General features: G+C 35.0%; 1 long non-coding RNA gene across 2 annotated transcripts; it reads left to right on the top strand.

The window, feature by feature from the left end:
• The first annotated feature begins 154,837 nt into the window (after positions 1-154,837).
• On the top strand, positions 154,838-461,473 carry LOC104001286 (uncharacterized). Of its 2 annotated transcripts, none has more exons than XR_010147627.1 (4): positions 154,838-154,927; positions 440,894-440,963; positions 448,675-448,766; positions 461,239-461,366. It is a non-coding gene; the product is annotated as an uncharacterized LOC104001286 (long non-coding RNA). The 2 variants fall into 2 exon arrangements; XR_010147628.1 differs by lacking the exon at positions 154,838-154,927 and adding an exon at positions 387,324-387,384 and having other exon boundaries at positions 440,894-440,971; positions 461,239-461,473.
• Positions 461,474-576,716: the final 115,243 nt, after the last annotated feature.

A 576,716-nucleotide genomic window follows, 5' to 3' on the forward strand; every position in this document is an offset into this window, starting at 1 on the left:
AAATAGAAAAATAATACTCTTCCAATGGGGAAGCTTGGCAGATACCACCAGGACAAAGTGATCAAAGTTAGCACTACCAGCCATGAGACGAATAGATACCGTGTGCCTCATGATATGTTGCAGTGAGGATCCAGCATCACTTCTATGGTTGACATTCCTGCTGAAACTGCATTAGGTAAATCTGATCATGTGAAACAACAGACACACCAAAATTGGGTGTCATTATATGAATTAAGTGTATATACGCTTCAAAAATATCATGTTCATGAAAGACAAAGACCAAAGGACATTTTCAGTTTAAAGGAGCTATAATAAATAAAGCTATTTTAATTGGATTTTTACTTTTGCTATAAAGAAAATGAGAGTGATAATTGCCAAAATTTGAATATGATCTATAGACTATATAATTGTTTTGTATCAATAATACTGTATTGACTTAATAATTTTTCATTGGTTATATAAGAGAATGCCCTTCCTCCAAAGCAAATGTAATAGAATGTTTAACATTGTCACTACATGTGGAGAAAGTGAGTGAAGTATATATAAAACTTATTATTTTTAAAAAATCTTTAGATACAAGGTTGTTTCAAAATAAAAAGTAAAAAAAAAATTTTTACCTAATATATCACACTCTGTTAGCATTCCAGCCTAAACCAGGGCACACCCTTCTATGCTCTGATGGCTACTTACTGGGAACACCTGTAGTTCCTTCACTGAGGACCTCTGTCTGACTTCAGTGGCACTATGGGCCATCTGGAAGGAAAGTCAAAAGTGCCTGCAAGGTAATAGTTCTGGAAAATGCCCTCATTCATGACGGATTTGTATATGTGATAGACAAATACTCTAGATTGTTTGACCCTTGGTTAAGATAAGTGTGAGGTATCTTTTTCCATTGCCTTCCATAGTTCACTAGTGGAATTAAGTCCTAGTTGCCCATAGTGGTAACTTGCTTGATAATGTATCCTTTATTTGCTTCCTTCCTTGTCTTAATTCCCTAGACTCTTGGCAGATTTCTGGGATATCTTCCCAAAATAAATTCTTGCACTTGATTCTTTGCTCTGGGGTCTTCTGAGGGAACCAAAGTAAGACAATTAGTAACAACGGTAGCATATGCAGATCATCTATATAGATTATAGAATTTTGGTAATGTGTTAGTGTGGTAAGTACAAGTACTCGTTGTTGATGGTGAATGGGGTAAAAAATAATTTTTGGCATACTATAGGATCAAATTGGGATGGCATATAGGTGAGAGAGAATATACTGGTTTATGCGCTATTACTAGCATTTGACAGATATGGAATACTAATAGTTATTATTATTATTATTTTCAGGCACAGTCTCACTCTGTTGCCCAGGCTGGAGTGCAGTGGCACGTTATCAGCTCACTGCAACCTCCGTCTTCTGGGTTCAAGTAATTCTCATGCCTCAGCCTCCCAAGTAGCTGGGATTACAGCCACCACGCCCAGCTAACTTTTGTATTTTTAGTAGCGACGGGGTCTTCCCATATTGACCAGGATGGTCTTGAATTCCTGACCTCGAGTGATCCACCTTACTCGGCCTCCCAAAGTGCTGGGATTACAGGCGTGAGCCACTGCACCTGGCCAGAACAATAATAATTATAAAGATTGTGGAGTTGATTGGTTGTTGTTAACTGACATTGAACACTGAGGAAATAAAATTATGAAATTAGGACAATGAATTTATTAATTTAGGATACATTCTTGAGGCCTTTAGGGCATCATTTAGAAGAGCCTTGTGTCCTGCAAGTGGAGGGCAGACTATAGTGAATGCTCAAAATCTGATTTTGAGAGTAATGAAGATACATACAAGTTTAAATTAACTCTTAGCAAGACTGTTGTGCTAATTAGGAAAGAAGACACACTCTGAGATAGACTGGGAATATTTCTGTGGGTATTCTTGATAACTTTGAATCCCTACATTCCATTGAATGATCTGGGATTATACATTACCTGCTTCCCTTTATGACAGGATAGCAGCCCATTGCTAAAGAAAAGCAGATGTTTCTTGATTAGAGAATATACAAAGTCCTTACCTGATTTATTATGTATGGCCAGAGAACTCACCAGGTGACTATATTCTCATAAGATATTCTTTCACTACGGCGATAAGAAATCCCCTAGTGTGGTAGTAGAGGTATCGTTGGGAAGCTTTATGGTAGCTATACCCTGTAGACCAGTATTATCAGTAGGCTTGCTGCTATGCAGTTGTCTTAGTCCATTTAAGTTGCTATAACAAAAAATACCTTAGACTGGGTAATTTATAAACAACATAAATTTATTTCTCTCAGTTCTGGAGGCTGGGAAGTCCCAGATCAAGGTACCAGCAGATTCAGTGTCTGATGAGAGCCTGTTCTTTATAGATGGAAACTTGTCTGTGTTTTCACATGGTGGAAGGAGAAAATGTGTCCTCATATAGGGGAAAAGGAGTAAGAGGCTGGGATACTTCAATCAACCTCTTTTATATGGCAATTAATTCAATTCATGAGACTGAAGCTCTCATAAAACAATCACTTCCCAAAGGCCCCACCTTTTAATCATATTGCATTGGGGATCAAGTTTTAACACATGAATACTGGGGAGACACCAACATTCAGACCATAGCAAAAGTCAACAGTGAAAAGATCTTAGAATTGTGGCACTAAATTGTGAGAAGCAAGGTAAACATTTGCAGCAAAGCCAGAATGGCATGCATGGGGTCTTGACTCACAGGGTTCTGTGCTAATGGTTAGAAGATGACGGTATTTCCAAGGGTGAGATAAATAGGAGTTCAATAAGGGTATTAGTTGGAGTATACATCCAAAAATAATTAGAGATGAGTAGAAGAATGATGCCAGCCACTACAATAAAAAATTATGATCCTTTGCCTTGTTTCCAAATTTAAGCTATTTCTAAGATGCAGGATGCATGAGTTGAAAGGGAAGGCGGACACCCTTGAAAAAAGCAGTTCCTCTAATTATTCCCTGAAGTGACTATAACTATTTACCAGAGTGTCTCTATCCTGAGGAAAAGAGAATATTCAGATCCTTAGAAAGCTATTGGATACAAAGGCTAAGGTGACATGGGTAACTGAAATTCCAACACAACATCATGGTCATCCAGTTTGAGTAGGGTTAATGGTTCTGCATCTCTACCCCTATGATCATTTTCTTGGTCCCCCATTGCAAATTTGCGATTGTAGTTATTTGTCACTTGATGGAGCACTCATATGGACTCCTTGAACTGTGTAGAAAGGATCATAGTGGTAGGAAAACAAGTAGGAGCTCTGAAACTGCACCCTCCCTCACTCCCAAGTCAAGGCTGTAAATCAGAAGACACATAGCAACTTTGGTAAAATGTCAGATGTCACTTCCATCCTCAAAAACAAAAAAGATTCAGTTGTGGTCTACATCATACTTTTGCTTAATTCACCAGGCTAGGTCTTGCAAAAATAAGACAGATGATGGTGAATAGTAATGTGTTGCTGTAAACTTAACCAAGTGATGGCTTTAATCACAGGGCTGAATATGGTATCTCATCAAGAATAGATTGGAATAGACTGTAGCATTTGGTATGTGGGTATTTATCTGCCAAATGCTCTATTTACAATTTCTATCAAGAAAGAGGGTCAAATGCAAAGAGAATAGATGTTAAGTCTTCTCACCACAAAAATGTGAGGTAATGGATTTGTTAATCAGACTTAACCATTTTACGATGTAAATATACTTCAAAACATCATGTTGTACATGATAAATACATATGATTTTATCTTTCAATTAAAAAGGAAAAAGAAAGAGGATTGGAAACAGCTCATATTCAACTGGCAAGAATTGTATGACACTAGTCATCATCTTGCTCCAGGGCTATGTTAACTCTCCACCTCTGCGTGGCAACATGCTCTGTAGGACTTGACCATCTGGCCCACTATATACTATGGTGATAACATCAAGTTAAAAGGATTTAGTGGGCAGGAAATTGCAACTATTCTAGATTCTCTGGTAAACACCTGTGTGCCAGAGTGGGAAATAAACCCTATAGAAACTCAGAGGGCTTGCTCATTGCTAAAGCTGTTAGGTGTCTGTTAGTCAAGGGCATGCCAAGACATCTCCTTCAAGGTAAATGACACATATTGAACACTGAACCTCCCACCAAAGAGTCTTGATCTCTTTGGATTTTGGAGACAGCATGTAATATCTCTGTATCGCACGTATCAGGTTACCCAGAAAGATGCCAATTTTGAGTGTGGCTTAGTGAGCTTTACAATTGGTGTGAATTATAATACAAGTGGCCTTAACACTTGTGTCATTTGACTTGACCAATCACATGATGCTAGGGGTCATCAAGCCCTAATAGGAGGAATGAGACTGTGAGGAGTGAGAGTTTGATTTTTGCAATGTCTGTGGCCTTTCCATATTTTCTGAGTACTCACTTCCACACTCTGATGGTGTTATACTATGATCACCTGAAACTCTTTCCTGAAGGATTTTTTTTGGCGGGGAGGGGATGGTTTTCAAGAGCAAGATTGACTGATGTACAAGGAAAGCAATAACTTAAAGAGAATATATAATCTGGGAAAGGGCCCTCCATCAGTGACACAAGCAGATAACTGGAGGACAAACACTGTAGCTTTCTGTCTCATCAAGTGGGATAACTGAGAAATATTTCATATTGTGTTTCAGAAAGATTAAGCCCCAGTTTTCCACAATTGTAACCTACTTGATTATACCTTTTATTGACTTCTTTTTTTTTTTTTAACCCATCTCACTTTTAGTTCCCTACTAATGTTTCTAGAGATCTCCTCCCAAATAAATTTCTTAGACTTAAAATCTTTGTCTCAAGTTCTGCTTCTGTAGGAACTCAAGCGAAGAGTTACTGGAAAAATCAATCAAAAATGGAAAAGATCTCTAGGCAGAAAACTATACAATGTTCCTAAAAATATAAAAGGAAAACGTATATAAGTGGATGAGAATATTAATTAATCAACTAGAAGACTCAATATTGTAAAGATGTCTATTTTATTAAAACTATTCGTAAATTACATGCTATCTTAATTAAAATACAACAAGATACTATCAAAATTTGAAGTAGTTAAACTCATTGTACTACATATCAAGACATATGAGAGTGTGGTATTGGCAAAAGAGACAAACTGGTAGAATTAAAGAGACCAAGAACAGGCACATTCATGTAATTTATGACACAGGTGGCACTGCAAAACAGTAAGAAAAGAATATTGTTTGCCAATTGACTCCCGCCTCATAGCATATATTAAAAATCATATGTATAAATGAACTAATTTTAGGGAAATGTTATATATAAATGCGAAAGACAAAACTCCTGTGATTATATGGGGAAAAAATCTTTACATCAATGTACTGCTATCAGAACAATCAAGAGAATGATTTACCATAAAAGATGGGACAGTCATAACCTCGGGGGGATACAACAAGTAGTGATTGGGATGGAAGATGAGGGAGTTATCTGGAGTGATGGTAAATCTCCATTTCTTGTCCAAGATTGGTAGGTATGTGGACATTCAATTTGTGACAATTACATGTTCTATATATTTTTGCTTGGTAAAATATTTTGTATGTGTTTTATAATCCATACTTTTTAAAATTATACTTTAAGTTTTAGGGTACATGTGCACAACGTGCAGGTTTGTTACATATGTATACATGTGCCATGTTGGTGTGCTGCACCCATTAACTCCTCATTTACATTAGGTATATCTCCTAATGCTATCCCTCCCCCCTCCCCTCACCCTGTACTTTTCAAAAAAGAAACAAGACCTTAAAAGAAGGCCATTTTAAGTGTGGCCCCAGCAGCACTCAAACTACAGATTGTTCAGAAGCAGTCACTAATACTGCATTCTTACCATCTACATTTATTCTGAAGAATGCCCACTTCTGGAAGCAACATGTGCTAAGCCCAAGGGCATATTCTAAGTAAGAGTACAATAAGGCTATGCTTTATTTGTTTTGTCCACAATACACAAATGAACTATTATTTTTTTCATCTTTGGAGAGCCCAGTATTGAGTGATCAATTTAGCAGGTCTCTTGTGAATGGACTGGGGGGACTTTGAACAAACGGTTCCTCATGACATATATTCTTTTAGCCAACACAGAAATAAGTGGAACAAGAGCTCTGTGAACTTTTTTTTAGGTAGTCTAAAAGCTGTAAATGAAATCCCTGGAGCCAAGGTACATTTAGTTCTGCTGCCTGGCAGTAGAGCTATGTCAGCTGACCTCATAGCTACCATTGTGCAAATTTTAATGACAAATTAAGGAAATTAATTACTTGTGTTGACTAAGTCTACACTACTGACATCATTTCATTGTACTTACATTCCAATCTTGAACTTCTTTATTATACTATAAATGCAAATTAATAATGTAGGCTCTGTTCTTTTAAAATGTGTCATTTTTGCCTGAAGTGTAGATATAAGCATTTGAAATCCATCAACACTACTTTTAATTAGCCCATTTATTAGAACAGGATTCTGCAAAACAAGGTTTCTTTCTCTGGAGTATACAGGACAGCCTCAGAGCACAATTTATATTTCTGCATTCCCAAGTATATGAATTTACTTTAGCAGTTTTGTAATACAAACCAAGTCTGTTAGTTAATTTGCTATGGCAACTGATATTCTGTAGGTCACTAATCTCTTCTAATAAATCCATAATTTCTGTTTTACTTTAAATAGTCAATAAAAGTGCATAGTGTTTTTGTTCTCTTGATTCATGCATCACACTAATTATTGCATTTCTAAAAATCCCAAACAATACATCATAGTGATACTCAAAGAATAAGAGAAAAGGGTTAGTATTATCTATGATACTTTCTTATCACAAATTTATATTCATTTATTTTTAGATCCTACCATTTTTGAGTATTTTTATGAAAAGTTAATTGCTTTTCACTTTGTATAGCTTCAATATGTTTCATTGTGGCAACAAGAAATATTTAAAATTAAGATGACCCCTTTCTCTCAAAACGCATTTTTCCAAATGTGTGTAAGTAAATTAACTGTATCTTTATAAGGCACAGATACTCTGTTCATTCATTGGTTCAAAATACTTAAGCTTGTTTAATTTTCTATTAAATATACAAATTTTTTCACATCTATTTTGAATATGGCTATGAGAATTACAATGAAAATGTCGTTACTTTAGGAAGTGATTATATAATGAATTTATCATATTTCTTTAACAAAATATAAAATAATTTGTATCAGAAGTAACACTTTAGTCAGTGAATCAAAGTTTAAGTATCTCATATACTGAACACAGAGTGCTGTTTACTGGGGACACAAAGTCAGGTAAGCCATGTTCCTTGCCCTTAACTTTCTCACAGCCTAATTGAGAAAACAGGGTTATAAATCAGTGATGACAACTGTTTTGAACAAACTTTAAGGTGGCCCTTGTGATATTCACATTTTGATGTTCATACCTTTGTATAATCCTCTCTGCTTAAGTGTGGGCAGAATCTGTGGCTTGTTTTTAACCAATAAAATATGGCAAAGATGACAGGTTATGAATCCTTCATGTTATATAAGAATTCTTCTTGCTCCAAGATGTGTTCTTGTTACTGTCATTAAAGGAGGAAACAGCCATGAGTTGTACAGGTACAATAAAAAGAATTATGCCAACCCAATTAAGTGAGCTTGAAGCAGATCCTTTCCCATTCAGCCTGCAGATGAGAACCTAGCCTTTTTAGACACCTTGATTATATTCTTGAGTAAGCACCCAGCTTATCTGTTCCCAGAATTATGATCCACAGGAAATGTTAGGTAAATGTTTGTGGTTTGAAGCTGCTAAGTTGTTGCCAATTTGCTATGTAGCATAAAAAATTTAACAGTTCAGCATTAGCCTCATAAACATACTGTTGTGGGAGTCAGGGTATGTGCACTGAAATTAAAATCTAGGGTTGGAAGGATTTCTGGAGAATGTGACTCTTGAGCTGAAATTAGATGGATATTAGGTAGAAGAAACAGCTACAAGAAAATTTAGTTTGGAGCTGGCTAGAAGAAAGAGAGTTTATAATATTTCTCTTCAATATTTTGGATAGAAGGAATGTTCTTTGTGAAATCACAGAGGCAGGAAGTGTGGCATTACTTGTTGAACTGCATATTTTTGTAATATGGCTAAGGTGATGGTATATATTTTAGTGTAATAAGAAATGAGAGGTATTCAGGGGCCAGAATTTTTAAAGGACTTTTTGTCCTGATAAGATTTTCAAGTTTATATGGTGGGAAACCATTAATATAATTTAAACTGGAGAAGATATGATGAGATTTATGTGGAAAATTGATGTAGCTTAGAACATGTAATATACAATGAGTCAAAAGCCAATTCTAGCTTTAAGAACAAAGATTGCAAGAATAAGAAATAACTGGCCCTTCCTCCTTTTCTCCCTTATTGTGTCCTCTAAGTACTATACTTCTGCAAGGACCTCACATGCTTGTATTGAATCTATTTGTTTACCTAGGACTCCAAGAGACTGTGAGTTTCCTTTGGGCATTGACCATGTCTTACTCATTTTGTTTCTCCAGAGGCTAACAGTACCTGGTACATGATTTTTATTACTACAAGATAAATTGTTATTGACCGAATAGACTATTCAGGTATGATTCTGGTGAAGTTGAGAATAAGTTCAGAATAAGAGACAGAAATACAGGGCAAGAATTTCTACTTCAGAAAATATGCCTGAAGCAACCCTGAAATAAATTGTAAAACAGTTGATTTTTTTTCTTTTTATATGACTGTAATAGAATCTGTATGCTATTTTTATAGGCTTTTTAAAAACATTGTACCTGAAAAGTGAAAAAGGCAGTAATATCCATTTGGGAATTTATAATCAAATACATTGTATCCAACAAATTTTGGAGTTTATGTTGAGCTATAATTAGAATAGGAAACCAGCATTAGAACAATAATTAGCAATTAGATTTTTTAAATAAAATTTTATTATAGACTTCTGAGAGGTCATTGTAGTGTATTGAGCTTTACCCTACTTTAAGTCACATTAAAACATTCTTAGAAAATCCACACAATAAACCATCATTCTTCCCTTATTCTCTTTCTTTCCAACTCCATGGCTATAGTCCAGGCACTTTTCCTTTCATATCTATAGTATTGCACTAGCATCCTGTTTAACCTCCTGTTGTCAAAACTAGAATAATATTGTGTAAAGGGAATGGATTTTAAGTCAGACAGAACATTGAAGCCTGGCCCTCTACCTGTTTGTCAAATAGCCCAATTTCTTTAAAAGTCTTTTCTTTATGTAAAACAAAAACAAAAACAAACACAAACAAACAACAACAACAAAACCTCCTAATTGTAAGGATTATTGGAAGAATTAAGTAAGATATACTTTAAATATCTTTAATCACAATAAATCTAATCTCCATATATTATTAATTACTTCTGGTTTCTTACCAATTGAATCAACACAAATAATTTAGGTACATAGAGGTGCCATGGGACAGAGGAACAAATATGACGTATTGAATCTCATTTAAAATATTGTCTTTATTTCCTAATTGTTGTGTGATTTGAGACCAGTTACTTATTTTTTGACATTAAATTTATTCATCTGTAAAATGCAACTATTCTAGAATTTAAAGAGTTGGAAAATGTGCAAGAAAGGTTCTAATGGTATGCCTGGCACATAGCATCCACTAAATAAATGCTTTGTACACATCTGTGCCAGAGATTATTCTAAATTTTAGTAAAGATTTAGACATTAAAAACTAGTACATGACTTTAAGGATTTTAAAAACTAAATGAAGAAGCAAGCAGACTATCAGATAGAACTTCCCTATGTTCTTCATTTTGTTGTACCTTTCCTTAAAAATCATCTAACTCTGATTTAGAAAATTTCATGTAGAAGTGGGAACAGCTTTAACAAAAATGACTGGAGAGTAAGCATACTAAAGTGGGCCTCAAACATTGTTTAGGAATAAAGTTGCTTCAATGAACCAACATAAGTAGTCCAGTTAACTATAGCATAGGAGCAGTAAAGCATCATGGGAAAAGCATGATCTTTGGAGACAAGTAGCTTTGGTATAAGATCCAAATCTCAATATCCTGATTATAAAATTATGGACAGTGCTTCTCATTTTGGAGGGTTGTTATAAGAATTAAAAAAATAAGAGGAATCATACCTAACACTACTTAAGTTCTAACTCACTTCTTTCATTCCTTTTCCTCTAAAGAGGAGATGGGTACATCAGTCTATCATAGTTTGATAACAGCTAATAAGATTATTCTAACCCCACTGACTTGAAAATTATTTTGTTACGGTAATGAGAGTTCAAGTTGGAGACTTCCTGAAAGAGAATATCTGCTGGGAAGTTGTTATGAGTGCTTCATTCTTCTTAATATTTATAACCTATTTTTTAAATTTTACTTTTATTTTATATTTTTTCTCTCCTGCTCCTTCTGTATATATCCTTACTGTAATTTAAGATTGACACTCTGTTTTACCAATCTCTTCTTTTGGGTTATGACATTCTACAGCTGATTTTGATGGACTCCGATAATACAACTGAGTTTCTTGATCTTTAAATATCTGAATACAATTTTGGATGGAAACAAATGTATAACCAACATTTAGTGAAGTGTCTAGCATGTACTTAATAACTATTGAACTAATGAATGTTTAAGGTAATACCTGCTTATGACGCCATGCCTAAGAAAGCCAGATAATGATCCTCTTGATATTCATCCATTAATATATTTTGAAAATATTTATTAAGCCTCTATGATAAACACTCCTATGTACTGAGGAAAGAGGAATAAAACAGACAATAATTCACGCCCTCATGTGTCTAATCTCTGTTATGGAGGAACAGATACTTTAACTGCAGTTAAACCACATAATAGGAACTTTCTTAAAAATAACATTTTCTTGATGTAAAGTTATTATTATATAGACACATCTGCCATTTCCTAGAGATTTAAAAGACGTATTTAATCATGGATGTTTATAGAACAAAAATACAGGAGCATAAGCATTCACTCACTCAACAGATGATTTTTGAGTGCCTAGTATATGATGGACACTGAGCTGAGGTACTGAGGAGGCAAGACTTAATAACACATGTATTAATTACTCTCTTGTAGCATGTAGCCTCATGGGCAAAACTGACAAATATTTACAAAGTTGAGGAAACTAGCACTACTGTCTGCTAAGCTCTCCACATGGAACATGATAAGATGAGAAATTTGAGTCTTTTAGGTTACTATTCTGTTATATTAATTAAAACAGTGTTAAATTATAATAAAAGAATTGTAACATTCATAATATACGGCAATATCTAATTTATTTACAGCTTATTAAGGTCATTTTGAAATGTGATAATTACTTCCTTAATATTTGAAAAATAGTTGCATTATGTACTCTGAAACCCCCCTTTTTTTTTTTTTTGGCTGTGGTCCAATCTAAACTCATCAAGAGTCACAAGAAAGCTTTCTTTCATCACCATCATCAGTTTTCAAAAGTTCTAGAAACAAAATTATACACAAGTGTAATTTTAAACTTTTTGACTATAGTAAATTTTAGAACAATTTAACTGTCATGGCAGGAATCATGGATAATATAGAATAAAAAAATGAGAACAATGAGATACCATCATTACTGAGTAGAGTCTAAAATTAGCTGATGTACTGAATAAGACATGAATGCACAGTTGCACCTTCCATCTCTCAGGATTGTTTACCAGAATCCAGTTTCAGGTCAGAAATGTTGTTTCATGATAAGTATATCACACTAACATTTTACAATAACTTTTCAATGTTCTTAAATTGTATTTATTTAGAGACAGAGTCTCACTCTGTTGCTCAGTCTGGAGTGCAGTGGCACAGTCTTGGCTCACTGCAACCTCCACTTCTCGGGTTCAAATGATTTTCCTGCCTCAGCCTCCCAAGTAGCTGGGACTACAGTGCATGCCACCATGCCTGGCTAATTTTTGTATTTTTAGTAGAGATGGGGTTTCACCACAGTGGCTAGGCTGGTCTCAAAATCCTGACTTCAGGTGATCTACCTGCCTCAACCTCCCAAAGTGCTGGGATTCCAGGTGTGAGCCACTGCAGCTGACCTTACAATAACTATTTTTGAAAAAAAAGTTTTTATTTTTAATTTTTGTGGGTACATAATAGTCGTATATATTTGTGGAATATATGAGATACTTTGATACAGGCAGGTAAAGTCAAATAAGCACATGGAGAATGGGATATTCATACCCTCAAGAATTTACCCTTGGAGTTACAAAAAATTTACAATTAAGTTATTATTGACAAGAAAGAATGTATAAGACCTACTATTTGATAAGACAACAGGTGACTACAAAAACTTTTTAAGATTTCTTTTTGGCCTATCCCCTTTGAGCCAAAAACAAAGACTGATTCTGAGATTGGATGATATGTGATATATAGGAAATAGGCCACTTTTAATCAAGTTCCCTCGATGGTTTTTTCTTCAGAGACTAGGACGAGATTTTAAATTCATTTTGAGGAAAGGCTGTTTAATTATTAAAACATAAAATACTTTGAATCAATTTGTATCCTCTTACAAATAAAGTTTTTGTGGGGATTAAATATCAGTTGAACTATATAAAATCTCACCCAAAAATAGGCGAGGATGTAAACTAACTCATTACATTTTAAATCAATATACAATCTCAGAGTTGAAATGAGTAATACCCCAACAGGTTTAAAATATAGGTAAGATATGAAGGAAAAATGGAGGTACTCTACATGTTAGACAAGTAATATATTCTCCCATGTTCTGACATTCTGCTCACTCTCTATAGATCTATATTATGAAATTGATCTATATTTCAAATTGTGCTTATCAAGTTGTAGCAATATTTAAACTCCTTATGGATATTGAGAATATAACTAAATATTTTGTCCCTAAACATTTTCAAATCTCTCAAGGTTCATTTCATTAAAAATTTATAGCAACATTTTTCATATTTCCTAATATTTCAAAACTGAAACATTTTTCCTAATTCAAAATAACCTTATTTTTTCCAATAATAAGGTGACATCTCTTAATAATAAGATTAAAATAACACATAAAGTACAAATAAAGATTACTTAGTGTTTTGGTGATTATAGACAAATCCAAATGAATAATTACATAGAAAGTGTTATTTATATAAAATTTATACTCATGCTATATTTATTCTGTAACCAGTATTTTCACTCAATAATATGTCAAGGACATCTGTCAATTAATACAGATCTAGATTATAGATATCTGGTTTATAGGTTGGTTGCAATAATTTACATATGCATTCACCTGTAGATGGACATTTAGATTCCCCACCCCCCCGACCACTTATTTTATTACTATTATGTGTTTCTTTAACAAACATCTAAACACATTTTTTATACATGTGTCTTATTATTGCCTTAGGATATATTTTAAAAAAGAAATAGTGCTAGGTCGAAAGATATGCAAGTTTAAGTAAATTTTGACATAGGAAGAGTGTTTCCAACATGGCAACCAACAGTGTCTGAAGAATCTTCCTCATACCCATCTTCACTAGGTTTTTAAATAGACTTTGGTGCCCTTTTAGATATCTAAAATCCCATTGGCATTGATGGGGTTCAGAGTATGGCATCTCAAAATATGTCATTTTCGAACAGGGTTATTTTGAGCTGAAGGCAATTGAAAAACAACAGACAGAGGAAAATCTCTCTGTCCTCTCCCTCTCTACATAAATGAAGGGCACAGATTTCCTTTGTAAAGATGATATACATTTTCTTTTGTAAAGGTGTCGCCTTCCCATATTAGAAAGACTATAGACAGCACTTGAATTGAGTCTCCATAACAAACCTTACTAAACAAGCCTATCATCCACATGTTTTTCTACTCACCTTCTCTCAATTTATTGCCCTTTGTTAAAATGGCATATATGCCCCAAGTGGGCTTCTTTAGATTTTCACTTTTCTGTGGATGCCCCATGTACATAAAATTAAAAATAAAAGTTGAATTTCTTTCCCTCTGATAATCAATCTTTTGCCAGTATAGTCTGCAGGCTTCAGGAACATAACTTAGGAGGGTAGAAAAAAATTTTCATCCCCTTCAATGTCAAATCAATTCTTGTTTGTGATGCCACAGAATTGAATGAAGAATGACATTAAAGTTTAAAAAATTTAAAGGACTTTTGAAATAAAGTTTAATTTTATAGTACCCTATTTATGGTGAAGAATGGCTATCCATAAAGATGTGCTTAGATAGCTATTACTTAGTGTAAGATCTAAAATTACACTATTGTAGCAGGACAAGCCGCAGGCCAAACCTCTCAGACACCAACTTGTAGAAGGAAGGGCTTTATTTAGCTCGGAGCATCAGCAAGCTACTGCCTTAAAATCCGAGCTCCCCGAGTGCACAATTTCTGTCCCTTTTAAGGGCTCACAACACTAAAGATTTCACATGAAAGGGTCGTGATTGATTTGAGCAAGCAGAGGGGGTATGTGACAGGGGCTGCATGCACTGGTGGTCAGAATGAAACAGAACAGGGTAGGGAGTTTCACAATGTTCTTCTATACAATGTCTGGAATCTATGAATAACATTGGTTTCTAAGTTATGAGTTGATTTTTAACTACTGGGTTTAGGCCAGGCAGGCCCAGGCCTGGTTTCGGGCCTGGTGCCGGGCTGCCTGTCTTTGGTTTTATTTCCTTGTTGTTTTCTTAAAACAGGTATTGAGTATAAAACAATATAAAACAATATGAGAGGGTCTCTCTCTTCTCTCACTAGTACTTAGTGTAAATCTAAAGTTAATCATGACTAAGAAATAAAATACTGGCTTTCTTCTTCATTTCCTCACTTCTTTCTTCCTCTCTCTTCCTCCTCTTTTCCACATCTTTTGTTTTATTGCAAACCATATTTAAAAGAAAATACTTGATCCTTGAGTTTTTTAAGGTGCTGGAACTTCAGCAAATTATGCATGTTTCTCTTTTCTAGGAGCTTACAAGTGGTACTGTAAAAACAAGTGCAGCAAAACAGCCTTAAAAATATGGACTTTTTAATGGTCTAATTTTGCGGGTGGCAAAAAAAGGCCTTCCTGTTGCAGTGCTGTTCCCTGGTGAAAATAACAAAGGCTTTTAAGTCAGTTCATCTGGCTCATTTTCTTGTCAGCCATCCAATCTGAAGCAAGCCTCTTAACTGTTACTAAGACTAAAAGTCCTTATTTGTAAAAAAAAGAAAAAGAGGGAATAATAACAACCTTTAGAAATTCTTTGAGAATTAAAGGTGCTTAGAGTAGCTCCACACATTGCTCAGTATTTTTGCATTCAGTAAATATTATTTTCATTCTTTAGTTAATTTGTACTTGCAATTCCACAACAAAAACTGTAGAATGTTAGGGCTAGTAGGGACTTATTTATTAAAATAAAACATGGTTCCTTGGGTTAAAGCTAAAAACAATGTAACACACAAAAAGACAAAACTTAGGGCTTAGAATCAGAAGTAACTTCTTCAAGCATAAATAATGATTAGTTTACAGTTACACAAGTTGAAAGTACAAAAATCCAGAGTGTAGTACTTATATACAATTGATTGATTTTCTAAGACTTTATCTCATTTCAAAATTCAAGTTACCTTAAAGAGAGATAACATCTTAAGTCTAGTTATCACTTACAGTATTACTGATTATAGACTTACTAAAATATTCCCAGAAGTAGATAGTCATAACTTATATTTCATATAAAATTAGAAACTGTAAAGATGGAACATACCACATGCTTTAAGGGGAACACCCAGCAGAAATAAATATATATATATGGATTACCAAAGGACTGAGGGAGAACCTCTGTGCTGGGCATTTATCCTCTGGTATTGCATTACTTTAAAAAATAACCTATATTAAGATTATGTCATGGATGGCATTATCATCATTTTGAAGAAAAATTATGAGGTTCAGAGAGAAATTTAGTAATGAGCAATAGAGCCTGTATTCAAAATGAGTTCAGTTTGTCTTCAAAATTCATGGTATTCCCGTTATATCATAATGCCTTCAGCCAAGATTGACAACCTAATGGACAAAAAGTCCAACTTTTCTGTTCCATCCAGGTTATGGTCCCCAGCATAAACTTACAGACACTTTTGGTGATCCAGAAGAAATCAACAACTCTTATTTAAAGGCCACAAGTAAAAGAAAATAGGACCTTAAGCTTAAAAAAAAAAAAAAGAGTAGAAAACAATAATTAAACCTGGCTGGGCGCGGTGGCTCATGCCTGTAATCCCACATTTTGGGAGGCAGAGGCAGGTGGATCACAAGGTCAGGAGATCGAGACCAGCCTGACCAACATGGTGAAACCCTGTCTCTACTAAAAATACAAAAATTAGCTGGGTGTGGTGGCACATGCCTGTAATCCCAGCTACTCGGGAGGCTGAGGCAGGAGAATCGCTTGAACCCAGGAGGCAGAGGTTGCAGTGAGCAGAGGCCACACCAGTGCACTCCAGCCTGGCAACAGAACAAGACTCCATTTCAAAAAAAAAAAAAAAAAAAGAAAAGAAAAGAAAAAAAAACCTAATAATTAAGAAGCAGACTAGTTATTTATCTCTGCAACTGTCATACCAGACCTTCCCTGGTTTTTCTCTCCTTGACCTCCTCCTCCATTCCCACAGTCCTCGCTAGAGGCTTATTATTTTGGGTTTATAAAAATAGTCTTCCTAAATTTATGTAGCACTTTGTACTTTATGAGACATATTCACATTTATTTTTTAGTTCCTCTCGTTCTAATGGGAGTCCCCAGAGGCAAGATGGGCAGGTAGTTGAGGATTTTTGTCTTTTAGGTCTGTAGAAATGATAAGAGTTCGAGGAAATTAGTAGAATTTCCTAGATGAAGACAGACAGAGGCACTTAGAATCATGGCATGTACATTAAGAGGGCAGCTTGTCTCTTACAGATACTGCTTGTAGTGGTTCTCGATGAGATAAACTGAGCAGGAAAAAAATCTGCATTCTGCATTTACGCCTCCGCAGCTAAAAGTATTTATTCAACTTCATTGTAAATGTTATTGATTATTTTCTAATTACTTCTGTAGAGAAACTTAGTCACCATCATCATCCACAATTGCAGATTTGGGCATGTGTTTTTTTTAATATAAGGAGGACACAGAGAGAAATAAATAGTCCTCAACCAACGGGGTGATAATAGTCAACCAGAGCTATGCCTATTTTGTTCACATTGTGTCTTAGTGCCTTACACCTGCTAATTAGTAGGTGTTTGTGGAATATTGTGTTACTATTCACCATTTATCTGATTTACCTTCTGTGACGCCACAAAATATGGGGGGATTATATATCTTTTCCTATTTAACCCAGGTGTAGCTATGTGACTTTCTTCAGTCAGTGAAATTTTGGCAGATGTGATGTCATTTCATGAAATAGCTTTAAGAACTAGTGTTTAGTTCAATATTGTCTCTTTTTTCCCTGCATCTGTGATCAAGGAAAAATAGAGATGAAATCTCTGTCAAACTGAATCAGTGGATAACCAAAGTGAGCAGAACCTTCTTATGAACTTGCAATGAACACACAGTGTGAGTAAAATGTGTATTTTATAAGAATAAAATTGGCCGGTCGCGGTGGCTCACGCCTGTAATCCCAGCACTTTGGAATGCCGAGGCGGGCGGATCACGAGGTCAAGAGATGAGACCATGCTGGCTAACATGGTGAAACCCCATCTCTACTTAAAATACAAAAAATTAGCCGGGCCTGGTGGCGGGTACCTGTAGTCCCAGATACTCCGGAGGCTGAGGCAGGAGAATGGCGTGAGCCCGGGAGGCGGAGCTTGCAGTGAGCTGAGATCGCGCCACTGTACTCCAGCCTGGGCCACAGAGCGAGACTCCGTATAAAAGAAAAAATAATAGTAATAGTAATAAAATTAACTCAATTAAGCCATTGAGTTTTCAGCCTGTTTATTATTGAAGCATAAGCTCACCAACCTCGATGGATAGAGTGTCTAATATTAATTGAATACATTAATAAAGAATGGACTTGTTTTTAGTTTCTGATATTGACCATTGATATGGTTTGGCTGTGTCCACACCCAAATCTCACGTCGAATTGTAATTCCCAATGTTGGAGGAGGGACATGGTGGGAAGGCAGATTTCCCCCTTGCTGTTCTCGTGATAGGAGTTCTCATAAGATCTTGTTGTTTAAAAGTGGGTAGCACTTCCCCTTTGCTCTCTCTCTCTTGCTCTGCCATGGTAAAACCTGCTTGCTTCCCCTTCGCGTTCTTCCACGCTTGTAAGTCTCCTGAGGTCTCCCAGCCATGCTTCCTGTACAGCCTGTGTAACTGTGATTCAATTGAAACTCTTTTCTTCATAAATTACCCAGTCTTAGGTAGTTCTTTATAGCAATATGAGAATAGACTAATATAACTATGTTATTTGCAAATGACTTATTTGCTATAGGAAATTCAAAATTGCATACTGAAATTTTGCAAAAAAATTTTTACTCATAAAACTTAATTTATAAATTATGCATATAATTATAAAAATAATTCTGCCTTTGGATGAAGGGCAGTTTCATCAAGCAGCTTCTAGATAACAGGGTTTATATAGGTCCACAGTAAGAATATGAAAAGAGAGATATTTATTTGCTAATTCTTTAAATATTTATTGAGTGCCTACCATAAGCCAGGTATTTTGTTTAATATTTGATATTATTAAAACAAATAACATGTGAATCTCTGCTGAGTAGTTATTTTCTTTAAATTTTCACCAGGGCCTAGTAGCTTAATAACACCCTGGCAGCCAGGGAAGAGATTACATTTTATTCCATGCCATTGTTTCCCTCCTACACAGAGGACGGATGCCTCCTGGGAGACATTCACACTTGAAGACACTGATTATTAAAGCAAATTTGATAGTTTTACTGTTAGTTGAGAGGGTCATTAAAGTTTATATGCCCACTGATAAGGGCCAGCCAGTTTCTTCTCTAGAGCAGAAGTTTATTAAATCAAAGAGTCAAGAAAAGTCAAGGCTGAAAACAAGTAGAGGACAGATTGTTGGTTATGGGGCCTGTGGGAAAGAAAAGCTCCTGTCCTGAATGGAACCAAAGTAGTGAAAGAACCAGAAGGAGGAAAATAGGTAATTTGGAGCAATTCATACTTTAAAAAAATTTAACTTCCTAGACTGGATTCTGTTGAGTTGAGCAGGAAAACAGAAGTCAGTTTTCCATAGGAATGAAAGATGTTAAAAATTCTGGAAAAGTCGGAGGGCAAGATGAACAAGGCGGTTCTGTTGGAAGTGTCCCTGGAAATCTCTCAGCTATCTCACATCCAGAAGCTGGCACAGTGGGCTTTCATGGGTTGGCCTTCTCTTTGGCTAGGTCCCCATGAGCAGACAGGTTGTCATGATTATCCCTACAGCTAGAAGCAGCACTTGCCTCGCTAGGGATGCCCAATGGTATCTATGTCAGGGAAGCCACCAGGGAAGATTATGAATTACTTAGGTAATAATTGAAGTATTATTTTAAAATGATAAAATATGGAAAGCAGTGGAGAAATCATTTAAATTACGTGTTGATTATTAGAGCCATTGACTTGCTTGTTTCATTGAGCCTATATTAGGGTTTAATGCCAATGTAACACCATAGTCAACTTACTGCAAATTCTACCCATTCGCTTTAGCCTATTTTAGACTTTACCTTTTCCAGGGGTCTTTTATGATGCCTTGAACTGGATATAACTTCTTTCAGTAAGCAGTGTTTACGTTTCAAACATGACTCTTATTACATAGGCCCTTCACAGTTGCATGGAAAGTCCAAAGAGAGTAGGCCTGTGCCTTATTTGTTTCTGTATCCCCCTCACAGCTCAGCATAGTTCTGTGAATGTAATGGGTGCTTCATTATTATTAATTGACTTTAATATTTTGTTTGATATATATATATATATTTAATGCTATGAGAAACATAGTTGGCTATCTGGCTAACATAATGCTTTTTCTTTGAAAAATTGAAATGTATTCTGATAGTCAAAATTTAAACTTCTAAGTGTCACTAGAAATCAACCTTTTCAAATTCTGGTAATATATACTGCTAATAAAGGTATATTTTGATATAGATATGATTTTAATGGAAACTATTTTTGGCAACAAAATTCTCGTCAGCCTCTGGAAAACTGTAATCAGTTTTTGGAATGATGACATTAGGCCATTTTCTAATGATATAGATACATATATAACTTCTTTCAGTAAACAGTATTTACGTTTCAAACATGACTCATATTACATATATATGTATCTATATAAAAATATATAGATCTATGAATATGTGTGTGTGTGTGTTTTCTGGAGTCTCTGTACTATCAGAACATCAAAACTTTAGGTCTTTCCAGTGACTAAAATTCAGTGTAACACTTAAAAAAAAAAAAACACACATTGAAATGGGAACCCCTCTTGTTTGGTCCCTAACAGTTGCTGTGATTGGAATTGATGTATTTGTTCTTCTCTATAACTGCAGCCATGGCATTGCAGGACAACAGTCATTTAAATACTATAAGCTGAAAATAACATGGATAAGAGCCATGTTTGATGTTCATATGAGGTTTCTTGGCATCTTGTGTGCAGATCCATCTGTTAGATGGCAGAGTGCCTGCACACAAGGTATTAAGCCAGTTTCATTGGGGGTAATAATGCTAATTAAGAGTGGTACTCCATGGGCAAGCTGCCTAATGTTACAACTACCATCTCCTTGTTGAATCTTCTCTTTTGTTCTGGATTCTCCATTGTGTATATAAGCCTCTTTAAATCAATCTATTTTGTGTTTTTTTTTTTTTTACTTTTTATATTTTATTGTTTTTGGCAGTGACTGACTACTTGGGCGTTGGCTATAAATACAAAATTGGGGGGTGCATATTGAGTGGCCAAGTTTAAAGGATACTAAGGGCTATACACATTGATCACTCATTCTGAAAGAAAATTACCAGTGAATTTAAATACATGTCAGAAAGACAAAAAGTCTTTCTGCTTTAGATTGCATCTTTTCTTCTTTCTCAATTATCTTAGAATGCTCACTGCAGAAGTAGTACTCCAGCACATATAAATAGAACAAGCTATTGAATGAATGAAGAGACCACTGAATAATCAATAATTTAATTAAATCATTATAGGCCTAAAATTGATCAGGTGAAAATGTAACACACAAGAGACTACATTCCTGGACCATAGGTCAAATGTTTAGGGAGAAATTGCAGGAGGTGTCACGGACCTGGGGAAAGATAATCATAAAAGCTGCTTCAGATAGTGAAGGCTGAATGGTACTGAAATTGCCTGTTTATGTTAATGAGTTTTAGACATTTAATTTAAATTGATGTTAATTTATAAATCATTTATTTCTGCTGGATGTCAGTCATGGCTATTTTGGGGAGGAGATTACAATAAGTCCTAATGCAGGTCCTTAAGGAACATACAGATTAATGAGGTAAGTTAAAAACAAGAAGCAATTACCTTTAATGTAAGGCAGAATAATATATATGCTAGGTAAATTTTTAAAACCATGCTCTGGAAACATAAAGAATGAAATTTTGATGATTGTTTCACTGTGGAAGCCTTTCAAAGAAGAAGTTATGGATGAGTTGAGAATTTAAGGAAACAATATATTCCGGTAAGGCAACAATAAATGGTGGCCTGGAGGTATTCCTTTCAATGACCATGAGTAAAGGAATGAAGGTTAAGTTTTGGTTTGTGATATAGGTCTAAATGAGTTCATCTTGAAGAACTCATTTATATTAAACCTTATATTAAATATCAATAATAATGATATAAAAATCAATATATGCAGGTACATTTCTTGATATAACAGCCACTGTATGCAGTTGTATTTCTTAAACTTTTTTTTCTGTAATGAATGGAAATAAACACATTTAAGGATGTTAGAATTTCTTCTGCCTTACTCTCAGAATAATTTCCAAAAAGGGCTTATGGAAAAGGAGAGAGAAAAAATAGCCAAAACAATTTATGAAAAAAATCCAACCGGATATCTAACAAATGCAAATGAGGAATAGAAGCAGACAAGAGCAGGTAGCAGTAATTATTGCCATCTGATAGTCAAGGATAGAGAAAAGGCCCTTTTAAATTCCGTTTACTTTTCACCAAATTTCAGGATGAAAATTACCCATGATATCACCCTTTCGAATGTGAATATATTGCCTGAGGGAGCTTGTCTGAGCCTGAAGTTGCCCAGTAGAGATTAGAATGGAAGGATTAGATAACAGGTGTGCTTGTTTTAACAATGTGTAATTCTGTGAAAATTCAAGGTCCTTCTAGTATTGTTAATTAATAGCTTTATGAAATCCCACCTCAGTCCTCTTCCCATAGGCTTTGCTTCTTTTTGCTTCCCTACTCTCATTACAGGTAAGCCAAATGTATTAGAACTTGGTGCGTGGCTGAGGGGTGTCCATGGAGAAACCTATTTGGAGTAAGCAGATTTGAATTACAAGAAGCAAGAACTGTATTATGCAAATGTTCTATTAAAATTACTCTAAAATTGAATTTAAATTACACCGCTCCACACAGAATTAGGCATTGAAAATGACAATAGATCTGAAATGTAGTGGGCTCTGAAAGTTCGTTGTGACTAGGCCTTTTCAGCCAGAAAAAAAGGTAATGGGCAGCAAGACCATTCAGAGAAAGGGACAGAAACACATGAAAAAGACTCTAGTATGAATGAATGTCCAAGAGATTGTTAATAGCCAATAAAACATTTTAAAGCATGTTTTTTTCTCTACATATTTAGATAAGAATGATCATATTACATATTTAGATAACAATTACCTTATTGCGCTGCTACAATGCTTTTTTTACTTTCTTAGAAGAATATGCCAAAAAGTACTTTAAGTATAGCAATGTATAAATTATAGTCTTTGTGCTGTGTTGAGCAAGTCCATGGAATTGGCCACCTGAAAGAGAGAATTCTTAATTGCCTGAAAATGATTACTTGTCTTATGTTTGTGAAGAACTTCCATCATTCAAAAGGCAAGCCTCTTCATTGTTAAGATTCAAAAATAAAGATACTTTAGTTAGGTGGAAAGGGTTGGTATGAAAAGCTGCAACACTTTAATTTTTGCTATTAAAATCACAGAAATTATGCAAATATTTTAAATTCTATAAATTGTATGAAAAATTCCTTCTCTTATTTTTTTTCTTCAGCAGCAGAGAATTCCAGGGCATAACCCACTTTCTGAACATATCCTCTTTTCCTTCTCTTTCTCTGATTATCTCTGAATCTGCCTTTGAGTATAAGCCAGTCAATGAAGTTCTATCTAGTATGCTGGTATAAGAGGGGGCACCTACCATCACCGCTAATTCTCTGTAGCTGGAAGCGATTCTTTCCATTTTTTAGCGATCTTATAATCAGTCAAATCAGTGTTACTATCGGGGTAGACATACATATCTGGAGACCTCAACAGTGGAAAGTAGTATAGGAAGAGCTGATAATTGGCCACTCTTTTTTTCAAAAAAAAAAATTATATTTGGGGTACATGTGAAGGTTTGTTACGTAGGTAAACTCGTGTCTTGGGGGTTTGTTGTACAGATTATTTCATCACCCAGGTATTAAGCTCAGTACCCAATAGTTATCTTTTCTGCCCTTCTCTCTCCTCCTACCCTCCACCCTCCAATAGGCCCCACTGCCTGTTGTTTTCTTCTTTGTGTTCATGAGCTTTCATCATTTACCTCCCACTTATAAGTAAGAAGATGTGGTATTTGGTTTCTGATCCTGCATTAGTTTTCTAAGGATAAAGCCTCCAGCTCCACCCATATTCCCACAAAAGACATGATTTCATTCTTTTTTATGGGTGCCTATTATTCCATGGTATATATGTGTCACGTTATCTTTATCCAGTCTGTCATTGATGGGCATTTAGGTTGATGCCATGTCTTTGCTATTGTGAATACTGCTGCAGTGTACATTTGTGTGCATGTGTCTTTATGGTAGAATGATTTATATTTGTCTAGGTATATATACTCTAATGGGTTTGCTAGGTCAAATGGTAGTTGGGCTTTTATTTCTTCGAGGAATCATCATACTGCTTTCCACAATGGTTGAAATAATTTACATGCCCACCAACAGTGTATAAGTGTTTCATTTTCTCTGCAACCTTGCCAGCATCTGTTACTTTTCGACTTTTTAATAATATCCATTCTGACTGGTGTGAGATGGTATCTCATTGTGGTTTTGATCATATATAATCAACCACAGCAATCTTTTCCAATGAGTTAGAACTTGGCTTCAGATCCTTGTTAACACAGAACTCTAATTAGCCTCTATTGCTTCATAAAATTTTCCATAAGGACAAAGCCCATTTTGTAATAGATGCATAGACCCAAGAGTCTAAAAAACTGTTTTCTGGTCCTGGTTCTACCACTTGAGCAACTCACCGAGCTTCATTTAGCTTCCTTAAGCCTTAGTTTGACTAAGACATGTCTGGGAGCTTAACTGCTAACTTGGAGTTCCTTTCTTCCCTCATACAGAGAGTTTTAGAAGTTTTCACAAAGATTTTATGAGTTATAAAATTTATTAACTTTCCAAGTTTCTTCTCAGTTTTTCTGTCTGCCAGTAATACTACGCAGCTGTCTATATGACAGGACTGAGAATTCCAGCATCTTTGGTCATGTTTGCATTTCTATAGATAAGATCTGTATCTTGTTTTTGAAGATGGTTGGTGTTTGGGGGTGGTGGCCAGGGGTGTATATGGTTCTAAAGGGGTTCATAACAGTTATAGGCAGACATATATTGGCATGGAGGAATATTTTTCGGTTCTATATAAGATACTAAACTATCCAAGTTCTTCTAACTTTAGGAAGTTTTGTCAAACAGGGAAGTTCTTAGTTCATTTTGTTTACAGTATCAGATCTATGTATACTTATTAATCTTATACCTCAATAACATTTATTTTCTACGTCAATACAATGGCAATTATGAAAATAACCACTAGTTTGCAAATATGCCATCTCATCCCTAAATAGAGATGAAGTTGCTTTAGTTTTCAGATGCTATTTATTCCTTCGTTAACATTATTCATTGTCTAGAGTCTTCCAAGTGCCTGGCCCAGGGTCAGAAACTATGCATATAAAGATGAGAAATCTGCTCTCAAGAAGCTCAAGTTCTGATGAGGAAAGCAGACATGTACATGAATTATTATGCTGTGTGAAACACTAGAATAGAGATAAGTTGAAAATACTTTAGATAATAGAAGAAAAGTGCAACTAGCTTTTGTCTTTACCCCTTCCACATCTGTACTTTTTCATCATCCATGTTCTCAAGTGGTTTCATCACTGATAGCTATGCTAATTCTCTTGGTACCTGCTTAAGAATATTGCTGAGTTTCTGTTGGAAAAGAATGTCTTTAGTCATGACTAGGAAACTATTTTGATCGAAGAGATTGAATTTACTAATTCCAATATTTGAAGGGCAACATCATATTTAGTTCCCGGGAACTCCTTTCACAATATCTTGGCCACTTTACCATCAAAGCTAAGAGAAAATAAATGGCTATTCTCTGTTACCTCATTGAGACTTCCCGTCCAGTTCTGGGTTCCTTCCTGAGATAGTTGCTACATTTTCAGGATGCTAATACAGGATATGATCTCACTATTCAGGTGTGATCCTCCTCTCTCTCACAGTGTACAGAATTTGTTCTAAAATTCCCATGAGTATATTGCAATATAATAACACAATCACAACACTCACATAACTCCACAGTCCAACATTAGTATTTCCTCTCTCCCTCCATTTACAAACAGGCAATAATTTCTTGATCGCTTGTGTTTCCTGGCAAATTTCCTTTAATTAGTATGCCTGGTTTCCTGACACTAGCTGGAGTAACCTGGTGGGAAACTTATTTTCTAGGCTGGAAGTAAAGCTTCAAAAAGTTTTCACCACACAAATATATCTTTACACAAAGACACAGATTCACACAGTAGACATAAAGCAAACATGCCTTATTTACTCCTTGGGTCAGTAGAGAGAAAACAGGAGGAATCTTAACTGAAAGAATAATTAAGAGTTGAAATGTCTTATACAAGTTGAGATTTGACATATGTTAATGTTAAAGAAGAGCAGGTATAGTTGTTCAAAATCCCTACTGGTCCTCAAGGAGGATTCTCACTTCTGTCATCTGCTCTCAGAGTTTCCAATAGTAGTGGCACTGACTGATTAGAGTCCTGTTGCCTTAGGCTGCCTTTTCCAACAGTTATCAAATCCTCTTATGCCCCCTGCTGGTTGCAGGGCTGACCATTTTTCATATTAGCCAAGCATTTAAGGCTCTGAGTTACTCAAGAATCCCAAGAATTAACTATTTAGGGGCTAAATTGCAAAAGCAAGAGTAATCAACTAGCCCTTTAAAAAATTATAAGTAAAATCTACTCAACACAGAACATTGATTTCCAAACAAAATATTATTTTCAAGTTTCATTAGCCAAATGTCGATACATAGCCTGTAATCATCTTGAGACCAAAAAAATAATAGCTCAGTATATCACAAAGTAATGTTTTTCTGAGAGATCCACAGGAGGGGGATTGACCTGAGCACCTTGCAAGACATGAATTCACATGCATTTTCAGCATGTCTTCTCCAACTTGATGAAAAAAATTCCAATCATAATACCTAGGATAACCCAACCTCCTTAGTCTTTTCAGTATTTAATATGGAATCACTATTTTGTAGAACTTACTTTAGTGATTCACTCATAGAATGTCATGTTATATTATTTATGTATGCGGCAGCCCACTAAACTGTGAAGAGATTTAAACTGTGTCTCACTTACTTATTCCCTGACAGTTTGCACATAACAAAGTATATACTCTTACTATTACTTGTGGGGTCTGCCGACTATTATGGTCTACTGAATAAATGTAAATAGTTACTTTCTACCCAGAACCTACATAGTGCCTGCACTGAATCTCAACATTTTCCCCTCCATATTTTCATCTGCTTAGTCACTCTGTTCATTCAGTGACTGTTTTTCTTCAGTCTCTTCTCATCATCTTGTCAAAGTCATAAATTGCTAAACATACCTGCATGACTATCTATATTACACTAAAATTATATTTATTCACTGCATATAAAAATAAAACAAAATGAAATTTTTTTTAAGCTCGAGTGCGTATTATTTTCCCACAGAATTGTCAAACCACTACAATGTTTCTTTTCTTCTCTTCTACCAACCCCATCCTCACTATAAAGAATAGTTCTAATCATAAAATTAGAATTGGTAGTAGGAGTAGTACAATGAACAGCATAAAATTAATGGCCTGGGCACATAGTTGAGCCTATTATTACACATTTATAAACTAAATTTATATTTATATTTTTGAAAGCTATGCCTAGAATATCATAGTATAGCCAAAGGAGAATAAAAAATGTTATTGGTATTCTCTTCACATTATCATTTTCTAAAACATAGCTTTAAATTAACTTTACCTGAGTCCATTTTCTTCTCTTTCTCCAGCTCAACTCTTCATATTTAAATTCCATTAGTTGGTTTCCTCATCTCCAAAGCAGGGACATAAATAATAATACCTATATTTCAAAGACAATATGAAGATTAAATTGAGCAAAGCAAATGAAAAATATTCTTTGAACTGTACATTGATATACAAATAGATTTCTATTATTTCCATTGGAGGAGTATTTAGATATTATAAGGCACACTAGGGATAAGGTTTATTTGGCAGCTGCCTTGTCACTCCAAATAAATTTATTTATCATGTATTTATTGAGGAATTTATAGCCTCTAGAGAATTTTCTCTGTGAGAGCACTGCTTTTGAATTTTTTTTTCTTCTCCCACTCCACCCCTTTGGCTAGTTGAATTCTAGACAAATAATGTATTAGCTGGGTAGCTAAGCTGCAACTAAATTCTCCAGGGATTTTCTATAATATGGATTCAACGCTTAGGAAAATTCAACTTAAAAGTGGAAAACATCTCTTAATTAGAGAATTATCTCCTTCAAGTTCTGTCTTCAGAAGTGATTTCTGTCTTAAAGTCTATCAAATATTCTTGGCTTTTGTTCCTGTATATTTTTCCATGTTTAAAGTGTATTGTTCCACTTAATTAGACTGTAAGCAATTCTAATGTCATTTTTGTTTCTGATATATTGGTTTCTACAATATTTTGATTTTGATTGGTGATAACAAAATGGTAGTAATAATTATAAGGGTCTTAGTTTAAATATTTTCAAGTGGTATAGTTGAGAGCGCCATTGATACAAGTTATATGTGTTTCATTGTGAAATAAATTATATACAGTAAGACCTATTTTAAAAATAACCATTTATTATAGAAAGGTGGTTTTGGCCAGTACTTTTCAAAAATTAAAAAAAAAGACTAAAATATATACTTTTTTTAGAATAAGATTTTCCTTTTTTGTTGTTGTTTCATATCATATGGTCTCTTAAATAGCCCTTACGGCATTTAAATGATGTGATTTCCCTAAAATTATTAGCAATGTATGTAAGGATTTATGGCATGAAGTATACGTGGATATTTAAAATGGGGAAATGTTGTGATTAACAAGTTTAAACAAATAGCAGATAAATTTGTAAAATTTATAGTTGTGAATAAACAGTGTCCAAACATATTCAGTGACTATTACTAAAACATTATTATCATGCTATGATCTTTTCTGCTTGTGCATTGTTTTGCCACAAAACCATGACAAAAGCTTTCTAAGTTTCATGGCAGATAGTAGATGGTGATTATATTCAAGAGCAAGAAGTCTTTGAAAGTGATATTAACACAGATACAGATTTGTCTGTAATAAGTAAAAACACATCAGTGTAAGATATCCAATTTTACCTTGTTACATTGGAGGTTTTCAGAATAGCTACTATCAGAATTTTACATTTAAACTCAAAAGCAACAAGGATTGATTAGTCATTGAGCTGGTAATGCTGGACTAGTGAATTTATTGTAGACAATAAATGAAATAAAGTTTGGCAACTAGTGCCTTTGAGAAAGTTGTAAGAATATATCTCAATAGCTTTTTTTGAAAATGAGAATATTATCAAACAGTGCACTTGCTAATGACAGAAGTGAAATACTGTGTTTAACTACATCATTACTGATAATTGCTTCTACATTTTTACTTTGCAAATACTCACACATAAAGTGGTCTTTCCCCTTTATAAAGTTTTGATTTAAAAGGAAATTTGCATCATAAAATAAAAAAAAATGCTTTTGGGTTCCATAGATCAAAACTCAACACATATATTATTACATTTTTGTGATAATAATGATGTTAAGCTGCAATTCTCCATTTATTCTTTCTCCATTATTTATTCACCAACATTTTTCTGAATTTTATATAAAATATTATATGGAGTTATACAAATATGAAATATATACTATATATAATATGGCTTTAAGGAACTCAGCACCATTGGAAAGCCAGCAGTTTTCAATAACGATTTATATTAGCTAACTATTGCTGTGGGAAATGGCAAAAGGGGGAATGGAGACAAGGAATATAGATAACTCTTTCAAGGAATTTTGTTATAATGATCATAAGCCATTGAGTAATAATAATAAAGTATTCAATGTAAAAAATTTAAGTTAATTTATTAAATAAGATTACAATGGAGATGGAAGATAATAAAATCCAATATAAGGTTAGACTTTCTACAAATTATGCTGGAAAAATTGAACATCCATATACAGAAAAAGAACCTTGACCCATACAACTTATCACATTTAAAAAATTAACACAAAATAGACCATAGTCTTACATGTAATACTTTAAAATTGTAAGCATTATAGAAAACAATATTTTATTATAGACAATGATTTATTAGATGCTACACCAAAAGCATCATTTATAAAAGAAAAAAGTAATTAGACTTTATCAAAATTTAAAAAATCTACTCATCAAAAGATACTGTTAAGAAATGGAAAGTATAAGTCCCAGATCAGGAGATAATATTTGCATGACTTCAATCTAATAATGGGTTTCTATGCAGAATATATACATAATTCTCCAACTGTCTAACAAGAAAACAAAACAAAAATAATAAAAAATGGGCAAATGCTTTGAACAGACATTTCACCAAAAAAGATACACAATAGCAAACGAAAAGATGTTCAACACCATTAGTCATTAAGAAAAGCAAATTAAAAACGCAATGGGATATCACTACATACGAATTAGAAAGAATAAACGTATCTGAGACTACAAGGTGCTCAGGAAGGTGCAAAGCAGGTGGAGCTCTCATACACTCTTGGTGTGAATGTAAAATTGCACAGCCACTTTAGAAAACAGTTTGTCAGTTTCTTATAAAGTGAAGCATAAACCCCAGACACCCCTCTTTTAAGTATTTATACAAGAGAAATTAGCAATTATGATCATCCAAAAATCTGCACAATAATATTTATGACAGTCTTATTTATAATAAACAAATTAGAAACAACCCAAATTCCTTCCACTGGTGAATGGATATACTGATATATCCAAACAATGGAATACTACTCAGTAATTAATGTGAATAAATTAGTGATACTTAATAACATGGATGAATCTCAAATAAATTATGGTAAGTGAAAGAAGCCAGACTCATAAAACTACATAGTATGTGATTCCATTTTAATGACATTCTGGAAAAGGCAAGAACAATTTTTTGGATGATATACTGTTCTATATCTTCATTGTAGAGGTGTTTGTATAACTGCAGTTGACCTTTGAACAATGCTGGGGTAAGGGGTGTTGACCCCGCACAGTTGAAAATCCACATATAATTTTTGACTCCCCCAAATCTTAACTACTAATAGCCTTCTGTTAACAAGAAATCTTACCAATAGTATAACAGTAGATTAACACATATTTTGCATGTGTATGATATACTTTATTCTTATTATAAAGTAAGCTAGAGAAAATAAAATGTTCTTAAAAAATAAGAGAAAATACATTTACAGTACTGCACTGTATTTATTGATTCTGTAAGTTTACCTCTGTTTATAAGATGAATCCTCTGTCTGTAATGGACATAAATCACAGCTGCAGATCTCAGTCTATGGTATATATCAAGCAGTTCAATTTTTTTTGTTAATGTCGTAGCTTTTCACTGACTCTTGGGATCACTTCCTGCATCACCAGTGGTACTTCATATGGGTCTTCAAGGCTATGGAATTGCATTAAACATGATGAAAAATACTCAAGAACTGCAAAAGAACACTTTTTATTGTAATATGCAATTCACTAGAGAGGAACTCCTCATGCCACAAGCATTTTAAGTGGACACTCGCAATACTTCAGCTCACTATAATAGCAACAGAAGATGATACAAAACTATTACAGTAGTATAGTATGTAGAAAAGTTAATTTTATACAGTTATGATTTAATACGACATCTTTAAATTTTTCTTGACTTTAAAGAGCACAGTGTATGGTTTCTAAGAGTTGTATTTGTAGGTTTTGATAAATTTTAACTTTTTATAACAGATTTGTGTATGTTTTATGGTAGTAAATGATAAATTAAAATAAACTTACTATTTTGACAATTGGTGAACTATCACTTGGGATTCGAACAATTGTTCATAGGAAAGTTCCACTTTATAATTTTATTCCAGTGTATAAGTAAAAAAAAGTTAGAATAATACTATTTTGAAGCTTTATTAGATCTAGTCATTGGTCATCAATGGTTTGTAACATCACAGAAGGAGTTGTCTTTCTCTCTGTGATGTTAGAAACCATGTTAGACAAATATAATTGCCTCCCGAGGGAGGAATGCACATTCCTGATGAAATTATCTTGCCAAAAAAATGTACTAAAATGTAATCAAATCTGGTTTTTCAGCAAAATTAATCTATTAGGTGTTTAAGAATTGTTTTTTTTTAATACCTTAAGTTCTAGGGTACATGTGCACAACGTGCAGGTTTGTTGCATATGTATACATGCGCCGTGTTGCACCCATTAATGGGTGTGCTGCACCCATTAACTCGTCATTTACATTAGGTACACCTCAAGTCTTTATATCCCAATACCAGTTAATGAAAAATACAGAGAAGAGCAGAACAGGTTAAACGATGCCTTGTATACACAGTCACAAAAAACCAGACTGTGGGAAACTTTATATTTCTTTAAAAATAAATAGTAAGAAAAGAAAAAAGAGTATGGATTAAAAGAGACTTAAAAGACACATTAACTAATTTTGTTGTCTGAACTTTATTGAATCCTAATTCAGACAAATTGTTATGACATTTAAAGGATAAGGTGAAATTTGGTCATTGACTAAATATTTGATGACAACAATTCATTATGGTTATTTTTTAAAAGTTGATAATGTCATAATTTTTAAAACGTTTTAATCATTTAGAAATACATGTGGGATTACTTGCAAAAAATCCTACAATATTCTGAATTTGCTTCAAAACAATTTGGAGATAGGGGTAATGGGTCTGAGATGAGCTGATGTGTTGAAGCTGAGTAGTGCTGGTTGTAAGGGTTTCTTTTTTTTCTTTTTTTTTTTTTTTTTTTGAGACGGAGTTTCGCTCTTTTGCCCAAGCTGGAGTGCAGTGCCGTGATCTCAGCTCACTGCCACCTCTGTATTCCGGTTTCAAACGATTCTCCTGCCTCAGCCTCCCGAGTAGCTGGGATTACAGGCACATGCCACCATGCCTGGCTAATTTTTGTGTTTTTAGTAGAGACAGGGTTTTACCATGTTGGCAAGGATGGTCTTGAAGTCCTGACCTCGTGATCCACCTGCCTCGGCCTCCCAAAGTGCTGGGATTACAGGCGTGAGCACCCCCCACACCTCGGCCTGCTGGTCATAAGGGCTTCTTTATGTTGTCTTGTCTCCTTTTGTATATGTTTAAAATTTTTCATAATAAAACTAAATGTCAGGCCTCTTCAAAGTCATTAGGTTTATCTTATTCATAAAGGGACCTAACTTGGTTGAACAGGTATTATCAACCTACACTTTGTCACATCTTATTGTATTTCGTATCACTACTAGGAGCATGCTTTATTTTCACCCATCTTGCTTTCAGATGTCAACAAACATTCAATTTCAACTTTTTTTTAAATAAAACTTTGGGTGGATCTCTTGCTATGGATATAGTTGTTAAATCTCTATCAGGTATTGTTAAAAGCTGTCAAAAGAACAGCAATGTACTCTACAGATGGCAAGAGGCAGATACATGAACAATTGTGCAGATTTCATCATTGGAGTTTAGGTTTGTTTTATAAGTAACTGTCCAGATTTTTAAAAGTCAGATTAATTGATTTGTGAGACAACAAATAAAACATTAAGAAGCTAGTAGAGTCAGGCAATTTCAATATTTCAACCTGGGAAGATATGTAGGCTTTCCTAAAGGTACACAAGTCTACTTGGTGGTAGAAATTAGAGCACAGCCTTTGAAGTTGGTCAGGCATCTCTACTGCTACATTTATCAGCTGTATGACTTTGGGAAAGCCATTTAAATTTTTTGAGTTCTGTTTTCCTCATCCAAACCTGAAAGCTATGGCAGGATAGTAGGGAAATATAAAAGATTTTAGAGCTAGGTAATAACCCGATTTACTCAATACACAAGGGCAAAACTGGCCTCTGAAATCCATGAAATTTATGTAGTGGCTATTTGCGGTTTTATACTTTCCTCTGCCTTGAAAGGGAAATGGGACTATTTCACAACTGCAAAGGCAGTGGCAAAATGATATATGACTGAGATTTGAGTGTTGTTCAGACATGTATGTCTAATGGACTGGAATTAATTTAGCTGCTGTTTCAGCAAACCAAACCAATAACTACCTAGGTGTGCCCTGTCTAGCTTTGCTGAGAGAACAAAAAGGCATCAAACAAAAATATTGACAACTAGGCCTGGCGTGGTGGCTCACGCCTGTAATCCCAGCACTTTGGGAGGCTGAGGTGGGCGGAGCACGAGGTCAAGAGATCGAGACCATCCTGGCTAACACGGTGAAACCCCGTCTCTACTAAAAATACAAAAAGTAGTCGGGCACCGTGGCGGGCGCCTATAGTCCCAGCTACTCGGGAGGCTGAGGCAGGAGAATGGCGTGAACCCGGGAGGCGGAGCTTGCAGTGAGCCGAGACAGCGCCACTGCACTCCGGCCTGGGCGAAAGAGCAAGGCTCTGTCTCAAAAAAAAAAAAAATATTGACAAAAAATTTTCAAAAGATATCTTTTTTAAAAATTATATTTTAACTTCTGAGATACATGTCAAGGAGTTGCAGGTTTTTTACATAGCTATAACACATGCCATGGTGGTTTGCTGCACCCATCAACCCATCACCTACATTAGGTATTTCTTCTAATGCTATCCTTCCCCAAGCCCCCCACCCCCTGACAGGCCCCAGCATTCCCCTCCCTGTGTCCATGTGTTCTCGTTGTTCAACTCCCGCTTATGAGTGAGAACATGCAGTGTTTGGTTTTCTGTTGTTGTGTTAGTTTGCTGAGAATGATGGTTTTCAGCTTCATCCATGTCCCTGTAAAGGACATGAACTCATCCTTTTTTTATGGCTGCATATTATTCCATTGTGAATAAGTGCCACATTTTCTTTATCCAGTCTATCATCAATGGGCATTTGGGTTAGTTCCAAGTCTTTGCTATTGTGAATATTGCTGCAATAAATACACGTGTGCATGTATCTTTATAGTAGAATGACTCATGATCCTTTTGGTGTATACCTAGTAATGGGATTACCGGATCCAATGGTATTTCTGGTTCTAGATCCCTGAGGAATCACCGCACTGTCTTCCACAATGGTTGAACTAATTTACACTCCCACCAACAGTGTAAAAGTGTTCCTATTTCTCCACATCCTCTCCAGCATGTTGTTTCCTGAATTTTTAATTATTACCATTCTAACTGGCATGAGATGGTATCTCATTGTGGTTTTGATTTGCATTTCTCTAATGTCCAGTGATGATGAGGTTTTCTTCGTATGTTTGTTGGCCGCATGAATGTCTTCTTTTGAGAAGTGTCTGTTCATTTCCTTCACCCACTTTTTGATGGGTTTGTTTGTTTTTTTCTTGTAAATTTTTTTAAGTTCTTTGTAGATTCTAGATATTAGCCATATGTCAGACAGATATATTGCAAACATTTTCTCCCATTCTGTAGGTTGCCTATTCACTCTGATGATAGTTTCTTTTGCTGTGCAGAAGCTCTTTACTTTAATTAGATCCCATTTGTCAATTTGGCTTTTGTTGTCATTACTTTTTGGTGTTTTAGTCATGAAGTCTTTGCCCATGCCTATGTCCTGAATGATATTGCCTCGGTTTTCTTGCAGGGTTTTTATGGTTTTGGGTTTTATGTTTAAGTCTTTCATCTGTCTTGAGTTAATTTTTGTATAAGGAAGGGGTTTAGTCTCAGTTTTCTGCATATGGCTAGCCGGTTTTTCAACACCATTTATTAAATAGGAAATCCTTTCCCCATTGCTTGTTTTTGTCAGGTTTGTCAAATATCAGATGGTTGTAGATGTGTGGTGTTATTACTGAGGCCTCTGTTCTGTTCCATTGATCTATATATCTGTTTTGGTACCAGTACCATGCTGTTTTTTTTTTTTTTTTTTTTTTTTTTTTTAACTGTAACCTTGTAGTATGGTTTGAAGTCAGGTAGCATAATGCCTCCAGCTTTGTTCTTTTTGCTACGGATTGTCTTGGCTATATGGGCTCTTTTTGGGCTCCATATGAAATTTAAAGTAGTTTTTTTCTAATTCTGTGAAGAAAGTCGATGGTAGCTTGATGGGGATAGCATTGAATCTATAAATTACTTTGGGCAGTATGGCCATTTTCACGATATTGATTCTTCCTATCTATGAGCATGGAATGTTTTTCCATTTGTTTGTGTCCTCTCTTATTTCCTTGAGCAGTGGTTTGTAGTTCTCTTTGAAGAGGTCCTTCACATCCCTTGTAAGCTGGATTCCTAGGTACATATTTCTCTTAGTAGCAATTGTGAATGGGAGTTCACTCATGATTTCGCTCACTGTTTGTCTATTACTGGTATATAGGAATGCTTTTGATTTTTGCACATTGATTTTCTATCATGAGACTTTGCTGAAGTTGCTTATCAGCTTAAAGATATTTTGGGCTGAGATGATGGGGCTTTCTCAATATACAATCGTGTCATATGCAAACAGAGGCAATTAGACTTCCTTTCTTCCTAGTTTAATACCTTTTATTTCTTTCTCTTGCCTGATTGCCCTGGCCACAACTTCCAACACTATGTTGAATAGGAGTTGTGAGAGAGGGCATCCTTGTCTTGTGCCGGTTTTCAAAGGGAATGCTTCCAGGTTTTGACCATTCAGTATGATATTGGCTGTGGGTTTGTCATAAATAGCTCTTATTATTTTGAGATGGATTCCATCAATACCTAGTTTATTGAGAATTTTTAGCATGAAGTGGTGTTGAATTTTATCAAAGGCCTTTTCTGCATCTACTGAGATAATCATGTGTTTTTGTCATTGGTTCTGTTTATGTGATGGATTATGTTTATTGATTTGTGTATGTTGAATCACCCTTGCATCCCAGGGATGAAGCCAACTGGATTGCGGTGGATAAGCTTTTTGATGTGCTGCTGGATTCAGTTTCAAGTATTTTGTGAAGGATTTTTGCATTGATGTTCATCATGGATATTGGCCTGAAATTTTCTTTTTTTGTTGTATCTCTGCCAGGTTTTGGTATCAGGATGATATGGGCCTCATAAAATGAGTTAGGGAGGAGTCCCTCTTTTTCTATTGTTTGGAATAGTTTCAGAAGGAATGGTATCAGCTCCTCTTTGTACCTCTCATAGAATTTGGCTGTGAATCCATCTGGTCCTAGGCTTTTTTTGGTTGGTAGGCTATTGATTACTACCTCAATTTCAGACCTTGTTATTAGTCTATTCAGGGATTTATCTACCTTTGGTCTTTGGTGTTGACCTTTGGATGGGGTTTTTGAGTGGACATCTTTTTTGTTGATATTGATGTTATTCCTTTCTGTTTGTTAGTTTTCCTTCTAACAGGCCCCTCTGATGCACATCTGCTGGAGTTTGTTGGAGGTCTACTCCAGACCCTTTTTGCCTGGGTATCACCAGCAGAGTCTGCAGAACAGCAAGGATTGCTGCCTGTTCCTTCCTTTGAAGCTTTGTTCCAGAGGGGCACCCACCAGATGCCAGATGGAGCTCTCCTGTATGAGGTGTCTGTCGACCCCTGCTGGGAGGTGTCCACCCAGTCAGGAGGCATGGGGGTCAGGGACCCACTTGAGGAGGCAGTCTGTTCCTTGGCAGAGCTCAAGTGCTGTGCCGGGAGATTCACTGCTCTCTTCAGAGCCAGCAGGCAGAAACATTTAAGTCTCCTGAAGCAGTGCCCACAGTAGCCCCTTTCCCCAGGTGCTCTGTCCTAGGGAGATGGAAGTTTTATCTATAAGTCCCTTACTGGGGCTGCTGCCTTTTTTACAGAGATGCCCTGCCCAGAGAGGAGGAATCTAGAGAGGTAGTCTGACTATAGCGGCTTTGCCGAGCTGCAGTGGGCTCAGCCCAGTTGGAAATTCCGGGTGGCTTTGTTTACACTGTGAGGGGAAAACTGCCTACTCAAGCCTCAGTAAAGGCGGATGCCCCTTCCCCCACCAAGCTCCAGCATCCCAGGTCGACTTCAGACTGCTGTGCTTGGTAGTGAGAATTTCAAGCCAGTGGATCTTAGCTTGCTGGGCCCCGTGTGGGTGGGATCCACTGAGCTAGACCACTTGGCTCCCTGGCTTTAGCCCCCTTTACAGGGGAGTGAATGCTTCTGTGTCCCTTGTGTTCCAGGAGCCACTAGGATATATACACACACACACACACACACACGCCTGCAACACACACACACACACACACACACACACGCCTGCAGCTAGCTTGTTGTCTGCCCAAATGTCCACCCAGTTTTGTGCTTAAAACCCAGGGTCTGGTGGTGTAGGCACCTGAGAAAATCTCCTGGTCTGTGGGTTGTGAAGACTGTGGGAAAAGCATAGTATCTGGGCCGGTGTGCACTGTTCCTCATGGCACAGTCCCTCATGACTTTCCCTGGCTAGGGGAGGGAGTTCCCTGACCCCTTGCACTTCCTGGGTGAGGTGACACCCCAACCTGCTTCGGCTTGCTCTCCATGGGCTGCACCCACTGTCTAACCAGTCCCAGTGAGATAAGCTGGGTACCTCAGTTGGAAATGCAGAAATCTCCTGCCTTCTACATTGATCTCACTGGGAGCTGCAGATGGGAGCTGTTCCTATTCCACCATCTTGCCACCTACCTCAAAGGGTATCTTAAAACTTGTAGCCTGATTTATAGACTAGAGCAGAAATAAAAGGAAAAAGCGTCTTATCCAGATTTGTCCACACATTTCACCTGTCAGAGTTGGATATACTTTGAAGCAGTCCACACATGACCAAAGTGTCAATCAGAAAATATTTTGCCAGTTTGTGAATTCTAAGACATGCTAAAGCAGATTTGGCACCTCCCTTTTTGATTCCTATTTCATGAATATTGATTAAGCATCTGCTTACATTTCTCTGTCTCTAAAACAATTACACATAATGTAAAAGTAATAATCACTACTTTGTGAGAAGACATGTAATTTTTTCCTCTCTTAAAAGAAAGAACAACATTGTAAAAAATGATGCTAAATAGTTGGGTATAATTGCAGGTTTATTAGAATTATCTCTATCAACAGAAAATGCAATTTAACATATAATATTGGAAATATGCAAGAAAGGATTTTCCTGTGTGATTTTCTACAGTTGGAGTTTGAACTAAGATCTTTTACAGGTTTCCAAGTATTTAAATTATGCAAGTGGTTGACTGAGTGGCCTGAAGCATTTGGAAGACAAGCTTTTTCAGTTCATAATTTAAAAAAATGATATCTTTGCAAATGTATATCAAAATCTGCAGTTTCAATATTCAGCAATTTTGGGGAATGTAAGAAACTTTTCTCTGTTAAATTTAGAGCTGCTTAACATGGAGATTACCTGCCCCCCCCCAAAAAAAAGAAAAAGAAAAAGAAAAACATGAAGATTGAAATTGTGAAATGGTCTTCAAATTTAAAAATTAAGAATAATTATGGATTGGAACATAGCTTTGAATATTCATCCATCTTATCATTTTAAGCATGCGTCTTTAACCCTCCAGTTAGCAAATGACTAATGTAGGAAATAATTGATAAACAGAGCAATCGCCATTAAAAATACTCCAAGAAATCTTAACAACTCTAAATGAAGGCCTGTTCTGTAGGTAGCCTATCAAAAGATAGAAGAGGAAATGAGGAGTGGAAATGTGTTTCCTCATTCCCTATTGTTATTTCTACAAAGTCTATATTTAAAACATTCACTCAAAATCTTGCTCTAAAATAGTGTTTCGTACCTCTGAGCTTTATATTTCTCATTAATATTCTTAAAGCTCTTAAAATATCTTGCTATGAAACATTTCCTTATATAATCAAACTAAGGCTTTTGGGATCTCATTCAGGTTTAAAAAAATTTTCCCCTAAATCAGAGACCATTTATTTGACTTTGGGTTACATATTTGATCCCATTATAGTGACTGCTTTGAGGTCTCCTTTATCTCTTATCTGTGGGTTAAGAACTACATAAAGGATACTCAGTTGTGCCCTTACGAACATATTTTGGCCATGATTGCTCAGCAGTAATAATTAGCATAATGTTTAGACTTCTGAATAAAAATACACATTTTCCAAGACCAAATAGACTTTCAACATCAATCAGGTTTTTACCCATTTTATCAAAGAGTATTATTTGTTCTGAGAATTGCATTCTCCACTACACTTTAGAGAGCTTCTCCTACTCTCAGTTAAAGAAAAACAAAAACAAAACAAAAACCCATCCTCTGCTTTTTATTTTACTTTAAATCAAGCCTGAACCAAAGATTTGGTGACATAATATTTTATCAAAAAATAATAGAATTTTCCTTGAGCATAACTTCAGTTTTATGTTATTTGGGACTTTTTAGTTTGAATGTGACAGAAAATCCAACTCAAAATGCTTTAAAGCAAAATGTCAGATTTTTCACTTATGTGTTAAGTCTCAAGGGTGGTGTTGCACTCAAGGGAGCCTAGTTTTTGTTTGTCACTTCTCCACTCACCTCTATGTGTGTACTTTTTTTTTAACCACTGGTGACAGATGGTCACACCAACTTTAGCCCATGACTACTTGATTGAAGTCCTATAGAAAGATTGTCTCCTTTTATTTCACAAGTTTCATCAAAAGTCTACTTAGTCATAGGGCTTTTGATTGAGTCGTATGTACATCCTTGAAACAACTGCTGTGGCTAGAAGAACATGAAACATGGATGGGTTTACGTCAACAAAAACAGAATTCTGGAGTTATGGTTGAGGTCAATTTATTTGAAAGTACATAGAGTGAAAATACGGGAGAATTGTTAATCATCATCAGAAGTATGAATGCATGCTTGGTTGAAAAAAGTAAATATATTCTTGAAAGCTGTATCTTATACATTTTTATAAGCTATATTTTAACTATATTACTATCAACATGTTCCACATTTTTAGTTTTGGTTTCTCTATAACACAAAGGCTACGTACAAAGAATTTTAAAATATCCAAATGGTGGGTTATATTTGTCTGCTGAGGCTGATATAATAAAAATACCATAGATAGAGCATTTTAAACACCAAAAATTAATTTTCTCACAGTTCTGGAGACTGTAAGTCAAAGATCCAGGTACCAGCAAGGTTGGTGATTGGTTAAGTTTCTCTCCTTTGTTTGTAGATGGCCACCTTCTCTCTATGTGCTCACATGGCCTTTATTCAGTGTGTGTGTGGTGGGGGGGCGGTGGGGGGTGCAGGGGAACTGAGTACTCTCTGGCATCTCTTCTTATGAGGACACTAATCCTAACAGATCAGGGTTCTACACTTATGACCTTATTTAACCTTAATTACTTATTTAGAGGCCCATCTCCAAATGTAATCACATTTAGGGATAGAGCTTCAACATGTAAAATTTAGCAGGATACAAGATTCAGTCCATAATGTGAGATTTTTATTTCTGTGATTTTATAGATTTACTATTTTTTATAGATTAAATATAGCATAGTGGTTAAGCAGACACCACTAACTAGTTGAATGTTCTTGAGCATTTCACTTAATATCTCTGTGCTCTAGTTTTCTTATCTATAAAATGTTGATATTAACCATACCTACCTAATTGGGTTCTAGAGGATTAAAAGGAAGTGGATGAGTTTAGAGACTATTATTCTAAGTGAAGTAACTCAGGAATGGAAAAACCAACATTATATGTTCCCACTGATAAATGGGAGCTAAACTATGAGGACACAAAAGCATAAGAATGATACAATGGACTTTGGGGACTTGGGGGGAAGAGTGGGAGCGGGGTGAGGGATAAAAGAAAACAAATATGGTGTAGTGCATACTGCTTGGGTGATGGGGCACCAGGTTCTCACAAATCTCCACAAAGGTACTTACTCATGTAACCAAATACCACCTGTACCCCAATAACTCATAGAAAAATAAAATTGAAAGAGAAAGAGTTATTCCTTGCACATAAAAAATTCTTAATAAATATTACTTTTCTGTATTTGTTTTCCTTCTCCTTTTTTAAAATTTTTTATTTCAATAGGATTTTAGGAGACAGGTGGTGTTTGGTTACATGAATACATTCTTTAGTGGTGATTTCTGAGATTTTGGTGCACCCATCACCTGAGCAGTGTATACTGTACGCAATGTGTAGTCTTTTGTCCCCTACCACCTGCCACATTTTTCCCCAAGTCCCTGAAGTCTAGTGTATAATTCTTAGGCTTTTGCATTCCCACAGCTTAGCTCCCACATATGAGTGAGAACATACGGTATTTGGTTTTCCATTCCTGAGTTACTTCACTTAGAATAATAATCTCCAATTCCATCGAGGTTGCTGTGAATGCCATTATTTTTTTCCTGTTTACGGCTGAGTAGCATTCCATGGTCTAGGTACTAACCACATTTTCTTTATCCACTCACTAATTGATGGGCATTTGGACTGGTTTCATATTTTTGTGATTGCAAATTGTGCTGCTGTAAACATGCATGTGCAAGCATCTTTTTCATATAATGACTTCTTTTTCTCTAAGTAGATACTTAGCAGTGAGACTGCTGGATCAAATGGTAGATCCAATCTACTTTTGGTTCTTTAAGGAATCTCCACACTGTTTTTCATACTGTTATGCTAGTTTACATTCCCATCAGCTATGTAAAAGTGTGCCCTTTTTACCACATCCACACCAACATAGATTATTTTTTGATTATGGCCATTTTTGCAGGAGTGAGGTGGTATCGTATTGTGGTTTTTATTTTTATTTCCCTGATAATTAGTGATGTTGAACATTTTTCCATATGTTTCTTGGCCATTTGTATATCTTCCTTTTAAGAATTGTCTATTCATGTCATTAGCCCACTTTTTGATGGGATTGTTTTTTTTTCTTGCTGATTTGTTTATTTGTAGATTCTGGATATTAGTCCTTTGTCAGATGTATAGATTGTGAAGATTTTCTCCCACTCTATGGGTTGTATGTTACTCTGGTGATTGTTCTTTTTGCTCTGCAGAAGCTTTTTAGTTTAGTTAGGTCCCATGTATCTTTGTTTTTGTTGCATTTGCTTTGGGGTTCTTGGTCATGAAGTCTTTGCCTAAGCCAATTTCTGGATGGGTTTTTCCAATGTTATCTTCTAGAATCTTTATGGTTTCAGGACTTAGATTTAAGTTCTTTGTCCATCTTGCATTGATTTTTGCATAAGGTGAGAGATGAGGATCTAGTTTCATTCTTCTCTATGTGACTTGCCAATTATTCCAGCACCATTTGTTGAATAGGGTGTCCTTTCCCCACTTGATGTTTTCATCTGCTTTGTTAAAGATCAGTTGGCTGTAAGAATTTAGTTTTATTTCCGGGTTCTCTATTCTCTTCCATTGGTCTATGTGCCTATTTTGATACCAGTACCATGCTGTTTTGGTGATTATGGCCTTACAGTATAATTTGAAGACTTCTTGAGTTTTTTCTTTACAGTGTAACATTTGATATTGTTGGTAAATGTTTGGTGGACTATTCAAGGAAAAGTGTATTTTTAATTAATGATTATGTTAGAAAAGTATTAATTAGCTAAGTTTTATTAATTATATTTTTAGATATGATATACCTTTACTTGATTTTTCTTACCTGAGCTCTCCCAGGCCGAGATAATCCTTTTATTTTGAATCAAATTACTTAAGATAGCTCTATGAATTTCTGGTAGATTTTGCTTTATATATTTTGAATTTATGTTGTTTGGTGCCTTTAGGAATATGTTCATTTCAGAAGGAGAAAACAGCAGACCAATAACCCATTCCCCCTTCTTCCAGGATGCTGTAAGCATGTGGATAAACAGATCTGACACACAAAACAATGCTTTTTTTAGTAAAAAGATTTTAACAGGATGTATACCTCTTAAGGTAAGCCAAATAATGAGTCTCCAAAGATGTCCATGTTTTGCTATGTGGAATCTGTGAATAAATTATACTATGTGACAAAAGGGACTTTGGATATGAAAATAAGGTTACAGACCTTAAGATAGGGTGATTATTCTGGACCGTCTGTGTGGATCCAATCTAATTAGTCACAGAAGGCTTTAACGCAGAGAACTTTCTCTAGATGGAGTTAAGGAGATGGGGCATAAGGAGACATAAATGATGCAACAGAAGGGAAAGTCAGAGAGATTCCAGGGTGAGAAGGATTTGATGCATCAATACTAGGTTTGAAATATAGAGGTTGCATGTGAGGTCTAGAAAGTGGCCTCTAGGTGCTAAGGGATACCTCTGGCTAACAGTCAGCAAATAGAGAACTTGGTTCTACAACCGCAAGGATTTCAACTTGATCAACAACCTGAATGTACTTGGAAGGAATTATTTCCCAAAACATCTAGTAAGGAATGTATCCATGCCTACAACTTTGATTTTAGCCTTCTAAGACTTTTTTTCTTTCCCTTCAATTTTTAATTTCCAGTGTACATGTGCCGCATGTGCAAGTTTGTTACACAGGTAAATATGTACCATTGTGGTTTCCTGCACAGATCAACCTATCATCTAGGTATTAAGGTTGGCATCCATTAGCTATTCTTCCTGGTGCTCTTCCCCCGACTAACCACTCCTCAACCTGACAGGCCCCAGTGTGTGTTATTCCCCAAGTGTATCCCATGTGTTCTCATTGTTCAGCTCAAGGACTTATAAGTGAGAACATGCAGTGTTTGGTTTTCTTTTTCTGCATTAGTTTGCTTTTAGCTCCATCCATGTTCCTGCAAAGGACATGATCTCGTTCCTTTTTATGGCTGCAGAGTATTCCATCATGTATATGTACAACGTATTCTTTATCCAGTCTATCATGAATGGGCATTTGGGCAGATTCCATGTCTTTGCTATTGTGAATAGTGCTGCAATGAACATGCACATGCATGTATCTTTATAATAGAATGATTTATATTTGTGGAATATATCCAGTGATGGGATTGCTGGGTTAAATGGTATTTCTGGTTCTAGATCTTTGAGGAATCTCCACACTGTCTTCCACAATGGTTGAACTAATTTGCATTCCCACCAACAGTGTAAAAATATTCCTTTTTCTCTGAAACCTCACCAGCATGTTATTTCTTGACTTTTTAATAATTGCCACTCTGACTGGAATGAGATGGTATCTCATTGTGGTTTTGATTTGTATTTCCCTAATGATCCATGATGTTGAGCTTTTTTTCATATGATTATTGGCCACATGAATGTATTCTTTTGAGAAGTGCCTGTTCATGTCCTTTGCCCACTTTTTAATGGGGTGGTGTTTTCTTGTAAATTTGTTTAAGTTCCTTGTAGACTCTGAGTATTAGACCTTTGTCAGATAGACAGATTGCAAAAATTTTCTCTAATTCTGTAGGTTGTCTGTTCACTTTCATGATAGTTTCTTTTGCTGTCCAGAAGCTCTTTTGTTAAATTATAACCCATTTATCAACTTTTGCTTTGTTGCAATTGCTTCTTGCATTTTTGTCATGAAATATTTGCCCATGCCTATGTCCTGAATGGTACTGGCTAGGTTTTCTTCTAGAGTTTTTATAGTTTTGGGTTTGATAGTTAAGCCTTTGATCTATCTTGAGTTAATCTTTGTATATAAGGTGTAAGAAAGGTGTCCAGCTTCAATTTTCTGCATATTGTTAGCCAGTTCTCCTAGCACCACTTATTAAACAGGGAGTCCTCTCCCCATTGCTTGTTTTTGTCAAGTTTGTTGAAGATCAGATGGTTATAGGTGTGTGGTCTGCCTTTTAAGAACTTTGCTTCTGACCTATATAAATTGTGAGATAATAAATTTGTGTTGTTTGAAATTCTAAGTTTGTGGTAATTTGTTACGGTAGGGATAAAAAATTAACATACCTGGCTTGTATAAGTTGCTTAAATTTTAAATGGATACTAAATTATAGAATTATGGGGGCAGGGATGGCATGGAATGTAATATGAAGTGAAGAAGTTCCGTAAGCACAATTTTTTCCACAATGTTATGTAACTATGTCTCCTGATAAAATTATCATGAAAACCACACATGTTAACTCTGAAATCAGAACATATCATAATAGGGATAAGAAGGACTTCAACTGGGTACTGCACTTGACAGAATCAGACTTCTCCAAAAGAATGTTTCACAGTAGCTCTTTTTATTATAAATTATCTCCATTTGTGTCATAAGTCTGTTCCATAAATTCATATTATTTTTTATTAGTATTAAAATCTTAGTTTTTATTACTGTTGTTTATTTTATTGTAATATTTTCTTTGTATGTCTTTATTCCTCCTTTTGTATTTAGTATTTCTAAGTCACTGTTTTTCCGATGCCTCACATATAACATGTAGTTGCTTTATTTTTCAATGTGAAATATAATGTTTTCCTATTATGTGAATTTTTATAATTTACACTTATCTGAATAATAAACATGCTTTGCTTAATTTCTATCATTTCAATTTGTTTTCTGTTTTTTTGTTTGTTTTTGTTTTTTGAGACTGAGTCTCACTCTGTTACCCAGGCTGGAGTGCAGTGGCATGATCTTGGCTCATTGCAACCTCTGTCTCCTGGGTTCAAGCAATTCTGTGCCTTAGCCTACTGAGTAGCTGGGATTACAGGCACCTGCCACCATGCCTGGCTAATTCTTGTATTTTTAGTAGAGATGGGTTTTCACCATGTTGATCAGGCTGGTCTCAAACTCCTGACCTCAAGTGATCCGCCCGCCTCGGCCTCCCAAAGTGCTGGGATTACAGGTGTGAGCCACGGTGCCTGGCCTTGTTTTCTGTTTTAAAAGTTTCTTTCTCTGTTTTGAACCTGTAGCTACTGCCATTTTTTATTTTTTATACACCTCTCTTTAGGGAATTTTGAGGTTTATGGTTTTTACATATTGTTTTTAGAATTTTATGTAAAATGTCAAAGCCATTATGTAATTTCTAAATTGTAAAACTGAAACAGTGACTATTGATTCCTGCAAAGAAAAGAAATTTTCTCATAAAATAATGTTATGAGGTATATTTGGCATCAAATTATTAGAGAGATAATCTGTATACAGTCTCTTGATTTTCATATTTTTCATTCATGTCTGCCTACTTCACATTCTTTTTATAAAAGAAATAAAAGCATGTGAGTTCAGTTTGCAGGCACTTATATAGCATGGAGATTTACATTGCCAATATATTGACATAATACCTCTGTTATTACTCAGGGAGCAATAACAGTGTGGTAGTATGTAAGTTGGCTCTCTTTCAATGCATCAAAATGAGAGACAGATTGGGAATTTACTCTGGCATTAATAAAATGTTTTCATACTGTATTTACATACAGATTGACTTTTCTAATTCTTGATTTCTCTAGGATCAATCTCTCAGGTGGTAAGTTATCAGAAAACATGAAAAACGGCTAAATTATTATCTACAAATTCAGTGCCAAAAAGTTATTTTTCTGGGTGTAACTCACATAATTTTTATTGTAGCTCCTACTTGTTTAGCTTAGAAATTTCAACGGAAGGCACTATAATAAAAACAACAGTTCAGAGAAAATCAATAAAGTTCTTTAACATAGATTAGAGACCTTCATTGTTCTTTCATTGCCTATAAATCAATTTTAAACTTCTTAATATATTTTACAAGATCCTTCTCAAGAAGATATTGACCTGTTTCCTTCACATCCCCACTTTTGTATTTTAAAATTCTGCTTTTATCCATGTTATTTCCTCTGTGTAGAATGCCTTTTTTTTCTCCTCCATGTGGTGAAGTGTCACTTTTCTACCAAAATGAATTCATGTTTTCTTTTATGCATTCATAGCACCTTTTATATGTTCCTCTTTTATCCACATATTTATTCTGGGTTTCTCTCATTGTAGTATAGGGCAAGAGCCATATGCCATTTATTTTGGTCTCCATGATAACACAAAGTATGTTCTGGATATTAACCCCCCCAACCCCCCCCCCACCCGACACACACACACACTTAGTTATTCAGTTAAAGTTGTGTACATGAACGTTTTTATGTTAGCACTTTTCACTCTTTTCTGTGTCCCAGGAGTCTGGAATCTTTTGACTGCATCAATAGGCTCTGTGGCTTTCTAAGGTCTACCTTGCTTGTTAACTAATGAATAAACAGTGAAGGGAGATTTAAGAATGGGTTTTCCTTCCCTGCTTGTGTCACTGTAGATTAGCTGCATACTGCTACTGAAGGCGATGGCTTATGTTGTATATCCTGCTGCCACAGGCGCTTTTTTTGGTCTCTCCTACCTACTCACTCTGCTTGCTTCATCAAGCTTAGTGGAGATAAATCCACCCTGCTGTTATTAGCCCAGGACACTGCACCTTCCCCTACAGCTCACACATTTGTAACTAGTTTCTTTATCATACTTCCCGAAATTACCCAATTTTCCCCTAATTACCCAATTTTTCCAAATTGTCCTCACTTTCTTCTTCAGGCTTTGACTGAGACAGTCATTGGTACAGCCATGCCTCTCATGTTAAGGTTAAAGGGCTGATATGAAAGCAATGAGACCCTGAGATATTGTAAATACATATTTTGGCAGCCACAGATGAAACTGATGTATTTTAAGTCACAAATGTGTTTAAACTTCTGAGGGAAGCAACTCTTCTCTCTCTCTGCATTTGAGTGAACCAGCTTTTCCAATTGCATATTAGCCTTTCAGTAATTGCCTCTGGGAGAGTTCATTCACAATGGCACACTCACACTCCTCAGGATATTTCCCAGCACCCCACATTGCTTCTCCAGGCATAAAAAGAGTTAGAACTAACATAGTACAGATAATGACACACAAGGTCTGATCTGTAAGGAGTTAACACTATACATTGAAAGACTTGCAGCACCTTAACAACTTACATCATCAGGAGTCTAGTGAGCATATATGCAAATAGATTTTGAGGGTATTAAACCAAGGAAAATAAAATATAAGGCTTGATCAGGTGGAATTAATTAATACTGGGGGACTCATTCAGAAATTGGAATATAATCTGTTGATTCAAGGACCTGGAGGAGGCATTAGCATTTACTATGTTGTTCCTCAAAATTTCAGCCTCAACAGTGATCTATAATCAATGGGATTGAAATGATGAAAATTTCATTTCATATGATAGAGTTTCATATGGAACTCAATATGTTTAAGTGGACCTATTATGTGTAACATGTGCTTCCTACGTAGCCAAAGCATCTAGTAGGGCTCAGGTGACACACCCTTCACCAAGGTATTTAAAAAATACACTAATGAAGGGACACTAGCCTTCCTAAAAGCTCATGGAGATTGCCCTTTGTAGTTCAAAGGTGTTGATAAGGGTTGATGCAGTGGAATTGGGCTTTCTAGCTTCAGTGGGAACAGCAAGATTACAGAATGGAGAGGCCAGATATACAGCTTAACTCTAAGGGATAAGGTGGGCAGAGTTATTACAATAATCTACAATGGGATGGAAAGATAATTAGAATATCTCATTCAAAGAGATCTACCAAATAGCTAATTGATCAAAGTGTCTTAGGAATGAAAACAATAAGCAGACTACCAATGTGCTTATTGATTTATATATGATATGTATAACATATATCAAGATTTATATTGATTCTATATGCTATTACATAAATAAAACTACATATGAGATAACACTACACTCACACAGTAAATTCTCATTATACTCACTATTTGCAGTAGTTATATTCTATAAAGTTGCCATGAACACTTAATTAAGTGAATATTGTACTATTGCTCCAAAGGTACATACAGGGATATGTTCTTGTGAGCTTCTGTTCACAATATTTCATCAACTAATTATCAGACAACCCTATTTAATGTGTTTTTGTTTAAAGGCACTTTATTTACTATGTATAGTTGATTCATGAACATTGAACTCATGGCCAACAACACTATAATTTACATATGTATGAAGTTTATCTAACACACTATTTTCTTCGTAAAGCGTATCATAGCCTTATTGAACTTAGGAGCACTATACAGGACTTCAGCTCTGTGCTCAGGGATCATTGTAAGCAGCAAAATCATCAACAAGAAGCACAAAAATGTGAAAAATGTGACACAAATATACTGAGAAAAGAGCACTGGTTTACATATCAAAGGTGACACAAGAAGGCAGAAAATCAGCTAGTTTAAACTGAGCTGGGTATGTGGGCTTCAGGTGACCCAATTTTTTTTACACTTTGCACATGTTAGCAACTGACTGCAAAAGCCCCATGACTAGTGATTTGGGAGTTTTAAATAAATTTTAGAGAGGAAGATGGATTCACGAATATGAACTCTGTAGATAATACTGATTGACTACACACACACACAACACACAGAGACACATACACACATTATTTTAGGTTTGATGGGAAGAATTCTAACATGCATTGCCACAGTTGGGATCCACAACCTTTTGCCTATGTCTTTGAATTAAGGCAGTTTACATATCAAGTTCCATTTTTGAGGGAGAGGATAGGCCCATTTGAAGAAAATCACTATAGACCATACATCTTCATCCAACGTTTCCCCAGAAGAATCTGTAGCCATTTACCAGAGTGACTATGCATTTGTGAAAGTGAAACATCTAGAATTTTCAGAGCTTAATAGATACTAGTTTTGAATTGATGCTAATCCTCAATGCCATTATGATCATCCAGTCATAATAAAGTCTTATGAAGGTGATGAAATGAGTTGACCAGTTCTAACAGTTGGTCCAGTGGCACTGTGAATGCATTCTGTGGTTGTTTTCCCATTCCTAGAATGCATAGAGGGAATAGATAGACATATAGGATAACTGGCAGAACCCCCATATTGGTTTCCTGGCCCATGTAGTGTTAGCTGAAAGGAAAGGCCAACTGGAAGCACCTGGAATTGTTCACTTCTTTGCAAGGAAGTTAAGCACAATCCTGGGAGGTTGTTTTATTTTATGTCATCTTAAAAGATTTGAAAGAAGCATGGTTAAAGAATTACCCAACATTCATATTCAGCTCACCTAAAGAATGACCAGATTTCACAAAATTCATCAGGTAGTGATGCTAATTGTAACTGTGGTCTTAGATGAGCTTTTCTTATTGAAATTAACAGTAACAACAAACAGCAAAAAACAAAAAACAAAAAGCACATCTAGCACCTGGAATACAGTTATTTACCTAGAAAATGCTTTCTCTTCCCAAACCTAACAACAAAGATAACCAGAATCAGTTTCACTTTACGGAACAAAACAATATTTCACATTACCTCAAGACTATGTCAATTCTCATTTTCTGTATCACAGCAAATTTTAGAGTTATCTTAATCATCTTGATATTCCATGGGACATCATGCAAATCTATTATATTGAAGATGTAGTAATTCAACCTGATGAGCAGGAAGCAGTAACCACTGAGTTGCATTAGTAAGATACAGGTATGATTGAGGATATAAGATGAAATCTATAAAAATTCAGGCACCTGTCACATTGGGATAACTTGTAATGGTTTGACAGCCTGGTATACATTTGCATATCCATCCTAAAGTGAACCTGCTATCTGCTATCTCAAAACATTACAACTGAGAGACTTTTTTGGGTTTTGGAAGCAAGATGCATCATATTGTATTTTTTTTTCTTTTTTTCTGTGTTCCATTTTCTTGGTAACCAGTAATTTGCCAATTTTGAGTGGGGTAGAGTAAAAAGAGGCTTAAATCAGGCCACACTGTGGTACAAGCTGCATAGTACTTGGGCCTTACAAGTTGGCTAAATTAAGGAAACAATGAGTGCCTGTGGCAGAGAGAAATGCTGCTATATGGAACATTAAGCAAGCCAGAATAGGAATATCAGAATGCATATCCCAAGGATTTTCATCTGAGGTTATCCCTTCTTTTGCCAATAATTTTATTTCATTTGAAAATCAATTTGTGGCATGATACTAAACCCTCATGGATACTGAATGCCTGATCAAAAGTCCCAATAGACTATGTGATCTGAACCATCCATCATATACTGGGCATTATCTGATCTACTGCGTTATAAAATTGGATGTGTGCAGCAACATTCTGCTGTAAGTTAGAAAATGGCATATATAAATTCGGGTCTTAGAAAACCCGAGTCTAGAAAACACAGGTCTAGAAAACACAAGTAAACTGCCTGAGCACGTGGCTTAGATTCTTAGGCTATATGTAGGTTTATAGCTTCTATCTCAATTGATACCTACTGCCTCATGAATATTTCCCTGCAACTTCTGGTATGCCAGCACCAACTGAATGTGAATGGCCACTATGTGTACTACCTACTCAGGGGTAGCCCTGAAAGTAATGGTGAAAGGCAAGTCCTTAAGTCTTATGTCTGTATCTACTTTGTGAGAACAAGACTGACACAAAGTACTGATCTATACTAATTCATCCAAAGTTTATGATATATTGTCCAGGGATAGTAAGAATAGAATAGAAATATTGATGACAAATATTTTATATTGATGACAAAGATTTCAGAATTGGAATATTGATGGGAGAAATGTTGGTGAACATCTTGGAATTGGAACAGAATGTCAAGATATTCCTAGCCAATGTAAATGTCCATCTAAAGCAGAGATGAATCTCAGTAATCATATGGACACGATAGGCTGTCTTGTGTATGTCAAACAGCCTCTTTTTCTAGCCACTCCAGTGTTTAGTCAATAAATTAAAGTACAAAATACTATGACAAGTATAGAGGGTATGCATGGGTTTAACAACATGGATTTCTTTTTATTAAGACTGATCTGATTTCTAACATTGCTGAGTATCCAACCTGCCAAAAGCAGAGGCTTATGCTGAAGCCCTCAATAAGCTCATTTCTGGAGGAAATAGGGGTCAATAGAGAAGACTGTTTATGTTTGATCCCACTTTTACAGATGGACTATGGGGGGAGAAACAGAAATTAATCTTTATAGGAACAGATATGTATTTTCTATTCAGAATTTCCTTTCTATCCATTGAAGCTCTGCCAGCATGACCATTTGTGGACTTACAAAATGGATACGTTGTAATCATATCCCACACAGCATTCTCTTTTACCAAGGGACTTATGGAAAGATGAGCAAGGAATTCACAACTACAAAAGTCACCATTTTTACAGTTGACACAGAAGCAGTTGGATTAAATAGAACAGCATTCAGGCTCGGTCCTGGGTTCCTGTTTGTCCCCAGCTGCCACCGGCTCAATGGAGCATGCAGTTCTGGCTATGCCTCTCTGCTGTAGCTGGCGTGATAGCAGCAGCCACTCCAGAGGGCCTGCCACTGCCATCAGTGGGACAATTAGAACCATGCCTAGGATCTATAGGATTCATTGAGGCGCTTCCTAGTACTTTCTTGCCCAACCATCCTGATCAATAGAAAATTTAAGCAGGCCAATAAAGACAGGATCACCAAGGACTCAGGCATTACAAGAATGAAGTTTTGGTTTAACCCAGTAGGTGCATAAACACTTCCTGCAGAGGTGATGCCAGAAATAACAGAAAGCATGTACTTTGCAGTAGAGGGAAATTCTGATTACCAAATTAGACCTTATGATGCAGGGATTGCAGCAGTACTGCTTTGTTACTTAATATTTTCCTTTCCCCATTTTATTCTCTGCTACCATATTCAATGGCCATTTGTCATGGCTAAAATTTTAGGTTTTAGGTAGGAGTGTGTTCAGATTGACATAAACCCACACTATTATAGTAGCACCTTTTTGGATATAATGTGTGCCCATGTGGATCCACTCTCCAGTCTTCTTTCTGCTTTCTGCTCCAGAAGCCTGGCCTATATGGACTGCCTTAACGAGTTCTCTACTCCTGTAGCTTCCAGCTGGGTTTGGCTTTTGGGAGCTACCAGCCAAATAATTAGGTTGTAAAAGACCTCGAGGTCATGGTACCCTTGGTGTTCTTTGCAGGGTAACTAGAAATTGACTACATACCTTTTAAAAATCCATAGCTCCTCTCAGCTCTTGCCTGCAGCTTCTAGTACTTCTTGGGTAACAACAATTAATTAAGGCATGCTAAGGACTATGGGTAATAGTGTATCCCTGCTGTTGCCATTTCCATGGTACTTCACACACTCTGTTGAGTTTCTATGCCTACCTACACATGTATCAATAGTTTCCGTATTGCAAGCCTCAATTATTCTGTTTGAGCATGCCAGATCCTTCCTGCCAGGTCCCTAACTGTTTCATTGATCAATATTTATAAAATAAAGTGAGCAAGCAATTAAGGAAGGCTGTAAGTTCTTTTAAATGATTTTGTTTATATAAATAGAATACCTTTACAAATATTTTAGCTAAAATTAAATTTTGACAGTAAAATGGCCATAAATTAAATATCAAGTAATAAGACTTTAGTTATGGTATTTTTTTATAGAGAGACTTGTATTCACATGAGTTTTTTCATGGATTTGGAAGAAGGGATTGCATCACTCATAAGAGGCAAAGGAAAGAGAACTTCTGGGTATAACTGAGTTCATTCTCAATGTGCTTGGTTGTTCATCTTCACCTCTCCTTTTTCTCTATCCCAGTTCTTCTGCTTCTTATTATTTTCTAATCCTTTTATTGTTGCTATCCATCTCCATTAATCCTGCCTAGATCTGCTCGTAACACCTACTTAGACCCAGTTATTTTTTGGTCCTGTTTTAGCATTTTGAACTTCTTTGGGACCTAATCCCTGGTTTGGGACAAGAAGATCGTTTGTCAGTCTTACCCAAAAGGAGAAACAGAAGTTAATTGGTATTTCACTTAAATAATGTTCTTCACCCAAGATTAAGGCTATTGAATTTTATAATATACTATTGAATTTTATAATTTTCATATGATAGAGAGAAAATGACTAACTTAAATGTTGGGTACAGGATTGACTGAATGAAATGATTGTTTTCAGCAATGATTCTCATTCTTTGTGGAATTTTTAGAGTTTTAAAGTTTTAATCAATTATTATGGCCTAATATATTTGATTTTGTTTTCTCCTTGTTTCCTTATTTCCTGTAAAGTATTATTTATTATATAAATAAATCAATATAACAAAAGGAAATTTTATTTTAATACTAAACTGAATATGTTATTTTAAGATTTTTCACCTACTCCTAATCTTGAGATAAATAGAACTATCTTGATGTTTTGGAAAGTCAGAAAATCAGGTATGAAGTTTTTGTTTATCTTGCATGCCAGTTTGCTTTATAGATAAGGAAATGCAAACCGTCTATCAAATTTATCATATTTCAAAAGGTGATTATACTAATGATTTCTGCTTTTGGAGAAAATAAATTTATGAGCAATGCTTTGATTTCATTGAATAAATTAACCACAGATATTTAGAAAATAGATTGCTCCTGAATTCAGATTATTGTTTTCTCTTATTGTTAATATTCCTCATTTGAGGCTGGGAAACAATGATGTTAATTTGGGGCAGGTGGCATAATAAGACCAGCAACAGTCATTTATTATGGACTTATGAAATCTCATTTCTTCCTTTAAAATAAGATCTTTAGGTATTTTTACCCTATTTTTACAGCTGAGAAAAACTGGGACTGAGTGAGAGTAAGAAACTGGATTGACAGTGTAGTATCCTGGGGTATAGGTTGGCTGTGTCGTTAACTTGCTTTGAAAACTTGCACATAAAACCTAATATCTGAAGGATGCAGTGCACTCATCTGTGACAAGAAGAATTTAATTGGGTGACTTTCAGATGTCATTTTAACTTTAACATTTTCATATACTGAGATATTCCTCTCTGCCATGGTTGAACTTATAATGATGGGCATGTTTATCATAAGTACAATATCATTAAATATGCCATTAATCTTCATTATCTATTATACTACACCTATTAGATAACAATAACATTTTTGTTTTATAGTATCTTTCTTAGCTAAGCTATTTGTAGGATGTCAATTTTATACCATGACTTTTTTTTTAAGTGGAGTCAAACAGGCAACCTTAAATGTCTTAACATAGCCTTAAATGGCTTAAGATAACCTTAAATGGCTTAACAAATTTAATAAAATTATTTTTACTTAAGCAAACTCACCAAAGCAATAAAGACATGATTAAAATTTAATAAAGACAAAATATTTTATGTTTCACAAGAGCGAAAACTCACTGAAAGGTAGGTATAGATTCTTCAGATGGGTCAGTTATGATGCCAGCTACCCAGAATTCATAATTTTTAATTTTAAAGATAGAAAATGTTGCAACACTATATTCTTTAACAATATATTTACCAACTTTTATTAAACATATTGCTTTGGGATCATTCAATTTTTTATACCATATATATGGTGCAATGATATATATTATGTATATAGTTATATATAATTAAGTTTAGAAAACTTCAAATTTCTTAAAGAATATTTGTGTTTGAATTAGGTTTTATTTATAATTGACATAGTTTAAATATTAGCAAATATTCTATATTTCATTCCAATATTTATTGAAGTATAATAACATGTTGGTTATTTCCTTAGGTGCTTTTGTTACGGGGAAGAAAAGACAAGGAGAGGCAACTAGTTTTTTCTTTGAATAGCTATTATATGCTAGATATTGGCCTAATTTATCCCTTATGTATGTAGACAGTCAGATCATTAAATTGTTTAATTAGTATTTTCTATAGGAAACATTTTACTTAGATATCTGATTAAATTAAATAAGGGAATATTACCAAGATTGAAGTTATGTATCTAAAATAAATCACTAGACTATAGATTATGTGGCAATTCAATTCAAATTAACAAACACTTATTGAGTACTTTCTAATATGTTGAGTCCCATATAGCAATAATTTGAGATTCCAAATTATTATAAGGAACGTTCTTTCACACAAAACTTTATGCAAGAACCTTACATTCCCAGCATGTGTCAATTATCTTCCTCTATTAAGGCAGCTGAAATAACCTCCTTAGCAAAGCTCAGCAATGATCTCAACTTCATCTTTGGCCTCTCCAATGATGTGGCCCTTCTTCTTGCCTTCAGTGGTTAATTCTTTCCTCGCTCTAAAACGTAAAGGTAGATGTCTCTATCGTAAGACAAACCTCTCTTAAATATATTTGCATCTTAATGCTTCTCCATGCAACTCTGCTTCTTAATGAAATGTAATATTTGCTTCTTAATGCAACTCTGCAGTCACACCATAACATCACATCTCTAAGGGCTGGGTTGTTTCCATGTACTTCTAGAGATCTGTGCATTCACTCATCTTCCAAGTCTTCTGGAGGTATTCCCTGTGACTGTATTTATTAATAGTTACAGTTCAACTTTCAGTCAGTTTTGTTAAAAATGTCTTTCACTGCTTCTGTTTTATTTTGCTCAAATCCTACAGCTTTGGTAGCTTCAAATATTACATTACTTGGTACATTAAAACAAAAACCACATGTCTTTCTTCCATGATCATCCATGTTCCTTCTCTTGCAACATACCATGGCAACTGGCCTCCTTTTACTTTCACTTATAGACTTGTGACTTTATCATTAGTCTTACTTGCCTATTCCTGTGACTTTAACTTTTATATAATAGGTACAATGCTAGACATTGAAAGGTCAAATATGAATAAGACACAGTCATATCCTTCTACATAAAAAACGGCACACTAGCAAGTGAACAAATAGATAATCAGGGTGATAGACATCACTGTGTGCAAGTATGTCTAATGCACTCTGGAATCCATAGGAAGGAACAACTAATTACACTTGGAAGCATTAGGGAAACCCATAAGATGAAATAACATATAAGGAAAATCTTGAAGAAATTTGCCATATGGAGAAGTTTGGGAATAGAGCATTTCAGGCAAGGAAAACATGTACAAAGAAAAATAACTTATGGCATCAGTATCCATCCATTCAGTTAAGTTATAAACCTTATATTTTCAGATTTGAATTTTTTTCTAACTTGTCTTTCAAATGCAGGCAATTTCAGATCCTTTTGTGCTCTCAATATATCCTTTACCCACTTTTCTTTCTTCTACATTGTCCCAAAAAGTATCTTTCTAAATTATATGGTCCTTATTTTTGCTTAAAACTATTGGCTGCTTTCACATTGCATAATAATAGAATCAAGCTCTTTAATTTGTTGTGTGATGTTTTCTGGTCTCATTTCTGTCAAAGCAAAACCCATATGAGACAAAATCAAAGGCAGGAAACACTAAGACAATCACAATAGTGGAGAAAGGCCTGAACTCACTTCAAGCTCAACTCTACTAAAACACGGGCCTGGAGAGCTTTTAAGAGCTGGGCTGGGGATGAGGGGTCATAGGCCATCTATATTTACTAATGGCTTTACCCAAAGTTAAATTTAACTTTCTCATAGCTTCATGACAGGAATAGTTTTACAACTTGGAGCAAGGAACCTGCTAAATTTAGGCTCCTACCCTCCCACAGAAACTGAGATAGGGGTGTTTTCTTCCTTGACAATCACATATCAAGGAATGACATTGCTGCATTGAAAAAAAATGACAAGGAGCTTTTAAAAATATTCACATGTCCAAGGGGCAGAGAAAGAACTTACAATGACAGGTTTTTTAAATAAGTGCTCTAAAAAAATTGGCCAGGGGACTAAAATCAGTAAGAAGCTTGTCTAAAAGTTTTCTCAACTTGCTGGGAGAGGAATGTCAAGGATGTCTTGGTCATCTCCAAATCTCCAACTTCCTCTAGTTATATTCACCTAGTTCCCCTTCTCTGAATATGCCACTTGCATTCTTACTTTCATGTCAGGATTGTGCCAAATTATTTTCTTAGAGCAGTAGAATTCCATTTAAAACCTCTCAATGGTGTTCACTGTTGTTATTATACAGTTTTTAACATGGCCTACAAGTCTTGTCTAACTGGTCTTGACTAGGGTTTCAGCCCACCTTGTGTTATCCTCCTTCAGTACTCCGCTCCACTATAAGGCTTTTTGTTGTGGTTTTGGTGGTTTTTAAAAATCAGTTTTTGAGTGTGTCCTACTTCCTTATATCAAACAGTCTTTGTATATAAAATTTTCTTTTTAAAATTTCATCCTTCCCTCTGCCTAATTAACTCTAGCATGCTTAAGCAACAGTTTCTTGGGGTACTTTTGTGTATCATTTTACATGTTTTTATGGATGCACATTCTTTGTCTTCATAGAATATGCTTTACACTGTAATTATATATTCATTAAGAAGATTACTTAAGTCATTTCTGTCTCCTATATTAGATTGTAATAGATCAGGGAAATTATATCTTTATTACTTATCCCAATGCCTGGAACATAGGGGTTCTCAAAAAAGAGAACATAGGAGTTCTTATAAAAAGAGTGCATAAACAAATAAATGGGTCCATGAATCCTTCAAGAGTTAATTCTAATATTATTTCTTTGGTTAAATCTTTTCTCCTCCTTTAGAGGCAGGGTTAAACACTCCCTCACCTGTGTATGTACATCTGGTCATTGCACATAAATTCAAAATAGTATTAATTACAGGCCAGGCGCGGTGGCTCACGCCTGTAATCCCAGCACTTTGGGAGGCCGAGGTCTCAAACTCCTGACCTCAAGTGATCCACCCACCTCGGCCTCCCAAAGTGTTGGGATTACAGGCTTGAGCTACCGCGCCGGTTGAACTAAGTCTTAAAGCATTAGAGAAACATCTGGTTTTCAAATAAGTAAGGTTCAAATATGTTAGCTTGGCTGAAAAAACAAAACAAAACAAAAATAGCATCACACTTGAAGCTAAAATACATTGTAGTGTAGTGCTGGGAAACTACAGTCTGTGTAGCAGAAGGCATGCAGTTACTAGGTTGTGAGCAAAATATCAGAGAATTAAGATATAAACACTGGCACAACTTTCTTGTTTTAAGGTACCAGTTCAAAAATTATGTTCTATGTTATGAGGGTTATTATGAATTCACTGGTCTGTTCAACCACTGCTACAAAAATTCAGTAATATATTTAGACAGCAGTTTTTAAATCTTTTATTTTTGCTTTCTTCTTTTCTGCGTTTCTTTTTTTCCATTTCTTTCATTTCAAATGTGTTTTCTTTTTCTTAACAAAAGATATATAGAAATAGTGTAAAATGACTTGAAAATACAAACATTTGTGATAAAAATTTAAAACTAAACTATATACTTTTCAGTGACCTTTGTAGTTGTTTTGGTGTATGACATTATAAACTTTTATGCTTAAATTAAGGCTATTTACATAATTTCTGACAATAAGGAGGATAATTTATGTCCCTGATAACATAGCTTCCCTTTGATCTTTGCAGAGCAGGAAAGTGTGCACACAGACATCACACACATTATAAATGACTTTTATTCCTCTCTGTCAGCTACAGTGCTTTAGATGAAAGCGTTCTGACTTGAGAATGCCAAATGTCAATATCTGTTCTCTTTTATCCCAGTCATGAGATGTGTAGTGTCTAAATGTATGTAGAGAGGGAGGGAGTCCTGGCAGGGCAATGCGGTGGGGCAATGGATACTTAGGAAAGCAGTATTCCTTTACCGGGTTTCTGATTGAAACACAGCCTTGACTTTCAGTTAAGGTAAGAAATGGGGATAAGCAGAGCCTAAGGCTAGTTTTGTTAATTGGTGTTTTAATTCACAGGCTGAAGTATACAAAGAGAGGCCACTAAATCTTGCTCCTAGTAGACATTCTTCCTTGACACTGATGAATGTAAGACTGCTAGTCTAAATTTTCAGTGCTGATATGAGTACTTCATTGTTGAGTAGTTTTCTAATAATATTTTCATGTATAGAGAGATGATACAATAGAGATTCCTGCATTGACATCATCTTAACTTAAATGTTATTGTTTTCCTTTTAATGAATAAATAGTTTAATGATTTTTTTTTCTGTTGAAAATGCTTATTCACTTTGGATAATAGGAGCTTTGTTTGTTCTAAGCCATATCAGTCATCATTTTGAAAAGGCTCCCCAAAATATAGTTATATTTGACTGGAAGATAAGAACTCATGAAGATGTTTTCATAATCAGTTTTCAAATGTCTTGTCTCTGTCATTCCCAAAGAGGGATGATAGTCACTTTATTACTCCTAAGCATCCCCAGAAAAGTAATTGTGTTTTTCAGTTAGCCTATAACATTAGTGGCCTTCCATATGAATAGACTTTCAAAATATGTTAATTTAATAGTCTTTTCTTAAACATCTTTTCTCTCTAGTATCTATCACTTTCTACTTCTTGAGACTATAAAGAGCAAATAAAATTTTAGAGTAAAGATGGACAAATTCTATCAACAGCAATTTTAAAATTCTGTGCTTTTGAAGTTTAGACAATATCCTCCTACTTTTATCATTCTATTACAATGGGTACTTAATTTTTGTACACTTTTCATAATGTTTAGAAACCTAGTAAGTTTATTTAGACTTCTGTGGGTGCCTTTAGGCATGTGATGAATATTTTTTGCTCTTTAAGATTCACTTAATACCTTCCTCCACCTGGCTTTCTGCCCAAGTGTCTGACAAATGGGCTCTATGTCTTCTAGATTCTAGTCAATGTGAAGTCTGGCAAGAGATCTAGATGGAGTGAAAGAGTAGAATCAGCATATTTATTTTCCAAGCTTCATCATTCCTAGGTCAATTCAAGTTAGTTGTATCACTTGTATGAAGGATAAAGCTCCTTTCAAGCACATACTCTATATAATTGTATTGGGTTGCGTAGTAGTCACTCCCCTTTCCACCCAAACAAAATTTATGTGCTTCTCAGAGTTCCAGATGTGACCTAATTTGGAAGTAGCATCTCTGTAAATGTAATTAGTTAAAATGAGGTCATACTGGCATATGGCGGGCCCTAAATTCAATATGACTTGTCTTTATAAGAAGAGAAAAAAACAAACACAGAGACATAAATAAATACAGGGAAGATAGCCATGTGAAGATGGAGGTAGATATTGTACTTATGCAGCTATAAGCCAAAGAACATCAAACATGTTCCTGTACAACCTCATGAAGCCAGGAAGAGAGGCAAGGGTAGATTCTCCTCTAGAATCTCCAGAGAGAGCTCGGCTCTGCTGACTCTTTGATTTTGGACTTCTAGCCTCCAGAATGGTTACAGTATATTTTGGTTTTTTTAAGCCACCCAGTGTGTGTGTGTGTGACCTAAAACCTTAACACAACTACTTTCTCCATCAGAATTCAGGCAATTTATTACTTCTATTGTGTCTTTGGGTCCAGGAGTGGTAACAGTTACATCTCTCATTAATGTATATCCCTTGTAGCTTCTTTCCATTGCTACAGTTGTGAATTACCTCTTTATAAGGAAGCACTCCTCAAATTATCTTGTTTCAAGTATGCTATCTGTTTCTTAATGAAAAAACTAATTGTTGGCTAATTGGTCCTGCAAGTGATCAGAAAAGTAGCAATCGAATACATTTCTGAGATTAGGCTGGTCCATACTTTGAAGGAACAGAGGAATAATTTTCTTGTCTAGAGAAAATGAGACATGTCTAATCCTTACCTCAACTGACAGCATGACATGAAATGCAGGTAGAAGGCCAGGCTTTGGAAAATCACATAGCTGTAGCAACAAATCATTAGGGCAATATAGGTGACTATAAAAATTGTGGAATCACATATCTTCTTAGGCTAGCTCTAGGAATCACATAGACAGAAAAAAGTCAAAACTATTATCATGTAATTAAAGTTATCTGATTAAAATTGGAAGTCCTCCATAGCAGCTTTAAAGGAAGATGTTATCTGTCCTATGAGGACCAAATGTGGCTACTGATTGGAATGATTAAAGACCTTGAAGTACCAAATAAATGCTCAGTTTCACCAGCTCTCTTACACTAATGTGAACACTGTTGAAGAAGCAGCAGGAACTTGAGACATAGGATTGTTACATATGTACACTCATGGATGAAGCTAAGAACTTTGAACCTCATGTTTCCCTAAATACCTTTTACTCTTTCAGGTAACATGCTTCTCTTGTAAAGAAATGGTCTTATACATTTAGAAGCATTTTGACGGGTGCACTACTGATAGAAGCAAGCATTTTTCCTTGGTATCCAATCCAGTCCCTCACATTACCTGAAGGCCTGTCCTTGACAGGGGTGCACTTACCAGGGATTTTGTTTTTAATTAGTGGCCTCAACACTTGAGACTAGATTTAATAGTTGATTTGATTGGGTAGTTGAAGCCTGGATGCAATGTGGCCTTTACTTAATGAGACTTTATGCCAGAAGTTCCTTGTCACACTGCAGAGAAAGGAATCTGAAAGGTCCCAGAAATTAGTATCTTGGAATGAATTTATTATAAGAAATATTCTCAGCTACCTGTAAGCCACACCCCCGGTCAGTAAGAGAGGTCATGCCCTTCATTAAAGAATTAAGAAATATATTGGTTACAGCATACCAGTATCTCTAGAGAAACCACTGATTTTCCTCTGTACATGAGAAATTAAGTGAGAAAGAAGGTGAAAATGGTGCTGTAATAGGGCTAAATTCCATGATTTCAGTGCAAAACAAATGGGATCCCAGTGTGACAGAGCTTGGTGCTATTGCTTAAATATCATAGGCAAGGTAGAAGCAATTAATAAACTACAAAGATTATATAGAAACCAGACTGTTTGAACATACAAGTATTTATGACAGTTCTAACTAATCACGGGATCCTTAAGTGAAATTTGCAGCTGGATGTGGTTCTGCTTGACATTTATAGGTGGAAATTTCAAATATTTTGGTCAGAAATCTGAATCTAGCTTATATTGTAGAGATTTATGTACTCTTACTTTATGTAGGGGCTTAAGCCCACTAACAAACTGAGTGCTACATAAAGAAAGGCTGAGATCCTAGGTCAAAGATCCTACCATCTAGCCATGGGTTTAGCCACTAAAGTTACTCGAGTTACTTGAGCCACTAAAATTACCATCTAGCGATTAAAGTTCACTCGAGACTTTCTCAAAGGAACGTGAAGAATCACCAAGTTGATTATACACTGAGAAAATACCCCCTTTCCCCTGCAGATATTCCTAGAGTTAATTGATATAGACTTTTTGTGCTTATCCCAAAAGACCCTAAATGTTACAAGACATGAATTAATGTAGTTGAGTGACAATTGAAGAGTTGACTTAAGTCAGTCTCACAGGGATCCAATGGAACCATGGAGGCTTACTGGGGTTATTTACTCAGCCCTAGAAAATATATTGGGAAATAAATATACTTAGTTTCTGTCAGAATCTTTGCACTTCTCACAAAAACTTACAGAGGTGGGAAGGGTGTTAAAGTATTATTTTGGTGAGAAGAATACAAAATTGTTCTATATAAATGCCCTCACAAGATGGCAAACTAAAAATGATACTACCTACCTTGGAAAAATTGCCAAGATAATAGGCAGTAAATTGAGAAATATGGTGATTCTTACCACATCCACACTTAACTTATCTGTTTGGCCAATGCAAAAACAAAAAGAGTTATAAAAATTAACTAATTGTTCGGACGTTGATATAAATTATTGCTTTGGTTCTGGATGTGGTAACTTTATTGGAGAAACCTAATACAGCCTTTCACACATAGTATGTAGATATTGACTTAGAATATACCTCTATTATTGTTTTTGTATTTCCATTATAAAGAGAAATCATAGATAAGTTGAATTCATATAGAAAAGACAAAAATATAACTTTAGTCTCTTAAACTGTGGCCTTTATCCTGATTTCCATTCTTCTCCATCCTGTCATTATTTCATAGAATATCATAAAGGAGTGAAAACCAATGAAATACATGGGGATCTACATAATTTTTTTTTTTTGTTTTTTGAGATGGAGTCTTGCTCTGTCGCCCAGGCTGGAGAGCGGTGGCGCGATCTCTGCTCACTGCACATGCACATAAGTTGGGAACAATGGGCACTGCAGACAGACTGGGGGGAGAGGGAAGTGGGCAAGGTCTGAAAAAATCCCCATTAGGTACTATGCTCACTACTTTAGTGATGGGATCATTTGTACCCCAAACTTCAGTGTCACTCAATATATCTGTATTATGAACCTACACATATACCCCCTGAATCTAAAATAAAATTGAAATTATAAAAGAAAAACAAATGAAACAAAAAGCAAAAATATAATGTATGTGTAAATATCACATTAATAACTTTTTGAAATATATTAATAGGCGAAATCTATCAGTATTTCAGATTATTTTTCTGGTCATTTTAGAACTTTTTATGTATTTTCAAGTTCTACAAAATGGATAATTATTGATTTTATGATCAGAAGCAAAGTTTTAAAATTTCTCCTGCCCATATTGAGCAAAGCCACCCTTTTAAATGAGATAACACTACTTATTTCTGTGTATGAATGTGCTAGAAATTTCATGTACATATTATTTTGATATCTTTCTGTCTATAGACTATCTAATAATATTATCCAGTACCCAACACATGTAGCATGGTAAGTTCTCAATAAATATTCATTGAATATTTATAAACATCATTATTATTTGAAGCACTCTCATACACAACTGAAAGTTGTACTGAATTGTATTTATTTAAAGTATGTCTTTAAGGTACTTCAGTATTTGCTTACTAATCTTTTACTATGGGAATGTTTAATTTGTTAGTATGAGCATCTCACATTATATGAGGAAAAATAGAGCTAGATGGGTGAAGCAACTTTACTGAGAGCACATCAATCAGCTGAAAAGATGAGATATGAATGCAAATTATCTGTCATGTTAGAAGTCTTTCTGGTATATGCTGCACTTTAATTTTAGTAATAATATTATAAAAAATAATTGAAAATCCGGTCTATCCTTACATTATGGTGTTGGTGTTGCCACATACTGTCGTAAATTTTATAATCAATCCAACAAAAATACTAACCCTGGCCATCTCTCCTTCCATTCTCCAAATATTTCAATTTTGCATCCATTAATAGAAGTTTTTTTATAGCAGTCTGTGACCTGGCAAACAATCAAAAATGCTAAAGTCAGATTTTTTTTTTCCTGGCTGCTTTTTATTTCATTTCCTCATTTCTTTTTATGAGATTGGTTTATGTTATTTGATTTCTCATTAAATTTTATATTAGTGAGTTTATGATTTCTCAGATGTGCCAAGACTCCCTTGCTGCAAGTGATAGTAACAAGATAGATAACTTTGAGGAGACAGTTTATTTGATTAAAAAATTTGTGTCTATATGCTTTTCTCCCAAGAGCATTCTATTTATTGTTTTAAAGAAAACCTACAGGTCTCTATGTTCTAAATTCTGTTTGAGTTCTTTAAAAACCATTATTTATGTCATCAATGCAGCAGCAAATAAAAATCAGATTTATAAATGCTTTTTGTTTCATATTTTACCATTTATGACTAGGGCTTATAAAAGTAAAACCATAGAACTAGGGTGGAAATTGACTGAATCTCCTGGAACATTGTTACTTTTTAAAAAAATGAGAATAATAATAACTCTCTTTTCTTCCTAGGACTGTTGTAAAGTCAAATGAGCAAATATTAATAAAAATGTGCAGAAATGGGAAATACTGCTATTGTAATTGTTTTCCTTTGTATTGAAACACGATTTACATAGTGGTGGACATTATTTGCATATCTAATTTTTCTACAATGTTCAGATGACTCTCTCTGGCTTACCTTTCACATAATCCCCAAGGGAGGTGTTTGGTTTCATCTTATATCAGTAAGTGTGATAGTTCTCAGGGCTCTTGTAGTTTGTGTCTCAATATTTTAGAAATTCAAGGGGAATTTAAAAGATATTTACCAGCGATTTCATGGTTCCATTTATAGTACTATGACCTCTGGTGGAGTCATTGAGTTATAGCAGGGTTTATTTATGTAGGATCCAGAGGTTAATTAGTAAAATATTTTAGACTTGCATTTTTAATATTTAAAAAAATTATGTAGTTGCTGTATGAGTAATAAAATTAATGTAACATTATTCCATAATAGTACAATTATATTAAAAGCTTCTAATAAGTATTTGCATATTTTCTTAAAATAACTAAAAATTTTTAAATATAGGCCAAGTGCAGTGGCTCACGCCTGTAATCCCAGCACTTTGGGAGGCTGAGGCGGGCAGATCACGAGGTCAGGAGATTGAGACCATCCTGGCTAACACAGTGAAACCCCATCTCTACTAAAAATACAAAAAATTAGCCAGGCATGGTGCTAAGCACCTGCAGTCCCAGCTACTCAGGAGGCTGAGGCAGGAGAATCGCTTGAACCCGGGAGGCAGAGGTTTCAGTGAGCCGAGATCGCACCACTGCACTCCAGCCTGGGCGACAGAGTGAGACTCTGTCTCATATTAATAATAATAACAATAACAATAATAATAATCGATTTTAAAATCATTTTGAATTAAAATGTTATATTTCTGTTTATAGAAAAATTTTTTACTTAGGAGCCATGAAATTCTTCCAAATGGGGTATGTGTATGTGTGTGTTTGTGTGTGTGTATTTAACCATTGTTCGTGGAGAATCCATATAGCTTTAAACTGAATATTTGAAACATCATGATCTAATAAAGAATGAAGTCCGCTGTCCTACAAATTTGGAACAGCTAAGCTGCACAATATGTGCTTTCTTTCTTCAGAATGTGGATTCGAGGGGAAACCCGTAAGATTAGCCAAAAATGACTAAATAATGTTTGCTGGCAGCACAACATTGTGAAGGTCATTCTCCCAATTCTCTTCATATTGAACTTTGGAGAGACCATGGTAAAGGTGAAAAAATATTCAGTGAAATGGCTGGAAGAGAAAGTCAGATTTAGATGAAAAGAAGAAGAAAGCTAAATTAATGCTATGAAAAAATTTTAATCACAGTGAGGTGAAAGTTGCTGGTAAATGAGAAGCCTATTTTCTAACCTCAGCTCTAATGAAGAAATTTTTCATGCAACTGTACTATCATAAAATCTTTTGGTTGCAAGTGACAGAAATTCTGTTTTCTCTAGCTTAGGCCAAAGAGAAAATTGCCTTTTTGATGAGAGAACAAATTTTGTATGATTCTAATTCTTTAAAGTTTATTGACATTTATTTATGTCTCAGAATACAATTTATATTGGTAAATGTTCCAAAGGTACCTGAATTAAAAAAATAAAGAGTCCTTCTGCATGTGTTGAGGCAAGAATTCTGAAAATATTAAATAGGTCAATTTGTTTGATATTGTTGCTCAAGTATTCTATGTCCTTGGTGATTTTCTGCTTGTTCTATCAATTACTGTATTGGGGAGTTGCAATTTCCAAATGGACTTGTGGATATTTCTATTCATCTTTTCATTTTTGTTATTATTTACTTCATGTGTTTTGAACTTCTGTTATATATTTTAGAATTGTCTGTTTCTTCTGGCAGTCCTATCCTTTTTTGATTCATGTGTTTTAAAGTTTTCTGATTTGGTGCATAAATGTTTACGGTTGGTATGTCCTCTTAATGAATCATTGTGAACTGATCCTCTTTAACCTTAGTAATAGTCTTTGGTCTCAAATCCAGCTTTATTTTGTTTAGTGTTTGCATGGTGTATCTTTTATCTATTCTTTTAATTTTGACATAGTTCTTTATCTTTCAAGTGGATTTCTTGAAGGAAATATGTACAATGGTACTATTTTCAAAACACCCAACCTGACACTCTGCTTCTTAGTTGAGTACTCAGCCTATTTTAAAGTTATTGTGGATATCATTGGGTATAAGCTACCATTTTCTTTCTATTATTTGTGTTTTTTATTTGATCATTCTTTTTTCTCCCTTTTTGAGGGTTTTACTGGCTTATTAGGTATATACCTTTAAAAACTGATTTACTTATGATTCATATTTTAAATTATTCACTTCAGTTTAACACAGTGTGCCTTTAAGTGTTATTAAATTTTACGTATTATGTAAGGACCTTAAAAAAGCACACTTCCAATTTCTCCTCTTTCTACATTTGTGCTATCATCATACATTCTACTTTACATTTATCATGACCTAACAATACATTGTTTTTATTTTTCCTTTAAAATTTGTTATAGTCAGCTCTGCTGGTGGTTAAGTTTTGCAGCTTCTCTATACCTCTTTTTTTTTTTTTTTTTTTTGAGATGGAGTCTGGCTCTGTGGCCCAGGCTGGAATGCAGTGGCATGATCTCGGCTCACTGCAAGCTCCGCCTCCCGGGTTCATGCCATTCTCCTGCCTCAGCCTCCCAAGTAGCTGGGACTACAGGCCCCCGCCACCATGCCCGGCTAATTTTTTGTATTTTTAATAGAGACGGAGTTTCACCGTGTTAGCCAGTATGGTCTCAATCTCCTGACTTCGGGATCTGCCCTCCTCGGCTTCCCAAAGTGCTGGGATTACTGGCGTGAGCCACCGTGCCCGGCCTATACCTCTTTTTTTATTTTTTATTTTTTTAAAATAAAGCTTGTGGGATACAGATAAAGCAATGCCCAGAGAAAAAATTGTAGTTGTAAATACCCATGATAAAAATGAAGAGATTCTAATAATAGCCTAATATTTCACCATAAGAACCTAGAGAAAGAATAGCAACCTAAATCTAAAATAAGTAGTAGAATTTTTGAAAAGTAGATTAGAGAGAATATTAATAAAATATAAGAGAAAAATCAATGAAACTACAAGTTTTTTTCTTTGAAAATATCAATACAATTGACAAAATTTTAGCCAGCCTAGCCAAGAAAAAAAGAAAGAAGACTCACTTTACCAAAATCAGAAGTGAAATATGGAACATCACTATTGAGTTTACCTCTGCCTCCACAAAAAAGAGAGCCAATAAGGAAATATTGTGAACCAATATATGCCACTAATTAGATAACTAAGATTAAATGGACAAATTCCTAAAAAACACAAAGTATCAAAACTGAATTAAAAATAATAGAAAGAGTAGAACTATAACAAAGAGAATAAATCAGTAATTTAAATCTACTTACATAAGAAAAAGCTCAGGCTCAAATGGTTTTACTGGTGAATTTTACCAAATATTTAAAGATAATTAATGCCAATTTTTTTTTTTTTTTTTTTTTTTGAGACTGAGTCTCGCTCTGTCTCCCAGGCTGGAGTGCAGTGGCGCCATCTCGGCTCACTACAAGCTCCGCCTCCTGGGTTCACGCCATTCTCCTGCCTCAGCCTCCCAAGTAGCTGGTACTACAGCTGCCCGCCACCACGCCCGGCTAATTTTTTGTATTTTTAGTAGAGACGGGGTTTCACCGTGTTAGCCAGGATGGTCTCAATCTCCTGACCTCATGATCTGCCCGCCTTGGCCTCTGAAAGTGCTGGGATTACAGGCGTGAGCCACCGAGCCAGGCCAATTAATGCCAATTATTTACAAAATCGTGTACAAAACAAATAAGAAGACAACACTTCTCATCTTGTTACCATTGTAATCATGATTCCAAAAGCAGACAATGACATCTCAAGGAAAGTAAATGACAGACTAATACATGTGAAAATAAAGGCACAATTGAGATAGGAATAGCACTGGGTAGTCGTAGGAGGATGGAAAAAAAACAAACAATAGCTAAAACAGGAATTAGGCAAAAAAAAAAAAAAAAAAAAAAAAAGAAACCAGAAAACCCAAAATAAGGGAGAACAAAGAGAAAATGACCAATACTCTTGTCACGGAGACATGTCCATAACTCTTCCAGGCAAACCCAAATAAGGGTGAAAGGGGCAGTAACCAGGAGACCTGAAATCCACTGTTTTCCAGAATACTTAATGATTATTCCAACCCCCTAATTAAAGACACACCCATCAAATTAGAAACCCAAACTCCGCTGTGCGTAACTCATTCTCATGAGGATGCCCACACTTCTCTAGGTGGCTACTTTTGCTTTACAGTAAAAGCTTCTGGGCTTTTACTTTATTGTGATCTATCCTCGAATTCTTTCTCATGCTGATGACAAGAACAGCTAGACTGGTTGGGGCTGGGATCTCACATCATCTGGAGACCAACCTTAGCCCTCCGGCAACACAGTGATGCACAGCAAATCTCTAGAGCTTATATATTTTTCTTTACTGAAACTTTTCGCCCACTGCTTAGTAGTAACTCCCATTTGCCTCTTCCCCCAGCTCCTAGCAACCACCATTCCACTCTTTTTTTTATTTTTGACAAATAAAACTATATGTATGTACTATGTACAACACACTATTTTAAAGGGTATATACATTGTGAAATGACTGGCTTTAGCTAATTAACATATTCATTAGCTCGCATTATTATTTTTATGGTGAGAACACTTTGCATCCAGTCTCTTACCATTATTCATGGTTGCAAAAAAGTAGATCTCAAGAAAGTAGAGGGTAGAATGGTGGATATCAGAGGCTGGAGTGGGTGGGAGGTGTGGCATTGGGGAGATGTTGGTCAAACGATACCAAATTTCAGTTAGAAGGAAAAAGTTCAAGAGGATCTATTCCACAATATGGTTACTGTAGTTAACCACATATTGTGTTCTATTCTATTCTGTGATTCCATAAATTTGAATATTTTTGATATCTCATATGTCTTGGTGCTGTTATAACAAAATAGCATAGACTATGTAATTTATAAACAACATAAACTTATTTCTCACATTTCTGGAGGCCTAGAAGTCCAAGATCAAGGTGCTGGCAGGTTCAGTGTCAGGTGAGGGCTGCTTGCAAGATGACACCTTTTTGTTATATCTTCTAGAGGGGGGAACCTGTGTCTTCACAGACAAAAGGGGTTGAAGAACAGAAGGGCACCTACGTGGTTATCTCTGCCCCTTCTGTAAGGAATTCATCCTATTTATGAGGGCAGAGCATTCATAGCCTCATCAATGGCCTAAAGATGCATCTCTTAATGCTGTTACAGCGGAGATGAATTTAACATAAATTTTGCCTTTAAATACTAGACGTAAGATGCTAACTTAGATCTTCTGATACCAAATGGGTTGTTGTATTTCATACCACAGATGCCTCTATAACATGTTAACATTTAAATAACTTCACATAATGGTAACACTTAGCAACATTATTGCCCAGTCACTGAAGTCTTAAAGTTCATGTTATTCATCCGAAAAGACCTGGATGAAATTCAAAATAGGACAGGCATGTGTTGAATTAAACACAAAGGAACTGGATTTTAGTTTTACATCAGATATACAAAGAGCTTGGAAGGGACAAGGGATTCATCACCAGAATATGTAAGAAGCTCTAACAAGTCAATAGGAAAAAAATCTAATAATCCAATCCAAAGATGGGCAAAAGATTTGAATAGATATTTCTCAAAAATAAATCATACAAATGGCAAACAGGCATATGAAAACGTGCTCAACATCATTGATCATCAGATAAATGGAAATCAAAACTACAATGCATTATCATCTCAACCCAGTTAAAATGGCTTTTATTCAAAAGACAGGCAATAGCAAATGCTGACAAGGATGTGGAGAAAAGGCAACCCTCCTTCACTGTTGGTGGGAATGTAAATTAGTACAACCACTATGGAGAACAGTGTGGAGGTTCCTCACACAAGTGAAAATAGCGTTACCGTACAATGTAGCCATCCCCACTGCTGGGTATATGCCCAAAAGAAAGGAAATCATTATATCGAAGAGATATCTGCACTCCCATGTTTGTTGTAGCTGTGTTCACAATAGCCAAGATTTGGAAGCAACCTAAGTGTCCATCAACAGACGAATAAAGAAAAGGTGTTACTTATACATAATGGCATACCATTTAGCCATAAAAATGAACTAGACTCATTTATTTGCAACAACATAGATGGAACTGGAAGTTATGTTAAGTGAAATAATCCAAACATCACATGTTCTCACTTATTTGTAGCATCTAAACTCAAAACAACTGATCTCATGGATATAGAGATAGGATAGTCACGATAGGCTGAGAAGGATAGTGGTGGTGAGATGGGGAGGTGGGGATGGTTAATGAATATAAAAAAAAAATAGAATACATGAGTAAGGCCTAGATTTTGATAGCAGAACAGGGTGACTGTAGTCTATAATAATTAAATTGTACATTTTAAACTAAAATAGTATGATTGAGTTGTTTATAACACAAAGGATAAATGCTCGAGGGGATGGATGCCCCATCTTCCATGTTATGATTATTATATATTACATGCCTGTGTCAAAACATCTCATGTACCTCATATATATATATATATATATATATATATATATATATATATATATACACACACACACACACACACACACACCTACTAAGGGCACACAAAATTAACAATTTAAATAAATAACTAGGAATAGATAAATAGATAAATAAATAAATTGGAATATATCCTATTACTAAATAAATAGGAATAGAAGGAACTATCTTTACTTGAATAATATCTGCCAAACAACATGATAACATCATACTTAATGGTGAGAAATGAGATGCTTTTCTTCTAAGATCTAAGGTACCTCGTTACTTCTATTCAACATTATACTAGAACTTTTAGCTAGTGCAGCAAGATCAGAGAAAAATAAAAAGTAAACACATTGGAAATAATAAATGAATAAAAACTCAATTCACAGATAACATTATTGTCTAGGTAAAAAAACTCAAAGAATCTACAAGAAAACTAGAACTAATATGTGTATAAAAAACACAAGAAACAAGTTTAATATACAGGAGTCAAGAGGTTTACTACATATGTAAAATGCACAACTGATATATAAAATAAGCAATATCATTTATAATAGCACACCCAAAAATACTAAAATATAAATTTTAAAAAAGCAGCTGGACACAGTGGCTTACGCCTGTAATCCCAGCATTTTTGGAGTCTGAGGCGGGTGGATCAATTGAAGTCAGGAATCAAGACCAGCCTGGCCAACATGGTGAAACCGCATCTCTACTAAAATACAAAAATTTTCTGGGAGTGGTGGCACATGCCTCTAATTCCAGCTACTCGGGAGGCTGAGGCAGGAGAATTGCTGGAACCTGGGAGGTGGAGGTTGCTGCGAGCCAAGATTGCACCACTGCATTCCAGCCTGGGTGATGAAGCAAGACCCCCTCTCAAAAAAAAAAAAAAAATTCTAAAAAAAGTATGACACCTATATGTAGGAAACTTCAAAACACTGATGAAAACATTTTTTCAAAAGTATAATCAGTAGATATCCTTCACTCATGTAATCACAATATCCTGTCAAGTTATATTTTAAATATTGAACAACTGCTTCTAAAGTTTTTTATGGAAAGCCATAGACCTAGAATAGTTAAATAAATACTGAAGAACAAAGTTGGAAGTTTTACAATACCACCCAACCTCAAGATTAGCTATAATTTTACAGTGATGAAGACAGCATGATATTGGTGAAAATATAGACACATACATTAACGGAAAGGAACAAGGAACCCAGAAATAGCTCCACGCAAATATAACTAACTGATCTTTCATATAGAAGCATGGTTAACTCAAGAACAGTGCTCTCAACAAATGATGTTGAAACGACTGAATGTCCATATGCAAAAAAAAAAAGAACCTAGACACAGGCTTTACGTGGGAATAACTCAAAATCGTCATCAAGCTAACTCTAAAACGTCAAACTGGCTGGGTGCAGTGGCTCACGCCTGTAATCCCAGCACTTGGGGACGCTGAGGTGGGTGGATCACAAGGTCTGGAGTTCAAGACCAACCTGGTCAAGATAGTGAAACCCTGTCTTTGCTGAAAAAAAAAAAAAATTAGCTGGGCATGGTACTGTGCACCTGTAATCCCAGCTACTCGGGAGGCTGAAGCAGAGAATTGCTTGAACCCAGGAAACCGAGGTTGCAGTGAGCCAAGATTGTCTTACTGCACTCCAGCCTGGGTGACAGAGCTAGACTCCATCTCAAAAAAAAAAAAAAAGTCAAACTGTAAAACTTCTTGAAGAAAACATAAGAGAAAATGTACATGTTCTTGGATTAGTGATGAGTTTTAAAATTAAGTGTAACATGCCAATAACATGGTAGTTAATAGAAAATTGATAACTTGGAATTATTAACATTTAAAACTTCTCTGCAAAAGACAATGGTAACAGAATGAAGAGTTCAGCCACAAGGCTGGGAGAAAATATTTGCAAAACATATACCTGATAAAGTATTTGATTTTTTATTTATTTCTTTTGAGACAGGGTCCCACTTTGATGCCCAGGCTGGAGTGCAGTGGAGCAATCACAGCTCACTGCAACCTCGACCTCCTAGGCTCAAGTGATCCTCCCGCCTTAGCCTCCTGAGTAGCTAGGACTACAGGTGTGCGTCACGTGGGGTTGTTTTGAAATTTTTTGTAGAGATTGGGGTTTCACCATACCGCACAGGCTGGTCTTGAACTTCTGGGCTCAAGTGATCCACCCACTTTGGCCTCCTAGAGTGCTGGGATTACCAGGCGTGAGCCACTATGCCTGACCTTGAATTTAAAATATATTTTAAAATGCTTAAAACAACCATAAGAAAATAACCAATTAAAAATAGGCAAAAGATCTGATCAGGTAGCTCACAAAATAAGATATACAGATGGCAAGTAAACGTGTGAAAAGATGCTTAACATCAGTTGTCATTAGGAAATTAAACAACAACAATAACAAGATACTATATTTCCATTAGAATGCCTAAAATCCCAAACCTGACAACACTATTAATAATTGCTGTACAGGATGCAAAGCAACAAGAACTCTCTTGGGAGTTACCAAATTGTACAGCCAGTTTGGAAGATAGGCAGTTCCCATAGAAAACTAAACATTGTCTCACTGTAGGATCCAACAATTATGGTATGATCCAACAATTATGGTATGATCCAACAATTATGGTACTACTATTTACCCAATTGATATGAAAAATATGTCCACAAAAAATCTGTATGCAAATGTTTATAGTATTTGACTCATAATAAAACTACAAGCAACCAAAATATCCTTCTATTGGATAAATAATTTATGATACTATTGTGCAATGGAATATTATTCAGTGATAAAAGAAAATAAACTTCAAGCCACAGAAAGGTATGAATGAATCTTAAATGCACATTGTTAAATGAAAGAAGCCAAGTCTGAAGTTCCGCATACTGTATGATTTTAGTTATATGACTTTCTGGAAAGGCTAACAGATCAGTGTTTGACAGGATCTTGACAATAGGTAAGGTTGAGGGTTGAGTAGGTGAAGCACAGAGGATTTTTTTAGGGTTTGAAAGTATTCTGTATAATACAGTAATGGTGAGTATAAGACATCAAACTTTTGTCAAAACCCACAGAAAAAGAATAAACTCTATATGTATGCAAATAAAAAATCATTAAGGATGTCAGAGTGTTCCAGGATGAAAATCAGAATGTAACAAAAGGATCTAAATGCTTTACAAAGATGTGACAACCTCATTGAATGGGTTGGAGGGAGAAGTTGTCAGCCTAGGTAACTTTGGAAATGAGTGGAGTCTGCAAGACTAAAGAAAAAGGAGCTGCCACGAAACTTTGCTCAAGTTGATAAAGTATTTTTCCCGCAGGAATTCATGTTAAAAATTCTGAAACCTTTAAACATGTATTCTGGAATTGAGCAATTAAATAAATGGATGGCCAGCGATTGAAGTCAGGTTTCTCACTGGTGGAATGAAAGGTTAGAGAGAGACTAGAAAAGGATGCTTGAGTGATCCATATATTAATGTATGAGCATTGGAGACTTCAACTGGTGCTTATATTTAGCCTGATAAAGATAAAAATATACATATAAATATGTATGTATATATACATGTATTAGTATAGACACATTCATTTTCTTGTTCCATCATCTGGAAGGTTCTCAGAAGGTAGCAATGAGGATACCACCAGATCTTGGTTTCTTATACTATTGTCCAATAAAAGGAACCAGGGCTTTTGGTAGAAATGGTTGATTATAGATTAGCGAGGAAATTTACAATATTATCCTAGGTCATTTTGCAGTGACAGAAAGTAAATGCTTAAATAAACACCACATGATAGGTATGTCAAAGAGACACTAGAGCCTACTGAAAGAATTTCCAATTACTGAACAACATGGAACAACATGAGTGGAAAAAGAAAAGATTTTGTAATGAATTATAACTCAAAGTATAAAGTAAATACTCATAAATCTATATTGATAGAAATAAGTGATTGGATAAATAAGTGAACAGAGGGGGCCCCTTTTTCTCGCAAAGAATCCTCTTTCACTTTAAGGAAGTGAGGTTGTAATCCCCACTCCTCAAGTGCGGGCTGTGTGTAATGATTTCATTCCAAAGAGTACAGTGTGCAAAGGGATAAAAAGAGTAACATTACTGTGGAGATTCTTGGCAAACACTATCTCAGCCATGCGATCAAGCTTAATATCACCAGTAGTGAATCACACTGATAGAATGTTCTCTTGATGTGATGTAATGAAACTAGCACTCTTTACCTTTGTGGTCATCCCCAAAATGCATACCTCCAGTCTAATCATGAGGAAAGCATCAGAAAAATCTCAATTGAGGGAGGGGCCACCAAATACCTGACCAGTGCTCCTCAAACTATCAAGGATATAAAAAACAACAAAAAAATTAAAATATTGTAAAATTCAAGAGGAGACTAAAGAGACATGACAATAAAAATGTGGTATCATAGGTGTTCCTGGGACAGAAAAATGATATTGGGTAAAAAAAGAAGGCATATAAATACAGCCTAGATAGTTAATAATGTATCAATATTTGTTAATTAACAAATGTATCATACTAACATTAATTAAGATATTAATAAAAGAGAAAATATATGCTAGTTATGAGAAAATTCTGTACTATCTTTGCAAGTTTTCTGGAAATTTAAAACTCTTCTAATATAAAAATTGTATTTAAAAAAGAAACAAAACTCAAATCAAGGAGCTTGTTTTCCAGGTAATATCAACCGAAGTATTATTGAGCCAACTGCTAAGCCTTAGGGGCTGGGAACTGCAGTGTCTGGGGAAGAGTAGATATTACTATTGTAAGTGAGCTGTTCTCAATCTTGTCTTTTCAATTCCCTCGTATACTACATGCTATAGTCAAAGCAGTAAACTTTTCTTTCCTTAAGCAGACCACACTCTTTCATGCCTGGGTGTCTTTCTTCATACTGGCCAATTTTGCTTCAAATATCCTTCTATAGCTCGCCTCTCTAAAGAATTCATGTGTTAAGACATAACATTCATATTATCCTCTTTAGCCCCCGAGTAGAAAGAAGTGTTCAGTGTTCCAGAAATCATTGTTTACACCACCAAAGTGGATTGTAATCACTGATTTAAGAATCTTTCTTCCACACTAGAGTGTGTATCCCTTAAGGATATTTCTTATCAGTACCCCAGTATCAAGGAGTTCTAAATGCTTGATAAGCTTTTTTGGCTCAATAATTGTTTATTAACCCACAATTATTTTAACTGTTTATCCCCTGGACTAATAGATGACCTTTGCTCATGGCTTTTGGGTCTCTATTCTTGACAGAAACATGTTCACAATTTTAAGTTGTATTCTGGGATGGATCTAGGTTCAGGTTTCATCTATGCTTCCTACTAAGCCTATGTCTTTGAACAAGTTGCCAAGCCTTTCTAATCATAATTATTTTCTCTGTAAAATAGGTATCATAATAGTACAAGCATTATAGTTTTTTTAAAAGAAGATGCTAATATATACATATTTAGCATTCTATAACATGTAGTAAATACTAAATTATTATTGCTAATAGAAAATTAATCCTTCTTTTATCTAGTTATAAGCCTGATCAAAGACAGTCCTTATAAATAAAGAGGAAGTTGCATTAATGAAAGACTCTTAAAAAATGCACAGTTCCAGGTATCATACCAAACACCCCAAAACCAATTCCTGTCCTCCAACTCTTTCCTTTCCCCAAATTAACAGATAGATACAAAAATAATAATAAACTGGTATTTCCCCCTTGAACACCATAATGTTTTAAAGTAATCAGAATTTTTACACCTTCATGTTTTGAGTTGTGAGCGTGTGCTTCTAATCAAAGCTTAATGTGGGTGTTGTATTTTAGGGCTAGAATGGCACACATGTGAATTATGGAGTCACCACATTTTGTTTCTTGGTTATTGACAAAAGTAATGTAAATCTAAAAACTTCAGAATGTTAATAGGAGAATATATGTGGGTTGCTATTGTTTCGTATTTTTAGGAGTTATTAAAACATTGTGACAATAGTTATAGATTCAATTTTACAGGTTGTTTGTATTGTACATTTTTGTCATTCCCTTTTGGGCCATAAGTAAATGCTTATTTTTTAAACCTTTTGATTTTATAACTTGAAATAATTGTTTCTATGATGAAAAACGATGAATTTGAAATTCAATATTTCTATGTCTGTTAAAGATTATTTTTGTTCTCAGATTTTCTGATATGAGACAAGCTTTCAGCTGTTACAAAATGTATTCCATCTTTTTCATCTTCTGAATGAAAATTGCTAAATTCTTTCAAGCTGCTCAGTAATTAAAAATAATTTGTTTACTAATTTGGACACAGTTGATTCAGCCCAGAGCCTCCTTGAAATCAAATAATGTAAACCACCAAACAGGTTTTTAGCTAAAGGAATAGAAAGGAAAATCTGATTAAACTGCTAAAATATTCAGAAATTCTATTTGAGTTTCTGGACGCTAAAAGAGTTGCTTAATAAGCCTTTGCCAAATTATTTTAAAGATTAAAATAGGTATTTTAAGTATGAATATTTGTATGAAAATATTAAAATTCTACATTACAATATGAGAGAACATCTTCCAAATATTTGTCTCTTGACCTACTCCTGGGAGGTTGTCTCTAAGACGTTAGAATATTCTGCCTGATAAGAGGGTCACTGGGGACGTGGCCATACTGGTTGGCTTATTTTATCAATACGAATTATCATGAGGTCCTTGGGCCAGGTGGTGTAAGTTTGGCTTCTAGAGCAGACTAGTAACTAAGGTCAACCACATATGCAGTCAGCCGTGCTTACATGACCAGCCTCAACTAAAACTCTGGCAATGCTTCATGCATATTGCCACACATTGTTGCTGGTAGAATAAAATGTCTGCTTGACGCCACTGAGAGAGGATCACTGGAAACTTGCACCTAGTATCTCCTAGACTTTGCCCTATGCAAATCTTCCCTTTGGTGATTCTAGTCTGTATCCTTTTGCTGTAATAAACTGTAACTATGAGTATAGCGACTTTTCTGAATTCTGTGAATCCTTCTAGAGAATTATTGAAATTTAAGGTGCTCTGGGGGCTCTCCCTAACTAAGTTTTGAACACGTAACCTTCAAGAGTCAACAGTAACTATTCCTCATGCACAAACTCTGCATTAATTATCTGCATGAAACTTTTTACTGTTTCTAAACAAAAACATTCTATGAAGGTTTATTGCTATTTCCCCAGCACGTTAAAACATTTCCTGACACAAAGCAGGCATTCAGCAACTATTTATTAATTGAGTGAATTGATGACAAGCCTATTTTTATCCTACTGTTTCCTTTCTGTATTAAGAAAGTAAAGACTCTTTAGTCTGTTACCGTCTATTACTATCAGTCTTATAATATCCATGTCAGCTACCACTCTATTTTTTTCCTTCCTTTTAGAGCAAAATTCTTTGCATTGTCTGTGCTTACAGTCTCAAAAATGTCTCCATGCATGTTCTGATCTTCTTTTTATTTATTGTTTTCATTTTTGTTCTCTACAAATATCCTGGTTACCAATGATCTTCACATTGCTAAATTGAACAGGAAATTTCCAGGTGACATAATACTTATCAGTGGTGTTTGACAGAGTTAATTATTTCTTCATTCTTGCAAGATTTCCTTCCTACTTGGCTTATAGGAAACAGCAGATTCTAGTTTTCCATCTACGTTTTAATTGATACTCCACATTATCTCTTGCTAGTTCTCTCCCTATCCTCTATTTCCAGGATATTCAAAAGCTTCAGAGTTACTTCTTGGAACATATATTTTTTGAAATAAATTTTCACTTATATCCGTAGTAATCTCATACATTTTCAAAAACCTAAAGTACCATATTTATGCTGATTAATTAAAATTCTATATCTCAATCTCAGACCTCTACCCTATATTCTGGACTCATATATCTAATCACTTACTTAATGATATGGTTTGGCTGTGTCCCCACCCAAAATCTCATCTTGAATTGTAATCCCCATAATCCCAATAATCTCCATGTGTGAAGCGAGAGACCAGGTGGAGGAAACTGAATCATGGTGGCAGTTTCCCCCATGCTATTCTCCTGATAGTGAGTGAGTTCTCAGGAGATCTGATGATTTTATAAGTCTTTGGTAGTTCCTCCTGCCTTCACTTCTCCACCCTGCCGCCTTGTGAAGGAGATGCCTTGCTTCCACTTTGCCTTCCACCATGATTGTAAGTTTCCTGAGGCCTCCCCACCCATGTTGAACTGTGAGTCGATTAAACCTCTTTCTCTTATAAATTTCCCAGTCTTGGGCAGTTCTTTATAGCAGTATGAAAATGAACTAATACAATTAACATTTCCATTTGGATATCTACTATGCAAACCAAATTTAGCATCTAATTTTAAACATCCAAATATTCAATGTCTAAAGCTGAGCTCCTGATATTTTTTTGCCACATTTGCTTCTCCAAAAGTCTTTTCTATCTCAATAAATGGTAACTACAGACTTGCATTTTCTCAGATAGGCAACCATAGAGCTGCTCTTCATTCTTCTCTTTATTCATACCCTCATCCAATCCATTAAGACATCCTGTGGCCTCCAGCTTCAAATACCTGGAATGTTGTCACTTCTCATCATCCCTAGTGCCACTTTGGAGACCTAGTCTAAACAAATATAAGCTCTTACCTTGGTCATTATCACTATTAGCCCTCTAATTGTTCTCCCAGCTTCATCCATCACCCTTTTACATTCTATCAACACAGTCACCAGAATAATATTGTTACTATATAAGTTAAATAGGTGAATCCTCTGCTCAGAACCCTCTAATGACTTCATGCCTAACTTGGAATTAAAAATAATTTATTAATTTTTAATAATTCCTAACTTGGAATTAAAAATAAAAATATATCTGTCTCCTGTAATCACCATTACCTCTTTGATGTTATCTTCTATATTTTCTCTTTGTTTTCCACATTCAACTCACACAGTCCTCACTGGGTTTTTCTTAAAACACTGTAGGAGCACTTCTTCCTTAGGATCTTTGCATTTACCATTTCTTCCAGATGTAATGCTGCTCCTGAAGTTATCTGCGTGGCTAATGTGTTCACCTCCATTAGGCTTTAGGGAGATAACACCTTCTCAATGAAGATTTTTCTTGCTACTCTAACCAAACAAGCAACCCCCACAATCCCCTTCATTAATACTTCAATACTCTTAATGTCTCTACTGTGACTTATTCTGTACCTTGACATTTATCACCATCTGAAATGTAATGGATAGATATTTACTTATGATTTCTATTCTATAGTTCTTCCCACTACACTAGAATATAAGCTTCATAATAGCAGGATCTACACCTTTAGTACCTAGAACAAAACCTAGCAGACAGAAGTCATTCAATGAATTATTATTGAGTAACTGTTAAGTAATTTATTTTTAAAAATAAGTTTTTTGTTTTTTTTCCAGTGGGTAAGCTGTATAGGGATACAGTAGAAGCCACCACAAAAATTGCAGAATAAACATGGCAGTTGACAGTTCCCAAGTTATGCCATTTGCTAGCAGAGTGAATTACTCAAGTTTTAAAACAGGTCAAATTAGCAATTTCTATACTTGAAAGATTGATATAATACAATTTCTAAAATTTACATGATAATTAAATGAGATAACATATAAGAGTGCTTGACATTGTAGTAGATGTTCAATAGTGCCAGTTCTTATTGTTCTTGAATTAAATACCTGTGTGTATGTGTGTGAATAGCTTACAAATAATGTCAATTAATGTAATGACTGTATGCACCTCAAGAAGTCATCAGCTTAAAGGGAATTAACAAGTCTATACAAATAATAGAAACTTGAAGCTAACCTTAGAGGCCATATATCCTAAACACTTCATTGTAAACATAAAGAAAAATCTGGATATGTTAAGTGATTTTTGATGAAGGTGGATACACAATCCAAGTCTCCTGAGCCCTAGAGTAGTGTTCTTTGGAATCAAAACAAAAATGAGAGGATAGAAACCCTGATTTTATCACAAATGTCCACATGAAAGGCTGAACTCTGTCCCAAAATTCTTTTAGGTGTGATAACAAGGCTACTGAGTGGCTAGAAAGAGTCTTTCAAAAACCTGAGAGTAAAGAATAGTCTAGGACAGAGGTACTTTCATTTTTCCCCTTTATTCATTTAGACAGACTGATGTGACAGTAAAGGAGAAGCTCACCTAGCATCCAGTCATTGGTACCCAAGAGAAGACACTAGCTGAGAATTAACTGAAGTGCAGCATGCTCCAAGGTTTGCAGCTGCGAGATTATCATAAGTCTGGGAACATAATGAGCCAGGAAGCTGAGAGCAAACTGTTTCCAATTCATGGGAAGTACATTTGTCTTATAATGGCCACAGTTGTCTTAGTGTCATTTTACTTAAAAGATGGTACCTTTATTGAATGAAGCTGGGGAAGGAAGAGCCAGCTCCAAAGACATGCAATCATCATTGACCTGTAATTGAGCAGGCATGTTAACTGGTCAGACTGTTCCTTTGGATCTGGCTATTTAAAAATGGAAAGAAATAAAAGGTAGCTACAGCCCTATTGCCAACTGTTTTGCAAAAGATTCAGTCAGTCTTATCTTTTGCACTTAGCAGAAACACTAGTGGTGTCACCTGAGATGTGGAGAAATTTTATTGTCTAGGTGTAATCAGAATGGCCTGAGGCCTTTGTGAAATGCATTCTTTGTTGTTATTGTTAAGAAAATGAAAGTATTTCAAAAAGCTCAATTGTCTCTTTTCAAAGAAAAACTCTTTCCTTTGCCAGTAATATCTACTGAATAAGCATAACTAGACTAACTTTTTAAACTCTTCCTTCACCTAAAATGCAACTTAGAAAGATGAAAAATATCCCCACCAAACTGTATATTCTGTATCCTCTCCAATCCTATCCCTCATTGTCAAACCCAAAACAATACTATGACAGAAAAACTATGTAACAATTATAAAAAGCTAGAATAAATTATTAATTTCTAATATAGATTCTTAGAAATTGCTGCCAATAACTGTTATGCAAAGAGGATTATACTACTCTCCAGTTTGGCACCAAGTGGGCTTGCTATGTGTTTTCAATTAACTATGAGAAACCACAAATATCTATATAGAGAAACTGAAGGTGAAAGAATATCTACAGTTTTGCTCATTGCCTGCTTAGCTGCAATTTGATTCTCTGTTTTATTCCACAAGATAATTTTGTTAATCCATCTGATAACAAGAGGAAAAGAAAGGAAAAGATACTATGTAGCAATGTCACCTTACCTCAGTTATAGGAATGCATTTTTCAAGTATTTGATACAATGTCCTTGGTTTTGGTAGTACTGAGTCCTAATAAGAGCTATATCCAGATATTTAGCTACACTGGTATTTGTCAGAAATTTATAAGTAGCCAATGTAAATGAGGACAGTAGGTAAAAATCACACCAGGCTGGACAATTGTTATGAAAAAAATATATTACCACTGTATCTGCCCCATTTCTGTTTTGCTTTCTATTGTCATTTGCTAATTCCCATGATTTTATGAGATGCATTAAGTACTCAGGGATTTCACTGGCCCAAGTTTAAATTAGCATTTTCTGAAGTATGTAAGTTAGTACTTTGCCAAGACTTCATGCTGAATGGTAAATCGACCTGTGCAAAATTGCCACCAGGTGGCAGAAGTCAAATTAGGAACAAGAGGAAGTGACTAATTTGACTAAAATAAGTAATGACTTGGGATTTATTGCACAACCATTTACTGATTGCTTTCTATATACTTCTTTGTTGAAAAACAATATGTCCTTTCTCTCCTCAAGAAAATTTCAATCCAATAACTTGTCAAGCTATCCAAGGAAAGATCAGGCTCTAAATCCTAATTCTGATCCATATTAACCATATGTGGTAGAGAAGAGAATTTGAGAAATCTTTCTCTCTCTGGCACTTAAAAGGACCCAACAGTAATGATAAATAATAAAGATAACATTCACAAGTGTTTTAATTATATAACTGTGAGGCTTGGCTATAGGAATTCACTTTGATTTGAGTCAATAATTGAGGGAGAAATGTATTTCCATTCTTTAGACTCCTTTTGCGTGGCAAGATTTTTCATGTGGCTGATGTTACCTCATTCTTCAGAAAAATATACCCTTTTAAACTGATTTGAACCAGCAAATGATTTGTTAAATTATTTGAAATAGTCCAAGCAAGTGCTTCCATAAAGGGGAGTAGAGTTTATAGTTGTAAGAGGGCTGTTACTCTAATTAAATAAGAAGATTCATTCCACCAAACAAACACTGATGGTTTTTTTCTTTTCTTTTCTTTTCTTTTTTTGTTCAGTGAGAATGAAGGAAGTATGGGGAGGGGCTCTCTCTCCATCCATGATCACTTCTCAATAATAACTCAACCTACAAGGTCATCTCCTCCTCTTTCTACTGTTAGTGAAACTCCTTATGCATTTAAGGGGCAATGATACCAACTAACGATTACTGTCTTTCATGCTCAATTTTTTTTAAATTAAAGCATTAGTTGGTAGCCCATGCAATTCTGTAGGAGTTGTCATTTAATGGCATTTTCTATTTCTGGTTTATCTTTTAATAAGAAACCCTGCTGATCTGCCTCTCATTTTTCTTCAGAGTAACTCAGCTAGAAGATGAATACCAATTACAGTTTTCTGGGGTGAGCTAGAAGGAAACTGGTAAGGTTGGAAAGCTTGTCTATGGCCTAAGACTGACTCCTTCAACTTGCTATTTTCTAGTTAGAAACCTTTGACCGGAAGGCCTTTTAAGATGCTTTTTATAAACCTTTATGATTCATGACAAGTACTTTTTTTCTTTTTTTTTTTTTTTGAGACGGAGTCTCACTCTGTCTCCCAGGCTGGAGTGCAGTGGCGCGATCTCGGCTCACTGCAAGCTCTGCCTCCTGGGTTCACGCCATTCTCCTGCCTCAACCTCCCAAGTAGCTGGGACTACAGGCGCCCGCCACCACGCCTGGCTAATTTTTTTTTAAATTTTGTATTTTTAATAGAGACGGGGTTTCACTGTATTAGCCAGGATGGTCTCGATCTCCTGACCTCGTGATCCGCCCGCCTCGGCCTCCCAAAGTGCTGAGATTACAGGCGTGAGCCACTGCACCCGGCCGATTCAGACAAATACTTTTATGTATTTTTCAAGACTCGATCTCTAGGTTTGACTATGTTTGTACTAAGTTTCAGATTATTGTTATAAATATGTTGTAAGCAAAAAATTTATAGAGCATGATTACACATTTTAGTGGGCAGACATCTGAATAGAAGATAAAAGAGTCATAGTAACAAAAAGAAAATATGCTTTTGAACTAATAAAATGAAGACTTTATTCCTATCCGTCAGTGGGGAGAAAGAAGGAAAGGAGAAGGACTTAGAAGAAGGTTTTACTGTTAGAGGAGTATTTGTATCTAAAGTCACAGATAACATGGAACTTAAGGAAACAGGCCAAGCTAACAGTTACCTAGAGAACAGCATACAAGCAATAGTCAAACCAAGGAAAGAGCCATGGGTATAAACACAGGCAACGTAGCTTGTGAAAGTGAGCAGAAATGTTTCCCAGGTATTCATTCAAATCAACTATCAATAGAAAGTTTATAAAGGGCCCAGACTAGATTAAGAGAAAAATTATAGTGTGAGTCAGCCCAGGTTATTCTGTCTGATGCACTAGGTAAGTGTTCTCATCAGTTTCTAGGCTAGAAAGAAATATCCACTGTATACCTTGTGCATTTCATTACATATAAAAGTAAGAAAAACTTGATTTTATAGAAGTTGAAAGAATAGTGGTTACCAAAGACAGGAAAATAGAGGAGAGAAGGAGATGAGGAGAAGTTCATCAATGGGTGCAAAGTTACAGTTAGATAGGAAGAGGAAGTTCTGGTATTCTGTTGCCCAGTAGGTTGATTATCGCTAACAATAATGCATTGTACTTATCAAATAGCTAGCAGAGAAGATGGAATGTTCCCACAACAAAGAAATGATGCACGTTTAAGGTGGTGGATATGTTAATTCTTGGGATTAGATCATTACACAAGGTATGCATGTATAGAAACATCACATTTCACCCATAAATATGTATAATTATTACATGTCAATTTATAAAAACAGAGTCAACTGATGACAGAACATGTAAGGACTATTTTTTTTCAAAAATAAATAATAAATGACTTATGAAATTTACCAGAACTAGCACATGACAAGAGAGTATCATGCCAGAAACACACATTTTACTTTTGACAGGCATGAAAATCAAACTCCTAGGATAGGAACTTTCATTCATTACTGTTGGGAATGAAAAATGAGACAGCCACTTTGGAAAAGAGTTGGACATTTTCCCATGATGTTACACTTACCACACTATCTAATAATCCCAATTTTGAGTAGTTGCCCAAGATAAATGAAAATATGTTCACCCAAAAACCTGAATATAAAAATTTATAGCAGCTCTATTCATAATTACTAGAAATAGAAAACATTCAAATCTCCTACAAGTGAGTGAATAAACAAAGTGTGGTCATCGTTATGCAGCAATAAATGGAATGACTAGAATTAATAACAATGTGTTGCATACCTGAAAATTGCTAAGATGGGAGATTTTAAATATACTCTTCATAAGAAATACTAAATATGTGAGGTAATGAAAATGTTAATTAGCTTGATTTAGCCATTTTGCAATATACATATTATCAAACATCAGTGTACACTATAATATATATGATTTTTATTTGTCAATTAAAAACATGAATTAATTTTTAAAAAGGAATGAACTGTTAATACAGGCAACCACTGGATAATCTCAAAGGCAACATGCTGAATGAAAGAAATCAGTTTCAAAATGTTAAACACTGTACAATTCCGTTTATATGACATTTTCAAAAAAACAAAATTATTGTGACTGAGAGCAGACAGTGACTCTGAGTGGCTGAGACTGGGGAGTGTGTGACTCTAAAAGGATGATACTGGGGAGGCTTTTGAAGTGATAGAGCTGTTCTGTTTCTACAGTCCTGATGGTTACAGAAATCTATACCTGTGCTAAAATTAAAAGAATTGTACACAGTAAAGCCAATTGACTGTATGTTAATTTTAAAAATATAATAAAGCAAAAAAGTAAACACACACAAAAAAGAATCCATTTGTTTGCCACCTGAATGTCAGTAAGTCTTCCAATTATTTGGTGTCTGTCTGGACTTTCATAGAAGCAAATTATCTTCAGCTCCCATGCCACCTCTTCTGGAAAGTTCAACCGTTTTCCTAAAATCTTCCATGGATCTAGAAAAACATATCTCAATTAAGTCTTTTGCTTCTGCTGAATTCCAAACTTTACATTCTGTGATTATTCTCTTCGCTCTGCTCTTTATATGATAAACATGGAAAATTTCCCCTTTCCTTCAGACCCCAGAGTCACTGATTAGATACTAAGACAAAATGGTTTTACTAAATAATAAATAATACTAGATGATCTCATTTATATATTGAATCTACATAATCAAACTCATAGGAGCAGAGAGTAAATGCTGGCTGCCAGGGACTAGGGGGAGGGAGAGATGGGGAGATGTGGTCAACAGATGCAAAGTTTTAGTTATGTTAAGATGAAGAAGTTCTGGAGATATAATATATAGAATGGTGACCATAGTTAACAATACTGTTTTTTGTACTTAAAATTTGCTAAGGGGGATAGATCTTAAATGTTCTTACTGAGCACACATAAAAGGTAATTACGCGAGGTGCTGGAATATGTTAATTAGCATAATTGTGCTATTATTATACAAAGAACATGTACATCAAAGCAACAAGTTTTATACCTTAAATACACCGAATTGTTTTCAGTTATACCTCAATAAAGCTGAAAAAAAAAGAATCAAAATAATAAAATGGACTTTAGCACAGCATAGAGCAAGTCGTAACTTAAAATTGAATTATCAAGCAACTGAGTTCTTCAGCCCCTTGGCCATACCTGCTACAGACCCTTGGCAATACCGGCAACAGACCCTTGGTCATCACTGTCACAAGTAACTTTTCTCACAGCTTTCTTTCTTGTGGACCTGCCTGATGCCATGTTTGTTCGATCCTCTCTCTCTTTCTGTATCCTTAACTTCCTAATCCTCCGAATATCTGATATTCGTCATTCTCAGCAGTTTATTTGTTTGTCATGTGGTTACCCTCCTCCATACCTGGCAGGAATTGGGACAAGATCATTATAATCACCTTTCACAAGTATGTGGCAATCTATTTAGGTGCTTTCTCTATTTAATCTTGGTAATATCGCTCCTCCCCTAGAATGCACCTCAGTAAAAATTATATTTTTAATAGTTTTTTTTAACTTTTGTATATTAAAATTATCTATAGGAAAGTATATGTAGTTCTCATTACACATTATGGATTATAGATTCAACTTTTCTTATTCAAGTAAAAAGTTGTAAGATAGTTGGACTGGGTGGAGATTCTGGTAATCAGAATGAAAAAAAATTATAAGCACCTTAGGACTATAAGTAGAAAATATAACAAGGTTTACAAAATCTCACATTTATTATTGTTATTGAGAGTTTTTTCGGTGTTCTTGATAGTTGTTTTTGTGCACAGAAAATATTATGGTTGGTTCAAAAATAATTGTGGTTTTTGCCATTGTGCAAAAATAATTGCTTTCAGTGGTTTTCGAAAACACAATTATTTTTGCACTGACCTGATAAAATTTGTAACAACTTTCACATTTGAAACTAACCTTTGCTTTATATTCCAAATCAAAAAATCTATCAATCCATAAACTTTTACTTTAATTTATAAATGTTATCATTCTTTTAATAAATCTATCAAGTTTTTACAATAACTTTAAAGTCAGCCTTTATAACAATTAAATTTTCTTAAAATTTTAAACTACCTTTATAAATTCAACATAATCAATTTTTTTCTGAAGTATTTCAACTGCCTAACAAAACTATTTGAAGTATCTAGATGAGCTTTCTAAATATAATAAATAGATTAAATGTAAAAAATGTGATAATTCATATATTCCAAAATTGTAATCACATTTATTTTGCTTCTCACATGTAAACTGACCCAGTAGTTCCACAGACTGTTTTTTTGGATAAACATCAAAATTGACCTTTCTCATTTTAAAGCTTGAAACTTACATTTGTTTTATCTGAGTTCCTTTCTCAGGAAATGACCTTCAAGCTTCTCAAAAAAACTATCAAAAAACTGAAACTTACCAGATCACCATACCAGATGCCAGATCCCTCATTCATCATGATTGCTTCCTTGCCCCTCCTAGTTCCTGTTTTCTTACACATTGTTACATTACTTCCCTGCTATATAAACCCCTGCTTTTAGTCAGTCAGGAAGATGGATTTGAGACTGAGCTCCCATCTCCTCAGCTGCAGCACCCAATTAAAGCCTTCTTCCTTGGCAATACTTGTTGTCTTATTGATTGGCTTTCTGTGTGCCAAGCAGCAAAACCTAGACCAAACCCCAGGTGTTTTGGTAACAACATTAAAATCAAATGTGTAATTTACTTAAATACTTCACTTAAATATTTTAATTATACTTAAATACTTTAATTATAATCATGAAATTAACTTATTACATACTCTAGCACATACCTTTCCATTAAACAATAATTACAATTATGTATATTTATTGCATATATTCAATATATATGTATATATATGTACACATACATTGTTCTTAAGCTTGACACTAAAGCATTAAAGCTATAGGCTCCATTACTTCTAACTTTTAATGATCTATTAGAAATTTTTAAAATTTAAAATATGTTTGCCCAACAAAGAAACATTAATATTATTTCAAGCAATTTAGGGTATTTCCCAAAGGAATTTGAGATTACATGCACAATCACAGAAACTGCTTATCAGTCAGGAAGAAACCTGGAGTCCACATGGCTTTTCTCAGAATGATAAGATATATACAGAGACCTCACTTATAAATGCTGTGTATCAACTCCAAGTTTATACTTTCCAAATAATATGGCCTTTTAGCCTAGATCACCTGGATTGCATGCTAGCTAATAGATACTTCACAAGTAAAACTGGAGTCTCAAACCATCGTAGCTTTCATTATGAATTATTCCCATAAAATTCTCATATGGCAAGGCAGTAAATCTTAGGGCTATCTTAATATTACTTCTGACTGGATACTGTGTCTTATGGGTTAGTCTTGCATTTTGGTCAGGGCAACAAACCAGGACAATGATAACAAGCCTGAAATGTGGATTATGCATACTTTCCCAAGTGAGTTATATATTGAACCACAGATATATGCTTACTTAATAAAATAATTCCTTTATCATATATACTTACATGTATGTCCAGTTTGGAACAATACTGTCTATAGTATACTGCAAATTAATATTTTTCACAAACTCTAATTTCCTTCTACAAAGTGTACTTGATTTATATTGAACACCTAAATTTAAATTATTCATTCATTAAGTGTAAATATTATCACAGTGTAAATTATATTTGTTAAACTTAATGTATAATTTTCCAAGAAAAAAATTTCTCAAGAAATACATCCTTAAAATTATTTTGCAAATCATCTTGTTCTTGTTTGTGCATATTAATTTTATATATTCATACTAATATTGTTGTATACATCCTACATCATACTTTATTGTATTTTGTTTTAAATATATTAATTTATCAGGTGTAAATATCTAAGTCTTTTCTGGCATATTTTCTTTTTCTAAAAAAAATACTAAGAATCCCAAAAAGTAAAAGTAGCCTAGGCCTTTTTGGATATTTGAGAATACATGGTTTTAATGAAGATTTGGGAAAATTGGAAAATATTGGGGGATTCAAAGATATCAGATTACTGATGAGTCAACTGAACTTTTATCCCCCAGATGATTGTATTTTATATTTATCAGGTCATTGTGTTTTATATTGTATATTACTTTATATTACTATTAAAAATTGAAGGAAAGTATGTTTTCTATTAACTCAGACATAATTCTCATCATATATTTATGACTTTAAGGAATATATAGCAGACTGCTCTGTAGATGATGAAAATATAGAGATACAACATTCTAAAGAAATACAGCTTCTTTGAAAAGAGATTATTTGTAAACAATAAGATTAGGGCACAATATAAGTTTGATACTTTATTCTTAGAATGCAGAGTAAAGATAGAAGAATACGTATAGAATCAGTGAGTTCTCCTTATTCGTTCATCATGTTTGTTGATAATATGAGAGGTAGTGATGAATTCATTCATTTATTCATTAAATAAAATTTATAAAATGGGTAGAATTCCTATATGTCAGAAATTGTTTAGATAAAAGGATAGAGGACAAATTTAAAAAAATCCTTGCCTTTAAGCTCTTATTTTAGAGGATCAACAAATCACTAAATAAGTAAAATATAAAGTATATCAGATAAGGTTAAGTGCTGAAAAGAAACATAAATCAGAGAAGGATGAAAGGGAGTGCTCACCCTAAGGTGAGCTGCTTCACTGTCCACGACACTTTATGATTATATTCTGGGGAAGAGGAATGCTCTAGGTTTCTTTTGGTTACCACTGTTAACAGGGATTGACATTGTAATGAGATTTTCTCAAGCTAAATTAATGGTGTTGAGGCAGTAAATGTTGTGAAAGTGGGAATGGTAGAAGTCTTGATAGAAGAACACAAAGTTCTGGGGCCACCTCTTCATTGCTGCCGATGATAGTGTGAAAGCCAGGAAAGGAGAGATCTTTATTTGGAACATGTTGGGAACACTGCATTTCCTCTTGACCACTGTCAGTGGAAGTAAAAATAAGGGAAGAGGTAAACCTATCTATGTGCTTCAAATTCTACTCAGTGTATACTTGGGTTTTTATTGACATTCCAGTGATAAAGGTTAACTCTGATGGACTCCTCAATTCAGACTGTTAAAATAATAGATTAGTCAATAATTTATTCTTACTCTTGCACTTAAAGTAGAATAATGCCTCTAGTAAATAAATTTTTAATTTTAATCCTGTGGATTGCACTTTTTCTATGCTTACTTCCTACTTCAGCCACTTGACCAATTTGTAATTACATGACAAAGCCATCTTTTCTTCCCTTGTGTTGATCCTGCCATTTCTTCTTCCTTCCTAAACCTTATAGGAAATTTTTTGCTATCTCAGAAAGTAATTCTAACAGTCCATTCTGAGAATCAGAGCCCCTCACCAGCATGGCGCTTATAACTTTAATTCTTTCATTTTTGTTCAGAGGTGCCTCTGATTTTCTGGTGTATAGCCCTGTTTTACTACTCATGTCATTCACTGGCCTGAGTTTTCTCCATGTATTTTATATCTATAATACTCTGGAAGACACAACATGCTTTATGCCTTTTAGAGATTTTTTTAATGCACGATCGCATATTAACCCAGGATAATTTTATGTAAATGCAGTAAGTAATCCTGTTCAATAACACTTTTCCTAAATTATTTGATCTAGGGTCCATAACAACCAATTCTCAATACTTTTTATTAATAGCTCATGGCAGTATCATTCTGCAGAAGACATTTAGAAAACCCTGAACTATAAGCAATTATATTTGTTCCCTAGACACATCTTTTTGGCTTATATTGTTTCTAGAACTGAAAATTACGATAAACTTGGCACAGGAGAGCTAAACATTCTATGAACTTTCAAATTAAAAAACTGCTGGAGTTTGGCAATGGATACAATCATTTAAATATTTCATTTTCTATTTGTGTCTTGATTCAGAGTATTTGGGTTTACCTAATAAGATTCTCCAATTTGATTATAACAAAATTGGTGTTCATTTCTGTAGTATATTAGGAAAACAGGGTCATGTTATGCCTTAATGTAGTGATTCTTAAACCAGAGCATGCATCAGAATCACCTGAAGGATTTGGTAAAATACAGAATGCTGAGCCCCACTACTGGAGTCTCTCATTTAGCAGGTCTGGAATGAAGCCCCCAAATTTACATCTCTGACAAGTTTCCAAGTATTGCTGATGCTACTGGTGCAAAGCCCACACATTAAGAACCAGTATCGTAGTGCACAACATGCAAAATCACTTAAGTGTTGGTGAAACTCTTTGTCCAGGAATCAATGAGATGAAACTTAAGTCAACAGCCATTTACTATGATTTTTACATTCCTGATTCTCAATTTTTCTGTCTCTTTCCTCTCAATATCTCAGGCAGATTTGATGACTTCTTGTAACAAGGAGTCAAAGTCCCAAAGAAATAGAGAGCACATGCAGTATTAGATAATTCCAACAGGTTTATTTATTAAGGAACTATTTACAAAAGTGTAGATTTAGTACCATAACCTGAAACTTTGTGGTAACCAAGTTATTAACATCCTTAGGCTCAAAGCAATAAAGTGAGGGAGAGGATACTGGAAACTGGAGACATACAGTTGATTAGAAGATCAGTAACTTTGAATCAAGCCAGCTCAAGATGGCTTTATAGGTAGGCAGCCAATCCTTCCTTCTGATTCTCAATGGCCAAACCTCAAAAGAAATCATTGGTTACCAGAACCTGTGGACATAGTTTATATGCTTTACCTCCAAGAGCCCAGCTTGATAGAAAAGATTGCATTCAACAGATCAGTTGCTTTGTACCATTTACTGGGGACTGTGTTAATTTTTTTGTAACAAATACACCACATCTAGCATAGCAACTTCAATGGGACTACTACTTGGAAAAGTTTGCAGCAATCCACTGTCATCTACCATGATTCATTCAGTTTTGGTAGGGGCCAGACTGGTGAAAAAAATTGTAATATGATGGGGACCCCCCTTCCTCATTTTTAAATTATTTTAGAGTGAGAGCAGTCATGGTTATTCCCATAAGGATTCAGTATTGTTGGTGATTTATTACCTTGGGGAGAAGGGACATTTTCAGAGCTTCTCCTTAGTCTTAATCACTGTGATAGCTCTTATGCTATAGGTAAAGGAATCAACATGAGGATTTAGCCAACTACAAGGTTATCCATTCAAATTACTTATTCAGTGGCTAGAAAAATGACTAGTAGGTGAATTTGTGAACCCTGTAGATACACTGTGAATTGGATCTGAGCCAGGACCCTATTTATTACCTACACTGCATATGTTCTTACTCCAACATAGGTTTTGATGGTGCTTTTTGTTCCTGGTTCCCTGTGTCTAACAGTTCTGGAACTGTTTGGGTATTCATCTTTCCCACATTATCATTATCTGATTAAATGGCCATATACTTCTTTTGGGAAGGCTCGGAGGAATTATTACTGGATATAATTTCTAGGTGCTTCCTCCAGGATACTCTCCTTTTCAGCCAGTGGATTTCAAGTCTAGGAAGCTGGACAAAATATCATTATTGGAATGGTTGTCCCCAGCTTTTATATACATAGCTTCTTACACATCCCCAATTTCTTTTTATTGTATAAAATAACCATAAATGATCATAAGTACAAATATGAATATTGCTTTTATAAATATAAAAGCAATATATTTTTTGGCTACCCGTCTATATCAATCTAAGAACAAAGTTCTTTTAATCATCTCCACAGCTGTCTTTGAATCACAGACTCCTGACTGCCATACAATCTCACGGAGGTTTAATTTTATGTTAGTTAAAGGGAAAAAAAATTAAAACATACATAATTTGACTTTGTCAAATACCTATCCTGTGTCTTTGCAAGCTAAACTATGCTAGGAAAGTAAGAGTGTATTTGACGGATATATTTTTACATACTAGAGCTTTCAGTCAAAGATGCTCACAAATGCGCCTAGTAAAAGTTCCCATTAGTAATTCTCATATGGAACAAACTTTGATGTGGCATTAAATCTTTGGCATAAATTTAAGTGTTCATAAATCTTCCAAACATTTTCTGGGAATCTGTTGGCTCGGTTAGATGATGAATTAAGTAAATTGACAAAGTCCATTCTTTGCAATTAGTTGTAGAAGTTGAACCCAGATATAAAAGGAAAATCAACTGTGTACCTTCTCTATCATGTGTTTTTATTTTAATTGGAAACCATCATTCTCAGTAAACTCTCGCAAGAACAAAAAACCAAACACCGCATATTCTCACTCATAGGTGGGAATTGAACAATGAGATCACACGGACACAGGAAGGGGAATATCACACTCCGGGGACTGTGGTGGGGAGGGGGGAGGGGGGAGGGATAGCATTGGGAGATATACCTAATGCTAGATGACGAGTTAGTGGGTGCAGCGCACCAGCATGGCACATGTATACATATGTAACTAACCTGCGCAATGTGCACATGTACCCTAAAACTTAAAGTATAATTAAGAAAAAAAAAGAAAGAAATTATACAGGTAAAAACTGTTTTTTAGAGAGACATTTTCTCTTTAAACACAAAATGATAACAATAACTGTAAATTATATCATACAATTTTAATTTGAATATCCTTCACTGTAGTCATAACTTAATGAGAAAAAGACCAGAAAGCATACTTTAAATAGGAAAGATAGCCTACTTGAATGATCTCTGGATAGACTGCTTAAAAGATTTTGTCACAGCTTTTCAGTAAATAGATTGGTGATCTTGAGTACGTTTCTACTTATTCTGTGTTTCAGTTTTCTCATTTGAAAACAAGGGTCAATATTAAGTGTTTCGTTTTTATTGTTTTACGGTCCTACTCTCTAACTACAGGTTATGGCAGAGTGCACACTATCTTGGATGCTAGAATCAACAGACAAACAGAAGCAAAACAAAAATAGGTTTGATCTGGGCCTCACCACTAACCAGCTATGTTAACTTATTTTATTTCACTAATCCTTGGCTTCCTCATCTGGAAAATGGGAATAATAATATAAGAATAAAATTCAATAATGTGCTTACCATAGTTTTTGACACACAGAAAATGCTAACGAAACAATGCTATTTTGTGCAGCAGTTAAGAGTGGAGACTCTAGAGAGCCCAACTGCCAGGTTCATATCCTGGCTCTTTCTAATTACCGTCTGTATGACTTTAAGCAAATAATAATAATAATAATGTCTACGAAACTCACTTTTTTTCTATAAAATATTAGACTAGACCGTTCTCATGGGGTAGTTACAAAATACGTTAAGCATTGTCCCTGGCAAATAGTTGCTCTTATTAGATGTTATTCACCATTATTATTAACTTAGATTCTTACAGTGATCAGAATTTATTAGACTCTATGAAAGCTTAGTGTTCATATACATGAAAGTCAGTGATCCTTTTGGACATCTGCCATGTTTTCACCCATCCTAGGAATCTAAAAGTAACTGACAAATCATTGAAAGCAAGGGGCTGGAAGAAGAGTGAGTGAGTGCAATGGATTTCCTCTCTGAAAGCTTTGCTCCCAAATGCGCAGTTAGCATAATGAAGCACGTGTGTTACCTGTTCTCTCAGCACCCATAATCTTCAAGGAAACCAAATTTCATTCTGACCAAAACATCTCTATAGATAGTGATATGGTTTTGCTGTGTCCCCACCAAAATCTCATCTTAAATTCCCAAGTATAATGGGAGGGACCCGGTAGGAGGTAATTGAATCATGGAGGCAGGTCTTTCCCATGCTATTCTGGTGATAGTGAATAATTCTCACGAGATCTGATGGTCATTGTAAGGAGGAGTTTTCCTGCACAAACCCTCTTTGTCTGCTGTTATCCATGTAAGACTTCACTTGCTTCTCCTTGCCTTCCACCATTATTGTGAGACTTTCCCAGCCACGTGGAACTGTAAGTCCAATTAAATCTCTTTTTTTGGTAAATTGCCTAGTCTCAGGTATGTCTTTATCAGCAGCGTGAAAATGGACGAATACAGTAAATTGGTAACAGTAGAGTGGGGTGCTGCCGAAAAGTTACCTGAAAATGTGGAAGCAACTTTGGAACTGGGTAACAGGCAGAGATTGAAAGAGTTTGGAGGGTGTAGAAGACAGGAAATGTGGGAAAGTTTGAAACTTCCTAGAGACTTGCTGAATGGCTTTGACCAAAAGCCTGATAATGATGTGGACAATAAAATCCAGGCTGAAATGGTCTCAGATGGAGATGAACTTTTTGGGAGCTGAAGCAAAGGTGACTCTTGTTATGTTTTAGCAAAGAGATGGTGGCATTTTGCCCCTGCCCTAGAGATTTGTGGAATTCTGGTGGGAGGAATTTCTAAGCAGCAAAGCATTCAAGAGGTGACTTGGGTGCTGTCAAAGGCATTCCATTTTATAAGGGAAGCAGAGCATAAATGTTCAGAAAATTTGCAGCATGACAATGTGATAGAAAAGAAAAATATGTTTTCTGAGGAGAAATTGAAGCCAGCTGCAAAAATTTGCCTAAGTAACGAGGAGCAAAATGTTAATCCCTAAGACAATGGGAAAAATGGGTCTGGGGCATGTCAGAGGTCTTCATGGAAGCCCCTCCCATCACAGGCCTGGAGGCTTAGGAGAAAATGTTTTCATGTTTCTGGCCCAGAATCCCTGTGCTGTATGCACTCTAGGGACTTGGTACCCTGTGTCCCAGCCACTCCAGCTGTGATTAAAAGGAGCCAAGGTACAGCTTGGGCTGTTGCTTCAGAGGGTGGAAGCCCCCAAGCCTTGGCAGCTTCCATGTGGTGTTGACCGTGCAGGTGCACAGAAGTCAAGAATTGAGGTTTGGGCACCTCTGCCTAGTCTTCAGAAGATGTATGGTAACCCCTGGATGCCCAGGCAGAAGTTTGCTGCAGGAGTGAGGCCCTCATGGAGACCCTCTGCTAGGGCAGTGCAGAAGGAAAATGTGGGGACAGAGCCCCCACACAGAGTCCCTTCTGGAGTACCGCCTAGTGGAGCTATGAGAAGAGGACTACTGTCCTCCAGACCCCAGAAAGGTAGATCCACAGACAGCTTGCCCTTGCACCTGGAAAAGCCACCGGCACTCAATGCCAACCCATGAAAGCAGCCAGGAGGGAGGCTGTACCCTGCAAAGCCACAGTGGTAGAGCTGCCCAAGACCATGATACTTTGACATTTCTAGCTTCTTCTATTTGATATTCAACTCCACTTACTTTTCTTTAAGATGTTTATCATGTGTTTGATTTAATATTTCCTGGTTATTTTGTCTCTCTGTAAATTTATTTTTGTGAGTCAATGTGTTATGTACTACAACTTCAAGGGCTGCTGCTGCCATTATTGCTCAAGCAATACTGAGTACTGGGGCAGTAGTCAGCAAGGGGCGTGGCCTCCAGGAAACCATAAGCAAAAAATGTATGAAGTGGTAGGAAAAGATTGAGAGGAGGAACTGGGAACACACAGGCTAAAGATTCAGCTCTTATTAACTTTTTTTGCAGTTCTCTTTCTACCATATTATAATCATTCCCTGGCTCTAAAACAAGCCCCACTGCACTTGTTTTTGTATGCCAAATGGGAACAGATAGACATAGTTATTATATTTGGTAATAAAATTTTGGGGATAAATAAGATATATGGCATTGTTTTAGAAAAGTTAAAAATGTAATATAACTGTTATGATTGTTCTAAACAGCATTTTTGTTATAGAATAATGGTTGAAATTGGAATCCTTGTAATCAGTTGATGCAAATTTGGGTATTATCTTGTTGCAGTGATACAACTACTTATGTTATGTAATAAACATAAGCATAAGAAACTATTACAAAGAGGAAGGGTCATTCGTTCCACACCTAAGAGACCTGGGTTTAAATTAGTTTGTTTCTCAGAACATATATAACCTTCAACAAATTTTTAAGTCTCTTTAATATTCAGTTCCTCATTTAGTAAAAGGGGACATTAATAGATATCTCTTAGCATTATATTTAAGATTAAATTAATTGATGCTTAATCCAATGCTTAGCATATTGTGAATGCTCAAAATGGTAGTGGCATTAGAATTCAAATGATGGGATTTTATTCATTGGTGTTTCAGGTAAGGGGAATGAAAAATAATGTAGTTGATATGATTTGGCTGTGTTCCCACCAAAATCTTATCTTGAATTCCTATGGGAAGGACACGATGGGAAGTAATTGAGTCATGGGGGCAGGTCTTTCCCGTGCTATTCTCATGATAGTGAATAAGTCTCAGGAGATCTGATGGTTTCATAAGGGGAATTTTTCTTGCACAAGCTCTTCTCTTGTCTGTCACCACCTGAGATGTGCTTTTCACCTTCCACCATGATTGTGGGGCCTCCCCAGTCACATTGAAATGTAAGTCCATTAAACCTCTTTCTTTTGTAAATTGTCCAGTCTTGGGTATGTCTTTATGAGCAGGTTGAAAATGGTCTAATATATTAGTTTTCTTTTATTTCTATGGGTGCATGAGTATATTGAATCTCAGAGTCATGAATTCTATCAGTGAAAGAACCCCAAGAGATCACCTAGCCCAATCTACATTTAGGAACAGAAGGTATTATTATTTCCGGTTCCTATATAAAGCAACTGAAGCCTGAAAGACAGTGAAACTTGGTCACATAATTGTAGATACAAAGAAGAAGACTTAATCCCAAGTCACCTGTTTTTTACCATAATTTTTTCTACTTCTTGATGTCATTTTTATTAGATAATGAAGTGTTACTTTGGTGATGAGAAATATTGGATTAAAAGTTGCAAGGCTACTGAAATGGGTTGTAAAATAGATGCAAGCTTTCTAATGCAGCAGTCAAATATACTTCTTCCTGTAAGTTTTGTTCTTCAAATAGAGTCAGAGAGGTGCCATTTGGTGATGCTGTTCTAGCCTTTTTAATTGTTGTAGATTTCAGCTAATGACTCTTTGATTACTTAATAAGAACCCTCTAAGTAGTTTCAAATATGATTGTACCAATTCCTCTCCCCTCACTAAGGAAACTTAAAGAACTGTCAACATAGTATCAAAGATCATGACTTTTATTCATTTTACATTAAAACCAAGTTTTTAACTATTAATTGGTTTTAAACATTGGCAATTTTATGTGTAGTAGGATTACTAATTATTTTCCAGCTTAAATTCTAGTTTGGACAACACCCTCTATCTCACTTACCTGAACTTCCATGATGACTTGAGGAAAATAACTTTATGCTGTTGCAATGAACTGTTAAAATAGCCCCCATCATTTGACTTCAGTGAAAGAATAAGTGGATGAATTACTATATTTACTTTGAGATTTGTAAAGTTGACTAGGATTGTTTCCTGAAAGTTTTCTTCCACAAGATGATAATATTAACTGTAATTGTGTACTATTTCACTAACTTGCAAGGGCCTTTACATGTTGTTAGTAGACTGCATATTGATACTAAACTTAGACAATAATAGAGCCACTGGACTGGTTCAGTGAATAAGAATGTTTTGAATATTATTAAGATTTTATTATTTAGGATTGCCTTTGTGTGGCAAGCCAATAGCACAAAATGTTAAGGAACATTTTCTTGGCATGAAATCATGTTTAAAAATATTTCTTAATTTCTTAGTGGTCATTAAAATCCTTTCCTTCTACTTGATGCAGAATGAATAAATTTAGTTACTTTCTTTGTTTTTTGTATTTGAAGTATCTCCTTTTCAACTATATAACCATCTTACCACTTTCACTTTCTTGGAAAGGTTTCAGCATAATAAAACATTTTGTGATTATTATTACTTACTGCTGACTTACCTTTGGACTCTCTGATATAATTACTCTACACATATGCTTGGTTTATGATCTAAGTTATGTCTGGGAGGCTATGGCATTCAAAAGTGACATCTGCCCCATTGCCATGCCTTTTATCAATAAGTCACTAAAATTACCCTCAAATATTTCTACAATACACTTCAGATTCAGTTTTGCTCAGGGAATTTGCCTTTCCATGACAGAAAAAAATGAGTGCAAGTGGGGTAGGGAGGGTGGCATCCCTGGTACTAGGACTGTAAAACAGTGGCCATTCTTGTGAATTAGGTGCAATAACATCTTTCTCCCTGGAGAGTTTGTGGTGGCAATGGCTGTGGGTTACTTTGGGGTCACAAGCTGCTCCTGTCCTATGTGGAGTAGGCCACTAGGGACTGCAGTGGCACTCATGTCATGGCTGATAATGATAGCCCCCACTCTTCTTCTTTGGTCCTAGCTGTCTCTGGATATCTCAGATATGCTGATCTCTCTAGTGATCCTTTCTGTGTAGTTATTCATTTTTCCTCCACTCTGTTGCTGCAGGTTTTTAATTGAAATCTTTGAGCTCCTTCTCCCCAAGGCTATTATTGCGAATGGACAGCTGTCTCATTGTTGATCAAGGGGGATGAAGGCTGATATCTCCTAATCCATCATCTTGCTGACCTCCATATCAGCTTTGGAAGATAGGAGTCGTGTCAGTTATTTTTCTGCTAACAACATCAATTAGAGTGCCTAATCTATAGGCCATCAGTTTTGTGGGAGAATGAGCTGTGATATAAGAGAACATGACTTCTGTTCAGCAGAGTTTTTTAAAAGCCAACAGTCTTAAATTGATTTATTCAATTACTTACATTCTTAAGCATTTTTCACGATGCTGATTCTGACTATAAACTTGTCAGTTCCTTCACATACGTTTACTTTACTGTCATGATTTTCTATTCTCCCCCAACTGGTATTAACAATGAGCATTTTAGAAATGGGGAGGTAGTAAGTTCATAAATATTATTGCCTTTAAAAATTAAAACGTCTGAAGATAATGCTCCCTTTGTTAGTTTTGGGGGTAAAAGGAGATCTCCTGAAAATGGTGTCAGGTAGAAGTTTTCATTTAACGTTACTTGGCAAACTGGAGTAGACATTTGGAAGTGTTCTTATTAAATGTATTCAGTTATGCCAGAGTGGTAGTGGCAGCCTCATTATCCCAAGCTGATCCTTGTATATAGCGATGATCTCAAGCCAACTTTTACCATTTCATGAGCCAACTCTTAAGTTTTTAAGAATTTTTCAAACCGATTTTTTAAACTTCTAGTTTAGATTTGAGGGTGCATTTGAAGGTTTGTTATGTAGGTAAACTCAAGACACAAGGATTCATTGTACAGATTATTTTATCACCCAAGTATTAAGTCCAGTATCCAACAGTCATCTCTTCTGCTCCTCTCCCTCCTCGCATCCTCCATTCTCAAATAGACCCCAGTATCTGTTGTTTCCTTCTCTGTGTTCATAAGTTCTTATAATTTAACTCCCACTTATAAGTGAGAACATGGGGTATTTGATTTTCTGTTGCTGCATTAGTTTGCAGGAGCAGATAATAGCCTTCAGCTGCATCTGTGTTTCCGCAGAATACATGATCTCATTCTTTTTTAATGGCTGCATAGTATTCCATGGTGTATATGTAGCACATTTTATTCATCCAATCTGTCATTGATGGGCATTTAGTTTGATTCCATGTCTTTGCTATTGTGGATAGTGCTGCAGTGAATATTCACATGCATTTGTATTCATGGCAGAATGATTTATATTCTTCTGTGTATATCCCAGTAATGGGATTGCTGGGTCGAATGATAGTTCTGCTGTTAGCTCTTTGAGGAATCGCCATACTGCTTTCCACACTGGTTGAACTAATTTACACTTCTACCCACAGTGTGTAAGTGTTCCATTTTTCTCTGTAATCTTACCAGCATCTGTTATTTTTTTACTTTTTTTTTTTTTTTTTTTTTTTTTTTTTTTGAGATGGAGTCTCGCTCTGTCTCCCAGGCTGGAGTGCAGTGGTGAGACCTTGGCTCACTGCAACCTCTGCCTCCCCGGTTCAAGTGATTCTCCTGCCTCAGCCTCCTGTGTAACTGGGAATACAGATGCATGTGACCACGCCTGGCTAATTTTTGTATTTTTAGTACAGACAGGGTTTCACCATGTTGGTCAGGCTGGTCTGGAACTCTTGAACTTATGATCCACCTGCCCTGGCCTCCCAAAGTGCTGGGATTGCAGGCATGAGCCACCACGCCTAGTCATTTTTTTTTTTTGCTTTTTAACAATAGTCATTCTGCCTGATACGAAATGATATCTCACTGTGGTTTTGATTGCATTTCTCTAATGGTCAGTTTTATTGAACTTTTTTACATTTGTTGGCTGCATGTATGTCTTCTTTTGAAAAGTGCCTCTTCTTGTCCTTTGCCACTTTTTTAATCAAGTTATTTGCTTCTCTCTTTTAAATATGTCTAAGTTCCTTATAGATGCTGAATATTAGACCTTTGTCAGATGCATAGTTTGCAAATATTTTATCCACTCTGTAAGCTGTCTGTTGACTATGTTGATAGTTTCTTTTGCTGTGCAGAATGTTCTTAAGTGTAATTGGATCCTACTTGTCAATTTTTGCTTTTTGCTTTTGGTGTCTTTGTCATGAAATCTTTGTCTATTACTATGTTTGATATGGTATTGCATAGGTTGTCTTTTAGGGTTTTTATAGTTTTGGGTTTCATACTTAATTATTTAATCCATCTTGAGTTGATCTTTGTATATGGTGTAATGCAAAGGTCCAGCTTGAATCTTCTGCATATGGCTAGACAATTATCCCAGCACCATTTATTGAATAGGAAATCTTATTTCCACTGCTGGTTTTTGTCATTTTTTTTTTGAAGATCAGATGGTTGTAAGTGGGCAGCCTTATTTCTTGGCTGTCTATTCTTTTCATTGGTTTATGTGCCTGTTTTTGTACCAGTACTATGCTGTTCTGGTTACGGTAGCCCTGTAGTATAGTTTGAAGCTGGATGACATGATACCTTCAGCTTTGTTCGGTTAGCTTTAAGATTGCCTTGGCTATTAGGGACCTTTTTTGGTTCCACGTGAATTTTAAAATAATTTTTCTCATTCTGGGCAGAATGTTATTGGTAGTTTGATAGGAATATCATTGAATCTGTAAATTGCTTTGGAACTATAGCCATTTTAATGATATTGGTTATTTCTATCCATGAACATGAGATGTTTTAACATTTGTTTTTGTCTTTTCTCATTACGCTGAGCAGTGTTTTGTAATTCTCACTGTAGAGATCTTTAACCTCCCTTGTTAGCTGTATTCCTAGGTATTTTGTTCATTTTGTGGCAATTGTGAATGGAATTACCTATCTGGTTTGGCTCTCAATTTGGTTGTTGTTGGTGTATAGGAATGCTAGTGATATTTGTAAATTGATTTTGTATCCTGAAAGTTTGCTAAAGTTGTTTACCAGCTGAAGGAGCTTTTGGGCTGAGACCGTGGAGTTTTCTAGATATAGAATTGGGTTGCCTGCAGACAGGGATAGTTTCACTTCCTCTCTTCTTATTTGAATTCCCTTTATTTCTTTCTCTTGCCTGATTGCTCTGGCTAGGGCTTCCAATACTATGTTGAATAGAAGTGGTGAGAGACGGCATCTTTGTCTTGTGCCAGTTCTCAAGGGGAATGCTTCAGTATCTGCCCACTCAGCATAATGTGGGCTGTGGGTTTGTCAGAGATGGCTCTTGTTATTTTGAGGTATGTTCTTTCAATACCTAGTTTATTGAGTTTTTAACATGAAGTAAGGGTGTTGAATTGCATTGAAAGCCTTTTCTGTGTCTATGAGATAATCATGTGGTTTTTGCTTTAGTTCTGTTTATGTGATAAATCACATTTATTGATTTGTGCATGTTGAACCAACCTTGTATCCCAGAGATGAAGCCTAATTGACCATGGTGGATTAGCTTTTTGGTGTGATACTGGATTCAGTTTTTCAGTATTTTTTTGAGGATTTTTGTATTGATGTTCATCAAGGATGACCTGAAGTTTTTTTTGTTGTTGTGTTTCTGCAAGGTTTTGGCATCAAGATGATGCTGGCCTCACAGAATGAGTTGGGGAGGAGTCCCTTCTCCTCAATTTTTTTTTTTTTTTTTTTGTAATGGTTTCTGTAGGAATGGTACTAGTTCCTCTTTGCACATCTGGTAGAATTTGGCTGTGAATCTATCAAGTCCTCAGTTTTTGGATGGGTGGAGTTGTAGGCTGTTTCCTGACTGATTAAATTTTAGAGCTCATTATTGGTTTGTTCAGGGAATCAATTTCTTACTGACTCAGTAAGAAGACAATCATGTGGTTTTTGCTTTAGTTCTGTTTATGTGATAAATCATATTTGTTGATTGGGAGTATGTATGTATTCAGGAATTTGTCCATCTCTTCTAGATTTTCTAGTTCTTGTCCAAAGAGGTATTCAGAGTAGTTTTTGATGTTTGTTTTTATTTTGGTGGGGTCAATAGCAACATTCCTTTCATCATATCTAATTGTGTTTATTGGGATCTTCTCTCTTTTCTTCTTTATTAGTCTAGCTAGTGGCGTAGCTATCTTACTAATGCTTTCAAAAAACCAACTCCTGGAATTGTTGATCTTTTGAATTTTTTTTCATGTCCCAATTTCCTTCAGTTCAGCTCTGATTCTGGTTATTTCTTTTCTTCTGCTAGCCCTGGGGTTGATTTGTTCTTGCTTCTCTAATTCTTCTTCTTTTTTTTTTTTTTAAGAACACCAGGTTCTATTTAGTATAAGGCATCTGTTTTTCTTTGCTATACCTGCTAATAAAACATTTTCGTTGTCTGACTTAATAATCTGTGTTTATGAAAATAGATTTGCTTCTCTAATTCTTTTAGTTGTGATGTTAGATTGTTAATTTGAGATTGTTATAACTTTTTGAAGTGGGCAATTAGTGCTATGAATTTACCTCTTAACACTGCCTTGACTGTGTCCCATGGATTCTGGTATGGTGTATCTTTTTTCTCATTATTTTCAAAGAATTTTTTTATTTCTGCCTTAACTTCATTATTTAACCAAAAGTCATTCAGGAGCATGTTGTTTAATTTCCATGCAATTGCGTTATTTTGAGTGATGATCATAGTCTTGGCTTCTATTTTTATTGACCTGTGGTCTGAGAATGTATTTGGTATGATTTTTATTCTTTTGCATTTATTGAGAATAGTTTTATGTCCAGTTATGTGGTTGATTTTAGAGTATGTGCCACGTGGCCATGAGAAGAATGTATACTCTATTGTTTTAGGGTGGAGAGTTTTGTAAAGGTCTGTCAGATCCATTTGGTTCAATGTTGAGTTTAGGTCCTGAATATCTCTGTTAGAAGTACAATCATCAATTATGCTAGAGAATAAACTTCATGGTGTTCTTGGTGTACTTCTAGGATTCCTTAGCTTTGAGATTACACTGCTTGCTGTTTCAAACATTTTGTAAACACTTTTTTTGTATTAAAACTCATGCTGCTTAAAATGTTGCCTACTTCTGGCACTAAGCCTATACTAATACTGCTTCCTTAATTTTCACTTTGTTCTTCTTGTTTCTTTATTTGCTTTAGGGTCCTCTTGTTGTCTTCTCATATCTGCTCTGATAGGAATGAAGTATGCTGAAAGGTAAAATGTATGCAACTTGGGATCTTCAAAGAACAATGTCAGTCTTACTGGTTGTGCCATGTATCCTGAGATATAAAATTTCTAGACAAGATGGCCTCAGAATTTTGTCCAGTTCTTCCTCCACTAATGGTGTAAGGGCATGGTGCTATAAAGTGTAGAATTGCAAGGCAACTGTGGAGGTGATCCTGTATTATTTTTAAATTAGATTTCTTTGGTGAAAATTTCTCCCTTATTTTTTGTTTTGTATGAGGCTTAGATTGAGACACTGCTTGAATCCAGTGAGGTGGTAGAAGTGTTTGTGATTTTAAAAAATCTCCTAACATTCTTAGTGTCAAATGTTCTTTGTTCTTTTTTAAAAGAGATACAATCTAAACCTATACTATGTCCTCTCTACAAAGAGCTACAAGCTAAAAATTAGAAGGATGAGCTCTGATAATAGTTATATTCTGGTTACTGACTATTTCTATTTGACAGAAAAGAAATGCTTTAGAAATAGCATTTTATCTTAATGAGAAGCTTTAAAATATGGACTGCCTATATCTCTCACTTTTTAAGTGGAGTTGACTAAACATAATTTACATTTTTAGAACAACTTATTTATGAACAGATGGCCATTAGAATTGTGATGTGCTTAATTATTGTAATCATAGTTATTATGAGACTTGGACCTGATTAAATATTAATTGCAACAAGAAACCTGGAAATTGAATTCTTGAAAAAAGTGCCTATTTTATTATTTTGTGGAAAATTAGTTATTTGATAAAATCTAAAAATTTAATAAATGTTAATCAAGTTCAAGCTTTGTTAATATATCCTACTAATAATATTCATGTTATTTTTAAATGTTAATTGTACCTAGTAGAGAAATCACTTCCTTGTGATGTATTATAAATGCTTATGATTACTAAGGGACAAGTTAGACAAATATTTATCAAGCCCTTATGATGTGCCAGACATTATTTTAGTCTCTTGCTGTCCAAAGGTGAGGGAATAGACTCAGTTTTTGTTCTTATGGAAGTTAACTCTAACACAGAAGACAGATAATATCCAAATAAATGGAGAGACATATGCTGTCTCAAGATGTGCAATATAAAAATAGTTAAGTATATGAAGATGGAATGTGACAAGATATACTCTTTATATGAAGGGATTAACAAATATTTCCTTACAAAATATTATTTGAGGTTATTTGCTATGCAGATATGTAAGTCAAAACTTTTCCAGGTAGACAGCTTTGGAAATGGAGTTTGCTGGTATGCATGAGAAACAGCAAAAGACCATTGAGGGTAGAGCAAATGAACAAGGAAGACAGAAGTTAAGATCAGATGGTGGCTGGGGGACTAGATCATGGTAGCACCTATAGCACAAGAAAACAATAACTATGACAGACAAAGCACCTAAGGATTTCATGTATTTTGACCCAATTAATCCTCACAATAGCATTATGAATTTGGTGCTTTAATTACTTTCATTTTACACATGTGAAAATTGAGATGTAGAAGACTTAAGTAACTTAGCCAAGGTCATAGGGTCAAGAAAGGGTACAACCAGGATGTAGACTCTTAAGTTAACTCCAGTAACTATTCTTTTAAGCATTGAATTTGCCATGAGTAATATCAAATGTGTCACAGTCTTTTGATCTGAAAAGTAATGGATCTGACTTCTTTTTATGGGGATCATTTCATTATGGTTTCTGGGTGGAGAATAGACTCCAAAGAGGCAAAGAAGCTAACAGTGTAATTTAGGAGGTTATTACAATACAATTCTCCAGGATACAGATGAAAGGGCCTTGTCTAGGACAGCACTGATGAAGGTGGGCAGCAGTAGCATGAGTATGGATATAGTCTACAGGCAGTCATCAATTGTGAGAGACAAGTAAGAACTAATCAGGTGGCTGGGCGCGGTGGCTCACGCCTGTAATCCCAGCACTTTGGGAGGCCGAGGCGGGCGGATCACAAGGTCAGGAGATCGAGACCATCTTGGCTAACACGGTGAAACCCCGCCTCTACTAAAAATACAAAAAATTAGCCGGGCGCGGTGGCGGGCGCCTGTAGTCCCAGCTACTCGGGAGGCTGAGGCAGGAGAATGGCGTGAACCTGGGAGGCGGAGCTTGCAGTGAGCCGAGATTGTGCCACTGCAATCCCGCCTGGGCTAAAGAGCGGGACTCCGTCTCAAAAAAACAAACAAACAAACAAACAAAAAAACTAATCAGGCAAAGAAGCGTACAAAGAATCGTCTAAGTAGAAGATACTATTAAAGCATATATTAACTGTAATCCGTATTTGCTTTGTAATAATTAATCTTGATGTTTTAATCAAATAGCAAATGCTTATTTACCACCTTTTATGTCTGGCCTCGAACTGTAGTGAAGGAGAAAACCAAAGTTTGCCTTCATGGAGATTGCATTCCAGGGGACAATAAAAATAAACACTCACACTACAATAGTGCTATTCTATGCGGGAAATGAAGTAGAAAAAACAGGCCAAGGTCGTTTTTTGCTAGGATGATAAATAAAGGAAACATGCTCTGAGGAGTGGATGTTTGAGGTAAGACCTGAAAAATGAAACTAAGCCAAACCATCATAGAACTGAATGAGGAACACTCAGGCAGAGAACATAGTGATTGCAAAGATGCCAACAGGTATGTGTTCAGGGAATATAGCTGGAGTGCAGTGTAAGGTTTGTGAGTAGTTATGGTTTCTTCTAAGTGCAAATAAAAGCCAGTCAATATTTTTAATCAGGTTTGTGGTACTTTTTGAAAGCAAAAGCATGGCTAGCTTCTTTCCTTTTCTCAACCTGTGCCTACACCCATTGTGATAAAGGCTATGATTCAGAAAGCAACTTGTAGTAGTGGGTTGAGGTTCTCCGGGCTCCACTCACCTCATTCTCGTTGGACTTCTGAATTATGTATGGCCACGGATTTCCTCTATATTGAACTATATAACTTACATTAAAATCACTTTATATAACTTAAATAAAATTAATTGTCTTAGTCCTATATCCTGATTCTTAAATGAATTATTCTTTTAGCCACATGTCACACATAGGATTCTTAAGACATTTTATTTTATTAGGGATATGATATATGTAAATATAAAGTTATTAATTTCCTCTCTGACTCCAAACATGTTGTTACTCCAGACCTCCCTATCTCAGTAAAACTACCATTATCCATCTGGATGCTGGTTAATGATTTTTCAGGTCTACTTTTGTTTCACTTGCCAACCTACTACCCATCATCTAGGTGTGTGAATTTTTCTTCCAGAATATATCACATGTTCCTCATATTTTTTCATCTTTTCTACTACTATAGTCTAAACCACAACTATTGTTTACACAAATCAGTGTACCAGTCTGCTTGTGGTTCTCTCTGCTTCCACCCGTGATCATCCCAATTTAGTTTCCACAAGCAGACAAGGAGATTCCTTAGGAACCCAAATCAGAAAACTATGCAAATCAGGAATACGTACATTAATGTTGTCCTGTATCTAGAAGACCCTTTGTATTCTTATTTGCCTGATTAACTCTTACTTGCCTCTCACAATTGAATTCAGACATTCCTTCTAGAGTTTCATGAACACTGACATTTTCTTCCTTCTCCTCAGACTGGACTGAGTGTCCCTCTCTGTTTCTAAAGTGTTCTATGCTTTCCTCTATCAAAAGCACTTTATTTTCTTTGTTGTATTGTGTGTTGACTTGCCTACGTATATTTTTTTTCAATAGAATGTGGGTTGCTTGAGGACAAGGTCTATAATTTTTATTTATATATGTATTTTACTACCTGATATGTAATTAGTGCTCAGTAAATGGTGCAAATGAATGAGTAAATAAATGTAGATTGTGATAATTAGGGAAGGTTTTATTAAAAAAATGTGATACGAGACTTGGAATGTGAAATATTGTCAATGTGAAATATTTACAGGAATACTTATTAGGGAAAATAGGGCAATGATTATTAATTTATAGTAAAACCTTTATCTAAGTTTCCTCCTGGAATACTTTGCATGAGACAATGAAATACACTAATCAGATAGTTTTGACCCCCAACACCACAGTTTTTCTGGATTATGTTTGGATCATAATCTGGCCAAATTTCTGTGCTGTGGGATTTTAGCATGTTAGAATTATTACTCTCAATATGTGTTCTACTGAGGGAATAAAATACTATTTAGAACAGCAACCAGTGCTCAAGAAAGCCTATGGAAGGGTAGTTTAGCTTTTTTCATGAGTAACTCTTCATTTTAAGCCTTAATGATCTAAGAGAAATTAATGAAGCTATATGAAGTTGAACATACCATCCCATCCTTAGAGTCAAGAGATTAATTTTGTATGCAATATAGATTACAATTTTTTGAACCGTAAGTGTGTATAATCCTTAAAAATCTGTTTCACCTTTCGGAAACATACTGGCAGTGATAACACAGGATTGGACACCTAGAAGGTTTATAGATCTGGATTAAAAGATAGCATTAGCTGTCTGAAAGTAGGTTTGAGTTCTACAGACTCAGAAAATGTATATCTAAATGTGTATGCATGATATTCATGTATATGCATGTTTCCATAAACACATATGTATGTACATGCATATGTATGTACATGCATATGTATATACATAGATTGACAAAAAGCCAGACACACATAAATGTGTATGTGTATGTATATATACAATTTATATAATTTTTGATACTCTTATGATTTTATAGTAATAATACATGTTCCTGGTTTAAATTATTCACAGTATAGAAGGGTATATGTAAAATTAAAAGCTTTCTGCTCCTCCGCCTCTGTGATACCCCATATCTTACAGAGGCTTACTACCCTACCCTCTGTTATTCACATTTTCATTAAACCTACATGCTTTCACATCTTTATTTATTTATTTATTAATATCATTTTATCAGTTGGAAAACATGTCCTGGCATCTTGTCACCACAGCTGGAATTTAGGACAGGTACACTGCCCACCACCTCTATTTTTCTGTCTTTTCCCTGCTTCATTTTTGTTTTCATCTACTTTTTTGTCTTTCTAGTAGTTATATTTGTTAACAATAAAATCATACATGTCTGTACTTTTAGTCCATAATTGTTAAACAGTATATACTAATTCCTTCCTACATAATAAGAGAAAATTAAGACTCATCCACAGCTTCTTTCTGCCTCCTACTAACTTTTGTCAGTTACAACGTAAGGTAGACATTTTTGAAGTTCCATGATTTCTGACATGGATGTTCCATAACTAAAATAAACTTCCTTGAATGTTTATCTTACTATTCATTCTATTAGAAAATTAATAACCACAGCATGATTAAATAAGAATATTTTAAAATAAATAATACTATAATTTGATCAAAGAAAACAAATTCTTTTTTTATCAAATCTGTATCACTCAAATAAGAATTTTCTATATGCCTAGGTCAAATAAAATATCTGCTCCTATATTCAAGTATTTGCTCAAAATTATGTCTCCTTTAAGTTTATTTTATATTAAAAATATGATTTTCTTGCACTTTTAAAGTTTAAATTATTTTAAAGTTTTCCAGAGATTTTTGTAGTTGTTGTTTATAAAGGAGACAAGTGAAGGCCTTCACTTTCATAATCACAAAATTTATGGATAAAAATCACCTTCTTTATCACAAACTTTATGAATTAGCTTTTCTTCTAGCTTTGATCTATTGTTTTCTAGACAGGCTGCAGAGCGTCATCTTTGATTGACACCATTTCTTCTCCTAGCTTAGTTCCACCAGTCTTGGATTCCATATAATGTTATATCCTAAATGTACTTATTCTTTTGCTTGAGTTTATCCTCAGGAAATCTTTCTGAAGGAAGCATGTATAAGAAATAAAATATCTCAATCTGTCTAAAATTGTCTTTTAAAAAATTGATAGTTGAATTGAGTTTGGAATTCAAGCTTAAGATCATTTTCCTCAGAACCTTGTTTCATTTTCATCAGGCATTTGGTGCTGGTGGTGGGCAATGTGATGCCAGTCTCTGAGTTCTCATTTATTTGGAAGCAATCTGTTTATATTTTCCTTTCTGAAATCGTATATAATTTCCCTTCAAATTCAGAAATTTTACCAAGGCATTTATAGGCTTGAAGCTTCTATTCTACCCAATTTGATGCTCAGTGAATTATTTAAATATAAGAAAAGATTACTTAAAATCGTTGAAATTATATTCTACTATATTTTTTCATTTTGTTTTCAAATTTTTATGTATTCTCTCATTTTGGAACTTCTATTAGATGGGTGCTACAATGCCTGTCCCATTCCATTGTGTTCCTTAATTTCTCTCATTTTCTATCTTTTCTTCATATTCTGAGAAAGTTCATAATTATTCCATCCACAATGAATAATTTGATTTAAACCATATCCATTCAATTACTTAGTCATTTCATGTATTTTTTAAAAAAGTTAAAAAGCTATTTGAAATTTCTGAGAAACTTTCTTTTGTATGATTGCTTTTATTTCTCATTGTAGTGTTTTTTTAATGAAGAAATATTCTGTGTTATCTTTCTAATGGTAATAATTATACATTATAAAGTTCTCTTTTATTCTTTAAATTCTCTCTGGCTTTTTTAGCATCAGCTGTTTCATTTGTTCATTTTATTTTTTCTCTTTCAGCCTGTGGGTTTCCTCAAATGTCTGATGAATCTTGCTTGTATGTTTGTATTTATGGACGAAGGACCCTGATAAACATAAGAGAGCTTAAAGGAGTTTCCTTTGTAGGTTTATAGGTCTATTTCACTGAAGTCCTTTCCTCTATATTGGGAAGCTGACTACAGGTTTGTGGCATATCAGATTGTATGCATTGCTTTATGGTGACCTGGAGTAGTGGCTAAGAGCACGAGGCTCTTGAACTAGACTGTATACAAGATCCAACAATAGTACTTAGCAGTTGTATAAACTTAAGCAGATTACTTAATATTTATGTGCCCCAGTTTCCGTCTCTCTTAAATGGTGGTAATAATGGTATTTATCACATAGGGGCTTTGTAAGACCAAAATGAATTGATTTATGCAAATAATTCAGAATAGTGCTGACATATAATTATGAGGCATAGAATATCAAGAGTAGTCAGATAAGCTGAGGTACTTTCTCAAATGTAAAAGTTGTTCAACATATGTTTATCTTAGGCAGAACTGCCTTCCCTTTTATCTCCTGTTGCCACCACCATATATTTTTAAAGGAAGTTTGAAGTTACTTTGATCTCTCTTGCTTCTCTCTTAGACATAAAGACTCATAGCAGCTTTTTCCCGGGGGGTGCGGTGGGAAATGAACTTTCTATAAAAAGCAGTTTTATAGATTTATTCTGGGGAAAAACACCATATACTTTTCCTCTGTTTGGGAATGCCTGTAGAGGAGAAGTGCCACCTGATCAAGTTATTGTATAGATAGTCACTAATTACTCTGTTTATTGCCAATGTTTGAGCATGAGCCTCTTTCAAGTCCACTAGGGAGAAGAGCTCTTATGTTTTGCTGGTTAAATTCTAGGCTTTAACCTCTATTTTTAGGTTTCTAAGTCAATATAATCCTACGAGATCATGGGTTTCTCTAGAGAACTTCTTTGATATGCATATAAGAGCAATTTTCATTTTCAGGGTGTTTATGATTATTCATATTTATACATCCTTACTATCATTTCATAGTTGAGAAGAGGAAGGGAAAATAAAAACATACACTTGATGTGCCATCTTTCACCAGAACTCCTGCAAAGATGTAACATGAGACAAAACAAATTGCTTCCCAAGAAGAAAAATAACAATTTTATTTTATTAGATTTTTTTGGCAGTTTATATTATTATGTCCCTACAACAAAATGTATTTATTTACTCCTTGTGATTTTTTTTTATCATAAAAGTACTTAATTTTAAGACTTCTTTCTGCAGTCTTTGGGAAAAGGTGTGAGAAATTATGATGCCATGATACAATTTATAATAATGAAAATAATATCTAACTTAATAAAAATGCCTTTGAATATAATGAGAAATATGTGTAAATGATAAAGTTGTTATTTGTAATCCATCTCATCTTCTAGAAAAAGTACCTTTACTGTGAAAAGTTTATAAAGAATGATACTAGAAAAAAGATTTATAAAATCCTAGATTTCAACCCCACGGGAGACAAGCCATGATTTCTATGTAAGATAAAGTTAATGTTTGGCACCAATATAAATACATAATTGAGCTAACAATTGATGATCATGAAAATACAGAGGGTAGAGAGAGAGCCTAGTGTTAGCAAAGTAAATCTTGCATTTCTGTTTTACCTACATGGTTAGCAAATATAAATTATAATAGTTGAACCTGTTGATGAAAAAAAGCCAAACTCTGTAAAATATTTGAGGAGTTTTATTCTGAGCCAAACATGAGTGATCATGGCCCAGGATACAGTCTCAAGAACACATGCCCAAAGTGTCTGGGTTACGGCTTGTTTTTATACACTTTAGGGGGACAGAAGTTACGGGCAGATACTTAAACCAATACATGTGAGGAATACATTGGTTTGGCATGGAAAGGCAGGACTTCTTGAAGTAGGATGATGGGTCTCACAGGTCATAGGTGGACTCAGAGGTTTCCTGATTGGCCATTGGCTGAAAAAGTAAAGCCTTGCCTAAAAAGTAAAAGTCAGTAGAAAGAAATGCTTGAGTTAATATAAGGAGAGTGGGGAGGGTTGTGGAACCCAAGGTTCTTGTGATGTAAATGAAGCCTCCAGTAGTAGGCTTCAGAGGGAATACACAGTAAATTTCTCTTATTAGATCTTAAAAGATATCAGATTCTTAGGTAAATCTCTCCTGGATCAAGAAAAGACCTGGAAAGGGAAGGAGATTCTCTGGATAATGCAAATTCATCCACAAGAGATGACCCTTTCAAGATATGCCAAATAAATATATTTTGGGGTAAAACACTGATATTTTTCAGGGCCTGTTATCTGTCATGTGGTACAATACTGGAGTCAGATTAGAGTTGGATATCTTATTGCTACAAAAAGTCTGCTTTGTCAGTCTTATGATTTCTAGTTTAATGTTAGTGGTGGTCAGTTGTGCCTAAACTCCAAAGGGAGGAGTTGTAATGAGGTATGCCTGACCTCCCTTCGCATCATGAACTGAACTCATTTCAGGCTTTCTTTGGGATCCTCTTGGCCAAGAGGTGGAGGGTACATTCTTAGCTGGGGAGCTCATGATTTCATTGTTGATTTACAAATCTTAATAGTGAGGCAATAGTATCGTGGTTCTATTCTCCTTGCTATACTGAATCATTGTAAAAATGTGTTCAAATGATTCTATTTCTCCTGAGGTTTGTTCTCACCTTAATAATCAAATACAAAGATGGCATGCATTACAGAATCAAATACAAAGATCTTAAGAATCAAAGACAAAGATGGCATGCATATATATATATATATATATATATCTTATCACATTAATTTTGCCGTAGTGAATAATTCTATAGAAGGTAGCTTGACATATTACAAAGAAAAAGCTATGAAATATCCAGGACATATGTTCTTTCAAGCACCCTTCTTCCTAGCACGTACATATTGCCACTTAAAAACAAAAACGTTGTTCCTCTGAAAAATTCAAATGAGATTAATTAATACTTTTTTGAAGACAATTTAATTGGCTATTCCTTGATGCAAAGGATTACTGGTGCTGGCCAAGCATAATATAGACTCAGTCAGCTGTGAAAGCTTTTTCAAACAGCCTTGCCAACATAGAGACTCAGTCACTGGAGCTTCTCCCTTCCCCCAGCCCTACCACAAGCATTGACCTTCAGAAACGAAGACTAAATAGAAGTTTGGTGCATAAGAGTGCTCAGGATGATGTCAACAAAAACATATCCAATTGTGCCAGATAGTCGAATTTTCTTGTATTCTATTCCATGGTTATGGCCAAGTAGTTTAAGTGAGATTTATGAAGATAATTAAACAAAACACAAATATTCGTACATCATCCAAATGGGGGAAGAACTCCAGATGCTTCTAGTTATAGGAGATATTTCAAGGTATTAAGGCAAGAGTTTAGGAACCAAAATTATCAAGTGAGTAAACACATTAATTGGACAAAGATTTTCATATGGTCTGTTCACAAAATTGGGTTTTAAAAACACTATAACCTGTATGTGTAGAATCCAAAATAAAACGGTGCTGTTTATGAGACTGTTTGTTCACTACTCAAGGCAAATTAGGTGCCTTCAAATTATAGTGGTGTTTGTTCTGTTCAAAGAAGTTAAAGTTCTCATACACTGGTTCATTTGAAAGAAACAAACTTCAATGAGCAGTGTGAAGTAAAGAAGAGAATAAGATGAGGGAACAGAGGAGAGTTCAAAGAGGCATTTGACAGTTTATCAAGGTATAGTTGAAGGTACCTCACTTTACAGACACACACACATGCAGACACACACATGCAGACACACACACACACACACATCCTACCAAACGATAGTGAAGAATGTATGATCCTTTCTTACCCTTTTGCCCCTTTCTCTCTGCCCTCCCACAAAAATAAGATTATTATCTCTGACAGAGAAATCTTTGTTCAAGTCAACTAGGTCCATTGTATACCATACTCAAGGAACCCCACAAGGAAGCCAGGAAAAATAATTTCTAAATGAATAACTCTATAAGGAATGTTACTTTGTGTGCACATGTATTTTCAAATCACCCTTTTCATGCATACTTAAGGACTATATAAAAAGCAAAGCAAGCACTATATCTTTCTGCTTCCACTGACAAGCAGTGGTAACTAACTCTTAAATCAAGTGTTCTACTGATGTCTAAGAAATCTAAAAGAAATTGACATTTTGCTCTGGACAAAAAGGGGATATGTATTATTTTTCTTATTTTGTGTCAGCATGTCTTGGAGCGATCCACTTAGTATGAGATTCAGGCCTTTAATTGCTTGAAATAGAACATCTGTGATTGTCTATCATATTTGATCATACATACCACTATCAATCACTCAGGAGAATAACACCTAGTAAAGTTTTATCTGTGGATAGACTATGATAAAATCAGCACCCCACATTTTGACATATGTTTTCTCAGAAGTCACTAAATCTGCATATGCATGAGGTACTTTCTTAGACAGAATTCCTCTAGAGTTATCTAGTTTTGCAGATAACTTTTAAAAACAACAATAATACTAGCTGATGTTTTCTGACAGCTTACTTTATGTAAATCATTGTTTAAAGTATTTTAAATGCATCCTTTCATTTAGTCCTCAAATCCACCCTTTGGGGCAGGAATTACATTTCCCTTTCCTGATGAAGGAACAGATGTCAACTAGTCAGTAATTTGTCAGTAATTTTTTAGTAAGCTTAGGCAGCTAATAACTGGCAGAGCCAGGGTTTGAACTTGTGACCTTTTCCTTCTAGTTCCTGTAGTCTGAATCATTGCATAATATAATTCCTAGTACATTTTGGATAGGTTATTTTACATGTCTCTCTAAAAGATGTCGTATTTTTATAGTTTGTTATAGGTGAGTTCTCTGCTCTGGGGATTTTGCTATCTCAGTAAAACCCAAAGCCATATTGAGTCACCACTATAGAAGGAAGACCTAAGATGTTCCAAGAAAGTGATGGATTTTGAAGAGCAATCTGAGAACAGGCAGAGTGGCTATGCATCAAAAACAGGAGGCAAACCTGTTCTCTTTGAGTGAGGATTATAGAGAGTAAAATCAGAAATCTCATATGGAGAGAATAAGAAATATGTGAAGAGAAATATCAGACAACTCTTTGACAAAGTACAGGCTTTCAAAATGGTAACAAAAACAATATTTATTCTATGAAAATATATTGACCTATCTTCTTTTATGAAATAACAGATATATATATATATATATATATATATATATATATATGAGAGAATCAACACATATATTCTGGTATGGGTTTTTTGTAGGGTTGTATAAAAAGTCTATATGTTTATATATTTAATATGTTTTTGTATATTATGCCTGCAAATGGTACAGTTTGTGTTGCTGTATAGGGTTAATATTGGTGTATCTAGAGTTAGTAGGTACAATTCTCTTTTTAGTTATACATAGTGTATATATATATATGTATATATATGTGTGTGTGTATGTATGTGTGTGTATATATATATATATATATATATTCCCTAAGAATGCTCTTTTTATAAATGGAATCAATGAATGTGTTTGTTACATCTTTGCTTGTAGATATATAGCACTAATATATTTATGAAATGACTATCTGTTGCTCCAGCACTGTTAACAATTTAATCTTTTCTTTTGGCCCTGGTCCTTTCACACTGCATGTGTTTGCATGCAGAATCTTTCGACCTCCAACAAAGCTACTAAATTATAATGCTAACCAGATCTTAGCATCTCTGACAGTGTCTGTCTTTGCAGACAAATAGCTCAACTCAGAATAGCAGTGATTTGCTATCTCCCTGTGACTAGTTCACAAATAGAATATTTGGCAGGGTTGAGGAGAAGTGAGCGGGAGTAAGTATTGTTGTGGAGAAAGCCCAGAGGGAAGAGCCCTTCTTCTATTATGGAATTCATGATGTGAGAAACGGGACATCAAACTGTGTGCACACTGTGTATTTAGGCAGCACCATCCTTTTTTGAAAAAGAATCCCCTTTTCTGCGTTATTTAAGAGCGAGAGTTCGCAGCTACTCTGTATGTATTCCTATTGCAGGGAATGCTGGGCGTATGGCTCGATTCTATCATGTAGGCAAAAGAGGCACCAACAGAATCTCAGATATTGCCTGTGTTAGCTGAGGAACCTGTGGTACAAGGGGAATAACTTGAAACAGGAAAGCCTAACATTCTGGATTGTGAATCAGAAGAAAAACTGAACTCTCTCAAGTGACAGAATTACTCTTTGGATATTTGTCACTAGAAAGGGTAAAGTAATAGAAGTTTGTGTTCCTTTTACTGTTAATTCTAAAAACGTAAATGCCTAGCCTACTTTGTTATTTCTGTAAGTTATTTAATATTATTGTGATTCTTTAGAATAATCCTGAGGTTTATATATATTTTCTCCATTTTATAGATAAGTTAATTGGGACTCAGAGTGATTAAACAATTTGTCCAAGGTCATAGAGTTATTAAAGTAGTACAGGTGGGATCCTAACTCAAATGCGTCAGATGCTAAAACCCGCCTTCCTTTTATTATGCCATATTATTTCATGGCAAGAAAGTGAAGGAGGCTCTTTATTAACTGGGCTTGTTGCTTGATTTTCTATTAAGATTTCCCTTGTGCATTTCTATCACCGGGTATTCTGCCTGAGTACGCTTTCCAAAAATGCTTTGCATTTCTGAGTAAACAGTTGCCATACTTTATAATTAAATAATTTGTTCTTATTTAAACAATACATTTCTGAGCAAACAGTTGCCATACTTTATACTTAAATTATCTGTTCTTATTTAAACAATACATATAATGAACGCTAGGAAGTCCAATTCTCCTAGTTTGAGACTTATAGGGCTCAAACTTAGAGCTAACTTTGTTTCTAATGTTTAAGAAAGTAAAACTTTAGGGGAAAATTAGTGAGTTTTATATGTTAACTCACAATTTTGAACTAATTAGTATTACATAGGTACAATTTATGTTCTATAATATGGACCTTGGTATATTCTAACATACTCGGTCGAGGAAACCCTAACTCAGCGGCACTAGAGGAATTAAAGACACACACACACAGAAATGTAGAGGTGTGGAGTGGGAAATCAGGGGTCTCACAGCCTTCAGAGCTGAGAGCCTCAAATGGAGATTTACCCACGTGTTTATTGACAGCAAGCCAGTGGTATGCATTGTTTCTATAGATTATAGATTAGAAGTATTCCTTATGGGAAATAAAGGGATGGGCCAAGTAAAGGGATGGATCTGGCTAGTTATCTGCAGCAGGAGCATGTCCTTAAGGCACAGATCGCTCATGCTATTTATTGTTTGTGGTTTAAGAATGCCTTTAAGCTGTTTTCTGCCCTGGGTGGGCCAGGTGTTCCTTGCCCTCATTCCTGTAAACCCACAACCTTCCAGTGTGGGCGTCATGGCCATCATGAACATGTCACAGTGCTGCAGAGATTTTGTTTATGGCCAGTTTTCGGGCCAGTTTATGGCCAGATTTTGGGGGCCTATTCCCAACACCTTGTATTATGTACTAGTCTTGTCCGTAACACTAAGAGAGAAGGGACGTACAGAAAGAACAAAAGAAGAGAAAAAATTCAACCCTGGGACTATGTAATCAAAAGGGACATTGAGCTTGAATTCACACATAAAAACATTCAAATGTTATCCTGGTAGTGAAATTTGCCTCAAGTGAGATTTATCTGATAGTGTTCTCTGCTCCTCAGCCTTGATTTTTTTATTTTTCATTTCTCATTTATTAAGACTCTTAGTTTCAGTGGGAGTTGAGACAGTCTGCTTTGTTATCGCTCTCTCTTAAGACAGGTAACCTATTATGCAGATCTCTATGAGCTTCAGAAGGAGAAAATGAAAACCAAAAGTGAGAATGTAGAGGAGGCATTAAGAAACTGTGAGAATTTCATGAACTAGGCAAATTATGACTGAAAAATAATCACAGGCAAAAGCACAGGGTTATTCTTGTTAGATTGGTTCTTTGATTTTTGAGATGTTCATTTCTAATTTTGCAAACTGCATCATTACAAAAGAATTAGACGCTTGTCTTTCAATGTGACAAGAATTTAGGAAAACGTTACACCTTGAGAGCTCTAAGTGAAATTATTAATAGTAAAACAAAACATTTTCTGAATCTAAGTCTATGATATTTTTTAATACTGAAATGCCATTCCTAACCTCCCTTCTAAATCTATATTGCAAGACCCAGCTATGCTACAACCGCCAGTGTGAAGCTTCTCCAATTTCCATGCCACCCCCACCTCCTGTCTGCTTACAGCAGACAGAATTAATTACAACTTCTTTTTCCTTCTCACAATATGTAACTAGCCCTTCCACTTAGTTCTATGTAACTGGGACTTGTATTATAGACAGTTGTGAGTCTGCTTTCTGTGCTAAAGTGTAGCTTCCTTGAAAGCATCTTTTTATCCGACTCCACCTATTTGACTGCAAGCACTGAGTGTCTGACATACAGTGGATGCACAATCTTGGCTAACTTTAAGCTGAATTGAAAGTTAATTTCTAGCTAATTCTCAGGTCTAAGCAGAATGTGAAGTATAGGACTGAGATTATTTAGCAAATCTGGTTGTTAAAGTTCTATATTCTTATATACCCAAAGCTACTCTACAAATTAGTGCTCAGACCACTTCAAAAGCTGCTGGAGAAGCTTTTCAGCAATACCTCAAATTCCAAAGCAGCTTCTGATGCCTGTATTTTCGATAACATACCCTGGTGCTAATGATAAACTGTCAAGTTTGGCAACCACTAGTTACAAATTACTTTGTATTTTGCAGGGCTATTAATAAAGTAATAAAGGTATACAAAGTAAATTTATTTATTCAAATAATATACATTAATCTCCATTTTCACATAGTGCATAAAATAGTGTTGATTGTTGGCCTCTTCCATTAGAATGTAAGCTGTAGGACAGCAGGAAACTTCTTTGTCTTATTTGCCTCTAAAATTCAATGCCAAGTGCATGCATAATACAATCACCCCATAATTTGTGTCTCCTGATTCCAATTAGCAGCAAGAATTATTTTTCCAAATCAAGAGCTAAACGTGGAATTTCCTGCTTGTAAACCTTACTCTTACAGAGTGGTTTTCAAACATTAATATATATCAAAACAAGTTATGGGATTTTAAATATATATTATTTTCTGGGTTTTCCCACAGAGATTCCTTCTCACTTGATCCTTTTTGGGGACAGGCAGCTCTGCAAATAATTCTTAATCACAACCAGTATCAAAAACATCTACTTTGATTATAAAAAACCAAACACTTTGATAGCACTCAGGATACTTCAAAATTGGACCACAGTTATTGCCCCAGGTTCTTTTTCATAAGACATTATACTCTAGCCATGAGTTGGTTTTGACTACTTGCAATCCCCTAAACAATTTTCATTCTTCTCAGGAATTATACATACTTTCCCATTACCAGAATACTTTTCTCTCTCATTTGTATTCAGTGAAATTGTCATTGTGGTTCAAAATCTAGTACTAAAGTTACTTAGGCCATGAAGAAGCTGGTTTGGCCTAGAACTTATTTTCTTCACTATGCTTCCATAAGAGAGTTTATACGTCTTATAATACCCATTTCATGAAATCATATTTTTTCTTGGCCTCTTTCATTTAAAGATTGTGAAGCACATATACGCACATATGTACACACACATATGTTTAATTTTTATAATGTCATCTTGAATACAAGTGGGCATATAATAATGCTTAATACATATTTGTTGAATTTCATTAAAGATGTTTTGTCATCTTGAATACAAGTGGGCTTCATCCCTGGGATGCAAGGCTGGTTCAACATACACAAATCAATAAACGTAATCCAGCATATAACAGAACCAAAGACAAAAACCGCATGATTATCTCAAGAGAACCCTCATATACTGTTGGTTGGAATGTAAATTTGTACAACCACTATGGAGAACAGTTTGGAGGCTCCTCAAAAAACTTAAAGATACCATATGATCCAGCAATCTCACTGCTGGGTATATACCCCAAAAAGCAATCAGCATGTTGAAGAGATATCTGCCCTCCTATGTTTGTTGCAGCACTGTTTACAATAGCTAAGATTTGGAAACAATCTAAGTGTCCATCAACAGATAAATGGATAAAGAAAATGTGATATGTATACACAATGGAGTACTATACAGCCATAAAAAGAATGAGATCCTGTAATTTGCAATAACATGGATGGAACTGGAGATCATTATGTTAAGTGAAATAAGCCAGGCAGAGAAAGATAAACATCGGATATCCTCACTTATTTATGGGATCTAATAGTCAAAACAATGGAGCTCATGGACATACAGAGTAGAAGTATTGTTACCAGAAGTGGGTAAGTGTAGTGGGGGGCTGGCTGGCAGGTGGAGATGGTTATAGAAAGAAGGAGTAAGACCTACTATTTGATAGCAGAACAGAGTGACTATAGTCAATAATAACTGTACATTTTAAAATAACTCAGAGTATAATTGGATTGTTTGCAACTCAATGGATAAATTCTTGAGGGAATGGATACTGATTTTTTATGATGTGCTTATTTTACATTGCATGCCTGTATCAAAACATCTCATGTACCCCATAGTAGGTGGGTATACCTACTATGTACCCACATAAATTAAAAATAAAAATAAGTAAAAACAGTTTTTTGATTAGTACCCCTATAATTCCTGGTGGTTCTGTAGGCTGGTTTTTATAGTATATTAGGAGGCTTGCTTCTCATAGGAATACACAGAGGAAAAAAATTAGGAAGAATTCTGCTTTTAGACTGCGTTTTGTTACACAAAAATCACAAATACTCTATTAACTATATAGCCTTTCTCATACATTTTCAACATTTTCCCCTTTATTGTCTCTTTTCACTTAACCTGTAAATGTGATCAAGATTTTCTTGTTCTAGAACAGTTAAAACAAAATCAAGCACCAATTCCATCTCATTTCTACCCCCTACCCCCTTTCCCATTTGATCCTGCATCATTCTTGCTATCACTCATTCTGTTACTATCTTATATATTTTTGCATCCTTACGGTATACAATAATGCCTGGAGCACAATGGGCAGACAGAAAAAAGTTAGTAAGTACTCTTACTGAACTTTAGATTGGTCTATCTATGCTGTCCATTTCTGCTATTTAACATGAACTTACAAATAAATAAAGGCAGCGATGCGATTAACCAAAGTTTCCCATAAAGTAAACAAAGATATCAAATGAGTTCTCTGAATTTGAAATAACTTTATATTTATTGAAACGGAAGGGAGCAATTTCAGGCATTCGGCTAGGCACCGTCATAGAACCGTGTACTTTTCCTAATCAGAAATTATCAAACTGAAATTTAATATGTTTTACAAAATTGTTTGTGTCATATCAATCTCTCCAGGCAGAGCAACAGCTTTATGAGAGCAAGAAAACTGTCCGTGTTGTTTACTGCTCTTTCCAGAATCTAACAGTGTCCCTGGCTTGACCGAAAACTCCCTGAGGACAAGGTCTTTGCTTGGCACACAGCAAGAGTTCTGCAGTCACTTGGTGAATGAATTAAAAAATGAATGAATGGGCATACTGAACAGTTTTCAGTAGCTTATGAAAATGAAATTACTAATTGAACTTAAGAAGGGTAGTCAATATGTTTAGCAATTAGCAGATTAAATGTTGCACAAAAAATTGAGAAAACTTTCTAAAGTTTTCTAATAACTACTGTGAGGTGACCAGTATTATATTTTATCCTTGAAATTGATTTATTTATAAATATATTAATATATCCTAATAAGATTTGATGATTCATTAGCAGATGATTTCAAATATCCAATAGCTTTCATGTAGATGGCTTTTTAAGAGAATTGGGTAAGCTTTTATTTTTGCTTCATTCTTTAACGCTAAAAGCCGAATAGTGCTTTAAAGCTAAAAGCTGGAGTGGCAGAGCCATTATTTTCTTATGCTTCAGAAAAAAAAAAAAAAACCCATAAGTAATATCAGATGACATAGCATACTCCTTTCAGGGTGGTAAATAAATACTTTTGTTCTTTGTCTTGGAGATACATCAAACCAGGTAAGAAAATGGCAAGATTTATTCTGAATCTATAAATTAGACCAGCAGATTTGCCATATTTTTGGCTATTTCATCACTTGGGGATCTGTGAGCTTTTATCAGTGAAAGTACAAGAACATTCTTCTTGCTATAAGATACTATTATTTTACTGCAATTCTCTTAGGATTTCTGTGAGGTTCCCTTATATAGAAAAATGCACAGAGCTCTGATTTCATGTCTTTCAAGGGCTGTATCTTAGTGCATTAAATTGTCTTAATATCTTTAGCTCTGGAATTTTACTTCCTTGTTTCTACATTTTAAAATCTTCTTTTTTCTTTTTAGTATCTCATTTTAAAGAGCATATACATGTATGTGAGTGTGGCTGGGCAATTTTCTTAATGTCCAAATATAATTATCTTTAGGTGATACTTAACGCTTTCTTACAATTTGACTAAGAAAATTTGGTACACAAATTACAATGATTTCCATTATGTTCAACTGAGAACGTTCTTTGGCATTTGTAGCTATGATTTTCTGAGCCTTGCAATGTTTGTAAAAAAAAAATTAGAGTAGTTGATTTATATCATAGTTTTAGTCTTCATTCAAGTTCCCTTCTTGTAATGTCACATGATTGAACACTAGCATTTTTTTGTTTTAAAAATTTCATTTTATTCATTTTGTCAAAGATTTTATTCATTATGCCAAAGTTTTTTATTGATTTTTTTTAACCTGGGAAGTTATTGGCATATTGGGGGTGTAGGGCATGTGGTTACCTCCAACAACCCATAGAAAAGATTTTAAAAATTCCTCATGGTGTCAAATGATTAAAATACATCCCTAATAGGAGACAAATTTTCACTAGAATTCCTGGAATATATTCTTTCTCTGTCTTTCTTTTCTTTTGCTTTCTTTCTTTCTTTTCTTTTTCTTTTTTTTTTTTTTTTTTTTGACGGAGCCTCACTCTGTTGCCCAGGCTGGAGTGCAGTGGTACGATCTCAGCTCACTGCAACCTCCTCCTCCAGGTTCAAGCAAGTCTCCTGTCTCTGCCTCCTGAGTAGCTGGAATTATAGGCATGCACCACCACGCCCAGCTAATTTTTGTATTTTTAGTAGAGACGGGGTTTCATGATGTTGGCCAGGTTGGTCTCGAACTCCTGACCTCAGGTCATCCACCTGCCTCGACCTCCCAAACTGCTGGGATTACAAGTGTGAGCCACCATGCCTGGCCCCTGGAATATATTCTTGAGTTATAGTTTCATCAATGATATTAACCAAGTTAAAGGATGAATTTATTAATGAAAGAGTGTAGCTAACCTGGGAAAACATTTTGTTGTTGTTGTTTGCTTTTGAGTCAGAGTCTGCTCTGTCGCCCAGGCTGGAGTGCAGTGACACCATCTCGGCTCGCCACAATCTCTACCTCTCAGGCTCAAGCAATTCTCGTGCCTCAGCCTCCCAAGTAGCTGGGATTACAGGCATGTGACACCATGCCCAGCTAATTTTTGAATATTTAGTAGAGATGGGGTTTCACCATGTTGGCCAGGCTGGTCTCGAACTCCTGGCCTCAGGTGGTCCACCAGCCTTGGCCTCCCAAAATGCTGGGGATTACAGGCATGAGCCACCGCCCAGCCAAACGTGTTTTAGAGGGATTCTCTCTCTCTCTCTCTCTCTCTGTGTGTTTGTGTGTGTGTGTGTATGTGTGTATGTATTTATTGTAAAATTGTTGTCCAGAGAAATGCTGGGTCTGAGGGATACAGGCAGTCCTGCACCTATCGTCTTTCATGATAAGGTAACAAACTGCATCCTGCTTGGTACATCAGTCCCATGCGAATTCAATTGTTATAAGCACACCATTAGCAATTACTCATTTGTAAATGTACTAGCAAGTTTTTGGTTTTGGATCTTCAAGTCTTGGACCACTTGTTGTACTACTAACCTGTTACATACTTCTATTTATAATTTTAGCTGAATTCAAATATGATGTCTTTCTTCATGTCTTACAAGCTTTTGATGTTTAGCAGGACCATTAGACCTAGATTATTCAAATATGTGTATTAATTTTTTGTTATATCAATCTTAGATATGAAGGCTGCTTCTTATGGAAATATTTTATGTTTAACTTACTCAAGGCGGGTATTTGTCCTGAATTACACAAATACCTAAGACAAGAACATATAGGAAGTGAAAATAGAGTCAAGTAAATTGTCACCACCAAGATTAGTAGATGCCAGTGAAAAGTAAAGATTAAAAAAAAAAACACCAGGAAAATGGCTTAGAATCACCATGAGCTATACATAATTGGTGCCAGGTTGGTACTACTTTTTATCGAAGGCAGCAGTATGAACTAAATAATATTTATAACCTACACCAATTCTCCTTGCCTCTTTTGGCTTTGATAGTGGCTGTTTCTGAAGGAATATCTTCAAGGTAAAATATATTTATTGTATTACTATTAGGAGAATTTCTTCAGTTATTTATTTAAAACTTTAGGTTATTTAAAAAGATGGATAGTTTTAGCCATGGCAGAAAAAGAGGTGTTAGATTTTCTCTCCAGATGTAAATAACTACAAAATTAAATAAAATATCTAAAACAATGGTTTCTATTCATGAGAAAACAGACAGCAGAGAGATGTGGTTTTTGATAGAAGGAAAACACATGAGCTGAACTTTAAATTTCACCTGATTGTCTTTTTAAGGACACTTTCCAAGACATGGTACAAAGCAGTTAACCTAAGTAGTTATCGGTAGTCTATCTAGTTGCAGAGACAATGGAGCTCAGGCATCCTAAGGTAGTCGGAATTCATGGGGGCAGGCTTTTAGAGAAGAGGAATAAAGTAAAGGAGAAGCTCTAAAATGTTCATTGAGTTCCCTTGAGACTTTATAAAAATGCTAAACTGAATATACTTTGAAGCATAAGAGAATAACTGCTAGGGGAATTTGAGATAAATAGATACTCTGGAATTCACACAGTACTTGGAGACACTGGATTTCTCAACAGGAAAGTAGAGAATCTCACTGAATATTATTGATCCTTTAAAGTCACCATGCCTTAGCAAGAGGGCTAGTCCATGTATGCTTTATCAAAATCCTGAAAACAATCCTTAAAATGTCAAGTCATCTATCACCAACTTCTTTACAAGAAGACAAATAAATGCAATCACGCAGCAATATGTCATTCACAATATTCAGCATGCAAATAGACATGCAGACCATAAATAGGAGGAAATACCACAATTACTAAAATTAGTTCCAGAAATAATAGGAATGTTAGGATTATCAGATAAGGAATTATAAAATAAGTATTATAAACATGTTTGAAGATTTATAGTAAAATATACCATGAGTAAAACACAGATGCAGGGATATAAAATTTTTTATTATAAATTATAATTTTTTACATTTTTCATAATAATAATAAATGGAGACAGGCTTTCACTATGTTGCCCAGGCTGGTCTCGAACCCCTGGCCTTAAGCAATCCTTCTGCCTCGGCCTCTCAAAGTGCTGGGATTAAAGATGTGAGCCACTTTGCCCGGGCTTAAAATTATTTGTAAAACCAGTTACCTGGACATACTGGAACTGAGAAACATCTGAAATAAAAATGTTACTGAAATGAATTAATAGAACATTTGATTCTGTAGAAGAAAGAACTGGTGAACATGAAGGCAAGACAATGGAAAGTAAGCTGAGCTAGAGAAAAAAAAAATGATTGCAGCTCAGTGACCTGTGAGATAATCTTATACAGTCTAAGTTATGTGTAATAGAAGCTCAAAAAGGGAGGATAGATAAATTCAAGTGGAAACATATTTCAAATATTAATAGTCATATTTTTCCAAATTAGAGAAAAAATGTCAAAACAGAGATTCAGGAAGTTCAGTGAGCCCCAATCAGGATGAAAACATGGAAAAGCACATCTTAATCAAATTACTGAAAACCAAAGATAAATAGAAAACATTTTAAATTGGTTAGGAAAAAAAAGACATTGTATGCAGAAAAACAATAGGAAAAAATGTACTTCTGACTTTACGTTGGAATCAATACATGGCAGAAAATAATGAACTTATAACATTAAAAAGCAGGAAGAAATTATCTTGAATTATATACCTAGCAAATATCCTTGCAAAAGTGATGGTAAAATATAGATATCTTCAAATAAATAAAAGTTGGGAAATTTTGTCACCAGTAAGTCTGCTCTATAGGCAGTATTGACAAAAGTTCTTCAGGCTGACAAAAAATAATATCAGACAGAAATGCAAATCTATATGAATAAACATTGTGATAGAAATGGAACGTATGTGGGTAAATATAAGATTTTTTTGTCTCATTTTTATAAAAGACAATTGTCTGAAAAGATAAATAACATGTGCTGGTGTGAAGTTTATAGTGTATGGAGAAGTAAACTGTCTAGTAATGTTAGCATAAAGAATGAGGAGTGTAAAGCACTCTGTTTTAAATTTTAAATTGTACCTGAAATAATACAATATGCATTCAAGACATACTTTGAAAAGTTAAGGACACCTATAGTGAATCTTAGAACAACACTGAGAAACAAGAAAGTAAAACTAAAATCCAAAAGAAGGCAGAAAATAAAAGAGTTGAAACAAACGGTGAATAAAAAGTATAAAATGGATGTCCACTCACCAGTGTCAAAAAGTAATTCTATTAAATGCATTAAATAAAATAATCACACAAATTAAACACCATAGATTTTCAGATTGAATAACAGAAAAGCAAGACAACTTCTTCTTAAACTAGATTCTTTCTAATTATAAAAGTACAAAGAGATCAAAAGTAAAAAGATAACAAGGCACCTTAAACTCTAATTTCAATAAATCTAAAATGTGAATGGGAACAAAGCCATGAAAAAGTGTTCATTAGTCATCAGGGAAATACAAATTAAAACTTATGAGATACCATACATCTGCCAGGGAGGCAAAAACAAATTAAAAATAAAATGAAATAAAATAAATCTAAGCTCTGGTATCATCAAATATTGGCTCATAATTTTGTCATAAAAGTACAAGTGATGGATTCTTTCACACAATGGGTGGAAGTGCTAAATGGTAAATCAGTTTGGAAAAGTATTGGTAGTTTATTATAAAGTAATACATATCTCACAATCCAGGAATACCTCTCATGAGACTTTTCTTTTGATAAATACAAATATATGTCCTCAAAAAAGACTTAGATACAAAAGTTCACACCAACTTATTCAAAATAGTAAGAAATTGAAAATAGCCCAAATGTCAATCCACAAAGGAATCAAAAACTGTTAGGTGTATACATACAAAAGAATAGAATTCAGTAACAAAAAGGATGAACTGCTGATATGCACAACATAGATTAATATCTCAAACAGCAATGAGCAAAATAATTCATACACAGAAGAGTACGTATATTATGATTTTACCCTTCTATAGTTTTAGAACAGGTAAAATTAATCTATGGTGACAGATGCATTCACAGGGTTTTTCCCTGGAAGGGTCATGATTGGCTGGGAAGAGGCATGAGGAAAATTTATCTTGTGACGTGAATGTTCTATAACTTGACATAATTGTATGCATTTTCAAATTTATTAAACTCTTCAATTATAATCTATTTTTAGCTAAGTATAAGTTATACTGAAGGAAACAAAAGACATTTTGTAATGATTACATATTTTTCTATATTAAAAATGTAAATTGAGCTTTAAAAAACCTTAATCATGAGTGAGGAACCCAGATATCGTATGCATATTCTCTAGTTCCAATTTAGCTACATCAATAAGTCTGATTTGCACGTAATCTTGTGCTTCCTAATTAGAGACCCTCAGTTATTGGAAGTGTAAAAAAACCATTAGAAGATTGATTAAAAAGTCCATAGTACTGGCATGTGTCAACACAAGAAACATCTTTTTCTTCAAATCGATTTGAAAAGTATTTGACTAAAGATCTTGAGTATCTGTTTTGTTGCTGTTGTTCCTCAATTTATTTTTGATTGAAGTAATAAACAACATACACATATAAGAAGTCAAATAATTCTGAAAGGTTTCTGTGAAAAACAGCTCATTGTTTCTGCTCTCAAAAATGTATGTTCACTGCTTCTTATTGAACTATTTACTCTGAATAGACTCTATTGTCTATTATAAGCTTTTTATGGTAGTTGACAGGTTTTCTTTCTTGGATACATATCCTATCTCCACTAACACAGTTCCAATACTCCTAATTATTCTTCTTTATAAGTTGTATTTAATGAAACAATAATGAGGACTTAAGGTATTATAATTATCCTTATATTTATCACTACTAAATAGCTTCTTTTAAAATTATGTTTATTCTACAGTTGGTGTTATTTTTATTTGCTTAGTTTTGACACTGGGGCTGGTATTCTACCCAATATACTTCAAAATATCTTTCAACAGCTAGCAGTACACAATTTCCAATGCCCAGACACAGTCAATATTTTAAATTCCACTCTTCCATCACATTTCACCCTCTCTCTTCCTCCAATAGCTTCCATCTTACAGCAGCAAGTCTAGAAAGATTACTTTTGCTGTCCAGAGTACAATTGCTATCCTGGGAAGTCCCTTTTATTCTCCTTTGCTGGCTGTCACATCGTGATACCATGTTGTTCTGTTTCATCCTCTGCCATCATCCTTCTATTCTCTTTGTTCTTAAAAGTTCACAATTTCTTTTTTTCTCTTGTGATTTTGATTAGATATGGGAAAAAACGTAAGCACATGTGATCATTATGCTATGTTTAGACCAACTTTCTGAGCATGTACTTTGTATTATTTTCTGTCATTTTTCTTTTAAAAATTAAAATGTCCCACCCAAGAACAAGTAGATGAATGATTTTGTTCATATGTGAAATATGGCAATCGATTAAGTTACTGATTCAAGGGAAACAGAAATGTCCATCTATTCCCCAATCCAACCTGAATGCTGTCCTAAATCCACTTTTCCTTGTGCTCAATATTACAGTTAGTGCCTTATGTTAAGATTAATAGCAATTACTTTTACATAAATCATATAAGAAAGGACCTGTCATCATTATTACAAAGAAACATCTATAATTAAAAGTAGACACTTGTCAACTACAAGAAAATAGGCATATTCTCAATTTGTTATATATAAAATGGAATTAAAATTTCCTATTTTACGTTGTTTTGAAGAAAGATAAAATTTTTGTTGTAAATGATTTTGAATTATAAAGTATTAAAAATAAAGGTTAATTGATGCTTAATGTCTACACGAAAAGTTATATCATTAACTGGAATGGTTTGTCTATAGAAAATGGAAAGCAACACGCAAAAACAATTTATTTCCTTTTTGGCAAAAGGAAAAGTGTAAGGGGCAAGGTTTGGAAAGCAGATACATTTGCACTGCTGCACAGGGAAGGAGGAAGTGGTGTTGGTAAGTGCCTGATAATCTAAAAGAAATAAGAGCAGCAGTTCCCTGACTTAAGAAAGTTCTGAAGAGACCAGTGCCTACTTCTCTGCATGATGACAGTTATTAGGCTATTTATAACTACTATAATTGAAGGGAGTTTCAAATGCATTCTCATTCTATTTGTAAATACAATTGATTGATTTGCTGAACTAAGGAAGTTTTGAGATATGTGACGTTGTCTGATATATATGGATGTTTGGTCAACAGTCCAAATGCATATGGAGCCAGATGCTGCTTAGTAATTTAATTGTTAAATAATAAAATCTGTGAATTGATGCTTTCTCATAGAATATTTAATGATTACACAAAGGAAGTATCATGCATTTTTTTTTTACATATTAGGATTGGAATTAATTTCCAGCTCAGACAATTGAAAAAGAGGCAGCAGATATAAGATCACTCTGTACAATTTAAAGTAGATATGCAGAAGAGAGAAGCAGTTGGCCAGTGTGTACTCTGCATGGAAAGACAAGTAGTGGGTCAAAGCTCAATGGGGAGAAAGGCCACTTGTAGGAACACACAGCAAGTAACTAATGACATTCTGTGGAGCAGAATGAAAAGATAAATTATATCTGAAAATGGTTCTAAATTAAAAGTAAAAAATAAGCAATTGCCAAGGGTTTGTGCATTCTAAACAAATAGTCATGAGTACCATGATGCAGAAAGGTACAGAAGCATGGAATTGTATATGAGAAACATAGCAAACAAAGCACATGAAGCACAGAGAATGGGTAAACACAATGTAAGCAATGTAAACAGAAGGTAAAACAGAGCCAAATAAAAACTGCAAAAATTCTCTTATTCTGAGTCTCATGTGTTCCTGGGAAAAATAATTAGAAACTGGTATAAAAAATTTCCTGATGTAATATTTATAACTGGTCTGGATAATTTAGTATAAGTTGATTATGTAGAAAACTAGATATAATTATCTCGTCTTCTGCCTGGAGATCAGATATTCTCAACTAGTCTTTATGCTCATTTTCATATGTTTCTGAGATACTATTAGAGTTAAATATCCATACTAGATGGACGGCATGTCTATTTGCATATATAGATTCTGGTACCATAAGTGGGTAAAACTAGATGAGTCTTCTATATAGGACCCTGTTGTGATAAAACTTACTTTTGACTGGTCATGTTTCATATTGCACTTACATAATTTGTATTTGTTTTTAGAGCCAGAGTTAACCTAGAAGACAGAAGGCTAGGGTGATGGCTAAAATCCTTTTGGGAATCTTCCACTGGTGGTATTATAGCCTAAATATTTATTTTAAGGGAAAGATAGAGATAACCAGAAATAAGTATTGAATTCACAATGGAGGCAATAGAAGTTGCTAAAGTCAGAAAGAAGGACAAAGTCAGAATATAAGGGCAAGCACTATGGCCAGGTCCTAAGAAAACTGAATAAAAATTGTATCTGGAGGAGCTAGATGTGACTTTGTGAAGGCCACATAATCAAGAGATTATAGATATCTGTCTGAGAAATGTCACAACTTAGCAGGCATCCAATTTTTCTTAAATGGGCTGGCAAATGTGGTTTACAGGATGTTTCAAACTGGCCGTAAGAGATACCGGTAAACACCCATTAGGATAGCTATTATTTTTTTAAAAAAGGAAAGTAAGTGTGGGCAAGAATGCAAAGGAATTTGAATCTTTGTGCATTGCTGGTGGGAATGTGAAATGATAGAGTTGTGTAGAAAATGATAGAGTATTTTCTCAAAAAAAAAAAACACAAAATTACCATATTATCCAGTAATTCCATTTCAGTGTATACGCTCAAAAGAAAGAAAGCAGGGGCTTTAAAATGTATTTTTATAACCAGGTTCATAGCAGCATTTTTCACAGTAGTCAAAATGTGTAAGCAACCCAAATGTTCATCAATGGATAAATGGATAAGCAAAACATGTTATATACATACAACGGAGTATCTATCATTCATCCTTACAAAGGAAGGAAACCCAGACAATTGCTGTATTTTGAATGAGCCTTGAAGGTATTATGCTAAGCAAAATTAGCCAGTCATAATGGGATATAACAGGATAAATATCATACATTACAGTAGGATAAAAATTCTAGGCTGGGCTCAGTGGCTCATGCCTGTAATCTCAGAACTTTGGGAGGCTGAGGCAGGCAGATCACCTGGGATCAGGAGTATGAGACCAGCCTGGCCAACATGGTGAAACCCCATCTCTACTAAAAGTACAAAAATTAGCCAAGCATGGTGGCAGGTACCTGTAATCCCAGCTACTCTGGAAGCTGAGGCAGGAGGATCACTTGAGCCTGGGAAGCAGAGGTTGCAGTGAGCCGAGAATCACGCCATAGCACTCCAGCCTGGGCAATAAGAGCGAAACTTCATCTGAAAAAAAAAAAAAGTATTAATGTACATATATGAGGTACCTACAGTGGTCAATTTTATAAAGACATAAAGTAAAATGATGATTTTCAGGGAATGGGCGCAGGATGGAATGAAGACTTTATGTTTAATGGGTATATAGTTCCAGGTTGGGAAGATGAAAAAGTTTTGGAGATAGATGGTGATGATGGTTGCACAACATTGTAAATGTTCTTAATGTCATAGAACTAAACATTTAAAAATGGTTAAAATAGCCATATTTTATATTATGTATGTTTTACCACAATTATAAAAAATTAAACATTACCAGCATCCCTTCCTGCTTACACATCAAAAAACTCCACCAAAATCAAAACAAAAACAATATGTAGATCTAAGTTTATGAATATGAGGTTTTACAACATATATTTTTATATTTTAAATTGTAGGACAATATTATGCCATGATTTTATTTATTGATGAATATACCTATGTTATTATATATGAATATTTGTGTGATAAATAAAATGTAGGTATACATAGTTTCAAATAATTTTTTTAAATACTGCTATTAAGGCTGAGGCGGGTGTATCACCTGAGGTCAGGAGTTTGAGACCAGCCTGGCAAACATGGTGAAACCCCATCTCTACTAAAAATACAAAATTAGCTGGGCCTGTTGGCGGATACCTGTAATCCCAGCTACATGGGAGGCTGAGGCACACTTAAACCCAGGAGGTGGAGGTTGCAGTGAGCCGAGATTGCACCATTGCACTCCAGCCTGGGCAAAAAGAGCGAAATTCTTTCTAAAAAAACAAAACGAAATACTGCTATTAGTATTAAAAATCAGATTTAAAAGGTAATAAAGAAAAGAAAAATAAACTCATATGAATAGCAGATAGGATAAAAAAATTAGTAGTAACATGAAAGTCCTCAACACTCCCATATTATCATTTTGTAACTACTTGGTAGCCAAGCACTGCCTAAATCAACTTTAGTGGGAAGCTGAACAGGGGACAAATCTGATTGGGGGCTTTGCACCAATTACTTTACATAATTACATAGAAAACTTTGGTTATGATAAAAATATCAAAGAAAATATTGGTCAGAATATTAACTTTATGGACAGTGTTGGTAGGCAGAAGAGCCAAAGAGAAGAGAGTCATAGACAAATGCAATACCACACTGTGCGTTCAGTGCATTTGACATCTGTTGATGTCTTCGCTCAGAAAAAGCTACTTTGTTTTGTTTTTAAAAAGTTAGGGTATGTTATTCCCTAACCGTTTAGGTTGTCCTCAGAAAAATATAGAGTATCTCTAGTTCAACATTCTCACCTATCCTGGAAATCTAATCCTTCCAAAATGGCTATCCATGCCATTTTCTCTTATAAATAACTCTGTTCTTAGTAGTTGCAATGATCACACTGAGAGTGGGTAGTGTGTGGAATATAGTAGGAAATTTTGAACAGCAAGATGACCAGTCTATAGTTGGAATTATTGTACCTCTGGGGGGCTGTATATACAATGTACCTAGCCCTGTGTTCAGAAAGACAGATTCCTGAGATTGGCAATTGCATCAGAACCACATAAAGTTGCTTGAGAGCATTTGCATAGAAAAAGGGTTTTGCAGAAGTAAGGGAAAGAGAAAGGAAAGCTGAGAAGAAACAACTGATGTTCACTGCAAAATAGCTTAGCTTAGAGGGCAACAGAGTGCAGTTTTCCATCTCTATTTACTTTTGTTGCCAAGATACAAATGTCTAGTAGAGCCTAGTATATAAGTAAGAGGGTTGGAAGATACTAAAATGAAAGGACCTGCTCAGAGAAGAGACCCAGGATTGGATCTCCAGTCCAGCTGCATGGAAGGATGAAGGCAAAGTGGTGACCATTAATTCATACATTCATTTTCTCTTCCATGCGTTTATTGAATGATTAGTCTTTAGCATTGGGTTAGAACAGTGAACAGGATGAGCAAGCTTCTTACTGTCAGGGAGCTCAAATTATAGTGAGCAAAGAGAGAATGCTTGAGCCATCTTCAAAACTCACTGAGTGTTTGGCTCATATACTTTTTTTTTTCTTTTTAATAGACAAAGGGTAGAGAAAACAGAAGAGAGAATACCAGTGAGGGTCAAGCCTAATGTCTTCTGACCTTTTTCTTTTTTGTCACTGAAGTGACATGGAGGAGAAGAGGAAAGGAGAAAGGACATTGCTCAAGTGTGTGGTCCTCCAGTGGTTATCTCAGTTATTAGTAAATATGATTAAATTGGCAAATAGGGGGTGGAGTGAGAAGCATTCCCTTCCATTTACTGATAAACTTTAAACAGATCTCTTTGTAGGAATTAGGGTCAGGTTATGAGTGTAAAGTATACAGGGAAATGGGTCACAAGCACACAAAGCATATATCCTGAGAGAGAAATTTATTTTCTGTCTCCAAGACTCTGATGTTTTGGAAAAATTGAATCCAGTGTCTGTAAGTATCTAAAAATATATTTTAGGCTGTTTAACTTTTTTACTTAACATCATGTAACTCAAATGTCACCAGCTTTCCCATTCTGCCCCCTGCCAAATATTTCCCAGTTTCTGAGTTTCTCAGATACTGCCTAAAAGTAATCCTAATCAAATTTCAAAGACTTCTCTGCCCAGAACTCATCTTGCCCCTACATGGCTGCCCCTGCAATAACCACCAATGACCCTGGAGAGCCAGCTGTTCATTTGAACAGTACTGTCCTTCACTAGTGACCCCTGCCCCTGCCCCACTGTGGCCTTGGGGAATGCTGATCCCTTTGTTTTCCCATAGAACAAATGAAACCACGTTTTGCCTTGTGAAAATACTTACGGAGGAGAAATAATAGAAATATAGTCCAAATACTTATTTTTAAATGCTATTCAAATTTGCCACTCTCAGAACCCACAAGCTCAAACTTGACCTCAGAATCCTGTACCAAGCTGGCTTCTTCTATAACTTCTGAAACATCTGCAAACGGCAGGGGTCAAATCACCACCATGAATGCTCTGGCACTTTTACTTTCTAGACTTCAGGCCTGTCTAGACCCCAAAAAAGGGACATCTTTCTTCCCCTCATCCTGAGATCCATCTTTTTTACTGACCCAGAATTCACTACTTTCCAGAATTATAATTGTGGAAGTCATAAGCAGGCAACAACACCATTCCTTGCTAGCGTGGAATCTGGCTTCACAGGCCCCGAGAGAGAAACAGTAGCCTAATAGCACATTTATCAATCTCGAACTTATTTAATCATAGGTATCACCAAGTATTTGACCTTAGACTGTGCATTTCATAATGTCAAAGCTAGTCTCACAGGGTAACACTGGGTAAGATTAAAGGACTCTGTAACCAAAATGTCTATGTTTGAATCCTAGGTCTATGACTTTCTAGATATGTGACCATGAAGACTTTACTTAACTTCTCAGTTTTCTCATCTATAAGTTGGGGATAATGACAGTACTTGTTTTTAGAGATATCTGGAGAATTTAAAGAATTAATGTATGAAAATGACTTAAAACTGCATTTGGAACTATAGTCTGAAATAGTGGCTGTATAAATAAATAGTATGCAAGTATTAGCTCCTATTATTATTTATTAGCAGTAGTTTTTTTTAATGGTGTTTTCTCCTGCATCAATTGATGAGAAATTTAGGGTTTACATTTACCTGCTATAGTCCAGTTTTGGCTCTTGATCACTCATGTGCTACATTCACATGCATAGCCCAGGAACAAAAATTTTCAGGTATAAGAAAATCCAAGCACATGTTTTGGAAAAGAAGAAAAAAAGACAAAAATTTTTATACTTATGCAGATAAATAATTCTGCTAATATACTCAAATTATCTTTTCAAATTGTATATTTACAACTGAAGATGTAGTACCAGTACTGGGTGGCCACACAAGCTTAATATTTTCTTTGTCAACCATAGGAAGGTATTTACCTTACACATTTATTCATAATTAAGAGTCTGACACAGCAGTTCTTTTAAGAACCAAGAGAATCTCTGTCTCAAAATAAATTTTATTATTTCTTTTAGAATGTAGATACTTCTTTGCAACCACCAGTTCGATAGAACTATCCTCATTTCTAACCATTATTAGTATCTCCAGCTTTGAGATAACCTTAGCATGTGGTCCCCTTTAGGTAGCCAAAGCACTTGACACTTTTCACACCCCATTACCATCTATGCATGCTCCTACCTTGATACAGGAAACTACTCTTATCTACACAAAAGGGAAATAAGGCATGGGGTGGTTAAAATGAGTCGTTCAAGGTTTCACAACAAGTAAGTGATAACATCATGCTCTGATGTCTTCTGATTCCAAATTCAGTGAGTGATCTTTGTCTACCTGATACTTTTTAGTAAGCCTTAAATTCTTATTTAAATTATAATACAATTATTTATTATCTCAATTCTATAGATGAAAAAAACAGAGGCTTTTAGAGGTGTAGTACTCTATATGTCTATACCTTTTAGAGGTATAGTACTGCCAGCCAAATTTATATGGCTGGCGGTCCTTCAAATGAGGCATGTATATTCACAAACATATATTCTCTTTAAATATCCCTGAATATATTTGAAAGTTAGACTAATTAAAAAATTATTTGATTTTGGAATAGATATACTCCCCTCTGCCAGTAATATAGGTATGACTCAGGGTTTTGACCTCATCAATGCAGCACTCGAATCAAATGACATGATCAATACACAAGTGCGTTGATCATGACTGGTGTGAAGCTGATATCAGTTTATATTGAGCCAAAATCAGTCACAGAGGCTGCTTATTAGTAGGGTGACCATGTGATTTATTATCTAAATAAGGATGCTTTTGAGAGTAAAATTGGTGCTATTAATAGCCATGCTAGGACAACAGGATTATCTGGGATTGTCCTAAGCAGACACACTTGCATGGCTAGCCTTCAAATAGTCTATGAATATGACCACTGACTTATGTGACCAGCGTTGCTTCCAGTAAGGAAAATATGTGGTCATTCACGGACAAAAAGAAAAAAAAAACATGAAAGGGTTTTCACATTTTGGAGGCAGACACATCCTTGCAAGTTTCATCAAATGAGCTTTGTTTGCAAAAGAGCAGGGTTCATATTTTAATCATAAATACTACTCATCATGAATCCCTTGAAGGACTGGAAACTCCTAAAATGTGTTTTAATAATAAATATTTTCATGTAGCTTCAATCTCCTCACCTCCCCATTTATCTGGTTTGTGGAATCAATGCTTGCCTTGTTGAGCTGTGAATAGATTCTTCTATCCTGTCTCAAGCTATGTGCTTGCTAATTTCTCCTTGCCAGGTGGCCTGCAGAGCAGAGCCCTGATTTCAAATGCTATCTCCAAACAGAATGGCAGTGGGAGGCCAAAGGAATCTACCAAGAAAAGCATAATTGAAGAATGTTTAAAAAGTTATAATGGCCTGTCTTGATTTTGATGCTAATCTCATATTAAATCCTACAGTGTTTCTTGAAAATAATGGCCTGGAAATGACTTAAAGGAATTTTGCTCTCCCTAGGACCTTCTCTTCCTCCTTAATGTATTTATTAATACTACACGTTTAGGATTTTTTAAACTGTTTTAAAATATTAAGCTGAAAAGATTGGTCTGTCAATTAACTGAAAACTTGAAGAGCAGGCAATTTTTATTCCCATGTTTATATCACTGTTTCTTTTATGCAACTTTAGCCCTAGGCAAAGTAGTGGAGTCAGTAAGATTTCCCTTTCATACCCATCTAACCTTTTTCAGTGCCTGTCTCTTCCATTTTGTGTCTTCTAGGATTCTTACTATTATTTAGTACTCCAAGGCCTTGGTCTGTGTGCACTGTCAAGTCATAATTTTGTTAGATCTATCTAATAGGGGCCCAATGTACTCCTCTTCCTAAGGTCTACACTTTGTTATTGTAGACTTTTAAAAATTCCTCTCCTATACAACGTTTCTAAGCACCAGTGAAATGAATCTGTAGTAGTGAAATTTCACGCGGTGGCTCACGCCTATAATCCTAGCACTTTGGGAGGCTGAGGCGGGCGGATCTCGAGGTCAGCAGATCGAGACCATCATGGCTGACACAGTGAAACCCCGTCTCTACTAAAAATACAAAATATTAGCCGGGCGTGGTGCCAGGCACCTATGGTCCCAGCTACTCGGGAGGCTGAGGCAGGAGAATGGCGTGAACCCGGGAGGTGGAGGTTGTAGTGAGCTGAGATTGTGCCACTGCACTCCAACCTGGGCGACAGAGTGAGAGTCCGTCTCAAAAAAAAAAAAAAAAAAAAAAAGTGTAATTTCAGGCACTATCAACATGCAATGCCAATAGTCTCTGGAAAACTCTGCTAGAAGCTGTAATTGTATAGTATGAAAATGATACTTGCTCATTAAACAGGTTTGTGTAACTTGTAAGCACTGATGATTTTCAGATCAGAGGAGAAACTGTAGGGGAGACTGAGCTGGCTTTCTACTGAGGGACTAATATTTACCCCACCATCACCCCAGTGTCCTTCAAAAGCAAACATGAGAGACATAAACCAGAGATAAACCACTAAACTGTTAGCCACTGGAGTAGGGGCTATGTTTCTTACTTGCTTTCTCTCTGTCTTTGCATCCGGCCCATGGTACATCTAACTGACTCAGGTTTTTTATTTTATTATTTTGGTAGAAGGAAAGAAGAAAAGAAGGAAGGGAAAGAGGGAATGATGGAGGGAGATGGAAAAACAGATATTTGAACCAAAGCCTGTGTTTTTCATCATAAAATCTCCCTATATCTTGACTGTAGTGTATTGATGGCTTCTGCTGTGTCCCTCTTCTTTGCCATGTCATTATGTATTTACGAAAGATGCCAGGATCTTGCCTGGTCCCTGAAAGGAGGCTATCTACTAAAAAGCAATATGTTCTTTTCATCCGGAGTTTTTCAGATAGATGGCCTAAGGAGATTGTATTTTGAATATTAGCTTGAGTTTTTGAGATCTTGAACTTTTGAATCACATATCTGGTGAGAGAAGTCTAAGACTTATAAAGAATGAATTTCTGACACACAAATGTTCCAATTGCATTCAGAACAAATGTAGTTGGTTCTTAGATATGGGCTGAATGAATGAATAATATATAACAGAGTTATCAAAAAATGTTGTAGTCACTTCTTCTGTTCACTGATAATTGTGCTTCTACTACCTGAAGACATATGGTAAGATTGTCTTCCTCTACCTCCTTAAAGATGAGCCAGATGGTTTATTTTGGCCAATGAAATGTGCGCTGAGGTGACATGTGTCATTGTGACATAGGCATCTTTAAGATATACCATATTTTCCCCCATTACCACAACGGAACAGAAAATGGTGAGATTCTGGTTGGTGGAGTTGAGTTTGTGTCCCTGAGTGAAGATTATTTGGAACTTTCAAACTGTAATTAAAATGTATTGTGAACAAGAAAGGTTTTTCTGGTTTAAGCCACAGAGTTCTGGAAGATATTTGTTACTATAACATAACATAATCTATTTCAATAGTCACATATAAATTCAACAGAAGCCAGAGTTGATGCTGCATTTAATAGAACCAACAACAGATTTCTAGCTCAGCCTAAGAGGAAGAAGCATTCTTGTCATGATGAAATGCCCTAGAAATTTAATTCCAATTTTCTTTAAGTGCCACCTATACCATATACCTATATGACTTGGAAGGAAGTAAAGGAAGGAAGGAAGGAGAGAGAGACAGAGAGAGAGAAAGATAGAAAAAGGAAATTTCAATTTGAATTGTACCTTACATATTTACCATATTTACCTTATTTGATTTATATAGCAACTCTAGATTATACCTTGTATAACTTTTTAAAATAAATCCTATATTTTAAAGCTGGGCATAATGGCATAAACTTATAATCCCAGCTACTTGGGAAGCTGAGGCAGGAGGACGACTTGAGTCTAGGAGTTTGATTCCAGCCTGGGCAACAGAGCAATACCTCATCTGTAATAAATATATTAATATTTCATTTTAGAAAAGTTTTAGATTTACAGAAAACTTACAAAGATAGTACAAAGAATTCCCCCTCACCTAGTTTCCCCTATGATTGCTATCTTACATTAGTATGGTATATTTACTGTAATTAATGAACCAATACTGATAAATTATGAAATAAGATTTATATTTTTTTCAAACTTCCTTAATTTTTATTTATTTTTTTCCCTTGCTAGAATCCCATTGGGGGTATTCCATTATATTTAGTTGCAATGTCTCCTTTGGGTCCTCTTGGATGTCATGTTTTCTCATACTTTCTCTGTTTTTAATAATCTTGAGAGTTTTGGGGAGTACTGTTCACATATTTTGTGGAATGTCCCTCGATTAGAATTACTCATGATTTGACTGGAGTTACATGTTTTTGAAAGATCACAGAAGTAACATGACAATTTTTAATACATCATATTAAGGTTACCTACTATAATAAGCCTTAGCATCATTGATGTTGACCTTCACCACCCAGCTGAGGTAATTTTTGTCAGATTTCTCCATTATAGTTACTTTTTTTCTCTCCCCTTTCCATATTCTTCACTTGGGAACTAGTCCCACTCACTAGTCATGATTAAGAGGTTATACTTTATCTCCTTGTGGGCAAGGTATCTACATACTTTATTTGGAATTTTTCATCTTCCATGCTTATTTTCCCCAATTTATTTGTTTAGTTAATCAGTTTTTTTTACCAGTATAATAAAAGGGTAATACCAGAGTAACATTAAATTTTAACTATTTGTTTTGGTGAAATTATTCCAGCTTTTGCCATTAGGGAGGTCCTTCAATTGGCTCCCATGCCCATTTACATATTGTGTGTGTGTGTGTGTGTGTGTGTGTGTGTGTGTGTTTTGGGCACTTTCTAGCATCTGCAAGATGATCTAGATTCATCTTAGACATTTCTTGTCTCAGTCCCAGAATCAATTATTTCTCCAAGGATCCCTGGAGCTCTGGTTGCTTTTATGGAGAATAAATATTAGAAATCAAAATCTGAGTCCTAGGTGTGCTTATAGCTACTGCAGTGTCATTGATTCTAGTCATCTCGGTGGACAGAGCAAGAAAATATGTTTTTATACTAATTCACATGTATACACATAACTATAAATACTTCTATAAGCATCTTTATCTACATTAAGCTAAACATGAGTGTATACTAATGTCACCAACTCTAATTCATTACCATATGGATCATTCTACACATTTTCGCTTGGTTATCTATAAGCTCCAACAGTAAGAAACCTGATTCTCAACCTGATGCATATTTTTAGTCCCGTATTATAGATATGGACACTGAAATTCAGACAAGCATTATGGTTTATCTAAGGTCTATAACTAGATATCAGAACACAACCCAAACCACAGCTTAACTTTTGAGTTCAAATTCAGTGCTCTGGAGCTCTTTATCCTATGGCATGTTCTGCAGGATTTGTCAGTATTCCATGGGTGAGTTAGTGCATGCCTTTGCTATCACTGCCAAATATTTGAAGGAAAAAAATACTTAATTTTTAAGAGATATATAAAAGACCATTTACATTTATGTATTGGGGGTACTCTGTTATATAAAAAATTTGTATGGAAGACTGCACCATTACCACTTCCAGACACTTCAGATGAATTTGAACAGGACACACACACAAAAATCCATGCCCTCATGCTCAGTTCTACAACATGCTCTAAGCTGACGTGTCAAAAAGCAAACAGAACAGAATGGATTTAGTGTAGATTTTATTATGATACTTTCTGTTCAGCTTTTTGAGCTAGCTGGAAAAGAATGCTACCTCATTAGCATTATTTTTTTTCTCTTTTAGTTGTCAATTAGTAATAACATTAATGAGATCATACCCTTTCTTAATTTTTATGCACTGAGAATTTTTATACACCATGTGTTTTTTAAAGGCTGACATATGCTATTTACACCTTTCTATCTGTATGATGAACAGATATTTTAGTTTCTTTTTTTCTAGAAGATTGTCAGAGCTCTTTGTTTCAGTCTATCTGGGTAGAAATAAGTTTTCCTGTAATTTCAGTATCCTCATTCTAGTGATATCTTTGAATAAATTTCCAGATCATCTTTAAATTGTTATATATATGGTGATCTGTCTGGCATGGCTTGAAAGCAATTCTAGCAAGAGGTAGGGAAACTAACCTTTGGAAATCGCTTTAAGCTCTGGGTTAATATTCAGAAAAAAAATATGTTCTAGTAGAATATTTTTAGGTGGCAGTAAATTCCCTTTCTTAAAATTTATCAAGAACAGTCTATGAATTTAAACATCAACTCTGACTTAATGTTACCTGAAGATGAAAAAATGTTCCATTAAACAATAATTATTCTATTTTCAGTTAGTCTGTGGACATGCCCAAATGTAATAATTCTCCCAATCCTGGCTTGTTCTCATATTTCCATATCCGGTTTATTCCAACAATCTCTTTGTTGGTCTCTTGGTTTCTCATCTCACTACTTAATACGTCTTCATATCAGCTTAGTTTCCCTAAAACATGACTTTCATCATGCTATACTCCCTTATTGAAAAGCCCTATGAATTTTCATTTCAAAAATCTTAATATCACTTCAATTCAGAGTAGGATTTTTGTTCTCCACACTATAACTTAGTATGTGATTTTTGAAGTTGTCAAATGGTCTCTTCACTGTCCTCAAACTTCCCATGCTTTTAACCATGCTGTTAGCTTCACCTAGAATTATTTCATCTCTTTTTCTGCTTACCTAACTCTTACTCATTCTAAGGACAGCATAAGTTCTACTTCCTCCTTAAGGACTTTCCTTACTGGTTTAGCCTCACTGTTTTCTCTTTCATTCAAACAGAATCTAAAACTTGTCATATTATATAAACATACATATTTGGTTAGTTTGTGTGTTTATATTGTTTCCATATACATTCTGTCATGTAGTGTTAACTCTTGTTCTGTATACACCAATATTGTCCTCCCAGTCATTGTAAATTTGTTGCAAGTTCTATGCCTTCTAATTCTTGATCTTTATGTTGCCTTAGGAAGGGTTAAGAGCATGATGAACACTCAATGTAGATGATTCCTAGTTAACAAGTATTTTACTTACAAATGGTATTGACATATTAGCAAATGTCATTCCTTTTGCCTTCACTTGCCATAATCTGCCCATTTGTTTTCGTGTCTGAGAAAGCTAGTGTGGAAAAAAATTCAACTTCGAATTTTAGAAAATATCTCGATCAGAGATTTAGGAAATAATGATTCTACATTATTGAGAATAATAATAAAGATAATAATTAATAATAATAGATGTCTGGACTACCTATGTGGTCATTTCAGACTTCCTGTTTTCATTTTACTTGGTAAAAAAAAATAGGAATTTTAGAGTCTAATAGACTTACAGGTAAATTCCAGATCCACACTTTGACAGTTGTATGGTTTCAGCTAAATTTTCTCTACACAAGGGATAATAATATTGTGTACTCCAGAACCACAGGGTCATAATGCCCATGTATTGTTTCTAATTGTCATATATAGTACATATTCTCTCTATTTTTAGTATTTATATCTCCTTATGAATACTGGAAAATTCTGACAGATACTAAAAATTTAGTAATGACTATTGAATCTAGCCTTTGTATTTTAGAAATAAGGATCAGAAACCAAGAGAGATCAGATGATTTGTTCAAGTTTATAAAACTGGATAGCAGTGCCATTCAGAAGACAGCCCAGGTGCCTGGGGTCCAGGAGCTTCTCCTGCTGTGCTGTATACTCCCCATCACACGCCTCATTATGATTCTTTTCATTACTTCCTACATGCTCCTTCCTCCACTCTACCTTCCCATAGTGTTGGTGATCAATATCTTGCCATACTTTAGTGTGGTGTTTAGAGCAAGGATCCACATCATTATTGCTTTTTATTCTATTGACTCTGGCTTTGATGTTTCAGAGCAGGTTCAATTATTGAACATAAGAATCTCATTTAAATAATAGAATAACTACTGGATTGCATTAGGAGCAAGATAGTATTTGAGTTAATAAAAGGGCTATTGATACAATTGTCTCACAGCAGTCTATCTCACAGATAATTTTTAGAATAAAGCCCATAACTACAAAAAGATATTTTCTTAATTTTGCTTTCTGCAGTTGATAAAATCCAGAATGACATTGTGCTTGACACAAACCTAAGATATAGCGATCTTTTGTCAATTAGCTATCTTTTCTGTAAACATATTTAAAGAAGGTTTTGGAAACAGTTTCTTGATAGAAAGGAAAGCCATTTCAAAAGAGTAGCAGAATTATGAACTAAATCATACACTTTTTTTTTTTAAGTTCACCTAAGATTACTATAATGGAAGCCAGAGAAGCCATGGACACCAAGATCAGAGCTATACTGACTGCTGTTCTTTAACTTTCCATAAATCTCTCTCTGGCAGATCTCTCTCTGTATATTATGGTAAAAGCAGAGCCCATGTTTTAACATTTATTGGTATTCTAGTTTTATGATTAGCACCTTCTTGTCTGCCGTAGCACTTTCTACTGCCCTGTGTGTTCTTGCTATCTTTATGTGTAGCAAACCTCACTACCATAAATGTTTGTCTCTTTTTCTATACTCACTTTTGGTAATTCCTTTTTTTTAAAAATTTCAACTTTCATTTTAGATCCAAGGAGTACATGTGCAGGTTTGTTAGAGTCCTTTGTCTGTTGTTCCCACTTTTGCGTCCATGTTTACCCAATGTTTAACTGCCATTTATAAGTGACAACAAGTGATGTTTTGTTTTCTGTTTCTGTGTTAGTTTGCTTCGTATAATGACCGAAACTGCATCCATATTGCTGCAAAGGACATTATTACATTCAGTTTTATGGCTGTGTAGTATTCCATAGTGCATACGTACCACAGTTTCTTTATGCAATCCACTGTTTATGGGCTCCTAGATTGATTGCATGTCTTTGCTATTGTGAATAGTGCCGATATTTGCCATTTGTTCATGATTGTGACTGAGGAAATGTAATACAAAGTTCATATTTGCTTTAATAAAGTATTATTTTAATTCCAAAAATGGTTATTGGGAGCCAATCTATAAAATGGATGATCCTTTTATTCTCCTTAAATGTGAATAGAGCTTATGCACATGTTAGTTTAATTGTCAGTATCCCATTTATCTCTTAGAGGAAGCATATGTTATCCAAGTATTTTAGAGAGACAAAGGCTTATAAAATAACTACTGATTGTGAAACTATAATTGAATACTCTCCACTCCAGTGTTACAACTATTAGCACTTTTCTTATACCAGAGTTGCTGCTCAGAATCATCACCAAAATTTGGAATTTATATTCTTCTTAGTTATACAATGATAATTTTTTTGTATTTATTTTTCCAGTGTAGTATGTTTGTTTTTATTATCTCTTTATGATTTTAATTTATATTTTTATGATTAAAGAGGAGCTTAAAAAACTTTTCACATGTTTAAACTTCCTCCTGTGTGAAGGACTGATTGCCTTTTTCTTATTTATCTGTAAGAGATATTTATATATTCTACATATAAAACTTTCATTGGCTATTTATGTTACAAATAATTATTCCCATCTTATGGCTTCCATTTTTTACTAAGAATATGGTGTATTTTTATGAACAAAAGTCTTAGTTTCAATGTAGCCTGTTTTACCAATTTATTTCCTTTAGAGTTAGCGCTTTTTGTCTTGTTTAATGAATTATTTTCTAACCCAAAGTTATAAAGATTTTTCCTCTGCTATGTTCAAAAAAATTTATTATTTTTCTTTGCATATTTAAGGCTATTATCTATCTGGGATTTATTTGTATATGTAGAGGGTAAGGCTTCAAAAGTATTTTTATCTATTTGGATCTCCAAATGTCCCAACTTATTTATTTAAAAACAAACACTTCGGGAGGCCAAGGAGGGTGGATCATCTGAGGTTGGGAGTTTGAGACCAGCCTGACCAACATGGAGAAACCCTGTATCTACTAAAAATACAAAATTAGCTGGGCATGGTGGCACATGCCTATAATCCCATCTACTCAGGAAGGCTGAGGCAGGAGAATTGCTTGAACCCAGGCAGCGGAAGTTGCGGTGAGCCAAGATCATGCTATTGCACTCCAGCCTGGGCAACAAGAGCAAAACTTGGTCTCAACAAACAAACAAACAAACAAAAACACACTATCACTCTCTGACTATTTTGGCGTGCCAATTTTGTCATAAATTAAATGTCCATAAATGTATGTTGTATTTCTGGTGTTGCTATTTAGTTTCCTTGGTGTGTTTGTCTATCTTTTCTCCAGTGCTACCATGTCTCATTGTGGCTTTTTAATAAATTGTTCTGTTCAATAGGGTAGTTTCTCCGCCTTTGTGTATCTTTGAGTATCAAGTATTCACTGTTCTTGGCCCTTTGACTTTGTATATACACTTCTGAATAATTGTTAATTTCCACTGTAAAATCCCTGCTGGGATTTTTATCTAGTTCATATTGAATCTATAAATCAATTTAGAGACAATTGGCATTTTATAATGTTAAGTCTTCCTATGCCTAAACATATGTATCACTTAATTTTCTCTCATTAAATTTTTATAGAATGTTCCAGAGATGTCTTATATACCTTTTATTAGATTTAGTTCTCAGAATGTAATATCATTTATGACATTATAAATAACATTGATTCAAATTATATTTTAATTGTTTTCTTTTATAAATAAGCTGATTTTTGTATATTTGTATATTCAATCTAGCTAAATTAAAGTATTTGATTGATATTTAAGTTTTAAAGTGCACAATCATATTACCTATGGATATTGACTGTTTTATTCCTTTTCAATTTTTATTTGAGTTTTTCTTACTTAATGTACTCATTAGCACTGGACAATGTTGAAGATTTTTGGTGATACCTGGAAACCTTGTCTTATTCCTCATCTCAGAGGGAAATCTTTCAATATTTCCTCATTAAGTATAATTTCTGCAGGTATATCCTTACATATACAGTAGATATTTATTATTTGTGGATTTCATTTTTGCAAATTATTCTACTAGCAAAAAATTATTTGTAACCCCCAAATCAATGTTCTATGCACTTTTATGGTCATTCAGAGACATACTCAGTGTGATGAGAAACTTAAGTCACCCAATACCCATCTTCCCAGCTAAGGTTGAACAAGGTGATTCTCTGTCTTTTTGTTTTCAACTCTCATGCTGTAAAGAGTATCCTTTTTTGCAGTCTATTTAGTGCCACATTTTCCAAATTTTTATGTTTGTTTGTTGGGTGAGTTCACATTTAATATGCCACCAAGTGTAGTGAAGTGCCATCTAGTGTTGCTAAACACAGGAAGACTGTGATATGGCTTACAAAAAAAGAAAATACTTGGATAGGCTTCATTTAAGCCTGATTTGCAGTGCTGTATCTATTACTTCAATGGTAGCTATAATATATCCTATTTATATCATGGTAGTGCTGAGTTAAGGTTATTTACATTCCCTCCTGCCAATATTCAGGAGTGATATTGCTGTGTATTCTGTTTCTGTGTATTCTTGCAGTGTCTTTGTAGAATTTTAAGACCAAGGCTATGCTAGTCATCAAAAATAGCTGGTGGCCAGGTATGGTGGCTCATGCATGTAATCCTGGCACTTTGGAAGGACAAGATGGGAGGATTTCTTGAGGCCAGGAGTTCAAGACCAGCCTTAGCAACATAGTCAAACCCTGTTCCTATTTTAAAAAATAAAATAAAAATTAGCTGGGCATAGTGGCACACATCTGTAGTCCCAGCTACTTGGGAGGCTGAGTTAAAAGGATTGCTTGAGCCCAGAAGTTAGAGGCTACAATGATCTATAGTGGTGGCACTACACATTAGCTTGGGTGACAGAATGAGACCCTATTTCTTAAAAATAAAAATGTTGGTAGGTATTCTTTTTTCCAATTCCCTGGATTAATCAGGATTGACTAGACTATTCTCCATTAACAAACATCTTCAGAATCTCATAGATTACACACACACACACACACACACACACACACACACACACACACACACAGGCAAACACATAGTATTTCTCTTTAATAAAAAATCTTCTGGCCTGCGATCCCTATCCTATATACAGAAAAGTCAGCTCAGTCATAGAGATTTGCCTTTCAGAAATTCAAGCTTTGTTGATTCTTTCTTTGTTAATCTATTATGTGTGTGCTTTAAAAAAATTAATTTCCGTTCTTCTTTCATAACACAAGCCTTTACATTATTAAGTTTTCCTTTAAGTACTGATAGAGTTGCATCCTGCAAGTTTTGATATACATTTCCATTGTTATTTAGTCAAAATATTATCTCAATTTTATTATACTTCCTTTTTTGGTCCAGTGATTATTTAGAAATGTACTTATTAATGTCTGAATGCCGGAGGATTTCCTACTTGTATTTTTGTTGTTGATTTGCAGTATAATTATATTATTATCAGAGGACATACTCATGATTTCAGCCCAAGGAATTTGGGAATTTTACTCTTTCTTAATTAATACATTTTCTTTCATCTAAGCACTGGGAGAGTGGGGAAATTTAAACTAGTAATTCAAGGACTCCTTCAGAATCAAACTCTTAATCTGGTTGTTGACTCTGTTAGTCTACAGCTACAAGAGATGAGAGACTTACTCTATCATTCATAAAAACTGACCATTTCCTGGGATAGAACGCTGGGTCACTATAACATTTGCATCTGGTTTGCCTACATTGAAGAAGCTAAGGATGACTTCAAAAGGCTAGCTTGAAAGGGGATATCCATCCTCCACAAACCTCACTCCCATCAGCCCTCATTGCCTCCAGATCCATAAATGGAGTAGATTCTGTCAGGCTCAAGCAGAGGCAGACTAAAGCGTCAAAATAGAGTGAGCATGCTTTGTATTTATGTGAATATGTCTTAATTATATTAAGTGGAAACATGCTATTGTGTCAATATTTTTCTTTCTCCTGTATTTGTACCGTTAGCATGCAAGCATGTAGTTATTTTTCTCATATCTTTATCCTACTCTGCCTCTACTTCATTTTTCTACTGTCATTTTTTTCTCATTTTAATGCTCAATAGAGTTGCGTATACTCAGTCTCTAGTTGTCTCTATTCTCATTTAAGTGAATCTAGTCAGGCTTACATGCTGCTGCCTACCACCACATGAAACTGTCCATGTTGCAGGGTTCAGTGACCACCATGTGGCTATTTATAGTGATCAAATATCACCATTTATCAATTTCGAACTACCAACATCATCTGGAAACTTCCTTAGATATTTTTTACTTGATGTATTGGGTTGAATAGTGCCCTCCGAAAACTTATGTCCACCTGGAATTTCAGCATGTGACCTTGTTTGCAAATAGGATATTTGTAGGTGTCATTATCTAAAATTAGATCATCCTGGGTTAGTACAGTCCCTAAACAATAACTGGTGTCCTCATAAGAAGAGAAAACATACACAGGGTCACACACAGAGACAAGATGGCCACGTAAATACATAGGCAGAAATAGGAGTGATGAAGGCTAAGAAACCCAAGAATTCCTGGCAATCACCAGAACTAGGAAAAGACATGAAGGAATCCTCTCTCAGAGACTTTAGAGCAAGCACAGCTCTGCAGACAACTTGATTTTAGATTTCTTGCCTCCAGAACTGTGAGAAAATAAGCTTTTGTTGTTTTAGGGCACCCAGTTTGTGGTACTTTCTTAGGGAAGCCCTAGGAAACCAACATGCTTGCATCTAGGACTTCATATCCTCTTGTGTTTGTTCATAGCCCATTGGCCTTTCCTAAATCTCTTTGGTTGGTCCTTCTTCTTACCCCTGATCTGTTAACATGGTGTTCTAGGCCTGTGCCATGACTGTTTTTAGCAATCTACACTCATGTCCTTTGTGACTTTACCAGTCCTATGACTTCCAAAATGATGTGTTCCCTGAAAACTCCCAAATGTGCATTTGCCACATGGAACACCGTAATCGGAAGTCTCACATTGATCAGCTTGCCAATTGACATCTCCACTTGTATTTCTAGTAGACATCTCATATTTAGTATGACTCACCAAAAAACAAACAATAACAGACACCTTTCCTCCCCTTCACGACCTGAGATTTATCTTCACTTTTTATCCTGTCAATTAGTAACAAGTCCATCCTTTTATTTGCTCATTCAAAAAATTTGGAACCTTCCTGTATGCCTCACTTGTTTTTCATCAGAAAATCCTTTGTACTTTATGTTCAAAATGTATTGAGGACTGCATTTACTGCTCATCACCTCCCCTGGTAGCACAGCACCATTATCATCGAGAAGGGTTATTGCTATAGCCTCCTAACTGCCCTCCTTCATCCGATCTTGCTCTTCCCCTTCAGTCCATTCTGAATGCGTTAGACAAAGGGATCCTGTTCAAACACAAGTTCCATTGTCTCATTCTGAGGGCCTAACTATTCCATGTATATTCATCTTGTTCAGAGTAAAAATTGAAGTCCCCATTAAAGCCTATAGGCTCTGTACCATCTGACCTCCACTATCTCTCTCTTCTCCTCTCCTACCACCCAGAACTCCTGACTCACTCACTCCAGCCATGTGAAGCTCCTCATTTTTCCTTCAATATTGAACACACTCTTTTCTTCCAGGACTTTACATTGTCTATTTTTTGGGCCTAAAATGCTTTTCCTACAAGTTTTTCATGGCTTACTTCTCACCTTAATTCTTTGCTCAAATGTCCCCCTTTCAATAAATTTTACTCTATACTTTCAAAATTACAATCTTCATCATCTGGCACTCACTGTCATCATTTCTTGCTTATTTTTTTTCCCAAAGAATTTATCATATTAAAGTTCTAATATGGTACATAACCTATTTATGCACTTTTAATGTGTGTCTTCTTTGACCAGGAGTGTAAACTCCATGAAGTCTTTATCCACAGCACCAAACATATGACTGGCACACAATAAGTTATTTGACAAATCAATTAGTGGAGAAGTGATTAAATAAATTTATATTCTACCAGTCAGATGCACTTGTGGAGGACTTTAATTTGGAACTGAAGAAAATAAGATGAGAGATACAGCATGGGGCATCCATTTTAAACGTAATTCTTAAATCAGCTTCAATATGTTCCATTATCTGGAACTGAAACGTGATAGATATGCATATACATTTATAAAAAAAAGAACTACTTTATAGGCATATTCTATACATTGACTATTATACACTCATTTTCTTTCATTTTAATTTTTAAAATAAATTAATTTTCGTTTTATTTTTATTTCGAGTATAAGAATTATTTTCTTTTTATAAGTAGTTATTAGCTGTCTATTTTATTTCAGGTACTCTGCAAAATAAATAATACAATGGTGTAATAAAAATAACCATAGGCATCAATTGAGCAATAACTACCATACTTTGATAATTACCCACACATACATACAAACATGCATAGACACACACACACACACAATCTCATTTAACCTTTACAGCAACTCTGTAAAACAGGTGTTATTGTTCTCAATATATAGAATAGGAAATTGAGGTTCAAGAGGTTAATTAACTTTTTGAAGTTCACACAAGTAATTATAAGACGATTTGAACCACCGTTTGTCTAAATCCAATACCTTCTCTAATTGGGTAATGCTGCCTCAGAGTTTATAAATAGGAGGAAAGACATAATTAAACCAATAATTGTTTTTAACTGTTAAAATATTGTAGTATTTACATTTATTATACTAGAATACCAAAAATATCTATGTTTTGTGGTAATTTCACAGGCATTTATGAAGTAGGCACCTGGAATTGAATAGACTCCTAAAGGAGAGACAGAAGTTTGAAAGAGCAAGAAGAGTGGATGTGGATCCAGACAGAAAAAGAGAACAGCAAATATTTGAAAGAGCTTAAGACATACTCCTCAAGGTAAAAAACTCTATTTTATACATATAACATAATGTTAAATCTATTATTTGCATGTTCAGTGATGAAAAAAATTGTTCAGTAAAAAATAGGAAATTGCAATATTAATAACACCTAACATTGAAGACTGACTTATAGTGTAATAAATACTTTATATGGATCATGCCATTTAATCCCCACAATAATCATAGAAAGCAGAAATGTTTATGAATCCCATTTTTAAGAGGAGAAAACTGAAACACAGAAATATTACAAATCTTGACTAAAATTATAAAACTTGCTAAAGCTACAAAGCCATTGGCACGAGGAACTGGTAATTAAACCTGGTAATATCACCCTAAAGCTCAGACACTTAACCACTATGTAGTTATCTATCTGTATCTTTCCCTTCCTCTCTGTCTCCCCAGTCATACGGGTCTCACAGATAGTTTACTAGAAATTGAAAAGTATTTCTCTTTTATTTATTTTTACTTCCTGGGTACTGAAATTTCTTTATGTGTTTGAAATTTTGCCTTCTATGGGTGAGATACTTGCTTTTGCAGAACTTTGGAAGTTAGGTTGTAAAAAGATGTCTGACATTCAGCCAATCAGAGGTTTCGCCCATATTTTTTTTGCACTTCAGTGGGTGACTTAAAGACTAAACTACAGTTTAGGTTTGCATTTGTCTCATCACCATGGAAAGTTGCAGTTTGCATGGTACACTGAGTGGTGCTGGCAGTGACATCAGGATCCTGGAGCTGTGCTGGAAATGGAGTGACAGACAGTGTCCAGGGTAAGCATTAGCGTTGGCTTGCAATAACCAATGTCCAGCAATAACATGCCTCTGGTCTATTTGTTTGCTTGACTTGACTGTGGTTCTGACACTGAGCTTGCCTGTTTTCCTTTTTCTTCTTTCTTTGTTTTTATGGTGTCTTTCTTTTCTTTTTCTTTCTTTCTTTCTCTTTCTTTCTTTCTTTCTCTTTTTTTTTCTTTTTCTCTCTTTCTCTTTCTGTCTGTCTTTCTCTCTCTCTCTCTCCCTCTCTCTTTCTTTCTCTCTCTTTCTTTCTTCCCGGAGTTTCGCTCTTGTCACCCAGGCTGGAGTGCAGTGGCATGATCTCTTCTCACTGCAACCTCCACCTCCTGGGTTCAAATGATTCCCCTGCCTCAGCCTCCCGAGAAGCTGGAATTACAAGCATGTGTCACCATGCCCAGCTAAATTTTTTATTTTTAGTAGTGACAGGGTTTCACCATGTTGGTCAGGCTGGTCTCGAACTCCTGACCTCAGGTGATCTGCCCCCCTTGGCCTCCCAAAGTGCTGGGATTACAGGCGTAAGCCAGCTCACCTAGCCATTTTTTTAAAGCCACTTCTGACTTCTGGGCTTTGTTTTCTGGCATTTCCACTTCCTTATATCCATTTATCAAATATTATTATTATTATTTTGCTTAAATTAGCTAAATCCTTGCACACTTGAGAACGAAAATCTATTCTATAGGCAGAAAATTCTCATCCAAATTCCTTGAACATTATCTAAACCTTACATAAATTTTCTCCACGTCATCTTTCAGCAGTAATAAATTGGATAGAACTTGGTTTTATCCATAAATATGTAGAAGTGATTTTTCTAAAACTGCTACAAATAGGAATGATTTTGTTGATTTTTTACTCCTGGTTTTCATAAGCTAACACCGAGAGCACAAAAGAATTTTATTTAGGTAAGATTGGTCAATGATTTGAAGCTTGAGACATTAAATATTAATAATTCAGAAATTTATTCTACTTCTGAGCAAGCATCTTTATTGATCATAAGCATTACAATAAGAGTTTGGGTATAAAAAATGCATGTAGTCAGAGAAATGGTGTGCTGAGCGATGCTTAAATTATTGTAGACTTTTTCAGAAGTCATGTGGTTTTGTATTAAATGGGAATGCAGTGATAAAATAGTGTGATAAAAAGTTTAGCCCAGCAATGCTATAGAAAGTATACAACAAACGAAGAAGAAAACAAAATCGGTTACAAAATCTTTTAAGGATAAAAGTGCAGATTAGAAACAACTATTTAACTAGAGAACACTTATCATGCTTTTGAAAGAATATAGCATGTTGAAGTGAGGGACCTAGCTGTTACTTCTATGGACGAAAAGAGGCTATACTAAGTTTTTTATCTCTTATCTGTATTCTGAGGGTATATACTCTTTGTATTTTTTTAAACGCATAAACTTTTGAATTTGCAGCTGGCTTGCTAATTTAGCTCCAGTTTTAGTTTTGTTGCAAGATCAAATTACCTTGGTGTTTGTAGAACAGTAATTAAAAATTATTTTTTATGATTTACATAAGATTGAATAAACTCATTTTACTGACCTGTCATAATCAGCTCCAATTTTTCTTTCTGCTAGTAAGGGGGTTGGTAGTGTGTTTATTGCTCTACTATAATTTCAACAACCTAATCTTATTTAAAGAGACAATCAAATAATTAATGTTTGTATGAACCTATGTATTGATTCTTAATGGGCTATATTCAGTAGCATTAAAGCAGGAAAGAGGTTAATTCTTTCTGTGTTCAACGCTGGTTTCTTTCATTTGAAATAACAATATCTACATTGGGTATTATAAAGTCTATTTTAGTTTAAGCCAAGATTTTAAACTTTTTTTTTTCTTCTCTCTACCTAACGCCTGGTTGAAGTTCAGGAGAAAGAAGAGTCATTTGTTTTGTTCTTTTATTATTTTTGTTCTTCTTAGGTCTTTGCTTTATAACTTAAGTAAAATACGGAGTTGTGAAGGGGAGGAAAAGAGATAAAGAAAACAAAACAAAACAAAAAAAGAAGGCCTGCTTCCTCAGCTGTTCAAGCATCAAAATTTATCTTTGGTGGTTTATCTGGAAATCTTCCTGCAGGGACCTTTTCCCTTACAAGCTTCATGACCTTGCTTTCTAACAAGCTTCATGAACAACTCTCCAGATACCTTCATGCTCCTTGTTAATTCCTTTCCCCTAAGCAGTGTCCTATGGCCTCTTTCTATTGGGAAACCCATGGCAACAGGACAAACCTACAGTCCCACTTAGCCCACAGGGAAACTCACGCATCTGAGGTGCAGCTTGTCCATCGAGTGCCAATGAGGTCTCCTCCAGCAAGCCTCCAGCTCTGCTCTATAACTTAACTTACATTCAAAAGATCTTGGGGATATATGTGAGATTCTCTGAAGAACTCACTCATGCTTATTCAGATTGATGCAAACAAATAGCAGCTCAGCAAGTAGCCAGCCAGGGGTAAAATGCCCATCTTCCTTCTTGCAAACAATCTCCATATTTATGATCTGATTTCTTGGAGCCTCTCTACTTAGCTGGCATTAGAAAGAAGTACTATACTTTTCTCCTACAAGGATTGCACATTGTTTTTTAGTAACTGTTCTAAGCATATGACATGTATGTTGGAATTTTGCAGAGATCCAATAATAATTTGTCTCTGTTCCTTGTGTGAGATATGAACCAATTGAGAATTATGACCAAGAAACAGGAAGATGACAGTCTAAATTAAACCTTTCTAAATTACAGAACCAAGGTTGATATGAGAAGCAAATGGGTCCTTCTAATACCTAATTTTGAACCCTAGAATAAGACCAATGTACTAATATGATTATGGAGCTTTGGACTGGGTTACTCCACAGGTGATGCTGTTACCTAGAGAAGTGAAAGAGGGTGTGTGCTCTCAAAGGGTATTCACTTCTCCAAAAGGAACAAGGTGGGAACTGAGCTCAGTATCTTGAGTTGAGTAAATGGGCAAAGGGAAACTAAAAGTGAGGCAGAACCGAGTATCCTCTTGGAAGAAATCATCAGAGGAGGAAAGAAACATTCTTCTTAGTGATGCATTAATTCCTTTGTCTCAAAAAATGACGAGAAAAGCTTAGCAATTTATATATAGTAAGGCAAGTGATATTGTAGGAATATGCATGGGATACCATGTTACTATAGAGCATCTAGTCTAGACCAAGAGGGAAGGTAGTAAGATTATAATGACATAATATTTAACTGTATTATAATTGTCTAAAAATAAAAATGTTATAATTATCTTAAAAATTAAAGTATTTTATGCAAGGCATATTTTATACCTGAAAAAACCAAAGCTTAGACAGGTTAACTTTGCCAAGTCTCCACATTGAATTCTAACCGGGCTTCAAATTCAGATTGGTCTGATTCCAAAACCTGTGACTTTTGGTTTTCAGAAATGATGCTTCTACTGAATTTTAAAGGGCAAGTAGGAGTAGTTAACTAATTTGCAAAGGTGAGAGAGGAAACTACAATAAAAATAGTGTATCTTTTAGCTTTTGTTGTGTAACAAACCATGTCATAACTTACTAGTTTGAAACAAAGGTCAGTAAACTATGGCAACATTATTTTTACTGAAACTATAAATCATGTTTAAATAAAGTTTTTTTGGCATACAGTCATATCCATACATTAATCTATTGTTTATGACTGTTTTCTTGCTACAGTTACAAAGCTGAATGCTTGAGACAGAGATCATATGATTCACAAAGTCAAAAATATTGTTATATGGCACTTTCCAGAAGCCTAGATTAAAAAAAAAAGTAAACACATCTTTGTTATTTCTCACAGTTCTTTGGGTTAGTTGAATGTTTCTTTGGTCTGAGTCAGCTCATCTAGGGCTGCATAGACAAAGATAGTCCCCTGTATAGTGCTTAGCAGTAGACACAATGGCTGTTCCTAGAAAGACTTCAGTCAGGGAGGATGGTCTCTGCTCTGTGTGGTATCATCCTCTAATAGATATATCTTGTTTTTTTCCTATGCAACAACCTCCTGGCTCCAAACAGCAGAGATGTCCCAATGTACAAGCATATTTCAAGCCTCAGCCCATTTAGTAACACCCATTAACCAACGCGCAATGGCTTACAAGGCACAGAATGAGCACTCTGATAAGCCGCAGTCAGACCCCATGGAGAACGGGAATACATGATCTTTCATGAGTCAACAGTAGCTCTTGTGGTCTGAGAGCAGTTCTAGTCACTCAACAGCACAGCTTATTCCCTTCTCAAGAAAACGTTACCTCTTTGACTTAGCCTGCCATTTAGTGATTCTTTTCTACTCATTTGTGTTTTCTGCTCAGCTTTTGCCATTTTTTTCCCTTTTTCTCTCATGACTCATATTTACCCGTGTTTTTTGATCCCTTGTAACTTGTACTGCTTTTATTTTTAAAACTCTCCATTTTTATTTTTAACTCTATTTTATATATTCTCTGGAAATCACACTTCAACCTTCTTAAGAGGGTTTAAGATTTAGTTAGCCAGATGCAGTTTGGTTAAGAGTTTTTTTTTTTCTTTTTGTCAGAGTTCTTACATAAGGACACTTCATAGCTACCAGTCGGACTCTAGATTGCTACCCTGGGCCAGATAATGGAATCCTATAGTTAAAAAAGTTAAAGAAAAAACAAAAGACAACAAAACACCCTGCCTCCACAAAAAATTACCTATTAATCTTTTTAGGAGTAATGTCTCAGAAAGATCTTGTTCTATAAATGAGCAATTTCCAACAAATATGTCATAAATACCTTTTAAGTGTGCAAGATATTGAAACCCCCAGGCTGGAGTGCACCAAGGCAGGCCCTGGGAAAATCAGAATTCTTGGTTGGTTGTCTCTGTCCCACTGACAGTTTCTCCATTCACCCTAATGAGTTTACAAGTATTGTCATATTTATATGTGCTCTTTCATGAAAAATAATAGCAAACACAGACTTTGTGCTTTCCTCTGCTTTCTCTGCTCAACTGGGGTATCCAAAGCTGTATAGCTTTCAGGAACAGATTCTTTAATGTATAGTTTCCACAACAGTTTTTTTTTTTCCTTTTGACTTTTTGTAGCATTTCTAATATTTACCATCCCATTTAAATCTTTTTTTTTTTTGGTTAAGTTTCTCCATTGTCTCACTGAATTATATATGTCATTGCTATATCTCAATCAAAATATTTTATTTCTCCAAGGGAAATGCAAGTATGGAGAAACCAAGAACATTTATTCTACTTCTTTTTGTCTTTGTCATGACACTTATTATAGTATTGGGCACAGGGTAAATATTTACTGTTTTTTTAAATGATAGAATTAAGCTTGAAAAAGGATGGCATACTACACATTTTGCAGATAATAAGGAACTTTCTGTAAAGACATTATATACTGGCATTAATAATTTGACTAACTGCAGTCTGAAAAATTGTAAGTCATATAAGAAAATGAATAAATGTCTAAAAGGAAACAAACAAGAACTTCTACATGTCTTCATTCTAGGACTCAGTGGCTATCAAATCTCATAGCACTTCTTGGATTTTAGTTTAAGAAGGTGGCACCCAATCACAAAATTATTCTAGTAGAATATTTCTTCACATGATTAGTTCTTAGGTTGATTTTTACTTCATTATGGAAAGACTTGTTTAGAGGTGACACTATGACATGGAAGGCATTGCATCTAATCACAATCAAATTAACATTGGATCATTTACTGCTGATAATCTCACTTTGGCAACCATTATCAATCAAGTTTCTCTGAGGTTTGTTCACGCTTTAACAATTCATATTTCACGGTTGTGATTTTATGGCTATGAAATGTAATTCCCAAATGCCCAGACTACATGATCTTGAAACTAAGTAGGATATGAAAAATCACTCAATTCTGTGGCTAGAGCTACAATATTTAGTATGAAAAAAATTATGTATGTAGGCTGATTTTGAAACATGAAGAAGACAAAGGAAGTCTCTACCCTCAGGAGTCTGACTTGAAGTTAGGCAGACACTATAAATATAATTTTTTTTTTTTTTTACACTGAGCAAGTACTTGGTAGGAGAAAAACAATTGGTACAGAAGCCAAGATCATTGTAGGAAATGTCAGAACACTTAAATCTTTTACTTCTCTGTTCTTGTGTGTCCTAGCGTGGAAGCCTTGTGAAAACCCCAGGACAGATGTTTTCTCTTCTCTATACTCTGAAATAGCATGGCTGGTGTGATGATGTAACTCTTCTATGATAGGAATTTTTAACTTAGGCCCACAGACAGGTTCGATATATCAAAGAAATCCACAGAGTTATTTACATAATTTTGTCTGTGGGGGAAATTATGTATTTTTACTGAGAAAAATTTCATATATTACACGGAAGTCTCTGAATTAAAGCAGATTAAAAACAACACTTTATGTAAGTACTATCCAATGTGAATATAATGTGAGTTACAAATGTAAACCACATATTTAATTATACATTTTCTAGTTGCTATGCTATAAAAGTGAAAAGACTGGTAAAATTCATTTCAATAGTTATTTAATTTACCCCAATATATCCAAAACATAGTTTCAATGTATGTCATCCATCACTTAATGACAGGGATACGTTCTGAGAAATGCATTGTTAAGTAATTTCATCATTGTGCAAACATCAGAGAGTGCACTTACACAAACCTAGATGGGATAGCCTACCCTACACCTAGAGTATATGGTATAGCCTATTGCTACAAAGCTATAGAGCATGTTACTGTACTGAATACTATAGGCAGTTGTACCACAATGATAAATACTTGCGTATCTAAACATCTAAACATAGAAAAGGCACAGTAAAATTACCTTATTATAATTTTATGAAGCTACTGTCATACATGCAATCAGTTGTTGACCAACATTTTGTAATGTGGCTCATGATGGTATATTCAATATGAAGTCATTAACAAGGTATTTTTAAATAAGTTCTCAGATTTACTGTATATATTACACTCATAGCAAATCTCAATTGGGAGGAGTCAAATGTCAGATGTTCATTAGCCACACCTGCCTATTGGCTGCAGTAATGGACAGTGCAGCTCCAGAGTCTCCCTTTTGTTTTATCTTTCTACCATGATATGGTTTCATGATTTTTATCCCATCCACTGGCTTTCAGCATGTCCTGATGTCTTACTATCTCTCTCTTTCCCTCCCTCCCTCCTTCTTTTCTTCTCCTTCTCCCCTTTCCTGTCTCCCTTCTGGTTAAGGCCTCTTTCCTGAACATCCATTAATTCAGTAAATAGTTTTAAGAACTATATTCAAGATGAGGTCAGAGAGATCAGTTATTTATAACATAACTTGAATTACTGCTCTCAGAATCAATTATGAAGTCAAAGTCCTATGTGTAGGATTTCAGTGCATTCATAAAGGAAGGAAGGTTTAGAGGTTGCACAGGTCCATGAAGAAATCGGCCTATGCTTTTACCCAAAATGTTCCCTCTGCACACATATTCTTTGTTGTAAATAATTTCTATGTAACATATATGTTGCTAAAACACTTTGCAAAAGTAAATTTACCTTCTCATATATAATTTATAATATTTTTGTACATTATCCTATGAAATGGAACTGTTATGAAAAGCAAGTGGACATTGACACAAACAATACTAACTCTCTCTCACCTCTCTCTCATTCCAAACAAATTATTCCCATTACTTAGTCTTTTAATCATATCTCTAACTTTTGAAGTCTTTTGTGATTTTGAGCTTCTCTCACCAAGTAACCTTTTTATATCACTTATTGTTAAAAACCCCATCAATAGCCCATGTTCTAACATGTCTTCTGCTAATTCACTCAATCGGCAAACATTTATTTAGTGTTTAGTATATTTCAAATACTGTGATAGGTTTCAAATAGACAGATGATAATTACATTAGTGAGATGCTTATTTCATTTGTCCTACTGCAGATACTCATGAACTCATACTTTATGCCCCACTGAGTGTGGCTTAACTGAATTTTCAGTATATCTGATAACAAAAAGAAAAAAAATTAAAAATGTATTTAAAAAGCCAGAGACTCCAGTGAGAATGTAATAATGTCTATCTCTGACATTTTGGGGTAATTAGTTTAGTTTCTAATATGCCCAAATCTCTTACCAGAGACCATTAAGTTCTGGTCTCTGGCCAGAGATTTGAGCATTGCAGAAACTATACTACATACTTAAATAAAAAATTTCAAACTATATATATAAATAAAAATTCCAAACTATATAAATAAAAATCCATGAATGATTATTTGTGTAATGATCATTACACTTAATCAGCCTAAGGTACAAAACAAGGTCACATATCTTTTACTATTTCACTTAAAATGTTGGAACTTTCATTTTCCTATTTTAAAACTCTTCTGCTTTACACACCAGCTCCTTCTCTTCTGTGATAATTTTATGAAACACTCACAATATTTTATTATATTGAATAGATAATTTCTAGTCATTCTTAGCTGGTTGTTGAGTCAGAAATTACTTTCACCTCTTCAGGCTTTGAGAAGGCCCAACTCTTCAAAGTGGTTACTTCAGAACAGTTTGTTGCACCAAGACAAAGATTCGTTGTTACACTTGACAGCCTAGATGTTCAAACTATTTAACTATTATAACAAAAATGTTACAATCTGTTATTCTAGGCAATGTAATTGAGACTGTTTCCTTCAACCTTGTAACTAGTATGATTCCAAATGATTTCATCCATTTAAAAATACATTGGAACTTCTACTTCTGGGCAAGATTGAGCAATAAGGATGAATGTATGTTACAACTTGAAAAAACCAAAACATGATACAATGGCTAACAAGGCACTGGTTGCTTGAAAACAAACAAAAAAAGTAATCTCTGAAAGATGAGAAACAAATAAATCCTAAAAATTCTTCCAACTCAGTGCGGTGAATTTCTAGGCAGCAGCACAGGAAGATAGCATTCAGTTGGAGACCTTTGAATTCCCATGTTGTGGAGACAAAACTAAGAGTTGAGGAATCAGAAGGTGACTAGAGTTACCAGGGCAGAGAAAGGAATGCTACAAAGAGGGAGAACTCTAGAGATCAACAGAGGATTCTCCTCAAAGATTCAGCTGAGTGTTGACAAGCTCATGCATACACAGTAACTGTATCAGGCCTGAGAAGGAACCACGTCAGACTCTATTATTAGAGGAAATAGTGACTAATGCTTAAACAGGTGCTGGGACAAGTGCCTGTTCCAAAGAGAATAGAGAAATTCATGAGGCATTAGTTAGAGAACACAGAAGATTCTTGCCTTAGAAGGATAATTTAACACTATGCTACATGCTACACTGTTCTTGATTTATAAAAATTAGCAAGACATATATGAAACACACTCTCTCTAATTGACTTAAGTGAGTACCAAAATGAAACTTTTGACTGTTTTTTAAAAAGAATATTAAAAATCTGTCCCCTAAAGTACAAAATCCTTAATGTTTAGTATTTATTATTATTTTGCAAGCTGAAAAGCAAGAAAATGAAAACAATATTCAGGAGAACATTTAGACAAAACCAATTCACGACTGACACACATGTTAAAGTATGAGGATATTACCATAGTTATGACAGGGAAGATACCAAAAAATATACAAATCAAATTCCAGAGATAAAGACTAAAATTTCTGTAGTGAAAAATACAGGTTTTTTTTTTTTTTTTTTTTTTTTTTTTTCCCCAAGATGGCAGATTAGAGGATTTTAGTGTGCCTCAGCTACTTGGAAATAGCAAAATAGTGCATAAAAATCTACTCTCTGAGCTTTAATTCAAGAAGACAAACAGGAAACCACTGCAATTGTGAAAGACATCCCAGATCCTGGGAAAAAGGTGGGCAAACTGTCGCCGTGATGGTGTCTGGCTGATAAAAATGAGTTAAGCCTCAGTTGGTGAGATTGGCAGAAAGCTTACCTCTGTGACTTGCTTTTGCACTGGGAATCTGAGCAACCCAGGACATGGGAGAGCACTTTTTTCTCCAAAGCCCTGGAGCTATCCTGGGGAAAAAATTGGAGACACTGAGAGAGAGAGAGACACTGGGAAAAGTTGCAGGCATCTTCCAAGACCCGGGACCAAGAGCAGGATACCATTTTTAATTCAGTTGCATAAAATGTCAGTCACTCTTTAGTAACCCATCAGTGTGGCCTCACAGGTATTTTAATCTCGAACCAGAGATTGGAGTGCTTGCTCTCGAGTGGGACAGGGGCCTCCACAGATAGAACTGTGGGAAGTTCCTCAGCAGTAGGTGCTGGATTTATGCCCCCCCGCCCCCCCATCACAAGCCTGGGGCTAGAGAAGAGCTGCTACTGCTGCAGTTTCTTCTAGCTGGTGACATGAAGCCAGGGCCAGCTTGGTGGCTTGTGTCACTGTTGGGTATCCCAGCCTTCACCCTTGAGATCATGGTATGTTAAGGCCCTATCCATTCCATGCCCAGGCAAATCTCCGGGCATTTGGAGCACCTGCTTATCTGGTATATCAGCAGACTCACCCACCCCACCCTACCTGTGCATAGATCATGGTGCAGTGGGGCTTTCTCTGCTCTATCCCAGGCAGATCTCCAGGCATTTAGAGCACCCACTCACTTGAAACAGCAGCCTGAGCCACTCTACCCTTCCTGTACAGAGATTGTGGTGAAGCAAAGCCTTCTACACTTCACACCTAGGTAGATCTTCAGGCATCTGGAGAACTCACTCTCCTAGGTTAGGTGTTTAGATGACACCCATACTCATGTAGAAAACTTGAAGCCAAGGAGGTTTCTTAGTGCCACACCTAGGCATATGTCTGGGCACTTTGTGGCTGGCACTGGATTCTCCCCAGTGCTGGTGCTTGTGCCTGCCATTGGGGGACCTGTAGGTGGGCCTGCCCAGAGAAGCCCCACCCAACTTGGCTCCCTCTCCTGAGGTTGAGCATGGAGCTCAGCCCACTGTGCAACCCGTGGATTAGCCCATTGCCTTAGGCAATGAGAGCTTCTCCTAGTAAACAAGGATTAAGTATATACTTAGCCATGTTGGCCACAGCTAGCTCTTACTCATTAACATCATCTATGAACTTGTTAGTTGAACAGCAAAGTCCAATAAAAAGCCTGCTGACAGAAATGCATAGGGCTATAGAAGCAAAATCCAAAGACCCTGTCCAGCATTCTCTATAATCACACCCTCTGTTGGTGGTGGGGTGTGGAGGGAAAGGGGAGGAAAGTAAAAGAGAAAATGATAATAATACAGAAAAAGAAAGAAACGGCCAGGTGCAGTGGCTCACACCTGTAATCCCAGCACTTTGGGAGGCCAAGGCGGGCAGATCACCTGAGGTTGGGAGTTCGAGACCAGCCTGACCAACATGGAGGAAACTTGTGTCTACTGAAAATACAATATTAGCCAGCATGGTGGCACATGCCTAGAATCCCAGCTACTCAGGAAGGCTGAGGCAGGAGAATTGCTTGAACCCGGGAGATGGAAGTTGCAGTGAGCCAAGATCGCGCCATTGCACTCCAGCCTGGGCAACAAGAACGAAACTCCATCTCAAAAAAAAAAAAAAAACAAAAAAGAAAAGAAAAAATTTTATCTGCTCCAAAATAATTACAAAAATTAGAAGTGTTAGCATCTCCCAATGAAAGGAACCAGTGCAAGAATTCTGGCACCGTGAAAAACATAAATGTAGTGACACCACTAAAGGATTTCATGAGCTGTCCAACAATGATCCCTAATAAAAAAGGAAACTTAGAAGTGACAATTAAGGAATTCAGTGCATGGATTGCAAGGAAGATCAATGAGTTAAGGCAAGGTTGAAAATCAACACACAGAAATTCAAAAGCAATCCAGAAAAAGAAGGAAGAGATATACATATTAAAAAGAAATCAGAGCTTTTGGAATTAAAAGACTCACTTAAAGAATTTTAAAATACAGTCAAAAGCTTTATCAATATACTAGATCAAATAGAAGAAAGAATTTCAGAGCTTGAAGACCAGTCTTTTGAAGTAATCCAGTGAGACAAAAATAGAAAAAGGTTTTTTAAAATAAATATTCTTCACGAAATATGGGATTATGTAAAGTGACCAAAGCTACATATAACAGGCATTCCTGAGCAAGAAGGAAAAATGTAAACAACCTGGAAAACATACTTGAGAGAATAATTCAGAAAATGTCCCTAATCTTAGAAAGGTAGACATGGAGCTAAAAGAAATTCAGGGAACACTTGAAAGATACTTTATAAAATTAACATCACCAAGAGAGATAGTTACCAAGCTTTTCAAGATCAATGCTAAAGAAAAATTCTTAAAGGCAATTAGAGAAATAAAAGTCAGATCTTCTCGTTAGAAACCTTACAAGCCAGGAGAGATTGGAGGCCTGTTCAGCATTCTGAAAGAAAAAATAGATAGCTCTTATTATTTTGAGATATGTCCCATCAATACCTAATTTATTGAGAGTTTTTAGCATGAAGTGTTGTTGAATTTTGTCAAAGGCCTTTCCTGCATCTATTGAGATAATCATGTGGTTTTTGTCTTTGGTTCTGTTTATATGCTGGATTACGTTTATTGATTTGCGTATATTGAGCCAGCCTTGCATCACAGGGATGAAGCCCACTTGATCATGGTGGATAAGCTTTTTGATGTGTTGATGGATTCGGTTTGCCAGTGTTTTATTGAGGATTTTTGCATTGATATTCATCAGGGACATTGGTCTAAAATTCCTTTTTTTGTTGTGTCTCTGCCAGAATTTGGTATCAGGATGATGCTGGCCTCATAAAATGAGTTAGGGAGGATTCCCTCTTCTTCTATTGATTGGAATAGTTTGAGAAGGAATGGTACCAGTTCCTCCTTGTACCTCTGCTAGAATTCGGCTGTGAATCCATCTGGTCCTGGACTTTTTTTGGTTGGTAAGCTATTACTTATTGCCTCAATTTCAGAGCCCGTTATTGGTCTATTCAGAGATGCAACGTCTTCCTGGTTTAGTCTTGGGAGGGTGTATGTGTCAAGGAATTTATTCATTTCTTCTAGATTTCCTAGTTTATTTGCATAGAGGTGTTTATAGTATTCTCTGATGGTAGTTTGTATTTGTGTGGGATCGGTGGTGATATCCCTTTATCAGTGTTTATTGCATCTATTTGATTCTTCTCTCTTTTCTTCTTTATTAGTCTTGCTAGCGGTCTATCAATTTTGTTGATCCTTTCGAAAAACCAGTTCCTGGGTTCATTGATTTTTTGAAGGGTTTTTTATGTTTCTTTTTCCTTCGGTTCTGCTCTGATCTTAGTTATTTTTTTGCCTTCTGCTAGCTTTTGAATGTGTTTGCTCTTCCTTCTCTAGTTCTTTTAATTGTGATGTTAGGGTGTCAATTTTAGATCTTTCCTGCTTTCTCTTGTGGGCACTTAGTGCTATAAATTTCCCTCTACACACTGGTTTGAATATGTCCCAGAGATTCTGGTATGTTGTGTCTTTGTTCTCTTTGGTTTTAAAGAACGTCTTTATTTCTGCCTTCATTTCGTTATGTACCCAGTAGTCATTCAGGAGCAGGTTGTTCAGTTTCCATGTAGTTGAGTGGTTTTTAGTGAGTTTCTTAATCCTGAGTTCTAGTTTGATTGCACTGAGGTCTGTGAGACAGTTTGTTATAATTTCTGTTCTTTTACATTTGCTGAGGAGTATTTTACTTCCAATTATGTGGTCGATTTTGGAATAAGTGTGATGTGGTGCTGAGAAGAATGTATTTTCTGTTGATTTTGGGTGGAGAGTTCTGTAGATGTCTATTAGGTCCTCTTGGTGCAGAGCTGAGTTCAATTCCTGGATATCCTTGTTAACTTTCTGTCTCGTTGATCTGTCTAATATTGACAGTGGGTTGTTAAAGTCTCCCATTATTAATGTGTGGGAGTCTAAGTCTCTTTGTAGGTCACTCAGGACTTGCTTTATGAATCTGGGTGCTCCTGTATTGGGTGCATATATATTTAGGATAGTTAGCTCTTCTTGTTGAATTGATCCCTTTACCATTATGTAATGGCCTTCTTTGTCTCTTTTGATCTTTGTTGGTTTAAAGTCTGTTTTATCAGAGACTAGGATTGCAACCCCTGCTTTTTTTTGTTTTCCATTTGCTTGGTAGATCTTCCTCCATCCCTTTATTTTGAGCCTATGTGTTTCTCTGCACATGAGATGGCTTTCCTGAATACAGCACAGTGATGGGTCTTGACTGTTTATCCAATTTGCCAGTCTGTGTCTTTTAATTGGAGCATTTTGCCCATTAACATTTAAGGTTAATATTGTTATGTGTGAATTTGATCCTGTCTTTATGATGTTAGCTGGTTATTTTGCTCGTTAGTTGATGCAATTTCTTCCTAGCCTGGATGGTCTTTGAAATTTGACATGTTTTTGCAGCGGCTGGTAGCGGTTGTTCCTTTCCATGTTTAGTGCTTCCTTCAGGAGCTCTTTTAGGGCAGGCCTGGTGGTGACAAAATCTCTCAGCATTTGCTTGTCTGTAAAGTATTTTATTTCTCCTTCACTTATGAAGCTTAGTTTGGCTGGATATGAAATTCTGGGTTGAAAATTATTTTCTTTGAGAATGTTGAATACGGCCCCCAGTCTCCTGTGTCTTGTAGAGTTTCTGCTGAGAGATCAGCTGTTAGTCTGATGCGCTTCCCTTTGTGGGTAACCCGACCTTTCGCTCTGGCTGCCTTTAACATTTTTTCCTTCGTTTCAACTTTGGTGAATCTGACAATTATGTGTCTTGGAGTTGCTCTTCTCGAGGAGTATTTTTGTGGTATTCTCTGTATTTCCTGAATCTGAATGTTGGCCTCCCTTGCTAGATTGGGGAAGTTCTCCTGGATAATATCCTGCAGAGTGTTTTGCAACTTGGTTCCATTCTCCCCGTCACTTTCAGGTACACCAATCACATGTAGATTTGGTCTTTTCACATAGTCTCATATTTCTTGGAGGCTTTGTTCGTTTCTTTTTATTCTTTTTTTCTCTAAACTTCTCTTCTCGCTTCATTTCTTTCATTTGATCTTCCATCACTGATATCCTTTCTTCCTGTTGATCGAATTGTCTACTGAGGCTTGTGCATTCATCACGTAGTTCTTGTGCTGTGGTTTTCAGCTCCATCAGGTCCTTTAAGGACTTCTCAGCATTGGTTATTCTAGTTAGCCATTCATCTAATTTTTTTCAAGGTTTTTAACTTCTTTGCCATGGGTTCAGACTTCCTCCTTTAGCTCGGAGTAGTTTGATCGTCTGAAGCCTTCTTCTCTGAACTCGTCAAAGTCATTCTCCATCCAGCTTTATTCCGTTGCTGGTGAGGAGCTGCATTCCTTTGGAGGAGGAGAGGTGCTCTGCTTTTTAGCATTTTCAGTTTTTCTGCTCTGTTTTTTCCCCATCTTTGTGGTTTTATCTACCTTTGGTCTTTGATGATGGTGATGTACAGATGGGGTTTTGGTGTGGATGTCCTTTCTATATGTTAATTTTCCTCCTAACAGTCAGGACCCTCAGCTGCAGGTCTGTTGGAGTATGCGGGAGGTCCACTCCAGACCCTGTTTGCCTGGGTATCAGCAGTGGAGGTTGCAGAACAGTGGATATTGGTGAATAGCAAATGTTGTTGCCTGATCGTTCCTCTGGAAGTTTTTTCTCAGAGGGGTACCTGGCTGTGTGAGGTGTCAGTCTGCCCCTACTTGGGGGTACCTCCCAGTTAGGCTACTAGGCGGTGAGGGACCCACTTGAGGAGGCAGTCTGTCCGTTCTCAGATCTCAAGCTGCACGCTGGGAGAACGACTACTCTCTTCAAAGCTGTCAGACAGGGACATTTAAGTCTGCAGAGGTTTCTGCTGCCTTTTGTTTGGCTATGCCGTGCCCCCAGAGGTGGAGTCTACAGAGGCAGGCAGGCCTCCTTGAGCTGTGGTGGGCTCCACCCTATTCGAGCTTCCTGGCCACTTTGTTTACCTACTCTAGCCTCGGCAATGATGGGCGCCCCTCCCCCAGCCTTGCTGCTGCCTTGCAGTTTGATCTCAGACTGCTGTGCTAGCAATGATTGAGGCTCCATGGGTGTAGGACCCTCCAAGCCTGCTGCAGTATACAATCTCCTGGTGTGCTGTTTGCTAAGACCGTTGGAAAAACGCAGTATTAGGGTGGGAGTGACCCAATTTTCCACATGCTGTCTGTCAACCCTTTTCTTGGTTAGGAAAGGGAATTCCCTGACCCCTTCCACTTCCTGGGTGAGATGATGCCTCGCCCTGCTTTGGCTCACACTCGGTGCGCTGCACCCACTTTCCTGCACCCACTGTCTGACAATCCCCAGTGAGATTAACCCGGTACCTCATTTTGAAATGCAGAAATCATTTGTCTTCTGTGTTGCTCACGCTGGGAGCTGCAGACTGGAGCTGTTCCTATTCAGTCATCTTGACTCCACCTGATAAGTAGATTTTTCAGATGTATCATTTGTGCTTTGTAAGGTGCTTAATATGTGATGTGATGTTAAAAGTTTAGTCATCAAATACATTCTTAGTATGTTAATATTAGACCCATTTTTTTTTCCAGAAAGGAAATCTGAACCTAGAAGAGTTAAATTTATGAGAATCACTCAGATCATAGGTGGCCGAATGGACATTTACACCTAGATCCATCTGACCTCATTAGCTATTTTCTTCTGACTTGATCACTCTTCATTTTTCCCTTTTTCACTTCTTAAGTTGGTAATATTAATTCTATTTTCTAATTTTTGGCTCAGGAATTCAACACTCTTTACCCTCTGGATTATTTAGTCAATATCTTCTTTCTTCCTACCTGGGACTCACCTACCCGCAATAATCAGGAAAGGATGATGTAAGAAGTCTCCTAGACATTCATTTAAACTGATGTGATTAACAATTGATAAATAATATATGATTATGAAGAAGCAGGAAAAGCTTTAAAATAATTTAATAAATGAAGGCAATATGACTTTTCCTAGATGCCCATCTTTCTGAGATCATTTCGTTTGTTCCAGCGAGGAGTGGTAGTTCTAGAATAGGTAATCTTAAGGGTCAAAGATTCATCTCAAGCTTTCTATTTACCACATATTCATCTCAATTTCCTTAAGAAAAAGAAAATGTTAAAAAAATCACAGATAAGGTGATACACCACTGCTTGTGTACTTTTTAGCTTTCCAGGTTGTTGAATGATATGTTCTTTAGTTGAGAAAAGTGAGAAATTCTTCTTTATCTCTGAGATTATTCCACAAAAGTAATCAGTTATTGTTGTAACTGCTACCTGCCCATTAAAGTGAATTTTGTTGTCACATTTATCAATCAGAATGATTACTAGTAAGAATGATTAGATAATTGAACCTATGATTCAGATTTATTTAAAAAATCAAGCCTTATGCTTTTCATTACATGATTTAGAAGCAATAGATATTCTACAGACTCCAAACTAACCAACATGCAATTAAAAACTAATTAATTATAAGTTATTTTATTCCACGTGATGTTACCCACATTGTTTGTGGGAATATAGAAATTGTTTATTCTTTAGAAGCAATTTAATACTCCATATGCTCTTTGATATTGAATTTTCTTTATTCAGAATTGTAAAAAAAAAACATGTCAAATCATGTTAGAGGAGAAAACTAGGAGGATGAAATGGAGAAAAATTCTTGTCCATTCAATTTTTCTCAACTTGTATTTGTAAAGAAAGCTCTGGGTTTAAGCTGTTTCCAATAGCACACAAGACTCAGGATTCGCAATTTAACTCTTTTAAGGATATTTCCATATAAAAGTAGAAATGGAGGTACCTTCCTATACAGTAGCCTGATTTCAGTCTACACTTCAGACATAAGTTAATTCTCCAAGTCAGTTTAATAATCTATGACCATGAAACAATAAAAAATTGTAAATAATTTTCTCAAGCAAAAACATAACATTAAAATGGTAAGAGAATGTAAGCTTCTAAGCAGCATAAACAACACACATTTTGACATCTTTTTATCACTGGACTTAACTGAAATGACATGACATTATTTTCTGACTAAGTAGAAAATCAAATAATTGAATATAAATAGGTCCTATCATTGTGCTAGCTAGTTTTCTATATACCTTGACAATATTATAATCTTAAAATCAGGATATGTGATCAGATAATTTCTAATTTATAAATGAATTTATATATATATGGTCTTATAAATTTATAGAATTTAAATAACCTTATGCATTTAATAGAGTGGCTTAAATTAAGAGAATAAAATTCTAGAAATTTAAGACTCTTCCATGAGAGACAATACCTATGTTTGCCATTGTTTTTGTAGAATGATCCCCCAATGAATAAGTTGCAGCCTTTTGTTCAATCTTATTTTAATTTTGTTAGGCAATGGGCCTTGAACCACTTCCCTTGGGAGAAACAGCTTAAATAGATTCTCGCCATTAGAAGGTTTTCTTTAATGTGTTTCCTGCTGGCAAGTGGGCTCCCATTATATTCTGAATCTGGGTCTCACTCACTGATGCCTAATAGTTAGAGGTGATTTTAAGTAAAGATAATTTAGTTGTGGTTAGAGGACAAAAGAAAAACTGCCAAATAGCACATTCAAAAGCAGTTCTCATGAAATTTTTAGAGCAGGCAATTCCAGCCACCAGGCTCCATCAGGTTAATGGAAATGAGGCCCTGATGCATGGAGCAATGTTTTGAAACATGTGCCGTGGAGGTATTGAAAATCTTTTCTTCAGCTATGACAGTAGGTCCAGCTACATTGTTATTTACATAATGCTGCTGATTGACATTCTATAATTATTTCTATATATAGGCCTTGCTTTTTAAAATATTAATGGGATCCATTTCTACTAGACTAATTTCTGACTATAAAACCAGCCAGCCAGTCTGTCTCAAGTGTTCATGCTCTTCCTGGAAGCTTCTTTATTTCTTTGAGGATCTCCCATAAATTGGAGCCATCCTTAGAACAAAAGCACAAATAAATATAATGATTAAAATTTCAAAGTAGCTGAGCACTTTCTGTAGGATAAGCACATTTTTAATTGAGCTCAAATTTTTCTAGCAATGATCTGAGAAACGTATGAATCAGTTTTTCTCCTTAAGGAAATGGATTCTCAGCACATTTAGCAAGCATGCTCAGGAAAACACAGCCAGAGCATGGCAAAGCTGAGATACAGTTCTAAAGTCTGAATTTTTTCCATTAGTCACAGGATGTCTTTTTAATAGTAAGTTCTTACTTGGGGGAAGCAGAAAACACATAGATGACAACTATTTCTTCAATTATATTCTATATCATAAAACAACCATCATAAAATAATCTTCATTTTCTTTAAGAATGCAATAGGAAGAATATCAGACACTGAAATTCTGTTAAGCTACTGGAATTTTGGGCTTTCTTTTCTAATCTCCTGTTTCTCATCTATAAGATAGAGACAAATGCATACTTCTCAAAGGTGGTATAAAGTAGATACATGTACTTGTTTATCCAGTGCTTGCCACACAAAATGACCCATCAATTTGAGATGTGGTCTATTCTAGTGATTATAAGTGTAGCACTACTTGGATGTGAATCCTGGTTCTACTACGTATTAGCTGGATAATCTGTATGCACCTTACTTGGTCTGTGGTGAGAAAAAAATGAGTTTGTAAATGTAAAGTTCATAACAGAGTTCCTGGCCCATTTAAAGGGCTCAAATGGTTAGCTATTAGTAAATGATCATTGTTATTAAATCTAAATGTTTTAAACCTACTCTTTCTTTCTGCTGAACATTTAGTTTTTGTAATGGAGCTTTATATATTTTTAATATGGCTTATGTATTTGTTTCACTTTTCTTTCCTCTGTCTATTTCCTTTCAAAAGCTCCTTTGTTTTCTCACAGTAATCTGTTGTGTTTATCATCTATGCAGACGGATTTGAAGATCTTCACTAACAGATCAAAGATAAAGAATTGGCCTTGCTGTGCAGACAGCCTCAGTCTGTAGGGAGCGTAAAACTTTAACAACAGTGATGGAGTCTGTATTGTTTCATTTCTTCTCTCTCTTTTCAGCTAATTTCCAAGCAACTTTTTACTCTCCAAAAAATACATTATCTGTACTTGACAAATCCTCAAAAAGAGGAACCCCCCCGCACTATATAAACTAAACTTCATATAAACTTGCTACTGTTTATTTTTTTTTAATGGAGGCAGAAAGAGGCTTTCTTTTTATCACCCCTGAGACTTCTCAACATCATTAAAAAAAAAAAAAAACTCAAGACATGTTTCATCATTTGTCATGCTTCTACTTTCCTTTTCATTTCTTCATATTGGGAGTTTCATCTATGATAGTTTGGCAAATTTTTGCAAAATAAAATATATTTTACCACCTTCATGTGAGACTGACAGAAATTTTAATACTTGCTTCTAGAGAGGAAAATTTTTTTTCTCTCTTTTTTTCTCATAATAACAGGAATAATTGGAAAATATTTTAATGTAACACATAAACCTCAGGGTTAGCAAAGTCTAATTTTCTGTAACACAATACAAACTCTCAATGTGGAGATCCTAATGGAGGCTACTGGCACAAATGTAGGGATCCTCTCCAGACTTATTTTTGCTCCACTAAAGCCCTTGGAATTAGATTCCTACACTAATTAGAAGAAGCATCTGGGCCGGTGTGGTGGCTCATGCCTGTAATCCCAGCACTTTGGGAAGCTGAGGCAGGCAGATCACTTGAGGTCAGGAGTTCCAGACCAGCCTGGCCAACATGGTAAAATCTCGTCTGTAGTTTAAAAAAAAAAAAATACAAAAATTAGCCGGGCGTGGTGGCAGATGCCTGTAATACCAGTTACTCGGGAGGCTGAGGCAGGAGTGCATGAACCCGGGAGGTGGAGGTTGCAGTGAGCTAATATCACGCCACCTCACTCCAGCCTGGCAGCCTGAGCAACAACAGAGCTAGATGCTGTCTCAAAAAGAAAAAAAAAAAAAGCATCTGTAGTAAAGCAAAATCTAAACCAAGAAAATGGCACAGTCTGGAGGCAATTTATATGAATCAAATTCTAATATTGTTTGAAGAAAGAAATTAAACAGTTTTGCCACATTTATGTTGTGGAATAAAATTCTTAGAATATTTAAAAATATCTATCCATTTATAGTCAGGAAATGATTTTTTCACATAAAATTTTAAATTTAAGTTTGCAATTCTGATTTTATCATATTTCTCTAAAGTAAAATATCAAACTTGTTTATTTCCAGGCCATATAGGTGACATACATTACATTTTAGAAGCAGCTAGTTAACTATGCTAACAGAAAAGCATCTTGTATTTTTTAACATGCACAATGTTAAAGCTAATCTGCAATGCACATAGATTCAATAATACAACAACAGCTGTTGTAAAAATACAGCTTGACATCAAAGTCATTCATTGCACTCTTATTTGAATGTTTAAAACAAATTGTAGTTTGGGAGGCAGAAATCAAATATGATTTATTTCATTTACTTTACAAAAGATGGTTATTTAAGGAACTATTTGAGAAATAAAATTATACTTGTCACCTTGAGAAAAGGCTGGGATCCTTGAATTAATTACATTTGGTGCATTTATAGGACTCTCATATAAGATTCATCATGTCGAATATGTTTGCTGCTAGATGTCACTATAGTTTCAATGTTACTCAACCACGGAATAGTTTCTTGGACTGTAAGATGGGAGTTATTGAGTTGGTCATCCTTGTTGTCCAGCATATGATTCACAAATGGAAAAATCTTCAATACTATTTCTATTAAGAAAAAATCATGATGCATGCTTAGAGTACACATTGGAGATATAATTTCACTGAAGATTTCCTAATGGCATGTTTTGTGGTGTCGATTATCAGAATGACAGGAAGTAGTGGTGGTAATAGTTGGGGAAAACTCTACAGTTTTTTCTGTATTTAAGGCTAGGTAAGAATCTCTCAAAATAATAAAAACGAATATGTTTTACCAGTAGACATACTTGTTTGGTTTTTAAAATACCACAATATGTTCGTTTATTTTATGTATTTAATTTACTTTACTATGTATATAAAATGAAATATATTTTTCTCCCAAACTATGTACCATTCCCTGTGGATCTTTCATAAGGTGATTAAATTTGTTATTCTGACATTGTTACTAAAGGCTTTACCAGCTCCTTGCAATTGGAAATCAGCTATATTTCCACTCCTCAACTGAATATAATGTGTTTAGCACTCTAGGGGATAAAAACAGGAATATTGGTGCAGTTGCCGATATTTATGAGGAAAAACTGGTTCTACAAAATAAAAGTTGCACATGTTGCAATACTGCCCAGTGATTTTTACCCATAATCACTGGACTTCATTATCATGTTAAAGAGTATACTACTTACTTATAGGGGAATGAGAAGATTCATTCTGAGTTCATAGCATTGTCTTATTAAAATGTAGCACATCATTTTTATTTAAAGAAAACATTTCATAAATATCTTTTATTTAAAGATATTTACGAATATCCATTGACAGCCTCCTTTGTGAACAAAAGGGAATATTGCATCATAGTTCAAGAAAATATTGCAATTTAAGACAAAATGGTCATGATGACTTATAATTTTCTTGATGAGATCAAGAGCTCTCATTTATTTTAATTTATAGTACCGACCCTGTCAGGATTTTTTTTAACCTGTCACATGAAATATGTTATTAAGTGTTTCATTCATGTAAAATAAAGCAGAAATAGCATCTTCACAATTAGATGAGGCAATATGGCACAGTAATAACCTAAAATGACAGCTCAGTATAATGTGACTTGCTGTGTGGCTAGTTTCAGGGTGTGAATAGCTTCACAGGAAACACAACCTGTGAGTAGGAAGGGTTATATCGTTTTACTAAATTAAGCAGTTGTGAACTTGTAGATGTTATTTCATTTTTCATGAATTAGTTCTCTGAAAGCAAATGAATGAAATAGGTAAAATTACATCAGTATTTTCATTTTTAATTGAAGGTTTGACCTTCAAGACATATTTTCTAAGTCATTATGTTTAACAATACAAATATACAGATCATAAGGAAGCAAACTTATCTTCATAACTAATTATTTTTAATAGTTATACATCAGAAATATTAAACAACAAATAATTTCCTTATTTGCTAAGGCCTAGGAAGATGTGTTCACAACACTTATCTAAGGGATACAGAAATGCTTTTTAATCCTGCTCTCTGGAATGAGGGGGCTGACCAGAGAAAAAGGCCTCGATTTGCATCCGGTTCACATGCTACAGAAAGGCAGTATGTGCATGTCAATGCAGGTCCTCAGAAGACCCCATCCACTTGTAAATGCAGTCCAATGAATGATCTGAAATGTGACAGGTCAGTATGTCTACCTCTTGATTTGCCAGAAGCTGGAAAAGCTCTGCATTTATGTTAACATAAAAACAAGCTCATGAGACATAATGTATGGAATCACACTGTTAGCATAGCCCATTCACAACTTCTACTCTGATAGTGATTTTCAAAGATATTTTATTTAAAAAGACTGTTTTTCTCAACATACTCTAAAACACATAGATTTTAACCATATTCTAAAACAGACTTACAATATTCATATATTGTTTTCCCCTGAGAAGAGTTTTGCCTTGGTTACATTCACTGTAAAAAATAATTTAAAAAGTAGCTATTTAAAAAATTATTCCAGAATGACACTAAGATACATTATTGCCTCTACTTTTAAGCTATCAAAAACTAAACTGTGTTTATTGAGTTTAGTATTATAACAAGTTATTTAAAACAAAAATTACTTTTGAAATTGAACAAAACAAATGTGATGAATAACACACAAGTCGTTCCATAGTTTCAAACATTTTAAAAAACTAAAGTGCATATGGAACCAAAAATGAGCCTTCATTGCCAAGACAATCCTAAGCCAAAAGATCAAAGCTGGAGGCATCACGCTACTTGATTTCAAGCTATACTACAAGGCTACAGTAAGTAAAACAGCATGGTACTGGTACCAAAACAGAGATATAGACCAATGGAACAGAACAGTGCCCTAAGAAATAATACCACACATCTACAATCATCTGATCTTTGACAAACCTAACAAAAAAGAAATGGGGAAATGATTCCCTATTTAATAAATGGTGCTGGGAAAACTGGCTAGCCATATGTAGAAAGCTGAAACTGGATCCCTTCCTTACACCTTATACAAAAATCAATTCAAGATGGATTAAAGACTTAAATGTTAGACCTAAAACCATAAAAACCTTAGAAGAAAACCTGGGCAATACCATTCAGGACATAGGCAGGGGCAAGGACTTCATGAGTAAAACACGAAAGCATGGCAACAAAAGCCAAAATAGACAAGTGGGATCTAATTAAACTAAAGAGCTTCTGCACAGCAAAAGAAACCACCATCAGAGTGAACAGGCAACCTACAGAACAGGAGAAAATTTTTGCAATCTACCCATCTGAAAAAGGGCTAACATCCAAAATCCACAAAGAACTTAAACAAATTTACAAAAAATAATTCAACCCCATCAAAAAGTGGGTGAAGGACATGAACAGACCCTTCTCAAGACATTTATGCAGCCAACAGACACATGAAAAAATGCTCATCATCACTGGCCATCAGAGAAATGCAAATAAAAACCACAATGAGATACCATCTCACACCAGTTAGAATGGCAATCATTAAAAAGTCAGGAAACAACAGGTGCTGGAGAGGATGTGGAGAAATAGGAACACTTTTACACTGTTGGTGGGACTGTAAACTAGTTCAACCATTGTGGAAGATAGTATGGAGATTCCTCAAAGATCTAGAACTAGCAATACCATTTGACCCAGCCATCTCATTACTGGGTATATACCCAAAGGACTTTAAATCATGCTGCTATAAAGACACATGCACATGTATGTTTATTGAGGCACTATTCACAATAGCAAAGACCTGGAACCAACCCAAATGTCCATCAATGATAGGATTAAGAAAATGTGGCACAAATACACCATGGAATACTATGCAGCCATAAAAAATGATGGGTTCATGTCCTTTGTAGGGCCACAGATGAAGCTGGAAACCATCATTCTGAGCAAACTATCACAAGGACAGAAAACCAAACACCGCATGTTCTCACTCATAGGTGGGGATTGAACAATGAGAACACTTGGACACAGGGTGGGGAACGTCACACATGGTGGTATGGTGTGGGGTGGGGGGAGGGGGGAGGGATAGCATTAGGAGATATACTTAATGTAAATGATGAGTTAATGGGTGCAGCACACCAACATGGCACATGTATACATATGTAACAAACCTGCACGTTGTGCATATGTACCCTAAAACTTAAAGTATAATAAAAAAAAGTTAGGCAGAGTGCAGTGGTTCACGCCTATAATCCCAACACTTTGGGAGGCCAAAGTGGGCGGATCACGAGGTCAGGAGTTCAAGACCAGCTTGACCAGCATGGTGAAACCACATCTCCACTAAAAAATACAAAAATTAGCCAGGCATGGTGGCACATGCCTGTCATCCCAGCTACTCAGGAGCCTGAGGCTGGAGAATCACTTGAACCTGGGAAGCGGAGGTTGCAGTGAGCCGAGATTGCGCCACTGCTCTCCAGCCTGGGCAATAGAGTGAGACTCCATCTCAAAAAAAAAAAATTATTATCAGACAGAAAATTGGTAAACTCAGTTTCTCTAACAATTACTATTTTCTCCTTTCCCATTTCCTCCCATCTTATTTCAAATAAAAAGACTATTTTTTATAAGAACATTAATGTAAAGATTTACGTGATTCTATTTGTTTATATTGTTAAGTCTAGTGATCAGGAATACTCTTAGTTGGAGAAAATATATCTCTGGCCGAACGATATTAGAGGAAGAATTACTTTGATTTAGATTAGCTACTAATACATCTATTCAGAGTGCTGCTTTTTAAGAACCTTCAGCTGTCTTCAGATGGTTTCTTTCTGGGTGTTAACGTGGCAACTAAACTTGGTAGTTAAGGTGAGGGCTCTGGAGTATGGCAGATCTTTCTGGTTTTGACTCTGTATGAACTGGAGCAAATTGTTTAACCCTTTAGGCTACACTTTCCATGTAGAGTGGGACATTAGGGTAATGTATTAGTTGGATCTATAGAACACGGAGGCTAGAGAAGGTGAGTGGATAGGGAAGTAGGCTGTTAACTGTGAGAGCAAAATTTGGCAGTGAATCATTGTTCAAAAAGAGGAAGCAGAATTGAATAAACTTCAATGTGGTCCTATACATGTTGACCACAAAAAAAAAAAAAAAAAAAAAAAAAAAACTGTTTTGCCAAAGCGTTGATTTCACTGACAATCCACAGAGTGCATAATGGGAATTCTTGGCAAAAAAAAAAAAAAAAAAAACTAGAATGACATCAAAAAAATTTGACCTCAAAGTGCATTCCTTTTAGAGAGATGTGCTGTATCTAACATATATTTCCTTAATCATACAGGTAACAAGCTATAATTACATTAATCAGATTCTATTGTTGAGTCTTTAATGCCAGCATAACTCAGAAAGCTTTAATTAAATGATATAGATATTTTGCATAATCTTTTCAGGAGAAATTTCATGTCTCAAATAAAACTTCAAGGTAATCCCATGTCAATAGTGAATATTCCAGTACTTATGATCCCCTGGATGTGATACTTTCTGATGCATCTGAACATACTACACACTGTTACTTCACAGATGACTTCTTAGCCTTCTTTTCTTGAAGTCTTTCCTTAAGATCATCACTGAAGTTATTTCTTCCAAGATCCTTACTTTATCCCATTTCCTTGCCCTCAGGCTGGACAGGGTGCTCAAAATTAGTCAGAAATTGTAAATACATTAGAAACATTCTAGAGAGTTGTGATTTTTCATTGTTTTGATTTCTTTTTCATTTTGTGTTGAGGGTTCTCTGTTGCGAGGAACCATAAGCCAAGAGAGCCCCTCTCTAGGAGAACCCTGACAGAGGGAAAGTTAGGTTCAGGTGTGTCAGTTAGGTGAGCTACAATGAGGAGGTGAAACCAAAATGATCGAACCAGAAAGCAATTTATTATTTACAGATCTCAGAGAGGTTAGTGGTGTCAATGGGGAGGTGAGGCAGGAGAAGTCTGGGGGCAGCATGGAGCTCAACCAGCAGGCGGGGAGCAAGAGAGAGAGAAAGGACCTGTGGGACTATATCTTTATTAAAGTCCATGAGCATTATTTTTTAGGCTTTCCCACAAGAGGTGAGGACTGGGTAGTTTAAAAAACACATGTGGAAGAGGAAACATTTTCATGACTCTGGTTTTATCATCGTCAGCAGCTGTGGAGTGTGCTGGATTTCAGGTCAGTGGGACAAGGAATAATAATGCTATCCCACAAACACATCCACACGGTAGGTAAGTTTTTACTAAGCCAAACGTGACAGGATATGATTGTTTTAAACAATTTATGTCAGGACTAAAAATGGATGCTGAGGCAGCAACTGTATTAAACAAATTTATAACAATAGTTTAAGGAGAAAATAATTTATTAAGTGTTATCAACAGCTTACAATATTTTTAGGAAGAGCTCACATTGTTTTCCAGGAAGACTGACGAAAAGAACTCTTAGCTAAACTTCCAGGAAAACTTCCAAAATTGCAGCTCAACAAAGCCAAGGGAGCTGCTACCTCTACCAGGATTTGCAGACCCAAGAAACTGCTGCTGTGGCCACTAGCTCTAGAACAAGCCACCTCTGCCATAATTGGGTGGCTGCCAAATCAGGGTCAAGTGCTTTATTGAGAAGTGGTCAGCTCTGGAACTACACAGCTTGTTGATATATATCGTCAAAATAGAAATTTTCTGCACTCTGCCTCTCTTCCCAAATAATTTAGTACTTTTAGAGGCTTATGTAAGCAATATTATTGGTGGATCCTAAATCATATATGGGATGCCAGTTATACAGTGGAGCAGAAAATTCAGCTTGTTAAAGCACGCTAATCTGTCTTTTCCACCAAGAACGGCATGCCAAAAAGTTTTGAACACAGAATCTGACATATGCCCCTTCATTGTGCCCACTAGGAATTTATGTGTAGCACTCACCCCCTGCAGAAGATAAGGATTATAATATTATTGCAGCATGTCTGTGATTTTTAATCAGCTTATATCAGCAGGGCCTATCTCACAGTACTGTTATAATCTCAAATAAATAAATACATAAAAATACTTCAAAGTGTAATCCACACATTAAAAACTCTAAAATAACTGTTATTATGACTTTACCTTCTTGCTTGTATATCTGCCTCGATTGCAGATTCCTTCAGAATAGTGACTATATCCTTATTTTATAACCTAGTGCCTATCAGAGCATCTGGCACATATTAGGTGACCAATAAGTCTTGGTTAAAATATTATAAGAGTGTAAATAATCTTTTGTTGTGTTTTCATTAGAGATTGAGGCCATAGAATACTAAGGGTATGCATTGGTATTTATTAAAGGTCCTTGACTTTTAAAAAATGAGGACAGTTTGCATAGATAATGAAATCAACTTACTCATTTTTGTTTATTTGCAAGTCAAGTAAAAATAAAATGGTTAATGAGTATGCTTTCTAAAAACATTTGATATATATTAAAAATTATGGCAGACTCTTCTGTTGACTCACATATAGCTTAATCAGCAATGTTAAAAAAATTTAAACTTATTCGTCAATACATTTATCTCTACATATTATGGAGGGTATTATTTCTTATAATAAATGTAACCTAGATATTCTGTTATTTATTACTCATAAACCAAATGAAACATAGATTGGCTGGTAAGGGATGATACTGCATGTGTTTAATTTATGGGATTCAGTGGTGAAAATTTTCAGATCTGAAGTTTGAAAATAAGCAAAACAATGTGTTATTTTAAATATTTATTTTTACCAAGTATTTTAAATTTTTCTGAGTCATTACTTTTGTTCTGGGTTTTATCCTTTTGTAAATGATTTTGTTTTTAGGTAACTAAAATCACTCTAGTTTTTTTGAGTTGAAAGGGATGTTTGATCATCTGCTGACTTCTCAACTCTGGGTGGCACTCCCCTTTGTGCAATTCTTGCAAGGTGGTTGCCCAATTTCTGCTGGACTATCTTAAAACATTCAGGATGGGGAACCTTTCACCTCACAGTGTAGCCTTATTTCCTGCATTATAATTTCTATAAAACCATTTTTTAAAAAAATGGAAATCTGTTTTTCTCTGCCTCATACTTCTTGGTTTTATTTAAGTAAAAAATAAAGGCTTTAAAATACGTTACTGATCTTACAAATGGAATGTTTATTGTTTTTACACGTTTGAAAAAGTCCTCAATTCTACCCCAATTGTCTTCCTCCTTATGTTGATAAATTGTACACTAAATGCCTATCGAAAATTTATTCTTCACCCGATCCACTTCTTCCTGATCCAAGATTTCTATTCTCATATTTCAGGCAAAGGAATCATTTTCTTTCACTAAGAAGTTTTCCCCTTCAGTGCTTCTATCTGTGAGGTCTCCTTTAGGACTACCACAAATCTATAGATTAGCTTTCAACTGCAATATGGCTATACTTGTAAGAATTACATGTTCTACTCTTAAACTATCTTGTGAAAAAAGAGCCTTTTTTTTTTTTTTTTTTTTTTTTTTTAAATGAGGCAACATCCCTTTGTCACTGGCTTAGTGGATCCTGCCTCACAGGGCAGAGTCTTTTTTACTTTCCACACCATATACAAGGCAGAGGTGGTAGCAGTGAGCAAACATCAGAGGTGGTCTTCTAGGCAGATCAACATAAATTATTCAACCTAAGTAACAGAGAAACTAAAAACTGTGAAAGATACAAACACAGCCTCAGGCAACTATCAAACGATATCAAAAAGTCTTACCTTGGTATCATTGGACTGTCAGAGAGAAAAAGAGATAGGTGTGCAAAAAATATGTGAGGAAATAATGATCCCAAACTCTGCAAATTTGAGGAAAAACAAGTTGGAAAATTCAACAAACTCAATGAACTTAACAGGATGAATTCAAAAAATTTACACTCAGACACACTAAGTCAGACTATTGGAAAACAAAGATAAAAAATACATCTTTGTGAAGCATCCAATTTAAAAGTGGTACATATCATATAAAGAAACAAAGATTCAAATTACTTCAGATTATCCACCAGAAACCATGAAGATTGAAGACAGTTGAACAACATATTTAAATCACTGATAGAAAAGAAACATTATCTTATTCCTACATCTAGCAAAAATATCTTTCTGGAATAAAGCCAAAATAAAGGTATTGTCAGATAAAATAACAGAACCAAACCTCGTTAGTAAAATAGGTCATTTTTTGCTGCTTAAGTTTATTAAATTATGTATGGCTCTTGAAAGCTAAAATTATAACACTTTCTGATGGGAGTTTCAATGTAAGTAGATGTCACATCAAAAAAGCAAGAGAGTAAGGAACTGTTTTTAGTAATAAGAAGTGGTTTTGTACGAGTGTTGTAATCTCTAAAGCAGCAACTATATTTAATTACAATTGACAAAATGGAATTCTAAAAAACACTAAAAAACAAGCAAAATTTAAAAAGGGAGCACAGAGGAACAGAAATGAAAAGGAAGGGCCCACAAGAAGACCAATAATAAAATGGCAGACTTTAATCCATCAATAATGTCGGAGGTAAGTCTAAGCATACCAAATATAAAGAAAAGCCATTTTAATTTTATGTTTTAAAATACCTTTTTATCTACTATTTATAAGCAATACACTTGAAGCATATTGATTTAAAATAGTATGGTAGAGAAAATATCATGTCACTAGCCATTTTAAAAAACAGCTCAAGTGTCTTTAGTAATATCAAGCAAAGCAAATTTTAAATTTTAGAATGAAGAAATTATTAGGGACAAAGAGGAATATTACAAAGTGATGATGTCAATTCACTAAGAAAACATAATAATTCTAAATTTATATACTCCTAAATCCAGATCCAAAATACATAAAGCAAAAGCTGATAGACTGGAAAGATCAGTAGATAAATTTACAATTATATTTGAAAACTTCAACACTCACCTATCTGTAATCTATAGAATGAAAATTAAAAAAAGCAAGGATGAATTAACTGACATTTCTGAAATACTCCACTCAGCAAAACAGAATACACATTAACACAAAGTGCACATAAAACATTCAGCAGGATAGACCACATTCTAGATCATAAAATACACACTAATAAATATAAGATAATTGGATTTATTCCAAATGTACTCTTTGGTCATATGGAAATTGAACTAAAAATCAATAACAGGATGTCTGGAAAGTCCACATCTATTTGGAAATTAACACAGAACTAAATAATCCGTATGTCAAAGAATATGTCTCAAAGGAAACTAGAAAATATTTTGAAAGTAGAAGTAGAATATATCAAAACTTATGAGATGCAGCTAAATTGTTACAGAGATGGAAATGTATAGCAATACATGCTTACATCAGAAAAACAGGATATTAAATCAGCAATTTTAGATACCACCTAAGGCACAAGAAGAGAAAGCTAGTGCTAAACCAAGCAGAAAGAAGGACATGAGAGAGATTAAAGTAGGAATCACTAAAATTAAGAACAGAAAATCAAAAGAATAATTTATTTAGCCAAAAATATTTTTTAAAGCATCAATAAAACTGATAAACCTCTTGACGGTTTCTCCAATAAGAAAAGAAAGACAACACATTGCCAACAAGAGGAATAATATTAATATAGATGGTAAAGGGATAATAACAAAATAGCTTGAATGACTCTATGCACATTGGTTCCACTACCCAGATGAAATGGGCCAATTCCTTGAAAGACAGAAACCACTAAAATTCAATAAAAAATAAGTTAATAATCTATGATGCTATATATTTTAACATAAAGTTTTAGTTAAAAATTTTTTCAAACAAAAGAGAACACTGCAGAAGAAAACATTTGCTGGAGAATTTTATCAAACATTTAAGGAATAATTAGTATCAGTTGTATATCATCTTTTATGATAGCAGAAGAAATACTTCCCTACTCATTTTATGAGGCGACGTTACTCTGATACCAAGACCAGAAAACGACAATGAATGAAAAGAAAACTCGAGGCCAGTATCCCTCATATGTTAAATGACTGTGAGCTACTTCAACACGTTTTATAAAATGGAATACCGCAATATATAGAGAGTATGATACACTATGGCCAAATAGTTTTACACCAGAATTCAATGCTAATTCAACATTTGAAAACTAATCATTGGTTTCCACTATATTAGTAGACTAAATAAAGAAAAACATGATCATATCAATAGCTGCAGAAAAAGCATTTGACAAAATTCAGAATCCATTTTTTGTCTTAAAAATTGAAGAACACTATGAATAGAAAAATATCTAATTTTTTTTTTCTCAGATGCTATCATGCAGTGAAAGACTGAGCACTTTCCCTGCAATCCAGGTACATATGACTACTCTTGATCTCTCCTATTTATCATTGTGCTGCAAGTTCTAGAAAGTACACTAAAGTAAAACATAAATAAATGTATTCTAATTGTTAAGGGAAATAAACTGCCCTAATTTACAAATACAATGATTTTATAAGTAAAATACACCAGTGAATACACTAAATAGCTTTAACAGATCATAAGTAAGTTTAGAAAGGCCAAAAAAAAAAATCAATCATGCACCAAAATTAAGAATTAGAAACTGAAACTTAGAAAGAAAAAAAAAGACTACATTTTACAATATGCTTCCCATCCTAATAAAATATTTAGGTACTGATTTAGCAAAATATTTGCAAAATATATATGGTGAAATCTACAAACACTGATGACAGAAACCAGAGAGGATGTAAATAAATGGAGAATAGTTTTACTTTGTTAAAAACTGAAAGATACAGTAAGATCACTTCTCTCCAAAATGATGTATGGAGTTAATGGAATCCCAGTCAAAATCTTCGCAGAATTCCTGATAGATACATAAACTTTATTCCAAAATTTATACAGAAATCTCAAAAACTTGAATTGTCAAAACAATTGTTTAAATTACAATAAAGTTGGAGTTATGTGATATTAAGTCATATTATGAAGCTACAGTAATGAAGACAGTATAGTATTGACAAAATAAAACATATAAACCTATTGAACAGTATACAGACCTTCAAATATGGCCAACTGTTTTTGACAAATGTGCAAAGACAATTATATGGAGAAGAGCAAAGTTTTCAACAAATGGTGCTGGAACAGTTGGACGTTCACATACAAAAATAATGAACCTGTAATATCATATGCAAAAAATTAACTTTAAATGGTTCATGGATTTAACTGTAAATGTAAAACACTGAAGAAAATATAGAAAAAGTTCTTTATGACATTGGTTAAGCAGATAGTTCATAAATGCAAAATCAAAGCGTTACCCAAAAAATAAAAAAGAAGATAAATTAGACTTTATCAAAATAAAAAAAAATGTTCTCTAAAGGACGTTGTACAGAAACAAGTAAATCAAAAGTAGGCTGGGCATGGTGGCTCATGCCTGTAATCCCAGCACTTTGGGAAGCCGAGGCTGGTGGATAACCTGAGGTCAGGAGTTCGAGACCAGTCTGGCCAACACAGTGAAACCCCGTCTCTACTAAAAACACAAAATTAGCTGGGTGTGGTGGCACATGCCTGTAATACCAGCTACTCGGGAGGCTGAGGCTGGAGAATCCCTTGAACCCGGGAGGTGGAGGTTGCAGTGAGCCAAGATTGCACCTCTACACCCCAGCCCGGGTGATAGAGTGAGGTTGTGTCTCAAAAAAAAAAAAAAAAAAAAAAAAAAAAGCAAAGCCAAAGTAGTAGAAAATATTTACAAATTATAATTTTGAAAAAGGAATTGTGCCCAGAATAAAGAATACAAAAAAAAAATCAGCATTAGGAAAACAAACAACCCAATAGAAATTAGTCAAATATTTGAATAGTCACTTAATTAAAGAAAATATCTGGTTGTAAAATAAGCACATAAAAAAATTCAAATTCATTAGTCACTAGGAAAATTCAAGTTAATATCATAATTTGACACCATTAAAAAATTATTCAAGTGGTTACTATAAAAATATTGGCATTTGTTACATATGGATAGCAGAGAAAAAAACAAACAAACAAAAAGAGTTCTGACAACAAGGACTATAAGAATGAAGGATAACTGAATAGCTCCTGCATTGCTTTGCTAGAGAAATACAAATGCTGCAGACACTAGTAAACAGTTTGAAAGTTAATTACAAACTTAAAAATAGAATTCTCTTATATCTCAATAATCACATTTATAACTATTTATTCTGGAGAATGCAAAACATATGTTCACAGAAAACCTGAACATCTGGGGGTAATTTTCACCCAATGAGAGATTGTCTGGAAACATTTTTGGCTTTTCCATCTGGAGAGGAGGGTGCTACCGGCATCTAGTGTGTACAAGACAGGGATCCTACTAAACATCCTGTAGTGCACAAAACTGTTCCCCATAGCAAAGAGCTATCCAGCCCAAATTATCAATAATGCTGACATTGAGAAACCCTGCTGTACATACAAGCTTATAACAGCATTAATTATAACCACTAAAAACTAGAAACAATGTAAATGTCCCTTAATGACTAACTTGATAAATTTTGACATATACATATAAAGGAATATTCTCTGAAATAAGAAGGAACAAACTGTTCCTACACATGCAACAACTTAGATAAATATCAAATGTTTTATGCTAAGTGAAAGATGACAGACTCAAAATGTTATATACTGTATGATTCCATTCACATGATATACTGATAAAGGTAAAGCTTTAATGATAGTGAAACTTTTTGTGGTTTCCAGGGATTAGGGCTCGAAGTTGAGTCTGTCATGAAGAAATCATTAGGGGTGCTAGAATTATTCTGCCTTATGTTAGTGGTATTGGTTACATGAATCTATGAGTGTTAAAACTCGTGGGATTCTATACCCAAACAGAGACTTTTACTACAGGCAACTTAAAAAAAAAGTCAGTTTATTAATGCAATTCCTGTAATTCGGTTTTATTGTTAGAAATATTATATTAGCAGTTTCCTGTAAGCATCCCATAGCTTCACAAAAGCTTTCCTTCATTGTGATATGATTGTTATATGCTAGATGCTTATATACATTATCTAATTCAACTCCCACAACACTGTAAGGAATATGTAATTCTGATTTTACAACTGGACAAATAGTTATTTGTACAGTACTAACTGGGGGTGGTAGAATATAAATCATGCCAGTAAATTATAATTTTAGTGTTATTTTCAGTTATTTTTCTGAGATATTAAATTTTAATTCTCAAAGGCTATATATCTACCTTTCTTTTAACTAAAAAGCACACAGAAAGAGAATAATGGTGAACATAGCATTTGCATTTTCTTCATTCTTCTGACTTTTGATTCTGTACTTGGTATTGTTTAAAATTTTTTTCAAGTGTTCATCTTTTTATTAAAAATCTCATATTATTATGACTATCAGGAAAAGCTGTAATTGGTTAACAAATCATTGTTAACACATGATATGGTTTGGCTGTGTCCCCACCCAAATCTCAACTTGAAGTGTATCTCCTAGAATTCCCATGTGTTGTGGGAGGGACCCAGAGGGAGGTAATTGAATCATGGGGGCTGGTTTTTCCTGTGCTATTCTCGTGATAGTCAATAAGTCTCACAATATCTGAGGGATTTATCAGGGGTTTCTCCTTTTGCGTCTTTCTCATTTCTTTTGTTGCCACCGTGTAAGAAGTGCCTTTTGCCTCCTGCCATGATTCTGAGGCCTCCCCAGTCATGTGGAACTGTAAGTCCAATACAACTTATTTTTATTCCCAGTTTTTGGTATGTCTTTATCAGAAGTGTGGAAACAAACTAATAACAGTAAATTGGTACCAGTAGCATGGGGCATTGCTGAAAAGATACCCAAAAATGTGGAAATGACTTTGGAACTGGGTAATAGGCAGAGTTTGGAATAGTTTGGAGGGCTCAGAAGAAGACAGGAAAATGTGGGGAAGTTTGGAACCTCCTAGAGACTTGTTGAATGCCTTTGCCAAAAATGCTGATAGTGATATGAACAATAAGGTCCAGGCTGAGGTGGTCTCAGATGGAGATGAAGAACTTGCTGGGAACTGGAGCAAAGGTGACTCTCGTTATGTTTTAGCAAAGCGACTGGCAGCATTTTGCCCCTGCCCTAGAGATTTGTGGAACTTTGAACTTGAGAGAGATGATTTAGGGTATCTGGTGGAAGAAATTTCTAAGCAGCAAAGCATTCAAAAGGTGACTTGAGTGCTGTTAAAAGCCTCCCATTTTAAATGGGAAACAGATCATAAAAGTTCAGAAACTTTGCAGCCTGATGTAGTAGTAGAAAAGAAAAACCCATTTATTTGAGGAGAAATTCATGCCAGCTGCAGAAATTTGCATAAGTAATCATGAGCCTAATGTTAAAGCTCAAGACCATAAGGAAAATGTCTCCAGGCCATGTCAGAGACCTTCACAGCAGCCCCTCCCATCACAGGCCTGGAAGCCCAGAAGGAAAAAGTGGTTTTGTGGGCTGAGCCCAGGGTCCCAAGCTGTGTGCAGCCTAGGGACTTGGTGCCCTGTGTCCCAGCCACTCCAACCATGGCTGAAAGGGGCCAATATAGAGCTCAGGCTGTGGCTACAGAGGGTGGAAGCCCCAAGCTGTGGCAGCTTCCATGTGATGTTGAGCCTGTGGGTGGACATAAGTCAAGAATTGAGATATGGAGGGGCCAGGGGCAGAATGATATGGTTTAGCTGTATCCCCACCCAAATGTCTACTTGAATTGTATCTTCCAGATTTCTCACATGTGGGAGGGACCCAGGGGGAGGTAATTGAATCATGGGGGCTGTATTTTCTTGATAGTGAATAAGCCTCATGAGATCTGATGGGTTTATCAGGGATTTCCACTTTTGCTTTTTCCTCAAATTTCTCTTGCTGCCACCATGTAAAAAGTGCCTCTTGCCTCTGCCATGATTCTGAGGCCTCCCCAAACACGTGGAACTGTAAGTCCAATTAAACCTCTTTTTGTTTCCAGTTTTGGGTATGTCTTTATCAGCACCATGAAAGCAAACTAATACAACACATAATTTTGTTTTTGTTTTTTTCAATCTAATGAGGAATACTTCATATTTTTACTCACATTTTAGAGTTTCTTTGTGTGTATCCACAAGTTTCCTCCCAAGATTTCTTGGCCTTGAACAATCTCTGACCAATGAAGTGTTTTCATTTATCTTTACTACCTGTAGTATGAAATATTTCACTTATGAATCTCTTCATCATTGTATTTATAGACAGCATCTTTTTATTTCATTTCTCAATAATAACAGACAGATTTTGAAGGAGAAGCTGCGGAATTCTAAGCATCCTGACTGACTGTGCTCCTTCTCTCGTATATAATGAAGCACATCTAGATCTCAGTGCTGTTATGCAAGATGTTGGTACTTTGGCTTTTTACAAAAACTCTCTTCGGAATGATTTCACTGAAGCATTTCTTCACCTAATCCCATTTGATACTACATGTATTAAATATGCAGTATTTTATTAGGGATAATGAAATAATACTTTAGAATGATTTTTTTTTGCATTTAGAAGCAAAGCTTTTGCAATTAGATCTTATTTTTAAGAATAATATCAACAAGCACATAGCATGATTCATATATGTATTTTTTAATTGAAGATAGCTGCTTTTTTCAAATAGAGCTGTTAATGCTCTTCGATATTATTATTATTAAGTATTCTTTCAAACTAAAATTTAAAATGCACAATTTGCCTAGATGCTCTGAATTATGCATTTTTGATATAACAGTAGTAAGCCATTTTTATAAGTACAAATCCTCTGATAATAAATTTCTCACACTGGGCAGGGGTTCTCAGTGGATAGTATTCAAACTTTGGTGCACTTCTGTGGTGGGAAGACCTTCAATAAGCGCAAAGTATACTTTAGAAAGTATACACTCTAGGGTAGATTAAGGTTACTTGTGTGAGAATATTAATTCTAAATGAATCCTATAAACTTATTTCTCTAAAGTCTCTGATTGATGTAAGAATCTTGTGATAAGGAAAAGACACTAAATTGACTCTAGCCATGTTGGAGGTGGCATTACATTTGTGGCAGCATAACAGAATGTTTAAAAGCATGGTTAGAATGGTGGCAATCCTAGTTCAAACCTGGCTCCGTGGCAAATTACCTGGGTTATTGTAAAGTAAACTGTGAACCTGTTGTCTCCTCAATTCATCTACTTCTTTTTATGTAGCCTATGGTGTCATTCATTTTTATAGCAGCTGTAACATACATAAAACTCATTAATTTACCATAGGCTGTAAGATTGCAGGCCCTGGGGAAAAAACTATGTGCATTAGAATCCTAGATCCAACTTACTAGAAGTGTAAACTTCAGCAGATACACTTAGCTTCTATTTCCTAATCTGTAAGATAAACATAACAGATCTACCACATATAGTACACAAACTAATATAAATCACATATTCAGTACCAGGTAGATAGAATTATTCAAGAAATAAGATAGTGAAAGTGATGATGATAACATTTATATCATGCTACATAAGTGCCATCCTCTCTGTGTGAGAATTTGCTTCTGTACCTGAGGGAACAAGATTATATTTATACCCACAAATACCATCTTGTATATTTTAGCTTATTATTCAACATTTTTTGGATATTTTGGGGTCTTGATTCTGTACCTTGGTTGTGTCATATCTACCACATATGTGATGAATAGTGCCTTCATTAAGGGTAATATTAATACCATATAACAATACGTATCTGAGTACCAAACTCTAGGGGCAAGTTAGTAAAATTCACCATTTAAGAAAATATTGGTTTATTAGAGATATTGTATTAATAGAGATTTTTCTAAATATTGGATAGTCACATACCTAAGTATTATGTAAAATTAAGTTCTCAAGCCTTTAATTCCAGCTACTTGGGGTGAGAAGGTGAGGAGTTGAGGCAGGAGGATTGCTTGAGTCCAGCAGTTTGAGGCTAGCCTGGGCAGCATATCAAGACCTTCATCTCAAATAGAATGAAATAAAATAAAATGAGATAAAATAAATTGCAGTTCTTCCTGCAGAGCATAGAATATAAACAAGATAATCAAATGCCTTTTTTTAATGTTTAATTTTTGTGGGTACATAGTAGGTATAGTAGGTATATGTATTTATGGAGTTTGTGAGATATTTTGATACAATAATGAAATGTGCAATAATCACATCATGGAAAATAGAATATCCATTTCTTCTAACATTTATCCTTTGTGTTACAAACAATCCAGTTATACTCTTTTAGTAATTTTTAAATGTACAAATAATTTATTTTTACTATAATCACCTTGTTGTGCTATCAAATACTTGATCTTATTCATTCTTTCTAACTTTTCTTACCCATTAACCATTCTCATCAATCCCCGACCCCAGCGCTACCCTTCTCAGACTGTGGTTACCATCTTTCTACTCTCTATCTCCATGAGTTTAATTGTTTTGATTTTTAGATCCTGCAAATAAGTGAGAATATGTGATGTTTTTCTTTCTGTGTCTGGCTTATTTCACTTAACATAATGACTTCCAGTTCCATCCATGTTGTTGCAAATGACAGGATCTCATTATCCTTTATGGATGAATAGTATTCCATTATATATATGTACCATATTATCTTTATCCATTCATCAGTTGACAGACACATAGGCTGCTTCCAAATCTTGGCTATTGTGAAGAATGCAGCAACACACATAGGAATGGAGATATGTCTTCAACATACTGATTTCCTTTTTTGGATATATACCCAGCAGCGGGATTGCTGGGTCATATGGTAGCTCTATTTATAGTTTTTTGAGGAGCCTCCAAACTCTTCTCCATAGTAATTGTACTAATTTACATTCCCACCAACAGTGTATGAAGATTCTCTTTTCTCCCTATCCTCTCCAGTTATTGCCTGTCTTTTGGTTATAAGCCATTTTAACTGGGATGAGATGACATCTTATTGTAGTTTTGATTTTCATTTATGTGATGATCAGTGATGTTAAGCACATTTTCATATACCTGTTGTTCATTTGTATGTCTTCTTTGAGAAATCTTTTCAGATCTTTTGTCCATTTTTAATCAGATTATTAGGTTTTTTCCCTATAGAGTAGTTTGAGCTCCTTATATATTCTGGTTATTAAACCCTTGTCAGATGGGTAGTTTGCAAGGATTTTCTTCCATTCTGTGGGTTATCTGTTTGCTTTGTTGATTGTTTCTTTTGCTGTGCAGAAAAACTTTTTAACTTGATGTGATCCCACTTATCCATTTTTGCTTTGATTGCCTGTTCTTGTAGGTGCTTGTAGGGTATTTTACTCAGGAAATTTTTGCCCAGAAAAATGTCCTAGAGATTTTCCCCATTGTTTTCTTCGAGTAGTTTCACAGTTTCAGGTCTTAAATTTAAGTCAAAGTTCTGGCTTCCTCTGACCAAGTAAGTGGCTAAAACCACTGAACTCCATTGGCACACTGTTTAGAACTAGGGAACAGTAAAAATGATGGTACATTTGCTTGTATTCTTGGCCTTATATGCATTATTTGCATTCCTTGTACACTGTTTAGATAGTAAAATGACAGGAAAACAAGCTTAAACCTTACCTAACTGGTCATTCTTGCTAAAGGTCTAACCCAGACCCACCTCTGTGGTCTTGCCTACCTCTTCATGATATTTGAAATTACGACTCTTGAAGGAAATTATGTAGAATCTGAAAACAATAAGCTTAAGAAAAAAACTCTATATTGTGTGATATTATTAATTTTAGAACTTGGATATTAAGTATTTATTGAGACCTTTGGTAGGCCTGGAGGTATGTCATCTGGATTTCCTCTCAGATACCTGTAAGAGAACTTTTGTGAGAATTAAACAACATAAAATATGTCAAGTCCTGTAATAACTACCAATTAGTTCTTGGAACTTTACCTGAGCCTCTTATTTAACTTTATTCTCATAATACACTGTAGCTAAGTAGGCTTTGAAATGGTGTTTCTTTGAAAATCCAAAAAGGTAGATACAGGTCTGGAACCCAGGACTGCAAATCTTTTCCTTGCACCAGTAGATCTTACAGGATCTAAGGCAAACGTGTATGAACTTTGGCTTTATCTTTACTGCAAGTTAATGCTGGAAAAACAGGGCAATTTTTCACAGAGAGAACATCCTAATAATATCAGTTTAGTACAAAATAGCGGCATCTTAGTGAACCTTGTATTTTTCCTTTTTGTTGCAGTTGTTGCTAGAAAACATAATCGGAAGGTAGCTATTCTTTTACCATTATTGATTTTTCTGCACTTTCATTATTTGGGATCAGGTAAATGCTGGTTTCTTTTGTGGGTTTACAGAAAGAACATATCAAACAGAGAGTTAAGGCTCCCAAAGAGACCAGCTGTAAAGAGAATACTTCAATGGTGGTGAATAAACAGATAAATATCTAATGGGGTAACATCATACCTATTTGTTCCATTTGATCACTTGTTCTTTGTTGTAACAGAAGCTTGATGTATTTTTTTTCAGAAAGCCTGAACCTGGCTGGTGTGCTTTGTATGTGGTAGAATCATATAGTAAAAAGACCAAATGCTTTGAAATTACACTCATTTAGGTTTAAATGTATGCTGTATCTTTCCCCCCCACCCAAGGGGTTATAGGTATTTTTAAACTCCACGAGTGTCAGTTATTTTTTCTTCTTAATAAAAATAGATGATCATAGTGCCTACTTCATAGAGTTGATATATAGATTAAATGAGATGATTATGCAAAATATCAAATACTCTTCTGGATGCCTTATAAAGACTTAAGCAAGTTCTTACTAATGAACTATTATTCTGTTAAACAAATCTATTTATTCACTCTATCAATTAAATGTTTGTTAATTATTCCTATGTGTCAGATGATACTCTAGATGCCAGTAGTCCAGTGGTAAAGAAAGTTCTTGTTCACAAATAAATACATGACAACATGTGATACAAAAAATTAAGCAGCTTAAGTGCTTAGAGATTGCAAAGTGGTATTATTTTACGTAGGGTAGTCAGGCAGATGTCTCTGAAGATGTGACATTTGAACCACGAACTAAAAGACACAAGGGAGCAAGCCAAGCAAATAGTAAGAGAAGGAGTGTAAGAGCAGAGAAAAAAGCAAGGCAAAGCCTAGAGATCATAGTGTGCTGCAAATGATTGAAAACCAGAATGTGGAGAGAGTGAGCAGAGTGGTAGGAAATGCTGTGGAAAAAGTAGTGTGGGGAGGAGCCTTGAGAGCCAAGTTAAGGAACTTATTCCAAATGTGATGAAGAGAGGCCCTTGGGGAATTTTGAGCAGAGGGCTACCAAACCTGCCTTACATTTTTAAATTCTTGGTTTGAGAACAGCCTATAGAAAGGTGAGAGTGAAAGCAGGGAGGGAAGGTGGGGGCCTGGAAGTTTCAAGGAAATAGATAACGAAACTTTGGTCTGGTGGCAGTAATAAACCTTGGTAGAAATGATGAGATTCTGAATAATTTTGGAAGCAAAGTGGAGAATAATTATCTGACAGATTGAATGTGTGTTTTGAGATAAAATTAACCATGAAATCTCGTGTTTATCTTTTGAACTTTTCTTGTATTTATTTTTTGCATGAAACATGCAACTGTTGAAAAGGCAATACAATGAATCTGATTTATGCACTATTCACCTCCATAACTTGAAAACATAGCCAAGCTTGTTCCAGATACCCCTTGTCTCTTCCTTTGAATTGCTTTGATGCAAATTCCAGATATCTCCTTACTGATCTATAAATACTTCAATACATATTCTAAAGTATAAGAACTCCTTACATTTTTTAATTGCAATATCATTATCTCACTAAATTAACAATAACAAAATCAAAATTCATTTGGTGTTTGTATTTCTCTGAATGACTTACAATGTGTTTTTGCTTATGTGTATTTGAATAAAAATCTAGGAAAATCTATACATTGTAATCTATTGATATGCCTGATAAGTTTCTTTTGATTTGAGAATACTCTTCTCTCTCTCTTTTTTCTTTTCTTTTTCTATTTGAAATTAATGTCTACATATCCTGTAAATTGACAATACTAATTGATTTTTTTTTGCTTTTAGGGGACTAGGCTACTATAGAGATTGTGTGATGTATCACCATCATGTGATAACCAATGTCTTGTTCTCTCTGTTTTTGTAACAGTTATAATTATTAGTTACTAATTATAACTGTATGATTCACTAATTTGAAAATTCAAATTTCTTCTTCAGTTTTGGCTGGAATACTACTGTAAAGAGATTCTCTCATCAACATTTTGATTACACAAGAGTACAGATAAGTATTGCAATCTTTCCTTTTATTAAATGTCCTCTGAAAGTGACCAATGAGGCATATATTTGTTTGTTTGCTTGAATCTTTATGAACTTATGGATTTAAATCTATTTGATATTTAAATTGTCCTGACTTTGACCAGTGAGAGTTTATTTGATTTGGCGTTTGAGCCATTGATTGGATGATGCTCAACTACACTGAGGAGAGCAAACCACTTTACTGAGTTCACCTATTCAGATGCTAATCTCATCCAGAAACATCCTCATAGACAAACCCAGAAATAATGTTTAACTTGGGCATTCTCTGATCCTGTTTAATTGAAACATAACATTAACTATCACAATATATTAATTTTTTACTTTATCTCTTTTTAACCACTCTAAAACATTCAATTCTTAAAGATATAAATGTCATTACTTCACTGATATTTCCACAGTGCGTGTGTACCTGGGCGTGTGTGTGCATGTGGATGGACAAACAAAATAATTGTCTTAGAATAAAAGTATAAACATCACCCCACCATAGATATAATTGCCAAGAGCAGTTTATTTTAGCTTTTCTCTTTGTGCTTAAGGAAGATATAGTTAAATTATATATATATATATATATATTTTTTTTTTTTTTTTTTTTTTTGAGATGGAGTCTTGCTCTGTCGCCCAGGCTGGAGTGTAGCGGCATGATCTCAGCTCACTGCAACCTCCGCCTCCCGGGTTGAAGTGATTCTCCTGCCTTAGCCTCCTGAGTAGCTGGGATTACAGGCACCCACCAACATGCCTGGCTAATTTTTTGTATTTTTAGTGGAGACGGTATTTCACTATGTTGGCCAGGCTGGTCTCGAACTCCTGACCTTGTGATCCGCCCGCCTCAGCCTCCCAAAGTACTGGGATTACAGGCATGAGCCATCATGCCCAGCCAAATAATTGTTTTTAATGATCACTTGGAATATTTCTCTGTGTATATATTATGCTACCAAATGAACACAAATTATGTTCATTTGTTTAATTTCCCTTTTTTTTAATATATTTTTTATTTTTATTTTTTTGAGAAGGGGTCTTGATCCGTTGCCCAGGCTGGAGTGCAGTGGCTCAATCTTGGCTCACTGCCGCCCCTGCCTCCTAGGTTCAAGTGATTTTCCTGCCTCAGTGTCCCGAGTAGCTGGAACTACAGGCACATGCTACCACATCAGGCTAATTTTTGTATTTTTAGTAGAGATGGGATTTCGCCATGCTGGCCAGGCTGGTCTTGAACTTCCGACCTCAGGTGATCCACCCTCTTTATCCTCCCAAAGTGGTGGAAGTACAGGTGTGAGCTCCCATGCCTGGCCATTTTCTCTTTTTATTTTTATTAATTGTTTTACAATAATTTATTTAATTTTTATAACATTGTAAAGTATACATAGTCTGTCTTAGTCTGTTCCAGACTGCTATAACAAAATACATTTGATTTATAAATAATAGACATTTATTCATCACAGTCTTAGAGACAGGGAATTGAGGGAATTGCAAGATGAAGGTGCTGGCACACTTGGTGGCTGGGGAAGGCTTGCTGTCCGCTTCACAGATGCTGTTTTGTTGCTGTGTCTTCATGGGAAAGCAGGGCAATAAGGGGGAAAAAAAGAATCCCTCAGGTCTTGTTATAAAGTCACTAATTCCATTCATGAGGGGAGAGCCTTCATGACCTGATCAATTGTTTGTCCAGGCTACTTAACAAATTTGTTTTTGTTATTTATCCCCTCTCTTTATAAAGAAATTTATTTAATTAAAATTAGATAATTTCCTCCATTTTATAAAAATTCTACAGTTAAAAATACTTTATTCCTATTATCTTTTACTACAGAATCTTTTTTTTCCCCCCAAGGTTACCAATAATTGTCATCAATAATTTCTGTGTTGCCAAATTGAATAGTCTCAAACAGGCCTCACCTACTTCAAGTTTTCTGCAGCATTTGATAATTTTTTGTGTGTGTGTGTGTTTTTTTTAATATGTCCTACATTTGGCATCTGTCAAAACTGGAGAGTGGATAAATAACAGAAGCAAATTTCCTATGTAGCCTGTAGGTGCTGGGATCCAGTTTTTTTTTTTTTTTTTTTTTTTTTTTTTTTTGGAGAGAATTGACCTCAAAAAGGAGCACAAACTTTTATCCATGGAAGGAAGAAAGATTACATAGGTATAAATACAAATAGGTTTACATGTGTTGTGGATGAAGTGGTTTGAAATTACATTCTTATTGTACCTATTTTCTAGTGAAATATGAAGATTATATTGTTATGAGAAGTAAGAAGTTTGAGTGTAAGAAAGCATTATGAGAGGTTAGAGAAGGTAAAAGGAGGTATAAAATACACAACCAAATGAGTGGAAGAGTAGACCGACCAGAAGAATATACAGAAACATATATGTTTGGTGTTTGTAGCCATGTTTGAAGTGAGACTGTAGCAGGATGAGCCGCAGACAAAACTCCTCAGACACCGAGTTAAAGAAGGAAGGAGTTTATTTGGCTGGGAGCATCGGCAAGACTCCTGTCTCAAGAGCCGAGCTCCCCAAGTGAGCAATTCCTGTCCCTTTTAAGGGCTCACAACTCTAAGGGGGTCTGTGTGAGAGGGTCGTGGTCAATTGAGCAAGCAGGGGGTACATGACAGGGGCTGCATGCACCAGTGGTCAGAGTGAAACAGAACAGACTGGGAAGTTTCACAATGTCTTTCTATAATCTATATATAACATCAGTTGCTAGGTCAGGGGTCGAATTTTAACTACCGGGCTTATGTCAGGCAGGCCCAGGCCTGGTTTCGGGTCTGGTTCCCTGGTTTCAGGTCTGGTTCCTAGGCACCAGGCTACCTGCATTTAGTTTTGCTTCGCTTTCCTTTTCTGTGTATAAAACAATATAAAACAATGTGAGAGGGTCTGTCTCTCTTCTCTCAAGGCTGATCACTCATTATGGTTATTTGTCTTTAGAAACTTTAAGCTGTTTGAGGACTGGCAAAGACTAAGTGGATAGTTAGAATTATACAAAATTTAAGTTTTGTGAGGTAAGTAGAAGCAAGACAGAGAGCATGCCAACATAGTGAAGCTGTGTGCAAGTAAATGTCTGTAACAATAGTAATTGAAATTAAGCTAAGTAAGAAAGAATGTGGAGACACATGGAGAAATAAATGGTTAAAATTTGCAAGACTGAAGATTCTGGTATTTAACATTGCATCACTTGGACCAATAGGATTTTGTAGTCAGAAAGTAGGATTTCTTATGTTATGATTTTACGGAGATGTGGTTATTAATAACAAAGTCTATGATAGTAGTTAACAAACTTTTTGGCTTGTGATCCAATATTAGAAACAGAGGATAGTTTGCAAATATTTTCTCCCATTCTGTGGGTTGTCTCTTTACTGTGTTGACTGTTTCCTTGGATATGCAGAAGGTTTTTAGCTTGATGTAATCCCATTTGTCCATGTTTGCTTTCTTTGACCGTGCTTTTGAGGTCTTACTCAAAAAATCTTTGCCCAGACCGATGTTATCAAGCATTTCCCCAATGTTTTCTTCTACTACTATCATAGTGTCAGGTCTTAGATTTAAGTCTTTAATCCATTTTGATTTGACATTTGTACACGTACATCACATGTGTCTCACAAATATATACAACTATTGTGTACCCATAATAATTAAAAATAGAAATAAAAATAAAGAAATTGAGAATATCCTAAAAGTCTTAGTTTGAAATTGCCATTAGGCTTTTGGAACACTCATATTTTACATTTTTACATTGAGACGTACTACATAAACATACATATATTTGAATAAAAATTTTTGAAAATAATTTTAATCCATACTACATTAGAAAATATTAAATATTTTCTATTCTATTCTGTTTTTAATATGCTTATTATTATATGCCCATTTTCATGACTCATTAAAGGCAAAAACATGTAGTTTGAAAAATAGTGGTTTAGGGTGTGACCATGGGAACTGGTGACCAAGACAGGCACATATGAGTTAGAGGAGCCCCAAATTTTGCATAGACAAATGACAAGATTATAAACGGAGGGAGAAAGAGATAAATGCAAACAATGAGTGACAGAGGCCTGAAAGTAGGATTCAGATAACTGAAGCAAAGAGAGGAGGTGCATCACCAGCAGGTGGCCATTCCTTTTAAAAAGGTATTTTATCAGATTACTGGAGAAAAAAGAGACTCTTTTATTACTGTGTGTGTGTGCATGTATGTGCATGTATGTGTATATATATGTGTGTGTGTTTGTGTATCTTTTTGAAAATTCTATACTTTTTGCATTAATGTATCATTGTTCTCTTAAGTAATATCTGTACTCTCACCGTAAGCGCATATGGAAATACCTAAGCAAAATGCTTTTCCAGGAGGCGATCTCGTGGATAAAAGTGTGCCTCTAAGATAGGATTCTGGATGTGATTGGGTGCTTCTTATTTATAGACAGTGTTTGAACTTATTGGTCTGCGTTTTACAAAGACATGATTTCTAAAAGGATACTTTAAGAATAGGGTGTTACAATACTTTTGCTCATGAAAAGAATGTACTAGAACTTGAAATATTTCAAACAAAATGATAGGAAATGTTAATTTTTAAAATTCCCATCTATAAGCACATTGTGTTCATTACTAATATGCTTTGGATTTATTTTTATTTGGTTATGCATAGTATTTTACTGAATTTAAAAAAATGCAGCCAGTCTCAATTGTCCTGAAGGAGATTATCTGAAAGGCATTTATTTTATTACATGTTAAGTTCAGAGAGGGCAAGAGGGAGCAGCCTTGCCTTTTAAGTCTGATTTTGATGATGATACCAAGGTCAAGAAAACCTGAAAAAGAGTTAAAGAAACACGAGGACAAATTTTAACAGATTTTTCTCAACTGATTTCCTGTACTAATTTAGCTATTCTGGATTTTATTTTATTTAAGAAACAGAGCTTTTTCTAACACTGATGAGTCTAAAGCCTGTAATGATAACATAATTATCTGGAATAAATTTCATAGACAAGTGGAGGAAATCTGTGAAATCACTTAAGTAAAACCTTTTTATTGGGAACCTTTTATGTGTCCGGCATTATGCAAGGTACTCTTAGAATACACATTTAAGATAAATAAATAAATAAATAAATAAATAAATAAATAAATAAAACTGTCCCACAATTCAAAACTCTTAAAGACTCATCAAGATAAATAAGCATTATTTATAAGACAAGCAATGCATATATTTATACTCCTATTTGTGATGTCTCCCCTAAATTAGATTCATAAAAATGAATGCTTGTGGGAGTGATTTAAGTGTTAAAGTTACTTGGAGGATGCTGTTTTATTAACCAAATAATACTCCATTTCATTAATAATTAAATAAATATTTTTCTCTCCTCATAATGGCACCATTTCTAAAGAAGGAAAACTTTAATCTGAAAAACTGGTAATGATAGAGAAATGTAGCTTACAAATAAATATATGAGATAAAGAATATATCTCACAAATATATGAGATAAAGAATATTAATAAATTTTAAAAAGTGAGATATAAAAATGAGATTTAAAGAAAAGTAGAAAGAAAGTCTTGGGATTGTTAGCCACTGTAAGTCTATTTTCTTCATTGACACTTGGCACCTTCCGTCTGTTGTAGATGAATGCAGCTGCAACTCTCTGCCAACTATAATTTGGTTGGCAGTAATTCTACCCTAGCAGAGGGTACATGATTGCTACTTCTCCAGCAGAAACAAAGACATTGTGAAGTGTAATTCCATGTTCATGCTGCTTCTTCATTACTATACTTTATAAATAATTTATTCATTTAGCTTTATTTTAAATCCTAGGTATTTGAGTATGGCATGACATGTTTTACTCGAAACTACCAAAAAGTACTTATAATAGACACACCAACCAAAAATAATAATAATAATAATAATAAATTAAAAAGGCAGTATTTACTTAGTGGTTACTACTATGTGCCAGACACAGCATTTTGATGTATTACTTATGTAATATAGTAACCTATAAAATATCCATTATTTTTACCATTTTATGGGCAAATAAATTGAGACTTAGATAAATTAAATACCATGCCAAAAATTGCATACTAGTATATTGTAGGTTAAATACAGGTTTTCTATCATTGTTTTAAGGAATGAGGTGTATTGTGATGTTATAATTTATTTTTCTCCAAGGAAACAAAGAGAAGGTTGATGAAAAGACTGAAAAGCACAGGATATATTTCTCTATTTGTCCAAGTATTTGAATCGCAATAAGAAAAAATCATGACACAAATAATTTCAAGAAAAAACTGTGACCAGTCACTGATAAACTCTCCATGTTGTTTTTGCTTTTAAGCCTGGCAATAGTATCTAAAAGTATCAAGAAATTTGGATCAAAGCTTTCAGATACTTTAGAGGCAAGCACAAAAAAATATTAATTAGTGAACTATGAAATGATTTCTGGAAGATTTCAAATCCTGAAAGAATATCTCAAGAAATCTTTAAATATGGTAACATACCTAACAATTGGAAATATCAATCGAATTGTCTTTGAAGACTGATATTATATGGGTATTTTCTACTCAGTACATAAAATAGACATCACATATTACAATTACTGTATTTGTGTAAGGAAATGAAAACATAAATTTAAGCTCTACATTGAAATTCTATTTTATAATGCTGTGTCAAAGTTCTGGTTTATTCGGTGTAATTTTACATTAGCTTTGGTTGTGGAGGGGTTTTTCTTCTTGTTTCTTCCTATCCAGGCAGATATATTTTTCTTTTATTCTCAACCTCATGTTCTGAGACCAAGACTTTATAGATAGATACACACACACACACATGCACACACACACACACACGCACACACACACACACACATTTATGTGTTCTCCACATTCGATAACAGTTTTGGGTTCAAAATAGAGAAAATAAATTTGAAAGTATCTAATTTTATTTCTCTAGGGAATTAGTATCTTAGATGAAGTATCATAAATAGACTGGTTTTGGTGGTAGCTTGATGATACAGGAAAGCATGAAAAATATAACATGAGAGACATATGAACAAATTTTCAGTAAGTCCACTGAATCATGTTTTATAGGATTTTCAAACAATTTGTTTTGTTTCGCAGGGTAGTCAAGAAGTTTCTATATATCCGTGAGAGATTCAAGGTCAAGATCCATGCTTTGGTTTACAAATCTCTCTGTTGACTCTGTCTAAGAGCACTCATAATGCATTAGGATCTATTTAGTTGCCTGACTTCACCCATAGACTGAATGTCTAGAAAACACCCCAACTTCTGGCAACTACTGTTCTTTTTATTATTCTATAACTTTGCCTTTTCCAGACTGTCTTATAAAGGAAATACAATATCTTGCTTTTTCACACCACTTTACTTATAAGTATTTATGATTCATGTATAATTTTGCAGTGGCTTGACAGCTCACTCTTTTTCATTGCTGAATAATTATCCAGTGTAAGAATGTACCACAATGTGTTCACCCAGTTACCTATTGAAGGATTCTGATTGTTTTCAGTTGGGGGCAATTATGAATAAAGCTGCTATAAATATTTATAGGAAAGCTTTTTGGTCGACTTACATTTTCAAATAAGTTGGATAAATATCTAAGGACTTCATTGCTGGATTGTATGGTAAGATTATGTCTAGCTTTATAAGAAATTGTAAAAATGTCTTCCAAAGTGATTGTACCATTCCACGTTCCCACTAGTAATGAACAAGTGTTCTTATTACTCTGCATCCTTGCCAGTAATTAATATTGTGTGTCTTGGATTTTTGCTATTCTAATAGATATTTAGTGGTGTCTTATTGTAGCTTTACTTCATACAAGATAACCTTGATGTCTGCATAATATTCCCTTTTGTTGATATGAAATAAGACTAAAGTATTTAACTTGGTTTTTACAGGTTTATAATTTTATTTTTTAAAAATTTAATATTATGGTAAACATTCTTCAAATAAATCTGTGTGTATAATTCTGATGATTTCCTTAGAAATCATCATTTTCCTGTTGTTTTTTAAAGAGTCTTTCATATATTTTGGATGCCGGTCCTTTAGCCCAAATATATTTGTTTTGCAAATATTTTGTCAGTGTAAGGTTTCCTTTTCAGTCTCTTAACCATATATTTTGCTGAAGAGAAGTTTTTAATTTTAATGAAGTCCAATTTATCAATTTTTTTCATGGATTATGCTTTTGCTGTTGTATTAGCCATCATATTTTACTCACCCAGTCACCTGTCATTGGCATTTGAGTGGGGTTGGTTTCATATATTGCCATCATAAACAATTATACAAAAAATCTGTATGCATATCTTATTTCTCATGTGTGTAAGTATAGTTATAGGATAAATTTTCAAAAGTTGTTGATGTAATAGCTGATTAAAAAATATTTTAACTTTTGATATACATTACCAAATTTTCCTTTCTAATATTTGATCCAACTCACAATTTTATCAACAGCATACAGAATTGTCTGTTTTCCCACAAACATTGTCAAACTTTTAGATTTTATAGATAAATAGTCAAAAACAAATGACCAAAACCATAGTTTAGAATTTATGAATGAATGTGTGAATCTTGAGTTTCTCACCTAAAGGGAGTTTTTGATGTATTTTTATTCAATTGCTTCCATATGCATAAGAGAAAAGTCTTGCTATCTGAGCCAGACATTTCACTGTACTGCAAAAATATGCATTGTTTCAGGAATGTAGACCAAGAAAAAGCAAAAGAAATATTCAGGCCTGGGGGAAAGGTATTATGCTGCAAACATTGCTAAATGTGAAAAAAGGGGAAATTTAATTTACAAATTAATTAAACAAATTATTATTTTTTAAAAGCATCAGCAATATCAGACTTGACAAAAAAATTACCAAAGATAATGAAAGATATGAAACTGACCAGAAATAAGATTGCTATCATTTTCCCAAAAGTCCACATAACCAACAGATCATATTCACATTACAGGGTAGTTCTCAGAGATCATATTCTTTATGTATAAAATGTGGAAAATAACATAATAACATAATCTACTACCTAAGGTAATAACGTGCAAACCCACTTTATAAACTGTTAAACACCACAAAATGTGAGTTACTATGAGGAAACTATGAGGGAGGTGGTAGAGCTACTAAAGAAAAATTCTGATTAAGTCTAGATGCTTTTCAAATTAGAACACAATTGAATAAAATGGAATAGGCAGCTATTTTGTGATGCTATGTAAGAGGAAAGGAGATAAAGAAAATAGAAATTTATTGAATACCTACCATATACAAGACAGCGTGTTGATGGCTTACATAGATTTTATTTAAACTTAAAAATAAACTGATACTTATATGACACCTACATTAAACACACTTTTTAATGAAAGCTTAGCATTGTGAGCAGTAAAACACATATATATTATATGGTCATGAGTTTTATAAGGAACTTAGGTTCACAACATAGATCCTGCTGCCACCACCCTGTGAAATGCTTTAGGTGACACCACCAATTGGAGTGTACAGACCTGCAGTCTGGGAGCACCTCAACTCACAAGCACAGTGGGTTCCTAATCTTGAGGAGCCAGAAAACAAATTCAAGGCCTGATACAAGTTCCCCAGAGTTAGAACATGCAGTCCAAGAGTTGGGAGTGGAGCCTTAACTCTCTAAAATCTTACAGATGTGAAGCCAGTTGACTGAACCCACCTTATACCACAGTCAAACCCTCAAGAGCATAAATTGAATAAAAGATACCAAAAAATCCAAAGGGCAGCCACTTTAAAGACTGAAGGAACATCAGCTCCTAAAGATGAGAAAAATCAAGCACAAGAACCCTGACAACACAAAAGCCAGAGTGCCTTCATTCTTCCAAATGATGACACTACCTTTCCAGCATGGGTTCTGAACTGGGCTGAGATGGCTGAAATGACAGAAATATAATTCAGAATGTGGAAGGAACGACGATCATTGAGATGCAGGAATACATTGAAGCCTAATCCAAGTAAGCTAAGAATTGCGTTAAAATTATACAGGAGGTAAAAGACAAAATAGCCATATAGACAAGAACATAAACAACATGATAGAGCTAAAAAACACACTACAATAATTTGACAATACAACTGCAATTATTAATAGCAGAGTAGACCAAGAAGAAGAAAGAATATCAGAACTTGAACACTGGCTTTCTGAAATAAGGCATTCATACAAAAATAGAGAAAAATGAATGAAATGGAATGAACAGAACCTCTGAGAAATACAGGATTATGGAAAGAAACCAAATCTATGACTCACTGGTGTGTCCCTGAAAGAGATGGCCAGAATGGAAGCAACTTGGAAAACATATCTTAGGATATCATACATGAGAACTTCCCCAACCTAGCTAGAGAGGCCAACATTCAAATTCATGAAATGCAGAGATCCCCACGAAAAGGTCATTCCCGAGACACATAATCATCAGATTATTCAAGGTCAAAATGAAAAAAAAAATGTTAAAGACAGAAAGATCCGGTCACCTACAAAGGGGAGCTCATTAGCCTAATAGTGGACCTCTCAGCAGAAACCATACATGCCAGAAAAGATTAGGGGCCAATATTCAACATTCTTAAAGAAAAGAAATTTCAACCAAAAATTTCACATTTGGCCAAACTAAGCTTCACAAACAGAGGAGAAGTAAGATCTTTTTCAGATGAGCAAATGCTGAGAGAATTCATCACCACCTTACTTGCCTTATAAGAGCTCCTGAAAGCACTAAATATGGAAAGGAAACACCATTGCCAGGCATTACAAAAACACAAATAACTATACAGACTAGTGACATTGGAAAGCAAGCACACAAACAAGTCTGCTTAATAACCAGCTAACATGATGACAGAATCAAATCCACACATTTCAATACTAACCTTGAATGTAAGCAGGCTAAATTCCCCAATTAAAAGGCACAGACTGGCAAGCTGGATAAAGAAACAAGACCAGTTGATATACTGTCTTCAAGAGAACCATCTTGAATGCAATGCCACCCATAGGCTCAAAATAAAAGGGTGGAGAAAAACCTACCAAGCAAATGGAAAACAGAATAAAGCAGGAGTTGCAATCCTAATTTAGCAAAATAAACATTAAACCAGCAAAGATCAAAAAAGACAAAGAAGGTCATTACACGATGGTAAAGAGTTCAATTCCATAAGAAGACTTAACTATCCTAAATATATATACACCCAACACAGGAGCACACAAATTCATAAAGCAAGTTTTAAGACACCTCCAAAGAAACTTAGACTCTTGCACAATGATAGTGATAGACTTCAACACCCCACTGACATTATTAGGCAGACCACTGAGGCAAAAAAATTAACAAAGACATTTAGGACCCAAACTCAGCATGGGATCAAATATACCTGACAGACATCTACAGAACTCTCCACCCCAAAACAACAGAATATACATTCTTCTCATCGCCATAAGACACATATTCTAAAATTGATCACTTAATTGAAAGTAAAACACTCCTTGACAAACGCAAAATAACTGAAATTATAGCAAGCACTCTGTCAGATCACAGAACAATTAAAATAGAATTCAAGACTAAGAGAATAGCTCAAAATTATAAAATTACATGGAAACAGAATAATCTGCTCCTGAATGACTTTTTGGTAAATAATAAAATTAAGACAGAAATTAAGAAGTTCTTTAAAACTGATGAGAACTAAGATACAACACAGAAGATTCTTTGAGACACAGCTAAGGAAGTGTTAAGAGGGAAATTTATAGCACTAAACATTCAGTAATCCGAATGAAAGCTGAAATGAAGGACTTTGAGACAAAAATAACGTTCCAAAGATCAATCAATCCAGGAGTTGCTTTTTTGAAAAAAATTAATAAAACAGATGAACTGCTAGGTAGACTATGAAGGAAGAAAAGAGAGAAGATTCAAATAAACACAATTAAAACAAAAAAAGGGATGTTACCACTGACCCCACAGAAATACAACCATCAGATACTATGATGAACACCTCTATGTACAGAAATCAGAAAATCTGGAAGAAATGAATACATGCTTGCGCACATACACCCTCCCAAGACAGAACCAGAAATAAATTGGATCCCTGAACAGAATAATGAGTTCTGAAATTAAATCAACAATAAGCCTATCAAACAAAAAGAGCCCAGAACAAGGTGGAATCACAGACAACTTCTAACAGATATACAAAGAAGAATTGGTACCATTCCTACTGAAACTATTCCAAAAAATTGAGGAGTACGGACTCCTTCCCAACTTGTTCTATGAGGCCAGCATCATCCTGATACTAAATCCTGGCAGAGGTACAACAAAAAATGGAAAACTTCAGGCCAGTATCCTTGATGAACACATCAATACAAAAATTCTCAACAAAGACTTGCAAACAGAATCCAGCAACACATCAAAAAGCTTATCCACCATGATCAAGCAGGCTTTATCCCTGGGATGCAATGTTGGTTCAACATAGGCAAGTCAATAAATGTGATTTATCAGATAAACAGAACTAAAGACAAAAACCACATGATTATCTCAATAGATGCAGAAAGTCTTTCAATAAAATTCAACATCACTTCATGTTAAAAACTCTCAATAAACTAGGTATGAAGAAACATACCTCAAAACATTGAGTAATCTATGGCAAACCTATAGCCAACATCATGCTGAATGAGCAAAAGCTGGAAGCATTCCCTTTGAAAACCGGCACAAAAGAAAGATGCCCTTTCTCACCACTCCTATTCAACATAGTATTGGAAGTCTTGCCAGAGGAGTCAAGCAAGATAAAAAAATGAAGGACATCCAGATAGAAAGAGAGGAAGTCAAACTATTTCTGTTTGCAGATGAAAAGATTCTATATCTAGAGAAACCCACAGTATCGGCTTCAAAGCTCCTTAGGCTGAACTTTAGCAATGTCTCAAGATACAAAATTAACATGCAAAAATCACTTACATTCCTATACCCCAACAGCAGTCAAGCTGAGAGCCAAATCAGGGATGCAATCCCGTTCACAATTGCAACAAAAAGAATAAAATACCTAGAAATAACACTGACTAGAGAGGTGAAAGATCTCTGTAATTACTGCTACAAACCACTGCTCAAAGAAATGACACACACAAATGGAAAAACATTCCAAACTAATGAGTAGAAAGAATCAACTTCATTAAAATGACCAAACTGCCCAAAGCAATTTACAGATTTAATGCTATTCCTATCAAAGTACGAATGACCTTCTTCATAGAACCAGAAAAAAAAACTATATTGAAATTTATATGGAATCAAAAAAGCCTGAATAGCCAAGGCAGTAATAAGCAAAAAGAACAAAGCTGGAGGTGTCACACTACCTGATTTCAAACTGTACTACAAGGCTGCAATAACCAAAGCAGCATGGTACTGGTACAAAATCAGACACATAAAACTAATGGAACAGAATAAAGAATAAAGAACCCAGAAATAAGTCTGCACAACTGTAGTCATCTGACCTTCAACAATGTTGACACAAATAACCCATGGGGAAATGACTGCCTGTTCAATAAATGGTGCTGAAATAACTGGCTAGCCACATGCAGAAGATTGAATCTGGACCCCTTCCTTACACCATATACCAAAATCAACTCAGTGGATTAAATACTTCACTGTAAAACCCGACACTATGAAAACCTTGGAAGATAACCTAGGCAATAACAATTTGGACATAGGAACGTGCAAAGATTTCATGATGGAGATGCCAAAAACAATGGGAACAAAAGCAAAAATGGACAAATGGGATATAATGAAACTAAAGAGCTTCTTCATAGCAAAAGAAACTGCCAACAGAGTAAACAGACAGAATGGGAGAAAATTTTTGCAAATTATGAATCTGACAAAGGTCTAATACCCAGAATGTATTATGAATTTAAACAAGAAAAGAAAATTTACAAAAAAATAGACAAAGGACACTGAACAGACACTTTTCAGAAGAAGACATACATGTGGCCAACAAACATATGAAAAAAAGCTCATTATCACTGATCATTAGAGAAATGCAAATCAAAACCACAATAAGATACCATCTCATGCCAGTCAGAATTACAATTATTAAAAAGTTAAAAAATAAGAGATACTGGTGAGGTAGTGGAGAAAAGGGAATGCTTATACACTGCTGGTGGAAATGTAAATTAGTTCAACCATTGTGGAAAGCAGTGTGACAATTCTTCAAAGAGCTAAAAACAGAACTACCATTCAACACAGCAATCCCATTACTGGGTATGTACCCAAAGGAACATAAATCATTCTATCATAAAGACACATGTATGTGTATGTTCATTGCAGCACTATTCACAATAGCTAAGACATGGAATAAGCCTAACTGCCCACCATTGGTAGGCTGGATGAAGAAAATGTGGTACATATTGTGTATTGTGCAGCCATAAAAAAGAATGAGATCATGTCCTTGCAGGAACATGGATTGAACTAGAGGCCATTATCCTTATCAAATTAATGCAGGAAAAGAAAACCAAAGACTGCGTGTTCTCATTACAAATGGTAACTACATGACGAGAATACAAGGACACGTAGAGGGGAACAACAAACACTGGGGCCTACCAGAGAGTGGAGGGTAGGAGGATGGAGAGGATCAGGAAAAATAACTAATCGGTAGCAGGCTTAATATCGGTAGTAGTGATTAAATCATCTACACAACAAACCCCCATGTCATGAGTTTACCTATATAACAGAATTGCCCTTTTACCCCTGACCTTAAAATAAAAGTTGAAAACAAAAAAAAAAACCCTGAGGTTCAGATAAATTCAACTTATTCCACTTTTTCCATCTAGTGGATAGTGGCGGTAGAATGAGTACAGAACTCTCTCATTCTAAACTATATAGTCTTCTCAATACACTTTGCAAGAGTGGTTCCATATCTCCAAACATGTCTCCTATTGGCATCACACAAAGTTTGAATGGTTGCAACTAATTATCTTTTAGGCTAAGCACTTAACATTTTCTGTCAAAATTTATTCTTATTAAAATCTGTTCAATTATTAATGCATTTAATAATATAATTGAAGAAATTCATTGGCGGCTTACAATGTGCTAGGTACTGAAGATAAAAGAATGGGGGGTCTTTTTCCTCAAATAATAAGTCTAGGTAATGACTAGGAAAGGTGCACCAGGAGATAATAAAATAGAGTTTGGGCACATACCAAAGGTTGGGTGAAAATCTAAGAAGTTTGGCTTCAGACTGCAATGCAACACAGAGCTGCTGGAATTAGAAGCATTTGAGGCAAGAGTCCTTTCTATCGCTTTTTATTTTCACCATATAGATGATTTTCTGTCCCCTATGTGTAGAGCTTACCCCCTTATAAGCACCAGTTATTGGTTCAGTGTTATTTCCTAGGACTGGGGAAAACCTATGAGATTAATCTTTCATAGTTCACTTTCTTCTAGAAATGATTCTTGCCTGGTGCTTTTTTAACCCTGTTATTTTGCTCAATGTTCAAACTTTCAATCAGAAGAAGTTATAATAAATTCCTTTATCCTTAAGGCTTAACATTTTACTTTCCCCAGAAATATTTTATTTTCAAAAAGACATGAAAAGCCTTGGAGTGAAAGATATTAATTTCTCACTGTACAGTGTAAGATGTGTTGAATCAGGTACAGAAACAAGGTATTCAGGACTATCTCGGCCTCTCTTTCCATTTCTAGTCTCTGTTTTCTTTGGTATTAGCTTCTTTCTTTCACAGATTCTCATGTGAAAGATCTCTCACCACAAGTCCAGTCTTACCTACTTCCTAAATTTTACTGTCTCCAAAAGAGAGAGACTGTCTCCCAATAATAATGTTCATCACTGCAAAAGGACCCACATTGGGGTTTCTTGAGTCATCAACCTGCCCATCTATTGTGATAGAGGTAGAGCCTCTTAAAGAGGGTTTAAAAAGATATCAAGAGTGACATACTCAAAACATTGCCTCACAAGTGATCTGTTAGGAAATGTTAATTCTCAGTATTAATTATATTTTGGATGAGAACCTCTATGGGTCACTTAGAGATAATCATAAAAATTTAGAATAAGCAGAATCCAGAATTCACATCAGAATAGAGCAAGAAGTATCCCAGAATATGTAGTGAATACTAATTTTTTCTTCTTTTTTAATAAACAAAGTCCTCTTTTACCTAAAAAGCTTTAACATATTGATGGAAATCACTAAATAACAAAAACTAATAAGAAATTAGCAAATATGTTAAGAATGTATTAACCAAAATGTAATTTTAAAACAGTAGAAAATATACAATGTGAGGCAGGCTTAATTTATTCATAGTAAATATGTTAGGGTTTGCAGGCTATACTGGTTTCTTTCACAACTATTCAACCATCATTGTAGTGTGAAGGCAAGCATAGGCAATGCATACACAAATGACTGTGATTGTGTTATAATACACTATTTATAAAAACAAGCAATAGGCTGGATATTGCCCTTGAGCCATAATTTGCTGACCCCTACTATAGGCAGTGATGTTTCATATAACTATGGAGTTGTAGATTACTGGAAATACTTCCACAGAACCTCAGTGTGGTGTTCATTTTTGCTTTTGCAAATTATTCCATTTCTTTTGGGCACCATGGTAGGTTTTATTTCTTTACTCCATTTGAAATAAAGTATGACCACTGTGTTTTGCTTTTGTTCGTAAAATGTGAGCAAAAGTGTCATGTGTTCTTTCTGGGTTGAAACCGTAGAAGTCAGGGCATGACTTGCCATTCCCTATTCACACCGCCTTAGTAAGTTTAGATGCATGTGCTGAGATTGGTCTTCAGAAGCATGTGTGATGAGCGGAGTCTTCTGATGTCCTACTATGGGCACATATTATGTATGGGCAATATAATTTTATTTTGTTATTCCACTAGAATTATGAGGTTGCTTCTTTTTTGCAGCATAATCTAGTCTCTTCTGAATGGTATCTCCAATTCCATTGGCCCACCGGTTGAGAATCCCTGGTTTTACCTTAGTAAATGATTTCTTAATAGATTTTTAGAGAGAAAGAAATGGATCTATATACTTAAAATTCTTTAGAGGACTAATCTAAACTTTTCCATGCAAGTGAAATCAATGTGAACTAGTTTGCAGAGGGACTTTTAAATGATACTGAGATATCATGTATCAGTCATTTCTTCCCTCATTTATTCAAGAAATATTTATTGAGTATACATTATGCCAGGCACTGCTCTAGGCACTAAGGATACACTAGTGAAAAAAAATGTTTACTACAATATTAGAGAGTGAAAGGGGTTAAGAAGAAATGAATATGAATTAGAAAATGGAAATTTATGGAAAGGGGATAATTTGAAGAATATTAAACCACCCAACTAAAGAGAAAACAGCAGTGTGGATGGGCCTCCAGATGCCTACAACCAGGAACTCAAGTGCTTAGAAAAAGCTCTCTCTGTTTTTTTTCTCTCTCTTTTTGTTTCTTTCTCCCTTTGTTTCTCTATTCTCCACCCACTTTGCTCCATGTCTCTATCTTGCTTGCATTTCTTGTTTCCTTTTCTGTCAGCTACATGTTCTTTCATTATAGGCCAGCTGCTTCACATGGCAGGCAACAGCTTCTAAGAATTGCCAAGTCTTACTTCACTAAAGTTTGTGCCATCAGACAGAGACACAATTTTTATTGTCAATTTCAGTTTCAAAAATTCTGAGGAAAGATTTTGATTGGTCCAACTTGGGTCTGTTGGCCATCTTTAAATTGACTGTGATTAATGGCTCAGATAAATAAGAACATGCCAGCCATGACCCTGAAGAGGTGTATTGAGAGAGTCAGGGATCAGTTTCCTACAGATGAAGGCCCAATATCATAAGTATCCACTAACATACTTTAATACGTGCTGATATACTAATGCATATTAAAGTGAATATATCATTCATTCCACAGTGAAGTTTTGCCTTGACTATTATTTTCCTAATACTTTAAAAAATTCTCATTAGATGATTTTCACATTTATGTCCTCAACATTTATGTCCTCACATTATGTCCTCCCCACTTGACAAGAGTGAAGATTCTGTTACCCTGAGTAGGAAAAACCAGACAAGCATTCTTCTCACAAAATAGTACTTTAACAAAATATATTTCTAAATGTTTATGAAAATGTTAGATTATTTGAGGGAGAACACTTCTCAATTTCCTAAATCACACCTGTGTAAGGAGTAGTGTCTACCTACAGGACTGTCCTGCCTGCACCTTAGGGTAATTTATCAACATAGAATTCAGTGTCTAATACTTTCTGGCATAGACACAATATTTTAAAAGCATGTATTGATGAAACTACTCATAAAAGAAAACATTAATAATAAACCCCACAGGTTATAACTGCTATTTGTTCAATAAAATATGATCATTGGCAAAAATAATTGTAAAGCATTGTTCATTTTCGTTGCTAGGTCTTGGGATTATTAGTGAAATGAAAGAAGTTAAGAACAAAAGTAACTCTTGAAAAGTAACTCCTGACTCAATCTCAGACTTATGCTTGAATGTGTGAGTGGAAGAAAAAACTGGTGAGCAATCATTGTGCAAATGTGGTGCTGCCTGCAGAAATACTATATATGCAAACCATGTCCCATGCTATGTATATTTGGGAGGGTGAAGGCAAAAGCCTAAGGGAATATTCTTTTGGAAGTTATATCAAGCCCAAGAACAGACATCTGTGTGTTCTTTAAATCCTCACAAAAAGAAGGAAGTTTAGCCCTGTATGTGGAAATGGAATTCTTGATGGAGCTGGGTAAGTACAATCAATACTCATAATTAAGGGAGAGCATTTCAGACAGCTGCATCTAGTGTGACACCGTTCCTTGTGATCACAGAGCACTAAGGCAGCTGCCAAAGCTTCCTATTCCTTGAGGACAGGCAAACTTAGAAGCAAGCTATTATTGAAAATGAGAGTAAGCTATATTTCTGCAATTCTTAAAGGCTTGAGGATGCTTTCACAAGGAAAAGACAATCCTTTGGAGAAATTTTTGATAGTTGGGTAAAATAAATAGATAATTTTTACTTGTTCAAGTATATTGTAGCTTTACTTACTTGTAAACATCTTGGGAGCATCATTAAATGGTTGTATTAAGAAAGATAGTTATGTGTTAATTTTAAAAAGAAAAAGAAGAGCAATAAGATGGGATTTTGGAGAATAATAAGGCTGAAAGACTCATCAGCAGCCAGGAAATGGAGGCCCCTAGGTCAAAACAGAGACAATTTTTGTTTATTGTAGTGGTGATTAAAGAGACACACTAACTTTGAGACCAGCCTGGGCAACAACAGGCTGAAACCCCGTCTCTACTAAACATACAAAAATTAGCCAGGCATGGTGGTGCATGCCTGTAATCCCAGCTACTATGGAGGCTGAGGCAGGAGAATCGCTTGAACCCGAGAGGTGGAGGTTGCAGTGAGCCGAGATTGTGCCACTGCACTCCAGCCAGGGTGACAGAGCAAGACTCTTGTCTCAAGAAAAAGAAAAAAAAAAGAGAGAGAAACTAAGTAATAGGTGATTGTAATTTGACAAATACTTTTTTTTTTTTTGAAAACTGGATCTGAGAAATCACAAAATATCTCCTCTGACCTTTCCACATGCAAACTTGTTTCTCAACCAACTAAGTAGCAATCTATTTGAGATGTCTCACAGATGCTGGGCATTCTGAACTACGTGATCCAGTAGATGGAAAAGGAATTGACCATCACACAAATTATTTTTAACTAAGATGTCCTATTGTTTCTGATTTAGAAGTATGTTTATGATCCTTTTCAAAGCAATGTTGTTTCTCCTTGTTCATTTTTACCTCTTACTCATCTTATTTTTGTTTTAAATTGGCCATGCAATATGAGGGGAAAGAAGATATAAGAAACTTTGATTTGCATCTCAACTCCATTACATACTTATTTACTTGAATGTGGAAAACTCAATTTATTTTCTGAATCTATTTTCCCATCAAAAGAAAGGAGGATTTAGATGATGAATAATAACATATCATATAGTACTAAGATAATGATATAATTGGAATTAAAAAGAAAAACAGAGCTACATGTTCTGAGTTTCATTAGGAGACTGATATATGTGTAGATGAACAAAAAATCCTTTTGTTTGTTAAATAGGTAATATAAATTCAGCATTTTGTCAAAGATAAAATTAAAATTCTACCACCAAGGTGGTAACAGGGATAAGAATAGCCTCCTGCCATAAACAACTATAAAACTAAGTATAATGTAGAAAATAGTTTCATAAATTAGACAACACGATATATGAACCTGTAATTCCAAAAAAAAGTGAAATAAATGGCATGTGCCCCACCATTTTCCTAGCTTTATTCCCAGTGACAATTTCTTGTCATTGATTCAGGAAAGTGGTGTCCATAGAAAGCACAATAGCCTGAAGAGTACAGGAGAAAGGTAGTGGAGTTTGGACCTGCTTGGTTGGTAGTTTTAGTGTTTCAAGAAATTGTTCTATTTCATTTAAGTTGTCAATGTTTTGGGCATACAGTTGTTCATATTATTTTGATGTCCATGGATATGGTAGTAATAAGCCTTTTTTTTTTTTAATTTCTGATATTGGCAATTTGTGTTTTTGGTCTTTTTTATCAAAGTTAGTCTAACTAGAATTTTATCAATTTTATTGATCTTTTCAAATCAGATTTTGTTTTGTTATTTTTTGTTTGTTTTCAATTGTATTGATTTATACTCAAAATTTTATTTATTTATTTATTTATTTATTTTTGCTGCTGCTTCTCTTTTTTTTTTTTTTTTTTTTTTTTTTTTGAGACAGAGTCTTGTTCTGTCACCCAGGCTGGAGTGCAGTAGCTTGATCTCGGCTCACTGCAACCTCTGCCTCCCGGGTTCAAGCGATTCTTCTGTCTCAGCCTCCCCAGTAGCTGGGATTACGGGCTCCTTTCTAGATTTTCTATTTTTCCTTGATTTACTGCAGTTTGAATACAATATGTGTAAATGTAAAATTTTTGGTAATTTATGCTGGTTGGTGTTCTCTGACCTTTCTAGATCTGAGTTTCATATCTGTCATTTATTTATGGAAAACTATCAATTGTTACTAATTTAATATTTTTTCAGCTATGCTCTTGTTTCTGTTACTACTAGTCCAATTTTGCATATTTTACACCTTTGGAAATTGACCAACAGGTCTCAGTTATTCTGTTTTGTTTCAAGTGCACTGATTCTTTCCTTTGGCCTGCTCAGTCTACTGTTGAGCTTAAGGAGTAAATTCTTCAGTTCTGTCACAGTGTTTTGTATTTATTCTCAGAATTTCCATCTTCCTGTTGTTATCACCCATCTGTTGTCACACACTGTCTACCTTTTCCATTAAAACCTTTAACATGTTAATCCTCATTATTATTTTACATGCCCTGTCTGATAACTCCAAATCTGTGTCATATCTCAGTCAAGTTCCTATGTTGACTTTGTCTCCTCAGACTGTTTCTTTCTTGCCTTTCAGCATGCCTTGTCATTCTTGATTGAGATCTGGGCATGCAGTATTAGGCTAAAGGAACTGAGGTGGAGTCTTTTACTGTGAGTCTTTCAATTAATTTGGTTAGAAGATGGTCTGTGTTTAATGATTGCTATAGCTGTGACAGAGGTTTCAAATTATTAGAATTCTTCAAATTGTTCTTGTGTTTATATGTCTTGTCATCTTGAGAATTCCTAAGTTGAGTTTGCATCTTAGGGTTCTTTTAGTTGTACTCCCGTGTTATTATACTAGAGCCCTGTTGAGGTAGTGATTAGATATGGAAGGGGAAGTATGCTATAATAATGTAATTAAATCTCCGTCTTTTAGTAGGCCTGTGTGTCTGGATTATAATCTTCACAAACAGTTTTTTTAATCATTTAAAAATTTTATTATGTAGGTATTTTAGTAAAATACCCATAACATAGAACTTACCATCTTAACTATTTTATGTGTATAGTTCACTAGCATTAAAATATTCATAATGTTCTCTAACCATCATCACCATCTATCTTCACTATTCTTTCTTCTTCTAAAACTGAAGCTTTGTACCCATTAAACAATAAATCCCCCACCACCCTGCCATTCTCCTGGCTCTTAGAACCAACATTCTACTTTCTATCTTTATGATTTTGATTAATTGCATCATATGAGTAGAATAATACAGTATTTGTGTGTGTTTGTGTGTGGTGTGTGTGTGTGTGTGTGTGTGTCTGGCGTATTTCACTTAATGTCCTTAGGATTCATCCAGGTTGTAGCATATTTCAGAATTTCCTTCCTTTTAAAATCTAAGTAATGTTTCATTGTATGTATATCTGACATTTTACTTATCTGTTCATCTGTTGACAGGCACTTGAGCTGCTTCCACATTTTAGCTATTGTGAATAGTGCTGCTATGAAATGGGTATACAATCATCTCTTTGAGACTTTGCTTTCCCTTCTTCTGTGATATATCCAGAAGTGGAATTCCTGCATCATATAATAGTTTTTGAGGAGCTGTCATACTGTTTTCCACAGTAGTTTTACCATTTTACATTCCTACCTACATTGCACAAGGGTTCCAATTTCCAAGCATTCTGACCAACATTTGTTATCCTCTATTTGTCTTCTTCTTTTTTTAACAATAGCCATTCTAATGGGTGTGAGGTGGTATCTCTTGTAGGTTGGATTGGAATTTCCATAACTATTAGTGATGTTGAGCATTTTTTCATGTACTTATTAGCCATTTATGTATCTTCCTTGGAGAAATGCCTATTCAAGTCTTTTGACCTTTTTTTGAATCATATTTTTTTTGTAGTTGGGTTTAAGGAATTTCATATATTTTCTAGACTTCAGTCTCTTATCAGATATATGATTTGCAAATATTTCTCTCATTTTGTGGATTACTTTTTTATTCTGTTATTACTGTCTTTTGATGCATAAAGATCTGTGGGTATGGTAGGTGGATGTAGGAGAAGGAAAACACTCTATAATATTTTGATTAAGTCTCAGTCTTTCAGTGGACCTGTGTCCCTGAGTTATAATCTTCACAGGTGTTTCTTAGCATATTACCACCCCCCCCCCACCCCCATTTTCATGCTGCTATTAAAGACATACCCAAGATTGGGTAATTTATAAAGGAAAGATTTTAATTGACTCAGTTCAGCATGGCTGGGAAGGCCTCAGGAAGCTTACAATCATGGTGGAAGGGGAAGCAAAGAGGTCCTTCTTCAGATGGTGGCAGGAAGAGAAGTGATAGCAAAGTGGGGGAAAATCCCCTGATAACACCATCAGATCTGGTGAGAACTCACTATCATGAGAACAGCATGGAGGTAACTGCCCACATAATTCAGTTACCTCCCAATGAGTCCCTCCCACCTCAAGTGGGGATTATGGGAACTACAATTCAAGATGATATTTGGGTGGATACCCAGCCAAACCATCTCATTCTGTCCCTGGCCCCTCCCAAATCTCATGTCCTCACATTTCAAAACACATTCATTCCTTCCCAACAGTACCCCAAGGAATTAACTCATTCCAGCATTAACTCAAAAGTCCACAGTCCAAAGTCTCATCTGAGACAAGGCAAGTCCCTTCTGCCTATGAGCCTGTAAAATCAAAAGCAAATTAGTTACTTTGTAGGTAAAATGGGGTTATAGAAATTGGGTAAATACCCCCATTTAAAATAGGAGAAATTGAACAAAATGAAGAGGCTATAGACCCCATGCAAGTCTGAAATCCAACAGGGCAGTCATTAAACCTTAAAGTTCCAAATGATCTTCTTTGACTCCAGGTCTCATATACAGGTCACACTGATGCAAGAGGTGGGCTCCCATGACCTTATGCAGCTCTGTCTCTGTGGCTTTGCAGGGTACAGCCCTCCTCCTGGCTATTTTATGGGCTGGTGTCTGCCATTTTTCCAGGCACAGGCACACGGGGCAAGCTGTTGGTGGATCTAACATTCTGAGGTCTGGAGGACAGTGGCCCTCTACTCACAGCTCCACTAGGCAGTGCCCCAGTGGGGACTCTGTGTGAGGGCTCCTACACCACAATTACCTTCTTCATTGCCCTAGCAGAGATACTTCATGAGGGACCCACCTCTACAGCACACCTCTGCATTTCCGTACATCCTCAGAAATCTAGGCAGTGGTTCCCAAACCTCAATTCTTGACTTCTGTGCACCTGCAGGCCCAACACCACATAGATGCTGCCAAAGCTTAAGCCTACACCCTCTGAAGGCCTGACCTGGGCTGTACGTTGGCCCCTTTTAGCCATGGGTGGAGTGGCGGGGATGCAGGGCACCAAGTCCCAAGGCTGCACACAGCAGGCGGCTCTGGGCCCAACTCAGGAAACCATTTTTTCCTCCTACGCCTTTGGGCCTGTGATGGGAGGGACTGCCATGAGAATCTCTGACATGCCCTGAAGATATTTTCCCCATTGTCTTGGTGATTAACATTTGATTCCTTGTTACTTATGCAAATTTCTGCAACTGGCTTGAATTTCTTCCCAGAAAATGGGTTTTTCTATTCTATCACATTGTCAGACTGTAAATTTTCCAAACTTTTATGCTGTGCTTTCTCTTGAATGCTTTGCTGCTTAGAAATTTCTTCTGCCATATACCCTAAATCATCTCTCTCAAGTTCAAATTTCCACAGATCTCTAGGGTAGGGGCAAAATACCACCAGTCTCTTTGCTTCAAACATAGCAAGAATAACCTTTATTTCAGTTCCCAACAAGTTTCTCATCTCCATCTGAGACCTGCTCAGCCTGGACTTCATTGTCCATATCACTATCAGCATTTTGGTCAAAGCAATTCAATAAGTCTCTAGAAAGTTCCAAATTTCTCACATCTTTATGTCTTCTTCTGAGCCCTCTAAACTGTCCCAACCTCTGCCTGTTACCCAGCTCCAAAGTCAGTTCCACATTTCAGATATCTTTACAGCAGCACCCCACTCCCACTACTCAGTATCAATGTACTGTATTAGTCTGTTTTCATGAAGATAGCATACAGGAAACTGCTCCCATGATTCAATTACCTCCCACTGGGCCTCTCCCACAACACACAGGGATTATAGGAACTACAATTCAAGATGAGATTTGGGTGGGGACACAGCCAAACCATATCAGATGAGAAAGACTGCTGATGTCTTATTGGAAACAATCCAATATAGAGGATAGTGGAACAATATCTTCAAAGTACTAGAAAGAAGAAAAAATCAATCAATCTGAAATTGTGTATTAGTAATATGTCTTTCAAAAATGAAGGTCAAAAATACAAAACAGAAAAACATTATCACCTGCATGCATTCACTACAAGTAACAGTAAAGTAAATTTTTTAGGCTGAATGAAAATTATAGCAGAAATCTGAATCTATACAGAGGAATGAAGAGCACCAGAAATGGTATGTTGGAAAATGTAAAATAACATTCTAATTTTAATCTTTAAAAGATATGTTATAGTTTAATGGACAATTTATGGAGGATTTTATACATATGTAAAAATAAAATTTATGAACAGTGTAAGGCAAAGATTGGGCAGAATGGATGAAAGTACACTGTTTTCCAGTTTCTATACTCTGTGTAAAGTGGTGTAATGTCATTTGAAGGTAGACTATAATAAGCTAAAGTTTTTAACTATAAACTTCAAATTAATAACATAATAACAAAATAAAGAGTTATATCTAATAAGCCAATAACAAAGATAAAATGAAATTATAAAAAATTCACCACAGTTTTCTCAAAGAGGACAAAGAATATGAAGAGAAAGAAGTAACATTGTCTTTATTTTCAGATAACATTATTTTCTATATAGAACATTCTGTGGAATCTACAAAATAAAACTTCTAGAATTAATAGGTAAATGTAGCATAGTTGCAGTGTACAAGGTCATTATTATAAATTAACAATATATTTTTATTTTATAAAGGAGCAATCAATGTGATATTTAAAAATTTTAAATTCTATTAAAAAGCATAATATACATAGGCAGAAATTTAACAAAAATATAAAATATTTGTATAGAGACAAATGCAAGACATTGATTAAAAAATTAAGATAAATAACCAGAGAGATACTTGATAATCATGGATTGGAAAGGTCAATATTTTAACATGCAAATTCTCTCAAGGCTAATCTATAGACTCAATGCAATCCTAATAAAAATCTCAGATGGTGTTTTTGTAGAAATTGACAAGCTAGCTCTAAATTTTATATCAAAATGCAGAGACCTAGGTTAGTCTAATCCAATTTGCAAAGAAGAGGAACAAAGTGGGAAAACTCACACTACTTGATTTAAAAACTAATAATGAAGCTACAGTAATCAAAAGAGTGTGGTGTTGGCATAAAGGTAGACAATTTGATCAATGAAACACAATAGAGAATCCAGTAAGAGGCTCACACAGACATGTTAAATTGATGTTCATTGATGTCCCATGCAATCCAGTAGGCAAAGTATAATCTATCCATCCTCTGTCCCGAACCCCATTCCTTACCTCAAATGATATATACAGATAAACTGGAGATAGTCCTAAATGCAAGAGCTACAATAATAAAACTTTTAGAAGAAAATATAAATAACTTTGGATTTGATGATTATAATATATAATTAAAAAACACAAACTATGCAAATATCTGAATGTGTTAATATCTGAATATTTTCCAGTGATATGGAAGAAGTTGGGATTATTTAATTAAACATTAGAACATGGGCTGGGCACAGTTTCACTCCTGTAATCCCAGCACTTTGGGAGACTGAGGCAGGCAGGTCACCTGAAGTCAGGAGTTTGAGAACAACCTGGTCAATATGGTGAAACCCTGTCTCTACTAAAAATACAAAAATTATCCAGGTGTTGAGGTGCACACCTGTAGTCCCAGCTACTCAGAAGGCTAAGGCAGGAGAATTGCTTGAACCCGGGAGGTGGAGGTTGCAGTGAGCTGAGGTTGTGTCAGTGTACTCCAGCCTGGGCAATGGAGTGACTCCATCTAAATAAATAAATAAATAAACAAACATTAGGACATAAATTGGACATCATCAAAATTAAAATTTTTAGCCCTTCAAAATAAAACATCTGACTTCAAAAGAATATTTTCAAATCATATATCTGACAAAGGACTCATATCTGAAATAAAAAACTCTCATAATTTGTTAATAACAATAAAAAGATGCCAGTTTTTAAAATGGGCACAATATGTAAGAAGCAATAAGAATGAGAAATAAATGCAAGGAAATTTGCTCAATCTTATTAGTCATTAGAGAAATGCAAATTTAACTGCAAGGATATCTTAACACAACCCCACCTGAATGACAAAATTGGCCAAAAAACAAAAAACTCTGTCTACATTAGTATTGGTAAATATATGGAGGAACTGGGATTTTCTTCTCCTTCTGGTGGAAATGGAAAATAATGTAGTAACCTTGAAAAAAAGTTAGAAATATTTAACTCTCAACCTTTTATAAAAATGTTGATAGCAGCTTTATTTGCAAACAACACAGATATCCACCAATAGCTAAACAGATTTCACAGTGATCACCACTAACTATGAAACTGCATTATAACTCAGAAGTTTTGTCTAAGAAATATTTCACTGAGATTAATTTTATCAATGAAAAGAGGCATGCTAGGAAATACTGGATACCATTCTTTTCCATACCATAGTGTTTCTTATCAGTGGGAAAGGTTTAGAAGTTTAGCTGACTTGTAAATATTCTCTTAAAATGTGAAAATGATTCCAAGGTATGTAATTAGACTTCATATGTGCCGCCTGAACTTATATGGGCAGATTTTTTTCTCAGTGAATATTCTCTTTATTATTCAAAGGTGTATTTTACCATTTTCAGTTTTCTCAAATCTTTTCAGTCACTTATATGAGGTCTAATATGTGCGTGTGTGTGTATGTGTGTACATGTGTGTCTGTGTATGTGTGTATATATGTGTGCATATATATTTATAATCATTTTTATATATTAGAATGCCTTTAAAATATTAGGTATGAGGAGAATATATTTGAATGCAGTAAAATTTATTCTGTAAAAATATGTTTGTAAATCACTTTGGAAAACAAAAAAGCCTACATTAAAAGGAGTAAAATGTAATGTCCTCACCCTTGTCCCTTAGAAGAGAAGGAAATAGGGAGATTATGATAAAATGTTTCAGTATTACATACATACATAGAAACATACACATATATACACATGCACAGGACTAGTTTAATGGAGGTGATTCTTAGTGATAACCAACCACAGAAAGTGAGCCAAGGTTGATTAGTAATATTTGAATTGGTCACAGGAAAAGATTTGGCCATATTTTCAAAGGCCACACTGTTTTGTAAGAGATTATACTGTAGTTACAGGGAGTGTTAAAAGACTGCGTCAAAGAATATAGAATTTTTAAAAATTCTCCCCAGGGAAGAAGTTCTAAAAATGTCGTAACTTCTAACTGAGAATTACTAAAAGTTGTTGTAATTGCTACAGAATTTTTGTGACTTCATACCTTCCCCTGATCTTAAACAGATATATTTTAGTATTTTAAAATGTGTATCAACTGAGAAGAAAGGATCCTGTTCTGTCCTTCTTTTCAAGAGGGCTGGTTGTAAGTGGCAAAAAACCCTTTAGTTTGGAAGTCAATATTTACAAAACGTAGTCTTCATTATTTTTTCCTTTCCCCAGATAGGAGTCTCTCATGGAGTTTTGACTGGAAACAAAAAAATAAACAAACAGGGTTGGAAGGTTATATTTTCTTCTGACACCAGGTCAGACTCTGGATGTAAGACTCGCCTTGGAGCCTAAGTTAGGTCACATTTGTTTTTCAAATGAGGAACTGATGTTAAATTATTGCATCTTTAATAACAGAAAAGAATACGTAAACACAAATACACACACAAATACATCATTTATTTGCTTGATTTTTGTCTAAAAAGATTCACAAGTTGAGGATGAAAGATGATGCAAGGCTGAGGTAGATTGTTTGAGAAGACACATGTTTAAACCAACGAGCTACTTGCTAAATAACACTGGGAAGACAGCCATGTTTGGGAGATTTCAGAGGAGCCTTTGTCTTCACTCATTGCGGTTTATTAGGTAGGGTGACCATATACTTTATTTCCCCATTTTTCATCGAGACAGTTGTTAAATGTTCTAAAGAAACAGGAGGTGTGGTAACTCTATTAGTGGGGTCAATCCAAGGAACTATGAGATAACACTTCAAGAAACCAAGAATTTGAAGTTTATTATACATTTATCTCAGATTTAAATTCTGGCCCTACCTCATAAAACAATATGGCTTTAGACAAACTTACTTAGCTTATCTGAACCTCTGCTTTTTCATTTGTTAAATGGTGATGATAGTCTTATCTTCAAGCATGACTGTAAGAATTAAATAAATGAATTGAAGAATGTAAGACTCTTCGCAGAGAATCAGGAGCATAGCAAGCATGCAATAAAAGTTACTTTTTGTCATTTGTGTTTCAAAGCAAGCCAGCTCAAACAGATACTATTCTTTGAATTTTTACATTCCGAAGTTTTCATTTACTGAGAATTAATACTGTGCTTCCTTCCTCTGAGTCTTTAGAATACATTGCTTATACCTCTGTGCTAGCCAAAAATACATTATATTCTGTCTCAGGCTGTCATTGATTTTGTAGATCTCCACTTTGTCCAGAATGTTGAGCCTTAAGGTCATATTATATCTATCTTTTCACCCCACACAGGGTTCATCCCTGTGCCTTGCATAGAGTCATAGAGTAGGTATTCAATGATTGCTGAAAGCATTGCATTTAATTTATCATAATCTCATGGATTTAACAGCCCTTTATATTTTTCCCCTAATTTCTAGGCAGTCATTGGCTTTCCAAAAGAACTTCTGTTGTCTTGATGATTAATTTACTATTTGTTTAAAGTATGGGGATTTCAAAAAAAATATTCTAAAAGCAAATGTGCATGTTATGGCTAAACACAATTGACCTTGATATAAAAATAAATACACTGAAGCAGAGAAGTGAATGTGCAAAGGAAAACTCAGAGTTGAAGCTAATTAAACATTCTGCCCTGTAGCCGTAAACACTAACAAGTGAGCATTACTCAGCTTCTTAAATCTTGAAGCTGGCCATTCATCCTTCTTGGGTAGCATGAGTCTAGGATTTGGTACTGCTGCCAAGTGATGGTATACTCAGGAAAAATGGTATAATCAGGAATGTTATTCTTCCAAGCTGACTGGGCTTTTTCATTTATTTATTCATTCATTCAGTAAACAGTTATTGGGAACTCTATGTGCCAAGCATACAAAGGGATACAAAAATGAATAAGATACAGTCCTCCCTCTCTAAGCCTAAAGGAGAAAGATAGTAATGCATAAGTAGTTACAATATGGTATGGTGAGTACTGAGATAGAGCTCCATATAGAGTGAACAGCTAAGGCTGGTTCCTAACTCAGAGATGTAGGATAGATCTGTGTTTCAGAAGGGCTAGATGTAAGGAGAATTATGAAAATGATTCATTAAAAAATTCTAGAAGCAAAGCAGGTATTTTTTTCCATTCTGATGAAAACAATACAAAGTAATAAAATGATTAAGTAACTTATACCCAATCAATTAACTGGTTAGTAGGGCTAGGATTTAGTTTTATGTACTCTGATTTTAAATTTCAGATTTTTACACATTAACATATGTTTTCTGTTAATTAAAGTTGATACACATTTGAAATTAAAGAATACTTTAAGTCAGGTTAGTTCATCAATCTGAGACTGTATAAAAAATGTGGTACTCAATGGGATACTATTCATTCATATTGAAGAATCAAGTTCTGAAACGTGCAACACCGTGGATGCAGCTTAACACGTTACATAAAGTAAGAAAAGCCAAATGCAAAAGATCACCTATTTCATGATCACATGACTAGTTTCCTAGGGTTACCATAAGTAAGTTTACAAACCGAGTGGCTTGAAACAGTAATTTATTATCTCATGGTTCTGGAGCCTAGAAGTCTGAGATCAATGTTCCCTCTGAAATCCTGGAGGAGAATCCTTCCTTGCGTCTTACTAGTTTCTGGCAATTTGCCAGCAATTATTGGCAGCCCTTGGCTTGCAGCTGTAACACTTTGATCTGCTCCTATTGTCACATGCATTCTGTCCTAATATATATATGTCTCTTTGTCTCTTCTCTTCTTGATAAGGACAAAAGTTATATTGGATCAAGAGTCATATTCCACTATGACCTCATCTTAACTAGTTATATCTGCAACAAGCCTGTTTCCAAAGAAGTGTACATTACTGGGGATTAGGACTTCAATATATCTTTTCGTGGGGACACAATTCAAGCCAAGGCATTCATTTATATGAAATATCCAGAATAGGCAAATACAGCATAGAAGCAGAAAACAGATTAGTGGTGACCAAGGCTCAGGGCTAGAGGGAATGGAGACCAACTGTTTAATGGATATGGGGTTTTCTTCTGAGATGACGAAACAGTTTTGGAGATAGTTTGTAATGCTTATGCAACACTTTGAATATACTAAATGGCATTTAATTGTACACAGTAAAATGGTTAAAATAATAAATATTTTATAACGCATAATTTACCACTATGGAAAATAAAAAAAAAGATGTTAGCTCAAGTTATTCTGTTCTCCTTGATCACATTTTTATTATTTTATTTTTATTTTGAGACAGATTCTCACTCTGTCACCCAGGCTGGAGTGCAGTGCTGTGATCTTGGCTCACTGCAAACTCCTCCTCCTGGGTTCAAGCGATTCTCCTACCTCACCCTTCTGAGTAGCTGGGACTGCAAGTGCCCACTACCATGCTTGGCTAATTTTTGTATTTTAATAGAGATGGGGTTTCACCATGTTGGCCAGGCTGGTCTTGAACTTCTGACCTCAGGTGATCAGCCTGCCTCGGCATCCCAAAGTGCTGGGATAATAGGCATGAGCCAATGCACCTGGCCTCATTTTAAACGTATATAACTTCCATTTTTATTACTCCACTCATTTTAGTACCCCCATCCCTGCTGCTACTCAGCATGTTGCCTTTTGCTGTAGTGCTCTTACCTTTTGTCCTTGAAGTCTTCTCTACTCCAGATGTTTGTTTTTCTTGTTTAACAAAAATTACTCTAAAATCTTTGTTCTTTTAAATTTCTACTCTCAAGTTTTATTCAACTATTCTGTGTGCTCATGGCTGAAAAGGGCAGTGCTGTTTTTCTTCCTGCTACCGGCAACTCTCCCCTATTCTTCTCCTGTTGTAGTTGGAGAATTTAATACTTTCACATAAAAAGTAGTCACTGGCAAGAATTTCTTATCCCTGAAATGAAAGCACATGGCCATTTTTCTACATATTGACTTCTGGTTCTCCCCACTCTGTTTTACTTCCTTTTGCTCTGGGAACTCACTCACACTAGTGGAGACCAACCCTGCTGGACCATGAATCTTGGTAGTAAGCAGCTGGAGAATAAATTAGAAAGGAGGAGGCAGGCCAGAGTTTGTTTGCAAACAATTCTAGTGTGAAAAATGACCTTAATGCAATAATGTATGTAATAGGAGTTAAGTCCTCCTTGCTTTCAAGGACAGCTTTTGCTAAACTCCTTGAATTCAGGTATTTTGCTTTCCTTATTTCTAAATCTTTAGCTGAGCAAGCAAGTAATGGACACCCAGTACATTTGTAGTAATAGTAGTCATAGGTTGGAGCAAAAGTAATTGCAATTACCAACCTATAGTAGTAGTAGTAGTAGTAGTAGTAGTAGTAGTAGTAGTAGTAGTAGTAGTAGTAGTAGTAATAGTTGTAACAGTTAAAGTTGGGGACTGGAATTTATTTCTACCTAGTCTGATACATCTATGTGAAAGAATTTTGATTTGAGATAGACTCCAAGGGATGTGTTGAGTGAAATTCATTGGTACAAATTTCTGAGGTATTTTATTAAACTGTGGTAATCATTGAGAATTCATTCTCTTTATTCCTTTCCTATCTTCCCCAGATTAGTATGAGACTGCATTCCCAGGGAAGGGGATAGGCTCTGTAGACTGAGACTTTCCATGAATGTGTTTTCAAGTTACACACTTGCAGGAGCTTGGGAATAATCTAGTAAGCCTTTTTGTCTGCGGGTCAAAGATACATTTTCTTTTTTTAGCCTATCAAAAATAAAGCCAACATTTTTTTCCTACTCATTTTGTTTACACTGATTCCAAAGTACAGAGGTGCCAAGGGAGGAAAGGATAAGTATTGACATTCTATTATTCCAGTTAGTATTTATTGCACTTTTGTTACATGTCAGTCATTGTGGTGATTTCTTTTATTTTTTATTATACTTTAAGTTCTAGGGTACATGTGCACAGTGTGCAGGTTTGTTACATATGTATACATGTGCCATGTTGGTGTGCTGCACCCATTAACTCATCATTTACATTAGGTATATCGCCTAATGCTATCCCTCCCCACTCCCCCAAACCCATGACAGGCCCCGGTGTGTGATGTTCCCCTTCCTGTGTCCAAGTGTTCTCATTGTTCAGTTCCCACCTATGAGTGAGAACATGCGGTGTTTGGTTTTTTGTCCTTGTGATAGTTTGCTGAGAATGATGGTTTCCAGCTTCATCCATGTCCCTACAAAGGACATGAACTCATCCTTTTTTATGGCTGCATAGTATTCCATGGTGTATATGTGCCACATTTTCTTAATCCAGTCTAGCATTGATGGACATTTGGGTTGGTTCCAAGTCTTTATTATTGTGAATAGTGCCCCAATAAACATACATGTGCATGTGTCTTTATAGCAGCATGATTTATAATCCTTTGGGTATATACCCAGTAATGGGATGGCTGGGTCAAATGGTATTTCTAGTGCTAGAACCTTGAGGAATCGACACACTGTCTTCCACAATGTTTGAACTAGTTTACAGTCCCACCAACAGTGTAAAAGTGTTCCTATTTTTCCACATCCTCTCCAGCACTTGTTTTTTCCTGACTTTTTAATGAATGCCATTCTAACTGGTGTGAGATGATATCTCATTGCGGTTTTGGTTTGCATTTCTCTGATGGCCAGTGATGATGAGCATTTTTTCATGTCTCTGTTGGCTGCATAAATGTCTTCTTTTGAGAAGTGTCTGTTCATGTCCTTCGCCCACGTTTTGATGGGGTTGGTTTTTTTTTTCTTGTAAATTTGTTTGAGTTCATTGTAGATTCTGGATATTAACCCTTTATCAGATGAGTAGATTGCAAAAATTTTCTCCCATTCTGTAGGTTGCCTGTTCACTGTGATGGTAGTTTGTTTTGCTGTGCAGAAGCTCTTTAGTTTAATTAGATCCCATTTGTCAATTTTGGCTTTTGTTGCCATTGCTTTTGGTGTTTTAGACATGAAGTCCTTGCCCATGCCTATGTCCTGAATGGTATTGCCTAGGTTTTCTTCTCAGGTTTTTATGGTTTTAGGACTAACATGTAAGTCTTTAATCCATCTTCAATTAATTTTTGTATAAGGTGTAAGGAAGGTATCCAGTTTCAGCTTTCTACATATGGCTAGCCAGTTTTCCCAGCACCACTTATTAAATAGGGAATCCTTTCCCTATTTCTTGTTTTTGTCAGGTTTGTCAAAGATCAGATGGTTGTAGATGTGTGGTATTATTTCTGAGGGCTCTGTTCTGTTCCATTGGTCTATATCTCTGTTTTGGTACCAGTACCATGCTGTTTTGGTTATTGTAGCCTTGTAGTATAGTTTGAAGTCAGGTAGCGTGATGCCTCCAGCCTTGTTCTTTTGGCTTAGGATTGACTTGGCGATGTGGGCTCTTTTTTGGTTCCATATGAACTTTAAAGTAGTTTTTTCCAATTCTGTGAAGAAAGTCATTGGTAGCTTGATGGGGATGGCATTGAATCTATAAATTACCTTGGGCATTATGGCCATTTTCACGATATTGATTCTTCCTATCCATGAGCATGGAATGTTCTTCCATTTGTAGGCCAGGGCAATCAGGCAGGAGAAAGAAAGAAAAGGTATTCAGTTAGGAAAAGAGGAAGTCAAATTGTCCCTGTTCACAGATGACATGATTGTATATCTAGAAAACCCCATTGTCTCAGCCCAAAATCTCCTTAAGCTGATAGGCAACTTCAGCAAAGTCTCAGGATACAAAATCAATGTGCAAAAATCACAAACATTCTTATACACCAATAACAGACAAACAGAGAGCCAAATAATGAGTGAACTCCCATTCACAATTGCTTCAAAGAGAAAAAATACCTAGGAATCCAACTTACAAGGGATGTGAAGGACCTCTTCAAGGAGACCTACAAACCACTGCTCAACGAAATAAAAGAGGACACAAACAAATGTGCTGATTTCTTTATGTGAAACATCTCATTAAATTTTCACAACTGTAAACTTAACCTAGAGACAAAGTGAAAAGAATTTCCTGTTTCTTCTTTAACAATTCCTTTCAGCCCTCAACTTAGGTTTTTATAGTTCCTTTTCTGTATCAAAGATACTAAGTAATATGACCCTAATTCACCTGGAGACACATAGGATGGTAGAATAAAGTCACCTCAGGATCACACCAATCTGAATATTTCCTAGACAAGAAAAGCCTTAAAGAACTAGATTACACAGGACACCTCAGAGGAAAGTCTAGGCTTACTAAAAACACAGATGGTCACCAAGAATACGAATTCACGCTTATTATCCTACCAACTTCCACGTGAAGAGATTCATGCTGACTAAGTTATTTGCTAATTTTAATTATTCAAAGTGATTATTTTTCAAGCCACACTTATTCCAAAACCTCTCTTGACCTGCTTTCTGTAATATGGATAAGTTTTATTTGCCTTGATATTCTGAGTGCCCACTACAACATTGTTCCTGAATAAGTAATAACACGTATGTATATTCTTATACACTAGAGAAGCTTCAGAGTTATCGGACTAAAGATTTTTAAAATGCCTTTATATAAAAAGCAGGCAAAACAGCATTTTCACTAGTACACAAATATCCAAGTGCTTAAAACATGTGGTTCAGAAAGTAAGCATCACTGCAACTCCAGCTGATATGTCTGTATGTAGTACGATTATATCATGCTTGTGTTAAGAACCCAGACATGTGAAAATTCACATCTCCTTACAGGGAAACAAAGGAACAACTGTGGGAGAAAAATCAGAGAGATGCCTTTGATAATGAACCACAGCCAAAAACCTGATGGAGGCTAGTTGATCAATATAATTTACCTTTAAATAGCCCCCACTTTGTCCACCCATCAAACAATTCACACTGAACTCCTAGGGAACCCTGAAGGAGCATTTGGCTCAAGGTGAATACATCTGTATAGATTGTCTTGTGGGTGATTTTTATTAATTTGTCTTCCTTGTCTCCCCTCATAGTGAGCACTGATGAATCACAACAGCACTTTGGCTTTGACAGACAGAAAAGTCTAAATTGGAGTTTTCTTAAAAAAAAGAAAAGAGAAGGGAGAGTGGCACTACCTTGAGAATAGGTTTAATAAAGCAGTAAAGAGACAAAAGGAGAGTGGGGGTGGTGTTGTTCCTCTGACTCGGGAGTCATTGGTATGTGTGGGGGTCATTATAAGCTTACATGCTCATTATACAATTGTTAACATGTGAAATCAGCTGTGTTTTGATGAATAACATATGCTACCAGGGAACTCAGAGTCTCAAGAAGGAAGGTAATTCCTGCCAGCTGCATAGCATTAGTGCTTACTCTTTTGAATAGCACCAATATGCCCTTTTCCATTTGCATCAAAAGGCACAAAGAGAAGGGCAGTTGTTTCTAAAAGCCAAGATTGGCATTTTGGTGATTTTGGCTCAAGATCATAAGACAACCACTTTGGTAGCCTCCTGGTCTATCAGTAATTGCCAAGGCCTCCCAACATGCTTGTGATACAGAGCCAAATAGGGAAACAAGCTAGTTGTCTGGTCAGAAGGAAAGGGAACATTCCTAAGCTATTTCTTTTATGTTTTCTTTTCTTCCATAGTTGTGCAGAGCGACTTGGAACACTAGAGGGAGTTCTGATTTTGTGCAAAGTCCTGTTCTCATTTTTAAATTAAGTCGTTGCATATTGTTTAAAGTCAACTTTATTTCATTTTATTTTTATTTATTTATTTATTTATTTATTTATTTATTTATTTATTTATTTATTACAGAGATGGGCATCTTGCTGCATTGCCCAGGCAGGTCTCAAACTCTTGGCCTCAAGTGCTTCTCCCACCTTAGCCTCCCAAAGTGTTGGGATTACAGGTGTGAGCCATCATGCCCAGCCTCTATTTACCTTAAATAGCAAAAAATTTTTCATTGCAGGTTACTCATTCATAGGGAAATTATTTTTTTTCCATTGGGAAAATGAGGAAAGCTTTCACTTTCATTTTGTGGAATAAGTCAAAGTACAGACTTCAAGCTTTAAAAACACTGATTGAGTTGGATGTATATTGAGCCCTTTTGTCTACTCAGCTTGGAACATTCTCAGCCTCCTGATACATACAATTATCCCAAGTACAATGTATTTATGTGTGTGTATGTATACATATGTACATATATGAATAATATGTCTACACCAAGTACTTGATTTTTTTAATATTTCCAGAATTGGAACAGCAAGTGAAAAGGTTGGAAATATGCCAGAAGTCTAGAACTGTTATTTCATCCAGAAAAGAAGAAAACGTGAAGTATATGCTTTTCTCTCTAAAGGTGTTGAGCTAGACCACATTGTGAATTATCTAAGTAATAGTAATTCCACAAAAATGAGTTTAATTGTTTAACAGTTTATTTAGCTCTTCGTTATGCATATACATATATGGAAATGTAAGCTGGGTTTTGAGAGCATACTGTGAAGTCCAAACTTGTTTTAATTTACTAATGGCCAATAATGGATGAGTGAAAAGGACAGACATTCTTAAAAAACATATTAGTACTGTTATATGTTTTTTTGCCCTAACTAAACAATTGCAAGGGAAGCATCTTTATGAAAAAAAAAACTCTATAGTATTTTTTTCAGTTTATACTCATCTTTACAATATAGTTATTAATTGCTTTCAATTATTTTAATTTATTTTAGTTCTAGAACAGAAGTGGAACCCTGAATGTTAAGATTTAGTTTTGTTCTGTATGCATGTAGAGTATATAAGTTTTAGTCCACAAATGCAAACATGCAAGAAATGTCATATTATTTTATTTATTTTAATTAAATTGAATCTAACTCCAAGCCCTATTTCTAGATGATAAGAAATTCTAACATAATTATTATTACAACCATTCCCCTACCACAAGCTGTGTGAAAGATTCTGTGGTGTTTGGTATACAAGTCCACAGGAGTCATATTTACTCCAGGTAGGAGTAAAACATTTGGCATAAAACATTTGGGAAGCTCTCTGGTCTCAGGTCCACACTGTTCTGATAAGAGGTCAATTGCATGCATCTCTGATCTGTTGAAATAAGAGAGCTCTGTATTTTTCTGTGGTTGAAGAATATTTTTAAGCTGCGGTACCTCCCAATTACATCTTTCAATCCCCTAGACCTGTCACGTTTTCCTAAGGTGCTGCAGATAATTGACTCACGTGCCCCAATCCCTTTCAAACCCAAAATCTTACATTTATTTTACCATCTTTCAGCCTTAGGCCCACTGCAGCCACTATTTCTTCTTTAAAGTACTCATCCATCTTGTTTCCCAAGAGAAACTTCTCGCCCCAGGAGCTCAGGCTTTCTGAAAACTAAATCCAGGAAGTAAAGTTGTCTGCAAACAACTTCAGCTTTCAGCTTTGTAACAGAAATCTTTCCTGAGTGAGGAATAACAAAGACTTCTAGCTTCTCTCTTGAAATAAGGATTGGGGCCGGGCACGGTGGCTCACGCCTCTAATCCCAGCACTTTGGGAGGCCAAGGCAGGTGGATCACGAAGTCAGGAGTTCAAGACCAGCCTGGCCAACATGGTGAAACCTCTTCCTTAAAAAAATTTGCCAGGCATGGTGGTGGGTGCCTGTAATCTCAGCTACTCGAGAGGCTGAGGCAGAGAATTGCTTGAACCTGGGAGGTGGAGATTGCAGTGAGTCGAGATCGCGCCACTGCACTCCAGCCTGGGTGACAGAGCAAGACTGTCACAAAAAGAAAAAGAAAAAATAAGAATTGGAAGAATATTTTTAAAACAACATGCAAATTAACACCTTAATATATGACCCTGCCACATATGTTTTTGTGTTTTCTGAAATTTCCACAATAAACATGCATTATTTTCTTAATTAGGAAAATATTTTTTATGAAGTATACTTACCTTCAAATTATTGTAACTAGATGTGTTTAAGCAAATAATGTAATGAAAAGGATTTTTTTTTCCAGGCAGAGGACTAGTGAACTACATGATCTTTGCACTTTTTAAACCCTGTATGATGCTGTTTTCCAGTCCCACTAAGTTTTAATAGTATTAGTTGCTTACATATTATTAAAAATAGACAATCATTTGTATCTCATTTTGCAGAAGTTTGAAGTCTTAAAGGCATATAAAATTTCTTCATTTTTTTAAGTATCAAATTTGATTTTCACCTGTCAGGATACTTTTGAAATAAAATCGACCAGTCAGCATTCCAACATCCAGATATCTAGTAAATGTAGGAGTTCTACTTTTTTTTGCAGTTCTTGAAGTCGACTCTGATATTTAATGGCCAGTATGGCTAAAACACCAACCATGCAGTGATGTGTGCCATAACTCCTTAAAATACAAATAACCACAATGACCCTGGGGTGCAAATCCAAATTTCCCCAGGTTGAATGAGATGATCATTAGATATGTTTCTCCATCCAAATTTATATTTAATAGATCGGTCAAGGAGAACTTATTTTTCCAGTTTACTAATGGATTTATTGGATTGGTTACCACCTCTTCTTATCACTAATAACTCAGCCAATTTTTGGAGCAATAAAATGCCAATAAAGAGAGACCCTTTTGATGCAAATTAGAAGTTTCCAGATACAGTTGGCCCTCCATCTCCATAGATACTGCATCTGTGAATTCAACCCACTGTGAATTAAAAATATTTTTAATAATTTTGTCTCCACTGAACATGTGCAGGCTTTTTCTGGTCATTATTCCCTAAACAATACAGAAGAACTATTGATGTAGCATTGTCATTTTATCAAGTATTATAAGCGATCTAGAGATGATTCACAGATTTTAAGTATATGATTGAAAGAGGATGGGCATAGCTTATATGCAAATACTACACCATTTTATATCAAGAACGTGAACATTCATGGATTTTGGTATCCGTGGGAGATCCTGAAACCAATCCCCCTTGGATATTGAGGAATAACTATATAGTCCATCTCTTTTCAAGGTCTTTAATTTGTTCTAAGAAGAAGTTTGCTGACCCAGATAAGTGGAAGATATTCATAATATAGAAGCACTGGCCTAACAGGGAATTGTTCAATTGTTTGAACTGAATGAGTGTCCTAGAAAAAAAGCTTACTGAAACATTTGAAGAATAGGCACTTGGTGTTTCTTCTGGCTTCTAGGTTACCAGCTTCTTTTGCACTTGGACCATATCTGTTTTGTATTTTGACTTTTGATGTCTCTACCTTCGTTAGGTTAGAATAAAATATTGGTTACTTTTTGGTAGATCAGCAGTATCCAAGAGAACTATCTGTGGGGGAAGAACCGTGCTATTTTATATAGTAGCCACTACCCGCATGTGTTTAGTAGACACTTGAATTTTGACTAGTGTGAGTGCTGGAGGGTCTGAATTTAAACTGAAATAGAAATAGCTATATGCAGCTACAATATTGGACAACACAGTGCTAGACTCATTAAATCTCTCTTTGCAGAGGTTTAATTAAACAGTTTATTGTTTGTATATGAGATTCTATACTGATGAGGTCTGAAACTCCAAGAAGAAATTCAAAAACATATTTTTTGATAGAATATGCTTTCCTGACAAGGATGAAAACTCAAAAATAGATACGTATTTCAGTCATTGTAACCCTTAATCATTAAATCATATCTAAAGACCTGTATATTGTTTGCCTATTTCTCATGTAGGTACAAACTAGATATTGTCTACTCTTTCCCTCTCAAACAAAAGAGATTTAAGTAGAACTATAATAGAATTCCTGCCAAGTGTAAGTCAGAATTACATAGGAGGAGGCATCTAGATGACTGAAAAGGCAAGACAGGGGTGAGATCTGTGCTCAGCTAAGACTGCATGAAAGCATCGGTGGAGACAATGACAAAATAAATGATGCAAAGACCAGGATTGCAATGCATGGAGAGGGACAGGAATACTACTACCAATACAAAAATAATACTAGTGGTAGCAAATATTTATTTGCAGAAATTACAGTGGCAGGGCCCTGTGCTAAGTGCTTAACATGCATAATTATAGTTTGTCTCTGTCTCTGTCTCTCTCTTTCTCTCTCTCTCTCTCTCTCTCTCTCTCTCTCTCTCTCACACACACACACAAATGAAATAAGTGCCAATAAAATTACCGTTCTGTAGAGATTAAATGTCCTATACCAGGGGTCCCCAACCCCTGGTCAGTGGACCAGTGCCGGTCAGTGTCCTATTAGGAACTGGGCCACACAGCAGTAGGTGAACAGGAGGCAAGTGTGCATTACCACCAGAGCTCCACCTCCTGTCAGATAAGCAGTAGCATTAGATTCTTATAGGAGCGCAAACACTATTGTGAACTGTGCATGGGAGAGATCGAGGTTAAGTCCTCCTTATGAGAATCTAACTAATACCTGATAATGTCAAGTGGAACAGTTTCATCTTGAAGTGGAACAGTTTCATCCCAAAGCCATCCCCCTCACCCACCTGGCCCCCGTGCCAAAAAGGTTGGGGACTGCTGTCCTACATTATTCAATGAACAGACAAAAAAACAGACTGGATAGAGGTGGGATTAAGGGAGCTACAGTAATGAATGGAATGTGTGTAAAAATCTATCAGCAAATGAGCACAGAGAGATTTGAAGTAAAAACCAGAGTAGTAGGTGTAGCAAAGGAATGCCCTATTGGTGCAAGTCATAATTTCAGAGTGTACCAGCAACTCCAATTTAACAAGACATCCAATGAAAAAGATAGTTCTTCTGGTACCAGCCAATCCACAAGGAGGTACTCTGACTGTCAATTTATACAACCCCAAAACTTCCTTCTATACAAGGAAGACAGTCTTGACTTACCAAGACTTTATATGAAGTATTACTGACTGTTTAAACCAGCTACTCAGTTTGTTCAGAAAAGTAGTGGAAGAGCTGTCATTTGAATCATTCGTTTGTAAGTTGCCTTGAGATGATCTAATATTTAACTTTTTAAAATCTAATGTGTGTTTAAAGGTTTAATGCCAATTAAATTAGTTCTCTTTCTTTTTCTACTAACTCTGTCCTTCATATATTATATATTATATAACAATCAGATATTCTATTAACTTCAAATGAAAGAATTGGAAACAAATATTTTAAGAGAAAAATCACCAAAGCAAGTTTTGATTGGCAGTTGTATAATCTGAAGCAGCGATTATTAAAATGCAGTGGGGCTGGCAGAGAAAGGCAGAGGAGACGTTACTTCCCTCCTATCTCCCCAACATACATGAAGAGATTCTGTTACACCTTCCCTTGACTACCCTGAGTTAAGAATTGCCAGAAAATCACTAACAGGGTACTTCATGCTATGGGAAATTCCAAAGATTTGAATTCCTCCATTCCTCAGTCTATGGAAATGTGTATTCTATAATATCTCCAATCACTGGTATGTCAAAGTACACTGATTTCAGTGCTTATTTTTAAAATAAAAAATGTAAAAAACAAACAAACAAAAAAACCCCTTCTAGTTCAGACTCAGAAATCTTGAAAACAGTTTATTTTGGAAGAGAACTCCGTGGGTGGCTTTAATTTCTTATTTTTGCACTCAGATCACAGCTGTCACTCGTAACAAAGTTAAAGACAGTAAAGTCCTGCTGTAGTTGGCTATTTAGTTCACAGCCAGGAGGAAGCTTTTCACGTGTATTCCCCAGTGACTTGTCTAATCTAGTTTAAGATGACTGAAATGATAAAGGCAGAGCACTTTTACTAAGAAGCTATTAAATAGCCTAAGATAACTTCATTGTTCCAATAATATCACCAGATTCATCATCTGGTTCCAAGAATGGGTGTATATTTAGTTTATAAATTTACTTTTAAAAAGCATATAGCACTTTGGTAATCCCAAGAGTCAACACAGAAATTATCACTCTAGGTGAAATAGAACTAATTTGGGGATTTAGCATTAGAAATTAAAAAAAAAAAAAAAACACTTAAGACAGAAAATGCTTTGACAATGAGAAGAGACAGTTCTTATCATAGGAAGAATTACTGGCTGTTTAATTCCAGCTTTCATATTTGTTTAATGTCAGTCTTCACAGTCTTGATAGACTAGATATAAATTAGTAAGGGTGACCCCAGATAAAATTTCTAAGCAGATGAAGGTATTCTCCACAAAGATTCTTTAATTTTATCTTCTTTATCTTCTTCCTTCCGTTGGCCCAGTGACTTCTTCTACAACTATGCCACATGTAACACCACACTTTTAAACCCTACCCCATGTCAGAATCCCTTGGATTCCAGAAATTTATTGCTTTCTCTTCTACAGCCCTTTTTCCTGATTCTTTAAACCTCAGCTCTCCCTGTAGTCACGCCATCAGATATTTGCTCCCTATCAGATGACTAATGAGTAATATCATAATCAAATTAGTGTTTTAAATAAAATTAATCTCTACATATATATTTTCTCCCTTTTATAAGATACCCACAATTTAACAAGCTCTTTATGGTAAAAGGGAGTGGCAGTACAATGTCAGTAAAGCAGATTCCAACAGGAAAATGTATAATATTACAATAATTCACTTGAAAATAAAGGGTTTAAAAAATATTTTAGCCATGAAGTCAATCTTAGAAATTTTAGTTAGGTGACCAGTTTGCCTGTAGAAGCCTAATTAACCTATAGTACTTTTGTATATCATTATATTGTGTTCCTTTGTTGCCAAGAGAAGACATTTTCACTTTCAAATGAGATTCCATGACTACTGAAGTGAGCAAGTGACTCATTTTCTCAGTTTATGATCTAGTCTTGAGAAGAGAACCTATCTTATACAAGGAAAACTTTCATGACTTCTCCACGTTTGTGGTTACAATATTAAGAAGAGTGGTAAGGGAATATTAGTGCCAAATGAGATAAAATAGACTGGGATAGAAGGTGGTGAAAAGGTATTGTAGTTGAGAGAATGGCGAACCACCAGTTCTAATGAATATAAATAATATAATAATAATAATAATAATGAGGTTTCTGTTTATATAGTGTTTGAAAATTTTACGGTGTTCATTCTGTCCACCCAGAGAATGGAAATCTAGATTTATCCTCATCCAAAATATTTTCTGCGTGTTCCAATTTCAAATAGTTGCCCAGGTGCCACTTAGATATAAAGTAGGTTAATAGTTTCCATATGCACTTCTGCTTTTACAAATAACATGAGACAGACTAAAATATCGTTCTCTCTCTCTCTCACCCTCTCTCTTTCTACCTTTGTTCTCTCTTTCTCTCCTATCTCTTTTTTTCTCTACAATCAGCTTTATTTGGTTTATTCTGCACAAAAGCAGGCTGATGTAATTTGAAATTAAGTTCTAAAATTTTATGAATATTCTAAATGAAAATTAAGTTTTAATTTCTTAATAAGTGATAAAATATACTTTAGAAAGTTATGATTATAGACTTTCAAATAAACACATGCTTCCTAAGGATGAATTGCTTTCTCTTACATTTCATTCATATTTTGTCTTTGTTTGAATTATACTAATGTAGAAAAATGTAAATTTTGGTCAGTAATATATGGAATTTGCTTTTTATGATATATTTTCTTTGGATTGGCTTATTAAAGTATTAAAATGAAAAAATTTGTAGACAAAATACAGTTGAAATGGTTATTCTAAATAGTTTAGAGTGGCCCTGCAATGCTTTTAGTGATTATTGTCAGTAAAGAGACTCTCCTATTGTTAAAACTTTATGAATTATTGATGCTTTTATTAATTGAAAAATTCTAATTGGCTACATACAAAGTAAATAACATTGTCCTAGTGGATGTGTCAGTCTAGAGATAGGGCTCTGCATCTGAGAGAGGCTTAGCTATAATAAAAGTTCTCAAGAGTGATGTGGGACCCCTTCATTTAACATGATACAAGGTAACATATGCCAAATTAAGATGCAAATTACTTTGTTTAACTAAATGATTAGTTAGTCAGTAATAATTACAGGCTGTGAAACCTGTAACAATGTTTTTAGTTAGCAACATTTTGGTAGAGATTTTGATTTATACAATTCAGAAGTCTCATTTATAGTAGTTCACATTCCCTGCTTATTTTGTGTATGGCTTTTCCAACTCATTACAGACAGACAATATAGAAGAAATAAGGGCATCATTTAATTTTTAAAATATTTCTTGCTAACAGTGCTTTAGCTGCATCCCAGAGATTCTGGTACACTCTATCTTTGTTCTCATTAGTTTCAAAGAACTTCTTGATTTTTGCCTTAATTTCATTATTTACCCAAAAGTTATTCAGGAGTAGATTGTTCAATTTCCATGTAGTTGAATGGTTTTGAGTAAATTTCTTAATCTTGAGTTCTAATTTGATTGTGTAGTGGACCAAGAGACTCTTATGATTTCAGGTCTTTTGCATTTACTGTGGAGTATTTTACTTCCAATTGTGTGATCAATTTTAGAATAAGTGCCATATGGTAATGAGAAGAATGTATACACTGTTGTTTATGGGTGGAGAGTTCTGTAGATATCTATCAGTTCCACTTGATCCACAGCTGAGCTCTAGTCCTGAGCATCTGTTAATTTTCTGTCTTGAAAATTTGAGGTGGGGAACATACCTCAAAATAGTAAGAGCCATATATGGCAAACCCACAGCCAATATCATACTGACTGGGCAAAAGCTGGAAACATTCCCCTTGAAAACCAGCGTTAGACAAGGTTGCCCTCACTCAACAATCCCACTCAACATAGTATTGGAAGTTCTGGCCATGACAATTGGGCAAGAGAAAGAAAGAAAGGTGTATTCAGATAGGAAGAGAGGAAGTCAAACTACCTTTGTTTGCAGATAACATGATCTTATATCTAAAAAACCCCATTGTCTCAGCATGAAAGTTTCTTAAGCCAATAAGCAACTTCAGCAACATCTCAGGATACAAAATAAATGTGCAAAAATTGCTAGCATTCATATAAACAAGAACAGGCAAACCAAGAACCAAATCAGGAACACAATCCCATTCACAATTGCCACAAAACATACCTAGAAATACAGCTAACAAGAAATGTGAAGGACCTCTTCAAGGCGAACTACAAACCACTGCTTATATTATAGATGACATACACAAATAGAAAAACATTCCATGCTCATGGGTAGGCAGAATCAACTTCATTAAAATGGCTATATGGCTCAAAGCAATTTATGGATTCAATACAATTTCCATTAAACTACCATTGAAATTCTTCACAGAATAAAAAAAAACTATTATAAAATTTATGTGGAATCAAAAAAAGAGCACGAATAGTCAAGGCAATCCTAAGCAAAAAAAAAAAAAAAAGAAAGCTGGAGGCGTCATGCTACCCAACTTCAAACTATACTACAGGGCTACAGTAACTAAAACAGCATGCTACTGGTACAAAACCATACACATAGACCAATGAAAAAGAATAGAGAACCCAGAAAAATAAGACCACACAGCTACAACCATTTGATCTTTGACAAATGTGACAAAAAATATATAAAAAGCAATGAGGAAAGTATTCCCTATTAATAAATGGTGCTGGGAGAACTGGCTAGCCATACGCAGAAAATTGAAAATATACCCCTTCCTTACACCATATACAAAAATCGACTAAAAAATGGTTTAAAGACTTAAAAGTAAGACCCCAAACTATAAAACCTTAGAAGAAAACCTAGGCAATACCATTCAGGATATAGGCACAGACAAGTATGTCATGACAAAGACACCAAAAAAAATTGCAACAAAGCAAAGATTGACAAATGGGATCTAACTAAACTAAAGAGCTTCTGCACAGCAAAAGAAACTATCAACACAATATACACACAACCTACAGAATAGGAGAATTTTTTTTGCAATCTATACATCTAGCAAAGATATAATATCCAGCATCTATAACAAACTTAAACAAATTTACAAGAAAAAAAATGACCCCATTAAAAAGTGGGCAAAGAACATGAACAGATACTTCTCAAAAGAAGACATACATGCAGCCAACAAACATGAAAAAATCCTCAACATCACTGATGATTAGAGAAACGCAAATCAAAACCACAAGACATATCATCTCACGCCAGTCAGAATGGCAATTATTAAAAAGTCAAAAAACAACAGAAATTGGTGAGATTGTGGAGAAAAAAATGTGTTTATTCTGTTGGTGGGAGTGTAAATTAACCATTCTGCAAGACAGTGTGGTGACTCCTTAAAGACCTAGAAATAGCATTTGACACAGTAATTCCATTACTGGGTATATACCCAAAGGAATATGAATTATTCTATTATAAAGACACATTCACACGTATGTTCATTGTGGCACTACTCACAGCAGCAAAGACATGGAATCAATCTAAATGCCTATTAATGATAGACTGGATAAAGAAAATGTGATGGGTGCATATACACCATGGAATACCATGCATCCATAACAAGGAATGAGATAATGTCCTTTGCAGGGATGGATGGAGCTGGAAGCCATCATCCTTAGCAAACTAATGCAGGAACAGAAAACCAAAGACCGCATGCTGTATCTTTTAAGTGGGAGCTAAATTTTGAGAACACATGCACACATAGAGGGGAACAACACGCTCTGGGACCTGTCAGAGGGCAGAGGGTGGGAAGAGAGAGGGGAAGAGGAAGAAGAGCTAGTGGATGCTGGACTTAATACCTAGGTGATGGGATGATCTGTGCAGCAAACCACTATGGCACACATTTACCTATGCAACAAAACTGCACCTCCTGCACACGTACCCCAGAATATAAAATAAATGTTGAAAATTTAAATAAAGAAGATTTCTCAAATTGTTATTGTTTCCACTTTAAATGGTCTCTTTGATCTTCCTTTTTAAAAAAAATTTTTGTTGTTGTTGTTAAATAACATTTCACCCAGTAGTGAAATAACTTTACATATTTTCTGTGTCTGGATAACAGCATAAGACAGTAAAAGGTTTTGTTGCTGACAGTTACTGGGTGAAGGCAAGCAGTGAAGGGGCCCACTGCAGATGTCTACTTCCTTCTGCTTGTATTGTTGCAATGTGCATTTATAAAGAAGTTTTTGCTTCATGTTTTAATTTCTAATACTTGCAAAGAAAGCAAAAAAAAAAATGCAAGTTTCTGATCATGTGGAGTTAAGTGTGATGGCTCTCTATTAAGTGGTTCATTTGCCTATAGACACCCAAGGGAAACCCTGTGTTAACATAAAATCTTTGCAGTCTAACAGAACTTTACATAGTTGAATATCTTTCAGCAGCATTTTCTTTCTTTCTTCTTCTTTTTTTTTAACCTCAGGCAATGTTACCTATGAAGGTGTTATCTGGGAGTCATAAATTGGGGTTAACAAAAATAGAATAAAATGTAAAAAAGAGGAAAAATATAAAATAAAAGAAACTAATATGAAGAATATTAAAATTCAAGAAAACTGATTTTCTAGTACTTGCTTTGCTGCTAAATGTGTGCCATGAGCAGGTCAGGAAACTCCAATAATTTAATATGGTGATCTACATAATGAGATGTTCTGAGATAATATATGAAATTGTGTATGCATAATATAAAAATGCTGAATAGATTTACTGAGGGCATAGCAAGGTAACATAGGTAAATTTTTTCCTTGATAATAGCAACCAAATATTTTTAACCAGCATATCATGTACCTCCTTTAACATAGTTAAAAACTTAAATATTTAGAAATGCTCCTAGTCACTTAATTTCTCTTCAAAGCTCTAATGACTCCCGTATCATTCAAGACACTTTGCTAAGGCCTCTAAGTCCCACATGATCTGACTCTTGAAGTCTTTTTCACCCACTCACTACTTTTATGACTTCAACTCCTACGACTCTCTCCCTAACATCTGTGTGCCAGCCACATCTCCATGCCTCGTTCTTGTATTCCCCTCATATTTCTGATCAAATACCTTGTTACTAGGTAAAACTTTTCAAATCAATTTATGTAAAATAGCACACCCTCCATCTCTCTTAATCCCCCTTATCCTCTTTTTATTCATTATTAAAATTTGGAGCCAATTTCCTTGGACTGAAAGATTTGCCACTTAATAATTCCCAACTTGATCAAGTTACTTAATCTTTCCGTGCCTCACTTTCCTCATCTCTAAAATGAAAATACTAATAGTACTTTTCTTTTAGATGAATTAAAAATAATAGTAGTTTAAACACATTAACTATATTTGGCATATAGTATTACTATTATTTTATTACTATAATCATTATTATTGTTCATAGCATTTACTTTAAACTGACATATATATTTTTGTTTGTATATTTCACCCATTAGAAATATAAGTCCATGGGAATATTTGGATTTGCTCATTGAACAACTCCCTGTGTCTCTAATAGTATCTTGTATTTAGTGGGCACTCTGTTGGATAAAATATGTTGGATTAATATCTATTGGATAAATATCTGTTGGATAAAAATTGGAGGTGACTGTATTGGATAAACTTTGCTTCATTTATAGGTTAGTCCCAGAACTAGTGTTATACTTGATAAAATTAAGTTTTCTGCTTGATTATAACAAGAACCACAAAAAATTATATTTTTATGACTTTTGCTATTCACCAGGAAAATTTCTGCAAAATACACTGGAAGCAAATACACAAAAATCATGAGGGCAGCAAAACACTTTCATAAAACCATACAGAAGGTTCTGATGTGGAATGTGGCATTTTGAATAGTTGATTGTAAATAATCTTCTCCAAGAGTCAATGTTACCCTGAAAGTTCCAGGGCAGAGGTGACTTTGCTATAGTAACTTTGAGCTGTCTACCTATAGGGATTCCCTGAGTTTCAGGCCAGCCTGGAAATACAGAAGGATTCCCATCATAAAAATAAGCTTGCTAGTGTTCAATGCATTTCTTATGATTTTTTTTCTGAATCCATTATGGACTAAAGGAAGTGAAGGAATGTCAAAGCTAGCAAGGTCCAGGATACAGCAGCAAATAATTGATGACATAGGTCTATTCTTCCTGCATTCCACTTATTCTTCCCTGAGGTAGCTTTATGACACACCCTAGTCCATCACTCCTGTGTTCACCCACAGTAGTCACTTTGTTTTTCTATCTCAATACAGGCAAAGGGGTATTTTAGTTTATTTGTCTATATTATCAGCAGACTATAAAGTTATATAAGTTTTCTGAATATGTTAAGTCATTGACCTGCTGTCATTGCCACAATCTCCCTCTGCCTCAAAGGCATCTATAACTACACTGTATCTTCCTAGCCCTTTTCCTGTGACCTATTTTCTTGTTCACAGTAGCTGATAGTTTTAAATAATAATTTGAACCTCCTGCAAATTTGGGCACAATATTAGTACTGATGAAGGCGGAGTCAACTGCACGTGTTGAAATGTCTGAATCCCAGGGGGACCAGAGACTCAAAACCATCCATGTACCCTTTTTTAACCAGGCACAGATTCCAGTAAACAATGCCCTCAGAGTGAGATAATCTTATTTTATCTGGGTTTCTCCATCTTACTGAATTTGTTTTCTCAGCATAATCATTGGAAAAACAGGAGATTTAATTAAATTTGAGTAGGATTCTCTCTTATGCAAACTTCTGCACCCTTATCTCAAAAGTCAAGGAACTGATTTTCCTGTACTGTTTCAAGTTTTGAATACATGATAATAATGCCGTATGGAACTATACCATCCAGTAAAATGCAATAGCATTTAACATCCAATAAACTCATGAAGAGAAGCTAGAAATCAAATTACTGTTCATTGTGTTTTTCCTTTCTCAAAGGGAACTTTAATGATTTCCACCTGTATCTTTGAAAAGGCTTAAAATCTAATTTATAGCTGTGCACATTAGAATTAAAGTTATATGGATATCTTTTATTTTCTAAAATGACATTGAATATTTAGAAAAGTATGTAAGTCTCAGGTGCCTGTAGTCTCCCTGAATATAGCCCACAATTTACCTTTTTTCTAGTAGGAAACAGGTTTTACTTAATCTCTGAAGAAGCTGAACATTGCCAGAAAAAAAGAACCTTCTCTGTAAATCAGAAACATTAAAAAATGTCAGAGAATAAACACAGAGAATCCTATTACTTCTGAATATTTGTAGAGATCTATCCCAACCATGTCACCCCTCATGAAGTCAAAAGTCACTTTCTAAATGCCCTAAATCACTTGGCCTTCTCACTATAAAAAAGGTAAATTAGGAAAGAATCTTTTGGAGTCACTTTGAAAACCTTTTCTGATGAAGCCCACAAAAATTTAAATTTTGGACTGAGTAGGCAGGGATTGGTACATATAGCTTTTCATTCATTTTCATGCAATAACAATTCAAACACTATATTTTTAAGTTTCATCTGATATCAACATAGATGTGGCATATTTTAAACAAAAAATAGCACTGTCATTTACTGACAGTACCATGAGCAAACACTTTAAGGCATCCTATCCTTATCTTCAATTTTTAGGTGAGAAAACTGAGGTTCATAAAGTTTAAGTAATTTGTACAAAGTTAAATAAACTAGATAGTAAAGGCTGAGACTGGCTTTAAAGACACTGTGGTAATTCCTCAAAGACCTAAAGAGAGAAATACCATTTGACCCAGCAATCCCATTACTGGGTATATACCCAAAGAAATATAAATTGTTCTATTATAAAGGCACATGCACCCATATGTCCACTGCAGCACTATTCACAATAGCAAAGACATGGCATCAACCTAAATGCCCAACAATGATAGACTGGATAAAGAAAAGTTGGTACATCTACACCATGGGATACTATACAGCCGTAAAAAGGAATGAGATCATTTCCTATGCATGGACGTGAATGGAACTGGAGGCCATTATCCTTAGCAAACTAACACAGGAACAGAAAACCAAATAATGCATGTCTCACTTAAAAGTGGGAGCTAAATGATGGACAAGTGGACACATGGGGGGAACGACACACACTGGAGCCTTTTGGAGAATGGAGGTTGGGAAGAGGGAGAGGATCAGGAAAAATAACTAATGGGTACTAGGCTTAATACCTGGGTGATTAAATAATCTGTACGACAAACCTCTATGACATGTTTACCTATATAATAAATCTGCGCATGTACCCCTAAACTTAAAGTTAAAAAAGCCATACAATCCCAGAACTTAGTTCTTTCATAAATTATAGTACTTCTCTCTATAAAATACAGTCATGAAAATATCCATGTAGTAATCATTTTTGTCATTAAAACAAGCGAATATCAATTTATTAATTTGGAATCATTGTTGGAAAAATGTTTTAACATCAAGACTATGATTGACATAATGCTGTGATTTCTATTTTAAGTAATAAGCTTCATAAAATGATTTCAAATAAAAAATAAAATGTTTAAGCTCTTAGACACAATATCAATAAAATTCTAAAGTTAATTTCAAATGATTAAGGAATGTAAAATATACATAAATAAATATGTGTGTACGTATATTTATACACATATATAAATATATAAATATATGTATACACACATAGACATAGGTTAGTTTAACATTTAAATGTGACTTTAACATTTAAATATATGTATATACTAGTATACATAGGTTAACCTATGTAACAAACCTGTGCAAATATACATACGTATTTATTGACATATATGTATCTTCTATGTATACATATATTTATATGTAATATATGTGTATACATACATGCATTTATACATATATGTAAACAAATGTATGTGTATATATTTATGTATTCCCTAATTACATATTTTTAAACCTGTTTTTATATAGTATATATTTTATATAAATAATTGTATATTTTATTTATAATGATTACATATTTTTAACATTTATTTGAAAGCAATTATACATTCACATGTAGTTGTAAGAAATAATACAGAGAAATCTTATGAACGCTTTACCTAGTTTTCCCCAACAGTACATCTTTCAGCACTTCCAAAACATTCAAGATATGGAACATTCCCTTCCCTACCAGGATCTTTTTGTAATTCTATCCTGTAGCTGCTTAAAAAAATATTACCACAACTTAATGGATTAAAATGCAAATCTACTATCATATAGTTCTAGCAGTCAGATATCTGAGATGGGTCTCATTGGGCTAAAATAAAAGTGTTAGTAAGGTCATGTTTTTTTCTGGAGTCTCTAGAGAAGGATCCATGTTCTGAACATTTCTAGCTTCTCCAGGCTGCCTGCATTCCCTAGCTCTTGAGCACCTTCCGCATTCAAAGCTAGCAGTGCCCTGTTGAGTCTTTCTCACACTCTATCACTGTGATGCTGATTGTTCTGCATTCATCTTCCACACTCTTTAAAAGCCCCTCATGACTACATTGGACCCAGTGAGACAATACAAGATTATCTCTTTCATTTAAGGTCAGTTGATTAACAACTTTAATTTTATTTGTAATATTAATTATTTCTTATGAAGTAACATAATATATTCACAATTTTAGAAGATGGGGTCATGGATATTTTTTGGTGGGGGTTGGGGGAGACATGGGCATTACTCTGCCTTCACACATATTGTCCTGCGATAGCCACACCCACTTCCTTATTTCCTCCATACTCACTTGTTCTCATTTCTAACCTTTGGAAAAGAGTAATCTTGTATCCATTTCTGTAACTTTGTCATTTCAAGACTGTAATATAAATGGAATGATACAGTAGGTAACCTTTGGGATTGGCTTTTATATTCAGCATAATTCTCAAGATATTCATTCAAGTTGTTTTGTATACCAATAATTCATTCCTTTTTATTGTAAGTAGTATTCTGTGACACAAATGCACTACAGTTTTTTTAACCATTCACTTGAGAAAGGAAATTTAGTTTTTTTTTCTCATTTTTGACTATTTCAAATACAGCAGCAGTGAACATGAATATATAGGTTTTTATGTGAACAAAAATATTAATTTCTCTGGGATAAATGTCTAGTAGTACAAATACTGGGCTGTATGTTAGATGCATGTTTTAGTTAGTTTAAGAAACTATCAAACCATTTATGCAGAGTTGTAATCCCAGCAGCAACTAATGAATGATGTGCATCGTTGCCAACATTTGGTTTTGTCACTATTTTTAGTTCAGCCATTTTGATGTGTATGTGATGATATCTCACTGTCATTTTAATTTGCACTCTCCTAATGACTCAGGATGCTGAACTTCTGTTTATGTGCTTGTTATGTGTATATCATCTTTGGTGAAATGACTGTCCATATCTTTGAACATTTTCTAACTGGATTTATTATTATTATTAATATTATCATTTATGGTTGAGATTTGACAGTCCTTTATAAATTCTATAAATTACTTCATTGTCAGATGTGGTTTGCAAATATTTTCTCCCACTCTGTGGCTTGTCTTTTGAATCCTCTTTACAGGGTCTTTTTCAGGGCCCAAGTCTTTCTTTTTTATTTTGATCAGTCCAGTGTATTGGATTTTTTTTTCTTTGATGGATCATTCATTTGGTGTCAAATTTAGTACTGTTTGTTTAGTTCTAGATTCTGAAAATTTATTTTTAAAATTACAGCTTTACAATTTACATGTAAATCTGTGTTTCATTTAGAGTTAATTTTAATATAAGATGTGAAAGTTAGGTTGAGGCTTTTCTCCCCCACAACCCCTCCAAAGGGTATCTAATTGCTTCAGCACTACTGGTTGAAAAGGCTATTCTTTCTCCATTGAATTGCTTCTGCAGCTTTATCCAAAACAAGTTTGGGGTAAATTTTTGTGGTTCCTTTTCTAGGTTCTTTATTTTGTTCCATTGATTTATGTTTCTATTCCTCCACCAATAACATACAGTCTTAACTGGTCAAATTCATATGGATATAATTGTTCATAGTATTTATTATTCTTTCAAGTTCTTCAGCATTTGTAGTGATAGCCCCTATTTCATGTTTGATATCAGTAATTTGTGTCTTCTGTCTTCTCTTCTTTGTCAGGCTTATTGGAAGTTTATCAAGTTTATTGATCTTTTCAAAGAACAAGCTCTATGTTTCATTGATTTTTCTATTAAAATTTTCTCTATTGTTTTTAATTTTATTGGTCTCTGTCTTTACACTTATTATTTTCTTCTTTCTGCTGCTTTGTGTTTTTTCTCTTCTCTTTTTCTAGATTCTAGGTAAAAATCATAATTAGGGAATTAATAATATTCTAAAATTAAACACCCATATTATCAACCTCTTTAGGTTGCAAAGAACCTAAGTTTATGCTTCCTCCTAGATTGATCTCCATCCACTGACTGATGGTACAAACCTGGATATCACAACTCAGCTTACGAAAACTCAAAAGGGCTTTTCTAGTTCCAGAGCTCCCCATGGGGTTAGCCAAAGCTGTCATTGACCCTGCATTGAAAGAAATTCTTTGCTGTGCCCAGTCCAGCTTCTTCTTTCCCTTCTGGTGTTCTTGTCCCCAAGGACTGCCCATAATAAAAATCTTTCATGATAATCTCCATATCAGTGTTTCTTCTTGGTGAAACTTACCTTTCACAGAGTTTGATAATTGTTTTGTTTTAACTAGAGCGGTTAGCTTGATTTTTACTTTTTTATTTTATTTTATTTATTTATTTTTTTGAGACAGAGTCTAGCTCTGTTGCCCAGGCTGGAGTGCAGTGGTGTGATCTCGGCTGACTGCAACCTCCGCCTCCCGGGTTCAAACGATTCTCCTGCCTTAGCCTCCTGAGTAGCTGGGATTACAGGCACGCACCACCACACCTTTCTAATTTTTGTATTTTTGGTACAGATGGGTTTTCACATGTTGGTCAGGCTGGTCTCGAACTCCTGACCTCGTGATCTGCCCGCCTTGGCCTCCCAAAGTGCTGAGATTACAGGTGTGAGCCACCGCACCCGGCCTGATTTTTGCTTTTTAATACTGATAGACTTTGATTTATTGATACCATTTTAGTTTTCACTTTCAATTTATTCATTTCTCCCGTTTTTATTTTGTCTTGTTTTGCCATCTTTTGGATGATGAATATTTTTTCTCTTTCTTGGGCAGACAGGCAGCCTTTTTAAATTCTTTCCCCACTTACAACCTGAAATTTACATTATTACATTATTTTTTCTATTGAATTGTTAGTTATGCTAGATGCTTCATTTTGTATGATTAAAAATTCTAAAGTTATTTAAATTTCTTTACTTTTATGCAATTTATTATATGGAAATGAAGGCACTTTCATGCCGAGCTCTACATTACCCAAAATTATCCAGTATTTTAACTTTCTCATGAAATCTCAAAAAATAATAATTATTATCCTTTTATACAGGCAGTATTTATTTATATTTACTCATACATTTAATAATTTTTGTTTTTGTTTCTTAGCAATCATTTAGCTTCTCAGAACATCTGTCTTTGGTCCTCATCCTTTTGGATGAATACATTTATTAGACACTCCTTTAGTGAAGATTGATTGATTATAAACACTCAACTTTTTACTAGTTGAAAAGTCTTTATTTTATGCACCTTCTTAAAAGTTAGCTTTTCTTGTTATACAATTTTAACACATTTACTTTTAGTACCATGAGAATATTATTACTGTCGTTTTAGTTTTCATTGTTACATTTGAGAATTCAGCTTGTTAAATTATCTTTTTTATTAACTGATTTAAGTCCTTACTTTTTGTTTTTGTTATGCTACAGCTTAGTTCACAAACATACAGACACATACACACACATACACTATCAATTATAGACTTAACATTTGTTAGGTTATTTGATTTTCATTATTAATATTTTATGATTTCTAGCAAATTATCACCCTTTACTTTTTAAAATATTGTGCATCTTCCTCTCTCTTTTATTCCAATTGGATCTCCAGTTGGATATATATGGAGCCTCTGCACTGTTTTTCCCATGTATCCTACTTCCACTTTTATGTTTTTTATTTTTTGGAGACGGAGTCTTGCTCTGTTACCCAGGCTGGAGTGCAGTGGCGTGATCTTGGCTCACTGCAGGCTCCGCCTCCCGGGTTCACGCCATTCTCCTGCCTCAGCCTCCCGAGTAGCTGGGACTACAGGCGCCCACCACCACACCCGGCTAATTTTTTGTGTTTTTAGTAGAGACGGGGTTTCACAGTGTTAGCCAAGAGGGTCTTGATCTCCTGACCTTGTGATCCGCCCGCCTTGGCCTCCCAGAGTGCTGGGATTACAGGCGTCAGCCACCGCGCCTGGCCTCCACGTTTATTTTGTAACAGTTTTAAATATTTCATTTTTCTGTGATACATTCCAAGAAATTAATTATGCTATATTTTCTAGATAAATATTTCATCCTTCAGAGAAATCAAATTGGTTTTTAAACTGTCCATGTCATTTTAAATTTTATTTTTTTCATTTATTTTACTTCCCTTGGAAATTGTTTTTGAATCTGCTCATTTTGGTAGTTTCTTGGATATTTATATCTTTTATTGCTTTTGTAATTTTTTTAATATCTAGACATATTAAACTGTATTAGTCAAGGTTCTCTAGAGGGACAGAATTAATAGGATAGATGTATATATAGAGGGGAGCTTATTAAGAAGTACTGACTCACATGATCACAAGGTGAGGTCCCATAATAGGCTATCTGCAAGTTGAGAAGCAAGGAAGACAGTCCAAGTCCCAAAGCTGAAGAATTTGGAGTCCAATGTTCGAGGGCAGGAAGGATCCAGCACAGAAGGAAGATGTAGGCTGGGAGGTTAACTCAGTCTAGTCTGCTCAGGTTCTTCTGCCCGCTTTTATTTTGGCAGCACTGGCAGCTGATTGGATTGTGCTCACCCAGGTTGACGGTGGGTCTGCCTTTCCCAGTCCGCTGACTCAAATGTTAATCTGCTTTGGCAACACCCTCACAGACACAGCCAGGAAAAGTACTTTACATCCCGCAATCTAATCAACTTGACATTCAATATTAACCATCACAAGTCCACCCCTTGTCAACTTGACCCATACATATCTCCTGAGATCATACATAATCTTCATAAACAACAATAATAAGGCCATAATTATACCTAACTCAATACAATTATCCTTTGTACAACCGGAAACGCAGCAATCCCCTACCCAAATACTATTACATAATGTTAACACACTTAAATGAATATCCATTTGATACATATTTTGAAGGTATATGTCAAGTTATACTTAGAAGAAACAGAGAATGATATTTCAGCAATCAACAAAAAACAGTTTTAATGGTTCCAGTGAGTTGAAATTCTGCTGACATAATTAGCTTATGAAAGTTAGAAAAGCTAAGATTACTAAGAAAAGTTAAATATTTGACCCTGGCCAGAAGTCTATCACTTCTTGAAAGCTATTCAGAAAAAGGAAATCTATAAATATCTTCTGTCTGATAAATGTATAACTTTTCTCTGATGAGGAAACAGAGTTTCTGTGGTTCACCCAAGGAGATAGAACAATTTTCTATTTCAAAGAACTCTTTCTCTGATTCCTCCAAATTTCAAAATGTTTTAGTTTATATAGGTCACGTAGGTTTTAAAGAGTTTAACTTTTGTACTTTATAAAGAAATTCAAAGAAGACATCAAAGCAATTACATGCCTGATTTGTAATACTTTACTTCAAATGTATAGACATGGATATAGGAAAGTAGAAAAGAGAAAGATAATCATTTTATGTCTGAAAATTTTTATAAGTAAAAAGAACTCTAACACTTGACATTATTGGTAATGGCTTGATATATAATATAATATTATAATTATAAATGCCTCAATGGTCTTTTATCATCTGATTTTTACTGTAATGAGCCTTATAATGAGCTTCATTGACTTGCATAAGAAATAACTATTTCCCCAAAAATTTATAAAAGTACAGGAAAGCTTAATAAAACTTTAGGGTTAAAAAGAGCTTTCAAGATATTCAAACTTTTATTAATGTTCCATATACTTCATTTGCTTTTTATCTTCCTGAGCTGTTATATGTTTGGACTTTGAAGGATCTATCCACCTAACAAATTAGGTTAGCAGTAAAAATAATTTTAAAATTATATTTTACAAAAAAGCAAAACAAAACAAACACAAAACTATGATTATTCCTTCTCAGTATTATACAAAGATAAATCTGTTAATGAAATGGCAGCCTCTTAACTTGCTGACAGCTATCTTTCTCTGTTAAACTTTTTTTGATAAATTAAAAGTTTTTCAATAAAGTTAAAAACAAAGGTAACCTTGTTTTTCAGCTAATTTTAGAGAAAATTTTATCCTTGAATGATCTTTCATGTTCTGATTTAATGAGTAAAATATTTGGAGTTAATATGAAAACTTTAAATTCATAAATTGACACAGAAATATCTACTGCTATAAAAAGCTGCAAATCAAGAACGGTTATTACCAACTGGTTCTGGGTCTATAAGGAAGAAAATGCCTTCTAAGCATTTTGTATGAAAATATCCAATTGCCTCTGGGGCTTCTCAACAATCTAGTTTGAGAAATAATAACTAAGATTCGTAAGTTTATTTAGTGCTAAAATGGGACTGTAAAAATCACTTATTCAAGTCCTCTAGTTTCAAGATATTCTAATACAGCCCATGTAAAGCAGTTATGATATTCTGAATTATTAAAACTAAAACCAAGGGAATGTAAGTACTTGTATTACATTCCCATAAGAAGACCCCAATTGAGGTCAGAGTTTTTTATTCTGTCTGCGTCTACTCTGAATATTGGTACAGCTGTGTAAATGATTTCATAGTCATTATGAAACTGCATGTTTGGTTTAACTTTCATACTGTAGGACCACAGGAGCAGATAGGAGGGAGGAACAGAAGTCTGTTGCATTTCTTCTTCATTGAGAAGGTTTGGTTGATCTCAGATAGAAAGTTAATAACCAACTTGTTATTGAAATATATGTGTATTAGAGAAATTCAAAATCTTTGTCCCTCATCCAATATGTTGTTCACAAAACTTTGCAGCTGCTAGTTGGGACTTCATGACTTAATCTTTGAGAAGGTAAACACTTTTTTAAAAGTATGAGTGAGGAAGACTGTGGAAAAACAGTCACAAATTAGAGAAATCAAGATTAAATACACAAAAAAGTCTTTTAATACCTTCTTTTACCTTTATGTAGCAAACATTTCTTTTTAAGGATGTTAAATTATTTTGATTTTGCTACTATCTCTGCATTTGTCCTGCATTAATATTATCTACTTGGTGTTTTCCTTTCCTGAAAGATAGTACGTTTCTTAAAAACAATGATTATGTCTTATTAGGTATATATCCTCACCTCTACAGCACCTGGTCACAAAGGTGTGCACTGATAAATAATTTTAAAGAAACTATTGTGAACGTTAGTAGAGAAATGATAATTTGCAAGATACTTTTCTACACATATAAGTCATAAAAATAAAGACAAAAAAGATGCTACTGATCCTCAAGATACTTAAAATATATTAGCTTTCTCTTCTTTCACTAAGGTGTGCTTTTATCTCTACTCATAACACTTGTCATATGCAACTTTTTATCTAATTTATCTGTTTACATATATGTTATCATGTTTTATTCACAAGCAACAGAAACCCACATAATATGGCTAAAGAAGAGGGGGTTGACTTTAAAGAACTTAAGAAACCTCTCAAACATACTCAAGAAGAGGAGAAGGAAAATGCTAGGCTGTGTAAGGATCAAAGCTATAGTGAGCTTCTGCATTCAAAACACTCTAAGATCTTAGCAAAAATAGTTTTCATAATTTAACTCCCGTGTTGTGGAATTAATGTAGTTTAGCTTCAACTCTTGTGTCTCATTTCCATCTGTCATGCTACTAAATAACTTATTTCCTCACAGACCCTATACCTCTGAAAATTTGTATTTCATGTCATTGGATTATTGTAGACTTTTCATATGGACCATATTCTATTTCCATATTATTTCAAGTTTTAGAGGGACAACAGTTGTTTTTTATTTAAGAAATTATCTAAGTTAGAGCAAGAAAATATATATAATTAGCCAAAAATGTCCCTCAGAACCCACTTCCAGTACCTCTTTCTCTTTGAAGCTTTCTTTAATGCTGACTTCTGGTTGTCCTTCAGCCTACTGAAAATAACTGCTTTGGGTTGCCACTTTGTATGCATTCACCTATATACTACACTGTAATGATTTCTATATGTGACTGTCTCTCCATTAAACATTAAGCTTCTCAATGACATTTACTTATTTTAATTTCTACCTTAAATGCCAAGGAGGTTATAAAAGTAAGTGCTTAATAAGTGTTTGTGAAGGAAGTGATGGATACCATAACTAAAGGCTTAAGAGGTGTAGAGGAGTAGAAATCCAACACTGCTTCAGGGATAAAGTAGCGTTTGAGATGGACTTTGGGAGATAAACAAGTAGGAGGAGATGAAATTGAAGACAGCTGCTCTAATGAGAAGAAAACATAAAAGGGAAACCATATTCTTGCGCATGTATGAAAAGCTTACTCTTTTTTTTTTTTGTAATTGAACTTTAAGATCTAGGGCACGTGTGCACAATGTGTAGGTTTGTTACATGGGTATACAGGTGCCGTTTTGGTTTGCTGCACCCATCAACTCATCATTTACATTAGGTATTTCTCCTAATGCTATCCCTACCCCAAGGCCCCCCACCTCCTGACTAGCCCCGATGTGTCATGTTCCCCACCCTATGTCCATGTGTTCTCATTGTTCAACTCCCACCTATGAGTGAGAACATGTGGTGTTTGGAAAAAACCTCTATGCAAATAAACAAGAAAAACTTCTTATGTTGAGCAAATAGTTCTAATTTATTCATTTATAGAGGTAGCCATTTTTTTAAAGATGAAACTCAATTGGGTAGAAAAAGAAAACGCTTTCATTTTTTCCTACTATTAATTTCATATACATTCTGTTGAATAACCCTTCCCTACTGTTGAATAATCCTTCCCTACATTGACTATATCTCCGGCAGTTATTGTTACTTTCTTATCTCTTTTAATTATAACAACAGTCTCATTTTCCTTATTAAAACTCATTTATAAGTATTAAAATTTCTTTTCAACTCAAATCACAACTTCAATTTTAAGTCAATAGTGTCCACCCTCTTGTGCAGGTAGTATCAAGATGGTGTAAACCTAGTCATTGTTTTCTGTTTTGTTTTGTTTTTTAATTTATTCTAAAAAAAAGAAAGAAAAAACAAGATACATGTGCAGAACATGCAGATTTGTTACATAGGTATATGTATGCCATGGTGGTTCACTGCACCTATTGACCTGTTCTCTAAGTTCTCTACCCTCAACTCTGACCCCCCAGTGGGCCCGGGTATGTGTTGTTCCCCTCTCTGTGTCCATGTGTTCTAAATGTTCAACTCCTGCTTATGAGTGAGAATATGTGGTGTTTGGTTTTCTGTTCCTGTGTCAGTTTGCTGAGGATGATGGCTTCCAGCTTCATCCATGTCCCTGCAAAGGACATGATCTCATTCATTTTTATGGCTGCATAGTATTCTACAATGTATATGTACCACATTTTCTTTATCCAGTCTATAATTGATGGGCATTTGTGTTGGTTTCATGTCTTTGCTAGTGTAAATAGTGCTGCAGTAAACATATGTGTGCATGTGTCTTTAAAACAGAATTATTTATATTCCTTGGGGTACATACCCAGGAATGGGATTGCTGCATCAAATGGTATTTCTGGTTCTAGATCCTTGAGGATTCCTCTAGATACAATTTCTCTAGATCTTTGAGGAATTGCCATACTGTCTTCCACAATGGTTGAACTAATTTACATTCCCACCAACAGCGTAAAATCATTCCTGTTTCTCCACAGCCTTGCTAGCATCTATTGTTTTCTGACTTTTTAATAATCGCTATTCTGACTGGTATAAAATGGTATCACATTGTGGTTTTGATTTGCATTTCTTTGATGATCAGTGATGTTCAGCTTTTTTTTCATATGTTTTTTGGCCACATAAATGTCTTCTTTTGAGAAGTGTCTAGTATCCACATGGTAAAAATTCATGTGTCATTATCAGGACAAATATTAGAATTTTCTACCAGCTTCTTGCTTCAAAATCCTTTAGGAAGAAAGCAGATTCCAGCTTTTATGTTAATGTATGCCCCCCCAAACTGCAGAAGACACATGTTGAGCTCACTTAGAAAAGCATTAAGTTCTGCACTAGACACATAATGAGGAACATTGTAAAAACTAGAGTAAATAGGCATCTAGGAAGGGAGTGTATTGCCTAACTCTTCTTTTTTCAAGTAATCATGACCTCTCTCATGGATTCTCCTGGAGTCCTCTCACTTGCTTTGAGGAGTCCTTCTCTACTTATGAAGGAGTGAAGGAAACTGTACAAAACACTTTACCCCAGGCTAATAATTCATTACTTCAATCAATAACTGTGCACATCTAGTGTTTTGGTTTTGTAAGCAGGAAGAGGGTGTCAAAGGACCATTAGCTACATCTCTGTGATTTGTGTGAGGATATGTGTTTCATTCCCTTTGTAAGAGTTCTTAGAGACATATGTCTTCAGTAGAAATTCTAAAATAACAAGGTAAGAATGCTATTCCATTCTTTGCTTCTGAGACATTTGTAGTCAAATCAGAACCCAAATGTCATCCTTTCTGCAAAAGCTTCACATAAAATCTATTTCAGGAAATAAACTGCCACAAAACAAATAGTGTTTAGAAGACAGTGTGAAATCAAGTAGTAATCTGTATAAACCACAGAGTCAGAATTTATGTTAAAAGATGGAATGATCAGTATGAGAAGGAGTAATGAGGGAGCACTTCTAGAGGAGGCAGGGTTTGAACACTTGGTATCCATCATCCCCTTCTTCGTTGCTAACAAAATTCCACGTTTGTGGAAAGCAGCAATAAGCTCTGTTCTCACCACAACCACAACAACAATAAAAAGTTACATTTCCTAGTTTCTCTATCATGTGAGTATGACTATATGGCTCAGTATGCCAAACTCAATAATATTAATAATTATTATATTAATTTTTCATTGAAAGGCTGTTTGACAGTATTAAATTTAAATAACATTTTATTGTTTTTATAGTTAATTTTCAATTTATCAAATACAAGTAGGTGCCAAGAAGCTCAATAAATATTAATTATAAGTATTCATTACTATGTACTTCCATTATTTGTCTCTAAGAATATAAATTATCTATGGAATTGAGTGTGCCTTATTAATTCACATAACTTGTTAGGACTCAGACATTATCAATTCTGCTATCAAAACAATATTGATTGAGTAGCTACTTTATTTTGTGTCTGGCACAATTTTTTGCTCTAGGGATAGCTATATAGTTGACAACTCATTAAAAAATTTCCTACTCTCAGTAAGTCTCTTGTAAGACAATAGACAAAGGATTAAGCAAAATATACAGTATATTAGATAATACTATATTTATTGATTAATAAGATAAAGGAGCTACAATTCTGATAAAAACTGTTTTTTTTTTAATATTGAATATATCTTTTATTTTGGTATTGAGTACCAAATGTCTAGTTTCCCAAATAAGTAAGTAAATAAAATAAATGGACTTGAAATAATTAGAGGGGTGAGATATTTTGAAAACTGTAAATAAAATGTATCTTATCACATAAAGTTAAAATATTATAATTAGATATTAGAAATAATGTCTAGAATTTTAGAAAAAAAATAGAATATGTCATGAAGGGGAGTCAGAGAAACACTAACCAGAACCCAAAGGTTGATAGTCCCAGTGGGTAAGACAGTCACGCCTAACTTTTCTGCAAAATAGATTGAATGACCCAAATTGCTCTTGTGTTTATGATATTTACTTTCTTATGCCCTTAGTAAAATTGTGTTCAGCACAGAAACACTTTTGAATGATCAACCTGAAAGGTGAAATCAGAATGGTTGAGATTAAGAGAAATATGCAACTGTTTCACTCTTTCGCAGGGACATTGCTTTAAAAAAATTTATTGCAGTAAAAAACGAGAGGAAAAATATAGAATAAAATATGTCTTTAATTTTATCTGGATTGGTTATGGACTTCACACCTTTTAGAAAAGAAGCCAAATCAGCAATAGTATTTAGGTTTGAACAGAAAGATGGTTTCTTCTAGTTTGTAGTAGAAGAACAATGCCAAATAGGAGTAGGTGAAGATTTCTTGCTAATGCTTTATTTTTTTTTCCTGTGGGAGGTAGACAGCAAAGTTCACTGTGTACCAAGGAAAATATATCAGTAGGTCCCTTGGCTGATACAGAGATTTTGCTTTAACTCTGAGCTCTTCCTTTTCTAAAGGAGGCTTTGAAAATATCTGAAGCTAAAAGCCTCTGCAAATGCTCTCATAACTTCCTAATATCCATCAGTCCCTATAATAGAGTCAGATTGTCCAAGGCATCTGATTAATTAGCCATGGCTCTCTTACTCCATAAAACTTTGGCCCAGTGTGCTTGATATGACTTCTACTTTCTCAGCACTGCCAAAGATTTCCAATTTATATAGACACACATGCTGTTTCTCTTCCCCATACTCCCATCTCTCTCTCTCTTTCTCTGTCTCACACACACATACATATATACCCACACACTACCCAATATATTGATATTTACTTATCATTTCTAAGTTGAAGGAACAGAGGGAAAGTGAAAGAGGAAGATAATAGTTAACAAAAGGATGCCCCTATGCTGTATAGAAACAGATGTTAGAGACTAATTAGAGTGGCCACATAGAATAATAATTCAGAGATAAGCGTTGACATGGTCAGGTTTTGGTCTTCCATTTTACTGGCTATGAGATTCTTTGGTTTTGTTTTAAACTCTCTAAGCCTTTTTTAAGGAGTCATATATATATATATATATATATATATATATAGTGTGTGTGTATATATATATGTATATATATATATATACACACACAAAATTATTTAGGTTTACAATATCTCAAGTATATTTAGTGTGATTAAGCCTCTATCTGAAAAATAATAATTATTCTACTTTGTAATTACAGATACAGATAGAGTCTAGGAAATGGCACAAAACAATTACTTTTTTGCTCTTCCTGTTTAATAATTTCAGAAAGAAATTATGTTTTTTATCAGTTTCTTTTTTCTTGTCTCCCTTTATTTTCAATTTTTTTTTCTATTTTTTTCTGTCTTTTATTACCTCCACCCCCTCCCTGAATCCTGCTTCTTGCCTGGAGAAGCAGCATAGGACTTTATAGTTCTGTGTCTCACTCCTATAACTATTCTGTAAACAGATGCAAATCTTAGAAGGCATTTTAGTTCCTTTAGTACCTTCAGGGCAAAATAGCTACAAGACAAAACCAAGCAAACATAACAAAGAAAAACATCATTCCCTTGCGGATATTGAACAAACTTCACTGCATTATTTTCTTTGTACTAGTACGCCTTCAGTATAACTTTCTCTTCTTAATGCTTTTTCCCTTGATTTGTTCCTTCAGAAAGAAAGTATAAGGAAAGTATGGGGTAAGAGATAAAGGAGATCTAGGGTTTGCATAATATATATTAGTTATGATCAAACTGCAAAGGGCCAGGTGTTAGATAGAAGTCTTAACACGAAATTCTGAATTAGAGTAAGGAAAGCACCACCAGAGACTAGGCTAGAGATCCAAAGGTGCTAAGGTGTTCAGGACAATGGATCCAGAAAGAATTGGGAAAAGAGCGTTTGTGTTATGCCCTGGAAAAGTTGGAGAGGATCCTTTGAACGTGAGTGCCTCTTCTACTTCTCTGCAGCCTAAGGTTGAATAAAAACTGAAAGATGACTTTTTCAGGAGACACAAAGGGCTGAAATACCTGAGGGCAATTGGCAAAGAGAATGACCTCAGCTGGGCAAGGGTGGTGTCCTTGTGGGAGAAGATCCTACTGGCGGGACCAAAACAAAATGGTTAACCTTTCATAGTTCACACTTTATATCATGTGGTCCACTCACAAGTAAGCATAGTTCATCTTGAGGGGAGATACTCCTTACAATTATCTTTATGTGATGGTGAACAAATCTATTAACTAGAGTTCTCTATTGAGTCAAACACCTTTCTCTATTGCAATTATGTTTGTGGTCCTATTTCATGTAAAACATAATATGAAGGTACTTAAGAGGAAGAACTTGGATGTCAGAAAAATTGGGGCTTGAATCTTCACGACTTCCTATCAATGGACAACCTAATCAATGGACAACCTGCCTAGACTTCAATTTTATCACTTGTGAAATAGAGACACAGAAAATTATTTGAAAAATTTAATCAGATATATGTGAAAACGATAAGGCAGTGCCTGGGGTGACATGTTTGTATATAACAGTATTTTTATATAAGTAATATAGTGGTGAGTTTTTGTCAAGAGAGCTAATAGGATTCAGTTGATGAAAAATAACTTCAGATACTTTCCTTCTATAGAAGAGACTAAACTGTAGTTTTGCCACTCCGTTTTCCTTTAATTCTCTCTGAAATTACAAATGGATAACTATACTGATATCTTCACAACTTTTGTGCAGTTTCCTGGCATGATTAATATGTAATGAGAGCTTTTAATGAATGAGCATGTCACAGCTTGTTCTTGTTTGACTGTCACAAATTAGAAATTGGGCAGCTATTTTTCTGTAGATCAAGGCTTTCACTTTTAATGTGATATACTATCTAAGCATGGACAGAGGATTGTGGAAAAATTGCTGCTTCCCACTGATCAGCACAATATTTTCTCTGCAGTTACAGAGCAGTGATTCACATGGGCTGTTCTGTGCATGGCCCTAATTTTCTTGCACTGATGTGGTGGATGGGATGAGAAGATGTAATAGTCACATAATCCACTTAAACCAGAAGAGAGAACAGCTATAACTTTCTCATCTAATGCAATGAAATGAACCCTGAACTAGTTATCAGGAAGCCCAGGGTGTTAACTCATACTGTTTCCATGAACACAGTCAAGTGGCTTAAATTCTAACCCTAATTTTTCTCAACTATAAATTGTGTCTGTGTGCCCCTATATGTATCTGCATGGGTGAGGAAGAAGATAATGAATTTTCCTAGTGTATTTGAAGGAATTACGATTAGTGTTCATTGAGACATTTGTTAAGAAAAGCTGGAGTAAGTACCTTACAAATGTGGAAGTTTATTTTAGTGTCATTGCCCTACTTCAGACAGAGAAGAGCCACATGTCCGGCAACATCTGTCCTAAATCCTGTCATTCCACTGTCATAGATATATCATAGATATATATTTCTCTTGACATTAAATGTACATGAAGTTCTATGAAAATAGCAAAATGCTGTATAAACTATTTGTATCAAATAATAGTTGGAAGAAGTACTCCTTTTGTTCCAAATAAGAGGTTAGCCTCTGAATCAAAGTTAGATTTGTGTAATGTTTTGGTGGGGAAGAGGTATTACAAGGCAAGAAACGGATGACTTAGAAGTGGAAAAGACTTTTGAAGGAAAAGGGAAGGGCGAGAAAGATTAATATTCTTAGATTCTCATATTTACTTCTGTTTAACCTTGAAATTGAAACCATTATTTTTAAGAGAAAATATGCTGAATTTGTATTCATTCGTTTATTCTATAAATATAAATTAATCTTCCACTATGTTCAAGGTACTGTGCTAGGTTTTAGAGGTACAACTGTGAATTAGACATGTAAAGTGCCAGGAAGAAGTTCACAACCTCATTAAAAGACAAGTGCCCTGACGAGGATAAGCAGAGGTCACCAGAGGAACACAAAACAGACATATCAGAAAAGGCTTCCTAGAAAAAGTTGACATGCAGGTTGAGGCCTAAAGATAGGACAGGAATTAATGTGTTGAAAAAGTACCATTGAAGAGATAGTACCATTGAATCTAGAGAATGTGGCATGTAAAAGGTAATTAATGTTCTTCATTTAGCTTCCTATTCCTTAATATTATTGCTAAAATTTTGCTAATTGTATGCTGAAATTCATGGCGTGAAAAGTATTCTTTACTATACCAACCACATTTGCTTCCACAGACTGATTAATTTCTAAAAGTACCTATTTCATAATTGTAAAGAATGACAGCATTTTCTATAGTTTTTTGGTACCTCCAAAGGGCAGAAAATGGGTGTGCTGGGCATTAAGAGTTGATGTACAGGCATAAGAAAATATGCAGTATTTAGTGTGAGAAGTAAAATATTACATGTGGAGAAGTAATCAGGGAAAATGCCATAAAATGGTTTGAATGCTAGGGCCAAGTTTGAATTTCATCCTAAAAAGTTGGGTAAGCTTGTAAATGTTTTAAGCAAATAAATAGTATAATCATAATGGTGTTTTAGAAATGTCACTCTAGCTCTGGATGTATTATTCAAATATTTCTGATCATATACCTCTATTAATAAATCATTTTGACCACAGTCCTCAACATAGAAAACAATGAGAATTCTTATTCTGATGCCATAGGCCCCACACTTGGATTTCTTGCATCATTTTCATTTCTTTACTTAGACTCTAATGACTCAGAATGTCCATTTTTCTCAGGAAACACATGCTCATTATAGCAGATATCACATGAAGGCAATGCCTTCACTCAGAATAAATTATTTATAAATAGGAAAGTCAGAACTATCAGAGGAAAGGTTAGGAAGCAATAGGTGGTGTGTGTGTGTGTGTGTGGGCGCGCGCACGCGCGCACGTGTGTGTGTAGCTTCAGAGGTAGCAGCCGAATCTGTGTGTATGAGAAATATTTTAAAAGTTTGTGATATTTTTGAAGTCAAAACTTGAAGGCATCCCCTCTAGATTATTCTTTACTTGATTTTTTGATAGGAGAGAATGAATAATATGGTAAGGTAAAAATCTAAAATTATCAAAGTCATAAAAAGGAAAATGCATATTTTACTTACGTAATTTTCTATTCAAGACAAAATAACTAATAGTATTGAAGTTGTATATTTTTGGGCAATTAATCATGTTGAGGTAATGATGCATGAAGTAATCAAAATGTCTAAATAAGGCTCAATGATATAGAAAGATAAAGTAAAGAAAACTAATGATGAATATTCTTATATGTGTTATATTACCTTATCCTAAAATATTTACAAAATAAATGTGATAAGTAAACAAAAGACTCAAAGTTGATTAATAAATTAAAAATAATTATACATTAAAAATATACTGAATATACAACAAACTAAAATAAATCTAGAATACCTCACCCCCACAACTGGACTGGAAATTATTTCTAAACTGATATGTAACTAATTTATACTCCCATATAGTGAAGACACATAAACTGTACATTTCTTTATTTTTTAAAAATAAGCTTACTTGACTAGATAATTTTTAAAATTGCTTTTAACTCTAACAATTTTGTGTTCTTTTGCTCTCTGACCAATTTTGAATCTCTTCATTATTCTTATTGCTTAAATTGTGTTAAACTAATGAAAATATCCCAACCTGGTCAAGACCTTAGTGCTTGTCAGCTATGTTTTATTATTAGAGTGATTAAAAATATTCAGTCTTCAAGTGCTGGAATTTCACTTGCCACTAACTCTTCAAAGCGTTTTCTTTTTTATTAACATAGGCACCCCATCTGGAACTTATTCCAGTCTAGACTCCTCCCTGCCACATCTGCTCATGTGCTTAAATCAAAATTAAAGACCTTGTGCTTAGTTAATATTTTTCCATTTTATTTGTCATCAATTTTTTTAAAGTCTGAGTTTAACAGCATGGAATATTAGAACATATTTTGGAGGAACCATGTTTCTAAATAAATTTGGACAGAAAGATGCTTAATGGCATATACTTCGTGGTCCCTTTTTCTGAGTACAGAGTTCAAAAATTTATTAAAATGTTTTTGCTGTGTGGAGTACAATGCCATTATTTAAAAAAAAAAAAAACATATTTCTCATTCCAAAGTATTCAGTTGGGTGAAGTCACTCTTTCCTAACAGTGCCATATTTACAAATAAACAACTAAGTCAATTTCATATTAAGTGATAAATAGGCTATTTTCCAACATATTGTATTCCCAAACGATGCTTACAGATGCTAAAAGGGAAGTACTATGGTATTAAGAAAATGGAAGAAAAACCTCAAAAACTCTCTTTATATTTGTAAAGATGATGATTCCAACAGCAAAAAATTGAGTCTAACAAGCATTGAGCACATCAAAATACAGATTCCAAAAAGTGAGTGTAGCTGGTTGGTGAATTATATTCATAGAACCCTCTGATTAATGAGGCAGAAAACTACAGCTCATAACAAAGAAAAAACCTATTTATTGCTGTTCAGCAAAATAATTCTGATGCAGGGAAGATTATAGGGGATCCAAGTGACATTGGTCCCCTCTGAGTGGATCCCTTTTTAGCCTTCATAGAGCTTGTTCTTTTAAGCACCCTGGTTTAAATGCCATTACCAAAAAACGACTGAAAATTTTGAAGCTGAGTAAAAACACTTTATTTCATAAAATGATTATGTTAGATGATATATTAAAATACTATGTTATATAGAATGTTTTTTTCTTATGATTTCCAGCAACTTATCTGTGTTATCTTTATAAAGTGTTGAATTAAAAAGCTATGTAGGTATTGTTATATAAAACATTTGTAAAGAGCTGAACATACCCAATTATTAGAATCAAGATTCTTTTTTATTTATTTATTTTTTTACAGTAAGCAAAGTCTGGAAAGCCACCTACCTTCATCCCAACACCTCCCTGATATGATTTGGCTCTGTGTCCCTATACAAATCCCATTTTGTAGCACCCATAATTCCCATGTGTTGTGAGAGGTACCCAGTGGGAGATGACTGAATCATGGGAGTGGGTCTTTGCCATGCTGTTCTTGTATTAGTGAATGGGTCTCAAGAGATCTGATGGTTTTAAAAATGGGAGTTTTCCTGAACCAGCCTTTCTCTCTTGCCACCACCACAAAAGAAGCACATTTTGCATTCCACCATGATTATGTGGCCTCCCCAGCCAGGTGGAATTCTGAGTCCAATAAACTTCCTTCTTTTGTAAATTGCCAAATCTTGGGTATGTCTTTATCAGGAGCTTAAAAACTGACTAATACAGTAAATTGGTACCATTAGAGTGGGGTGTTGTGGAAAAGATGCCTGAAAATGTGGAAGTGACTTTGAAACTGAGTAACAGGCAGAGATTGGAATAGTTTGCAGGGCTTAGAAGAAGACCAGAAAATGTGGGAAAGTTTGGAAATTCCTAAAGATTTGTTGAATGGCTTTGCCCAAAATGCTGACAGTGATAAGGACAATAAAGTCCAGGGTGAGGTGGTCTCAGATGGAGATGAGGAACTTGTTGGGTACTGAAGCAAAGGTGACTCTTGTTATGTTTTAGCAAAGAGACTGATGGCATTTTGCCCATGCCCTAGAGATTTGTGGAACTTTGAACTTGAGAAAGGTGATTTAGGGTATCTGGCAGAATAAATTTCTAAGCAGCAAAGCATTCAAGGGGTGGTTTGGGTGCTGTTAAATGCATTCAGTTTTATAAGGGAAGCAGAGCATAAAAGTTTGGAAAATTTGCAGCCTGACAATGTGATAGAAGAGAAAATCCAATGTTCTGAAAAGAAATTCAAGCTGGCTGCAGGGATTTGCATGAGTAATGAGGAGCTGAATGTTAATCACCAGGAAAATGAGGAAAATGTCTCCAGGGCATGTCAGAGGTTTTCACAGCAGCGCCTCCCATCACAGGCCTGGAGGCCTAGGAGGAAAAAGTGGTTTCATGGGCTGGGCCCAGGGTACCTGTGCTGTTTGAAGCCTAGAGACTTGGTGCCCTGGGTCATGGCCACTCCAGCCGTGGCTGAAAGGGGCCAGTGTAGGGCTTGTGCCATGGCTTTACTGTGTGCAAACCTCAAGCCTTGGCAGCTTCCACATGGTGTTGAGCCTGACAGTGCACAGAAGTTAAGAATAGGGGTTTGGGAACCTTCACCTGGATTTCAGAGGATGTATGGAAATACCTGGATGTTCAGGCAGATGTTTGCTGCAGGGGCAGGGCTCTCATAGAGAACCTATGCTAGGGCAGTGCAGAAAGGAAATGTGGGGTCAGAGCCCCCACACAAACTCTCTACTGGGGCACCACCTAGTGGAGCTGTGAGAAGAGGGCCATTGTCCTCCAGACCCTAGAATGGTAGATCCACTGACAGCTTACACTATGTGCCTGGAAAAGCCACAGACACTCAATGCCAGCATGTGAAAGCAGCCAGGAGGGAGGCTGTACCTTGCAACGCCACAGGGCAGAGCTGCTCTAGACCATGGGAACCCACATCTTGCATCAGAGTGAGTTGGATGCGAGACATGGAGTCAGGAGAGATCATTTTGAAGCTTTAGGATTTGACTGCCTCGCTGGATTTCGGACTTGCATGAGCCCTGTAGCCCCTTTGTTTTGTCCAATTTCTGCCATGCGGAATGGCTGTATTTACCCAATGACTATATCCCCATTATATCTAGGAAGCAACTAACTTACTTTTGATTTTACAGGCTCACAGGTGGAAAGGACTTGCCTTGTCTGGGGTGAGACTTTGGACTGTGGACTTTTGAGTTAATGCTGAAATGAGTTAAGACTTTGGGGTACTGTTGGAAAGGCATGATTGGTTTTGAAATATGAAGATATGAGATTTGGGGTGGGCCAGCAGCAAAATGATATGGTTTGGCTCTGTGTCTCCATACAAATCTCATTTTGTAGCTCCCATAATTCCCACATGTGTGTGAAGGACCCAGTGGGAGATAATTGAATTTTGGGGGCAGGTCTTTCCTGTGCTGTTCGCATGATAGTGATTGGGTCTCACAAGATCTGATGGTTTTAAAAATGGGAGTTTCCCTGCACCAGCTCCTCTCTCTTGCTGCTGCCATGTAAGACATGCATTTCGTGTTCCACCATGATTGTGAGGCCTCACCAGCCACATGGAACTGTGAGTCCAATAAACTTCCTTCTTTTGTAAATTGCCCAGTCTTGGCTATGTCTTTATCAGCAGTGTGAAAACAGACTAATATACTCCCTACGCATCATCACCACATATTATTTCGCTAATATAATTCTATCTGTGTTCTACATTTAAATTAATTTTTTTTCCCACTGGAAAATACTTCTAATTTACCCTGTGTAACCTGTCAAATATAAATACTCTCTCCTTGCTTTATATACAGGTGGTACTGGATGAATATGTCTTGAACTTTATTACTAGCAGGAAAATGTGCAATGCTATTTATTATTTCAACTGTGAAAATACATATTTTTGACATTTGAAATCTTTAATATTTGATATTTAATATTTGATATTTAATATTTTTAATAAATCTTTAATATTTGAAATTTAAATGGCAAAACTGACTATATCATTGGCCAGATGTGCTATCAGTCAAGAAATTCACATTTGGATCACAAGTAGAATCAATTTCAAATAACTGATAAAATAACAAAGCAGTAATGCTGTCCTCAAAAGTTAATAGGCTATATTAAAATGGGGGAAAAAATGAACCCAAAGCAATTCTATATAATACCTTTCCATTTACAGTTGTTGTGGACATGTTTCTCAATAATATTATGTTGCCTACAGCAAATTAAGCACGTTGAATTTAAAATATTTGAAAATAGATAACAATCAGGTGTCCATTCAGTGAATTACAGAACTGGGCATCAAAAGGCCAATAGAATAGGGGATATGAGGCAACAAAGGAAAAGATACATTTTAAAGGCTTGGCAGTGTCACTTTTCAGAAGGCAACGAACAGATAAGAGGAAGGTTATAAAAGGAGAAAAACTACGCTATCAGATGAGTAGACATGAGTTGCTTAAGAAAATAATGAGAAATGGCAATAGATAGCCTTGGAGGAGACAAGGAAAATCATGTATTCCCTCCATTTTGATTCTAATCTGTACGTAAACGTTGTGTTGAGAAGAAGACAGAGATTTGTGTTTGGAATAGGGCAGAACTAGTTTCAAATCCCAATTGTAGTATTAACTACATAATTTGATTCAAGTTAACTTTCTGGCTTCCATTTTCTTTTATGCAAAATGAGGATAATCATTTATACTTCTTAGAATTGAGGTGAAGATGTAACAACATCATATATATGTAAATATTTCTTACAACATATGGAATGTGGTAGGCATACATATCTTCTTCCCATGCAAGGAAAGAGCATCTCTCTAGACTGTTTCCTATCTCAATGATTTATATCATCATGAAATTAATATCACACTGGAAGAAATATCAGAAAACTGAGTATCTTATATTAGGTTCACCAGTATCCAGCAAATAACATATCTGGCATGATGTATTTTTCATTTGTACAGTTTTGTTACAAACAGAACATGAACAGCTACTGTTTGTAGTCAAGAAACAAAAAAAGTTATGGCAAGATAATAGTATCTGTTGAATTAATTGAATTTGTTAAGTAAAAATGGAAAAACATAGTTCATATAAATTAGTAAGAGAAGCAACAGTTTGTGGAGACTACTTTGAATCAATTTGACAAAGTTCATGGAGCATATACTATGAATAAGATGCTTTACAAATGATACAAAGATGAATTCAACAGTTTTTTACCTTCAAAGAACTTAATCTCTGCTAATTAAGAAAAGAATTGCACATAGCTAAATGTATTATATGGTCAAGTAGAATACAATATATATTAAAGGTAGAAAGTGAAGTTCTAGGAAAATGTGTTACTATGACAGACTGATTAGTATCCATGTCTGTTACTAATCATTACTGATTAGTATTCATGTATGTTTAGTTTATCAATAAATTTTACCAAATGCCTTCCTTGTGCAAATAACAGTTTACGGACATTACACTTTTTATCATCAGTGCCATGTCTAGGCCTGCTTCCCAACCTAGAGCTAAACTGCTTATTTATGGGTGCAATGGATTTTTCTTAAGTAGCACAAGACTGCACTTTCACCTAGTTAGATTTTTCTTGTTTTTTTTTCTCTGAAGCCTTCATCTAATTTTTCAAAAGAAAATACAAAAGGAAAGGATAGGTTAATCATTGGCCCTGAAAGAGACAAGGAATTGAGAGTAATTTGAATTATACATGATGTTAATTTGTGCTACCTCAAATTCTAAAATGTGATGGGAAAAATATTAAAATGATCACTTGAAGTCAGTTGAAGCATGTTAGAGTCATATAAATGATAACAATTAGATACTGTAATCTATCTCAAATAGCAAGTTAATAATGATTGTTTTTGGTACTAAGGCCTTAGAGAGACTCTTGTCAGTCAGTGCCTAATATTCTACAGTATTTAGAGAAGCCCAGCACCAGTAATCATGCTAATTTGTAATGAGACCATGACAGAGGTGAAAGAAGGGGATTGATTGTTATTAGATGCTTATTAATTTCCAGGCACTTGTATATGCATTAGATTATTTAATTTTCATAACAACTATGTGAATTAAGAATTCTTATTAATATTTAAAATAATAAAATGTAGGCAAAGGAAGGTTAAGCAACACGATCTAGCTGCTAACAGAGCCACATTTTCCATACTAGCTACACAAATGCTTCCAAAAATTGCCTGATTACAACAAATCCTACAACAAATCCTCTTTGGTACAACATAAAATAAAATTCTCAGGATTCTCCTTTGAAATTCTTGTTCAACATTTCTAGAGTGAGGCCAGAAAGCTGAGATTTTAACAGCAGTTATTTTAGATCATTTTATCACCAGGCAAGATTTGGAAATATTACACCATGTCACGATTTGGAGATGGCTCCAGATATTCTTTATGTGGACCTTTTATTTAATATGTAGACCCCTTTTCTCTACCGTTTTTGGCGTATTCCTGTAGGTCTCTTGTCACATCAAAACCTACTCCCTGGAAAAAAAATATATTTTTAAGTCAGTCATTGATGCCTGAGTATGAATTTAATTTATAGTGTTTTCTCTCCTGGGGAGTTTGCATCTTTAGCTTTAGTTTAGGATGTGGGAGAAAAGTTTTTACCTTCTGGTTAGTTTTATGAATAAAATATTCAGAAAACTGGCAGGTGAGAAATGTGGAAAGAATGCATAAGAAGGTATTTTTAAGGCTCTTGAAATCACGGGGAAGGAAAGGTAACTTTCTAGCCTTATGTTTAAAAAAATGTCCTGAATTAAACTGAGGATGTGAAGAATGATTATGTGAGTATAACATTTTTGTAAGAATTCAAGTGTTCATTTGGAATTTATATTTTAAAATACTTTAGACTTACGATTAAGAATGTAATGGAAAAAGAGGGAAATCATGATGCTTCCAGGAAAAAGCACAGAGATTTTCCCGCACGGCTTATACCTCAGCTGCCAAAAACACACCTATTCCTGGTATTTCTGGTATAGTGCAAAACTAACAGTTGAAATGACAAATGATTCTTTTGGTTTATAGTTGAAGCATTTCCGCAGCTTAAAAGATTTTGTTTACCCATGTTGTAATGAACACTATTCCCTGCATTTTGCAAAACAATAAATTGTTTATTTTTCCCCTGAACCTTATAGACTAATACTAGATTCACTTATAAAAACAAAACACTAATGACAGAGAATATACATTTATGCAGATATAGCATACCTTGAAGATATTGTGGGTTTGGTTCCAGACCAATGCAATGAAGTGAATATTGCAATAAAGAGAGTTACATATTATTTTTTCACATCCCAGTGCACATAAAAGTTATAATTACATTATACTATAGCCTACAAGTGTGCAATGGCATTTTGTCTAAAAATTGTATATGCCTTACCTTAAAAATACTTTGGTGCTAAAAAGTGCTAATGATCTTTTTTGAATCTTGCCTTCATGTTGATGGCTGCTGATGGATTAGACTGGTGGTTGTTGAAGTTTGGAGTGGCTGTGGCAATTTCCTAAAATAAGAGAACAGGAAAGTTTGCTGCATCCATTGACTTCCTTTCATGAAAGGTTTCTCTGTAGCATGTGATGCTGTTTGATAATATTTTACCCAGAGTAAAACTTCTTTCAAAATTAGAGTCAATTTTCTCAAACCCTGCTGCTGCATTATCAACCAGGTTTATGCAGTATTCTACGTCCTTTGTTGTCATTTCAACAATGTGGAAGCAGCTCTACATCCTTTCAAGTTTTATCATGAGATTGCAGCAGTTCAGTCACGTTTTTAGGCACCACTTCTAATTCTAGTTCTTTTGCTATTTCCACCACATTTGCAGTTACTTCCTCCATGGAAGTCTTAAACCCCGCAAAATCATTTATGAGGGTTGGACTTTTTCCAAACTCAAGTTAATGTTGATATTTTGACCTGCTCCCATGAATTACAAATGTTCTTAATAGCATCTAGAATGGTGAATCCTTTCCAGAAGGTTTTCAATTCACTTTGCTCACATCCATTGCAAGAATCACTATCTATGGCAGCTATATCCATACAAAATGTATGTCTTAAATAATAAGACTTGAAAGTCAAGATCACTCCTTGATCCATGGGCTGCAGAATGAATGTTGTGTTAGAGGGACAAAAATAACATTAATCTCCTTGTGCATCTCCTAGCTCTTGGGTAACCGAGTGCCTTGTCAATGAAAGAAATCCTATTTTTTCTTTTTTTAGCAATATGTCTAAATGGTGGGTTTAAAATATTCGGTAAACCATATTGTAAACAGATGTGCTGCCATCCAAGCTTTATTGTTCCATATATAGAACATCCAGTCAGTGGAATAAACATAAAACACACAACATTGATTAATTAAGTTCATCATTTTATATGGGTGCAGTTCATGGCACCCAAAACCAATTATAATAGTAATATGAAAGATCACAGATTATCATAACAGAAGTAGTAATCATAATAACATTCGAAATATTGTGAGAAATACCAAAATGTGACATAGAGACATGAAGTAGGCACTGGCTGTTGTGAAAATGGTGCCAACACATTTGCTTGACACAGTCACCAAAGATCTTCAAATTTTAAAAAATGAAGTATCTGTAGAGCACAATAAAATGAGGAATGCTTATATAAGTTGAAATAATATATGGAGTAGGAAAGTTTACACTGAGGGCTAATAATAAATTGTTAAGTGCCTTATCAAACCATAAAAATAGATATTTTATTGCACATATCATAGTTCATGTTGAAGTAATTTATGTTAGTAGCTCTTTTCTTGTTTTTTTTTTTCTTTTCCTTCTTTTTGCTATATTATACTAATGGTGGGTGATACATGAAAAAAGCTGTAACAACAAACATGCTGTATAATAAAAAATGCAATTATGAGTTGCTGGTGTATGCTGGTGAAGCTAATACTATGATCATAAACAAATATAATTAGTAATTTATTTCTAAGGGTAATAATATGATTGATATATAGATAAGACTTTGGTTTAATACAATGGAAATTATTTAAGAGGTTGATCATCTAGGCTCTGCAGTGAGACTGCTTGTGATATAATATTGGCCTCATATTTTGCATACACTAACTTAGTGTCCTAGTAGTAACTATTCAACTCTTGTGTGTTTCATTTTCTATCTCTGTTAAGTGCAAATTAAAAGGTATGTATTGTATAGTTGTATATACATATCTGTGTACATATACACAGACATATATGCAGCATATATGCAAGTGTATATACAGCCGTGTGCCACATAACAATGTTTCCATCAATGACAAAACACATATTTCACAGTGGCCCCATAAGATTATGACACCATATTTTTACTGTACTTTTTCTATGTTTAGATATGCACAATTGTTTACCATCTTGTTACAATTGCCTGTGCTATTTAGTACAGTAAGGTGCTGTACAGGTTTGTAGCGTAACAGCAATAGTCTACACCGTATAGTCTAGGGGAGTAGCAGGCTATGCCACTAAGGTTTGTATAAGAATACCCTATGATGTTCACACAGTGACAAAACAGCCTAACGACACAGTTTTCAGAATATATTCAGTTGTTAAGTGAGGTGTGACTGTAAAAATACTCTTAGTTGGAGTCCCAGGGAAGCACATATAACACACTCAAATTAGAATAATTGAAGATGAGATTATTATCAAGGAAATTAACAACACAAGTGGAGATAGGGTTCAGAGATACTGGAGGAGAGCACAGGATTCTGAACAAATAATAACAGAGCTGTTATCACACTAACCCCAAAGGGACAAGAAAAGGAAGGGGTCTCTGGAACCTGAAAAGACAGTTATGTTAGGCCACCTAGAGAGGAGTAGTGGGTTTCTTTCAAAGGATAGTCAGCCTAAAGACTTTTAATTAGTTTTGGAAAGAAAGCTGATGGCTACTGAGTATACCGAATTACGTTCCAGAAAAGTAAGTTGTTTACGTCAGTGGTTTTCGATCTTTGCATCTCTGGGGCTGTTATATGGTCTTAAAAAAAGTGAGAATGCCAAAGAATATATCCAGTTATATCTCTTGATGTTTACCATCTTGGAATTTACAACAGACAATTTTAAAACTTTCATTGATTTATTTTAAAATCATAATAAATAACTCTGGGAACCACACACTTTTTCTGTGAATGGCTGGATAATAAGTACTTTAGGTTTTTTGAGCCATTTTTTTGTGTAATTATTCAGTTCTGCTGCTGTAGAACAAAAATAACCATGGACGATATATAAAACATTGAGTATAACTGTGTTAAAAAAATCATTATTTACAAAAATAGGCATGAAGCTAGATCAGGCCTTCAGGCTGGATTTGGTCTTTGATAACTCCAGATAAAACTGTTTACATAAACCTATTAACCTGTTAATGTAAATAATATATTTTGATAATAATTAGTTTCCAATAGAGTATGGTGAGAAAAGAGACACCATTTCTCATTTTTGTTAATCTCTAATGTCTGGTTTTATAAGAAAGCTGAATTATTTTATCTAATTTGGCATTAAATTTATGACAATGGTGATTTGATTGACATGTGTAGGAATATCTGGCCCCATCCAAGTATACAGTTTAAAATATGAGGTTATTTTACTAACTTTTTGAGATATTTATGTTCTTTTTTAATGCTATACCAAAATTCAACTAGCAGTTGATTTCAAAGGATAATTGCAATGTGTAATCTGAGACCATATCAATATACATTTAATATTTTTTATTAAAAAACATTTGTTTTTCTCACATGAAGGTGATTCTGTAACATGCATAGATAATGTAAATAATACTGTTTGGTGTAGTGATGCAGAGCTTCCAAATATTAACACAGTTTATTATACAATATTTTATAATTAATATTACTGTTTATCTGCCAAGAAAAGTCTTTATATTCAAAAGGTGTCAAGCTCCTGGTAGCAAGTACAGCTTTTCCAACATTCTGACTTTTGCTTGAAAACATTAATTTTATGTAGCAAATATTGTTTCATAAAATTAAAACTTTATAGTACAAAATGCAAAACTTTCTAGTAACAAATATTGTTAACTGCTTTTCTTGAGGTAATGATCTTACTTTGTTCATTTTCAAGACAATATCTATAAAAATCCTAAGTTTAAATAACTATAGTTTTTCTGTCTGTTCTTTCAAGTAAAAATTTTGTTCCCTGAATAAAGCAGCTAGTTTAGCTTGCACAGAATAGACTTGCCAATTGCTTCTCCTTAAGATAGTCCTCAAACTTTGGTATACCACAGAAGTATTTCATGTGTACTTACCATTTCATCATACAGAATATTAAATGAAAATTATGTAAGTAAGAGTAGAGATTTAAAAGTTGAGTAATTTTTATTACTTCATCAAAAACATGGTGGTGAAAACAATAACTATTAGTATGGTTGGGTGCCGTTTCCTTGACTTGTACTAAGGTACCAATATTTTTACTCACCATTGTTTTTGCATCATCAGTACAAATGTTAACACAATAAAAAAAGCAAATAATATTTTAGTACTATTCTAAAATACTTTGGATCTCATATGCCCTTTGAAAGGTTTGGATATCTCCGAGTGTCCACTTGGAAAAACATTACTCTACACTTTATGAATGAGAAAGAGTGAGGGTCCAGAAAAGATAAAAATAATAGTTTGGTGTCAAAATGTCAAATAACTTTATAGGACAACCATGAAAAGAATATGCCTTTACTAACCTAAAATTAAAAGTCTCTCCTGAATGCTCTGCTACTTCATTTGTATACTAAAATCTTACACAAATTGTCTTATTTACCTTGAAAATTATGAAGCCCTACTCATTTTCAAGATACTAACACTTACACTCACCACTGTATTGGATTCTGAAACATGAGTTTACCACAATGGAAAGCAGATGTACTATGGCTTTATCAAGCATAGCCACAGAAGGACAAAGCAGTAAAACAATTCAGTTAATACAGAAAACCAGGCGATTGGTTTGATGTAAATGGCCAAGATTATATTTTTATTTTCTGTTTGTTTCCTTATAATATAGACATTGTTCTTTCAACTACAAAATGTAATAATGATTTTACATTATGTACTTCTTTTACTTTTCAAAATTATTTTAGAATTATTGACAAATATTTAATAACTAAAGAAAAATATTTTCAATAAGTGATTAAGTTCAAACATAGAAGTTATTATGTCAATTAAAGCAAGTCTTATTTCCGGATTAAAATTAGGCAGGAATTAATATAAAAGTAAATATTCCCCCAAGATTTCTATTTAACTAATGGCATTATTTTTGCATTATAACTACTCGTATTGCCAAGACACAGAGTTGAGTGCCAATGATTAATTATATCTACACTTACAAAAAATCCTAATCTCTTAATACTTTTTATAACTCTAAATAGAAATATAAAATTATTAATATTTTCATGAGTCACCACATGCACATTTCAATATTTATTTTATCTTAAATACTGACTTTTTTCATTTTTTTATTTTATTATTATTATACTTTAAGTTTTAGGGTACATGTGCACAATGTGCAGGTTAGTTACATATGTATACATGTGCCATGCTGGTGTGCTGCACCCATTAACTCATCATTTAGCGTTAGGTATATCACCTAATGCTATCCCTCCCCCCTACCCCCACCCCACAACAGTCCCCAGAGTGTGATGTTCCCCTTCCTGTGTCCATGTGTTCTCATTGTTCAATTCCCACCTATGAGTGAGAACATGCAGTGTTTGGTTTTTTGTCCTTGCAATAGTTTACTGAGAATGATGATTTCCAATTTCATTCATGTCCCTACAAAGGACATGAACTCATCATTTTTTATGGCTGCATAGTATTCCATGGTGTATATGTGCCACATTTTCTTAATCCAGTCTAGCATTATTGGACATTTGGGTTGGGTCCAAGTCTTTGCTATTGTGAATAGTGCCACAATAAACATATGTGTACATGTGTCTTTATAGCAGCATGATTTATAGTCCTTTGGGTATATACCCAATGATGGGATGGCTGGGTCAAATGGTATTTCTAGTTCTAGATCCCTGAGGAATGGCCACACTGACTTCCACAATGGTTGAACTAGTTTACAGTCCCACCAACAGTGTAAAAGTGTTCCTATTTCTCCACATCCTCTCCAGCACCTGTTGTTTCCTGACTTTTTAATGATTGCCATTCTAACTGGTGTGAGATGGTATCTCATTGTGGTTTTGATTTGCATTTCTCTGATGGCCAGTGATGATGAGCATTTTTTCATGTGTTTTTTCACTGCATAAATGTCTTCTTTTGAGAAGTGTCTGTTCATGTCCTTCGCCCACTTTTTGATGGGGTTGTTTGTTTTTTTCTTGTAAATTTCTTTGAGTTCATTGTAGATTCTGGATATTAGCCCTTTGTCAGATGAGTAGGTTGTGAAAATTTTCTCCCAATTTGTAGGTTGCCTGTTCACTCTGATGGTAGTTTCTTTTTCTGTGCAGAAGCTCTTTAGTTTAATTAGATCCCATTTGTCAATTCTGGCTTTTGTTGCCATTGCTTTTGGTGTTTTAGACATGAAGTCCTTGCCCATGCCTATGTCCTGAATGGTAATGCCTAGGTTTTTTCTAGGGTTTTTATGGTTTTAGGTCTAACGTTTAAGCCTTTAATCCATCTTGAATTAATTTTTGTATAAGGTGTAAGGAAGGGATCCAGTTTCAGCTTTCTACATATGGCTAACCAGTATTCCCAGCACCATTTATTAGGTAAAGAATCCTTTCCCCACTGCTTGTTTTTCTCAGGTTTGTCAAAGATCAGATAGTTGTAGATATGTGGCATTATTTCTGAGGGCTCTGTTCTGTTCCATTGATCTATCTATATCTCTGTTTTGGTACCAGTACCATGCTGTTTTGGTTACTGTAGCCTTGTAGTATAGTTTGAAGTCAGGTAGCATGATGCCTCCAGCTTTGTTCTTTTGGCTTAGGATTGACTTGGCAATGTGGGCTCTTTTTTGGTTCCATATGAACTTTAAAGTAGTTTTTTCCAATTCTGTGAAGAAAGTCATTGGTAGCTTGATGGGGATGGCATTCAATCTATAAATTACCTTGGACAGTATGACCATTTTCACGATATTGATTCTTCCTACCCATGAGCATGGAATGTTCTTCCATTTGTTTGTATCCTCTTTTATTTCACTGAGCAGTGGTTTGTAGTTCTCCTTGAAGAGGTCCTTAACGTCCCTTGTGAGCTGGATTCCTAGGTATTTTATTCTCTTTGAAGCAATTGTGAATGGGAGTTCACTCATGATTTGGCTCTCTGTTTGTCTGTTATTGGTGTATAAGAATGCTTGTGATTTTTGTACATTGATTTTGTATCCTGAGACTTTGCTGAAGTTGCTTATCAGCTTAAGCAGATTTGGGGCTGAGACAATGGGGTTTTCTAGATATACAATCTTGTCATCTGCAAATAGGGACAATTTGACTTCTTCTTTTCCTAACTGAATACCCTTTATTTCCTTCTCCTGCCTAATTGCCCTGGCCAGAACTTCCAACACTATGTTGAATAGGAGTGGTGAGAGAGTGCATCCCTTTCTTGTGCCAGTTTTCAAAGGGAATGCTTCCAGTTTTTGCCCATTCAGTATGATATTGGCTATGGGTTTGTCATAGATAGTTCTTATTATTTTGAGATACGTCCCATCAATACCTAATTAATTGAGCGTTTTTAGCATGAAGGGTTGTTGAATTTTGTCAAAGGCCTTTTCTGCATCTATTGAGATAGTCATGTGGTTTTTGTCTTTGGTTCTGTTTATATGCTGGATTACTTTTATTGATTTGCATATATTGAACCAGCCTTGCATCCCAGGAATGAAGTCCACTTGATCATGGTGGATAAGCTTTTTGATGTGTTGCTGGATTCGGTTTGCCAGTATTTTATTGGGGATTTTTACATCAATGATCATCAAGGATATTGGTCTAAAATTCTCTTTTTTGGTTGTGTCTCTGCCCAGCTTTGGTATCAGGATGATGCTGGCCTCATAAAATGAGTTAGGGAGGATTCCCTCTTTTTCTATTGATTGGAATAGTTTGAGAAGGAATGGTGCCAGCTCCTCCTTGTACCTCTGGTAGAATTCGGCTATGAATCCATCTGGTCCTGGACTTTTTTTGGTTGGTAAGCTATTAATTATTGCCACAATTTCAGAGCCTGTTATTGGTCTATTCAGAGATTCAACTTCTTCCTGGTTTAGTCTTGGGAGGGTGTATGTGTCCAGGAATTTATCTATTTCTTCTAGATTTTCTAGTTTATTTGCGTAGAGGTGTTTGTAGTATTCTCTGATGGTAGTTTGTATTTCTGTGGGATCAGTGGTGATATCTCCTTTATCATTTTTTATTGCATCTATTTGATTCTTCTCTCTTTTCTTCTTTATTAGTCTTGCTAATGGTCTATCAATTTTGGTGATCCTTTCAAAAAACCAGCTCCTGGACGCATTAATTTTTTGAAGGGTTTTTTGTGTCTCTATTTCCTTCAGTTCTGCTCTGATTGTAGTTATTTCTTGCCTTCTGCTAGCTTTTGCCTTCTGCTTGCTTTTCTAGTTCTTTTATTTGTGATGTTAGGGTGTCAATTTTGGATCTTTCCTGCTTCCTCTTGTGGGCATTTACTGCTATAAATTTCCCTCTACACACTTCTTTGAATGTGTCCCAGAGATTCTGGTATGTTGTGTCTTTGTTCTCGTTGGTTTCAAAGAACATCTTTATTTCTGCCTTCATTTCATTATGTACCCAGTAGTCATTCAGGAGCAGGTTGTTCAGTTTCCATGTAGTTGAGAGGTTTTGAGTGAGTTTCTTAATCCTGAGTTCTAGTTTGATTGCACTGTGGTCTGAGAGACAGTTTGTTATAATTTCTGTTCTTTTACATTTGCTGAGGAGTGCTTTACTTCCAACTATGTGGTCAATTTTGGAATAGGTGTGGTGTGGTGCTGGAAAAAATGTATATTCTGTTGATTTGGGGTAGAGAGTTCTGTAGATGTCTATTAGGTCCGCTTGGTGCAGAGCTGAGTTCAATTCCTGGGTATCCTTGTTAACTTTCTGTCTCGTTGATCTGTCTAATGTTGACAGTGGGGTGTTAAAGTCTCCCATGATTATTGTGTGGGAGTCTAAGTCTCTTTGTAGGTCACTCAGGACTTGCTTTATGAATTTGGGTGCTCCTGTATTGGATGCATATACATTTAGGATAGTTAGCTCTTCTTGTTGAATTGATCCCTTTACCATTATGTAATGGCCTTCTTTGTCTCTTTTGATCTTTGTTGGTTTAAAGTCTGTTTTATCAGAGACTAGGATTGCAACTCCTGCCTTTTTTTGTCTTCCATTTGCTTGGTAGATCTTCCTCCATCCTTTTATATTGAGCCTATGTGTGTCTCTGCACGTGAGATGGGTTTCCTGAATGCAGCACAGTGATGGGTCTTGACTCTATCCAATTTGCCAGTCTGTGTCTTTTAATTGGAGCATTTAGTCCATTTACAGTTAAAGTTAATACTGTTGTGTGTGAATTTGATCCTGTCATTATGATGTTAGCTGGTTATTTTGCTCGTTAGTTGATGCAGTTTCTTCCTAGCCTCGATGTTCTTTACAATTTGGCATGATTTTGCAGTTGCTGGTACCGGTTGTTCCTTTCCATGTTTAGTGCTTCCTTCAGGAGCTCTTTTAGGACAGGCCTGGTGGTGACAAAATCGGTCAGCATTTGCTTGTCTGTAAAGTATTTTATTTCTCCTTCACTTATGAAGCTTAGTTTGGCTGGATATGAAATTCTGGGTTGAAAATTCTTTTCTTTAAGAATGTTGAATATTGGCCCCCACTCTCTCCTGGCTTGTAGAGTTTCTGCTGAGAGATTCGCTGTTAGTCTGACGGGCTTTCCTTTGTGGGTAACCCGACCTTTCCTCTGGCTGCCCTTAACATTTTTTCCTTCATTTCAACTTTGGTGAATCTGACAATTATGTGTCTTGGAGTTGCTCTTCTCGAGGAGTATCTTTGTGGCGTTCTCTATATTTCCTGAATCTGAATGTTGGCCTGCCTTGCTAGATTGGGGAAGTTCTCCTGGATAATATTCTGCAGAGTGTTTTCCAACTTGGTTCCATTCTCCCCGTCACATTCAGGTAAACCAGTGAGACATAGATTTGGTCTTTTCACATAGTCCCATATTTCTTGGAGGCTTTGTTCATTTCTTTTTATTCTTTTTTATGTAAACTTCCCTTCTCACTTCATTTCATTCATTTCATCTTCCATCACTGATACCCTTTCTTCCAGTTGATCGCATCGGCTCCTGAGGCTTCTGCATTCTTCACGTAGTTCTCGAGCCTTGGCTTTCAGCTCCATCAGCTCTTTTAAGCACTTCTCTGTATTGGTTATTCTAGTTATACATTCATCTAAATTTTTTTCAAAGTTTTTAACTTCTTTGCCTTTGGTTTGAATTTGTTCCTGTAGCTCAGAGTAGTTTGATCGTCTGAAATCTTCTCTCAACTCGTCAAAGTCATTCTCCGTCCAGCTTTGTTCCGTTGATGGTGAGGAACTGCGTTCCTTTGGAGGAGGAGAGGCACTCTGCTTTTTAGAGTTTCCAGTTTTTCTGCTCTGTTTTTTTCCCCATCTTTGTGGTTTTATCTACTTTTGGTCTTGGATGATGGTGATGTATAGATGGGTTTTTGGTGTGGATGTCTTTTCTGTTTGTTAGTTTTCCTACTAACAGACAGGACCCACAGCTGCATGTCTGTTGGAACTTGCTAGAGGTCCACTCCAGACCCTGTTTGCCTGAGTATCAGCAGCGGTGGCTGCAGAACAGTGTATTTTCACGAACCACAAATGCTGCTTTCTGATTGTTCCTCTGGAATTTTTGTCTCAGAGGAGTATGTGAGGTGTCACCTCACCGGCCATGTGAGGTATCAGTCTGCCCCTACTGGGGGATGCCTCCCAGTTAGGCTGCTCGGGGGTCAGGGATCAGGGACCCACTTGAGGAGGCAGTGTGCCTGTTCTCAGATCTCCAGCTGCGTGCTGGGAGAACCACTGCTCTCTTCAAAGCTGTCAGACAGGGACATTTAAGTCTGCAGAGGTTACTGCTATCTTTTTGTTTGTCTTTGCCCTGCCCCCAGAGGTGGAGCCTACAGAGGCAGGCAGGCCTCCTTGAGCTGTGGTGGGCTCCACCCAACTCGAGCTTCCGGCTGCTTTGTTTATCTAAGCAAGCCTGGGCAATGGTGGGCGCCCCTCCCCCAGCCTCTCTGTCACCTTGCAGTTTGATCTCAGACTGCTGTGCTGGCAATCAGCAAGACTCTGTGGGCGTAGGACCCTCTGAGCCAGGTGCAGGATATAATCTCCCGGTTTCCCATTTTTTAAGCCCGTCAGAAAAGCAGAGTATTACGGTGGGAGTGACCCGATTTTCCAGGTGCCGTCTGTCACCCCTTTCTTTGACTAGGAAAGGGAACTGTCTGACCCCTTGCACTTCCCGAATGAGGCAATACCTTGCCCTGCTTCGGCTCGCGCATGGTGTGCTGCACCCACTGTCCTGCGCCCACTGTCTGGCACTCCCTAGTGAGATGAACCCAGTACCTCAGATGGAAATGCAGAAATCACCCGTCTTCTGGGTTGCTCACACTGGGAGCTGTAGACTGGAGCTGTTCCTATTCGGCCATCCTGATTTTTAAACTAAGATTATTTATCAAATTTTTGACTGGAGTACCAGTCCAGTGTTAGTGGAGTTGGTTAGATCCTATTTGTAATCTTGAGGTAATTGGACTATTATAATCTTGTTGATCCCTCAATCTGAATTTCTTTAGTAATCTGCCTACCACATACATGACCTTCATGAAAGTTTCTGTCCATGCACAGTATAAATTCCCCTTATTCCCTCTAACATTAAATATAGCCTTACCTTCCTCAGTTACTGGACTCAGTTCTTGAATTGGTCTCTTGCAGGCTCCATCATGCAAAATTATTGTTTAGAAAAGGAAACAAAAACAGTGAAATGTGGGTTAAGATCATAACATACACTGCTATGGAAGCAGTCAAATTCTTGCTAAGGTAATTTTATTGGTGCAAAAAAATCTCTGGGTCAGTCCTTCTCGAGTCACTCCCCAGCAGTATGCCCTGGAGTGCTTACACTCAGTAGCCAGGAACAGGAGGAGCCAGAATGCAATTAGAAGCTAGGTGTGCACTTGGTAGCCTTGTAGTCACAAGTCAAGGGAGCAAAATTCTGTTCCTAAGTACAGTTGCTAACTTTTGGTCCAAATCAATAATTTTATGAAGAGTGGTCAAATAATAGTTAAAGCCATTGATCTCAAATATAATAGGTACCTAATGGTCATAATCAAAGGTTTAAAAGCCAGTTAGATTCTGATTGTGATGGTTAGTTATTTGGGTCAGCTTTACTGGGCCATGGGGTCCCCAAATATTTTCTCATATCTTATTCTGGGTATGTCTGACAGGGTGTTTTGGATGAGGTTAATATTTAAATTGGTAGACTAAAGCAGATTACCCTCCTTTTTGAAGGCCTAAATCAAACAAAGAGGCTAAATAAGAGAGAATTGCACTGATTTAATGGTTGAGCTGGGTTTTTGATTTTCACCTGTCCTTAGAATGTAGAATGGAACTTATGCCATCAGCTACTGATATAGTTTGGCTGTGACACCACCCAAATGTCATCTTGAATTGTAGTTCCCATAATACACACATGTCAAGTGAGGCATCCAGTGGGAGATAATTGAATCATTGGGAGTGGTTACCTCCATGCTGTTCTTGTGATAGTGAGTTAGTTCTCACAAGATCTGATGGTTTTATAAGGGTTTTTTTCCCCCTTTTACTGGGCACTTCTTCCTGCCACCATGTGAAGAAGGATGCATTTATTTCCATTTCTGCCATTATTATAAGTTTCCTGAGGCCTCCCCAACCATGCAGAACTGTGAGTCAATTAAACCTCTTTCCTTTATAACTTACCCAGTCTCAGGTATTTCTTCACAGAAACATAAAATGGACTAATACAGTAAATTGGTACTATAGAGAGTGAAGTGTTGCCCTAAGGATACCCAGAAATGTGGAAGTGACTTTGGAGCTGGGTAACAGGCAGAGATTGGAACAGTTTGGAGGGCTCAGAAGAAGATAGAAAGATGTGGGAAAGTTTGTAATTTCCTAGAGTCTTGTTAAATGGCTTTGACCAAAATGCTGATAATTACATAAGTAATGAAATCCAGGCTGAAGTGGTCTCAGATGAAGATGAGGAACTTTTTGGGAAGTGGAATAAGATAATTCTTGCTATGCTTTAGCAAAGAGACTGGCAGCATTTTGCCCCTTCCCTAGAGATCTGTGGAATTTTGAACTTGAGAGAGATAATTTAGGGTATCTGGCAGAAGAAATTTCTATGCAGCAAAGTGTTCAAGGAGAAACAGAGCTTAAAACCTGGAAAATTTGCAGGCTGATGATGCAATAGAAAAGAAAAATCCATATTCTGGGGAGAAAGTCAAGCCCAGTGCAGAAATTTGTATAAGTAAAAACGAGCCCAATGTTAATCACCAAAGCAATGGGGAAAATGTCTACAGGGCATGTCAGAGACTTTTGCGGCAGCCCCTCCCATGACAGGCCTGATGGTCTATCAGGAAAAAATGGCATCATCGGCCAGGCCAAGGGCCCTTCTGCTGTGTGCAGCTTTGGGACTTGGTGCTCTGTGTCCCAGCTGCTCCAGCTGTGGCTAAAAGCAGCCAAGGTAAAGCTCAGGCCATAGCTTTAGAGGGTGCAAGCCTTGAGCCTTGGCAGCTTCCACATGGTGTTGAGCCTGTGGGTACACAGAATTCAGGAATTGAGGTTTGGGAACCTCTGATTAGATTTCAGAGGATGTATGGAAATGCCTGGATGTCCAGGCAGAAGTTTGCTGCAGAGGCAGAGCTCTCATGCAGAACCTCCGTTAGGGCAGTGCAGGAGGGAAATGTGGAGTTGGCAAACCCACACAGAGTCCCCACTGGGGCACTGCCTAATGGAGCTTTGAGAAGAGGGCCACCATCCTCCAGACCCCCGAATAGTAGATCCACTGATAGTTTGCACCATGCACCTGGAAAAGCCAAAGACACTTATGAAAGCAGCCAAGAGGGCACTGTACCTTGCAAAGTCACAGGGGTGGATCTGCCCAAGGCCATGGGAGCCCACCTCTTGCATCAGAGTAACCTGGTTGTGAGAAATGAAGTCAAAGGACACTATTTCAAAGCTTTAAAATTTATTTACTGCCTCGGTGGATTTCAGATGTGCATGAGGCTGTCGCCTCTTTGTTTTGGCCAATTTCTCCCATTGGGAGTGAGTGTATTTACCCAAAGCCTATACCCCCAATGTATCTAGGAAATAACTAACTTGCTTTTGATTTTACAGGCTCATAGGCAGAAGGGACATGCCTCATCTCCAATGAGACTTTGTACTTGGACTTTTGGGTTAAATGCTGGAATGAATTAAGACCTTGAGAGATTGTTGGGAAGGCAGTATTGTGTTTAAAAATGTAAAGGCATAAGGTTTTGGAGGGACTGGTGTGAAACGATATGGTTGGCTGTGTCCCCACCCAAATCTCATCTTGAATTGTAATTCCCTTAATCCCCACTTGTGGTAGGAGGGACTTGGTGAGAGGTAACTGAATCATGGGGGCAGTTACCCCCATGCTGTTCTCATGATCCTGAGTTCTCAGCAGATCTGATGGTTTTATAAGGGGCTTTTTCTCCCATTTGCTTGGCACTTCTCCTTCCTGCCACCATGTGAATAAGGATGTGTTTGCTTCACCTTCCACCATGATTGTAAGTTTTCTGAGGCCTTCCCAGTCATAAGGAACTGTGAGTCAATTAAACCCCTTTCCTTTATAAATTCCTCAGTCTTGGATATTTCTTCATAGTAGTGTGAGAATGGACTAATATACCTATCCTGATTCTTAAACAATTGGACTTGAATGAGAAATTATACCCTCAGTTCTCTTGGGTCATCAGCTTGGCAGCTTCAGATCTTGGAGTCCCAGCCTCCATAGTCATGGGAGCCAATTCTTTAAAAGAAGAATCTCTGTGTCTTTCTCTCTCTCTCTCCATATATATATATATATATATATATATATATATATATATATATATATAGTGTGTGTTTTTATCCATATCTATTGGTTCTATTTCTCTGTAGAATATTGACTAAATATACTAATACTGCATAATGAATAAGAGTAAACATTGAACAAGGGGAGCAGAATGGACTGAGAGCTGTTTTTATTGTGCCTTCAGGCCTTTATGTATTTCTATTTTTTAGAAACAGAAATAGAAAACATAGTATTAGAGGTTATTAATAAGAATTGAGGTAGATTATAAACAGAAAACTACAATAAATAATTTAGTAAAATTTAACATGTATATGTTTATTATATGTATGTGTGCATATTATATATACACACATACATATAATAAAAATATATTAACTTTATTATATATGTTTGCATGTGTGTCTAATGTGGATACACACACACACACACACACACACACACACACACAGTAACTTCCTATTTCTGTATCCCTCATGCCATTCCCTAAGTGTAGTGCATTTGTGAAGTAAATTTGTATGTAGTGGCTGAATGTCAGGTAGAGTGCTCTGATATATCTCAAGATTGTAATTTAATTTGAGTTTAATAATGGGGCACATTACTTTTATTTATGTTGCCAGCACAATTAATAGTGATTTCCTTGTCTTTCTTTGAATATACATTCTTGAAACCCTTGGGAACTCTGTGCGGTCATTAGGCCACAGTTAGAGGCAATCCAAAATTTATTTACATAGGTCAAGAATAAATTATTACTGGTTTCCAAAATAAGCATCATATTGTAATGACTAAAATTTTCTGCTGCTGAGACTGGAGCATAATTATATCATATCACAGCAATATTCTGATGACCTGGGGTTCTCTACAATATAAACAGAAGTGTTAGTTGCAATCTCTGCAATGCATTTAAGGAATTTATTCAGTAGTAGAAGCTAATGTAGAATCAAGTATTGGAATAAGGAGACCCCCTATAAATTTAAACTCTTCAAATCATTTATAAATTGGCCTGCGCTTAAGGCCAATTTAGTGAAACCATTATTTTACTTCCTGAAATCTTTAGCTATTATATTTTCTTATGAAAAGGTTTAGTGTTTTGAAAAGTAAATTGGTCCATATTTCACAGTAAGACTGCATCACTATTACTTTAACATTTGTTTTTCTAAATATAAAAGTAATATTCCACCACAAATATTCCAAAATAAGGAAAAGGCATAAAAAACTACCCATACATCCAGCATTTAAATATGTATTAATACAATCTGAGTGTTTTCTGCCAATTTTTTTCTAAGACAATTTCTCTACAGTTGTAACAGAGTATATTATGATACATGTATACGTTTCATTGATTGTGATATCCCAAGCACATGTTATACTGCTGCATAGGTTTGCTAGCCATAAGTTTAAATAGCTACATAATAGTTCACTGGATAAATTCAGCATAATTTTTAACTTTTAATTTTCAAGTGGAGATTTGCCTCTTTGAAAAAGTTGATGTGGGAAAATGAGAACAGGAGAATAGAAGTTATAAAATAGGTTAAATATTAGTTTATCTGAATTTTTAAATATAAGAGGTATGAACATATGTAAGACATATATAAATAACCAGCATTGGTCAGGGAGAAATAAAAATTTCTCTTTGGCAGAGAGATATGTAAATGGCCAACATTGGTCAAAGAGAAGTGATTTTTTTGTTGTTGTTGTTAAAAAGATAGCCATAAGGATTGGCGAGAACAGCCAATTCTTGTATTTATATCCAATTTGATTCAGAATAAAGTGAAAAAGTATAATCATCTAACATGTCTATGTGACAAACATAGAGTACCAACTAAATTTAAAATACGATATTGAACTATCTGTCACTGACTATATCTTCCACATGGAAGTAACAGAGAATTAGACAAATCTTGCCCTTAAGGTCAGATACGCTATATATATATGTACACATGCATATACATGTACACATGCATATACCTACACTAGACAAATGGAAAACCAAAATTTAAGTTAAAAATTGGGTAACTTGTGTATTATGTATCACCAAAATTATAATAGTGATTTTCAGAAGAGAAAAATTTTTCAATGTGTATATGGCGTTTGGGCAAATGTAAGGAATTATAAGTAAAGGCTTTGTTTTTTCTACATATTTGAGGCTTTGCAGAATTTGAACATGTGGGAATAGAACATGGAAGAAAGGTAACTTCAGACAGAAAAAAATAAAGTCAGAAAACAAAAATTCACAGGAAATATCAGCAGAACAGTAAATTCACAGAGGTTTTAGAGAAAAGCATGGTTGTATTAATGAGTATGAAAAACACTGATGCTTATCAGAACCTCTTTGAGAAAAGACAAATGAATGAATAAGTGAATGAATAAGTGAATGAGAATATGAAAATATTCCTTAGGGGAGAATAGAATAAGATTGTTTAGGAATTCTGTGGAAACAAGTTAAGAGTTGAGGGAGATGCTATCTGTAATTCAACCCATATTGGTACTGAATCCTTGACTTCCACATCAGACTCAAAAATGTTTAGCAGTAGGAACAATGATCTGTTTTTTAATGTTATATCTCTCGTTTAGTAGTGTCTGGCACATAGTAAATATTTAGTAAGTACTTGTTGAATTGGAATGATACTTAATAAATGATTTATGAAAATGACTTGATACCCATCAGATTAGAAGTAAGAAGAAACACCAGTAAAACTATAATAAAGGAATACACTCTAGGAAAAAAATTAATTAAGATACAGCAGTACCATGTGATAAGTTTAGAAAAAGACAGGTAGAACATAGTGTTAAGTCTTGCAAAAAAAGACCCCAGTTAATAACCTTGTATTTACCTAGAAGATTGTCTTTACTTATTAATAGGCTATAGATTTTAAGAATGGTAATGAATAGAAGAATGAATGGAGTCAATAAAAATCAGCAGTAAGCAAGTAAGCATTTCATAAAATAAAATATTGTATACATAATGTGAACACACTTAATGTTACGGAATTTCTGGTTGGAAGTAGAATGCTGGGTGATAGTGCTGCTGGATTATGGACAATGGAAGGGCTGCTTTTAAATTGGAGGTTATAATGCTGATGAGAGGGTGTATCATAATGTTTAAAGATTGTTTTGATGGTGAGACACAACACAATTACACTTAGGTAGATGAAAGGCAGAACTCTTTTGTCAGTTACAGCAACAAGGGAAAGAAAGCTACCAGGGAAGGCCACACAGGAGGCTCTACCTGAGGACAGGATAATAGCATGCTGGAACAGTAGGAGGTAGCTATGTATGACAAGTGGGGTAGGAGTTAGCTAGGTTTTTCAGGCACCCTGTGGACTGACTAATTTGAATAATTCCTCTGGCTTTTGGGCATAACAGCTTTCTCTGGTTATCTGGTGGGTAGCCCCAAGAAGATTAGGTCTGGCACATAGTAGCCTGGATTGTAAGAGGGAAGTGATTGGGGTGTTGTCTTAATCAACTACTCAGAAAGAGTACTGACCAGCTGCTAAGAGGGCCTCAACACTGGGTCAACATAATGACAACAAACATTATTACACAGGGGCTGCCTATGAATCACAGGTTATACTGAGATGAGCTGAATAGAATTATCTCATGTCTTGTGGATTAGAGAGGGAAGGTCTGCGGAATAGTTTTGAGTAATATATAAAAGGAGATTTTTGTGAGCTATAGTTTATGAATGATAGAGCCAAGTTATGCTCTTGACCTGAGGCTAGAAAAGGAGATGGCTAAAGATTTCTGAGAATAATCACTCTTTCAGGGCATTTGTTTAAAGGTGAAGGAATGTCAGTCTTTAGTTAAATCTTCTTCACACTGGAAATAACCAAAATGTCAAGGAGATATGTCACCAAGGAATGGCCAGACATGGCTTTATGATGACTACTGCTCTGAGAACAATAGGGTATCCAGCCCAGCTTAAACAGTTTGAGAAGCATTTAGGACACTTTTCAAGGTCTCTGCTCTTGAGGAGTTTACAACTTGGTGTCATATTGTCATAAAACTCTTCATGGCAATTGTCATGGTGGAAGATTTTCTCCAAGCTCTATAAAATCTACTTTATAGTTCCCTGCAGCTTCTACATGTAATATTAATTATTAGCCTATAATTTTCTTTTCCTTTCCTAACAACTATTCTTAGTTAAAGCAATTTTAATAGTATTGTTTCTCTGACAAGTCTTATGGGTATTTTATGGAAGTTAATATTGGTTTCCCAAATATTACCTAAAACTATTCAGAAATAAATAAAAGAACACCTTCTTGCTGAAATTCTATAGCTCTTCTTAATGATAGAGAAACATTGCTTCTTCATTTGTATTTCCAGGAAAGCACCTACTTACTTGTCCTGATGGTGCTGCTATGGAATGGTAACTTCAAAAATTACAAATTTAGCCTGAAGACATTGTGACTTTGAAGACACATAGGACTCGAGTTCAGCAAGAGAAAAACCCTATGCCATATTAACTATTCAAATGGATTGGATGTTTCCTTTTAATGGCTTTTAAATGAAGATTTGCCCTCTGTTCCTTTCCATGATTTATTTGTGTTAAGGAAATATAACATTGCATTACGAAAACTAAACGACATGGCCTTGTGCCTGAAGAATACATATATAATTCATGAAATGGGTCAATAGTTTTGTAGGAAAACAAATGGCTACTTTATTTAGGGTGGACGATTAAATTTCATTGGTGGAAGAAAATTATACCTGAGTACTTATCTTTATTCATGAATGATAGGGCAGCTCTTTCCTGAACTTACTGGAGAGGGACACATATGGCTTAAACCCCCAGTACAGAGATGTGCCAGGCAGCTTGAGAGACATCTGAGCTTGGAGGCAAAGCTAAGAATTTGTCAGTTTGCATGAATATAGCATCTTTCCTGGTATTTATACCACCCACTGTCTGTCATAATGAATCAAGCTCAGATTAGAGTCTGTTAACTTTCAGATATAAATATTATAGTTTAGTTTTTTTTTATTTTTCAAAGAAAAACAAGAGGAGAGGGAGAAATTGCTTTTATAGATTGTTGCTAGGGAAACCATTCAGCTGGGCTTTTTACTTTATAGCCTGTCTGCCTTATTCTGTATGTACTCCACAAAGAGTCACCGTGTGGTTTGCTCTCAAGTTCAAATTGGGAATTATGCTATGGGTTTTAAAATAGTTTTTAGAAAGTGAATATATTATCTGATTTCATTTACAACATCGCAGTACTTATTCATTGTTGAGCTAGTTATTTATTTATAAGAATCTACTGGCCCAGATTCTTAAAATGGTGAGAAAACTTGTAAACCTTTGAGGCTTTCTTCCTTAACAGGTTTGTTAAATTTCATCAATTCAGAGCTTAGCTTTTGCTCAAAAAAGACCTGTTTTTCTTTTCCATAAGCCTCGACAAACATCATTCTCCATGTATTCTTTAATTTAGCCTAAATCAGTACTACATCCAGCACCTTAGAAAATTGCAGGCTTGTCACTCAACAAATATGGTAATGATAATACAAACTATTCATATAGAACTTTACAAAATTTTATCATATGCGTGATCTGCTGTAAAGGTCACAAAAGTATTGTTACCCTCATCTCGAAGATAAAACTGAGTAAATTGACTCATTAAAAACTATAGAGTGAATAAGTAACATAGCCACTACTTAATTTATTATTTTCATTTCCATACAGTGAAAAATATTTGAAGAATCATCAGGAAATGCATGCATCCTGTGATTAAATATGTGTTTATTTTGTATTTAAGTGGGCCACCTGAGATACTTGCCACAGATAATTCAAACAGAAGGGCCCCAGCTGTGCACACTATGTAACACTTTTTTATATCTTCTGACATTGAAAAGTGAGACTTATGGGAATACTTAGCCTCGTAAATGAGAGAGTGGGTATTTTTTATTTAATGGGACTTTTCCTCCATGTGAACAGTGAGTAAGAAGCATTGAGAAGCAGGTTTCCCTAAGCTAAGAAAAATTTCCCAAGTCATATCTCTTTTTGGAAGGACAGAAAATACCCTTATAAAAATAGTTGTGTTACAGTACTCACTTCTGGAACCCAGAGCAGGGCAAGACCCCGACAGTGATGTTAGGTGACTCATTTCTGGATGGTGATTTCAGAATCAACTTGTCCTGAAACAAGCATTATACACGTTATGCTAGGAGGTAGCTTTATCAGCAACAAAAAAATCCTAAGAGAAATATCATGATATTTCTTTTTGCAACAGCAAAAAGGCAGGGCTTATGACAAATATGAGAAGAGATATTAAATACATGCAGAAGCATTAACATATAACCAAATAGGAAAGAGAGTCAGGGTGTGACTATATTAACAAAAGGCCCTGACAGCTGAGATAAGAGTGTTTGTGAAGAACTACTCCATCCCATCATGGCCACTCTCCTGGGGAACAAAATTGGCCGGGATGGGAAAATCTCAAATACCAGCAATTACACAGATAAGGACTAACTCAACATTTGTGGATTTTGTTGTTATTGTAGAACTCTCATTTTTTTCTTTTTGTCTCAAATTGTTCGCTGGAGTAGTGCCTGTTATCTTTTTGACTGCAGTTAAACTAGCAGTCCGTTATTCCACCTCTAAATTATTTGGTGGGTGAATGTGGAAAGACACCAAAATGCTTTTTTTTTTCTTAAATACACATTGTGCTATAAATTATATGCATAGCATAAGTTGAGTTCCCTTGGAAACAGACTCCCTGCAGTTGTGGCTAAGGCCACTATTGTCCTTTCAGGGCAGTTAAACCTTCCCTCTTCCTAATCCTGCTTCACTGTCTTTTAATGCTGTTGTTCCTAGGAGGATTCTCCCAAAACATTTTGCCCACAGGGACTTCTGAAACTGTGTATCCTCACAAGGACCAGTCATCAGATGACAGCTACAATCTGAGCGAAGCAGCTTTCTTTAGCTGAGGGAAATTTCTGGACGTAGCTTTGTACACTCAGTAGCCAATAATCATCAGTCTTAAATGGAATAATGGTGGCTGTGATTTTTTTTTTTTTTTTGGTGTATCAACTTGGCTCATTTATGGTCCTCAGTTGCTCATTCAATCAAACACTATTCTGGGTGGCCCTTTGCAGATACTTTTTAGATATGATTAACGTTAATATGTTTAAGTTAAAAGAGATCGTCCTCAATAATGTGAGTAGTCCTGACTCAGCTAATTGAAAGGCATTAGAAGCACAGCAGAGGCTTCCATAAAGAAGAAACTTTATCTGTAGACAGCACCTTAAGCCATGCTTTTAAGAATTCCCATCTACTCTTCCTGACAACCTGCCTTACAGATTTGTGCTTTCCTAGGCAGCCCCACAATCATATAAGCCAATTTCTTGCAACACATTTCTCCAGATGTGTCTCCTACTTGTTCTACTCTTCAAGTTGAACCCCTTCTGATACAGTGACAAACCACAACATCCATTCATAATACCAGTGCTGGCTTCTTATTGTAATTAGAGCCAATTTTCTGTGCTAGCATGGTAACTCCTGTCATTTCTATCCCTGTAAGTATCTTTGCTGCAAGGAGTCTTGAGTGACTATATGGGTTCCACAGATTACAGATTAAGGGGACTCTTCGTCTGTGCCAGATGGAAATATTCAATTCCATTCACAGAGCCTAGAATTATGGAGGAGTAAGCATAGATTTCCCAAGTGGATGCCTCAGAGTGATGGTAATGAGACTATTCCTATTATTGTCTGAACATGGAATCTACATAATGGGGACACAGCACCAAACAGTAATTGTTGATTTAAGATATATGATGCATCCTGAGAGACGGCTGTAATCATTCAGGTACCATTTCCTTATACAATTGAAGTACCTGTAAAACTTTGCTTATTGGATGTTATAACATCCAATTTGTAGATAGAACAAATCAATAATCTTGTCATTTGCCCACCATTGCACCTTTTTTGCTAATGTAGATATCTTGGTCTGATATGAGGTAATATGGTATGGATCCATATCCCCACACAAATATCATGTTGAATTGTAATCCCCAATGTTGAAGGTGAGGCCTGGTGAGAGGTGATGGATCATGATGATGGTTCTTCATGAATGATTTAGCACCATCCCCACTTGGTACTGTATTTTGAGTTAGTCATTGTGAGATCTGGTTGTTTGTAAAGTGTGTGGCAACTCATGCCTCTCTCTCGCAGTCCTACTCCAACCATGTAAGATATGTCAGCTTCCCTTTTGCCTTCTGCCATGATTCTAAGTTTTCTGAGGCCTCCTCTGGCCAGAATCATATTTGCTGTACAGCCTGTGGAACCATGAGCTAACTAAACCTCTTTTCTTTATAAATTACCCAGTCTTAGGTATTTCTTTATAGCAATCTGATAATGGACTAATACATGAGGTTATGTAGTATCATGTACTTATGGATCAAACATGTTTTAAGTTATCTGAGAGTGGTGCTGACTGAGATCTGGGAAGCAGGAAAAGCAGAAACAATCCTGTGTTACATATATTCAAGATGAATTACTGACACTTCAGAGCAAAATGGTTTAATGTAATCAACTTGCCACAACAGAGCTGGTTGGTTTCCTGAAGAAATGGTGGCATTTCAAAGGTTCAGCATTGTTCCTTTTGGCTGGAAGTCTGGATGTTCAGCAGCAGAGTAGTTACAGCAACCTTGGTGAATGAAAACACATCCCTGTGGGGCCATGTGTAACTTCTGTTCTTGACACCATTGCTATTTTGTTCATAAGCCTAGTGTACTAGCACTGAGGTGGCAGATGTCAGAGGCTGGAAGGTGTCAACTGATTGAGACATTTAGTTTATTTGGATGTGAAATCCCTTTTCCATGGTAGGTACTCTCACACTTTGTACACCATTAACCCATCTATATGGTTCTTCCCTAAAACTCTTTGTCCTTAGCCTTTCATTTTTTTTTCTTTCTAAGCACTTGAGTTACAAGACAAGCCATTGAGCACTGTCTCTGATTCTACATATATTTTTACCCCAGATACTTCTTTTTCCAGTCAAATTGGGAACCAATTGATCAAACTGGTTCACTGAGAAATACTTTGCCTATTGGGAATATACTCCTTAAGCAGTGTCTTTCAAAGATATCCTTGTGTAAGGCTAAAGTGCAGCCACACTCTTCTTTTCAGCTTTCACTCACGCTTTGAGTTGACCCTCTCTGATCCACATTTAGCTTTTTTCCTTCTTCATCGGCTGCTCATAGAGGAACCCCCTAAGAAGCTGCCATATGTATAAACTGCAGGAGAGTCACAGGTGCAATTATAGTGGATTATACGGGAGTTTGAGTCACATGGTCATGCTACTTATTTGTGCTTTTTGGCTGTGTTCCACCTTGGTCCCAGACATGCCACTTTCATCTTATGATGGATGCTGTTGAACTTGCTCAAACATATGACTTATTGACTCTGACAGAATTCAGTCTATGATGGACAGTCTGGCTGTATAGCCTGTTGATGTTCAGTAGCCAGGTACTCCATCTCCACTAGGACCCAGTCGATGCCACAGGCTATATTCTGAATAGTGTCTAATTGTCTGTTACTGATTGCGTCATCCCACTCCAGAATCCTGCAGGTTTCCATTGTGATTTTTCTATTGGAGCTTGCCATCAACTGCGAAAGACAAGTTTCTCCAAAACAAATACCTTTGATAATTCACTGGAGGCCAAATTGTATGGCTCGTGAAAGACGGTTTCCTACATCACAGTCTGTAGATGCTAAAGAGCCCTATTCTATGCTTGACCAAACTCAAACAAGGCAGTCTTTTATACCACTCAGTAAATGGATTTGGGTCAGATTCCAAAATGTGGAATATGGCACCTACAGAAAGTGAGGAAGTTCATTAGACATTATACTCAAATTTGAAAAGAATGTTCTGTAATGTCCCAGACCACTGGATGCCTAAAACATTACCTGATATGACAGGCCTCTGAATCTCGTTCAATGTCATTTCCAGCCCCCATTCCTGAAGTACATATCTTATCAAGGCCATCATTGTACTTGCCACACTTTCTGTGAAGCATTTCACAGTTTTCTATGAGTCTGACACCCTGGCTGCCACTCTGACCTTGCTATTTATTTTGATAATTGCACTAGCCCTCCTTCTGTCAGTTACGCATCACCACCTGGCTTCTAATATTTTATAATCCTGTGATCCCCATTGTTATCAGGGAGCCTAGTTCTAAAACTGTATCTCCTATTATTAGCCTAAGCCTCCAAAGAACAGTCACCAATTGGTTTCTTAAGAGTGTCCATGCCTCTCTCACCAGTGAACCCCTATAAATTTTTGGTAAATAGAGTGTCATCTGGATCCTTTTATGGATTGTAATCATTTGATGTATGTAGTAGGTATGTTTGGTATGCCCATTTCTCTGAGCCTTTTGATCATTTTTCCCCTTCTGTCATGGAAGTTCTGGAATTTCTGTTTCATTTTGTGTGGGTCTTTGCTTTCTTCAAGCTTCTAAGACAATCACAGCAATGCATGTCACAGAATAGTTTTCCCATATCAATAAATTCTCCTTTATGCAAATTTATGTTCTATCACATCTCTCTGTGGCCCAACCACCCTAGAATCCAGTTCCTTGGTGTGTAGTCAGTTTGTGTCATATTGTCAACCTGTATGCTTGACTGTACACATTGTCAAGATTATGCAACTCCTGAATAAAGTCCTTTTCTTCTCTTGGCCAAGAATTTCCTCAGGTTATATTATGACTTAAATTGGTATGGTGGTCTACATTTTTTCTGATTGCAAGGAAAAGTATTCCTCAGTAGGGCATATGTTATTTGGTCTAGTGATACACTGGAGCTGGCTTGTACCAACTCATGGAAGAAAATTGTGAAGCATTTCAGAAATTTTGTGAGCCAATTGCTAAACTGTTGGTAGCTTGAAATCAACTATGATGTGTTTATTTACATCATGCAAAGCAGCAAATACTACATGTCAGGGCTTTGCCCATTTGTTTGATTTTCTTCTCAGACTGTTAAGTACTTATCGGAAAACCACTGGGATTAATCCCCCTTAAGCCACAATAAAGTGAGAAACTTCAACAGTCTCAGAGGGTTCAAGAGATCCTGGGGATTTAAGATATTTTAGTTTGCCCACCCAACTGTCCCTACCCAATGTCTCAGATTCCACTTACTTCCAAATTAGGTGTCTGATCTTGGTGTATCAAATTTTCAGAAGTTGAGAATTTGACCTCTCCTGGAAATCTGCCACTGCTACAAATAAGTCATTGGCCTGATCTAAAGCTGTTTTGTCCTTTGACTAAGGAAGCTAAGAATATATTTATTGCCAAGGAAGCCCTCATGTGGTGAAAGACTGAGTTTAAATCAATGATTAATTACCATCAGTTTTTCATAGACTTTCTATAATGTATCAATTACCCTAGCAACAGTTCTATGACTGTTTAATCCTTACATTTACTATTCTTCAGTATTTCTCAATAGCCTGAGATATTACACCTGCTAGTGCAATTCCTTTCATCATTGCCACACTGAATCTCATCATCCATGAATGGTTTAAAAATTCCTTTTCCTAAATGCCATTCAGCTCCAAAGTGTCATTCTAGGATCTGCCTTCCTGCTACTACTTTGGACACTAAATGTCACATTTTGGGTTCCAAGGGAAACAGACTCTTAGACTCTGAGATTTGCATGCAGCAGGTTTATTAGAGAGTGATTAGAGGGTTATCTCTGGAATAAATATGTGAGCGAGTGAGGAAAGCAGGACTGGGCAGAGGGAAAGGTTGATCTACAAGCTTTCATATCAGTGACCTCAATCAATCCTATGGGGAGCTCTAGAGCTGGAACAGCCTTATAGAATTGTTCTCTATCAAGGCAAGGACCTGCACCTTTGTACTGCCCCATCAATCACTTATTGCATGATGATGGCTTTCCCAGCAAAAGATTCAAAATTAATGCATCAGCAGGCACCGCCCTTGAAAAGTGAAAAATGGAGTCACTCAGTCCTGAAGTGGTATTTGGGTGGCTCTCTTCAACATCCACTACCAACAGGTAATCAAAATGTCATTAATTTAGGAATCAATTTTCATAATACTATATCTCTCATATTTGTTTATAAGAAGGGTTTGGCACCTTTAAACTAATGAGGCTTTAAAACAATATTTCATGTTAAGAACTCAAAGATCTTTACCTTACTGTTTTGAAAAGACAAAGAAAATAGGGGTCACAGAGATCAGCCTCTCAGGAGGTGCTCCAGGGTGTAAGTAATAGAGATCTTACAGTTTGTCTGATCTGCTGAGTAAAATGAAAAAGCCAGAAGCTGCATTATATAAATTCAAATAGACCCTCATAATTTAGAATGAGTATTTGGTTATGTGTTAACTATAAAAAGAAATGGAATCCCAAGTTTATAATGGCCAATATACTTCCACTATGTAAATAAGTCAGATTAGCCATGGGAATAGAAACTGTTATAATGTTAATATAATTAGTCTTTTCATAATGTTAACATAATTAGTATTTTTGCTACAATTTTAACGTTTTTGTATCCTTGCAACAGTACTCATTTGAATTACTTATTAACATTTCACAAATTTTGCGTCATGCTTCATTGAAAAAAGCTTGCTAGAAGTTTTTGATTACCAAACATGAAAATTAGATTTACTTATGTTCCTGCGATGAATTATACTTTGGAAATTCTATGCATTTTTCTCCCAAAATCAAGTAACATTTTTGATTTTGCTATTTTTTTATGGTTAGGCATAGGTGAGTATTTAATCAGAAAAAAAGAGTAGTTCTACTGTTTGATATGTGTGTACAAAATATATAAATCATACATTTCTTATGTAATTTTGTATGTGAGTGAGAAATATTTATGTGAGGAAAGTACTATTTAGTTTTGTAAAAATTATGAAAATGATCAAAATATGCTGAAATTATTCAGAAAGGTGGAAGTCTTAAGAAAATTTACTTTAAACAAAAGATTGTTAAATTTATTGATTAGAGATTTTCTAGTTAAAGTGGAAAGGACTAGAAAGATAGAAGTGTAACTGCAAATAATGTAAGTAAGAAAAAAACTCGTGGGGAGCTTTTTTTTTTTTGAGACAGAGTCACCCTCTCTCTCCCAGGCTGGAGTGCAGTGACACCATCTGGGCTCACTGCAACCTCCGCCTCCTGGATTCAAGAGATTCTCCTGCCTCAGCCTCCCGAGTAGCTGGGATTTCAGGTGCCTGCCACCATGCCCGGCTAATTTTTGTATTTTTAGTAGAGACAGGGTTTCACTATGTTGGCCAGGCTGGTCTCAAACTCCTGACCTCAGGTAATCCGCCCGCCTCGGCCTCCCAAAGTGCCAGGATTACAGACATGAGCCACTGCACCAGGCCTTTTCTTTTTTTCAACCAAACACTTTACATAGTCAATCCTCTTTCAAGGACAAAGAATAACTCTTCTTATAAACACATACATATGTTGATATATTTTAATGCAAATATGTATAGTTCTAAAGGTTGATATTATTTACTTGTGTGAGTGCAATAATAATTTATCCATCCACAAAAGAAAGTACACAGAGAGAATGACTAAAAGTATAATCTTTTAAAAATCTTTTTCTTATTATGTTGTAGGGACAGGGAAATAGAAGTTGGAAACCAGAACAATATATGAAATTGAAGTTCGAGTCCATTAGAACAAAATTTTAAAAACAATGCCTGAGATATTTTGGTGCCGAATTTCTAAGTGGCTGACTTGCCCATTGAGTTTATAAACATGCATGGAGAATTGTACTTCCTCAAAATGATTTATGTGAGTAAATAGAAGGGCCCTTAGTTCTCCCTCTGAGGCAGCTAAGAAGATAAGAATTAGGGCAGATGCAGGTAAATGTGTAAGTGGGTCTGGGAGGTGATATGTATGCGAGTCACATAATCTCTTTCTGCTCTATACAAAAATGAAGGCCATTTGACCATTAGAGAGAGATGATGGCAGTAAGATGCAGAGGATTTAAGAAAAATAGTAAACATTTGGAGTAACTGTTGAGAAGAAGAGAGAAATACAAACTGTCCTTTCTAAAAATAATAATAATTATTATTAAAATTAAAATAATTGGCAAGATTGAGGGTACATACTTGGTTGGATGCCATAAATGTATACTGAAAGCTGTTCTTCATGATATATTTATTTTCTGCAGGAATGCTTAGGAACCCCAATTTAGAGCAGCAGATATGCCATGTTACATTGATAGAGGAGGGGAGGCTTTCTGATCAAGCAAAGGCAATGGAGAAATAGGTGAAAAATCGTTGAGTCTGTGTTAGCTCAGTTTGGAAAAGATCTTAGGTAAGAGATGAGTGACATTCATATGAAGAATGTAAGACACAGTAAGATCTTCAAATGACCCATAAACATTCAAAACAAGATTAATTATTTTCACTTTTGTTTTAGTATGTGTTGAAAATATGCAATTAACTCATGGTATGCATACATTCTAATGACCTATTAACCTAAATATTCAGTCAACCAGAACATTGTATTCCCTGACCAGTCTAGATAAACAGGAATTTGATTTATGCCTCTGCCAAGATACATATTTCAGAAATCATTTAAATCCAAATCAAATCTCAAGTTTCTGTCCATAATATAAGCCACAGAAACTCTTGAGATTTGCAATGCTTTACACATACCAGAGAGCAATTAGGGAGAAGGCAAAGTAATTGAAAGGTGATCTACATTTAAATACCAAATACAATTACTTTTGAATTCTGCTTGAATTTATTCCATTAATTTCCAGAATCACTGTGCTCATTTTTCAAATATTTTTTAATTGAAATTTATTACTCTCATAAAGGTAAGTTACATGAGACTTTTCAGGTCACAGATAAGCCAGTTTTTTATAGTGGTGGTTGTTTTTACATATTGTCCCCAGCTCATGTTATTCCCTCCTCTAAAATGATAATACTATAGCACTTATTAAATAGTTGGTATGTGCCTGGCATGGTGCCTAGAACTTTGTAAGTATTTTATCTAATTAAAACATAATATAAATATTATTATTTACACCTTTTTTTAATATGAGGACACTAAGTCTAGGAGAAATTAAATAACTTGTCATAATTTATGTTGCTGATAACCACTATTCCTTATCTAAACAGGTCTAATTGATTCTAGATACCATGATTTAAACCTCTGCAATTCTACTGCCCTGTTCCCCCTCCCCAACTGCTTTTTGTACCCATTGAAACTTATCCTTTAAGGCAGATTGGATTTTTTTCATCATCATCATCTTTATTTTTATCTTCCTATTAATACATTCATGTTTTCCTGGTATATAAATATTTTCCTAAATTGTGTATATTCAAAGACTATTACATATTTTATTGGTACATAATATTTGTATTTATTTATGGGATACATGTGATATTTTGTTGCATGCATAGAATGTGTAATATTCAAGTCAGTGTATTTAGGGTATTCATCACCTCAAGAATTTATCGTTTCTATGTGTTGGAAACATTGCAAATCTTCGCTTCCAGCTATTTTGAAATATACAATACACCACTATTAACTATAGTCATAAACTCTGCTATGAAACATTAGAACTTATTTGTTCCATCTAAATGTATGTTTTTACTTACTTATTATCCTACCTAACTTAATCCCTCCACCTCCCACTTCCACACCCTCCCTAACAAACACATCCTTCCTACCTTCTGAACATCTGATAACAAATCTAGATCCATCTAGGATACTGGTGCTCCAAAGCTATGCAGAACAATGATCCTGCTTATTATCTTTCATGTATAGTCTGCTAGATTGTTGAATTTCTGAATTAATTTCCTGTTTATTACCTTTCTACTTCTTTTCGCGATTTAGCATGCAGAACTCTCAAGTTTTTTTAAAAGACTTAACCTAATAAGCCAATTCTACCAGTATCCCGGATAGAATATTCTAGATTTTAAAATATTTTTCACATAATGTATTTATGTATGATCATATATATAGATAGCTAGAGTTCTAAAGATTTCATATATATATGAATTCTTTATGTAAATTTATTTCCTGTGAGGATAAGCTTATTGAAATTAGAGTCATCCCTATATATCTGTGTGTCCTGTTGCATTACACAAAGTCTTGAATGTATTAATGTCTTAAATAATACCTATTATTAAAATAATGCTGAAATTCACCCACATGAGATTTATTTATATGGATTGAAACACTACTTTCTCAAAAGATAGATTTTCTTTGCTGAACTAATATGATAGGGCACTATCAGTTAAACCTTCCTGTAAGATTAAATGATCATGTCCTTTCTCATGAGAAGATAAACAAGAGTAACTTTTTAAATTTTTAACTTGTATTTGAAGTTCAGGGGTACAGGTGCAGGTGGAGAGTAACTTTTAAAAATTTTTTTTTGATTGACACATAATAGATGTGTATATTTATGGGCTGTATGTGATAATGTAATATATTCATTCATATAAGAATCAAGCCAGTATGATTGAAATATCTCTTAGCTTAAATATTTGTCATTTTTATGCTAGAAAAATTTGAATTAGTCTCTTCTAGCTATTTTAAAATATGCAGTAGACTATTGTAAAGAATAGTCACCCTACTCATCTATCAAACGCTGTCTTATTTCTTCTATCGAATTTTATATGTGTACCCATTAATTAACCTCTCTACATTCCCTGTTTCGCTATCCTTCATGGCCTCTGATAATCACCAGTCTACTCTCTATTTTCATGAGATTCAACTTTTTAACCCCCACGTATGACTGAGAACATATGATATTCATCATTCTGTGCTTGGCTAATTTCACTTAACAATATTAACCCCCAGTTCCATCCATGTTACTACAAATGAAAAGATTTTATTCTTTTTATGCCTAAATAATATTCTATTGTATATATAGAATATTGTGCACATTTTCTTTGTTCGTTCATCAATAGGCACTTAGGTGTATTTCATATTTTGGCTATTGTGAATAATGCTGCAAGAAACAGAGTGCAGAAATCTCTTTAATATATTGATTTACTTTCTTTTGGGTATATATCTAGTAGTAGAAATGCCGGATCATATGATAGTTCAATTTTTAATTTTTTGAGAAATCTTCATAAAGTTTTCTATAGTGACTGTACTAATTTACATTTCCAACAACAGCGTACCAGGGTTTCCATTTGTCCACATCCTCATTAGCATTTGCTTTTGCTTGTCTTTTTGATAAAACTCATTTTAACTGGGATGAGATGATATTTCATTGTGGTTTTGATTTGTATTTTTCTGGTGGTTAGTGATGTTGAGCACTTTTTCATGTACCTGTTTGCTATTGTATGTTTTTTTTGAGAAATATCTTTTGAGATATTTTGCACATTTTAAATCAGATTATAATTATTATTTTGCTATTAAGTTGTTTTAGTTCATTATATTTTAGGATATTAATGCTTTGTCAGATGAAGCATTTGCAAATATTAATATTTTCTCATTCTGTGGCTTGTCTCTTCATTGATGGTTTTCTTTACTGTGCAGAAGCTTTTAAGCATGATACAATCCCATTTAACTATTTTGTTTAATTGTCTGGACTTTTGAAGTCTTATGCAAAAATTGTTTGCCTACACCAGTGTCCTGGAGTGTATACACAACATTTTCTTCTAGTAGTTTCATAGTTCCACAGCATAGATTTGAGTGGTTAATCCATTTTGATTTGATTTTGGTATATGAAGAGAGATAGGTGTCTACTTTCATTCTTCAGCATATAGTTATCCAGTGTTCCCAGCACCATTTATTTTAGAAACTTTCCTTTCTCTACTGTATGTTCTTGGCTCCTTTGTTGAAGATGAGTTGGCTATACATGTATGAATTTATATCAGAATTCCCTATTCTGTTTCTTGGTCTATGTGTCTGTTTCTATGCCAGTAATATGCTACAGCTTTGTAGTATATTTTGAAGCCAGATAATGTGATGCCTCCAGCCTTGTTCTTTTTGCTCAGGATAACTTTAACTACTCAGGGTCTTTTGTCATAACATATAAATTTTAGAATTTTTTTTCCTATTTCTTTGAAGAATGTTATTAGTATTGTAATAGTAATTTCACTGAATCTGTAAATTGCTTTGCTTTGTATTGCCATTTTAACAATATTAATTTTTCCAATCCATGAGCATAGAGTGTCTTTTCATTTTTTGTGTCCTGTTTAATTCTTTCACTAGTGTGGCGTAGTTTTTCCTTGTATACGTCTTTTGCTTCTGCAGTTAAATTGATTCCTAGGTTGTGATTTTTTTTTTTTTTGCTAAGTATTATAAATGGGATGCTTTTTAAATTTCCTTTTCTGATTGTTTGCTACTGAAATATTAGGGGCTAGTGATTTTTTAATGTTAATTTTGTATCCTGCCACTTTACTGAAAATCAGTTCTGACAGGTTTTGGGTGATGTCTCTAGGTTTTTCTAAATATAAGGAGATATCTATGAACAAGGCTAATTTGACTTCTTTCTTTCCCATTTGGATGCCCATTATTCCTTTCTTTTTCCTAATTGCCCTTGCCAGGGCTTCCAGCATTATGTCGAAAAACAATTGGTGAAAGTGGGCATGCTTTTGTTTTTCCAGATCTTAGAGAAAAAGCTTTTTTTTTCCATTTTCACTGTTCAGTATGTTAGATGTGGGTTTGCCATATATAGCTTAATGAGGGTTTTCATCATAAAGGGTTGTTAAATTATACTGAATGCTTTTTCAGCATCTGTTGAAATGATCATATAGTTTTTGTTCTTGTTTTTGTTAATGTGATATATAATGGTTATTGATTTGCATAAGTTGAACCATCCTTGCATTCCTGGGATGAATCCCACTTGATTATGGTGAATGATCTTTGTAATTTGTTGTTGAATTCGGTTTTCTATGCTTTTGTTATTTTTCATTTATGATCATTAGTAATATCGGTTTCTACTTTTCTTTTTGTGTGTGTGTCCTTGTCTGCTTTTGGTATAACAGTAATTCTGGCATCATAGAATAATTTTGTAAGTATTCCCTCATCTTCAATCTTTTTGAAGAGTTTGAATAGAATTTGTATTTGTACTTCTTTAAATGTATGGTAGAATACAATAGTGAACACATCAGATCCTGGGCTTTTCTTTGATGGAAGCCATTTTATTGTTTCTTCAATCCTATTTCTTATTAGTTTATTGAGATTTTCTATTTTATCATGGTTCAATCTTGGTGGGTTGTGTGTTCAGGAATTTATCCATATCTTCCAGGTTTTCAAATTTGCCAGTATATGTTGACATATGGTTGTTCATAATAGTTGTCAACGATTCTTTGTATTTCTGTGATCTTAGTTATATCTTCTTTTTCATTTCTGATTTTATTTATTTGGGTCTTCTCTTTTATAATTTGTTAATCTAGCTCAAGGTTTGTAGATTTTTTTCTTATCTTTTCAAATAACCAATTATTAATTTTGTTGTCCTTCTGTATTTGCTTTTATTCTCAATTTTATTTATTTCTGCTCTGATATTTATTATTATTTTTCTTCAGTAACTTTGGATTGTATTTGGTCTTGATTTCCTAGTTATGTTGTTTATTGAAAACAACTTTCTACTTTTTTGATATAGGTGATTATTGTTATAATCCTCTTAGTATTGTTCTTGCTATATCCCATAGATTTTGGTTTGTTATATTTCCGTGCTAATTTGTGATATGGTTTGGCTCTGTGTCCCTACCCAAATCTCATCTTGAATTATAATCCTCATTTGTTGAGGGAGGAAAGTGATTGGATAATGGGGGTGGTTTTCTCCATGCTGTTTTCATGATAATGAGTGAATTCTCATGAGATCAGAGTGTTTTATAAATGGTAATTTTTCCTGCATGCACATTTTCTCTCTCTTGCCTCTTGCTATGTAAGGTGTGCCTGCTTTGCCTTCTGCCATGATTGTAAGTTTTCTGAGGCCTCCCTAGCCTTGTGAAACTCTGAGTCAATTAAACCTCTTTCCTTTATAAATTACCAAGTCTTGATGGTTATCATAATAGCGGTGTGAGAATGGACTAATACAATTTGTTTCAAGAAAATTCTTAATTTATTACTTAATGTTTTCATTGACCCATTGGCTATTCAGGATCATATTATTTACTTGCCATGTGTATGTGTATTTTCTGAGGAAAATAATGTATATTCTGCATCCAGTGGGTAAAATATTCTATAATGTCAGACCTATTTTTTTCTAGTGTGTGATTTAACTTCTATATTTTTTGTTGATTTTCTGTCTGGATGATCTGCCTATTACTGAGAGTGGATTGTTTAATCTACTACTATTGTGTTGCAGTCCGTCTATTCATTTATATCTATTAAGGTTTGTTTTATATACTGGGGTGCTCCAGTGTTGGGTACATAGATATTTATAGTTTTTATAACCTCTTGCTGAATTGACCCCTTTATCATTATATAGAGTTTCTTTGTCTCTTTTCACTCGCCTTGATTTGCAGTCTGCTTTATTTGATGGAAGCATATCTAATCTTGCTCATTTTTGGTTTCTAGTTACATGACATATCTTCTTACACCCTTCCATCTTCCTTTATGTGTGCCTTTATAGGTGAATTAAGTTTCTTGTAGGTAACATATAATTTCCTCTTGTTTCTTTATCCATTGAGCCATGCTATGCCCTTTAATGGGAGAACTGAGTTTATTTACAGCCAGTGTTATTGTTGATACATAAAGACTCATTACTGCCATTTTGTTGCTTGTTTTCTGGTTGTTTTGTAACGTCTTTGTTTATTTCTTCCTGTCTTCCTTTGTGATTTTGTTATTTTCTCCAGTAATATATTTTAATTCATTGCCTTTATTTTTAGTGAATGTCTTATAGGTTTTTGAATTCTGGTTACCATGAGGATTACAAAAAAAATCTTAAAGATATACAAAGTTACTTTAAAGTGATGACAACTTATACAAGATCACAAAGAAAAGAAAAGAAACAATCAAAAAATGAAATAAATAAAATTCTATGCCGTAACTCCAAATCCTCAACATTTTTGCTTTATGTTGTCTCAATTTACATATTTTTATATTTCATATCTCTTATCAAGTTGCTGTAGCTATTATTATTTTTAGTATATTTTTCCTTTGGGTTTTATATTTGACTTACAGGTGGATTGCACACCACAATTACAGTATTTTAATATTCTGGTTTGTCTGTGTACTTAATGTCAGCAGTTGGGTTTTCTACCTTGAAAAATGTTTTGGTTTTGCAATTTAGTTTTTTATTTTTTTCTTCTTCTTTCAGGTTGAAGAACTCACTTTGGCATTTCTTGTAAGATGGTTCTGGTGGTGAGGAATTATCTGATCTGTTTGTTTATCTGAGAAAAAACTTAATCTGTCTTTCATATTTGAGGTATAGCTTTGTTGGATACATTAATCTTCTATGGCAGTTTTATTTTTTATTATTTCCAGCATGTTGAAAATGTCATCCCAATTCCTCCTGCTTTGTATGGTTTTTGTTGAGAAGTCTGTTTCCAGATAAATTGGAGCTTCTTTGTATGTTATTTGTTTCTCTTCTCTAACTGCTTTTAGAATCCTCTCTTTATCCTTGAACTTTGGGAGTTTCATTATTATATGTATTATGGTAGTCTTATTTGGGTCAAACTCTTTGGTATTCTCTCACTTCCCTATGCCTGGATATTTATCTTTTTCTCAAGTTTTGGAAAACTTCCTGTTATTTTTTGAATAAACTTTCTCTTCATTGCTCTTGCTCACCTGAACAATTGTTCTTAGATCTATTTTGTTTTTTGAGATATTTTCTATATCTTTTAGGTGATACTTCTTCTTTCTCATTCTGCTTTTTCACCTTTGTGTGTTTTTAAAAATCCTCTCTTTGAGCTCACTAATTATTTTCCTCTGCTTGATCCATTTTGCTGTTGAGAGCTTCTAGTGATTTTTTTCTTTATGCAAATATATTTTATCAGTTCCAAGGTTTTTGATTGACTTTTTAATTATTTCAATCTCTAGTTAATTTTTCCAATAAATTTCTGAATTGTTTTTCCTTTTCTGTGTTATTTTGGACAGCACTAAGTTTCCTTAAAACTGCTATTTTGAATTCTTGGTCAGGTAGTTTACATATTGCCATCTCATTCTGGTCAGTTACTGGTGGTAACTTGCTGTTGTTTCTTGTGGATCTATGCCTGTGTTGTTGCATTGAAAGTTTAGTTAATTATTCTAGTCTTTTCCTTATGGTGTGTTTTGGTTTCTATTATGTTTGCTTTGAGATTTGTTTATCTGTTGATTCCCTCTCCTCTCCTCTGCTCTCCTCTCCTCTCCTCTGCTCTGCTCTCCTCTCCTCTCCTCTCCTCTCCTCTCCTTATTATTTTTATGCTAGGTCACTGACTCTTTTTCTGCACTTGATTGCCCCTTAACCACAGATTTGCTTTGGTTCTAATAAACAATCAGATTGCCCTATCCTAAATGGTGAGGGATATTCCAGCAATATGGGAAGGTTGGCTAGGGGTTTGTGTTTAGGGGACCTTAGAAACAAATCTTTTGCAGTGTGGTGCCCCACAACAGCCATTCTAATGTGATACTCTCCTTTGGCTGAATTACATAGCAGAGTTTCCAGGGCAAGGATGGTAGTCCCACCTCCACCTTTGTTTCTAGCTATTGTCAGGGATATTTTTCCCTTCAACTACTCCCAATACTTCCTGTTGTTTGAGGTAGGGATAAGTTCTCTGCCAAGAGACCCAAAATGTGGGAAAGCTGGTTGTCCACCTTGATTTCACTTTTTCCAGTGTAGAAATCATGAGACATGGGGAAGCCTTCTATGCCATCATTTTGAAACGCAACACATGAGGTTATCTAAAAAATAAATAAATGAATAAAAATAAAATCATGGAATTTTGTTCAGAAAACTCTTGGTTTTACAATTCAGTGTAACATTTCTGGGTATCATGAAAAAGGAAGAAACTTTGGGAAATGGATATAGGAGAGCACAGATACTATTGTACTAGTGGCTTGGCATGACCAAGAAGAAATATATTGTGTTGACTCCCATGAAGCACAAGGTCCAAGAGGAAAAACATTCATAGGAGTCAAATCCAATCCAAAGGTTGTTATATATGGGCAGTCAGTGAACCCAATAGAGTAGACAGTCTAAGCAATGATAAGAGCATCCAAAACATAGGTGTGTCTCTTTAGTAGATGTGCCTAAGGGAGCCTCTTTTGGTGGCCTGGGACTCCTTTTCCTTATGTTTAAAGTGATGTGGTTAGTTACCCATTAGTGATTTACCTTAGACTAAAGGTAAAGAGAATAACTTACAGCAGTATATTTCCTTTAACAGGCCACTTCTCTAATCAGTAACCATTTTGCTCATAATATACATTTTTCTTCTCAGTAGAAATGGGTAATGATGAGAACATTGCAAACCTCTGACTATTGTTTGAAAACCAAAGAACAAGGCAATTAACTCATTCCACTGAGATTGGGAACAGAAAAATGTAGAACTGTGACAGTTAATATTGAGTGTCAACTTGATTGGATTGAAGGATGCAAAGTATTATTCTGGGTGTGTCTGTGAAAATGTTGTCAAAGGAGATTAACATTTGAGTCAGTGGACTGGGAGAGGCAGACCCACCTTCAATCTGAGTATGTACCATCTAATCAGCTGCCAGCGTAGCTAGAATAAAAGCAGGCAGAGGACTGTAGAAGGACTAGATTGGCTGAGTCTTCATCTGTCTCCCATGCTGGATGCTTACTCCCCTCGAACATGGGACACCAAGTTCTTCAGCTTTTGGACTTTGGAACTTGCACCAGTGGTTTGCCAGGGGATCTTGGCACAGACTGAAGCCTGCACTGTTGGCTTCCCTACTTTTGAGGTTTTAGGACTTGGAATGGCTTCCTGGTTCCTCAGCTTGCAGATAGCCTGTTGTGAGACTACTTTGTGATCATATAGTGAATAAACCTTAATAAACTCCCTTTCATTTATACATCTATCCTATTAGTGCTGTCCCTCTAGAGAACCCTAACACAAGAACTAAGAGTATTTTTTCTGATTTTTAAAAATAATTTCTTGAAAACTGGGAATGATAGATAAACTAAAAAAGAAAGATCCATGTTGTTTAGTGAATTCTAAATTGTCTACAATTAAATTTCTTTAATTTTTTTAAAACTTTTGGACTCTTTGCTATAAACTACATTGTTTTTAACTGAAAATACTTTCTCCACACATGTCAAGTTATATGGTAGATCACAGAAAATGTTTCTAATCAAATGTACTTTAATTAAATTTATTTTCTATTGAAATGAATAGATAGTTTATATTTTATTTCAAATATCTTCACAGGCTCTGGTTTTCATTTTCATCAAAGTACCACTCTCTTGTCTACTTAAAATGACTTTGGAAGCTTTATGTCATTTGAGTTTATGGATTTATTTTTACTTTCCTCTTATTCTGGCACAGAATATGAATTTATTGATATAAAATTAAGAATTTCATTAAATATTTTTCACAAGTTGAAATATTCCAAACTAAAATTATTGGATTCAAAATTAAATTTTTTACACTATTTGAGCTCAAGTTATTTAAATTTTTTGTGTTGCAAGTTAATGTTTTCTGTGATAGCATTTGTTGAATACTTATATTTAACACATTTAACTCATTTTGAATATGGGGCAACTATATTTAGAGGCCATTTTTAAAAGACATTCTAGCAAAAGACCAAGAATAGGCAATTCAATCTTGAATGAAAGCAAAATTAGAAGATGGACTACCCAACTTTATGACCTACTATAAGGGTACAGTGATCAAGACAGTGTGGTATTAGTGAAACAATATACCGATACATTAATGGAACAGAGTAGAAAGCCTGGAAATAGACCCACATAAAAAGAGTTAACTTATCTTTGATAAAGAAACAAAGGCAATGCAATGACACAAAGATGATCTTTATAAAAAATGGCGATAGAACACCTGGAAATTAACATGCAACAAATAAATCTAACTATAGACCTTAAACCCTTCTCAAAAAATGTAGGTAACTCAAAATGGATCATAGACCTAAATGTAAAATGCAAAACTGTAACACTCCTAGGAAATAATATGAATGAAACCCTAGATGGCCTTCAGTATTTTGATGACCTTTTAGATCCAATATGAAAAACACAATCCATGAAAAATCAATCGATAAGCTGAATTTCATTAAAACTAAAAACTTTTCTCTGTGAAAAACAATGACAAGAAAACTAGAAGGTAAGCCACAGATTGGGAGAAAATATTTGCAAAAGGCACTTCTGAAAAAAAGCTGTTATCCAAAATATACAAAGAACTTCTAACAATTCAACAATGAACAGCCTGATTAAAAGGTGAGCAAAAGACCCAAAAAGACACTTTACCAAAGAAGATATACAGATGTCAAGTAAGCATATAAAAAGATATTCAACAACATATAACATTAGGGAATTGCAAATTAAAACAATGAGATACTGCTATGCAGTTATAAGAATGACCAAAACCCAGAACACTGACGTCAAATGCTGGAATGGATGTGGAGCAATAGGAACTATTGTTTATTCCTGGTGGAAATGAAAAATTATGCATACACTTTTGAAGAAAATTTGGTAGTTTCTTACAAAGCCAAACATACTCTTACCACAGAACCCAATCAAGCTATTTAATATATAGCCAAAGGGATTAAAAATGTATGTCCACACAAAATTTCACACATAACATTTATGGCAGCTTTATTCACAATTGCTAAAACTTGAAAGCAACCAAAATGCCCTTTAGTAGGTGGATGAATAAATAAATGTGATATCTGCAGGCAATGTGATATTATTCAGTACTAAAAACAAATGAGCTATCAAGCCATGAGAAGACACAGAGGAAACTTAAATGCACATTACTATGAAGGATGCCAGTCTGAAAAGGCTACATACTATACCATTCCAACTATATGACATTCTAGCAAAGGAAAAACAATAGAGACATTAAAAAGATCAGTGGCTGCCAGGGTTTAGGGAGGAGGGAGAGAAAACAGGCAGAGCACAGATGGTTTTTACAACAATGAAACTATTTTCTATGATAATGTAATAACTATTTTCTATGATAATGTAATAGTAGATACTTGTCATTAAACATCTGTCAAAACCTGTAAAATGTATAACACTAAGAGTGAACTCTAATGTAAACTATGGACTTTGAGTTAAAATGATGTGTCAATGTAGATTTATTGACAGTAACCCACATAACAATTTGGTGTGGGATGTTGATAGTTGGGGAGTTTGAGCATATGTGGAGACAGAGGGTTTACAGGAACTCTCTGTACTTTCCATTCTGAACCTAAAAGGGCTCTAAAAATTAAAGTTTATTAATTTATAAAGCAAAAGTGATTCTAAGATATAATATTTATTTTAAGTGTAGTTTCCAAAGTCTCAAACATTTCTAAAATTTAATTGGCTAGCAACGAAGACAGAAAACATGGACGGTCATGCTGCAGTACATTTTTAATAGACATCAGTATACTCACAAAAATTATATTTTAGTTATATTAACTGTGTGCATATATGACAATTTTTTAACTTTGATAACTGTGGCTTCTATTTTAATTTCTGAAATATTTAAAATTCTTTAGATGAAATTTTGAGTTGTATAATTGTTGCAACAAAATCTGAGTACTTTGTAATTTCTACTTCACAAATTTCTTAATTTGATGAGAATGTCATTTTTACCATGATGCTGTGCTACATCAAAATTTATATCCATATCTTTACCAAAATAATTCATAATTTTTAATCCAATATTAAACTTTTTAAATGAATTTACATGAAAAATAATATTGGTTGTTTTATCTTAAACAGATAAGACTTCCAAAAAATTTATCTGAGTCCACAAATGTGATATAAAAATGATTAATTATTGGAAATAACTGATATTTTATTCTAAGTACTTAATGGCACTGATATAAAACAATTACCATGTAATTGTGTGGAAATTTCCTTTAATGAAATCAATGAATAACCAGTTATTATGTCATTTTAGTATGTGCACAAAAATCTTGGAATAAGAAAGAGCAAAATTAGCCCACAAAGCAGTTATTTTATCTAAATTGCAGTATTCACATGTGTGATAAAAGTTGAAAACTATATATTATGCCAGTTAAATGATCAATTGAAACTTGCTTAAAAATTGGAAAGTCCGTATTTATTTTTAAATTAATTTTGTACTTACATTTTTTCATTCTTCAATCCTACAAAAATGGATTTAGCAGAATCTAACAAGAAAAATAAATGATTTTAGATATATAGTCACTATTGGGAACGGGTGCTCAATGTCGCAAAATCAGCACTGAGACAAAGGATCTCTCAGCAAGACTAGTTTACTTTCTGCAGAAAGGGTGCCGCTTGCTAGCAGTCTTGCCATGAGAGCACACATGAACAAAGGAGGCAGGGTCATTTATAACCTGATGTGTCAACTCTACTGCTGTGTCCGGTTTCCATTAGCTGGAACAGGACCTCACATTCTGTACTCAAACCGATTGGCTAGCAACTTAGAACTTCCCAAAAGAGGCAAAAGCAGAAGATAACAAAGGAAGAGAGGAAGTAACTTGCGTAATGCTGAGAGAGGCAAAAACACTTCCAAATAAGGAAGAGGAATAGGCTATGACCTAATGCTTGCTTGGACCACTTCAGTCATGCCAGGGCAAATATCTAGGCTAAAATATGGTAGTTAAGAACACAGAGTATATTGATTTCTTTATTACAGCTAGCAAATATTTAAGAATATTAGCACAGGTGTTTGAGTAAATTTTGCTTCTAAGAGAGGTTATTATCTATTCTCAGTTGGACTGGGAGGAAAGTCCCTTTGAAGAGGAACCTCTACTTTTTTCATTTTCTACAGTCACCCTACCAAAATGGAAAAAAAAAGTGTGGCAAAAATATTTAGGCTACTTAATACCTTAATATACACTATGACAGGAATGCTCAACCTTTATTTTCTGTATATATTTTGCATACAATTAACCTTCTCTTTTTTTTCTGCATTTGTCCTTGATTCCTACTGACTGAAATTCACCTGTTTTTGTTGTTGTTGTTGTTGTTGTTTTTTGTTTTTTGACACAGAGTCTCTCTCTGTCACCCAGGCTGGAGTGCAGTGGTGTGATCTCTGCTCACTGCCAGCTCCGCCTCCCGGGTTCAAGCCATTCTCCTGCCTCAGCTGGGACTACAGGTGCCCACCACCACACTTGGCTAATTTTTTGTATTTTTAATGGAGATGGTGTTTCACCATGATATCCAGGATGGTCTCGATCTCCTGACCTCGTGATCCACCCGCCTCAGCCTCCCAAAGTGCTGAGATTACAGGCGTGAGCCACCTCACCTGGCCCATTCACCTGATTTCTTTATGCATCTTTCAGGTCAGATCAGAGTCCACAGCTAACTTAGCTCAGAACCAAGTAAATGGGAGTTAGAGGAACATCAGATCCTTCTCTCACTACCATTCAAGACTGAAGGGATTTAGCTGTCTCTAGCCACTCATTTCCAAATGACTTAGTTTTATCAGCAAGTACCTTTGCATACTGCCCTTGAGGGTGTAGGTTTCAAAATATTCTAAAAAACAGAAATATGATACCGCTGACTGCCTTTTTGATTTAACTTTGCATAAAAGTGTACATAAATGCATAGCGTGGTGCTAGAAAAAAGCGTGGAAGACACTGGAAATGCAAAGTCGGTGGGGGGTCTATCTAATCCTGGGTTATTGTCATAAAAAATTAGTAATAATTTATTAAAAATTAAAATTACGGGACAAATATTACATTTTAAGGAACATTATAACAGCAGGTGTACACGAATACTATCCTGGGCAAACTGAAACATACATTCTCACATTCCTCATGTAACCTAATAGCATATGCTGCTTGCTGCAATGAGAGCTAAAGGAAGAAGCACCACTTGTCTTCTCCAAGTACAGTATTCTTATAATCAGATTCTACATAACCAAGTCTATTTGCAAAGCATTCCAGAATTATTAATTGAAGAAATAAACAGTTGGTGTCAGAGAGTATTTACAATTAAATATTTATAAAGATTTATTAAAATAAAGTAAATGAAAGTATTCTGTCCCAAGAAAGAGAACTTAAATATAAAGTTTGTTAAACATTCCCTAAGACTAGACATTTGATCAGTCCTGCTTTCTGAACTACTTTGTGTTTTTTATCTGACTAGATACTACTGGAAAGCAAAGATCTGATTTTCTATGGTTCTTTTTTTAAAAAAAATTTAAGTTCTGTGATACATGTGCAGAACATGCAGGTTTGTAACATAAGTATACAAGCAAACCTCTATGATTCTTAGTAAGTGTAATTGTCTTACTGCTACAGCGTTGTTGCAAGAAATGAAGATAACTTCTTTCTTTCTTTCTTTCTTTCTTTCTTTCTTTCTTTCTTTCTTTCTTTCTTTCTTTCTTTCTTTTTTTGTTTTTTGAGTTGGAGTCCCACTCTGTCACCCAGGATGGAGTGCAGTGGTTCCATCTCGGACCAGTGCAACCTCCGACTCCCAGGTTCAAGCAATTCTCTTGCCTCAGCCTCCTGAATAGTTGGGATTACAGGCATCCACCACCATGCCTGGCTGATTATTATTATTATTTTTATTTTTAATAGAGATGGGGTTTTGCCATGTTGGCCAAGCTGGTCTCAAACTCCTGACCTCAGGTGATCTGCCTGCCTCGGCCTCCCAAAATGCTGGGATTACAGGCATGAGCCACTGCACCTGGCTAGGAATTTCTTTACTGTAGTTGAGTTGAAAGTTAACCATGGCAGCTCTCTTTAGTTCCACATTTAAATGATGTCTTTAATGTTTAAATTATTTTAATAATAATAATACTCTATAATGCAGAGCGCTTTCAGCAATTCTTTTAGTTAATGTTTGCTTTTGTCATATTGGACCCTTCATTACAGGAAAACTAACAATTAATGATATATTAAAATTCTTAGGTCTACTAAACTTTATTGGTAACAATTTTGTCCTTATTTTATTATTTAGTATTGCTAACCCATTGGCCTATGTATTAATTTACTAATGTTGTTTAAATAATAGTATGGAAAGTGTTTATTTTGTCAAATCTGTAGGTATGATAATTAATGCTTATATCACAGCAAAACTTCAGTTTTGTTGGTAGTATTTTCCATAGTTTGAGCAAATATACAAAAATACATTGAAAAAGAATAATTGGATTATGTATTTGAATTATTAGGACAATATAGTAATACATGCTAATAATTATGACTAAATAGTTTAGTCATAAGCTAAATAAAACAAAGCTTTATTTTACAACTTACAAGAGAACAAGTGAAAAAAGACTGATAATGCTTGTCGTGTTTCCCTGCAGTCAACAGAAGTCTCCCTGATAGGAATGTACAACATTGGTGATATAGAAAAAGAATGAGCACCTAAGGATACTGAGTAATAGGAATTGAGATGAACCAAAAACATTCATAATTATAGAATTAATAATATATTTAATGTATCTTTTACATTTTGATTTATTTTTTACCAAGCATATTGTGTAGGATATGTAATGTTATAGGTGGTAATTACAAATGTGTAATAAATTTAATCCATAATCTCACTGATTTAATGTAACAAATATTTATTTCTTGCTTACTTTGTATGTCTGGTGAACATTTGGCAAGTACTCTGATCCACACGGTCACTCCAGCATTCAGGCTGATGGAAGTTTGTCATTTCTGTCTCAGGAAAACAAAAGACTGGAGATCATAATTTGATTTTATTTTTTTCCTGTCTCATCCCAGAAGTAAAACTTACGAAATGTAGTATTTATAAAAATTTTAGTCTCCATGTCTCTGTGATTTTAAATATATATATATATTTCAAGTGGTTTAATGTCATGTTCACATACAAAACACTTTCTGAAAGTTATAAAACTAGTAAGTAAACCTAGTGAATAGAGCTGACACTGAAACCCAAGTCTCTCTTCTCTAACATTCTCTTTCCAATATAGCACATTGCCTCAGTAGGTTGAGAAGTAATTCCAAATTTACTACCAAATGTCAACTTTCTGCTTTTATTAGAATTATTAAGAAAGATCCTTGAGGAAAGGCTATTTTTGCTACATAATATAGTTCTATTACTATTTTAAAAGTAAAATTAAAAAGTGATTCTAAAAAAGAGTGTATACTTGGATACATGTTAATGTAGTCAGGTCAAGTTTTTTTTTTTCAGTGAGAAAGAGATAAAAGAGGTGTGTATACACACACACACACACACACACACACATACTTGATTACTGTGAGGGCTATTCTCTGAAAAGGATTACTTCTGCTTTCTAACTACTCTCTTTCCATTTAATTTGTTTCAATATTTGTCACGTTATAGTTATCTCCATGGTGATGAACTGTGATATTGCAAACGTTAGCTAAATCAGGCTGGAGGAAAAGATAATTGGGGAACAAAGGGCTCTTGGTCCACAGACAAATAATCTGGTACACATCAATTATGAAAAAGTTTGAAGGAAAATAAAAGAATACTATAAAAGGATTCTAATGATCACATATGATATAAAAAGAAGAGGAAATTGAAAATTTAGCTTTCCAAAGGCCTTAGAAGTTATAAACTGAGCAATAAGCTCTCAATATAGTAGTAATCACTATCTTTTTAGGATATTGGCAGTGCTTCAGATAATAAGGAAATCCATGTCATTTTTGATTGGATAAGAAGAATGATATATTTTTGAGATACTTACAGAGATATAAGAAATGTAAATAAATAAGAATAGTTTTTTTTTTCTTTTAAACCTCACAAGGTTAATTTCGTTGTATTGCTTTATTTAATGGATTAAGGGAAATCCATTAGTCAGTTTATCTGTTCAAATTATGGAGACACTCTCCCCTTTTTCTTTTTGAAATTTACTATGTTTGTGTTACCTGCAGTAGAATCCCATATGCAAACAATTAAAATATATTGTACCATATGTTAAAAGATAAATGTTCTTCATTCCCTATTTCCTCCAGGAAAGTATTATTAGTGCCCTTGCCAGGGAGGTATTTTAGACAAACTTTCCTGATTCTATGAAAAGGTAAGAGCCCTTTAATCACCTTTGACACCCTCCATTCCAATATATCAAATCCCTGAAAATTATGCATTTGTGTATTCAACTACTAAATGAATATTTGCTGAGTTTCCAGTATGTATAGGCACAATTCTAGTGTTTATCTTCCATAGTATAAGGAGAGTCAGTAAGTTGACATTATATTTAAAAGTCCTCTAAAATACCATTCCAATATATGTTTATACAATATACTTTCTCTCCACAAACACATATTCCTACAAAACACAGACATATAAAATCGTACCTTCAAATCACATTTTAGAGTCAGTATGTACTATTTAAAACTTTTATTTTAAGTTCAGGGTACATGTACAGGTTTGTTATATAGGTAAACTTGTGTCAGGGGTGGGGGTTTGTACAGATTATTTTGTGACCCAGACAGATATTAAACCTAGTACCCATTAATTGTATTTCCTGATCCTCTCTCTTCTCCCACCCTCTGATAGGCCCCAGCATCTTTTATTCTGCTTGGTGTGTCCCTGTGTTCTCATTTGGCTACCACTTATAAATGAGAACAGGTGTTATTTGATTTTCTGTTCCTGTGTTAGTTTGCTAAGAATAACGGCCTCCAAGCTAGATCCATATTCTTCTTTTTATGGCTGCATATTATTTCATGGTGTATATGTACCACATTTTATTTATCCAGTCTACCATTGATGGGCATTTAGGTCTATTCCATGTCTTGGCTATTGTAAATAGTGCTGCAGTGAACATTTGTGTGCATGTGTCTTTATAACAAAATGATTTCTATTCCTTTGGGTATATACCCAGTAATGGGATTACTGGGTCAAATGGTGGTTATATTTTTAGGTCTTGGTGGAATTGCCACACAGTTTTCCACAATGGTTGAACTATTTACACTCCTGATAGTGTATAAGCATTCCTTTTCCTCTGCAACCTCACCAGCACCTATTATTTTTTGACTTTTTAATAATAGCCATTCTAACTAGTATGAGATGGTATCTCATTGTGGTTTTGTTTTGTGTTTCTCTAATGATCAGCGATGTTGAGTTTTGTTTTCATATTCTTGTTGGCTGCTGTATGTCTTCTTTTGAAAAGTATCTGTCCATGTCTCTTGCCACTTTTTAATGGGATTGTTGTGGTTTTTGTTTTTTTCTTTTTCTTGTAAATATGTTAAAGTTCTTTTTACATGCTGGTTCCTAGACGTTTGTAAGATACATGGTTTGCAGAAATTTTCTCCCATTCTGTAGGTGGTCTGTTTACTCTATTGAAAGTTTTGTGGTGGTGGTGGTGGTGGTGCAGAAGCTTCTTTGTTTAATTAGATCTCATATGTCAACTTTTGCTTTTATTTGCAATTGCTTTTGGCATCTTTGTTACGAAACATTTGCCCATTTTTTTTTTTTTTGAGACGGAGTCTCGCTGTCGCCCAGGCTGGAGTGCAGTGGCGCGATCTCGGCTCACGCCCCTCGGGATTCACACCATTCTCCTGCCTCAGCCTCCTGAGTAGCTGGAACTACAGGCGCCTGCCACCTCGCCCGGCTAATTTTTTGAATTTTTAGTAGAGACGGGGTTTCACCATGTTAGTCAGGATGGTCTCGATCCCCTGACCTCATGATCCGCCCGCCTCGGCCTCCCAAAGTCCTGGGATTACAGGCATGAGCCACCGCGCCCAGCCCACTTGCCCATTTCTATATCAAGAAAGAGATTGCCTAGGTTGTCTTTCAGGGTTTTTCCAGCTTTGAGATTTACATTTAAGTCTTTAATCCATCTTGCCTACATTTTTTTATATGGTATGAAGAAGGGATACAGTTTCAGTCTTCTCTATATGCCTAGCCAATTATCTCAGCCCCATTTTATTGCTTGTTTCGGTCAGCTTTGTTTAATATCAGATAGCTGTAGGTGTGTGGCCTTATTTTTTGGGCTCTTGATTCTGCTCCAGTATTATTGGTGCCTGTTTTTGTACCAGTACTATGCTGTTTTGGTTTCTGTAGCTCTGTAGTGTAGTTTGACATGAGATGGTGTGATGCTTTTAGCTTTATTCTTTTGGCTTAGGGTTGCCTTGGCTATTTGGGCTCCTTTTTTGTTCCATATGATTTTTAAAATGTTTTCTAGTTCTGTGAAGGATGTAATTGGTAGTTTGATAGAAATAGCATTGAATCCATAAATTGCTTTGGGCAGTATGGACATTTTAATATTGATTCTTCCTATCCATGAACATGGAATGTTCTCCCACCTATTCGTGTCATCTTTAACTTCTTTGAGCAATGTTTTGCAGTCCTCCTTGTAGAAATCTTTTACCTCCTTGGTTAGCTGTATTCCTAGGTATGTTATTCTTTGTGGCAATAGTGAACGCGATTGCATTCTGGATTTGGCTCTCGGTTTGACTGTTGTTGGAGTATAAGAATGCTAGTAATTTTGGTACATTGATTTTGTATCCTGGGATTTTGCTAAAGTTTTTTGTCAGCTTAAGGAGCTTTGGGGCTGAGACTATGGGATTATCTAGATATAGATCATGCCATCTGCAACAGGGGTAGTTTGACTTCCTCTCTTTCTACTTGGGTGACCTTTATTTCTTTCTCTTGTTTCACTAAAACGGTTGTCAAAGTAATTACCAATGACAGCTGTAGGCTTCAATCCAAGGAACATATTTCTGTACTTACCTTACTCAGGTCTTCCTTTTTGAGTTACTTTTCCACTGGCCTCCTAGGTAACATGCCCTTTTAACTTTCTTCCCACTCTGTCTGCTATTTCTAAAACTCTGTCGCAGAATTATTAGTGTTGGCGTTACTCAACCCTCAATCTTAGAGCCACAATACTTTTCATTCCATACACAAATAACTCACAATCTACTGTGTTTAGCACAAAATCTCCTCTGATTCACTGACCTATATTTTCAAGTATCTGCTGAAATTTAGTGGCGGAACTGCACTTCAAACTCAATATGTTGAACTCAGATGTTCTTATCTATTATTATTCCATGGCTTCTTATCTTCATCAGAGAAGTATACCCTCTTCTATTCAAACAGCAAATCAAAGACCTAAAAATGTTATTTTAGACTTCTTTTTACCTTCACACAACATACAAAAATCTATCTTCAATTTCTATTACTTTACTTCCAAATAGTCTTCAAATTCAGTTGCTTACCTCTGTATTTTCAGTGCCAAACTCACTAGTCCAAGTAGCCATTAACCTTTGACTAGAGCTGGCAAAAAAATAATAACATGTTTTTCTCATAAATTCTATTTTTCTTTCCTGGTTGTCCTCCATAATGCTGCCAGGGTAATCTGTTCACAACACAAAACTACTTATATTATATTCCTGTTTAAAGTGACTCACTACTGTTTTGAGGAAGATATAAATATGTAACTTGGCCATAAAATAAAGACTTCCTCCTTCTCAGCATCAACATATATTATTCCACTTTGCTTTGTTTTTTAAATTAGCCTCCTCTAACATTTTTTCATCTGCCATGCTTTCTCTCTATTTCACATCTTTGGAAATCTATGGCATGGATGGTTGTGATCATAGAATGACATGATTAACAGCATGGTATTGAATAACAGAGACGTGTGAATCTGTGATATATTTACTTGCTTTATAATTTAAAGGAAATGCCTTATGCTCTTTTTTCTCTCTTTTTTTTTTTTTTTAGAGATGAGGTCTTGCTAAGTTATCTAGGCTGCCTCAAACTCCTGGGCTCAAGTGATCCTCCCACCTCAGCCACATGAGTAGCTGAGACTACACCACTGCACTTGGCTTCTTATCATTTTTAAGCTTTAATTACTTTATTATAGAAATGGACTTAGTAGTAATATTAACTTTATAGGTTTCCTGGGTATATTAAATAATGATTTTTAAAATAACAAGCTAAAATTCAACATGTCAGTCACTGGTTTTGTGCATTTTGACAAGTCATATGTCATTTTTAGGTATATTAGTATCCTAATCAGTAATAGAATGTTGGGCTGCATATGTTATATAGTGGATGTATTAATGTTGATATGAAGTTCTTATTAATCTTAAAAAATATTGGCTAAAAATAGAAAATAATCTTTTCCCCTTTTGACTTCAGTTTTTTGGCAAATAGTTATTTTTGAATAATACCATTACCAAATTCAGATAAATTGAATGTTGGAAAGTTAGAAAATTTTGTGCCTTAGTTTAATCAGTGCCCCAGAAACTTACTATGCATTTTAATTATCTTAGGATATTTTAAAAATACAAAAACTAATTTATTTAATCAAGAGTGGTTTTCAAAATTCTACATTTCCAACCATCTCCCAGATGATGCTGTGATTCCTACCTTTAATTTACCTTTTAGTCATAGTAGTATAGATGGATAGATAACATATTATCAGTATTAATCAATCTTTGAACATTTGAACATGGTGTTTTTCATAACTATATTATGTTGTAAGAAAAAAAGAAGTGTAAGTCATATGAGTATCCTTCCCATCATGGTAATTAAAAAGGGAGATTAATTTTTTTTGGCCAGACACGGTGAGTCATGCCTCTAATCTCAGCTCATTGGGAGGCCCAGGCAGGGGCATTGCTTGAGCCCAGGAGTTAGAGACCAGCCTGGGCAACAAAGTGAGACCTCATCTCTACTTAAAATAAATAAATAAGCCAGACATGGTGGCACACACCTATAGTACCAGCTACTTTGGAAGCTGAGGTGGGAAGATCACATGAGCCTGGTCAATTGATGCTGCACTGTGATGTAGTGTGGAGTGCACTACAGCACTCCAGCCTGGGTGACAAAACAAGACCCTGACAAAAAAAAAATAGATTAACTTTTTAATGGAAGAAATTTTATTGAAAAAATTTAAATTGTTGTGATTGGTGCAAATCAAATGGACAGTTGCATCATGCTATATACATTGTAGATATGCAGTAAGCACTTAAAATGGGAATTCAATAAATGGATAGATTTTTACTGGCATTAATAATTAGGATAGGATTAAGAAGATTTGAGTTGAGATTTGGTGGATAGGTAGATACTAGATTCTTTATACACACAAAAAAGGAAATTTTGGGATACAAAATAACTTTGAACAAAGTCACAGAAGCGAGAATGAAATTGGTACATGTAGAAATATCAGGGGGAGTTCAAGTGAATTTACAGAACGTGGAAAAATTTGGTTCTATGCAGCATAGAGCTTATAAAGATTTGGTTCTCGGCAGCAGTGTTTTGACATGCTAGTAAGTCTTGGTGTGTTATGTGCAATTTGCTACTTAGATGGTTTTAAGTACTCAATATTCATGTCATATAAATTAAGGTAAGGTCAGTATTCAATATTATTTGTAGAATAACAATATTCAGTTGCATGTCAATTCTATTCCTTGAATTCCAGAGGAAAATGGAGCAATAGCTGGCATTTCATGGAATTTCGTATTGGGAATTATGTCACATAGACAAATGTCGGGTTGGCTTTAGCTCAAGCCATTGCTTCTTCATGCCAGACTTTCCATCTGTCATAGGTGAATGTCATTGCTTACATATGTAATAGCAGTATAAAACTTAGACTGCTCTGTGGTGGAGACTAATGCCTGACACATAGTAGGGACTCAAAAAATACTCACTAATTGAATGAAAGAATGTCCACATATTAGGCAGGATGGGCTCTGAATACAGAAATTCTTCATGCTAAAGCATAGTATTAGTTGTAATAACTTTTGATAGGAAAGTGTATATTGATATTGCCTTATTTTGTGGGAAGAACCACACACATTTATTAAAAATTCTGTCTTATTACCAACCACATTTAATAATAAAAAGATTAGGATAACTGAGCAGGTAAATTAACATTTTCAGAAAAGCAATCCTTATCTGGAGCCCCTATATCTTTGACATATATGAGCGATTTTAATGCTGTAATCTTCCAAATCCTGAAAGCCAGGATTATCTGAGAGACTGTGCAACAGTTTACTTAAGGAAACACTAATATTTAGATGCATTCCAGGTTCCATTGGAAGGATCTCTCATTCAATTAAGCATCACTAATGTACCAATTGTTTTCCTGATTGAAAATACAAGTATTTATATTCTCTCATGCTTCAACGCATCTGTTGCCCCAAGTACCAATGTGATACTGTTCAAATTAAATTAGAATTTCAATATTGCCACCATTTTTATGTCACTTCTAAACTAGCAATGTAATTATACACACCTTTCTTCTGGTATTTATTATTAATAAGGAGATAATAAAGTGGGTGATTAAGCATTTGCCAGTTGCTTCTGTAATCGCTGGACCAGCCTGAGGGGAATAGGTTCAATAACATGTCATCAAAAGGATAAAATCTTAATGAGTCATTAACTAGTGATGGAATTGTGAGGCACAGATCAGATAGAGTTATTTTCTTGGCCATAGAAGAGAGAGTTGAGGCTGAGAAAATAATTCATATGACATTTCATAGGAGAAATGAATACATAGACTGTAATTCTAGATTTTTTTATTTTCTCACCTTCAGATGCTCTGAAATATAGGTGAATTATCTTCCCCTTTATCATGAAATACGTTAAGTATGAATTATTTAGGAAACAATAATTCCAAACATCTTTGTACCTTTGAATCTGTTTACTCTAATTAACACAACAGTTATCTAACAACTTCCTAGTTTTGAGTCCCTTAGTAGTTTTTTGTCTTCCATTGCAAAGCAGATAGGTTACCAAAAGTAACAACCACTTCTCAATTTTTATGTCCTTTAATTCATGTGGGTTAGAAATATATTTATATGCTTATCAAGATGGTTGATGTAGTGCAGATTCTATTGTAGCCTCTACAACTCAAGTCACTTGAGTTACTGAAAGATTAATTCCAAGTTGGCATGAGGGGCACAGCTTGTGTCCTTGTGGTACATAAATGGTACTGCCCTAGGAGAATCCCTAAGGTATGACTACTCTTTTAGGTAGCCAGCCAAATCATTAATGAAACTTATAAACCTAGCCTTAGATACCAGCTGGAGGATTTAATGGCCTCTGACTAACGGAGGGTAAAAAGAATCACAACCAGTCTGGCTGCTACATGGCTTGAGAAACATTTGTAAGTCCTAGGGAGATTGTCATAGAGAGGATCGAGGAGTGGCATGATGGCATATTTTAAATAATTTACCTGGGAGACTTCGCTTGTAAGAAAGATAAATAAAAATCACTTTAGAGAGAGTGTTTTTGAGGATCTTTATTAAGCTCAAGAGAGAAAAAAACTGTCAAAGTAATGGAGACTTCAAACGTGAATTTTCTACTATGTGAGATAGTTTGCTTCCCTATTTTTATTTTTAAAAGCATGAATGATTACTTATCAGAGATGTAATTTTTGTGATTTTTGCATTTTATATTAAATATCTTGTGTTCTGCATAAGATTGTTCTGGTAATCAAGTGACTTAATACACACAAATCACATAGAACAGCCTCTGCGACATAGAAAATGCTTAAAACTGGTTGTATTCAACTCTTCTATTATCAGTAATTTTATAACTATGTTATATCAATTATGTGATACAATATTTTTTCATAGTGCATACACTGTCAAATTGAGTTGTGTCTTAAACAGCAGCATTTATTTTCTTTTTTGGTAATATGTAAAATAATAATCTCTTTAAATCAATGGTAGCTTGCATAAAATAGGCTATTAAGTTTATTTGTCTTAATACCTGACAATATTTAACTTTCCCTTTGAGATAACACTACCCCACTAATAGCCACCTGTTCAGGAATTCTAATGTTGGATGATATTTATGCAAAAGTTTCCCTGATCATTCTGGAAGTTTCACCTGGCCCAGGGCCAGTCACTCCATAACTTGTCCAGTGACTATGAGATAGGCACCAGAAAAGAGCTATGCTAAATACCAGCCATGTAAATTTGACTGTTTTCTCTGTAATTTGGTACATAGGCAGCTTGCTCAGGAGTAGAAAATGAATGAAACAAATGAATAGAGAGGAATATGGATGCTATAAGAAAGAAAGACTGTTAATATAATTTATTCCTAGAGCTAGGTTCTTTCCTGTTCTGAGGATTAATAAGACTATAATCTTTAAGATATGTCTAACATCTGTCTAGTTAGGGAAAAAATGTATCAATATCAATTCACAAATATAAAGTATATATGTCTGAATTGAAAATGAATTCAAGAAGAATTAAAGATTTAGCAATACCAAGAAGACTTGGAAGAATATCCCCAAAGCAAACCTCTCTTAACAGTTTGGAGGTTTTTATGTTGGTGAGAAAGGTCTCAACAAGTTAATTATTCGTCGTAAGTTCACCATTTTAATAACTGGAGATAGTATTAGTCTTGGAAACGTAACCATTATTATCAAGATTTTATGATCACTGAATTTCTCATAGAATGATTGTAAAATGTTTTGCTGACTGATGAAGAGATTCTTTAGAAATATGAGAATGTGACATATCTCTGTACTAGAGACTGCTATATGCACCCCATATTCATTCCCTACTGTTTTATTGTAATAGAACTTTCAGCTTTAAATTCTTTTTTGACAAAACCTCTATTACAATAAAGAAGTAGAGAATGAATATGGGGTGCATAGACATCCAGGCAGAGATTACATTTTCATTTTCCTTGCTATTAGGAAACCGTATGACTAAGCTTTTGCTTTAGGGATGTGAACAGAAATGATATATGATACTTCTGTGTCACTTGTATATCAATAAGTCGTTTACTCTACTTTTTTCATCTGGTGAAATATGGAGCTGAAATGAAAGCCAGCATTTATTATTCAGGTAAGAGGAATACTCTAGTGAATATAGAACAAGACATAAGGAAGGTAAGCCCTTAGATGACTTCATGCGATAGAGATACCCTTTTAATCTTGGTCTCTACCTTGGCTTCTGACAAGTTTCCCTTCACCTACTCCCTGCACATTGCCTAGCTACTTCAACACATACATGCCTTTTGTTTATACTTCCTGTCAATCTAGGTATTTGAAAAACTTCTATCTTGTTTCATCCACAATAGTTCTTATCTCCCGGTTCTTAAGAAGCTTAGCCTATTCCATAACTAATGCACTCTATAATATATTTTACATAAGGCTAGCTGATGACTCTTTTTTTTTTTTTTTACAGATTGTATGATTGGTTGTTGTAGATTTTTCTCAAATGAAATGTGAGTGTTGTTAAGACTTTTTGCTCACAAAAAATGATATATGCTGAAAAAATATCTCTCAGTATCATGGTACTAAATTTGACCTTGTGAATTAAGATAGCTTTAAATAGCTCAAACTTATTAAATCCAACTCAGCTCATAGATAAGTAGGTAGATAGATACATACATAGATGAAAAAAAGAAAGAAAGACAGAGAGAGAAAAAAGAAAGAAACTTAATTGAGTATGGCCAGCTTTAATCATAGATGTTTCTAGAACGGGCAGCTACGGAGTTGAGGCATGAAATCTGCCCAACATGAAATCTGCCCAAGCAGATCAAGAAATCCATGAAAAAAAGAATCATCACTTAGATAAGTATTTTTATAATTTTACAGAAGTTACCATAACTTGAGGGATTACAGGGGAAGATTGTACACACATATTTAGATATTTGGCTTGGGGAATAATTTTGCTAAACAAACCTTATTCCTAAAATAGAATGAACCATACATAGTTGGATTTCAGAATCGTTTAATAGTCACAGGAAAATCTACATAAAAGTTTTGGATAAATAAAAAATTTTCTTACTTTGCAATTTTCCTAATTCTCCCAGTGATAATTGCAAGATCACCCAATTGTGATTCATGTTGTAGAAATAACATGTGGCTATAATCAGGAAGGATACAAATGAGAATAATAAAAAGTCCTGGTAGTTGGGTCTACATATTCAACATAAAATGTAGATCAATTACTTCATTCTTTTATTGATTGAGCTGGAAGCAATCTCAGCTCTACTCCCTTGACTCACAAATGAGAAATTAAAGGCCAAACAGTTAGATAATGTAAAAGATTAATCAAGGTCATAATAATAATTAGGGACAGCATTAAGACTAGAACCTTGTTTACCTGGTTTCCAATCCAGGGATCTTCCCACTAAACCTTGTTGTCTTGAGGGGTCTATTTAAAAACAGTCTGGTTAAAATATGACTAGAGAAAAGAGGCAAGTCTCTCCAGGTAGCCCAATCAAATGCAAAATTCCTGAAAGTTCATTCAGATAAAGCACATCTGGCTAGAGCACCAACACATAGCTATAGCAGTGCATGTAAAAGCAAAGAAATTGGAATCTGAACATGACTAGCAGGGTTTGCAAAGTCTGACACCATGAGCAGTGGGATTAGGGCCACATTTTGAGCTGCTGGAAAGAGAGGGGAAGATTTAAGCCCCAAATGGGGCCTAAATGAAGAATAAATCTGTTAGCAGAGCAATTACTCATGTCCTCAGTACACTGCCTCCTTCAAGGATTAGCAGATAAATCTAGGCCTAGGCATTAATGTTTTCTTGGCACATCTTCCTCCTTCTGCACATCAATAACAATGTGTTTACCCAATTATCAGATAATCCCACTTAAATTGATCAATTGATAGCTCCCCAGTCCCTTCAAAGCACTGCTTTGTTTTCTTTGGCCTCAAACACCTAAAAATATTTCTAGAGGTCAGGAAAGTACAAATTGCAAATTTATTATTCTTTGAGTTGCACGATGACCTTTAACCAAGCATTTCAAATCTCTGTGTGGTGCCTTGGAAAAGTGATTTCCATTAAAGTAAACAGGAGTCCAAGGGCAAAAAGCTGAAGGGAGCTTTGAGGTTTAACCCTTTCATGAACTTAGCCCACAGTGGGGAAGAAAAATGGACAATTGCTTATGGTACTTGTCATATTTAAATCACCTCACTTTGAAATGTTTTCTTCCTCTTTTGCTTTATTTTTGCCCCTTGACTTTGCAACTTAACAAAACCCTGTACAAATTATTACAAAGTGATAACTCTTATGGAGAAAATAATTTATTCTTCTCATACATGTGCCATATCAAACATGTGATTAGTTTAATTTAAAGAAGAATGTTACAGATACTCAATTCTTGTTTGTTATCTTTTCACTAACAGATGAGAACTGCTTCAAGTCCAGTGCTTTCGTAGTTTTAGGAGGAGTTAACAGACTTAGCAATAAAAAATACAGGATACCCAGTTAAATTTGAATTTAATCCACACAGTAGATGGATTACATTTGTCAAATTAAATGGTAGATCAAACTTAAATTTGATCTACTATGATTTTTTAGTATAAGTATGTCCTAAATATTTCATGAAACATATGTATACTAAAAATGTATGTATAGTGTATTTAAAGTTCAAATATAAGTGGACACTCTTTAGTCCCATATTATGCCTGGAAATGCAACAATGGGAGAGCCTCTCACATTTTAGTTATTAATGGCGTGATGGTTACCAAACAACAGGGGAAGGCAACAGCTGAGGCAGAACATAATTTTGGACCCATTCTGCCTGATTTTAGTTTCCCTAAGAATCAAAATAAAAAAAAGATATAAGCAAGGTTTATAATTAAAAAAAAAAAAACTTTCTTCATCAGCACCACCTTTACAATTTGCTTCCTACTTGCAACTGCATCTTTCCCACCAGGCTTGTATCATTCTCTTCACCCCACTAACTCCTTTTTTTGCTTCAAGAATGTACTTGGCTATTCCTCACACTCATGTATTTTGATCACACTGTTGCCATGTCTGGTATAATACATACTGTTCCCACCTGTACCTCTTCAAACTCTTTAATCACAATCACAATCTAAGTCTCAGTTCCTCTGTGAAACTTCTCTTGTTATACAATGACCTTGCTCTCCATCTTGAATCACCAGATAAACTCTCATATTCTTTATTTGGCACTTACATTTCATTGGGATTCCTAAAGTGTACATCCTCCCCCCGCCCCACCTCTATCTCTCACTATCCTTATTCTAGAATGCACACCCCCAACTCCTCAAGCTTGGTTTTTTAGTTAAAGGGCAATCTCATGAATATGAGGCACATAACTTTACTTAGTTTTATTTCTCTTTCAGTGATGATAAATACACTTAGTATATATCTGCTCAAGTTTATTGGTCTTAATATTTAACCAGTCTCCTAACTTGAAGTCATTTTCTATCTCTTTGAATTAATTCAAACCATCTATTCATTCTTCCAAAAGTATCTATTGAGCAACTATCACGTGCTAGATGTTTCCCTAGCTTTCAGATCACTAAAACGTAAGCTGCATGAGGGCAGGGATTATATACATCTTGTTTAGCTAAATCTCAGAAACTAGAGCATGTGGTGGAGGCATAATAGCTAACATACCGAAAACACACCCCTTTAAAAATCATTCACTGCTTTTTAAATAGATAGTATTTTCATTTTAATTAAATTTAAATGACAATTTTTACCACATAACCGTTGCAGAGACAGGTAATAAAGCATAGCTCTTAGGAGAGAGGAATAATGAGAAGACAAAAACAATTAAAGCAAAAGTAGATGTTCAATGATTATTGGTTGAATAAGTAAAATAAAACCTACTACCTATTCTTGCTAGTTTATCTTCAATTCATGCTGTTTCTTCTAGTACCACTGCCTTAAATAAGAACTCATCCGTCTCTTTCAAATGATCACGTTGCTATCTGCAATAGTTATGCTGCCTTCAATCTTCAGCTTAATATCTATTATACAAGTTGCTACTAGGATTATAGTGTGTACTAATATATTTACTTCTCTGCTTATGTGCCTTCTGTGATGTCTCATTATATAATATATAAAGTCCACACTCAATAATGGCATATACACTACTTCACAATGTGGATCTAACTTAAGTCTCCAGACTTAGTTGTTTATTTCCAATTGCACACTCTCAGGCTCAAACCAAATCCATCTAATTCCCCTTTGATGAAGCTGTAAACAGTTAGAGTTGTGTGGAGTCAGGCGGTCAGTGAATGTGGGGGTGAAGGTCACTAAAATTGCTCATCATTTTAAAACTCACCAGCCATTTGCTGTTTAATGCTTTGCATATGTTACTATCTGAAAGATCCTTGCTTATTTTTGTCTGAGAGTGCCTAGACTTCTGTTCCAGTCTTCTCACATGGAACTTTCTATATTATGTCCATCTGCCTTCCCTACTTAAAAAGAGAAATTCCTTCTGTGTACTCCTATAATGTTTTGTCCATATGTCTGCCAGAATGAACATGCTAAGTCTTAACTCATCTATTCACATTTTGACTACTTTGTCTAGTCTCAGAATTCCCTGAAGGCAAAGATCTTGCCTTGTCCATCTCTGTATATATCGGTTCCCCTAATGTGTTAAATAGGACATGAATTATTTTGGTAAGATTATTCTGTTTGGGTAGGTTCTTTCTCTTTTTTTGATGATCATTATATGAGTATATTTCATCCCGGGTTCTGGTGTTTCTTTTGCTATTCTTTATATTTTGTTGGATCTTATTATATTAGGCAAGTTTCTTCCACAATTGTGCAATGGTAAGAGGTAGCCAGCATCCTCATGCGGATTAATGTAAATAGGAAACATGTGAGTGATTTATGAATCTGCCTGAGTTTTGAGTCTGAGATTACAAATGTCAAGCCAAAAGCTGATTATAACCCTAGGTTTCTCACAGAGGTCCAATCTAGACCACAGACTCCAGGAGAGAAAGGACTTTTGTTACTTGTGTTCACTTCTCTATCCCCAGCACCTGTTACTATACTAGGAATGTAATGACCACTAAGTTAATACTGTTAATTGAATAAAAAACACTCGCCAAAAGCCACAGAGCTGAAAAATTTCAGAATTATAACTGATGTCAGGACAGTCTGATTTCTAAGATCATTTGTATTTAAATAGCCTGCTATCTCTCAAGATGGAAATTATTTAATTTAAACTCATGTTACAGACCATGCAAATGGAGACTTTCCTATATACTCAATCTAATCTGTATATTCAGACTTGCTCTTCTGGTGCTAAGTGCCTCATAATTTCCTCTTATATAAATGGTTCGTGATGATTGATTTTGCGTTATCTACAGGCACCATTCTAGGTATTTTAGATTCATGAAGATAATTAATCATGACAAGAAACTTACTAGCACCATTTTGAAAATGATGCAACTGAAGTATAGTGAGGTTAAACAACGTGCTCAAAGTCAAATAACAAGCAGTTTTCAAGCTGGTCAGTCTATCTTCACATATGTAGACTTTACACTCTAGAAGAGTTCAACTGATCAGTATCTCTAAAAGTAGAAATCAGCAAAGGAAGAGCTGTTAGCCTGAGTCCAGCTTACCAGCTTCTGAAGGTTTACCTGTGTCTTCAGAGAGGCATGTCTACTGACCCCTGCCATACTGCTATCACTAATGATGTGAATTGGTGTCTCCCACAGCCTCCTTTTGTTTGCAATGGCAGCATTTCACAGACCCCATCTGCTTGAACATAAATAGGTGTCAAATCTGTAAAAGCGGGCAGGAAAATAGCATAAACACAGGGCATGAAGTCGTTAAATGTACCACCAGACAGCACCCCTAGTATTAGGAATACAGAAATGCATGTGGAGATATAATAGCTAACATATTGAAAATACATGACTTTCTAAAATCATACGTTGCTCCTTTCATAAGCAATATTTTCATTTTAATTAAATTCATGTAGTGTTTTTCACCATTTAGATGTTTCACAGACACGTATTAAAGCAAAGCTTTTAGGGGAAAAGAGTGAATATTAGTCAAAAAAGCTTTAAATTAGGATAATTTACTTAGCAAATTTTTATCCTGTGTTATTGGGGAAAATGAAATTTATGTGTAATATTAAATACACTCAAACATATGAGCATAAATTAGTACAAATACAAAAATAAGATGTATGTGTATCTCCCTGTATTTGCAGGTAATGAAAATATATAAATAAAATATTCTTGAAAGTGTAATATTCCTAATACAATCCAAATCCTCAAAAATCTTTTTTGCTTAAGAATGGTTGAGTCAGGCTGACGTTGATTGCATCTCCTAAGAGGTAAAGTAAGATCAGAGCCATCGCTTTAGAAAGAATAAGACTTTTCATAAGAACAATTGATGAGTCCTCATTCCTCTTCCATATAATGCTCATGCTCTAATTGTAAACCAAAGTCATTCTCTTTCAACCCATTAAAAGTCTTCAGTGTTCTCCTTCCACATGAGTTGCCTGTATCTGTGTTTACTCCTTTGTTGATTTAGTCTATACTTATTCTTTAGGAAACTATGCATTAGATAACTTTTTAATTGATCACTTAATATAAAGTGTGTGTGTGTGCACACACATGCATTATGTAATGTGTAATATAGGAGTATAGATATATGTTACAAATATTTTTCCCAGTTTGTTGTAACTCCTCTAGTGATGAAGATTTCTGTTATTCAGGACGTATTTGAGATTTAATTTGTCAGTCTTTTCTTTTGGAATTGTGTCACATGTATAAAGTTCTCTCCAAATTTAAAGAAATTAAATGTGTTTTATTATGTCACCTTGTACTTTCATATATTTGTATTTTTGCATTTAATTTTTTAATGAAAACTGGAATTTATAGAATTGAAATTTTGAGAGATTGATTCAACCTTATTTCTTTTTCTAGATAACTACCAAATTGTTTGAATATCATTTGTTGATTAGTCCATATTTTCCCCACTGATTTGAAATATTAAAAAAATCTAAATATCCCTATATACTGAGTTTGTCTTGAGTTTTTTTAGTTCCATTAATGTATTTATTTATGAGCCAGCACTATATTGTTTTATTTGTTATGAATTTCTAAGAATTTCAGCATCTTGTAAGAATAATTTATCGTCATTACATTTTCCCTTGGCTATACTTGATTTTTTAAAAATAAACCTAAACATCAGTTCATTTAATTATAAGAAAAAGAATCTGTTTCTATTTATATTATTCCCAAAATTTGGCACCCATCTGGACCACAAAACTCTGCAGGTTTCTTTACATTTGTATCTTTTAACCAGAAACCCTGAGCAGTGGCAGGCAGTATTTTGAAACTCCTTTACTCTAAGAAGGGCTCAATGACTATTCTATTTATAACTTTAACCAGAAGTACATTTGAGTCAAACCACTGCTTAATTATTTCCCTGGATTGCTTTTTCCATGTCTGTAATATATATTGAACTATTTTTTCAAGTACCAGGACTGAAGGTTGATTTCGTTCTTCTCTACAAGTTATTTTATATGACTCACCATAAGACAGTTGTGTGCTCTTCTTTTTTTAAATTTTTTATTATTAATAACATCTTTATTGAGAAATAATTCTCATTATCCCAATATAAAATTTGATGATTTTTAACGTATTTAAATAATTGTATACAACTGCCATCACTGTCAATTTTAGAATATTTTATTATAGCAAAAAGAAGCCCCATACCTTTTAGATATCAAACTCCCTACTCTCCAACCCTGCAACCTCTAAGAAACTAAAAATCTACCCTCTGGTTTATAGATTTGACTATTGTAGATGTTTTTTATACAATGAATCATATCATGTGTAGTCTTTTGCGTCTGGCTTCTTCAACTTGGCATAATGTTTTCAAGGTTCATCCATGTTGTAGCATATATCAAGATTTTGTGCCCCTTTATGGTATAAACATATTCAATTATATGAGCATACCACAAATTTATTTATCTGTTTTTCAGTCAATGGACATTTGGGTTATTCCCACTATTTGGTTGGCCATCATGCAGAGTATCGTTATTGTACAAGTTTTTGTGTGGACATGTGTTGTTATTTTGTTGGTTATGTACCCAGAAATAGAATTTCTGGGTCACATGATAACTCTGTGGAAACATTTGAAGAATTGTCTGACTGTTTCCAAAGTGGCTTTACCACTGATATGGTTTGGAGAGCTTGGAAGAAGACAGGAACATGTGGGAATGTTTAGAACTTTCTAGAGAGATGTTGAATAATTTTGACCAAAATGCTAATAGTGATATAGACAAGGAGGTTTAGGTTGAGGGAACTTCAGCAAAGGTCACTCTTTCTATGCTTTAGCAAAGAGACTGGCAGCATTTTGCCCCTGCCCTAGAGATCTGTGGAACTTTGGACTTGAAAGAGATGATTTATTCCAAAGTAAAATATACTTTTATTCTTAAATATATATTTATTCAAAAATAAAATAAAAAAAGATGATTTAAATATATATATTTAAATATAAATTTATTCCAACATAAAATAAAAAGAGATGATTTGTTCCAAAATATACTCTGTCACCTCTTGAACACTTTTGCTGCTAAGAAATTCCTTCTGCCACGTCACAGAAGTGGATTTCTTTTGCCACCTGGTATTTGGAATGGGAGCATTTATTCAATGCCACCTGGCAAAAGAAATTTCTTAGCAGAAAAGTGTTTAAGAGGTGACAGAGTATAAAGGTTTGGAAAATTTGCAGCCTGGCCATGTGTTAGGAAAGAAAAACCTAATTTCTGAGAAAAAATTAAAGCTGGCTATAGAAATTTGCATAAGTAATGAGAAGCTGGGAATGTTAATTACCAAGACAATGGAGAAAATGTCTTTAGGGCATATCAGAAATCTTCACAACAGTCCCTCCCATCACAAGCATGGAGGCCTAGGGGGAAAAAATTGTTTCACGGGCCAGGTCCAAGCTTGTCCTGCTGTGTACAACCTAGGGACTTGGTGCCCTGCATTCCAGTCACTCCAGCCATGACTAAAAGGGGCCAAGGTATAGCTTGGGCCATTGATTCAGAGGGTACAAGTCCAAGCCTTGATGGCTTCCATGTAATGCTGGGCCTTAGGGTGCACAGAAGAGTTCAGCTTTGGGAACCTCTGTCTAGATTTCTGAGAATGTATGGAAATGCTGGATGTCTAGGCAGAAGTCTGCTGTAGGAGTGGAGCCCTCATGGAGAACCTCTGCTAGGGCAGTGTGGAAGAAAAATGTGGGGTTGGAGCCCCCACACAGTGTCCCCACTGGGGCATTACTTACTGGAGCTGTGAGAAGAAAGCCATTGTCCTCCAGACCTGAGAATGGTATATTCACTGACAACTTGCACCATGTTCCCGGAAAAGCCTCAGACACTCAATGCCAGCTGTAAAAGCAACCAGGGGGGCATACCCTGCAAAGCCACAGGAGCACAGCTGCCCAAGGCTATGCAAGCCCACCCCTTGCATCACTGTGCCCTGGATGTGATACATGGAGTCAAAGGAAATTATCTCAGAGCTTTAAGATTTAATGACTACTCTGCTCAATTTCAGACTTGCATGGGGCCTGTAGCCGCTTTGTTTTGGCCAATTTCTCCCACTTGGAATGGAATCAATTATCCAATGCCTGAATCCTCATTGTATCTTGGTGGTAACTAACTTGTTTTTTATTTAACAGACTGCTAGGCAGAAGGAAATTGACTTATTTCTGATGATACTTTGGTCTTGAACTTTTGGGTTAAAGCTGAAATGAGTTAAGACTTTTGGGGACTGTGGGAAGACATGATTGTGTTTTGAAATACGAAGACATGAGATTTGAAAGGGGCCAGGGCCACAATGATATGGTTTGGCTCTGTGTCCCCACCCAAATCTTATCTTGAATTGTAATCCCCATTATCTTCATGTGTCAAGGAAGGGACCTGGTAGGAGGTGACTGGATCATAGAGGTGGTTTTCCCCATGCTGTTCTTGTGATAGTAAGTGAGTTTTCATGATATCTGATGGTTTTATAACTGTTTGACAGTTCCTCCTTCACATGTTCATGCTCTTTCCTGCCACTTTGTGAAGAAGGTAAATGCTTCCCCTTCTGCCATGATTGTAAGTTTCCTGAGGCCGCCCCACCTGTGTGGAACTGTGAGTCACTTAAACCTCTTTACTTCATAAATTACCCAGTCTCAGGGAAGTTTTTATAGCAATGTGAAAATGAACTAATACAATCATTTTACCTTCTCACCAGCAGTGTGCATATGTTTCGTTTCTCTACATCCTCATCAATACGTACTATTATCCAACTTTTTGATTATACCTAGTAGGTGTGAAATGGTATCTCATTGTAGATTTGATTTGCATTTGCCTGATGATTAATAATTTCAAACATTGAATTATTGCATTTGCTTTTTTCCTGAAGCATTCTTTAGTATTTCTTTTAAAGTGGGTCTGTTAGTAACAAAATTTTCACAGTTTTTGTTCATAAGGGAATCTCTTTATTTTACCTTTATTTTTCAAAGATAGCTCCGCTGGATATAGGATTCTTGACACTTTTTTTCTTTGAGCACTTCAAATGTGGTATGCCAGTGCCCTTTAGCCTTCATTGTTTCTACTTACAGGTCAGCTGTTAATTTTGTCTTGCTTCACTTTTAAATAAACATTTTTCTCTGCCATTTTCAAGATTTTCTCCTTGTCATTGGCTTTCAGCATTTTTATTCTGATGTATCTGTTTGTGAAACCCTTTATGTTTATTATTCATGGAGCTTTCTGAGCTTCCTGTATGTATAGATTAATGCTTTTCAATAAATTTGGAAGTTTTTAGCCAATTGTTCCTCAAATATTTATCTCGTCTCTTTCTCCTCTTGTATACTTTCATTATGTTTATGTTGATGAGTTTAATGGTGTTCACATTTGTCTTAGGCTCTGTTATTTTTTTCTCTATTCCTCTTTCTGTCTGTTCTTTAGATTACATGAAATCAATTAATCTGTTTTCAAGTGCAACAATTCTTTCTTCTGCCAGTACAAATTTACTGCTGTTTCCCTCTATTAATTTTTTTATTTAAGTTGTACTTTTTAGTTCCAGGTTTTCCATTTGGAAATTTCTTTTTTAATATATTCTATTTCTTTGTTGATATTCTCTATTTGATGCAATACCATTGTCATACTTTTATTTACTTTCTTAATCATCATTTCCTTTAGGTCTTTGAATATATTTATAATAGCTACTTTGAAGTTTTAGTCTGCTATATAAGACATATGATTACTTTCACAGGCATTTTCTGTTGCGTAACTTCTGGTGAATGAGTTATATTTCTCATTCTCTGTATGTCTCATAATTTTTTGTTGTTAACTGAACTCTTTAAATAATATGTTGCAGCAACTCTGGGTACTGGTACTCCCTCTCACGCCAGGCTTGTTATTTTTATTTGCTTTTTTACTTGTTTAGTTATTAACTGGCTTATAATAGTGAAGGCTATGACTCTCACCCCACCCTCACCAGCAGTGTGAAGTCTCTGAGATTGCTTCTCAGGGGTAAAGAATTCAGTAAATACATAGTCACTCTGTTGTCAATGGTTTTGCCAGAGTTCCCTTTGTCTCTCTCATTCCCTGATCACACCGAACTGTCAAGCTCCATGAATTTTCAGCTTTTTTTATTGTTTTGACAATATCTGGAAGGATAAGTTGCTTCCCATATTAACCAAAATTAGATTTGCTTGAAGAAATAATTTCTGCAGTCAGTCTTTGAAATTTGTTCTGACCCAAGGAGGGCTATTTCCATCTCTCTCCCACTTTTCTCTCAAGCAAACTAGCTGGCTCATAGTTTAGCTGATATCTCCAGTGGATATATTAATCTCCTTCATATTGTCTTTTACTACAACCTCCATTGTTGTTGAGAATGCTCATAGGTTTAAATTTCTCTGTACTCTGTTGTAAATAAAGTCAGTTGCTTTGGGGAGAAATTTTAAATACAGTTTTATGATCTACTTTTCCCTCAGATAAAATCTCTGAGCCATAGGTCTGGTGCTGTGAGCAGGGACAATGACATCAAGTTTCCCTGAATGACACTCCTGCCTTAGGAGCTGAGTGCTTTGTGGATGGGGAAAGCAGTAGCTTTAGGTCACCTAAGCTTGCCCCTCTCACTATGGAATCCTCACCACTTCTGCCTGTATATGAGTGATCCAGGCCCCAGTATTCTTAATGGCATTGCACTCAAAGTGGAATCTCTGTTGCATAAGTAGTGGTTGGGCAGGAGAAGGGAGCCCTCTTTTCCCCCAGATGCATTTGCCCAGAACTGAGTCTGAGCAACAGTTATCTGGGAGCAGAATGAGAAACACTGATATAAGGCCCTCCTGGAATGATAGTCCTTTGAGAAGTTAGGGAAAGGGAGTCCTGTGCCCTTGGCTATATCCATCTGGAGGATAGTGTCCAGCTCTCTGAGATGAAAGATGAAAGGTAGGTGGCTCTTGCTGTGCTTATGGAATTTTGGTAATTTTTTTGAATATATGTTCCTTCATTTGCTGCATGACCTTAGGCATATTTCCAGAAACTTTAAATCGTTTATTTTTTTCATTTGCTTTTAAATTTTTTTAATTTTAATTTTTGGATTTTTATTTTAGGTTCTGGGGTATATGTGTAGGTTTAAATCTTTTATTTTTTAGCAATTTTCACCAGTTTTTCTTGGGTGCGAATCTGGAGAGCTCCTCATGCTTTCTTGCCAGAAATAGAACTTGTTTTCCTTTTAAAAACGAATCAGTTTTCCTTCTGTGTTTTGCAGGGCAGATATTTCTAAAATTCCCAGTTGCAGAGGCCTCAGATAAGAAGGCAGGGCTACCAGAAACTGCAAGGGGTTCTGGACTTAAGATTTGAAATCATAATTCCACAGAATCATGGAAAACCAAATCACAGTCTTGGAAGTGGGCAATCTTTACTTCAATCTCTCTTAATTTTGTGTAAACTCACCATTTATTGATCAAATGTATTATATTTAAATTCACTTATTTATCACATATATGGATGCAATAAAAACAAAATCAAGTAGAAAAGCAAAACTTTTAATGAGAAACAGCCTGACATTTCCTCCTTGTCTTCTCTATCTTAAACTAACAAACAAACCAAGTTCATCTATGTCTAAATTTTGTACAAAGACATAAACATAGATTAAATTATGTAACTTTATATACACTATAGTTACATAAAATTATTTCTTACCATATGTAAAATATTAATACACACACACACAATCCTTCTCATTTACCTCTCCCCAATTTTTTTAACTTTTATTTAAGTTCAGGGGTACATGTGCAGTATGTGCAGGTTTGTTACACAGGTATGTGTGTGTCATGGGGGTTTTTAATACAGATTATTTCATCACCCACATATTAAGCTTAGTATCCATTAATTATTTTTCCTGACTCTCTCCTTACTCCCACATTCACCCTCTGATAGGCCCCAATGTGGGTTGTTTCCCTTTAAGTATCCATGTATTCTCAACATTTAGCTCCCATGTATAAGTGAGAACATGTGGTATTTGGTTTTCTATACTTGCATTAGTTTGCTAAGCATAATGGCCTCCAGCTCCATCCATGTCCCTGCAAAGGACATCATCTTGTTGGTTTTTGTGGCTGCATAGTATTCCATGATGTATATCTACCACATTTTCTTTATCCAATCTATCATTGATGGGCATTTAGGTTGATTCTATGTCTTTGCTATTGTGAATAGTGCTAGCAATTACTGGTTGTTTTTCAATGTTTAAGTTTTATATTCCTTTGTTTACCTAATGTTGAAACTCACTAAAGAAGTGCATTTCACTAAGAAACTGCCTCATCTCTATTGAAAACAGACCCTCAGATCCTACTTTCTCATAATTCCCATAGTCAGGGCATTCACATATGAGCTAGGCTCAGCTATATTGCTGTACACTCCTGGAGTTTTTTTTTCCTTTGAATACTGCATTTAAAAAAATTTCAATAGGTTTTTGGGGAACAGGTGGCGTTTGGTAACATGAGTAAGTTCTTTAGTGGTGATTTCTGAGATTTTGGTGCACCCATCACCTGAGCAATGTACACTGTACACAATGTATGGTCTTGGAGTTTTGTTGTAGGGTTAGTGATGTAAGAAATGTTTTAAAAGTGGATAATTCACTCTTGGAGAGTCATTATCAACTCTCTCCAGCAGTAGTACAGCTACAAATTCAATACTCAGTGGTGCTGCTACACACAGGCTTATTCTAAAAGATCATTTGAAATGTAGTTTGCTTGCGTGGGATCTCATTGTGCCGTTTTTTTTTTTTTTTTGGTTTTGTTTTGTTTTTTCTATTTTCTGGTTTTCCAGCCTTCCCAGGAATTCTGTGAGCTACACAGGGCTTTTCTTACAAATGCCTTTTCTACTTAAAACAGCCTAATAAAGATTATATTACACTCTTTATTCAACTTTCCAAATGACATAGTATTCATTAAGTTCTATTCTTTAACCTCTGATTTATTGCTATGTTGATACTGAATTATCCTGTTTTAGCCCATCTCCCTTTTACCTTTCATCACACAAGTAGATTCCAAGTCCAGAGTTTTGAGATCCTTCTTTCTTCAATTACTATATATTGGGCAAATTTAGGTGGAGTTTCCTTTCACCTGACACCGTTCTACCATTCGCCTCAATTTTAAAACATGCAGTAAAATGTCTTATTTCCTGATGGCCCCACCCTCTTTTATTTTCTTTTATAGATTTACTGCCTTAAAAAATCATCACTGTCAATTTAAAGATTAAAAAAAGAGAAAAAGTGTATAAGCTTATGCATCAGTCTTAACCCAATAGCTTGAATTATCTTTTAGCTTTATATCTGCCAAGTCCCAGGATTTAATAAGTTTTTACTGGATAAACTATTTTCAAACACTTTGTATTTATTTATAGCTATTTCCTTTTTTATTCTCCTAAGTTAATATTTTACACCAAGGGTAATTGACAAGTTAACTATAATCTACAAATGATTTGCATATTTTTCTGATTAGCCATGAGTTCTGTGGCTATCATTGCAGCTTTGCCTACCAAGTTCTGGCAGAAAGGGAACACTGTTGCTTACTTGAAATACCTATATTGTCTTGAGTATTTTACCATACAGGTCATTATAATACTTTTTTCCTAGTAGCAACCAAATGATTTTTGAAATTTAAATTTTCTTATTTTTCAGAAGAAAGCATTTGTAGTCACTCTCCTGTTTTAAGGTTTTTTTTTTTTTTCATATATTCTTCCAAGTCATTAAACCAAATACATCCTTCTCTTCTACTAGTATGTCATCAAGGTTAAATAATGTTAAACTAATAAACTCTCTGATTAGTGGTCAGCTTTGAGTAAGCATTGTCTGATTTGAAACTTAATAACTATTATATACTTTAATATGCAACTATCTTCTTCTAAACTCAAATAACATTTTTATTGCCATTGTACCACTCAATGTTAATTTAGCACAGCTCATAAAAGACTCAATAGAAGTGACGAGAATAGACATTTAACCACTGACCTTCACGACTGAATCAAGTCTGAGCAGTTTATATTTGCTGGGGACACCCAAGCCTAGTCAGCTAGCAGTCCTTGTGAACTAGGGTTTTCATTCTTCCCTATCACTCTTGTCACTGTCAGTCATTATACTGTATCCCCTTGAATGAATTACCTATTATCTCTGGTCTGTTTTATCATAAGGTAAATTCATAACAAAAAAATTATATTAACTTAAGTTAAAATGTATTGAGTGATTACTATGGACTAGATATTATTCTAGGTTCTAGGAATACATTGGATAACAAATATTCCTTCATGGAGCTTCAGCTCTGCTGGTGTAAACAGACCATTGGCCAACAAATAAGTAAAATATATTGTTTATCAGGTAGTGAAAAGTGTTGTGAGATAAATAGCTACATAATAAGAATAAGGAGAGTTGGGCATGAGGGATTAGCCATTTTAAATAGGGCAATTAAGGAAGCCTTCACAGATAAGGTGGCATTTGAACACAGATTTGATGGAGGTGAGGACATGAGTCTTAACCATATCTGGGAAGTAGGTAGTCCAGGCAAAAGTAACAGCAAGTTCAAGTGTCCTGATACGGGAATGTGCTTGGTATGTCTGATAAACAGAACAGAATCAGTCAGGATAAAAGTTGTAGGAGGTAAGGTAACAGTGTTAGAATGGGAGCAGATTATGAGAAATTTGTCAGCCATTTACAAAATTTTGGCATTCCCTATAAATGAAAGGAGAAGCTACTGGGGGGTACTGAAGATAGAAGTGACATCTTTTATTATAAAAGGATCAATTTGATTTTTGCATTGCCAGTGGACTAGAGGTGGGGACAAGCATAGAAGCAAGAGACATTATAGAAGATTATTTCAACATTTAAAGTGCGAAATGATGATGGCGTGCACCTGGGTGCCTCTGGTGTGGTGGAGAAACAGATTCGGTAACAGAATTTGTTTTATGACAGGACATACAGAGCCTGTTGGTAAATTGTATATGCGGTGTGAGATTGGAGTTAAGGATGAATCCAAGACTTTGGTCTGAGTAGGTGGAAAAATGGAGTTAGTGTTTACTGAGATGTGGAAAAATGTGGTGGGGAGGGGAGGATATTTTCAGAGGTGAATGTATTTCAAGAGTTTGGTTTTGAGGCATGTTAATTGTGAAGATGTTATTTAAACATACAGTTAGCGATGTCATGGAGGCAGCTGGACATACAAGTCTGGAGTTATTGCGTGGTGGGGCTAGAGATATACTTCATCATAGAGAAGGTATTTAAAGTCATGGGACCTGATGTGGTAATTTAGGTGGTTAGTGGAAGTAGGTTAAGATAATTTATTTTCTTCCTGCTTTAAAAAATTAGAGTTTATTTCTGTTTTACCCAAGAGATTTCTTTTCTGTCATTAGTTCCTTTCTACCTTCCAAATTATCTCAAGCTGAGGATAAGCGATCCAAGGAATTGAGTTCAAAGAATCATGCATAGAAAAAATGGATGTGTAAAAGAAGCTGCAATGCAGATAAGTATCCACTAATGCTAAGGACAGAAGAATTAGGAGGAAAGATCCCAAATTCTTCATTGTATCCACACAAACGGTGTGTCTGAGTCTAACTTTCTCTTATGCTTCATAGGCATCAAATTCTTTTTAGGGACTTCAGAAAACCCAAAAACAACCAGGAAGTGATCAACTAAAATTATATAGTGGAAATAGCACAGTGTATGGAGTTAGAGAAACCAGTTTGTGTCCTAATCAATTCACTAGCTCTGATACTTTGGATTCATTGACATTTCCTAGGTTGAGATTATTTATCATTAAGATGCATACAATAATTTATGCCTTGAGCACAACAGTGAACTGTCTTTGAAGATAAAATGAAACAGTCTTTGAAAGAGTTCTGTGTAGGGTCCTTAGTAGATGCAACATTTTGTCATCGATCTTGGGATCAGTAAAGTTTATTAATCCTTGTACAAAGCAAGAGTGTACTACGAAATGGAAAATTAAGCTCTTAATATTAGCAACAGTTTTATCACTGATTGAGGATTTTTTTCTGTGTATAGTTCAGTGTTAGGAAATCTACATATTGGTGTATTCAAGAAAATTCAGGTGGCAGAGGTTTAAAAAAAGAGTAAGATGCTGAAAATAAGAAGAAAAATAGGACTATTGCTCTTGGAAAGTTAGCAACAGCATTGAACACTGCAGTGTGATTGCTTAGCAAAGACACTGTGGGGAGAGTGAATGAATTTAGGATGGATAGCCAGTTAGCAGCTGGAAAGACAATGAATAGTCAAAGCATGTTGGTCTTGAGGAAAGACTGACATGGCTCTAGCACTTTTAAGGACATGCAGAAGCTTCTGCTTGGGAAGATAGGTCACAGGAAAACAGAAGATACAATGTGATTAGCACACACAATCTGAAAGAATCTTCTAATTGCCTTCAGGTAATTAGATAATCTGTTGTCATCAAATTAGCTATGGCTAGTAAAATTCTATCTCCATTTTCATATGTAGTATGCTGTTTTGCCTCTTTTTGTGTTTTGCCTATTAAATTACACTGAAAAATCCTAGAATAAATGTGATCTCACAGGAAGGAGAACAACAGGATAAATTTTAAATATTAATTTAGGATTTGAAGATTCATTCAGAGAGATAGAAATGCCAAGGTACAAACTAAGTTTTCAACTTCTCTTTGTCAGATATATTTGTAAAGATATGAAAGCTATCAAAATTTTGGTATCATTATTTCTTCCTTTGCTTACAAATTAAGGTTTGGATTATGTGATATATAAATGGTAGAAGTATTAAAAGACATGTGATCCTAGACTTCTTAATAAAAATGCTAAATATATGCCCCAAACAAATTTTATACACTTAATCTTTTCAGTAACCATAAATAATGCTTATGTATTAGTGAAGTACCACTATATGTAAGATCCTTTGCAAAATTATAAAATATCACTTAATTTTAAAAATAATTGTATTTTATAAATGATAAAATTAAGGGTAAAAGACAATTTATATATAGTTAAAAAGCAAATAAGTAACCAAAATAAGATTCAAATGCAAGTTTAACTTCAATTTATGTATTATTTTAATCACACCACATTGCTTAACAGTATTCTCTCTATCAATACAAACTTTTAAGCTACTGCAATGAAGATCTAGATAGCATCAAAGTTTAAGGGCTCCCAGGATACTGTCCACATTTTTCTGATTGTTTACACAATCTCTGTAGCTAATTGTGGATGGTTGTTTCCCATGTGCTTTTTGATATGACTTCATTAGCATTACTTCTCAATCACAGTTAGTAGAAAATATTAAGATAAAATTCAAAATAACTTCTAGAGCTTGGTCTAGCTCATAATAAAACTAACAATAGTAATTACAAATTGCCCAGTCCCTGCAATAGTTAACGTATATGTTCAATATCTCTATTCTTCATATTAACCTTAAAAGATAAGCAATACCATTTCTTTCACAGATGAAAACATTGAGATTAAAAACAAATAAATCATTTCCCTACAATGACAATGCCCTACGTGGGATAGAATCTCCAGTAAAATTAGGCTCCAGTGCTTCTTTATATCCCAAAAACATACTGTCTCCCTATTATGCCATTAAGCAATGCTTATTGCACTACTACTTTCTTATGGGATAGACATCTTGCATTCAGTGGCTGTAGAATACGGTGAAATAGGCAAAACAGAGAAAAGTAACCATACATGTTGAGTAGCAGAAAGAGTCTGAGAAAAAACGTGTCAAATAGGTATTTCTTTTTGAGTTATTTTGGCTTTAGGAGGTGCTATTTTAGGAAGTATTCTGAATTCAAATTTAGTTGAGTAGAAAAGAGAGCCTTTGCTTGTTAGCATTATCTTTCATGGAGTAGAAAAGAAGAAATGAAGTGTGCTAAGCATTTTCTAATCTGGCTTTTAGTTGATTGTTAAACCAATCTGCATTTTTAAGAGTGAATCTGACTTTCTGAATGTATACATTCATTAGAAAACATTAGACAAACCCAACTTAATGGATATCCTGAAAATTAGTTGGCTAGGATTCTTAAAGATACCAACATCATAAAGCATAAAGGAAAACAGAAAAACCATTCTAGACTAAAAAGAATAAAAAGCTTCACAACCAATTACAATGCATAATACTTGACTGGATTCTGGACCAGAAAATATATACAGGCAAAGGATACAGAGATAATTGACAAAAATTGAAATTAGTCTCTGGAATAAATACTAATAATATTACCTTAAAGTTAGATTGACTGATTGTAATTACTGTAGAATATGAAAGAGAATGTCCTTGTTAATAAGTACACGGTAGTGTACTTAGGGATAAAGCACTTAGAGCCAACTTACCCTCAAATGACTCAGATCAAAGTTTTAAATATCTAAGTCTGTGCACACGTGTGTGTGTATGTATGTATGTGTAAAGAAAGAGAGAGAAGGATAAGACAAAAAGAGGCAGAATGTAATCAGTTGATGGTTCTGGGTAAAGAGTATGTATGTGTGTTAGTTGTTTTATTCTCAAAACTTGTCTGAAACTTGAAAATGTATAAAAAGTAAAGTTACAAAAATAAAAGTAAGTAAAAGCTATAATTTGAGCCCACTCATCACTATAAACAATGTAGAACAGCCACATTTTACCTGACTCCAATGATGCAAAACAACTATATAGAATTGCTACTAACTATTCTTGCCCAAATTGTCTAATCTGAAACTAATCACATCTTTAGATCAAATTTCAATTGACGAAAAATATAGGATACAGGAACGAATGAAATGATGCTACGAGAAAGCAGTCATCAAAAATCATAAAGTTGGAAAATTCTGTAGGAAAAATTGACCTGATTTTCAACAAATCAGTGCCATGAAACATATGGGTCTATTTTATATTAATTATTTTTAAAAAGTGTAACCAAAGGCAAATCATTTGTAAGTGATTCATTGGAAAAATTGGGGGAAATTAAAGTAAGGAACTGTTATTAGATTATGATAAGAACTATTCTTAATTTTCTGTTGTGTGGTAATAAAATTATGTTTGTATAGCGACATATGAATTAAATGTTTTATATTTTGAGAAATAGTGAAATATTTAAAGGCAATTATCATTGTATTTGAAAGTTAATTTAAAACATTTCTTTTAAAGTAGACCAAAATGTGGGAAATACTAAGCTTGAGACCTTGCTGATAATTATATAAATTAAATTATTCTTTGTATTTTTGGTATGATTAGTTATTTTATATTAAATTTGCAAGAGTTAAATAAAATTAAGTAGAATTGTGACTCATCAGTGAAAGTAGACTGGTAAACGTCAGCTTCAGTAGGCAGAGAAGTCAGAGAGAAGACATTTGAGAAGTTACAATTGCACACCAATAAGCATGACACCAATGGCAGAAAATAATTACAGATCAGAGGAGGAAAGCCAGGAGGAAAATATAGTTATCAAGCTGATCCAGGTCTGAGATAAGAGTTGGAAATTGTATTAAGCTCCCAAAATAACAGGAACCACTCTTGATGTGAGTCCAGTTTAGAAATTTGCTACGTTCTCCACCCCTGGATTTTGATGGCAAGAGAACCACATTGGAAAAGAAAAAATAACAGCTTTTCCAATAATAGAATTACATTCCTATCATATCACAGAAAAATAATTCTCCCAAATGCAAACTAAAAGTGCCATTAAGAATCACGTACCTCTTGCTGGCAACAGTGAAAGTGAAGAAAAACATAATGAAGTCAGAAAAGGCTGCTGAAATGTGGAGAGGAAGAATTGGGTATTTTGTTAGCCAAAAATTTTAAATAATTGTATTTCACTTTTACAGATACATTAATGGAAAATGAAATACTTATGCTGGTCCATATTTCTAGATGTAAATGTTACTACATGCAGAAGAAATAAAATATACAATTCTAAAACATATTTTTAAAATGTATCTCTAACACCGTAAAAATGAAGATCTCAGAGATACAGCATTATGTTGAAGAGGAACCTATGATGACTCTTAGGCAATAAAATTATCAATTAAGAAGGAAAGACCTACGTTTGAGGAAATTGTGAAGCTGAATTATACGTATATCAAGAAATAACAATCAGATCATTGGTTCATATTTGGACATTCGTGATATCATTCTAGCAATAAGGTTATTCTCAAGATGCTGAAGAGTTTTAAGGATAACAAGTGACAGAATCAACATTAACCATAGTATATTTCTTCAAGCATTCTTCAATAATATCTCTAGTAGACATACTGCTAAAGTTATAGGTACAAAGACAAAAGGAGTATTTTTAGGCACTTTGAATCTGCAAGACAGAAAGATACACAAATAATCACCATACAATTCAGTAATTTTTATTTAGAGTAATTTATTCATTCGCTGTGCTCTTAAGAACTATTCATTAAAGACAATAGAAGCTTTATAAGCTTGGAGCATTTGAAGAACCAAATGAGAGTTGTATACTAAATAAGCACTGCAAAAATATAAGAAAGACAGACATCATGTACATTATGGTAGACTATGTTAAGGAATTTAATTTTATTCTAAATCATTAGCTAAGAAAATCATTGACAGTTTTGAAACAGAAGAGTGATGTAATCTGATTTTATCACCCTGGGTGCTCTATGGAAATATATTGTAGGGAGAGCAAGAGGCACTGGAGAGACCAGGTTACAGGCTGCTGAGATGCTCCAAGTAGATACAAACAGCAGTAAAGCATGAGATAGAAGAATTTAACTTCACCCAGGAAATCTGGGAACTCATACTCATTGCTGCTGTTGATGTAAATTGATATAACCACTTCGGAAAACATTTGGCAATGCTTTATAAAATTAGGCACACGTTTACCATACAATGCAGCAACTCGATTCTTACATATTTATTCAAGTGAAATAAAAACAAATGTCTACTCACCTTTGTTTATAATGGCCCAAATTACTGGAAACATCCCAAATGGACATTGACAGGTGAGTAGATAAACAGACTGTGGTTTATGCACACAAAGGGATCCTACTCATAAATACGATAGATTAATTTTATAAGTATTATGCTTACCCAAACAATTGAACCACAAAAATACATATTGTATGATTCCATTTATCAGTAATTCTAGAAAAAAATAATTAAAATTTTAGTTACAGAAAGCAGATCAGTGATTGTGTGCATCTTGGGGTTGAGTGGAGTATGAACTTTTAAATTGCTCAAGGATAAAAATTGGGAGTAAGGGAAATGAAAAGGGAGATTGAGTACAGTAAAGATGTCAATTCTTGCCAAATTTATATTCCAGCAATACTTTTTATTGATATAGGAAAGATTATTCTAAAACTTATATGGTATTAGAATTAGGAAAATCAATTCTGAAAAAGAAGGGTAAAGTGAAAGAAATCATTCTACCCTATTTCAAACTTATTATATAACTAGTCATTAGGACTACATAGTGTTGGCAGAAGGATGGACATATATAGATCAACAGAACAGAATAGAGAACACATATCTAGCTGCATATGGGTACAGCCTGTCAATTTTTTAAAATAAAATTGCAAAAGTAATTCAATGGAGAAAGGATAACTTTTCAACAAATAGTACTGGAACAATTATTGAACATTAATAGGCAAAAAAGAATTTCAACCTAAACCTCATTCTTTATACAAAAAATAACTCAAAATGGGTCATAAATTTAAATATGATAATTATACTATAAGAACTTAAAAGAAAGTACAGGAAGAAATTTTTAGAGCCTAAGGCTTTATGAAGAGTTTTTTGACATGATACCAAAAGCATGATCCATAAAAGGAAAAAATAATAATATACTGGACTTTACCAAAATTAAAAGGCTTTGCTTTGTAAAAAAAAAAAAAATGCTATAAGAGAATGAAAAAGAAAGCTAGCAACTAGGAGACAAGATTTTCAAACAACATATCTAACGGACTCTCAAAAGGTAGGAAAAATAAAAAAACAAAACAAATAAAACACTTCAATTAAAAAATCAACAAAAAACATTGAGACATCTCATCTAAAAGATATAGCAATAGTAGATAAGCATATGAAAGATGTTCATCATCAAGAGCCATTAGGGAAATGTTCTATTTAGAACAGGTAAAATGTAAAGCTTTGACAGTACCAAATACTGGCAAGGACATACAGAAACTGGATCACTCATATATTCTTGGAGGGAATATGAGATGTTACAGCCACTCTAAAAATAGTTGGATGATTTTGTAAATACTAAACATACACTTACTATGTGACTCAGAAATCACACTCCTGGGCATTTATCCTAGAGAAATGAAAATATATGTTCACACAAATATCTTTACATAATTGCTGGTGACAGCTTTATTTATATAAACCCAAACCTGGAAACCTTCTAAAGTAGGTTGATAGTTGCACAAACTGGCACATCATAGCATCGAATGTTACTCCTCAGTAAAAAGAAAAAAATATTGATAAACACAACTTGAAAAGAGCTCAAGGACATTATACTAAATGAAAGCACGGAATATCAAAAGATAAGATACTGTGCAAATCCATTACTTAACATTAATAAAATGAAGCTATTTTAGAGATGTTAAATAGTTGGTTTTTGTCAGGGCTTAGCTATACTAGAGATAAGAAGGGGGAGATATAGGGATATATATATATAGCTATAAAGGGAGTGGTGAGTTGAATGGTGACCTGCAGAAATGTATGTCCACATCCTTCTCCTGAAACCTGTGAGTATTATCTTTTATGACAAAAGACAGAATTAGTTAAGGATCTTGAGATGAAGAACTTATTCTGTGTGGTCTGGGTTGATCCTAAAGGCAGCCACAAGTATCTTTATAAGATATACGCACAGAGGGAAGACATGCAGAGTAGAAGGAGATGGGAAGATGAAGCAGAGAGAGATAGGACCACAAGACAAGGTATTCTGATATCTGACAGACACAAAAAGAAGAAAGAGAGGATTGATTTTTCCCTATAGCTTCCACAGAAATGCAGGCCCGCAGACACCTTTGGAATTTTAGCCTCCAGAACTGAAAGAAAATAAATGTCTGCTGGTTTAAGCCACCAAATGTATGTGAATTTGTTATAGCACTCACAGAAAATTATGCAAAGATCAGTGTAAGATAAATCTTTCTGGTGATAGAATAATTCTTTACCTTGGTTGCAGTGGAGGTTACATGAATCAACACATGTGATTAAATAATGTAGCCCTATTATTAGACTAGATTTTTTGGTTTTGCTATTGTACTTTAGTTATATAAGATGCAACCAATGGGGAAAACTGAGGGAGTGTACATGGGCAACTCTATATTATTGTTGGAACTTCCTGTGCATCTGTTTCAGAATAAAAAGTTTATAAAAATTCCGTCAGCAAAAATTGAAGTAAAAGAAGATAATGTTTTTCCCCTGAGGTTTTTGGTCAATAAAACTTTCATTTACACCATGTTACAATTTTCAAACAATTTAGTTCTCACACATATGATATGATACAAAAGTATCATCTCTGAACTTTAAGTGGGTGTAATTCCTATTTTACATCTAAAGCAACTTAGGCCTTTCTAAAGCAAATATACTGACTTTATAGCAGCAGTTCCTCAGTAATAAGGGCCAGATGTGGTGTGTCTGCTTAGAACTGAAGTGGGAGAGTTTTTCTTTGGTCCAGAGCTCTCATTCCTTCATTCTCTTTTTTATTTTATCTCTGTGCTTTTCCCCAAAGACCACATTGTTGCTCTTCCTTTCTGGTCACTGCCATTTCTAACTATTCCTACAAGCTGTGTCTTTGCTCCTTTCAGATAATATCCTTCCCTCATTGACCTGATTCCATTTGTATCCTGAATCAGAGTTTTGTTAAGAAATTTGTTAAAATAAATGTCTCTCAAAAATTTATCTTTCAGTTGTCAAACTGAATACTGAAGCATGTTCAGAGAAAGTATGCAATGAAGACTTGGTGGAAGGTTGAACAAAGGCATGATTACATGAATTAACATAGCACATTAAGGCAGAATTGTATACCCAAGAGGAAAGCTCAGAATGAACTACTTGGTGGGTGGTAGTGACTGATTAGCCCTTCATCTTGCTTATGTGTAAGACTCAGGATCAATTTAGAATTTGAACACTCATTAAGACACAAAGTATTATTTAGAACATGCATTAATCTAAAAGTTTGTTTGTTTACATGTTATATTTCTAAATCTAATCAGTGCCACAAAACACTGAAGGCCAGGCTGATCATCCTGGATATCAACTTTCAGTTCCTTCTGTTTCACCTAAAAGAAGTCACCAATGTAAACAGGTGGTAAAGATAGTGACTGAAAACATGACTATCCCATGGTGGCATGTGTCTATTAGGTGTATGTGATATCTCATATGCATTAGTGCTTGTATCAGCATCTATTTTTTTAAGTGCTGTTGACTCATGACTGTTCAAATGAAGTTAATAATTCCATTTGCTTCAGCTGTGGCAAACAACTTACGCTTAACCAATGTGCTCTATCTACTCTATTTATTAATAAGGTTCTCTGCCTACAAGAACACAAGCTACTTAGTAAACAGTCAATAAATATTAGCAATTATTATCTTTTACTTCTCTGATTTTTAAAATCTTAGAAGATTGAATATATCTCTTCATTTCTAGTAACTAGTTTAATGTTCGATATATAATATTCAACCAGTAAATGTTGGTTTAGATAAATTACAACTGAGTCTTTTCATTAAAGTTGATTCATGTTTCAATATATGAGTTTTTCTCATATGATTTTTCCAATAGGAAATGTTGTTTTTATATTATTGCCTATTCCCATGCATATAAGTAGTGATAAACGTGTCCGTAATGTTCATAGTAGCAGCCTCTGGATTGTACAGGTTAGTTATTGTTATCTGCATATGCTGTTGATTGCAACTAGTAAAGGAGAAGCAAAAGAAGGCTATATAAGAAAGGCATTTTACAATTTAATTAACCAGGAAAAAAAACCAATTATTTGACTATTTACTCTTGTTAGAATAAACTGCAATTTTAGGCGCCATTAAATTAGTCATTATAGGCTTAGTAAACTAAATACAAATCAACAAGAAAATATTTGCTTGAATTCAATTAAGACATTTTTTAGATCAGGTATATTTTTCCTTCTTAACATGAATCAAAGAAAAAGGGACAATATTGTAAATACTTTGCAGGTTAGCAATTAGAAAACTAAGACACATGGGAATTGAGTATAGTGATTTTCTCAAATAAAGTGATGTATGTTATTTAGGTATAAATAACATACATCTCATTAACTCAAATCTAAATCTCCCAACTTCAATATACTGAAGGATTTTAATAAAGTACTATTTTCATTGTTCATTCTTTTGGATAAGTCATTCCTTTTGTGTGGAAAAGATACTAGCTCAGCAAGACTAATCTATATATGCTTTTCAAGCTAAGTGACTAGAAGAGAAAAACAGAGCAGTTAAGAATTTCAGGCATAAATATAAAATTTAAAATGTGGATAAAATAAATTTGATGTGGGCAGTGTCATTACTACTTGTAGAGAAATTTCTGAAAATGTTAGAATAAACAGCATTGTAAATAATAATAATTTAATGCATATTTCTTTGGAGATCGATGGTACACAGAAGCTTATTTAACATATAAAATCACATAAGTGAAATAGGGTTTGAAATATTTTTAATCAAATGATTTTTTCTTAAAATTCATTTTTATTATATGTCTTGGAAATAACGTTAGTTTACAATTACCACTCTACTTCATACATTAAATTACTCAGCTAATAGGTGTGGTTGGTTAAACATTGCATCTATTTTCTACTGGAATAACCACCATCACTTATACTGTTAGTTCTATATTTCGCATCTGTGTTGATGTAAAATACTACAAAATCAGGGCCTGAAGCTTTATTTGTATAATTCTTAGCACTCATTCAGCAATATCAACACACTTCATTTTTGATACTGTTTACACTCATTATAGGTGGAGCTGGGGTTTATTTATTTATTGTAGAGACAGGGTCTCACTTTGTTGCCCAGGCTAGTCTCAAACTCCTGGCCTCAAGCGGTCCTCCCACCTTGGTCCCCGAAAGTGCTGGGAATGTGGCTTTCAGCCACTACACCTCGCTGAAGGAGCTGCTTTTTAAATATACGAATTGTGCTTATGTTCTAGAGATAACATTCTGAGATCTTCCAATTTATTACTAGTGAGTAATACATTATATATCTGAATGTTTTGCTTTCTGCTTTCTCTCTAGGTTTTGGTGTTAATTCCTAGACAAAATATTTTATTAATTAGACCCATGATATGAGCCTTTGTTACTGCAGCATATGAACACAATAATATGGGAATATAATATATAGGAATATTGGAAAATTAAATAGTTCATCAGAGATTAAACTGAGACTAGAAAAGAACTCTCTGGTTAAGATGGAAAAAGTAAGGAAGAGAGAAAAAGTAAGTTGGCAACTACCAGCAGAAAGATTATGATTCTGCCCTTCCTTGCCCTTGGGTCCCAGAGAAGGTCGCAACACCTCTGCTCCTTGTATAATTTAAAGGCCTCTGGAGTGTTTAAGTATAGAAAGTCACTTGCTACTGCCTGGATTTTGCCTTTTGGATGACAGGAGACAAAGGGATCACAAATCAAAAACAACAATACAGTAGAAATAACACCAGTAGAAGGAAAAATGGCAGTTTGACTGATACAGAGCTGAAAGAAAATTCCTTGCTGCTTTCAGGATATAAAATGTTCATTAAGTATGAAGGAAATTCTAGGAGGCTGGATGTTGAAGAAAATGAACCCTGAAAACTTGATTTTTTTTCACCCCCCTAAGAAACTATTTAATGTTTAAGGTTCATTTGAATGACTTTTTATACTGAAGGCACCCTGTAAACTTAATGCCTATGTATAGCCTAAAAACTTAATGCATAATATCTGTATTATATTTTCTATTAATTAGATGTACTTATAAAACTTTTTGAGAAAAATACTTATTTTGTATTTCAGTTATTCTAAGTAATGCTATGAAATAAAATAGCATACCAACTGTAAACATTTCATGAAATTGATATAATGGAGTGTAATTTATGAATGATCACATGTATTATCATACTACAGGTATCTCTGAGAAGGCATGGCAGAAAATAAGATACCTGGCTGATTAATATACACTCTTAAAAAAATCAGTAGTTGAAGCTTGCTCTTTCAGTCACTTTGACTTCTGTTTCTTAATAATTTATCTCCTTATAGTCTGTTTTGTGGATATATTGCAGCATGTTGAGGAACTCAGTTGGTATTTGATTAGGAAGCAATATGAGGGCACGTTTATCGAAGCCCTTAAGCACGGTTGTTCAACAATGTTGCTATTGACATTATGAGCCATTCTGGTGCGGGGAGGGGCATGTTCTGTGCATTGTAGTATGTTAGCAGCATCCCTGACCTCCATTCGCTAGATAGTAGGAGCCTTCTCCCCAGAATCCCAGCCCCAGCTAATTGTCACAACCAAATTGTCCTAACCAAATTTGTCAAATGTACTTTTGAAGGCAAAATTGTCCCTGAGTAAGAACAACTGTCTGAGACAATTATAGCAATTGCATTTTACTCCTCAGTGATTGATTTAGAAATAATGAAACACATCTAGGTAAAAATCAAGTTTTGTAAGTTGTAAAATTAGGGAAGCAAAGAGGGAAGAACTTCTGAGCCAAACAGAGTTAGATTCCAGTTATGATTCTGTGAATTTCATTAAGCTGCTTAATTTCACAGAGCCTCAGATTTTTCAGCTGTAAGTGGACATAATAGCATCTATGTCTAGAATTGTTTTGGGAACTAGGAAAAATGAATGTGAACTCCTTAACAGATTACCTGGAATATGGTAAATACTCTTCTGTTAAACATTAATGCTTGAGATGATGAAAGAATACCAAAGCATGGGGATTGTATTAGGAAACACCTTTGAAAAATTTGATGGGAAAATATTGATACTCCATACAATTTGAATTCATTGAGATCTCACATGTAGATATACATTTTATTTTTATTAAAATGCTAATAATATGTTTGATTTTTATAATTAATATTGAATTCCTAACAAATTCAAATAAATTTAATGCTAATAGAAACATAACAAGGTGTAGCTCTTTGAAGACCTACATTTTTAGAATATGTGTTTCAAGAAGTCATGAGAAGAAATTTGACATAGTATCATAAACTGAGACCAATAACATAAGAAGTATGCCATATAAAGTTAACTCCTCTAAAAAAAATCAACAAACGTGTGCTGCAAATTGTACTTTTTAGATCTAAGAGGTAGAACAGGACTTAATGCCTCATAGTTGCACTTTATACCTCTGTGTAAAAGTGATTATACTTCATACACCTGAATTTTCTTAAAAACTAATTTACTTATGTATTTATTTATTTGAAGGCCACAGATCCACTGGGAAGGAAAAGAAAGTCTCACAGGGAATATTCCCTTAGAGAAATAAATTCATATTTGATTTGTTAAATATTTGGCAGATTCTGTACTTTTAGCTGTTTATATGCATAAATAGAAACTTCAGAAATACCGAATGACTCCTAGATATTTATACTCTTCTATTTTTCAAGTTAAAACAATAATCTGTTTTGTTAATATATTCATTCTTTTAAATTTAAAGGTAGAGATTTTAAAGAAAATAAAGGAGAATAGAAATGATAAAGAATGGGACAACAACAAATAAGAGATGAAACCAATGAGAAAGGCAGACACACTCACAAAGACAGAAATGGAGAATAGAAGATATCGGAAAAGCAGCCACTAAGATGTTTTCAACTAATCTACACTGGCATCTGTAGCAATATGTAAATATTGCTGCTTGTGATTCATAAGATTATGTTGTGCTTTCATAGCTATATTCACATATGGAACATCTATGTCTGTCTCTTGCCTCAGCTGCTAGATAAAATTAGGTCGCAATTTATTTTGGCACAACTGGTGAATAAAGCTAAGTCTGGAATTCACAAGTAGGTCTTTCTTCATTGAAACGCATGTATACATTCTCATGCCAGCAGCACCTCCTGCCACACAAAGTGTGGTCAGATACAGAGAAGCAGTTAGGAACTGTGTGCCTGCAAAACATTCCTTTATTTTCTCATTACCGTTTTCTCATTACATTTTGGTAAATGAGAATGTTTTATAACATACTCAAAACAGAAGGGCCCAGAAGCCTCACTGAAAAGTAGTGAAGATTGTTAAATGTTCCAGTAGAATTTGGGTTATATTAGTTGTATAGGAACTGTTTATTAAGAAACAATGTGCTTAATCTATAATTATCTGAAGCATTTGGAGTAGATAATTCATGTGATAAATTTGAGTTATTGAGATATCATAATTATTGTTTAGCTTCATTTTAATTGTTTAATTGTATTATTAATGTGTAATTTAATTTGGAGGCAACAGTTTCATTGGTGGACTCTATACAAATCATCTAAAATTTCATTCATCCTTGGCAATACTTAAACCAATTCTGAGTATTTATTATTAAATGAGAAATTCTTTAAAGAGTCTAGGTTGCTGTTTAGCATGTTATCATCTTACTGACTTTCTGGCAACTTGTTTACCTATCTTTTATTCTTCTTGTGCATATAGGCTGAGATCTTTGGGAAATTATCTCAATATTTTACATTGAAATTCTATGTCTCAAAAGGAAAGATTAATAAAAATAATATATGAATGTTTTATTAGAGTTTTGCAATTATGTTAGGTTATTATTAGGCTTCATTATTTTAACAAAAAGAAGACTTTCTTGGTGAATGTATTTTAAAGTTAAATAAGATTTATTACACCTAGAGGTTTATAGAAACATAAGGCAGAACAAGGTTTATGGTTCTTCCATATTTTCTTAATTTTGTCAGCTAATGGTGTGATTCTTATTCATTTCTATTGCTTTATTAAGCTGGTAAAATGTCTAGAGATTTTTCATCTCTAACAGATAATAGGAAAATGTTATATGAAAGTATAATAAAGCACATATTAAAAACTTAAAGTCCATTAGCATGTGCTTTAGGTAAATTTCACTGATCAAAGCTACTAGAGAATATTAAATAATTTATATGCATATCTCGAATTTTTTTTTAAAGACACACATTCTAATTCATTTTGAACAAGACTAAAGTGTTAGATCAGCAAGAGCAGACTGACTCTTCTGGAGAAATGGAGAGAGCAGAGGGAGCACACATAGGAAAAAAGAGAAAGGGGAAAATGATGAAAAGAGGAAGAAGTATGTAAAGGAAATCTAAGAAAATTGAAAACAATGGGGGAAGAGGAGAGAATGAAGAAGAGGAAAAAAGGGGAATAATTCAGATAGGGAAGTGAGGGAGAATAGGAAGAGGGAGAGGAGGAAGAAGATAAAGAAGGATAAAAGAATGAAATGGAGAGGAAAGGAAAGGGAAAACAAAGAGAAAGGAAGAGTTGGAAGAAGGCAAGGCCAGTGAGGCAGAAAGAGTTACATTGGTTAAGTATCCTAAGGTGAAGAATTACATGCCTACATGTCTGAATTGTCACTCTGGAATTTTGATCCATGGCTTAGTTCTTCAACATTAAAAAAAATATATGAACAGGAAAATAAAACCAAAAAACAAACAAACAAAGACTAAGGAATTGGTTTTTAAACAACAATCCAAAATTGCCAGCCAGTTCCCTGTATTTCTGGGAGCTATGTCTAGATTGAATTAAATGTACATTATAGATTTATTACTGCTTAATATGCATTTATGCCTCATTTTACTTTGCTAGACCTTTGAGTATCCTGGCTAGAGAAGAAAACATTTGACTTTCCTAGATCTGAATTCTACCCCAATAGTCTCAATATTCTACTGGTGAGATGTGGAAAATTCTGCCCAGACTTTGGGAATGGTGTTATCCTATAAAGAGAACTTTAAGAGTTAGAGAAAGCTTCAATACAAACACAAGAACTATTTCTGTGTGCTCTGCCTGCATATTCAAATATCAAGCCATTTCCTTACTACTCTCCTTAATTCTGCTAACTGGATTTGATTGTATTTAATGTATGGACGTAGACACAGAGATGAATAAAACATAACTCACAATGTCTCCCCACATGTATTAACCCATATTAAGTACACATGAAACAGCAGAATGTAGATAAATTAAGCAGTATTTTATCAATATCTGAGTTAGTAGGCCAAGGTAAAGCAGGTTGAGTTGAAGCACACAGGTACAACTGGAAGCTTCAGTAGAGCCTACTAATCACTATTGAATCTGAATCTTGGAATTTGTAGCATAAAAAAAAAAAAAAGTTGAAGAACAGGTGGGTTAGAATAGGAAATTTGAATAAGCACATTCTGAAATAATTTATATACTCAGGCACCATAAATCAGGAAGGGATAATAGGCTCTCCAGGTCCAAAAGAGGGCACATACAGTCTATTGGTTGCATGAAGCAGATGCATGAAGTAGAACGAGAAGAATATTAGCAAGAACAGAAAATGGGGTTCCTGCTTCCAAGGCATACAAATATAACCTACTAGGAATTATTGCCCAGTGACTGTCTGGAGCATTAAAGTACCAGAGAAGAAACATAGAAATGGGGTACCCAGAAGCTAATTTAGCATGGGAAGATACAGCTAATAGTTCCCCTGTTCCTACATTCCAGTAAAGTCAAGACTTCCAGGATGGTTCTTTTGTTGTATAATTTCCAGATAAAGCCAGACTCTCCAAGTAGTATGGAGCTTGGCCGAGTCTGGGGTGAGATTTTAAAGTGGCTGTGACCTCTGGCTTTTGGTTACTGTGACCCCGAGTCATCAAGTTGAATTGATAGCCATTCTGGAAATGTACTGATCTAGTGGGAGCCTAAATTGCAATTATAGATTAATAGGAAATGTTTACAAATTATTGAAACTATTTGCTACATTTTTGTAATATTATATGCCTCAGAGTCATTGTAATCACTATCTATTGCCTAATATAATACTCATAAACAATTAGTTAAATGTGAGAAATGTAAAAGACTTACAGATCAGCCCCTTAGTTCACTACTCAGCACAGTATTGCACACCATTCAGACATAATAACACATTTTTTCAGTCTTTTTCTTTTAAGATTCATTTATTTTTTATGCATTTAAGCATATACAAATCACCTTACATTTTTCAGAGACATAACCGGGGGATTTTACATACACAGGGAAGCCGCTTCAAACGTAGAGGTGTTCTAACCAATTTCCTCATCTCTCAACGAGCACCCATTACTGCATTTATGATGTCCAATCAAATTTCAGTACCTCATTTGAGATGAGTACAATAGGCTCACCCTCTCTGTTCTTTAGTAGCAACACTAAGTGGCAAGCTGTCAGAATTTTTGAAAGAGATCTTTTTTTAGGAGGTGTCATCAAGATGGTTGAGTAGAGGCATTCAGCACTCATGTCCTCCACAAAAAAGAACCAAAGCAACAAATTGATAACCACATGTCCAGTAGAGCTTCTGAGAAAAAACACTGGAAAGGAAGGAATTAACAAAGATCTCGATCTCGTGAAGCATGGAAACTTAACATGGCAGCGTAGAGAGGGAAGCAAAGCTGCCTGCCACATTCGCACAACGGATGCCTGCAGTCCTGATACAGGAGAGCCCTACAGCCCTCACAGGCCCTCAACTGCCTGGAGTCCCTGTGACTGCATTGTCCCAGAGAGAAAAATTCATGCTAGGCCTTCCTTATGCTTGAGACCCAGGCTGCTGCTTCATAGCACCATTTTGAGAGATGAGCAAACATCAGACTACATCTTGTCCTGGGGCGCGATAGCATCTGCATCTACAAATCCCTGGAACTCCACTAACATTTCCCCACATACACCGAAAGGGCTGGAAGCGTTCCAGCACCAGATGGACCCAGCAGTGCAGTTACCTTCCCACCATCCCAGCCCATACTGTACTCGGTACCCCAAAGAAGAGGCTGTCCAGTACATAGGGGAGGCTGTCATCAAGACAAAAGGAGCCATAGTACCTGCTTCTAAAACCCTAAGGGCCACCTTCTTAGGGCTACAAAAGACTCTATCTGCTACAGCAGCTGGCTGCTGTGCACCTGCCTGTTGCCTAGAGACTGAGAACCAGCCCACATGGGACCTGTCACAGCCACCACTGAAGCTCAGGCTTGCTGAGCAGGGGTTGGAGGACTGTTCACCTGGTCCAGGACCTGATGCCTTCACTGCTGAATTCTACCAAACATTTAAAGAACTGGTAGCAATTTTTCTCAAACCTTTCTGAGAAATAGACGCAAAGGGAATACTTCTAAACTCATTCTACAAGGCCAGCATTACCCTGATTCCAAAAGCAGACAAGGACACAACAACAAAAAACTACAGGCCAGTATCCCTAACGTACATAGATGCAATAATTCTCAACAAAATATTAGCAAACTTAAATCCAACACCACATCAAAAACATGACACACCATGATCACACAGGTTTTATCCCAGAAATGCAAGGATGCTTCAACATACAAATATGGTTTTTTGTCCTTTATTCTGTTGTTGTGAGATATCATGACTCTCTCTATAGATACAGAAAAAAAAAATACCATTCAACATTCCTTTATGATAAAATCTCTCAACAAATTAGATATAGAAGGAACATACCTCAACACAGTAAGGGTTATATGACAAATCCATGGATAACATCCAACTGAATAAAGAAATGCTAAAAGATTTTTCTCTAACAACCAGAACAAAACAAAGATGTGTTCCTCTACCCCACTTATTCAATGCAGTACAAAAAGTCCTAGACATGAAAATTGGCATGAGAAAGAAATAAAGAGCATCCAAATTAGAAAAGAGAAAGTCAAATTTTCCCTCTTTGCACATGACACAGTCTTATATATAGAAAACCTAAAGACTTTGCCAAAAAACTCTTAGAACTGATAAATAAATTCAGTAAAGTTGCTGGTTACAAAATCAATATACCAAAAGCAGTAGCATTTCTATATACCAATACGAAATACCTGAGAAAGCGATTTTGTTTATTATAGCAGCAAAAAACCCCATAGGAATAAAAGTAATCAAGGAGGTGAAAAATCTCTATGATAGAAACTATAAAACATTGATGAAAAAATAGAAAAGAACATAATAAAATTGGGAAGACATCCCATGATCATCTATCAGAAGAATTTATGTTGGTAAAATGACCATACTATCTAAAGCAATCCATAGATTCAATGCAATCCCTATCAAAATACCAATGGCATCTTCACATAAATAGAACAAAAAGTCTAAAATTAGTAAGGAACTACAAAGTCCCTTAATTGCCAAAGGAACACTGGACAAAAAGAACAAAGCTGGAGGAATTACATTAACTGACTTCAAAATACACTGCAAAGCAATAGTAACCAAACAGCATGCTATTAGGATAAAAGCAGACACATAGACCAATGGAATGGGATAGATAACCCAGACATAAATCCACATACTCACAGCCAACTAATTTTTGACAAGGCTGTCAACAACTAAGAACATACACTGGGGAAAGGAGGATTTCTTCAATAAATGGTTCTGGGAACACCGGATATCCATTTGCAGAAGAATGATCCTAGACCCTGATCGCTCCTCATATGCAAAAATCACTCAAAAGAGATTAAAGACTTAAATGTAGGACTACAAACTATAAAACTATATTTACAAAAAGTAGGAGAAGTTCTTCAGGACATTGGTCTAGGTAAAGATTTTATGCGTAAGCTCTCAAAAGTACAGGCATCAAAAACAAAATTTGACAAATGGTATTATTTACAACACAAACGTCTTCACACAGCAATAAAATCTATCAACAGAAGAAAAAGACAATCTGTAGAATGGGAGAAAATATTTATAAACTAGTCTTTCCACAAGGGACTAATATCCATAATACACAAGGAACTAACAATTCAACTGCAAAAAAAAAAAAAAATCTGACTCAGGAAAGGAGCTGAATAGACATTTCTTAAAAAAAAGAACAAATGACCAACAGGTATAAGAAAAAATGTTCAATGTCACTTATTATTCAAAGAAATGCAAATCAAAATGACAACGAGATATAATCTCACTGTCCTGGATGAAGAGAAAAGGAAATTCTTATACGTTGTTGATGGAAATGTAAATTAGTACAGTCATTAAGAAAAAAAGCATGGAGGCTTCTCATAAAACTAAAGATGGAAGTTCCATACGATCCAGCAATCCCACTACTGTGTATTTACAATATTACAGGAAAGAAAATCACGGTATCAAAGAGAGAGCTGCACCCCATATGTTTCAGCATTATTTACAATAGTCAAGATAGAGTCAACCTGTGTTCATAAAGAGATGAATGGATAAAGTGTGGTATATACACGCAATGAAATACTATTTATCCTTGTTAGTCTTCTGTCTTGTTGATCTGTCTAATACCCCACTATTATTGTGTGGGAGTCTAAGTCTCTTTGTAGGTCTCTAAGAACTTATTTTATGAATTTGGATGCTCCTGTATTAGATGCATATATATTTAGAATAGCTAGCTCTTCTTGTTGAATTGATCCCTTTACCATTATGTAATGCCCTTCTTTGTCTCTTTTGATCTTTGTTGGTTTAAAGTCTGTTTTGTCAGAGACTAGGATGGCAACCGCTATTGTTTTTTTCTTTCCATTTGCCTGGTAAATTTTCATTCCTCCATTTATTTTGAGCCTGTGTGTGTCTTCACAGGTAAGATGAGTCTCCTGAATATAGTAACCAATGGGTTTTGACTCCTTATTCAATTTGCCAGTCTGTGTCTTTTAATTGGGACATTTAGCCCATTTACATTTAAGGTTAGTATTGTTATATGTGAATTTGATCCTGTCGTCATGCTGCTATTTGGTTATTTTGCACATTGGTTGATGCAGTTCCTTCAAAGTGTCATTGGTCTTTATACTTTGGTGTGTTTTTGCAGTGGCTGGTACCAGTTTTTACTTTCCATATTTAGTGTTTTTTTTAGGATCTCTTGCAGGGCAGGCCTGCTAGTAATGAAATCCCTCAGCATTTGCTTGTCTGGAAAGAATTTTATTTCTCCTTCGCTTATGAAGCTTAGTTTGGCTGGATATGAAATTCTGAGTTGGAAATTCTTCTCTTTAATAATGTTAAATATTGTCTCCCAATCTCTTCTGGCTTGTAGAGTTTCTGCTGAGAGGTCTGCTATTAGTCTGATGGGCTTCCCTTTGTAGGTGACCTGGCCTTTCTCTCTGGCTGCCTGTTACAGTTTTTCCTTCATTTTAACCTTGGAGATTCTGATGATTATGTGTCTTGGGGTTGATCTTCTCATACAGTGTCTTAGTGGTGTTCTCTGTATTTCCTGAATTTGCATGTTGGCCTGTCTTGCTAGGTTGGGGAAGTTCTGGATAATACCCTGAAGTGTGTTTTGCAGCTCATTTCCATTCTCCCTGTTTTCTTCTGGTACTCCAGTCAATCATAGGTTTGGTCTTTTTATGAAGTCCCATAGTTCTTGGAGACTTTGTTCATTCCTTTTTAAACATTTTTCTCTATTCTTGTTCGCATGTCTTATTTCAGTAAGGTGGTCTTCAAACTCCAACATCCTTTCTTCTGCTTGGTTGATTCTGCTGTTGATACTTGTTTATTCTTCACCAAGTTCTTGTACTGCATTTTCCAGCTCTATCAGGTCGTTTATCTTCCTCTCTAAACAGGTTATTCTAGTTAACGATTCCTCTAACCTTTTATCAAGGTTCTTAGCTTCTTTGCATTGGGTTAGAACATGTTCCTTTAGCTTATCATAGTTTTTGTTACCCATCTTCTGAAGGCTGCTTCTGTCAATATGTCCATAAGATCCTCTGCCCGGTTTTTTTGCCCTTGATGGAGAGACGTTGAGATCATTTGGAGGAGAAGAGGCACTCTGACCTTTTGGGTTTTCAGCACTTTTACGTTGTTTCTTTCTCATCTTCGTGAGTTTGTCTAGTGTTGGCCTTTGAGGCTGCTGACCCTTGGATGGGGTTTTTGTGGAGGCCTTTTTGATGTTGTTGTTGATGCTGTTGTTGTCACTTTCTGCTTGTTTGTTTTTCGTGCGATAGTCAGGTCCCTCTTCTGTGGAGCTGCGGCAGTTTGCTGGGGGTTCACTTCAGGCCCTATGCATCTGATTCGCTCCTGTGCCTGGAGATATCACTCAAGTAAGCTGGAGAGCAGCAAAGATGGGTGCCTGCTCCTTCTTCTGGGACCTCTGACCTCAAGGAGCACCAACCTGATGCCAGCAGGATCTCTCTTGTGTAGGGTGTCTGACAACCCCTGTTGGAGGGTATCACTCCGTTGGGGGGCATGAGAAGTTGGATCCGATTAATGAAGCATTTTGTCCCTTGGTGGAGAGGGTATGTTTTGCTGGGGGGAAAGTCACTCGTCTGGGTTGCCTGGATTCCTCAGAACTACCAGGATGAGAGGCTAAGTCTGCTGCTTTGCAGACTGCGGCCACCTCTTCCCCTAGGGGTTCAGGCCCAGGTATATTCAAATTCTGTCCCTGAGCCTCTGGCTGGAGTTATTGTAGAGACTGCAAGGAAGCCCCACCCACTGAGGACAGATGTGTCAGGGTTAGACCTGAAGAGGCACTCTGGTTTCAGATTGCCACAGCTGGTGTGTTGAACTGTGGGGACAAGTCTTAGGACCAAGCCATCCAGCCACCCTGGCTCCAGTAGGGAAAAAGCACAGCCTGGAGCTATAGAAATGGGTGCCCCCCCTTCTCCTGTCCAGGGAGCTTAGTGTGTTAGGCAGTTGCTAGCCCCAGTGCTGGCTGCTGCCCCTCCCCAAAGGAGCTCAAACAGCTTAGACAGAGGGCAGCTGCAGCCTGTGTTGGTCGCCCCTCCCGCCGGGAGTTCAGTAGGCTTAAGCAGATTCCAGCTGAGAGGCTGCAAGAATTTGCGAGTTCCAGGGTTGGGACGCTAGGCCTTGGTGTGAGATCACAAGTGTGAGATCACGAGTGGGATCTTCTGATCTGTGGGTTGCACAATTCAATGAGAAAAGCACAGTTTCCCTGGCTGCGTAGCCAGCTCATGCACTGCCTCCCTTGGCTGGGAGGAGGGGTTCTCCTTCCCCTCGTGGCTCTCATGTAAGCCATAGTGTAGCAGGAGGAATCATAGACAAAATCCCTCAGACAGCGGATTGTGGAAGGAAAGAGCTTTATTCCGCTGGGAGCATCGGTAGACTCATATCCTAGAAATCGATCTCTCTGAATAAGTAATTCCTGTCCCTTTTAAGGGCTCACAACTCTAAAGGGGCTGTGTGAGAGGGAGGTTGTGATTGATTGAGCAAGTGAGGGGTATGTGACTGGGGGCTGCGGGCACCAGTAATCAGAATGAAACAACAGAACAGGGATTTTCATAACGCTTTTTCATACAATGTCTGGAATCTATAGATAGCACAGCCATGAGGTCAGGGGTTGAATTTTAACTACCAGGCCTGAAATGTGGCACCTGGTTGTCTGACTATGTTTTTCACTTCTGCCTACTGTTTTAACTTCTACTTTTTCAGCAAACAAGAAATTAAGTATAAGACAATATGAGGAGTGTTCTCACTCATTAGCACCACACTGCTCTTCTTTCTCTCCGTGGGTTATGCCAGCCTTCTAGTAAATTCACAAGCTAATTATGTTTGTTTTTTTCCATAAGAGCCTCTGATGGCGGCTGCTTCTGTGGGCCATCTTGGCCCCACCCCCTAGGATACTTGAAATATCTTCAGAATAAGGCAAGAATCAGCCTTTCCTTTAAACTCTAGTTTCCAACCCAGTTAAAAAGGGAATATGATAGAAAGTGAAGAGTAACCCGATTCCAAGATCATAAAAGCGAGAAGAAAAAAGAATTATGATTCACCATAGAGAAAAGGCAGAAAAATCAAACAAGAAAAGAATGGGTAATCAGTGAAAAAGAAAAAAATAGGCCGGGCATGGTGGCTCCCACCTGTGATCCCAGCACTTTGGGAGGCCGAGGTGGGCGGACCACGAGGTCAGGAGGTCGAGACCATCCTGGCTAACCGGTGAAACCTCGTCTCCACTAAAAAAAACACAAAAAAGTAGCCCGGCTTAGTGACGGGCACGTGTAGTCCCAGCTACTCACGAGGCTGAGGCAGGAGAATGGTGTGAACCTGGGAGGCGGAGCTTGCAGTGAGCCGAGATGGTGCCACTGCATTTCAGCCTAGGTGACAGAGTGAGACTCCATGTTAAAAAAAAAAAAAAATACCGGGAAATGCCAATAACCAAAATACATATACTTAAATGTATATGAAGACAAACAGAATGCATATTTTTAATTCACATCTAACTGCTTACTCTGGCAAGAGTTACATAACAAGTACACCTTTTTTTCAAGACCATTGCTCCCCCCATTAAAATATTCTGATGTATAATTAGCAAACAATACCAAGTTCTCTAGTATGATTTTGATGTGTGCTTCATTCAAGATATTTTTGCAAAATCCCTGATAAAGTTGCATATAAATACTTTCATTCAATGTCTCTTTCCATATTAGTAATAAAAGACTTAAGCTAATTATCTTTCTTTAAGAAAAGATTATATTACACTGATTTATTAAGAATATGAAAATAAAACAAGAAAATTTTGTATATATACCAGTATAATCAGCTCTTGGTCACAATGGGTATATGTATACATATTCCATTAAGAATGGGTAAAAACGACTTTACCATTATGTGGTATGTGAAGAGATCATCTCCCAAACTTTCTACATTACCGTAAGGATTTAATGATTCATGACCCTGAGTGATGTTTTTGAAATGTTTATGTGGTAGATGCTCTTTATAATGTGGCTTTGCAGCTTCTCCATCAATGAAAAATCTCTTTTCTCATGCCCTTGAATCTGGGCTTCCTTGTGACTTGCACTGGTGATAGAATGTATATGAAATTAAGATGTGCCTATCCCGAGCGTAGACCTCAAGAGGCTGGGTGAGCTTTACTCTTTCGCTTGGACCCATGAGAACACCATGTGAACATACCCAGGTTAGCCTGCTACAGGATTAAAAATCATGTGGTGTGATACCAAATCCTCCCAGTTCACACTGTGTTAGATCAGTCAGTTCTCACAATCAACCAACCAGCTGACCATAGACCCATGAGTGACACTAGTCAAGATCAGGTGAACCTGGCATAAACCCATAGAACTACTCAACTAATCCCAAGTCCAGCAAGGTAAAGCTAAATGCTTGCTTATTCTTTTAACTATAGAGTTTTAGGCGTAATTTTTAATTCATCAATTGATAACTAATATAGCATAGTGGAATTCTTAACTGGTGATTCAAATCTGGGAACAATTCTCTCACTATTGCCATCACGTCAAAAGAAAACAGTCATATTTGTGGACACATTCAAGCCATAGGTCTAGAGGTAGCTTGTTGCTGATGTTCACTGTTTCCAGCATAGTCACTAATTCAATAAGTTTCTAATCCAGTACAGTCACTAATTCTGTGCCACATGCCAGAGATATAACATCAAAATATTTAAATAAGAATATATACCTTAGATATATAAGTAAAAGCAGAAAGTGGTATGTACAGAGAAGAAAAATAAAGCAGGGTGAAATGGGAAACCCAAGGACTTTCAATTTTGAATAGGGCCATTAGGGAAGGCCTCTTTAAGGAGGCCGCATTTCATAAATGCCTGCAGGAGGTGAGGGAGTAAAGCATTAGGATATCTGAGGGAAGGATATCCCATACCGATGCAAAGTCTATGCAAGACTGAAGGTACAAAGATGTCTGATGTGTTGAAGAAACTTAGAGGAGGCCAGTTAGACCAGCACCGTATGAACCATGGGGAGAGTAATAGGAGATAAGGTCAGAGAAATAATGGGGGTCAGATTAAGAAGAAGAGTTTTCAGGTCATTCTAAGGCTTTGACTTTTATCCTTACTTAAATGGAGAGCTGCTGGAGAATTTTTAGTAAAGAGATGTCAGGAATTGGCTTTCATTTTAATAGCATTATTCTGAATCTTGAATTGAAAGTGTACTTAAAAGAGACAAGGGCAAAAATAGAAAGATAAACCAGGAGTCTGTAGCAATGACCCAAGTAAGAAAAGATGGTGTCCTGGTTCAGCATAGCAGCAATAGAAAAATGGTCAGATTATGATTACATTTTGCAGATAGGGCTAAGGAATGTGTAATAGATTCAATATGGAGTATAAAGGAAGAGAAGTTTTTGGCCTGAAAAATAAGTAACTGATACATTATTCTTAAATGAAGTGAGCTTACGGTGTGAACAAACTGATATCAAATCATAAAACCAGTTATTCTGTTTTTTTATATAGCAGGTAATTTTCAGAATATTTGTCTTTAGATACGCTGAAAGGTAAAAAGATTTATAAGGGGATAAGAAGAATCTCCATGTCTCCCTTCCCCCATGAGGACTTGATGACTGTAAACTGTCAATAATTCATTTTGATCATTTGAGATACTTTACATTTGAAGCCTGCATATAATGTACTGATTAAATTACATTATGCGTAACTGAGTGAATATATTATTAAACAAATTACCCCTTTCCATAACCATGAACTGTGCATCTGTAGCAAATGGTTGAGCATTTTAATAAGGAGTAGTGTAATTATATTATGGTCACTGCCTTTTGCAGGCTTATTGGCCACATTTTAGAAGTGAATATCTTCATCTGAAGATATTTATTGCAAAGGAAGGGTTTTTAAGTTATAGTCAATACTCATAATTCACTGAAAATATCTCTGCTTACAAAATAAAAGAGCATTGGGGAGGAGCTTTTGGAGAAATTATTAAACTTAGAAAAGATAAATTACCAACTAGCCTTTCTGTTTTTCTTCAGAAATCCCATCCTTAATATCTATCTATCTATCTATCTATCTATCTATCTATCTATCTATCTGGCAAAACAACCAAACCACACAAAACAGAATCCTCTGTCTTTTCATTGTCAGAAAATAAATAAATAAATAAATAAATAAATAAATAAATAAATAAAACCCTCTAGTAAGGTTTCTAGTAAGTGGAAAAGTGGAAAACTCACTTGGGATTCTCTGGCACTTGCCAACAATTATTTAATTATTTGTCAGGACTCAGTACAGATTAAAAAAAGAGAGACAGCAATCCAGCTGGGGTTCCTAATTAAGATAATTCAAAGACACATTTAATAATTGAAACAATCATCTTGACTATCCAAATCTATTACCTCAATACAACTTGCAATAAGTCCAAAGCAAGTGTGTCAGAATCAAAGGGATTACACTGTGTTTCAAAGATAACCAAAAGATAAAAAATAAAGAATCCCATATTGGAAAGAAGTTTGGGTTTTGCCCATGCAGAGTTTAATGATGGTTTTTCAGTAATGCACCCAATCAAATACGAGAAAATGGAACATATAACAAGGTGATGAATTTGATGATTTATTGGGAAAAAAGCAGAAAGTGATATTACTAAATAGTAGTTTTTTTTTTTCTGAATAACTGGTGAAGGATAAAGTGAAGTGAAAAATCAGTGAAGAAATGACAATTCTACCATTGAAGTACTAGAATACTTTAATTAAAACTCTAATAATTGAACCAATTTGCCCAACTACTCTTCTCTGACAGAGTAAAATATATTTTGATATTTCAGGATGGGTATAGAGCTGTGGCTGGTTCTCCACCTAGACTGTCTTTTACAGTCACCTTTGCACTTTCAGATTATATTCATGCTCAGGCCCCACCCTAGATTAATTAAATAGAATCTATAAGCAACAGGGCCAATGCATTAATAATGTCAAAACTCCCCACGGTGATTCTAATATGCAGCCATGGTTAAGAAATACTGGCTTAGAACACCAGGAAAACTTTGTTCAAAATAGCCCCTGGTATGCCAATGATTGAAGAACCACATTCAACCTAAGAGACCTTCTCTAAAAATTTATACAGGAGGTTTGAATTTCAGTTATGACAAAATATTTGTAGATTTTTTTAAATTAGCAAATCCTTTCCTTAACATGCAGAAGAATTCAATCTTCTTAAAAAAATCAGTTTGTCTTGAAATAAGTTAAGTTTGCAAAAGGTAGTGGAAGAAGGAAGTAAATAGCGGATATGACCAGAAACAAGATCTATAATACTTATGAGACACATAATACATGCACACACACACACACACACACAAAAAATATTAGTCCATATTCACACTGCTATAAAGAACTATGCGAGACTGGGTAATTTATAAACAAAAGAGGTTTAATGGACTGATAGTTCTGCATGGCTGGGGAGGCCTCAGGAAAATTATAATCATGGCATAAGGTGAAGGGGAAGCAAGGCATATCTTACATGGTGGCAGGAGAGAGAAACAGAGCAAAGCGGGAGCTGCCAAACACTTTTAAACCATCAGATCTCCGGAGAACTCACTCACTATTATGAGAACAGTATAAGGGAAACCACCTCTGTAATCCAATCACCTCCTACCAAGTCCCTCCCTTAACATGTGTGGATTACAATTAGAGAAGAGATTTGGGTGGGGCCACAGAGCCAAACTGTATCACATGTGTGCACATGCGCGCACACACACATACACACACACACATCAAACGTAGGAAATATTAGAGTGGTTAACCTTATATCTCATTATTAATTTGTAGAATGTTAGGAGAAATAGTGTGACTGCTAGAAGAGAAATGAATATCATCAAGAGATAGATAAATGGGACTTTGAGGCATCATGTTTAGGGAGAGTATTACAGTGTTTGGAATTGTGTGAAAGCAAGGATTATTGGGTCATATTAGGAAGAAGCATGACTTTGCTGTTGCCTTTATTTGGAAGTTAAATATGGTAAAAAGCTATGTGTGGAGTCAGTTTGACAAAGGATGAGCTGAACTGGACTGTTTGATTGTCAGCTGCATTATGTTGGGAAAAATATTTTCCAGAATCCCCTTAACTCTGTGGTTTCAGGTTAGAATTGACAAAAGTTGCAGTTGTGTGAGATTTGGCAGGTGAAAGAATAGAACCTTTATGTTTTTCAGGTTGTTGGTTAGAAGCAGTAAGATTCAAATCCAGTTTCCAGAGGACTCTAATGTGTACTTGCTCCTGTCTGGTCTATATCCAGCTTTCCTGTGAGAGTGCCACCCCTATGACCAACAGTGACCTGAGGCTAACCACTACACACTTCTAGAAACTTAGATGTGGAAACCATATAGAGCCAAGAACCTGCCATCAACCTCCCTTCATGGTTCCGCTCTAGCAGCTGGATGTGCCTATTTTTCCAAACTTCCTTACAAACTGACTGTGCCAAAGCTGGGTAGGGATTTTTCTCTGATCCTCCCAATTCCTTTTGATGCCTTTATTTTTATAGTTCCTTCACCTATTGTTAAACTTGCATGATAAATTCCTTATTCTGTAACACTCACAGTATTAATAGTACTGATTGAGTCCTGACTGATACATAGTGAGACCAAATGCACTTGAAGTCCAAACTCTGTGAAAATGAAACTAGGAACATCAAAAAACATTAAAAAGAAAGAATATTGAACTTAAGATAAAACACTGTAGATTTAATCAAAAAGACATTTTGAATGAAATCTTCAATTAACTTCAATTAAATTTGAAGAATGTGACATAAAATATGGGTAAAATTGAGCACTAGAATGAGCTTGGAAAATATTTTGAGATGGGGCTTACATTTTACTTCATTTTATACAATAAGTGGCTCAACCCTAAAGAAGACAGTTTCCAATAAAACTTTTTAATTGAGCATGTAGCAAGTCACAGGCACACTTACCAGAAAGTCTTTAAAATATCTTCTAAAACCAATGTTTAATCTTAGATAATTATATATTGCTTTTAAAAAATATTCTTGTTGAACTCTTACTGAGATATGGAACAAGTGAGTTATTAAATGTGTTGCCCAGAAAATGTATGCATTGATATATAAAATGTTTTAATATTTATGAATAACTATTAGGATTTTCTAGAACATTGAGTCTATCTTTTGTTATTAACACTAGGACATTCTCTTTAGCTATAGTGCAACATTTCTAACTAGATTGGGCAGCACAGTACTTTTTTTTTAAATTTTTGTTTTACTTTTCAATCCAGGGTCCTGGTGACAGTTTTCAACTTTTGTTAAAAAGGCATGGACTGTCCACTTAGTTGTATAAAAAAGAAGAGGTCTCCATGACCATGAAAATCAGAAAAAAAAATACTAGAAAGGTTATCATAGTTTCAAAAATCAATAAAACACACAAACTGTTTTTTTTTTCACAAGTTCAGTTATACTGAGGAAGACAGACACAGAAAGATGAGTAACTGAGCCAATTTTCTCTAAAACATCTAGATGAGCCTTTACTTATAATTTTTAAGTGAATTCAGAATTAGAAAATATAAGTAGATCCCATGACCACTTAGTCCAACAATATTTTTGTGGCCTATGTGAAACCAACTTAGTGGTTTGACTGAATTTTTAATTTCCATCCAGATATTCTCAGGTCTTACGCAAGGAACTCAAAACTAGTCTCCAAGTTTCATGAAAATTACTATTTAAAAAAAACATTGCTTTTCTGCCTCTTTTACCTTATTGAGCAAAATTAGTTAAGCTGGTATGAGAGAACTGTTTATGTCAACTTGAGCCTGTTTGTATTATTGTATTAATTATATATTATTATTATTATTATTATTATTTTTACCCAGGGAGCTGTTTCAATCATTAAATAATAGTTTAACAGCAGCAAACTGCATTAGACAAAAAACAACTACGAATTTTGAAGGACCAAGTAGTGACTAAGATTGTATTTGTTATTGTTTGTTGTGAAGGAAAAATATTGTGTTTAATAGAAATTGCGTTAACCATATTGAAGTATAAATGCACAGAATGGCTTTTTCAATTATCAGCTGTCTTTGCTCTCAGCTCTGCTTTGGAACGTAACCAGTAACAGAAGAAATACATTGCTTTGCATGCTGACTTATTGTGACATTGTCCCTTAAATATTCTTTACACATGTGCAAAGCCCTCATTAGAAAACTTCTGCATTTGAATGTCTCCTAACAATACACCCATGTGCAGTATAGGTTTTAATACAGAATGCCAAAACTGTCTTATAAAAGAAAATTTCCATCCAGAGGTGTCTATGGAAAAGCAGTTTTCTTTGTTAAGCTTCAGTAAACCCATTTAAGAGACTGGGGATGAAGGCAAAATTCTTTTTGCAGTAGCTTCCTTTCCTAACAAATGCTTTTCAGTATGCCTCCATCTTACTAATGATCATAATATATATTCTGTGATCTGATAGTAAATTGGAGTGAAAATACACTCTTAAGATGTTGATTTTTTAAATAAAAAATGCACCGACCTACCCTCTGGAAATAAAAATATGTGTAAGCTCTATATGTTTCTGGTCCTCAAGGAGATGCATAGTAAATGATAAATTCTAAAGTGCAGATGTTAAATTTCTAAAATGTAGCAGCTATTAAATAAGTCTCCAAGGAGAAGTTCAGAAAGATTTCTCAGAATAGAAGGCACTTATAGTTGCTACAGGCACAAAGAAGAGGAAATACAGAATTTCAGAAATAGAGTACAACATGTGCAAAAGCATGTGTGATAGAGGTTATGAATTGTTTTTATCTGACTAGGTGTGGCCATGTGACTATATTCAGGACATTAGAAGGTAAATGAAAGTTATGTTTTCATTTTCCAGGTCATATCCTTTAAAAAGATAGCCAGGTGTAGTGGTCCATACCTGCAAGCCCAGCTACTCTGGAGCCTGAGGGGGGAGGATTACTTGAGCCCAGGAGTTTGAGGCTGCAGTGAGCTATGATCACGCCACTGCACTGCAGCCTGGATGACAGAGCAAGACCCTGTCTCTAAAAAAAGTAATAATAAAAATAAAATTTGAAAAGAAAATTGCTTATTTTTTGCTTCTTCCCTTTCCTCTTTTTTATACTGAAATTCAGACAAGGTGATAGTGAGTAAACTTTAACCATGAATGTGAGGTCTCTGTCCTGGGAAATGGTTGAGCAACCCAATTAGAAGAGACCTGGTATCTGGCTACTCTGAATTGCCTGTCTACGTCTAAACTGTCACATGAGAAAAAATAGAATTGTATCTCATTAGAGCTGCTATATTTTCTGTTCCTCTTGTAACAGTAGCTTAGCTTATACTCTAACCAATACATTATGAAAGGATGAGATAAGATGGCATGCTTGTATTATGTTTAGAAAAGCTGGAGACTCAGGTTGAATGAGGACACTGATTAGATCAAAACCTTGAAAGAAATGTCATGACTATATCTTGAAGACCCTCATATGAATGAGGTTTGAACTACGTATAGATACAATCATGAGTCATCAGATTTTTATGCAGTCTAGTAATATCAATTCAGAGCACATACTTAGGTCAGTATAATCACACAATTTCTGGTAACAGCATCCCAACTTCCTTTTGAGGAATCTACCCCTTGTATGAAGCATCCATGGTTTGGTAAATCAGGGTGAACTAGTAGACATCTGATAGCCATGTGACCTGATCTAGGCAGTCAGATTCTATCTCCCAGAACTTTGAATCTTGAGTGGATTAGTATAAGTATGTACAATTGCTTATTCATTAAATATATATTCATTAATTTGCTTATCCTCTATTCCACGTCACACACTGATCTAGAGATCAGGGTTAGTGTTAAAAAAAAAGATAAAAAAGATAAAATTCTCACCTCCATAGAATATGTGCTTTACAAATATTCACATGCACTGAATCATTTTAGCAATAGTGCCCAGATTGTGAATTTTCTGTTCATGTATTCTAGTGTTTTCTCGGTTCCTTTACTTTCTTACCCTTTCCTCCCAAATTTCCTACTAAACAAAATGCTCCCAAAATTTCTACAAATTTCCCATTTCCTAACATTGAGATAGTGTCTATTGCAACCAAAAATACCAAATACAGATTTGAGTTAAAGAAGTAATACTTTTATTCAGTTCAATTTGACAGACATTTATTACTTATCTGCTGAATACCAGAAACTGTGTGATGTTCTGGAAAAAAAAAAAAAAGACATGATACTACTTGTTGTAAATAGAATATTGAACCAAATGTCAACCATACCCTTAACTACAAACTTATTATGGTGCGTATACTCTCTTGGCCTTTGACTTTGGACTTAGTCTAGTGACTTGATTTAGCCATTGGCATGTGGATAGACAAGACAGTATGGTAGTTTCAAAACTAGAATTTTAGAAACATAACATGTTTCTGTTTGCCTTCTTGTGTCTCTGCCATCAGCATGCAAAGAATGTGTTCTAATTAGATTACTAATTTAATAGTGGGTGAGGAATGTAGAGCAGACTCAGACCAACCCACCTGCACAACAGAAAGGAAAATAATTATGTTTTTTTTTTAAAAGAAGGTTTACTATGAAATTGTTAACATTTTTCCTTCAGTTAAGGAACTTAAGGACTGCAGAAGAGACAGGCACATTATCAGATCATTTTCATGTGTCTTTGTCATACATTGTCTTTAAGTCAACCTAATCATCTTCCTATATAATGACTTTCAACAAAATCCCCTTATACTAGCATAGGGTTAATTGATCACTAGAATATATTACTTTATATAGCGTGTATTATCCAGATACAATTTCTGCAACATAAAATTTCTAGAAAATCTACAATGGGAAAATTCACTAACTGTGAATACTGCCAAAAGTGAATAATTGCTTAAACCTTTATTTCACCTAGAGTCGCATATATGTAAGATATATCTATCAATCTATTTTTGATATAGATCAATAGATATGCTATATATCATATATGTCACATATACCATGTATGTGTGCTATATCATATATGTATCTTATATATAAAATACCCTATATATGTTTTAAATAGATAGAAAAAAATTCAGAATGTATATAGAACCAGCAAAAACCCTAAATAGCTAAAACAATATTGAGAAAGATAAAAAAAACTAGAGGCATCACACATTCTGTGTTTAAACTATATTACAAAGCTTTAGTTATCACAACAGTATGGTATTGGCATCACAACAGACACAGACTGATGGCACAGAATAGAAAGTCTGAAAAAAAACATGCAAATATGGTCAACTAACTTAAAAGAAAAGTGCCAATAATATGCAATAATGAAAGAATAGTCCCTTCAATAAATGGTGCTGGAGAAACTAAATATCCACATACAAAATTAAAATTGCGCTCTTCTCTTACACCGTACACAAAAATCAGTTATAAATAGATTAAAGACTAAAACATAAGTTTTATGAAACTGTAAAACTTCAAACAGAAACAGGGAAAATCCTCCTTGACCTTAGTCTTGGCAATGATTTTTTGTATAATACCACAACACAGGCAAGAGAAGCAAAATGTAAACATGTAGGATGATATCAAACTAAAAGATTTTAACACGGCAAAGGAAACAACCAATACAATGAAAAGGCAACCTACTGAATGGAACAAAAAAATGTGTAAACTATATAACAAGGAGTTAACATCAAAAATATATAAAGAAGATAAACAACATCCAAAAATAAAAGCAAATAATTTACAAAATGGGCAAATGACCTGAATAGACATTTTTCCAAAGAATACATACAAATGACCAACAGGTATATGAAAAAGTACTCAAACAACACTAACCGTCAAGGAAATACAATTCTAAACCACAGTGATATCGCCTCATACCTGTTGGGATGGCTATTTTCAAAAAGTTAAAAGACAACAAGATTTGGGGAGGAGGTACAGAAAAGGGAACTTTTATATATTGTTGGTGAAAATATAAATCAATAAAGCTGTATGGTAACCAGTATGGATTTTTCTCAAAAAACAGAAAATAGAATTGCCATATGAGCCAGCACTCCCATTTCTGTTATATATCCAAAGGAAATCAAATCAGTATGTCAAAGAGATATCTGAACTCCCATTTTTACTGGAGCATTATTCACTGTAGCCAAGATATAGAAACGACCTAACTTCTCTCAACAGGTGAATAGATAAAGAAGATGTGGTGGTTATTCATATAATGAAATATTATTCAGCCTTAAAAAATGAAAATCTTGCCATCTGCAGCAGCATTGATGGACTGGAAGTGCATTATCCTAAGGGAAATAAGCCAGACAGATAAAGACAAATGTTGCATGATCTCACTTAAATGTAGTATCTAAAAAACTTTAACTCATAGAAACAGAGAGTGGAATAGTGGTCACCAGGAGCTGGAAAGTGGAGGAAGTGAGGAGATGCTAGTCAAAAAGTGAAAACTTTTAAGTTCTTAGAAGAATATCTTCTGGAGAGCTAATGTACAGCATGGTGATTATAGTTAATAATACTTGAAATTTGCTAACAGAGTAGATCTTAAGTGTTGTCACTATACACAAACAAAAAATAATAACTGTGTGAGGTAATAGATGTAATTAACATGAAAATCAATTTATAATGTATACATATATCAAATCATGTTATACACTTTAAATATATATAAATTTATATATCCAATACATATCAATAAAGCTGAAAAAATAAAATTATATGTTTGGCTTGTTAGATAGATGATTAATAGCTAGTTAGTAGCTAGATAAATTAAACTCAAATCAAAAAAGGACTCATTTGGTGAATGAATATATGATTTATGCTGAAGAATATTCCATGTGCATTTGGGAAGAATGTATGTTCTCATTCCTTGGAGTGAAGTGCTATGTATATACAACATTGCACAAGATATAGATCTTGTATATAGTTGTTCTATCCATTATTGGAAACAAGATATTGAAATGTTCAATATTATTGTCTAATTGTCTTATTATTATTGTCTGTTGTCTAATTTCAATTTTTCTTCATGTATTTTCAGACTCTGCTGTTAAATGAATATGTGTTTATAATTGTTACATGCTCTTGATTAATTGACACTTTTCTTAATATGTAATGCCCTTTATCTCTAGTAAGTTTTTACTTAATTTTTCTTTTATATGCTATTTGGCTATTCCAGTTTTCTTTTCCTTATGACTTAAAGAGAATATCTTTTTCCTTCCTTTCACTTTCAACCTATTTGTGTCTTTGAATATAAAGTGAATGTTTCCTATCCAGCACAGAGATGTATCTTTTAAGAAAATTACATTCTTCCAATCTCTACATTTTAATTGGAGAGTTTAATTTTCATTTAAAGTAATTACCAATAAGGAAGGACTTCTGCCACTTTTCTATTGCTTTCTATATCTCTCATGTGTTTTTGGTTACTGAATTCCTCCAAAACTGCATTCTTATATGCTTAGTTGACTTATTATAGTATATAATTTTGATTCCATTTTGTTAGCTTTATGTATGTAGGGCTTACTTATTTTATTGTGGCTATCTTAAAAATTACAATGAACATTTCAACCATATAAAAACCTCATTTGAATTAATACCAACTTAACTTCAATAGTATTCAAAATTTCTACTTCTATATATCTCACTCCTATGATTTTGTCATAAATTACATCTTTATACATTGTGTGACCATTAGTATAGATTTATAATTTTTTTTCAATTTTTTATATAATACAGAAAATATAGCACTACAAAACATAAATACAATAATACTGACATCTACATTTATCTAAACCACTGTTCTCTTTTTTCATATGACTTTAAATTTCTGTCTAATGTCTTTTCATTTGAGCCTGAAAGACTTCCTTTAGCATTTGTTGTAGAACAGGTCTATTAGTAGAAAACTCCTTGAGCTTTTATTTGTATGACATCATCTTAATATATCTTTTGAAACATAGTTTTGTAGAATATAAAATTCTTTATTCACTGTGCTTTTCTTTCAGCACTTCAAAAATGTCATCCCACTCCCTTCAGGCTTCCATAGTTTCTGATAAGAAATCTACAGTTTATCTTATTGAGGATCTCTTAAATAAGATGAGTCACTTCTCTCTTGCTGATTTTAAGATTCTCTCTTTGTTCTTGGATTTCAACAGTTTTATTATAGTGTGTGTCACTCTGGTTCTGTCTATCTATAAATTTTTGTCGAGATTCTTAGATGTTTAGATTCATATCTTTTATCAGATTTGAGTGTTGTTGATCATAATACCTTCGAATATTTTTTTTGCCGCTTCCTCTCTTCTCTTTCTTGAATTTCTCTTATGTGTATGGTCTCCCACATGTCTCTCAGGCTCTGCTCATTTTACAATATTATTCTTTCCTTCTGCTCCACACACTGAATAATTTCACTTGACCTTTCTTTAAATTTGCTCACTTTTCTTCTTCCTACTGAAGTCTTCCGTAGAACTTCTTCAGTGAAATCTTCATTTCACTTATTGTACTTTTCAGCTTCAAACTTTTTATTTGGTTTCTTTTATAATTTTGATCTTTGTTTATATTCTCTATTTATTGAGCTATAATTTTCCTCTTTTTCTTTAGTTATTGGTCTATGAGTTTTTTTTGTCTATTTAAACATACTTAAGACAGTTGATTTAAAGTTTTTGTCCAGCATGTTCTATGACTTTGATTCCTCAGTCAGTTTATATTAGTTTATTTTTTTCATTTGATTGCACTATATTTTCTTATTTCTTTGAAAGCCTCATATTTATTTCATGAAACTTTCCATTTTTAGTATTTTGGCAGATACTACATTCTTTGTTGCTTTTGGCATTTGTGGTCTCTGTTATTTTAGTTAGTGCTCAGCTAGTCATCTTTTATTTTGAATTTTAAAATGTGGTAACTGTGCAAATCAGATTCTCCCTACTCTTCAGGGTTAGTTCTTGTTGCTTATGGTAGATTGCAGTTGTCCATTTTTTTTTTTTTTTTGAGACAGAGTCTTGCTCTATCACCCAGGCTAGAGCGCAGTAGCTCTATCTCTGCTCACTGCAAGCTCCACCTCCCAGCTTCAGGCCATTCTCCTGCCTCAGCCTCCCTAGTAGCTGGGACTACAGGTGCCCGTCACCATGCCCGGCTAATTTTTTTTTGTAGTTTTTAGTAGAGACGGGGTTTCACCGTGTTAGCCAGGATGGTCTCAATCTCCTGACCTGATGATCTGCCTGCCTCGGCCTCCCAAAGTGCTGGGATTACAGGCATGAGCCACTGCACCCGACCAGTTGTCCATTTTTTCAAGTGGCTTTTTCAAACTGTTTTTTGCAAATATTGTATTTCTTTTTGTATGTGGTTACTAAACTGTCTGTTCCATTAGCTCACCAGTTAGCCAGTGACCCAGCAGAGTTTCCTTTAAATGCTTCGAGTGACAGAAAGAGAGAAAGGGGGAGAGATAGAGATTGAGGGAGAGAGAGAGAGAGACAGAGAGAGAGAGAGAGAGAGAGACAGAGAGAGAGAAAGTCAGGAAGGTGGGAAGGCAGGCAGAAAGGAAGGGAAAGAAAGAAGGAAGCAGGAAAGAAAATTCTCTAGGTCTTTGTAAATGGTGTCTGTTTTGGGGCTTAGCCTGTCCATTTTCGACTCTGTCTTAGCCTTTACCTCTTGCTAGTGTGGAGCTTAAAGTTTAGCTGAGGTCAAACTTATGATCTCTTCAAGTCTTTTCTGAGTGTCTTACCCTGTTTATGTGTATGGCCTTTTAGTTAACTTGGTATATGTAGGAACTTTTCACAGTCCTTATTCCCCAAAACTCTCACTTCCCAGATTTTCCTCCAAGCCTTTCAGTGTGTCAAATATTTGCCCCATCTGTTACTTTTTGCTCCAGGTGGCAGCACCTTTTCATTTGTCTTTCAATGTTTTCATAGCCTTTCCTGCCTGATAAAATTCTTAGTTAGGCAAAACAAAAAAAAAATTCCTTTTGTTAATACTTTGGGGAAACTGTCAGGTAAGACAAACAAACAAACCCCCAATATTTCTTGGAAACAGGGCTGTTCTGCTCATTCAGAAATCAAGTGTTCACACTGAGAATGTAGGCTACAGTCTCTGATATGGTTTGGCTGTGTCCTCACGCAGATCTCATCTTGAATTCCCACGTGTTGTGGGAGGGACTGGTGAGAGGTAATTGAATCATGGGGCAGGTCTTTCTCATGCTGTTATGATGATAGTGAGTAAGTCTCATGAGATCTGATGGTATTAAAAAGGGGAGTTTCCCTGCACAAGTTCTCTTCTCATCTGCCACCAATGCTTTCACCTTCCACCATGATTGTGAGACCTCCTAGCCACGTTAAACTGTAAGTCCAATAAACCTCTTTCTTTTGGAAATTGCCCAGTCTCAGGTATGTCTGCGTCAGCAGCATGAAAATGGACCAATACAGTCTCCAAGACTGCTATGTTTGGAAGGGAGAGAAGGCTAGGGTTAGTTAAAATGCTACAAAGATCATATCCCATGCTTAAGTAGCCTTTCTCCTGGTTTCTTTTGCTTGGTTGCTCTAAATCTTTGGCTGGCTCCATGACTTCCAGTAGGATTGATTTTGATAGTTTCTGTTAGAGTTTTTAGTGTTTTTATGAGGAGAAATGAACCCCCAGAATTCCCTACTATGCCACTTTCCCTGACATTACCTAATTTCTGCATTTCTTAATGTGATTAATTATCCACTGTCAGAGAACACATGACTCTAGTTCTTAGATCTTCCAGTATAAAAGAGGTCATGTGTATTACACAGAAATGTGTTTATATACATAAAATAAGTTATAATCAGTGATGAAGCAGTGTATAGTTGGATCAGCCAATCAGGGAAACTGACTAGTTCTATGTTGCTTTGTTATTTTCTGATAGAACAAGGTATAGAGCCTACATATATTTTTAGTTCATCACTTTTTTAATGCATAGTTTTGATAGAAGAAAAGGTTGCTGTTGAATATTAACTAACACATATTTTGTAACTTTCAGTTTAGTCTCCTGTTGGGGACATGAAACCTAGATTAATACTAATACATATCACCAGTCCTAAAGGCCAGTAACGTTGGTCTTCATAATGACGATTTTGAAACGTTTTTATATCTGACAGTTCCATAAATGCACATTTTAAGAAGAAAGTAGAAATATATTTTGCTCCTTTTTACATTGTGTCAAAATAGCAATGAAAAATTAAATTCCAATTGTTATCTCTAAATTTTCTTAAAGATATGTTGTCCTTCTACTTCTCCCACATTTGCATCTTATATTTTTGGCTTTAGCATTGATTCAAATGAGACCAAATGTAAAGAACAGTATGTGTGTATGTGTACAGGGGAGGAAAACAATAAAATGATAGAATGATGTAATAGAAGAACTACTTGAAAAATCTTTGTGCAAACATGTTAGTTTAATTTACTGCTTCACAAAATGTAAGAAGGCACTTCATGTGCTTTGAACAAGCTAGGGAGAGTTGAACTCTTGGACTAGAGAAGATATAAAAGCAGAATGCACAGCCTGGTATTCTTACCTGGTCCCTGATATCCACGAAATACAATAAACTGTTTTATAAGAAAAGAATGCCCAGTAGCCACTCAATTATGTGTTTAGACATACAAATGTGCAGATATCACTTCTGGTTGTAAAACTTTTTCTAGCATCTTTTATTAGTATTTTTATTTGCAGACAATTTTAATGAGCATTGTAGCTTCTGTCCTTCTCATATCCAAGGCTGATGTCATCCTGCCTAATAATACTTAGTAATATCCAAAGGCCAGAATTTTGTGATGTTGACGTTTTTCCTGTGCTTTGGCTTATAAAGTTGGTAGGTGATCTCTGCAGGCAAGCTTTTCAACCTGACATAGACACCACTGTTTTATTCCAACATAGGTTCCCAGCTGGAGACTATTTCATGTTGGAGAGATGGTGATATAATTTTAAAAATTTGTGAAAGGTCTAAATGGAAACAAAGGTTTTCCCCATACTTTAATTGTTTGTAACACACTTGAAATTTTATCTGAACAGAAAAATAAATCTGAAACATCAAGTTTTGTGGTTTCACAGCACCGCTCAAGCTTGAAGTCATTAAGATATATATTCAGCATTAACAATAAATCATTTGAAATACAGGCAACCAGTATGAATGCTTTATCCTTCCCTGATGGATGATGGCTTGGGGGATAAGTGCCTCAGAATCATTATTCTTAGAAGAAAAATAATACTTTATTAATAAAATAGGACTCAGAGTCTTTCATTTAAAGATCTCTAGTTACTTTTTTTCTGGGGGAAAAAGCATTTTGTCATTTGAAAACAAGGAAATGGATGTGTGTGTTAAGTGATTTATCCCAGGTCTGACTGAAAGATTCAGAATTAGCTTCTATTTTTGCTTATGTCTATTTTTTGCCTAACCCTCAGGTGGCAGCCCATGGCATATATAGAGGAGGTGTGGGCAGATGTCCACCACATGGGCTCCCACGATGCATGTCGGTTTCACATGTTAACCTGCCACGTTCTCTTGAGTGTTCTTTTTTGGACTTTTAAGAAGAGCGGAGATATGGCATTGAAAACTAAAATTCACAATCTGCTCAGTCTAAGATATCAATATGATATACTGATATTTGAGATTTTAAAATGACATATTTTGACATTATTTCGTACTGTGAGAGAAATTAGAAATGCTAAAGTTGATTGCAGGGCTAGTGTATTTTTTTGTTTGTTTCTTTGTTTTTTATTTTTTAATTAATTTTTGCACCCATTAACTCATCATTTAGCATTAGGTATATTTCCTAATGCTATCCCTCCCCCTCCCCCCACCCCACAACAGTCCCCGGTGTGTGATGTTCCCCTTCCTGTGTCCATGTGTTCTCATTGTTCAATTCCCACCTATGAGTGAGAACATGCAGTGTTTGGTTTTTTGTCCTTGCGATATTTTTAAACATTTTTTTTTCACCAAAACACACACAAAAAATGAGAATGTTTAGAATTTAGCATGTATCGTAAGGGTAAGGCTAAAAGTAGGAGTAAAATGGGAAGTGATTTTTAAAGATTGATCAGTTTTCTGGCAGATATCTCTATGGATAAGGACATTACAAATACATGAATTATCCTGTGTTCCCGTTTCTAACTCACATACCCTTTGCTTTTTTCTATAGTGTATATGTTATGGTTTTATTTGAGGCTTCAGAAGTAGATTAATTAATAAAATCCTCTTGGGTTTTACAAGTATGTTGGAATTTCACCATTTTGTATTCACCTTAGAAAGCCATGCTTTTTTTACTGATAACACCTGTGCTTCAGGCATAAAGCAGAAATAAGCTTATTAACATATACTTTCTAATTGGAACTTAAACAGAAGGCAAATTCACAAATATGACTTTTATCATCTCCTGGAAAGTGTATTTGTGGTTCTTAGTCTTTCAGTGTCATTACCAGTATGTTGAACAGAAACTAAGTACAAACCAATGAAGTGATCAACAACCAGTCTGTTTCCTTTATCTAGAATTTCTGATGTAAATTATCAATGAGTATTTAATGAAGTCCTACTTTAAGCCTATTGTCAATGCAGTTTTTTGTGAGTGAAATAATTGTATATCCACGTGGCCATGCCACCCCATATGCTGGACTTATCCTGTTTCTCACTATGTTCCCTCCCGTTATTATTAACCCCTCCCCTGTTTCTCACTATGTTCCCTCCCGTTATTATTAACCCCTCCCCTGTTTCTAAATTTAACTCCTAGGAAACTTAAGCCTTAGAAATAGAATATTATAACAGGAAAATTGGCTTGTTTCTGAAATTTCCTCAGTACTTTTATTTCCCACAACGTGAAATCTTTTAGCGCTCCAAAACCGTAACAAAAGGATAGGAGTAGACAACAGGAGGGCTGAGCCAGGAATCCATGTTCCTCACTACTTACTCTATCTCAATGGAGCATAATGTCCTCAGGGTATTTTTTGTTGTCACAATTAGGGGAGCACTACTCTCAAGGTAGGAGGAAATAGGCAATATGCTAGTATTCCTGCAATGTTCTAGAATGTCCCACCTATCAAAAATATTGTACATCATTCCATGGAACTTCCAAATATATTTATGCCTATTAATTAGTGTGAAAGTCATGTCTGTAGAAATATAATCTTAAAACATGTCTTCATATAACAGTTAAAATTATAGTAGTTTTCATCATTTTAATAGTCATTAAATTTTCCAGGAAAAATATCATGTAAATAGATTGAATATTATATTTTCTATTGTTCGAAATTTCAACAGGAGTGGTTGACCATTTAGAGAAAATCACATGAGTAGAAAGGTCACTTTTGGATATTTGAGTCATCAATATAACTTTCAATTTGAATTCATGTATGGTTCATTAATAATCCTATATACAGAAGCAAGCATATGATCATTCCATTATGTTTTCTAGTAGCCATGCCACAGCATTTACATATTGAATACAAATTATAATAAATTATTTTTAGATTTCTTTTATAGATTACTAGATTACTGTTAGGACATTATGTTGATTTTTAAGTAATATGAATAAGTATTTAATATACTTTGTAAATTCCATTAGAATGCTAAAGAGGGCTTCATATCATAAAGTTATTAAAGAAGGACATAGGGCCTGCTAGGATTAAGAATCATAGTTCTATTATAAATGAAGCGATTATGGAAAAATAAAGGGCAAAAACTGAAAAAGAGAAAAAATGGCTTTCTGACTCAACTGGAGTCAGGTGGCAGAAGCAGTTTCAAGTGGCCGGCTGGTTAATTCAAAGGGCATTCGTTCTAAGAATGTGGAAAGAAGAAAGTGAGTAACGATGAAAACAGTCAGGGTCTAAAGGAGCTGCTAGCTGAGTGGGTGAGGGTACAATCAGTGGCGAGGGCAAGGCTAGAATGGTGTTTGGATTTCTGCTCAGCACAGAAGCTTTGTGTGCTAAGCTCCAGCCAGGCTATAGGACCTGTTCATAATGGAAACCAGAGCAATTAGATTGCCCTCCTCTGGTGCTTCCATTTATGTCTTCTTCCATTCCTTCCTGCATTTCGTTTCTGTGGGCCTCTTGTTTCTTGGTCAACTGTGTGAATGCTGGCCCCTTGCATTGCCTTCCCTTTAGGCCTTTCTGTTCTCACCTGGATTGCAATTCCTGAGGTGCTTTTTATCTCAGCTTCTGGTATCCACATGTGCCTGATGGATTGCTCTCTCCAAACTATAGTTTTGAGTATGGGATCTGGGAAGGCCTAAATTTGTATGTGTTTGCTGAACTCCCACCTAGCACAGAATTTCTCCTAAAATAGTCAACTACCCCTTACCCAATTATTTATTCTTTATCACTGCCCTGGATCAAGTGCTGTCACATATACAGGGAGGTTACAATAGGACTTTTGAAAGATGATTTACTCTTTCAGTTTGTTTAGGTACCATTTAGCTGATGGCTTTCTTAGCACAACAAATGGAAAAATTCATTTCTCTTTTGAGCCCTGTAATCATTATGTGGATCCCAGAAAAATATCTTAGCAGAAGATGTTATCTAAGCCATTTGCCATAAAGTGAGACCATTTAACTGTTACAGGTTGGCAGACTTTTCACTAAAGGACTCCATAGTAAGCATTTTTGGCTTTGTAGTCCAGATAGTCTTCCTTACAACTATCCAATACTGCCATTGTAGTCAAAAGCAGCCCTACGCAAGGCATAAACACATGAATATGGCTTTTTTCTATAAAAATTTGTTTACAAAAATGGTAGGTGAGCCGGATTTGATCCACAGGCTATAGTTTAGTAACTTTGGACTATTAAATTGGCAGTTCTTAATTGCTTAGTAAATTAATTTGAAATTAAATTTGTTTTATCATTTTTTTTCCTGTTGTGTAGTCTATGCCTAAGATGTTTCCACTGTAAAACTTCTACTTTGCCCACCCAGATGAATCAGTCAAACTCACTTAAGATAGTCTGCGATATATAGTATTATGTTTACTCTATAAAGTATCCATTTACAATTTGTTAAGCCTTGTCAAAATTCTGCAGACAGGAATATAAATGATCAAACTAAAAACTGAAATAAAGTCCAAATTTGTTATTGTAAGGAGATATCCTATTATTTTTCTTGCTCCCCTACCACACTGTTAACTGCTTGAACTGCTTTGCAGTAGTTAAATCGTGTGACCAAAGTAACCTTTTTCAGACAATGAGAGCTAATTCAAAAAGCATCGGTGCTCCACACAATTAAAAGAATGAAAACATCAAAAATATGGTGCTAATGAAAACACATTAATGGAAAGATATTTACCTAGCCATTAGTAATACCATTATTCTTTTGGCTTAGTCAGGTAATAGTTGCGAGTATATGCGGAGAGAGATTATTTCTCAATAAAAATAGTTCTCCAAATCTAATTATTTTACCATTTATCAAAATTTTTCACATGGTAGGTTGAAGGCAGCATTTCCAGAATTAAAATCAGAGCTTGAAAACTATACTTACACTGAATTTAATTTTAATTTAACATTTCTTTTTTGGATGACTTTCCCATTAAAAGTTTTACCTAAAGTATCTCAAATGAATGTTAATCTACATAATTTAAAACATTTAGGATTTTTAATATAGTGTTGAAGAGATAAGACCAAAGTCCAAGTTCTTAAACAGTGGTTTAGTGAAGTCTCTGATATGCTCTGAAGAAACTTTACATTTATTTTTGCAAAAAGAAAGAAAAACCTGTCATTTCTCACAAATAATTAAGAAATTTTGCATTTTGCTCTTTTCTGTATCTTAACTCTATCAAATTATATTTTTTTCATTTATCTATTTAGCAAATACTTATTGAGGGATTTCTACATCCAAGGCTTGTTTTTGCAAAGGTAAACAGACATGATTCTTGTTCTTATGGAGTTTCCAGGCAAAAAGAGGGACCAGAATAAACACATAAATGAAGAAATAACATTGATTTAAAATGTAACCAATTGTTATATAGGCAGAGATAACAGGATAGGCATGGCGTAGGGGAGACAGAGATCATCTCCAACCTCCCTGTAGCTCTTATGTGGGCGCTTTGGCTGTATCTAGAAACCAAATTGACTCCAGGCAGATTAATGAGAGAAGGGCATACAAATTTTATTAGTTTCGCATGTACATAGGAATCTTCACAAGAGAATGAACTCCCCAAAGAAGTGGCCAAGGCAAGATGTGTTTATACATTTTAGACAAAGAATGATACATTTGAGAGGAAATGATGGGACAAAGAAAAGCTGACTGGGACAGTAAATTTCTAGAAGAGTCACTAGGAAATATATTGGTGGGAGTTGGGGGTGCAGATCCAGTGGAAGATAAAGGTTCCTTCGTTATGTATATTTATTCAGCTTCATTGCAGCCACTAACTCCCAGTCTCTGGTGATAAGGGCTATTTTCTCACCCTTGTATGAAGAGGATATCCCTCCCAAAGGAATCTTTATAGCTTGCTGCATGCAGGATGAAACGGTCAGCTAATCCATTTTGAAACTACATTTTTTTCCATTTTTTTAACTCAAAATAATCAATATACTAATTTGGTGCATTTCGGGATGGCACATCGTTTACTCTTTCAGCAGTATAGCGTGAGCTGTGCATATGAAAGGAAGATACATGTCCTTTTTGTTGTACATACATACTCTGATCCAAAGGGGTCATTCACAGAGAATTCAAGGGGATCAGTATGTCTTGTGTTGGTAACAAGATGTTCCTCATACAGTGACAGAAAATAATAGTGTGATGGGGGATAGGGAGAAAGGGAAAACATGAGAAGAGAGATATGCCTTTTGCATATGGTAATCAGGAAAGATCCTTTGGGGGAGTTTATAAACAGAGCGGAAAGCAAATTCAGTCATGTTATCACAGGGAAAGCGTTTTCTAGGAAGAGAATACAACAAAAACCAAAACCATAACTTTGGAAAGACAGTTGTTTCTTTGAGGAAATTTAAAAAATAAAAAGATCAATGTGATTGAAGCTAAACCATGTGGCATGTGGTGACAGAGTAAGAATTCTAAGTGACTTTTGGAGTAACAGCAAAGATTTTCAATTTCATCAGTGCAAAGGGAAACAATTGAAGAAAGGGTAATGTGATCTGATATGTTTTCAGAGGAAGCTTGACTGCTTTATAGGTTAAAGGTGCTTGTAAAGAGACCATTTAGGAAGCTATTTCATTGGATCATGATAGTGTAGTAGATATCAAGAGAAATAGACTAGTCTAAGATATATTGTAGGGAAGGAATTCACAGGAATTTGCATTTATTTATTCAAAACACACTTGCTGATTACATGAAGCATAATGATATCCTGTGCGGGCAGCTAGAATGGATAGAACTATAAACTTCTAAAATATCTAATCAGACTTCTATAGTAACGCCAGATAATTTGACCTGGACTGGAATTTTCATTGTCATTCAAACAGACTAAGCTTTTTATTTAAAAAAATATTTAAAAGATGATAGAAAATTTGGCTGGACGCTTGTAATCCCACTACTTTGGGAGGCCAAGGCAGTTGGTGGATCTCTTGACCCCAGGAGTTCAAGACCAACCTGGGCAACATAGCAAAACCTCATCTCTACAAAAATAAAAAAAAATAGCCAGGCATGGTGGAGCACACCTGTGGTCTCAGCTACTTCAGAGACTCAGTTTGGGGATCCCTTGAGCCCAGGAGAGGCTGCAGTGAGCCGAGATCACACCACTGCACTTCAGCCTGGGTGACAGAGTGAGACCCTGTCTCAAAAGAAAAGAAATAAAGGAAAAAAATTCAAAGCACAAATAAATTCCTCTCTTACGTAAGAAATCCCTTTAATCAGAATGATGAACTGCCTGAATGAATCTAAACTATTGGTTTTAATAATCCCTTGCTTACTTTTTGTTTCACAGATTTTCTAGGGCAGAAAACACTTCATTAAAATAACCTTAGTGGTTAAATGAGACATTTCCTAGTATTCTTTGCCAATTCACTTCCATTAAATATTCATTCATTAGGCAATATTTAAAATAATCAACACATGCCAAATCACTGCTTTGTGCCTGACATTAGTGATCAATAATAGTAATAAAAGTCAAAGTGGTCATTTTTCTCTTGACACCATATTATCTTATGTGGCAATAATTTTGTGTTTTGTTCAATATCATGGCCCATTATAGTCAAATGTCACAGACTTTTATTTGTTTATTGCTTAATTTTAGACTTTGAATCCTTTCATTTATTTATATATTTTTTATTTTTATAATGAATTTTTTTCCAGAGGATATAAATGGCCCATTCTTTTGAGTTCCATTTAGAGAATAAAACTTGTTAATGGAAATGGATTGTTTTTTTCATGAAAAATAATATAAATTACTGTTGAGAACTTTGTTTTAGTTTATGATGGAAATGTAAATATCACACCTTCATTAAATAATATTGGCATTAATATTTTAAAATGTAATGTTGTATAGAAGGTCACACATCATCACTGAAACACTATAAAGTACCAGCTATCTCAAAGTGTTTAATTTCTTTACAGAGAGAAACTTGAGACTTCCAATTTAATACTAGAAACTTCATGATCAAGGCCATGAATGAGATCTACTAGCCTATTTTTTCATTGAGTCTATCTTTAGAATTTTAACATTCTTGAAATTTCCCTGAAAAAAAAGATGGGTAGAGAAAACTTGATTATTACCTATAATGCTATTTCTTAAGATAGACCAAATCAACATAATTTGAAAAATAGTAATATTTGACAGCTTCATCCTATATTCATCATTTGAAATCCTATATGTGTACATCTTTATAATTGAATCCCACAGAGGGGGCATCAATATGACTGTGACACTTTTGCAGGAAATAAATGAAATTCCAGAATATGGCTAAATTCTTGATTAACTTCTGTTAAGAAAAGGGTCTTATTTAATTATTTTTGTAGAGTACCTATTATATTCAGGCATGCATTTCTGCATTCTCTTTTTGAGACTCCTATCACAATTTGTCTAATATAATTTCTTTACCCACTACCAGGCTCTCACTTCAAAGTTCTTTAGCCAGCAATCAATCAAATAACACCTCTTTCTCTAAGTCCCAGGAGAAGATGTCAATTTTGGCAGAATGAGTTCAGGAAAAGCAATACCTGCCACGATCATAGTCTAGTTTATTTATAAAATGCTGAAAATCTAGATAAGACATTCACCACAAATATTGTAGGAAAGGAAACATATTTTTTTCCCTTTTTGGTTTATACTTAAGACATCCTCCTGAAAACAAAAGTCAGGTTTATTAAAAAGAAAAAAAAGAGATATAATTGTGTGCTATACCCATTATACAGGACAGGACTCAGTTTAAAAGTATTTTCCTTTTAAAGCAGTAGCTTAGGGGCCCTAAGTAAAGACCCTCATTATTAACAAGGCAATGAAGGTTGAGATAATTAAGGCATATTTCTGAGAGCTTGGTGCATTTGGACAAACAGACATTTCAGACTCCCAGCTGGCCTCCCAGCTGGCTAACCGACATGAACCCAACAATTTATGTCCTCCAGGGTGGTAGAAATCAAAGAATTAATTCACTGGTTACAAAGCCAAGTTTCTCAAGAAACAAAACAAAATGAAAATAGAACCTTATTATGATTTTATTCCTCATGACAAACCACAAAAAGAGAGAGAGACAAGGAAAACAAAGATCCTTGGAAAACTAAAAATCAATAACCAAATAGGTACCCCCAACAGATAATTATTATAAATGTTTTTTCGCCAATCAGAAACTAGAAAGGAAGAGACAAGAAACAATTTTTACCTTCCTTTCTTGACCAGGTACCACAGATAGAAACCTTGAGAAGCTTACTTTGGTGAGAAATTTTGCCTTTCTCTGCAGGCTTCTACCAGTTCGATTCCATCTGTGGGTCTTAGGGTGAGTAAAGTGCATCTGCTAGTCCCATATGGGTCGCCAAATTGTAGAGAAGAAAAAATACTTTTTCTTTGTTTTTAGGATTTTAGTTGAAACACTTTCCTGAAAACAAAAGTCAGATTAACAACAACAACAATAGCAACAACACCCCAGAAGTTTATTAATGTGTGCTGTACCTATCATGTGGGAGAAGCCTCAGCTTAAAAGTATTTTTCTCTTAAGGCGGTAGTTAGGGGCCTTGTTTAAGTAGTAGTTTAGTAAAGAGTCATAACTCATATTAATGACAAAGAAGAGAGCATCTTGAGGCTTTTCAATGGCAAGAAAATGTGTGAAGGTAAATTTAGGGGAAGACTAAAGTCTGTTCTTAGATCCTCTGGTGCCATTGTCTCTGAGCTCTGTTTCTGAGCTCATCAGCAAGTGTTGTAAATGGAATTACATTTAGATGGGAAAGGCAGAGAAGAGTGGCAGAGTGTGTCCCTGCATTTTAGCCTTTCTTTTTAGCCAAACAATCTCCAGTATTTTAGAGAGTAATATTTTGGTTTCCTTTGATAATAGTTATTTTAACATCATTTTGATTCTAGCAATGAAATATACAGATAGGTAGGAAAGAGATTTTTTTCCACCATGGTATAGACCAAAATAGTAAAAAAAAAACACTTTTAATTTATGAACATTATTTTTTAATCCAGTTTTCCTCTATTGAGTCTTTTAGAACAATTTTAAGCCATTACTGTGGTACATAACTTTGCAAAATATTAGAGCTAGGGATATCAGACTCTTAGCTCAAAGGTGGAGATATTTTCCAACACACGCATGAAAAATGAAAATACAATATATTTCTTTGCTTACAATACTTGGGTAATAAAATTTTCTTAGGCTTTGGGGCAAAAGTATCTCGATATGTATATATAAAAAGAAAAAGTGATTCACAAATTTAATTATATATCAGAATCTCTCAGAGAGCTTAATAAACAGTATCATAGTCTAAAATCTTGCAGGGTAGGGCCCTGGAAACTGATTTTGTAAATATTTCTCAGAGAGTAAAAGGAGTAACAAGTATAAGGCATAGTTATAAAATAGAGACATCTTGGTTATACAAAAAGTCATTGTACATTAAATAACATATTATACATTAAAATTATGTTTGAAATCATATATAGATTAATTCAGATATTTAATATATTACTGTGTGAAGTTGTGATTTATTCATTTATATCTGTATCTCTTTAATATTTCTATTACTTAGCATAATTCTATATAGTAGTCACTCAAGAGATTTTTGTGGTATGATTATATAAATTAAAAAATCTAATAACAGGAAATAGATCTTATGCCACTCCATATATTTTGGTTTCTAAGAGAGTTTTTTGAAAATAACAACAAAAGTCCTTCCGTATACTTAAATTTAGCAACTATTATTGAGAGAGAGAAAGAGAGTCAGGGAGAGGAAAGAAACAGAAGTTAGTACACACAGGTATACGCACACACAAATGAAGACAAAAAGAGACATAACTAGACAACATGAAGAAGGTGATTCTGATTCAGTTTTGATGATGACAGAATAGTTTTAATTGAATTAACCCCCCCCCCCCGTGATAATACATAAATCCTGGGAAAAGTATTAAAAACAAACTGTATGAAGGCACAGGTAAGTGACTAATGCAGAAAGAATCTAGAAGGAATGTGTCTTTTGAAAGAAAACCACATTGATGAAATCAATCTGTATATAGCTTCCCCTCAAGGGCAGCACCTGAAAATATAATGAGGCCGCTAGAACTCAAGCAGAGGGTTGCAGTGTTTGTGGACTTAAAAGTCAAAGGAAATAAATATGAAAACCAGAAAAGCTGGCAATTTCAGGGAATATAAGTAGGAAGAATCTTCAAGAAGGAAAGACCTCAAAATGAAAATAAATTCTCTTTAAATCATTGGCTGACACTTACACATGTGCAGGTGAGATTATAAGCATATTAGAAAGAGACAATAACTAAAAGACTGAAATAAGTTAGCATAGATTACAGCTGCTGTCCACTACAGGGATAAAAGAGTTTGGAGTTCAAGTCCCGTAAAATTAGCAAGACTTCAAAGTGTATTAGACTTCTCACTAAAATGCACCCCGCCGCGCCCTCCCCCCACCCAAAAAAATCAAGCCAACCTTTTGAGTAAATTCTAGGAAGGCGTTAGGCATAAAGCCAAAATTAATACATTCATCCTAAAATTAACAGCAAAAGCAAAGTAGACTTACCCTAACAAAACATAGAACTAAATTATGAATGGTTGAAAGTGACTTATCAGTAATTAAACTGCTTAATACAACAATACTTAACATTGTTTAGGGGAAGATAAGAAAATACGGGAGGTCTATACAATGTGTCATCCATATTTCTGGAATACAATAAAAATACTAGGATAAAAGAAAACAGAAAAAGTTTGATTCATTGTCAAGAAAAAATTTATGAAAGAGAAGTAGATGTACTAACAACCCAGATGTTGTAAGGAGCAGACATGTACTTTAAAATAACTATAATAAATATATGAAAGAAACTGTAGAAAAAGATAAATGAAGGTAAAGATTTTCAGAAAGTATTTGGAAATTATAAAAACTATAAAAGTATAAATTTACAAAACTAAAAATTATAAACATTACTTAGGAAATATTAGAAATGAAGAAAATGCAAAATCTAAAAAAGAATAGCAGATTAGAAACAGTAGATGAGAGTATCAGTGAACCAGAAAACAGGTAAAAATAAATCTAGAGGGGGAAAATCAAGAAAGCTTATTGGTTGGTGAGACACTATCAAATGAGTTAATAAATACATATTTGAAATATCAAAAGAGAAGATAAGATTAGGGTAATACATTTTTGAAGAACTATGGGCTAAAAAATTCCCAGGTATGATCAAAAAGGGGAGACTACATATCCAAGAAGCTCAGCAAATACCATGAAATTACAAGGCAAATTTTACCTACACATATCATAATCAAATTTCAGAAGAGAAAACCATTAAAAGCAAGAGAAGAAAAAAACAAATTATGTACAATAAAACATTAATATTGTTGAAAGCTGAATTTCCATCAGTAATGAAAGCCAGAAGAAAATGGCATAACAACTTTAAAGTGTTGAAAGAATTATTTCCATGTAGAATTCTATATCCTGTAAAATTTTTCTCCAAAATACATACAAAATAAGGACATTTTTGGGAAAACTGAGAGCTGAAAGAATTTGTCACAAGTAGACCTGTACTATCAAAAACACACATGCACACACACACATGCACACATGCGCGCGCACGCACACACACACACACACACACACACCCCCCAGAACAAAAACAAAAGAATGCTCTTTTGGCTGAAGAAAAATGACACCATATGGAAAGTACGTTCCACAGAAAAAAAGGAATAGTACTTGAAATGTTAAATATATGGATAAATATATTAGATAAGTTTTCTATCTTTAAAAACTTTAAATTACTTAAAGCAAGAGTCATAACAAATAAATGTGAAGTATGTAAGGTATGTAGGTATAAAGTACGTAACAGTAGTACAAAGTGTGGGTAGAGCTAGATACGTAATTATAGAGTAACCAGTTTGTTACATATTATGTAAAATGACAATATGAAATAAGACAGTATGCGGTAAGCTATACCATAGAAAATCTCTAGAGAAACTACTTAAAAATATAGAGATGTAAATTTAAAGTCAAAATGTGAGTTAGATTAAAATAGTAAAAGTTATTGGCTTTACCAAGATAAAAAAGAAAAGGAAGAAAAGATAAATAAAGACAGTAGAGACAAATAGAAAATAGCAAAATAATGGACATAAATTCAACTATATTGACTATTTAAAAGTCAGAGATTGACTAGATGAAATAGAAATATCTGACTAAATATAAGGAAGGCAAGTAACATCTAAAAACAATTGTTTTATTAATAACAGGATGAAAACTGAAATATCATGCAAAAGTCATCATTGGATAGCTGAAATGACTTTACTAATATCAGAAAAAACATACTGGAAAGTAGATTCTTTATCCAGAGATAACGAAGTTGGTTGTATATTTGTATTAATTCAATTCAAGTTAATTCATTCAATTATGAAAATTCTAAATGAATATGTGCTTTATTGGTGCTTCAAAGTGCATGAAATAAAGATTGTCACGTTTACATAGAGAAATTAAGAGATCCACAAATTGTAGATTTTGTTAATTCTCTCTCATTGACAGAAAAAATCAGTAATTGTATAGAAAATTTGAACAACCTTTAAGCAATTTGAATTAATTTACATTTAAAGACTGACACATATAAAAAAATTCCAGAATACACATTTTTTCCAGTAACCATGATGTATTTACCAAGATAGATAATGTATCTTCTCATAGAATAGGACACAATTAATTGTTAAGTCTTGAAGTCACTCAAAGTGTCTTTTATGAGCGTCTTAGTTGTAAATTAGAACTAAATAACCAAAATAAATCTAGAAAATGTCAAAACTTTTGGAAAACATGCAATTATAAATCATCTATGGGAGAAAAAACAAAACACAAGAGAAATTGAAACCTAATTTGGCCTGAACATTAATGAAATTACAACACATTTGTGGGGTGCAGATAAAGCTTTGTTTAGAGGAGATATGTATAAGATTATATGCTTATAATAAAATAGAGATTCAACATCAATTATCTACACTTTCATATCAAGCTAAAAAAACTAGCAAAACAGAGAAAGTAGTTGAAAAAGAATAATAAATAGAACAATGAGAAATCAATGGGCTATATATTACAAATAATAGAAGAAATCATAAGGCCAAAAGTTTGCTGGCTGGTTGCAGTGGCTTACTCCTATAATCCCAGCACTTTGGGAGGCTGAGGCAGGAGGATCTTTTGATCCCAGGAGTTCAAGAACAGCCTGGGCAACATAGTGAGATGCCATCTCTACAAAAAAAGTAACAAAGTGGTCAAGTATAGTGGCACATCCCTGTAGCCCCAGTGTATTAGCCTGTTCTTGCATTGCTATGAAGAAATACCCAAGACAGGATAATTAATAAAAGACATTTAATTGGCTTATGGTTCCACAGGTTGTACAGGATACATGATGCTGGCATCTGCTAGGCTTCTGCGGAGGCCTCAGGAAACTTACAATAATGGAGGTAGGTTAAGGGGAAGTAGGTACTTCACATGGCCAGAGTAGGAGCAAGAAACAGAGATGGTGGGGGGGTGCTACACACTTTTAAACAACCAGATCTCACAAGAACTCACTATCACGACAACAGCATCAAGGGGTTGGTCTAAACCATTTGTGAGAAACCTGTCCCCATGAGCTAATCACCTCCTACCAGCCTCTACCACCAACACTAGGTATTACAGTTCAACGTGAGATTTGAGCAGGGACTCAGATCTAAATCATATCACCCAGTTACTCAGGAAGCTAAGAGAGGAGGATAGCTTGAGCCCAGAAGTTGGAGGCAGTAGTGAGCTACGCTCATACCACCACATTCCAGCCTGTGTGATAGAGGGGAGACCGCAACTCTTAAAGAGGGTTGCTCTTTGAAGGGTAATACAATTGATTTTATTGACTAGAAAATCTAATCATGAAAAACTGAAAAGAGAATGAATGAGAGAAAGGAAACACATTACTGATATCAATTATATTTGCAAAGATAACACTATGGATCCTAAAGACATCAAAAAAGATAATGAGGAAACATTATAAGTGGCTTTATGCCATCAACTTTGTAATTAAATAGCACAATATTTTTAAAAACATAACTCCAAATATAACACAAGAAGAAATAAAAAATCTAAATAGGTACATATTTACTAAAGATACTAAATTTGTAATAGACATTTCATGGGGAAGATAAAAAATTTTCATATAGGTCATAAAAACTATCAGTTAAAAAAAGTAATTAATTGGAATTTATTAAGGTCAAAATCTTCTGTTTTTCAAAAGTCAGTGTAAGAACGTGAAAAGACAAGCCATATATTGGAAGATAATATTCACAATACTTTCTAACAAAGGACTTACCCAGAATTTATACAGAAGTACAAATTAATAATTAAAATATTTGAAAAGCACATTAAAGAATATATAGACTACATATTATATATAATATATATTTTAACATATATGGCTAATAAACACAGGAAAAAAATGTTCCTTGTCAATAGTCATCAATGAACTACATGCTAACTAACTTTCAGGTATGACTACACTACCAGTAGAAAGACAAGAAAACCAAACAGACAAAAATCTGACAATAGCAAATATTATCAAGAATATGGAGTAATTCAGATTATCATATTTTTTGGTGTATAAAATACTACAACCACTTTGAAAAATTCTTCTGCAGGTTTTTTAAAATTAGGTTCAGGTATACACATACAGGTTTGCTATGTAGGTAAGTTGCGTGTCATAGGCATTTGGTAGACAGATTATTTCATCACCCAGGTAATAAGTATAGTACCCAATAGGTAGTTTTTCGATCAAATTAAATGTGCACTTACCCTTTGAACCAGAAATTTACCTTAGATAAATGAAAACATACATCTACCCAAACACTTGTATTCAAATGACAAGCAATATAAAGGAATAGAAAATATTAAATATATTAAATGAAAAAATCTAGAGTTATAAATATCTTTTTATATTTCTTCAATATGAAATAAAAAAATTGGTAAATCTAAACTATTTTGACATAAATAAAAACAGTCACTACCTCTGGGTGGAGGCATTGCCAACAAAAGGGCACAAGTATATTTTCTGCATTGATAGAAATTTTCTATTTTCTTTTTTTGTTGTTTTTGGATAGTTGTTACTTGGGTATATGTAGTCATTACAATTCATCTAACTGTACGTATAAATAAGTGCATTTTATTGTTAATACATTTTAGCTCAATAAGCTAGAAATGCATTCCAAGATAGAGAAAATTATAAAGTTGACTATAGCAATTGCATATAATATATAAGCAAATAAAACCCTCAAGCATGAGAAAGTGATAAAACTATTTTAAAATTGTATGTGTTGCAACGTGAAGAGCTATGGCTAAGAGGACTGGGACAGAAGGAAAAGGGGAGTGGAAAGAAGAGAAAGTATTCCAGGTAAGAGGAGATTTTAGGAAAAGAAGAGAAATAATTAAGACGTGTGTAGGTAATCAGTATTTTCTCTATCAGCACTATAAAGTATTATGAGATAACTGTATTTGTATTCATATAAGCTCCTCTCTTTCCCTGTACATAATGTGTATACCAGAAGAGAACTATAAAAAATTATTCTGTTTAAAAAAAACATAAGTAAAAGCCAAAAGTTGTGAAATATTAGAAGGGCTATTGAAAAATGGGAGAAACATATTATTTCTAAAGCAAGAATTATGTCTCCTCTTTGTGGAATAATTTCTATACACTGTATTTAGGAAAGAAATGGACTTGATGTATTACTGACCATGGCTGGGCATGAGAATTGTCCTCAGGACTTATTTAAAACAGGGATCCTCAGGTACTACTCTGGGAGATTCTGTCTTAGTAGAACAGGAATTTGTAATGGAATTTGTCCCTAGAAACTTTTTTTTTTTTTTTTTGAGAGAGAGTTTCACTCTTGTTGCCCAGGCTGGAGAGCAATGGCACAATCTCGGCTCACCGCAGCCTCTGCCTCCCTGGTTCAAGTGATTCTCCTGCCTCAGCCTCCTGAGTAGAGGGGACTATAGGCATGCACCACCACGCCTGACTAATTTTTTTTGTATTTTTAGTAGAGACGGGTTTTCTGCATGTTGGTCTGGCTGGTCTTGAACTCCTGACCTCAGGTGATCTGCCCGCCTCAGCCTCCCAAACTTCTGGGATTACAGGCGTGAGCCACCGCTCCCGGCCCCTGGAATCTATTTTTGACAAGCTCAGTTAGGTAATTCTGATGTAGGCAGCCTCATATTACCATTCTTCAGAGTGCTGTTTGGAACACTTTGGCCAGATGAACATTCAAAGTACACTCATTCTTCTGTCCTAACATGCTTAACACAGTGCAAAATCAAGAAGGCAACATTTAAAATTTTTGACCCACTTTTGAAATTTAGTAAAATAGAAAACTATTGGATGAAACAGTGCATGATTTGCAACTTAAGGAAGCAGAATAAGATTATCTCTGCAAGTAAAGTGATTTTATATTCTTTTGTATTTTTAAGGAACAATTTCAAATTAAAATAAATATTTTATCATTTGAATAATGTTTTTTGAACAGTTTTTACTGTTATCTGTCAAGATCAATGCCTTAAGTTGACTTATCAACCCAAAAGTGGAAAATATGACTCAAACTTGCCTTCCAACTTCAATGTACTCAGTTAACTTTTGAAAATAAACTCATTTGTGTTGCTGAGCAAAAGATTGTATTGCATGAATATGTCACAGGCATCAGGTGACTATTTCACAGAGATCAAAATGCCCTCTTATAATGTAATACAATGCAAAAGACCACAGAGTTTTTTTTTTTTTAATATACTTTCAAACTGCAAAGGAGTTGAGTTTATTATATTAATAGTAATGCATATTGTTATGGTATTTGAAGTAATAGCCTTCCCAAGTGAATAGTTGCTGTATTATATTCTAGTTTTTGTTTGTTTGTTTGTTTTAACGGGAATGTCTAGTAAATCAAAGGCCATTTGTTTTCCATTTCTCTGAATTTTCAGTGTCAGGATATGTAACATCTTTCGTATCTGGCACACCTCTATGTACCAGTGAAGGTATGATAACCCAGTGCAAAGAAGTACATGAAAGAAGAAAAAATTAAGCAAGTTAAAAAACAAAACAAAACAATAACAACAACAACAACAACAAAACACAGATGTTCGGAGGAAATACTGAAAGGCAGTTAAACTTTTTTTTTGAGATGGAGTCTTTCTCTGTCGCCCAGGCTGGAGTGCAGTGGCGCCATCTCGGCTCACTGCAAGCTCCGCCTCTCGGGTTCACGCCATTCTCCTGTCTCAGCCTCTGGAGTAGCTGGGAATACAGGCGCCCGCCACCACGCCCTGCTAATTTTTTGTATTTTTTTTTAGTAGAGAAGTTGTTTCACCGTGTTAGCCAGGATGGTATCGCTCTCCTGACCTCATGATCCACCCTCCTCGGCCTCCCAAAGTGCTGGATTTAAAGGCTTGAGTCCCCGCGCCCGGCCAACTTTGGTTTTTATTGGACATTGGGAAAGCTTTCCTATTGTATCAGTGCTCCTCTTCCGCTGAATTTACCCAACAAGTGCTGCAATCTCACTGACATCCATTACCACATTAAAAGTTATGAGGAGAAGAGGGGAGAAAGAACTAGGATGGGTTGTCAAGTAATTAGTTATTATAGCTAAAGTAGACAAATCCGTTAAGAATGAGAAATATGTGGAGAAATAACAAAGCATTTTGAATTAGAATACCTGCGTTGAAATAATGATTTTTTTTTACATATCGAGCTTCACAATATTGAACAAGTTATTTAGAATGCTTGCCCCTCACTGTTCTGATCTATAAAATATAGATAACCATGCTTTCTGAAAAGGTTGTGGACAGGATTAACTGTTTAAAAAATATTAGCATGATATATACAATTTAAACAATGTAGTAGAAACTCAGTCTGCTTAGGCCGAACTTATGTTATGTTTTCCTTGGGTATGAGAAGTTTTACTTGCTACCTAAAAGGCCAGAAGATGATCATCTAAAACTAATTGAAAGGTATAACAAAAAGAAACAATAGTAGTAACAAAAATAACCGATATTTATAAAACACCTCCAATGAACTACATGTGCTAAATACTTTAGATTTTTAACCTCTGAACAATCCAAAGAAGTAAGCACCATTGCTTTCATTTTGTAATAAATATCTTAGGCACCCAGAGAGATGAGTTCATTTGCCCGAGATTACTCTAGTGATTGACTCTAAAACACCTGCTAATAAGCACATGGTGAAATGTTACCAAGACACCAACGTTTTTAAACTGGTCTGTGTTAACATTCAGAACTCCATATATATAGCAAGCATTTGTCATTTGATTGATTTCTTAGATTCAGAGAAATTTCGAGTTGAAAGGGACAGTAGGAATGATATTCTTCAGTGGTTTCCAAAATCCACAACTAGAGTTGTTCCATGACAATTTTAGTAAAATGAGACAAATAAGAATAGCTCTCTTTTTGTCAAGACTAATTATTTTCTATTTAAACAATTATTTGCTATTAATAATTGGTTAACACATAGCTATTAAATTAATGCATAATCTTTTACCAAATAAGATAGATTCATATTGCAAAAGTAAAAGGAGACCAATCTACCAAAGTCAGTCTCCCTCTCTATTAGGCCATTCTTGCATTGCTATAAAGAAATACCCAAGACTGGGTTATTTATGCAGAAGAGTTTTAATTGGCTCATAGTTCCACAGGCTTTATAGGAAGCATGGTGCTGGCATCTGCTTGGCTTCTAGGGAGGCTTCAGGAAGCTTACAGTCATGGCAGAAGGGGAAGGGGAAGCAGGCATGTCACATGGCGAAAGCAGGGGCAACAGAGAAAGACTGTGAGGATGGAGGTGCCACACATTTTCAAATAACCCAGTCTCGTGAGAACTCACTCACTATTGCAAAGACAGCACCAAGCCATGAGGGATTTGCCCCCATGATCCAAACACCTCCTACCAGGCCCCACCTCCAGCATTGGGGATTATATTTCAATATGAGATTTGGGCAGGGACAAATACCCAAAATATATTACCCTTTGTTTTTAAAAAGGGTTTACTAAACTGCAAAATCAAAAAATGTTGATTCCGATAGTAAATTTTATATGCTAATATAGCTAGGTTATAATTTCTAGTTATTTAAGCACACACTAGTCTAGGTGTTGCTTTGAAGATATTTTGTAAATGTAATTAACATCTGTAATCAGTTGAATTTAAATAAAGGAGTAATCTTGGTAGATCTGATTTTATCAGTTGAAAGATTTTAAGAGAAAGGCTTAAGAGAAAGGTTTTAAGAGCTGAGGTCACCCTGAAGAAGAAATTCTGCCTGTGGATTGAAGCTTCGACTTATGCTTGAGAATTCCATCTTGCCCTTCTTCATGGCCTGCCCTATATATTTCAGACCTGCCTAGTCATGTAAATTCCTTGCAATAAATCCATATATATATATATGTATATATATAACATTGTTATATTATAATGTTATGTATATATTGTATACATATATTGTATATAACATTATGTATATATTGTTATAATGTTACGTATATATTCAAGTATATATACTACTTGAATTTATATAGTCTATTTCTCTGGTGGAACCATGACTGATAACATCTTCAACCTAGACCAATATACTTATTTTACAAATGAAGTGATTATAGCCTGTAAACAGTAAGATTTGCCCAAGATCACCTGCAAATTTATAAAGAGACTGGACCTGAATTGAAGTCTTTTCCCTCTAAATCCTGTGTTCATTTCTCTATCATACTTTTTAATTTAGGCATTTTTGTCAGGAGATACCATGTTCTTCATGTTAATTTCATGTTTCATGGACCATTTAGGGAGAAAATCTCATGACATATGGAAAAATGACACACTTGTCTTTCAAATAATTGCTTCTTATATAGAAAAAAATTAGTCAAATAGTTGATGGAATTATTTACATTTTTGCCATTTACCCTTTCTACCAAATTAAAAGTTCATTAGACATTAAATTACATAGGAAACTCTTAACTATAAGGTGTGGTCCTTGGTTCGCTATGAATCTGATGCTAAAACATTCTAATACTTTCTAAGTCTTCTATTTTATTTCTACCTGGTTTAACCAATGAGGACAAAAATAAATTTAACAAGGAATGTGCTGTCTTTAAAGTACACTGTCAATATGAATTCATCTTCTTATCGACTTTGTAGTATTTTAATACATATTTTGCTAATTTTTTCAGGAAATTACTGGTTAAAATTCATATTCTATTGGGAGAAATTGAACTTTTTTAGGTCACTGGATTATGGCAAGTTTCACTCAAGAGGAATTTATCTGTGAGTTTTCAAAAGGCCAGTGCATTTCCATACTCAGGGAAAAGATAAAGGGACCAACATAATCTCAGTCCATTCCAGGGCTGGATATTCTCATTTGCATCTTGAGATCTACTTATCATATTTAATCATGCTCTATTGCCCAGAAACTCATCCTAATGAATTGTATCAACCAGCCAGTTTGCTATCTAACCCCAAGTTGGGTTAAACCTACAGAAGGTATAGGCAGAAGATTGGAGGGTAGAAGGAGAGTAAACATGAAATATATTTTCTTCAGCTACATCTCTGTTGGGCTTCAAGTTAACAGTGGCTACATCCCTCTGTTGAAGTCCATGATGCTTACTTACGGTTAAAACCACAAATCCTGCAATTATATCCTCCCTTTCCACTAAAAGTATAGGGGAAGAAAAAAGCTCTCATTTTAACTAGGCCAAGCACATTTTCTCATTTCTTTTTGGTTTCCCTTAACCCTACCTTTCTTAGTTCATCTTAGGTTGCTATGATAGAATATCACAGACTGGGCAATTTATAAACAGTGGAAGTTTATTTGTCTCATGGTTTTAGAGGCTGGGAAGGAATGAAGTAATTGCATTTCAATATAAGTTTTGGAGGGGAAATTCAAACCATAGTAATCTTCCCCTGGCCCTCCAAACTTGTGTATATGTCACATACAAAATATGTTAATTCCATTCCAACAATCCCAAAGTGTCAACTCATTTCAGTACCAACTCCAAAGTCCAAAGACTAGTGTCTCATTGATGGGGTTTGTATCTATGTCCACATCAAATCTCAAGTCAAACTGTAATCCCCAGTGTTGGAAGTGGGTCCTGGTGGGAGGTGTTTGGATCATGGAGGCAGATCCCTCATGAATGACTTAGTACCACCCCATTTGTGAAGTGTAATTGAGTTCTCATGAGATCTGATTGTCTAAAAGTGTATGGCACCTCCCCCAACATTCTCTTACTCTTGCTTTCACAATGTGACATGCAAACTCCCACCTCACCTTTCACAAGTAAAAGCTCCCCAAGCCCTCCTAAAAAGCTGAGCAGATGCTGGCACCATGCTTCTTGTACAGCCTACAGAACCATCAGTCAAATACACCTCTTTTCTTTCTAAATTACCTAACATCAGGTATTTCTTTATAGCAATGCAAGAACGGCCTAATGGACTCATCTAAATTACATATAAATGAGAATCAAGGCACAATTAATCTTGAAGAAAATTTCCTCCTGTGATGCTATGAAATCAAAACAAGTTATTTGCTTCCAAAATACAATGATGGTACAGGCATAGAATAGATATTGTAATTTCAGAAGAGAGAAATAGTCAAGAAAAAGGCGATCAGTGGTCTCAAGTCCAAGTAAGTCCAAACTCAACAAGGCAAACAACATGAAATGTGAAAGCTGGAGACTAATCTTCTATGACACAATGTCTCACATCCTGGACACACTGGGGCAAGGGCTGGATCCCCAAGGCTTCAGGCAATCCCACCTCTAGAGCTCTGTTTGGCTCAGTCTACTCAGCAGCTCCCGTGTGTTGGAGTATTGTGCCAGCAATAATCCCAGGCTGGCATTGAATGCTAGTAGCTCTATAGTTCTGGAGGCTTGATGGTAGTCTTGCTCTCAGTGCTCTTAGTTCATTTATCTCAAGTTCTGTATTCCGTAAACACCCAACACAAAGACAAAATTTCACCTAGTTTTTGGAAGTATATAATAAAGATGCCCTTTACTTCAGTTTCCAATAACTTGTTTCTCCTTTCTATCTGAGATCTCATAAGAATGTCCTTTATCATCTATATTTCTATCAGCATTCTGATCATGAGCATTTAAGTAATGTCTAAAATGTTCCAGACTTTTACTGTAGTTCTTGTCCCATTCACAGAAACCTGAACTTTTTCTAGTATGCTCCTCCAAATTATTCCAGTCTTTACCCATTACCCTGTTCCAAAGCTACTTCCACGTTTTCAGATTTTTTTAGATATTGCAGGTACAGCAGAATCTTCACTTCTGACACCACATTTTCTTAGTCTTTTTCATGTTGCTATAACAAACTATCACAGGTTGAAATTTATAAACAATAGAAGTTTTTTATTTCACAATTCTAGAGGCTGGGAAATCCAAAAGAATGACATTGGTACCTCATGAGAACCTTTGTGCTGTGTAATTCTGTGGCAGCAAGTGAATGGGCAAAACAGCATATAAAACAGAGACAGAGGATGGAGGCCAAATTGTATCCTTTTATCAGAAACCCACTCCTATACAAAAAGTAACCCAGTTTTGTGATAGCTGCTTTAATTCATTCATGAAGGCAGACCTTTTGTGTTAGTTTGTTTGCATTGCTATTAAGCAATACCTAAGGCCGGGCACTTTATGAAGAAAAGAGGTTTATTTGGCTCACCATTCTGCAGACTGTTCAAAAAATGGCAGCAGCATCTGCTTCTAGCACAGCCTCAGGAAGTTTCCAATCATGGTGGAAGGTGAAGGGGTAGTCAGGATATCATATGGCAAGAGAGGGAGCAAGGGAGAGAGAAAGGCAGAGTTGCCAGGCTCTTTTAAACAACCAGACATCATAAAAATCATCACTATATGGAAGACCCCAAGCCATTCATAAGAAATCTGCCCCCAATAAACATACGTGTGCATGTATCTTTATAGCAGCATGATTTATAATCCTTTGGGTATATACCCAGTAACGGGATTGCTGGGTCAAATGGTATTTCTAGTTCTAGATCCCTGAGGAATTGCCACACTGACTTCCACAATGGTTAAAGTATAATAAAAAAAAAAAAGAAAGAAAGAAATCTGCCCCCATGACCCAAATACCTTCCACCACGGGATCACCTATCAACATGAGATTTGGAGGGGACACACATCCAAACCTTATCAGCCCTTGTGATTTCACCACCTCTTAATACTGTCACAATTGCAAATAAATTTCAAAATGGGTTTTGGAGATAACATTCAAACCCATAGCACTACTCAGACCTTATAAACCCATTCTATGAATTTGCCTTGTGTCAGACTAGGGTCCCATTATATGACACAGACTTTCCCTTTTATAGGATGAAATGTGATCATGTGTATATTTATGAATAAATAAGTAAATTTTTCAGCGACTTGTCTAGTGTTTATTACCTCTCACATGACCTAAATTCTGTGCTTAGAATCAGAGCCAATAACAAGTGGTCTTTTTAAATTTTACCAAAGACAGGGTTAATCTTACCACACTAAATTAAATGTGCTTATTTCTGCTTATGACTTATATTTTATGAAGGAAAGATGCAGGGGTTTAGTTTCATTTCTATGCAAGATACACTATAGATTTTGTGGAATGAAATATTATAAACTGAGACACATATGTGCTTGCAGTGCATGTGTAGAGAGAAAGAGATAAGAGATATATGCAAAAAGGCATGTCTAGATTTCATTTTATATAATAGAAATCACTTTTTAAAAGTTTTCATGGAGTCTTGAATTTCTTTTGCAATTTGATTTCCCATATAGTTCTATGGTATACATGGGAAAATACAAAAGTAGAAGAAAAAACAAAGATAAGTTTTCAATTCTTCATTGTTTTCTTTAAACATTTTTATTTCCAATATATAGTTAAAGGAGATTACATGAAAATACTTCTATAAGCAAAGTTCATAAACTATCAAACAGTTTCAATTTCAGCTATAGGTTTTAAACTTCTTTTAATTGCATGTACTATTTTCAATTTTTGAATAATACTCAATTTATAACTTGCCCTAAGGCAATTTCCTGATTCTCTTCTAACAATTGAATATCACAAATCTCAATCCTTTTTATGTTTATGGAGGCTCCAGTTGATTAGACAAGAGAGACAGGTATGAAAAAATTCACAACCAGTGGAGATATTAAAGTCTACAAGCTTCATTCCACTGTTGGAGCCAGATATTTTATTTATTCATGATTTGGATTTTTCCAACCCATTTTACAATGTAAATGAAAAGACATATTTATCCTGACTCACTTACAGGAGAAGTTCTAAAATCTTTCTATTTTTACTCAATACCACTCATATTCAAGTCATCAGAGCACATAACGTACTAGTAGAATGTTCCATAAAACTTTTTGAACTTGGATAGCTCAAATATTGATCCTTTCAGTTTCTGGATTTGGGAGAGAGTTGTGAATAAATATCAGACTTAGTTTTCCTAGGGTTTTGCCAAATTATAGATACTTATGTGCATATTTATTAACGGTTTTCACACATGTTTACAGTCTTCAGTCTCTAAATTTTCATTTACACTCAGGCCTTGGTAGGCAGTGTGAACTGATGGAAGCAGCTAAGGCAATATGAATTTTTAGTCAACCAAGTTTTTATTTTATTGGATCCTACACAATATTGATTATTTTATTTTACAGCAAGATGTTAATTGCGACTATCCAGTCAACCCTTTAGAATATATTAAATTGCTGTCAAAGTGGTAGGTAATCCAGGGGGCATCTATGAGAAGAATTGCACCATGATCTCATGGATAATGGAGAAATAACTGCATTGTATTATCTTAATAATCTCAGGGCCTGTTGTTTTCTAAGTAAATGCATGTGATACTTTATATCATTATATAGGCATACCTTGGAGGTATTTTAGGCCTGATTCCAAACCATTGGAATGAAGTGAGTAATGCAATAAAGCAAGTCACATAATTGTTTTGTTTCCCAGTGGATATAAAAGTTATGTTTATACTATAGCATATTCTATTAAGTGTGTAATAGCATCATACTTTAATTGAAAATATATTATTGCCAAAAAATGCTATCAATCATCTGTGCCTTCAGTGAGTCATAAACTTTTTGGTGTGGAGAGTATTGCCCCAATGTTGATGACCACTGACTAATTAGGGTGGTGGTTGCTGAAGGTTAGAGTGGCTGTGGAAATTTCTTAAAATGAAAAGGGAAATATTTATTGCGCTGATTGACCCTTTCTTTCAAGAAAGATTTCTCTGTAGCACGCAATGCTGTTTGATACTCTTCTACTTACAGTATACTTTCCTTTAAAATTAAAGGTAATCCTCTCAAACTCTGTTGCTGCTTTATCAACCAAGTTTGTGTAATATTCTAAATCCTTTGTTGTAGTTTCTACAATGTTCATAGCATTTTCACCAGGTGTAGATTACACCTTAAGAGACCACTTTCTCTCTTTTTCATAAGAAGCAACTCCTGATCCATTCAAGTTTTATTTATGAAATCAGTTCTGTCAGATCTTCAGCTTCCATTTCTAATTCTAGATTTTTTTGCTATTTTTTTGGTTTTGTTTGTTTTTGTTTGTTTGTTTGTTTGTTTGTTTTTGAGATGGAGTCGTGCTCTGTTGCCCAGGCTGGAGAGCAATGGCTTGATCTCAGCTCACTGCAACCTCTGCCTCCCAGGTCGAAGCGATTCTCCTGCCTCAGCCTCCCGAGTAGCTGGGATTACAGGCGCCCACCATCACACCCAGCTAATTTGTGTATTTTTAGTAGACACAGGTTTAGCCATGTTGGCCAGGCTGGTCTTGAACTCCTGACTCTTCTTGCTATTTTCACCACAACTGCAGTCGCTTCCTGCACTGAAGTCTTAAACTACTCAAAGTTATGCAGGAGGGTTGAAATCAAGTTCTTCCCAATTCTTACTAATGTTGATTTTTTTTTTTTTTTTTTTTTTTTTTTTGAGAAGGAGTCTTGCTGTGTCCCCCAGGCTGGAGTGCAGTGGCGTGATCTGCACTGCAAGCTCCGCCTCCCGGGTTCACACCATTCTCCTGTCTCAGCCTCCCGAATAGCTGGGACTTCAGGCGACTGCCACCATGCCTGGCTAATTTTTCTTTGTATTTTTATTAGAGACGAGGTTTCACCATGTTAGCCAGGATGGTCTCGATCTCCTGACCTCGCGATCCACCCACCTCGGCCTCCCAAAGTGCTGAGATTACAGGCATGAGCCACCACGCCCAGCCTAATGTTGACATTTTTACCTTTTCTAATGAATCATGAATGTTCTTAGTGGCATGTAGAAGATTAAATCATTTCAAAATGTTTCCAATTTACTTTGCCCAGATCAATCAGAGGAATCACTATGTATGGCAGCTATAGCCGTACAAAATCTATTTCTTAAACTATAAAGCATAAAAGTCAAAATTATTCCTTGATTCATGAGCTGTAGAATAGATGTATGTTAGCAGGCATAAAAATATTAGTCTTTTTGTATATCTCCATCAGAGTTATTTTATGGCCAGGTGCATTGTCAATGAGCAGTAATATTTTGAAAAAATTCTTTTCTTGTGAGCAGCAGATCTCAACAGTGAGTTTAAAATATTCAGCAAACCACACTGTGAACACAGGTGCTGTCATCGGGTTTTATTTTTCCATTGAGACAGCACTGGCAGAGTCAATTTAGCATATATATATTTTTTTAAATGGAGTCTCGCTTTGTCACTCAGACTGGAGTGCAGTGGCACAATCTCAGCTCACTGCAACCTCCGCCACCCGGGTTCAAGTGATTCTCTTGCCTCAGCCTTCCAAGTAGCTGGGAGTACAGACGCACACCACCACAGCCGGCTAATTTTTGTGTTTTTAGTAGAGATGGGTTTTCGCCATGTTGGCCAGTCTGGTCTCGAACTCCTGACCTCAGATGATCCACCAGCCTCAGCCTCCCACAGTGCTGGGATTACAGTCATGAGCCACCGTGCCCGGCCAGCATAATTCTTAAGGACCAAAGTATCTTTGAAGTAATAAATGATAATTACTTTTAAATTAAAGCCACCAACTTCATTAGCCCCTAACAAGAGAGGCAGCCTGTCCTTCAAAGCTTTAAATTCAAACATTGACTTCTCCCCTTTATGTAATTTCTTGATGGCAACTTCTTCCGATACAAGCCTGTCTATTTTTCGTAGAAAATAAATGAGTTGTTAGTGTAGTCATTTTCATCAATTATCTTACCTAGATCTTCTGGATAACAGGTACTTCTACATCATCACTTGCTGCTTCATTTTGTATTTTTTTGTTAGAGAGAAAACATGTTTCTTTAAACCTCATGAACCAATCTCTGCTAGCTTCAAACTTTTCTACTGCAGCTTTGTCACCTCTTTCAGCCTTCATAGTATTAAAGAGATTTAGGACCATGGTCTGGATGAGAAGTTTGCTTAAGGAAATGTTATGGTTAGTTGAATCTTCTATCCAGACCCCAAAACTTTCTTCATATCAGCAAAAATACTGTTTTGCTTTTTTAACATTTGTAAGTTTATTGGAGTAATACTTTTAATTTTCTTCCAGAATTTTTCCTTTGCATTCACAGTCATGCCAACTGTTTGGTGCAAAAGGCCTATATTTAGATCTATCTCAGCTTTTGACATGCCCTTCTCACTAAGCTTAATTACTTCTAGCTTTTAATTTGAAGTGAAAGATTTGGAACTCTTCTTTTCACTTGAACACGTAGAGGCCATTGTAGGATTATTAACTGGCTTAATTTCATATTGCTCCTCAGGAAACAAGGAGGTCTGAAAAAGGAGAAAGAGATGGGTAATGACCACTTGATGGAGTAGTCAACAAATACGCAACATGTATCAATTGAGTTCATTATCTTCTATGGGCACCCCCAAAACAATTACATTAGTAACTCAAAGATCACGGATTACAGATCACCATAACACATATAAAGATAATGGAAAATTCTGAAATATTTCAAGAATTAGCAAAATGTGACACATAGGCAAGAAGTGAGCACACAGTGTTGGAAAATGGTGCTGATAGAATTCTTTGACACAGGGTTGCCACAAACAGTTAATTTGTAAACGTTGCAATATCTGTGAAGCTCTATAAAGTAAAGTCTAATAAAAAGATGTATGTCTGTATATGGAAAAGGTCTTTGTCTCTTTTGAATCAGTAGATTTTATCCCAGAAGTCAATTTTGTACCATAATTCTGGGTAGACCTGAATATTCATATGCCTTTTTAAAAATTCATTACCTATAGAAAAGAGTCATTTCTCATTCAAGTAGCATAATCATTTTTATAACATTTGAGTCATCTGTATATCATACTACTTGGTCTCCAATAGAATCTTGTCCTTTAGAACTAAACAGAGCTTCCTTTACATTTCCCAGTTGTCTAAGATATCCTTCTCAGATTCTCTTCTTATTTTCTCAACACTATTTCCTTTTTTTTTTCCCCTCAAAGTTATCTGCTTGCTCTTCCTTGGGAAAATCTTCATCTCAACACATTATTTTATCTCTTACCCTAAATAGAAGTGGAATAACTAAATTGTCTGCCCTTTACTATCCCTCTCACATCTGAGCTTCTTTATGAACAAACTCTTTCTTTCTTTCTTCCATCTAGTCTCATGAACAAGTAATTTCTACTCTTTTTCAAGATCCTATGATAGGGATTAGTTGAATTAGTCTCAGTTGAGTATTCTTAGGCACATGGCATTTTTGAATAATTCCTATCCCTGAGATTCTCTTCTTTTCTTATGTGTTGACACTATTTTCTCCTGTTTTTGTTTTGTTTTGTTTTGTTTGTTTGTTTGTTTTTCTCAAAGTTATCTACTTGCTTTTCCTAGGGAAAATCGGGGACTCTTTACAGATATACCATTCTCCATCCATTTATCTATAGTTATATTTGAAAGTTCTATACTTAGCCCTTTTCTTTGGCCTCTCACCCCGGGCAATGTTATCGATACCCAGAATTTCAAACATTTGCCTCCTAAATGCATGTGTCTACCAAACCTGCAATTTGAATCCAGTCCTTACTTTTTGAGATCTATATAATCAACTTCCTGCATGCAGATACCTCAAATTCAACAAGCAATATGCTAAAATCATCTGTCTCTGTGTATCTGTTACTTCTACTAGTTTGCTTTATTCAATGATGTGCACCTCAATTAGCATAGTCATACAAGTAAGAAACTTAGAGATCAGCCTCCATATCCAAAGACTCCTAAAGTTTTGTCAATTCCATATTTCTAATTTGTGTATATTTTTCACATGTCCCTTCCCTATCCCAACCTTTCAACCATTCATTTACATAGCAGTTATATACTGAACAACTGTGGACTTGGCACAATATTAGGCTTTTTACTGCCTGAAACTAGAATGTCCTTATGTCTCATTATTTCTTGCTTTATCTGTTGCAATCATTATAAAATAAATTCCACCATGCCACTTTCCTACTTAATCCTTTGGTAAATCTTCTTTAAGTACAGGTTAAAGTCCAAGCTTTCATGCAACATCCCTCTTGATCCAGCTACAACCCATCTTTGCAGAATCCAGCTGTTCCTCAAATTTGTTCTGTTCTCTCAGGCCTTCCTAGCAACCCATTTTGGCTTCCTTTCTTTCGAATATTTATTTCCTCATTTTTTTATAGCTAGTCAAATCCCATAAAGCCTTTAAGATTTAATTCGCTTTTCCATTAATCTTGGAAGACTTTCCAGATGTGTCCTCCAACAACGTGTTGAATACTTGACTTGCGTTACAGCACAGCATATAATATTTTATTACTTAGTCTATCTTTCTCATGTATGACAAAGTAATGTCTCTTCTTTACCCATTGCAAGGTTTACAGCTGACATCCCAATCACAAAAGACAGATTAGCAAGAAAAAAGTATAACAAATTTATTAATCAAAGTTTTATGTGACATGGAAGACTTTAGAAATGAAGATCCAAAGACCTAAGGAAAACTGTATATTTTTATGCTAAGTTTGATGAAATAAGTGGATAACAGTGGAGAAAGAAGCATAATCGGAAAGTAGAGTATGATTTAATGGAGGAATCCAGCAAAGCCTGTTTGTTCAGATTCTTCTTGGTCTCTCTAGGTAGCAATTCTTTCCTCCAGGTATAGCGTAGTACATCTGTCACAAGAGGGTCTTATAACCTACGTTAAGGGAAGGTAGGTCAGAGATTGAACTTCCTAGGTTTTATGACGTGGTTCAGAGCAGTAAAAGGTGAAGGAGACAGGAGGGCTGAAGAATGTAACAGAAATCTTGCTTCTGAGGCCCTCCTGCCCATTTCAGCTAAAAAATACTCAGCATGTCAAGGCACCATACTGTGGGATATGATATTTTGAGTTCTGGCATTTAGTAGACTGTGAACTCCTTGAGAGAAGAAAATGTGTCTTTAATCTATTTTTATCTTCAATTTTTCAATACATAGTGCTCAAATATATTCTTTAATACAGAACTGAGTAAAATACGATTGAAAATATCTTATAAGGTGGAGGTGTATGTAGTGTGAAGGTACTCAGTATCTTTACTTAATTTCCTTACTTGGAATTGATGTTTACAGGTTAATAACTTGGGAGGAGTCTTTGTTGAATTAATCTTTCCATGACTACTATAGCCTTTAGGGAAAACACTGTAATGAAAAAAGATTTTTTGGCAGAACATTGTCTACTACCTAACTTGACAAACATACCTAGTGAGGAAAATATACCTGAGTATAGCATCAGCAATCACTAAATAATAATAACAATAAAATATATAAATAATAAAGAATAAACATGCCTCTTGTGGTTTGGCCCCAATATTATATGATATGGCATATTCTTAAAATTAATACCACTAAGGTCTATATGTTAAGAAGCAGTGTGAAAGAAGGAGAAAGGTATATGAAAATTTGAAAACTAAAAAAAGAAAAAACATGAGTTTATCATTACAATATGTAAATGTCTCTGACAAGAAGAAAGAATGCAATTGTGAGAACCAGCAGAAATTGTTTTTTTCCCCTCTGAGTAGTAGTTTCTATTTTCTTGGACTGGCCATTGTTCAATGGGGAATAAAGATTAAAATTTTAAAATTATTTTAACAAACTAAAAAAATGGAAAATAAGTAATTTCAAAGGGGCCTTCACAACCTGAGGAAATTGAAGATTTCTGTATTAGATCTAATATTTTCCACTTTGTTCTGTCTTGTGTCTGTGGGGAAGATAGCTGTAAGATACAGCGATTATTTGCATTCAGATTCCTCTGTTTATAAACTTTATTTAGTCTATCAATCTCAATAAAATAAAACACATGCTAAAAATTTACACTTAAATAATTTTAGCTAATGTATGTTTATTGAGAATGTCTTACACGCAAGACTGTATCAGATTCTGAGAACTAAATAAATGAAATTAAAAAAAAAAAACTGTCCTTAAGGTACTCCCAGAGGCAAGTCTTAGGGAAGGGGTGGTTGGTAAAGAACCAATAACTAGAATATACTGAGATTTATGTCATTGTGCAACTAGCATGGAGTAAAGATGGAGGAGCTAGTGGGATAAAGAATGGAGGTATAATTATCAAGTAATTTAAGCTCTAAACCATACTTATGTCAATTATAATGAAGTGAAGAACCCCATAATTGGTTCATTCTCCATTGTGTATTGCACACATAGCCCAAATAGTAAAGCATCATTATCCTTCTTTTAGAAGCTAAACTATGAATCGCCACTGTAAGCCTTGGACCTCCCAACCTCTTTGGCCTCCCACTTGTGTGGCAGCCCAGCATGCCTTCTGATTATGAGGACCATGAGCCACTGCACATTGCTAGAACACACAGACGGGTGGCAGCAGTGGTTTTTCTTTTCCTTAGCTTAGCTATTATGTAAGGCACATCAGGGAAGTGTGTACAAAATTGGCATCCAGGTGTTAAGGAAAAATAAAAAAATACAGTGAATGTGCGAGGCTCAGTTGAGCTCATTGTACTGTCTAGAAACCACTCTTGCTCCAGCTGCCCTTGAGACTATCTGGAAGAATCACAGAAGAGCTGGGCTACAGTACAAAGAAAGCTTAAAGGGATACTTTTTAAAAAGAAAGAATTAAAACTAAAAGAAGAATAGCTATCTCTGTTATAATAGCTAACTTGGAATAAAGAAGATATGGAGGGTATTTAATTGTTATTATAAAAAGACAAAAAACTTTTCAGAAAATTGAAAAGGGGATAATGCCCCTATATCGAACAACTCTAAAAATGATTACTATCATTTTTTCCATCTACCATCCCTATGCATTATACAGATTGCATGATTTATGGAATTGGTATTTCCTTACTTCCCTTTCATTCCTCTCTCCTTCATTCTATTTTTCTTCCTTCTTTCTTTCCTTCCTGTGTTCCTTTTCTCTGCCTTTCTTCCTTTTGTTCTTCTGTTTCTCTTTCTTTCTTAATTTCTGGCTTGTTTTCTTTTTCTTGCAAAATCTGATATATCTGGGATTAACAGTTGCAATCATAGTATAAACACTATAGACTGCTATCATAAAAGCTGCTTAACTACTGGAACCTCAATTTTCACATCTGTAAATTGTGTGCAATGTAATTTGCTGCCTTAATTAGCTTTATGCTAATTATGTAAGATCATATCCTTAACACAGTTGTTGGCATTTAATGGACTCTTTAGTAGTTTATGCAGTTGTCATGGTATAGCTCTATAGCTTTTCCTTGCTTTGAGTATTTTTCATTGAGACAAATTACTACCATAAATGTTTAACAGTTATGTGTTTTTAAATATTACCAAATTGCATTATAAAATTTCTGTGGAAATTTGAAATAACCTTGTGATAAATATAGAAAAATATAGCTTCTGTTTCATTCTTACACCAGATTTTAAGTGGATTACATATATAAAAAGAATAAATAAAATGTCAAGAAGAAAATATTTATTTACACAGTCTTTTGTATAAAAAATTTTCTATACCAGAAAACAAGAATAGAAAGTATAAAGGTGATCGTTTCATGGATTTTACTACAACTAAAACAACAGCAACAATTGCAAACATCAAAAAAGAAATTATAAAAACAAAAAGGCAAATAAACTTGGAACAATGTTTTAAATAATTTTCCTGAAAAAATATTCTTTTTCTTAAAATGGAGAGTGTTCTTACAAATCAACAACTAAAATATATAAAAATATGTAAAGGAAGCATAGGTAAGATATTCAAAAGATAGTCCCAATTGCTAATAATTATATTAATATATGTTTAATCTTATTGGCTATAAAATAATGGCAATTTAATACAATATCCTTCTACAGTTAGCAAGTTAACTGGAATTAAATGAAAAGAATGATGTTTATGTTGTTGCAGACTATAGGGAAAGCTCTATTCTACTATTGGAAATCTGTATTAGTAAAAAATATATAGAGATTAAATTGGCAATGCTTTAGAATTTTGCTTACCTCCAGAGTTATTTTTATTTTAAGAATATATCTTAAGGATATCAACTTATATTTGCATTAAACAGTGGATCCTAATGTTTATGTTTTTACTAGTGTGGAGACAAAAATGTCAAAAAGTGTCAAATAACAATAGCATGAATTATATTCTTACTAGAAAATAATATAAAGTCATTAAGCTGTTGTGGTAGAATAATATCTAATGATAAAGGCAATATTTATTATTATATTTTTAAATACAAGAAAACTGACTTATACACAATTTTTCTTCTGCCTCTGGCACTCGTGAGACAGCAAAGAAAACCCATCCTCTTTGTATTCCTCCTCAGCCTACTCAAGGTGAAGACAATGAGGATGAAAGCCCTTAAGATTGTTCACTTCCACTTTGTGAATCACAAATATATTTTCTATTCCTTATAGTTTCCTTAATAACATTTTCATTTATTTAGCTTTCTTTATTGTAAGAATACAGTAAACAAAGAAATACACATAACATATAAAATCTGTTAATTAACTGTTCCTATTATTACTAATTGATGTGATCCAAATAGTTTTGTTATTTTAGCATTTTCCTAGTTGATTGTTGGAATGTTGTAAACTTTAGAATATATTTGTTTTTTAGGTATATATTTACTTAGTTGTAATATGGTCAAATCTGGAATTCTTCAGCTCTATACTTTAATTATTTAAGTCTTACTTGATAATAAAGCATATAGGTTTCATAATGTAGTCATCTTTAATAATTTGGCTGTGATTTTATTCAGCAACCTATCAAATTGTAAAGAATCAGCAACAAAGCAAAAAGAGAGCTAGAATCCCACTGTAATGTAGCCTTTGGCATAAGGTAGACAGTACTGTGAGCTATGTAGCATATTTGCTGTTCTTGCACTGAGCAAATGACACTCTAACTTTTAAAAAAAAAATTCCAAAGTCTCAAATAATTTCTAGACAAGTTTTAAAACTGCATTTGGATCATATCACAGTATATCGAAAAATTAAAGTGACCCAAGTAATTGCATTATACAAATGCCAAATACTATGTTCAGTTTGTTTCTTTTCATTATGTTGAACAATTATTTGACCATAGGTCCTCAAAAAGAATAGAGTTTTGTTCTATACCAACAAAAATCTATGCATCACAATTTGTAAAAGGGAAAAAGAAGAAGGTTTTTGTTGCTAGTGTGAATGAAACAAGGAGTGGCAGGAGGTGAGGTTGAGCGGTGAAATTGGGAGGGACAATGAGGATCCTTCTATAAAAATTTAAAGGAGCCACAGCTATATCCTAGAAGTAATGTGTGTTATCAAGTGATTTTAGAAAAGGATTTTACAAAATAAGCTCTCTTACTGAGAATCTTCTATGTGCTAGGCCCAGCAATGACCACTGAAAATGTACAGATTGAAGAAGTTTTACCTGCCCTAGCTTATAAGAAACAATGATAATCTAGTTTAAAAAATGCAACGATAGAAAAAAAATGCAGAGGATTTGGACCACATGCACTGCAACTAGCTTGAGAAAGGAGATGGGTATCACTGGGTTAGGCAGTGATATGTGTATATGATAGGTGACTAATTAGTGAAAACCTTTTTAAAACCCTCTAATAAAGATACATCTTTCTCACATTGAGTACAAATATATATTTGAGTCCAAAATATTGTTCTTAAAGATTAGTTTCTTAAATATGATAATATGTAAGTAACTCAGAACAATGGCTGACTCATGGTTTGATCTCTAATAAAAATATATTAAAATCTTTGTACAACTTATGAGTGTTAAACCCAAATGTCATTTCTTGGGTTGTTATTAATTAACTATTAGCAAGTCTTGATTGGAAGTCAAGCCTGATAATCTGAAAAGTAAACAGGAGAAACCCTTTCCTCAATTAATGGACACTAGAGCTACAATGGCCTCCTTTATTTCTTTCTCCAAGTCCCACTGCTTGAATATACCTCTTATATTAACGAACGATCTTTCTATCACTTAGTGCTGCCAAAATCCAATACCAAAAGCACCCAGCAGAAACCGCATCCCTAATCAAAACTGAGCGAATTATCATTCATTGATTCGGTCTTTTGTAGGAATGAGGCATACGTGGTGTTTTATTGATTTTGTCTTCAAAAGGCAGCATGGACATTAAGAAAGAAAAGGTTCTTTTTGAACATGTTTGGTACTTTTGTTGTTGTTGCTGTTGTCATTGTTTAAAATCTCACTCCAGTCTAAAACAGTTAAGATTTTGTGACCATGGCCAGGCTTAATTGGAAGACTCAGGACCTAAAACCAAAATTCCCCTGTATGAATCAATAAGAGAGACAGAATTTTATTTAGAGAACAAACAGACAGCCCATTTCAAATGCTACGTTGTGTTAATTGGGTTGACAAAAGGCTGGAAACTGTTATTTAAAAATCCTAATTAATACTTGACATTTTTTAAAGAATGCAACAATTTACAAAGTTTACATATGCTTTTTAAATTTTAATCTTACAATTTCCTGTGGAGTGTGTTAGACAAGTATTAATAAATGACAAGTTTTGTAAGTGAAAGGACCAAAACCATTAATTAGAGCAAGTAGATGCTGGAGAGGCAATGTAACTATAGTGTAGGGGTTACAAGCATGGACTCTGGAGTGAAGCACACCAGGGGTTAAATTTTGACAATGTTACTATTGTATAACTACTGATTAATTGTAAGTTGATTACAATTCACTGTCTTTATCAGTACAATGACAATAACCATATCTATTTTACATGGTTGTTTTGAATACAAATTAGGCTATATATATATATATATATATACACATATTTCACTGTTTAGTGCCTGAAAGAGAGTAAACATTCATCGAATGTCAACCAGTTTTATTACATGTGTCAAGATTCCAGTCTCTGATACCTACTTCATTGTTTTTATTTTACATTTTAGTATTGTGGTAGGTAGACTACAAATTGATCAACAAAGATACCTGGTCCTAACCCATGGAACCTATAAATATTACCTTATTTGGAAAAATAACCTTTGCAGATGTGTTTAAGTTAGGGATTTTGTGATAGGAAGATTATTTTGGGTTACTTTAGTAGGCCTTTAATGTCATTACAAGTCCTTTTTTAAGAAAAAGGCAGAGGGAAATTTGATGTACAAACAGAGGACAAGGTGATATGAAGATGAAGGCAAGAATTGGAGTGACAGAGGCACGTACCAAGGAATGCTAGCAGTCACTAGAAGGTGGAAGAGGCAAGGAATGGATGCTCCTATGGAGCATTTGGATGGAGTGTGGCCCTGCTGACACATTTGATTTCAGACTTCTGACCTCCAGAATTGTGACAAAATAAATATCTGTTGTTTTAAGCCACCAAGTTTGTAGTAGCTTGTTACAGTGGCAGTAGAAAACTAATATAACTATACATATTCATTAGCTTAATAACTTACTATATTTATTCTTATGTAGTATATTGATAATTAATATTAGAAGAGTAGCTTACCATTTTTTTTTAACATGTAGGATAGGCCAGTCAGCTTTTGATACATCATTATCATTTCCCAACAATCCTAGGAAGCATTTCTCTTGGCAATGAGTTCTTTGAATATAGGGAACTAAAAAATTCTATGTTAGCTGGTATCACTCCACCTGCTGTAGAGTGAGAGTGCTCTTTGAGGATGCAAATGGACCAGGTACACTTCAGCCCCAGGACATAAGGATTAATCACTTATTCCTATGTTGTTCCTAATTCACCTGCAATTGTATCTTCTTCTTATATATATAAATAAGATACTACTTGAGACATTCAGATACAACTTGTAATAATATTTACCAATACAGTCAGTTGAGTCTGAGATACCTGCAATACACTCTATCCTTTCACCTTAGTGACCATATTTTTGTTGGATACAAATATCTGCTGATGAATTGATATATAACCTTCAAATAAATTAGAAGCACTTATTTATTGTAAACCATCCTGGACTAACACCCTCAACTTACTTCGATTTACTCTAGACGTTGGATGTCATCTGGGTGTCTGAACTAGGGTAAAAAATCTTCAACAGATGACAGTTGGGTAGATAGGAAATGCCTGACTTCTGCTCAGAGGTGGCTAACGCTGTAACAGGTTCAGGTATTTTGAATAATATAAAGAAAATAATGAATTTTTGAAATTTTGATCTTTCACTCAAATCTTTGCCACTCTATGCAGCTGAGAAAGCTCCCCAGCTGTGACCTCCCTTTTTCTTTTAGGGAAGTCACTACTGAAGAGCTATTATTATTATTATTATTATTATTATTATTATTATTAATGAGGCAGAGTCTCACTCTGTTGTTGCCCAGGCTGGAGTGCAGTGGCACGATCTCGCCTCATAGCAACCTCCACCTCCCAGGTTCAAGCGATTCTCCTGCCGCAGCCTCCCGTGTAGCTGGTATTATACGCATGCGCCACCACACCCGGCTAATTTTGTATTTTTAGTAGAGATGGGGTTTCTCCATGTTGACCAGGCTGGTCTTGAATTCCCGACCTCAGGTGATCCACCTGCTTTGGCCTCCCAAAGTGCTAGGATTACAGGCATGAGCAACTGTGCCCAACCGAATTTACTTTTTAAATCTAGCATGAGCTTAGTTATCAGACAATTTTGATCAATATAACCTTATAACCTAAATTATTTTTTGAGTTTGATTGATTGCAACTTTCTGAGCTCAAGCAATCCTCTCGCCTCCCGAGAGGATTAGCCTCCTGAGTAGCGAAAACTACAGGCACATGCGACCACACCTGGCTAATTTTTGGTAGAGATGAGGTTTTGCCATTTTGCTCAGGCTGGTCTCAAACTCCTGAGCTCAAGCAAATCACAGACCTTGGCCTCCCAAAATGCCAAGAGGCATGAGTGACTCCGCCTGACTTCATTTCAGTTTTAGATTGTTTAGAAACCAGTGATTATAAGCAATTATAGGAATCTAATAATACTGACACAACACCATATATTCAGCCCACATGAACACTCACTGTGAACTGGACTGTATACAAGGGTCCATTTTAAAATTTATCCTCAGGCCACCATAGACCCTAATAGTAACATGAGGACATCATGGCCCTTTGGGTCTCCATATTAGGTGTTTGGTTTTCTGTTCTTGTGTTAGTTTGCTGAGAATGATGGTTTCCCATTGTGGAGGAGAGTGTGGCGATTCCTCAAGGATCTGGAACCAGAAATACCATTTAACCCAGCAATCCCATTACTGGGTATATACCCAAAGGATTATAAATAATTCTACTATAAAGACACATGCACATGTATGTTTATTGCCACACTGTTCACAATTTTTGAAATTTTGATCTTTCAGAATTATGATTTTGAGAATTTAAAATTTTAGAGATTTTGACATTTTGGGATTTCAACATTCAGAATTACAGCATTCAGGATTGTATCTTTTGGGATTCTTACCCAAAACCCATTTGTAGGCAATTTCAAAACAGAAAACTTCATCACTCTTTTACAGTGAAAATCAATGTAGCATAGCACTGATTAACGATATCAAGGTTGGTGCCACACACATCTGGATTCCAATTCCATCGTTGCCACTCTATGTACCTGAGAAAGCTCCCCAGGTTTCTGAGATACAGACAGAATGTTAACAATTCTGCCTAGGAAAAGCTTCAGAACCTTCAACTTGCACTCAGGTACTTCTCACTGTCTTCTAAATGTGGGTTGAAGCAATGTGACAGACTAGGGAATTCTATGAAGACTGAAATCTACCTATCAATCACTGCAGAAAACTATCCTGTATTAAAACTCTGAATTCTGATTTACTTGAGACATTCAGATACAACTTGTAATAATCTTCAACAATACAGTCAGTTGAGTCTGAGATACCTGCAATACAGTCTATTTCACCTCAGTTACTATATTTTTGTTGGACAAAAATATCTGCTGATGAATTGATATACAACCTTCAAATAAATTAGAAGCACTTATTTGTTGTAAACCATCTTGGACTAACACCCTCAACTTCGATTTACTCTAGACATTGGATGTTATCTGTGTGTCTGAACTAGGGTAAAATATCTTCAACAGATGACAGTTGGGTACATAGGAAATGCCTGACTTCTGCTCAGAGGTGGCTAATGCTGTAACAGGTACAGGTATTTTGAATAATATAGAGAAAATAATGTCTATAAAGAGGGAGAAGGAGGGAATTGCCTGGCTTTCGCTAAATTGTATTGATGCCCTGCTTCCTGCAGAAGCAAAATGGGAAAGCAAAGGCTAATAATGGCTAAATAAGAGCCAGAGAGCTTCTGTGGTGGCTTATAGAGTCCCTCATAACCTATAGTGGAATCGTGGAAGCAGGTCCCTAGAGGGAAGGATCCCGTGTTGTCATGGCAAATACATAGTATGTGCTTCCCCAGGTTTTACCCAAGAGCACCTACAGCCAATTACTTAAGTTACATATACTGGTAAAAGGGGAATAATAAGACATTCTGAGGACTACAGAGTGCAGGAGCCAGCTATGGTTTGAACGTTTGGCCCCTCCTAAACTCATGTTGAAACTTAATCTCCTATATAACAGTATTAGGAGGCAGAGGTTTTAAGAGTGATTGGGTCATGAGGGCTTTCCTTCATGAATGTGAACCATTCGTAGATTAACAGATTAATGAATTAATGAGTTCATAGATTAATGAATTAATGGATTAATAGGCTAATGGATTAATGGATTATCATGGGCATGAATTAGTCATGAGAGAGTGTCTTGTTAAAAAAAGCCTGGTTGGCTCTCTCATGAGCTCCCTCACCATGTCTTGTTCTGTGTAGCCTCAGGACTGTGTAGAACATCCTCACCAGAAGAAGGCCCATATCAGGTGTAGCCCTTTAACCTTGGACTTCCCAGGCTCCAGAACTGTATTTTTTTTTTTTAATTTATCAATCACCCGGTCTCAGATATTCAGTTACAGCAATAAAAAACAGACAAAGATGGAGCCAAATTGACACCTAATATGGAGACCCAAAGGGCCATGATGTCCTCATGTTACTATTAGGGTCTATGGTGGCCTGAGGATAAATTTTAAAATGGGCCCTTGTATACAGTCCAGTTCACAGTGAGTGTTCATGAGCCCATCCAGTGGTTATATCCTCAGTCCCTGAGTGCATCATTGACATTCATTGACTTACCAGAGTAACCCTTACTTTAGGGACCTGCTCTGTGGAATAAGAACTATCACTGCAAGGAAAGCCAAATGAAAACCTCTAATTGCCTTAACCTCACACACATACATACACATAAGTCAACAAAATAAATAAATAAATCAAACAAAAAACATTTTATTTTTGAAGGAATGGTAGTCCTATCAACAAAGACCTAAACTGAGCAGGGATGGTGGGGACTATACTATATCTATTTAACTTTCCAGGCTGGCTCTTGTACAAGCTAGATAGATTGATGAGATGGTAGAAGAAAAACCCTTCGAAGATTCATGAACTGGCTGCTTCAAGTTACAGAGGGTCTAGAAGTCAAGGTACCCTCTCCAAAGTAAAAAAAAACAAATTGCTGTATCTTGCATGCCCCACAAAAAGGAAGAAGCATAGTGCCTGGCAGGTCTCTTTGAGTCATGGAGGCAATATATTCCTAGAAATATTATTGACACAGAATGTTTTCAGCTTTGAGTGGGACCTGGAGAGTGAAAGGGCACTGTCATAGGCAGAACGACAGTACAGTCAGTCTTCCTTCTTGGGACATGTGATCTGTGGAACTAAAATGTTTGTTAGAGGGGCCAAAGATAGAGATGCAGTATGGAGCTTGTAAAAAATTTCTGAAGGGGAGTCACAATACACATCTTGGAAGTTTAAAGTAAGGCCATGCCTTCTGCAGCAAGGTGCTCCCAGAAACAGGTTTGTGCTTTCAGGGCACAGTAGAGTTAGATCACTTGACAAAGGTGCACAAAGTGACCATGCATTCAGAACTATCTATTACTAGCTTTGCTTTGTTGTAATTTCCAAGTCATAAAGTCAGGTCGTCTAAGCAGTAGTCCATAGAAAAATGGGCTTGGTACAACTGTGAAAGAGCCCAAGAAGGACCAGTGCATACAACTAAGTTCTATCAAGGGACAGCTTAGACATCCTAGTTGAGCAACTATCTGATTCAATGCTGCAGTTGCTGATTTTACATGCATGATATACATGCTAATGTCATTGTAAACTCAAACTATTGATAACATAGTGCACTTTAATAGTTTTCATACATCAGCATTTCTAAAGCATTGCCTTTAATTAAATATGTGTCCTTTCTTCCTTTTGATCATTTTCAGGACTGCATCTATTTGCACTCCCATTCCCTTACATAAAAATTATGAATGAGAGAATAAAATATATATAGTAATGAATATAAATTCCCATTGAATTCTGGTAAAAATCATTATGGATACTTTTATAAAATTAAGATCAGTTTTAAAACCAAGTTTTTAAGAGGTCAGATAATGTTATGTATATATAGAGAAAGGAAAATAATGATAGAAATAGGTGAATAATATATAATAATTTTATGTAATTGAATTAATAACCAGAGAAAAGTTCAAAAACCACAAAGCATTTATAAATCAAATTTAAATTTATTTAGTTTTCAAAGGTATACATGAATAGGAGATTGACTTGGCTAAGTCCTTATGTCTGGGTTAAATCACTGGACTGTTAGGCTTCTTACACAATAAAACTAATGTGACTCAATGAATTAATATAATTTAGAAGCACAGAGAGCAGGACAATGTGTGCGACATGGATGGAAAACACATGAAGACAAAAGCATGTTCTGAGTTTTACCAATTCCATACCTCTCATTCCTCAAGCTCTGAATTCTGTATTTGCTAATAAAAGTAAATATCTGAAGATATAAAGCTGGCTTTCAGTTGTGGACTTTTATAACAACTTCTATAAGCCATTATGAACTACCTCAGATTTAAGAGCCTATTTCTTCTAGTCACGACACTAAATAGTTTTACTTGCTATATTGTTGGGTTTATGTAGACAATGCTGAAAGGAGACATTTCACAGCTCTGCATTAACAAAATGCTTATGCAATAAAGATTATGACTTAGCAAAAGAGCCAAAGGGAACATAAAAAGGCTCATTCTGAGAATGCAGTCTGCCCCTACAGAGGCTAATTAGCAGAAGACCTCCAGACCTTTTGTGTCTTGGACACCAGAATGAGTAGAATTTTTCTGGTGCACATTCATTGGACGAGTTAGGTTCACTTACTAGTTCAATACTACAACAAGTTGTTGCCATCCTGGATTATGTTATTAGTACCCAGCCTGGCCTCATGTTTCTGTCAACAGTTGAAGAAAACTGAAATGACTGGGAGAAAAACATGTTGCAGTATCAAAATGACACTGTGTTTTTCATTGGCAGTGTAGTCCTCTATTGTCATGTGGATAATCAATTCACATTCAAAGCTGGTCACTCTCTGCTAACACTCATGGCCACAGATGTTGTCGATGATCATAAATGAAGTCAATGCCTCTTAAAAATCTTGCCACACTCTATTTCACAGTTACCTAATGTATCAGACCATTTGGACTGCCTTTTTAGTCATTAAGAATTTATAGTTTCCTGGGGTTCCCTGGGTAAGCTTTCATTTTAAGAAAACATAGAATTGGGAATTACAGTGCGCTCAGAAATAGCTACCATTTCAAAAGCTAAAAACTCATTTAAATTATGGAATGTGAAAATGTGAGTCCTAAAAATACCAACAATTTATATTTATGTGTAGAGTTTTAGTTAACTATAAAAAGATGCAGATTCTTTTTCAGAAGTGTAGGTGCAATTGATCATTGGCCCTTAACTCTGTTTCTTGACACTATAAGTGTAAAACTAATGTCATGATTTTTTTTTAAATAGAAGTCTCAGTGGATTATATAGTTTTATATTAATTCCTGCCTATATGTAAATGTTAAATGTACTTTGCTTAATTTCATATAATATCTTCTATGTTTACACTTTATAATTTCATGGGAAACTTGTTTCTTAGGTTCTGAAAACATAGCTTAACTTATCAAAAATAATTATGACAGTGAAGACAATGAATGTTGTAAAAATCTTTGTTATATTCGAGGGTGGGAGGAATAATGTCTATAAGAAAACAAAAAAATTGATGGTTAAAAACTCCAATTAACATACTAATAATTTTATAAATCAATACTTAGCAAACTAACTGACTACTGGATTAACTGAATTGTTTAAACACATTGCCTTGTACCTGCATGCTTGATAGAGCCATACATCCCATTCCTAGAGTGGTAAAGGTCATATTTCAGAAAATAATAAAGCAATGAATATGAATATGGGGGTGAGATTTATCATAAAATGAGTAGAAGTGATTGTATTTTAAAGGGATGTCCAAAGTCCTTTCACCTTTTTTTTAAATTCTCATAAGAGTCCAAGATAAACAAGGCAAGTATTTATAATATTTTCATAACAATTCACATATGTTGTAGAAGATTAACACAGTAACTTAACACTTAGAAGATGCAGATTCTTCTACCGACTGTGCCACAAATTAGATGTTTGACACACGTAAACAATTTCCCCTTCTTTGAAACCTTGCTTTACTCCTTTCATCTATAGCAGGGGTCCCCAGACTTCCGGCCCACGGACTGGTACCAGTCCATGCAGCAGGGGATAAGCAGGGGCTAGGGAGCATCACTGCCTGAGCTCCACCTCCTGTCAGATCAGGGGTTTCCAACAACGTATCTGAGCCACCAGCTAAACTTCATGAGAGAAAGCTTTTACACATACTCTTACTTACCACTCTTTTTTTCAGTTTCTTGGCATGTAATAGACACTAAATTTGTTTAGAAACTTGTTCAATAGTGACTGGCTTGGTGATAGAGACACAATTCTATCTCTTGACATCACTTTAGTCAGAATTTTTTGTTTTATTTATGAGATTACCATTAAGATGTATTTGTATTAAGAAATCTAATATTTAAATACAGTTTTGTAGATCTAGGCTGGATGATCTGTATGATCTTCTAATTTTATATAAATGAGGTCTTTTGAAGGTTTTGCCTGCCAAAGGTTTAAAAGCTAAAATAGAAATAGTATTGGAACCCAAGCTTCCTGACATGGTTGTCACAACTTTTTAGATAATAAAACTGCCCAAAATAATATTTCATTTAAAAAAGTGATTTTTCAGACTCTTGGAACTCTTCAAAGAACCAGAGAAATATACTATGATGTTTAAAAACATGGTTTAAAGATAGTTATAGATTCCTAGACCAACTCTGTAACTTACAACTTGCTTGATTATTTAATATGTAAAATAAAAACAGTAATAACATTTCCTTATGAGATTCTTGTGAAAATATAAATAACAACAGATGTGTGCAAACTAAAAATCAATAAACTGGAAAATAAATTAGAATTAATTATTCTTAATACAGCATAGAGAGAATAAAGAGAGAACGAAGAATAAAAAAAGTTAAGAGGTTAAAATAAATATAGTAAGTTTTCTAAAGATACATTTAATTGTAGTTCCAAGAGGATGGGAAAGAAAGAATATGACAGATACAAACTAGAAAAGAGAGATGAATCTTTTCAAATACCTTCTGTTGATTCAAATAACTGTAAGAATATCAAGCAACATAAATAAAAAGCTATGCACATCTAGAAACATCGTTATGAACTTTAAACTACTAAAAATAATAGCAAAATCAAACAAAAAAAGTCAACGAGAAGGGAGAGAAGTGAAAGAGAGATTATCTCCAGAGGTTGGAATATTAGATCATCAGCTAATTTCTCAACAGCAAAAATGAAATTCAAATACAGAGCTTTGATAACACCAAAGTGTTTAAAGTAAAAGTTTCCAATCTAGAATTTTACTTTCACCAAAACACACTTTCAAAAATGAAGAAAAATTAAGACATTTCAGAAAAGCAAAACCAGAAATGTTCATAAGAGTACACACTGAATTAAATTTTAAAAGATTGTTTTGTAGTTAACACAAAAGAAGTTTTATATGAAAGAAGAAAGGAGGAGCAAAGTAAGTTGTAAAATTAGTAGGTAAATAAAAGATGATTAGCCACTACATAAAATAATCTGAATGATTTGAGAAGGGGTTCCAGAGACAGAATTAAAATACATGAGAAGAGAATGCATGTAAGTTAGTTAGCAGGGAAACATGAGCATTAACATACTTAAGATTATCTTAGCTCTCAGGAGAAAAGTAAAGATGTCTGTCAGTTTTAGGCATTCATGTTAACTATGTATGTCACTATTCCTAAGGAAACCAATACATAAATAAATAACCAAACAAACAATATTGTACTTCCATGACTACCTGAGAGAAAAAATTAAAGATGAGGAAAAAATCATCAGTGAAAAATGTTAAGAAAATAGAAAATAAAGAGAACAGATTGAACTGGACACTTCTAAAATGCAAAGGAAAATGGTAGATACAAATTCAGTTATATTACTGATTATATTAAATGGAAATGGAATAAATGCTCAGACAAAATTACAAGGGATTTAGTCTGGAGTTTTTAAAAGTAAACCTATTTTATTTGATAATTTAGAACATGAAGAATGAATATAGAAAGAGTAACAGTTAAAAGACAAAAAATGTGAAGAATAGTTAAGAGAAAATTTATAGAATTAGGAGATACAAAATTAATTTTAAGGCAAATTGCATTATTAGAGATAGAAAGTTTATTTCATAATTTAAGAAACATTAAAATGTGGTATAATAATTAAAATGATTGATATACTAGTATAAAATATATAAAGCCACAACTAAGAAAACATAAGGAAATATAGACAAATTCTTAACATACTTGGATATTTTAAAGCACTTAGGAAATACAGAAAAAGCTGGCAGAAATCTATAAGGAAACAGTACATTTAGCACTCTTCAGTGAACAGCGTTTTATAGGATATCAAGCCATAAAAGTTTAAATTATGCATTCTTTTAATGCATGGACAGTAAGTGTTTAAAATGGGCTCCATTCTGGGTTACAAAGCAAGTTTCAACAAATTTGAAATGACTGGAATGATCAGAGTGTATTCTCTGACAACAATACTGTTAAGCTAGAAATCCATAATAAAAGCATAACTAGAAATGTCTGATACTCCTAGAATTTACAAAACATATTTCTAAATAATTCAAGGCTCAACTATGCAATACAAATGGAAATTATAAAATAATTTGAATGCAACAATTGGAATACTATACTACATTTTAACCCTTGTGGAATGCAGCTAAACCAGTATTTTGAGGTTTAGCTGCATTCCATAAGCGTTAAAATGTAGTAATACATTAGCTTGAAATGCCCAAATTAGATAAGAAGGGCTAATCACTAACATTTTAACTATCATGAATTTACATAATGAACAGTAAAATGAATACACTGTCCCAATGTTGTTGTGAAGTGAATAGTAAAGAGCAGAAATTAATGAGAAGAAACACACACATACACACAGAATCACACACACATGCACCCAAACATACGGTAGCTCAACATATCAAAAAGTTAATTCTCTGTAAGAAATAATAAATTTGGCAACTTTTAGATGAAATCCATCAAAAAAATTTAATTATAACCAATAATAGAATTAAATGATTCTATTATGTACCAACAACAGAATTGAGGGATATTCTTTGATGACATGGACATTAAAACAATAATAAAACTCACAATATAAATTCATATTTCAGTAAAATATGTGTAGAAGAATATTCAAAGAAGTTTTATTCTTAAAATACAAACACTGAAAACAACTCAAATGCCTATCAAGGGTAAAATGGATAGATAAATTATGGTATTTCTATAATAAATTATCTACAGGTTAAAATTATGGCTATACACATCATGGGTACTTCTCCCAGACTTAATATTGAACAAATTAAACTAGGCACAAAAAATACACATCATGTGATTTCATTTATATCAAGCTCAAAATTAGACGAAGTTGATGATGAAGATAGAAAGCTGAATTGTGGTTACTATTAGGGGTATCAGCCCGAAAGTGGCATACTGAAAACCAGTGGGGCACTGGATTTGTTTTTTATCTTGTTCTGGGTGGTAATTACGTGAATATGGGCATAAGTAAAAATTCATTATGTTGTATATTTAAGATTTATGTACATTATAAATATATAACTCAAAGTATTTCAATAAGAAAACATTATGGACAGATCTATGACAATAAATTTTAACAATACAAGACTAAATGTATAAATTTTCAGAAAAATATAACTTAGCCAAATTCCCAAACTGACTTTAACCTGAGTTGTCTTGTGACTGCAAAATAATTCTAAAAATAAATGTTTACTACACCCCACAAACAAATATCACCACTACAACATACATATGCACACACAGAATCACACACACCCAAAACAGACAGACTGAAATGGTATTGGCAAGTACTTAGTATCTTCAGTAAAATAATTGATAAGGAACTAAAAGAAGGGAAGAGAGAAATAGAGGAGCTGTCAAAATTGAGACAGGGTGATAATAAATAAACTGAAGGACATTGAAAATGACTGTTGTTGAATTAGCCAAGTGGCATAATAAAACTTTGTTGTTATATATATATTTCTCTAAAATTTTCAATAATTCATAGTTTATTAGTAGATTTTGTAAATTATGCTATAAGTTTGTGTAAATTATGCTATAAGTTCAAACAAGGAGATATATATTACATTTGGTGTTAACACCCACAATTGCTGACACATGGCACAGGAAGTCAAAGACTTCATAAGAGGGCTTGGTGAGGGCCCTGGTTTTCTGTGAGCTAAAGAAGTATGTGTGTAAAACAGGGCTTCATTTACTGAAGATCTACAGGAGCTAGGAACAACTAGGTGATAGCTCTGTGACTCCATATTGATAGACATTCTGTTTTTCAGCTTTCTAATGTAAATGCTGGTCTTACATAGGTAGCATGTTTGAAGAGGAGGTAAGGGTCCATCATAGATAAGAAAATAGAGTAAAAGGTTAATTTTTTTCATTATCTCTCATTTATGAATTTTAAATTATGTCTCACTAGGCTGTGAGACCCCAGGGACAAGGAGTATGTTGGCCTCTTTTGCATACTTCCATTATTAGGGATATGTTATTATAATACAAACATGGTATTTGCATTGCATTTGGTTGAATCCGTAGAAGTTACAATAGCCCAACTGAAACATATTTATGTTGTTTTCATGACTGAAACATATGCATGAAATTAAACATGATATGGTTGTGTTACATCTATTTTTATATATTTTGAATTCAGAATAGCTAATGCTTAGTTCTGATACCATACTTTTAGAATTTTTGTTGGATAGTTTTCAACCACTGCAGCCTTGTTACAATCCTCAGGTTCCCGAGAATCCTGTCAAAATTCTGACTTAGAATGTCCTAAAGGTATGTTTTTAAAATACTGCAGCATTAATTTTGTGGGGCTATATAGTCTTTGAATGATTCTTTTGAAGGGAAGGTGTTGTAATAATTCTATAATTACTCAGTGCAATTGAGTTCTGAAAATTATTGTTGGTTTAGGAAGTTAAGCCACATTGCTGCTATGGTTTAAAGATTTGTTCCCCCTGTCTTGCCCCCACATGCACACATTTATATGTTGAAACCTTATTACAAAGGTGAAAGTATTAGGAAGTTGGGCCTTTTGGGAGGTGATTCAGTCATAAGGGTGAAGCCCTCATGGATGGAATCAGTGCCCTCATGTAAGAGGCCCTATGGAGTTACCTTATCCTTTCCTCCATGTGAGGACACAGTGAGAAGGCTTCCACTATGGAAACAGACCCTCATGGGACACAAAATCTGCCAATTCCTAAGTCTTGGACTTGTCAGCCTCCAGAACTGTGATACATAAATTTCTGTTATTATAAGCCACCCAGTTTATGGTATTTTGTTTAGCAGCCCAAATGGAGTAAGACATGGACTATATTTAAAGCAGTGCATTTTAAATGTAAGTCACATGATCTCTAACTTTAAAGCTCAGACACAGTCTTAGAGCTTTAATCAAACTGGAAGACAGAAGGGAGAGTTGCTGATGAAGGCTTAATTCAGGTCTGTTGGCTTTGGGATATTGATTGTTTATAAGTTCTGCTATCATAAACTTGATGCTAACCAGTAATGCTGGACTACATATGTGAGCTTGTAGTCTTACCATCTAGATACTTGCCTTCACATTTTAATTTTTTTCCATTCCAATTGTAATTTCCTATTTTATTTTGCATTGGCTGTGGGTTCCACCTCAGATGTGATTTCTTTGAAAAATTTGAGTTGATGTCAGCCTCCCCTTTTCCTCATTCCATCACAGAAGTCCTCAAACATCATCCAGAGACCCACTCAGTCAGCTTATCACATTCTGGAAAACAAACAAACAAAAAAATAAAAAAAAAATACACACACAAAAAGAACAGACTAACAAAAAAACCTTTTTTTCTTTTTTTTTTTTTAAGGCTGTGAGAGAAGTAGATATATGTTACCACAAAGTAGCAACTTCCCAATCTAATATATCATGATTCCTCTGGGTATGGTGAATTGAGAAAATAATAATCATGTTTTTCCCATAATTACCTGTTTTTCTTCTCCCTGCCCCACTCCCCACACCAACTTTTCTGGGAGAAAAAGGAAGAAACTTACATTTTTATGTGGATATTTCCTGGATTGGGACAAGGTAGTTCTGTGCTCAGTGGAATAAGAAGCACTGCCAATACCTCTCTCTTCATTCTCACAATTCTCCGGAGTCAGAAAGGGAGAGTTTCTTGTGCTTCAAATTCTCTTTCCCCCTGACTCAAATTTTCTTTTCTTTGGCTCTGGCTAACTTTCTGGCTAAGCTTTAATAGAAAAATAGATACTTTAAATAAGCATTAAAAAAAGCTATAATTTGAAGACTAGGATAGATTACTGATATGCACTTTCTCAAATCAACAGCTTGACTATAATGTTACTGCAAATTTGATTTTGAATGTCAAAAACTGACTACTATTTTTCTCTATTTTCATTACTTCTTTAACAAATTTTGATGCATAGTCCAGACAGGGATATTTTAATCAACTAACTACATGACATTTAGGTCATATACTCAAGAAGGACAAAAACGATAGTTATGTATATTATTCATGTATTTGAAAAACTGTCTCTGTTTTACCAAGACTGAAAATACAGCAGTCCATGAAACTTGCTCTATTTTACAATCCACCAATCTGCTCACAGTAGAGTGCATGCCAAACATGCCTATTTTTGAAACACACTGAATTTGGCCAATGGAAAATATAGCATAAGGGGAATATCTTGAGAGTCAATTTTTTTTACTGCATATTCATGGATAGGAAAGTTAAAAATGTGTTCAGTAAGAAGCTGTATTTTACTGAGCAGTCATACTCGGCATCTACTTATGTAGCCCATGGGTTTATGGTTGAATAAACATCTCAAATATTTACCTGACTTGACAGTGTCATCGATTCAAATTTCCAAGGTTTTCCTCATTTGCCTTGTATTTTTGTCTGCAAAGGTCATTTACTAGTAGATATGTAAGGTGACATAATAATATATATAACTTAACAAGACTTTTCTTTATAGAGTCAGATATTAGGAAAACGTTTATTGTTTCCCGATTTAGGACTCAGTAACACAGATGCGGAAGCATATTCATATTTGTTCCTAGTAATCAATCTATTCTAAATGATTTGAGACACATTGGACTGTATTTGTATATGTCAAATAAGTCACTCTAATGTCAGGCAAATGTGTAACTATTTAACTATAAAAGTGGATGTGCAAAAAGCATGATTCTATATACTATATTCAGTATGTTATAAAACATAGATGTATATATATATTATATTTATCATAATACAGTACTTTCCTCTTACCCACAGTTTCAGTTACCTGCAGTCAAATGTGGTCCAATACACAGACTGGAATAAGAGACATTGGAGACTCCAAAAGGTGGGCAGGTGAGAGAGAGGGGGGTGAGGGATGAAGTATTATTAATTTGGTACAATCACGCCGCTATACTCCAGCCTGGGTAACAGAATGACCTTGTCTCAAAAAAATAACAATGCACACACAAAAACAAAGTCCAGACTCACCACTACACAATGACTCATGTAACACAACAACACTTGTACCCCTTAGTCCATAAAATTTTGTAACCCTAAGTCCAAAACAAATGTTGAAAAATAAGTATGTTTAAAAAGCAAATGTAGTCCTAAAAGATTAATTGGAAAATTCCAGAAACAAGCAATTCGTAAGTTTTAAATTGCATGTTGTTCTGAGTAGTATGATGAAATCTCACGTTATTCAGCTCTGTCCTGTCTAGAATATGAATCATCCCTTTCTTCAGCGTATTCATACTGTACATGCTATCCACCTGTTAGTAGATGAGAGAGATGACATTTACATAACATTTATCACTGCATAGTTATAATTTTTTATAACAATTGTTTTTATAGTCTTTTATGTAACTAAATATTATCTATTTGTAGTTATTGCTATTAATGTCTTATTGTGACTAATAAACTTTATCAGAGGCATATGTGTATAGGAAACAGCATAGCATTTGCTAGGGGTCTTGTAACGTATCCCTTGTGGGTAAGGAAGGGCTATCACTTACATATATATATTATATATATATTCTGCAATTAGAAAGATGAAATGTAATAAAACAAAAGTAGTTAGAATGGAAGAAAAAATCATTGTACCTCAATTTGTATTATTATTGCCTTACGTATCTGAACATTTTAAAATTCATTAATATGTCTCACACATTACAGGAATCTTATGAAATCTATGCAGAGGAAAGAAAGAAAGTAAGGGAGGGCGGGAAAGAACAAATAAACTACTATAAGATTAAAAAGAAGAAAATACAAAGAGAGAGAAAAATAAAAGAGGCAGACACATGGAGCATTTGAAGAAGGCACTCCTTTTGAGAATTAGCCTATAAGGAAATCAAATCTATGCCTTGGGTGTAATTAGATGCTTGTCTGAAGCAGATCAACAAATGTGCAGTCATGCTGTACGAATTAAACAGAAGGTGATATTATCATCGAATACTCTAGATGCAGAACTTGAGATAAAATTCAACAGTATGTGTGTACAATATGCATACAAGATATTTTTCTTAATTAAAAAAAGTTCTCCAATTTTTTGAAAGTTTCCTTAGGAAAATTTGTTTAATGTAATAACTCATGAAAAGAAATTGATAGAATAAAAATCAATATATCTAAATAAGATATCAAACATCTAAAGAGAATAACCTATCACAAGTATGAGGTGTTGCAATTTAAAAGACATCGTTTATCTAAATTTAGCCAAGTTCATTAAAAAAATTTTAGTTAAGGAATACATTTTAAAACATAATTGAAAATTAAAATATAATTTCTCCCAGAGTTTACTGAAAAAGAAACTATTCTTCACCAATATTAAAAAAATGAGTCTAGAATTGGGACAGCAACTTGGATATCATTTATAATAAGAGAAATTCTCTCCTTTGGTTGTTAAATAATTTAGTCAGTGAGCTGAATAGAATTGCTTATTTTTGCTTGTAATTAGGGCAAACAGTCCTGGTCAGTGGCCTGAAAAGCAAACTATGATTTAAAGACTGTTAAGTTAACTTTTAACTCTAATAAAATGAAATAATATTCCTGAAACCATAAGAAAATCCTCTGGAGAGACACTGACTTTATATGAGATGGAGATTTATCCATTACACTGCTCCGTCAGTTTGTATCCACAGGCAAATTTACTGGAAACAGTGTTCGTTATCTCCTCTGAGCATAATAGTTCAGGTATGAGCAAAGCTGCTGGCTCTGGGCAGAACAGACAAGTGGTCCAACTTTGCCTGCCATATTTCTTTCTGTGTTGTCCCCCAGGACTGATAATCATCTGTGTATACAGCTCATAGCACTCTTATTCTCTTTCTCTCTCTCTTACTTCTTTCTCTCTCTTTTTTTCGCCTCTCTCCATGATTTGCAAAAAAAAAAAAAAATTGTTTTAAGACTATCACATATTTATCTCATCTGAATTACTCAGGGTACCTAAAGTTTTAAGGCTGACTTCAGTGCAACATTTCTTTCATCTATTGGAGACCTAGAAATTGATCTTTCTTTCCCTCTTCTTTAACTTGATCACTATTTATTCTATTCCCAAGGGTTTCTGTTCTCTCAAGATTATAGGTTTGAATCTAAAAAATTTACAATTGTAACATATATTTTTCAAAGTTTTTATTTTTATACTTTTATCCTTTGCATATAATGAGATACCTAACAAATACAGTTCCAGATGGTATAGTAGGCAACTCAGAAATGTATAATCTCATGTAAGTAATTTATACTTTAAGTAATGTCATCTAATTTAACCCACTTATGCCTAATGTTCCATTATTGAAATACTAAGCATGTGGAAGTTATTTATAGCCTACTGCTCAAGGTCATCGCCAAAATCTGATTTTTTCACTCATGCAAAAAATCAAAAAATTGCAACCTCAGGCATAAATGGCTTTTAAAGTGTTGCTGGTCTGTGTAGTTTTATATAAAAGAGTAAGTGAAGTGAGTGAGATGTAATTAAAAAAATGTAGAGTGCATTGGGCTTCCAGTAGTGGCAATTCATCTACTGAAAGTAGTTCTGACAGCTAGGAGATTTTATATATCCAGTGAAGGCCCTGGAAAGCTAACAGTAGTGGAAAATTAAAGGACTGTGATGTAAGAGAAAGATACCTATCATTTTTAGTATTTGGGACCACATTGCCCCTAAGGCATTGCAGAAGAATATCTGTGAGGTCAACAAGAAGGAAAGGAATGTTGACTGTCTTTTAGGCCTAACAGAACAAAAATTACAGTTGAAGGCCATTTAGGGAGAAGGTGACCAAAAAAATCCCTAGTACTTTGGGCAGGGTCCCCATAGAAATACATTATAGAATTAAAAAAGAGACACAAGTAGAACTACCCTCAAGGACTGAAGCATAACTTTGCATTATTTTATTTCCTAAATTTAGATTCATGTGATCCAGGTGGCTAGTGTCTCTAGCCATCTGCTAGAAGTAAATATAAATTTTTTTCTGAAGAAAGATAAGAGTATACTTAGTCTCTAGTTATTTTTTCCCTAAATTTAAAATATGCAATGCCTATCACTGAAACAAAAATTATCAGGCATATGAGGATAAGGTATGTGACCAAAATCCAAGAAAACACACAAATCACAAATCATCAGGATCCTTAAAGGATTATCAGACAGATACTTTAAAATTAATGTGATTAATATGCTGATAGAAATAAAAGGAAATGTTAATAAATAGCCTTGCCAGAGAATGGGAAACTATAAAGATTACTGAACTGAAAAATGTAATAATAATAAAATTTAAGATCTCAAGAGGTTTAACAGTTGCTAGATGCACGGGAAGAAGGAATTGGAAGATGGGTTATTAGAAAATATGAGGAATGAAGCATTAAGAGATAAAATGGTAAAACAAAACACGGTAAAGATTATAAGATGCCTAGGGTATATAATATTTTAGAATTCTAGCATACATGTGATTGGAGTTCTAGAGTATGACCTCAAATGTGAAAGACAAGAAGAAAAAGGGCAAGGAGGAGGAGAGGAAGAGAAAGGAAAAGAAAGGAGGGAAGAAGAGGGGAGAGGAAAAGAGAAGAGAAAAAGAGAATAGAGGAAAGAGAATAGAAGGGAACAAAGCAGAATCAGTATTTGAAGAGATAATGGGTGAGAATGTTTTTAGAAGGATGAAAGATATCAAGCTATAGATTCAAAGTTTTACGAACCTGGAGCATGCAATAGAGTGTTTTGGCACCTGGGAGACAAAAAAAGGGGGGGCAGATTACATATTGTGTGAGTTATTTATGGGCTCTACAAGTCATACTATTGTGTTTGAATAAGGATAATTCAGAAAGGAATCTGAACAAAATAATAATAAAACTTCAGTAATAAACTCAGTTTATTATCCCATCTAACTCAACAACAGTACATATATTATATAATTATTTCTTCTAATTTACAAATGAGAAATTAAGATTGAAACGTCTTGTTCTAGGTTACACAGTGAGTAATAGGTGCGACTGAGTTATGTTTACTTGATGTAAGAGCCAAACTCTTAACCATTATAATATCACAGTCATGTTGACATCTATATTTCATTTTAGTTCAAAAAATTACAGTTGTCAAGGTCTATCATTTCACAAATATTATCACTTATTCTCATAAATGCTGTAGTCCATTTCATATTCATTCACATATTTACTAACAACAAGTATTTATTTAGTACCCTCAATGGGCCATACATACACTTCCATAAGCATTAGAGTTACATCAGTGTCAACAACTGAGAAGAGTCTGAGATTTTTCCCTACTATTAAGTTAGCAAGTTTTCCTGCCGCGGTTTCATAGGCGCTGACAGAGAAAGCAAGACTTCTGGGGCAGAGGCAAAGGAAGTTATTACTCATTTCACAACGGACAATATGACCTTCATGTTGGTTCCAGTTTCAATTGCCTTTTAAGTCATACAGAGTGACACGGAATGACTTTGGAGGATGCTGTGCACACAGTAAGTTTGCATCACTGCTGAGGAACCCCAAGTTTAAGAAGATTGCACACCATTATGCAATTTTAAGAAGACTGCATACCATTATGAAAGATTAACCCTAATCTTTCATAATGGTATGCAAGTAAATACACCCAACTTTGGCCATGAAGGGATATATTATATTTATTTATTATACTGGAAAGGAAAGAAACTTGTCCTCTGTTTTGAAGGAACGGACAATCTATGATTTCTTCCAAGAATGTTTGCTATGCACATATCCTTGAAAAGGGAGTAGAGAAGAAAAGGCTGTAGTGCCTCTACTTATAAGATGTACAGAAATCAGAATGACTCATGGAGAACTGTTTCTCAATAGACAGATGGACAAACATTTCTTGTGAAGCTTATATTTTAAGGAAAAACACCCAGTAAGCATAACACATTTTTTAAAAAGGTTTTTATTAGATTACAGGTAATAAATGCTAAGGAAAAAAAAAAAACAGTGGATAAAGGAGATTGGGAGTATTTGAGAGTGTAGCTTAAATTTGGGTTGGTTAGGGTAGGCCAAGAAAAGAAGTAATATATGCAAATAATTAAAAATCATTTCCCTGAATATTACATTTTTTCACTCACTTTTATCCTAATTAATTTCGTTGGGAGAAAGAAATATGTTTCACTTAAAATGAAACATATTTCTAATTTTGTTTATTGTGGTTTAAGTCTTCACATGAGAATGGTCAGAATAGTGTAGAAGAGAAAGCCTCTGTAAACCATCATTTTTGATATTTAGTGATCATTAGAGATGATAGAAAAACAATATATGTGTGTGTGTATATATATATGCTGTAGTTCATTTCTTATTCATTCTCTAATTACTAACAACAAATATTTATTTAGTACCCTCATGGGTCATACATACACTCTCATAAGCATTAGAATTACATCAGTGCCAACAACTGGGAAGAGTCTGAGATTTTTCCCTACTATTAAGTTAATGAGTGGTCCTGCCATATAGAATATATATATATACACACACACATATATATGTACACACATATATACACACACACACACGTATATGTGTGTGTGTGTGTGTGTGTATACATCTCTCTCGAGTGGTCCTGCCATATATATATGTGCACGTGTGTGTGTGTGTGTGTGTGTGTGTATACACATATATATGTATGTATCTGGAGTTTGATTAGCAGTTACATTCAAATCTCCAAAATGTTCCTGTGGAAAAGCAATTTTGAATCCCTGAAGTGCTTTGGCTTATTCTATATAATCCCTTTGGTACCCATTTTATTGTAAATAAGAAACCAATTTTTCTCAAGAGAAGCAAACAAACGAGACCTCATCTCAAATTCCCAGAGGTTTAAGTTGACTTTGCAAGTCAATGCCCATGAGATGAAGGTGTTTGCAACCTGGGTAATGTATATTTTCCTCACTTGTGATATATTTTCTGGTCATTAACCATGGTGCTCTCCCAACTCACAGTTAATTCATCCAAACTGGCTTGCATCCTCTGGGGCTAAAGTAGGAAGTTTGGGCCTACTTATGACTGCAGGAAATGCCATTTTGTGTATTTTGAGATAATAGAAAAACTGATGGTTTAGATATTATAAAATCCTACAGTCTCTTGAGAACAGTATACTTCACATAAGGTATGATGATAAAAAATACAACAAAGATTTTTTTACACAGATCCACCAAAGCAAGCTCAGAGACATAATATTATTATGGAAAATTTATACTGCCATGTAACTGGATATTGTAGAGAGAATATATGTAAATATTTGAATTAGATTTAAAGGCAGTGAAATTTAATGCACTATATATAATTTACTAAAATAATTTTTCTGCTGACTCAGCACTTGGAAGATAGCTTGTTTGAAAGAGAGTGTAAGAAATGAAGTTCTGGATAAAAATGCTCTCTTTTTATCACTTATTCTACAAAATACAGTTATATTTATGGCTGGAAGTTTTACAAACTATAGATTTTGCAGCTGCTAACTAACTCTTGAAATGATTGCCTAACATTACAGTATTTCGGAAGGTAAATTAGGATTCAATGCTGTCAAAAGTTGCAGTAATACTTTCTTACATATATAGACAATTTGATTTGCATTCATAAAAATAGAATGCAAATCATTCCCCACTTATCACATAGAAACATGAAAACGTAGTTCTGTCTTCAAATCATGAACAGAAGCACATAATTGTCAATGTGCTTACTCGAATAAAGGTATGTAAAAATTTGCATTACAGCTTATTTAACTATTTTACTTTTTCTGAAGTTGGTTCTCATTAATTATATAGTATTCTGCCACACTAGATTGTGGGCATTAATGAACAAGTTTTAGAAAGTCATATTCACCTACTATTTAAAGAACATAGTTTTCTTATGTTCGAATGATATATTGTTGCAATATATCATATTTTAGAAAGCCCTATAATGCACTGGAATGTAGTTAGTTAGCATTCATATATATGAGAAATTGGAGGCGGATACATTGTTAGTGAAGCTATCACAAATTTAAGGTGTTAAAAAATTCTATTTTAATAATAAAAAATTCTATTTTAATAATTATAATAATTTTTAAAAACTGCCCAACTACCGAAGTGGGGCGCTGATCTTTTTCTGGTCTAATAACCTGAGTAAAATATAAGAAAACATAATACATCCAGGCATTGTACAATATCCAATAGAAGAATGTGACAACTGAAAGAAGGAGAACTCATGAGGTAAGCTGCAAAATCATCCTGGCTTTCTGTAGAAGATTCTCCAATGGCTGCAACATGCTAAAGTAAAATGAATGGGACTGATTTCTGTGCACTGCACCTGCTGAATGTAGCAAAATGATCATACAATTTTTTAACATTATTATGTTGAATTGCATTGATTGATTTTTGGAAGTTAAACACTGTTTTGCAATATAAATCTAACATGAATATCATACATTATCCTTTTTAATATAGTTCTTAAATTTGATTTGCTAAGACGGTTAGAATTTACATCTATTTTATGAATGACACAATTTTTCTTTCTTATAATTTGTTTTATGTTTTTGTATTAATGATAACCTCACAAAATAAGTTTGAAGTATTTTCTCTTTCTATATTCTCTAGAATATTTTCTGGTAGACTGATACATTTCTTCTAAAAAATTTGGAAAAATTTTGTGATGAAGAAGCTACCTGGGCCTGAAGATATCTTTTCTGGTAAGTTTCAAATTACAAATTCAATTGCTATAATAGATATGTAGATTTTCTAATTCTTTTTGCATCATTTTTGATATGTTGGGTACTTTGAGACATTAATCAATTTCATCCAAAGAAAAATGTTTGTAAAAATATAAAAAGTACACTATATAATTTTCATGCATTAATACATATGATAAATTTTCATTTATAAATTGTTAGTGTATAAATGTGAGAAATTTTGAATATTTTTAGTTTTTTAATGTTACATATGATTTTCAAATGCATATTTATAACAATACCTGTTCTGTTACAGAGATGACTCATGTTGGGTCTTGATTTCAAAGGTTGATTTATATTCAAAGAAAATGTTCTTCATAGAAAGAATTTTTAATTACACTTTGGAAAACACTCTTGTTTCAGTCATAAAACAAATGATATTAGCTGTTGATAGAATGAGAGAGCATTTCAAGAAACATAATCAATCTATAGAATTAGATAAATTATTAAAGGGTAGTTCCTAATTAGGCTTATAAACATCAATAATTAATAATTCCCCAAACTCATAGCAAAAGTGCTTTATTCTTTTCAAAGAGTTTTCTTTTTATTTCCATATTAGATGCTCACATCAACTCTCTGAGGTAACTTGGGAAAACATTACCCTCATTTATTGGATGAGAAATGAATTCTTGGGGATGTGTGCAGTTTGTTTATTATATAAATACTATGAGAAGAAAGGTTCTCTGAATCCCAGGGCAGCTTCATCATCAGAGGGCTAGAGTGGAATTAATTAATGTAAAATTCTAACATTTCACTGTGTGAACCATGCTTTTCTCCAGGTCCTTACAACGTATAATAGTTTATAAATCCAAGCTAACAAATGTGCTACAATTAAAGTAAACCAAATGAATCAAAATAAATAAAACAAAACAACAACGAGAATACAACTATCATGACAGAAATCTCATTAGGAGAGAATCTGTCAATCATTTAGGGAGAAAAATGATGGAGTGCTCTGTATTGAAATAATAAGCATCTCTATAGTCAACAGTTAAAATAGGAAAGAAGGAAGGGAGGGAAGGAGAAAAGAAGGGAGAAAGGTAAGGTGAAAGGAAGGGAAGGGAGACACTCAGAAAAGGAAAAACAAAAGGTATTTTCCAGTGGGGGGAAAAAACAAATTTTTATTTGCTCTATTTCACTGAAGAATCTTGATTAATACAGGTGCTATTTTTTATTTTTATTAAAAAGTTATTTATTTTTCTTTTATACATTATGGGGATCCATCCAGCCCTTCTGTTTGCTCAAAGGTGGATGTGGCTCATTATTGGCAGAACTGTGTCCACTTAGGCATTTCAGATCAAATACAATTCCTCGTCATATAAACCTGAAGTTTGTATGATACCTATGATAGTTGTTATGTTTTATGGAAAGATAGGTTGACATTCAGAATATGACTGGACAGCTCATGTAGGTCTACCTAGAGAGAGAAAATAGACTGATTATGAGGGGTGCAAATGTTGTTCCTGTGACAATTATAGTTCTCATAGTGAGTTAATCACTTGCCATTCTGAATTTATAAGTGTCTTCAGAGCTTGCTTCATGTGTAGATACCTCTGAGATATTTATTAATGCCCCTTGATGTGCTGATGAATCAGTGTGCTGCACCAGGAAAACAAGGGACCAGATCTGAATCTTAATACATTAATCAAAAAAGTGCGTTTAACCCCTAGAGGCCTCTTGGTAGTATTCTTGGGTGTATCAAACAGACTATGCAGACGAATAGTGTTTTTGAGGAATCAACATTCCTCTTTTTTTTTTCAAACATGAGAGCTCAGCATTTTTCTTTTCTTTCTTTTCAAATTTCTACCCATAAATGTAGAATGCAAAGGAAAAGAGAAAGTTGAGGAAAACGGGTATTGCAACAGTACAGATAATTTAATTTTTAATTTGTTTAAAAGAAATTCAAATTAAATCATCTCTGATGGCTTATCTTTGATATAGCCTATAGTACAGTAACAAGCACTAGAACATAAGATGTTCAAGGATTGTAATGTTAAATAACACAACATTGAATCCCTGAAGTCAAGCATAAAATCTGCAAATGGTAGATGCTTAATAGAAATTCCTCACCAGATATTCATTAGCATTAAATAACAACCTTCTTAATGAACTATTAATCATAATTATCTAATACACTATTATTTAATGATAATGAAGATGCCTGATTAATAAATACCTTAATTGATAAACTGATGAATTGATAATTGTATTAATTTTAAATTTAGTTTTAAATTGAAAAATAAAAATTTTATCATCGATCTTGAACACAGTACAGTGCTGAAGAGACATACATATTAGGTAGGTTGTATGTACTCTTGCTCTTTCATAGTCCCTATTATTACTTTTTAATGTTTTCTTTTGGTTTAAGAGGGCTGACAAGTCACATTTTTTCCTCCTCTGAATTTGTAATCAAACTGAGAATATAACAAGCATCTGTTAGGAATAAAAACAGTCATCACTGGTGTTATGACTGGATTGAAAACCTTAGGAGAAGGAAAAAAGCATGGTGGCTCTTTATTTTTCATCATATTGAATGTAAACTGTCTGTGATCTTCTCTGCTTCTGTTTCCAAATGGTAAATATTCTGGAGTCACAACTGACTTTTTACAAATTTAAAATACTTACTATGATTCAACATGCTTGGTTATTCTAGCAAAAGCTGTAATACAATAGATTATATCCTAGTAAAGTATACATTCCCAAAATTGATCCAAGAAAAGAGAAAAGCACACTAAAATATACAAATGATTTTAGAGGAGATTGGAAAGGTGATGATTAAAGAGTGCATATGTGTGTGTTTTGTATAAAGCCTCCAGGACAACGTAATTTCACAAAAGAGGTTTATCTAATCTCTAAAAAGAAAAAAAAAAAAAAAAATCCTGAAACTTAACTTAAGTATTCCAACTAATCAGAAAAGGTAAAAGTTGACAGCCAGGCGCAGTGACTCATGCCTGTTATCCCAGCACTTTAAGAGGCCAAGGTGGGTGGATGACTTGAGGTCAGGAGTTCAAGACCAGCCTTGCCAACATAGTGATTTCCCGTCTCTACTAAAAATACAAAAATTAGCCGGGTGCGGTGGTGCACATCTGTAACTCCAGCTACTCAGGAGGCTGAGGCATGAGAATCACTTGAACCCAGGAGGCAGAGGTTGCAGTGAGCTGAAATCACACCACAGCACTCACCCCAGCCAGGGCGACAGAGTGACAGTCTGTCTCAAAAATAACTAACTAACTAACTAAATAAATAAATAAATAAAAAGAGAAAAGAAAAATGATAAAAAAAAAGAAAAGGTAAAAGTTTTTTTTTGTTTGTTTTAGGCAGTTACCTAATTCTAAATACTAAAACATGAATAAGATGGAGAAAGAAAACAGAGAAAGAACAGATGAAGAAATAGATGTGTAATTTTTAAATAAAACATTAGAAAATAGTACCTAGCAAAGTATAAAAAGGACAGGAATTATTCTAGGAATGTGTTAATTTTTCCATATCAGAAAATGTATTGCCATCATAGATTACATCATTAAGCTGAAGTGCAGAAAAGCCATACACTTTATCTTTCTGTCAGAGAGATTTTTTTGTTTCCTTGTCTTGAGATTCCAACAATTGTACAGGGTATGCTAAAGTCTATTAAAATAAGTGCTGTCTAGACCACAATTAAAGCTTCAATTTGACAGTATAATGTCTTGCTTAAGGTTAGAGAAATCTCTTTCTATAGTTTTTTGCAATATTACCTTTTTTTTGTATGTTGAGAGTTTTTTTACTCAATTTCTTTAAGCAACTGGTTCAGTAATAGCCATTTACTCTAATTTACCATATAATTGTCTTTTAAAAATCTTAAAATCATGCATTTGTTAGTTTGTATTCAGTAGTTCAATCTCTTTAGTTGCAACTTTATGCAATTTAGTAGGAAACATGCAATATGGAGAGACTAAAAGGAATCTCAAATTTGCAAACCTTGTACCTGAAAAAGACATATCAGAATACATAAAAACTTTCACAACTCAAGACAACAAACATAAACACCTCACTAAAGAAGATATATCGATGGAAAATACGCACATGAAAAGGTGTTCAGCATTATTAGTCATCAGAAAATTCAATGGGGTTGTTTGTTTTTTCCTTATGAATTTGTTCAAGTTCCTTATAGATGTTGGATGTTAGAACTTTGTCAGATGCATATCTTGCAAATATTTTCTCCCATTCTATAGGTTGTCTGTTTGCTCTGTTGATAAGAGTTTCTGCACAGCAAAAGAAACTAAGTTAAATTGTGTTCCATTTGTCAATTTTTGCTTTTGTTGTATTGCTTTTGGCATCTTTATCATGAAATCTTTGCCAGTTTCTATGTCAACAATGGTATTATCTAGATTGTCTTTCAGAGTTTTTATAGTTTTTGGTTTTACATTTAAGTCTTTAATTCATCTTGAATTGATTTTTTTGTATATACTGTAAGGAAGGGGTCCAGTTTCAATCTTCTGCATATGCTGCTAGCCAGTTATCGCAGCATCATTTATTTAACAGGGAGTCCTTTCCCCATTACTTGTTTTTATCAGTTTTGTCAGAGGTCAGATGGTTATAGGTGTGCAGCCTTATTTCTGAGATCTCTCTTTTTTTCCATGGGTCTATGTGTCTGTTTTTGCACCAGTATCATGCTGTTTGGGTTACTGTAAAGGACATAGAAACTTTTCAAAAGAAGATATACTTGCAGTGTACAAGCATATGAAAAATAGTTCAATAACACTGATCGTTAGAGAAATGAGAAAACATCTCATATCAGTCCAAATGGCTATTAGTACAAAGTCAAAAAATAACATGCTGGCATAGATGCTTAGAAAAGGAAATGTGTATACACTGTTGGTGGGAATGCAAACTAGTTCAGTCATTGTGGAGAGCAGTGTGGTGATTCCTCAAAGAGCTAAAAACAGAACTACCATTTAACCCAGCAATCTCATTACTTGGTATACACCCAAAGGAATATAAATTATTCCACTATAAAGACACATGTATGCATATGTTCATTGCTGCACTATTTACAATAGTAAAGATATGGAATCAACCTAAAAGCTCGTAAATGGCAGAATGGATAAAGAAAATGTGGTACACCAAGGAGGAGCTGGTACCATTCCTTCTGAACCTATTCCGATCAATAGAAAAAGAGGGAATCCTCCCTAACTCATTTTATGAGGCCAGCATCATCCTGATGCCAAAGCCTGGCAGAGAAACAACCAAAAAAGAGAATTGTAGACCAATATCCCTGATGAACATTGATGCAAAGATCCTCAATAAAATACTGGCAAACCGAATCCAGCAGCACATCAAAAAGCTTATCCACCATGATCAAGTGGGCTTCATCCCTGGGATGCAAGGCTGGTTCAACATATGAAAATCAATGTACAAAAATCACAAGCATTCCTATACACCAACAACAGACAAACAGAGAGCCAAATCATGAGTGAACTCCCATTCACAATTGCTTCAAAGAGAATAAAATATCTAGGAATCCAACTTACAAGGGATGTGAAGGACCTCTTCAAGGAGAACTACAAACCACTGCTCAAGGAAATAAAAGAGGATACAAACAAATGGAAGAACATTCCATGCTCATGGGTAGGAAGAATCAATATCGTGAAAATGGCCATACTGCCCAAGGTAATTTACAGATTCAATGCCATCCCCATCAAGCTACCAATGACTTTCTTCACAGAATTGGAAAAAACTACTTTAAAGTTCATATGGAACCAAAAGAGAGCCCGCATCGCCAAGTCAATCCTAAGCCAAAAGAACAAAGCTGGAGGCATCACACTACCTGACTTCAAACTATACTACAAGGCTACAGTAACCAAAACAGCATGGTACTGGTACCAAAACAGAGATATAGATCAATGGAACAGAACAGAGCCCTCAGAAATAACGCCGCTTACCTACAACTATCTGATCTTTGACAAACCTGAGAAAAACAAGCAATGGGGAAAGGAGTCCCTATTTAATAAATGGTGCTGGGAAAACTGGCTAGCCATATGGAGAAAGCTGAAACTGGATCCCTTCCTTACACCTTATACAAAAATCAATTCAAGATGGATTAAAGATTTAAACGTTAGACCTAAAACTATAAAAACCCTAGAAAAAAACCTAGGCATTACCATTCAGGACATAGGCATGGGCAAGGACTTCATGTCCAAAACACCAAAAGCAATGGCAACCAAAGCCAAAATTGATAAATGGGATCTAATTAAACTAAAGAGCTTCTGCACAGCAAAAGAAACTACCATCAGAGTGAACAGGCAACCTACAACATGGGAGAAAATTTTCGCAACCTACTCATCTGACAAAGGGCTAATATCCAGAATCTACAATGAACTCAAACAAATTTACAAGAAAAAAACAACCCCATCAAAAAGTGGGCGAGGGACATGAACAGACACTTCTCAAAAGAAGACATTTATGCAGCCAAAAAACACATGAAAAAATGCTCATCATCACTGGCCATCAGAGAAATGCAAATCAAAACCACTATGAGATATCATCTCACACCAGTTAGAATGGCAATCATTAAAAAGTCAGGAAACAACAGGTGCTGGAGAGGATGTGGAGAAATAGGAACACTTTTACACTGTTGGTGGGACTGTAAACTTGTTCAAACATTGTGGAAGTCAGTGTGGCTATTCCTCAGGGATCTAGAAGTAGAAATACCATTTGACCCAGCCATCCCTTTACTGGGTGTATATCCAAAGGACTATAAATCATGCTGCTATAAAGACACAGGCACACATATGTTTATTGCGGCATTATTCACAATAGCAAAGACTTGGAACCAACCCAAATGTCCAACAATGCTAGACTGGATTAAGAAAATGTGGCACATATACACCACGGAATACTATGCAGCCATAAAAAATGATGAGTTCATGTCCTTTGTAGGGACATGGATAAAATTGGAAACCATCATTCTCAGTAAACTATCGCAAGAACAAAAAACCAAACACCGCATATTCTCACTCATAGGTGGGAATTGAACAATGAGATCACAAGGACACAGGAAGGGGAATATCACACTCTGGGGACTGTGGTGGGGAGGGGGGAGGGATAGCATTGGGAGATATACTTAATGCTAGATGACGAGTTAGTGGGTGCAGTGCACCAGCATGGCACATGTAAACATATGTAACTAACCTGCACAATGTGCACATGTACCCTAAAACTTAAAAAGTATAATTAAAAAAAAATAATAATAATAGTAATAATAAAATTAAAAAAAAAACATATGAAAATCAATAAATGTAATCCGGCATATAAACAGAACCAAAGACAAAAACCACATAATTATCTCAATAGATGCAGAAAAGGCCTTTGACAAAATTCATCAGCCCTTCGTGCTAAAAACTCTCAATAAATTAGGTATTGATGGGACGTATCTCAAAATAATAAGAGCTATTTATGACAAACCCACAGTCAATATCATACTGAATGGGCAAAAACTGGAAGCATTCCCTTTGAAAACTGGCACGAGATAGGGATGCCCTCTCTCACCACTCCTATTCAACATAGTGTTGGAAGTTCTGGCCAGGGCAATCAGGCAGCAGAAAGAAATAAAGGGTATTCAATTAGGAAAAGAGGAAGTCAAATTGTCCCTGTTTGCAGATGACATGATTGTATATCTAGAAAACCCCATCGTCTCAGCCCAAAATCTCCTTAAACTGCTAAGCAACTTCAGCAAAGTCTCAGGATACAAAACCATTGTGCAAAAATCAAAAGCATTCTTATACACCAATAACAGACAAACAGAGAGCCAAATCATGAGTGAACTCCCATTCAAAATTGCTTCAAAGAGAATAAAATACCTAGGAATCCAATTTACAAGGGATGTAAAGGACCTCTTCAAGGAGAACTATCTTCAAGTAGAACGACGAACCACTGCTCAACGAAATAAAAGAGGATACAAACAAACTGAAGAACATTCCATGCTCATGGATAGGAAGAATCAGTATTGTGAAAATGGCCATACTGCCCAAGGTAATTTGTGGATTCAATGCCATCCCCATCAAGCTACCAATGACTTTCTTCAACAGAATTGGAAAAAACTACTTTAAAGTTCATATGGAACCAAAAAAGGGCCCACATTGCCAAGACAATCCTAAGCCAAAAGAACAAGGCTGGAGGCATCACGCTACCTGACTTCAAACTATACTACCAGGCTATAGTAACCAAGACAGCATGGTACTGGTACCAAAACAGAGATATAGACCAATGGAACAGAACAGAGCCCTCAGAAATAATACCACACATCTACAACCATCTGATCTTTGACAAACCTGACAAAAACAAGAAATGGGGAAAGGATTCCCTATTTAATAAATGGTGCTGGGAAAACTGGCTAGCCATATGTAGAAAGCTGAAACTGGATCCCTTCCTTACACCTTATACAAAAATCAATTCAAGATGGATTAAAGACTTAAATGTTATACCTAAAACCATAAAAATCCTAGAAGAAAACCTAGACAATACCATTCAGGACATAGGCATGGGCAAGGACTTCATGTCTAAAACACCAAAAGCAATGGCAACAAAAGCCAAAATTGACTAATTAAACTAAACAGCTTCTGCACAGCAAAAGAAACTACCATCAGAGTGAACAGGTAACCTACAGAATGGGAGAAAATTTTTGCAATCTACTCATCTGAAAAAAGGCTAATATCCAGAATCTACAATGAACACAAACAAATTTACAAGAAAAAAACAACCCCATAAAAAAGTGGGCAAAGGATATGGACACTTCTCAAAAGAAGACATTTATGCAGCCAACAGACACATGAAAAAATGCTCATCATCACTGGCCATCAGAGAAATGCAAATCAAAACCACAATGAGATACCATCTCACACCAGTTAGAATGGCAATCATTAAAAAGTCAGGAAACAACAGGTGCTGGAGAGGATGTGGAGAAGTAGGAACACTTTTACACTGTTGGTGGGACTGTAAACTAGTTCAACCATTGTGGAAGACACTGTGGCAATTCCTCGAGGATCTAGAACTTGAAATACCATTTGACCCAGCCATCCCATTACTGGGTATATACCCAGAGGAGTATAAATCCTGCTGCTATAAAGACACATGCACACATACATTTATTGCGGCACTATTTGCAATAGCAAAGACTTGGAACCAACCCAAATGTCCATCAGTGCTAGACTGGATTAAGAAAATGTGGCACATATACACCATGGAATACTATGAAGCCATAAAAAAGGATGTTTTCATGTCCTTTGTAGGAACATGGATGAAGCTGGAAACCATCATTCTCAGCTAACTATTGCAAGGACAAAAAACCAAACACCGCATGTTCTCACTCATAGGTGGGAATTGAACAATGAGAACACTTGGACACAGGAAGGGAAACATCACACACCAGGGCCTGTCGTGGGGTGGAGGGAGGAATAGCATTAGGAGATATACCTAATGTAAATGTCGAGTTAATGGGTGCAGCACACCAACATGACACATGTATACATATGTAACAAACATGCACATTGTACACATGTACCCTAGAACTTAAAGTATAATTTAAAAAAAAAATGTGGTACACATACATGAAGGAATACTATGCAGCCATAAAAAAATCCAGATTATGTCCTTTGCAGGAACATGAATGAAACTGGAGGCCATTATTTTTAGCAAACGAATGCAGGAACACCAAACCAAATATTGCATGTTCTCATTAATAAGTATGAGCCAAATGGCTAAATGATGGGAACACATGGACACAAAGAGGGGAACAACAGACACTGAAGTCCACTTGAGCTTGGAGAGTGAAGAGAAGGGAGAAAATCAGAAAAAAAAAAACTATTGGGTACTAGGCCTAGTACCTTGGTGCCAAAATTATCTGTATAACGAACCCCAGGGACATGAGTCTCTCTATATAACCAAACTGCACATGTATCTCTGCACCTAAAATATGAGTTTACAAAAAAGAAAATTCAATTTAAAACCACAATGAAGTGCCATCACTATGAACCAATAGAACAACTAAAATGAAAAAGGATTAACCATACCAAGTGTTGGCAATGATGTGAAGTAATCAGAGCTCTCATATACTTCTGGTGAAAAAGGGCACAACTACTTTGAAAAACAGTTTGGCATTTAAAAAAATTTTAAATAGCATATAGTAGTCATTCGGCTCCAACGCATTTCAACTAGAAAAATAAATAAAAGCATACTTATTCTCACAAAAACATATACATAAATGTTCATAGCAATTTTATTCACAAATACCTAAAAGATGGAAACAAACCAACTGTCCATCAACTGGTGAAGGAATAAACAAACTGTGGTATATTCATATGAAATAATACTCAACAATAAAAGACAATGAAGTATTAATACATGATCTTTAAAAAACTTTGTTAAAATAGTGAAAATAACATTGCTGAGTCTCTAACCTATGTTAATGAGTGAAAGGAGTCAGACGAGAAAATGGTACCTATTTTCTTATTTCGTTTATATAAAATTATGGAAAACGCAAACTCATCTACAATGACAGAAAGCAAATCACTGTTTGGGGATAAGGGGAAGATGTCCAAAGAGATTATAAAGGGGAATCAGGAAACATTAAGGAGTGACTGACATATTCATTACCTTTATTGTGGTCATAGTTTCATGAGTAAAATCAGTTTCTAAAACTATGTATTGTATTATATATACATATGTGTATATATATTTATTTTCTTATATAGCTTTCATTATTATTCTACCCAGTCTTACAGATATCATCTTCATATATATTCCTCGAGATGTTATACAGTATTAGCTTTTAACATTTCGGTCTATGATCCATTTTTTAGTTAATATTTGTGTATGGTATAGGGTAAAAGTTACCCAGGTTCATTGTTGAATATGTATGTCCAAAAGTTCAGGTACTATTTGTTAAAAATAATATTATTTTCCATTGAAATACCTTTTTTTCAAAAATCAATTAGTGTGTTTGTGTCGATTTTAGCATGTTCTAATCTGTTTCATTGATCTTTCTGTCAATCTTTACAATAAAGCCAAGTTGTCTTAACTATTATTTGCTTACAGTAAGACTTAAGATAGATAGTGTCTATTTCATTTTTCCTTTATTGTCGCACTTATTTTGCCTCTTCTAGGTCTTCTACATTTTTTTTGGTAAATTTTAGTATTAGTTTGTCAATTTTTGTAAAAGAGCCAGCTAAGGTCTGCATGAAAATGCAATTTAATCTACAGATTAATTTAGAATAATTGCCATGTTAAAAATCTTATTAGATATGCTTCATAAACAAAATATATCTCCCCATTTACTTAGCTCTTTAATTTATCTTAGCAATGTTCTGTTATTTTCAGCATGCTTATCAATTTTGTTAGATTTATCAAATACTTCATCAATTCAATTTTCTATTGTTCCCTGCAAGCATACTATGGAAATACAGTGAATTTATATATATTCACCCTGAATCTTGTAGCCTCAGCAAATGTTATAATTAATTATAGTAATTCATGTGTAAGTTATTTGGGGATATATTTAAGCAATCAAGTAATAATTAGAAATTGCTACAGGTAAATCAAAATAGATTTTTTAGGTTGATTCCATGTCTTTACTATTGTGAATAGTGTTGCAATGAACATACATATGCATGTGTCTTTACGACAGATGATTTATATTTCTTTAGGTGTATACTCAGTAATGAGATTGCTGGGTCAAAGAGTATTTCTGTGTTTAGATCTGAGGAATTGTCATACTGTCCTCAACAATGGTTGTACTAATTGGATGGAGCTGGAGGCCATTATCCTTAGCAAAGTAACAAAGGAACAGAAAACCAAATACTGCATGTTCTCACTTATAAGTGGGAGCTAAATGATGAGAACACATGGACACAAAGAGAGGAACAACACACACTGGGGTCTATGGAAGGGTGGAGAGTGGGGGGGAGGGAGAGGATCAGCAAAATTAACTAGTGGGTGCTAGGCTTAATACCTGGGTGATGAAATAATCTGCATAACAAACTCCCATGACACGAGTTTACCTATGTAACAAATCTTCCAATGAAGCCTGAACCTAAAATAAAAGTTATAAAAAGAAATTTATCTTTTATCTTTCCTTTGCCCTTTAAAATTTCCTTTCTGGACATTGTGCTTACTCAGATCCTGATACAATACTGTATAATAGTGGTAAGAGAGGGAGCTATGGACAGAATATTTGTGTTTTCCCAAATTCCTATGTTGATGCCTAATCTACAATGTGATGATATTTTCAGGTGGGGCCTTTGGGAAGTTATTAAGATATTAAGATATGATGGTAGCGACTTTATGAATGAATGGGACTAAGCCCTTATTACAAAAGATAGAGTTTGCGTTCTCTCTCTCTCTTTTTCTCTCACTCTCTCTCTCCTCGCCCCCCCACCTCTCTGCCATGTGTGAATACAAACAGAAGATGGCCATCTACAAAGTACACAGAGGATACCCACCTGTCACCGGATCTGCCAGCACCTTGATTGTGGACTTTCTTGTTTCCAGAATCGTGAGCCTTGTTTCTGATCTGCGTGGGAAAGAATTCAGTATTTCTCCATTTAATATGACATTAGCTATAGATTTTTTATATGATATTAGCTATAGATTTTTTATAGATGCCTTGCATTAAAGTGAAGAAGCTTCATTTTCTTCCTAATATTCTGATTTTTTTAATCATAGATATGTTTTATCTAACTTATTGAAAAAATAATTTCAAAAATATGTGGCCAGGCACGGTGGCTCACACCTGTAATCCCAGCACTTTGGGAGGCCGAGGTGGGTGGATCACGAGGTCAGGAGATCGAGACCATCCTGGCTAACATGGTGAAACCCCATCTCTACTAAAAATACAAAAACTAGCCGGGCGTGGTGGCAGGCACCTGTAGTCCCAGCTACTCGGGAGGATGAGGCAGGAGAATGGCGTGAACCCAGGAGGCAGGGTTGCAGTAAGCCTAGATCGCATCACTGCACTCCGGCCTGGGCAACAGTGCCAGACTCCGTCTAAAATAAAATAAAATGTGTTTGTTTATATATGTACACAGGTAATCAAGTATCTTTATGCCTATATGTGTAGTATCCATACATATTTAAATAGCTGCATCATTATGGGAATTCATCAATAAGTCAGCCAGAACAAGTTTTGGAAAAAAGTATTGTAGTCTCCAAGAAGGGACTGAAAATGGAAAGTCAACATAGTTTTCTGGTTACAAAGTCTCCTCTCTCTCTAACCCATACTCACAACTGCACAAAGGCAATGCTCTAATATTAAAGGGGAAATAAAAATAATTTATATATCCATTTCAAATTTCAAATGCATGCATTTAAATGAAAGAGCATAATCCTAGAAAAATTTACATCACCAATGTGTCAGTAATATGAATAAATCCCACTTTGCAAGCATTAATAGAAATATAACACTAAAGAAATACATGTCTCTAATTACTTATTCAATATATTAATCCAAAGTCAAGACTCATAAGATCCACAAACCTAAGTAAAGTAGACAACAAATGGTGAACATCGGTATTAGTTTTTGGAACAGAGTTCTACTTAGATCCCTGGGTAACATAACATGTTCTAAAATTACTTGCAGAATATATCATTAAAACAATGTCAGGCCTTTTTTTTTAACGTAGAACAAGTAAGTTTTTATTTTACTTTTTTCAGTTTATTTCAAAGCTGGTTTATTTCATTAAATCCAGCTCCTTATGCACAAAAATGTCTCTGAAGCGTGGAGTCAATGCTCAGTGAAAAAAAAAATCATTTTAAAGGCCTCCAAGGGAAGCTATTCTGTAATTTCCTTTGATAAACCATCATAGTATATAATAATCCTCATGACTGGAAAATTTACGTTTCTATTTTACATAAAATTCATATTCCACAGTTTTAGCCTGATTTTTTCTCTTCTGTCCTTTCAGACAATAGAACACATATTTTTAATTAATTTATTTGTATATGGGGACCCTTGGTATTCTGAAAAAAAATAAATTTATATCTTCCTTTCAATACATATATTCATTTTTTTTTTTTTTGACCTCGGAAGAGGAAAGGGTCCAAGGCTTACTGGAAGGCAGTACATGGGAAGAGAGTGGGTGAGCTCAGCAACATATTTGGTCTTTGTCCTATGGCATCTTTGCCTTAATTCTCATTATTATAGTTGGATCTTATTCTCAGGCCAGGCACTTGTATCTGCCTCAGAATAATTACTGAGCTTTGAGGGCATTTTTTGCAGTGTCTGTGCTACCGCCAACTCCCTCTACTTTCATCACCAAAATGTAAGGCTTTGCAGACAATGCAATATATGAAAAGAAATAACACATATCATCGGAACCAACACTAGTCAAGGGTAAAACTTTGAGGAAACACATTCCTTTAAGGAAACAGAAACACACACACACACACACATGCGCGTGCACACACATACACGCGTGCATGCACACACCATATTCCTTATGAGGACAGTCTCTCTATATATCCTATTTACTACTTTGTATTCTTTGGGACATTTCTTTATGCATATACATCTTTCACTCTCATACTTAAAATATAAAAAAAAAGTTTTTAAAAATCCAATTAACTTTTTCAACTATGACTTTTTCAAACCTTTGCCTTTGCATACTTTGTCCCTAGCACTTTAACACTATTTGAATATTTTATAAATCAGGAACTTTCCAGTATATAATGAAAAGCTACAAACCTACACAGTTCCTCCATTTTCATTTAACAAATAATTATTGAGAATATGCTAGCTTTTGGGAAAACACTGGTGAGAAAATATAGTACCCCACTCTGTTTTGTTCTCATTTAGAGTCATTGGACTTTTTGCAATTTACTTGCTTTGTCCTATGCTCCAATACTGGAATTTTCCTACAAATTGACCCTGGATGCCCCCACCAACCCCCACCCAACCCCTGACTTTTGGTATTGTGTTGTCTCTGGAAAAAAGCCTACACTCCAATTCTGTGCCCATGGTCAACATCCCACCTTAATCAGATTTTATTTTTCCCAGCACATATCCAATAGTCCTCTTAAAATGGTCCTCCTTGTGCATAAACACATACAAACTGACACTAACAAACAAAGCCACAGGGCCTGTTTAGAGAGCCTAGATAACTGACAATTCTACATGTTGTAACTTCTAACTTTCCTCTCCTCATTCTACTAATCATCTTGTCTTCTTTCACTTACCTCCACCTCCTTTCTTTGCTTTCATCATAGATTCTCTCTCTCTCTCTCTCTCTCTCTCTCTATATATATATATATGTATGAGTGTGTATGTGAACATCTAAGTAGGAATTTATTTTATTGCCTTTATATTATTAATCTGAAAATATCTTGGCTCCTTGACTTCACAATCTGAAAGCCATAACATTTCTGCAATTTACTTTTATTGCTTAACTTTGTCTTTGTTGTTATATCTTTAGTATTTTATATTCACTCAGAGACCATGGCAATGGGTGCACTTTTATAAAGCTAAAAATTAAATGAATAAATTATAAATGAATGTATCATTTCCTGTACACGATCCCTGAGACTGAGGAAATGGCTACATTTTCAAAACCAGAATATAAATAATCATTTTTAAATCTGGGTGCAGAGTACATTTATGTAAATTACATTCTTTATTTCACTTTACAATTTTAAAATGTCACCTTCTGTATCTAAAGAAGGCATCAGGACTGTTACCCCAAAACCAGAGGTAAAAATGGCCCATGTTTCCATTACTCACTCTTATTATCATACTTTCTCAGAAATGGATTTGTAGTGTCACTTTCTCTGGTTGTTATACCTTTGCCAAGAAAAGGAGATGTAAGAATTCTAATGTTTGATACCCAACATGAAGACAGGTAGGATCACCTCTTGATTGGGCTATGACCTTACTGTGGAAGTTCTCACTTGAGAGATCCCAGCAAAGACTACTATGTGGGATTCAGTAACCAAACAGCCTCCCTTAAAGCACTGTGGACTGCTTCTCTCACTGAAACATTAGCAAAATTTGGTTTTACTGTAGAGACAAAGATTGCAATGTGATGTGGCACAACATAAATACATCCTTGTAAGAACGATGGCAAGGAGAATTGCAAACAGTCAAGAAATCTTCCCAATTTTTGTTATCACCTGATGATGACACCTTAAGAGTCTCCTCCAAAGCTCTTCTTCCCTCTGCAAAATAGTTATAGATTTTTTTTCATTCTCCATTCATTCTTGCTTACAAAACTGAGAGCTGTAATTCTTACAGCCTTCATTCTCCCCATTTTTACTGGAGTTATATGTTCATAGGAGACATCTTTCTGAGGTGGTACTGAATAACAAGGTAAAAATAATAAACATTATATAGCGTGAACATCAATCATGTCATTAAGAGCAAAAAAGTGTTTAGAAATATGTTTCTTTGTCTTTTCTATTTCACGTAATACTGATGCTTTGGGTCGGGGGGAAACAATCCCTAAGGTTTTTTGCTGCATCTATCTATCTTATAAATGATTCCCTTTGATCAAAATCTAGTGCAAGCTCACCTTTTTTAGAGTCATAGAGGCAATGATTTCATATCACAGTATTTTGACTCTTGACAGCTCAGTGGGAGTAAGAAAAATGAGGAGGGGGATTATGTAAAGGAGAGGAAAAGGTTGGGGAGAGGAATTCAAAGTCAGGACAAAGATGACAGGCAAAGCATGAGAGCAGCTGTACAAAATGTTACTTGCTCTCTTCCAGAGATTGGTGTGCTGGAGTGAATGACAACTACTAATTAAAATGGTGGCTTATTATCATGTAAGAAGTGACACAATTTGTCTAAGACCTGGAGTAAAAGATGAATCACTTTTATTTGTAGAAAATTCTAATTTAAAAATATGCATTTTTAGATGAACATCTGTGGTGTTTTTGACAGGAGACGTGATAATTAAAACCTTTTTTATTTTCTGACTGAAATGTTCATATTATATTTTTGCTGTGTGCCAATTTTTATATTTCTATAAATAAGAACAAAGCAAGTTTTCTACAACAACTAGAAGTTTATACAATTTATAATTTTTAAGTCCAAGTGTCAAAATCAGATACCTAAATCATGATTATAAGTTTGTATATTGCCATAAAATATATTGGATATTAACTTTCCATCTTAATGATCTCTTTTTTTTTAAATGGATTTCTATTAAAGCAGATGAATTGGTCTTTTGCAGGACAAAGGTACGTTACTGTTCTCAAAACACTTACTGCCTGGTGCTTTTTTTTTTAACTTTTTGAGAGCTTAAAAAAATGATAGCCTTGGATTTGCTCTACTTTATACATATCTTTCACAGTTAAGAGAATAATTTTCAAATTATACCCATGCGGCAAGTAATTTTATTATTCCAAGTAAAATATGTATCTCTCTGATACCAAACAGTTGTTTATGATTTTCAGAATTTGTCTGGATAAGTTAAAGCATGCCATAAATGGACAAGAAAATGCCTCAATCAGATAAACAATAATACTAAATAAGCAGATGTTAATATAAAAAATAAAGGAATAACTTATTTTATTGCACTTCACTTTTTGGCCCTCTGCAGATGTTGTGTGTGTATGTGTGTTTAACAAATTGAAGGTTCATGGCAATTCTGCATCAAGCAAGTATATTGACACCATTTTTCCAACAGCATGTGCTCACTTCATTTCTCCGTGCCACATTTTGGTGATTATTTCTAACATTTTCATTACTATTATGTCTGTTACAGTGATCTGTAATCAATGATCATCAATGTCACTATTGGAATGGTTACAAACTTAGCCCATATGAGATGGGAAACTTAATTGGCAAATGTGTGTATTCTGACTGCTCCACAGACCAGCTGTTACTGCATTTCTCTCCCTCTCATGTCTTTCTATTCCCTGAGACAAAACAATATTGAAATTAGTCCAATAATAACCCTTCAATGGCCTTTAAGTGTTCAAGTGAAATGAAGAGTCACACATCTCTCACTTTAAATCAAAAGCTGGAAATGATAAAGCTTACTGAAGAGGGCATGTGGAAAGCTGAGGTAAGCTGAAAGAGAGGCCTAATAGACAAGTTGTGAAAGTTAAAAAAAAAAAAAGTTCTTGAAGAAAATTAAAAATGTTACTTCAGTGAATACGCAAATGAGAAGAAAGCAAAATGGCCTCACTGCTGCTATGGAGAAAATTTCAGTCATCTGGATAGAACAGATCAACCACAATATCCCCATAAGCCAAAGCCTTATCCATAGCAAGTCTCTAGTTCTTCAGTTCTGTGAAGGCTTAGAGAAGTGAGGAAGCTGCAGCAGAAAAGTTTGAAGCTAACAGAGGTTGGTTCATTTGGTTGAAGGAAAGAAGCTTTTTCTGTAATACAAAAGTGTAAGGTGAAGTAGCAAGTGCTGATAGAAAAGCTGTAGTAAGGTATCTAGAGCTAAGATACATGATGAAGGTGGCTACACTTTCCAACTGATTTTCAATGTAGACAAAACAGACTTATATTTGAATAAGATACCATCTAAGATTGTAGCTAAAGAGGACAAGTCAGTGCTTGGCTTCAAAGCTCCAAAGGACAAGCTGACTATTTTTAGGGGATAATGCAATTGGTGACTTTAAGTTGAACCCAATCCTTACTATTCTGAAAATCCTAGGGCCGTTAAGAGTCATAATAAACTATCTCTGCCTGTTCTCAATGGAACAGCAAAACCTAGGTGGTAATTCGTATGCTTACAAAATGATTTACTGAACATTTTAAACCCACTGGTGAGGTCTGTTCCTCAGAAACTAGAAAAAATTCCTTGCAAAAGATTACTGCTTATTGATAATCATGTGCTCATCCAAAAGCTCTGATAGGGATATACACAAGGTACGTTTTCATCCCTGCTTATAAAACATTGAATCTGCAACACAAGGATCAAGGAGTAATTTAAGCTTTCAAATCCATTATCCAAGAAATAATTTTTGATATAATTCCTCCGATGGACCTGGGCAGAGTAAATTGAACACCCTCTGGAAATACTTCATTATTCTAGATGTCATTAAGAATGTTTATCATTCAAAGGAGAAGGTCAAAATATCAACATTAATGGAAGTGTAAGTGAAGTGAATTCCAACTCTCAGGGATGCCTTTGAGGGATTGAAGACTTCAGTGGGGAAAGTAATTGCAGATGTAATAGAAATTGCAAGAGAACAATTAGATGTGGAACTTGAGGATGGAACTGAACATCTATAATTTCATGATAAAACTTCAACAGATGTGGAGTTTGTTTTTATGAATGAACACAGAACATAGTTGCTTGAAAGGGAAACTACTTCTGGTAAAGATGCTATGAACACTGTTGAAATGACAACATATTTAGAATATCACATACACCTGGTTGAAAAAACAGCAGCAGGGTTTGAAAGGATTGACTCCAATTTCAAAAGAAGTTTTACTGTGAAATTCTACCAGATAGCATTGTATGCTTTGGAGAAATCTGCATGAAGGAAAGAGTCAATCAATGCAACAAACTTAATTGTTTTCCTATTTTCAGAAATTGCCACAACCATTCTAACCTTCAGCAACCACCACCCTGATCAGTCAGCAGCCATCAATATCGAGGCAAGACTCTTACAGCAAAAAGTCTATGACTCTCTGAAGGCTTAGCTGGTTTTTAGCATTTTTAGCAATAAAATAAAGGTATGTACATTGTTTTTTAGATGTATTGCAATTGGAATTATTTTATATGCACTAGAAAACCAGAAATAAAAAATATGTGACTCACTTTATTGTGACATTTGCTTTATCGCAGTGGTCTAGAATAAACTTGCACTATCTGCAAAGCATGCCTGCATGTGTATTAAATGAAAACAGAACAGTTTAGCTTGGTATTTTATTTTGTCTTATGTTCTTTTTCCAAGCCATATCTTTGGGCCTCTACTTCTATTCTCAAAGCAGTTTATTTTGATCTTCCCTTTCTAAGAAGTTCGTTGCTTCTTCATTTTTGTTGTCTTTGCTGTTATTTCTACACATATTTTAACCACACTGTCAAGACTGAGCACATTATGTGTGTTAGGGGTATGAGGAGGGAGTCAGTGAAATTAATGCATGCAGGAAAGATGTTGGAAGAACAAATCCAATAGAGATCTAAGGCAAGTGGCATAGGAAATACTGCCAGAAGACAAGAAGGTAGAATATAAAAACTAATATTTAAGATGTTTCCATTTACTTCCAGGAACTGTACTAGCCATTTGACAGGAAGTATCTCATTAAATCCTCAATAGAACAGTGTAATATATTCATTATAATTTCCGTTGTAAAGAAAGATAAAATTTTTAGCTCAGAGAAGTATTCTATTTTTTACAATCACAAAGCCTATATAGAAATTACAGTTTTAATTCAGATTATATAGATTTCAAATACATGTGTCCCTTTCCATAATACACTGACTTCTAAGTAAAAAGAATAAATAAAATAAAGTTTTGATATTTTAAAACTTCTTCTTCAATATTTATCCCTGTCTAATAGCTGGAATGCATCCTGTGACTCTGGAAAAGGATATACCAGAACTTACTTTTTTAATATAAATTAAATATTAATACTTGAAGTCCTTTCTCACACCATATATGATAATTGACTCAGAATGAATCAAAGACTTAAATGCAAGAGTTAAAACTAAAAAACAAAAAATAATCTCAGAAGATTTCTCATGGAGAAAAATTTTCACAATCACATTTGATGGTGGTTTCTTAGATGAGATACCAAAGGTATAAGCAACAAAGAAAGAATAGCTAAAATGAACTACAATAAAATTAACAGTTTTTGTGCTTCAAATGATACCATTAAGAAAGTGAAAAATAAAGAGAAAATATTTGCAAATCATATATCTATTATATGACTTCTGTGTAGAATACAAAAACAACTATTACAACTCAATAATACAAAGACAACCTAAGTAAAAATTGACCTGGCTAGACATTTCCTCAAAAAGAATATACAAATGGACAATAAGCACATAGAAAGATGCTCAAAATCATTATCATCAGAGAAATGCAAATCAAAAGTTCAACGAGATACCACCTCATACCCACTAGGATAACTGTAATAAAATATCAGATAATAACAAGTGTTAATGAAGATGTGGTAAAATAAGAATCTTCTTTCATCGCTAGAGAGAATGTAAAATGGTGCAGCCACCTTGGAAAACGCCTGAAAGTTGCTCAAAAAGTTAAACGTCAAGTTATTATTTGACCCAGCAACTCTACTCCTAAGTAGATTCTGAAGAAAAAATGAATGTAATCGTTTATGTAAAAACATGTACACAAATATTCATAGCACTTTTATTCATAAAAGACAAAAGGCAGAAACAACTCAAATTTCCATCAACTGATGAATGAATTTTTAAAATGTGACAAAGACACATCAGACAAAGAAAACTACAGACTAATATCCCTGATTAACATGGACACAAAAATCCTCAACAAAATACTAGCAAGCCAAATTAAGCAACACATTACAAAGATCATTTGTATGACCAAGTGGGATTTATTCCTGGCATCCATGGATGGTTCAATATATGCAAATCAAACAATGTGACACATCATGTGAACAGAATGAAGGACAAAAATCATATCATTTCATTTGATGCTGAAAAAGCATTTGAAAACATTTCAACATCCTTGCATGATAAAAGCCCTCAAAACACTGGGTATAGGAAGAACATAACGCAATAAAAGCCATGTGTGACAGAGCCACAGCTAGTATCATACGGAATGAGGAAAACCCAAAAGCCTTTCTTCTGAAATCTGGAACATGACAAGGATGTCCACTTCCAACACTGTTATTCAACATAGTACTGGAAGTCCTTGCTAGAGCAATCAGACGAAGGAAAGAAAGGGCATCCAACTTGGAAGAGAAGAAGTCAAATTATCTTTGTTTGCAGATGGTATGATGTTATATTTGGAAAAGCCTCTTGTCTAAAAGGCAATAAGAAATTCTGGCAACGATGTTGAGAAAAAGGAATCCTCATACACTATTGGTGGGAATGTAAATTAGTACAACCACTGTATAGAACAGTTTGAATGTTCTTCAAAAACTAAAAGTAGAATCACCATCTGATTTAGCAGTCCCACTGCTATGTACATACCAAAAGGAAAGAAATTCAGTATATCAAAAATATATCTGCACTCTCATGTTTATTGAAACACTATTCACAATAGCAAAGATTGAGCAGTAACCTAAGTATCAATCAACATATAAATGCATAGAGAAATATGGCTATTCAGCCATAAAAGAATGAGATCCTTTCATCTGCAACGACATGGATAGAACTGGAAGTCATTATGTTAAGTGAAATAAGCCAGGCACAGAAAGACAACTATCATATGTTCTCACTTATTTGTGAGAGCTAAAAGTTAAAACAGTTGAGCTCATGGAGATAGAGATTAGAGGGATGGTTGTAAGAGGATGGGAAGTGTAATGGTGTAATGTGGTTAATGGGTACAAAAATAAATAGAATGAATAAAACCTAGTATTTGGTAGCACAACAGGGTGACTATAGTCAACAATAATTGTACATTTAAAAATAAATAACTAAATAATTATAATTGGATTGTTCCTTACACAAAGAATATGTAAAAATACTTGAGGTGATGGATATCCCATTTACAGTGATGTGATTATTATAGATTGTATGCCTGTGACAAAATATCTTATGCACCTCATAAATATATACACCTACTATGTACCTACAAAAATTAAAAAATGAACACATCTCTACAATGACCTATTATTCAGACATAAATAAGAATGAAGTACTGATACATGCTGCAATGCAGATGAACCTTCAAAACATCATGCTAAATGAAAGAAGCCAGTCACAAAATATTGCATATTATATTATTCTATTGATATGAAATGTCCAGGACAGGAAAATCTATAGGGACAGAAAGTATATGAGTGGTTGCCTAGGGCTAGGGGAAAGGGGGACGTTGGGGAGTGATAGATAAAGAGTACAGGGTTTCCATTTGGGGATGATAAAAATGTTGTAAAATTGATTATGGTAATGATTTCACTGTTCTTGCCCTTTGAAGTGCATTTTGTTGTAATAAGCCATTTGAATTATTGAAATAAAATGCAGGCTTTGAAATCATGCCAGCCTATATTTGCAGTCTGTAAATAACACCTTCTAGCATAAAGGGAATGGATTTAAAGTCAAAAGTCAAATCTATTAGAAGTGACCTCAGAAGACGTAGAAAAAGTAAACTCGGGTATAGACAGTATCAAAATAAATAAAAAAGCAGGGAAAAAAATTCCTAAAGTCATGTTAAAATTTAAACCCCTAGCATTAAACAAACAAAAATAAAAATAATGCCCTTTCCTATGAATCTGGATCTAGTCTTAGACTCTTTCAAAGAGAGCATCTCAGGAAACTAGCTTAAGATAATTAAGGATGAAGAACATGATGCAATACTTTTTGCCTATTAGACCTTGGGTAATCCAAGACTTTTAAGTTCAGTTCATACTATATGCCAGGCCTGAGAGTAAAATGAGTGATACATTATTCATGCCCTAAAGAGGCTCAGAGTAGAGCTCTGGGAGTGTGTGTGTGTAATACACACACACAATAAACATACACACTAATTTTAACAGTATGTCCCATGTGGGAGCAGATCCATTACCTCTAGTATGATTCACTTCGTCTAGTGGGGATGGGGTAGAGTGGAGTGGCTAATACAAAGGTCATCTAAGGGATATCATTTAAGACAGATTTTTAAAGATATGTAGGAGTTCACTAGATAGACAAGGTTTCAAAACAAAATTCTAGGTCGAGTAAACCAAATTCACATATTAATATGTGCTTTAAGAAAATAATGACAAGGTAACTTTAAATTGTTAATGAGAAAGAAATGCAAAAAATAAGTTTAAGTGAGCATCAAAAGAAATAAGGTGAATAAGTAGTTATGAAACAAGTTTTAAAGAACACTAAAACATTCTAGAATAGAAAGTATGAACCTTATTCTATTTCAGAGATTAAAAATTATTAAGATGTTTTAAATTAAGTATTGGTATGATTGGATTTGAATTCTAAAGTAGTTTTAAAGTTCCACCTAACTTATCAGGTTATCAGTAACACAAGTGAAATAATAAAAACCCTTTTATTGGAACCCACTATAAACCAGGCACTATGTGAGTCACTCTAAATGGATTACTGCTAATCTCCCCAATGACTCTACATCAGGTGATGAAATATGTTCAGACCAACAGAAGTACTTCTCCCAAGATCCTAGAGATAATAATGATAAGATTCAAGCCTTAGACAACTGAAATCTAGGATCTGCCCACTATGTCTCTCTGCATCTGGAGAACACTCTAATACACTGCAGGATGCTTTAAGGAGTGTTTGTGATCTGAAAGTAGGCAGACACATTAGGTGGAAAATATTTTTAGGATTACACCAAGTGAGTGCTTTTACTACATTCACCTATATAAGAAAACTTCTTTTTCTCTTTTTCTAATTTGAACCAAAGCTCTCTGCAGTTTAGCAAACTATAATGACCTCAATATGAGCTTACAGTTCAGTGGAAAAGCTCCAGTCCTAGAGTGGAGTATGATTTGGATAACACTTCTAGACAAAAACCCAGAGACTTGAAACAAGATTTCTGGGCTAGTTTTCATGGTATATAATTGGCAAAGAGGAAGTGACAAGAAGGCTCCGTTATCAGAATTTAAGAACATAGAAACAGTGAGAGATGTAAAAATATGATCGTCATATAAGAAAAAGAATAAGAGATCCAGAGCCAGATTGCTTTGGTTCAAATCCAGATTCTATTATCTTATACTGTAATAAACTCTGGTGTGATAACATCTCTGTTCCTAACTTTTCTCATCTATATGTGGATATATTAGTGGCCTATCATTCAAAATGCTGTTGTGGTACAAACATGACAATACATGATAAAGTGCTGAGCAAAATATGTGGCACAGAGAAAGGACCCTTCTGTTTTTGGCTATCTCTCTTGTGTGTTTGTCTGTGTGGGCATACATATATAAAGTCATCCCCCAGAATTCGTATGGGCTTAGTTCCAGGATTTCCACAGACACCAGAATCCATGGTTACCAAATTTTGTGTATGCTCAAGTCCCTGAAATAAAATGATGAAATAATATAGCATCGACATATAATTCACACACATCCTCCTGTATAGTTTAAATTGTCTCTAGATTACTTATAATACCTAATGCAATGTAAATAAAATGCAAACACTTGTTCTAACATGTTTTATTTGTATAATTTCTATTTTTGTACCATTATTTGTTGTATGTTTTTATAAAATGTTTTTAATCTGTGCTTGGTTGACTCTGTGGATGCAGAATCTGCAGATACAGAAGGCTGAGTATATACACATAAGTAATGAATTTGAGCCAGCCATTTAACTTCTGTAATCTTTGTTTTTAATATTTCTAAAATTAGGACAATAATATATTTTCTCTCTCCAAAGGGTATTATAAAAATCAAAATGAGGCCTGGCGTGGTAGCTCATGCCTATAATCCCAGCGTTTTGGGAGGCCGAGACAGGCAGATCACCTGAGGTCAGGAGTTCGAGACCAGCCTGGGCAACGTGGTGAAACCCCATCTTTACCAAAAATACAAAAATTTTCCAGGCATGGTGGTGTGCACCTGCAATCCCAGCTACCCAGGAGGCTGAGGCAGGATAATCGATGGAACCTGGGAGGCTGAGACTGCAGTGAGCCAAGATCGCGCCACTGTACTCCAGCCTGGGTGACAAACTGAGTCTCCATCTCAAAAAAAAAAAAAAAAAAAAAAAAAAAAAACCCTCAAAATTAAACACTGTTAAATTGTTAAGCTCTAAAGGACAAAACATGAAATTACTAGTATAGAAGCAGAATGGGTGACAATATCAGTAGTAGAAACTTACAATAATAAAATATAGGAATAAGCAACACATGTTGTTATCCTACAGTAAGAGTACATCAATATTCTCCTCAGGTTTTTAGGCCATTCAGGCAAGATCTCAATATTCAAGTATGACTTCAAATAATAGAAAACGCAGCATAGTATTCCACATTGAAAGAGGAGTAAGACAAAGGTAGGAGGTTGGAAAGTCATTGGTTGTGTCCGAGAGAGGTAATAGACTAGTGAGATAGCAGACTATGGTATACAGAATGATACAATTAAAGATGAATTTACAAAGATAACTTGGAGCCAGATTATGAAAGACCTAAAATTGTATGTTAACAAGCCCACTGGAATCAGAGAGCTTAGATCGTGTTTCTTATTTTTCAAAATAGTATTGTATGGATATAATTTACCAGCAACAAGCTAGTCTAGGAACTGATTTCTACTTCCTGTCACCTACCTCATTGATTTGTTATAAATATTGTGAGGAATGACAAGTAAAGAACCAATTGCATTACTGGAACTCAATAAATAAAATATATAATTATAGAGCAAGTAGGAGGTCACTTTAAAATATACAAGATAAAGAAGTCCTTCTGTAGATCATAAACATGGAAACTATCTCAAAGTATTATGTAGATTATGCATTAAGTACATTGCTTAACATATCAGAGCTTTAAATTTTATATTTTTACAAAAATTAATTAAAAATATTCTTATCCCAGTGAGAATTAAATACTGTATATAAAAGCATCTTGCTGGCTGGAAAATACAATTTTAAAGCAATTATTAATTATATATAGGTTGGGTAAGGGTATTTCTCAATAATAAATTCATAACCAGTTAATAAAGCACTATAATCTCAGTTGGTAAAGTCTCACATAGCACAAGAGAGAGTTACAGAACCAATGAAGTCATTAAGACCCTTTGGAATAAATGATATTTAGGTTTGGAAGTGGCCAAGAGATGAAGCCTTGTGCATGCTATGCAGGAGTCTTTTGGTGGTTGCTGTGTCCATAGAGAAGTGACAAAGTCACCAACTCTGTGCCAGCTTCATTTGTCTTTTCAGTGAAAATGTACAGCTTTCCTGTTTGCCAAAATAAAGTACCCAAAGCTCTAAAGGCCCTACTGAGCAGTGTGGCAAGATACCAACTGGTGCTAACTTGATTTCCCCGGCCTAAGAGAAGTGTTGAATCACCCACATTTCCTTGGATTATGTTGCCCATAGCTCTCATCTCAGGACATCAGTCAACAATCAGTTGTGCTACTTCCCCCATCTGCCTGCTCTCTTTCTCAGTAATAACCCTACCACTGCCTAGACTAATGCCTTGGTTGTCAGCACTTAATCTTAGTCTGCCTCTCACGGAGAAGCAAAGTCAAGTCAGAGGGGTGCAAACACTCTGCTGAAACCAGACTCTACTTCTACTATGGTTACAGCTCATACAGACTACTCTTCTGAATCAGGCCTGGGAGAAATAACATAGATAAACAGAAATTCTGATACAAAAATTCAAACCACGAATAAGTTACTATAATATGTGGTTTTTAAAATGTTGTTGAATCAGCCAACTTAAATTGATGTAAATGATTACTTTGGCCTATTTATTCTCTCTAGTAGTTTAGCCCTGAATTAGCATTTCCATTCAAAAAGCCTTTGTTGAGCACCTATTGGATTCTAGTAACAATGACAAATATGAATAAGAAATAATCCCTACTCCGGAAGAACACTTAGTTTGAAGGCTATAAGTCAAGCAAAAATATAACTGCAGAAAAAGAGACAAATCTGAATGAAAGGACTGAAGGAATTGCCTAGGATGTCAATCTCTACTAGCCAATAAAGTATCTGGAGTGCTAAAACGTCCCCAAGAAAAAAAAATTAGACGAATGGCTAACTAGAATAACCAATGCAGAGAAGTCCTTAAAGGACCTGATGGAGCTGAAAACCAAGGCACGAGAATTACGTGACGAATGCACAAGCCTCAGTAGCTGATTCGATCAACTGGAAGAAAGGGTATCAGTGATGGAAGATCAAATGAATGAAATGAAGTGAGAAGAGAAGTTGAGAGAAAAAAGAATAAAAAGAAACGAACAAAGCCTCCAAGAAATATGGGACTATGTGAAAAGACCAAATCTATGTCTCATTGGTGTACCTGAAAGTGAAAGGGAGAATGGAACCAAGTTGGAAAAGACTGCAGGATATTATCCAGGAGAACTTCCCCAATCTAGCAAGGCAGGCCAACATTCAAATTCAGGAAATACAGAGAACGCCACAAAGATACTCCTCAAGAAGAGCAACTCCAAGACACATAATTGTCAGATTCACCAAAGTTGAAATGAAGGAAAAAATGTTAAGGGCAGCCAGAGAGAAAGGTCGGGTTACCCACAAAGGGAAGCCCATCAGACTAGTAGCTGATCTCTCGGCAGAAACCCTACAAGCCAGAAGAGAGTGGGGGCCAATATTCAACATTCTTAAAGAAGAGAATTTTCAACCCAGAATTTCATATCCAGCCAAACTAAGCTTCATAAGTGAAGGAGAAATAAAATCCTTTACAGACAAGCAAATGCTGAGAGATTTTGTCACCACCAGGCCTGCCCTAAAAGAGCTCCTGAAGGAAGCACTAAACATGGAAAGCAACAACCAGAACCAGCCACTGCAAAAACATGCCAAATTGTAAAGACCATCAAGGCTAGGAAGAAACTGCATCAACTAATGAGCAAAATAACCAGCTAACATCATAACGACAGGATCAAATTCACACATAACAATACTAACCTTAAATGTAAATGGGCTAAGTGCTCCAATTAAGAGACAAGACTGGCAAATTGGATAAAGAGTCAAGACACATCAGTGTGCTATATTCAGGAGACCCATCTCACATGCAGAGATATACAAAGTCTCAAAATAAAGGGATGGAGGAAGACCTACCAAGCAAATGGAAAACAAAAAAAAAGGCAGGGGTTCCAATCCTAGTCTCTGATAAAACAGACTTTAAACCAACAGAGATCAAAAGAGACAAAGAAGGCCACTACATAATGGTAAAGGTATCAATTCAACAAGAAGAGCTAACTATCCTAAATATATATGCACCCAATACAGGTGCACCCAGGTTCATAAAGCAAGTCCTTAGAGACCTACAAAGAGACTTAGACTCCCACACAACAATAATGGGAGACTTTAACACCCCACTGTCAACATTAGACAGATCAATGAGACAGAAAGTTAACAAGGATATCCAGGAATCGAACTTAGCTCTGCACCAAGCGGACCTAATAGACATCTACAGAACTCTCCACCCCAAATCAGCAGAATACACATTCTTCTCAGCACCACATTGCACTTATTCCAAAACTGACCACATAGTTGGAAGTAAAGCACTCCTCAGCAAATGTAAAAGAACAGAAATTATAACAAACTGTCTCTCAGACCACAGTGCAATCAAACTAGAACTCAGGATTAAGAAACTCACTCAAAACTGCTCAACTACATGGAAACTGAACAACCTGCTCCTGAATGACTACTGAGTACGTAACGAAATGAAGGCGGAAATAAAGATGTTCTTTGAAACCAATGAGAACAAAGACACAACATACCAGAATCTCTGGGACACATTTAAAGCAGTGTGTAGAGGGAAATTTATAGCACTAAATACCCACAAGAGAAAGCAGGAAAGATCTAAAATTGACACCCTATCACAATTAAAAGAACTAGAGAAGCAAGAGCAAACACATTCAAAAGCTAGCAGAAGGCAAGAAATAACTAAGATCAGAGCAGAACTGAAGGAGATAGAGACACGAAAAACCCTTCAAAAAATCAATGAATCCAGGAGCTTTTTTTTTTGAAAAGATCAACAAAATTGATAGACTGCTAGCAAGACTAATAAAGAAGAAAAGAGAGAAGAATCAAATAGACACAATAAAAAATGATAAAGGGGATATCACCACTGATCCCACAGAAATACAAACTACCATCAGAGAATACTATAAACACCTCTACGCAAATAAACTAAAAAATCTAGAAGAAATGGATAAATTCCTCGACACACACACCCTCCCAAGACTGAACCAGGAAGAAGTTGAATCTCTGAATAGACCAATAACAGGCTCTGAAATTGAGGCAATAATTAATGGCTTACCAACCAAAAAAAGTCCAGGACCAGATGGATTCACAGCCTAATTCTACCAGAGGTACAAGGAGGAGCTGGTACCATTCCTTCTGAAACTATTCCAATCAATAGAAAAAGAGGGAATCCTCCCTAACTCATTTTATGAGGCCAGCATCATCCTGATACCAAAGCCTGGCAGAGACACACACACAAAAAGAGAATTTTAGACCAATATCCCTGATGAACATCTATGCAAACCGAATCCAGCAGCACATCAAGAAGCTTATCCACCATGATCAAGTGGGCTTCATCCCTGGGATGCAAGGCTGGTTCAACATACGAAAACCAGTAAACATAATCCAGCATATAAACAGAACCAAGGACAAAAACCATATGATTATCTCAATAGATGCAGAAAAGGCCTTTGTCAAAATTCAACAGCCCTTCATGCTAAAAACTCAATAAATCAGGTACTGATGGGACGTATCTCAAAATAATAAGACCTATCTATGACAAACCCACAGCCAATATCATACTGAATGAGCAAAAACTGGAAGCATTCCCTTTGAAAACTGGCACAACACAGGGATGCCCTCTCTCACCACTCCTATTGAATATAGTGTTGGGAGTTCTGGCCAGGGCAATCAGGCAGGAGAAGGAAATAAAGGGCATTCAGTTAGGAAAAGAGGAAGTCAAATTGTCCCTGATTGGAGATGACATGATTATATATCTAGAAAACCCCATGGTCTCAGCCCCAAAGCTCCTTAAGCTGATAGGCAACTTCAGCAAAGTCTCAGGATACAAAATCAATGTACAAAAATCAGAAGCGTTCTTTTACACCAATAACAGACAAACAGAGAGCCAAATCATGAGTGAACTCCCATTCACAATTGCTTCAAAGAGAATAACATACGTAGGAATCCAACTTACAAGGGACGTGAAGGACCTCTTCAAGGAGAACTACAAACCACTGCTCAATGAAATAAAAGAGGATACAAACAAACGGAAGAACATTCCATGCTCATGGGTAGGAAGAATCAGTATTGTGAAAATGGCCATACTGCCCAAGGTAATTTATAGATTCAATGCCATCCCCATCAAGCTACCAATGACTTTCTTCACAGAATTGGAAAAAACTACCTTAAAGTTCATATGGAACCAAAAAAGAGCCCGCATTGCCAAGTCAATCCTAAGCCGAAAGAACAAAGCTGGAGGCATCATGCTAGCTGACTTCAAACTACACTACAAGGCTACAGTAACCAAGACAGCATGGTACTGTTACCAAAACAGAGATATAGACCAATGGAACAGAACAGAGCCCTCAGAAATAATGCAGCACATCCACAACAATCTGATCTTTGACAAACCTGACAAAAACAAGAAATGGGGAAATGATTCCCTATTTAATAAATGGTGCTAGCCATATGTAGAAAGCTGAAACTGGATCCCTTCCATACACCTTATACAAAAATTAATTCAAGACGGATTAAAGACTTAAATGTTAGACCTCAAACCATAAAAACCCTAGAAGAAAACCTAGGCAATACCATTCAGGACATAGGCATGGGCAAGCACTTCATGTCTAAAACACCAAAAGCAATGGCAACAAAAGCCAAAATTGACAAATGGGATCTAATTAAACTAAAGAGCTTCTGCACAACAAAAGAAACTACCATCAGAGTGAACAGGCAACCTACAGAATGGGAGAAACTTTTTGCAATCTACTCATCTGACAAAGGGCTAATATCCAGAATCTACAATGAACTCAAACAAATTTACAAGAAAAAAACAAACAACCCCATCAACAAGTGGGTGAAGGATATGAACAGACACTTCTCAAAACAAGACATTTATGCAGCCAACAGACACATGAAAAAATGCTCATCGTCACTGGCCATCAGAGAAATGCAAATCAAAACCACAATGAGATACATCTCACACCAGTTAGAATGGCGACCATTAAAGAGTCAGGAAACAATAGGTGCTGGAGAGGATGTGGAGAAATAGGAACACTTTTACACTGTTGTTGGGACTGTAAACTAGTTCAACCATTGTGGAAGTCAGTGTGGCGATTCCTCAGGGATCTAGAACTAGAAATACCATTTGACCCAGCCATCCTGTTACTGGGTATATACCCAAAGCATTATAAAACATGCTGCTATAAAGACACATGCACACATATATTTATTGTGGCACTATTCACAATAACAAAGGCTTGGAACCAACCCAAATGTCCAACAATGATAGACTGGATTAAGAAAATGTGGCACATATACACGATGGACTATTATGCAGTCATAAAAAGTGATGAGTTCATGTCCTTTGTAGGGACATGGATGAAGCTGGAAACCATCATTCTCAGCAAACTATTGCAAGGACAAAAAACCAAACACCGCATGTTCTCACTCATAGGTGGGAAGTGAATAATGAGAACACATGGACACAGGAAGGGGAACATCACACTCCGGGGCCTGTTGTGGGGTGGGGGGAGGGTGGAGGGATAACATTAGGAGATATACCTAATGTGAAATGACGAGTTAATGGGTGCAGCACACCAACTTGGCACATGTATACATATGTAACAAACCTGCACGTTGTGCACATGTACCATAGAACTTAAAGTATAATTTTAAAAAAAAGTCCCCAAGAAGAACAGAAACGTTGCATTTACCAGCATAGCCTGCCAGAATTACTATTATAGATAATTGGAAGGAATGCTTTGATAAGTCACTGAGAACGGAAATATAACGTTTCCAAAGGGAATATTATTTTGACTGAATGTCTTCTAAATTGGGTTCATTGTGGAATTTTTGTTTTACTTGGTGGAGCACACATATTCGGGTCCAAAGCTGAATTATGAATGAGAGAGTAGAGTTGGAATGCCCTTACAAGTATTGTTCCACGATGTCTTTTTACTACACTATGAAGATCCTCTTCTCTAAATAAAATTAAACAAATATTAATGTAAAACTTAACTTCATGTCATACTGTCTCTTCAAAATGACCATAGCCCCAGTTATGTATGTTATCGACGAATAAAATTGCATCATAATTCATTAATATAGATGCAAATGAAGCGAGATTCTATTATATTTTTATTGCTATATCACAAACCTACCTAGATCAGAATCTCATTTTTTAAGGCTTTCCTCCAAGTCCAATAGGGAAGTGTATCTGCTTCTCTCAAAAGTATGTGTATCTCCTTGTACTCAGGATCTTCTTACTCTTTCCTTCTTTAGAACTGTATCCTTCATTTATCTGCATTTTCTTTCTAATTCCTTTCTCTCTCTTTTCTCTCCAATCTCCCTCTGCCTTACTATTCTGGATTATTCCCTTAGAATAATATATATGATATAATATATAATGTTATGTTTAATAATATATTAATTATAATTATATTTTATATGTCATTATATTTTATAATTATATTGATTATATTAAAATATTAATGTAAATTACAATATATTAATTTATACAATAATATATACAATAATATATTAATATATTAATTGATACAATAATATATTAATATATAATATATTAATTGATACAATAATATATTAATATATAATAATATATATATATATCCCTATCACGGACATAAAGCACTATGTGACCTTGTTGCTGACCTCCCTCCAAAATCTTATCATCTTCCTTCATTGAGCTACAGCCACTTTCTTGTTCTCTCATACACTATGCTCTATCTCCTCTCTGGATTTTTATACTTGTTGCACCCTCTTCCTAGAGGAATCATCCTTCACATCTATTCTTCAGTCTGAATTTTTGACACCTTTTGGCAGAAATAGCTTTGTTCACCACTCTAGTGGTGGTTGGTTGGTTACCCCATTTATGTATTCACAATCTCTTAAATCTACTGCTACAGCACTTGAGCCATCTTTTTATCTTCTTATCACCGAATGTTTATTGTGCTTACAATATAATAGAAACTAGAAATGAGTTTAATTGGTAAACTTAACGGTGTTCAAGATACGTGGGTTAGTTATTTTAGAGATCCCTCTCCCCTTTAAATAAATAAACATGTGAATCGAAAAAAGCCTTAACCCTTCACCTTTTGGAGAGACAGTCAACACTTGATTATGAAATGTCCATGCTTGACTACAATTTCAAAAGATTTTACATTTGATGATAACTATAAATTTATAAACTCTCATTGTACGTTGAATATTGTGTCAGCCTTAAATTATTTCATTCAAGATTTTACCAGAGCACCAAGAATTGAGGTAACACAGATGAAATAGAACTACTCTAGGAATTTGTTATTCCTAATTTTTTAGTATATTTGGCGTGACAAATGACTATATGAGGACCTCCACACATCTTAGTGTCTACATTAAGCAAACCTACTATTCCATTGCCTTCAGTGGCAAAATTTTAACTACTTCTAGAAGCCCTTCTCCAGGCAAGTAACTTTATTGTTCATTATAGGAACTTCTCAACCCACTGACTTCAGTAGGAAGCATCAACAGTTTATACATAAGACACTCTGACTATCTCAACTTAAAATCTTTGTCTTGCTGTTTCCATTGATCCTAAATATACCATGATGGACACACAATTCTAATTCAGTCCTCACGTTGAAAAACTCACCTTAAACCCAACTTCAAATTCTCAATAAAATCCAATCTTGTCCTTCTCCCTCTGAGATACTACCAAAGCCCTGTTGAACTAGTGTTCTTGCTTACTGAGGTGATAAGTAAATTAAGCTCTCTCCTATCAACATTGTGTTGGACATAGTCAACTATATGTAATGGAATATGGCCCAATATTGCTTTTATTTTTAACTGAGTATGGAATTTGAGAGTGAATAGCTAGTCTATATCTGTATTTTGGCAGTACCAACAGTGGCCAGAAATAGCTAAATCATTGTTTATAACCAAGTTAATTTGGGCCAGATTTTATCAAGGTCTAAATTCAAATGTTATACATCAACATGGTCTTCTCTGACTGCTGAATTGAAAGTTGCCTTACTCATTTAGTCACCATTTTGTCACTTTTTTTTTGTTCTCCTTCACAGCTTTTATTACAATAATTTAACTTACTAATTTTGTGTTAATGGGTTGGATTTTTTGGATGTGGGTTTATTATTTGCTTACTCATTCATTTATTCATTTCATAAATATGTTACTTACTAAGCATGTTTACATCCAGTTAAGAATGGCCAATGTTTTAATTATCTTCTTCTTTTGTTGACACCTTGGTTGACAGAAGAAAGAGCTGTAATGGCATGTATTAGTCTTTTGTCAACAAGTTGTTTTGAATTTAATGAGTAAAGAGAATAGATGCGTACATGAATACCCACTCAAACGAATGCAAAACTTTAGCCTGCACAGGTAGTCAGGTGTTTTCTGTGCCAGACTATACTCCGTAGGCCTTCTTACTTCAGTGTGTTCCAGCCTATTGCCTTCTGCTGGAATATGCATCTCTGTGCCTGAGGATCTTCTCCAAAACAGGCCAGAAGTTAGAAATGCTTACACCCACAAATAACCCATAATCAGTAACTGAGAGGAGTTAGGGTCTAAGTACCCAGGTCAATGGCCCTTCTTGTGCCACAACTCTGAAGGGTGAGTTTTATGTTGGTTCTCTACTAACTTACCCCATAGGCTTATCTCCGGCCATACAGCACTAGTTGCCTTTTAAATGTACTATATGTTTGCTTTTTCTCTTGCTTACCTTACTTCATTACTCTCATATCAATCTCTCCTGCACCTACTGTGAGGATATGTTCCTGGAGTATCCAAACTGCAATACCCAATTTCCACATATATTGAGTCAGCTCTACATATGTACTGGGGGCTAAATTAGCACCTAGAAGAAGCCTTTGAAAGACCCTAAACTGTCAAGTGACAACTGAGCTGAGTCTTGAAGAGGGCCTCAGTTGATTTCCCAGCTTTCCTCTTTCACATATAATCTTCTCTCTCTTTTAAATATATTGGAATATTTTCCAAATGGAATCTTGGTCCTCATTTCCTTCTCCATGAATTATATTTTACCTTATTCACCTTCAACATCCATTCTAAAGGCCTCCTTTGTTTCACCTCAGGGAGAAACAACCCATAGCCTGTTATATTCAGTCTCAGATACCAGACTGATCTACAAACTGCAAAAACCTTTTCAAAGAACTTCTGAACATTTGCCTATTATTGAATATGCTCATTTAATAGTTAACACTCCTACACAATTTTAAAAATATATTCATTTTAGGCTTATGTATTTAATACATGGTCATGGATTATAAATTTTTAATTTTTATTTGTTGAGTCACAACTTTAATTGGTGCAACTCAGTGTGAATTTTATAGTGCTACATAAAATATTAAATTATGATTCCCATTACACTAATTATAATAATTATCCATCATGATCAAAAAGCAATAATTATCCTCCTACACACAATATTATACAAAGAAAATCACCTATCCTGTGGCACTTAATACCTAAAACATAAGATGCTAATGCACACAAACATCTAAAAGTATGAATAGTATATATTTATGGCATTAATATTAAAAACTACTGATTTACCTTTCAGTAAGCAAAATAAAAATACCAACATTTAAATTTTGAAAACCCGTGTTTTAAAAATTCACTCTACCAATTTGAAATTGTACATAGAATTTCCTCAAATAATCAACTTCTTAATAGAAAATAATATTTTTTCTTATTAAACATTTAACTTTACACATATTTTTAGAGCCATATTCACTTATTATCTCTTTAGCACTAGGATAAAACTCAAAGAAATTATCTACAAGCATTTGTAAAAATAATCCCACCTGTGTGTTATCTGAATAAACCAAATCAAAAAAAGTCAACAGAAACAAATATCTCAATAATTCAAGGGTATATTGATTAACAAATTCCTAATTACATGGATATTTTAAAGGGATTTTATGTACTTGAATTATGTCAATAATTGTTCTGAACTTGTTTACTATGTAGCTTTAAGAAAAAAATATAGGAACATAACATAAACACAAACATAAAGGATAGGAAACTTGCCAATAATTTCATATTTTGAAAGAAGTTGGATTTCAAAATATTTTCATGCTATTGAAACAAAAGGGGCTTATCTAGTTTGATGGAGTATTTTCCATAAACTTGGATCAGAGGGAGTTAAAATATTGAGGCAAAAATTTCCTATTTAGAAACATTTAAATATTGTATTTTAGAGTGAGGAGGAAATTAGAAAAAGTAAAATGAATCTATAAATACTAATATGTGATTTTGATGGTTCTATACCTGGGTCCCCAAATTTAAGACAGTTATCTTATTAAACGTTGGGGTCTATGGCCTTTTTACTTGGATTTCAGGTGATTTATGGCTGCTTTAACCCATAGAATAGTGATGCCATATGGCTTCTAAGGTCAGAAAAGGCCATGTAGTATCAACTTGGTCATCTTAAAATGCTTGTTGTTGAGGCTCTCTTTTAGGAAGTTCTTTTAGGGAGTTCTCTACGAACTTAACTGTCATGCTACAAGAATTCAAGCCACATGTGGAAATCATATGCAAGTACTGCAGTTGAAAGTCTCATCCGAGATCCCAGCTGACAGTCAACATCAGTCACCAGACATGTTAAAAAAGATGCTTCCAGATAATTCCATGCCCCCAGTAACAAAGTTACCCTCAGTCATGGACTCATTCCAGCTGAGGGTGCAGATGTCATGGAGTAGACATATACCATGTCTTCTGTGATCTTCCTGAATTCCTGAGTCTCAAAATCTAATCTGTTTTATGTGACTACATTTTGGAGTGGTTTGTTTAACAGCAATAGTCATTGAAACTATGACTAAATTTCATCAATATTTATAAAAATGCAAATAAAATCAACGTGATGATGCAGATGCATAATAGCATCATCTATCTAACATTTAATCCATTAATCAGTCTGTCCTTTAATAGCCAAAAAGGACAAAGAATAATGGATTATTTTAATTTCACAGATGAAGAACTTGAAGAATTAATAGTATAATTAATTTTCTAAGAATTCCATGTTTTCTAAATGTCAAAGCCAGGAAAAAAACAAAACAAAACAAAACAAAACTTCAGGTCTTCTTATTCCAAGTCCATTGCTATAGTTGTATCTTTAGAATATGTTCTACTGATGTATTACTGGTTGTCAATCTACCAATTATGCTGGATGGAGGATTCACAATGTAAGTGGTTATATTTGTCCATGTCTACTGTTTCTTTAAAAATGATATATGCATGCATTCTCAGTGCATTCCCCTTCACTCGCTGCCATCATGCCAGATGGGATATCTATTTGTCCAACTAAATTAGGTACTGGAATTAGAGTGACTCTGTGAGGTTACACAAAGAGGGACACATTGAAGCGTTTAACACAATGCCCAGCATGTGGAAAGTGCTTAGTAAGGATAACCTTAAATTATGGCTATCACTGTTGAGTACTTTTCATATTATGATTATTATTATTGTCACTAGACAATGCCTACTAAAAAGAGTTGTAGTAAGATAATTTTTCAGGAAAAGAATGGCTTGAAGGGGGGGGTATTTGAATAAAGATATGAGAGTCTTCTAGGTTTTTCCCAGTAAAGCAATAACATAAGTTGCTTAGTCATATTTATTAATTATAATCGAATGTATAGAGGGGCATTTCTAGTCCTTAGGACAAGCACTTTATTACACAGGCAAACAACTTTTTCTCTTTTTAACAACCTCTGAAGTAAATAATATTTCTCCCCTTTACAGATAAAGGAATAGGCGTTCTGAAACTTTAAATAATTTGTTTAGCGTCATTGGGGTTAGATAGTGACAGAGCCAGAGTGGAAATAAGTTTTGAATGCACACAAAGCTTTCATGGGTAGTCACTACATTTCTTAACGTGCTTTAATAGTTTGAAACATGAAGTTTAAGTTTTATCTGAATTTGTTTGCTATGGCATTCCACTAAATAGAGATATATTTAATTACTTTAGGCTGGCATAATGCGTACGTGTGTATGTATATTCAGAGGAACCCAAAGAATTAATGCTGTGTAGGTTTTGGAAATTAATAAAAATATTTCTGTGCACAGCAAATTTGAATTTTCATTGTTCTTAAGAAGTTTGCTTTTTAAATCAATTTTTGAATATTTTATCCTGTAGCTAATACTTTGATATTCTTTTTTTTAGGGCAATGAATTGTTTTTACTTTTATATTGGTCAAATTAAACATAAAAACATGTTATTTAAAACATGACATATATAAATGTATCAACTTTTCCCCCAAATTCTAGAATTAAAATGAGTAAACCTCATCTGCTGAGATTTGATAAAAGCTAGCCTTTCATATTAAATATATGCACTAATGCCCACTCTTGCACCTCTATTTAAAAAAAAAGGTAAAAAAGATACTTTAATGTAATAATAAACTTCTTAAGCATAAAGTTTCAGTACTATTTATCATTGTTCATCTGGATAATTTGGCACACTACCAAAAAAATACTCTATTTCTCACTCCCTCTCCTCACAATTAGTATTATGTGGACAGAGCCAAAATGTGAATTTTGTTCTGGAGAAGTTAAACATAGAATGATGATTTCAATATTGTTTATTCATTTGGTTTTATCTTTGGCTATAAAATCCACATTAGGAAAAATCTTTATATTTATCCACTCTAACATAAATAGATATACTGTGCCAATATTGCAGAGTGATTTTGGCTATGAGTCTCAACATTCAGTGCAAGCTCAGATTTGGCTCTAAATGATTATATTAATAATGTAATCATAGGTTCATCAAATCCATTATGTGTCATCTTTTAGTTTTTAAAAGAGTATACTATAGATTTAACTATTCACTTTCTTCTCCAATGTATTAGGCTATTCATTTTGGTAAAGTTTTAAAAGCAACTTTTGTCTATTCCACTGTTTAATTTTTTTTAAACGAATCATCTAGAAGAGGAAAAGTAGAGTGAGGAATACTAAAAACTTCTTGCTTAAAAATATATGCTAATTGAGATTAAAAAGGATAGCTTCTGAACAAAGATTTTAAACAGAGCTCTCCTCCACATATATCAACATACATAGTACATTCAGTCTGTACTAAAAGTTTACCAATTCCTACAAATCACTTAGAGATGGTGGTTGGTAACTTTATTTCCCATACCAACCTCTCTGAATGATGTTGTTGTTTTTGTTCAATGAGCATTCAACTTCAGAGTTAAATGGTAGCTAATTAAGTGATTTATCACATTGAGTCAAAGCCTAAGTCTCTTGTCACTAAAGCTATGCTTTTCCAAATAACCTTCACCCCACCAACACATGCTCCTGGAGAAAAGAAAAGTGAACACTTACCAATTTTAGGGCATATCGAATATAGGCAACAACTGGGCTATAGAATTCTCACCAGAAACAGACCTCAATTGGATTTACCTTCTTTTTCAACTAGTATCCTGAGTAGTTTTCACATTAAGCCAGTTGCTACCTGCTGTGATGTCTTTTTTCTCTGTTGGCTTCTCATACCTGCAGATACTAAAATTCACACCAAACCGAATTTCCCTGCTGATCCTGAGAATTTGCACCTACCTTCCTTCCTCCAAGGAAGTCAATTATTATCCCTTAAAATTCAGTCCTAATTCTGTATTATTGGAAAAAAAAAAAAAAGGTCAACTGTCCCTCCAGGTTTGAGTACTGGCCCTATGGGAAAAAGCAAACGTCAATCAAGTGTTTGATTAAGAAGGTTGTCAGATGACAAGATTTCGAGGAAGACAGTTTTCTATTTGAGATTTTTCATATTAACAGTTATGCCCAGAAAACCTAAATAATTTATGCACCTTGAGTGAGCAAGTATTGTAGTGATAATTTACATTAGCCTCCTTAAAACATGAGTGCAAATGTGTTTTTACTAGTTTACATTAATTATAGCTCTTCCATATTATAATTAACTATGGTATAGCTAATTAACATATTTAATAAACTATATGATTATATTATTTGCAACTAATATATAAGATGGCTTTGCACTATTCACTTTAAGTATTACTGATTTTTAAAATAAAAGCACAGCATTTTCCCTTTTCTATTATTTCTCATTTTAATTCTGAAATAATCTTATAATTTCTCATTTCAGCTTTTAATTGTGATTTCTCAAATAGTGAATTCCTTGGAAACATATTAAGCATTTAAAGTATACATAATAGAATAAATCACATAATTGCACTAAGTAGTATTACATGCTTAAAGGGACTGTGTACACCTGTGCCAGGAATGTCCAAATGGGATTGGTCTGTCTTAGAATAGAGAGTTTACAAAATTGTTTCTCATGTTTTGTTTGCTTGTTTGTTTTAAGTTTTACCCAGGGTAACTGCTGTCTTTACTTGCCGTATCAGTATGCCAAAGATATCTTAGGGATGTGGAGAAGTATGAAGGGAAGCTGCCCTATTGCCCAGTCTCTGTGTCTACATGTGTATTTCCCTTGGGTTTTATGTATTTGTTGAAACCACTGGCAATCTCTTTTCCTCAGCCTCTCAGCAGTGGAAAACTAATCTCTCCTCTCTCACTTCTCACTAGAATTATACAGATCATATGGCTTTCATAGGGTTTTGCAGTAATGCACAAGTCAGTGCTAGCATACTGATTTGAAAGTACTGTTCACTTTTTTTATTATAATCTCAGTTTTGTCAGCTACAAACTTGGAATAGTTACATCTACTCTGTTTTTCATCAAGCTGTGAATGTTTTAATTAAATAGGTGAAAGGGCTGTGTATTTTTTTTTGTCTATGATCTGGTAAGGTGGAGCAAATAACCAGCTGAGGATCATGTTATTTTGTTTTAAAAGCATTCCTTTGATAGAAAGACTCCACTTCTTCCATCATTTTCTCAAACTGTCAAATTAATATATTTACAAATTTTTCTACAAAGATTTTCTTAATCAGCCCTGTTTGGATTCCTGGACCATTAAGGCCCCTGAGATCTATACTCATATTTTCTGGAAGATATTTCTCAGGACAGGCATACTTAATTTCTCATTTTAAATCCTATAGAATCTTAAAATATATTTGCTTGAACTACTGGAGATTACATTTATTGAATATTCTATGCCTGGGCAACACTTGCCTAATGGTATTTAGTATACAAGTCAGGAGCACGTGGAATAAGGGTGAACAAGAGTGAGAAAATGAAAAGAAATAAAATGGTAATATCCTGTTCAGATATTATAGTGTCCCACAGAAATGCTACACACACAGATACACACACACACACACACACACACACACACACACACACACACACTACACAGAGTCATCATTGGAAGGACTTAACAACAAAAGGTAAAGATAAAATCTTTCAGGGATACTAAACCATTCATAGGTTATTTATGGTTGGTTAATACTGTTTTAATTTGTGCCAACATTTTAATTCCCAATTTATGTTACATGGTGATTCCTGATGGGTAGGGAAGGAAATATCTCTGAATCACCTGAGAGTGTGGAATATTAACCTTGGATATTCAAATTCTTGCACCCTAATAGGCATCCCTCTGTATCCTTTGAGAATCACTGCTCTAGTCACCACTCTTGAGAGTGTGTCATCCACCTGGAATGGCTAAAACATTTACAAAACCACCAGGGTATTTGGTTTAATATACTCATGCTATAGTTTCAAACAGATTCAGAATGTAAAAAGTACTATTTTCTGTCATTGTGTTAGTTTTCTGTTGCTGTGTAACAAATATGCCATAATTTACTGGCTGAAAACAGTTATTATTTCAGTTTTTTTTTTTTTTTTATGAGACAGAGTCTTGTACTGTTGCCTGGGCTAGAGTGCAGTGGCACAATCTCAGCTCACTGCAACCTCTGCCTCCCAGGTTCAAGCGATTCTCTTGCCTCAGCCTCCCTAGTAGCTGGGATTACAGGCATCCGCCACCAGGCCCAGCTAATTTTTTGTACTTTTAGTAGAGACGGGGTTTCACCATGTTGGCCAGGCTGGTCTCGAACTCCTGACCTTGTGATTCGCCCGCCTCAGCCTCCCAAAGTGTTGGGATTACAGGCGTGAGCCACCGCGTCCGGCCTATTTCAGTTTCTGTGTGGCAGAAATCTGGGGGCAGTTTTGCTGAATCAGCATCTTTCTAAAGTGTTGACTAGGGATTCCTGTATCTCAAACTGGTTGAGGAAGGATCTGCTTCTGAGTACATTCTTTTTTTTTTTTTAATTTTATTTTATTTTACCTTAAGTTCCGGGATACATGTGCAGAATGTGCAGGTTTGTTACATAGACATACATATGCCATGGTGGTTTGCTGCACCTATCAACATATCACCTAGGTTTTAAGCCTCACATGAGTTAGGTATTTGTCCTAATGCTCTGCCTCACCTTGCCCTCCACCCCCCAACAGGCCCGGGTGTGTGTTGTCGCCCTGCCTGTATCCATGTGTTCTCATTGTTCAACTCCCACTTGTGAGTGAGAACATGCAGTGTTTGGCTTTCTGTTCCTGTGTTAGTTTGCTGAGTACATTCTTGTGTCTGTTGGAAGGTCTGAGAAAATTGGCTTCCAAGTTCACTTATGTAGGCCTTCCCACATGGCTACATTATAATAGAGGGCCTGGCTTCCAAGATGGCAGAGCAAGTCATCAATGACAGAGTTAGAGAGAGCCCCTGGTTCGTGAGTCACAGTTCTTATATAACCCAATTCTACAAGTGACATCTCATTACTTCTGACATATCCCATTCACTAGAAACAAGTAAAACAAGTCCAACTCACACTCAGAGGGAGGAGATTACACAAGCACACCAGTAGGTACGGATCAATGGAGACTATCATAGAGGCTACTTACTTTACTCATCTATTGGGACATTTTTATATGGTATGAAATATACCTTAAAAATCAAGGAAGAGAGGCAGAATACTGAGGACATTATGAGGTCACAGGAAACTGCATTGGGTAAGACTTTTGTCATAGTTAGGAACATATTAACCACTTATGGGGCTAATTGTGTTTTTGTTTCTATGTACGATTATGCTTGCCCTACATTCACCTTCATAGTCTCAAAATTTTGTTTTAATCCCAAAAGTAGTTTTTTATTGGGACAACTATATTTTTTCATGATTTTAGGCCCCCATATAATTGTTTCTAATTGAAATATTGATTGGACCAAGTCATTTTATATGAAAAAGTAAAACCATGTTTGATTTGATAAAATTATAAAAGGATTAATAATATTGTAACTACCTCTAGTGCAACAAGAACATAGTAGATGCAAAATAAATACGTTCTCAACTGAACAAAATCTAGTTCTTCAAAAAACTATTTTCTTCATTGTAGTTATTTGGATAATCTCATTGTTTTAGATTGCTAGTTTCATCTATATCTTCAAAGTCATAATAATCATGATTTTGAACAGGAAACGCACAAGCATGAGGTTTGTGTCTACCTTTGTTAGAGGTCAACAGTTGTTACCTGTTTGACTTTGAGCAAGTATTCAAATATTTATGACTTACTTTCCTCAACAGTATAAGACACAAATAACAGCTCTGCCTACCTGTTACAGAGATTTTCAAACAGGTGAAACATATAAGAATGTTGTTATATTGTAACTGCATTTGCTCTTTTGAATGTATATTAACAATAATATTAAAAATATTTACTAAGCTTTTCCTATAAGTTGTATTCTGATAAACACATGCACGTGTTAGTTCATGGAATACTCATAAGAGCCCTATGATACAGGATGTATTCTAATCAGTTTAGAGAGGAAGCAGTTAACAATTAGAAAATTGCTTAAGGTCATCAGTCTAGTGTAGGAGCCATGGTTTTAATTCAGGTTTGTCTTATAAATCTCATGATTTTGTACTGCTGTTGTTTGTTTACCATTTTTAATGAAAGGAGAACTTACTATATACTTGGAGGAAAGAAAGAGCTATGGCATACCCTGGTAATTGCCAATCAAAGTGCCAATTCACCCTTCATGCTTGCTATCAAATCTCTATTTCTCCAGATATTGGTAAGGAGCATTTTGCTCAGGAAGGGAATTCTCCTGTTCCTACCCAAGGGGTAAATAATGATTTGTCTCCATGATGGCATTTTTATTTCTTCATGCCATCAATTAACCAAGAGTCAGCATGTGATATAGTTCTGACTAAGGAATTGGAAGGGGAAGTCTGCTGGACACTTCTGGAAAACAGAAGATAAGCAAGAGAGCCTATGATATTCTGTCTCAAACAAAGAACTGATAACCTCTCAAGGTTTTATTGATATAAACACTTGTGCTTATTATTAAAGCTTCTATAATTCTGATTTTCTGCCACTTAGTAAACATAGTATAACTGAAAAAAAAAAAGGCCTTGGACAAAAGGAAGATGGATGGTTATTCTGTAATTAAAATAGCCTTATAATTTGATAAAGCTTTTAAGCATTTTTATTTTTGGATTTCCAGAGTTAGCCTGGTTGTTTTAGTTTGCAACTATAAGGGTACCTCCATCTTCTTTTTGAAAAAATATAATAAAAGGAGAAAGTCAGTTGTAAATAAACATTCACTTATTCAGTAATTATGTATTGAGTGCTTACTATGTGTTGATAAGTTGAGGAATTAGGGAGTGAAAGAACATACACAACTTCATTTCATCATGAAGTTTACACACTAGGATTTTCAGTGGGAAGACACAGATGACAAACAATAAATTCATAACATTTACAATATATTAAGTACTGTAATAAATACTATTGAGAAAATAGAGTGAGGAAGTAGGATAAAGAGTTGCTGGAATGGAATGTATTAACAATTTTAAAAATAGTAGATATGGAAGGCATTACTGGGAAAGAGGTATCTAAATAAAGATTTGAAAGAAGCAAGGGTGTCCTTGGGAAGCCTATACCTGGCACAGGGTATAGATAATACAAATGCCTTGAATCAGGCACAGGCCCAGCTTTTAGAAGATACAGCAAAATGCAGACACAGTTAAGTAAAATAAGATGAGGTCAGAGAGATGACAGAGTGATCAAATTGTCTATGACTTTTTGGGCTTTGATAAAGACTTTAAGTTTGATTTTACAAGAAATAGGGAACTATTTGGAGGATTTGAATGAAAGAGTAATGTCATCTCTCAAATATGATTTAAAATAACTAGTGTGACAGTTTTGTTCAGATAGTCTGTACAGGCAAACAAGGACAGAAAGTAAGGAGAACAGTTGGGAAGCTATTGCAATGATTTCAGTGACAGAGGGTGGCATTTTTGGGCCACAGTGGTAGCAGTGGGCATGGTATGAATTGGTCAAATTCCAATTGTATTTAGAAGTACACTCAGTAGGTCTTGCTGACAGATTAAATAAGATGTGAGGCAAAGAGAGTGAGTCCATGATGATTTTAACAGTCTTGGCTGATGTAACTGCAGATATGAAATTATGGCAGGAGAAACAGACTCAGGGAGATGCTGAAAAATTCAGTTATAGACATGTTTCAGTTGAAATGCTTTCTATCCAAGTGGAGCTTCCAAGACAAGAGTTTAATATATTAGAGCAAGGAGATTGTAGATGAGGTGTTGGAGATACAAATTTTGGAGTCATTAAGAAATATAGTATGTTTTATGGTGATAAAGTCATGAATCTGGATGAGATCACCTAGGAAGGAGTTTAGATAGAGGAGATAAGTGGTCTAAGAACTGACTATCAGGGCTGTTCATTATAAGGAGGTCTGGGAGATAAGGATGAAATAGAAAAGTAGACTGAAAAAGAAAAGTCAAAGTAGTAGGACGGGAACTGGGAGGCTGTGATATGCTGATGGCCTGTGAGAAAACAGAAAAAAAAAAGATTAACAATATTAAATGTGACTAGTAGGTCAAATAACATAAAGATTGAAAATCTACTATTGAGTTTCTTAGTATGAAGATTTCAGTTGATGTTCCCAAGAGGAGAGTCAGAGAATGATAAAGGTAAAGTCTGACTGTAGTACTTTAATAAAGAATGACAGGACATGATTAGAGGCATTGAATACATACAACTCTTTTGCAAATTTCCCTATAAAGGGTTGTAGAGAAACAGCATAGCAGACAAAGATGGAAGTACGATGAGAAGAAAAAAAATAAGTTGAGATATATAATAGTATATTTATACAAAAAGAGGAATAACCAGAAAGAGAGGAAAAACTGAGAACTCACTTGATCCAATTATATCACTTTATAAATTAATTTTTTGTGTACTGTTTCTTCCAAAGTTCTACCAATTTGTTTTATGCCCCAGTCCTACTGTAGAAATGGAGATACTGAATTATGAAATTTTGATTTTGCCTCTTCCCAATTTAATTTCCTCTAGGCTTCATAATTGTCCTTTTAAAATAATGTGGATTTGAGAAATTACTTCACAGACATCTTTTAGTTAACAGTTTCTGAATTCTATAAAGGATATACCATCGATGGACAAAGATAAAGAACCCCATACAGCTATTTATGTGTATGTATGTGAACTAAAATACATTTGTTGAGCCAAAACACATTTAGTTTCAACAATGTTGGTATTACTTAATTCATCATTAATATATGTTTATTCCCAATTTGAAGTATGAGTAGTTTAGAAACAAAAATGATAAACCCTAACAGAAAACTGATTTGTGAATATATCTCTATGAAATTCTATGAAGAGAAACATAACACATAATTCATAGTAAGAAATACTTGGCATTTAAAAAACATGTGTTCATCATTTAAAGTGCTATTCAAGGAAAATAATCAGATAAATTAAGGGGCAGCAGGACTTTGGAACAGCAGAGTAAGAATCTCAAAAAATCCATTCATCCATAAAAGCAATGAGACCACTGACAAAAATTGTCAAAGTTAACTTTTACAGAACTCTGGAAATCAACCAAAAACTTCCAATCATCTGCCTATAATGTATTCAAGGAAAGCTGCTGAAACTCAATGTTAATAACAAGCTTTACAGTGTTTTTAACTATCCCTATTCCCAGCTTCTTGGTAACTTTGAAAATGCATAGCCACACAGTAAATATGAAAACCACCAAAAACAGCAGCCATCAAAGATGAAATAACAGGGTAAGAACTCCTCAAAGAATTCCATCCTCAGAGTATTGTTATTATTTTACCTGTCTGGCAGCCCCCTGGGAAAAGTTTTAATCACAGGACAATACCCTATTTACACTGATTTGGGGGTCACTTGGTGGGAAAAGCTCTATTCTATAGAGCATTTTTCAAAAAATATTAGTGTCATTTTGTTAATATTGTGGCTATATGAGAAAGAGATACCAATTAAGGCAAAGAAGATCCTTAAAACTTAAAAATGAATATCTGAAAAATAAGATATGCACAGGGGCTCTGAAAAATAACAGCATGTTCTTTAGGATGTAGAAGGCTAAAAACAACTACAGAACTATATTCATGCCCAAGAATGACCTGAGAAGTCCCAACCTCTCATCTTGGCTGACGTTGCCTGCACAAGTAGAAAGTGAAGGCTAAAGAACAGTTATAAATGGCTGGAACATGGAAGAGCTGCCCCAATACACCCACTGGGCAACTCAGCAAGGATACAAGATGTATTGGTTCAAGGAATTTAAACACATTTCTTTCCAATCATTACCTTAACATTAAACTAACTGAGATGGGACCTCAGTGACTGTACACAACAGCAAACACAAATTGTATAGAATATCTAAGAATGCAAGTAAACAATTAAATGCTAGCAACAACAACAAAAAATGACATACAGTAAAAACATTAAATGTGGGGAGAGGATCTGATTTGCAGAATAATAACATTATGTCATTTTAAATGTCCATTTAAAAGACATATAAAACATTTATATTTAAATGTTTATATTTAAACATTTATTATTTAAATGCTTATTAAAAAAAGAAACAAAGTAGTATAACTCATATACAAAAAAAAGAAACAGTCCTTGAGGGAGCCTAGATGTTGCACTTAATACACAAAGGCATTAAATCAGATATTATAAATATGTTCAGAGAACTGAAAGTAACCATGTCTAAAGAATTATAAGAAAGTATCAGAGCTATGCCCTACTGAATAGAGAATATTAATGAAAAAATTATAAAACTAAAACAAAACAAAAAGTCAAATTGAAATTTGGGAGTTTAAAAGTATAATAACTACAATGAAAAGTTTATTAGACTGACTAAAGAGTAGATTTGAATTAGCATAAGACAGAATTAGAGAATTCGAGTACTCTCCAGTCAGAGAACAGAAAGGGAAAATAAAAAAGATAAATAAACAGAGTCTCAGAGATCTGTGAAACATAGTCAAATAATTCATGAATATTGGGTTTCCAAAAAAAAGGACAGAAAAAATATTTGAAGAAGTAATGTCCCCCAAAATTTAAGCATTGTTTACTGTACTGGATTATATGGCCCAACTGACAGAGCAGCTTGAATGGTAATCTAGATCTCTTTTGGAGCCTTCTTTAGTTCTGGGCCTCAATCAAAACTAGCAGCTTTCAGACCACTCAATGAATGGGCCTCACTAATACTCTCAAATGGGGAATATGTTGCCTCTAAAATTCAAATTGGCCCGCTAAGCATTGAACCTCTGTTTAGATTATAAAAAGGGCAGTTTCGATAACTTATTATTCATCTTGAGGGATATCTCAAAATTCCTTACATCCCTGGGCCCCCAGAAACTTCACTGAGATAGAAAACCCTTGAAATTTTGTAAGATTTATTTCCTTCCTTTGACATGCAAATGTCTTACCAAGGAGTTTTGAAAAGTGCTGCTTCTTGCCAACTAGTTTTAATCAGCATAATGTGATCAATATTATGGACTGGTGTGATAGCATGTGGAAGAAAACCAGTCAAGATCTCTGTGAACAAAATGATGACATAGGGCTGGAGAGTTGATATACTCCTGAGATTTAGGACAGTACTGATGTCATTGCCAGCTGAAAGCAAACTTCGTCTGGTGATCTTTATTAAGTTTCCAAGGAGAGAGCATTTACCAGATCAATTACTGCACACAAAATAGCAGGGCATGTATTAACTTGCTCAAGTAATAAAATTACATCTGGAACAGGAAGTAAAATTGAAGTCACCACTGGGTTAAGTTTATGGTAACCCACTGTCATTCTTCAATATCCATTTAACTTCAACACGGGCAAAATAGGTGAGTTGAATAAGGATGTGGTGAAACTCACCAGGCCTGGATCTTTTAGGTCCTTGATGATAGCACTAATCTCTGCAATCCCACCAGAAATGTGACACTATTTTGATTTAGTATTTCCTACATAGAGACAATTCTAGTGGCTTCCACTTTTTCTTTCCTACCATAATAGTACTCACTCCATAGGTTACAAAGTTAATGTGAAAATTCTGCAAGTGCTGAGTATGTCTTTTCCAATTATGCACTCTGAATCTGGGGAAATAACCACGGAATACGTTTGAGTAGTCACTGGACCCACTGTAAAATGAGCCTGAGCTACAATTCTATAAATCATGTGAACTTCAGAAGCCCCAATTCTGATTGGTAGATCATAGTGACATTTTGAGTCAATTTAGACGGGGTAGATCGCTGTCACTATTGGCAAAAAGACTCAGCAGAGTTTAAGGGTTCAGTGTCTTCTGCTTCATCAGAATCTTCCCATATGTTCCCATTGCAATATTTGATATCCAATTTCTTCCCAAACAATGTCCTCGGTTTAGAGCATACATGCTGTGAGGTTGGGAATTCAATTTGCCTTGTAATTCAACCATTCATAGGATGAGATTCTGAGCTTGTTTTTCAAAAGTCTCAGCTCTACGTCTAAGGGAAATTAATTAGAGTTTCTTTCATGGAGGACAGAGAAATTTTCAAGTTGTGTATGTGGAGCTTGAGCTGACAATTTGAATACCTGAGTTCATCCTTTCCCCCACCCTTACTTTCTTGGAAGCCATTAGGAGAAAATAACTAATCTCATTATACACATTAATTTGATAAAAGTGTTCTAATGTATCAAATACAAGTTCACAAGGAACTTGCCATTTATCAGTATTTGATTAGATATATCCAACAGTGATATTTTTATATCTCTATTGCCATATCTTGTCATGACATATCACTGTTTCCTTTATAATCGGAAAGAGTTATTTGTGTCTTTAAATCTAATCAGATTAGAGAACTGATTTCAGGAACCTCAGAACCAACTCAGAAAATTCATCGTTTTTTTTCTTCTTTCTTGAGATGGAGTCTTGCCCAGGCTGGAGTGCAGTGGTGCAATCTTGGCTCACTGCAACCTAAGGCCTCCTAGTTTCAAGTGATTCTTGTGCCTCAGCCTCCCATGTAGCTAGGATTACAGGCATGCACCACCACAACCAACTAATTTTTGTATTTTTAGTAGAGATTGGATTTCACCATGTTGGCCAGGCTAGTCTCGAACTCCTGACCACAAGTGATCTGCTGGCCTTGGTCTCCCAAAGTGCTGGAATTACAGGCATGAGCCACTGCACCTGGTAGAAACTTCTTCTTTTTAATTATTTTTCTCTAGAATGACTCTCGGTATCAAATTATATATCACACTTCAATCCAAAATAAGAGATTGCCAGAAAATATAACAAACACATGAAAAATGTGATGTCACTATATAATGCTAAAAGAGGTTTTAATTTCAAAGACATGAGTAGATTAAAAGTAGAAGCTGTATTATACCCAAAGTTACCAAAACAAAACAAAACTGGAATTGCTCCACAAATACCAGACAGTAGACTTTAAGAAAAATAAGTAACTAATGACAAGTAATGGCATTTAATAGAAATGAATGAGTAAATATCCCATAAAGATATAACAATTAAAAACATATATGCACCTAACAACTGAGCCCAAAAATATAAGAAAACTTGGCAGAATTAAAGTCAGAAATAGGTAATTAAACACTGATAATTTGGATATCACATTTTCAATATGGAAAGAGCACAGCAGCAGATCAACAAGGAAATAAAAGACATGAACAATGTTATAAACCACATAGACCATGTTAAGCCAAAAAAAAAAAAAACTCAGTAAATTTAAAATGTTTAAAATTATACTTAGTATGTTCCCTAAACCCAATAAAATTATTTAGATATCAAAAAAAGGTAATTTTGTTTGAAATGAATGGATATATAGAAATTCAACAAAAACACTTGTAAATAAACAATGGCTGAAAGGAGAAATCAAAAGGGAATTCGAAAACTCTTTGAGATGAATAAAAACAAAAACAAAATATACCAAAACTCATGAATTAAAAGTAGACAAATTCTATTTTTAGGGTAAAATTAATACCTATAGATGGCTATGTTAAAAATATTTTGAATCACTATCTTAAACCTCCACTTGAAGAACTGGAAAGAAAAGAGTGAATTAAACCAAAGCAAGTGGAAGAAACAGAAAAATAAATACTAGAGTGGAAATGTTTACAATACTGAATGGAAGACAATAAAGAAATTCAACAAAACCAGAACTTGGTTCACTGGAAAAATAAATACAATTAATAACACTTTAGCTCTACTGACTAAATACAAGAGAGAGACGATTCAAATCACTGAAGTCCTGATTGATATCACTACTTATTTTACAGAAATAAAGTTAATACTGATCCTTCACAACCGCTTCCAAAAAATTCCAGGTGGCAAATATTATCTTGATATCAAATGCAAATATATTATAAGAAAAGAAAACCACAGATCAATATCTCTCATAAGTGCAGAAATCCCCAACAAAATACTAGCAAACCAAATACAGTAACATACAAAAGGGATTGTATCCCTTGACCAAGAAGGAATTATACTTGGAAGAGAAGGTTGATTTCATAACAACAAAAAGTAATCATTTCAATGCATCATATTAATCGAATGAAAGACAGGAAGCATGCATTCTTCTAAATTAACAGAAAAAGCATTTGACAAAATCCAACATCCTTTTATTGTAAAAACTCTCACCAAATTGGAAGTATCTGCAGGCTTCCTTAAGCTAATAAGGGGCTTCTACAAAAAGACAGACAGTTGCCTTCAATTAAGTAAAAGATTGAATGCTTTCCCTCTTAAGAATATACTTAAACTGAAAGTTCTAGCCAGGGTAAATGGGAATAAAAGAGAAATAGAAGTTATGTAGTTTGGAAAGAGGAAATAAAATTATACCTATACTCACAAGACATTGATCTTTTATATAGAAAATTATAATGTGTGTGTGCACACACATGCACACACACACACACCCCTATTACACTAACAAAGATAGCAGCAAGGTTGCATGATACAACATTAATACACATTTAATTTTATTTCTATGCATTAGCAATGAAGAATCTAAAAATAAAATTTAAAAAACAGTCCTATCTATAATAGCATTGAAAACAAAAAAAATACTTCTGAAAAATTTTAAAAAAGAAGTACAAGTCGTATACACTGAAAACTACAAAATGTTGAAATAAATGAAAAAAACCTAAGTAGTGGATATTTATGTTTATTGATCAGAATATTAAATATCATTAAGTGGACAATATTCCCCAAATTGATCTACAGATTCAACATAATATAAATCAAAATCTCACTAGGACTTTTCCACAGAAATTTAAAAGCTGATTATAAAATTCACATAGAAATAAAAGGTATCCAAAATATGTAAATCGATCTTGAAGAAGACAAAATAGTAGAAGTATTCAAACTTTCTGATTTTTAAAACTTAACACAAAACTACAGTAATCAACACAGCATAAGGATAGACTGATAGGTCAATGGAATACAATAGAAGGTTTAGAAATAAACCATTACATTTATAGTTAATTCATTTTTTTCAATGGTGCCTAGAAAAGTCAATGGGGTAAACAATAGTCTTTTCAATAAATGATATAGGGAGAAGTGTGTATCCCTGTGCAAAACAATGAATTTGGACCCACTAAGTTACCATACACAAAAATTGACTCAAAATAGGTCAAAGACCAAAATATCAGAGCTAAAACTATAAAACCATTACAAGAAATTATGGGCAATGGGTTCCTAGATACGACACTGAAACACAAGGAACAAAGTAATAATAATAATAAAAAAAAACAGACTTCATTCAGTACTTTGGGAGGTGGAGGCTGGTGGATCATGAAGTCAGGGGTTCGATGCCAACCTGGCCAAGATGGTGAAACCCTGTCTCTACTAAAAATACAAAAATTAGCAAGGTGTGGTGGTGGGTGCCTGTAATCCCAGCTACTCAGAAGGCTGAGGCAGGAGAATTGCTTGAACCCAGGAGGTGAAGGTTGCAGTGAGCTGAGATCTCGCCACTGCACTCTAGCCTGGGTGACAGAGCAAGACTCCATCTCAAAAACAAAAAACAAAAAACACCACCAAACACACACACACACACACACACACACACACACACACACACACACACACACAGAAAAACCCCAGACTTCATTAAAATTAAAAAAAATTGTGCTTCAAAGGGTACCATCAAGAAAGCAAAAAGCAACCCATAGAAAAAGAGAAAATACCTGTGAATAATGTATCTGATAAGGGCCTCCCTAGGATTCAGAATTAAATAAATTATTACAGCTCAATAATAAAAGGTATTAACCCAAATTTTAAATGGGTACAACGTTTGAACAGTCATTTCTTAAAAGAATAGGTGCAAAGATCAGTATGCACAAAAAAAGGGTCAACAATATTAATCGTTAGGGAAATGGAAGAGGAAATGCAAATGAAAAGCACAAGATCCCACATCCTGTCTACTACAATGCCTAAAATCGGAAGGAAAGACAATAGCATTTGTCGGCAAAGATGTGGAGAAATTGAATCCCTTAGACCTTACTGATAGGGGTGTAAAATCCCACTTTGGAAAACAGTTTGGCAATTCCTCTAAGTTTTAAGCATAGATTTACAATTGTACCCAATAATTCCACTGCTAGGAATCAAGAGAAATGAAAACATACTTTCACACAATCGCTTGTATGACCTTGTTATTGATGCATATTTTTTTCTGAGGTATGAAACAGTGGTCTGCAAACTACTGCCTTTGGTCTCAATTCAACAAGCTTCCTATATTTGTGAACAAAATTTATTGGAACATAGCCATGCCTGTTAATATACATGTTGTCTCTAGCTTTTTTCTTATTCTTTTTCTTCTACAGTGACAGTGTTGAGCAATTGTGAGAAAGACTAGATTGTCATCAAAGTCTACAAATTTACTATATGACCTTTTATAGTAAATTATTGCTGACCCCTAGCCTAGAGTCCGGGGTATTTCTTCCTTATACAGATGACTGATTTGAAATGATCAGCTCTATTATTTATTATTTGATAAAATGTTATGACAAAACGTGTTAAGGACTCATCCTAACCTGGGACTTCATGATTGATTATTTTCTAAAGCTGTCCTAAATTATTACCAAAACAGTTCTCCTACTGCACTTATTAATTCCATTTTTAATTATCTTATTTACTCATTAAATATATATTGAATGGCAAGTATTTGTCTGTGACTTCTATATGAGATTTTATACAATCAAATCTGGTGTTATTTATATGATAAGGAGTTTGCATTCTAATGGAAGAAATAGTGGAGTAAAAGGGTGTGGTATGTGTCATGGTAGATATACACATAAGAAGGGCATGGAACAGCAGGGGAATAACATATAGACCAGCTGCTGAACAAGGGCAAGGAGTAAAAGAAATTTCCTGGAAATATTAATGAATGAACTGAAACTTTAAAATAAGAAAAAGAACCCTAAAACTTTTCTGTCAGATTGCAAATGAGACTGAATGGAAGGGAGGAGAATAATTGTGATGGGAATAAAAATTTGGAGACTACAACCAAAATTCAAGTTATAAGAGATTAACTGAGGTAATGGGAAGGGGAGTGCTGCATAAAGTGAACTATAAAGGGAGAAAGTGGATAAGACCTGGTGATGATTGCTAGTTAGAGATGGGGGGAAAAAAGAGATATTTATGGTAACTCAGGTTCTGGTTCTGACAATCTACTAAGTAAATGGTGACTTTATTCACATAGACTGGAAATGCAGGGATAAAAACAGGCTTGTAGAAAAGAGCTCATTTTTTCACCCTCATTCCAGGAACCAAAAAATAAAAAATAAAAAACCAAAAAACCGACTATGCCGCTAAGTGAAAATGAACATTTATACTTTGATTTATTCATTTGTTTAAGACAAACAATATGCTAAACACTACTAGGTTTTGGACCAAATATATAGAATGGAAGCAAGAACACTATTCTGGCAAAAAGAAACCAAGCAAGTAATTATAACAGACTGAGATAAATCTTTCATTGTTATGTAAAAAAATTGCTGTTCTTATTGGTAAACATCTAGAGTTCAGATCTTCTTCCTCCTACACAGAATTATTTTTTGCCAAGTCTTTGCAAAATCTTTGATTTCTAGCCAGAACAACAATAAAAAAAATAAAAACAGTTTCTCTTCCCTTGAAAAGTGGAGAATTGAAAGCCTCTACTGGTAAGAAGAACAATAGTTACTCTTTTAACATAGAATTTCTCACAGATGCCAAGGTCACGCCAAACTATGCCTGAAAACCAAGAGCTCATCAGAAAAAAAAAAATGTTAAATCTACGATGCTTGCAGTCAAGAGTCAAGTATGCTCATTTTTAAATTGCCAGACTCAGGAAAGACTGCTGAATGCTTTGTTTTCAAAATTTAGGAAACAATTTATGAATATAAAATATATTGTTTTCTTGCTTGTAATAACTGTTATTGTTGAAACTGTTTGTTAGTGTTGAAGGTGTTGAAGATGTTGTACTTATAAATAATCTCTTACTATTATAATTATTTTACATCTATAGAAAGCTTTAAATAACAACTTCAAATGGGCAATGGGGTCTGAAGTTTAATGAAGATAAAACATGAAATATTGGTAACAGCAATACAACGAACAGTTTATATACAGGGGATAGAGGACTGTTAGAAGGAAACAGATGTTATAAAACTTTTATTTCCTATATTTTACTTATGGAGTATTTAAAAGTCCTCTGTGAATCAAAATTGGTATGATCTCTGACACTAGTGGATCTCAGAGATACCTAGAATACTCTCAAAGAATACCAAGGTTTAACACTTGCTTTTCATGAAAACAATACAATACCCTTATCATGAATTTGTTTGCTAGACAGAATGGTTTCTAAAATATTTTTATATTAATACTATTGTAAAATAGGAAAGTGGCTGCAGTAGCTGGCTGAACATGAAAATTGTGGATCAATGCCTACTCTGGAAGCTATTTATAGAATGCATATCAAAGCTTCATCTCGGGATGCAAAGAAATTAGTAGACCTAAGGTTAGCCCAAGACAATGTGAAATAGTCTATCCCAGCTAATGTGGACATCCTCAGAGGCACTGGATATCCAGTTAGTAACCTTGAGTCAGAGTTAAAGAGAACGGTCGTTGGCTCCATAGAGGCCATTTATGTTCTTTCCAACTTGTTAAAGACTAATAAATGATCAAACCACAATTTGCTGCAGGGACTACCCTTAAAAACTGTATCAAAGACTTAGGTACCCTCTAGAGGGTGCCATTTTTCCATGGCTAAGTAGAATTTACGGTAGTGTCATAAATCTTAATATTAAATGAAAAATCTGCTAAAGAAATATTAAACACAGAGCAGACTTGGAAATGGCTATTTGCACTTTAGAGGGACCCTATTCTTAATCAAATCATTGGATATAATGATGAGCACTGAAGTTCCTGTGGACTTGAAGGGAATATTCCTAAGAATTATGGGGTGAGTTGGTAAAATGAGAAAATGTTTTTCCATAACACTAACTTCATATCATGTGATGATAGGCCAATTTATAACTACCTATGAAGCTGGGTGCTGTGGCTTACCCCTGTAATCCCAGCACTATGGAAGGCTGAGGCGGGCAGATCACCTGAGGTCAGGAGTTTGAGACCAGCCTGGCCAACAGGGCGAAACCCTGTCTCTACTAAAAATACAAAAATTAGCCGGGCATGGTGGCATGTGCCTGTAATCCCAGCTACCTGGGAGGCTGAGGCAGGGGAATCACTGGAGCTGGGGAAGTGGAGGCTGTAGCAAGCCAAAATCGCGCCACTGCACTCCAGCCTGGGCAACAGAGTGAGCTCCATCTCAAACAAAACAAAACAAAACAAAACAAACAAAAAACTACCTATGTAGTCAGCTCAGACCAGTTTAGCTCGCAAAATTTTAGGTAGTGAGACCTGGAGAAGCAGAACATACTTTTTTTTTTTTAATTGCATAACTGTGTTTTTTTAAAGAAACTTACTTAATGATAGAATAATTGTCCTGGGTATCAAAGTCCTTTTCTTTCCCTGGCAAGAAACAGTAGAAGGGGAAGTGGTCAACTGGAGAAATGTGGATCCCATCACCTTTTGCAGGGGAATGGAAAATTTAAGCCTTCTTATTTTTGGAACATGACTACAGAGCTGATGATATCAGTAAAGCTTTTTAATTTTCTTGGAGCTATGGAAACATGTTTTTCTTACTCAAAACAGTCTTCTATGGTCTAAACGACCCAAGTCAAGAATAGTAGAGAGTATAAATTAGGTGAGAGTCTTCACATTGTCATTGAAATATAAATAATGCTAATAATGTTAATAATAACAATGATGGTCATTTTGTGGCATTTCTCCATGCCTCTACTTTTGATAGCTGTTGTGTTATTAACAATAAATGCTACTATATTATGCTTTATATATATGTGATAACATTATAGAGTTCAGCCTATGTATTACACATGCTATTCTGTATATGTGAAATAAAACATTAAGTAAGGCACAATAGTGCATGCCTATAGTCCCAGCCACTCAATAGGCTGAAGGGGGAGGACGAGTTAAGTCGAGGAGTTCAAGGCTATAGTGCACTAGGATGATGCCTGTAAATAGCCACTACTCTCCATCCTAGAAAATAGAGTGAGACAATGTGTTTTAAAGAAACTGATAAATACAATAAAATACATAAAATAAAAAATAAGTAAAACATTATTATTGATGTAATTATCATTCATTCCATATAAAAAATTAAGCAGCTACTATATACATTTCATGGTATATTACTCCATTTTGCATTGCTATAAAGGAATACCTGAGGCTGGATAATTTACAAAGAAAATAGGTTTATTTGGCTCACAGTTTTGCAGCTTGTGCAAGCATGGCACTAGCATCTGCTCAGCTTCTCATGAGGCCTCAGAAAGCTTTTACTCATGGCAGAATGTGAAGGGGGAGGCAGGCGTGTCAAGTGGCAAGAGAGAAAGTAAGAGAGGGGAGGAGGTGCCAGGCTCCATTAAACAAACAGCTCTCATGTGAAATAATACCACCAGAACTTGCTGATTACTATGGGGCGGGGAGGGGACACTAACTTATTCATAAGAAATCTTCCCCAATGTTCCAAACACTTCCCACTAGACCCTACTTCTAACATTGCAGATCACATTTCAATGTGAGATTTGAAGGGGACAAACATCCAAACTATATCACATGTTCATCTGGCATTGAGTTAAGGTAATAATTTAAAAGCTTGAAATTAGCAAGACCTGTATGCAAAAGTTTAAATCAGCTTTACTCATAATTGTCCACACGTGGAAATAAACCAAGTGTCAATCAAGTGCTACACGGAAACAGTGCTGTAGTATAATGATCCAATGACAAGCTATTTAGTAATAAAAAATGAGTAACTAGGCCCTCGCGGTGGCTCATACCTGTAATCCCAGCACTTTGGGAGGCTGAGGCGGGCGGATCACGAGGTCAGGAGATGGAGACCATCCTGGCTAACATGGTGAAACCCTGTATCTACTAAAAATACAAACAATTAGCCAGGAGTGGTGGCGGGTGCCTGTAGTCCCAGTTACTCGGGAGGCTGAGGCAGGAGAATGGCGTGAACCCGGGAGGCGGAGCTTGCAGTGAGCCGAGATCGTGCCACTGCACTCCAGGCTGGGCAACAGAGCGAGACTCCATCTCAAAAAAAAAAAAAAAAAAAAAAGTAACTAGTGGTACATGAAACAGCAAGAATAATGTCAAAAGTATTATGCTAAGTGAAGAACACCAGATATAGAAGACTATATAGTGTTTGATTCCATGTATTTGACATTCTGGAAAATGTAAAATAGAGACAAAAATTATATCAATGGTTTCTAAGTGTGAGGGGTTGGAGGAGGAGATTAACTACAAAAGGGCATAAGGGAAATTTTAGGGGTGGTTACCGAACTACATACTTTTGTCAAAATTTATAAAACTGTACATCTAAAAATGAGTAGATTTTATTATCTGTAAATTTTATCTCAATAAACCTGAATTTACAAAAAGTTTGCTTCTAGAAGTTGGAGTGCAAAACTGTTTTAGTTCAAATATTCCACAAGCATATTGAAACCTCATGAATGTGCCTGGCAGTGGTGTTGATGATACTGATTCGGCTAAATATGACAATTAACATCCTTCAACACACTTTGGGATAAAAAGGGGATCTTACTGGAAAGTAGACCACAGTTTATTTTCTTCTACTTGACTACGTTGTCTTATAATTTCAGAGCAGAGTCTTTGATTAGCTACAATTCAATAGTGATACAGGCTTGAGCATATACCTTTGCAGTTTCACATAATTTTTTTTTTTTACCTTGGGACATTGTAGAAGAATGGGGGCAGATCATTCTTTTCACATTGACTCTGAACTGATGCCACTGACTCATTTTCTCACTTTTGTTTTTGCTTCTAGTAATGTCTACCTCCGACAGGTGCAAAATAAGACGTTGAAAATAAAAAAGACATAATCAGTCATGAAGAAAAACAGATAAAGTGATCATTCTGTAATGATGGGCTTGACAAAAACACCTCCAATGTTTTTAACATTCTACTTGGTGATTTAAATGTTCTTCTGGAAGTTGTATGGGAGTATCCTTTTCCTTTTTTTTTTTTTTTTTTTTGAGGTGGAGTCTCGCTCTGTCACCCAGGCTGGAGTGCAGTGGCGCCATCTCGGCTCACTGCAAGCTCCGCCACCATTCTCCTGCCTCAGCCTCCCAAGTAGCTGGGACTACAAGCATCCGCCACCACGCCCGGCTAATTTTTTGTATTTTTAGTAGAGACGGGGTTTCCCCATGTTAGCCAGGATGGTCTCCATCTCCTCACCTCGTGATCCACCTGCCTCAGCCTCCCAAAGTGCTGGGATTACAGGCGTGAGCCACCGTGCACGGCCATATGGGAGTATTCTTTCTTCAAATAGTTTGCCATCCTGATGACTCAAATTATGAGGAGCTGGCATATTTTAAAAATTAGTAGTTAACGTTTACAACATAAATATTATTTATAAACATCTAAGCCTGGCTTAAACTTAGTTTCATAGCTAAGTGTCTGTAGGTATCATTTTATTTACAGTACTTTTTTTTCATTTAGAAGCTTTACTGTTTTATTTATAACATTCCACTAGATAATATTTATATGCATTTTGGACTTCTACCAGTTAAATCCTGTAATACTACTACTGTTTATGACAAGGTGAAGTGATTACATTTAAATATTTTTATCCATGTTGCCCTGACTATAAACTTGATGCTATTGTTTATCAAACTGAAATAACATAAATTTAAAGTTAAGAGAAAGGGAATAAAGTCTTATAAAATAGAACAAGGGAGTAGATGGTTTCTGAAGAAAGTTATGTCATCAGTAGAAAGCACTTCTATTTTAAGAAGGAGGTAGGGCAGTTAACTCCATAGGCTAAGAAAAACAGTCCTTTTCTACCCTAAGAACCAAAATTGTCTAATGTAGGTATTATTAAACCATATTTTAATATGCAAAACACAAGACCAAAAGGAGTCTAGAAATGTCAAAAATGTCAAAATGTGCAGGTTTTTCATTTAAGAAAAGTGCCTTCTACATCACGTCATGCACAGCTTTCAGGTGTTTTCAGTTAATTAACTTAATAGAAAAAATCTTGAGTACACCCAGAAGATAGATATACATCTAAATGCACAAGCACATACCTGCGCACTTTTCGCAAATATGAACAGAGTACCTGCTACAAGCACGATGTTCCATTAGCCTGGATCTTGTTCCTAATCAAACAAGGTAAAAGTCTTTCATAGCATAATAGTTTTAAAATAGGATTCCTGGCGCCCACAGAGATCCCTTGAATAAGGTCCCAAAGATGGAGCCAGGAAATTTGAACATTTACTCAATCTCACTGGTCTTTCACCAATTTATAAAAACAAACGTACGGACACAGACAATAGCAGTTAATGAGCTGATGGTCAGTAAAGAACTTAGTTTTCAAAGTAAATTCTAGTTTTGAAATTTTTTACATATATATAGTGAAACTGATAAAGAAGAATGCTCTAAGCAAGTGCTTCAGGCCATTTTCTTCCTAGTGTTCATTAACTGCCCAGTGACATGATTTACCTGGTCACTTTCCCTTCGCTGTTAGTTCCTTTTATGTAGCCACAACATATTCAGTCTTTCAAGCCTTTGCTTTTATGACTTATACATCTGCCTATTTGATATTATGTCTAGTCCAGACCACCAACTTTTTCATAAAAGCCATAAAAAACCTTAGTAAATTGACTTAAGGTAGATAAAAGTCAGTGATCTGGAGATAAATAAGGTTATTCCTTTATACAAAATAAAAGTTGTGAGCCTTCAGCCATTTTCTCTTTATTTAGGTGGACATGCTGACATATACCAGCTGAAAACTTTTAAAGCTCTTTCCTTTAATCTTATGCTCTGAGAATGATCTGCAAATTCCAATACTAAGTTTATGTTGGCCTTGTAAATGTCAAAGTGTTTCTTAGAGATACAATCATTCTGGCAGAGAAGTTCCACATATAATTCCTTGGAAGAAAGTTAAGATATTTATCTGAACGTATTTAAAATTACCTTTTTTGGGATTTTGTTTTACTCATGAACAGAATTTCATGAGAAGGCTTATTTTTCTTTTTTAATGATGTAAGAAAGATTTTTTTAAAAGGCAAAAAAAAAAATCAAATGGGCTCTAAACTCTCATTTTAACACATATATAACCAATTACTAAAATAATTATATTATGTGTTTTTTTATAACAAACAAAAACAACTAAACAATTTATCTCATTTCATCATTGTATCAGTCGAAATAGGCTGTATGATGCTGACATTATAGAAAATCTAACAAATAACATAATATTTCAGTGGTTTCAAAATAGCAGACATTTATTTCTCATACACAGTAGACATTCAATTGAGGTTTGCAAGCAGGCTCTGCTTTCATAGTCATCCACAGACCTAGAGTGATTGGGGCCATAACTTGATGGGTAGCACAAACTTGGGAACGTTGCAAAGTTTGCAATGGCTCTCAAAACTTCTAGCAGCATATTACACACATCTATTCAGCTCATATTTCATTGGTCAAAACACATCGTATGGTCATACCTAACATTAAAGGAAACAGTGGTGGGCAATCCTGCACATGCTTTAAAAAAGTTAGCAGGAAATATGTGACAAACATCATAAGCAACCATTACAAGCCTATACCTCTCCAGAATTGGAAGGATGACACTGCACATTTACTGGCTCTAATCATGGTACAGAGACCTGGTGAGTGAGACAACCACCTAGGGAAGTGCTGAATCACCAACAGAGAAGCACATACTCCAAGACATTTGTGAAAGAGAAGGTAGTCAGAGGGTTGAATCTATGTGAAAATTCAATAGATTAAGTATAGGAGGCCAAATGAAGAAAGCTTCAAAACAGAGAATGGAAGACAGCACTTGAGGCATTTTCTCTGTTAATTCATGGTTAAATGTAGAGAAATTTTAGTTCATCCTGGGTTTCAAGAATAAGCATGCACAGTCAGAGGGATTAGACACTGAGTAGGTTATACTTAACACATTTTTCTTAGATTAGATATCATATACTAAGATGCTATCTAAGTCAACACTGTATAAGGGGCTGTTAATTATTATTAAATGCATGATATATTAACATTTGCATTTAAAACAATAATTTAATTTAAAGTAGCATAGCAGGTACTTCAAAATTAGGGTTGGCTATTTCCAAACTTATTATTTAACAGTCAAAGTGATGCTGCTTGATTATTGCCAGTAATATTCAGATGAATATTAAATTTCCTTCTGTGGTTTTCCCACTTAGGACAAAGTAAATGAATGATTGAAGACCTGCAAACTGTGTTTGTAACGACTTTCTAAGATTGATAGCCTCCGTGTTTCAATGCTCATGGAGCAGATGGATATGACTGACACTGCCCTTAATACTACAGCATGATCCAAAGCATCACCAAAGTCTTCAAAGAGAAAGTAAAAAAAAAAAAAAAAAATGCCTCTCCATTTTCACTTCTACTTCAAATCCTGCAATTTGACATAAAAAGACAATGTATCTGTCTCCTTCACTAGACTAAGGGCGTCTTAAGGTAGGGCTCATGGCTTTTTTCTATGTTCTCCATACCTAGCATACACTATACACATCCATTTTTTTAAAAAATAAAATATTAATAATTTGGCCTTTGTGGAAAGGATAGTTTTTCTAAGACTTCTGTGACTTGTTTAGCAATGTCTTTCTATTGATTTCTTCACTTGCTTCACTTGCATGTATGTGACATTGTGTCACTTTGGGGCAGAAGTTTTAAAAGCCAGTATGGAGTTCATCATATCTCTTTTATGGCTGCAATAATAAATGGCAATATTCAAGATAGAAACTCTACCAACCTGGGATCCCGAGTGAAGACAGTATGGAGCAGGGCCTTGGCTGACTCACAGTGGGCATGGGTGAGAAGCATTCTTTGCTGCTCCAAGCAGCAAATATCTCTATTAGGATTGTTGGTTGCCTCAGTGTAACCTAGCGTATTTTGACTGATATATTATGGAATATTTGGAACAAAGCATAGGACTTCAAAGAACAATAAAATGCTATTAAGAAACACAATAGTTGAAACAAAATTCATAAATTAAAGCCTGTGGCTTTGTGTGTATAGGTAATTTCTCAAACCCAAACTTAGTTTCTGCATGTAAAACCTGAAGCTAAGTTGAGTAACTTGACCAGTTTCACAAAGTGACTTCAAAATCACTTCATGCTCTTTCCACTCTCCTCTATGCCACGCAGTTTTTATTCCTGTTTCACAGAAAGGAAAGGTGAGTTTGTGGAAGATAGTTACTAAGAAGAAGCTCAATTGGCTTCATCCCTAGTGTTATTTCCACTACTAAAATTATCCTCGCTGTCAAGGAGAACACTTAAAATTTATATTTTAGAGACGTGGTGTAATACAGATGGTGATAAGCCATCCACATTACATACTTAACCACTCCTTTATTCCTTCCACCTTCTGTTTATGCAGTGAATCAGAACAAGCATAGCTGAATTCCACCTTCAGCTCTACCTCTTAGAAATCATAGGGATAGAAGCCATGTATCTATAAAATGTGGATAAACAAATATATAAGGTCCCTATCATAGTGAACCAAAGCAGACAATGAATCAATGTGAATTATCTTCCACTGTAACTTCTCTATGTAAGAATCCTTACTGATAAATATGCATACGATCAAATCTGAGCAAGTCACAATTAGAAATGGGACTTAAAAACAGTTGTTTAGAAGGCATTTTTTTCTTCCTTTGGCACCTATTCAACAGGAAAGGGTATTTATTGTCCTATAATATCAAAGTTGAGGCCTGGTGTGGTGGCTCATACCTGTAATCCCAGCAATTTGTAGGCTCAGGTAGGAGGATCACTTGAGCCTGGGAGTTCATGATTAGCCTGGGCAACATAACGATATTTCATTTCCACAAAAAACTAAATAATTAGCCAGGTGTGGTGTCACGTGCCTATAGTCCCAATTACTCAGGAGGTTGAGGTGAGATGACCATAATTGCTGGAGCCCTGAGACCAGGAAGTTGAGGCTTTAGTGATCCATGATTGCACCACCGCACACTAGACTGGGTGACAGAGTAATAACCTGTCTCAAAAAATAATAATAGAAATAATTGAGAACTAGGCAGACTGAATTAAATTATCATAATTGTATTTGCACATTTTAGAGATGTTGGAGAAAAGAAAAGCATTTTACTGTCTCTTTTGTATGAAAATGATTAAACTCTAGGAATTCTGAATCCATTCCAGGTTAAGGAAGCTAATTGACAGGACTCAGCAGAAATCTAGAGCTGGTCAGTCAAGTACGAATTAGGAGGCTGTGATAGACTGGAATTTCACAGTCTGCCATTCAGGCTCTACTCACCAGGGCTCAGAGAAAAATGAGAGATACCTTAACAGGTTTACTGGCTCCTATTGAGATGAAAGGCAGTAGGTAACTTGGCCAGCCTTTCTTCTCTGTCTTTTCCTAGTCCTCCTGCCCTTCAGATGAATCATATGAGCCCATAATCAGGATTCTTGGGGACTCAGTGAACTTTTCTAGAGCTCTGAAGAGGATGAAAAATCCTCCATTTAAAGGGAAAATAGCTATTCTCTAAAGGACATTCAATATTCACACTCTATTAGCAATCTTGCCTAACTTCTATAAATTCTATAATCCAGTAATATATCTACTTGACATTTGTAAAAAACATCTATACTGTATCATGTTCTTTTCTCTGGGAAGCATTTATGAAATTGCAATAATGTCCACTATTGCATCTAAGGGAATTCTAGAAATGACACATGAAAATAAATTATTGTATTATCTATTTATTCCCTTGGTGAATAAAATTGTCAGCCTCCATTTTCTATTTTAACTCCCTCTAGGATAGCATTTACTTCATTGGGATGGGAATGGGAATCTGCCATCACTCTTTATTGTTGTAATCCAAAGTATTACTTTTGCTCTGTGCCTTTCTTCTTTGAATTGAATTTGGTACTTGAAGCCCTGCAGAAGGTAAATGTGTCTGCTCTCCAAGGTTTCCTCGCTTTGTAGGAAGAAGATATATGGGTTATTTAATTCCCATTTCTATGACTACAAAAATACACTGCCATCTTCTACTTACTCCACAGTGGGAATATATCTGATTTATCTTTTGCTTTTTGCACTAAACAGAAAGGCTTCAAGCCAAGTCTTTTATTCTAGAAAATGCTTATCTTGACTGAAGAAATTTTTTTGTTAATGCTATTCTAAAACTATCGCCCCTTGAAAACTGGCTCAACTGCTGACCACGTTGAATAATAATATAAAATGGTTACCATGGTGGCTAGTGGTTTAATGAAAAAGAATCAGTGGGTTGCATTTGGAATCAGCAAATCGGGTCAGAAAGAAAATCACCTTTTCTTTCTGCAAGCTTCAGTCATTTTACCTTGAGTCCTGACTAAAACCTTTGCCTCATTCTAAAAGTTTCATCAGTTGTCAGGCATGAAAGACTCTATCCATATCTCTCTCCTATGAAACCCCTATATAGGCTCAGAATCCCAAGAAATACAAAGGGCTCAATAGTTTATTATGCCTACTTTATTTATAATGCCAAATTCATTTATTTTGCCTCTGACAAAATATGTACAGATTAACTGTTTTTGGTCTAAAATATTCTGGTGTGGCTTGGTTCTGGTGCCTAGCTTATTTTGCTTAGTGCTAATGAGTCAAGGGTTATGAGTTCAAACCCCACGTAAGTCAGTTAAGTTTACTTGCCCTTAAAGTTGGAAACAACCTGCATTGAATAGAATATAAATAAAGCACCACTAGTGGACAACCAACCAAAAGTATATGCTTTTGTGATTGAAGGTTAATAACTTCATTTATATGAAGGAAATCATTGGAAATATGTTAACATTATTCCATACATAGACTGTCTCAACTCATCTGACAGCATGTATAGTTCAATGATCTTAAAGTAAGACATTTTGTTTTCTATATAATCTTTGAGCTGGAGGTCATCTCAAAAGGTCTTTTGATCTGGTTCCCTGCCTTCCAACAGGTGAATTTGAATTCCATTTACTGCCTAGCTCATACTGATTTTGGAAATGTAGAACAGCTGGTAGGCATTTTCTTAGTAATGCTTCTTAATATCCTTAAAGACAATAAAGTCATTCATCAGTCTTTTCATCTCATTGAACAATTCTAACACATAATTTTTAGGATTTCAAATATATATTGTTTAATGTGCTTTTTTTAGTATGCTTATTTTTTTGCCTCAATTTTCTAGAAAGTCATTAATATAGACACTACAGTTTTTCTCTCTTGCCTTGGACTACAAAGACCCCCATGCAGGAGCATGAAGCCAACTCTAGTGAAAGTGACTCTTTTAAATGTACTGATTATTTGATGGAAGTCATTGTCTTATAAATAAATGTACTCCGGAGCATGCATTCATTTATGTCCCATCATATGTTTCCTTGAGGATTAAGAATAATGTCCTTAATAATCTTAACATTTCTTAATGGAACTAGAATCATTTTGTATTACAGTTATCATTTATCTGCCTCAGAGACATTTCCAGCAGGAATCATCATCACCCCGATATAATGGGACTGATTTGCCAAACTGGAAACAGTAAAGGGTAGTGGCACATCATATGCCATTGACAATGAAAGCAGCACATGGCACAGCTGTATTCGATTTAAAGGCCCCTGTGACTAAAAACGGTTTGCCTCTGAATTTTATTAATTGAGATTTAGGTGAGCATCATTTAGAGAATAATCAACACAAACAGAAAAAAAAAAACCTAATCTGATGGCAAAACTGGCAATCTTGAAGATTAGAACAACATTGAAAGAAAATTTGGACAGCTGAAAATAAAACATCAAAAGGAAATATTTTAAATGTGATGACATAACAAAAATAAATCATAGTTCATCTGAGTGCAGAAAACCAAAAGCAAATCTTACTTAAAAGCAGGAAGTGATGATTGTTTTAAAGTGAAAGGAGCGAATTGGCCAACACCATCAGGAAATACACTTTCCACAGGAAGACAGCAAAAGGATTAAAGACAATGAAATAAATGTCAGTCACACAAGACAATAGCCCCAATACTGAATCTTTATCTAACTTCCAAAGTTACAGGGCATATATTTCAAAGTTGTTATAGCCTGTGTATAGATTCTCATGTGGCTACTTTGAAAGCTGGTTTTGCTAAATTTGCTTTGGTTCACAGGCAAAAATAGATCTTACGTACCTTCCCTCAAAGATAATGTAGACATAATTTCAATGCATGTAAATGTTTTCAGCCAGCTAGTGCAGCATGTACCCTTGTTACCAGGTTGTCCTCTAATCCTCAGTTTGTATATTGATGGATATTCTGCCAGGGCCATTGTTTTTATTACATTTTTTGAGAGTTTTTGGTGATAGATTTGCAAATGTTTTAAAGATCAGACATTGTAAGACTATTCCCATTACTGGCATCAATAATTCCTTAAAATGTTTTGTAGTGATATTTAATAAAGTTGGCTCATCTGTCAAAGTAGAAAAATACTAACTAATATAAAATTGGGTCCAATAAGTGTTGTTCTTTTCAGGTGACTCATGGGCCCAGATGTCCACTGGATGGACAGGAGCAGGCAGGGAAGCTACACTATTCTTGCCTTGTTTTTTCTCTTTTTTGAGTGAATCCTGCTTTGCTTCCTTTGCAGAAGCAGCAGCAATTCTTCATGTTTTCAACACTTTCATGAATTTGGATTGCTCAAGACATTTACATAAAAAGCACATATTTTCATGAAATTCACAGATAAATATAGGATAAAAGAGTGCCCTTGTTTTGACTGACATTTGCACTCCCATTTTTGTCATATTTCAATTTATTCTTAAGGCCAAATTAAATGCTATATTTAAAATAAAACTTTCCCTTACAGCTAATGATTCCAGGCAGAGTCCTCCATACTCTTATGAAAATTTAATAATTTTTCTTATCCATAAAAGTGGTCACACAGCATCATCATTATTTCATGGATTGTGTAATCCATGAAATGTTTGAGGGCACAGATAGAATTACAGATGTCCCTGACTTACAATGGTTCAACCTTTTTTTTTAACTTTACAATAGCAAGAAAGGGGTACACAGTCAGTAGAAACTACTTCGAATTTTGATTTTTGTTTTCTTTTCCCAGGCTAGCAATATACATCAAGACATTCTCTCTCAATGCTGAGTACTGACAGCATGTGGCAGCTCCCAGTCAGCCATGCAATCAGGACGGCAAACAGCCATGAGTTATTCAACCTTGTGTTATAAAATAGACTTTGTGATGATTTTGCCCAACTGTAGGCTAATACAAGTATACTGAGCACATTAGCACATTTAAAATAGGTTAGGCCGGCCAGGCATGGTGGCTGGCGCCTGTAATCCCAGCACTTTGGGAGGCCGAGGCGGGCGGATCACGAGGTCAGGAGATCTAGACCATCCTCGCTAACATGGTGAAACCCCGTCTCCACTAAAAAATACAAAGAATTAGCTGGGCGTGGTGGCGGGTGCCTGTAGTCCCAGCTACTACTTGGGAGGCTGAGGCAGGCGAATGGCATGAACCCAGGAGGTGGAGTTTGCCCTGAGCCGAGATCGCGCCACTGCACTCCAGCCTGGGAGACCGCAAGACTCCGTCTCAAAAAAAAAAAAAAAAAAAAAAAAAAAAAAGGTTAGGCCAAGCTACAATATTCTGTAGCTTAGGAGTATTAAATGCATTTCTCTTATAATATTTTCCATTTACAATAGGTTTATTGGGACTTAACCCCATCATAAATCGAGGAGCATTTGTATTTAATCATAAATGTGACAATGGATTCTACTTCAATGCATAAAACACAGACAGGCAATAAATACATATTGACATAGACTGAATAAGTCAATGAAAATCTTATCTGAATATTGCTGAGCTAATCTATCTATGACATCTGGCTTCTGAATATCAAACTTTTACTACAATTAACCACTTCTCTGTAAACAAGGTATATTTACTCTGTTCCTGGTCTTTTATTCTGAACTACTGTATTGATCTATTATCTTACGCACATCAGTAACAAGCGGTGAAGATATCTACCCCTTGTGTCTGGATGATTGCATATGTGTAGTGTGTACAAATATTTACATACAGGTCATAGGTGGATTCATTTTCTGATTGGCAACTGGTTGAAGGAGATAAGTGCCTATCTAAACACCTGAAATCAATAGAGAAGAGTGTCGGGTTGAGACAAGGGGTTATGAAGACCAAGATTCTTATTATGTAGATGAAGTCTCTTAGGTATCCAGCCTTAGAGTAAATAGATGGCAAATGTTTCCTATTCCAACCTCTAAAAGATTTTAGGCTCTCAGCTAATTTCTTCAGGACTAGAAAGGGAAGGAGATTCTCTACAGAATATAAATCTCCTTCACAAGAGACAGCTTTTCAGGCCCATTTCAAAATATGTCAAATAAATACATTTTGGGGTAAAATACTTTGATTTCATTCAGGGCATGCTACCTGTTATGTGATGCCATACTGGAAGCAGGTTGGTATTTGGTATCTTACTGCTATAACGAATCTGTTTGTCTGTCTTAAGATCTTGTTTTAATGTTCATGCTGGTCAGTTGTACCTGAATTCCAAAGGGAGGAAGATATAATGAGTCATGTATGACCCCCATTTCCCATCAAGGACTGAACTAGTTTTCAGTTTTCTTTGGAATCCCATGGGCCAAGAGGAATGGTCCATTCAGTCATTTGGGGGGCTCAGAATTTTATTTTTGGCTCATGAGATATATTTTTATGTACAGCAGTTTAAGTGTTTTGGGTGACTTACTAGGTTCCTAGTTCAAGATTGTTCTTTTCTGATGATATATTAACATTAATATATAATATTAATATATTAAATAAGTTTATTTAAATCAATAGTACAATATTTTTGGGGTGGGGGGGTAAGAAGACAGTGGGTGTTGCAGTTATTCCTTCTGATCTGATGATTGGAAAGGATCTTTTAACATCTATCTCAACTCCTTCTTTCCCCTTCCCACTATGCCATCAAGGGACTCCTTGCCTTTCCAAATTTCCTCTTCTTTCTAAAAAAAAGCCACTTCATGTATTGTATATTTTCAAATCTTCATTCTCACTTCTGAGTAGCCAATGCTTATAGATCCCAGTACTCAAATATGTTCTCTGCATTATCTGCATCTGTTTTAGAGTAAATTTACCTGTGTTTCATTACCCACAGGCTCCCCATTGGCTCCTTTCTTTATTGAATATGTTTAACTCTTAACTCAGTTGTAAGTACTAAACTTGGCTTAGTTATTTTGTATATTTATTTCCCTACTTACATGTACTTCATGAGTTTTAGCATTCCGTGTCTCCCAGGTATATTGCAGGCATGGGCTAATGTTGGTATAATTTGCCTTCTTATCAATATGGGTTTTGAGTGTGTGTGTATGAATGTGGTATGGGAAACATATGGAGACACCCAATCTAAAGAAGCTTTTTTATTCTATAGAAACCTAGAACCGAATTTTTACCAATTTTTTCAAACTTTCAAAAATTCTACTAGTGTATTAAATGATGCATGTAGCCACAAAAGTAGGAAGTAGACATCACAAACTTGGGGTTTTGTATGCAGAAGCATTATAATGAAGAGTTTATCTTCCATTCAACAAATACACAAATACACTGAACCTTTTTTTGTGCCAAATGCTATACTTAGTATTGGTGATATAGTGGCAAAGAAGACCAAAATTTATAGAATTATAATGTCAGAGGTGTGTAAACCAGAGCAACTTCATCTTGAATAGGAGCTGGGTAAAATGAGGCTAAAACCAGTGGGCTGCATTCCCAGGAGGTTAAGGCATTCTAAGTCACAGGATGAGGTAGGAGGTCAGTATAAGATACAGGTCATAAAGACCTTGCTAATAAAACAGCATGCAGTAAAGAAGCCGGCCATTACTCACCAAGACCAAGATGGCCAAGAGAGTGACCTCTGGTAGTCCTCACAGCTATACCCCCACCAGTGCCATGATAGTTTACAGATGTCATGGCAACATCAGCACATTACCCTATATGATTTAAAAAGGGGAGGCATGAATAATCCACTTCTTGTTTAGCATATCATCAAGAAATAACCAAAAAAATGGGCAACCAGCAGCCCTTAGGGCTGCTGTGTCTATGGAGTAGTCATTCTTTTGTTTCTTTACTTTCTTAATAAACTTGTTTTCATTTTACTGTATGAACTCACCCTGAATTCTTTCTTGCATGAAATCCAAGAATGCTCACTTGGGGTCTGAATCAGCACCGCTTTCCTGCAACAATGAAAAGATAGATATCAAATATATACCTATAATAAATAAATGAAAAGCCTAAAAATAAACACTTTGGTATCTGGATTATGCAAAATAAATAAGAAAATGTATTTATGATAAAAACAGAATGATGTATTTCAATAGGCTATTCAGCAAAGGCAAAATCTAAATCTTAAACAACTATAAAGGGAGCGTCTCAACTTCATTTATACTGAAATAAACTAATATTACAATCACGCTGAAATTACACCCACAGAAAGGCAGAAAATAGAAAGTAGGAGAGCACCATATATTGAGAAGCATGCAGGAAAACATAAATCTTAAGCACTATTAATGGCCATTTAAACTGATGTAGTAGTTATGAAAATCATTTGGCAGTATTTTTTTTATATATTTTTGAAGCAGAGTTTGGCTCTGTCCCCAGGCTGCAGTGTAGTGGCACAATCTTGGCTCACTGCAATCTCCACCTCCTGGACTTAAGTAATCCTCCTGCCTCAGTCTCCTGAGTACCCTGGACCACAGGCACATGCCACCACACCTGGTTAATTTTTGCATTCTGACAATATTTTTATAATTAAATATATAAACATTACATGATAGCAATACTATTTGTGTATATGTGTGATATGTATATATGCATATATAAGTGTATGTGTTTATGTGTGTGTGTGTGTATGTATCTGCAAGAGAGATACACATAAGAGTGTTTACTATATAGATTATAGAAGAGATGATATTCAAGAATGGTGTTTGTGGTGAGATGGAACAGGAAGCAATGGAGAAATGAAATGTGACATATACATGGTGGCAAATGCTATGCAACCCATTGGAACAATAAATGGCAGCAACACTGTAGATCTTAACGTTGAGTGGGAAAAAAATAGTAATGACCAAATAGTAGTAACCAAAGTAATAACATATCAATTGAATACATTGGCCACGATTGGGAGTTGAATAGAAGTGGAGATCAGCTATGAAGGGGCAAGAAAATAACGTGAGACAGGTTCACGTTCTTATAAGGAGCAGAAGAGTGACTTACTCATCATTCTGCACTTAGGATCACATCGAATACCTGTATGAAATATAAGAAAAAAAAGCCAAACTTTATTCTTCATCAGGATTTATTGATTGAAGCATTCTATACATGGACAGTTATTGAAAATCCCATTCCTAAAGTTTCTGTAAGACTTCTGATGGAAAAATATTATCCATTTGTATTGTCTTTATTCCTTTATTTCTTAGTGTAGTCCCAGAGGCATATACAACTTTGCTGTTTATTTATTTGGCAATTTTATTCTGATCATTTTTACTGGAGATAATCAAAAGTCATAATAGTAGTATGATGGATATAAAAATTATCACAGACATCTTATATTGTGACTGACCACTCCCTCTACCTATCACACATTCTTCTGTGGGTGCTGTAATGTCTTCATGCACTTTCTTCTTAATGCTGCTATTTTAATTTTCCATCTTGATTTCTCAGGAGCACAACTCTATCATTATTTTTTAAATCATCTTTTAAAATCTACTGTTGTTTCATATCTCTTTTTCTTCTTGCAGCATTTCATACCCTGTAGATTTTCCTTTAAGTTAACAAAAGTCAATAATTCAGTGCATTCCATAAAAATATATGTCAAAAGTAATGACTTGGCAACACTAAGATATGGAATTATCTTTTAAATTATTAAGGAAAGACAAAATTGCATGGACTTTTTAAGTGCTATGCACATTTAATTAAAATATGTAATTTTTTTTTTAAAAAAAGGACCTCTTTCCTTGTCAATTAACAGAGTATTTTCTTCAAAGTCCAGCACAAACATCACCTTCTCTGTAAAGATTTCCTTGCCTCATTTTAAATAAAATGAATTCTAAACAGAATTAATTTTGCCTTCTTCTCTGATCTTCAGTCACTGCTTTGCTTTGGCCTGGAATCTGCTTCCTATATCTAAGATATTTGAATAAGACTCTTCTCTGCATTGTTTGTTCATTTTGTTTTAAGTCTATGGTTTCTTTGTTAGATCTAGTCACTTTCTTTTTATTTTCTTTTTTAATTTCAGCAGCTTTTTTAGTTTTGCCACTCTTATTTGTGATTATTTTTTGATTTGAATAAGAAGTGACTAGTTTTATTTTGCAAATATTATTTTACTTGTATTTGGTAAAATGCTAGTTCTTTATAATTTAATGCCTTGGAATGTATTTGATCTGTTTGCTTAGCTCTTCAGTTTCTTTTTTAGTGATAGTCCATAATGTGGTTTCCAAATAAGATGTTTCAGCATTATATGCATAGCTTCTTAAGCATGTAAGTTCCTCATTCTCAACCTATGTGCACCAAAATAGAATTTTCAGGAACAGACCACTAAGGTCTGTATTTCTTACAAATCCACATATTTGGGAGGCCAAGGCGGGTGGATCACAAGGTCAGGAGATCGAGACCATCCTGGCAAACATGGTGAAACCCTGTCTCTACTAAAAAATACAAAAAATTAGCCAGGCATGGTGGTGGGCGCCTGTAGTCCCAGCTACTTGGGAGGCTGAGGCAGGAGAATGGTATGAACCCGGGAGGCAGAGCTTGCAGTGAGCAGAGATCGTGCCACCACACTCCAGTCTGGGTGACAGAGCAAGACTCCATCTCGAAAAAAAAAAAAAAAAAAAAAAAGAAATCCACATGTAACTTTGACATACAGTGAGGTGGAAATCTCACCTCTAGCTCTATTTTTACCCAGGATCAATTCCCTCTTGTCTATACTATTGTGATTTGCTTATTTTCTTTCCGTTGAAAGAATCACTTTCTCATTGAGTACCAGTTTCTAATTATACAGGTCTATATTTTCTGTGTCACATTCTTTGTGAAGTGGCATAAAATATACATACATATATATATATATATTATATGTATTTTACTCAGCAGTATGTTAGACTCAGGTAAGAGCATTCTTGGTTTTGGAGCACACATTTAGATAGCCCTAAAAGTCACAAATACTCACACAAAAAATAATGTTATTTAGAAACGGGTGTCTCAGGAACTCAGCATATGGTGCTCAATTGTGGCACAATACACCACACAAGCCAAACTATCTACTCTCATATTTAACACCATATAGACCTTAGGGAAACAATTATTCCCAACTCTTGTCCTATGTTCCTGAAAGGAAAGGCAGCTATATCTAAATTGTTTGAAGGTTTGCAGATAATGCTACCATTGATGAGATGGAAGTCTGCTTTTGAACAAAGGAAGAAAATTAATTTGACATTTTTCAGAGAGTAATAGTGCAATATATTCTTACACATTTATATGATAGTTGTATGATATTTACGTGGAATGATATTAAGGGCCAGAAAACAATGTTTGAACTAAATATATACAATCATGCATCTCTTAATGACAGAGATCTTTTCTGAGAAAGCAGAGTTATTTCATCAGCGTGTGAACATCACAGAGTATACTTACACAAACGTAAATGGTAAAACCTACCACACACACAAGCAATAAGATATAGCCTATTGCTCCTAGGCTACACATTTGTATAGCATGTTACTGTACTGAAAGCTGTAGACACATGTAACACAATGGTATATATTTGTTTTGCTAAATGTTCCTGAACATAAGGTACAGTAAAAATAAGGTATCATATAATCTTATAGGACCACCTTCATATATGCAGTTTGTTGCTGACCAAAATGACATTTGGCATGGGACTATAATATTTTGTAAATAATGTATTTATTTTATTGCATATCTAAATGACACTGTCCACTAACAGAAGGAGACATATGTTAAAAACATCAAATTCAATCATGTTTGTCCATTGTCTGTATATAATATAAACATTACAGCATTGCATATTTTAAAGTAATTATCAAGACATGTTCCAAGATACAGCATGCAACATGTTTTATTTAATAAGTCATTAATTTGATTTATAACTTTTATATACTTAGACAATTATGTTGCTTCTATTTACATGATTATTCTATGTCCTACAAATATTAAGCATCAGCCTATCCCTACAAACAGATTTAAAAGGCTATAAGTTAACATTAATTCATTTTATGTTTAACCAATATTATTTACGATACACAGCTATGCATTTTCCATTGTCTACAGATGCATGAATTTTAACTAAGGCCAACAGTTATTCTGAAAGTTTGGAAGCCACCAGGTAACAATAGCTGACCAAATAGAAAAGCTGCTACCTAACACTGTGTTACAGATAGAGAACAATATTGTATTAGTCTGTTTTCACACTGCTATAAAGATACTACCTGAGACTAGATAATTTATAAACAAAAAAGGTTTAACTGACTCACAGTTCTGCGTGGCTGGAGAGGCCTGGGGAAACCTACAATCATGGCGGAAGTGGGAGGGGAAGCAAGGTACCTCTTAAATGGTGGCAGGAGAGAGAGGGAGTGCAGAGGATACTGCCACTTTTAAACTATCGGATTTGTGAGAACTCCCTCACTATCACAAGAACAATCTGGGGGAAAGTGCCCTCATGATCCAATAAGCTCCCACCAGGTCCCTTCCTCAACACATGAGGATTACAATTTGAGATGAGATTTGGGTTGGGACATAGAGCCAAACCATATCAAATGTTTAAAGCAGCATTTATCATCATGCCAAAAATATGTTGTTAGTATGCACTCAATGAATGCTCATTGAGTTGAATTGGACTTATTTTCCTATTAGGTGAGACACTCACCTGTGCGCTGCCTCCCATAATGGGTGGCACATAGCGGGTCCAAGTGAGTGAAGTTTGATCCCACCAGCACCAAAACGACCAGCTGGTTCCAGTGCTTATGTACTCCAGTTCCCACCTTATTCACTCATGTGCTCCCTCCCATGCGTGTTGACAGCGGTGGGCTGAGTAAATGAGACACACTGTCACAAGTCCTGTGAAGGGGTCAGGGAACTATTCTACTTCATATGGAGTCTCTTCTGGCATGTCAGAAAGGTGAGTAAATGTGGATCTGTTGGATCTCTCTCTTCTTGTCCTCAGACTTTTCTCTGAGTTATGCCATTTGCAGAAGACAGGATGCAACCCTGCCACCTCTTTCGTTCTTTTGGGCAAAAGGAATGTTGGCTCTGTTTCCCTTCACGGAAGTCTAGCTGTCGCATGGGGCTGGAATAAAGTCCTGGGGCAACTGACACCATCTGGCTGAGGGCACTCCTTGGTGTTGCCAGAAGGCCCCTAGACTGGACCCCATCGCCAACCACCTGGTAGGGCATCAACCAAGACCTCCAGACTTTTCTATGGTATCTTTCCTTCTTTCTTTTATGTTTTGAAATGGCTCCTATCTCTTCTTTTATAATGTAACGGGTGTTACTGCAAACTGCAGAAATGCTACTAGGTAGAATGAGCATTTGACCCAGTCACGAGATACGTGATTCAGAACAATGTGATTTTCATTTGTGCTTAGAGGAGTGACCACCCCCCACCCCCACCTCAACAGCCACGGGTGCGTTTAGCACAGGACAGCTCCCCTCCTCACTCACTCCCCTCCTACCTGGGGCACTTCTGCACCCAGGTCCAGTTCTCCTTCCCTCTACAGGACTTAAGGCAAATTAAGGGGGATCTTGACAACTTTTCAGATGACCCTGAAAGATATATATAGACTTTCCAGTATTTAACACAAGTATTTGAACTTTTCTGGAAAGATGATTAGTTACTTTTGAATCAAACCCTGACTAGCACTGAGAAGCAGACTACTCTGCAAGCAGCAGAGAGATTTGGGGATGAGCTTTGTATCACATATAGTGTCAGGGAAGGGGTCAAACTTTATCCAACTGGAAGAGAAGCAGTACCAATTGGATGACTCTAGATGGGATCCCAATAATAATTTGGGAGAATGGAAAAGGAGACACTTTCAGGTGTGCATAATGGAGGGACTATTATACCAATTACACCAAGTTCAATTACACCAAGCTATCCATGATAGGCCAAGGATTTGATGAGAATCCCATTGCCTTCCCAGAGAGTCTAAGAGGGACCTTGGTAAAGCACACCTCTAGATCTCCTGTTTCAGCTGAGAGACAACTAATCCTAAAGGATAAATTTATTACTCAGCAGGAAGGTGCAGAAACAGGCCCTGGGACCAGATAGTACTTTGAGAACCTCCTGAAAGTGGCCACCTCAGTCTTTTACAATACCTCACTGGAATAGATTCTTGGATTTATTATACCTGAGTAAAGGCCTGGGAAGCTGATGGAATTACCTCCCTCAACCCAGAAGAGCACCCAAAGTACCAACGTGAAGAAACCAGGCTCAAGCTAAAAATCACAAAAGGTAAGTGTTAATAATTCACCTTCCATGGATATCCTCTTTATAGTCTTGCCTATGGTTGCTGATCTTACCTTTTTTCTGTTCTATGCCACAGGGTACAATGTTTTAGGGATGATTAGTGTATTTCACTTCTTATTTCTGTAATCTTTGGCATTAGATTCTTTTATTTTAACCCCTTTTCATACAATACACATATTTGATCAATGCATACTTAACTTTGTGAAACTTGTTTCTTCTCACCTAGAGGTCATCAAACTCCAAATGGAAAGGCAATCTGATCCTTGGACAATGGCTCCCTCTTCCTGGGAACCCTAAAATAGATCTCTGGGAAGAATCTGACTGTTGTTCACCTCAAAACTACACCCACTGTTGGCAGGAATTAGCTAAATCAGTCATTGTCCATGTTCTAACAGCAGTTAGATGTGCCTCTTCAGAGTGGGGAAATAATAGGGACAGGAGACAGACAAATTCTAGACAGAAAAAGGCAGGTCCTTGGCAAAAAACCAACCCTCAAGCCGAAAAGCCTGAAACTGCAGCCCAACGTGACAACTTATATCCCTGTTTTCCCACTTGAATGTTGCCTTTTCCTAAACCACCCATGGCCGTGGCCCTTCCCATCCTGTGCTTATAAAGACCCCAGACTCAGCATACAGAAAGGAGAAGTAGCTGGACATCAGAGAGAAGCAGCTTGACTTCAGAGGGACAACTTCATGGCATAAGTTAGGAGAATAATCCAGACAGACATGGCCAGACTTCAAAAAAGATTAGCTACACAACCCATCCGCTTTTCAGCTCCCCTTCCCACTGAGTGCCACTTTCATTGGCAATAAAATCTCCTGCATTTACTATCCTTTCATTTGTTCATGTGATCTCATTTCTCCTGGATGCCATACCAGAGCTCAGAAGCCATGAGTCTGGATACAAAAGGTTGTCAACGTGGCCCTTTGCCCTCACTGGTGGAGGGCAGCTGTAGGCCCACTGAGTTGTTAACACTTAAGGCATCCATCAATGGCAGAGATAAAGAGCACTGTAATACACTCTCTGAGGCTCTGTGAGTTCCAGGCACCCTGCCTGCACACTGCCATGGAATCTGCAGGGAATCTGCCCCCGCTGGTGCCCAAAAGCACTTGCTCCAGCTCCTGCACCCTCTCATCTGTGAATTCCCTCCCATGAAGGGTGGAACACAGCAGGTCTGAATTAGTGGAGTTTGCTCCTGCCTGTGTCAAAATGGCCAGCTGGTTCCAGCACCTGTGCACTCCAGTTCCCACCTTGTTTACTCATGCACTCCTTCCCATGAGGAGTTGAGACGGGCAAGCTAAGTAAATGAGGCACCCCTGTCACAAGTCCTGTGAAGGGGTCATGGAAATATCCTGCATTAATAGTGTACTAACATAAAGAAAAGTCAGAAAAACACATGAGAGAGGTGTCAGGGAAGATTTATTTGAGGATCTGATTTTATTTTCCTGAGCTTGGAATGATGAGATGGGAAAGAGGATTCCTGGCACAGGGCACAGCAGTGGCATGTGCTAGCAGTTAAAAGGGTTTGGCATGCTCATGGACCATGAAAGTGACCATACTGAGCAAGGCACAGAGTGAGATAGCTTAGATGGGAATGCTAGGTAAAGGCCAGATTAGTAATATCTCCTTATACCTCATATTACATGATTCAGTTTTATTCTAAGTTATAGAGATATTGCATGTGTTTGTATTCTATACAAACACATATATAATGTACATACTATACACACAATATATTAATATATACAGTATATACATATATATGGTATATACATATATATGGTATATAACTATACTGTGTGTATATATATAAAATGAATTTTTATATACAATACATTGCATCCATTTTAAGAATAAACTTTGAATTTTGACAACCAGCTATGCCCCTGTAATCACCACTGTAATTAAAACATTTTCATGGCTCCAGAGCAGTTCCCTTTTGTCCTTTGCAGCCATCTTCTCTCCACCACTACCTTTAGAAAATCACTGGTTTTTTTATAACTGTATATTAGGGTTTCTCATATTCAGCAATATGAATACTTTGGGCTGGGTAATTTCTTGTTGGGGGAGAGGGATGCTGCCCTGTGCGTTGTAGGATTTTTAAGCATCTACCCTGGTCTACCTATCTAACCATCTACCTATGAGATGGCAGAACTCTTATCCCACAATTCCAGTTGTGACAACCAGAAATTACTATAGACTTTGCCAGACATACCCTGGGGAGCAAAATTGCATCTACTTGAGAACCCCTGCTATGAGTTAGTTTTTCCTCTTCTATTATTTAATAAAATACAATCATATAGAATACAATATTTGGCCTGGTTTCTCTCTCGGCATAATGGTTTTGAGACATATCCAGGTTACGTGCACCATTTTCTTATTTATTTTTAATAAATAAAGATTCCAGTATTCATAAACCACAATTTGTTTAAACATATACTTTTTCCATGTTCTTTAAATCCTTGACATAGCAGCTTCAATCTTTAATTTACACTTTTATCATCTCAGACTTTCTGAGTCTTTTTCTATTAATTTATCCACTGGTTATGAGTCACATTTTTCTCTTTCTCATGTTAGTGATTTTTTTTTTCAGTGGATATTAGACATTATTAATTTACATTGTAGGATGTTGGATTTTGTTGTCTTTCTTTAAATAGTGGATTTTTTTTTTTTTGGCCAAGCAGTCAATTTACTTATAGATCATTTTGTTCTTTCAAGTCTTCTATTTTGTTGTTGTTATTCAGGTGGACAACAATGTATGATTTAAAACAGAGAAGTAATATAAGTGTGTTTTACTAAAACAACAACAGCAACAACAAAAAACTTTGTGGCTTATATCAGATCTAGCTAAAATGAAAATAACACCGTTCTGATTTTCTGTGTAAAACCTTTCAAATCCTCATGATCACATAATGAATGGAGTCCAGTTCTCTTAGCATTGTTTGCAAAATCCTCCATTATCAGGCTTATGTCTTCCTATTCTCTTTTCTCTTCAACCATTCGCTGCCCCTCCTATAACATTCTTCAAACATGGATATGCTTGGGATTTTTTTGTGTACACAATTTTTTTAAAAATATACACCTATATTCTGTAGCTTCCCTTTGTCCTTTTCCTCAGTGGAAAACATTACTCTGCCTCTATCTTTCAATGTTAAATTATGTATACACATACATACAAATGTGGACTCAGTCAATCAGTCAATACATATTGTTTCATCTGATTCCTGTAAACAATCCAATAGTAAATTGAAGCTCATAGGGCTAAAGTATTTGTCTAGATGTGAATCCCATAACTCAAGTGTGGTTGAGCTAAAACTCAAATTCGAGTTCTCTGGAGAAAATGCATTCCTCTTTTCATGATAACAATTTTTTTTCCTCCTATTCCTTAGGATAAGTGAAGAAACTCTTTGCTAGGAATATAATTCTGTTCTATAAATTTATCTGATTGGCTAATTTAAGAACCAGGAATTACAAATTCTGGAAGACTTCAAACTTACAGCTTCAATTTTCTGCCTTTTCAAAAGCATTAATTTTTTTTTCAGACCACCATAATTTTAAGATCCAACTGAATGTCAATGCTTAATTAGCAATGCTAATTTAACTCTCAAAATCCAGTAGTTACAGATTTTTAAATAGGTCAAAAGTTACCAGAAATTCATCCTCTAAGCTAATAACCCAAGCACAAAGGTCCTGTTAGAACATAGAAATTGTATTTAGCAATTTTTCCTCAAAGGATATAAAACTTCTGATTTTATAACCCTTTCAACAGACTAAGTAACAACTATGCAGATAATTACAGCTTATCCATTGCATTTAAATTGAATTTCAAAAGTTTGGGTGTTGTATTATTTTGTAAGCCAAAAATTATAATAATATCTTACACTTGAAAGGGGTTTTATGTTTAGAAAGTACTTTCATATGCATTATCTTATTTTATCCTCATGACAATCCTATGGAGAGATATTATTATCACCCACCACTTTACATGTGCTGAAACAAACTCAGGCATTGCAAATTGCTCAATGCCACTCAGCATATGGCCACACTGGGGCCCATTTGGGGACTTAAAATTCATCCAAATTTACACCCTATTATATAAGGAAAAGTATTGTTAATTACCAATACTCTGATAAAATAGAATTTGAGAGTTGCATAACTAAGAGGGGAAAGATGGCTATTTATTTTTCTTCAACTCCAGTGTCCACATTTCTTTCAATCTTCAAATAAACATGGGATTATAATAAAACAAAATAACATAGTCCCCTCTAAACTTCGGAGAAATTAAATATATCTCTTCTGAAAACATTGCAATAAGGCTAGCCACAGTGGCTAATGCCTGTAATCCCAGCAATTTGGGAGGCCCAGGACACCACTTGGGGCCAGGAGTTCGAGACCAGCCTAGCCAAAATGGCAAAACCCCATCTCTACTAAAAATAACAAAAATGACTGGGCATGCCTGATGCTTGCCTGTAATCTCAGCTACTCAGGAAGCTGAGGCATGAGAATTGCTTAAACCCAGGAGGTAGAGATTGCAGTAAGCCAAGATCGCATCACCTCACCCCAGCCTGGGTGACACACTGAGACTCTGTCTTAAAACAAACAAACAAAAAACAAAAACAACAACAAAATGTAAGTAAGCAAATATAAGCTATTCCACCAATAAAAAAATGAGCATAAAAATTTAAAGATCTAAATCAAGATCACTCATTGAATTTTTGCTGTAAACCTATGGTCAAGGAATTGCCTCCACTTAATAGACTTGGTGTCTTCTCATAGACTGTAGGCATTTCCTTCAAACAAAACAAAAGAAAATATTTATTTATTCTTCTGTGCAAGAAATGTGTTTGATATTATAGGGTATAAAAATATGAATTACATACTATCCCACTCCCTATAGGGGTTTGAAAATTATCAGAGGGGACCAATGCATACACAAATGATGCAATACCCTCCATATAAGTGGGAAATTACCTAGAAAAAAACAACACTTATATTGAATTTGTGTTGCTACTGAAATGAAGTCATATACCTATAAAGTGGAACTCTGAAACCCTTGGAAAAGCAAACATATCACTGTACACCTGAAGGCAGTTTACCCACAAGAAGAAGAGATGAGACTCTTACACATGAGCTCACATCCTCAGTAGAATGATGCTGTGAAGCTGACCAGAAAAGAATAAAGACAAAAATTTCAAAAATACAGCCTACTTCTGCCAAATGAGTGGAGGGGAGGCTTAAGGAGTAGGTTGTGAGAAAAAAAACGTAATGAACATCTACAGAATCTAAGAAATCCCAGTCACAGAAATAAAAACACCATATAATGCACTGTGCACTCAAAGCCAGTAACTAAGGCAGAAAATGGTGGTAAAAAGAATTCATGAAAGTGTTCAAAGTTTTTGGCTGTTATGCATGAAAAAGATTATACACTTCATTGATATTACAGGATGTGAAGGCAGGGAGTGTTGTAGGTGCCAACATTGGTGAATACTTTTGGAGAAAAAGTTAATAAGAGTATAAATCACAGAAAATTAAAAGCCAAAGGAAAGTGTTTTTTTTTTTTTTTGTTTTTTGTTTTTTTGTTTTTTTTTTTTTTTTAGACAGAATCTCACCCTGTCACCTAGGCTGGAGTGCAATGGCACGATCTAGACTCACTGCAACCTCCACCCCCCAGATTCAAATTATTCTCCTGCCTCAGCCTCCTCAGTAGCTTGGATTACAGGCACCTGCCACCACACCCAGCTAATTTTTGTATTTTTAGTAGAGACAGGGTTTCACCATGTTGGCCAAGCTGGTCTCGAACTCCTGACCTCATGATCTGCCTGCCTGGGCCTCCCGAAGTGCTGGGATTTACAGGCATGAGCCACTGTGCCCGGCCAGGAAAGTAGTTTTTATTGTGCTAATCCTTATGAAAGACCATACAAGAGTTAACAGAAGCTAAAAACAAGTACATTATCCGTGCAAAACTGTGTTCCCCCTTTCATCTACTGAACATGTGAGTAAAGTAAGTGACAATTCCCTTTGCACTTTAACTTGTGAGGGTGTTGCAGATATAGAACTGGGAAAAGAAAGCACAATTATCTGCTGGCCCCTGAAAATCCTCAAGTGTCTCTGAACCATAGGGTCTTGTGATCAGTGTTATTCAGTGAAATTTAGGTTTTCTACTCAGTAAAAGAATAGGCATGGATCTGGCTAGAGGCTACAGGTCTTCCAAAGCTCTGCTTTCCTATGGAGTGCTTAAAATAATATGCCCAGGCTTTCATTGACCATCAAAGTTTGCCCTGTTTATTAGCAGATGAATCTCCCCTGGGAAAGCAACATTTTTCCTCACGTAGCTGTCTTTTATGAATCACTTACTACGGATCAGTCATAAAAAAAAACCTGTATGTATATTTTCTCATTAAACTAGAATTATAATGCCTACTCTGTGAGATGCTGTAGGTTCCCCATTTTGAGGCCCACGAGTTTAAAGAACAAGATAATATAGCCAATTAGCAGCCACAATAAGATTCAAAGTCCGTTAATTCTGTTCGCAGACAGAATGCTCAACCACCACTCTAGGCTGCCTTTAGGAAGTCCACATAGCTATAATGTATGTTTTCTTTGTGCTATATCACAGGTGAATCATTTTATATTTCTGTTTGTTGTACAGGTCCCTTACCCTTACAGTAATCAGTAACCTGAATCTCAGAAAGTGAAAGAAAGGAAGGTAATTAAGGAGGGATCAGAGCTCCAAAGAAAGCATGAAAAGGAAAGGGGAGGGATTCACATATAAAATGTTATTATGCGAGTGCTATAATATTAGTCATTGGTCAGTGTTTGTAATAGGATACACAAGATAGACTCACTGGTTACTGGAATTGCAAGAAGAAATTATAGTTTCTATACTTCTGATTAATGGAGGATTAATACCTATACCACATGCTAGAGACAGCTTTTTCCACTTAAACTACCCTTGCACTTAAGAGAGTATAGAGGTCAGGGAGATGAGAAAGACAGAGCTGTAGTTCCCTGACAAATAAACTGGGCAGTTGGTACTTTTTACAACGAATGGTGTCCTTGGAAACAGCTAATAAAGATTTGGTCAGTTAAAGATTGTACCATAAGAAACGCAAGCTCCTTAAGAATGAATATTTAAATGATCTTCTATTGTCCGAATGTTTGTCCCCTAAAAATCCCTGTTATAATCCCAAGGTGCTGATACTGAGAAGTCGAGGCTTTTGGGAAGTGATTAGATCATAGGAGTTGAAACTTCATGAGTGGAGTTAGAGTCTTTATAAAAGAGGCCCAAGGGAGCTTCTTTGCCACTTCCACCATGTGAAGACACAGGGAGGAGGCACCATCTATGAGGATGGGGCACTTATGGGGCATCAAAGGTACTGTACCTTAATCTTGTTCTTCTAAGGATCCTAGACTTAGAGAAATAAATTTCTGTGTTTTATAAGCCACCTACTTTATGATATATTTGTTATATAAGCTCAAGAACATCAGAACAGAACCTAAAGGATGATCAGATTTCTAGAGACCTGGGCAAAACTTGCACACAATGCTTTCTTTGTTCCTCAACTTTGACCCTACAAATTGAGTTCCCCTACCAAAGTATATTGAATCCACCACATTCAGGAAGAATATCCCCAGGTCCAACCCTACTCACTGCCAATTCCTGAATCTTTTTCTGGGTTCTTACATCTGATTTTCTAGGCTATTACTGAATTTCTTCAGTTCCTGAACTTTTTCTGGTTCTGCATCTGATTTTTAGTCTTATGTTTTTCCTTAACATAAATTCATTAACTCTGGCCTTCAGCTCCCCTCTTCAGCTGTCATTTAGTAACACTCTCCTTTGCATTCGCCTTTGGAACCATGTAACGTTCATATGTGTGGTAGTTTGTGCCTCATTTGATTCAGTTGGATGCTATGTGTGATGTTAACAGTCTGAACTGGAACACTCAAACAAAGATTAGGCCTTTTCCCACCATTATTTCAGATATTTTCTTCTTTTCTTCAGAGTCTTCCCTGAATTATACCCTGAGTCCCTAGACATTTTGCCATGATACAAAAGAAAGAAAGAAAGGAAAGAAGAAAGAATAGAAGGAAGGAAGGAAGGAAGGAAGGAAGGAAGGAAGGAAGGAAGGAAGGAAGGAAGGAAAAGGATAGGGACAAGAAATATTCTAAATCAATGAGTATCATAACATGTATCCTGGTTAATGATTTTGACACAATTGCTAGGAATATCATATAATTTCTTATACATTTATAATTCATTCTTTGTTCATTTTAAACCAAAGAAGCAGCAAATTGTAATGCACATTGTTCCAATTAACTCTCCCTGTAGTCCAGTAAGAAAAAGAAGCTTAAAACAAATACAAGTATTTATTTCTTTCCTTTGCCTCACTTGCCTAAGCTTTTACTGAAAGCTTTTAAACAAATGTTATACTTCATGTATATGACCAAAATAACAGGAAGCTGCAAAGATATATTGACTTGAGACTAAGGCTTAATCAATTGATTGGAGATACGTAGAATAAAAGCAAAACTTTCAAATGGCCTTTGGATAATTTTGTCTCACTAAGTTTATCTGAAATAAAAAATCTATATGGTTCTTCAGACTCTTCCATTGACTGAATTTTGCAACCACTTACAAAACCTGATTTTTACTCTTATATACTACAAAGAAAAGTAGAATTTGATAAGTACTTAGCAAATTTGACAAATGTGGGTATGTCTATACAAAGTTAAACTCTGTGCTGTGAAGGGAAAGTCTCAAGCCTCAAAAAGCAGGAGACTGAAGGTATTACAGTGAATAGAAAACTGACTTTATAGTCACACAAATTCTAGACTAAATCCCTTTTTACTGCTGATTATGTAGCATAGATTGAATTATTCATCTTGGCTAAGTTTATGCCTTCTCACATGTACAATAGAAATAAAACTAATTAAAATGTGGATATCATGAATATTAAAAATTACATGTACACATCTAAAATAGCTGGTATCCAATGAATAGTGGCTTCTTTTAATATTGCTATAGATTATTGTAATGTCATTATCATTTTGAACATTCATATGTAGATTTTTGTCAACTAATTATACACTTCAAAAGCTAAATTGACAAATATGATGTGAATATGTTATGTTTTATGTCATATAGAATCTTTGTGTTTTTATGTAGTGAAGCTAAATGTATAGTAATTGTTAAGTCAACTATAGGTAGTCAATTTAAAATATGAGTTTCAAATATATATCTCTTCAAATTTATGGAGGTCTACATAGAATCTGATCATATTTGTTACTATATGAGGAAAAACTAAAAGGAATCAAGCTAGGAACTTTAACTTTTCATCTATACTTTAACATTATTTAAAATTTTCACCTTGAGCACTGCACGTGTATGTGTGTGGTGGTGTATGAAATCTCACAAATGTTAGCAATGCCTGGGCATAGTGTCTCACACCTGTAATCCTAGCACTCTGAGAGGCTGAGGTTGGAGAATCACTTGAGCGCAGGAGTTTGAGACCACCCCTGGAAACAGTAATAACTCTATCTCTACAAATAATATTAATAATTTTATAAGTGGGCATGTTGGAGCATGCCTGTAGTTACAGCTACTCGGGTGACTGAGGAGGGAGGACCACTTGATCCTGGGAGGTCAAGGCTTCAGTGAGCCATGGTTGCACCACTGTAGTTCAGCCTGAATGAGTATATGAAACAAAGGTTAGCAGTGGTAATGTCTGGGTCGGTAGAATTATGAATGTCTATATATACCTTTTACTTGTCTACATTTTCTGTAAAGCATGATAATTAGGGTAAAAACTGCAGAGTTCAAAAATCTGGATTTAAATTAGTTTTTGTTACTCCTTAGAGTTCCAAGATCTAAGCTCATTGTTAACCTGTCTGATGCTGTTTTCTCATGTTCAAAATGAATTAGTAATAATTCCTATCTAATAAGAAGATGGTACACATCAAATGAGATATGTTGAGGTGGTACCAAGCACTATTTGTTGCCAGTGCATAATCTATCTTGAATAAGAATAGTCATTATTATTTCCATGTGGTTATATATTAATTTTATGAAATGAGTAAACACTGTATTTATTTTGAAAAATAAATAACTATACAAAATAGTTATTTAGTTCATAGGAGATATAGCTAATAATAGGAAACCGATGATACAAATATAGGCCTGGTTTTATTACTTCTTTAACTGAAAGCCTAGTTGGCCAGAGATGTAATAAATGGAATGGCTATACAGTGGTAAGAAAAGCTGTAAAAGCCGGGTGCGGTGCCTCATGCCTGTAATCCCAGCACTTTGGGAGGCCGATGGGGGTGGATCACCTGCAGTCAGGAGTTCGAGACCAGCCTGGCCAACATGGTGAAACCTCCTCTCTACTAAAAATACAAAAATTAGCTGGGTGTGGTGGTGGGCGCCTGTAATCTCAGCTACTCAGGAAGCTGGGGTAGGGGAATTGCTGGAACCCTGGAGGTGGAGGTTACAGTGAGCTAAGATCATGCCATTTACTCCAGCCTGTTGTGACAACAGTGTGACTCTGAAGAAAATGAAAGAAAGAAAGAAGGAGAGAAAGAAAGAAAGAGAGAAAGAGAAAGAAAGAAAGAAAGAAAGAAAGAAAGAAAGAAAGAAAGAAAGAAAGAAAGAAGGAAGGAAGAAAGGAAGGAAGGAAAGAAAGAAAGAGAAACAAAGAAAGAAAGAGAGAGAGAGAGAAAGAAAGACAGAAAGAAAGAAAGAAAGAAAGAAAGAAAGAAAGAAAGAAAGAAAGAAAGAAAGAAAGAAAGAAAAAGAAAAAGAAGGAAGGGAGGGAGGGAAGGAGGGAAGGAAGGAAGGAAGGAGGAAAGGAAGGAAGAAAGGAAGGAAAAAGGAAGGAAAGGAAGGAAGGTCATAAAAAGGTTTCAAGGAGGATTCCTAAAGGAAGCTTAACCAGCTTCACAACTTTCTCAAGAATGGCTGTCCCTTTGTTTTGTACCTGGTTGATCATTTGACCAGCCATTATCTGAGTTCTCTGAAATTATTCAGATATCTTGATTTGTTTTTGAGATCTTTTCTCTCACATGTTGATAGGTCCCTAATGGGTCTTCATTGCACTAATTATCTCATTGTGAATAGAATAAATAATTACAATAATATTATCTTGGATTATTTTTTCCCATTGCAAAAAGTGTTAGTTTTGATCACTTTAAAAAGTTCATGTTCCTGCCTTACAGCTGTAGTAAAACCTCTGGCAGCAATTGGAAAAAAATAATAAAGATGACAATTTGTCTGTGTCTCAACAAACCAAGTAGTCAGTAAAAAAGCAACTGAAGGAAACTAAAAAATCTTCTCATTATATCACCACATAATCATGGCATGCGAGCTAAACATAATGCCTTACATCTGGAGGGACAAAGACGATGTGTGGAGGATGATCATGTGGTTGTACAGAAAACAGAATTGTTGGATTTCTTCTCATTTGCATCATCTAGTTTGTATTCTATTAGAGGGTGATGTATTAGTTTCCTATTGCTGCTGTAACAAAAAACAACTGAACTTATTACTTTATAATTCTGGAGCTTGGAAGTCCAAAATCAGTTTCACTGGGAGGAAATCAAGGTGTTGGAGGTAATGGCTTCACCTAAAATTTCTGAAGAAAAAATCACTTGATTAGACAGAAATGTGGGGAGGATTTGGGACTGGGCTTGTAAATTTAGGAGTCACTAATTTTGATCATTCCAGGTACTTTTTACTTAAAGGGCCTATCACTATTTTCCTTTTCAAATCTCTTTATCAATTGTAAAGTTGCTGATCTACAAATTAAAGGTGTTTATCCGCATTATAATACTCAGCTTTGGCTTCATAAAATTCTGATTCTTTATAAACTTTGCTATTACATGTAATACTCTATTTACTTTGTATTTGGCTCATTCTGTCAGAAATTTGCCAAAACAGAAAATCAGAAAGATGTAAGGTGGTAAAAACAGTGATTTGACATGGAAGAATATGTTTTAGGATTAAGTAGAAAAGGCTAATTTAAGTGATGCGTTTACTTGTGCCATTTTCCAGAAAGGGAGAGTTTTGCTTCACTGTAACCCTGAAACTTTAGAAACTTCAGAATAAATATGTATAATAGAATTACTCCCTAAAGTATTGATATACTAATGTATAAATTCAACATTTATTTATTCAAAAATATTTATTGGCCTTTTGTTAATAGGTAACACTAATTGTAGTGTTAGGTATATAGTTGTAAAAAACATAAACAAAAGTCCTTCCCCTCATGGAGGCTACATTCTAACAGAGTAGATTTAAATTTAAATAAGTAAAAAATGAAATATGTTAAATATATTAGAGATGGCTAAGTTAAAATATATATAAATACAAATATGTATCAATAGTCTTCTTGATATATACATATCAAGCATATATAATATAAAATATTAGAAAGTGGATACCATTTTATATAAAGTACCATGGAACACTAAGCAGGTGACTTTTGAGTACAAACCTGAAGAAAACTCACTCTACTATTTGTTAACGAATATTACATTATATTATATTCCTTTATGTTGTATGACATTATATTAATGGTTTATTTCTGTGCTGTTTCTTTGTTTTTTCCACTAGAAGTAAGTTCCATGAAAGATGAGAAAATTTATCTGGTTTTCTTTTTTAGCCACGTATCCCTCTATCTGAATCATGCTTGGAACATGTAGCTAGCTCAGTAACTGTGTGTTAAGAGAATAAATAAATACATTTATTTAACAATTATCATAAATGGTCATGGTAATTGCCTTCAAAATGCCCACTGGTGAAACACTCTACACACGCAGCCTTCAAAGTAACACACCTTAGACTAGGTGTGAACAGAAAAATGGTCTAAATCTTATTTTAAAGATTTAAACTGAAATTTAGATTTGTAACATTTAAATTATAGAGATAGAAAAATAGTTAAGCTCTTAAATTGACCAGAACGTTCTACTTTCATGTTAAGAAGAAAATAAAAAGTCAAGATGTGTAGACAATTCAGCTGTATCATTCAAATTTTAAAAATAAAGAAAATAGTGATAGTAATATTGTATATAAAAATCATAAGCATATGGAATTGTTTCAATATTCAAATTTAATTGAAAAATTTAAATATTCAATTATATTATTTTCTGTGACAGTCATTTTTCCACCTTATGCATTTATTTAGTCATTCAGTATCTATTTGTTCTGCATTAGAACCCCAAGTAATGTCCAAATAATGTTATCTTTACCTTCCAAATCTTTTAGCCATGGAAGCATAAAGACAAAGGCAGGAGTTAAAGAGACAGCCTAGGAATGAATAAAATGTAAGTTCATATATAAAATGCCAATATAGAAATTTAGTTGATGTATTTCATAGAATGCAATTCATTTTCAATTTCCAACTGAGATTCTCCTAAAGGTGTCACTTGTAGTGTAACATATTGTGTCATGTCTTTAATCTTATTGAACTGCTTAAAGCCGTTTCATTTAGCCTCAAAACAGTTTCCATATTTTAGAAATTATGCCTTTTCTACTTGTCTTTCTGTGGCAAAAATATTCACTCAATCTTTCATAAAAAGTCTAATGCCTTAGTATTATTATTTTCAGAAACAAATTTATTAATTATTATAAACAGAAGTTATTTAGATAAATCCCTCTGGACATTGATCTTTCTTGTTTAAAAATTCTCAATAATTCTCTATTGCTTCTACAATAAAGTTGAATTTCCTCACAATGGCATAAATATCCAACCAAAACTATCCAAACATTATCAACAACTATGTAGCTTTCCTAAAACTACTTTCTAGTGAATCAAGTTCAGATTATCTAATTAATGTTTACTAAACTTACACCTTTAGTCTTTTGTAAATGTAATAACCTTTCTCCCTATTACAACTATAATTGTTATTCTTCACATGTAACTACTTTAAAGCTTCAGCTTAACGCATTCCTTTATGAAACTAGGCAACCATATCCTAAAGTGGTCTCTGTGTACTCTAAATTTATACCTAACTATATCTGGCTATATAAATGTATCTTTTTTTTTGAGGCGGAGTCTCGCTCTGTCGCCCAGGCTGGAGTGCAATGGCAGGATCTCCGCTCATTACAACCTCGGTCTCCTAGGTTCAATCGGTTCTCCTGCCTCAGCCTCCCGAGTAGCTGGGACTACAGGTGCCCGCCACCATGCCCAGCTAATTTTTTATACTTTTAGTAGAGACAGGGTTTCACCAAGTTAGCCAAGATGGTCTCAATCTCCTGACCTTGTGATCTGCCTGCCTTGGCCTCCCAAAGTGCTGGGATTACAGGCATGAGCCACCGCCCCCGGACTATAAATGTCAATTTTAAATGTTAAAATTAAATAAAATTAGTTTCTTAGACACATTGGTCACATTTCATTTCCTCAATGGTCACATGTGGGTGGTTGCTACCATATTGGACAGTATAGGTCAAAGGTAGGTTGTTAATCAGGATGGTAAAATCTTAACTTTGGAGAATGTCAACAGAACTGACGTTTTGATTTTTTTTAAATAAAGGAGTTGGGTGGGTATGGCAGCCAGTTTCTCATAACTGATGGACTGTCCTGTATCAAAAACCTCTAACTTGGTCACTGTGTCCCCAAAGGTCAAAGTGAGGAAGTAAGTGGAAACCATAAAGAAATGGATTTCAGTTCCATATTAGATAAGATTTGTGTTCAGACCATAAAAAGTAGAGGACATTTCTTCAGGGGCATAAAATGGCCAGTAGTCAGTAGAAATGTGTTTAGGACATTTGAACCATAGACAGTAAGGACCCAGCCTGCCATTAATGCTGCTAATGCCATGAATTGTCAGTGAATGGCAGTAGCATTTGCGTAACTTCTCTGAAGAGAGAAATTATCTGGGTCTTACACTCCTAAGCCCCACCCAGTATTACTTAATCAGAATTTATAAGAGAAATATCTGATAATCTACATATTTAATACATGTCCAGGTTATTCTAATCTTCAAGGGGAGATTGGGAGACTCTGAAGTAAATGATACAAAAATGATTGATACTCAATTTTATTAATGAAGCAGATCAAAGGGGACAGCACAATTTGGCAAAGGCTTTAATAGAGAGACGTAGAGCTGTATTTAGAAAAATAAACCTAAAAAGGGAGAGAAAAGAGGAAAAGCATTTCAGGAGTCTTGAACTGAGGAATGATTATGGTATATTCAAAGATCGGTATTTTATTTTTTACAGTTTCTTGTCTTAAAAACATTTAAAGAGTGATGATAAGAAACAGACATGACCTCTCCTATCTAGAAATGTAAATATAAAAGGTAAGTACACCAAATGAAATAAGCAAATAAAATGCTGCCTTTATAGAACACATTCAGAACTTCCGAAGAAAAACTGGAGTTACTGACTGAAGCAAGCTTGATAATGTAGAAGAATAAGTAACATAGTGTGAAACATATGTGTTTATAGGAGTAAATAAAATATCGCTTTAGATGACTGTAGCACTTGGTATATATTAAGGAAATCATGAATAGTGTTTGCTTAGCTAGAATAAAGAAATTTACCTTGGTGCTTATACAAGATGAGACAAATAAGCAAAGAGGTTGAAAACACGAAGGGATAAGTGTCTATTATTTAAAAATTCAATTTAATTCAACAGTTATTTATATAGTAAGCAACTACTCTCATCCTGGCACTGCATAACATGTCAGCAGAGGAAGGAGATTTTGTTATATTGTAACATTTATGTACTCCTCAACTTGAAAGTATCAGAAAAATGAATACTGTTTTTAGGTGATAATGACCATGATTGTGGGCTGCAAGGTTGGAAAGAGTCCTTGTAATTTAATCATATTGTTCTGGCACATCTTGCAGATGCATCTCTTGAACAAATAATTCATTGCTTCTGACACATGGGTTGCACCAGCACAGGAAAACTGAAGTGTAAAATACAGCAACCACTTAGAAAACTCAGATCATTGATATTATTGTCATAGAATATGTTTCTTCCCTATATCATTATGATCTTTTAATTTTTATTGATCACTTTCATGGGATTATTTTTATATGAACTGCTTTATCAAATCTATGCTGAACTGAGTTACATATAGTTATGAACTGGAATCAGCATCACCAATATTGATAATAGAAGTAAGGATATAGCTTAGAAATGACCCAAAAAGGGAATCAAAGAGAACTCAGCAATTCCAAATGAAAAGCTGCCAGCTCTGTGTAGTAATTTCCACTTTCCCTTCTGATCTGATACTATATCTGGAACGAGATTTAATAGACCCAAAATGCATAACTTCGGGAAAGTGTTATTTTATATATATAAAAAGATATTTCATTAGCTATATTTATTAAAGGTAGAATTTAGTTGTGTCTCTCTTAAGGAATCTATTAATAATTTTTTACTTAGGACATGAGAATAGAGGGATAAAGAAAACATGCTCCCTCGCCTCAAGAATTTCATAATCTAGTAAAAGTCTACTATAAATGCTAATAACTAAAAATCTCACAAATTCCTTTGGTTAATAAATATTGAATATTAAACACATGATTAGTATGTTTGTTAGGCAGAATAATGTCCCTTCAATGATATGTATGTTGTAATCCTCAAAACCTGTGAATATGTTACATTGCATGGCAAAATGACTTTGCAGATGCTTAAATTAAAGATATGGATTTAGGCAGATTATCCTGCATTCTCCAGGTGGGCTGAATATAATCACATAAGGGTCCTAAAAGTAAAAGAATATCAGAACCAGACAGAGAGACTTAAAGATGCCATGCTGCTGACTTTGAATACAGAAGAACAGGTCATGAGTCAAGGAATGTGAGCTACCTCTCAAAGTTGGAAAATACAAAGAAATGGATTCTTTTGCAGAGACTCCAGAAGGGATACCTCCCTGACGACAACTTTGTTTTAGCCTAGTAACACCAATTTTAGATATCTGACCTCTGGAACTGCAATATAATAAATTCATGTTGTTCTTAAGCCACTAGATTTGTGGTAATTTTTTGTAACAATAATAGGAAAACAATAGAGTTAGAGACCTATTTCTGCCTTCATGGAGTAAACTTGATAGTAGGGGTTACAGGCAAGTGACTGAAAATGTAGCAGCCAGTTACAAATTCTGAGTTACATTAGTCCTCAGAAAATAAATGTTTGAACTGGGTCTTAAAGAATACCTATGAGTTTGTCAGATTACAAACAACGGAAAATACATTTCAGGCAAAAAACAATTAAATGAATTGAAAAACTGACAGTAGAGTAAGGGAATACAACAGCTTCATAAAATGACAAAAATTCAATGCAATATAAGGCAAAAAGTGGTGAGAAAAAAAAAGTATCACTCCTCAACTCCAGGGCTTGTTCATCTTGCAACCTATGCGAACGTCTGTACACGGCACACCTTACAAAGACCACAGTGCACAAGCGGCCTCTAGTTGGGAACTGAGGATGCTGGTGAACAGGCAAATCGGCCCCAGGCTGAGAAGAGTATTGAATGCCACTCCATATAATGTGGATCTATTTCATAATCATTAGAATCTTACACATGATTTTTTAAAGAAGTAAGTGTCATTAACCAATCTACGTTCAGAAAGATATCACAGATGAAAGGAGTGATTCAGTACAGAATGACAGATGTACTGTAAGGTCCTGCGAATAAAGGTCCATACAATAATTACCTCTGATATACACATTAAATGCAATATAAATAAGTAATTATATGGGGGAACATAAAGATATGCCATCAAGATTTTTCAATCTCCCAAGCAATACTTTTTGAACTTAATTACTTGGTGGCATAAACCTCTTTTTCCATTTCTAGTTAAGTAGAGTATTAAGGCAGTAAATGGAATGGTTTTCACCCCTTAAAATACTTCTTCATATATGAATTACTTTGCTTTATGTATCTGTTTTGCTTTATATGGGAACATAAAATTATCAGAATGAAACCAACAACTGTTTTGCTGTGATTTTTATTGACATTTTATACTCATTAGAGTATAGGTCATATCAAACTGTCAAATGCTTCACTGATTTTTTATTCTTTCCTTTGGTTTACATTTCTCCTTCTTGATCTCCACTGGAATAACTGCTAGTTCCTTGCCTAGAGGTGGCACAATTCACCAGATAAAGCACCAGCTGATATCCAGGGGTACCAAAGATTTGTTTTGGCTCAGCTTACTTAACACTTTATCTTGTTCTCCTGTTCTTAAAAATAAGAACTGAAGTACTAACCTTTATAACCTTACAGGAATATTCAATCCTTTGGAAAAAAAAGGTAGTGATAGAGAAAGGAAAATTCCAACATAATTAGACTTAATACTATTTTTCTGTTATGTAACCATGAGATTTTTAAAGAAGAAAAGAAAGTATTCTTATCTGGATGGCTAAAGAAGAAGAAGAACTTTGTGGGAAACAAAGATTACCATTTTATTTTGGTATCCTTGTGGTGGTACTCTTCCTCAGTACAAAAAGAGAAGTGAACATGATATCAGAGTGTCTTAAAATTATGAAGTTCTGTAAGAGTCTGAAAGCATTTTTCTATTCTATTTCATGTGCATCTGACCCCTACTAGAATGTAGTGTATAGTCTATAACATAATTATTCAAAAATATGAGAAGAATATTATTAAAAATTAAAGCAAGTAATAAAATGGACAAACCGTGGAAAATAGGCAAATTGGTTAAAATATCTAAAAAGGAGCAAATTTAGTAATTCCCAAAGCACTTTTTCACAGGGTGTTCAGAGATATTACATGAAAAATGAAGCTCATAATGAAAAACGATTAAGAAGTGCTGAGGAAATTCAAGTTAAACATGCTTCTTTGTGTTAAATGGACCCAGAATCACTAATAGATTAATGTGCATCCAAAAAAAGGATACGTTTTCTGGCAGTTACTGACTTCCTTTGACTGCAAAATATTTTGGTTTTTATCCCAACCCAGTATTTAAGATACTATTGTCACATGGACTATGCATTGAAAAGTGCTTGTTTAGAGAAGAGCACGCAACATTTCAAAAGTACATGTAAAGAATAATGACGTCAATTATCAGTGGTCTCTGCTTATATCTCCAGGAATTCAAAAAACAGTAAGTGAGAGTCAATTAAGTAAGAGACCATTTAAGTTAGACAAAAGGACAAGTTCTCATAGGGGAGCTAGTTTGAACAAAATGAACGTTTGGAGGTAGGTAGAATTTACTGCATTAAGTGCAAGGAAGAATAGAATATGACGTGCAAATTATCTCTTATTTTGTGGTTGCATTGATAATAGCCACTATCAACATTTGCAAAGCTGCAAAAGCTGATAGATTATGAAAATAATAAATTTCAATTATAATGGAAATACATTCACAATATAAAATGAATTACTAAAGATAAGAATACTCTGTCTGCTTTTAAGAGCCCTGCAGGTAAGGATAATAATAATAATATATTTTAAAAATTAAAATTAAAAAGCCAATAGTTTCCCTAAAAGTGATTAAATGATATAATTTGTTTTGTGGTGGTGGTGATGAAATTTGAGCAGAAATAGTGAAAATCAAGGAGCAAATGCAAATATGAGGTACCAAAATTGGCAGGATCAAAATGATGAGAAAAGTAAGACATGGTTCAGTTTGACTAAAGGCATTTTTCAGCAGATTTCTTTCTTTGGGTAAGTTTAAAGAGACCGAAGTGGGCAAATTATGATGTGCTTCATTGAGAAAATAAGAATGATAGAGGCTTATATTTTACCGATTATTTTAGGAGCAAGTGAATATAGTGCTCCAACCTAAAGATAAGTAAATGGATTTTTTGGACAGACATCAGAGCTCAAGAGTTCAGCTATTTATGAAAACCTCATACTTGAGTTTTAGATTTTAGGCATTTTTGGCATTTAAAAGAATGTTTAAATAAATACGCAATAAAATAAGGGTGAGTTAATTGTATTTCTGAAAGAAAGTTAAACTGTTAAACTTGAGTCTACCTGTGCTCATAAACATGCATTAGAAGAAATTTATAAGACATGTGTTACAAGGTATAAGAAAGAAAGGAAAAGAAGCACAGAATATGAAAATAGTCACATGACAAAATCTTAAATAAATTATGATTTTCCCCAAAAGAAAAAAATGTAAGAATTATATTTTTTCACCAGGAAAAAAATCAAAACAAAATCATTTTTTCAAGATTACCTAAATGTAGGGGGCCAAAAATGCTGTTGAGATACCTGAGGACATTATATAACTATATACTTTTGTGTAATGAATGGTATAAATAAATAAATAAATATCCTTTTTTATATGTGCGCAATAAGACCCTATTTATATGCAAGCATATGTTTACTGAATACTAGGACCAAAGATTAACTATTACAATAAAACTCTTTCCTCAATTCTCTTTTGCCCACATTCCTTCTCACCCTAAATCAGAGCGAACACCTTACCTCTAGAATTTCTAGGCTTTTGGTCTTGAACACATATTATTTCAATTCATTCATTCAGAAAATATGCATTTTATGTAGGGGCCAGCATGTCCTATGCATATTGTTATACAGAGGAAATTCAAAGTTAAGAAAGTCAAGGACATCTATTCTAAAGGAGTTCATTCTATTAGCTCAACAACTTTCTTGCTCTGGGGACATTATTTTCCTCAATTGTAAATAGGCAAAATAATACAATCTCATAGAATTATTATAAAGATTAAATAAAGTAATATAAATAGCACTTAGCCTATCCCACAGAGGAGTCAAGAAATGCTGCTTGGATTCCATATTAGACACATTATATTCCATCTACTATAAACTTTGCTATATTGGTAGACAGTAGATCTACTGCCAAAGGTATTTATACATTTTTATTTTGTTTGGATGGATTTTCTCCTCCGCTAGATTATGATCTTTATATAGGTAGAAACTGCAATTTCCTCACATGACTTTCCTGTGACCTAGCTCAATTGTTAGACCAGAGCTGAAAGTCAATAAATTATATAGAAAGAGTAAGGAAGAAAAAGCTGATATAAGGAAGGTAGGGGAAGAGTTATAAAATATGGCCATTATAGAAGAGACTAGTCGGGGCATGGTGGCTCATGCCTTAGTCCTAGCTACTCAAGAGACTAAGGCAGGGTTACTTGAGGCTGCGAGTATAAGAGCAGTCCTGGCAACATAGCAAGTCTCTTCTAAAAAAAAAATTAAAATTACTCAGATGGGGTGGGGTGTACTTGTAGCCCCAACTACTTCGGAGGCTGAGGCTGGAGGATTGCTTGAGCCTAGGAGCTTAGAGTGAGCTATGATCCTACTACTGCACTCCAGTCTGGGCAACAGAGTGAGAGCCTGTCTTAAAAAAAAATTGAAAAAGAGAGAGAGAGAATGATCAAAGTATTTCAGTTAAGTAAAGGGTTTCTTGGAAAAGCTGAAAAAGTCTGCCGAAATGGTCATCAATAAAGCAAAATGTAGTCATTGAAGCAGGAGGTAGTAGAAAACATTACAATTTCTTCATTGTATTTCTCTTCTCAGTTTGCTGCCAACATAATGATTTCTCTTCTTGCTCTCTCCTTTTTTAATTTAAAAGGCCATCTAAATGCTTTTACTCTTAGATTTTACCTGTTTTCTTACATTTATGTTTGCCAACTGGCTCCAAAATCTTCTTTGCTCTGGTGACTTTAGAGACCAGGTGTTCTAAGTATAACCTGGAAAACAAGTCACTGAAAATTTTTGTAACAGGCTTTGGAACAGAAAATATAAAAAAATGAGTTCAGAATTAAAATAAAGAATGTTATAAAGAGCTAGCCATATGGGAAAGTTGTCAATTATCTTTGGAAAATATAGCAAGAAAGATCAAGTAACTTCATTTTCCTTTCAATAAAGTTTAAGCTTTGATGAGTAACACCAACAGGGAAGAATCTGAACTATGCTAGGTAGGCACTGACTTAGGATATTTGTATGTACATTAATTATTTACTTCTTTAATGTAAGATTTAGAGTTCTCATTTTAATAATTATATTTTAATTTTTTAAGATATAGTTTACATTCCCTATTTTTATAAGAATGAAACTAAACGTTGGAGAAATCATGAAACTAGTGCCCAAAATTCAAGGGATTATTAATGTAGAATTCATCTACATACATCTTAATTCTCATTATATATGAGTCATTTGTTGTCTTTTGAATATCTTCTGAAGTTCCTGATTAATGAAAAAATCTAAATCTGATCTATAATAAACATTGATATTGAAATCAGACTATGTCACTTTTCTACTATAAAAATGTTCCATACATTAAGACAAAAATCTAAACTTATTTGGATTTAAGATGCTTACCATTATTAGCTCCTGCTTCCTGTTTAGCTTTATCTTTGTTGACTTTATAGTTTTTATTTTATGTTTGAGAAATGCTACAGTGTTATTGAAATTGTAAACCATACCTTGTACACAAGGTTGTCTCTGCATGGGAAGCCTTTTCCAAACATGTCTACTAAGAAAACTCATCCTCATCTTTCAGATACAGCATGAGAAGAAATATCCTACATTCTGCATTGTAACTTTCTTGACCTTATGAGCCAGGACAAGGCATGATTTCTTCTGTTCCCATGCTATTCTGTCAATATCCCAATTAAAGCAATTGTACTCCTGATTTACAATGATCTTAATTCATATTAATAGAAATAGGTAAGTTTAGTTGAGTTCTCACAGGCTCTTTAACTGCATTGTTATCAGTAAGCCTTCATTACAATCCTGCATGGAAAGCTTCAGTTTACAAGATGACTCAATGAGCGAGTGGTAAACTGGAAATAAAAGCCCAAGAAAAAAGGTCAGTGTCTTTCCTATGACGTTTAAAGTGCTTGTCTGGTGTTGTTTTCCTCTAGATGAAAGACTCTTTTAATTCATGAACATGTAATAAGTCTTAATATCCACATAACGCAACAGGTATATAACAATAAATAAAGCATGTATACACATCCATATTCATTCAAATATAAATATAATATTTTAAAAACAGAAAAAGTCAACAATTTATAAATGAACTTGGATTTCAAAGTGGGACTATTTTAAGCACAATTTAAAGGAAAAATATTTTTTAAATAAAAAGTAATGATAACAAACTCTGGTTTCAGCTTCACTATGTAAAGTGCTTAAAGTCTTACTCCCATTCTTACTTCAAGATAAATGTAGGAAAACTGAAAACTAATAACTTTTCACGGACCCAACAAATAATTGATGTTGCAGGACATACTCCTACTTGGAAATGAGGGAAGATAAGCATATTCAGATAGTCACAACTAAGGTATCTTTTACCTGGAGCAGAAAACTCTGCCACCCTAAACTGGTACAGACACTTGAATGGTAACTGACAAATTTCTGAGGCTAAGTGTGGACTAGCATTAGAATGAGAAATTCCTATTGACTGAAGTCTTAAGAGAACTCCCACACATTTGTGACCAGGATTCCTAACCTGTTCAAATGTTGAAACTCTGGATAAGGTTCCCTCATGATTCAGGAAGTGGAGGTAAAAACTAATCATTGTGACATATGCTCAGAGCTTTGCCTTTTGGAAAGATTCTGACATTGTCGTATACCATTGGGAGAAATGCATTTTTGTCACTCCAGTCTCTTCTAGTCTTTTATCTCACCAGTGGGGAATAAAATACATAGTTACTGAGGTTTAGGCTGTCAGATAGATAGACTGGAGTTCTGTAGCTAGGGAGGAAGTAATGAGAATGTTTGGGGGCAGAAGGGAGAATGTTACACCACTGGAGTAACACATGTGAAGATCACAGCCCTTAGAAATAGGCCCATTAAAAGACAGATTTAATTATAAGATCGTAGAAAGCCCTCCCTTGTCATGTCACCCACATACCAAGAGGCTTCCATTATAATAACTATGAATAACAGCTTAAAGAGTTGCAAGATACAGATTCTCTGTGATGAGTGTACTTAGAAAAGTCCAAACTGAAGATGAGAGACAAAAATAGGGGCAAAAGAGAATTTTGATGTTTTAAGGTACCTATGGATATTGCAAATATTATACAGCACTACTTCTAGCCCTATTAACATAAATTTGCAAAATAAAGGCCAACTTTAATCAGTTCTTCTTTTTCTATAAAATACAACCTGTTTTCAACAAAAAGTTACAAGACATGCCAAAAGACAAGAAAATTAGTGTGGAAAAAAAATTTGTAGAGCCAAACTCAGATATCACACTGACTTTGGAATTAACAGAGAAATAATTTAAAATAACTATTAATCATATGTTAAGAACTCTCATGAAAATAATAGACAACATGCAAGAAAAGAGGAGTCATGTAAGTATCAGGGGCATTTGAACCAGAATGCCTCCATCTTGAACAGGTACTGGGTCAAATGAGGCTGAGACCTGCTTTGGTGCATTGCCAGGAGTTCGGCATTCTTAGTCACAAGATGTTTATGAATAAGGGAACAGATTAATATGTTTATTAAACAGACCCACACCTAAAAGACTCAGGGAATGTCCTGATGTCCTGTTATCTTAAGGGCAAAAGCATTCTTCATTTAAGAATAAGTTTCACTTTAAATAAAACCATATAGAGTCTTGTCAAAGTCAGTAGTTAAACAAAGATGAACAATACTTTGTCAGGAGTCGTTGTAATAGAACACACCTCCCCTATGTTTTTTTTTTCGCTTTATTATCTTATATATAAACATGCACTAAACCTAATAAAATGGGAGCATTCCTCTTCTTGCTTTTGGGAATGCCCTGCTCTGTCCATGTAGTACCCATTATTTTGTCTCTTTACTTCTTGAATACAATTGATTTCAGTTTATTCTGTGGATGCGCCCTGGAGTATTTCTTGCATGAGATCCAAGAACTCTCTGTTGAGGTCTGGATAGGGACCTCTTTTTAATAACATAAGCAAAGAGATGAAGACTTTAAGAAAAATTCAAAAATAAATGCCAGAAAATAAAACCACTGTACAACAAGTGAAGAGTTCCTTTGATGAGCACCTCAGTAGACACAACAGGAGCAAAAAAAAAAGAATCAGCGAGCATAAAGTTAGGTCAATAGAAATTTCTCAAACTGAAATGCAAAAAGAAAGAACAAAGTAGATTTAAGAACAGTGGGACAATTTCAAAGGGTCATAATATATACATAATTAATATTACAAAAAGCAAAGAGAGAACAAGGCAGAAGAATAATTAGAAGTAATAATGGTTGGCCAGGTGTGATGGCTCACACTTGTAATCCCAGCACTTTGGGAGGCCAAGGCGGGTGGATTACTTGAGGCTAAGAGTTCAAGACCAGCATGGCCAACATGGCAAAAGCCAGTCTCTACTAAAAATACAAAAAATAACCAGGCTTTGTGGTATGTGCCTGTAATCTCAGCTACTAGGGAGGCTGAGGCAGGAGAATCACTTGAACCCAGGAGGTGGATGTTGCAGTGAGCTGAGAAAATGCCACTGCACTCCAGCCTGGGCAACAGCTCAGTCAAAAAAAAAAAAAAGAGTAATAATGGATAATGGCAGGAGATTTTTCAATATTAATGACAATCACCAAACCACAAATTCAGGAAGGCCAGAAAACAACAAACAGATTAAAAACCACTCCCCTAAAAATAAAAACAAAAGGACACACAGGAAAACATACTCAGGCCGTAGAAAATCAAAGACAATGGGAAAATTGACAGGAAAAACAATTTACTATATAACATGAAAATAAATAATTTAAAACCTAAATTGTCAGAACTTTAAAATATTTTGAGCCTTAATAAGATTATGGGACCTGAGTCAACTAAACAGGTAGCTATAATGGTTGTTTATCTTATTATAGATTAGCCTTGTTCTTTGCATACATTGTTTTGTAAAATGTTGTTAAAGACTCAAGAATGCCAGGGAAGACATCTTCCCTCTTATTGTTAATCTTCATTGTAGATTAACTTTCCTCTCACTCCTTTGACTCAAAGACTTTATGACTAGCACATTGTCTAAGAAGGAATATTAAATGCAAAATAGTGCTAGGTGAAGGTGGTCTTATATTAGTTCAAATATATATTATAAAATCTAGGGAAAAAAGTAAAACAAATTATAAAGAAGATAACTAATACACTAAGAGAAGAAACACAATGAAATTGTACAAAATGTTCAATAAAACCAAAAAGTTGTGGGGACAGGCAAAAACAAATGCAATGAATGGAAAAGAGTTAGAAATATGGTTGATAGTAATCTGATTAATGATTATTTTGAAGGGAAATAGTCTAAATATCACAATTGAAATGCAAATATTACCAGAGTAGATAAAAAATAAGACACACCTATATGTTGTCTATGAGAAGCCAACATTAACTATAAAGAATTAGGTCAAAAGTGAAAGGATGGAGAATGATATCTCATGTTAATGCTAATCAAAAGAACGCTGGAGTAGCTATATTAATTTCAGGGGTAAATGGACTTCAGAACAAAACAATAAATTGGAGATAATGGGTGCCATTATATAATGATAAGTGGCCAATTCTCTAAGAAGATATACTATCCTAAATGGTCATGCACCAAAAAATAAAACATCAAAATTCATGAGACAAAAACTGATATAACTCAAAGGAGACATAGACAGTTTACTAATATTTGGAGATTTCAACACCCCTGTTTAGTAGATAATCGATTAATCGATCAGGCAGAAAATCAGTAAGACTATAGTTGACCTGAACAACACTATTATTTAACTTGGTATAATTAACATTTATTGACTATTTCACTGAAAAAGAGCAGAACATCCACTATTCTTAAGCTCACATAGACTACTAACCAAGACAGGCTGCATTATGGACCATAAATCCACTGTAATTAGTCTACATTAATAGAAATCAGACAAAATAGGTTCTTATACTAGAATGGAGAAAATCGGTAAGGATATACTATGAACTGAACAGCACTGTCAGTCACCTGGATCTAATTGGCTCTATAGCATACTTCAGTCTACAACAGTAGAGTATACTTTCTTTTCAAGGATATAGGGAAAATTTGCCAAAATAGACCAAATTCTAGGCCATAATCATACCTTGCCAAATTTTAGGGAATAGAAATGATATAATGTCTGTTCTCAGACCATGATGTAATTAAACTAGAAATCAGTAACAGAAAGATAGCTTCAATCCCCAAATATTTGGATAATAACACACTTCTACTAAATAACATATTGGTCAAACACATCTCAGAGAAATTTAAAAATATTTCAAACTAAATGAAAATGACTATAATAAATATAACATCAAAATATGCGGGATGCAGCAAAATCAGTGCTTAGAGGAAAATTAATAGTATTGAATGCACATATTAGAACAGAAAAATGCAGAATTAATACTCTTCTATATTAGGAAATGCTAATGCAGTTCAGGAGTTGAGAGTCGAGCACTGAACCCCTAAAATTTTCCAGAAACAAAGCCATTCAAATGAGCCCACATTATATCACAATCAAACCCTAAAGGTCATCAAATAGGATAAAAGAAGGAAAAAACCATCCAAATGTCAGCAACTTCAAAGTCTGAAGAAACAGACAAAAGCCTACAAAGATGTAAAAGAACAAGTGCAAAAACTCTGACAACTCAAAAAGCCAAGGCGCCTTCTTGCCTCCAAATGAGTGTGCTACCTCTCAAACCAAGGTTCTGAACTGGGCTGAGATGTCTAAAATGACAGAAATAGAATTCAAAAGCTAGATAGAAACAAAGACCATTGAGAGGCAAGAGTAGTGGAAACCCAATCCAAGTAAGCCAAGAAACACTATCAAACAATACAGTAGCTGACAGACAAAATAGCCAGTATAGAAAAGAACATAACTGACCTGGCAGAGCTGAAAAACATACTACAAGAATTTTGTAATGCAGACACAGGTATTAACAGCAGAGTAGACCAAGCAGAGCAACTAATCTCAGAGCCTGAAGTCTGGCTTTCTGAAGTAAGACAGCCAGACAAGAATAGAGACAAAAGGAAAGAATAAAACCTCCGAGATATATGGGATTATGTAAAGAGAATAAATCTATGACTCATGGGTGTCCCTGAAGATAGGGAGAGCATAAGCAACTTGGAAACCATATTTCAGTATATCATCCATGAGAACTTCTCCAACCTAGCTAGACAGGCCAACATTCAAATTCTGGAAGTGCAGAGAACCCCTATAAGGTACACCATAAGAAGATCAGCCCCAGCACACATAATCACCAGATTCTCCAAGGGGAAAATTACAGAAAAATTGTTAAAGGCAGCTAGAAAGAAAGGTCAGGTCAATTGAAAAGGGAACCCCATCAAACAGCAGAACTCTCAGCAGAAACACTATAAGGCAGAAGAGATTGGGGGCCAATATTCAACATTCTTAAAGAAAATAAATTCCATCCAAGAATTTTTTTCTAGTCAAACTAAGCTGCATAAGCAAAGGAGAAATAAGATCCATGATGATCAAATAGGCTTCATCCCTGGGATGCAAGGCTGGTTCAATATATGCAAATCAATAAATGTGATTCATCCTATAAACAGAACTAAAGACAAAAACCACATGACGATCTCAATAGATTCAGAAAAGGCTTTCAATAAAATTCAACACTACTTCATGTTGAACACTTTCTATAAACTAAGTATGGAAGGGGCATATCTCAAAATGATAAGGATCATCTATGAAAAACCCACAGCCAACATCATACTGAATGGGCAAAAACTGGAAGCACTCCTCTTGAAAACTGACACAAGATAAGGATGCCCACACTCACCACTTTTATTCAACATAGCATTGGAAGTCCTGGCAAGAGCAATCAGCAAAAGAAAGAAATAAAAGCATCAAGATAGGAAGAGAGGGAGTCAAACTATCCTTGTTTGCAGACAACATGATCCTATAGACGGGAAACCCCACAGTCTCAGCCCAAAAGTTTCTTTAACTGATAAATAACATCAGCAGTCTCAGAATACAGAATCAGCATGCAAAAATTACTACCATTTCTATACCCCCAAAACAGTCAAACCGATATCTAAATCAGGAACACAATCCCATTCATAATTACCATAAAAACAATAAAATACCTAGGAATACAGCTAATCAGGGAGGTGAAAGATCTCTACTAAGAAAATTACAAAACACTGCTCAAAGAAATCAGAGATAACACAAACAAATGAAAAATATCTGATGCTCAGAGATATGAAGAATTAATAGCACTAAAATGGCCATACTTTTCTAAGCAATTTATGGATTTAATGCTATTCCTATCAAACTACAAATGACATTCTTCACAGAAATTAAAAAAACTATTTTAAAAATTCATATGGAACCAAAAAAGAGCCAAAGCCAAGGCAATCCTAAGGAAAAAGAACAAAACTGGAGACATCACATTACGCAACTTCCAACATTACCACAGGGCTACAGTAAACAAAACAGCACGGTACTGGTACAAAAACAGGCACATAGACCAATGGAACAGAATAGAGAGCCCAGCAAAGGCCGCACACCTACAACTATCTGATCTTCAACAAAGCTGATGAAAACAAGGAATGGAGAAAGGACTTCCTGTTTAATAAATGGTGCTGGGATAACTAGCTAGCCTTATGCAGAAGATTGAAACTGGACTCCTTCCTTACACCATATCCAAAAACCAACTCAATATGAATTAAACCAAAACTATAAAAATCCTACAAGACAACCTAGGTAATACCATTCTGGACACAGAAATGGACAAAGATTTCATGACAAAGACAACAGAAACAATTGGAACAATAGCAAAAATTGACAAATGGGATCTAATTAAACTAAAAAAGCTTCTGCACAGCAAAAGAAACTATCAACAGAGTAAACAGACAGAATACAGAATGGGGAAAATTTTTACAAACGATGCATCTGAAAAAGGTCTAACATCCAGCATCTATAAGGAACTGTAAGCAAACTAAAAGGAACACATTTACAAGGAAAAAACAAGCAGCCCTATTAAAAATTGGGCAAAAGACATGAAGACACTTTTCAAAAGAGAACACACATGCGGCCAACATGCATATGAAAAAAAAGTCTCAAGATCACTGATAATTACAGAAATGTAAATCATAACCACAATGAAATACTAGCTCACACCCATCAGAATGGCTATTAATAAAAAGTAAAAAAATAACAGATTGCTGGCAAGGTTGCGGAGAGAAAGGAATGTTTATAGACTGTTGGTGGGAGAGTAAATTAGTTGAACCACTGTGAAAGATAGAGTGGCAATTCCTGAAAGACTTAAAAATAGAACTATTATATTTGACATAGCAATCCAATTACTGGGTATATACCCAAAATAGTATAAATCATTCAGTCATAAAAAACACCTGCACACATATGTTCATTGCAGCACTAATCACAATAGTGAAGACATGAAATCACACTAAATGCCTATCAATGGAAGACTTTATAAAGAATATATGGCACATATACACCATGGAATTCTATGCAGCCAAAAAAAAGAATGAGATTATGTTCTTTGCAAGAACATGCATGGAGCTGGAGACCATTTTCCTTAGCAAATTAAGGCAGGACGAGAAAACCACATACCAAATATTCTCACTTATAGATGTGAGCTAAATAATGAGAATACATGGACACATAGAGTGGAACAACAGACACTGAAACTTATCAGTTAAGTGAAGTGTGGAAGGAGCGAGAAGGTCAGGAAAAATAACTAATAGGTACTAGGCTTAATACCTGGATAACAAAATGATATGTAAAGCAAACCCCCACAATACAAGTTTACTTACATAATGAACCTGCAAATGTACCCCTGAACTTAAAATAAAATTGAAAAATAATCCAAAGTAAACAAAAGAAAAAAATGAAAAAATTAGAACATTAAAAATCAATAACAAGAGAAACTTTAGAAAATTCACAAATACATGTACATTAAATACATTTGCAAATAACCAATGATTCACTGAAAAATTAAGTTTTATAATATCTTGAAAGAAACAAAAATGGATACATAACATACCAAACTTATTATGCCAACTTATTGCATGCCACTAAAGCAGCTCTAAGAGGTAAAGTTTATAGCAATAAATGCCTAAATCAAACAAGAAGCTCTTAAATTAACAAAGCTATGTTTTAAGAATTTTTTTTTAAAGAACAAACGAATCGCAGCATTAGGAGAAGGAAATAAATAATGGAGTTCAGAGCATAACGAAATGAAATGAAATGAAATGAAATGAAATGAAATAGAGACAGATCACGAGGTGAGGAGATGGAGACCATCCTGGCTAACATGGTGAAACCCGGTCTCTACTAAAAATACAAAAAAAGAAAATTAGCCAGGCATGGTGGTGGGCGCCTGTGATCCCAGCTACTCCGGAGGCTGAGACAGGAGAATGGCGTGAATCCGGGAGGCAGAGCTTGCAGTGAGCCGAGATCACACCACTGCATTCCAGCCTGGGAGACAGAGCAAGACACTGCCTCAAAAGAAAAAAAGAAAAAAAGAAAAAAAAAAAAAAAAAAAAGCCTAAGATCTAATGGCCTCACAGTTGAATTCTGCCAAACATTTAAAGAGTAACAGTCCTTCGCAAATGCTGCCAAGACACTATAAAGGAGGGAATACGTTCTTTTTCTTTCTTTCTTTCTTTCTTTTTTTTTTTTTTTTTTTTGAGATGGAGCCTTGTCACCCAGGCTGGAGTGCAACGGCGCGATATCTGCTCACTGCAACCTCTGCCTCCTGGGTTCAAGTGATTCTCCTGCCTCAGCCTCCCAAGTAGCTGGGATTACAGGTGCCCGCCACCATGCTCGACTAATTTTTGTATTTTTAGTAGAGATAAGGTTTCACCATGTTAGCCAGGCTAGAGGAGGGAATACTTTCAAACTCTTTTGATGAGGTCAGCATTATCCTGATACCAAAGCCAGACAAGGACAATACAATAAAGAAAAAATGCAGAACAATATCCTTGATGAACATAGATGCAAAACTTCTCAACAATATACTAGTAGACTGAATTCAACAACACATTAAAAGGGTTATTCATCATGATCTAGTGTGATTCATTCCTGCACGAATGGTTCAACATAGGCAAATTAATAGATGTGACACATATATTAACATAGTGAAGGACAAAAACCACATGATCATGTAATTTGATGCAGAAAAATGATTTTGACAAAATTCAACATCATTTTATAATAAAAACTCAACAAATTAGATATAGACAAAATGTACCGCAACACAATAAAGGTCATATTTGAGAAACTCACAGCTACCATTATACTCAACAGTAAAAAGTTGAAATCCTTTCCACTAACATCCAGAAAAAGACAAGTGTGCCCACTCTTATCACTTCCATTCAACATGGTATTGGAAGGCCTTACTACAGCAATTAGGCAACAGAAAGAAATAAAGGCATAAAAATATGGAAGAAAGAAGTGAAATTCTTACTGTTTGCCAATGATGAGATCTTATATACAGAAAACCCCAAAAGATTCCATGCATACAAAAAGATTGTTAGAAGTAAATACATTAAAGTTACAGGGTATAAAATTAACATGCAAAAATCAGTAGAATTTCTATATGATAACAGGCTTTCTGAAAAAGATATCAAAGGAGCAATCCCATTTATAATAGCTACAAAAACTAAAATACTTAGAAATAAATTTAACTAAGTAAATGAAAAACATGCACACTGAAAACTATAGAAAGTTAGTGAAATAAATTGAAGAAAACACAAGTAAATTAAAAGATATCTTGTGTCTATATACTGGAAGAATTCATGTTAAAATGTCCATATTACCTAAAGTGATCTACATATTCAGTGCAGTCACTATCAACATTCCCATGTCATTTTTCATAAAAATAGAAAAAAAAACCCTACAATTCATGTGGGATGGCAAAATAAGCTCAAATAGTCAAGGCAACCATGAGTAAAAAGAATAAAGCTGGAAATATCATACTATTTGATTTCAAACTATAATACAAAGTAATATTAATTAAAATAGCAATACACTGGCATAAAGTAGACATATTAACTAATGGAACAAAATAGAAAGCCTAAAATAAACTGAACATAAAGAGTCAATTGATTTTAAACAAAGGTGCCAAGAATACACAATAAAAAGGGCAATATCTTCAATAAATGATTTCGAGAAAACTGGATATCCATGCACAGAAGAATAAAATTGAACCCTTATCTCAAACCATACACAAAAATCGATTCAAAGTGGATTATAAAGACTTTAAAAAAGATGTGAAATGGCAAAACTACTAGAGAAAAACTTAGGGGGAAACTACACAACATTGGTCTAGGCAATGGTTTTCTGGATTAGACTCCAAAAGCACAGGCAAAAAAAGCAAAAATAGACAAATGGGATTAAAACAAAATGAAAAGCTTTTGCACAACAAATAAAACAACTAATTCAAGAAACAACCTATGGATTGGGAGAAAATATTTGTAAGCTATAGATCTGATAAGAGGTCAATATCCAAAACATATAAGATTATCAAACTACTCAATAAAAAGAAACAAATAATCATATGAAAAATTGTCAAGGAAAGGGGACAGAATAGATATTTCTAAAAAGAAGACATTCAAATGTCAACAGATATATCAAGAATGCTCAATATTATCATTAAAGAGATGCAAATTATGCTATTCCCAATGAGATACCATCTCACAACTTTCAGAATGGCTATTATGAAAAGGATGAACAATACCAAGTGTTGGTAAGGTGTGATGAAAAGAAAACTGTTGTACATTATTGGTGGAAATGTAAATTAGTGCAGCTATTATAAAAAGCTGTATGGAAGTTCGTCAAGAAACTGAAAATGAATTATCATATGATCCAGCACTCCTACTTCTGGGCAATTAATCAAAAGATTTGAAATCACTGTGTGAAAGATATGTCTGCACTCCCATGTTCATTGCAGCACTATTTGCAATAGACACGTTATGGAGTCAACCTAAGTGTCCATCAACAGAAGAATGAATACAGTAAATGTGGTATATGTACAATGATGAAATTTTATTAGGCCTTAAAAAAGAATATATTTCTGTCACTTGTGATAACATGGATGGGATTGGTAACTGTTATTCTAAGTGGAGTAATCCTGGCACAGAAAGACTAATCCTACATGTTCTCACTTAATGAAATCTACAATAATTTAATTCATAACAGCAGAGAGTAAGTAGAATAGTGCTTACAAGAGGCTGGCGGGTGGGGGAAATGGGAAGATGATGGTTAAAGGAGATAAAGCCTCAATTAGACGAGAAGAATAGGGTGATTTTTTTTTTTTTTGAGATCTATTGCACAGGGTGATGAATATTGTTGATCCTCTGTATCTGTGAGTTCCACCCATGGAATCAGCCAATCATGGATCAAAGGTATTTTGGTGAAAAAAGCAATAAAAAATAAGAGTACAATAATAACGAATAATACAAACGTTAAAATATAGTGTAACAACTATTTGCATAACATTTACATTGTATTAGATATTGTAAATAATCTTAAAATGATTTAAAGCATATGGAAGGATACGCATAACTTATATGGAAATACTATACCTTTTTATACAAGGAATTTGGACATCCATAGATTTTGGTATCTGCCAGGGATCCTGGAGCCAATCCCCTTCAGATACCAAGGAACAAGTGTTTTGCATATTTCTAAATGACTGAGTTAATTTCAAATGTACTTACCACAAAAATAATAAATATTTGAAGTGATGGATTTGTTAATTAGCTTGACTTAAGAATTCTACATTGTATTCATTAATAATGGCATCGCTTTTTAACCCATTAGTATATTCAACTATATATTTTCAATGTACAATAAAAAATGATCAGAAATCAATGGAATCGAAAACAAGAAATTAATAGATAAATGAAACAAAAATGGTTCTTTGAATATATCCGTGAAGGTACTAAATCTATAGCTAGGCAATACAAGAAAAAGAGAAGAAACAAATTACCAATAACCAAAATAAGACAGTGGTCATCACTTCTGATCCTGCAGACATAAGGTGATAATAATATAAAGAGTCTAGGCCCACAATCTTCATAACTTACATGTATTTCCTTCCCCACATACACTACCCCATTGTAAAAATTTAAAAAATTAAGAAAAATTTTAATTGATGGGCATTTGATACAATACCTGATTAGTACTCCACTAAACTTACAAAGTATCAAAAATAAGGCCCATATAAGAAAGTCTCATAGCCAAGAGAAGCTTAAAAAGACATGAGCACTAAATATAATTCAGTATACTTAAATGGGATCTTGGAACAGAATGAGTATGGTAGGTTAAAATCAGAGAAATCTAAAGAAAGCATGGACTTTAGTTGATGATTTAAATAATAATATTCCTTAAAATGGCAGGATCAAAATAGTCAAATAAAATACAAAATAATTTTAAAAATATAAAAGTAATGAGACATTAAGTAGTATAATTCAGTATAGAAATAAAGGATCTGAAATGTTAGTAGCTTCCCTATAATATGATATCAAATGAGGGCTCTATTTACAAATTGTAAATACTGATGCAGAAAATAACAGATTAGGGAAAGGCTTATATATGTTATGAATTCATTTACTCAGAAAATTATTAGTATAAGGTGATTAAAATGTCTTCTGAAGAAGAGATACAAAGCTAACAAAATGTGGTAATGTCTATGAATGCATCACAAGACCTCTTTGTTCTCACAATTCTTTTTCATGTAAGTAGTTGTTCAGGATTGTCAGAACAATAGGCACAAACCAAGTTAATACGGTGGTGGAGAAATTATCCATCAAAGCCATGGCAAAAATGGGACAATTAAACTAAGAAAAAGTTGAAATCAGGAATTGTGTCAGTTAACAATTTTTCAAATTCAATTAAAGATAAAGGTATGAGCCATACTCAGAGGTATTTCCCAAACCTGAAATTACTACACGTGTAAATGTGAATGACATTTCTAGATTGGCTAGAAAAATCTCATAAATGATGTTTTTATTTTTATGTCTGAGGCCCAATTTTGACAGTACTATAGTATTTAAAATCTGTGACTTAAAAGGGGCCATCTGATAAAATATCAGAAAGGACAGAACAAACTGTAGCTATAAAAGAAACAACAGTTTCTTTCCTTAAAGGAATGAAACTAACAGTAAGTCATATCCATAGACCATTGTATTAAAGTTATATTGAAATCTTTGCCCTCTCCTTCTCAATTTAAGCTTACTTACAAAATATATAAAAGATGAAATTTAAAACAAGATGCTGTAGAGAGCATATCATTTGGAATTTTTTTTAAATGAAATAAAATAAAGCCAAGATTAGTTATCTATATAATGTGCATGCTCTGGAGGTAAGCAGAATCATTTCCTTTTAAAGGTTTGCTAGCTGAATTTCCAAAACAAATGTGCATGGATATACTTTATACTGTATATACATATAACACATACAGTTGAACCTTTAACAACACAGATCAGAAAAAGCAGAGAAGGTATCAAAGGAAAAAGAGGAAATAATTACATCATCTAAAGCATAGCAACTGCCGTCCTCTCTTCTGGAGCTGCTAATGGAGCAAAAAGTGAAAGTTATAGGATTGTCTTGGCAATGTGGGCTATTTTGTGGTTCCATGTGAACTTTAAAGTAGTTTTGTCCAATTCTGTGAAGAAAGTCATTGGTAGCTTGATGGGGATGGCACTGAATCTGTAAATTACCTCGGGCAGTATGGCCATTTTCACGATATTGATTCTTCCTATCCATGAGCAGGGAATGTTCTTCCATTTGTTTGTGTCCTCTTTTATTTTGTTGAGCAGTGGTTTGTAATTCTCTTTGAAGAGGTCCTTCACATCCCTTGTAAGGTGGATTTTTAGATATTTTATTCTCTTGGAAGCAATATCGGTACGTCACCATCATCAAAGACCAAAGGTAGATAAAACCACACAGATGGGGAAAAAACAGAGCAGAAAAGCTGAAAACTCTAAAAATCAGAGCACCTCTCCACCTCCAAAGGAACGCAGCTCCTCACCTGAAACACAACAAAGCAGGATGGCAAATGACTGACGAGTTGAGAGAAGAAGGCTTCAGATGATCAAACTTCTCCGAGATAAAGGACGAATTTCGAACCCATAGCAAAGAAGCTAAAAATCTTGAAAAAAGATTAGATGAATGGCTAACTAGAATAACCAGTATAGAAAAGTCCTTAAATGATGTGATGGAGCTGAAAACCATGGCACAAGAACTATGTGACAGATGCACAAGCCTCAGTAGCCGATTCGATCAACTGGAAGAAAGGGTATCAGTGATGGAAGATCAAATGAATGAAATGAAGCGAGAAGAGAAGTTTAGAGAAAAGAGACTAAAAGGAAACGAACAAAGCCTCCAAGAAATATGGGACTATGTGAAAAGACCAAATCTACATCTTATTGGTGTACCTGAAAGTGATGGGGAGAATGGAACCAAGTTGGAAAACACTCTGCAGGATATTATCCAGGAGAACTTACCCAATCTAGCAAGGCAGGCCAACATTCAAATTCAGGGAATACAGAGAATGCCACAAAGATAGTCCTCGAGAAGAACAACTCCAAGACACATAATTGTCAGATTCACCAAAGTTGAAATGAAGGAAAAAATGTTAAGGGCAGCCAGAGAGAAAGGTCAGGTTACACACAAAGCGAAGCCCATCAGACTAACAGTGGATCTCTCAGCAGAAACTCTACAAGCCAGAAGAGAGTGGGGGCCAATATTCAACATTCTTAAAGAAAAGAATTTTCAACCCAGAATTTCATGTCCAGCCAAACTAAGCTTCATAAGTGAAGGAGAAATAAAATCCTTTACAGACAAGCAAATGCTGAGAGATTTTGTCACCACCAGGCCTGCCCTAAAAGAGCTCCTGAAGGAAGCATTAAACATGGAAAGGAACAACCGGTACCGGCCACTGCAAAAACATGCCAAATTGTAAAGACCATCAAGGCTAGGAAGAAACTGCATCAACTAATGAGCAAAATAACCAGGTAACATCATAATGACAGGATCAAATACACACATAACAATATTAACCTTAAATGTAAATGGACTAAATGCTCCAATTAAAAGACACAGACTGGCAAATTGGATAGAGTCAATACCCATCAGTATGCTGTATTCAGGTGACCCATCTCACATGCAGTGACTCAAATGGGCTCAAAATAAATGGATGGAGGAAGACCTACCAAGCAAATGGAAAACAAAAAAAAGGCAGGGGTTGCAATCCTAGTCTTTGACAAAACAGACTTTAAAGCAGCAAAGATCAAAAAAGACAAAGAAGGCCATTACATAATGGTAAAGTGATCAATTCAACAAGAAGAGCTAACTGTCCTAAATATATATGCACCCAATACAGGAGCACCCAGATTCATAAAGCAAGTCCTTAGAGACCTACAAAGAGACTTAGACTCCCACACAATAATAATGGGATACTTTAACACCCCACTGTCAACATTAGACAGATCAATGAGACAGAAAGTTAACAAGGATATCCAGGAATTGAACTCAGCTCTGCACCAAGTGGACCTAATAGACATCTACAGAACTCTCCACCCCAAATCAACAGAATATACATTCTTCTCAGCACCACATTGCAGTTATTCCAAAACTGACCACATAGTTGGAAGTAAAGCACTCCTCAGCAAATGTAAAAGAACAGAAATTATAACAAACTGTCTCTCAGACCACAGTGCAATCAAACTGGAACTCAGGATTAAGAAACTCACTCAAAACCACTCAACTACATGGAAACTGAACAACCAGCTCCTGAATGACTACTGGGTACATAACGAAATGAAGGCAGAAATAAAGATGTTCTTTCAAACCAATGAGAACAAAGACACAACACACCAGAATCTCCGGGACACATTCAAAGCAGTGTGTAGAGGGAAATTTATAGCACTAAATGCCCACAAGAGAAAACAGGAAAGATCTAAAATTGACACCCTAACATCACAATTAAAAGAACTAGAGAAGCAAGAGCAAACACATTCAAAAGCTATCAGAAGCCAAGAAATAACTAAGATCAGAGCAGAACTGAAGGAGATAGAGACACAAAAAACCCTTCAAAAAATCAATGAATCCAGGAGCTGGTTTTTTTAAAAGATCAACAAAATTGATAGACTGCTAGCAAGACTAATAAAGAAGAAAAGAGAGAAGAATCAAATAGATGCAATAAAAAATTATTAAGGGGTTATCACCACCGATCCCACAGAAATACAAACTAACAGCAGAGAATACTATAAACACCTCTATGCAAATAAACTAGAAAATCTAGAAGAAATGGATAAATTCCTTGACACATACACCTTCCCAAGACTAAACCAGGAAGAAGTTGAATCCCTGAATAGACCAATAACAGGCTCTGAAATTGAGGCAATAATTAATAGCCTACCAACCAAAAAAAGTCCAGGACCAGATGGATTCACAGCTGAATTCTACCAGATGTACAAGGAGGAGCTGGTACCATTCCTTCTGAAACTATTCCAATCAATAGAAAAAGAGGGAATCCTCCTTAACTCATTTTATGAGGCCAGCATCATCCTAATATCAAAGCTTGGCAGAGACACAGCAAAAAAAGAGAATTTTAGACCAATATCCTTGATGAACATTGATGCAAAAATCCTCAATAAAATACTGGCAAACCGAATCCAGCAGCACATCAAAAAGCTTATCCACCATGATCAAGTGGGCTTCATCCCTGGGATGCAAGGCTGGTTCAATATACCCAAATCAATAAATGTAATCCAGCATATAAACAGAACCAAAGACAAAAACCACATGATTATCTCAATAGATGCAGAAAAGGCCTTTGACAAAATTCAACAACGCTTCATGCTAAAAACTCTCAATAAATTAGGTATTGATGGGACATATCTCAAAATAATAAGAGCTATCCATGACAAACCCACAGCCAATATCATACTGAATGGGCAAAAACTGGAAGCATTCCCTTTGAAAACTGGCACAAGACAGGGATGCCCTCTCTCACCACTCCTATTCAACATAGTGTTGGAAGTTCTGGCCAGGGCAATTAGGCAGGAGAAGGAAATAAAGTGTATTCAATTAGGAAAAGAGGAAGTCAAATTGTCCCTGTTTGCAGATGACATGATTGTTTATCTAGAAAACCCCATCGTCTCAGCCCAAAATCTACTTAAGCTGATAAGCAACTTCAGCAGAGTCTCAGGATACAAAATCAATGTACAAAAATCACAAGCATTCATATACACCAATAACAGACAAACAGAGAGCCAAATCATGAGTGAACTCCCATTCACAATTGCTTCAAAGAGAATAAAATACCTAGGAATCCAACTTACAAGGGATGTGAAGGACCTCTTCAAGGAGAACTACAAACCACTGCTCAATGAAATAAAAGAGGATACAAACAAATGGAAGAACATTCCATGCTCATGGGTAGGAAGAATCAATATCGTGAAAATGGCCATACTGCCTAAGGTAATTTATAGATTCAATGCCATCCCCATCAAGCTACCAATGACTTTCTTCACAGAATTGTTAAAAACTACTTAAAAGTTCATATGGAACCAAAAAAGAGCCTGCATCGCCAAGTCAATCCTAAGCCAAAAGAACAAAGCTCAAGGCATCACGCTACCTGACTTCAAACTATACTACAAGGCTACAGTAACCAAAACAGCATGGTACTGGTACCAAAACAGAGATATAGATCAATGGAACAGAACAGAGCCCTCAGAAATAATGCCGCATATCTACAACTATCTGATCTTTGACAAACCTGAGAAAAATAAGCAATGGGGAAAGGATTCCCTATTTAATAAATGGTGCTGGGAAAACTGGCTAGCCATATGGAGAAAGCTGAAACTGGATCCCTTCCTTACACCTGATACAAAAATTAATTCAAGATGGATTAAAGACTTAAACGTTAGACCTAAAACCATAAAAACCCTAGAAGAAAACCTAGGCATTATCATTCAGGACATAGGCATGGGCAAGGACTTCATGTCTAAAACACCAAAAGCAATGGCAACAAAAGCCAAAATTGACAAATGGGATCTAATTAAACTGAAGAGCTTCTGCACAGCAAAAGAAACTACCATCAGAGTGAACAGGCAGCCTACAAAATGGGAGAAAATTTTCGCAACCTACTCGTCTGACAAAGGGCTAATATCCAGAATCTACAATGAACTCAAACAAATTTACAAGAAAAAAACAAACAACCCCATCAACAAGTGGGTGAAGGACATGAGCAGACACTTCTCAAAAGAAGACATTTATGCAGCCAAAAAACACATGAAAAAATGCTCAGCATCACTGGCCATCAGAGAAATGCAAATCAAAACCACAATGAGATACCATCTCACACCAGTTAGAATGGCGATCATTAAAAAGTCAGGAAACAACAGGTGCTGGAGAGGATGTGGAGAAATAGGAACACTTTTACACTGTTGGTGGGACTGTAAACTAGTTCAACCATTGTGGAAGTCAGTGTGGCGATTCCTCAGGGATCTAGAACTAGAAATACCATTTGACCCAGCCATCCCATCTCTGGGTATATACCCAAAGGACTATAAATCATGCTGCTATAAAGACACATGCACACGTATGTTTATTGCGGCACTATTCACAATACCAAAGACTTGGAGCCAACCCAAATGTCCAATAATGATAGACTGGATTAAGAAAATGTGGCACATATACACCATGGAATACCATGCAGCCATAAAAAATGATGAGTTCATGTCCTTTGTAGTGACATGGATGAAATTGGAAATCATCATTCTCAGCAAACTATCGTAAGAACAAAAAACCAAACACCACGTATTCTCACTCATAGGTGGGAATTGAACAATGAGAACACATGGACACAGGAAGGGAGGGGAACATCACACTCTGGGGACTGTTGTGGGGTCGGGGGAGGGGAGAGGGAGAGCATTAGGAGATATACCTAATGCTAAATGACGAGTTAATGGGTGCAGCACACCAGCATGGCACATGTATACATATGTAACTAACCTGCACATTGTGCACATGTACCCTAAAACTTAAAGTATAATAATAATAAAATAAAATAAAATAAAACAATCTGTTAAAACTAACAAATTTAGTAAAGTTGCAAGATATAAAATGTTACATTTTTATACAATGACAATTAACTATTTGGAAAAGCAATTAAGAAAATATTACTATTTATAATAGCATCAAAATAATAAAATAGGAATAAATTTAATGAAAGATAAAAGAGTTGTAAGTGAAATCTAAACAATATTAATAAAATAAATGGAAGAAGAAACAAATAATTTGAAAGATACCTCTTTATAGACTAGAATTAATATTGCTAAAATGCCTGAATCACCCAAAGTCTTCAACAGATGCAACACAATTCCTATAAAAGTTACAGTGGCATTTTTTACAGAAATAGAAATAGAATCCTAAAAATTTGTATGAAAACACAAAAGACTTCAAATAGCCAAAGCAATCTTGAGAAAGAACAAAGGTGGGAGCATTACATTATCTAATTTCAAAATACATACATATCTATCAAAATCAAACTCTATGGTACTGGTATAAAAATCTTTGCATATACACTGAACTAATATTTGAAGAAGGTGCCGAGAATACACAATGAGAAAAATAGAGTCTCTTCAATAAGTGGTGTTGGGAAAACTGGATATCCAGAAACAAACAAACAAACAAACCGAAGAACTGAAATTGTAACCTATCTGAAACCATTCACAAAAATTAACTCCTAGTGGAGTAAAGAATTAATGTCGGTTCTGATCCACGAAATTTGTAGAATAAATATTGAGAATAAGCCTTTTGACATTGTCCTGGTTGAGACATTTTCAGGTTCAAATTACTTGGAAATCTTCTATTTTATTTTATTTATTTGCTTATTTTAAGTCTCGAGATACATGTGCAGGATGTGCAGGTTTCTTACATAGGTAAACATATGCCATGGTGGTTTGCTGCACCTATCAACCCATCACCTAGGTATTAAGCCCTGCATGCATTAGCTATTTAGCCTGATGTTCTCCCTCCCTCTGCTTCTCCAGCAGGCCCCAGTGTGTGTTATTCCCCTCTCTGTGTCCACGTGTTCTCATTGTTCAGCTCTCACTTATAAATGAGAACATGTGGTATTTGGTTTTCTGTTCCTATGTTAGTTTGCTGAGGATAATGGCTCCCAGCTCCATTCATGTCCCTGCAAAGGACATGATCTTGTACCTTTCAATGGCTGTATAGCATTCCATGGCGTATATGTACCACATTTTCTTTATCCAGTCTATTATTGATAGACATTAGGGTTAATTTCATGTCTTTGCTATTGTGAATAATGCTGCAATGAACATATGTGGGCATATATCTTTGTAACAGAATGATTTATATTCCTTTGGGTATATGCCCAGTAATGGGATTGCTGGGTCAAATGCTATTTCTGGTTCTAGGTCTTTGAGTAATTGCCACAATGTCTTTCACAATGGTTGATCTAATTTACATTTCTACCAACAGTCTAAAAGTGTTTCTATTTCTCCACAGCCTCACCAGCATCTGTTGTTTCTTGACTTTTGAATAATCACTACTCTGACTGGCATGCGATGGTATCCTATTGTGGTTTTGATTTGCATTTCTTTAATAATCAGTGATGTTGAGCTTTATTTCAATGTGTTTGTTGGCCACATAAATGTCTTCTTTTGAGAAGTGTCTGTTCATGTCCTTAGCCCACTTTTTTTTGTTGTTTTTTTTTTTGAGATGGAGTCTTGCTCTGTCGCTCAGGCTGGAGTGCAGTGGCACGATCTCGGCTCACTGCAAGCTTCACCTCCTGGGTTCACACCATTCTCCTGCCTCAGCCTCCCGAGTAGCTGGTACTACAGGCACCCGCCACCGTGCCCGGCTAATTTTTTCTATTCTTAGTAGAGATGGGGTTTCATCATATTAACCAGGATGGTCTCGATCTCCTGACCTTGTGATCCACCTACCTTGGCCTCCCAAAGTGCTGGGATTAGAGGTGTGAGCCACCGTGTCTGGCCCCTTTGCCTACTTTTTAATGGGGATGTTTGATTTTCTCTTGTAGATTTATTTAAGTTCCTTGTGGATTCTAGATATTAGACTTTTGTCAGATGGATAGATTGCAAAAATTTTCTCCCATTCTGTAGGTTGCCTGTTCACTCAGATGACAGTTCATTTTTCTTTCTTTTTTTTCTTTCTTTTTCTTTCTTGTTTTTTTTTTTGTTGTTGTTGTTTATTTATTTTGAGATGGAGTCTCACCCTGTTTTCCAGACTGGAGTGCAGAGTTGTGTGATCTTGGCTCACTGCAACCTCTGCCTCCCAGGTTCAAGCAATTCTCCTGCCTCAGACTCCTGAGTAGCTGAGATTACAGGTGCATGTCACCAACTCCAAGCTAATTTTTGTATTTTTAGTAGAGACAGTATTTCACCATTTTGGCCAGACTGGAGTCAAACTCCTGAACTCAACTGATCCACCCACCTTGGCCTTCCAAAGTGCTGGGATTACAGGTGTGAGCCACCATGCCCAGCGGACGATAGTTTCTTTTTTTGTTCAGAAGCTCTTTAGTTTAATTAGATTCCATTTGTCAGTTTTGGCTTTTGTTGTAATTGCTTTTAACACTTTTCATCATGAAATCTTTGCCTGCGCCTATGTCCTGAATGGTATTGCCTAGATTTTCTTCCAGGGCTTTTATAGTCTTGGGTTTTACATTTATGTCTTTAATCTATCTTGAGTTAATTTTCATATGAGGTATAAGGAAGCGGTCCAGTTTCAATTTTCTGCATATGGCTAGCCAGCTTTCCTAGCACGACTTATTAGAGAATCTTTTCCTCCTTGCTTGCTTTTGTCAGGTTTGTCGAAGATCAGAGAGTTGTAGATATACAGTCTTATTTCTGAGATTTCTATTATGTTCCATTTGTCTATGCCTCTGTTTTTATGCCAGTACCATGCTGTTTAGGTTACCATGGCCTTGTAGTATAGTTTGAAGTCGGGTAGTGTAATGCCTTCAGGTTTGTTATTTTTGCTTAGGATTGTCTTGGCTATATGGGTTCATCTTTGGTTCCATGTGAATTTTAAGGTAGTTTTTCTAATTCTGTGAAGAACATCAATGGGAGTTTAATGGAAATTGCACTGAATCTATAAATTACTTTTGGCAGTATGGCCATTTTCACAATATTGATTCTTCATATCCATAAGCATGAAATGTTTTTCCATTAGTTTGTGTCCTCTCATATTTCCTTGAGCAGTGGTTTGTAGTTCTCCTTGAAGAGGTCCTTCATTTCTTGCTAGCTTTATTCCTAGGTATTTTTTTCTCCTTGTAGCCACTGTGAATTGGACTTTATTCATGATTTTGCTCATTGCTTGTTTATTACTGATGTATAGGAATGCTTGTGATTGTTGCACATTGATATTGTATCCTGAGTCTTTGCTGAAGTTGCTTATCAGCTTAAGAAGCTTTTGGGTTGAGACAGGGTTTTCTAGATATTGGATCATATCATCAGTGAACAGGGACAGTTATTTGAGAATCTTTAAACCTCATAAATTTAGATGTACATTTCTCTCCCCAAATTTGAGACGTTTTTGGCTACTATTTATATAGATTCTTGGTCCCTTTCTGTTATTCATTTGAGATTTTCATAATGCACAAATTATTTTGCTTAATAATGTCCCATACATATGACTTATTCACTCTTTTTCATTCTTTTCTTCTTTTAGCTCCTCTGACAGGATAATTTTAAATAACCTCTCTTCAACTTTAACAGTTATTTCTTCTGCTTGAGTCTTCTTCTAAATATATTAATTTTTTTAATTCAGGCATTGTATACTTCAACTTTAGTATTTTTGTGTGATTTTTAAAAAATTCAATGTTTTCTACTTTTGCTGAATTTCTCATTTTGTTCACAAATTGTTTCCTTAATTTTATTAAATTGTCTATCTCTGTTTTCTTGTAGCACACTAAACTTAAGAGGATTATTCTAAATTGTCAGTCAGTTCACAGATCTTCATTTATTTTATTTCATTTTATTTATTTATTTTTGAGACAGGGTGTCACTCTTGTCACCTGGGCTGGAGTGCAATAGCATGGTCTCAGCTCACTGCAACCTCTGCCTACTGGGCTCAAGCAATTCTCGTACCTCAGCTTGCTGAGTAGCTGGGATTACAGGTGCACACCATCGCACCTGGCTAATTTTTGTATTTTTAGTAGAGATGGGGTTTCACCATGTTGGCCAGTCTGGTCTCAAATGCCTAACCTCAAGTGATCCACCTGCCTCAGCCTCCCAAAATGCTAGGATTATAGGCGTAAGCCATCGCACTTGGCCCAGATCTTTATTTCTTTAGTGTCAGTTATTGGAAATCTATTAGTTTTCTCTGGAGGTTTTTTGCTTCCTTGGTTATTTATGAAAGTTATATATTTGTTGTGATGACTGTGTATTTGAGAAAGTGCTCACTTCTTTCAGCCTTGGCTGGTTTGCTTAGTGGGGAAAGACCTGCACCATTCTGTCCAGCCTGGAGTTCTAGACAGGCCAGCTGGTAAATTCTGTGAGGAGGAGGGGCCTGATCTCAGAGCTTGTAGTTGTTCAGGTCTGCTGCACATGCTTTACGGTTTAGTAGGGTTGCTGTCTGAGATTTGTAGTTAGGTGTCTTCTGACTGAGCTCTGTATTGTGGTAGGACCACTTCCTGAGCTTTCTGGTTCAGTGGGGCAAGTAGCTGAGCTTTTCAATCACCTCTGGTCATGCAAGTTTACAGGCTATTCCCTTTTCTAGAAGTGTCATTGGTTTACCTCCATGATTGGGTCAAGACACAGGTAAGCTCTGCAATCGCTCCTGGTCAAGCGGGATGCCATTTTTAGCTGCTTGGTGTGTCTGGCTGGACTCCACTTTCAGGTAGGACTGTAGGCTGGGTTCTGCTATCAAATGAGGTCTCAGGTTGCTTGTGCTTCACAGTTGGGTGTGGCTTCACGCTATTTTCTGCTGTGAGTTAGGGTCACCGGCTTGGCTCCCTAGTTTAGTAGGACCACAGACTATGCTCCATGACTGGTCAGGGCCACTGGCTGGGCTTCTTGCTTAGGTGTGGCCACATGCTATGTTCAGCAATTGGTCAGGGTCATGGGCTGGGTTTAGTGACCGGGTAAAACTTTATGTAAGGCTCCATGACTCGAATAATCTTCGGTGAGGAAAATTCTATGCTGTTGATTATCGCAGATAAATGAGTAGAACTCTGTTGTAGGAGTTCATTGTCAGTTCAAGTAATTCTACCTTTAATTTTCTTTCATAAACCAGGCTCATGCATTCTTCTTTCTCCATCAACTCATTATAGAAAATTCTCCTTGAAACTATAGATATACATAGACATGGGATACCTATTAATTCAATTGTGTCTTCCTGAACTTCCTAGGATTCGTCATACCATATCAAGGTCTATTATACCATTTCTGTGTAAAAATAAAATGCTTATTCACATTCAAAAGTTTTCTTTCATGTCCAACTTTATGATTCAGTATATCAGACAACACTTAATTTGTGATGAATAGCTCAAGTTGCATATATACTTGGTTGCTTTTTCTTGAGCATTCAGTCTCTATGCACTAGAAGTAGCAACCCACTAGCAGTAGCAAGCCAGGAGCTTCTTTTTAAATGAAGAATATTGTTAGCAAAATATTGCATGTCCTTGTTTCAAACATTGCAATTCTTCTATCAAGCCTTATTAGAAGAAAAATTCACATTTGCCACAGGCACTTAAAGCACAATTGTATCTGATGGGCTATAAGATCCAAATGACACGCAGCATTTTATTAGAACTTGAATGTGATACAGAATTGTCTTTTGCTCCAACAAAGCAGGCAGCCTTATAGGTAAGCTGACAAATGGATAAAGCAGCACACATTTACACGTTTATTTAAAATGTCTTTGTTAACTAGGCACGGTGGCTCACACCTGTAATCCCAGCACTTTGGGAGGCTGAGGTTGGCAGATCACTTGAGCTCAGGAGTTTGAGACCAGCCTGAAAAACATGGTGAAACTCTATTTCTACCAAAAAATTAGCCAGGCATGGTGGCACACACCTGTAACTGCAGCTCCTTAGGAGGCTGAACCATAAGAATTGCCTGAGCCCAGAAGGCAATGGTTGCAGTGAGCCAAGATCACACCACCGCACTCCAGTTTGGGTGACAGAAGAGGAAAGACTCCCTCTCAAAAAAAAAAAAAAAAAAAAAAAAAGTCTTTGTTTCTCTGGGACTTTACAATCACTCATTCTATTGGTCTTTGGTCTGATCTTTAACCATGTCTGCTTTTGGCTACATAAGATAAATAACTCCTTTTTTTATTTTACATTGTTAAATGTTCATTTTATGTCTATGTATTTTTTCCCTTAAATTCCAACTTGTAAAGTTTGAATGTATATTATACATGGAGATTTCTAAAGATGAATTTTAAGCAATTTTTGTGTTGTGTGACATTTTCCACTGCCTACGCTCTTTCCCTTAAATTTTAACTCCTGAAGCAATACTTAGTTAAGAGCCATACTGTTTTTTGCTTTTTTGAGTACTATATTTCTGTTGTATTAGTTTTTCTGAGTATGTTATGTTTCTTTGGAACATGAAACAATGATAATATAGGTTTTAAGATTAAAACACAGTGTTCAAATTTTTCCCATCAAATGCGTCTCTCCAAAGAGAATATGTGTTTCAAGAGGGCAAGATCCTCAT

This window comes from Pan troglodytes, chromosome 9 (genome assembly GCF_028858775.2).
Source record: "Pan troglodytes isolate AG18354 chromosome 9, NHGRI_mPanTro3-v2.0_pri, whole genome shotgun sequence".
Taxonomy (NCBI): Eukaryota; Metazoa; Chordata; class Mammalia; order Primates; family Hominidae; genus Pan; species Pan troglodytes.